Here is a 576,716-nt window from a genome sequence, read left to right as displayed (position 1 = left end):
AGGCCATATGTAAATGCAAGACATGACGTAACATCCTTAGAGAGAGACCATATCCCAATGCAATAAATGACGTAACATCCTTAGAGAGAGACCATATGTCAATGCAAAACATAAAGTAACATCCTTAGAGAGAGACCATATGTCAATGCAATACATGACGTAACATAATTAGGGAGAGACCATATGCCAATGCAATACATGACGTAACATTCTTAGAGATAGACCATATGCCAATGCAATACATTACGTAACATCTTTAGAGAGAGACAATATGCCAATGCAATACATAACGTAACATCCTTAGAGAGAGACCATATGCCAATGCAATACATGACGTAACATCCTTAGAGAGAGACCATATGCCAATGCAATACATGACGTAACATTCTTAGAGAGAGATCATATCCCATTGCAATACATGACGTAACATCCTTAGAAAGAGACCATATTCCAACGCAATACATGACGTAACATCCTTAGAGAAAGACCATAGGCCAATGCAATACATAACGTAACATCCTTAGAGAGAGACCACATGCCAATGCAATACATAACGTAACATCCTTAGAGAGAGACCATATGCCAATGCAATACATGACGCAACATCCTTAGAGAGAGACCATATGCCAATGCAATACATGACGTAACATCCTTAGAGAGAGTTCTTATGCCAATGCAATACATAACGTAACATCCTTATAGAGAGAGACCCTATGCCAATGCAATACATAACGTAACATCCTTAGAGAGAGACCATATGCCAATGCAATACATAACGTAATATCCTTAGAGAGAGACCATATGCCAATGCAATACATGACGCAACATCCTTAGAGAGAGACCATATGCCAATGCAATACATGACGTAACATCCTTATAGAGAGAGAGACGATATGCCAATGCAATACATGACGTAACACCCTTAGAGAGAGACCATATGCCAATGCAATACATAACGTTACATCCTTAGAAAGAGACCATATGCCATTGCAATACATGACGTAACTTCCTTAGAGTGAGACCATATGCCAATGCAATACATAACGTAACATCCTTAAAGAGAGACCACATGCCAATGCAGTACATAACGTAACATCCTTAGAAAGAGACCATATGCCAATGCAATACATGACGTAACATCCTTAGAGAGAGACCATATGCCAATTCAATACATGACGTAACATCCTTAGAGAGAGGCCATATGCCAATGCAATACCTGACGTAACATCATTAGAGAGAGACAATATGCCAATACAATACATGACGTTACATCCTTAGAGAGAGACCATATGCCAATGCAATACTTGATATAACATCCTTAGAGAGAGACCATATGCCAACACAATACATGACGTAATATCCTTAGAGAGAGACCATATGCCAATACAAGACATAGCGTAACATCCTTAGAGAGAGGCCATATGCCAATGCAATACATGACGTAACATCCTTAGAAAGAGACCATATGCCAATGCAATACCTGACGTAACATCATTAGAGAGAGACAATATGCCAATACAATACATGACGTAACATCCTTAGAGAGAAACCATATGTCAATGCAATACATGACGTAACATAATTAGGGAGAGACCATATGTCAATGCAATACATGACGTAAAATCCTTAGATAGAGACCATATGCCAATGCAATACATAACGTAACATCCTTAGAGAAAGACCATATGCTAATGCAATACATGACGTAACATCCTTTGAGAGAGACCATATGCCAGTGCTATACATAGCGGAACATCCTTAGAGAGAGATCATATGCCAATTCAATACATAACGTAACATCCTTAGAGAGAGACCATATGCCAATACAATACATAACGTAACATCCTTAGAGAGAGACCGTATGCCAATGCAATACATGACGTAACATAATTAGGGAGAGACCATATGCCAATGCAATACATGACGTAACATCCTTAGATAGAGACCATATGCAAATGCAATACATAACGTAACATTCTTAAAGAGAGACCATTTGCCAATGCAAAACATGACGTTACATCCTTAGTGAGAGACCATATGCCAATGCAATACATAGCGTAACATCCTTAGAGAGAGATCATGTGCCAATACAATACATAACGTAAAATCCTTAGAGAGAGACCATATGCCAATGCAATACATGACGTAAAATCTTTAGAGAGAGAGACCATATGCCAATACAATACATGATGTAACATCCTTAGAGAGAGACCATATGCAAATACAATTAAAGACGTAACATCCTTAGAGACAGACCATATGCCAATACAATACATAGCGTAACATCCTTAGAGGGAGGCCATATGTCAATGCAATACATGACGTAACATCCTTAGAGAAAGACCATATGCAAATGCAATACATAACGTAACATCCTTAGACAGAGACCATATGCCAATGCAATACATGACGTAACATCCTTTGAGAGAGGCCATACGCCAATACAATACATAGCGTAACATCCTTAGAGAGAGATCATATGCCAATACAATACATAACTTAAAATCCTAAGAGAGAGACCATATGCCAAAGCAATACATGACGTAACATTATTATAGAAAGACCATATGCCAAAGCAATACATGACGTAACATCCTTAAAGAAAGACCGTATGCCAATGCAATACAAGACGTAACATCCTTAGAATGAGACCATATATCAATACAATACACGACGTAACATCCTTAGAGAGAGGCCATATGTCAATTCAATACATGACATAACATCCTTAGAGAGAGACAATATGCCAATGCCATACATGACGTAACATCCTTAGAGGGAGACGATATGCCAATGCAATACAAGACGTTACATCTTTAGAGAGAGACCATATGCCAATACAATACATGACGTAACATGTTTAGAGAGAGGCCATATGAGAATACAATACAAGACGTAACATCCTTAGAGACAGACCATATGCCAATACAATACAGAGCGTAACATCCTTTGAGAGAGACCATATGCCAATGCAATACATAGCGTAACATTCTTAGAGAGAAATCATTTGCCAATACAATACATAGCGTACCATCCTTAGAGAGAGACCATATGCCAATACAGTACATAACGTAACATCCTTAGAGAGAGACCATATGCCAACGCAATACATGGCGTAACATAATAATGGAGAGACCATATGCCAATGCAATACATGACGTAACATCCTTAGAGAGAGACCATATGCCAATGCAATACATAACGTAACATGGTAAGATAGAGACCATATGCCAATGCAATACATTACGTAACATCCTTTGAGAGAGACCATATGCCAATGCAATACAAGACGTAACATCCTTATAGAGAGACCATATGCCAATGCAATACATGACGTAACATCCTTAAAGAAAGACCGTATGCCAATGCAATACAAGACGTAACATCCTTAAAGAGAGACCATATGCCAATACAATACAAGACGTAACATCCTTACAGAGAGACCATATGCCAATACAATACATAGGGTTACATCCTTATAGAGAGACCAGTTGTCAATGCAATACATGACATAACATCCTTAGAGAGAGACCATATGCCAATGCAATACATGACGTAACATCCATAGAGAGAGACCATATGCATATGCAAAACAAGACGTTACATCCTTAGAGAAAGACCATATGCCAATACAATACATGATGTAGCAATTTTAGAGAGAGACCATATGCCAATATAATACAATACGTAATATCCTTAGTGAGAGACCATATGCTAATGCAATACATGACGTAACATCCTTAGAGAGAGATCATATGCCAATGCAATACAAGACGTAACATCCTTAGAGATATACCATATGTCAATACAATACAAGACGTAACATCCTTAGAAAGAGACCATATGTCAATGCAATACAAGACGTAACATCCTTAGAGAGAGACCATATGTCAATACAATACAAGACGTAACATCCTTAGAGATAGACCATATGTCAATACAAAACATGACGTAACATCCTTAGAAAGAGACCATATGCCAATGCAATACATGACGTAACATCCTAAGAGAGAGACCCTATGCCAATACAATACATGACGTAACATCCTTAGAGAGAGACCATATGCCAATGCAATACATGACGTAACATCCTTAGAGAGAGACCATATGTCAATGCAATACATAACGTAACATCCTTAGAGAGAGACCATATGCCAATGCAATACATGACGTAACATCCTCAGAGAGAGACCCTATGTAAATGCAATACATAACGTTACATCCTTAGAGAGAGACTATATGTCAATGCAATACATAACGTAACATTCTCAGAGAGAGACCATATGTCAATGCAATACAGGACATAACATTATTAGGGAGAGACCATATGCCAATGCAATAAATGACGTAACATCCTTAGAAATAGACCATATGCCAATGCAATACATGACGTAACATCCTTAGAGAGAGACCATATGCCAATGCAATACAAGACGTAACATCCTTAGAGAGAGACCATATGCCAATGCAATACAAGACGTAACATCCTTAGAGAGAGAGCATATGCCAATACAATACATAAGTTAACATCCTTAGAGAGAGACCATATTCCAATGCAATACATGATGTAACATCCTTATAGAAAGACCATATTCCAATGCAATACATGACGCAACATCCTTAGAGAGAGACCATATGACAATGCAATACATAACGTAACATTCTTAGAGAGAGACCACATGCCAATGCAATACATAACGTAACATCCTTAGAGAGGGACCATATGCCAATGATATACATGACGTAACATCCTTAGAGAGAGACCATATTCCAATGCAATACATGACGTAACATCCTTAGTGAGAGACTATATGACAATGCAATACATAACGTAACATCCTTAGAGAGAGACCACATGCCAATGCAATACATAACGTAACATCCTTAGAGAGAGACCATATGCCAATGCAATACATGACGTAACATCCTTAGAGAGAGAACTAATGCCAATGCAATACATGACGTAACATTAAAAGGGAGAGACCATATGCCAATGCAATATATGACGAAACATCCTTAGACAGAGACCATATGCCAATGCAATACATGACGTAACATCCTTTGAGAGAGGCCATACGCCAATACAATACATAGCGTAACATCCTTACAGAGAGATCATATGCCAATACAATACATAACTTAAAATCCTTAGAGAGAGACCCTATGCCAAAGCAATACATGACGTAACATCCTTAAGGAGAGAGAGAGACCATATGCCTATGCAATACATGACATAACATTATTAAAGAAAGACCATATGCCAATGCAATACATGACGTAACATCCTTAGAGAAAGACCATATGCCAATGCAATGCAAGACGTAACATCCTTAGTAAGAGACCATATACCAATACAATACACGACGTAACATCCTTAGAGAGAGGCCATATGTCAATGCAATACATGACATAACATCCTTATAGAGAGACCATATGCCAATGCCATACATGACGTAACATCCTTAGAGGGAGACGATATGCCAATGCAATACAAGACGTTACGTCCTTAGAGAGAGATCATATGCCAATACAATACATGACGCAACATGTTTATAGAGAGACCATATAAGAATACAATACAAGACGTAACATCCTTTGAGACAGACCATATGCCAATACAATACAGAGCGTAACATCCTTTGAGAGAGACCATATGCCAATGCAATACATAGCGTAACATTCTAAGAGAGAGATCATTTCCCAATACAATACATAGCGTACCATCCTTAGAGAGAGACCATATGCCAAATCAGAACATAACGTAACATCCTTAGAGAGAGACCATATGCCAACGCAATACATGGCGTACCATAATAATGGAGAGACCATATGCCAATGCAATACATGACGTAACATCCTTAGAGAGAGACCATATGCCAATGCTATACATGACGTAACATCCTTAGAGAGAGACCATATTCCAATGCAATACCTGACGTAACATCCTTAGAGAGAGACCATATTCCAATGCAATACATGACGTAACATCCTTAGTGAGAGACTCTATGACAATGCAATACATAACGTAACATCCTTAGAGAGAGACCACATGCCAATGCTATAAATAACGTAACATCCTTAGAGAGAGACCATATGCCAATGCAATACATGACGTAACATCCTTAGAGAGAGAACTAATGCAAATGCAATACATGACGTAACATTATAAGGGAGAGACCATATGCCAATGCAATACATGACGTAACATCCTTAGAGAAAGACCATATGCCAATGCAATACATAACGTAACATCCTTAGACCGAGACCATATGCCAATGCAATACGTGACGTACCATCCTTTGAGAGAGACCATATGCCAATGCAATACATAGCGTTACATCCTTAGAGAGAGATAATATGCCAATATATTACATAAGTTAAAATCCTTAGAGAGAGACCATATGCCAATGCAATACATGACGTAACATCCTTAGAGAGAGAGAGAGATCATATGCCAATGCAATACATGACGTAACATTATTATAGAGAGACCATATGCCAATGCAATACATGACGTAACATCCTTAAAAAGAGACCATATACCAATACAATACACGACGTAACATCCTTAGAGAGAGGCGATATGTCAATGCAATACATGACTTAACATCCTTAGAGAGAGACAATATGCCAATGCCATATATGACGTAACATCCTTAGAGGGAGACGATATGCCAATGCAATACAAGACGTTACATCCTTAGAGAGAGACCATATGCCAATACAATATATGACGTAACATGTTTTGAGAGAGACCATATGATAATACAATACAAGACGTAACATCCTTAGAGACAGACCATATGCCAATGCAATACAGAGCGTAACATCATTTGAGAGAGACCATATGCCAATGCAATACATAGCGTAACATCCTAAGAGAGAGAGCATTTGGCAATACAATATATAGCGAAACATCCTTAAAGAGAGACCATATGCCAATACAATACATAACGTAACATCCTTAGAGAGAGACCATATGCCGACGCAATACATGGCGTAACTTAATAATTGAGAGACCATATGCCAATGCAATACATGACGTAACACCCTTAGAGAGAGACCATATGCCAATGCAATACGTGACGTAACATCCTTTGAGAGAGACCATATGCCAATTCAATACATGACGTAACATCATTATAAAGAGACCATATGCCAATGCAATACCTGACGTAACATCTTAAGAGAAAGACCGTATTCCAAATGCAATACAATATGTAACATCCTTAGAGAAAGACCATATGCCAATACAATAGAAGACGTAACATCCTTACAGAGAGACCATATGACCATAAAATACATTGCCTAACATCCTTAGGGAGAGACCATATGTCAATGCAATACATGACATAACATCCTTAGGGAGAGAGACCATATGCCAATGCAAAACATGACGTAACATCCTTAGTGAGAGACGATATGCCAATGCAATATTATTATACCGGATTTATATAGCGCCCTTTTTATTTAAGAGTGCACGTTCAAAGGCGCTTAGAGAGAGAGCATATGGAAATACTGCAATACAAGACGTTACATCCTTAGAGAGAGACCATATGCCAATACAATACATGATGTAACATTTTTAGAAAGAGACAATATGCCAATTCAATAAAAGACGTTACATCCTTAGAGAGAGACCATATGCCAATGCAATACATGACGTAACATCCTTAGAGAGAGACCATATGCCAATGCAATACAAGACGTAACATCCTTAGAGATATACCATATGTCAATACAATACAAGACGTACCATCCTTAGAGAGAGACCATATGCCAATGCAATACAAGACGTAACATCCTTAGAGAGAGACCATATGTCAATACAATACAAGACGTAACATCCTTAGAGATAGACCATATGTCAATACAATACATGACGTAACATCCTTAGAGAGAGACCATATGCCAATACAATACATGATGTAGCATCCTTAGAGAGAGACCATATGCCAATGCAATACATGACGTAACATCCTTAGAGAGAGACCATATGCAAATGCAATACATGACGTAACATCCTTAGAAAGAGACCATATGCCAATGCAATACATGACGTAACATCCTTAGAGATAGACCATATGCCATTGCAATACATGACGTAACATCCTTAGAGAGAGACCATATGCCAATGCGATACGTGACGTAACATCCTTAGAGAGAGACCATATGTCAACGCAATAGATGACGTAACATCCTGAGAGAGAGGCCATATGTCAATACAATACATGACGTAACATCCTTAGACAAAGACCATATGCCAATGCAATACCTAACGTAACATCCTTAGAGAGAGACCATATGCCAATACATTACATGAAGTAACATCCTTAGAGATAGACCATATGCCAATGCAATACATAACATAACATCCTTATAGAGAGACCATATGCCAATGCAATACATGACGTAACATCCTGAGAGAGAGGCCATATGCCAATGCAATACATGACGTAAAATCCTTAGAGAGAGACCATATGCCAATTTAATACATGACGTAACATCCTTACTGAGAGACCATATGTCAATGCAATACATGACGTAACATCCTAAGAGAGAGACCATATTCCAATGCAATACATGACGTAACATCCTTAGAGAGAGACCATATGTCAATGCAATACATGACGTAACATCCTTAGAGAGAGACTATATGCCAATACAATTCATGACGTAACATCCTTAGAGAGAGACCATATGGCAATACAATACATAGCGTAACATCCTTAGAGAGAGATAATATGCCAATACAATATATGACGTAAAATCCTAAGAGATAGACCATATGCCAATGCAATACATGACGTAACATCCTTAGAGAGAGGCCATATGCCAATGCAATACATGACGTAACATCCTTAGAGAGAGACCATATGCAAATACAATACATGACGTAACATCCTTAGAGAGAGACCATATGCCAATACAATACATAGCGTAACATCCTTAGAGAGAGACCATATGCCAATATAATACATGACGTAACATCCTTAGAGAGTGACCATGTGCCAATACAATACAAGATGAAACATCCTTAGAGAGAGACCATTTGCCAGTACAAAACATGACGTGACATCCTTAGAGAGAGACCATGTGCCAATACAATACATGACGTACCATATTTAGAGATAGACTATATGCAAATACAATACTTGACGTAACATCCTTAGAGAGAGACCATATGCCAATACAATACATGACATAACATCCTTAGAGAGAGACCATATGCCAATACAATACATGACGTAACATCCTTAGAGAGAGACCATATATCAATACAATACAAGACCATATATGCAACACAACGCAATATTAAACACACACATGATTGACACTGTTTTTAATGCCGTGAACCGGGTAATGCAACGAATTGGGAAGAGGGTTGAAGGTGATATTTGGTAGAAAAGCACGCCAACTTCACACTTAGCCCAGAGGACATGCGAATATATGCCTGTTTCTCGTAACAAATACATTTAAACTAACCTTGATATGTTTACGAACTAAGATTTAAGTACCCACCTTGTGGTTGTGCGGCTATTGAATCCAAGGTAAAGCATGCTGAACATGCATAAAGTATGTTCCACACAATTGTTTCCATATTGATTTAGTTTCGTTGTTCGTGAGTGTTTTTATGCTAATAACTAATATCTAAATTAAGTTAAATGAAGCATTTTAACGAATCACTTATTATATTTCTTTTCCGTGATGAAGTGGGTTTTGTTTTAGTATTTATTTAATTCATCCACACGTGAACATGGTTGATGTTGCCGTCATGTCGTATGTATCTAATTGGCAAGTACAATATAGAGCATATTGACTTATACTGAAATCGCACAAACGTTTCAGCTATCTCAAATAAGCTTGTCATATGATTAGTAATTTTAATATCCGTTCGGAGTGTTTATCCCTTCATATATTTCTCTAAACCTTACAACCAAATGCTCTCGAAAATTGTCATATATTACACACCACGTACATGTTTTCACCAATTTTAGCTGTTGAGTTTACCAAGCGAACTTCAGTATAAGCAGTAAAGATATGCTCATCCACGAAGTGATTTATGCCGTAGAATACATTGAAGCCCTGTTAATCTAGCGTAAAGGTGGAGCTTTAAACCTTGATGTTATGTCAAGTCATGCTGGTACTTTAAAATCCAATGATTTTATCAACCTGAGTATTGAAGATTACATACAAGAGCCTTTAATGATTTTGCGATTTTCCTTTGGGACGACCTGTCTGTTCAATTACCTGTATGTGAAATATATATATATATATATATATATATATATATATATATATATATATATATATATATATATATATATATATATATACTTACTCACGTTTAAATATTCAGAGACAGAGAAAGACTAAACATATTTTCATTAATTTGGAGCTTTTATCTAGTAGAGACGAAATTCTACATTCACGCACATACGGACACGTTTAAGTAGATTGAACGATTATACGTTTTACCCTATCCGAGTGCTTCGTTTTCAGCAATTAACGTCACAACGCACAAAAATAAGATATTCGAATTTAAATCAACACAGCGAAATCCAAAAAGGCTTAGAATTAAAGCACACTTGCATAAATACGATACGCGATATGAATATATCTAATACAATACAATATTAGTAGAAAATTATTAGAAATTATTAGAAAAATAAAAGACTCGTTATCATGGCTTATTTATTGGATGTCATCAAAATCTTCATGCCATAGGCTTTATTAGTTTCTAATCTGGCTGTGCGTTCTCAATCATGTCGCTTTGTGTCATGCGTTCTAAAGTATCAAACGTTTTAGTTCACTTGAACGAGGATTTTAATGCACACGTTTTGTGTATGATCTTTTTGCCTATTATCTAGAAGTTGTATGGAAAATTAACCAATCAATGAAAACCGGGTCATAAAAATAACATTTTTAGTTTAAACAACCTTAAATGCTAAAAACCGTTAAAACTAAATCATTTCTATATAGCCAGATATCGTAACCGTTTTTAACAAACATACGGAATAATAATTAACTATTAAAAGGATATGAAGTATTTCAAAAAACGAAATCCAATCTACTCGTTTCTATATTTGGATTTAAAGGGGCCTTTTCACAGATTTTGGCATGTTTTAAAGTTTTTCATTAAATGCTTTATATTGATAAATGTAAACATCGGATCTAAAAAGCTCCAGTAAAAATCAAGAATAAAATTTAAAAAATGAAAAAAGGTAACCCTCAGCAGGACTCGAACCACTGACCCCTGGAGTCATTGAGTAAAAAGTCTGCGCATTAGACCACGCGGCCATCCTTCCTTATACAATGTTCAATGTATTTTATACTTCATATAAGCGATCCTCGTAATTTCACAAACTATAACGACAACAACAGAACTCTCCAAATTATTCAATCGTTTCGCGTTGCAACGCTTTATAATTTTCAGGTTTTTAAATCGTCAAAAGATGCATAGTTAGAGCATGGTTAATGTTCAGTATTACGGTTTCCTCACAACTATCATAACTTAGACGAAAATTTAAGAATATGAAACAATTTTTTATCAATTTTGTCAATTTACCAAAACGTGAAAAGGCCCTTTTAAGTGAACTATACCACACACATGATATTCTGCATATGCAACCCCCGTGTCATTGTCATCGAATTATCCTATGGTCAGCAGTAACACATTTGCATTAAATACTTATTATCGACGCCGATAGTCTCTTACAAACAATGTAAATGTTCCCAAGAGAAACGTCGGTCTTAGTAATGTTATTTCTATGTCAAATTGTTTATTTACACATTTAAGTTGATTATAATTGCTCAGCGTTTAGCTGAACATAAAATTTGCTATGATCTATTATTTTAACGTCATGACGTTAATATTCCCGAAAATTTTCCACATTTACTCTTTATTAATGTACGCAAACGGTTCAAAGGCATTAAAAAACAAACACTCGGTTGTTTTTGTAAAATATAGATTTGAATTCACGAGTGATACGAGAAATCACTTAGCTTAAGAGACGCGGCACGTTCGTGACTAGGATCTGTGGTCTGTATATATACAAGCTTTATTTCTAAACAATTCTAGCATGATAATAAAAAACATAATTTTTTGTAATTACACAAATGAACATTCAAGCATATACTTAACATTTCTTTATTTAACTCTTTGACTATAACTACATGTATTAAGGGTTTATTATTCAAATGTATATTCTTACATTTAGATTTCTTCATTACGTTTTTATTATCCCCACACTTTTTGAAAAGCGTGGGGATATTGTGGTTATCTCCGCCGTCCGTCTGTCCGTTTGTCTGTCCGTCCTGGACACTATCTCATCCTACACTATAAGCACTAGAACCTTGAAACTTACACACCTGGTAGCTATGAGCATATGTGCGACCCTGCACTATTCGGAATTTTGATCTGACCCCTGGGTCAAAAGTAATGGGGGTTTGGGTGGGGCCAGGTCAGAGATTTTCACTTATTTTTATGCCCCCGGTATGGTGCATTGGCCATAACTTTTGCAATATTGAAGATAGCAACTTGATATTTGGCATGCATGTGTATCTCATGGAGCTGCACATTTTGAGTGGCTTAAGGTTAAGGTCAAGGTCGGTCATCCTTCAAGGTCAAAGGTCAAAAAAACAAATCCAAGGGAAGTAATAAGCTTTAAAGGGAGGTAATTAAATAACCTGCCAAATGATATAAAAAATTTAAATAAATCAAAGCGGTGCATAGAGTTACACAGTAGTGGCGCAGAGATCTATTTAGTATTCAATTGTTTGTGTTAACTCATCTGTGAAATGGTTTAGCTCATCCATCTAATGTTTATACAAGGGATTATAAAATATTGGCGCAAAGGGACACCTGTATATGACAGAAGAGATAGAATGCAGCCAAGCATAAAAAGCATGAGAAACTCATGGAATAGAGCCTCACGAATCTATAACAGGGCTGAAACTTTCACTTTGTAAAATTACAATTTTAGACTCATTACTGAAAATCTGTCAAAATGTTCAAGTGGGAAAAATGTGAGAAACAATTTAAAGCAAGATGGACTTTGAACAGGCACATCAAAGACAGACATGAAATTCAACTTATTCATTGTTGTGTACAAGATTGCGATAGAAAATTTCTGAGACGCTACTATTTAGTCAACCATTTAACCTCAAAACATAACTTTTCCAAAACAGAAGCAAGAAGATTGGCCATAAGAGAGCATGTTCAGCAATCTCATAAGTCATTCCAATTAGGATGACATGTACATAATTGACTACAGTGAAGTTATTTCATTATTAGATTTGTTAGGAGAGCAGGATGAGGAGGAGAAATTAGGGTATAGATTTTCACTCATTGTTTAGGTTATTTTACATTAACTTCTTCATTTCTACACCGAATTACTTCAAATTTATACTGAACATCTCTTATGACAATACGGTCAATCTCAACTACATATATGTATGGCCCATTACCAACCCTAGGGCGCCCATGAGTCAAACATGCGGCGTGGGGATACGCGTCGGCCTCTGCCGCGCCATTTCTAGTTTTACATGTAACATACTTTACATCTTCGTAAACAGTCTAATTTTACTCGTTCTGCATTACCAACGACAATTTATGCCCCTTTACATAAGCAAATATGTTTGCACTATTGAGACACCTTTTCAACTGCTAATCTGTAGTCAATAGGCGAAGCATTTCATTGATAAAACTGCAAACACGTTTCTACATTAAACACCTTTCTGTAACGACCGGTTAAATATGTAAATAGACATACTCTATCGGTAAACCTTGAATTGGAAAATGTGAACGCAATCATTGTTTATCTAATTTTGTAAAATTAAGAAGGTGTGCTATCTATCTTCAAGTTTACTGCCTTATTTAAACGGACATTTGTTAATTACATGTAGATGAATAAACTCTTGTACTTTACCCTACTTAAATAATAGTTTATGTCAAATGTTATGATTTAGTCGGTTCATAGTGCGACCAATATATTATTTAGTTCGTGCAAATAGTTAAACGATAATGGATTTTATGTTAGACTCATTTGCTTGAGAATACTTTGTTTTAGCACCACTGGCGATTTTTTAATACAGTTCGTACCATTATTATCAACTTTTAAAATATTCATTCTCATTCATATATACGCTTTTAAACTAGCATTGATTAGTCTTAAAATAAGCAAAAAATGACCTACATTGTACTTGTGCCTCAACTGAATCCAAAGTTATACATTGGAAACAATGACCTACCTTGTACTTGTGCCTCAATTGAATCCAAAGTAATACATTGGAAACATAACAACAGGAGGATCCGCACCATTCTGTCCATATTGAAACAGTTTAGTCAGACTCAGTGTGTATCATGCCATAAGTTCATATTCCAATTTAGTTAGATTAAACATCTTTTACGAAGCACATTTGAAATTTACTATAACACGATTACGCCATAATCGGTTTTATTTATTTTATTCATTCACACATATACATACTTAATACTTCCGATAAATTATATAATCTAGATTGTCATTGCCAACACTTACTATTTTTGTATTGCATACAATGTTTTAAACATGAATTCATTTAGATTTTTATACACTTGCAAGACAAATTGCAAGTGATATATCATGGATATAGCATATGCGGTTTGATATGAAAATATCACTTTCTAGATGGATCTGAATGTAAAATACGATCCGTTATTGTATATCCGCATGAGTTACGCTCTACTCTATTTCTCTTAACCTTACATAGTGTTATCGGTAAACATTCATTCAATAAATACCACTTACATGTTTCACAATAAGAATAATTTACGTATTGTGTTATCAACGCGAATTTCAGTGTCAACTATTTCCGAAATATATATGCGCAGAGAAGAAATGACTCATGTAGTAGACTACAGTAAATACTCAGCGACAGCAAGATTGAAGCAGGCTTTATCTACCATAAAAGTGAAGCTTTAAATTTGGGTGTTATGTCAAATTAGACTTGTACTTTGAAATCCAATACTGTTATAACAGTCAATGTTGAAGTAGACATACAACTGGAGTTTACCTGTAAATAATCTTTAAAGGTTTCGCGTTTATTTCATATTGGGCGGTGTTTCTGTAAGACTACTTTAGGTGGATACATAGATACGAATTAAGCTAAATGATAAGTTAAAATAATTATTTTAAATTGCACCTGAATCTAATATAAACGTAAAAAATTAATCAGCCTTTTCTTTTAAACGATTGAGAGCGAATTGACATTAGAACGAGGCATTTACAATTTAATTATATGTAAGTTTAAATACTCACAGGTCGATTTTACACAATTAACGTACGTGTAATTATTTTGAATAAAAATGCATCTAAGATTCATTCAATTATCGTATCCTTAATCGCGTGCGGCGCCTTTCGTTCGTGTTAATACTATGCTTAGTTTCAACTGTGTAACGATTATAATAGCGATAACGAAAGAGAGAAGCTTTCAACTAATAAAAGGTATTTTGTTTACTAAGCAAATCGGATTTATATGTTCAAACTGACAGTTATTGAACAAAACATAAACATACTAGCCCACACATGTTTTATGTGCATTTATCGCCTATGTAGGTCTAATTTTTATGAAAAGATCCTCTATTAACAGAGTTGTTTAATACGATATGTTGGCCCGCATGAATACTGAGGTGGATGCAAATTCTATCAGTATAGCTATTGAAGATACGGAAATGTTGACAACAACATTTATATAATCTAGCATTCTGTGAAAGGGGTAAAAAGATATATGTATCCTAGTGTGTTCTGTCGTTTAAGTTCTGTATGATTTTCTAAACTGGTTGTTTATTTTACAAAAAGCATATGCATTTCTGTCATTATGGAGTTTGTATTTTTTCAATACAATTATATACACATTCACCGCAGCAAAATGAGTTTTAATATCGATAATCATTTATATTATTTTATGTTTGATAATTCTACTGGTTTTTCACACTGACTGGTTTATAAAGAATATTGTTATGTGTCTTCAAATATCGTATATGCTGATGACTTTTACTCTTTTCAGCCGTCATTATGTATCCCACTAATAGAGCGTGTTTTTTTACGTGAAACGGCTCATTTCTTATATTGATATTGGAATTTAGATACTTACCTGTATCCTTTGAGACTTATGTTGATATGATTGTTGCATTTCAAAATTGATTTTGGCACTGCCTCTCAATAACAGTAGGAATAAATGCATTATTGCAAGTTTTTTTATTCGGAAAAAAGACTTTGAAGGAAAACAGCTGCTAACCTTTTCAAGCTTTCTTTATTCACTTTGACGATAACATCCGGAGAAAAATTTCGTAAACTTTCGTATTTACCGACGCGCGTATACGGAAGGTTCCACAGATTCAGCCATTCATCGACAGCTTTCAGATAAGCAGCGAAATGTAAACGAACAGACGCCAAGACAAGCAAGATTAATAAAACATTCTTATGGTTTAAGATGACGTCTAATGTTTTATCAAAAGTCATTCTCCGAATATTTGTTTCGAAAAGAATGCGCTTATTTGCAAAGCACTTTTTTTACTTTTACTGACTCAGCACTTGCAAGCATTGTAAAATTATAAGTTAGTCTAGGACAAAAAACTTGTGGTTTTGTCTTTTCTTCAGAAAGTAAATAATGGTATCGCTCGGTAATAAACAGACCTTTAAGTTGATACACAATATACAACGTATATGCTCTTACACAAATAAAGAGATTTTCATTTAAACATGATTAAAGATGTATAATGCCACATTGTAAAACTAGTTTATACTCCATTCGATTGCATTCATAATGTTAAGTGGAGCGAACATGATAATTCGTATAAGCTTAGTTTATCTTTCCCAAAACGGTTTATTTTGTACTTAAGTCTGTATTTGTGTTTTATTATTCTTATATGTATAACATCAATTGCAACTTTCGGCAACGCGTGTAACTGTAAAATTACGTTGACATGTATCCTTTGTTAAAAGATACAGTTCTGATCACTAGACTCTCCATGTTTTTAATCATTTTATTCGAATGAACCAGCAAACATTTTGCATAGGAGAATATTTGAAAATAGCTGCATATACAAACGTAAAACTGTCAAGATGAACAGTTCTTTTATTAAACGTAGTATATGTATATCTACATAAATAACTTAATAGTATTTCTGTAAACAAGTCTTTAAATGTTGTTTGCACTGTAACACAACATAATTATATAGTCGAATAAGCATGTAATTATTAACGATATATGTTGTATATATTATGTATATGGGAATAATGATATTCCAGAAAAAAAATCAGGAGAAACATTTTTATTAACAACCGTAAGTCTTTTATTTAAGCCATGTAATCGATTCCCTTTAAAATATGAGTCCATTAAAACATTTAGATATAACACATATCTAATTCATTTTAAATGTGTTTAAAACAGTATATTTCATACAAAGTTCTGATACTTGTGTATATGATTATATATATTTGTACACATTAGAGTCGAATATGAACAAGACACTTTACATGCAGATGATTTTGTGAAATATTTCGATTAACACAACAAACATGTATGTTCGAAACAGTTTCTTCTTAAATGTCCGTGTATAGTTTTATAAACTCTATTACACAAGCTAGATACGTGTTCACTGTATTTTCTCAAGGCTTTGTATTTCATTGACTTTTATTTTATAGATAATTTTATAACTATGGCTTATGCATCATAAATTTTACTTAAATTACCGTTTTTATCTCTGATTGCATGACATTATTGTGTTATTTTCTACATAGTGTATGAATATTTTGCAGTCATGTAAAATTAAATGTGTTTGGAAAAAAGACATGTAACACAAAACAATTATTGACGTTTGGTAACGACCTTTGAAAGTAAAAAAACACAGAAATTGCTGTTTAAACCGTTTGAATGGTCGTTGAACTTCACACGCAACCAATAAAGGATCACTGACACTCGCGTGTAAATATACATTAACCTTATAGCATTGACATATCGATTTAAAAGCACCAAAAGATCATTTATATTCGATTTAATTCAAATTTAATTACCAAATCGCATTAGAATCTACATGTAACATTGGAATAAAGTATTTCCTAGACAGTGCAGTTATTATCACTTCGTTACTTGAAAAAAATATATAGAGATAACGCTACATTTAACAAAAAGTAAAGGTGTCTTGCTTAATAATAACACAATGTTTAGATAAAAGTGATTAAATATTAAAGACAAATATCGGATCTATTTGAAGCGATGCATTATGTTTACCGTCAATTGAATAAAATGGAAAGATGACGAAACACCATTATGTAAATCTTCAAAATGATACATATTTAGACATATAAATGACTGAAAAGGAACAGGAAAAAAACAGTTTCGGAAATCAACGCGTTTGGTTAGTGCCGGAAGATTATACAAAGATTTGTCGTTTTCGAGATAAAAAACATATCTGTAATATATAATAAGGAAAATAGATAGGAGATATTTTTTTTAGAGAAACATAGGATAATGAAAACAAACGAATGAGGTATAATGAACGATTCTTTTAATCAAATAACATTATAGTTCGTAATAGATAATTAATAAAAAACGATGAATATAAGTATATGATTTTTTGGTATTATTACGTGTTTTTTTAAATAATCTATATCATATTAAAGGCATGGTATATTTTAAATTGGTTTGTGTTGATACTATAGAGTGTGGGTATCATATCAATTAATGTCTTATATAATACATTTTTATTCAAAGCTATTTGTCAAGAAAAAATTATTAAGAATGTTCATGTTATTATTTTATTTGTAAAGCGTGATTGATCACACGCGTTACTTTAATTATATCAAACAGTTGTTTTGAACAATATCAGTTGTTTGATGTTTAATAAAGATATTTTAGCTATAGACATTAACATCAAAATCGTTAAAATGCGAACCTATCAGCATGAAGAATTCTTGCAAATCGTGTCGGTATCAATAACGCTCATACTTTCCACCAATGATAGTTTATTCAATAATAACGATGTCTGATTTTGAAAGGATTTTACATGTGTCATAATAGTAAATGCGAATTATTTTATTCTTATGCATAAGTAAATTCTATGACGACGAAACAAGAGATGTTTGGGACAAATGTTTGCACACCCTCCCCAATCATCAGCGAAGTCAATAAGTTAAACAATTGGTAGTTTAGAAGATACATACTGCTCAAAGAAAGATGATGTACATATATTGACATATCTTTACATTATATTGACTTTAAAAAGTTTACTATGGTTTGTGTAAAATTAACAAAGCAATCTGAATATTGGTAATTTACGGTTCTGGGTTTATTTTTATTGAACAATTTGGACAGAAAAGGGGTATTGTTGCTTTATACAATATACTATTGCAAACGTGAACAAATGCAAATAAACATTAACATCGTATTGCTATTGTTTGTGTAATGTAAATCACGCGTGCGCACCTAAAATATACCTTAGGAGTGCAAACTACGATTGTGCACATCTAGCATGTTATTTTTAAGTAAAAAATTACTTTTGAAGGTTTTACTGAGTAAAAACACAAATTCGTTGATAGCCCACTTCATGTTCTTACACAAACGCGGCTTTAACGCATGTTAACACCTAATTACGTAATGACACATCTTGTAGCATTACTTCCCCATTAAATAAGATACAATAAACGTTCATTCAATTACATTATAAACAAATTAAACACAACCATGTTCATTAATCGAAAGTATTTACTAAGACACACATTTGGAGTACTGACAATTATATACAGAAGCAGACTGGAATATGGTATAGCATATATTCATACGAACAAAGGAATGATAACCAAAACAGAAAATATACTAACAAGCATCACAATTAAATATATAAAGAATGCAAACGTATCAATTACATCAGCAATAAAGAACCACTGGTACTTCAAGCTTATATTTTCGATCACAGAATCGTTGTTATGGCCAATTCCGTTTTGTTCCCGGACCAGAGTGTGTCCGGACTTTATAGCCCGTCTGTATGACAATCTTTGCTTTGGTCTTTGTCGGCACATGTAATCAGGACGTAAACAAATACTAGCTAAAGGTGCAATCAAAAGATCACTGTATTCCTCGCAATTATATTTGCAATTATCATGCCCTTTGTGGTACGGATTCTGATTCAAATCTGGTTGTAACAAAGGTTCCACACTTCTACTTCCACCTGGGCATTGGCTATCAAAACTATTTAATAAACATGAGGATTCGGAGGTCTGAGTTCTTGATAATTCTTCATTTAACGTCGTAACGTCATCATTGCACGTTGAATGTACAACACTAGAATCGTTCGAAGCATCGGGCGTGATGTCTTGAAGCTCGACGTATTGACATGCATCATAACTGTAGACCTCAGCGTCGTAATCGTCGTCTGGCGGAAAGATTGTGACGCTTTCTTCACCAACTCTATCTATGGCGGCTATTCGTTTCCAGTTGGAAAGATAGTTGCAGATTAATTTGCTCAAGCAGCTTTCACAGATATGTAGCAGCATTTTTGGGACTGGTGGTGGAGGATCTTTCAACCCTCTGCGCTTGACATTCATGATTATCGTTGCCATAATGAGTGAAATGCAATTTAACGACATGACAACAAGAAGGAAAACACCTAAAAAATAACAAAAATTGTCTAGTATACGTATATATACTTAAAACAAAACAATCTATTATAAAGTGGTTTTCGGCTTCCTCTTTGACAAGCGTTGGCAAGTCTTTTTGCAGTGTACTTGTCCTTACAAACAGGATTTGTATATACCAAATATGCTCATGTACGATAAAAAAACAACAGATTAAGGAATTACAAATAAAAAAATAGAATAAAAATTCAAAAGAAGTGTACCAGAAAATCATCACCATTAGTGTTGTATATACTTGCAATAATTTTATTTTGAACGGAAAAACATTCAATCATTTACAAAACATATCAAGACTGATTGCCTATCCCCACATTTATGTCAAGATTTTTACACGACACAGTACAACTACGAGTAAACGTGTCGTTATTGGAGTACAATTGATCGAACTATATTTATGTCAATAAAAAATTATCAATGGGACCATAAAAAGAATACTAACATATTTTATTTAGCGCTCTTCCTTGATGTATGCGTTTAAGATTGAGAAAATGAAAAGTTATCAGAAATATGAAACTTATTTATTTTATATCGAAAGTATTATATGGGTCTGATAAGATTCTTATCATTAAACATTTAGTAATTTAAACAAATAATACAATTACACCAACAAAGTTTTTATTTAGATACGATACTTACTTATCAAAGGGGTCGAATTCGTGTCCGGCACATTCTCTGCAATTAGGAGTTGTAGAACGTAGAGAGTAAGGAACACTGTTAGACCAATTGCAATTTTCCACCCACACTCACATGGCAGCAAGAACGTGGCAAGTGTCAGCACACACAGATTTATGGTCGGAGCGATGACTATATAATCGTAGTAATTGGTTTTACGCCTCAACAACAGGTTCAGATGCACCATAGAATGTTTCCCGTCTCCAGGGAAACAGCCCGCATGCTCGACGGTTTGTCTCATTTCGGCTTTAGTTAGATCGAACTCCGAATTTACGATGAATCTCGTGAGATCGACAGACTCTGTGTATGTTCTGATTTCCAGTTGCGAAATGTCATAGATCCATGAACCGAAATGGATATCGCACATTTGTTTATCGTATGGGAAAAACGTGGCGTCAACGGAACAATAGCTGTTGATATGGAGTGGAACCGCCCAAGTCACGTTACCATCTGGCTGAACGAGCACTTTACTTCCGGTGACATTGACGAATCCGTCTTTATAAGAGCCCGCTCTTTCAAGACAGAAAAGCATAATCTAACTTTAAGTAAAATAAATACATATGGACTTAAAGTGTTTGGTTGTATTTTATTTCGTAAATATGTCGGAAGAACAATATGCATTTGTAAGCATGATGAAGTACACCGAAGTATGATCTACCATTTTTTAACAAAGAGCTATTATTGGCTTACTATACCATTATGATACATTTTTAGAGATTTAAACTCAATATTGTACAAATCACATCAAGCAAGTACGTACATATTAAAGATATAAATGTCCGGCAGCCAAATGGATGTTGCTGGAACCATGATCAGGTCCAGTCCGTCGAAATCACGAGGTTCCCAAGTGAGGTGTGAGTCTTTCCATTTCTAAAATATATATGAGTTAAAAAACGTTGAATTTAAATTGCAGTGTTTTAAGGCTGGTGTGTATTTACACTTTAGTGTTATGCTACTCTTAATGGGCTAACTTTGAAGTTTGGCATGCTTTTCATTCGGTTTCAACTCTCAATTCTTTGCATCGAACGTTTCAAGGTTGTGACAAAACTGTAATCCTTGTATATGTTCAGTGTTTTGTTGTATAATGTGTTGTATAATTGTCCTGTAATGGATGATTAATTGGACATTTGCCTCAAATAGAAGACTATCAGATGTTAACAAGCAGTTCACTTATGATATTTTTTTTGGATTTTAATCTGTGTCATTTATTAAATATTCTCTTAGCCAGTTTCTTTTGTCTTCGTTCTTAGTAAAAACTAAGCCGTTTCTACTTGCCAAAATCAATTTCAAAATACAAAACAAACAAACGCAAAGAAATCGATACAATATCAATAACCTGTTGGTACTGCAAGGTCTACTTCGTGTATGTTATAACGAAGCATTGTTTTGAAGAACGAGTAGGGTCTCGTACGTGGGGTATTTGTAATGTTTAAATTACTTGCATAAACCTACGGCGTGTTCCTATCTTTAATGACACAAATATACAGCCACAGCGTTGTTAAAATGAGATTAGTTGCAATGTATGTTCTAATGACAATTTACCACTTTGACATGTTGCGTAAAATAGTTGTGCTTCCTATAATACAGATTACGCAAAGTGTAACAGAATCTTTAGTTTTTAATTCAGAACATACAAATTAGTCCAAATAAGCATTAGCAGTTATACATTTAAAAAAAATGAGCAGATTAAATTGCGGTATATCGTTCGTCTTCATTGGTTTTGTATTCCCATTTGCCGTTCTCTGAACCCAGCTTATGAAAGTTATAGTCAACATAGCTTTCCGCTTCGTGCTATTATAAATATATGTTAACAGCAGCCTTTGTATACGTGGCATCCACCGTGAATAATTAAACGCATTATTTGATAAATGTGAAACATATAAATCTTTTAACGGGCTAAATTCATGTTAATGTATTCTAATATTTCAAATATTTACATCGTAGAAATAATAGATATTTACTTAAACCGTTTTGTGTATCATATGCTACGATACTTGCAAAAAAGACACCAATTAACAGTGCCAGAAACAAATTTAATGTGATCCTGTTTGGTTACAAAATATTACATTATATACATTATATATAGCTTCTACATAGTAACAAGTGTATATTTGTGTTTCAAGTTTTAAAAGCAAGTCGTATTCAATATAGGTAGATATCTATTTTTGTATTCGAGCTTATGAGAAGCTCGAGTTAATGATTTAGTTTATCTGAACAAAAAATACACAGAACATATTTCTAAACCGTAGTTAGTTGTGAATGCTTTAAAAATAAAACTCTTATTGAACCAACACGATAGTTCATCATTTTAACAAATCAAAACAATGTTTAATATACTGTGCATTGTAATAGCACTCTGAAAAAAACTCATTTATCACATGAATCAAATCAATCAAATCAATCCTATCAATAATAGTATTCCTAATAAGAGGCCTATCCAGTTCAGCGTGCGTTCAAGATAAAAATACAAACCTAAGAAACTTACTACGTAAATTGATAACGAAGGAACCTACGCATTCAATAATGATAGCTGCGTGTGAGGTGATAGTACTATCGCGTGTATCAAATCTGATTAGCATATCATTCGTTGATATGACTATCTTCAGACAGTTGAGAATATTAACTTGTTAAATACCCACCTCATAAATCCACATGTACGTCGTCAGGATTTGTCTCTTTCCGTCCTGAAATAAGCATGTTATCGTTTTTATACGCCTCAAAAAGATTCAAGACGGGTTTTCTAGACGTTTTCTAATTATTTTTCGCCAAGTGTAAAGGAAAGTTCACGCCTAGAGAGCACGGTTAAGTCGGAAAAGGGTTAAATAGACATGTTCATCTATGCTGGCAGGTTTTAGCGTATCATGTAATGTCTGTAATAAGTATACTTAAAAACCCTGACTCAAGATCATGAACTCATTCAAAAAACAAGTTTTTCAGAAATAAAATATTTGCTGTCCAACATGAGCTTTAAAGCCCGATCCTATCTTATGCTATCTTATCTTGTCAAGCCCCGATTTCTTGCAATTCTTAAGTAGGCTTTGAGACTAAACTGCTTTAAGTCGCATATTTTATGGAAACCTATAAAACAGGTTGCAGAAGATGATTGTTTAATTTACAAGTTTATTTAATGCCTGTAATATTTTGACATTTTAATGTGTATACATATCACACTGCGGGGAATCACGTGCTCACAAAAGTACATCGTACGCACAAAATGGCGGAAAAAGCTCTCGCTTAATGACGAAAATCAAGGTATTATCATATTTTATAATATCAAAATAAATGATAACTATGCGCAGAGTACCCGCTTAGTCGACTTATGTACTCTGGTAATTGTCGTTTTTCTTAGATTTCTGTAGTTTTCTCAAACATTCAGGAACAATAAACAATGAAAATTGTACATCGCCTGAACATACTTTATTTTGACGTGTTTGCTATTCAAGACGACAAACAACGAAATAAATACAAGATGTTTTGCTTGCTAAAATGCTTAGAATATTTCGTACAAGGTTTTGCACGTTGTTTAAGCTTTTTTAGATCTGTGGCGAGGAATTTGGAAAATAGTACATCGTCTGAACGTTTTTTGTTTGAGTACATCGTCTGAACGGTTTTTAGTACATCATCTGAACTGCTTCTGTTTTACTTTTAATGCGATGTTTATCATAATAACATTGTAATAACATCTGTGATCAGCCAATAACTTTATTTATGACGCTAGTATTCTTTTAATTTTACTACAACAATTAATAGACAAAGAAATCCTTCATGCCCGTCTGTGAATGTGTGTTTATTCAATGTGTTAAAAATGTATTTGCTGTTATATTGTCAACTGTATGCTATTATATCTTTAAATTTCAGAAATGACATCAGATTGTACTACACAAGGTCCAAGAAGACTTTACCATATATTCCAACAGCAAATCGAATCCGGTAATGTTCTCTCTACATTTCGATGGGCAAATAAATTAAGACATCAATATGAAGTGGACAAATTACACTGGATTGCTTTTGATTGTTTCATATTGAGAAATAAACAACAGTGAACGGAATAAAACAAGCTTCAGTAAGGGCAATTTTATAACTGCACTACCATGACCACGAATATTTGTGCTAAGGTACAGCTGGCTTGGTTTGGACACGTCACCAGGCACGAATCTATGTGCAAGACTGTGCTCCAGGGCACGTTAGAGGGAGATTGAGGCCGTCAGAAGAAAAGCTGGATGGATAATCCTTTCCATGAATGAATTACTCAAAGCAGCATACACCATACTTGACTGGAGGAGGATTTCTGTATTGTTGTCCCTCATTTCCCCCCAACAGCCGAACCGGCCAAGGGATTGATGAGAAAATTATTACCGTGATATGACTTTAATAAATCTTGAGAATGACTGTGATAAAGAATTTATTTAAACTAACAGTCATATATTTGAATTTGTGAACATGCCAATCTATGTACTGTATATGTGCATAATATTTACCTCTCTAACTATGAAATAACCAATATAAAGTACTGGAAATTTAGTTTAGTGCAAATAAAAATTACATTTGTTTCATAAAACATATAACGTAAAGTTTCTTATTTTTAGCTCACCTGAGCATAAGGTGCTCATGGTGTGCTTTTAGGATCACCATTTGTCCTTAATGCTTCGTCAACATTTTTCCTTGTTAACACTCTAAAGGTAACATTTATTGCTTGATTGTCATGAAACTTGGTAAGAAAAGTTGTCCCAATACACTTTGTCGTGTTCGAAACTGGGTCAAACCAGGTCAAAACCTAGGTCACTTCGTAAAAAAATAAAGAAAAAGATTGTTAACACTAGAATTCACATTTATAGTTGAATCTTCTTGAAACTTGGTCAAAACGTATGTCTTAACGATATATCAGCTTTCTTTGAAAATGGTTCAGCTTCGTTGAAAAAAGATGGCCGCCAGGGGGAGCATATTTGCTCACATGGCTATAGTAAAACCTTTTTAACAATCTAATAGTCACATTTTCTGCAATTTTCATGAAACTTGGTCCGAACATTATGATTATGTTATTCACCTCGGCTGAATTCGAAAATTGTAACGGTCCGTTAAGTTTACCTTGTATGGCTATAGCAAAACCTTGTTAACACTATCGTTTATAAAAAAAAAACTTGCTCCACTGATGTTGTCTATTGGAAATTGTATCTGACAATGTAGAAAATACCCTGAGCACTAGTTGTAATGCACCACATTCTGAAGTGTACAAATGCATAATTTCAACATTGCGCTAGGCTATCAACAGCAGTATATTCTGATAGGAAGACATTCATGTACCGGGTATAATATAGAGGATATTTGTTGGATTCGGTGGATTATCGATTTTAATTCACGAGTGATCATAGAAAATAATATTTTCACGAGTGGCGCAGCCACGAGTGAAAATATATATTTCTATGATCACGAGTGAATTAAAATCGATATTCCACCGAATGCAACACATTTTCTTTTTATTTTATGCTTTTTTCACAGTATATATACATTGTTAAAGAGTTTAACTAAAGAATTTCGCTAGGATAATGACGTCATTTCGTCAAAAAATGACGTCATTTCACAGTAAACAATGAAAATTATCGATAATTTTCACTGATAATTTTCACTGTTTGAAACAGTGAAATTATCAGTTTTAATTCACTGACATTTTTCTATAAACCACCGGAAAGCATAAAATAAATATATATAATAGATAATAGATATAAAAGTCATCAAAATGCTGTAATCCAGTAAATTCCTCTTGAAGCACCATAACTCATCATAACTTGTGTAAAGTGTATTTGCTGTTTTTTGCTAATGTCTTATATCTGCCCCCCCCCCCCCCCCTCGAATTGGGCACATGTCCGGTATAAGTTATTTTATCAGTTATTTAGCTATTCGAGTCAATAAAATATTTTATTTCCTGCGTGTGACCACATCTGACCCCAGTCAAGATTAAATAACACATACATGTATTCGAGGGCCTCTATATGATGTTTCATATAAAATATAACACTAGGTCATAATGACTTCTTTATTAACATTAAATTTTATTTCATGACATAACATTAACATAATTTGTATTTGGCATAAAATAGCACAAATCATTCTTAAAGCATTCTGAAAGTCTATAACAATTCATAAAATTGGAGTTAAAAGGAGGTGGTAGAATCCGAGAAGAGTTGATATATGAGATGTAGATATACAACTATTTTATATGATATCTTAGATACATTAGTACAAACTATTTTATGAATATGTATCTCGTTAAGTTGTATGCTTGTGTTGTAGTATTCTCATAGCTTTGAGATTCACACGATATCGATTCCACTTAACTGTTCGCTTTTCGTTTTGACTGATCCATTGTTAATGTTCAGAAGATAATCTGATTCAGTAGCGTCATGAATGTCACGGCATATTTTTCACAAGATGGCTGCTGCTCAAAAAGAGCTTTTGCAGAAATGCTTTTCTTTGCTCGCTTTTTTTTGGGGGGGGGGATACTTTATACACTGGTGAACGAAATGGTGACTTAATGGGCGTTAGCACAGGTTTAGTTTGTTGCAGACAAACTCCAGTGTGACATGCAGTTGACGAAATGCATTTTGGTGCTAATCGTATTGTTTGCGATGTATTCAAGCACTTTCTCTTCAAACGATGAAGCGATTGACTTGACTTTTTGCGCATTCTGAAATATAAAAAAAAACAGCTATATATAACAGACATCTAATTATATCAACTAATTTGATGACATCAATATTTTATACTCACAAAAATAATTATATATCGATTACCACATATATGTAATTCAGACTAAGATTTACATTTAATATTATATACTACATATATTATTCAAGCTTGACAAAAATCACCGCAAGCTCAGAGCTGCCACAGTCTCGAGCCGAGCATTATATTTTTAATAAGCTCTCACATGTGCCAAGTATGTAAAAAGAAATGTTAAGTTCAGTTTAGTTTTACTGCAAACTACATTTGGTCTTTTTAAATATAAATATGTTAAAAGCCAAGGATCTTTCTTCCAAATGACATACCTCGTATTACATTATTGTCATGCCTTTATATATATATATAACAACCTTTTTTGAGCCTGACTTGTATTTAATTTAATTAATTTAATTTAATAAAATTAAACACTATGTAAACATGTAAAATAACACAGGATTTTGTGTTTTCTGATCACAGAACGGAACGTCATTTGGACGAAAAATCGCTTGGCTGATCACAGATGTTATTACAATTTTATCATGATAAACATCGCATTAAAAGTAAAAACAGAAGCAGTTCATATGATGTACTCAAAACCGTTCAGACAATTTACGCAAACAAAAAACGTTCAGACGATGTACTATTTTCCAAATTCGTCGCCACAGATCTAAAAAAGCTTAAACAACGTGCAAAACCTTGTACAAAATATTCTAAGCATGTTATCAAGCAAAAAATGTTGTATTTATTTCGTTGTTTGTCGTCTAGAATAGCAAACACGTCAAAATAAAGTATGTTCAGACGATGTACAATTTTCATTGCTTATTGTTCCTGAATGTTTGAGAAAACTACAGAAATCTAAGAAAAACGACAATTACCAGAGTACATAAGGCGAATAAGCGGGTAGTCTGCGCATAGTTATCATTTATTTTGATATTATAAAATATGAGAATACCTTGATTTTCGTCATTAAGCGAGAGCTTTTTCCGCCATTTTGTGCGTACGATGTACTTTTGTGATCACGTGATTCCCCGCAGTGCATATGATTGTAATTTTAAAAGAGTGAACTGAAGCTAAGCTTGTTTAAACTGACTTGAGAATATTCGAGAAGTCGGGTCCCGTTCTTTAATTGATCATTTATCTTAGTGCCACACATTAGAGGTTAAAACGATTCAAAACCAACTGGCAATCAATCCAAATTTTGATAAAATATATCATTGATTAAAAAAAAAGAATTTCACCGAAACGCAATTTGTTGAGCATAAACGAATGTACGGTGTTGAATAAAAAAACGTCGTAAAGGTCGCGATTTTGAGACCACAGAACTAAAGTGATGAAAATTATGATGTCGAAAACTATGTAAAACTATGTCAAAATGTCAAAGTTTTCAAACTATGAACAATGAATATTAATAATAAATATATCACATTGTTAAAGGGTATTAGCTGGTTTAAACTGCGACAACTCGAAACCATGCTTGCATGGCAAATATACGCCTAAATGCGAAAATTCTGACATGAGTCTCTATTTCACGACGACGCTCTTCGAACACGACAACACGCCAGACCAATATGGTCAATGGCAGCATATGTGTAATACGCTTACCAGATTTATGATCTGATTGAGACTGATGCTGAAGGATACTTCTACCCGGTCTGATCCCCGAGGGACGGGACGGGAGACGGGATTATACCCCGTCAAAAGGCGGTAATACAGCGCCTTCTCCAGACTTTGAAGGCCTAAAATATACATGTTATATGCAAAATATATGTTTGAATAATTATATCCATATATATGAGAGAGTATCATAGTTTATGACATGCTCATAATTTGTAAAATCGACACTGTGCCGTCTCCAATTTCGAAGTAGGGAAGTTAAGATTAAAGAGTATTCCGATATCCTCTGTTTAGTAATATTCGTATTAAACATGTTTGCAATTTCTATGTTTTATTTATACGCCTTCCTGATTTCATGACTTTGGGTTTTGACTGACTGTAAACCCATGTTTCGTTGTCCTTGCATTTTCTTTCACAAATATGTATCGTTTTTTAGAAGAAAAAGCAACTCATATTCATTGTAAATTTTTACATATTATTGTCTGCATGTTAGAATGAGCGAATATAACCCATTTTTCCTGTAGCAAATGCATTTTATTGCTATAACATAAAAATTTAAATTAGCAATTGTAGTTCGTGAGTATAATTGTTAATGCACGTTTACACAAAACTCTCTCTTCACAGAAATTACAATTGATATCACATTGTCATGCTCTCTAAGATGGTTTCCATGTAATCCAATAAAGAATAAGCTCCCGTGGCAGTGACAATCCTTAACAATTAGTGTCAAGACTACGGAATACCGTAAGGGCAATCTTGGTTACACTTTTAAATCCAGAGGGCGACAATGCGATAGTGAGATAGTTCGATGGCGACAATGCGATAGTACGATGACGACAGTGCGACAATACGATGGCGACAGTGCGATAGTAAGATGGCGGCAATGCGATAATACGATGACGGAAGTACGACAACGCGATAGAACGATGGCGACAATGCAATAATACGATTACGACTGTGCGACAATACGATGGCGACAGTGTGATAGTACGATGGCGACAATGCGATAGTGCGATAATACGATGACGACAGTGCGACAATACAATGGTTACAGTGCGATAGTACGATGGCGACAATGCGACAATGCGATAGTGCGATAGTACGATGGCGACAATGCGACAATACGATGACGACAGTGCGACAATACGATGGCGACAGTGCGATAGTACGATGGCGACAATGCGATAACACGATGACAACAGTACGATAACGCGATAGTACGATGGCGACAATGCGATGATACGATGCAGACAGTACGATATGACTATCGCATAGTCGCCATCGTACTATCGCATTGTCGCACTGTCGCATTGTCGTCATCGTACTATCGCGTAGTCGCATTGTCGCCATCGTACCGCATTGTCGCCATCGTACTATCGCATTGTCGCCATCGTACTATCGCACTATCGCATTGTCTCCCTCTGAATTTTAATGTGTAACTATGGTGGCCCTAACGGTATTCCGAACAAGACAAACCATCGCAATTTCAACTGAAAGGAAGAAAATCTCATTAAAGGGGGAAACTTACAGGACACTTGCCAAATTAGAGACGGCTAATGTTCGTTGATACAAATTGCATAAACAGTTATGTATATATATATATATATAACTTAGTAATTTAGTAAATCTCTGGAAAGTGTGTTGAGTCTAGATCGTTTCGCCATAAATTAAAACTGATTTCATGAATAGTTTTAAACACATAAAGCGAGATTAAAATGCATAATGAGTTAAATAGAATTTAAAAATAATCGTAATTAGTTTTATATTCGCCAGTTGTGTTTTCTTCATTGCGGCCCTATAATTTACACTAAAAATACGGACATTACCGAAATCACAGACTTTGGCAAAACACACAATTGGCATGGAGGCAAAATTAGCAAAGGTTTCTTTGGAAATAGCCCAACACAGAGTAAGTCCGCTTTCATCCATTTTGGGAGTGTTAGTAAATATTACTATGTTTGCCTAATCTGGTTGGAAATGATTATAAATCGATTATTTGGTTCAGCATTTACAAACGTGACAAGAGTAAACCCAGTTTTGTTATTTTGTTAAATACATGTAACCACATACTTAAGACTAGAATGATATTGTTGTTGCTGGTGGTGGTAGGATGGCTGGCGACAGTAGTACACTATTTGGTTTAAAAACATAAAATAATGTTGCCTAGATTTCATGAAATGTTGACATGAAATCATTTGTATACATAAAATACAATACCAATACTTATTTACACAAAGGACTCATTTCAGAAACAGAATACTATTGCAACAATTTATATAAATCACAAATCCCGCGCACTCATTTACTTGCAAATCTGGACACATTGTACACTGTTATGTACGGTTTGGTAGGATATGAGATTCTCACGAAAATCAAGTGGAGATTCATGGGTTGTAATGAATGTGAGCAACGGGATACCGTTGACTAAGTAGTAAAACACAAGTTTTACTTTGGGAAAAAGCAAATATTATACTCTAAGCGGCTTTTTAAACAAAGAAAGCATATTATACTTAATAAACATAATACTCAACGAAGTGTGATTCTTTATACATGTCAATATATTGTCTGTTCAACGTTACCATTCGCATGTGAAAATAATGTGTTATCTATTTATGGCATATGTTGAATGTAATCAAAAGTGAGAGTATTGAAAGGTAGATTTATATCATAACCGACTGGGATACATTCGAATACACGTTTTTTCAAAGGTAGATTATACATCCAATGGTTTATATCATATAAGATTGCGATACATTCGAATATACGTTTCACTAAGGTATATTAAACATCTAAAGGTCTATATCATAATAGACTGGGCCACATTCGAATACACGTTTCACTAAGGTATCTAATACGTCTTAAGTTTTATATCAAAACAGACTGGGATACATTCGAATACACGTTTTCACTTAGGTATATTATACATATAATGGTTTATATCACTACAGCTGGGGTACATTCGAATGCACGTTTTCAATCAGGTATATTACACATCTAATGGTTTATATCATAACAGACTGGGATACATTCGAATACACGTTTTCACTAATGTATATTATACATCTAATGGTTTATATCATAACAGACTGGGGTAAATTCGAATACACGTTTTCACTAATGTATATTATACATCTAATGGTTTATATCATAACAGGCTGGGATACATTCGAATACACGTTTTCACTAATGTATATTATACATCTAATGGTTTATATCATAACAGACTAGGATACATTCGAATTCACGTTTTCACTAAGGTTATTATACATATAATGGTTTATATCATAACAGACTGGGATACATTCGAATACACGTTTATATCATAACAGACTGGGATACATTCGAATCCACGTTTTCACTAAGGTATATTATACATCTTTAGGTTAATATCATAACAGACTGGGATGCATTCGAATGCACGTTTTTACCAAGGTATATTACTTATTATACATCTAATGGTGTATAAGTCAAAGATTACAGACTGGGATTCATTCGAATGCACGTTTTCACTATTAAAGGTATATTATACATCTAATCGTTTATATAATAACAGACTGGGATACATTCGAATACACGTTTTCACTAATGTATATTATACATCTAATGGTTTATATCATAACATACTGAAAAACATTCAAATACACGTTTTCACTTCAGTAATGTATATTATACATCGTAAGGTTGATATCATAACAGACTGGGATACATTCGAATACCCGTTTTAACTAAGGAACAGTATAATCTAATTGTTTATATCAGCGGGCCGATATAATTTTTATTGGCCCGCTAGATACGAATAACGATATGTTATTATAATACTTTATCACATGCTATACCCTGTTTCCCGTGTAATACAACCATTACATATTTTTTATTACACATGTGTAATACAACATTTTAAGCGTTATCCTTGGCTTAGTTTTCGTTAATTGACCAATCGCATTTCGTTATTTTGCTGAAATGACGTTGCAACGTCAATTGACGTCACGAAATGTAAACAACATTCGGGATTTATCATTATGCGTAAATATTTATTTAATTTGCTCATTTAAAAGCATGTGATAAAAAAGATCTGACACTCGTTGTCATATCATACCATATTTTATTTAACTCGTCCAGGAAATTCGTAAGTAAGCTCGCGCTTACTAACACAATTCCTGAACTCGTTTAATAAAATATGGTATGATTTGACAACTCGTGTCAGATCCTATATATATATCAATCACATATCATTACTATAAATAGTAACAAAATGACGTCGCGAGCAGGTCGTTATCAGGGGCGTAGCTAGCATTTTTTAGCTGTAGGCCCGGTTATGATACATCAAAACAGGGGCGGGGGTCCTCCCCCTGAAAACTTTTAAATCCTATAACGCTTGTGGTGAGATTAAAAGCATATCTAGGCAAATAATAAGATAAGAAAATACATGTATAAGACTTTGGCCCGTTTTTTTTTGCTATTTTACTGTTTTATCTCAATGTCAGAGAACTAAATTTTACTGTATTATCGTTATACCAGAGAACTTAATTTTAAAACAATATGGAACAGAGCAGGGGCGTTCCTGAGCCTATTTTAGCTATACGCACGATCGAGCAGCGAGTGGGGGGTAGGTGCGGGAGGGGGTCTCACCCTCCTGCTGGGGTGGTTTGGGGGGGTCTCTCCCAAGAAAATTTGGGAAAATTCATTGCATATGGTGCGTTTTAGTGTTATCTTTCAGCCACGTTGGCAATTGTATTCATCAATTTCTTGAATGAAAAAGACCGATAAAAGGAAATATTTTATAAAAAAATTGTCAACAGCAAATATACTTTCGGCCATAATTTATTTGCTAAGTTTAAGTGTCAATGCTTAAAAATCGAGAAGCCGTATTGCGAGGGAGAATGGATCCGTAGTTGCATAGGTGTGTGAGGGTGTTCAACTCTATTGCTGGCGGGAGTATGGGGTCCTGGCCTAGAATATTTTGGAAATTTCTTTGCAAAAGGTGTAATTTGGTGTTGCATTTCAGGCACATTTTGGCAATGTTGATCCTCGAATTTTAGCTTGAAAACATTGAGAAAAATAAATATTTTCAAAAAACATTGCCAACTGCAAATATACTTTTGACCATAATCTATTAAGTTTGAGTGTTAAGGCTTAATGTCAAGAAGCCTATGACTGCGAGTATGTAAATGTGAGGAAATGTTTTACTCTTGCTTCCTCCCCAAGAAAATGTTGGATTTCATTGCAGAAGGAGCGTTTTGTTGTTATCTTTCAGCGACATTTGGTAATTTTATTCCTCAATTTCTTCCTCTAAAAAAGTAAAGGATTTAGCATGTTTACCATGGAAACCTTTTCCATGTCCGTGTATTTGTTGCGACTCTGTAAAAATGTAGCGCCACGCCCACGGCGTGTGTATTTGTTAAGACGAGTCGTCAAACCTTGGTCGACGTGGCGCCAAAAACTAAGCCCGTAATTATTTTATGCTGAAACTGATTTTATTTGATTCGTTTGTAATTAAACTGTGAAAGAAACACTCTTTGAATGAAACAACAGCATGCTCGCTGAGTCTTGAGCGAGCATACTAAACTTTTATTTAACTCGTAGATCTATAAAACGACTTACATTAAGGGAAATGTAAAGCTGTGAACATTTTCCCACTTATCTGTCAAAAGAGCTAGCTTATGAGTATCATCTAATGAACATCCATTTAAAATTTTCGCGGTCATAAACATCATACGGAATGTTTCTTAAAAATCCAACGATAATCGATGACAACTTACTGTAGTGAGTAGTGTTGAAAGGTAGACAAGTAGATCTACATGTAGATCTATGTAAAGTTGTAACAGCAAGTCACGTTAAAAGAGGCGAGCTAGAATCTATGTTCATAGAAAGAAGTAGAGTTGATAATTGGAAGATATGTCCTTTGAACACGATTAGAATCCATTGTCTGAGGATTATGTCAAAATGAAATGCAGATTTCTAACACCTCCCCCCACCCCCAGGGTCAACATTTTAATGCGTTTTGCGAAGTTGAACCATTTTATTTTTTTCATGTTTGAAAAAAAAGTGTAGGACCGGGCCTGCTGTTACTAATAGCAGCTACGCCCCTGGTTATTCGTATCTAGAGGTCCAATATAAATTATATCGGCCCGCTGGACAGGGCCGATTTTTCATATATCAGAAAAGAATGAGATCGCGCGGCTTCAACTGAACAAAATGGCGTCCACATTCAGTCTTAGCCGACGGTAAAATTAAGCCAAAACTCAACGAAAGAAACGAACATAATTATAATGATACGTTGCAAACAGTTTGAATAATACAAATATCGATTGAAACTGACACTCATCTGTACACAGTAGGTTGATGCCTCTATTTCAGTATTTGTGCTTTAACAAGATTCGTCAATCGGCAAAATGTATAGTTAAAGATAAACCTTGATGACAACTTAAATCCGGTTCTTATAATAATAAAAATAACACAGATTTGTAATTCCATTTTCTGTTAGTCAATCCGTTTATCTATTTTGATTTTTAATGACACTTTTCAACGATTGAATCGAATGCTAAACACTGTCACCATAAACACGATTTACAAAATCGAATGTCGAAGCGATTACAATAATTGTGTTTCTTTCGAAGCTCCCAATTATGCATGACAAACACACAATCTAAAATACGTTTTGGAATCGTTCGATGCTAAAAAATATTTAACTGTTAAATAAAAACCCTCCACATCCGAATTGTTGCCCTAAAATCTAGAGAGTCTAGCTAGTTTCGTCATTGAAATAACGTCACATGAGATACGTCATAAATTGCGTAATCAATTGAATAAAAATAAAAGTACGGAAAGCTGATTCTGTATAAAATTTAGTGAAGGACCAAAATAATATAATATGGGATATAAACGATAACACACGTCAGAGCTGGGCCGGACGTCTAAAATCTACCCTAGCCGCATAATGGCCCTCGGGCCAAAGGCCCTCGTGCCGTTATGTTGGCAGTGGGCCGATTATAGACGTCCGGCCCAGCTCTGCCGTTACTATTGTCTAAATAGTACTATATTACCTATCGTTACTATAAATAGTAACAAAATGACGCCGCGAGCGATCCTTATTCTTATTTATTATACCTCTGCATTGATATCTGCCTGATATAACGTTGCATGAATTTTTTTATCAGTTCAACAGGAGTTCTTGTCATGTAGTAATATATGTGTTAACCTATGGTATCTTGACGTGTTAAATATGATATGTCCAGGGGAGATAATAAAGTTGAGTTTTCCGGTATGTTAAAGGCGTTTGTTATTATAGTTCTTATATCAGTCCATGATGTTTTACAAATATTAAGCGCAAATGTTCATGACGTCATTATTAACACGTCAAACGACACAAATCATATTCTTTCCGGCTAAAAATGCAGCTTTTTAGCGATTCTTTTTTAATTATTTCAGTAAAATTGAAGACGTAGTCTAGAGGTATGATCAACAGAAAAACATGTAGCTGACTGATCTTTTTGTAATATATCAGGCTCGGCACGAATAGTCGGGCCGATTTTTTATATCTGGAAAGAATCCGATCGCGCGGCTGCAACTGAACAAAATGGCGTCCACTTCAGTCTTATTCAACAATTAGACAAAAATATAGTCAGAAATCCACGAAATAATCGGAAATTCTGAAATGTAAGCGTAGCATATGCTTGGGATAATAAATCAAATATTGATTTCGACTAAAACTGTATTGTAGTTAGATTGATGACACTATTTGAGTTTTAACAGAAGCCACCCAGCAACAAAATTTAGTAAACGGCACGCTTACCTCAATGACAACTTTAACCCAATGATTATAAACATAAAACGATAACAATATGTATTTCCGTCTCCTGTTTTTCAACTTCTTCATCTTAATTTATTTGAAACAACACTTTTTTGGAAACTTATTTCAACTGGTTACCAAAACAAGTCGAATGATAACTCGTAGCGATTGATTTCATTCCTACAGATGTTTCCATTTATCCTTTACAAACACACATTCCGGAATACGTTTTGGATTCGTTCGATTCTTACAACATTATTTTACTGTCAAATAAACCACCTCATCCAAATGGTTGTTATTAAAGTGCATAGTCTAGCTAAAACTGGTGTAGTTCGTCACATGAGATACGTCATAAAATGCGTAATCAATTAAATTAAAATAAATGTACGAAAAGTTGGTTCGTTGATGAATTTAAGTGAAGGAACAAAATAAAATAATATGTAATATAAACAATAACACACGGCAGAGCTGGGCCGGACGTCTATAATCGGCCCTAGCCACATAATGGCCATCGGACCAAAGGCCCTCGGGCCGTCATGCCGGCAGCGGGCCGATTATAGACGTCCGGACCAGCTCAGCCATGTGTTATTGTCTAATTCTCTGACATTAGCATTAAAGTTGCAGCGTTGAATGAAGCCAATCATACAGAAAATATCGATGGTTATTTCCCTCATATCCTACCAAACCGTACATAACAGTGTACAATGTGTCCAGATTTGCAAGTAAATGAGTGCGTGGGATTTGTGATTTATATTAATTGTTGCAAAAGTATTCTGTTTCTGAAATGAAAGTCCTTTGTGAAAATAAGTATTGGTATCGTATTTTATGTATATCGATGGTTATTTGCTGTATAATAACATTATGATGGTTCTCGTAATGAAATAAAACATTGTCACGATGGTTGTATACATTAATCGGCACCTCTAGCCAGAATACCGTCACATTTATAAATTTTCTAAAAAAAGGTTTACGTCAAACAACGTTGAATATAAGCATGTTTTACATAAATTGATAGTTATACAGCAACTAACACAATGCATAACTCGTACAGTTGATGACAATTTCCTTCTCATGGAGGAAAACAACGATAACAACACGGTTAGTTAAGTGATTTGAATAACACATTTGCAGTGAGTATAAGAAGACTAAATGATCTACTGCAATTTATAAACCAAGCATTTCTTAATAACAGGTTATTAATTGACCGTGTAACTGATGGCGCATGTTTGCCCTGATGTAGATCTGCCTAAGTTTGAACAGTTTTTTGTACAAGGCCCCTCTTCAGAAAATAGTTTAATTATAAACAGCTGTTTGTCTACACATACGAAGACAATTTTCAATTTTGATTGTTGTGCAACGTGGTTTAATGCTTAACTTTATTCGTTAAGAAAACAAACAATCTAATGATTTTAAAATAATATTTTTAGTTTTTCTGTATTTATCATCTTATTTTTTTTAGAACAGAGATGTGATGTCTGAGGAAACTTTGATACCGCATCTGTAAAACTATGAGTCGAGAAGATTCGGGATATATTTTATCATTGATAGCGTTGCACGGATATTTTCACACACACACGTCCGATCATATAATGAGATTTAGTCAATTATTTCGAGCAAACAATTTACTTTGTAGGGATTGAGGCGAACATTGAAAATCGATTTTAATATCTATGATTTACATTTCTAAACTTACTAGCAAAGTAATGGTTCTGATTGCCACAAACACAACTATAAATCGTATAGTATATGCCGTTTCAATAAAAAAGGATAAAGTAATCAATTTTCAAAACGATAATTATATCGTTCTTTATTTTCAGTCAATCAATTTTATTTTTTATAAAATTTTTATAAAATATTAGCTATTTCCTGTAAACATATAACCATAATCAAGTTGTATTTAGATGATATACTAAATTACTTGGATCACACCGCATAGATAATGTTTAAGCTTTTTCGCAATTTGTTTAGAACCACGACGATATAAACAAAAACAACTGGGTAGAACGCTGATGATATATAACTTATATGCGTTCTTTGTACACAAAATGTATGTTGTCTTCGCCTTATTACTTGAGCTCGTGAAATAATTCAAACCTCGAGAAGGTGCAACTGTTTATTGCTTTCACGAAATAGTAGTTAGAATCTAAATTGTAGATTTATCTATAACATATAGAGATTTCGAAATGAACGCTCTCCTACCTTTATAAATTAATGTTTGTTTTAAAAACAAAAAAAAATATTAATTGTTGAGTTACCCAATTTAGATATGAAAATCATGGACTTATTTTATGTATACATCAAGTTAAAGTATTGGCCATTCGAAGGTAACGTCAGACTCACTGGTTTTATTTCAGAGACGCTGAACTATGAATACCATGTCAATTATCTTAGACAATAGACTAAACAAGTTGTATGAACATCCGTTTAAACTCCCTATTAAACATATACAAACACGACCCGAATCATGACAACCTCCAGTATACCAAACAGCATCTAGTTACATTTGTAATAAATGACAGCTGTTCTCCAAACCATTGCTGATTGAGGCAAGTCGTCTGCAATTAACCAAAAATGCAACTTTGCACTTTACATATTAAGAAGTTTCTTTGCATTGAAATAGAATATTCTCTAATGACCATTGGATTTGAATATTCCCTAGCATTATATTCCAACCCCTAGTATAAAGTTGTATTAAATGAACAGACAATTAATCGCATATATTATCTTAAGTGATGTATAAAAATGAAAAGTGTATGTTAAAAGATTTAAATACATTTACATTAGAAACATACGTGCATATTAACTTTCACTTTTGATCTAGCGACTATTTAAATACTTGTTCTTTCAAGTCAGGTGGTTTTCTGACCAGGTATTACTTACAACGTTGTTGTATTTGTTTTAATACATTGTTATCGTAAAACCCAGCTCATTAATTAGCATCATTACCTTTCTTAAAGATTAACTTTAATAAGCAACCACGTGGAGCATAGAGCTCCACACGCCATCACAAACTGTCCGTGTTTGCCTCGGAATGTGTGGCTGGTATAACTCACGTTCTGTTTTTATGTAAATATAACAATGTGCTGGAGCATTGAAAGAATATTCACATGACAAATCTTAGTAAATCATTTCAAACTTTCAATCTGTGCCGAGCTATAAATCAATAATTCAAACGATCAACATAGCTTATTACTAAGTTGTACGCTAAGTTGAATTTCGTACTATTTGTATGTAAACAAGCACTTATGATTTAAATAACAGACTCAGAGTAAGGTTTCTCTGAGGTCGTTATATTGTTATGATTATTAAAAGATACAATGTATTGACTATTGACTATTCACAGTTGAACGGCGTTATTGTTTTCGATATAACTTTATTTGGATAACCACGAATAGTAATATTTGTGCGATTCTAAAAAGTAGCCTTGATTGCAAGTGTCAAAATGCACGCATTTACTCATTGACTTATTCCCTACCCTAATGTGTCGACATTGTACCGATCTCGCATAACGATTTCCGTCAGTACTATTATTGTATATCGCATCGTTAAATCAACTGGTCTTTTGGTCACTAAGAACACTAATGAATATCCAGAGCAAAGAGAAAAATGCCAAAGAAGATTGTGTCGTTTTGATTACTTATTTGAAAAAAGTTTCTTTGAACACAAACTTAATTTTAGAAACGATGTTCCTTACTAAAAAATAAGGGTTTAAGAATGGATTTTAATTAACACTTAAATAATCCTGTTTTACGTTATTTTCAAATGAAAGATTTGTGTAAAATTTTAAAATAAAAAATACGCATCGTTTTCCAAATTAAATTCCCTTATCGTAAATTCGTGATTTTTTCCTTTCTAAGCATCATTTCCCGTTAATCAATATTATTCCTTCTTTGATAGACGCTTCCTGGTACATGTAATGATATTATTGTGCGTGCTATCGTTCTTAGTCCCATCGCAAAGTATACAGCACGTTGTCCACAATTGACTTTGATAAACATCCCTGCGCTAAATAACTACAGAGATAGTGGATGATATCAGTGGAGAGTGCAGATTGAACATTGTCAGTAATATTGAGTATAATTGTTGTTTATGAATCACAATTGTATATCTCGTGCTCAATCAAGAGAAGATGATTGTAAAACGATATAAATTTAACATTATAGAAAGAAGTCAAAATATTCTCTGAACATAACATATGATGAGATATTCACTTGCAGAAATTCATTTACCAGTTCGCGGCAAAGCACCTCTAGTCAAAATCGTTGTATTTGATGTTAATACACTGTATATACAACAAAATGTATATTTAACACATAATTTATATATAAATTTATACGGTGAAATGATTGCACATTTTAATAACTTTATTTCTTTAGGACCGTTAACTTTCGTTACCCAAACATTTATGAGAATTGATGCACGGTATATGTTCCATTTGCTTATGTTTTTCTTAGCATCTTTAAACGGGGTCCAATGACAACTATTTTAGCCAATTATATATGACTAGGGAATAATAAGTTATAAATCATTTATAACAAAGAATATACTTTTGTCATCAAATAGATTCCAAACAAGTATTCATTCCTGCTAACAAGGAATTTCTTTCCGACGTTTGACAAATATAGTTTGGAACATATATACATGAAATCCGAATCAATGCATAATGAATGTAAATATTTGTAACATTGCTTCCAGAAATCCAATGAAATTCTTGGTCACTTAGGACATTGATAAACATCTCTGTGATAGCCGTATTGAGAAATGCTCTTTATTACATACAGAGAGAACAAACCGCTAGTGTACGACGAACTGTTGTTAGTGAAGTATATTGCCATGCATAACAAATAGCTTTTTATTTATTTATAACAACTATGTGTTAAGCGATCTATATAATGGCACTTTAAATTGAAAGTTGTTTACATTAATTAATTGCATAACGCCCAAGTTTACCACGTTATCCATTAGTATTTATAATTAATAAATGTTTGATCTGTTTAAAAGTTATCCTATGGACTCACTTGAACTGTCAATGCTGATAGAAGTTAAGCATTCACCATTTGACGATAGCTTAAAGAATAGCGGATGATTACTACCATTTCTCGTCTGATTATGTTGCTAGTGATTTATTATTCAATTCGTGTTTGTCATGTCACCAGAGCTCCAGATAAGAGGCGTATGTGCTTATATACGCATTGAAAAAATAAAAAAACGCATAAAAAATCGGCCCAGTGCGTAACAAAACGCAATACAAATCTTGGTACATATTTTATATCGATTAAAGTGCGTAAATGGTTTAACCAATAATCTAGTTGACTTTTTTGTGTAATTAAACCTTTGAATCAAAAGTAAGACAATGAAAATAAGATTGTAATAAAAATGGCGGCCCATCATGTTTGTGGATCAAAAAGGGACGTTTAAAGCGACAGCAGCTCCTGCGGAAATATTTTTAAAGAAATTCTGCTCATATCGTCATTTTAAATTCATTCTGTTTGCATTTAATAATATAAATAACAAATAATAATATTTCTAGATTAAACATACAATTTAATTTGTCAGTTTTCTATGGAAATGGAAAATACCCCAAAATATTCCTTAATATTCCTAAATACCCTTTATGGCTGAAACAAAGGAGTAAAATACGCTTTAACAATACTATCAGGGGGTTAAATACCCTTTAGACTAAATCCTTATCTGGAGCTCTGCATGTCACATACAGGATTCACGTTCAAACTAACTTCGCAAACGCCTGCATAAAGTTTTTTATTCGTGTTTAGTCGAATCAGGAATTATTGTCCATATATATATATATATATATATATATATATATATATATATATATATATATATATATATATATATATATATATATATATATATATATATATATATATATATATATATATATGGAGTCTAATATGGATACTGGATCCTAAAGGGACTTGCTAAAAGATTGTCCTTTTTTTTGGAAAAATACCGTTTAAAAAGTTTATTAGCCAAACTGTCATATTCTAAGTAGATTCAAACAATTCAAATTACAAGGAAAATATATATAATATTGCAAAGAGGCCTATCCTGGACATGGCCATTTAGAAGCAACAGCTAACGCATACACCATGCATACTTTGGATTTGCAAACCCATAACACTAGGCAAAATTGTTCAATAACACAATAGTGTTCATGATATTTATTATTTTAAACGATCGTATCACAAACACAAATTTGCATAATAGCTTGCAGACACGTTATAAAACCAAAGAGAAAAGGTTCATTCAATACACGCATCTAAGGAATCAATGTAAGTCTTGTCCGAGTTGAAAAAAAAAACTGAACTAAGCGTTTTCATAAATATTGTGTTCTCTTTTTTCGCATTGTCTTCCTTATCTAATACAATGATAAATAAATGCCCGGACGAATTTAAAGCAACAAAATTGGCAGCTGAAAAATGTTTCTTATAGCATTTTATTCTTATTTAGATATTTCAGAACATATGCTTAATAACAACTGCACAGTGGATAAACAATAATAACAAACAAAAGCTAGTTTTAAAAATGTAACATTATTTTTAAATTGTGTTTCAAATTTGTTCAAAATATAAACTTCTTCAATAACACAATAGTAACAGCTTGAGTTACCACATTGGCCATTTATTTACATATATTCCTTCGTGATAAACGTTTACTTACCGCTTGCACATGTGTATGATAATGAGCTTTTGTCTTAAATATCATTAACTTATAACAGCGTATGTGTTTAAGATTTTCATATCAAACTGTAAAAAAATAGAATGCACTTACCACTAGTTCCATTATGAACACTGTCAATGCTCTCTGAACACTGTACAGCACCCATGCCGAGTAACAGTACAATCAGGATATGCTGCTGAGATCTCATGGCAGAAGTTCAAAGTGCAGACTGCAAGAAATAAATGTAAAATACAAATGATCGTCAAATATATGTATATATAACTTGTTTGTAATAACTTGCGCACAAATTAAATATTTACATTATATATTTTGCATTAAGGCAGTGTCATACAAATATAATTTAGTAATATCGGGTAATGTTTACGCCATTTTTGTTAATAATGGGTATAATTGACTTCATTCGTAAAGCGTCTGTTTCGGTCTGTATTAGGACGGATGTTGTTTACCGAAAGTAGTCTAAACAAGTGACATACATTAAAACAAACGATGTAATAAAACGAAAATTTTAATTGTCTGTCGCTATCTACTAGATGGTAACGGTCCATTTATAAAGTATTAATTTTTGGCTTTTAAATTAGACATAGGAAAAACACAGTAATCGTTAACCGGGAAAACAACAGCATACCGACATCAACGCTAGTGAAAATCACAGGATTATGCATTTTGTAGGCGTTCAACAGCCTTCATTTTTTCTGTTTCAGAGAGCGAATTCCCTTGTACTCAGGCAGGTATACACGATCACAAATCCGTGAAAACGCCGAATGACACCCATAGACATAAACATGGGAAGCGGACAACGACAAAGAGCGATGCATGGTATTGTAATGCGCATGGGGGGTGGGGGGTAGAGGGTTAGGGTATGGGTTAGGGTTAGGGTAAGGGGTCGGGTTTGGGTTAGGGTTAGCCTTAACCCATACCTTAACCCTAACCCGACCCCATACCCTAACCCTAACCTAACCATAACCCAGAGTTATCGCCCCTATACCATGTCTTGCTCGTTGTAATTGTCCTCTTCTCCATAAACATTGCTGCATAAACAAATCAACAGCTACGCGTTTTCGGTCGTACCGTATAGGCGTTAGTGGCACATGACAAAACACCTTAACCATGCGAACAGCCGCTCTTAGAAACAGACATATGAATGTTGGGGAACGCCGATATGAACCTTCAGGGCGCCTACCATCACTTAACAATAGCGACTTTGTTAGAATTCTAAATCATATTTGCCGTTAGGCCTTATAATGGGATATAACATGATAGCTAATCGAAGTTCGTCAGTTTGACCAATATGCAATACGATACGATTAGACGGCTCAGGACGAGTTTTCCTACGAAACAGAAAGTGCCGTTGTTATACACATGTGTTTCCAAACAGCTCGACGGAGAATGCCCACTAATATACAGGTTGCATTGATGCTCGCGTATCTGTCGAATACTTTTAAACCTAACCCTGCCCTTTTACCCGGATATATATACATTGGCAATCCTGAACCCCGAGCCATTCATGTCAGGCTTCCATTTAACATGGCTATTTATCCTCCGGATACCCCTTTGCGATAATCAAACTTCCCTCCGACTGCTCGTACTCCAGTAACTCCGAAAGCGCCCACAGTATCTCTGCCTCGATCAGTGCCTGAACAACGTGTAACAAGAAAACTAAAACCGGATAAAATTGTGATTCTTACGCCCACTCCTGCACGACGTCCATCAAGATCACTTGAGCCGTCAATATGGTTACATGATTATGTGCTGTTGATAATGGGGCATACTAATCACCAGAGTGCGGGCCAGTTTGACCCATCATCGTGCTCCTCAATATTTATAGTCAAGTGTATTCAATAAACATGTATATCTCAAGTATACAACTATATCTCAGTTTCAAGTTAGACAAACGTTTCAATTGTCATGTATCCACTTACAATTAGTGATTTTTATTGGTCTATTAGTGTTAAAAATTATTATCTTATTTAAATTCGTCCTTATATTTAATAAGGCTTCTCTATATTTAACTTTAATTGTTTATATTATTTGAATATACATCGCATAATTATAATTATTACGATACGAGCTGCCAATATATAAGGAAAAACGCATTATATAATGTATCAATAAAATACGTATAATATGTGTGGCTTTTTCTTATATCAGATCATGTCGGCGGGAGCATATGTTTTACCAATGAGGTGGCATGACAAAATTTCAATAACTTTTTTTGTTTTATTTCCGCTTGAAAGGTCTCCTCATTAATAAAATCATGTTATTGATATTAGATTATTATGATAACCAAGAAAAATACCAATGTGATATTTACCATTAGTCTGCTACAATCTTTAAGTTAGGTTATTTTTTTAAATATCATTATCTTTGTTTTTTTAGTTGTTTTTATTTTGGTGGGCTCCTTCCTAATTTGTTGGTAATTTGAAAGCTGTCTCCCACAATTGGACACAACAACAACAATAAAGTGTGTATGACTTTCGACGGTACCCTGCGCGTTTTAAGTAAATGAAGTATGCCCTTCTGGTCTATAAAATAGTATGCGTTTATTTTTCGTATATATTGTTTGTATTCCAAAAAATAAAAGATATACAATAAAGAATATTCTTTGAACAAGATAAACCTTTAATTCATAATATTACCTGCAATACTATGCGCATTATACGTATTAAGTAATTAACATTATTATTTATGTCTTTTAGGTTTCCCAATTAAAATATTGTTTCTTTCCACGACCACGGAGGATTACAAATTTGAATTTAGTTGCCAGATATAACGCTCGTAATTTTATACATTATATGATTTGCGTGGACTGTAAATAATATATACACTTGGTGACTTTTCTAACGCAACACGTATACAAATCTATTCGTAGCTCCTTTATTTAATAACGCATATTGTTGAAATTTGGACTCAGACTAATTCAACACATATCTAATACTTCTTGTAAATTTAATTGAAATTGATTTATATTAAAATATCAAAATAGCAATTTAAAAAATCACTTCAAAAGTAAAATTCTCAAAATCGTACAACGTAAAATAATAATGTGAAAAGTGCAACGCAATAACTTACACGTATTAATGACCGACCGGCTTGCAGCGATGTGATCATAAATATTCAAACGAGCCATATTGTGTTTTTTTTTTAAATTAATCTTATGTTTTTCATGTGTTAAAACCCACAGACTCACAGTAATCCCCTTCAGTCATACATGTGTGTAAGGCAACTTAACTGTGTTTGATTAAGGGTTATTGTATAACCATAATTGTGAATTGATGTGGTGATATGAATACATGTTAAGTACAGATGTTACTTAATCATATTATTAAAGTGACAACTTAGAAAAAAGCACGATGATAAACACAAAAGTTTATTCCTTGGAGTAGAAGCTGTTGTTATTGTGTTGTTTTTTTTGTTTCATCTTTATAAAAGCATACTTGTACATGCTTGCCTAGGTATCATGGTATACATCAGTTTTTGCCTTATCATCCAACATGTATAGTATTAATATAGAGTATTTATTTTGATGGTTTTACTATTTGCAGATGATATGGTGATTTTAGGCAAAACGCCCCAAGAAGTACAAATACACTTAAAGGGGCCTTTTCACAGATTTTGGCATTTTTTTTAACTTATTCATTAAATGCTTTATATTGATAAATGTAAACATTGGATCGTAAAAGCTCCAGTAAAAAATCAAGAAAAAAAAAAAAAAAAGGAAAAGAACATTGCCCGGAGCAGGTTTCGAACCAGTGACCCCGGGAGTCCTGAAGTAAAAACGCTCTCGCCTACTGAGCTATTCCGCCGAGTACACATTATTGACGTATTTTATACATTATATAAGCAATCTTCGTAGTTTCACAAAATTTAACGACAAAAACAGAACTCTCCAAATTATTCAATCGTTTCGCGTTGCAACGCTTTATAATTTTTAGGTTTTAAAATCGTCAAAAGATGCATATAATGGCTATATTAGAGCATGGTTAATGTTCAGTATTACTGTTTCCTCACAAATATCATAACTAAAACGAAAACTTACGAATCTGAAACAACTTTTTTCAATTTTGTCAATTTACCAAAGCGTGAAAAGATCCCTTTAAATAATCTGGCTATTTATTGCAATACGTGGAGTCAGTAGTTCGAAAACTATAATTATGTTTTTTAGAAAACGTGGCGCACTACGTGAGGACAAGAAATGGTCGTATAAAAAGGAACCAATACAAATTAATTATCTTGGTCGTGTTTTTAAATATACTGAGAATTGTGCTACAAATAAAAATCTAATAATTGGCAGCTCTTTAAAAGCTTTAAATATTGCGTTATATAATTTAAAAAAATATGTTCAGTCCATAGACGTGTTGTGAATTGTTCGGTGGTTTCGTGGGTTCTACATTTAATAATACGTTCGAAGTTTGGGGTTTCGCCAAGTGAAAAGATATTGAACGTGTGCATTTAAATTGTGTAAATCTGTATTAAATGTTCATCTGAAGGACTTTACGGCGACTTGATACGATAGCTTTCATATATTTCGTAACCGTCATACCGTATATAATAATATCGTATTGTCGTAAGATTTTGCAGAGCGTTAATATAAATATTTCACTATTGTATATTAAAGCTTTAGAAGATTGTTAACTGGGTAACTCTAACTGGGCGTCCTGTGTGAAGAAATTTTTAGATGATTAAGTGTTTTCAGGGGTATTTTTAAATCCAGAAAATGCAATTTATTTTTGCCTGTCGTATTTAAGGGAAGAGTAATAATCAACTTTATTCAACAATGGCAAGACTTATTGCATAGTTCAGTTTAAACAGATTACGCTCATTATAAAAGTAACTTTGCATATGATGATATAGTGCCTGTTAACCTGTGGATATTTGTTACACGCTTCAGAGTTTGTGCACTCTCATTAAGAATGCATACGTGCCGTTATGGTTCTAGTAATATACCAAGAAACGGAAGATACTGTTTGTACTTGAAATCGGTAGTCGCGATCTTGTATATGCATGTGTCAATGTTACACTACTATAAGGCACAGGTGGTTAGCGTGTGGCTATGACATTAATTAGTGAAAACATCATTTTGAATGATAAATAATCAAATTATAACGAAAAATCTTTTTTTTTTAATTACTATCAAATATGTTCTCGATACAAGATTTTACGTGAGACCTTCTGTATATCTGTATATAAATTTAAATCTTTAATGGGATCTTTTAACGCATATGTTCTTAAAGATGTTGCAAACTATATCAAATATGCATTATATATAATACAATCTGTTATCGTATTATACATGTTCGTCACTCTCCAAATGTATGTTACCTAGTCTGTACACTTCATGTAATTCAATGTTTGCATTTTCTTTGTCTTAGCAAACTGACCACTGATTTATTGCATTCCATTACAATATCTCTAAATTGTGTAATGTGTACTGATCTCGAATTAAACTAGTGTCTTGTCTGTTCTTGTAAGTCATAATTTTAGAATTTCAGGAGTCAAATTCATATGGGTCACAAAGCATGGATTTAACCTAACATTTACCTGTCACTTTATTATGTGATTACAAACTGTACCATTCGATCGAATTAACACATATTTACCTAAACCTGGTTTATTTTGCCATGTATACACATTTCTCATTATTTACCACTTGGTATATTTTTAATGTTGTTTTTTTACATTTCATCTAATGACGCGTGTATTTTTTTAGATTTAACGTATCTGTCAGACACAGACAAGCAATCAAATAAATGTACAATCTCAGGCAAAAATCTGCATACCGATCTATCAGCTTTGCAGTCCGCATACATCTCAGACACTTCACAGAAGACGACACTTATTTACGTAATTCCACGCTGTTCACTGAAAATGGCATACGAACATTTGAGAGATTATAAGAAAATCAAATTTGATGTGTATGAATTTAGTTACAATAACAATTTACCATTACATTTATAAATGTCTCTGTAATTCAAAATTAATACAAGTTAAGGCAACTATTGCTGACAATCGCCCTTAGCTAGAGAAAACAAATGTCCCTGAGCATAAAACATGCTATCCGTATTATAAACTTCACTTCCAATCAATTTTATAACATATTAAGATGAACAATTTGATGCACAACTGTCCATATATAATTATTACGAAGCACATGTTTTTCAGTTGTTCATTGAACAATCTACATGGTTTGTGAAAAATATTACATTATACAAGGGCTTTATTAGACCCACTTCATTGTATACACAGTCTAAGAACAAATCTAATACAAATATCAAAATAAGCTGCAATATTATCTCAACTAGATCTTTATGTGTTTGATTTGATATATCAAAACTATGTGCAGCGATATTTCGTAAATACATTACTATTTCTATAAACACTTTGAACAAACAAATATTATGTTTAATAGTCAGTAAAAATCTTATAAGACGTGAATAAATTTCAATGGATGGGACAACATTTAGTTAACCCTGTATGGTATCCATATTAACATATATATATATACATCTGCGGACATTTAATTGAGTGTATAGGATATCAAATGAATCGGTACGTGTTTTTAATTATTGCACAAGTCATGTACGGCAAGTTCATTCATATTAACGTGATTTTAAAATTTCACTTCATTCGTAAATTTGTTTTCTTAAAACCCTTCATACATATCAATGATTAAAAAACATGATTTCAGAAGCACTTAGTTCTATGTGGGTGTTTATTCCAGGAGTTATACAAACTGTTTCTCATTTCACGCTGACGCACTCAAGCTGATAACGATCGAGTTAGTCGATAATTCAATATGAAGCATAATGAGTACCGTAAGTACTCTAAGTTTTCGGATACTTAGTTTTCGGACACCCCATTTTTTGGCCAAAATAATTTTTTGTCGTGACTCTTAATTTTCGGACATGTGCGTTTGCGTCTAATTAATGACTCTAAATTTTCGGACAGTATATTTTACAGCGCTATTTTACCAGATTTTGGCACTGTATTCGCGTATCTTGTGACACTTCGATCATGGAATTTTACAAACGGATAAAGGTCATAAAACCTGGGAGACGCATGCCTGAGGGCAATGGACCATAAACTTTGCGTAATTGGGGGATTAAGGTCATAAAACCTGGGAGACGCATGCCTGAGGGCAATGGACCATAAACTTTGCGTAATTGGGGGAAATAACAATGTGTACCTGTAGAAAACAATCGCTTCACTCAACAGCATTTTAAATGATATCTTCCTATTAAGGAATAGGTATGTTTAACGTTTTAACTTTTTTGTTCTGTATCACTTCAGGAAAGAGTTATCAAAGTTGTGAAGTTGTATTTATTTCAAAGCAGAAACACTATTGTGCATTGATTCATTGCTTTTATTTCAATATAATTAAAATTTTCGGACATTTAATTGTTATCTCTTAATTTTCGGACACCTGTAATTTTTGAATATTTTCCGTATCTAAATTTTCGGACACGATTTTTTTTCATTTTAATATTATTTTTGAGCATCCGAAAACTAAGAGTAATTACGGTATGCATTGATGCAACCGCAGAGATTTGACGGGAACCAGCCTAGCTGGATCAGCATAGCAGGATTGTTTGTGAAAGCAAGCAGCGACAACTCTGCGTGGAGATTGGCATTGATGAATGAAAAGAGCACCCAGATAAAGCAAACAAGAAACGGAACCAACTAAAAATGTTTCTCTAATGGGCTAAATATGTTGCTACCAGTCAAACTAGATTAACCAACTTCAATACAATAACATTCTGGGATAAAATGATTGTTCACATATCAATGTTTGATCTAAAGTTATACGTTTACCGCTTAATTATATGCCATGTATCATATATTAAAATCATTTCTTTCAATAACACAAAAGTGTATTGATGTTGGTCGGTCGGATATATTGGCAGTGTTGGTAAATGATGAAACTAATAATGACCAACGTTCAATCTTTAAGTTAGCATGGCCGTCGAAATTTTCGAAAATACAACCAGTTTTACTTTAAGAATCTATAATGCCATATAAGGTTTGTAACAAGAAATTGAATGCACAAATAATATTGTAAATAGTAATGTAAAAATACAATTATACAGGTACTATGAACAAATTAATCCTCATTAATGTTAGAGAATGATACTGCACGCGTTATATGTGTAATGATCGATAAAGGAATGTTGATTTCTTATTAAAAAATTGTTTTTTCCCTACAACTACGAAGCTTAACAATATGATCGTGTTTTGGAAACTTAATCATTTGCCAAAAATAATGCGTCGTTTTCGAGTATTATATGGACTTTAACAGTTTAATCATTTATAACATGTGTTCGTATTACAACACTTTTTATATAATCAATCGACCTATGCGTTAAAGCATGTAGATGGGGAATAACGTGCTTTTGAACATGCATTTAATTAAACAAAACATATATCACAACAAAGGGCATAATGCATGGAATAGTATTACTTTCATTTCGTTCATTCAGTCATGTATAAGGTTATTATTTACGTTACGTCTTACACTTCATTAGGCGCTGACCAAATTAATTAAATTGTATCTAAAGACGTTTAAGTTTTCTGAATAATTGTCAGTGGCAAATAAAAATAATGCAAATAGTACAATATCGGACAAAATCTACATACCAATTTCTCCACTGCTCAGAGATGTACACAATATAACTGTCACTTCATAGCAAGCGAAACTTTTCAATCACCTCCATGTAGCTCTTGCAAACTTTCAATAGCGGCAATGTGTTTGCTTCAAAGCGCATGTATCCATGACATTTAATCATCGACTTCAGTGAAATACACCTTGCATATGAGTGCGTTGTTGTATCATTTTAATAGAAAAACTATCGCGATTTAAAATCTTTCATCAAAATAAATTCATTTTCTTTAGAAAACATTTGGTAACGTAACACTATTCTCCCAACATTCACTGTGTATTAATATTTTCAAGAATGTAATTCGAGCAAAATAACCTTGGATTTCCCAAGTTCTCGATAACACCAACTACTAGTGAGCTGTATACTCTCGAACGATACAAGTCAAGAGGCGTAATCCTATCTGACGATGCTATCGCCCGCATGAGAAGGGAAATGTTTGTTATTCAAGAACATTTAATAATATAACACTGATCTTCTGTCTAGGCAACTCCGTGTTTTGTTATCAGTCATTCGTTTTTATATTTAAATATACTTAATATTATTGGCGTGTACATTTTATTCATTTGTTATAGTTCTAAAAACCAACGGTTTCCGTAAAACCTTTATCAATAGTCATTTCCAATAGCACATATGGTAAACCATACTGGGAAACATGATTTCAGTAGCATCAGTTGCAAAATCTCAGCCTTGTCTCCTTGTTATTTTCACTCTGATTGATAACAATCTACTGGATCGATAATTCAATATGCAGCTTAATAAGTGTTCATCGGTGGATGAAAATGACAAACAAGAGGGTAATCTTATCAAGGATTTCTCGATTCGCAAGTTAAATTTGCAAAGGCTGTTGCTGCCAGTTTGAGATCATGCCAAGTTCGAGGTAATTAGGTTCCTGTGAACAAACGAGTGTTTACATAGCTATGTACGGTTTGGAGAGAGCAGACCAATTTTATGCATCTAGTTTTAATCTTACATGTTTCATATAATATTATGAAAAATGACTTTGAATTGACACCGTCTAAAAATGAGTTAGTTCTTTGCATCTATTAAGTATAGGGGTTTTAGAAGTAATTATTTACCAGATTTACCAAGAGGTATGACTAAAAAAAATTCTTTCATTATTCAAAAAGAGAAATAAGGATTGTTTTTATCAAAATATGAATTCATGATTAACGGAATCTAGAAGAGCTTTGTTTATATGCATCTTGGCATAAACAATGATATAAACATGTACCTTTCAAGCATCTCAAATGAAAACCATCGCATTGCTCTTTCTAAACTAATAGTTGAATTTTGACCCGGGCATAAACCTATTGCTATTCCATATATTGAAAGAAAATGTACCAATGGTCAAAAGATTGATGGAGAATATCATTTTATCTTGGAATGTTCTTTGTTAACGAACTTAAGAAATAAATTTATCGATTAAACGTATTGGCTGCGACCTAATATAAAGTATTAACACGTTTACTAAATATGTTACTAATCTTATTCATTAGATGAAAGCTTCTTTATATCGTGACATAGGTAATTAAGAACTATGTATCTTACTTACTTAAATTTACTTACCCTCTTTCTTAATAGTGTAATCGTAGTACCCTTTAAGTACTTGTATAATTCAGAAATTCACATGAAAAAATATATATATATATTTCTTTATAGTGTAATCGTAGAACCCCTTACGTACGTGCATTATTCCTAAATTCATATGCAAAAAAAACTAATTGAAGTATGTTTTTCTGATGTTCATAGCAGTTTGGTTTATTACGTTTAACTGTACAGAGAAATAAGGAGGTGTGTTTATGTTAATTCTATGTGTATCGTAATGTTTTATATCTATGTTGCCATGTAATGTACTGACGTTATCTTTGTTCTAATTACCAATTAAGTCCTATATTTCGTTTCGATAGGGCTTCCTGATCGGTAACTATATGTTTATCGTTTCTGTTTATGTTCATTTGCAGAGAAACATCGTACAAAGAAATCATTATTTGTTTACATTGTGTATATCGTTATGTTTTATATCCCTGTTGCTATGTAATTTGCTTACATGATCTTTGTTTTTATTTCCGGATACGTTATATACCTCGTTTCGATAGGACTTACTGATCGGTAACTATATGTTGATCGCTTCGGTTTAAGTTCATTTAAGGAATGATTCGATTATTATTATCATGTAGGGAATTTTTCGATTATTTTTATTTCTCACTCAAAATAAGCTTCTCCGCTTGTTTCATGATTATTTTTTTGTTAATGTTAATGTATATTATGTTTACTTGTGATTGTGCGCGTGTGTGTATGGGAGTGCGGGCATGCGTGTGTCTGCGTGTGTGCATGCATGTGTGCGTGCATGTGTTTTTTTGCAAATTTTTCTTTGTTTTCATTTTGTGTATTTTTTGTGAAAATATGTTGTCCACATGTGCCTCATATATGGCGCATTGGATTGAAATAAACACCTACCATTTACAAAACGGTGTTTTGCCTTCAGATAAAAACTAGCTAGTTCTGACGGCGCTGTATTCGGGTATCTCCGCGCTCTCTAAACTACTAATGCAAACACAATTATATAAAAAATATTTATCATGGTACATTTTAACAAACTATTATGACTTTTTCTTACAGCATAAAGCATGCAGATAATAATTTACAAACAAAACATATACCTTAATGAACTATTTTCTAGACTGTTAAAAACAGAAGCTACCGAGCATTGCTTATTTTATTTTAAATGCATATTTTGATAAATATGGCGTGGTAGGTTTATATAATAAGACATATTTCAACTGTGCTCCGTCCAGCTGTAAATCCAGACTGCTCTTCGACCAGCAGTTCCTCTGCCTTACTTTCTAATCGATTAAGGATGATGCGTTGCATGGCTTTGTTGGGATGACTGATGAGGCTGATGGTGTGGTAATTCTCGTACAACTTGAGCTTGCCCTATTTTGGTAGGAGTATAAACAGTAATTGGATCCATTCCGTGTGTCACTCTTTCTCCCACCAGATCTGTTGGCAAAGTTGCTGCAGTCGTTTCCTCTCCTCCGTGCGTTATTAGCTCAGAAGGGACGTTGTCCAGTCCCGGAGATTTTCTTGCCTTAAGACTACGAACTGCTTCCTCTACCTTTGCCTTAAGTATGGACGGGCTTTCGTCGTCCGCTTCTGGTCTGGGATCGTTCTGAAGGAGACTAGAGTCTTGTTGAAGCGGGTAGTTGTAGAGGTCACTGCAATATTCAGTCCACCTGTTTAGGACTGCGGCACTCACGGTAAGAAGATTCCCGTCAGCATCTGATTTAACACTGACCTTGGGCTGACTGGTCTTTGTAAGGGCCTTATCTGTATTCACTGAATATGGTGTCCACACAAAGACTTGTTGATGGAAAAAGCAAGTCGATTTAAATCTGATTTATATTATTTAAATTAAAGTTTATGTACACTTTAATCCCCAATTAAAGTTTTTATGTGAATGCACTTTGTTATAAGTCCGGTTTAAATTAAGGTAACATAAAGTCACGTGTTAAATTTATTTTACTGTTGTTTCCGTTTCATTCAAAACGATCAAATTTGCAAATCGAATAATTTTACATGGTAATCAAACGAAATATAATACCCTTAGCGAACACGCATTCATGTAGGACTCAAAGGGTCATTTCTTTTAATAAAAATTGCAAAAAGCAGGGTATGTAAGTCGGTGTAGATTCCCAATTAAATAGGAATATGCAACGGCATGTACAAGTCGAAATCAAACAAAGCTCTTTGCAACATTCTTCATTTGATAAATTTTGATTAATTTTAAGTTGATCCAGCGAAAATAATCAAATGTAGAAACAATTATCGAACACATCAATTTAGTGTGTTCTTTCCAAAAAATTATGAAAACTCACAAACGTTAAAAGTCGGCACACAGTTAGGGTCGGTCAATCTAGCGGAAACTAACAATTCCTACGCATAAAATAATACTGCAGATAAGTATATTATAGTACTTATGCTATAAAACACTATAGAACTTACCTAAGCAAGTTGCTTGGGGTAGATTCCATCGTCTACAGTGTGTACAAGCGCAGAAATACTCTCCGCAAGATATAAAGGAACGTCCTGTCAAGAGGGTTGTTTACTGCACACACTTTCGTCATGATTACGTCATTCGCGCGTTCTTCGGTAAAGAGGGCAATAGGGCAAAACGGTCGGGATGGTCCACTGACAATCCGGTCAATTTTACCATATTCCTCCCCATTTTATAGCCCTCCTCTTCACCCCACCAAGACAGTCTGCCACACCCCTATACCACGTTCCAAGACCACACAATATGATCTCATACTTACAGAAACATTCCTGGCTAGTTTTTTCCTTTGCATTACCCACTCACCATGTGACCTTTGTATTTTATTTATTTATCACCATGTGACCTTTGTATTTTATTTATTTATTTTTAAACCCAGAGCACTCATTTGATAATTTGACCAACCGTTTCCTTAAGCATAGACCACATCACTGAATCCTGACACATTCTATTATCGACGCCCCTTGGCCAGTGTTTAACAGACATCCGACCGCCTCAATCACTAGTTAAAGGGCGCGCGCAACCGCGTCACCCTCATATGGTTCGATCCCCAACTCGCCAACAGACTATTTCCAGTATCCGAACCCTACAGGTTATAAAGACGCCTGCCGTTCTCAGCAGTAGTGCGCAATATCTCCCTGAGGGTCTCCTTTCGGATCTGGGCCACCGTATTTGCAACTTCACCCACGTACGCCGGAGTATTGTCTTTCTTACTTCGGACTCGCAAGTAAGGAGAATCGGTCTCAACTAGGAGTCGGTCGGCCGGAATCCCTCGCACAGCTGACTTTTGCACCTCATCAAAACGCGCAGCCAGACCTGAGATGCTAAAGTAGCAACGGGGAAATGCAGCGGACCAACTCAGAACCTGATCGAGAGTTCCCGTGAAGCAGTGGAGGTGTATCCGCTGAGTCGGACTAACGTTCTTCTGCATGAGTCGGAGGGCAAGGGCACTAGCCTCACAAGAGTACGTGTCCTGCCCCCGAATATGCAAAATAACTGGTCGCCTAGGGCAAGCCAGCTCCAACAGCCCTACAAACATCTCCTCCTGCCTACCCCACTCTCTTTCAGGCACGGTTCTGTCTAAACCGATCTCTCCAAGCGCTACCACCCCATCCTTCCTCAACTCTCTCTCCACCTGTCCTACCACCCCTTTAACGTCCCTTAGAGGCGCCTTAGGATGTACCCCGACAGCCGACCCGAAACCAGTGACACTGGGATATTCCCTTGGGTAGTTGGGTGGATCGCAGAAAACTGCAACTCCCCCATTTACCCGCACTGGTACCTCAGGCATTGGCCCCACGGTATGCCCCACCAACGCCTCAATAGAACCAACCTTGGTCGTCTTATAACTGCGGTCCAAGTGAAAGTGGCTGTCGAACGCGGTGAGTTCAGCATTCCTAACCGAAATCCACTCTTGAACCACAGGTGCAATTTCAAAGTCATCACCCAATTCACACTCATTCCCTAGAGACCCGGGCTCTGGGACCGACTCTGCCACTTGAGTCAACGCCATCACCTGGGCCCCTTTTTCTACACAAGTGACTGGCTCGGGTCTCTGAATCAAATCCATCTCTGGACTCGACACAGTCGCCTGAGCCTCCATGACCACACTCCGATCTGATCCAGCTCCCTGCAACAACTCAGTTGCCTGAGTCGACCCAGTAGCCTGGGCCGCCACACAACAATCTGGTCCGGATCTCTGCATCGACTCAGTTGCCTGAGTCGACCCAGTCACCTGGACCACGCCGCGCCGCCTGACAAACCTTTGGGCAAAGAAATCGTCTCTTACCTCTTGACTGCATAGCTTCAGCAACGCGGCCAACACTCTCCAGTGGAAGAGGAGCGCTCGCGAGTTTACCCGTGCAACGTGGAATATAGGGGGAATGTAAAACATAAACCTGCGAGAGACCCTTTCTAACCAGACCTGGTCCTTGTCGTTCAGCAGCCAATTGTATAAACAGTGGTTTAAATTTACTGTGGTAATTTGATTACCGCAGTAATTTGCATGGTTAGGTTACCGCCGTTTATTTTCATTTGTATAAACGATGGTTACTGCGCGGTTACCTAACCATTGAAATTTGTCAACTTACCGCAGTAAAATTACCAACAATGCAATACCGGTACTTAACATGACGTCATTTTCGCGCAAATTGTCAATTTGACAGCCGACGTTTTTGCAAAATGGAAAATGTCAACAAAAGAGCGAAAGCTTTTAACGAGTGCGAAATCGAAGTAATGACAGATTTCATGAAATTGAATATTCACAAACTTAGAATTAATCATGGCTCGGGCGGTCCGGGCATGGTTGCTCGAGTCCGTGAGATTTGGGACGAACTTTTAGCTGGTGTAAACGCATGCGGAAACGGACCGAGGACACTACAACAAATCAAGGAAAAGTGGAGGAACATGGTAAATATAGAATTAGTATGTCTTTTACTAGAAATTTACATCAAATATACACCATTTCCAATTATACGAGTGAAATTGATTTAACGTACGACAAAATTAAGCGAGCACTGAGGGATATTTCGACCGGTGGTGGGCTCAAACCCTCGACTGCCGTAGTAACGACAGGTTTTTTTCTTCATTTGAGCTAACATCTCACACACGGGTGGCGCAAACTACAATTCATAGATTTCTAATTCACCTAGTAATGGCAGAATATCGAAGAATTTCAAAAGGCGAAATGAAATGTATCCATTTATGTTATATTTATTTTAGACCAAAAACGCTAAAGCCGACGTTTCAAAGGAGCGAAACCATGCTGCCGCTACGGGGGGAGGTCCGCCATTGACTGAAATGTCGCAGACCTCGCAGGCGGTGGCGAGTCTGTTTGCCCACTCGGCATCGTTTCATGGCGTCGTGGACGACGCAGATACCGTCATCGGTATGTTTAATATTGTTTTAAGATTATAGTAATACAACTGAAAGATATTCCCGATATTTCATCTTCATATTTTTACCATAGCCAAAGATAATAAATACTATTATGAAAAAAAAATCGAATACTCCAAACGATTTCTTCTCTTACCTTGTGTTATTAATTATCCATTGTCAGTGATACATTAGATCCTTTCCAATCATTTTCGAAACAATTTCAGTTATACTCCTAACACATTCACGCATTAATTAAATCCGAATCGTTGTAGCGGTTACTCCTCCATCGCCGGGGTTCCTGGGCCTGCCCATAATGGAGTTATTAACCGCCATGGACATCCCGGATCCCTTCGGTGTGGCGGAAACCTTTCAAGACAGTAAGTACAGACACTTTAAAACTCCATGCTTTAACTTACAGGAACCGAAATACGACTGTCTACTTCGACATCCACAGACTAAATGACGTTGACTTTACACAGCGACTGTTCCAAAATGTTTGGGTGAACTCAATGACTATGCTTTTGAAATGTGCATTGTGTACATTTAAAAAAAGTTGTTCCTTTCCTTATAGTTATATCGAAGATGCACAAATATTCGCCACTTATACGTTTGATGTACACATCTGTTTGTCAATGCGGTTTTTAGCAGTAACATGCTAGATAAATGAATATGTGTATTGTATTGTTTATAAAACTTACCCGTGTTATAAATGAGCGATTCCGTAAAGAGCAATATGTAGGGGTCCAATGAGGGAAAACTATTTCCCTTATTTTTTGTTTAAGATAAAGATTTGTTTAATTAAATTTCCAGATACGCCGAGATGCCCGAGAAGCAAGGAAAACTCAAGCGGTAAGTTCTTTCATCAACATAACTCTAAGTCTATAAAGTAATATGTACGAAATAAAAAAATATATATTTGTAAATGTTAACAGTGTTTCAATATTTATTGAAATGAATTGTATATATCATAAAATGTAATGCTATAATTACAAATACTTCTTACACTAGTAACAGTACCACTAATAGTACAAGTGCTAGTGCTACCACTACCCCTAAAACTACCGGTACTATGCTACTGCTTGTGGTAATACTACTTCTACAGCTACTTCTAGTGCAACTAATACTACTACTGCTACTTCTAGTGCTACTACTACTACTACTACTACTACTACTACTACTTCTACAGCTACTTCTAGTGCTACTACTACTACTACTATGACTGATATTTCTACTTCTACTGCTACTACTCATACTTATGTAACTACTACTATTACTACTACTACTTCCACCACCACCACCACCACCACATTTTCTTCTGTTTTCCTGTTTTATTCTGTTAAATAACTTAAAATTATAAAATATATTTGGATATTTGTTGTTCCATTCTAGCAACATCTGTTCCATCAGCCTCAACCTCAACCCCACTGCCCAGTGACAGTAGCAGAAAGAGGTAATAATGGGATATGTAAACATGAGAACTATAACTATTGATAAATCAGGAGTATTCTTTTTGTTGAATCATTTTCTTTTTATTGGCAAGTTCATGAAATGTAAATGCTTGATATTATTATGTCTTTTTGTTAAAGCTTCAATTCATTAAAATGTTCATTTAAATGTAAGATCAAGTACATGTACTTTGTGACATACTTTTAAACATTGATCTTTAAGGACTCTCAAAGATGCCCAGTTAGAGGCCCTGGAAAGCCAGGCAGAGATGAGTCGGGAGGGGGCAGCATGTTACCGAAAAGTTGCACGACTTGCAGAGCTATTGATAGAACGCCTTGAAAAACAATGAAAACATTTATTATTTTTGTTAATGTTATTTTACTGTTAAATCTTTTTGTTTGATAGTTTGATTTGTTAATAACAACAACAGTTAATACAATTATAATTTATTTTACTGCATATGTTCATGCATTTTCACCATTTTAATTGCAATAAATATTTCATTTTCCTATACAAAGATGTCCCTGTTTATATACAATCGAAAGCTTGAAGTACACATACATTGCACTATTACTTTATTAAATTAATAAACACAGATGAAAAATGGCAATTGATATCACCCGCCGATACGCGCCAAATAAAGAACAGGGCAGTAACTGTAAAGTAACACAGTGCAGAGCTATAGATATCAGTGAAAATAATTGCAATAACATTGCATTGCAATACTCCACACTGATATCTATACACTCATGTCTTTTTTTATGTAGAAATCTCTTTTATCGTATCTTAGATATAGCCCTAAAAAGTTACACCATATAAACAACAAAGGACAATAACTCTTTATTTTAGAATGTTAAGGGTTATCGTTCTTGTTCATGGTATACACCCACGCCTGACAAGTTTATGACAGACAGACAGACGAACAACGCTCAAACTATATCCCTCCGCCTTCGGGTTGCAGGGAGATAACAAGAAGAATGAAATTATTATCAATGTAGCACTGTTACATTCAACATGAAAAACATAGTGGAAAAAACACTTAAACAAAATACTGTTCAATCAGTCTATTCCTTACACCACGTCCGTCCATTGGTCCGTCAAAGTTCTGTACGTCCGGTTGTTCGTCAAGGTCGTCTTGAACATCCGGGTTCGGTTCCCCCCACATCCATCTCATGTTGTGCAGCACAGCGCACGCCAACACTATCCGCGTCACCTTTGCAGGCTTCATTCGAATCTGAAAATGAAATACTTCTAATAATAATTAATAAATAAATAAAATCCTAACTGCAACATTCACATAATATGTGTCGTGTTCTGAGAAAACTGAGCATAATGCATGTGCTAAGTGTCGTCCCATATTAGCCTGTGCAAGGATGTTTATTATGAAATGAAATACCAGTTATTAAGTATCAAACTTCATTAAGGTAATTTTTAAGCTTCCTGCATGAAACATTAATGAATATTGGTAAATTTTAACTGCTTTTGTGTTGACAAAAGACCTTATTCATTCAATTATTAAAGTTTATTATTAAATTTATTATTATTAAATCAAACATTAAATTTACCTCCACATGCAATATATGGAAGGTCCTCTTCCATACACCAAAGCACCTCTCTATAATGTTTCGCGTGCTTATGTGTGCTTGGTTGTACCGTTCTTCGGCTTCATTTCCTGTGATAATGGTAACAATAATGATAATTATAGTTATTCTCATATAAATAATTACTAGTATTCATTTTATTATTATTTTCATTTAACCTTTTTGCTTTTTTCCTGTGATAATGGTAACAATAATGATAATTATAGTTATGCTCATAATAATTATTCATTTTATTATTATTTTCATTTAACCTTTTTGCTTTTTTATCAGCATATTAGTATTATTGTCGTTTTTAGTGCATTTAACAAATTATGATATTTAAAAACACAACAACTGATCTTACTTGGATGCAATATGGGTGTCATTAGGAATGGTCGACAGGGATAGCCACTGTCTCCCAACAGCCAACCACGTCCAGGATCTGCATGTAAGATAGATATATAGCAAATCACACATATCACAACACATACATGTTTATTAAATAATTTATTTAATTTTTAATGATATAACATAGTATAACTGTAAGGTATAATGTATTTTAGGATTAAGTACATGACTACATCACAGTCTATCTTTACTTTATTATAAAATACTAGGAGTCTATGGAAGTCACAACATGAACATACTAGTAAAACTCTACCTGTTAAATAAATAAATAACTTTCAACATTATATGAGGTAATACAATTTTTATGCATTACCTTGATGATTTGCATCTAAATGTCTGCCAACGTTGGACATCCTGAAAACGTGGGCATCATGGCAGCTTCCTGGCCAGCAGGCATTCATGCTTGTAAAATTCCCTATTGAAAATGGATTTAAAACATGAGCTAAACATTTTATTCCGTGTATCATAATTAATTTACATAGGAATCTCAGGGTTGTTATTTTGTATAATTATGCTAAAAATGTATGTGAATTTTAATATTAGCTGAAGTTTTTATAATAGATTAAATAAAACAATGTCTTTTGATAGATTCTGTTACCAGATAACACAATTAAACATATTTTAATAGTTAACAAAGATAACATGTAAAATTTATTTGATTTGCAATTTGTAAATATGTAACTCAAGATTTTTTAACATTAAAATCTTTTGTTTAATTTAATGGATGTCCTCACTATTACTGCATTAGATTTACAATAGATGAACTATTTTTAGAGATTTATCTTGAGTTAAATAAGAGAAAATAATGTTGTTTTAAATGTAAAGCAGCTTTGCAGTAGTCTTAACTGTTAGAATTCTTTTACAAAACAAATAATTAATTTTATATTTCTATCAAATTAGATATATAATGGGCTATTAATTTTCAGAGATAACACTTATAAAATGTGCAATTTCTTTCTCTTGGGAAATTTTATTTTTATGTCTTGTTCAAAGACACAAAAAGTTATTACAATTTTTAATGAAGATTTTTGGTCAAAATTTAAATATTATATTTTGCATGCACCATGAATGATTTATAATTCAATTCTTACAGAGAAATTGTCTTAGTTAATACACATTTGCAATATAAACATATTGTAATATCTACCTCCAATGATAATAAACAATCAAACTAAACCTTAGCTTTCAATATTTAAACATTTTACATATGGGTAAATACAAGATTTTTCAGTGGGTACCCCGTAGGGAACCTCAATGTCCAAAATTTCAATGTACACGAACTGTGTAGTCATGTATATGCATTCAGAGAAAACTGAGTGGATTTAGCGAGTTTTCACACGTTAAGTCGCAGATACAGTCGCATTTTTATAGGAAAGGAAACGGAGTTAAATAAACGTGGATGTGCACATGGACAGCAGTCATTTATGTTTAAAGTGGATAGTATGATTTGTTATTGAAATGTGATGCGATCATTTCGTTTTATGATGTATTGTTTAATATATTAAGACGAAATTCTTGCATTGTGAACATCATTAAAATAATGAAATATGAACTACGTGTTTTGGATAAGATTCCATGGATTTAAAAATTAATGCAGTTTTTCCTGGACATCAATAATACAAATTGGCTTACCGTCTCTGTCACAAGTTGCCTGTACGTTGATCGAGTGATAGTGTTTCCTGTTGACGTACGCTGCTTCGTCGGGCTGCCCGGGTGATAGAAGACGGATGTGGGTTCCGTCTATACAACCAATGACAGAAGGGAATCCCCGAACCCGGAAGAAGTCATTAGTCGCTCGGCGTCGGTCTTCGTCGCTGGTTGGAAATTTAATGAAACGGTCCTTCAGTCCGAAAATAGCGTCAACGACAGCGGTGATAACCCGAGAAACAGTAGCTATGTCAACGCCGAAGGTGTCCCCGATAACCTGAAGAAAATTCCCAGTAGCCAAGAATCGAAGAGTTATAAGTATCTGCTGCCGTGTTGACAGAGACCTGTTTCGTCGCGTCTGTCGTCGTAAAATATGGTCCAAGAGGTCGACAAGTCGGTCAAGGCTCTGGGCAGAAAACCTATACCTTCGGCGCAGTTCGTCGTCATCAAGTCCATTCGTTTGTAAGTCAATTCGTCGAAATCGTCGCTGTCGTCTGTGTCTAAAAAAAGGTACGTCCGCCATGTTGGTCAGTAGTCCGTGTGGTAACCAGCGTCTAACCAGCTCATAGAGGTGGGTTACAAATCACCGCGGTAATAGAGCGGTTACTGGCAACGTCGTTTTTTATACAAACCGCCGAGACGCGGTAACCACAGCGGTTACTGCGATCTTGTGGTTACCTTGTGGTTAAATTGTTTATACAATCGGCTGCAGGCAGGACTGCTCCGAAATTGATAACCTCTGGCGGCCCACGAAAAGCATAGCCTCATCAAAGCTCTGGAGACCCAGACTATTGATGACGCATATTACCCCTCTAAACCGCACATGGTCCTTTTCCGGATTCTCCCATGCCTCCCGACGAAACACAGGCGGAAAATGCCGGGCCTCAACATGGTGTCTTATCGATCTTGCCCTTAATCCACACACGGGACAACCCTGGGTCTTTTTCCTCTTAAAACCCACATCATCCTGCTGGGACCGGGATCTATCCCTGGTCCCAACCCCTCCATTAAACTCTGCCCCTCTATCAAGAGGCCTGGACCGTCTCTCACACCGGTCCATACCTCTTATCATCCTACCTTGAAGTGACATTGCCCCTGCGGGCTCTGCCATTTCATCTATAGGCCGTGCAAAACCGGGTTCCCCCACAATTTCCTGGTCAAGGTTAGCCGCCAAAGGAGCATCAACCTCCATGTCTTCCTCATCAGAGATGATGATGACCCCTTCTTCGGGGCCAACCTTGCACGCAGCCTCCACCAACCTCACTGGCGACACAAGGAAGTCCAGTGCTGATGGCTGCGAGGCCATGAAGGCCTCCCCTTCAGGCTCGGCCTTGACCTCCACCAACCTCACTGGCGACTCAGGGACAACCAGCGATGTCGAATCGGAGACAAATGCCTCCTCCTCAGGTTCGACCTTCACCCTCCCACACTCCGACCCTACTGGCAACACAAGTGTGTCCAGCGAGGAAGGATTGGGCACGAGTGACTCTACCCCAGGTTCAACCTTGACCCCCTCCGATCCCAACTGTGCTGGCAACGCAGGGAAGTCCAGCGCTGTCAGGATCGGAGCCGGCTTTGGTCTCGATCTGGACAACTCTACAGTACCCCGGGGCCTCCCGCTCAGTGAAGCCCCAGGGGTCCTCCGTTGTTTTTCAGGACCGGCCAACACCCTCTTAATGAACGAATCACTAAGAATTTGATGGCCGTACTTCCTGACCTCGGATACAAACCCTAGGCGCCCTCTCCTCCTGGCCAAACTTACTTGGCCTTCCACCGCCCTTTCTACCCTACCATGGTCCAAGGGCAACATCGTCCCCAGCTCAATGACGAGGTCCCGCCCCGAACTCCAAAGCGTACCCCGACCGCTGGCCTCCTCGACCTCAATAAATATGTCACGCCCATCCATGCGACAAACCACACGTGGCGTTCTGCAAAACACCACATATTTATAATATAATGTGCCTGAGCTTCACAAGCTACCGGCATATACGATAAGTATAGACCTAACCTGTCCTACAACTTAGACATGTATACAGATCTATTTCTTCACCCTGTTCCTCCGTGACACCCACACACTTTCCGTGGTACCACTCCTCACACACATCGCAAGCAATCATAAAGGAACCATCATCAATCCCCCTACACATACAGTATACTTGCTCATCTTGCACATCTTTCGCAAGACCGCAACTCTCTCGCTCTCGAACCACCCAGGCAGGAAGGTTGTTCAATTTACAACTTTTCAATCGGTCATGATTCACATTAACCCTCTTCCCTCGTAATCGGACCTGGTAAAGGAAATCGGTGAATTTTTTCACTACAACCCCCGGCCCAGTCCATTGTGGCGACAACTTCTTAGCTTTGCCTTTCTTTCCCGACACATTAAGCACATATACCATGTCACCAACCCGGTAAGAGTTTTGACATAACCTCACATCATGATCCCGCTTCATGTGAGCCTGATATCCGCTTAAACACTTGCGAGCGGTTTCATGGACTGACACCATACTTTGTTCTAGATTGTGGACATACTCAGTCACAGGCTGTGCCTCATGAGGTGGTAATGGGTAAACCAACTCAGCAGGAGTATAAACCTCTCTCCCTAGCATCATACGGTTAGCGGTGAAACCAGTACTCCTACACACTGATGAACGCATTGCCGCCGCGATTTGCGGTAGATTTTCGTCCCAAGTATTTTCTCGGGAACCTACATAGCAACGGACTGCATCCATGAGTGTGCGATTGTACCTTTCCACTTGACCATTGGTGCTTGGTCGATAGGCAGTTGTTCGCGTCTTATGAATGTGCAATAATTTACACATTTGCGTGAACAGAATGCTCTCAAAGTTGGTACCCCGATCAGTCATTATTTCCATAGGTACCCCATACCTACAGAACACTTGATTTACCACTGCCTCTGCAGTAACCTCAGCGGTCTGCGAAGGCAACGGTATACATTCTACCCATTTAGTGAACTGATCCACCACCATCATCACATACCGGTTTCCCTTTTTCGTTAAGGGCAAAGGACCTAGAAAGTCAATGTGCACCCTCTCCATTGGGAGTCCAGAATGAAACTTTATCATCTCGCCCTTAGCCTTACGGTTAGGTTTTTTGCTTACAGAGCAACGCGGGCAACTGGATACGTACTTGATTATGTCCTTTGACATGCGGTACCAGAAATACTTGGCCTTAACCCTTTCAATAGTACGCTGTTCGCCCTGATGTCCTGACAGAGGAATATCATGGTTCAGCACCAGGATCTCATGGCGCAATTCCCGTGGAACCAATAACTGCTGACGATCTGACTTTGGGTCGATTCGCCAAAGCAGATCCGCCTCCAATTTAAAACATTGGCGATTAATCCAATAAAACTTGGAGGCTGCGTTTGCTAGAAACAACTCTCCATCAGGAGGCTCGGTACCATGCAATAACCACTTCCGGATAAACCGGAAGTCGTCATCCGCCCACTGATGTTCTTTAAGTAGAGCGTCCCGGTCCTGGACTGGAGCGGCTCTATCAGTACTCTCGACACCAGAGTCTTCTCCGGTTCTTACCTCCTGGATTATGACCGGTGCTAGAGAAACAACGTCATCCACCTCGCGAATAAACCCACCCCATTGTTCTTCTGCCCTAGTACATTTCGGACAACCACCACATGGCAAAACCTCAAGGGTTACACCATGCTCATAATGGTCTCCTCCATCAACCAGCAATCGTGACAATGCATCAGCATTTGCATGTTTCTTGCCAGCACGGTGGACTATGTCCATATCATACTGGCTCAACTCCTCCATCCAGCGAGCTATCTGCCCTTGTGGCTCCTTGAAATTCAATAACCAAGTAAGGCTACTGTGGTCCGTGCGAACCGTGAAACGTTTGCCCAGCAAGTAGTGGCGGAACTGTCGAGTAAACCTCACTACCGCTAGCAATTCTTTCCGCGTGGTACAATACCGCCTCTGTTCTTTAGTCAGCGCATATGACCCATAACAAACAACCCTAGGAGCCCCTGCCTGTATTTGACTGAGAACCGCACCAATTGCTTTATCAGAAGCATCGGTGTCAAGTACAAAAGGGTCATTCCGATTAGGAAGTCCTAAAACCGGGGCGGACATTAGGGCCTCCTTCAAATCAAGGAAGGCCGTATCTTGGTCATCCCCCCACTGATAGTCTTTAACTATTTCATACAGCGCCCTCGACCGTCCGGCATAATCCGATATGAACATTCGGTGGTAATTTACCAATCCCAAGAAACGTTCTACATCTTTAGAGCAGGTTGGCACTGGCCAGTCTACCACCACCCTAACGTCATTTGAGGACAACCCCAAACCCTCTGGTCCTACAGTACGCCCCAAGAACTCCACCTTATGCTGAAACAGCTCACACTTCGCGGGTTTTAATTTCAGTTGGTATTGGCGTAATCTGACAAATACCCCCCGTATTGTAAGCATATGTTCAGCGAATGTCTTGTTCATAGCAAGGATGTCGTCAAGAAAGGCTAGAACACTGTTCCAGTTCAAACCCTGCAGTACTAAGCCTACAACCCGAGAAAATGTCGCCGGTGCATTACATAGACCGAATGCCATCCGGACAAACTCAAATAGCCCATACTTAGTTGTGAAAGCAGTTTTCTTTCTGTCTGACTCCTTGATCTTAATCTGCCAATAAGCAGAATTAGCATCCAGCTTTGAAAACCACTTCTGGCCAGCTAACATGTCTATACAGTCTTCAATCAGGGGCAAAGGATACACGTCCTTCACCGTGACTGAGTTCAACCCCCTGTAATCTACACACCACCTAACGGACCCATCACGCTTTCTAACTAACACAGGCGCGGAGCACCATTCTGAGTTAGACGGCTGGATCACCCCCGCCTCTAACATCTTTTTAAGATGGTTCTCTTCCTCCGTTACAAAGGCGACAGGGGTCCTACGCATTTTCTGCCTAATGGGTTTGGCTTCCCCCGTGTCTATGCAATGCTCAACAGCAGTAAAATTGCCAAGATCATACTCGTTTTTAGCGAATACATCCTCAAACTCACGTAAGAACCCAGCCACCTGCACCTGTTCTTCATCGCTCAAGTTTAATTTCGAACGTTCATAAAGGTCTCTGAGATGGTCTGGCACCGTGATATCTTTATCACATTTTGCCGCCTCTCGTACCACCTTTACTGAGGTCAGTTCCTCGGGCAATGGTCTCACTAAACGTACCTCTTCTGCCTTTCCAACCAATTTCCCTTGCTTCAGCCTTACATGGTGACCCGACATGTTCACCATTGGTAGCCGTAGCACAGCCTCACTAACATGGACCGACATAGGCACTATCACATCACCACACTCAGCCTCCACTGCAAAGGTGCCGATTGGTTTTCCCAAAGAGCACTTTACCATGGCCACCGAGTTGGGTGGTATGACAACAGTTCGAGCGACAGTCACATTTGCCACTCTTGCCTCCACTAACTCTCCTTCTTGAGCCATGGGAACTACCTGGCCATTTAAACACATGGTGGCCCCTACGATATCGATAGTGGCTCCATGCTTTTTCAAGAAATCCAGCCCGAGCAACATGCAATCTTCAATAGGGGCTACATAAACCCTCTCTTGAAAAACCATATCACCCAGTTGGATGGTTACTGGTCCCACAATGGAACCATTCATCTGCAGACCTCTCCCTGCAGTCTTCATGTACACATGTTCCAACACCGGAACCTTTTCCGACAACTGAGCCACTACCCGGTCCGAAACCAAGGTAACCTCAGCCGCCGTATCTACTACAGCCTGTACTGCAAGGCCGTTCAGCCTCACTTTAACCCGGAACATCGAATCAGACCTTATCTGTCTGATTATGACCGGTGGGCCCCTATCATTGTGGATCAGGTCTGGACCCTCTACACTGACCCCTTGCCGTTTAAATCGGCAAAAGACACCTTCCTACCTTCTCTAGGGGTATCACCGACTTTATCACTTGCCTGTTTGGGACAATCTCTGGCCATGTGACCAAGCTCGTTACAACGGTAACAGCGGTCACCCCTAGCCGGGGACGGTGTCCTGCTCCTAAGTTTAGGACAGTCCCTTTTGAAATGCCCTGCCTCGTTGCAATTAAAACATTGGCGTCTGGCTGGGGATGGAGATTGGCTTCTGGTGGGTCTTGCCAACAGTTGGTCAAGTTTACCCATCAGGATGTCCATTTTCTCCTCCAACTTGACCACCCTTTCAACCAGTCTATTCTGAGAGGCCACCTTTACCTCAGCAACCTCTACCTGCCCCTCACATTCCACTTTTCGCACCAACTTTGGTCTTCCATACATTAACCCGTGAGTATGGATAGCCCATTTTAGTTTGTCAATTGCCTGTTCTATTGACACAGGCCGCTGATTTATAACTTGTTCCCCAGCCTCTCTCTCCTTAGCTCCCATGCAGAATTTCAAGATCGCTTCCTGCACCATATACTCCTCTGGCAAACCCCTAAAGGCTTTACCAGCAAGGGTCAAAACCCTGTCCGCCCAGTCATCCACAGACTCCTCCTCTCCCTGTCGCGCACCCGAAAAGGTTACCCTTGCCGTTTCCGGCAATTCCCGGTAACCAAACCTCCTCTCGAGCTTGTCAACTACCTCTATGTAGCCCAGCTCCACCTCCCTGTCCATCACTAAGGCATAGTACTCACTTGCCTTATCGGTGAGACAGAGACACAAGAAATCCCGCTTCTCAAAGTCATCCCATTCGAAAATACCCGCGTATTTTTCAAATTTGGTCAGGAAAGCATGCCAGCTTCCCCGACCATCATAGACCAGTGCTTTAGGTAAGGACTGGATTCTAGATTTCTGTTTACCTAAAAGCATAGCTCTCTGGCCAACAGGTGTTGCAACCGTGTTATTGGTAGCACCGCGCACCGCATGTGAAGCATGTCGCGAAACACAACGTGGGGTTGCTACGCTCCTGCACACCTGCGGTGTAGGTACCACCTGTGGCGCGGCAACATACCCTGACTGTACAGGCGAGGTCATATATGTCATATGTGGTTGGTCTACAGGGTCAATTAATTGACCCTGAGATCCAACCAACACATATTGCAGCTGACCCGCTTGTGATACCGGCACACGTGTCATGATCTGATACTGACCAGGCTGTGCCCCATGCCCCATGGCATGGAACTGAACAGGGTACGTCCCATGTGCCTGGGGCATTTGAGCCATAGCCTGGTATGAACCAGACTGCACACTATGGCTCATCGGAATATATTGTGTCGAAGTCACAGACCTATACTGTACAGGTTGCTCTAATGACCTCTGCTGACACCCTATTGCCGCACTGGGCTGAGTTGCGGCCTGGTAGTGAACAGACTTAGGCTCCATTGGCATTGGCGATGGTGTCACAGTCAGATATTGTACAGACTGTTCCACTGACCCCTGATTAAACCCTACCTCCGTCCTTTCCTGTATCACTTTTGACCTTGCCCCCTGATCCCCCTTCTTAGCATCAGATGATTTGATATATGATGCAGGAGGTCCACTAAGGGACGCACTATCAATCGCTGCCGTCACCCTTTCTATTACTCCCAAACCCAAATTGGTGTCCGGCACAACGACTAGCTCACTAGCTGCCTCTAACCCCTCACCTTCATCCTCACCCTCATTCACAATTTCCAACTCATTCACGGTCCCTGACTCAGATTTGCTGAATCTTATCATATTCCACATTTGACTTGATGGTCGTATATACGGGAGTTTGACCAAAGCATCCGGTGTAATGCTACCGTGAAATTCCCGGTACGATACAATTGATTGGGCCACCCTGGTGCCGATACCTGGAACCGTTTGTAGTTCCGTTACCGGCGCCGTGTCAATATCCACTAGTTGAACACGATTCATTTTTATTTTTTTTATTTATGTAATTAAAATAATGTGTGAAAGAAATAGCGGACAAATATTGCAACGCCGATTTTAATTTTACGGGTAAACAGCACACACAATGCACGTATATTTTAATGAAATATAGGTCACACAAATTGAAATGTGCAAGCAGACAAAAACAATCACGGGAATATTACACATTCAAATACCCCGTAAACTTGAAATGACATTGCATTTGAAAAACACACAAACACAATGATGTCATACAATTTAATAATCAAAGCACGAATGTCAATAAAAGTAACAAGTATTGAATCTCACATGTAGTGAAATTATGTTTCAATTATACCCAACAAGAAAAGCAAAAAATTCACAAGTTATTAATTTATAACTTGTAAAAATGTGATTTAATCACAAATCGATGCATAATAATTTTTAATGATAAAATATCTGTATGAGTATATCACTACTCAAGAAAAATGTAAGAAATTCACTAGTTATTACCTTATAACTAGTGAAATTGTAATTAAGTCACAAATGAATGTTTCTAATGTTTGCTGATAAAATATCTATTTGAGTATATAGATACACCCAAAGAGAACAAGTCAGAAATTCACCAGTTATTACTCGATAACTATAGTGAAATTGTGATAAAATAACAAATCAAATTTTACTGATATCTATTTGAGTATATAAATACACCCAAAGAGAAAAAGCTAGAAATTCACCAATTAATACTTGATAAATAGTGAATTGTTTTCACTACAATACAGTTACACAAACAAATTCAATGAAACAATCAAATTCAATACGAAGAACACTCAAATCCATCATCACTTATAGCGGAATTATTAATGATGAAAATATGAAATTATCAGAATTAAATTGAGTAGTAGAAATACTCTACTGAAACGTTATGCTGATTACCTAAAAATGTGGCGATTCGCCTGACGATAGACAATAGACAAAACAATCACAATTCAGATGTACAGCCAGCTTAACATAGATGGCTTATATGGAGCCGAAACAAGTTACAGATGCGACAGAGCAATGTAAATAAACACTGCTCTAAATATAAACGTGTGATGATTTAAATAGAATTCACAATTCAACACATTAAACATAAACAACCTAAAAATAGACGTCACAGATGAGCTGTTAAACGGTTCAGCGAACCGCAATATGACGTAAATAGTTAAACCTAAAATTTAGGCAATAAGCTGACAAAAACCGACGAAATCGGTTTAGTTTGATGAAAAGTACTTTAAGTATATTAAAGAAATATTTTATTCACTAAAAGTGAACAAAACAACGATAAGAAACTTAAATTTAAATGAAACTTTATTTATTTTCAAGATGGCTGACTTTGAACGCTGACGGTTAAAAATAGCCGATTGTTTATAAGTGAAAATACTGCAAGTTTGGTGCTCGCAGCGCCAATTATAGTACTTATGCTATAAAACACTATAGAACTTACCTAAGCAAGTTGCTTGGGGTAGATTCCATCGTCTACAGTGTGTACAAGCGCAGAAATACTCTCCGCAAGATATAAAGGAACGTCCTGTCAAGAGGGTTGTTTACTGCACACACTTTCGTCATGATTACGTCATTCGCGCGTTCTTCGGTAAAGAGGGCAATAGGGCAAAACGGTCGGGATGGTCCACTGACAATCCGGTCAATTTTACCATATTATTCTTCAATAACTCAAGAGAAAACTAACCTGCGGCTTTCCAAGTCCCCGATAATACGAAGTACACGGGAAAGGAAGAATATCGAAATATAATAAAATCTATTGGTACTAACGCTTGCGTTCACAATTTAATTACCACCATACTTTCACGATATATATATATTATGTAAAAGTAGCGAAAAAAAACTTTCGAGGCGTGTAGTTCCAAAACATGTTTATTCCAGCACTAACGCTGATAACGATCCACGATACTTCAATGTAATATAATTAAGCTTATTCAGTATTGATAAACGAATGAAAACAAGCAAACGAGAAAGTAAGCCAACTAAGAATGCTTAAATTTGCTATTCTTAATTGCAATTTGTGTCCCTTCCATTCTTGTTTGATAGGAAAACCTCGAAGCAAGTTTAAGTGTGCAAACGAGTTTTTCCATAGCGAGGCTTTATTCAGAGTGAACAAATGCCCAATTATATGACTCAAATATTTATCTTATCGGTTGCAATTACTGCAATGTGCATTGTCCAAAGACAATGATTAATTAATAACTTCAAATGATACGGCTAGGTATTGAGATAAGTGTTAAAGCATGATAAGATCAATATTAGGAACGAATTGAACATCATGATGGCTTATAACAACTAATTGCATTTTATAGCGGCTCAAAAATTCACACATCAGTTTGTTACGTGTAAGCCTGTTACATACAAACGAACTAGAAACATACATTTTCGGACTATATTATTGACTAATAATACGTTTTTTTTTAAACATTTATTTAATTTAAAATGATAATATATATGTCGTCGCCGTGGCGTAGTGGATATGGTTTCCGCCTGGCGACCGAGAGGTCACGGATTCGATCCCCGGGAGACTTCTTTATATCTTTCCCATAGACACCAAGTACTGGTTCCATGCCCATGAAACGGATTCAAAAGCATGCCCAATGAGCCTACGAATTTCTATGCAATCGAGCGAAAATAATAATTAATAGGTTTAAACTAATTATATGCCGTATGCATAGTTTGCAAAATAACATTAAATTGTAAATTACACTTTTGAGTACCGACACTCGGAACGGATAGAATCAGAATACGTTTTGCCATGTTCTTCGTCTGCTCGATTGCTTGGTATTGACCGTTATAAGGCTGTGGCCTTAGTTCTTATCATTTGCCTGAGCTATGTGTTGCCTTATGTGTTTTGCTCTGTATTGTATTGGCTATTGGTCGTTTGCTTTAAATAAAAGAATAGCGGAATTATTCAATAACATTTCTGATAATATATTTTATTTTAAATGACTAGTTTATCAGCTATCAGTAATGTTTCGTTTCTTAACATATCAACATAATGTTACTTGAATCCGGTGTAGTATAGTTGTTGTTACGTTCTTCTTATGAAAAAATTCCTACATTTTGATGCGCATTTGACTCCTTCCCAATACAACGAATAAAACAAGAGATTGCCAAGCAATATGGTCCCCTACGGGTGAAACTCCACCATTGTCAGTAAAAAAAAATTTTTGCCGTAGCAACCAGAATTTTTGACGTAGGAACAAAATGAAATGACGTGCATAATCTCCATATTGCCATCTATCCATGTTTCAAGTTTCATGAAAAAATACGAAGAACTTTTAAAGTTATCGCAGGATCCAGAAAAGTGTGACGGACTGACTGACAGACAGACTGACAGACCGACGGAGTGCAAACCATAAGGGACTCCGGTTTCACCGGTAGGGGACAATAAGCCAAGTGCTAGATTCTCTAGCACAACTCCGCATATAGATCTATTACATTGTACCGTGGCATCCCTTTTGTTAGGGCTTCAAACTGTCATATGTCTAAATGGTAATCATGTTTCAAGCAGTAATTTTATAATAGATATTTTTACGTCAAGAAAACGAGTTTTAAATGGACTTGTATACGTTGTTCAATTTTCTTGTATACAGAAATCTAAAGTTTAAAAACATGTGCATATAATTACAGTTGCAAAACCAATCATGAATGTGAAGTTAATATTTACACTTAAAAATTAAGAACGGCTTAATGAACTACGTTTTCTTCATTACACCAGCAAGAAATCCTTTATCGTATCTTATTACAGAATCGCGTTGATTCCAAAAATACATTCGCTGAAGGATTATCTGGAATCATGCATATAAAGACAATATTTTCTTTAAGTACGCGATAAGAAAACTACAAAAAAATACGTGAACTGAATTCGGCACCGGAAACATCAACTCGAGTGATGTAATCCCAGTCGCCGATGCTATCTCAACAAGATCCGTAAGTAATGGAACTTATCGTTCTACAAAAACATTTGCATCTGTTTATAGAAAATAGACAGTTCAAATGTTAAAAGTAAGCGTGTATTGACTTGTGGGTATTGAGTATGATGTCAAATTCAATTGTTACCCCCTCGAATAAAATAATTTTCAACCCGTGAATATCAACACCAGCAGTCATTAAATGTACATTTTTTTCTCTCAAGCTTAAATTAGATGCACATATTCGTGCACCAACCGACTTAAATAAATCGTTTATGAATATATGTGCGTTCTAAAAACAATAAAATCAAATTTCCTGTTGACATTTTCTATCAATCGGGTATAGTTGAATGTATATGATAACAAAAGTAAACATTTGCAAATAATACTCAACATTATTAAGAAAAACGTCGTCGACTCGTCAGTGAAATATTTTCCCCTAAATCAAACATTGTATAAAATATACCAGTATTGTATTTGTGAAGATTGGTTTCCATAAAATATGTGTAAACTTACGCCTAGAATCTATTGAAAATTCATAAGGTTGAACTTTTATCATATAGAAATTAAGCAATTAATATAAAGATGATGTTCGCATAATCAGAGCTCTAGATAAGAGGCGTATGTGCGTATATACGCATTGAAAAAATAAAAAACGCATCAAAAATCGGCCCAGTGCGTAACAAAACGCAATACAAATCTTGGTACATATTTTAAATTGATTAAAGTGCGTAAATGGTTTAACCAATAATCCAGTTGACTCTTTAGTGTAAGTAAACCTTTGAATCAAAAGTAAGACAATGAAAATAAGATTGTAATAAAAATGGCGGCCCATCATGTTTGTGGATCAAAAAGGGACGTTTTAAGCGACAGCAGCTTCTGCGGGAATATTTGTAAAGAAAGTCTGTTCATATCGTCATTTTAAATTCATTCTGTTTGCATTTAATAATATAAATAACAAATAATAATAATTCTAGATTAAACATACAATTTACTTTGTCAGTTTTCTATGGAAATGGAAAATACCCCTAAATATTCCTAAATACTCTTTATGGCTGAAACAAAGGAGTAATACGCTTTAACAATAATACCCTTTAGACTAAATCCTTATCTGGAGCTCTGCGCATAATTGCAAATTAAATATCAAAAATGCCGATTTTATTACTGCATCTTCGCATGACGCGGCTCACAGTTTATTCAAGCATAACATCGAAAGATTCGGACTAAATTAATTAAGATGCCACAAACAGCATTTTCCTTTTTAAGCCATGGCCACACGTTACAGCAACTCAAGTTTAAGCGGCCCTCTGACAAAAACCGGTACTATTTTGCACACTGTATAATTATATAACATTCTTGGATTTTGCGTATAATTGCGTATATATCTTTTTAACTTTTGATTTAAAAATCGCGTTTTTGTATGCCGATGGATGTGCCAGAAATATACTTTTCGATAAACTGCACTTTTCGTAGGATTCAGATCGGATAACATGATTACAATCAAAACATCTCTTTTTTTGAATATGTACTTAACAAATATTCAAGTTATTTCTAGTGTATGATCAGCAGTCTATTACATATTATGATTACCGGAGATACTTAATCATCACTATGTGAACACAATGTTACGTATTCTTTGTATATTAATAATATCGATTATATAAAAAGTTAACCATAGGAATCATTTTTAGTGGATTTGTTGTCGACCACAAAACAATAACATCTATTTGAAACCATTTCATTTATTTTGTTTTTGTACATTACCGTTATTTCATATATTGTTCATATATTTTCTTGCTAGAACATACCAAAACCAGCATGTACGCTATTATATATGCAGTGTATGAAAGTGTTTTTTTTTAAATATAATAAGACTTTCGTTAATACAACACATTTTTCAGACAAATATACATAATTTACGATGTATCAAATCTGTTTTAATTAAGATGATTCAAATATGGTCATGGATATTGGCTTCAATACACGAGTACATCGATATGTCAAAACATACTCGTAATGGAATCTGTCCGATAGCCGACGCAAACTCATTAGAAATGCATAGACATAATACAGATATGTACAAATCATACGGATTATGATTTAGCTTGGTGGGAAATCAATAACTGTTATAATCATGACCTTTAACGTTAATTTATACTCAGATCGTGTGAAGTAGGGATAATATTAAATATGCATAACAATAAATGTACGTCAACATGTACTTGATTTGTTGAGTAAACTCTGAAAAATACCATTGAGGCTAAATATATCAGAAAAGAGTAACGATTGTGTTATGTTAATTCATGTTTAAATGTACGACTTACGTTTAATAAAACTATTTCTTATCCTAAATATGAAAAACAATCTTACAGCAAGTTCGAGCGGAGCAGATGTAAAATGACAGACAATAAGGTCAAAAAGATATGTTCACAAAACAATAAATTTACCATCACAAACATATCACAAAAAACAATGGCAGAATGCTTATGTAACACCAGTCCATTGCTATTTATTAAGTCCACAAAGCTGTTACCGTAGCAACAATATTTTATAATAGCTAACTAGAGCTTTGTCAGAAACCAGAAAACCCTCAAACATTTTAGTCAGCTTTGTTTAAGAGCAAATCGCCTAGTTATATAAGCATGCAAAAACGTGTTGTAAACATGTACATCAAAATAACGCCAAAACAGTGTATGCCGAGGTATAATTATTCCCCGCAGTTGGTAGCTATTGGTATTCCTAGTGGCCTCTTGCTATTCCCTGCAGGGCCCAGTTATTCTCCATAGCTCCTAACTATTCCCCATAGCTGCCTTGAGACGACAAGTCGTCATCACTGCTCTCGTCTGGGAGTTCTTGCTGGTGTTTGCTGTCTTCTTGTAACAGCGGTGTGTCTCGGTCCTTGTCCTAGAGAAATTTAATATTTGTGTAAGTTAAGTAAAAGTTAATATACGGTTAGTTTCAGCTATCTGAAAGGACAAGTATGTTGCTCCCGAGCTTAATTGACCTGGATTAAAGTAACACACTTGCAAAAATTTGAATGACAAGCCAAGTCTGTTTAGCGTAGGTTATTGTGCTGGATGGTGAATTCTCATTGAACATTAGTTAATTTTTCGTCAATTTGTATAGATATAAACCTTTTAACAATTCGGCTCATCATAATGAAAGATCATTAATTTAAGCAGTGTACCGGTATTGATTGCATTCTTATCCATTAGCAGTGACCAAAAATGCGCCACTGAAAATATGCTTCAAATGCTACAAAGGTGATAACAAATAGATCAATATCAAGAGATATTGCAAAGAAATTCATAATACAATGTGTTAAATATTCATAGAATTATACATAAATAATCTGTTAATGCAAGCTATGCCATTATGATAAGTTGTTAAAAGGCATAAATTCATTGCCGAAAAATATGCAATGAAGTTTAAGCAAGATTATAGTTTATTACATGTCTATAGTGCCCGTTACATGTTAGAAACACGTATATGTATACAAAGCAAACACCTAAATTTACTACATATTTTCATGGAAAGCATCAAATCGGCAACCAGCGCAACAGAAGCATTTATATGATAACCATAAAGGCATCAAAGCAAACAAACACAAGATAAGGCACAAGATGCGACAGACAGGTGTTCTGCTGTTATAAATACAATTTCATCCATTTATTAAATCAATAAACCTTTAATAAAGAACATGCTAAAACACACATCAGTATTAAAAAAACATTTACCAATGCCGCTGACATTTTATGCTGCAAAGCAATTTGGAAGCAGGTAAAGCAATACAAGTGGAAGCACCACACATTTAACAAGATACAGCGCGTGCAACCACTAGATCAATGAGCTTCATTATTGTAAAACAGGGTTGGTGGGATTCAAAACAAGAAATAGAAATTATCAAACATATGATTACTTAATTGTATATCAAATGTTATTTATCCTATTATATTGGCAATTGCATTTCAGGGTACGCAAATGACGATAAATTATACATTTTGTTGAATGTTATTGAAGGATTTATGAAAATAAAAAAAAAAAAACATTAATAAACATGATAATCAAACAGTTAAACAATTCCAAACACAACCGAACATATTTCTGATAATACAAGTATGCAGAATATTAAAATTTTGATTGTTAAAGAACATTGAGCAAATATGGAGACTTTCAACTGAATTATGTTTGCTAATAAAAAGAGGAAATGAGGCATTGTGACAATCAGAAACACAATTTTGGGGACAATATATTAAATAGTATTTATAAACAAGAGCACCGCATAACGGATGCCAACGCTCGGCTGCGGGTGCAGTTTTCAATAAATGAAAGCTTGTCAGAATTATTTTTTTTGAAATCAGTGACCTTGACCATTGACCTAGTGACCCAAAAATTGGTGTGGCGTGTAGAACTCATCAATGTGCAGCTACATATGAAGTTTCAAAAATTTAGGTGGAAGCACTTTGATTTTAGAGCCAATGTTCAAAAGGTTAACAAAATGTTAAGGTTTTATCACGATGCGGATGACACGACACGACAAGCTGGCTATGACAATACCTCGGGGTTTCTCCGAAAACAGCCGAGCTAAAACTGACAAACGGCCATATCAATTACGGCTTAATGCATACACCTATCGCTGTAAAGAATATTTGCTTGCGATCATATATATATGGCATGCAGTTTAAGAAGTGATGAGTATAAACAATTTGGAGATGATAATTTTTACAGTGAAAAAAATCGGACAACGCACCATAATCATGCAAAAACGGATAACAGCCTAAATTCAATAAGGTAACTTGGCTGTTAAAGTTTGAATGAAATTCCCATAGCAGATTTTGGGGACTATATATTGTGTAGAGAAAAAACAGACACAGGACCATATATCATATACTTGTCGGAGGCAAAGTTCCTTAACATTAGCAAATACAGTGATTCAGTTGTGAAAGAATCAACCGCTCAGTAATTAAAGAGAAGTTAAAAACAAACTGTTTGAGACTATATATTGCAATAAGCAACAAGAGCAGTGTTTGTGAAACACAATGCCCCCTACTGCGCCGCTTTGAAGCCATATATTTGACATTTGACCCTGAAGGATGAGCTTGACCTTTCACCACTCAAAATGTGCAGCTCCATGAGATACGCATGCATGCCAAATATCGAGTTGCTATCTTCCATATTGCAAAATTTGACCTTTGACCTTGAAGGACGACCTTGACCCTTCACCACTCAAAATGTGCAGCTCCATGAGATATGCATGAATGCCAAATATTGAGTTGCTATTTTCAATATTGCAATATTTGACCTTTGACCTTGACCTTGAAGGATGACCTTGACCTTTCACCACTCAAAATGTGCAGCTCCATGAGATACACATGCATGCCAAATATCAAGTTGCTATCTTCAATATTGCAAAAGTTATGGGCAATGATAAAGTTTTCGGACGGACGGACGGACGGCAGACCGACTGATGGACGGACAGACTGACTGATGAACGGATGGACGGACGGACTGACGGACAGTTCAAAAACTATATGCCAACCTTTCGGGGGCATAAAAAAGTTATGGTGAATGTAAGTTTTCGGACCGACGGATGCCATATATATGACCTTTGACCTTGAAGGATGACCTTGACCTTTCACCTTTTAAAATGTGCAGCTCCATGAGATACACATGCATGCCAAATATCAAGTTGCTATCTTCAATATTGAAAAAGTTATGGCCAATGTTAAAGTTTTTGGACGGACGGACAGACGCCATATATTTGACATATGACTTTGAACGATGACCTTGACCTTCACCTTTCACCACTCAAAATGTGCAGCTTCATGAGATACAGATGCATGCCAAATATCAAGTTGCTATCTTCAATATTGAAAAAGTTATGGCCAATGTTAAAGTTTTCGGATGGACGGACAGACGCCATATATTTGACATTTGACCTTGAAGGATGACCTTGACCTTCATCTTTCACCACTCAAAATGTGCAGCTCCATGAGAAACACATGCATGCCAAATATCAAATTGCTATCTTCAATATTGAACAAGTTATGGCCAATGTTAAAGTTTTCGGACGGACAGACGCCATATATTAGACATTTGACCTTGAAGGATGACCTTCACCTTCACCTTTCACCACTCAAAATGTGCAGCTCCATGAGATGCACATGCATGCCAAATATCAAGTTGCTATCTTCAATATTGAAAAAGTTATGACCATTAAAGTTTTTGGACGGACGGACAGACTGACATACTGACTGACGGACAGTTCAACTGCTATATGCCACCCTACCGGGGCATAAAAACAGACGCCATGATTCTGTAAAAAAAAAATCGTCATGGCCAAAATGGCTGTCTTAACAATGATATACCCATTAAGCTCATTCAACCGTGGAAGTTTGGTGATGTCCACCCGGTAGTGAGAGAGGAAAGCACAAACTAATGGACAAGTGCAATATTTAATACCTCACACTCCAATGGGCATACCAATCAAGTGATCGAGATATTTTTTTCAATGACATACTGGTAAACTAAGTATTTAATCACAGTTTGACACACTGGATAATAATTGTAATGCACATTGACTTTCAAACGACATTCGCCATGATGATTAATTAAAAAATAAATATAAACAAGGGCTGTTTGTAAAACACGCATGCCCCCCATATGGGCTGTCAGTTGTAGTGGCAGCCATTGTGTGAATACGGTTTTTGTCACTGTGACCTTAACCTTTGACCTAGTGACCTGAAAATAAATAGAGATCATCTGCCAGTCATGATCAATGTACCTATGAAGTTTCATGATCCTAGGCCTAATTATTCTTGAGTTATCATCAGGAAACCATTTTACTGTTTTGAGTCACTGTGACCTTGACCTTTGACATAGTGACCTGAAAATTAATAGGGGTCATCTGCCAGTCATGATCAATGTACCTATGAAGTTTCATGATCCTAGGCGTAAGCATTCTTGAGTTATCATCCGGAAACCATTTTACTTTTTCGAGTCACTGTGACCTTGACCTTTGACCTAGTGACCTGAAAATCAATAAAGGGTCATCTGCCAGTCATGATCAATGTACATATGAAGTTTCATGATCCTAGGCATAAGCATTCTTGAGTTATCATCCTGAAACCATTTTACTGTTTCGAGTCACTGTGACCTTGACCTTTGACCTAGTGACCTGAAAATAAATAGGGGTCATCTGCCAGTCATGATCAATGTTCCTATTAGGGCGGTAACAAATACACTAGGTGACGAATACGATACGTATCACGAATACAGGGTGGCGAATATGAATATTTATTCGCGAATATGAATTTCAATGAACAAAAGTAATACTGACAACTTGACATGACATTATATAGTATGAAACTATGAGTATTTGTCAAAATTTTGATTAATTGAGTATCATCGCATAAAGAAAATATGAAATATAACACTTTGAAATCACAAAACACTGACTAGAACTTAAACTTTGAACACAGTTTTGAAAACATGAGTCAGTGATGATGACTAGTACCAATAAAATCCTTGAGTAGAACAATTAAAAGAGTCAAAAGTTGACACATAAGTGACAGTACCCATTCACATTTTTTTAATGAGCATATGCCAGATAGGTGATGTAGATGATATTTCAATGTAACCTATCTGACATATGCTCATTTGATATATTGAATCAAAACAGTGTGACAATAGAAAAAGTATTGAACAAGAAATAGTTTTCATTACCCCATAAATACTGACCACAACTCAAATATTCAACCAGTGCCCGCCATTTTTGTTGATAATCTCACTGTGTAACATAGTGGGTGGGATAAACATGATGAAAAACGCCGGAATAAGGAGAAGAACATTTAAATATAGGGGTTTATTGTATGAACCTTCATTTGTAAGGTAAGATGAGATGATTAAACTTTCAAACTCGAAACCACGTTGTTTGTATTCGTCAAATATTCGGTGCGGGAGGTGGCGAATAACGAATACGATTCGTCCACAGCCGTATTCGAGTAATTCGAATGTATCGTTACAGCCCTAGTTCCTATGAAGTTTCATGATCCTAGGCGCAAGCATTCATGAGTTTTCATCTGGAAACCATTTTACTATTTCGAGTCACTGTGACCTTGACCTTTGACCTAGTGACCTGAAAATAAATAGGGGTCATCTGCCAGTCATGATCAATGTACCTATGAAGTTTCATGATTCTAGGCCTAAGCGTTCTTGAGTTATCCGGGAACCATCTGGTGGACGGACCGACCGACATGTGCAAAACAATATACCTCCTCTTCTTCGAAGGGGGGCATAATAAATAAAACCAATCTTTTCACCAAGTTTCATGATGATTGGGCAAAAAATGTGACTTCTAGAGTGTTCACAAGCTTTTTTACTATATAAATATAAGAAAAATGCGCCCCCCCCCCCCCCGGCAGCCATGTTTTTCAACGGACCAGAACCATTTTGGAACTCAACTCTCGTATCTAGGGAACAAATGTTCTGAACAAAGTTTATGAAATTTGGGCGAAAAATGTGACTTCTAGAGTGTTCACATGTTTTCACTATATACATATAGATAAAACTGCCCCACCCACTGGTGGCCATGTTTTTTCACCGATCTGGACCATTTTGGAACTTGTCGGAGATATCAATAAAACCAAAGTTTTGACCAAGTTTCATGATGATTGGGCAAACAATGTGACTTCTTGACTGTTCACGAGCCTTTATTACTATAAAAATATAAGGAAATCTGCCCCATCCCCCTGGCAGCCATGTTTTTCAACAGACCAGAATCATTTTCGAACTTACCTCACGCATCAAGGAAACAAATGTTCTCACCAAATTTTATGAAGATTGGACCAAAAATGTGACTCTAGAGAGTTGACATGTTTTCACTATATACATATAGTGAAAACTGCTCCGCCCTTTGGTGGCCATGTTTTTTCACCAATCTGGACCATTTTCAAACTCGTCCGAGATATCAATAAAACCAATGTTTTGACCAAGTTTCATGATGAATGGGGAAAAAGTTTGACTTCTAGAGTGTTTACAAGGTTTCTCTATACCCAAATAAGGAAAACTGACCCGCCAACTGGCGGCCTTGGTTTTCAACGGACCGGAACCACTTTTTAACTCGACCAACATATCAGTAAGACAAACATTTTGACAAAGTTACATGAAGATTGGGCATGAAACCTGAATTCTACAGAGTTTACAAGGTTTTTCTTTTTTTGGATCTAGTGACCTAGTTTTTTGACCCAGCATGACCCAGTTTCATTGGGAAAAATCTTCTGACCAAGTTTCATAAAGATCGGACAAGAAATGTGGCCTCTAGAGTGTTTACAAACCAAATGTGGACGACGGACGGACGGACAGACGACCAATCACAAAAGCTCACCTGAGCAATCAGGTGAGCTAAAAAGGCAAATGTTGACGCCACACAACGCACGACGGCGATCACAAAAAGTCATGATCAATCTACCTATAAAGTTTCATGATCCTAGGCATATGCGTTCTTGAATTATCATCCGAAAATCATTTGACTATTTGGGGTCACCGTGACCTTGACCTTTGACCTAGTGACCTCAAAATCAATAGGGGTCATCTGCGAGTCATGATCAATCTACCCATGAAGTTTTATTATCCTAGGCGTATGCGTTCTTGAGTTATCATCCGAAACCATTTTACTATTTCGGGTCACCGTGACCTTGAACTTTGACCTAGTGACCTCAAAATCAATAGGGGTCATCTGAGAGTCATGATCAATCTACCCATGAAGTTTCATGATCCTAGGCGTATGCGTTCTTGAGTTATCATCCGGAAACCATTTTACTATTTCGGGTCACCGTGACCTTGACCTTTGACCTAGTGACCTCAAAATCAATAGGGGTCATCTGCAAGTCATGATCAATGTACCTATTACGTTTCATGATCCTAGGCCCAAGCGTTCTTGAGTTATCGTCTGACAACCACCTGGTGGACGGACCTACCGACCGACCGACCGACAGACGGACATGAGCAAAGCAATATGCTCTTCGAAGGGGAGCATAATAAATCAATGCAATTCAGCAGTGTTTATTATTACCATTATATAATTTCATCACTAAATCAAGATAAAAAAAACAATATGAGTTTATGTTTGTAGTTTTTCGTTGAGGTTTCGTTTACTGTTTGGCGATTATTTTCCGGACAGTAAAATTTTTCGTAAGTTTTATAATATTCGTATTTTGTAAGCTATATTTGAATATTATTTTTTATTCAAATACATCTGTTCAATATTAAGCCACTTGTATTGGTCTCCGAAAAAGAAAATGTACGTGTTTGTTTACAAGATATGTTGTAAGTCACAAACGCGTATACGTCTGGGGTAATGAAATTAAGTAAGCATGGGCAACAATTCAGCGCCTAGTGAGTCTGTGTTAATGATCTAGCTATCTGTTTGTTGAAACAGACAATGAAGTATACAGCCTTGTTTTAGTCGCTACAATAATGAATTATGCGTTTTACTGCTTTGTGGTAATTATTATAACGTTTCAATAATAGTGATGTATTCATTTCTTCATGTGAAGTATTTTTTCAACGTCATACTTAAATTTCCTATTTAAAATTAAATTTTTAGATGAGATGACTTCAGCCACTTAAAAAAAAATCTTTAGATGTTTTACTATTAATATATATTAAATCTGTCATCTGATAATGTATTTCTTTGTCTCATTCACATTAAATAAAGTTATATTTAATATCTTCCTGTATTTTGCCGCTTAAAAACGCCTGGAAAATAATACTGACAATGTGAACAAGACAGTGTTTTGTGTACCCCATTCCGGGTCTCTATTGTTGTGAATGCGCACCAGCACAAAAAGGTAAAGAATCCAGGATACTTGTTGTAAAGTTTCGCTGTTAAAACCCAGTGTTGAAAATCATCTAAAAATAGTTGCATTTTTTGCAGAAAAATGCTCGCCAACAAGTACGCAGGAAAATTTTAAACAGCTATAATACAATGTATTTTAAACCCAGATATACATTCTTCCAACTAGACCAAAAGTCACACTGCAATAATGTTTTGGATTATTCACCTTTTCGACATTATTTTAAGGGAGACAACTCTGGGTGGATTTAGTGAGGTCGGGGGGGTACTCGATCACCTACTGCAGTGCGTCTGCATACAGTTCTGTGTTGAAGCAATTATAATTTCCCAATAATTTGCAGATATTACTTATATGGTATGATATTTTTTTGTAATTTTTATTAGCTTAGTATCTTTGATTTAATTGTCATTCATGTTTATGCTTTATTTCGATTTTATTGTGTTTAAAATAGGTAAAAACGAAACATGCTAAAGCGGGTGGGGTATGGAAAAATATCTTACTTGTTAAGTTTGGGCAAATTAGAAGTTCGATGACATTTGGTAAAATACTTTTTTTTTTAAAGAACAATTATTTTAAAACAGATAAATTTGCTGTCTTTAAATGTTATTGAATGGTTTATTGTAATAACTTATAGAAACTTTTTTTCAGGAACATCACAGTGTCAGCATAAACTGGGATAGTGTATCTAATTCTGCACGAATCTCAAGATTTCTACACCTGCAATTTTATTAACTCTTGCAATAAATATTATACATCATCACAGTTACATAACTATGTTCTTTGAAATAAATAAAATAAAGATACTTCAGATGTGTGTCTACTTCATACCCTTATATTAAAAAATATCCTACACATTCAGAAATATAATAAAATGGATGGTGGTTTAAGTTGCTACACATCCAATGTTGTCATGTAATCATTTAACATAACATGTGATGTGTTGACATGACTATTAACACTGCCAAGAAAACATTTACTTTGAATTAAAATAAATGGCCCTGGTCAAATGTCCATTGGCTTAATATCCATACCCGGGTTAAACTTTCACCTGCATCACAGTCATCCTTAATTGGTTGTGTGTTGGGCTATCCCAATTAACTACCCGTCATGGCAGATTTGTTCAAAAGAAGACGAGTATCAATGTTTGAAGAATTGTTATTGCTCTTACAGTCTTGACGCTAATCCCTAGCCCGACAGCCCGGGGCTAGTAATATGTATTAATTTTGGGCTATTAAAATTTCCTGATTCATATAGTCGCGCTAGTGGGTATTTTAATCTGTTCTATAAAGATTCAGGCTGCTGTTAGATGTTCAAAAATGCTAAAGTGAAGACTGCTTGTATATTCTGGTTAGTATGAGACATTCCAACCAACAAGCAATCACCGTGACAGTCCAAATACTTTCTCATTAAAGTGTGTGTATTTGCAGGAGCTTGTGTGTGTGTTTGGTATAAGCTCATCTCAAAAACTGATTCACTTTTTAGTTTTTAACCTAAAAGAAGTAAAACCTGACTGTAAAATGAATACTATCATTGTAAAGATTTTGTTGTCGGGATGAAATATTATAAACTGTAATCCCTATGATTAACAGAGAAAACATTAACCCAAAGCTTATTCCTGTTGATGTAGCAGAACCATAAGACCTAGAAGTATAGATGGTTTATGGGTGATGTTCCTTATGATAGTACTAGTAGGTACTAGTTGGTTTGTCTTTTTGGATACAACTAATACTGTTGTTTTTTTTTTCACTAATAAAATGGGGTTAACTTAGTAATCCTGCTCAGTGGTTGAATCTTCAGGAAATGTTAACATCAGCACATAGTTGCAATGTATTTGATACATGTATGCCGGTGACCCTCAACTGCAATTTTGGTAACAGACAGGGTAGCCTAAGGTGTAATTATTTCTAAGAGATGAATCCCAGTTGAGGCTTAAACTTACCAACCCATGAGTGAGTCAGAGATCAGCACTCTACCGGTTTAACTGGCCGGGGTAAGCTTGGAATTAGGGACTTACTTTTGCTTAATAATGATCTTAAATAATATTATAGTTGTCAACAATAGATTTTTTATGTATTTTAAAAGCACAATAAGTTAGGCTTGCAACAGAAGTAATACAAATATATAGATTATTATACAATTTACAAATTTAACAATAAAGTAGTCTTATGTTTACTAAAATGTGCAAATACATGTACCAATTGGTTTTTATTTCTGAAAATTTAGAAAAATGAGCTAAAGTTATTTTTAATTAGTGGGTGGGTTTAAATTAACTTGCACTCAAAAATTATAAGTCTGGGGTTGTTTTAATTATTGACACTTCAGCACACAGTACAGTAACATGAGAAAGGTATGATCTTGTTATTTTTGTCAATACCGGTAGTTAATTACGGAGCCGTTAATTACAATGATACTGCACTGCACTATTATCGAGCAGATAGTCGTTGAACGTTATAATAAAAATTATGATTGTTTTTATTAGTAATAAATCGGCAATTTATCGCTTTTATTCTATTTATAAAGTAAATATAGCGGATAGGTAAGGTGTCTGCTGTAGAGCGAATACTGTCAGAACCCCCCCGAACCCTTAATCTCGCGTTATCTCGGCAGTCTCGTTACGCGTGATTTAACAATGTCGAAATCGTGAATAAACAAGAGCTGTCAGAGGACAGCGCGCTCGACTATTCGAGTACTCGACAGTATAACGTAAGCCATCATGGGGAAATTGTTCAAATTATTCAATAAGTTCAAGGTAATAGTTCAGGTATATTTTCCACAATCTATTGAACATTTGTAAAGACATAAAACAAACTAATAAGATTTTATTTAAAGCTTGATAGCAATAGCTTGGGTGGGAAGTTTGGACGGTCCTTCAAAAATAAAGTAAATAAATATTTGTTTTGTTTTTTTTAACCATGTTTCAAAGAAAAAAATATTCTTTTTGGGTTGGGTAGGGGGGGGTGGGGGGTTGAGAGGGGGGTATAATGTGGGGTGGGGTCATTTATTAGACGATCTTTCAAAAATAAAAAAAGGAAAACAAAATTTTATTTTTTTTTAATTTGGAGGGGGGGGGGGGGGCAGGGATTCTACGGGTTGGGACGTGGGGTATTGTTTGGGTGGAATCCATTGTGGTATTCAGGTAAGTGTTGTTTTGTCAAAGTATTAATAAAATCTGATCATAAATAAAGAAGTTATGGCAATTTAACTAAAATTTATTCTTTTGACCTTTGAGAGTCAAGGTCATTCAAAGGTCAATGTCAAATTGAACTTGTCAGGTACAGTACCCTCATGATAGTAAGAAAATATTTGAAGTTTGAAAGCAATAGCTTTGATACTTTAGAAGTCAAGTGGATCTACAACACAAAATTTAACAAAATATTCAGTTACTAAGAGAAAAAAGGGCCATAATTCTTACAAAATGCTTGATATAGTTGTCTGCTCTTGTTTATAGATTGGGGTCATGTTGGTAAAGAAGTTTGCAAAATATTAAAACAATATGTCAAGGGACATTGAAAATATTTGAGGTGGTACGCAAACTTTAACATAGATTTATCACTAATATGCATATTCTAAATGGAAAAAGGGCCATAATTCTTACAAAATGCTTGATACAGTTGTCTGCTCTTGTTTATAGATTGGGGTCATGTTAGTTAAGAAGTTTGCAAAATATGGAAGCAATATGTCAAGGGACATTGAAAATGTTTGAGGTGGTAAGCAAACTTGAACATAGATTTATCAATAATATGCATATTCTAAGTGAAAAAAGGGCCATAATTCTTACAAAATGCTTGATACAGTTGTCTGCTCTTGTTTATAGGTTGGGGTCATGTTGGTAAAGAAGCATGCAAAATATTAAAGCAAAATGTCAAGGGACATAGAAAATATTTGGAGTGGTACGCAAACTTTAACATTTGCACGCTCACGATCACGCTTACGACGACGCCGGGCTGAGTAGGATAGCTCCACTATATATATTTCATATATAATAGTCGAGCTAAAAAGCCCTAGGTCTCTTACCTGAGAACCAAAGTCATTGAACTATCTTTAGTGATGATTTTATACCATTTTAGATATAGCCCTGTTGAGAACTAATGTTCTCAACAAGTGTCATGATGATTGGGAAAAATGACTTATGTAGTGTTCATACATTTGCACTACAGCCATACTTTAGAGAAAGCTGTGTGGATTTCTGTTGGCCCTTATTCCCTTACCCAATGCAAATGGTGATACTATAATGATCTTAGATGGAAACAGTGGATTCTCAGTTCTGTGCAATATGGCTCCAAAGTTACCAATTGGGCCTGGCAAATTTTGAACCTAATAAAACAAGCTGAATAAATTTGGTGGAACACCAGTATATTCATATTACAAGCCAAATACCAGAAATCTGTGCCTGGTTTCAGAGGAAAGTAGTTATTCCATGAAAGTCTATATATACTGGATATATATATGCATCCCTGGATTGTTGGGTGTTGTGATCAAAGGGGTCAATTTTAAGAAAACTTTGCTAAATATTAAAAATATATCAAGTTTTTCATAAAGACTATAGTTTTGGATCATCTTTTACATTTTCACTATAACACATATTAAGGAAGAAGAGCCAGAGACGTAGCTATCTACGTCTCTGGAAGAGCCAATTATGACCCCAAAGGCATGACACAAACAAACTTGGTAGAGCACCACCATATAGTGTAACATGGTTCATACGTAATCTCAAGGCCTTCAGTTTCAAAGAAGATTACGATTTCACTGTATTTATATAAGGAAACAATTGACCCACCTCAATACAATGTTAAAATAATGCTAAATACCTCTGGGCCTTATAGTTATATATAGAGGATATTAAGAGTGTTTGATATAAACATATCAGGAAAACAAGACAACCCATGGAAGGGCAAACTTTGTACCCAGGGGCATGATTTATACAAACTTGGAAGAGGATTATTATTTTAAAACAAGAGCACCGCATAACGGGTGCCAACGCTCGGCTGCGAAAGCTTGTCAATTTTTTTATATTTTTTTTTAGAGGTCACAGTGACCTTGACCTTTGACCTAGTCACCCAAAATTGGGTGTGGCGTGTAGAACTCATCAAGGTGCATCAACATATAATGTTTCAAAGTTGTAGGTGGAAGCACTTTGATTTTAAAGCAAATGTAAAGGTTTTAGAACGACGCCTACGGCGGACGGCTGACGGGGAACTGGCTATGACAATACCTTGGGTTTTCTCCGAAAACAGCAGAGCTAAAAAACCATACCAAGTATTAAACCTCTGAGCCTGATGGTTTCAGAGAAGCAGATTTTTTTTATAGTTTCAGCGGACGTGAACGATTTTATAAACTATAAACAAGGGTCACCTTAAGATCATTTATGTGAAGTTTCCTTAAAATCTGCCCAGAAGTTCAGGAAAAGAAGTCTTAAGAAGAAAAGCTTTTGCCTACACACACTCAGGCATGCACTGTCAGACAACAGACATGGTATAATAAATGTTCCTTTTGAGCACTACCAGTATGTGCTCAGGTGAGCTAAAAAGCACATACAATTAGCATGATATTAGATTCTCCAAAATGAAGAAGAAAATTTTAACAGCTGAATAATGTCTTCATAAAGCAGTTAAGGCAATTAATTCAAATCATTACTCCTCATAGCGGTGTCCCATGCTTGCTTTATTGAATACAATGCATGGGGATCACTGTAAGAATATTGTGAACAACTCGTGCTGGCAGAGGAGGAAAATGTGGGGCATGTTTAAATGTATCATTCAACCAGGGGCAAACACTGATAATTTTCTGAATCTGATCATGCAAGTGTCGACTTTGATCAGGTTTTCTTTTACTGCCTAGTCCCATTTATGATAAATATATGAGGTAAGTTTCATGAAAAGGTATTTTCAAAAGGCAAAGAACTAATTTAAAATACACAATAAAAACTTTACTTTATTTTACAAATACTACTTCATGTTTCGATCTTAATTTAATTACAAAAAAAAATGGTTGAATACAACATTCCCATGCATGTGGTGGAATGGGCAATACGTAAGATTTACCTGTTTTCTTACAGGCTTCTAAAACATGCAATTATTTATCAGTACATCAAATGAAAGTTTTTACAAATGTCTATAATCATAAGCATGGGAAAGTAAAGTTGTGCAAAATATGCGAAAAAAATGGGCGGTGTGCCATATGTGTCCAGCCTAGCTCCAGACCAGCTTGCAAATTAGTCCTATGTTTAATTAAGACATCAGTCATTATTAAATGTATGCAGTTTCACTTGTAGGCTTCATTCAAACGTTATTATGCTGAAAATGTCTAAACATTGTCTAAATATTATTAGTATTCAAATACTTGGAACAAGTCACAAACAAAAGCATGGTAGCCTCAAAAAATAGTTTGTTAATATTATAATACTCACAACTCATAGACAATAACTACTGGGCTATATATGTATATGTGGTTTTGTTAATCTACCATAATGATTTCATGTGGAATTAAGTTTTTTAAATAAATGTAGAAAACAATGTGTTTTATTTTATAATTACAGTCTACTCTCCTTATCTCGACATCGGATATCTCGATTTTCTCGATATGTCGAAGTAAGCTCAATGTCCCAACTTTTTTCCTTCTTTATCTATGTTAATAAACACAGCATATCTTGATGTTTGTTATGTCGAATAATTCGATATCTCAATAAAAAAATGTGTCCACAGTCCCGATTTTACATGTATTTACTGTGGTTTATCTCGAAGTGCGAATAACTGTCCCAGTGTCGACAAAGGTGAGAAATTTTTTTTCTTTGATACTTCACCGTCCCGCTTCGCCCGGCTGCTCCCAATACTGTGCAATAGATAATTGATCCGTTAATTGCATCAATGACCAAACGAGTGTGATGTCATGAGCCATTAACACTTGAGTAAGGCCTGTCACTTTATAACCTGTGGGTTTATTTTATCCTGTACTAATAATCGATTGAACTTTGCATTTCAAAATAAAAAATGCACACGTTCAATATTCCGGAACGTGATTTACGCATGTTCAGATGAAAAACCCTCGTCTTGATTGGACACCAATTGCATCATAACTTTAAAAAGCAACATTACCGGATGTTTACTCGACAGTTTAGCAAATGATAACCGCATGTGTTCATGCAATTCAGTAACACTTAAAACGTCATTTTAAGCATTTAAATAGCAAATTAATCGTGCCTCCTAAAAACGCGTATATATCAGGTAATAGATTGGGTAGAATAGAGTATTATGCCACACGGTGACGGCTTTAGTTAGACCACTTAGCAGGTATATAGATGTTAAAAACAAGGTAAATTTTCGTCTCATTTTTTCTTTGAAAACGCCTTATCGGATATCTCGAACTCTTGTAATCTCGATATTTTTTTTTGTTCCCGCCGACTTCGAGATAACGAGAGAAGACTGTATTTAAAAATGACTTACACAATTCCAATGCATTTACATGTTTTATTAAAATCAATTTTATTGTGACAGATCATTTACTGCATTCATTATATTACACGATTAAAGTAGATGATTGATTAAAGTAGATGATTGAGAATGTACTATGGATATTGTATGTGTCTTAAATTTGTATATGCAATACAATAGGTTCAATCTGGTTTCCTTGTGTTTATTTGCAAAACCGACTGAAGTGCAAATTGGTCACATTATAAGCCAGTTTATAGGCCTGGCTTTATTTATCTTTTTTTAGGTACAAAGTGGAAAACAATAATATGGCAAATTTTCGAAAATGCAAGGACAATAATTCAGGACTACTTCAGGTGATCTTATGGGTTATTGAACTCGGCCAAACTGGTTTGCCCATCAATATTGTCAAAAAGTTTCATGATGATCCAATTTTATCTTTTTGAAAAAGAGCGCAGTCAAACTATCTTGGACGCTGGCTGACTGAATGGCGGCCCACCACACATGTTCCCCTTTGGCTTATATTCTCTGCTTTTTAATGGAAGCAGAAACATGCAACACAAGTAGTCTTGAAACATCAGACCATTGATCACCTTGAAAACATACTTCATTACAAAATATTTATAAACAAGAGTGCCAAACTGTCACAAGATACACCCGTTTTAAGTTTTGGACAACTCGATAACTTTACCATGATCCATATTTGACCTTGACCTACATATCATCTAGACACAACTTCTGACCAAATTTTGTGAAGATTGGATGAAAACTTATTCAATTAGAGAGCAGACACCATGCTTAATGCTTGAAATGAACTTAGTGACCTCGTGACCTAGTTTTTGACCCGGCATGATCCATATTTAAACTTGACCTAGATATCATTTAGACAAAACTTCTGACTACATTTGGTGAAGATCGGATGAAAACAACATTTGTACTTCAATAAGAGAGCGGACACCATGCTAAATCCTTGAAATGCACTAAGTGACCCTGTGACCTAGTTTTTGACCCGGCATGAACCATATTCGAACTTGACCTGGATATTGTCTAGATACAACTTCTCACCAAGTTTGGTGAAAATCTTATGAAAACTTCTTCAATTAGAGAACGGACACCATGCTAAATCCTTGAAATGCACTAAGTGACCCCATGACCTAGTTTTTGACCCGGCATGACCCATATTCGAACTTGACCTAGATATTGTCTAGATACAACTTCTGACCAAGTTTGGTGAACATCGGATGAAAACTACTTCAATCAGAGAGTGGACACCATGCAAAATCCTTGAAATGCACTAAGTGAACCCCTGACCTAGTTTTTGAACCGGCAGGATCCATATTTAAACATTGACCTAGATATTGTCTAGATACAACTTCTGACCAAGATTGGTGAATATTGGATGAAAACTACTACAATTAGAGAGCGGACACTGCTGTAGACGCTGCCGCCCGCCCGCTCGCTAAGGGTGAAACTATAATATGTCCCGTTTTCAACAGGCGTATAAAACACATTTGCAATAAACCAATGGCAATAAAACAGGTCACTTACTCTCAGTCCAATTATTTTGTCACTGAGTATTCGCAGGTCAGCAGGGTTTTTCGTAAACAACAGCTCCTTAGTAAGAGCGTTGAACTCACGGTTTGCAGCAATCTGCTTTTTTTCCAACTCCAAAATCTCTTGGTCTGTCTGCTCGCAGATCCTGAAATCAAAAGTGGAAAATTAATGCGTGTTTGATTGAACATCACACCACCAAACTTGCATTTGTCAAAAAAAAACAAAAAAAAACACCCACTTTCATAGAAAAAATTATAGCAATTTATCATCAGTGTGGTATGAATGTTGTAAGGATGAAATTTTTTTGATTTCTATGAAATTGTTTAATGTTTTACTTATTTCAGACAAACTTAAGGATGAATAAAGTACTTAAGCTGTGTTAATGAGATATGCTATTCATGTACTTTGCAAACCATGTTCATGACCTTCTTTTATACAGTTTATATTCTCATCAGTTTAAGCCACGATTCTTTTTTGTTGCATTAAAATTTTTGCAATTCAAACAGTTTCCAAACTGACGTCTACCAGCCAAATCCCATGAAAAAAGAAATTGTAATCAATCTTAAATATTTTAATCGGGCTTATTTAAAGATTGGCAAAATGGCAAATTAAATAAAAATCACTTTGAGATTTTGCTCCTTAAGGGCCAACATTTGGGTCCATATTAGGAAAACAAGAGCTTGTCACAGTAGTGCCAAATCCCCGCCGAAATGTGTTTGCTTGTATGACAACATTTGTTTTAGAGAGTAGAATAATATTTGTAAAAACAACTAAAGGGAGATAATTCATTATGCTCCGGACAAAAATTTACTTTGAAATTAAATAAAGGGATATAATTCAAACACTAAGGTAGGTAGAGTTATGGTTCTTAGTCACTGCACTTCTCCTGGTTGCCATCTGTTTAAGTTTGAAGTTTCAAGTAAATCCCTTCAGTAGATTTAGAGTTATGCTCCGGACAAAAATTTACTTTAAAATTATATAAAAGGGGAGATAATTCAAAAACTAAGGTAGATAGAGTTATGGTTCTTGGTCACTGCAATTCTCCTAGTTGCCATATGTTTATATTTCAAGTTTCAAGTAAATCCCTTGAGTACATTTAGAGTTATGTTCCGGACAAAATTTACTTTAAAGTTATATAAAATGGGAGATAATTCAAAAACTAAGGTAGATAGAGTTATGGTTCTTAGTCACTGCACTTTTCCTACTTGCCATCTGTTTATATTTCAAGTTTCAAGTAAATCCCTTCAGTAGATTTAGAGTTATGCTCCGGACAAAAAATTACTTTAAAATTATATAAAAGGGGAGATAATTCAAAATGTAAGGTAGATAGAGTTATGGTTCTTGGTCACTGCACTTCTCCTAGTTGCCATCTGTTTATATTTCAAGTTTCAAGTAAATCCCGTCAGTAGATTTAGAGTTATGCTCCGGACAAAAATGTACTTTAAAATTATACAAAAGGGGAGATAATTCATAAACTAAGGTAGATAGAGTTGTGGTTCTTGGTCACTGCACTTCTCCTAGATTCCATCTGTTAATATTTCAAGTTTCAAGTAAATCCCTTCAGTAGATTTAGAGTTATGCTCCGGACAAAAATTTACATAAAATCATATAAAAGGGGAGATAATTCAAAAACTAAGGTAGATAGAGTTGTGGTTCTTGGTCACTGCACTTCTCCTAGTTGCCATCTGTGTATATTTCAAGTTTCAAGTAAATCCCTTCAGTAGATTTAGAGTTATGCTCCGGACAAAAATGTACTTTAAAATCATATAAAAGGGGAGATAATTCAAAAACTAAGGTAGATAGAGTTTTGGGTCTTGGTCACTGCACTTCTCCTAGTTGCCATCTGTTTATATTCTAAGTTTAAAGTAAATCCATTTAATAGATTTGGAGTTATGCTCTGGACAATGTTTCAGCCGGACGGACAGATGGACAGACGGACAGGACCAATTACTATATCCCCTCTGAAAATTTTTCGGTGGGGATAAAAAATGTATTATACTTTTTAAGAGATAACATAATTCTTTTAGATTTCTAGTAACATTATACTTTCATAAGTAATTTTAATTACATAGTAAATTACGTCAATTATTAGTAATTAAATTAGTCCATGTTCCTGATAAAAGCATTTATCAAAATCTATGAAAAAGTTGCTATTATGACCTTTGGTACTCCTTGCTCAAAGCCTTTGTCATGGCCAGAGTGTTTTGGATCAGCTGGCGGTATGTGGGACCCGGCGACGGAAGTTTCACAATCTCTGTTCTGCGAACCTTCTTTCCAGGCTGATGCATGTCACGAAGTTTCCGCAGGTGCAGGTAGTGTGAAATAAGGGGACTTCGACCTTGAATGTTGAACTTAACCCTCTCGTAGGTGGGTCCTGGTCCAATCTGATGAGACTGTTAAAAAAAATCAGTAAAATATAGCTCAGACCAAACAATACAACATGGCATAGCCTGCATATAACATGTTAACATTCCAAAAATCCAAAAAATCTGTCAAATGGGCTTTTTAAGATTCTTAGATTTATACAGCTGGGTATATTTTGGTTCTTTGAACTGATCAAACTATTTTAAAAAGCTGAAATTAATCATCTGCAGTTTTCTTGGGTCAAAGTTTCTGATATGTTGAACAATAAAACAATTGCAATCTTGAAGTGTCAACTCAAAGAGTCAGTTATTTGGAATGGTTAAATGAACTAAGATTTTTTTCAACATTATTGCCATTTGTTTGAATCACATTGCTTGCAATTGTAGACTAATAGTGTACTTATTTACTAGCTGAGTTTGTCAGTTGCCACAAACATCTTATCACCATGATCTTTTGCCAGTTTGAACCAATGTAGGTTAAATTAAATTTGATACTGAATGTGTATCCGCTGATACACACCAATTGAAAAGACTGCAAATACTTGTACCTCAACTGGTTTCCTCCTGCTGGTGCCAGCTGTGGCCAGCCTCGACTGTGACACGGTGGTCGGGACCTGGGATGAGGTGTTTGTCAAGCGCGTCAGATCTTGTGCCATTCCTACAGGGGTCACACCATACGAGACCTGATCAGTACCCATTTTGTCAACCATTTTAGTGAAGGAATCCACGTCTAGGGAGTAGTTCACTAGAACAGACAATAGATGATTCTGTGTTTCACCTCGACAATGTAAACTCCTCCACAGCTATTGTTAAAGGATTTAATTTCCATTCATATGAAATCACAAACATTATCATAATAGCCGTATAAAGCACAAATAAGTCATTAGCCATATACAGCTGGCGTAGTTCCAGACCAGCCAGGATCCACCCTATTGGCTAATAAGACACTTTGCATGACATTATAGTGAACAAATTAGTCTCTGACCAGACTGCATGATTGCCCAGGTGGGTCTGAAGCTATGTTGGCCGCCTATGCCACAAGAAACAGCTCATAAATGCTTTGGAAAATCACAAGTGCATTTTGTATAAAAAAAAGGTTACAATGCTCAACACTTCATTTAAGAATACTGTGAATTCTATGAGAAAATATTAACACACGTCTTATATTAATATTTTTTAAATAGCATATTGAAAAAAGCTAGAAAAAAGATGTTCCTTACATTCAAAGTTTGACCCTTACAATTATCAACAACAGAAAAAGAGAAATTGACAGGAAGCAATTAAACTCAGTCCTAAAAAGCAGAAACTGCAAAGCCAAATGATAATAACAATGTTGCATATTTTATTCATTATGTCTGTATTGGAATCATGAGAACATTGCCTTGTTCCTAAATAAAGCATCATCAATCTATCATATACAACCATTACTATCTATCGCTAGCAATTACAGGCATCGTACATTCCTTGTTGAGTGCAGCCGCCTGCATCATCTGCTCTGCTGTCCTACTCTGCTCCTTTTCCAGTCCCTTACTGGGCTTCGACTGCAGACGGCGCAGGCTCCAGCCCTTGAACGTCCCTGGCACCGGCTTCACACCTGCCACATAGGAAGCACATTTCTGGGCCAAAACTTATGACTATATTATTTCTTAGTCTCAAAACTAATCTCAACACATTTATCAATGACAGTTCTTGATACATACAATGTATCAGCTTTTATTTGGCAAAAGATTTAGATGATCACAACAAACATTGAGATAATACAATTTCATAGTCATAAGCCCAATAATTATTTTAGAAGATTTCCTTAATATGTGGATAACTAAAATTGTGTTTAATACACTCACCTCAGGTAAAAAACTAGCATTAAACTTGCTGTTAATGTTTGATGCATGTTTATTCTATATTAAATTTTAAGAATATTGTAATGATTTATTTATTAAGTTATAAACTATGCGCACATTACATATTATCAAAACTCCAACAAACCAATAATGATAGTGTTAATATAATATTATAAAATCACACCGTAATTTAGACATTTCTTATAACTTAGTATCTAATTAAAAAAGCCTATATAAATCTTAGGTTATACTGATCACCTGTGGTCCACTCGCAGATTGTGTTGATGAGATCCTGCCTCATCTGGTCACTAAACTTGGCCCGTGATTCTGGGAAGGCTTCCCAATAGGCTGAAAAGACCGCCTGGGCCAGGCAATCAGGGTATTCCTATAACACATATCCAACAACGCTTTGTTTGCTGTTCCAAATTAAGGAATCATCATACAAGTAATAACATTGCCTTTTGTAAGACTTGGTTGAGTATCTCACCTGTCTTTGCATTAATGTTTACACCAGTAACCTGTATGCCGAAATTCTACATTAACAAGAGATGTGTTTGTCAGAACCAAAATGCCCCCTAATGCGCCGCTTTGATTTTTTTTTGGACTTTTGACCTTGAAGGATGACCTTGACCTTGCACCACTCAAAATATGCAGCTCCATGAGATACACATGCATGCCAAATATCAAGTTGCTATCATCAATATTGCAAAAATTATGACCAAGGTTAAAGTTTTGGGACACATGCAATGACAGACAGACACATACAATGACAGACAGACAGACAGGCCAAAAACAATGTACCCCTGATCATTCGATCCGGGGGCATAAAAATACATGGAAATTATTTCCATGTCAAAATATTTATCTGCTTCATATTCTTTGTAAATAACAGAATCAACTTAATATTTTTACATTAATAGACATATATTTCATTATTTCTACGCCTTATAGAATTAAAAAAACTCTGAATTTCTGTTAAATTAACAGATGATGTGTGTGTATTTTGAAGTTTATCTGGTCTTTCCACGCCTAAGGCTGCATTTTGTGTGGATCCTGAGTGTGTCCCAGCACTCCTACCTCATTAACATACTTGAAGCACAAAAGCTGGGACAAATTTTAAAATATTTGTCCAGCTATTTAATTGTTTCTAAAAGTGTTTCAACTTTAGTGTGGTCTTATCTGTTTGATGACCATCAACCAAACTCACATGATTCGCATGAACAGACAGTAGATCAGTTGTATGCAACAATCTTATTGGTTCAAGCATGACCATATTATGATTAATATACATTTTCGTAGTAACACACAACATAAGATCAACTTTACTGATAAAATAATGATGATAACAAAACCAGACTTACATTGCAATAATAAATGACCTATGTCATGCAATATACTTATGCTTTGGTATACTTTAATGACATGTCTAAATGTCTGCTAATTTGATCATGAAACCTCCCAAAACTTTATAGCAAACAGCAACTGATGAGATTGGCCAATGCGCCAACTGGTCTATACCTAGGCTGGCCACTATTTTTGTACAAATCTGCTCAATTGATGTCACATAAAATGATGCACATATTTCATATAACAGGGCCTACCATCAAGAACTTGTCCTTCACATCCTCATTAATGCTTGTGAAAAGGGCAACATAACTGTCAGCAATACGGTCGTAAAGCAGGTTCTTGTCTATAGGCTTGCTTGTCTACAACAAAAGAAAAAATGTTAACTGATTTTCATAGATAGAATGTTCATCACTGAATACAACAAAAAAGCATAAATATCAAAAACAAAAACATAATCACAGTTTTATATTATACTAAACTTTAAGTTCAACAACTTAAGGCATTTCTCACAGGTAATTCATTGTTTTAGGGTTATTCTAGCAAGAACTAATATTTTTAACCAACAAATGTGTAAGATAATATTTTGTGAATCAAATTGGCTGCAGGTTCTTTGACTGATCAATTGCGTCAATTTTTTCTGTGAAATGGCACAGTCAACATAAAACGATGTCTGGCCAGTACACGTTTTAGTGTTGATCAACATTTTTAGTAAAATAAGGGTTGCTGGTAATGTGTGTTATTTCATACCATATTTAATTAACCGTGTCTAGGAACTTCACAAGCAAGCTCATTAACTATCGCATTATTACATGCCCATTTGTGTCAGCTGCTATATAAAGAGTGGATATGTGGTCTAGTGGAAGACACTTCGCTCCATGCTGTAGCGAATAAGTACATGGCGTCTTTTATTGTTAATTTTTTTAGGAATTCACACAGATTTTGTTCACTGTCGATTATTGCCGTGATGAGGTGTCTGCGGTAGTTCCGCTTTGTAGTTGAGATTATACCCATGTCGCATGGCTGGATTTTGGATGTTGTGTTCTTGGGCAGGAACGACACTATGATCTGCCCATCACGCGATTTCAAGTCTTTCGAGTGGGCGGCGCAGTTATCCACAAGAAGAAGTGCCTTCAGTGGTAGCTTTTTCTGACGAAGATGCTTTCGCACTTCAGGCACAAAATTCTTGTGCAACCACTCTTCGAAGATGGCCCCTGTCATCCACGCGTTACCAGAGAAGTCGTAGACCACCGGTAACGTCTCCATGTTGACGTGGTGAAAACATCTCGGCTCCTCGAATTTTCCTATTATTAGAGGCATGAGTTTGTGTGAACCGGACGCGTTGCAACACAACAGAGCAGTCAGTTTATTTTTACTCTGCTTGAAACCGAGCGTTTTTTTGGTATCAGTTGGATTGGGCCAGGCTTTTGTCGGGGAGCATTTTATAGTAGAGGCCTGTTTCATCGCAGTTATATATTTGCGACGGAACGTAGCCCCCCTTTTCTACTATGTTTTTTAACTGCTCCGGATACGCTGCCGCTGATTCTTTGTCCGCTGATCGCTCCTTGCCCCGGATGGTTACTTGACTTATGATATGGCGGCTTTTGAAGTTTCGTAACCACCCGGAACTACCTGTGAACGATTCTTCTTCTGGGTGGAGCATATTGTGGAATTTCAATGCCTGATGCTGGATGTTAGGACCCGATATCGGCATTCCTTCTGTGCGAGCCTGCGTGAACCAGGTCATCACTGGACTTATAGAGCTCGTTGTCTTGAGAGCTCCGGAACCGTTTACGTTTTTGGTCCGGTATGTCCATTTCAGACAATGCTGCTCTCAACTTATCTTCAGTCTTTCAGCCATCCCCGTAGTGTACCTTCGGGGACACCGAATTCCTTTATTACAGACGATCGAGACTGACCAGATTTTACCTTCTCTATGATCTTGATTTTTTCAGTTATCGAGAACTGTTTTCGTTTACAGTGTGGCGGTAGTGCTTGTAGCCATTTTTGGTAGTAATTCGTGTACAGAGACAGAATGCCCAATAGCAAAATTTAACTCTTTATATACCAATAAACTCACATTACTATCGAGGATGTGACACTAATAACTCAAGTGCTGCAAACAACTCAAACGTGTGAAAACAACACTGTCACATATGGTCTGTTTTCACGCTTCACTGCGTGTCAAGTAAGCGGCGAAATAACGAGTGAACAAATACTAGCCAGCACCCGTTTTTATCGCAGTTGGCATATTCTTAGATTAAAACTTTATAACGAAAAAAAAACAAACTACATATAGTGATTATTCTCGCTGGATTTTTTGGGATCCATAGCCGACTCGCGATATATTGGACAGCGCGATATAACGGACCGCGATAAATTGGAGTTGCAGTGTAACACACTGGTGGGAGAACTCAAGATTCAATGTAACATTCAAACCTAACACTACCTACTCCTCTTTTTACATGTGATGTTAAAAACGAGCGAAGGGTAAAATGTGCTTCACAACCTTCACTAAGAAGGAAGCGATTTAAGAATCTTGCACTTCCGACGTAACTCAACTCGCAAGTCTTCTGATGGGTAATGGGCCTGAACTAAAAATATATGGGTTGGTTAAAACAAAACAATATACCTAAATGCAATTTATGACACATATCCTTTATATACTTACGTCAAACTTGTCAAGGAAGAACCACCAGAATGTGTCCTGCATCATGGCAACAGAGGCCTCGGACAAAAATAACTTTTTCCAAAACTTCTTAAAGCCAGGCTGCAAAAAGAAAAAAAAGAAAATTTGTTCAATTGATATCCCCTGCCAAATAAATTGTGTTTATGGGTGGGTGCAAATCACTTGATATATGATGTAAACATAAACAATAATTAAGTGTAGGGCATTTGTTTTTATGCATTCCAACTCTCCTCATTGATATCTTTAAAACCATGAAGTTTCATGTTGAAATCTTGTAGCATATCTGTGACAAAGCCTTGAAAAGTTACTTAATACAAAAACAACAAAGAGCAATAACTCTTAGTTCAGAAAGTGACGGGTTATGTTTCATGTGAATGGCACTTCTTCCCATTGATTTCTACACATCCATGAAGTTTCATGTTGAAATATTGTATCGTATCTGAGATATAGCCTTCCATCATACAAAAACAACAAAAGCAAATGACTCTTATTAAGAAAGTGAAGGGTTATAGGTTCTTAAGGTTATGGTTCTTAAGCATGACACATCTCCTCATTAATATTAAAACATTCATGAAGTTTCATGTTGAAGTCTTGGATATAGCCCTGAAAAGTTACATCAAATAAAAAAGGGCAATAACTCTTATTAAAGAGAGTGTATGGTTATGGCTCTTGTGCTTGGCACTTCTAATCAATTATAACTATATACCTATGAAGTTTCATGTTTATACCTTATATAGTTTCTGAGATATAGCCCTAAAAAGTTTTGTGATGGATGGACTAACAGACTGACAGAAAACACCAATTCTATATCCCTCCGCCTTTGACTTGCGATAATAAGAGCTTGAAAGATAGGCAAAGCAGGGAATGTGGGTGGGACTATGAGCAAAGCAGGAAATGTGGGTGGGTCTGAGTCCATTTATTTTTTGGGGGCCAATTCCCAACACAATTTTAATTGAATAGAGTACAAAATAAACTGGTGATAAATTTCATGATTTAGTATGCTAGAAAATATTACATTACTTTGGCCAAAGGTTTAATTTAATAAGGTCATAAAGTCCAGCAAACAGTCATGTATATTACATAATGTATTAATGTTAGATAAATCAATATTGCAGATGTTATTTACCACTTGTGATTTTCAAAAACCCAATTCAAAAGCAAGAGGGCCATGATGGCCCTGAATCGCTAACCTGAGTTTACGGTACACTAAGTATTTGTCGAACTTTGTTACCTAGTGTTTGGCCCCACATGACCAAGATTATAACATGGCCTAGATATTATACAGATTAACATTCTTACCAAGTTCAAACCAGATTGAGTAATAAAAGTGGCTTTAAGAGTGGTAACAGGGTTTCTCTATGACCTATGACCTAGTTTTGGAGGCAAGATTCTACTTTGTCCTTAATATTGTACAGATAAAGTTTATATAATTGCCTAGTATCAATAAGATTGAGTAGTAAATGTGGCTTCATGAATGTGAAAAATATTTTTCTAAAACTTGATCTGGTGGTTTAGTTTCTGGATGCACATGACTTCATATTCAAACTTGGCTCTATTGTAAAGATAAACTTTCTGTAAAGGGTCATACATGTAACCTCAAAAGTGGTATCAAGGCTTTTCCAAGCATTTACGTAGTGAACAAGTTTTTTGCCGCAAGTGACACAAATTTGCACTTGGCCTAGATATTGTAAGATAAACCTATTGACCAAGTTTCTTCAAGAATGATTAATAAATGTGGCCTCTAGAATATTAAGAAGTTTTTTTTAAGATAACCTGGTGACTTTCAAGATAAGAAGAAAAATTGTGGTCTCTAGAGCAATAACAAGCTAAAAGTTTATGACACCTAAACACAATGACGGTCACCAGACATATAGTGACCACCACAAAAGCTCAGCATGAGCACTTCGTGCTCAGGATAGATAAAACCACTGAATTAGATTTGAATATTAAGCTCTAATGAACCAAAATAACATACAATTAAAAATGTGTTCCCTTTCTAACTTGTTTTTGAAAAGCCAGCTCAAAATCAGCATCATGCCATATTTTCAGTTAAACCTAAAAACATAGAGTCTAAGTGAACTACATGTAAACAAATTAATCTCTTAAAAAAAAATTGTTCAAACTTTGTGAATCTCTCAATATCAAAATCTGTCAAATATTCTTTATCTATAACTGTTTTTGTGTTGTTGTTTTTTAAGCCACCAACTGATATAATTTCTGAATACCATAGGGAGGCCCTTACATTGAAGTCCTGAGCCTTGGTGACCCGGTGCAAGATGGGCGGAGACTCCAGTTGCCCTGGTAACTCACAGAGCTCCCCATGCTGGAATCCGGGAAACTGACAATACTCAAGACTCTTTTTCCGAGTCTCCATCAAGGAGTCAACAAAGTCCTGGAAATGTTGGGAGTTGTTGACATAGTATTAAACGTTTGTGGAAGTTCATCTTCAGTTTTTGATTTTCAATTAAACAATTGAGTATAATTTAAAAATGCATTTAATTACATAAGGCAAATGTTAATTAGTATTTGAATATATACACATATCAGACATGAGCACTTTATTCTTTATCTTTTTTTATATAGACTACAATGGTATGTGTTTTTTCTTGTCTTAATAGTGCTATGAGACGCAGTATTTTTTATGGTATTAGGAATACTGATAAAATATTCATGTGAATTGATTCTTCCAAAACATATATATGTTAATACTAATCATATATTTTTATGTATATTTTACACCAACACACAAAGAAACAAACATTACCAGTATATATTCATTTTGAATGAACATTGGAACAAAACATTTCACAAACATATACGATTTAGAACATAAATTACAAATGTGATTATCAATATAAATTACTGTGAACATGATACACCCATGGCTTGTTTTGAACAACCAGCACCAAAACAATAAATGCACCAAACACATACTATAATAAGTGCCATCAACATGTACCATAACTTCAACAACAGAGGTACAAAATATTACACATACAAATCTACACACAAAACAAAAATACTGAATTAAATGCTAAAAAAAGGAATAACCTGAGCTTAATTTTCAAAGGAAAGAATGACTCTTGGATGTTTCCATATCTAACTGTGCTAAACAGTAAAGCAAATCTCAGCAAGTATGCAACACAAAGAGTTTTATAGAAAAGTGGACCAAATTAAATATAAAACATAATCTGACACCAGAATTATAATATCAATGTTAACTTTACTCCATTATGAAGATAATAACTTTTTTTTTAATCTTGTTTGTCTGACCAGCTTATTATATAGCGTCTTTAACATATACTTACAAGTGCTTAATGTAAATTGTAAATGATTGGTATTCAAACATTTCTTGTGCAATTTAAGTGTGCTCTTATCATATGTTAAATTTATCTACAATTTGTTACTAATACCCATAATTTTCTTAAATGGATGACATCAAATGTTAAACTTCTGTAACCATAAAATCACTTATACATATTCATCACAGAAATAAAATTAGACCAGAAATTATTTAATTCAAATATTGTTTTAAATAATGAGTGATTCATTTCCAATTTGTGCTCAATAACAATATACATCTACAGTAATATGTGACCCATTGCCCTAACATCACATGGTGACCATGATATGCTTATACCGCAATCAATTCATGGCGAAGTCCTTCTCGTTCTGCCGCAGTTACTAAACCTGTTATCATCTCACTCTGTGTTAAAAACATGCAGTGTTAGACATTATATCCGCAACAAGTTTATATATGTTTTTGATAAAGCATTACATTTATTTTCTATGTTGTGTGTAGTAGTTTGTTAAAGAAAATGATCAGCTGCTGGTGATGAAAATGTTAATCTTTTTATTCACTTTTGTTTAAAAATTACTTTGATCTGAGTGTGCTGTGTCAAGTTCAATACAAAGATTTCCTTGAGCAGTAAAGTGATTAAGTTCAATAGTTCACCAATTTACAAATGTTTATGGACTTTAAATTTGCATATGCATGAAATTGTGGTATTATTTGGTTTTTTGTGCTCAGTATAGAGCTTAAAGAGATTAACAAACTGAACTATTTCTCATGACCTATATTTGCTGAAAATCTGTATTTTGAAACATTCAGAATAATGTCACATGGTAGTGTTGAATACATAAGTGAATCTATTTCAATAGAACAATTATTATTTCTAAGCATGTAAGGAAATCAACAAACATAAGGCAAGTTGCAAATGACTATTCTATGTACAGTGAAGCCCCTCTTGACCGGACACTCCATGGACCCTGACAAAATTCCGGTTTTGAAGGGAAATCGACTATCCGATATTCTGAAGGTAAACTTATTAATACACAGTGAAAAAAACAACACAATTTCATCATGTTTTAAGATTGTATTATTATTATCAACCTTTTAACATGGTGTTTTAATGGCATATTATCAACAAACATTTGGTGCAGTGAATGTAGCTTGTTTGTTTATGAAGAATACAAACCTTGTTTGTTTTAGCCAGGGACCTATACAAACAAAGGGATGTGACACTTCAATGAACCGATGAACAAGCTAATGCGTTGTTACGCAAAACGGAAACGAGACTTGCGACCCGACATCGCGCGACGAGGCAAATTTTCACAGCCGCCATTTTGTTTGACCGAGACCGTGACAAAGCGATCAAGTCAGACTAAGATTACAAATTAACCAAGTGTTGCCAACAAAGAAGTATTAATTGCAAAGGTTTGTTGAATTTGAGACATCTTATTGTTTTATTTGTTTTCGACTATGCTTTGTATCTACTAATAAAAACAACTGTGGGTAGTTTCACCGAATCATGCGTATCATTGTTTACACTTCCATAATCCGATAAACATGTCGTGGCTTTTTTCAAAAGGCTTGGTCAAATAAAGCTCTATACTATTCATGTTGGTATTTTTACAAAGGTTACATTTCAATGCATTGTGTGGTGAAAACTTAATTTACATTATTTGCAAATTCATTATTTTATAATAGCTGAAACTTTATAGAATTTTAGTTATTTTTTTATTTTGTAATCACTATCAGTGTTATCAACATATGTTGCAGCTTTTTTCGAAAAGCTCAGTCAATACTATCCCTATATTAATCTTGTAGGTATATTTACAAAGGTTACATTTCAATGCATTGTGTGGTGCACATTTTATTTGTATTATTTGCAAATTCATGATTTTGAATGAGCAAAAAGACAATACAATTTTAGTGATTTTATTTATTTGTTACCACTATCAGTTTGATCAACATATGTCGTGGCTCTTTTCGAAAGGCTCAGTCAATACTAGCCCTATATTTATCATGTTGGTATCTTTACAAACATTACATTTCAATGCATTGTGTGGTGCAAATTTAATTTGCATTATTTGCAAAGGACATAATTTTGTATTAGCTCAAAGATGATACAATTTAAGTCATTTTTTTTATTTTGTAATCACTATCAATTTGATCAAATATGTCACAGCTTTTTTCGAAAGGCTCAGTCAATACTAGCCCTATATTAATCTTATGGGTTTTTCTTAAACATAACATTTCAATCCATTGTGTGGTGCAAATTTCATTTGCATTATTTGCAAAATCATAATTTTGTATAAGCTCAAAAACAATACAATTTTAGTCATTGTTTTATTTTATAACCACTATCAATTTGATCAACATATGTCGCAGCATTTTTGGAAAGGCTCAGTCAATACTAGCCCTATATTAATTATGTTGGTATCTTTACAAACGTTACATTTCAATCCATTGTGTGGTGCAAATTTAATTTGCATTTACTTTACAAATTTTTAATTTTGTATTAGCTCAAAATCAATACATTTTTTTGTCATTTTTTTACTTTGTAACCACTATCAATTTGATCAACATATGTCCGCAGCTTTTTTCGAAAAGATCAGTCAATACTAGCCCTACATTAATCATGTTGTTAATTTTTCCTGTGTATAATTGTGTACGGTTCAATGAGCATATTTATCTGTTGTTTAAAGAGCTGTCATTATGCCTTAATTTATATACTTATATTGCCTATACTTATGTTTGTAATTCATATTGTTTTATATTTTCAGTGTGCTGAAAAGAAGCAAAAGAGGGTCGCTTGCTCTTTAGACGGAAAGTTTGACCCCGTAAAGAAAAATGTCATGATGCCAGCAAAACTTAGGCGTACAAACCCAGGTCATTACCACATTAAGAACTGTTAATGGTTGAAAAACATTGTGGACTTTAAATAGTGCTGACTTACATGGGTGATCACAGCTATGTCAAGGATACTGATACTGATTCAACACGAAATTTGATTCCTTTCTTTTCCTGAGACGTACCTTGACCATCCCAGCACTAAGATGATGTTACTATATTCATGTCTACTAGATAAAGCAGTGGCGACAACAAACTTCACAAACCATCAGACTTGCCGAAGACAAAAGAAAATTCAATCTGAATTAGTTTTATAAATATCAAATTGATTAAATTTAACTGTTGCATTTTTTCATAAATGAACACATTCCGGGCAGTGAATATCTCTGCTTAACTCAAACGTGACTGTTAGATCTTTGATCATGTTAATCAAAATTGTGTTCCCAGAACTCATTATAAATATAAATTTTTCAAACTTGTTTAAACAATATAATTTGGTATTTAATTTTAATGCTTATTGTGTATTGCTGTAGGCTTTGAATAAATCTTCAGCATCACCATGTCAGGAGGAACCTCAGTCTTTTGTTGTTGAAATAATAAATAGAAAATTGTTAGTCTTATTATTACGTTCTATTTCACATTGCAAAAAGTTACTTGTGCAAAATCTTTTCAAACATGTGTTTTTTCACATGCTATTGAGTTTTTAAAATATTTTCCTTAACTGAATGCTCATTACACTTAGTAACATGAATGTATTGTTATACATACTCTTAAAATTAAATAATACCAAGATTACCTATCATGCATGTACTAATGTGTATGTTTCGATTTATACTGAGAAATAAAACATAAACGACTTTTATAAATTGCCTTGCCTTCAAATTCTGCTGATTTTTGTTCAATACTTGAACAAGAAATCACGAAAAGACTTTCAGTACTACTATGGATATCATGTTCAAAAGGAGTCCAACAGAATATAATAATAACATGCGAACCTTCATTGTCTCGGATGATAAAGAACAATTATACATTTTAAATTGTAAGCGATTGACAGGCGTTGATAATGTTGATATTTTTCACACAGCAGAGTAACATTTTTAATTAATTAAAAGACCGGTCTTTGCTACATGCACATATGTGCGATATACAATGGCAATTGAAACCCTGAGAAACAAATGGTATTGTAACTCGTCAACGCATCCGGTAATTGGGTTCCGTGTAGCATACTGCGTGTTAATATTACTAATTATTTATTTACAAGACAAGCAAGGCAAAATTGAACGAATATGTATTTGTTTATTAAACAACAAAAGTCGAATATTGCGAAACAACTATCACCCTAAATGAGCGAAATTGCTCGCAATCGAATGAATCGATCTGCTTTCATTCAACTACATGAAGGTAGAATGGCTGCACAGGTTCTGAGCGACTCTGTTGGTAAATATTAAAATGACATGCGAAACTTTGCTGCGTCGGAGGTTAAAAGAACAATTATACATTTTGAGTTGTTTGCACTTAACAAGTCTTGATTATGTTGCTATTTTAAACAAAACATGGTAACATTTTAAATATATTAAAAGACCGGTCTTTTGTACATGCACATACATGCGATAAACAACGGCAATTCAACCCTGGCAAAACAACCGGCAATAAATATTCATCAAAGGGTCCGATAATTGGGTCCCCGTTCGACATACTGCGTAATAATTAGACTAATTAATGATTGATTTTGAGATCAAAAACGCAATAATTGAACGAATAGGTACTTGTTTATTTAAAATAATATCATTTGAATCCGAAAAAACGTAACCCACTTAATAAGCAAAATCCCTCGCAATCGATATCGTTTAGCCGCATTATCGCTACACAGGGACCAATCGATCGAGATTATCAAATCTCGCGCACCGGTTTATTTTGCGTGCTGTAACGGGATATCGCGAGGTTGCGCATCCCTTTGTTTGTATAGGTCCCTGTTTTAGCAAAGTCTCTGACTCTTGATTTTGTCTTAAAGAGTCAATTCTAAACGGCTTCACTTTGAAGACATTTAGGACATTTTGGAGCTTGTTTATTTATTGCTGATATAAAAATGTAAATTAAATTGTTTTCAAAGCTTAAAAATTCCTTTTATATGACCATAAATTGGCTATTGAAATGAACAATTCATATGCAGGCATCATTTGCCTCATTAACATGTAATTCTTTCTCAACATAAAAAACACCACTATGTATGTATCTCATCAGTAAATATGATAAGTGTTAACACATCTATTGATCAGTATTTATCACCAGTATTTAAAATCTCTGTCAAATGATTTGTGATTTTAAGTTTCTTAAATTCTCAAGCAAGTTTCTTAAATGCACTCTTTAATGAGCTTTTCACAAACTTTGACACTTTGTCTGACATGTCATAAACAAAGTCCTGAACAGTTTGGAGGGAACAATTAAGACACAGTTTTGACCCAAAGCAGCAGCAGTCTCCAGCATTGAGGGGATTATATTTTCAGGAAATAGTTTACCTGTATGTATGTTTATATAGGAAAAAATGAGACTGGACAATACACTGCAAATCCAATATATCACGGTCCGTTATATCGCGTTGTCCAATATATCGCGAATCGGCTATGTATTAGCTCATCTATTTTTCTTTTTAAAGGTGTAGGGACCTATCTCAATTTCAATCACAAATGAGGGAGGGGTGGAGTGGAGAGGGGTGTATAGTGGGGTGTGGTCATTTATTACATTATCTTCCAAAAATGCAAAAAAAAAAAGGAAAAAAAAATAAAAAAAATTAGGGGGGGGGGGGATTCTTGGGTGGGATGGTTGGACGGAATTTCAAAAATAAAATAATAAAAATAAATATTTGTGTTTTTAAACCATTTTTGAAAAAAAGAAGAGATGTGTTTGTCAGAAACACAATGCCCCCTATTGCGCTGCTTTGAAAATTGTGTTTTTTTTGGGGTTTTTACCTTTGACCTTGAAGGATGACCTTGACCTTGAACTTCAACCACTCAAAATGTGCAGCTTTATGAGAACGCACTTTGAAATATTATTTTTTTTACCTTTGACCTTGAAGGATGACCTTGACCTTGAAGGATGACCTTGACCTTGAACATCCACCACGCAAAATGTGCAGCTTCATGATAACGCCGCTTTGAAATTATTATTTTTTTACCTTTGACCTTGAAGGATGACCTTGACCTTGAAGAATGACTTGAACTTCCACCACTCAAAATGTGCAGCTTCATGAGAACGCCGCTTTGAATTTTATTTTATTTTTGACCTTGAAGGATGACCTTGACCTTGAAGGATGACCTTGACCTTGAACTTCCACCACTCAAAATGTGCAGCTTTATGAGAACGCCCGCTTTGAAATTTTATAAAAAAAATTTACCTTGAAGGATGACCTTGACCTTTAACTTCCCCCACTCAAAATGTGCAGCTTCATGATAACGCCGCTTAAAAATTATTATTTTTGACCTTGACCTTGAAGGATGACCTTGACCTTGAAACTTTCACTACTAAAAATGTGTAGCTTCATGATAATGCCGCTTTGAAATTATTTTATTTTTTACCTTTGACCTTGACAGACGACCTTGACCTTGAAGAATGACGTTGACCTTGAACTTTCACCACTCAATATGTGCAGCTTCATGAGAACGCCGCTTTGAAATTATTTTTTTTTTTTACCTTGAAGGATAAACTTGACCTTTAACTTCCACAACTCAAAATGTGCAGCTTCATGATAACGCCGCTTTGATGTTTTTTTTACCTTTGACCTTGAAGGATGACCTTGACCTTGAAGGATGACCTTGACCTTGAACTTCCACCACTCAAAATGTGCAAACGCCTCTTTGAAACTTAAAAAAAAAAATGACCTTGAAGGATGACCTTGACATTGAAGGATGACCTTGACCTTGAACTTCCATCACTCAAAATGTGCAGCTTCTTGAGAACGCCGCTTTTATTTATTTTATTTTTTAATTTTGACCTTGAAGGATGACCTTGACCTTTAACTTCCACCACTCAAAATGTGCAGCTTCATGATAACATTGCTTTGATTTTATTTTTTTTGACCTTTGACCTTGAAGGATGACCTTGACCTTGAAGGATGATCTTGACCTTGAACTTCCACCACTAAAAATGTGTAGCTTCATGATAAGGCTGCTTTGATTTTTTTTTTACCTTTGATCTTGAAGGATGACCTTGACCTTGAAGAATGACCTTGACCTTGAACTTCCACCACTCAAAATGTGCAGTTTCATGAGAATGCCGCTTTGACATTTAAAAAAAAAAATTGACCTTGAAGGATGACCTTGACCTTGAACTTCCACCACTCAAAATGTGCAACTTCATGAGATACACATGCATGCCAAATATCAAGTAGCTATCTTCAATATTAAAAATGTTTAAGTTTTCGGACGGACAGACGCCATATATTTGACATTTGACCTTAAAGGATGACCTTCACCTTCACCATTCACCACTCAAAATGTTCAGCCTATGAGATACACATGCATGCCAAATATCAAGTTGCTATCTTCAATATTGAAAAAGTTATGGCCAATGTTAAAGTTTTCGGAGGGACAGACAACATAAATTTGACATTTGACCTTGAAGGATGACCTTGACCTTTCACCACTCAAAATGTGCAGCTCCATGAGATACACATGCATGCCAAATATCAAGTTGCTATCTTCAAAAGTGAAAAAGTTATGGCCAATGTCAAAGTTTTTTCCAGACGGACGAACAGACTGACTGACATACTGACGGACAGTTCAACTGCTATATGCCACCCTACCGGGGGCATTAAAATTATTTTTATGGGGGGGGGGGGGGGTATAGTATGAGGGTGTGGTGGTCATTTATTAGATATTCTTTAATTAAAAAAAAAAATGGGGGGGGGGATTGAGGGGGATTAGGGGGGGGGGGGTGAATTCGGGGGGGGGGGGGGCATGGTTTGGGTGGAGTCTATTGTGGTATGTCAGGTAAGAGTTGTTTTGTCAAAGTATCAATCGAATCGAATCATAAATAAAGAAGTTATGGCAATTTTAGCAAAATTTAATAATATGACCTTGAGAGTCATGGTCATTCAAAGGTCAAGGTAAAATACAACTTGCCAGGTACAGTACCTTCATGATAGCATGAAAGTATTTGAAATTTAAAAGCAATAGCCTTGATACTTTTAGAAGTAAAGTGGATCTAAACACAAAATGTAACCATATATTCAAAGTTACTAGTCAAAAAAGGGCCATAATTCAATAAAAATGACAACCAGAGTTATGCAACTTGTCCTTTAATGTCCCCTTATGATAGTTTGCGAGTGTTCCAAGTATGAAAGCAATATCTATGATACTTTAGGTGTAAAGTGGACCAAAACACAAAACTTAACCAAATTTTCAAGTATAAAGGGCCCATAATTCCGTCAAAATGCCAGTCAGAGTTACATAACTTTGCCTGCACAGTCCCTTTACGATAGTTAGTAAGTGTTGCAAGTATGAAAGCAATAACTTTAATACTTTAGGAAAAAAGTGGACCTAAACACAAAACTTAACCAAATTTTCAATTTTCTAAGTATAAAAAGGGCACATAATTCTGTCAAAATGCCAGTCAGAGTTACATAACTTTGCCTGCACAGTCCCCTTATTATAGTTAGTAAGTGCTTGCAAGTATGAAAGCAATAGCTTTGATACTTAAGGAATAAAATGGACCTAAACACAAAACTTAACCAAAATTTTCAATTTTCTAAGTATAAAAAGGGCACATAATTCTGTCAAAATGCAAGCCAGAGTTATCTAACTTTGCCTGCCCAGTCCCCTCATGATAGTAAGTAAGTGTACCAAGTTTGAATCCAATAGCATTGATACTTTATGAGAAAAGTGGACCTAAACGCAAAACTTAACCGGACGCCGACGCAGACGCCAAGGTGATGACAATTGCTCATAATTTTTTTTCAAAAAATAGATGAGCTTAAAATGTCTTACACATTCTTAAACAAAGATTTTAAATTTAAGTCATTTTATAACAAGCAATACCCACATATTATTTTAAAGCATATTTTGCCCATAATTATTTTTTGAAACAAACCATTACATTAGAAAACAACATAGTGTTACGAAGCAACTAGTAATTATAATTATTTTGCACAAAAGCAATCTTTTAACACACATACGTCATGCAATACTTTTTTATGTTACCTTCATATTAAATTGATCAGCCTAAAAAATTGCAAACAAATGATAAAAGAAATATATGTCTTAGGTCTATCTACAACATTTTACATTATCATGGACCACTACTCAACAAGGTTAATGTATGGTCCATCAATCTCAAGCAGTTTTGGAGTAGCAATACATTATCTCAGTTAAAGGAGTAGCAATACATTCTCCAGCAGTTTTGGAGTAGCAATACATTATCCCAGTTAAAAAGGGCATTGTCTGAGATCAATCAAAATAGAAACAATTTTGAGGCACATGCATGCTTCTAAACATTATACTATTCAATTTCTTCATTATCATACAATTCCTTGAAAACTTACCAATGCTATTTCTGCATGACATGGCTTATTTTATACAAGAAAAGATGATTTTTCGAGACAGCATATTAAATCCAATTTATTATATTTAAAATGTTAAAAATCACCAGTCCGTGACAAAAAAAGAGAATTTTAATAATTGATATATACATGTATATCAGTAAAGTTATAAACATTATATCTAAACTGAATTGCATGTGTTTTGAAGACAGAAAAGCTATTGAGAGTAATGTATACAGTTTGTACCACCCTGCACTTACCAAACTTTTATGGCCTTTAGAACTATGATGAGACTTAACAACGTCAGAAGCCTGATATTTCTGTCATAAAAGCTGTAAATAAAAAGTAATCAATAATTTTTAGGAACCTTAAAGTGTTATCAAACAATAAGTTAGATAAATATGTATAAATATTGACAAAATAATCTGTTTTCATTCAAACTGTTTAAAAGTCTATCTTACTTGTAAAATATACAAATAATCTTTTTATAAAAAATGAATGTGCTGGTAAAAAATTCAATTACCATCATGTTATGCCTTCATTTACACATTTATTGGAAATTGAAATAATCAAAGTAACATAAATAATCAAACTCAACAAATATTTCATAAAATATTTTGTAAAATAAAGTTAAACCAAACAAAATCAGTGTTCCTTATAGCAATAGCCATAATTTCAACGCAAGATGTGGTATGGTAAAATAGATTTAACAAGATACAAAATGCTTGTTGCATTAATATCTATTCGTACAACACACGAACACTTACTTGGTACATGAACATGTGTTAAATATATTGTCCTACAAAAAAGAGCATTTTGTATAGTGTTAAATCTATGTTACCAGACCACATCTAGAGTTGAAAATTCTGGCGATTGCTATAAGGAAGATTGATTTTTTATGTGTTAACTCTATTTTCAAAATATTGTACAAAAGTTTTGTTGATTTTGAGTGTGTATGGGCTTTTAAATAAACAACCCATATGACTAGAAAGGTATACATTTAAAACACAAATGCTCATATTTCTAGAATTGTTCACACAAAACTGTATGAAAAGTTGCACACTCAGACTCACAAAATTACAAACAAATAAAGGTCCCTGTTCCAACAAAGGAGGGGGGCATACAAAAAGTATATTTACTTCTAGAGGGAGAGTAGAAGAGCCCTTCTTGAAGCCTGGAATCTCTATGCTCCTCGGTGACAATTTTGGACGCGTAATACTTCAGGGTTTCTTCAAGGGCTTCCAGTCGTCTCTCTACTTCTTCCAGTTTTTCTACACCCAGTGCTGAACATTCAGTCAAGGCAAACATAGCCATTTAAAAGTTTAAACCTCTTACGCCACATGAAAATGATTATTTGTAAGCTCACTTGTAGTTCTGATATTAAACATGCAAGCAATGGAATTCTAAGCTTGTATGTAACAAGCATTCTCAATTGGTTGAAATTTTATGTGTTGTTCATTATCAGAATTGTGAACTTTCATGGTCTTGGAGCATGAATACAAATTTCTCAAAGGTCCATTTTATTACAGTATATTTTTATATGATAAGCTTTAAAAGTTGTAAACTAGAAAAAAAAAGAAAAAGAAATTAGTTTTAACTTGAAAATCTTTATATATCATATTCAATACACTCATCAGACCTATTGGATGAAAAAAGGATAAATCTCCCTCTACAGAAGTGTCATAATGTGACTATGGTCAGATTTCTTTTTACAAGGATACGGGCAGATTCTCTGAGGAGTTCTATTATGTCATTTTTACTTCCTAGAAGTAACAGCTCGTCCTGTAAGTCCATTGGCCCTTCAGAAGTCAATCTCTGTGGCCATTCATCCTAAAACACACCAAAAAGATAATACTGTTCATCTGTACTCTCGCGGTAATTAACGTTCAAATAAAATGGAAGCTGAAACAAATACAAACTTTATAAATTATGGACTCCTTTGCCAAAATAGACTTATTTCCCACTTATCCATCTAAATTGTATTAAAATATAGTGTTTATATTGTGTGTAAGGCAGTTAAGACACAATAGTGTCCCCTGCTACGGTGCGTGATGCCATATTGGTATTCTCACAGTTAGTAGGTCAACAGGCTGAGGTCACTTAATCACAGTTTGATTATAATATCTGCCAAGAACCTTCAATTTTGTAACAGTCAAATCCCTTATAAAGAATATAACTTGATATTAACATGGATATTAATAGTTCAACTGCAGTATGAACTGCACCACAGTCATATTTCCCACTCCTCAGACGTAAAGGTGTTTCCCCTGCTTAGCAATTTAACATTTGTTTAGTGATCCATAACAAATGGCGGAAGCTAGAGTAATTTGCATACTAATGAGACTCGGGGAAAGAGAAAGTGCCAGTCGAGGAAGTGTAAAAAATTGGAAATAAGCTAAAATACTGGACATTTAGATGAAAACGTAGTTAAATTTGGTGAAAAAATGTATTTTGAAGGATAACAACAACAAGTTACCAAATGTTTTCTCACAGCCAATTGAAAATGAGTCACAAATTATGATGTGTTATCAGCATTTAAAATTGAAATTGAAAGATCCAGTGACAGCAGAGGTATTTCAAGCAGAGATAGGTGGCCAGTTTGCAGCCCTGAACATCTTTGACAATGACAGTGCTTGGGAGAGGAAGATGGAAGAACAGCCATGGGAGACAACCCAAATCATGGACCTATGTGACAAAATAAGAGAGCTGCGGTATGAGAAGTTCACCAGCCCGGACTCTAGGGCAAATTACTAGAAAGCAAACAGCGAGGTAAGGAAGAAGATGAAATAAGCCAAGGAGGAATGGATTGAGGAACAATGTATAACCATCGACAAAGAGATGACCGCAGGCAGCAGTAAGAAGGCCTACAGCACCCTCATGAAGACCAAACAGCCCTAGGCCAGTGTTGTATCAATCGCTGACGTGAATCTCCGTACCCATAGTGTGGAAGTCCTAAAAAACATGGGTTGAATACTGCAGTGACCTCTTCAACTATCCCCTTCATCCGGACTCAGTCTCCTTCAGAACGATCCCAGATCAGAAGCTGACAACCAAAGTAAGCCCACACTTAAGGCAAAGGTAGAGGAGGCAGTGCGTGGTCTTAAGGCAGGATAATCTCCAGGAGTGGACAACATCCATTCCAAGCTGATTAAGCATGGAGGAGAGGCAACAACTGCCATGCCAAAAGATCTGGGAGGAGAAGAAGTGGCCCAAGGAATGGTCCCAGTCACTGGTCATACCCCTACCAAAAAAGGGCAACCTCAAGTTGTGCAAGAACTACTGCACCTGTCAACATCTGTCTAATCAGTCATCCCAGCATACTACTCATCATCCTTCATCGATTGAAAAGTAAGGCTGAGGAACTGCTTGCCGAAGAGCAGGCTTCATTCAACGCTGGGTGGAGCACAGTTGAACAGATCTTTAACTGCAGAATCATCATTGAGAAACACCTGCAACACAAACGTGACCTCTTCCACAACTACATTGACTTTAAGAAAGCATTCGACCTATGGCCTATGGCATGTTATGAGAGGATTTAAAATTGAAGAAGGGCTGGAACAAGTCATTCAAGAACTGCACGGTTGCAGTACTTCTCAACGGACAGCAGGGGGACTTCTTCAGGATCTCAGTGGGCGTCCATCAGAGATGTCTGCTCTATCCCATCCTGTTAAACCTTTTCATCGAGAAGTAATGCAAAAGACTCTTCATAACCACCACACCTCTATCTCCATCGGTGGAAGACCAATCTCCAACTTCAGATTTGCTAATGACATTGACCTCATGGGTGGCACCAGCACTGAACTTCAATATCTCACCAACAGCCTATGAAAGAGAAAGAGTGGAGGTCAGCACGGAGAAGTGGAAGATCATGGTGAACAGCACAACCAAGACCAGTGCAAACATCACCATGAACGGCGAGAAGCGAGAAGAAGTGACTAGTTTTAAGTACTTGGGCGCGACCCTGTCCAAGGCTGGTACCAGTACAGCTGAGGTGCGAATAAGAATTGCAAAGCTGAACCGCAGCGATGGCCAGACTGAGCAGGTTGTGAACAAGCACTTCCATCAGCTTCCCCAAGTACAGGCTCAAATGGTCCCTGGTAGTCTCCATCCTACACTCAACTGCGATACTTGGACGCTTCACGCGGACACAGAACATATGATACAGGGCTACACGCATTTGAACATAAATGTTTTCAAAGACTGCTCAGCATCTCCTATATACATGTATATGGAGCATAAGACCAACCAGTACGTATGGAACATAACTGCAACACTTGTTGGTCCACAAGAGCCCCTACTGGCGACTGTCAAACAATGCAAGTTGGCTTGGTTTGGACAGGTCACAATTAAGGCATGACTCTCTGTGCAAGACTTTTATATTGGGCACGCTAGAGGGAGGTCGAGCGATACTACTCTGGTTAAATATAGCTTAATACCTATTAACCATTGAAGCAAGTAGTCAATTAGACTTCTGTCAACCGCGCCTGGTCAAAGAAATAAAATAATTAAATGAGAACATTTAATTATTGATAACCCTGATATGCACCCTGGTATAACTAGGTCATACAAAATATAGAGGATATTTGATGATTTCTTATGTATGATCAATTTTCATTTCACAAGTTGTCATAAAAAATATTTTAATGACTTGTGTATCCATGAGTGAATAAATACTTTTTTATACTCAAGAGTAAAATAAATATTTCTTTGATCACCATTAACAATATTTTTTTTCCTACTTTATGCTACAGAACAATAAATAAGCTAAACTATATCTCAAATGCCAATATCGTTCATTTGAGTATAAGTACTTCACCAAAAAGTATCATTATATGTGAGTTGTTGTAGCTATATAATAGTTTAACTGATACTTTTTTATGCATTTATGGTAAACACATTTATTATTCTACACGTTTTCATTTGTCATGAAAATTAACAGACACTATTCAACCAATGTAATCAATAACTAAACTGAAACATAAAACAAGCAATTATTTTTTTAATTGAATATACATGTATATAGTAGCCAGAATAACATTTCAACAGAACCTGGCTGTCTGGCTTATAGTCTGGCTTAAGTTAAAGACGTGGGGGAAAAATATACTTCCCCAATATATTTTTCACAGAATTATCATGTTCTTTTCATCGATTAACTTCTTTATTGAACTGCAAAGCATAATTATAATAGATAATTTATAAACACTTCACTATTCACTACCAAATTTTCCAATTTCATGAATTCCTCCAATGTTGTGGGAGGTTTTTCATCATCTTTTGGGAACTATGGGCCGTTCCTCTTTCTTCCGTTCAGGGTGATGCAGCTTGGCCATGATTGCTGCAATCTTGTCATCAACAGGAGGAGGATCCATGATGTTTCCAAACTGAAACATAAAACAAGCAAGTATTTTTAGCACTTGATTTTCTGATTCAAAAACCCCTAAATTATGCTTTAGGGCACCTCCTAATATTGAATGTGCATAACATGGTATGTATGATTTATCTGATATACATGTAATATTATACTAGTCTATTCAGTTTAAAAATCAATTTCAGTGAAACCCCTCTAAACCGGACACCCCTGGATCAAAAGGAAATTCCGGTTTAGAGAGGATTCCAGTTTAGAGGGGAAATTGACTACATTACTTTCAGAAGGTCAATTACAGTCATAGCCTTATGCGGAAAAAAAAAAACACTTTCAGAAAACTGTAATGGTTTATTTATGTAACATTCATTCATATTGCATCACATAAGAACAACACATATCACTTAATCTGTTGATTCGAAAGCAATATGAGTCACAACATAGATCAAACAGCGCACCCTGAAAAACAAACAATGTTATATGCATGTTTGACTTCTCAGGCTGTAAAACATATCAAAAACTATCTGATTTTTTTTTCAAACATTCTACCACGCACGATAGTCTTCTCCACCTTGTTGATAATTGCCCTGAACACTTGCATACATTTAAGTGTCGCACTAAAGAACCCTTTGTTTGTTATCAGTAATTATAATCAGTATTATCACTTCTATTGATCGATATTTACATCACAGGCCAAGTCCCTTCAAATTTTTACAGTTAGCAAATTTTCAACCATCATTTTAAATTTCACACGTCTTTAATCCGCTATTAACACGTTTTTGACTTTAGGTCTGAGTTTCAAAAACAGGTTCTGACCGGTTTAGAGAGTACAATTACGTATGGAATGACCCAATTTTGATCCAAAGAATGACCGGTATTCACAATTGAGGGGATTCCGGTCTTGAGGAGATATTTTACGCATGGTTTTTATAGGGAAAAATGGGAGCGGATAACTTGTCCAGTTTCGAGAGGATTCCGGTATAGAGAGGATCCGGATTTCCACTGTATATCCTTTATGTACAATAAATAGAGGATATTTGTTGGATTCGATGGAATATCGATTTTATTTCACGAGTGATCATATAAAATAATATTTTCACAAGTGGCGCAGCCACGAGTGAAAATATGTATGTTTTATAATCACGAGTGAATTAAAATAGATATTCCATCGAATCCAACAAATTTTCTTTATATTTATGCTTTTTTCACCGTATAATAACATTGCAAGAGAGTTTCACTGGATAATTTCGCTGTATTATGACGTCATTTCGTCCGAAAAAATGTCGTCATTTCACAGTAAAACAGTGAGAAATATCATTATTTTTCACTGTTATTTTTCACTGTATAAAACAGTGAAATACCACTTTTATTTCACTGACATTTCTCTATAAACCACCGGAAAGCATAAAATAAATCTCTGAATTTTATCTAATTTTTCTTATCTCACTGTAATATTTAAGTATCTCATTGATACAAAACTACAGATTTTGATACCAATGCACTTAAAATAAATGTTACTTCATATTCATGGAGAGGATACCTAAATATCTAGCACCTTAGCTCCAAAAGGAACCGGGCTTGCATCCCATGGAGCTCTTACATCAAAAGGGCACCTTAGAGCACCCAGTCATTATAATCCCATTCCATATTTTCAAGCTAGCATTTTTAATATTTCATATTACATGTACATTCATTAAAAAAAAAATTCCATAATTAACAAGAGATTGCCAAGCAATATAGTCCCCTACCAGTGAAACTCCACCATTGTCAGTATTTTTTTATTATTATTTTTTTATATTTGTTGCCATAGCAACCATAACTCTTGACGTAGGAACAAAATGAAATGCCATGCATAATCTCCATATTGCCATTTATCCATGTATCAAGTTTCATGAAAAAATATGAAGAACTTTTCAAGTATCGCAGGATCCAGAAAAGTGTGACAGACTGACTGACTGACAGACAGAGCGCAAACCATAAGTCCCCTCCGGTGAAACCTGGTAGGGGACAATAAAACTATTTTACTGTGAACACAAGGTCAATATATTGAAATTTCTAATAAAATTTGCTGCATTATAAAAAAGGGCATGTTGTGGGTCCAAGGTAGGACTTATAATAGGGCTGTAGGGTGTTCCTTCTTTCAGGTAAGGCCTATCTGGAGTATTGGTGATATATAATTGACCCACCTTATTAACAAAATATCTATATAACACAATTTTTACATAAAACAATAAACATCAGTATATGTTCATGATGTGAAAACATTTGTGTTCTGAAATCGAATAACTGTGCAGCTATAGATATGTGTTGTCTATGTCTATTAAAAGTCACAAGAAAATAGTGATTTAGTGAGACAAATGACTAATTTGTCTTCTACAACAAATTAAAGCATCACTTTATGTATTTAGGTCCTAAATAGGGCCCTTGCTACACATTGGGGGATTTGGGCTAGGGCCCTTAGAGGGGGGAATTTCGCGTTGTTTGGGGCGCAAAGGGGAATTTAAAATCTTTTCACCAACCATTCAACACTTAAAATTGCTATATTTTAATGAAATTTACATATTAAACTGTACATTTGATCAAAGGTAAATAGCTCCATACCAGCTGGCAACATAGGTTTAAAAGTAAAAAAAAAAAAAAATTTGTTCGGAGGGGGGGGATTTTTAGCTGAAATAGGGGAAAAAAAGTATATTATTTTAAGGCAAAATTTTGGCCCCTAAACGGCCAAACGTGGGCCCTGTTAGGATGTTAACTGTTTGTGACTATACCATTTTAGAAATGCAATAATACTGTTAAGGGAACTGTTTACAGATCATCTAGATCATCCTAGCCCAAAATTTTAGGGAGAAGGATGTAGGATAAAGGGAATATAGGGAAGAGCCCTAGCATATTGTTCTTTTTTAGTCTTTCTAGGTGCAATTTCTGGTTAGTAAATTGCGAAATATTGTCAACCAGACCATCTGTAACTCCGCATGTGTATTCATTCTATACAAATGTTATAAAGAACGTCGAAAATAATTAAAATTGACGAACCATACGTATCCAAAAAAGACTGTCCGAAAACATGTCGAGATAAGTCTTTAGCACATGAAGTAAAATATGCATATTGTTTGACTGCAGAAAATGAAAACCAGTAACCTGTAACCTAGCAAATACGCAATCAATATATAATTTGGTTGACATATTGCTTTAAAATATGATATTGCATTGCTTTACTTTGCTTTGCTGTACTTTGCTAATAGATAATTTATAATTGCAAGATGGCGGACATAAGAAACATTCATAGCTTGTACGGTTTTCAGAGAGTAGCGAAGAGGTTTCGTCAGTTACTGCTCATGTCAATGCCAGCCGCTTACCAATCAGAAATCAATAAATAAAAGACCGGGCAATGTCTCATGGCGATATGAGAAATGCATAACAATAACAATGCATAACAATTCAAATACTATATTTTATTAATGCTATATTTTATACCCTTTGCGCACAATAAGTCACTGTAAGCAGTTGATCATTTCTATTCGATTTTTATTGCTTATGCACATTTTTAACTGAATTTAAATTGGCAATTTATCCCAATTAATTCTGCATTATATATATGCACCATGGAGTATCAATTTGCAAATTAGGCTAACGACAGAGAGTAACGTGTACTCTTAAAAACCTCCCGATTTCGTTGGAGATTCTTCAACAAGACACGTTTATGTTCTATGCCTTAATTATTACAAGATTTGTTGTGTTTTATTCGATTATACACATGTACATAATTGATGTACTACACCATAACATTCTGCAATAACCTAAATTATAATTCTCCCAACTGAGTGTCAGGTGCCGGTAATTCTTTTGTTTGAATGACGTCATTGACTTTAAATGGAATGTTCCCATGCTTTTTACTGTGTTTTTGGATTATACTTTGAATTTGTAAGTCTGTTTCTCTGTTTGTGGTATTCGTTAAAATATAAATTTGTTATAATATATCAAATATATTATGACTGAAATTTAGCAGTGAGATTCGGACTGTTTTAAGTTGTATAAAACAGTCAAGCATAACAATAATGACCAACATGTGAACAATGGCTGTATTGGTTCCCGGCAGCCTTGACAAATAACATGAGCTTATTGAAAAACTGTAAACGAGGTCGGAAGCCTCGACTGGCATTCAATACATAGATGGTGCATCAGCGAGCAGTGATGCATAGCAAATCCTCTCGCTATCAGTAGATCAGATAACCGATAATTGCACACAGTAAACAATGGCAGTATTAATGGCGGCATTGCGCAAACGCGCGGCAGATTATCAAAGAAGAAAATATTGGAAAATGTCAGCGATTTTGTTTTCCCTTTAATGTAATCAGAGGGCGATGTCAAGCATTGTAGGGCGACGACTTCGCCTACGTCGCCCTCTAGGATGATCCCTGAGATTAGCAAAATGAAAATCAAAACATATTTCAAAGATTGTAGGTTGTAGAGATATCATGTGCTATGTGGATGAAACATATTTACAAACTTTCTTATACCTTGTTTAATTTGGGGCAATTGCACTTTACCGGTACGTAAAAAAGAATGGAAAAGTGTATCCTAACCCTAACACGCAACACCTGACACCTATGACCTAACACCTTACGCAACAACTAATAATTCTTTTCATCCTATATATTTCCTTAGTATCGGGGGCTACCGCCCCCAAACCCCCCGCTTTGTCGATAGTGGTAAACAACTGCGTACCGGTAAAGTGCAATCTAGCCAATTGTGAAAGTAAATGCAATATCAGACTCAGCTAAGCTGCAATTTCTACTTAAAGAACTTCCATTTGCATTATCTTCTTACTGTATTGCTTGAAATATTGTCAAACACTTTTTCGGTCTCTCAGATTTGTCAACAGATTCTTTTGAGTCTATCCTCCAATTACCTTGAGTCGAGCGATTAAGGAAACAACTTAAGTAATTTCTGAATTAATTCAAACAATGCCGCAATAAACAATGTACCTTTAAAGATTTATTTCATTCCCGTTCAACCCATGTCAAAATTGTTTATTTACAGCGTTTTTAACCACGCAAAGCCGATAGTTCCATACACACCCGCAAATGACATACACTACGCGCGGTGTTTACCTTGAGTCGAGAGGTCACATCCGAAAAGCGAGAGTACTCGATTGCAAAATAAGCAGGAGGTCAAAGAAAACTTCGAAAATTCGATTCACTGAACAAATTTAGAAAAACTGAAGGATTAATTTAACTTTTTTCATATCTTCTATTTACCATTTAACAAGTTTCTGTTTTATCGGTCGATCTTTTTTTGAGCAACATTGACACGAAAAAGTGCTCAAGAGTTGAAAAAGAAATAACGTTCGCAATTTGTTCAAATAAAATTTTGGCATATATGTTACTATTACAAGATTTAATAAAATTATCATCCAATCGGGACAGGGTTTACCCACTGAACGTGTGTATATTGTCATGTAATCTATTTTCGTGATGTGCGTTCACAGATTGTTCCATGCAACATTTTCTGGGAATCGTGAAAAAATAACAGAAGTTTTCATTCAAATAAATCAAATACATGAATTTGTTGTGTTTAAACTAGGGCAGTGGTCTGCAATTTATGTGCAAGTTTAATGAAGAGTACTGAAAAAATGCAAGAAATAGGCATAAATTTGGATTATTTTAGCTGAAGTAAGATTTTTAAATACAATTAAACTGGTTTTTTTCTTATATTAGTCGTGTCTGTAATTATTTTCAAGCGTAGTAATATTAGTAAAACAAAATACTTGGAGGGCATACGTGTGACTGTCATCACGAGAGCCGCGTTCTTAATGTTAACAAAGTGATAGAAATTAGGTTATGCTCGAAATAAGGGAATCGTACGATATAAGATGGCATTTCGTTAAAAAAAATATTCACGCATAGACTTAAAATATTATCTAATAGAGTATTGTTAACATTACTAAAAAACTAACGCATTTAAGAGCGACTATCCCGAAACGTGGAGTGGGTTAACAATTTGATTGTCCGATTTTTTAATCCGAAAAAAAATCTATGACACAATGAACATATCAGAATAAAGTTTTCTACAAACTTTACCAGCTAAAAGCAAACGTTTTATTACGATTAAAAAATATATAAATCTATTACTACAATACTTTCATAGAACAAAAGCTTACAATCTAATAATGTTATGCAAAATGATTATATTGGATTTGTTGCCATGAACGCCATTTAAAACAGGAAACAGATTATTTTGTCGGCTACATTCCACCAGTTCAAATTATTGAAATTAAACTTGCTGGCCACACTTGACAAATCTCGCCATTCTCCTAGCAGAGTTGTCGTTCGTGCCTCAACATACATGTGAATGTAATGGTAAAGCAATGTAATGAACCACAGTGTAAGAGAGTAAAAACTCGCATGTGAAAACTACAAAAATGGCTACCAAATTGACTGGACCGGTATAAAATCAAGTTTTATGTAATACGAATAGATTCTGTCAGTCGAATATTGACCCCAGCGAATGGTATCTGAAACTATTTGCAGAGTGTTGAAAACACTTATGTTTACCTTTTCATTAATCAATTAGATAGTATAATCATTTATTCACCTGCAGTTAATATTTAATTCTACAATCGAGTCTGTGTTTACAAAATTGTAAAAATGCACCAATAATAAAAACATACTTTAATAAGACATCTTCAATAACAAGTCATCTCGTCCAGGGCAAACGAAAAATAAATGCACATTGACCACCGCAGTGCATTGCGGCACAGAATTATTTCGTAACTGCCAAATATTGATTAAAAGCAACATTTTGTTAATGGAAATACTTTAAGGTTTCCGTGGAGGTGGCCTCTCAGTCCGACTAAAGGTCTGTCCTATAATCAAGGACGGTGGTATGTTAACAATACATACATAAGCAGTTATGTCAACCAGGGACCTATACAAACTAGTATATACGCCCCTGTGTCACCGGATATCATATGGATACGTAGAATAACACAAGAGAGAGAGAGAGAGAGAGACAACTGTTGTTAATAATGATTGTACTATATTATTGATTCATAAAAGTAAAAAGCTATTAAACATTTCACGTTCACGTTTGTATAATGTTACGTTTGTATAACGGTTGACAAAACTGCATATATGTTTATTATATCATAATGACTAAAAATTTAAATAAATATAAGATACTGGGTAGTTACTATAAATGGATATTGGTAATTGTATCACTTCAATTACGACACAATTGTTATTATATTTTTTATTTATGATTACTCTCCGCTGAAACAACGTTTAGCTCAATTTTTCAAACTTAATTGTATAACAGGGTGTAGAATCAACGGGGTTCACAGATGATTACACACGGGTTAGGACAAAATGTAAACACATGAAGTTAATTGTCAAAATATATTTATATCCCATTTACAAAAGCTATTTTTTGGATATAGGGTAAATCCATAGAAAACGCCCAACCGAGTCAAGGGGTAGGTGTATTCAACCAAGTATAAAAAGTTAATTTTTGCAAATGTCACACGTTATTGAAATGCATTTGCAAAAATCTTTAGTGCACAAAAGATAGTTTTTCTTGCAGTTTGTGCCGATATCTTGCTTACTTACTGCCTTTCACGCCGGATGTCGTGTAGGGCAGCAACAAAGGTTCTCATTGTTATTGGTCGCTTGCAAGCCTTTTCAGGGTCGCATAGGAGTGGTTGAGGTCTTTTATCTCCCCCTATCACTGTGCGTCTCCAAGACTGTTTGGGTCTCCTCGCGCTTGCTTTCTTGCACTGTCTCTTGCCTTCTGGGTTCCATTGGAGTGCCACTTTCGGAATGGAATCGTTGTCCATCCTCAGTACATGGTCATCCATCTCCATCTTCTCTTGGGAATGAGCGTTTCCATGTCTTCCATGTTGCATCGCTGGAGAAGGTCGTTGTTGGAAATCTTTCTGGGCCAGAAGATTCGCAAGATCATTCTGAGGCAGGTGTGGAATGACGACAGTTTTGCAGCATCCGACTTCGTCATGCGCCAGCATTCCGACCCATACATTTCCAGATGTTGTTCATGGTGCGCATGGTATTTCTGGCTTTGTTCAGTCTGCTTTTGATGTCCTCCTCAGCGCCTTCGTCCTTTCGGATGCTGCTGCCCAGGTAGATTAATTGGTCTGTTTGTTGAAGGTCAGGCGCAATGGGCCCTCACTGGGGTGGATCTTTACGCGTTGAGTAGCATAGTCTCTGTTTTCTGTTGGCTGAAACGTTGTTCCAATTTGGCATCCAAACAAACACAATCGATCGGTTTTCTCTTGAATGTGTTTATGTGTATGTGATAGCAGTGCCAGGTCGTCAGTGCCAGGTCGTCAACAAAATCCAGGTCGTCTAGGGAGCTGAAGAGAGTCCAGCGTATGCCTCTCTGAGCATCTTGCGTGGTGTTCCTCATCACCGGTAAAAACTCTTCACCATCTAGGCCAGTTTCGATGGTACTCATAGTGCCTGAGAATCTTCAAAAGGCCGGCCCTGTGCACACTGTCAAACGCTTTGTGAAAATCCACAAAGTTTACGTAAAGTTGTCTTAGCCACTCTGTGCACTGCTCGATGATGTTTCTGAGTGCAAAGATCTGGTCGATGCTGATTTTTGCGAGGATCTTGCTTGGCACTGATAGTAATGTAATACTCCGCCAGTTGTTACAGTCACAGGGCATAATCTAGAATTAAATACCTATGGGTCCCTGAATTCGCAGATTTTAGACAAATGAGTCCCAGACAAAAATTAATGAGTCCACCTTGACAATGAATGAGTCCCACATTTTGAAAGATACCAAGTAGTGAATAAAATGACACGAGCTCAATAACTATATTTTGCATTAAAACTTTAATACTCTCAAAAACAGTTACAAAATACACATGTTTGACTTCGCATAAGTTATAACAGTGTATGTTTAATTTGTTACATGAATGTAGCCTGTGACAACATTTCAAATGTTATAGAGTCTCAGTCATGTTGAGGATAATTCATTAACCCTTCTTTCTTTTTTAGTTTTCCACAGTTTCAATACAGCTTCATAGTCGGTATGCCCAGAAGATTTCACCGTCATCAATTTATGCTCGGTAGACAGATTCAATATGTTTCTTCCCTTGACCAAAATTCGGTTATGTATCGAGAAGCCCCTTTCACATCCTGCTGTGTAAACAGCGGAGGTCGAAGCAAGGCCAGCCAGTTTGATCAGATTTGGCAGGTCCTGTTTGTTATACTGGTAAAGAAGCTGCCATAGACTGCTCATGTTATCCCGAGGATACTTCTCTGCAAGAACAATACTTTTCACAGATGTCCATTCCTTCTGGGTTTCTTCAACATTAATGATAGGCTGAGAACTGGATGTCTGAACCTCACCATCTTTATCCTACCAGCGCACAACTTATTCTTGTCCATAGTAAGAACACATAGTGGTTATCTCTTCCTTTCCATACTCTTCCAACTGAGTCTTGGACAGGAAATTGACTGGCATGAGAGCAAGCACACCAAAGCTGGTCAACAGATCATCCATTGGAAAACCTATGGTCAAAAGTATTTAAAGCAAAATTACTGAGGAATTTAGTCTGGAAAACAAAAGAATACAAACATATTACACTCCAAAAACTGTTTCTGCTTGAGAAGCTAAAGTTTCACCTGTGTTTACTTCAGAAAAGCCTAGTAAAACTCGGTATCATGCACTTGTTAAATGCCCTCAATGCCAATATATCTGTGTACACACTAGCTAACCTTGAATGTATGTTTTCAAGCAAGCTGTCAACAAATGCACACGTCAGTTCTTGCAGGTTGAAGTTTGTGCTTGTAATGTGATGTCCCGTAAACTTGTCTCCAGAGAGGTCATCTGCAACTTCTTCAAGTGTGGGGTCTGCATCCCTCTAACAGCTTGCAGGTCAGCGACACATTCATCCAGTTTCACCTAAAAAGACACATAACAATCCTTAACTAAAAATAAAACTAGAACACCCATGCCTCTTATTATGCTGTTACAAAGACCCATTATAAAAATGCATTTTTTTTAAAGTTAAACATGTTAAACAGTTATATAACAGCAATTTAGATACATTGACTAATTCAACATCAACATTTTCTGTCTGGAAGAACTGGCTGAGAACTGTTAATGGTGTCATTGCATCCATCATCATGTAGGTCGTGCTGATAAAAGTATCAACGCCTACCTGATAAATTAAATTGTGAACACGGTTACAGCACTGAATTAGGACATTGTATTTAAATTGGAATAGCAAAAATGATCTAATTTGTACTCAGATTTTTACCAAACACAAACAAATGTTTACCCTTTTCTTCAAGCCTTTTGCCTTGTAATAATTGCCAATGCTGCATGCCTCAGCCAAGTATGTCAGCAAACTATCTAGAGTTCGCAACACTCCTGTCAGTGCTTCAAAATAGGACAGCCATCGTACACTGTGGAATTCCTTTACAGTAAACTTTGGGTCATCAAGCACTTCTTGAATGTTGTAAAAATCGAGCTTCACGCTTTCCGCTGCCCTGCTAAAGATTATAAAAAATATAAAATCAACATTTCACCCTTATAGGATAGGATAATTCATTAGTGCTCCATGAAGAACCTGAAAATCATTTTAAAAAGTCTAGAAATTTTTAGATACATTCATATCTATTACGTACATTTTTGTTACATTATGACATTGTGAATGTTTCACACACAAATTTTACCTTGAAGTAATACAACAAATCACTAAGAATTTGTTTATGTTTCTTTAATGTTGGGATCTTCTCAGCAGCCGGGGAAGTGCAAAGTGCAAGTTTGTGGGCCACGCAGTGGACATTATGCATGTGTGGGTTCGATCGCCTCTTGATTGCAGCTGCTCCTGAAAGTTTTTCAAATTTAAACAGCATTAGTTAAATATTGAATATAAACCAAATATCCATTGCTTATATACTCTAACACAAACTTGTTGAGTATATTCTCTTAGTAGATCACAAGCAATTACTATTTTTAGGACAGATGGAGTAGGTCACGAGTCATTCAGTGCACCTTTCTTGGGCAATTTGATGGTAATGCCTTTTGTCCAGTCGCTGGGCACTTCTTCCAATTTTCTACGAACAATGGTTGAAATATTTCTTCTGACGTCTCTGGGTCAGTCTTGAAAAGCTCTGCATTCAAGCCATCTCCTCCTGTGGCTTTGTTGTTTTTTAGGGTCTTAATTGCTCTGATTATTTCCTTCTTTGTGAGTGACTCTATGTTGATATCTAGACCTTCCTCCGATTCCTCTATTTCTGGTATGTTTTCAGGTTCTGGTCTGTTAAGTGTTTCCTGAAAGTGTTCTGCCTACATTTCTTCAATTTCCTTCTCTGTTGTTAGAAGTTTGCCTTGTTTATCTTTTACTGGGCCTGTGCTTGCTGATTTGAACTTGCCGCTTATCTGTTTGGTGATCTTATACAGTCTTCCCTGTTTTCTTTTGGTCGCCGCTGCTTCTGCCTGTGTAGCAAGTTCTTCCATGTATTCCCTTTTGTCCTTCCTTGCTAGTCTTTTCACTTTCTTGTGGGCTTCGGAGTATTCCTGTAAGTATCGTTCTTTCAGGCGTGCTGACTTTGCATCTGGCACTCTCTTATTGATGTTTCGTCTCTCCTCGATGGCTGTCCATGTTTCCTGTTGGATCCACTCTTTACTTTTCTGCCAAGTCCTGTATCCCAAACATGACTGACCGTCTCTGTATAGAACCCCTCAATATTTTTCCATTCATGTCGACAGTTGAGTTTCTGGTATTCTCCTCTTCCTCTTGTATATCTTGGAGCGCTTTTAATTTGATTTTTATTCTAGGGAGAACTTTTTCTTGATTATGGGCATCTTCAATTTGTCGATGTTGAAGCGCTGTGATGTTTTTGTCTTCGCATCAGCCTTCCTCATCTTTAGCTTGATGTTTGCTACATCCAGGTGGTGATCGCTTCCTACGACCTGCTCCTCCCTTCACCTTCACATATTGCAGTGATCTTCACCACATTCCGTTAAGCATCAGGTGATCAATCTGGTTTTGGTCTCTTTTTGTTTTGGTGAGCAACACGTAAGCTTGTGAATGGTGCGATGTGAAAAAAGGGTTCCGCCAATTACTAGGTTGTTCAATGTGCAGAAGTCAGCCAATCTATCTCCATTTTCGTTAATGTTTCCATATCCATGTTTTCCCATAGTTCTTGTGTAGTGCTCATAGTTGTCCCCTAATTTGGCATTCAGGTCTCCCATGACGATTTTTTCTGCTTATTCTACATCATTTGTTGGTGCATAACACTGTAGCAGTGAGATGTTCACCTGCTTGCCTCTGATTTCCTCAGGAACACAGCTACTCCTTTTCGGTGTTGGTCGTCATCTCTTCTTGAGTAAAAGAAGGTCTCACCCGTGTTCATCCTCAGGCTGCCAGTCCCAGTCCATCTGCATTCGCTGATTCGGGATTTTCGAAACTACATAAGTTGTCTCCCATTCGGGTTGGTATCACGAGTACCCCGGGTAAAAAGCGGTCCGTCTAAAATGCGTATATGACTCATATTCGCGGATATGACCGAAAAGTGCGGATATGGACGAATACAGGCAATATCGACACTTTTTCTGCAATGTTTATTTCAATCTTTTATTTAAAAAAATACACAATATGTATTAAATATCACAATTTAATAGACATTATCATTTTTCCAACTCTAAATTCATATCCGCGAGCATGACGAAGTGCCAGAAGATTGTTTTAGGGCTACACACCAGAAACAATATAACCACGCCGACAGCACATATGTTTTGTTGTATAAGTTTACATAATGTTTATATAATATACTGAATGTGTTATTATTCTTGATGTCCTCTGAAAACTTTAGTATTTAGATATACAATATGCTTTAGAAAATAGTAAAGTATTTTTGGGCCGATTATCGCCAGACCACAAGTTATTAATGATGTTACTTTTCCCTGGTTAAATTTTAATTTGGATACAAAATGTTGAATTTATTTAAATATAATGAATGTTATGAATGCAGTAAATATTGTCTGAAATGTCACTGTTTCAAGTGGCATTTTTCATTTGAAAATAAATGATGATTTCAAATGCGCGAATATGATAAAATCGACGAATGTGGTTTATCCAAGAAAGGATCTATATTTGTAGTGCTATAATAACTTTATGCAAGGTAAAATTATCTTATATTTGATTGTTACTATTTATTTTATGCTTTCCGGTGGTTTATTGAGAAATATCAGTGATTGAAAACTGATAATTTATCTGTTTCAAACAGTGAAAATTAACAGTGAAAATTATCGATAATTTTCACTTTTTACTTTGAAATGACGTCATTTTTTTTACGAAATTACGTCATTATCCCAGCGAAAATCTTTTGTTAAATTCTTAAACAATGTGTCCAGATTTTCGTAATTCCGTCTTGACAGAGTTGTCGTTCGTGCGGGTAGGTATACCTACTTCCGGTGTTAAGGAAAACAATGGGGAAATACTACTGTTCCATCGTTAAATGCCATAATTTTAGCGTTATAATCGGTAAATTTTCAAAAAAAGTAAAATTACATAAATTGCCTAAAGACTCATGTACAAGAAAAGCTTGGATGATAGCAATTAGCCGGAAAAAATGGTTTCCAACGGCGTATACTCGCGTCTGTTCCGACCACTCTCGAGACGGAATCGGTCCAGACTCTGTTGACCGAAACAAAATTCCTACTGAAAATTTACCTCAGCGCAAAGTAGTACCAAAACATGAAAGAAAGCAGCGTACATTAAGACAGCCACTTCCAGAAAATATCCCTGTCTCCCCTGCCCTACATTTCCATTCGTAAGTACCAGACAGGTTGCATGTTTTGTAGTCATAATCCATATTGTACCACATCATGTTCAAAGGGTTAATAAAAATATACGTTTCCCCTATAGTTTCATCCATTCCTATGAATTCAGCCACCAAATGTAAGACATATTTAGATAAACATGAGGTATTTATCTTATTTTTGTCAGAAAAAGTTTAACATGATATTAAAAGGGTAAAATAAAACACAATATATCTAGTCAAATTTTGATTATGTATTTCTTTTATTCTATATAATTTTACATACATACATACATACATGTAAGCGTTATGCATATAAACCAACAAATTCATGAACATTTCTTTACTTATAATGAATAATATGTCCGACACATAAAATGAAAAATAAAGAAATAAACACACCCACCCGCCCTAATTTCCCCCAAAATTTGGATGAGTATCTAGTTATTTATTTTCTATTGCCTAATGTTGAAAATTCCATCACAAATGTCTCGTTTTTTTTTGGTTTACTTTTGGTGTTTTCACTTCATATACACTTATATTTGTTAATGCAGCATCAACTTACTAAAACAATATCCCGGAAAGAGAAAAATAATGCATTTGAATATCAACCGTACTTTCGTTTAAACAACGGACGACAGAAATGATTCGATTTACGATGTGAATCTTAATTTAGTTTTAGTGAAGATTCGTTCATAAGACACATAGACACAGTTTTGTTTTACGGATCATTTCGTCTTAGAGGAGTGGGTGAGTCATGTAAAATATCGAATATTATATATATTTTTATAAACAACTGGTAGCAAGATGAGTTGCAGATAATTGGTCAGTAACCATATTTTAACTAAATCTTTTGACCTGTTAATTCTTTTTAGCTCAATTCAACAGTGAAAAATGCCCATAATATCACTTTAAAATCGATAATCCACGGAATCCAACAAATATCCTCTATATATTATAGTTTATTAATACGTACAAAATATGCACGTCATTTTATTTATTCAAATGAACAAAGGATATCGCAGTGCTACATTTAAATGTTTCAAGAATGATTATAACCATTATAGTTGCGATGTTATTGAAAAGCAATGCATGTCCCGCTAAAATTTTAGATTTTTCGTTAAAATTATCTTGTACCGGGACATGCATTGCTTTTTAATAACAGCGCAACTGCATGCAGGTTGTAGCGTCGCATCTCTGATGTCACCTGCGCAAGTGTGCCGTTGTCGTACATGGTCCGTACTTTCGAAAACCCAATCTTCATCCTTGTTTCGCTGTGTTCAAAGCATCCCTGGTCGTGTCAGCAGCTTCCTTACGGCTTTCACTGCTTGCAGTCATTCAAGTCGTGGGATGGGACTCAGGGGCTCCGTCCACATCAGTGTTGTTTTCCTTTATCGTTGTTTCTGTAACAAGCTTGGTTTTACCAGTTAGGGTAGTTTGCCCTAAGCTGAACCCCCAACCTGGAGGACCAGGGTGCACATTTTCGTCAGGCCTCTACCTCACGCGGACCTGTCCGGCTTGGTTGGACCTACCAGGAACACTAAGTCTTTAGGTATATGAATCGATCCTTGAAAACGTCTGGAATCGGTGACAAAATTTCACGTTGCGTGAGGCATAAGCGTTCAGTAAAAATGGTCTTTTTGAACAAGAACACAGGCTTATTAAATTAAGTAATTCTAATGTATTTCAAATACCATAAGCATAACAAATCTGTATTTTATGCACTTGTTGAAATTCTTAAGAAAAATTGTTTTTTTTAAGATTGGGAAAACAAACACCACTAACCGGTGTGTTTTCATCAATTAACCTTTAATTGGGAACCCCACAAAGTCACGTGATCCTGCACCCTGATAATATTTTTAATAGAGCTACTGCTAAATCTAGACAATACACTTTTATCCAGTTCTACATGTTTGGTGTTTTCTTCGTTGCGCCTTTTGGTGATCCTGATGACGTTGCACTCGTTTGCAGTTTTGTTCTCTGGCAATCCTACCACTTTTGCATGCGGTTCTAGTCGCCATGTAATGCTATAGCTTCGATGCTTCGGGCGATTTTTTTTATATTTTATGCGTTATGTTTTATAAGGTGCGATTTTCTCTAAAATTAAGAATCAAACTTGCAATTCACTTGCATGAATTAATAACATATCTTTTTCGAATTAGTTTTATATTACCGAACAGATTTTTTTTAAAGCCACTAGCTTAACCTTTTATACACGTACACATTGATTTTACATATTTTGCGCGGTGAATAAACTTTAAAAACTAATCTTCCTCCGGTAGAAATCCGGACATGAAACTAGTAAACCGAAAACAAAGACAATATATACCGGTAAATTCTTATCTCTTGATAAAATAATATATCTTAGCTCACTTTTAGACATTGACCAACAAAGTTCAACTAAGAATGCATTCACCACTCTGTCATATATTATGTATACTTTGTTTGCAGTAAACTAAAAACCTTAAATTGATGATAACAATGTGTACCAGCAATCCGATGCAAAAAGAACATGCATCATTATGAATGCATTTACTCATTGTTCTTATATAATACTGCGTGGGGCTACAGTGTTACCGGCAAAACAATTATTTTTATGAGAGCAGATAAAAATTATTTCCCCTTTTTAAGACTTATTGTATGCAATAAATAGTATTTAATTTGATGTTTTTTAAATATTACCATCTTGATGCCTTTGTCTTAAGATAGTCCTGTTTAAGGCAATGATATGGACAACAGGGCCATGCAGCATCCAATAAGCAGAATAGCTAGACCTTGAACAATTTCCGATACTGTTCATAGAGGAAACATTTGGTATAAATAGCACAATACTTGAACAGGTGAAGCTTGTAGGATTTTGTTCCTAACTGCTCATGAAAATCATTATCTGGATCTGGATGGGTACGTTGCAGGGCCTTTTGCAGGGTGGTTAGTCCCACTGTAGTACAGTTGACCTGAAACTGCCAACTGTGTCTGCGCGCACTACACTTTCTTCCAGATTGTTCCACTTGGAGACTTTTCTAACGCATCACTTAATCATATCTATATAGCTCCCTTATTTTTGACCGGCTTGTGTTTTTTGGAAATTTGGACCAAGAATAAGTCAGCACATATCTGTTAATTCCTGAAAATTAAATTGAAATTGAAAAACAACAAAATATAAAACGTAAGAATTAAAGTCGTCACTTCATAAGTCAAATTCGCAAACTCGTTCAATAATAACCATGTGACAAGTAAAACGCATAAACTTACACGTCTTAATAACTGACCGGCTTGCAACATGCCGATTGAGCCGTTTCGCTCCAGAATATTCATACGAGCCATATTGTTTTCTTTAATTAATGTTCTTTTGTAAAGATTTACCTAGAATTATGAAATTGAAATTAAAGTAACATTACTACTCAAAATCAACGAAAATTTCGTACAATATTTAGTAAAATAAAACAATTAAAAAGCATTGTTTCTTATGACCATTGTGGAAATTTCAACGCCAGATGTGGTCTGGTAAAATAGATGTTTGTGGATACAAAATGCTTGTTTTTATTATGGTTTTAACATGGTACCATTTTAGTGTTCGTGTGTCGTATCAATAGATATATTCGCAGGAAATAACATGGAATTTATTGTGGTCACAAATAAATAAAAACGAGCATTTTGTATCTACAAAAATCTATGTAATCATACCACATCTAGCGTTGAAATTGCGGCTATTGCTATAAGGAACACTGATTGTTTAGGTGTTAACTTTATTTTACGAAATACTTTCCGAAATTTTCGTTGATTTTGAGCGTTATATAGACTTTAAATTGGAATAACATGAATATCGCCTTTTACTACACTTTGTGATTTTTATAACGCAACACTTTTAAAACTTACAGTTATAAGTAAATATTTTTATTTAAAATTGCACATGTGAACATTTGACTACAATATGTCCAAGCAAACGATAAAGTCATTCATCCGTGACGATCGGACGCTTTAGCAAGTGGAAAAGGCAAAGTGCGCGATTGCGCTCATGAATATTCATACGAGCTATATTGTTTTGTAAATTAATTTTATGTTTTCCTTGTGTGAGAACCCACCTAAAATAATTAAATTGAAATAAAACTAGAATCAAACCGCGTTTCAACATTTCCACGTGTAAAAATAGGGAACCACATCTACCCCATGTGCTTAAGCGTCCAATCGTCACGGAAGAATGATTTATTTTATCGTGAGCTTGCATAGAATGTAGTCAAATGATCACATGTAAAAATTTAATCAATATCTTTACTCATAAATGAGATATTCAAGTTTGAAAAGTGATGCGTCAAAAAAGTCCCCGAAGTGTATTATTTCCTTTTGGAGAAATGAGTTCTTATATAGTGGGGTTTTTCACTTGACTGATGTGAAACACTTAGAGTTTTTGCTAGAGAAATTTTAACAATGTTTTCTGCTTTATAGTCTAAGAAAATCTTAGGGGTAACTCTACGTTTAGATTGCCGGACTGGGGTTAGGATGTCTTGGCTAGGCATGGCTGGTACCAGCCCCTCAACCACCTTATAGAAAAAGATCAGTCTATTGGCCTTTCTTCTCTCTTGTAGGGGTGCGGGATCTTCATACATTTCAGCATTTTTGTCACGCATCCAGGTGTTTTTGTGGTATAGTCTTCTTAAATGAATCTCGCCGATTGTTTTTGGATCTTCTCAACTTTGTCTACGTCTTTTTGAAGGTGTGGATCCGATACCATTGAGCTATGTTCAAGAGTAGACCTTACTAAAGCGAAGTATGCTGATTTATGACAGGATTCTTGTCAATGTTTCAGGATACGTCTAAGAAAGCCGACTGTGGAATTTGCTTTTTTGGTGATGTTATATTTATATGTGAGCTCCAATTTAGGTCTTCTGATATAGTTACGTCGAGGTATGGGTTTTCTGGGACTTGTTGCGGGATGTGGTTATCAAGCAGGTAGAATTTTGAGGTTTTCTGGTTGATGGTCATGATATATATGGCATTTTTTTGGCGTTGAATCTCATGTCCCATGTATTGACCCAGATTTCTATTTAATTCAAATCTTGCTGTAAGATTTCGTTGTCCTGGCGGCTTTCGATGGTGCGGTATAGTAAACAGTCATCTGCGAATAGGCGGACTGAGGACTTAACTGAGTCGGGTAGATCGTTGATGTTGCAGAGGAATAGCAGGGGGCCAAGGACTATTCTCTGTGGCACGCCGGAGTCGAATGTTGCCGGATTCGATTTCTCTCCTTCCACAACAACTTTCATTCTTCTGTATGTGAGGAAATCCTCGAGTCAGAGGTTAATGTTTCCTTTTACGCCATACTGCTTCAGTTTATGTAGGAGTATGTGGTACAGTATCAAAGGTCTTGCTGAAGTCCATGATAGCCATGTCTATCTGCGCGCCAGAGTCATAGTTGGTAAGAAGATCGTGGACAGTGGTCACAGGAGTCACCAGTACGAAATCCATAGTTAAGTTTAGTGAGGATGCTGTTTTTCCAGGTGGTTTATGCATGACTTTCAACTCAAACACACTTTTTGATTTGTTGTGTGTGTTTCAGAAATACTAGTAAATAGATAGGAAACTGATTGTATCATATGCGATAACTGACCAACCACTGTGTCTAAATGCATTACTCTTTATGAAAAGCGTTGGGACTTTTGTGATATGGGGCCGTCCATAAAGTATGTCACGCTTTTTTGACCATTTTAACCCCTCTCCCTCCCTTGTCACAAACTGTCACAAAATCGTGGACCCTCCTCCTACAGTACGTCACAAACTCACAATTTCGAACATATTTTTTTTATAATTAATACCTAGTTCAAATTTTATCTTAAACACTATTCACTATTTAAACGTATTAAAATTTCACTTAAAAGAACTTTCACATTATTAAAATGACTTTAATACTAGAATAGTTAATTGTCAACAGTTGTCACAGTTTTTCATTGAATAACATGTTTAATTAAAAAATGTTCACTGTGGACATCATCCATACATGGAGAAGTGAAGTGTTCATCCATATTTACGACTGCAAAAATGAATATTTATCCGTGTGTTAACATCTAATAAAAACGAAATTATAATTTAGATTTTCTTTCAACCCTTTACTAACTAAAAAAATGGAACAGTTCAATAAATTATTTCGTCATTTACTTATGAAATCTGCGTGGAGGTTGTGCCTATTGAATAAGCCGGCCCAGCCAAGGTGCATATTAAAAATTCGAACAATTAACACATTCAGGAGATAATCAATTCGTCTTATTTTTACATAAAACTAATTTAAGTATTTCACTTTTTTTTAAATTATTTTTAAATTCTACTAAAGAAATAATACATAAATTAGAAATATTTTTTAATAAATGTGTGACATCACAAATGGCCTGACCCCCCTCCCTCCCCCATGTCACAAACTGTCACACTTTCTTACACCCTGGAGCGTGACGGCCCCTATTTCCAGGTTAATTATCAAAAAGGTGCTACATAAATTTTCTCCTTATATGAACATAATAAATATAAAACGTAAGTTAAGTTTTAAGCGGAAATGCTATTGAGTAATGAGGATTCTTTTAATATGAATTAAGTTTCTCTTAATACATGTATGTACTTAATTCTTTTAACAATATATTCACAAAATCTACCCGAACGAACTAGTTTTAGAAAGATCGTGTCAATCTAATACAGATGCTGCGTATTTAGACTTAAATCTTACTAATAATAATAATATGAGTAAGACAAGTTTATACGAAAAAAGGGACGACTTTAACTTTGAAATTGTGAATTTTCCGTTCCTAGATGGTAACATCCCTAAAAGTCCATCCTATTGTATTTACATTTCGCAGTTAGTACGTTATGTCAGAGCATGTTCATGTATTAAAGATTTTAATGATCGTAATCGTATATAAACGAAGAAATTGCTAAAACAAGGTTTTTTGTATCATAACCAAAGAAGTAAATTCCCTAAATTTCACTCAAAGTATGGTGATTTAATTTTAAAAATATAATGTTTCTTTAAAATGGCATTTAACTCATTGGAATTTCCCACCCATCATTTTGTTGAGATGTTTTGAAGCGGGTTCGCAAATTAAAATATCTTAAAGAAAATGTTTATATTAAACTTTTCAATTTAACTAACTCATTTTTATCAAAAGGATATGATGTTAACGTTCTTAAAAACACATGCTTGTTGGTTTTCGTTTCACAATATCTTTCTTTCTCTTAAAATTTGGAATCATTAATGGAATGACCATTTTATATGTTTGATTCTTAAATATTGAATCACCTAAGCTGGATTTATTGGTAATTCAGTTTTACAGTACTGCGCCTTTAATATTTTTATTTTTTATTTTACAGTACTGCCCCTGCATTTTGTTTTCACGTCATCGTGTCATCGCTTCGCAATTGCGTCATACAATACACTTTCTCTGTATTCTTGGCTACACTGATTTTTTTGACGTCATCGCTTCAATATTTCTTTATACGACACACTTTCACTATTTTAATCTACATGCATAGGTCATTGGGTTTATAGGGTTCAATTTTATTATATTTTCTCTCTGACTGGAGTTTCTTGTTTGATTTATTTTTTAGCAGTCACATAAACAACCAAGCTATGTAATATGGATCTTTTACACCCATTATTGCTTCATCTTCCTGTATTGCGCGATGATGATCTGAAATATTAACTTAATAATGCTATATTCTTAAATCTTTTTCTAAAAAGAAGGGATGTAGTTGACACTTGTTCTTAGTTTCATTTCATTGTTCCTCAAACGTTGTAACTCTGGTTGCTCTGGTCTCTTTCCTACCATTGAGTAATTAAATGGTAATTAAATTGAATGCGTTTTAAGTCCCTTTTATTATTGTTTAATTTGAGTTTCAATGCTATGATGTTAGATTTTATTTACACTTATATTTATCATGAATATTGCTGGGCTAAGTGTTAGGTTGAGCGCTCTTAAACCGGTTTTAACCCCCAATGCTTTGCATTGACCGTTCCAAGGCGGTGACCCAGCTTTATTCTTATAATGTGTTTATGTTGTTTTGTATTGTGCTGTTTTGCACTGTTTTGGTAATTGGTCACTTGCCTTAAATAAAGGACCAACTAATTGTATATAATAAGAACGCAATACTGCTCCAGAAGCAGGAGTTTCACTTCTTTAAATTCATATCTTCTACTAATAAGGTTTAGTTAAATGCAAAACGATCGTGCCCATATAATTTCAGTTAAACTTCGCGCCGCATAATAAACGTAACAGTCATTCAAAAAAACTACAACAACAACTTGCTTACAAAAAAATAAACCTTTTTAAGAAGCGTATTTTTAGAGACAAAGTCATTCATAAACTGAACAATAATGTCGGCGAAACATATTTATTATTCTGATAAATACACAGATGAGGAATACGAATACAGGTACTATCTATGAATTATCGATTATGTATCGAATGACGCTATACCGTTCGAACTCCAGAACGTTTGTACCATTGAAATTTAATGTCAGTAATGGATAATTATTGCATTATTTTATTTGGTTTTATTAACTTTTAAGTAAGAATATGGTATGTATAATTTATGTAGACTTTAATGTCCCTACAGTACTTTATTAGGGCTCTGTTAGGCGGATAGTCCATATAAATGGACTCCCAGAGCCTTTGAGTTTGATAATTTTTGCTATGGCGGCTCTGGCAGTCCATATGCACCCATGTTAAATTTACCTGAACGGCAACGTATGGAGGTTATCCTTTGCATGCACCCTAATAAATACTACAATGTTTCAACACACCATTCTCGTTGACATTTTTATGTTGAAATTTGAAACAGTTTTTCTGTGTTGAATATTCGATATCGTTATCAACTTTAATAGGCTCCATCACATAACCCGACGTGCAAAATATTGGTTTACTGCGACCTAACCAATATTGGGTAAATTTTCCAATATGGCGGATACAGTGTACAAAAGAAAAACTAAGTCAATAAAAAGCAATAATGTCTTGATTTAATGGTACCATTTGGATGAGTTTGTGGTTTAGACAGGTAAACATTAATAAGTTCTTGCAGTTTCAGTTTTCCTTAACCCTTGCATTGTTGATAACATTTTGCACCCATGGACAAGAGAGAGCGCATTGCAACTCTCAGCTTTATCTGAGAGTTGAATTATTGCAACTATTAGGCAGAGGGCACTATTTATTCGCTATTATTCAACTTCAATCATCCTTCTGTCTGTCCCACTTTGTCTGCAACAGTGAAACTTTGCCATGTACAATCAGTCATCCAGTACAAGTCCCCCTTTCGCATTTTCTCTGCAAATTTCACAACTGCCTTAGACAGAATTCTATATTCCTTTGATATAAGACAATTCTTATATAAATTTAAAAAGCAGTCTGCAAAATTAACCCATCTCCTGATTGCTAATGCAATGAAATCTCAGCTCTTAGCCTCTGGCAATAGAAAAATTGTCAATTGATTGGTGATGAGAAACAATCTGTAAAGAAAGTTCGAAAATAAACCAACGAATAATCTGTTTACACATTTCTTATGTAAATGATAAAAGTAGCACCTATTGGTAGTTGCAATAATCAAACTCCCAGCTATTGACCCTCTGGATCGCTGGGAGTTGCAACTGATTACGGCATATTCCATGTCAAGTCTCCCGCCCAAAATCTGGGGGGCACTTACATTGGTAATACTAGCAACATAAACCAGTGTTTTTCCTCACTACTTATGGGAATGGTGCCGGTACCGGCCAAATTGGGAAAATTAGCTGCGTTTTCATCCAAAGTGGGAAATTTATTGATTGCAGGGCCCTTGCTACACTTTGGGGCATTGGGGCCGGGGTCCTTAGAGGGGGAAATTTCGTGTCGTTTTGGGCGAAAGGGGGAATTTTAGCAGATCTTTTCACCTAATCATTCAACACTTAAAATTGCTATATTTTAATGTTATTTACATAAATGTACATTTAGTCAAAGGTTAATAGCATGATACCAGCTGGCAGCATAGGTATAAAAGTTTAAAAAATTTGGAGGGGGGGAATGTTTAGCTGAAATAGGGGGAAAAAGTATACTATTTTAAGGGGGGGAATGGGGTCGAATTTCCAAAAACGGCCAAACAAGGGCCCTGAATTGTGCTGAAAACTTAAGAAAACATGTGCAAATAACAAGTTGCATATTAACATCAAAGTGGTAAGTGATTTCCTGCAAAGTCCTGTTTCTATCAACGAGTTTATTAAACTAAACACTCTTTTTACTGAAGCCGTTCTTGAAAGAAACATCGGTCTAAATTGGGGCTCTTGAGCCTCATGTTCCTTAGGATAACCTGCCTCTGACTGAACCTGGTTTGCATCAGTGGACTCGACCAGTGTTTTTTATGGCAATTTCGAGGGCCGATATTTGGCCCCAATCCCCTCAAGAAAGAGTATATATTTTTCCCCAATTTTGTAAATATTTTTTTTTTTTTTAGAAAGAACTGTCAAATGATAAATATATCTCAAATTAATTTCATAAACAACTAAGTATATAACTATAATTAATATGATTTTGAATTATTATAAAGAGTTATATTAGAATTAGTTTTTCCCAAATCACTTGACTTTTCACATGAATTGCATTTTTCCCCAAAATGGCCAGGAAAAGTACTGATGTATCTATATTGTGTCAATATTTGTTGATAAAAACCTTCCAATTTGGTCCATTTTATTGATAAAAAATGCTCAAATTTGCCATTTTATCTATTTAAAAAATCCCAATTAGACTCAAATTGGCTAGGAAAACTGAGACTGTGCATGACAGCTGAACTGTCTGAAACTAATGTTGAAAAAATCTTTGATATATATTTAAGAAAAAGGACAAAGACATTCAGCTGTGAATATTAAATTCATACATACAATTATGTGTATTCATATAATGAATATCATTACATATAAAAGAGTGAATTTTTAATTTTCCCCTTTTCCTAAAAAACAATGCCTATTTTCCCTTTTGGACGGGCCCCGCCACCATTCCCCTATAGGTGAAACAAAACACTGACTGCTTGAATATCACAAGAAATGCGGGCACACTTCACATTAGGACCATTTGTACTTGTGCACTGTCTGTTTATACACCAAGAAAACTTCAACATGCAAACGTCAGACTTTCATTCAACAATTAGGCCAGAATTGTTTAATTAAATGATTTTCAGGATTTTTTTCTAAAAGTGTCGGGATAGGAGGACGGAAAAAAAGAAAAAAAGATGGGTGACCAAATATGCACTCATTTTAAAAATGTTATGGTATGAAGTTCTTTTTAATAAGCAAAACACTGGTTGTTTTCAAACATGTTGATGTGCAAAATGATCATAATCAGACTGTAGGTCTTGATGTGCAGTTTTTAAATTAGTTTGAATTTTAAAAATATCTTAACTGGTTCAAAAGGTATGCAATTTTTACACTTGTCCATAATAAACTTGGTGGTGATTTTTTTTGCTGAGCATTTTGGTCATAGTACCTGTGCGTTTTGCGGACTTCGTGCGTGGAACAAGCCCAAAAAAAGTTGTCACCACTTTATCGCGGTGTGTAAACCGCAGGTAATTCAAACTTTATTAATAAGGACAATCATTTAAGGAACCTTACGATATTAATGAATAAAGGCATTGACTATATTTTTATTACTTTGAGAAGTATTTTAATACATAAATAACAATAAGTACCTTCATAAGTCTTAATAAGCTTTATTTTTATATAAATAAGATTTTTTTCCACTTAATAAACCAGATAACCAACATTATATAATAACGTTAACAATAATGTAATAGTATGCTGCATACATGTTTCAGAATTATTCATTACAACCTAGAATCACACAAATATACATCATCTGAAAGTAAAAATAAATCCAACATCAGAAAATAAAGCATCTCAATTCAAATTGTTAAACAGTTACATTTGGTCATTTGGACATGATATACATCAACTTCTGTTTATTATCAAATTTTACAAATTCTAAAACAACACCTATTGTAAAAAGTTTTTCTGTTAGCTGTGGTGGTCGATTTCCAGGTTTAATTAAATGAATATTTTTCACATCTATTTCTTGACAAAAAGGCCCAGGATAATTGCCACCATCCATTCTTGTTGTCTGAAATAACACAAAACATATTTTTACAAACTATATACAACAAATCAACACATAAATATCACTATCTTTATATGTCCGAATTTTAACATATCCGAAATATAGTACATCGAGGGAAAGACTTGCTGTTGATTTCAGAAATAGTTGGTATCTTAACTAAAATGTATCGTTCCCAGAACATTATAATAATGCACATAAATGCCTCACAAATGCCTGTTGAAACAAGTTAACATGTGTTTTTGTCATGGTATTGATTAAAGAAATAGCGTCCCTAATAATCGTTATAATTATTGATCTTCGTGACAGTTTATCCCAGGATAACATAATTGATAGTTCAGTGTCATAAAGGAGCCGTTAATCCGATAATAACCCCCATGAACTTGACTATTTTATTTGGGCATTCATGGCTTGAAATCGTTTTAAGAACTGTTGATTTTTCGATTTTTGAACTTTTGGTACGAACCAGTTCGGAACAAAACCGAAGTTTCGTACCCATTTCGTACCCATTGAAAATAACGGAAAAAAACACATAGTATATGCACAAATTCTTCACTACCACTGCATTAAACAAGACATAAAATTTTATTCTCTAAAATATGACCGTATTTGTGCGTAAATATGGAAGGTTTAAAGTTGATAGGCGTAAATGGGTTACGCATTTCGAGCACCTGTTAAATTAAAATCGTTCTTTTCTTATTGCTTTCATGATAATTTTTAGTCATTTGAATACTTTCAATTTTATAAAATTGTAAAGAAACAATAAAATATTTACTTACTAAATCGATTCCATTCAGGATTTCATTTGACGGTTGCATAATTATTGGGAAATTAGCAGACTTTGCGGATGAAAGCGTTGTACATAGCGTTCTTGAACAAACAATGATGGCGTAGCTTTTGGTAAATTCCAGCACATGTACATGATGAAGGATGTTCACGTATTAATGTGGGTAATTAAAACTGGGTTTATTATGATGATTTATAACTCATTTGAACTTTTTCGTAAACCCGGCAAGCCTTTCGTGTTTAAAAGCCACCTTTTGGCATCAGAAAAAAGCGAGATTTTTTTTTTTTTTTTGGGGGGGGGGTCGTCAAAAATTGGAGTCGGCGGGTCATTTCATTTAAAAATTCAGGCCTTATGTGGGTACACAATGATACACAATGATATTGTATCCTTTACCATATCGGTATCAATATATGTTCTTAAAACTAGTAAAAGTAAGATTCATCCTCTTGATTTCAGGAGATGTCCATCCAATACAGGACCATCATTGTCTTCTGTTAGCACAATTTAAAATATGAATACAATACATGGCAATTTTCATGTCAACCTGTCGACCAAATATTTTTTATTCAACGCAATTTTCAAAAGTATCATACGGTCTTTATTGATGAGAGCTATTATTGCTGAAACTTTTGTTAGATTATACGCTATCCCTGAAAAATATCCCACCACCCTTTGTTGTTTACATTAACCTTGAAAACGTAACTGATGTACTGCAATACTTTCCGGTCTCGAGCAAATCACTGAAAGAACTGTCTTTAACTTTCACACATCTTATATTGCCTTTTTAATATGTGTACACTGAAAGGCATCTGTCCTCATTTATAGAAAGATGTAAATGTCTTTCCTTTCCTCAAATTGGGTGATCCTTAATTTGTCATCAATTATTGGCCTAGATCCCTTATAAGCATCCTTGGGGATTCTCCTCAGCCATCAGTTTTCAGCTTAGATCTCTTAATCTGCTTGGTAAAGTGTTTGAAAAAATAGATTTAAGTAATAAATAATATAATATACTTAAGATGTATATATCATAATTATTAAATATATGTATATATATACTTACTTGCACACTAACTCAATTCTCACTCAATTGCAATCTGGATTTATAAATCAAAATAAATCAATTAATACATAGCGCACATTTGTTAGTGCGGTGGATTCTAATAAAGAAGTACATGTAATGATTTGTTACTTACAAAAGTCCATAAGGGTTTACTTCACAAATTAAGAACAATCATAATAAATGACTTATTACTTGAATTGTTAACATAATATTTAGCATATTCTTAACAAATGGTGAATATTCGAATTGGAGTTATAATATTGCATTTGTTCTTCCATGATCTATACTAGGGCTGTTGCTATTTTTAAAGGCCCGTAAAAGGTGATGATCCGTAATTATTACAGATTTTTAATTATTTTATTTATAAAGGTTATCAAAACATAATATATATATATGCTATTGGACATTACAATAAAAAAATGAGCAATACAACTTGTTTTGAGCTCAAAATACAGTGTTCTTTAAGTCAATTGTGTTTTCATGCAATCACTTTATTTACATCGCTGCTTACTCAATCATTCCGAGCGATTCTTAGCCGGTTTTCCGATAACAAATTTTGATTGGTCGGCACAAGACATTGTGTATCACAATTAGTATTTTTGCAAAGTCACAATTACAAACAAGGCAAAAATGAAATCAAAAATGAAACATACATGTATATAAAAACAAGTATGCATGATGCAATTCCATGTAAAACAAAATATTGTACAACACAAAAATATCTTACCGAACTCATGTTCTCTTTCTTTGTTTACGAGGATATTGTGTTGCTTGTACTACGTCATCAATATATGCGTACTTTACGAAAAAAGCGGAGGAACATTGGAGATAGCGAAAATGTACGGAAATTGCAAAGTTGTAAACATTTCTTTAAATTATGAAACAGGTATATCTTCCATAATTCTTGACAACGTTGCACCTAAGCTGTGTTATTATCATTTTTTCTGCAAGAGTAACTGAAATTTGGTAAAACTTAGACCAGTTTATATGCATGGATTTGTCACCTTTTACGAGCCTTTAATGTATATACAGTGCAACCTTACTTAACGGTCACCTAAAACAGGGGTCACCTATCTTCAGGGGTCAGTCTAGATAATGATGTAGCTTTGATTGACAGAGACTCCAAATTTCTGGCCGGTCAACATATTATTCATTTTTTCATTAATCAAGATTATGGTTTCCTACGCAGACATGTGATGCTTCCAAAAGATATCGCCAAGCTAGTTCCTACAACACATTTGATGACAGAGGCAGAGTGGCGGGGTATAGGTGTTCAACAGAGTCCTGGATGGATCCATTACATGAGGCATGGACCTGGTAAGCTGTTAGCAACTAGTCTGGTTTTATAAATATGATGCACAATTGTTCTTCAGAGAATATCGTTCAACTGATTGAAAGACCAAATCTGTTTCTATTGTCCTTAAACAAATTCATTGTGAAGAGATTGTTTCTAATTGACATCTTTCACCAAAAACAAACTAATAGACAATGGTTAAATAATAACAATTCTACATGTATCATGAATTCTATACTGTCGGTACACTAGTTTGTGATGCCTCTTGAGTGAAACTATTAAGTGTTGTTAACTCAACGTAGTCATACAGTCAAACAAAAAATGCCAAGGGCTTTTGAGCATAAAAACAATGCAATTCATCTTCCAAAATAATTTTCACTTGAATCAAAATGATTTTCTTTCATAAGTACTGATGTACTGGGATTGATAGAAAAATTGATATATAACTGATTAATAATGCATTAGTATAAAGGGATAACAGATATGTGTTTGTGCTACTTAGCGAGCTTCTTCATAAGTTAACCTATTAAACTCTAACTTTTAGGTCAGGTGTTCTTTCCTTTACAAGGCATTCACGCAGACCATGGTGTAATACTTTTATTAAACTTTTTTTCAGAACCTCATATTCTTCTGTTCCGTCGTCCAATTCCTAAGCAGCAGAGCTAATGTTGACAGACAGTGGTAAAATATGACAAACATTTGTGATATCTGACTTGAGACGCCACTAGATGGACATCCCACCATCTTTACCACTGTCAAGACAAACAACATGCCCAATCACATCATTAATCATCTGGCTTAAACCATTCATTGCATGATATAATGTCCCAAGCTGTTGGTGTTAGAACCCCAAAATTGTCTGATAAGCGATTAAGTTGACTTCATACTTTTGTCAAGCTGTCTGAAAAAAAAGGTTGCTGTTGCCTTTTTATGGAAAAAAATGTGTTATACCTGTGAACGTACATATTTTACGAAGGCAGTTTGTCTCTTTTGGTCCAGGCCAAGCCTCCAGCCTTATTTTGCACTTAAGGTGGTGCATGTTATGGTATTCTAAGGGAGATCTGCATTTTTGTTAAATTTGACATAATACTGATGCAACAAATTAAGATGATTGTGATTATTGTTAAAAGTATATGATGTATGTTTTTCTATTGTTCATGGTTTTAACAGCCTTAATAATTTATATAACCCATGTTATCTTTGAATATAAAAGAGTTTAACATGTTTAAAAAAAATACACATGTTTTTATTTAGGGTTGTTGTCCATGTATTATCATCCATGTATTATTCTGTTGTCAATAATTTGTATTGAAGTTTTGATGATTTGATTTCATTTTTTCTTTTTTTACCTGTAAAGTTTTCAAAATATCTTGGCAAATTTGCATGAAAGTATACGCAAATAATTAAGATAACCACATCAATGCTATCTTTGAATTATTAAAGAGTTGAAATAAGAATGTACATGTTCTAAATCAACACTTAATTTTTCATCAGAATTGTTTTTCTAAAATTTACGGCTTATAAATAAGATTATTTGAATTTAATTGTTGTTTACCTGTCAGGTTTTCTTAATATTTTGGTACATTTTAATTAAAGTGTACGCAAATGTTCTTTGGAGATTACGTTATCAAACAAATTGTTCCTCTTCACCTCACAATATTGCTGCTCAGTGCTGTAGCCAAATATAGAAATATTTCGTAACACCTCTTTTCACTTTGGTTAGCTTTGTAAGTAAATTTACACAAATGTTGATAAGTTGGTCTTCAGTCAAAATAATTCAAAAGGTTCAGCTCTATTGCACAACATTGCGTCTTGAACTAAAAATATATTAACAAATTACGTTATGTTTATCTGACATTATTTCTCAAGTTTTTGACAAACTTATGATTCTGCTTCACTGTTCAATATGGCTGCCATAACTAAAAAAATTGAAATACATGTTAACAGCATTTTTTGTAAACCTGCAGCTAGTGCTTAAACTAGTTAAAAAAATCGCACAGTTGTTTATTAAGTTGCCCTCTGCCAAAGTTACTCATTGCAAAAACTGGCCTCTTGAGCTAAAAATTGTATTTGTCTTAAGCCATTGTTTCTAATCAAGCATTTTCACATAACTTCTTATAAAGTGATCCTTTGTCAAATTTATTCAAACAGGTTCTGCTCTATTGTCCAATATACTGGCTTGAAGCTAAAATAGAATGTGTGTGTGACAAAAAACAAAAAAAAACAATGTGAAGGTCACATTAAGAAGTCAAAGGCTAAATTTGGTCATAAAACAGCTTTGAAAATTCCTGTCTCGGCCATACATGTATGTTTGACGCACATTAATAGATTTTAAAATAACATAGCACAAATGTAAATCATCATAATGAGTTGTGTCACATTTAGCACCCTTCATCACTCTTAAAGGTCAAAGTTTGCCATAAATAGCCTGTCCTGATTTTTATGCCCCCTTTCGAAGAAAAGGGGGTATATACGTTTCGCACTGTCTGTCTGTCAGTCTGTCACACTTTTCGTGTACTGCTCTCTAATTCAAATAGTTTTCATCCGATCTTTGCCAAACTTGGTCAGAAGTTGTATCTAGACAATATCTAGGTGAAGTTCGAATATGGTCGAAGTCATGCCTGGTCATAAACTAGGTCACGGGGTCACTTAGTGCATTTCAATAACTTCTATCAAAGCGTTTATTTGGAGCATATTTCATCCTATGGAGACAGCTCTTGTTACTTTGTCATTCATTGTTCAATTTTAAGATAACTAAGTAAGTTACTAAAAATGACCGCCATGAATAGGCATGGTGTTGCCTGAATCATAAGTTTTCAAAACTGCAAGGGTAAGGTCACACTAACTGAATAAAAGTGGAATTTGGCTTCTGACAACTCGTTTTTGAAATTTATTAAAACATGTCAAGTGAATAAAGCTTCATTTGACACCCAGATGCAAAAATTAGCTTATCTCTAATTGGCTTTTTTCAAAATTATATTTTGTAAGTCTTTCAAAGCCATTTTAATTCATCCACTATACTTACTGAAATGTTAAACTTTCATACATTTTCTCCAACCTGTACATTTACCCATATTGCCAACATAAAAATCGGGCTTAAATATGGTTTCTGCATTTTTCTCTTGTTGGTTTTGTTCTTAAGCAGCCATAAAAACAAAAGAAAAAACTACAGAAATGTTAGTATATGTTAATGGTTTGCTGCCATCCGTAGTGTCTTAGCTTATGTATTTGGATGATGCTATTTTAAGTTTTCCCAGTATTGCTTTTTTGAACAAGTGCTATTAAAAAAGGTAATGAGTAGGCTAATCTGAGTATTGGTTGTCTATCTTAATATTAATTTAAACTTCTTTCTTTGTTCATTTTTAGCTCGGCGTTTTCGGAGCATACCAGAGGTATTGTCATAGCCAGCTCGTCGTGTCGTCCGCCGTCGGCATCGTGCTAAAACCTTAACATTGGCTCTAAATTAAAAGTGCTTCCACCTACAACTTTGAAACTTCATATGTAGATGCACCTTGGTGAGTTTTACACGCCACACCCATTTTGGGGTCACTAGGTCAAAGGTCAAGGTCACTGTGACCTCTAAAAAAATAATTCTGACAAGCTTTCATTTATTCAAAACTGCACCCGTAGCCGAGCGTGGCACCCGTTAAGCGTTGCTCTTGTTGTATTTTGTTGTGTGTGTTTTTAGCTCACCTGAGCTCAATGTGATCGCCTTTTGTCCGTCTTCCTTCGTGCGTTGTGCGGCTTCAACATTTGCCTTGTTAACACTCTTGAGGCCACATTTATTGTCCAATCTTCATGAAATTTGGTTAGAAGATTGGTCTCAATAATATATTGGATGAGTTCGAAAATGGTTTCGTTTGCTTGAAAAACATGGCTGCCAAGGGGCGGGGCATTTTTACTTGTATGGCTATAGTAAAATCTTGTTAACACTCTAGAGGCCACATTTATTGTCCAATCTTCATGAAACTTGGTCAGATGATGCATCCCAATAATATCTTGGACGAGTTCGAAAATGGTTTCGGTTGCTTTAAAAATATGGCCAGCAGGGGGAGGGGCATTTTTCCTCATATGGCTTTAGTAAAACCTTGTTAACACTCTAGAGGCCACATTTATTGTCCAATCTTCATGAAATTCGGTCGGAAGAATGGTCTCAATGAGTTCGGAAATGGTAACGTTTGCTAAAATAACATGGCTGCAAAGGGGCGGGGCATTTTTCCTTATATAGCTATAGTAAAACCTTGTCAACACTCTAGAAGCCATATTTATTGTCCAATCATCATGAGACTTTGTCAGAAGATTTGTCCCAATGATATCTTGGACAGGTTTGAAAATGGGTCCAGTTGCTTGAAAAACATGGTCACCAGGGGGCGGGGCATTTTTCCTTATATGGCTTCATGAATCTTCATGAAACTTTGTGACATTGTCAGAATATTTGTTTAAATGATATCTTGGATGTGTATGAAAATGGTTCTGGTCTGCCAGGGTGTTCACTAGTCATGAAAGTTGGTAAGAACATTTTGTTCTAATGATATCTTGGGCTGCACAGAACAGCTCAGTTCCTTTGAATCTCAGGTGAGCGACTTTGGGCCGTTCAGGCCCTCTTGTTTATAATAAGAATCCTTACCTATGTATGGTGGCAACCACCTGTTGTGTTTTTAGTACACCTGATCACCTTATTCTCATAGGGACGTTTTTAGATGCTGAGGTACGTTGTCTGTCGTGTCCATGTGTGAGGTATTTCAAAATTGTTAAAATGGTTCCGGTCTGTTGCGTATGAAGGTTTCTAGAGCTAAAAATTGATTTTAAACCGGAAACTGCATGCCGTGGCTGAGAATTGTTACATTTCAGAACAAACCATGTTGCTTTTGCCATTTTCAGTTTAATTCCTTCATGTGTCTAGTTAGGGATTTATGGCCTCCTCTCCCTCTTGTCAAAAACGTGTATATTATTTGAAGTGCTAGAGCTGCCAGATCTTTTCGGATGTGCTGTGTATTTCTGTTTTAGAGGTGTTTAATCAATTTGAGTAAAGTGCTTTAAAATTGTGTGTGGCGTTGTTGTTTATTTTACTTGCGAGTGTATTTCAATTCTTATTTAAATTAAAATAATTATACGCCCTTCGAAGAACAGGGGGTATTTTGTTTTGCTGAATGTCTGTCGATAGCAGTTCCTTTCCGATCAATAACTTGCGAACGGATTGACCAATGGGCTTGATACTTACCATGTGCATTGGCCCTAGCCAGTAGATGACCCCTATTAAAATTGGGGTCACTAGGAGTAGGTCAAAGGTCACTCTAAGTGTGAAAATAGTTTTGGAGCGATAGCTTGCGAACTGATTGATCAATTGGCTTGATACTTCCCATGTGCATTGGCCTTTGCCAGTAGATGGTCCCTATTGAAATTGGGGTCGTTAGGTCAAAGGTCACTGTCACACTATGAGTGAAAACTATTTCCGATCAATAACTTGTAAATGGAGGGACCGGTTGGCATAATACTTCCCATTTGCATTGGGGTTGGGCAGTAGGTGTCCCCTATTGAAATTGGGATCGGTAGGTCAAAGTTCACTGTCACACTAAGTGTGACATTGTTTCCTTTCAATTACTCGTTAACTGATTTACAGATTGGCTTGATACTTCCCATATGCATTGGCCTTGAACAGTAGATGACCCCAATTTCAATAGGTTAAAGATCACTGTCACAATAACTGTGAAAATCGTTTCCGATCAACATCTCACTTTGTTTTCTGATCGGCTGGATACTTCACATATGCATAGACCTTGGAAGTAGATGACCACTATTTAAATTGGGGTCACTAGTTCAAAGGTCATGGTCACTGTTACACAAATATGATTAAAATAACTCTTATGATTTAATGATTTTTGTACACACTACAAATATGTGCAGAAATGTTTATGACTCGCGATTTTATAGGAATAACATAAGAAAATGAAATCTCTTGAAAAACAGCTTATTGGTGGGTTAATACAATAACATTTATACAATAACATATATTTCTTTCTTAAACACGCTTATATACTGGGAGATGAATTCTCATGTAGTCGAGTCGTGACCCATTTATCCACGTACGTTTCATGATTGTTTGTTCTTATATTAAATTGCATAATTGATAAAAGATTTTGTATTTGTTTAATATTTGTGCATTTTGTGCAGAGATAAGTTTGTTACTAGATGCAATTAGTTTATTGTTCGATGCACGTCTTTGACGTGTTGTATATACTTGGTTTGTACATCTTTAAATTCTTCTGTCAGTCTTTTGTGTTGAAAAAGTACAATAAATATCTTTTTTATCTTAACAAAATATTTTTTTTTGTCAGATTTCCGGGATATATTTTTAAGTGCAATAGTTTGCCGTTGTTTCTTAGAAAGTGGTAAAAAGGGAATAAAAGTGCTTAAAATGTGTAATCATACATGGGGGAAAATGTACGAATTTTACTTGGTAGCTGCCATTTCCACATGATGAACATTTGTCACAGATTGTTTTCCAATTGCACTATAAATGGGAAGTTACAGTCTTTATGGCATTTTACCTTCTAACTTTCGATGTGACCTTGGCCTTTGAGGTAGATCGACGGTTATTGTAAAAGAAAGTAAGTAAGTAAATTATTTATTATAGTAACATGTGTAATATAACAAAACATATCAATATATATAAAAATGTGTTTTGCACCTGACCCGGTGGGCCGATAAGTCACCAAAACAGAATATTTAAAAATAAATGCAATAGCACCACATACACTGATACATGTACATGTGAATAAAATATTATGAATATGAAAAAAAGAAAAAAAAATGTACAGGAATTTATGTCGATGATACACTCATTCAAAACTATGCATAGATAACAGTTCGTCTTTAAATACGCTTTAACAATAAATTTAGCCACTTTTCGTGAATATAAAGACATTATTTAGTTAACTAATAGAATTGTGGTTCGTCAGCTCAGATGATATATCTGCCAAGTGTATGCGCCGTAAATCATTGTATCACATTCAAACAAATCTTTTTTACGATCACCGTGGCACAATATACAAGTTCGCTGTTTTCAAGGTTCTCGTACAGATCGTCCAGTTTCAACCCTTAATGGCAGTATACCCATTGTGCGTGACGCGCCTTCTCCACATAGTGAGTAGTTTAACAATAAGACAGTTTAAATTGCATGAGCGTTGCGGTTTTGATAGTGGTAGAAAACTGAAAGGCTAAGACGATAATGTGTTCTTTTTTTTTGAAAACGTTTTTCGCAGAAATTATTTAGGACGGCAAAAAGATTTAAACAATACCGCTGTACACACACACACGTGGTATTATTTTCATCAATGTATAGGATAAACATACGTCGAACGTAAAGGCGAACATTGTGTGGATGGAGGAAATCAGAAAAGAACAAGATGTCTTATCGCTTTTGACTTCTATGCAATCACGCTTTAATAACATATATGTAGGACAAGGTCAACACGATCGCGATAGAAAATCGTCTTTAGACAGAGAAAAAAAACGTTCGGACATTGCAAGTCAACATAAACAAATAACAGACAGATGAACGTACATACATACTGTCGTCTGCTATCTTATGCGAAACGTACGGCAAAACGAATGCTTGGAAACCATTTTAAAAACGATACCGAGATGTGATTGACACACATGTATGACGAGCTCTAAGGCAGACACAGACAGACTATCAAACGATCCACAGACATACAATTTGCGTTTTCAGTGTGAGACGAATGTGAAACGTATGGTATACGGAGGTTACAAGGCCGATGTCGTTTACGATCCTTACCAAACTATGACAACATTCAAAATTTTGGCCTCAAGCACAATTTTTGAAAGGTTGTCGAGCTGATGGCGTATTTGTACTTTTGACCCAAATGGTACGGCATACTCGTTCGCCGCTACAAGGCAAAGATGTAACGCTTGGTCTTCGGTAGAACTTATATCTGTCCGTTCAGCTTTTGCAGACTCACGGCTTTTGGTCAGACATGTTGTCGTAGTTGCAATAATCCAACTCCCAGATATGGACCCGCTGGGGGATGCCGGTCAACTCGTACCTAAGTCAACTCGCACGGTAGTCAACTCGCCCGTTTTTTGGTCAACTCGCAAGTCTTTTTTGGTCAACTCGCACTTTTTTAAGTCAGCTCGCACCCCCACCCACACACAAAAATATATATAATAATTCAGAAATAGATGTAGGATATACAATGATCACTAGTTTATAAGTCAAGTCAATTTTATTTTGTAAACAAAGGCCTCCGGCCCAAAATACATAGTAATACATTATAACTAACTATTAGATCATATCAGAGATGTGTCTAGTACATATTTATAAAAATACATATGGGTTGCAGGCCCGTAGGCAGGGTTTTGAAAAGGGGGGTGCGAAATTTCCCTAGAACATTTTGAAAATGAAACGTAAAATCCTGCATTCTGGTGTCTTTTTATCTGTATTTAGAGACTGAAGTTATAGAGCATTTTTATAAGAAATTTCACTTTCATTGACCATACTCAGTGACTGATGGACATTAATATAACATACATGAATTCCCCACTACCGTTTTTCAATAACACCTTTTTCGATCAGTCACGGAAATACACTATTTCATAAAGTGTTTAACCCGACACTAGTATGCGCGCGCACACTTTGTTTACATATGCAACAACAAATTTATAGAATGTAAAATCAACAAAAAGAACAGTATAAAATATCATTATATCTTGAAATCTTGATAAAAATGTGTGCAATTTACCATTCAAAAATTCTACCATTCTTAAATCAAGCAAATTAAAAGGGAATATTTGACTTTTTTTCGAAATAATTGTTTGTCTGCTACTATGGATAGTACTAGAGGCCTAGCATAGCTCTAAACGTGTTATGGTGTATGGCAAGCGGTTCGACGCATAATCCCAAGAAACTAGGTTTCTCATGAGAACCTAGGTTCTCAGAATGAGAACCTAGGTTCTCGCTTGAAGATTGCACATGGCTTCAAGAACCCAAGTTTTCAAATGAGAACCTAGGTTCTCATTTGAGAACCTAGGTTCTCATGAGAAACTAGGTTTTCAGAATTACGCGTCGGACGGCGTAAACTTGCTCGTTTGGAATACGGGATACATATTATTCATTGCGCAGGATCAATGGGATTCACATATGATTGCACACGGGCTGGACAGAATGAAAACACGCCGTTAAGAACTTTATTTTTGCAGATATCTCAAGTTATTGAAATATGTTTGCTAAGTCTTTAGTGCATAAGTTTTTCTCTCAGTGTTGCTGATATCTTACGATTGAATAATACATTATTACACATTATCAATAGAGATAAAACTTTTATTTATACCATAATGATTGCTTACTATATCACAGACATACTTAAAATAGAAAACTGTACCGTACAGTCGTTTGAGGCCCGAACAAGGGAACTGAATATCTGAAACTCATTTAATGCTGTAACAATGTATTATGTAACGATTGATCTGAATTTGTTTCAATTTTTGGTCTCAAAATAATATTTACAATTAAAGATGTATTTCATAAACAGTTTAATTTTTTATTAACGTGTTCAGACCAATGTCGACCGATTACTTTACTAATTTCATTCCTCAAGAAGTTTCCTACAAGGTTCGTTGAATATTACTAAGCATTGTCTGAACATTGTTCAAAAAATGTTCTTGGGGAGTAACATTCACTGTTTCACGTCTATTGCTTATCATTCTACACATGTGCCGCCAGCGTGTACCAAGCAATGGGAGACAACTGGAGGTGAATTATGGCAAGCGGTTCGACGCATAATCCCAAGAAACTAGGTTTCTCATGAGAACCTAGGTTCTCATGAGAAACTAGGTTTATGGAATCCCAAGAAACCCGATTTCTCATGAGAACCTAGGTTCTCATTTGAAAACCTTAGTTTACGCTTGAGAACCTAGGTTCTCATGAGAAACTAGGTTTTCAGAATGTGTCGGACGGCGTAAACTTGCTCGTTTGGAATACGGGACACATATTATTCAGGGCGCAGGATCAATGGGATTCACATATGATTACACACGGGCTGGACAGAATGAAAACACGCCGTTAAGAACTTTATTTTTTGCAGATATCTCAAGTTATTGAAATATGTTTGCAAAGTCTTTAGTGCATAAGTTTTTCTCTCAGTGTTGCCGATATCTTACGATTGAATAATACATTATTACACATTATCAATAGAGATAAAACTTTTATTTATACCATAATGATTGCTTACTATATCACAGACATACTTAAAATAGAAAAACTGTACCGTACAGTCGTTTGAGGCCCGAACAAGGGAACTGAATATCTGAAACTCATTTAATGCTGTAACAATGTTTTAGGTAACGATTGATCTGAATTTGTTTCAATTTTTAGTCTCAAAATAATATTTACAATTTAAGATGTATTTCATAAACAGTTTAATTTTTTATTAACGTGTTCAGACCAATGTCGACCGATTACTTTACTAATTTCATTCCTCGAGAAGTTTCCTACAAGGTTCGTTGAATATTACTTAGCATTGTCTGAACATTGTTCAAAAAATGTTCTTGGGGAGTAACATTCACTGTTTCACGTCTATTGCTTATCATTCTACACATATGCCGCCAGCGTGTACCAATCAATAGAGACAACTGGAGGTGAATTATGGCAAGCGGTTCGACGCATAATCCCAAGAAACTAGGTTTCTCATGAGAACCTAGGTTCTCATGAGAACCTAGGTTCTCATGAGAAACTAGGTTTATGAAATCCCAAGAAACCAGGTTTCTCATGAGAACCTAGGTTCTCATTTAAAAACCTCAGTTTACGCTTGAGAACCTAGGTTCTCATGAGAAACTAGGTTTTTCATGAGAACCTAGGGTCTCATAGACACATAGAACTTAGGTTCTCATGAGAACCTAGGTTCTCATGGGAACCTAGGTTCTCATTCTGAGAACTTAAGTTCTCGTTTGGTATCCTAGGTTTTCACAAGAACCTAGGTTCTCATTTGAAAACCTAGGTTCTCATGAGAAACCTAGTTTCTTGGGGTTATGCGTCGAACCGCTTGCCATAATGGTGTATTGTACAACAAACACTGATCAACAAAACTTGGTCTTCTCTCATCTGCATCAATACTCAACAGAAATCAAAATGGTATTACTGGTTACTTTTTTTAACTATGTTTAACCAATTAGTTATCTATTTCTAAACGAATTTCAGAAACGTATAACAAATAAGGCTTCATAAAGACCCTATAATCATAAACTGCTGGCCCTATGGCCTCAAAGTCCTTAACAAAAAGATGGACTTATTTGTCCATTATGTTAAAGATCCGTCACAGTTAATGAACGTTAAACGTTAACGTCCACCTGATCATATGTTATAACGTTTTAAATTCATTTTAACAACTGTTTAAGAGTAGGACATATTTTCAAGCGTCAAGTTTGACATAATTAAAACATTGTGAAAAGTTATGTATGTGGAGCTATCTTGGAAATGACTTCATCGAGATATTAATTTTATGGTGACCTGTCGGTAGCCTATTGAATTCAACATTATTATAACGCTTAATTACGAAGACTCACTACATTTCGGAAAAAGAGAAATAACCATTTTTGTGTCGAATAAAGTTGGCTGCAACTTATAGTGCAATTTTTTTACTCGTCAAAAAAATATTGGATGCGAACGCATCCCCCCCCCCCCTCCCCCGGCTACGGGTATGGGTTGTATTAATATAGCAATTTACATTATAAAGTTATTCATATTTTAGATATTCACATAGTTGCGGTTAGAACATATCTACAAATAGGAAAATACATACGCAAACAACAACAACACAAACAAAACAGATGTATCAATATATCCAAAGTTGTTTATTTAGTTATTGATAATTTTCAATAGATGATACACATATATTCTTTACTTTTGTTAAATAGTTTCATCATTAGAGCTCATTAAGTTATAAAAAATTAGCGGTGAATCGCCTGAAGAATACCAGCTATCAAGATAATTTAATCGTATTTCATTGTATTTGGTACACTTGAAGAAAGCATGGTATTCGCAATCCAAATATCGAACTTCGTTTGTAGAACAATTATTACATATTCTGTTCTCTTTTTGTACATTATTGTGTCTACCCAGTGCAATTTGTGGTTTGAGGCTCGGAATTTCGAAAGTGCAATCTTATATTTTGGTGTTAAATCAAGTGATAAGTACTTTTCTGTGCTAAGTATGATTTTGTAATGTTTATAATGATGACATCGACTCGAGTTTGAAACGTCGTCGTGCCATTTTTGCGTGCAACAATATACAACTAGTACGCCGATATATATACAGTTTGCGAGTCCCGTGCATTTTTGTATTTAAACACGATCTGTAAGTGGAACATAATTAAAGTTCTGTTCGGTTTACTTAAAATAACGTCAAAATGTTATAGTCTCAGCCAGGCGGTGGCAGATGGATTTTTTTGACGTAGAGGCAAACGTTGTATTAATACTTTTGATTGAGTTCAAATCAAGTCAATCAGGCACCGGTTCGAATCACATGAATCGATTCAATAGCTTCTGTTTTTTTGTATTACAAACTTACAATGTCATTTAAACAATCATAAATTTTAACACCCCTATTTAAAACAAGGATTTATAAATAATCATGTTCGTAAACAGGTCTTTGATTAAAATAAGCAACTAGTACGCCGATATAATATATATTATACAGTTTGCGATTCCCGTGCATTTGTGTATTTAAACACGATCTGTAAGTGGTAGATGCAAGTGTTACGAGAAATTAAGAAGTGTTAGTAGAGAGATGATGTAGACAAAGTTGAAGGAGGGATGTAGGAGGGAAAGTAAAGATAATGAAATGAGAGTAAAGGCAGAGCGGAGTGAAAAACAACGAAAGGTTAGAGTGATAGCAGATGCAGAAAGGAATTTTGTTATACCAGTGAGGTCAAGAAGTTTAAGTGTGCGTGAGAATACTGCGAATTCACCGAAAGGAAAGTAGATTTAGAGCATAGATAGAGGGAAGAGAAAGAATAGTTTGAGTAGAGATTGATAGTGTTAGGAGAGGAAAAGGAACAAGACGAGTGATAGAACACATATCAATTAAATGAGGCATGTAGAGGTAAGTGAAGCTGTTAGCAGAATGAAAAGTGGTGTGAAAAGATAAGAATAAGAAAGACAACGGGCTACCACGACCAGTACCCGATTATGGTGGGATCATAGAGCCCGGGTTACTCCGCACACACGTCTCTGTTGTTTGGTAACTTTTGTATAGTATATTTTTATATTCTTCAGTTAAGTTTCGTTGTCTCATTATAAATGTAGAATTTAATTAAGGCATCGCAGTTAATTAACAACTTTACTACAATTATGGTATTAAAATGTTTGTTAAATATGTATTTAAATTACATTCACGATAAAATTATCTTCTGCATTTTACAGTTTTATTTTGAAAAAAGTTCATCTTGCTATGTTTCAGTTACTATAAAAACCAATTATTTAGGCTATAGATATGCGAACAACAAAAGCTTTTATAAGCATGATAAGATGTGAAATGCCCTGTTTACGGTAAGGTTAAATATGCTTGTGTCTGTCCTCTAGTACTACAGGGATTTCGTGGTCTAGCGGTAGAGCACTGGCGTCGCAGCATGTTCGGGGCCGCAATGAACCTTCACCACACGTAACATGGGATATAGTAACGAAATAATTCCGTTTCCTTAGACTAATTATTATAAGATTTTATATAACGCGTTGCTTAAAAGATGATATAAACATGTTTTTATCACCAACATCTTTGCTTATCCAAGTATAACCAAATCCGTATGTGAACAACAAATTTCTTATTTTGGATGCACAGCAGATTCGCCCAGCGTCATCTAGTGATTTTAACAATAAATAGCAATTTCTCGGATAACGATGCGCGGGCATTTGTAAAAGGTTAACTTATACAACTCGTAACATAATTTACACACAATGGATGTCTACCACATTATCCCAACACAATACAATTATTTGTGTTTTTATTAAGTTTAAGGAATTTTACAAAAAGTGGTGTGAACAGTTTCGATTGCGTGTATGTACTCATATCCCCATATTTGGGATCCGTAACAAAGAATGGGTGCGACCATGGAATCAAATATTTTGAACATTTCGAGATGTTGAAAGTAACCAAATGGCTGTTGAAAATTATTTGATGAGAATTAGCCTTTTGTGCTTGGGCAGCTAGCTTATTAGGTGCCAATTTCCATGATAATGAAGGGGTAAAAATAAGGTCCATATACTTGTATACTGGTGTTGTTTTGACTTCTTTGCCCCGAAAATACCAACGTTCGGTGCTTGTTAATACTCCACCATTACGAAATACGATTATCTCGGTTTTATTGAGATTTACTTCAATTTCTGTGTTTTGACAGAATAACTCAATTAAATGAATTCGTTCTTGTAATTTTTGTTTTGTTTCCGCGCAATGTGCGATATCGTCAGCAAACATTAAACAAATGATGTCGGGAATATCTGTGGTGACAAAAATATCAGAAGCACAGTTTGCACGCAGAAAGGAAGATAACTCGTCAATAAAAAGGGCAAATATTGTCGAATTTGTTTTGTCTCCTTGTCTGGTGCCGATGTTACAAGAGAACCAGTTGGTAACAGCGTCCACTTTTACGCAGGATTTCAAGTTCTTATACATAGCTTTTAAAACATTCAGAAATTTACCATGTAAGCCTTTCCGTTCAAGCATTTAAAGGGGCCTTTTCACAGATTTTGGCATTTTTTTTTAACTTATTCATTAAATGCTTTATATTGATAAATGTAAACATTGGATCGTAAAAGCTCCAGTAAAAAATCAAGAAAAAAAATAAAAAAAGGAAAAGAACATTGCCCGGAGCAGGTTTCGAACCAGTGACACCTGGAGTCCTGCCAGAGTCCTGAAGTAAAAACGCTCTAGCCTACTGAGCTATTCCGCCGAGTACACATTTTAGACGTATTGTATACCTTATATAAGCAATCTTCGTAGTTTCACAAAATTTAACGACAAAAACAGAACTCTCCAAATTATTCAATCGTTTCGCGTTGCAACGCTTTATAATTTTTAGGTTTTAAAATCGTCAAAAGATGCATATAATGGCTATATTAGAGCATGGTTAATGTTCAGTATTACTGTTTCCTCACAAATATCAAAACTAAAACGAAAACTTACGAATCTGAAACAACTTTTTTCAATTTTGTCAATTTACCAAAGCGTGAAAAGATCCCTTTAAACATATAACATGTCCAAGCTGTTATTGTTATTGTTAAACCCACGTGGACGATGTGTACGTGGTTGAAAACTCCTGCGTGAAGCGATGCGTTCAAAACTGTGTGTATTGTCATTAAATTTGTAGATATCGTTGTTTATGTATAGTTTATCGAATCTTATGGATGCATAGTTGCCCTTTTTTCGCTCAATGATCATCCGTTCGCCTTACTTATGCCGGTGTCGCTTGACTCGATCAGAAAAGTCTTGCTGCACAGAAAAAGGCGAGTTTGATTTCAATGTGGTTTTTGCTTTGTTGAAAATAAATTCACAGTCTTTGAATCTGGGGAAACGAGCTGTAATTGTACATTCTATTTTATTGCGAGATTTCACTCTGGGTGCCCTATCGATGTCTATATTCTCTACTTGATCACCAAGTCCTAGTGTGTTTTTCATTAATTCCCTCAGTGTTTATTCTGTAGTTGCCCATTGTTCATTGATAGCTCCTGGTATGCCATGAAATTTAAAGATAACTTATCGCGTCGTGATTGGTTTTCACTTTTCAGTAATGTCCAGTTTTTGTTGCATAGCAGTAACTTGTTGTTTTAGATCAATGTTATCCTGTTTCAGGCGTTCGTTGTAAGATCACTGATCGTGGATATGATTTTATCCATTTTTAAATCTATATTTGTAATATCAGTCGATACTTTACAGTGCCCCAGATAATTATTTGGGTAATAGGGTTTTCACCCGTTGATTTTGAAAAATAGGGTGATCTCAGTTTTTAAAAAGGGTGAAATATGTTATTAACATTTATACCTCAAACTCATGTATGCTTTACTTTTGTTGCACATACTGGTTGCAGAATGCACATTTCAACTTTTATTTCTGCCCTATCAACGTAAACCATTTCTAACCAGGGATATGACTTTTTCCACTTTTGACAGTTTTTTTCAATCACGGTGTCGGACTTTCCGTCATGTTTTTGGATGTCAACTAGCTTCTTTCAACTGCTGCATACACAGTGGCTAAGAAATCGATAACACAAATGATTGCGTTGTTTGTACGTGGTTGGAAAAAGTTTGCGATCGACATACATTTAGCGCAACAATCGCGCATGTCTTTCGACCTCGCATGGACATTTTTTTTATTTCGCATCGTTATAGAAACTGAAAGTTCAGACGCTTTACAAATGCACGTCATAAATGTTTTGGTCAGACGCTTAATTTTTTTTGAAATTTAGTCCGCATAGCGTTTGAATAACTTCGACTGTTTTGCTCCTCCGTCATCCAGGCGCTTGCTCACTGTTGAATGAATAAAGTCTTCGCCGCCGTACGATAATTATTCCAATTAAAAATTACCGAAATTGAGCGAAGCATTTTCGATCGAGACTCGTATCGTACGCATCAAAGTTAAAGAATAAGCGTAGAAGTCAAATTGATTGCGTTTTCAATACGCATTATATTGAATTTCGTTGCGTATTTAAACATTTTAATAGGGTGAAAAACGCCGATACGCAGCTTATCTGGGGCACTGACTTTATGGTGTTGCTTATTCATATCGTTCCTTATTGTCGAAAGCAATTCTAGAATTTCGAGATTGTTGACTGACCTGTTTTCGTCCCGCGTGGTCGGGTTTGATTCTTGTTTGATTATTGTGACCATTTTTGGGAATTCGGATGGGAGACGAGCGGAGTCGCATACGTTGATATACGTCTCTGTTTTGGATCAAACGCTGTCTGATGGGTGTTCTGAGACTGAGCGCCAATTGCGGGAGTCGCTCCAGACGGCGCCTGTGCTCGAGTCACGGGACGGTTTGGTACTGACCCATCTAGCGACTCCATTGCGGCATCTTGGTTGGAATGCTGTGTTTTGCGTCTAGTTCCGGTTTCTTTTGGGGGACCCGGGTGCACTGGGGGCTGACGAGGTATAAGCGTAGTCCGTTTCGCTACGACGTCGGGTATATGTTTTACCACGAAAACATTGTGTAAATACACTACTTAATCAGGCGAGCTTCATCTTTTCTGGTATTTAGGGATTAGAGAACGGAACATCCAGTAATGGTAGGTACTTATTTTCAATAACAAACTAATAACAAATGTGCGTAGTTGCAACCTTTACATTTATTTTGAGCTAAAATCGAAATATTTTGATTTGAAGCAATGCATTAGGTGGTTATTCTGTTTAAATAGCCAATTACGGTAACTTAAATTGAATAAAACTTCATGTTTCTTTGATTCAGAGTACATTACACATTTTGAAGTACAAAACAGGTTACGGACATGTATTTTAATTAATCAAATGGTTTGTTTCGAAGGAAATTACAAGTCGCTTTATGAATAGGTTTCGCACAGAGTATGTATTGGTTGTGCTACGAAGTAAAAATATAATGTATAGGTTACTCAACGGAGTTTCTGTATCATTTTCAGGACATATCACATGCAGTTTGCAGTTACTGCAGACTGCCATTTCCCGGTGCAAAAGATGCTGTGCTTCATTGTGCGCATGAATATCCAGACGGAAAGGTTTCCTTTATGTGGGAGATGCCTCGTGACACTGCACCAGGTGTACAATACAGAAATCGCACGTTCAATATTATGGGTGGCGACATAAAAAAGTATGCTGAAAATATTACATTCAATCCGGTTTCTGGCAAATTGATAATTCCGACAAAATCTACAGTGGCAGAGAGTCCTGTGCGAAAGATATCACGAATAAACACACCAACAAAATCTGTCCATTGTCAGATTATTTATTATTATTTATAGATTATTCACATTATCTCGAAGTTGTAAGGACATACAAAAATAGTTGGGGATATCTGTAGTTGGAGATAAACATTCGACGAAACCCGCAGACGAAAACAGAAAAAGGAAAACCGAAAGTAAAGCCCAAGTCTCACTATTGCCGGTAGAGCCCCGGTCCATACCGGTTTGCTAACGCAGGTCGACAGGCGAGATCTGCGATGATTCTTAGAATTTTTATGCTCCCCCCCAAAAAATTTGGGGAGAGCATATAGTCGCCGCTTCGTCTGTCCGCCCGTGTGTCCGTCCGTCCGAGCACAATTTTTGTCCGGGCTATTTCTCAGCAATTAATGACCAGAATTCAATGAAACTTTATGGGAAGCTTCACTACCAAGAGGAGATGTGCATATTATCAGCCGGTTCTGGTCGGATGATTTTTCACAGAGTTATGGCCCATTGAAATTTTTCATTAACTGTACATATAGTGCAATTCTTGTCCGGGCTATTTCTCAGCAACTAATGACCGGAATTCAATGAAACTTTATGGGAAGCTTCACTACCAAGAGGAGATGTGCATATTATCAGCGGGTTCTGGTCTGATGATTTTTCACAGAGTTATGGCCCTTTGAAATTTTCTATAAAAAAATTCTTGTACCCCCAACTACTGTGCCCTCAAGACGTCTCCTTTTATCTGAATATATAGTGCAATAATGTGACAAAAAGAACATTGGGGAGCATCACCCGTCTCCGACGGTTTCTTGTTTTTAACGCGGTCACACTATTTTCCGGTGCCGCCCCGGTTAAAGCCGGTCAACAGCCCGGCAGAGTCCCGGTCAACTCCAACTTGGTTTATCCCGGTGAAGCCCCGGCAGAGCCCCAGTTGTCGCCGGTAATGCCCCGATTGATCCCCGGTGAAAGCCGGCAGCGTTCCGGCAGAGCCCCGGTATACCGTCACTACGCCGGCACTCAACGGGGCTATACCGGCATCAGACACCGGCAGAGCTTCGGCAACGCCCCGGTTTAACCGGGGACAACCGGAGCTCCACCGGGAAAGTATTAAAATGTGTAATACCTCCGGTATGAACCGGTAGTAACCGGTAAGGACCGGCAACGACCGGCTTGGCACGGGAACAACCGGGACTGCACCTGGAACAACCGGGACGGCACCGTCAGAGCGCCGGTTTACTTATGTACCGCAGCTATACCGGGACTCTGTCGGCATTCACCAGGCTCGCCGTAGCTCTGCCGGGGTCTGTTTGGGACCCGGTGGAACTACGGTGCCGTCCCGGTTGTTCCCGGTGCAGTCCCGGTTGTTCCTAGTGCCACGCCGGTCGTTGCCGGTCGTTCCCGGTGACTCCCGGTTCATCCCGGAGGTATTAAACATTTTAATACTTTCCCGGTTGTCCCCGGTCGTCCACAGTTCATCCCGGTGGAGCATCGGTTCATCCCGGTAGGGCCCCGGTTCATCCAGGTAGATGCCTGATCACGCACCGGGGCTCCGCCGGCATCATAGTGAGACTTGGCCTTAACCGAATTGTAACACGAGGTAAATTTACCGGCCGTCATGTACGCAGTAAACAATAACCTGTGACAGAAAGCCACTGCCACACCTTTGCAACAAAACATTGATTAAGCAATTGCGGATTTGTGCCATTGGGGTCCTACTTTCCACACCTTACAGGTGTTGATTTTACAGGTAAAATCATGTATACTAACATGAAATTCATCTCAAACTTAGTTGGCGATAACAGATTTTCAAGAAAATCGCTTTGATATATACAATGTAAAAATCAGAATCCGTATGAGATAAAGAAGGATCGAAGTTGTGACATGGGATTGACTTTGACATAAGCAGTGTTTCGAGATAAGCGACTTGGACATAACGAGGCTCGAAAGAATGTTATTTGATAACGAATACCGTATGCTAAAAACCTATCGTCGGTCTCTATCCAAAAGAACGTATAAGGCATTGTCACAAGGTGAAGATGCGTAATTTGTATTGAGATCGACGACATTAGGTTCTCGACTCTCAACTGTCGTCTTATATATGGAATTTCGATTTTGATCGTTTCGTTTGGCCTAGTCGTGAAATTAATTATATGATAATAATGTGCATTACCATGTCGACTGTGCGCTTCGGGTCATCTTTTGTCGTTGTTACTACCTCTTCCAAAAAGGAAACATCCAGCCACTTCATGACTCTGAATTTAAAAAGAAATAAAACTTATGTTTATTTCGCCTTTGAGAGATAACCAATACGTCTTCTGTGAGAAACGCATACACGCTAAAGCGTTGTCGTAGCGAGGCATATACGTATACTGTCAGAGACATGATCACGCATTATAATACTATTTAGCCTTTATTTCTGATAACTGGGTCACCCTTCACATTTATAAACACACCAGTGGCTTAACGATACATACATCAATATGGAAATTGTAAAATTGTGTCAATTAAACACAGTTGTTAACCTTAATTGCATTTTTTTAAGTGAAACTTGACTTCGGTTTGATAAATCAGCGGTATATTTAATGTTTAACCGCATAAACCAGACACATGTTGAATCATAATTTGATGTAACAGATCTATGAAATGTCATTGTGCTTAAATTCAGAGTTTTGTTATTACAAAAGCATAATCTTACCAACGGTGTACAACCATATCGGTCCCCCTCTCGGATGAAAACGCTATATCGGTACCCCTCGCGGATGCGGTACCGGTCATTCTCGGATAAAAACATGGTTTTGTGTGGATGGTCATCCACAAAACAACAATTTATTTTTTTAAAGGCACAATGGTCATTCAAAGTAAGTATTGCAAGGAACATTAGAACCATGATGCATTGTAGTTATATGTTTAACTTCTTTGCTTCGTTAAAGATTTATTATATATAAGCGACACACTAAAGGGATGTCCCGCTATTGAATATGAGTTTTATTATTTTAAAATATTTTTGGCGTGTTTAAGACGAATATCTGATCGCCTTGATTAAATTAGTTGTATGAAATAATGTTAGATATGGCTTAAAACGAGAACAGACAATTGACATTGTCAAAAATATTGAAAAATGTCAGCTTTCTGTTTGTACAAAGCACGGGTATCCCTCTCCGATGTGTGATTATACCTTCACAGGCAACCTCTCGGATGGAGTTGGTCTATTGAAAACCCCGACTGATGATTCCTTTTAAATATAAATTATTTAAAGATTATTGTTCATTTTCTTTATTTTAATTCAAAAAATATTTTTAGCATTTGCAAAAGTAAGCTAGTTATTATAACACGTTATTTAAGGTTTTAGGTGATACGAATTGGTATCTGCAAAACAGGTTTTGACTAAAAAAAAAACTGTTTCAGTTTTTTTTAAAAAACGAACATTTCAGGGGCGGTAGGTCGGCATTTTTATAAATAAATGAATGTGCAAAATAATTTTTAAACATCAAACGAAGCCCACATTAAGCAAATGCATATATGTACCATGGAAAGATTACCCTTGCAAACACACTGTTGGCAATCTTATTCTGCATGATACCTAACATTTGATTGAACCAAATACATGTAAGACAAGTCCATGCTTATTACATGTTCGATAAATTAAAAAACTCACTTTCCGATATTTTGTTTAAAAAGTATGCGCAGAAATAATGATTATATGTTTTTGTAGAGAAATGCGATAATGTTATAAATCTTAGACAAGGGATGCCAATGCGGGTCGGTCGGGCAATCTGAAACACGACAATTTTGTCTAGTGTACACACAATGATTACCGACGCAATAACTCTGCGAAAACAAAACTAAACCGACCTTTTTTTTTCGCATTAATAATAGCAGACATGGGCATGCAAACTGAAATTATTTTATTTTATTTTTAGGAGGTTTTGCTCCGCATCTTTGGGTTCAGTCTAATTTCGACTAGAGCGAGGATGAAAAGTCGGAGTCACCATTACTTGGCAGTGTATCTGAATCTGCATGCGAGGCATTTATGGAATCAGATTCGTTGTTCGCGGCTGCAAGCGGAGAAAGGATGAAGTCATTTCTGCCTGTGGACGAAGATCCGATTTTACCTTTATGTTGATTGTAAGTTTGAGTGTAAGGTGTGTGGAAAACGACATTCTTGAAAGCACATTTACAATAACACGAACGTTCCCACTTGGGTGCATGTTATAACTGTGAACAATGAGACAAAGTGTTCATAACTAAAGTAGGATACAATCGTCACGTGAAGACACATTCAGGAGCGTTTACTTACTATAGTGGAGTGTGTGCAAAAGGATTTAATTATAAAACTGATTAAAACGACCAATTTAAAACTCATATGACAGAATGTAAAACATTTCACTGTACAATTTGCTCAGGTTCATTCAAAAGTCGATGCAGCCGTAAAAGACATACAGGCGTTTGCGGAAAAGAGGCAAGTTTCAAATGTGAAAAATGTGGAATAACTTTTAAAGCAAAGCGATACCTAGCAGAGCATCGCCACAAACACAAAGAACCTTCAATCACCAATCGCCAAAGAAAAAAGGACACTATTAAATAAAGTGAAAGGTACAACAGAAGTATTGCGTCTCTTCAACCGCTGAATTTAAGTGTTCAGTGACACTACATAATAGTTTAAGATGTTGATATTGTTTATTGCGCTCTAATTACTAGTATGTATATTTATAATTATGATTTTTTTGGGAAACAAATTTTGGGACCACCAATTTGCAGCTAAAAGATAGTGGTATATATCCATAGTAATTGAAACGAGTTGCGTTGTATAAGCATTCACTTAAAAATATTTTATTTTATTTTTTTTGTTGTTAATGTCAAGATATGTGTTGATTCCGTAGAATTTCATGCGATACATGCTCAACATGATTTTTTTTCTAACGGAGCGTGTTATGCACCCTCTGTATCTAATTAAAATATTTCGCTCTTGTTTACTGATATCATTTGATGTTGAGATGGTATGGTTATATAAATACTATTAACTATCATTGGAGCAGTCTTACATAAAGTAACGTGCCTTGTTCATTTTTTGTTTTGTTTAAAGGTGTTTATCTACCCCATTACCGTAATGGTCAGATGTTCGATTGTGTTGAATAAAAATTTAACGTTACTTGTTTTGTTTAAACGTCTTTATTGACGTCTAATTTAGTGTTCTGTAATCTGCTTTTTTTCATTCCCGGCCAATACCGGAGGGATATTGTTGTTGGTGTTGTCCGTCCATTCGTCCGGAGATGTTTGTAAATAACTGCTGCATGACATTTCAAGAAACGCACAATAAATGTGTATCGCATACTTCGGTGGTGCACGCGTAAATGAATTTGCATTATCGTTCTTCGGTGGGTTTTATACAAGTTTTGCTAGGATGACTCGGACATATAAGAGCTATTTCAGTTTTTAGGCGTATTATTACCATGGTGTACACGCGCGTTTTCGTGTGCTTTACACTTCTAAATAACAACTTTTGCACAATCAATAATGTTCAGTGGGGGATGTTTATTTCTAGCATTTGTTTGATGATCATATACTTTTCAGAAAATTACGGAAGCCCTGGATTGACGTTTTTTGTTACTTGTTTTGAGCTATTTGTTATTAGTTATTTGTTATTACTTATTAGTCATTACTTGTTACTTAATAGCTACGAGTTTTATACGCGCGAAAAATCAGAAGCATGAAGATGGAGGACAACTCTAGTGACGGCGATTCTACGGTATATTATTTACTTATTTATTTGATTTATTCTTAAATTGATAAACTGATACACATGAGCTGTCACAGTTGAAACATGTGACACGTTCTGCAAATAAACATGTAAATAGATATGTGTATCTAAAATGTTGGATTGATGTACTATTCATTCTGCAGCCATTTATTGTGTTTAAGAGAGCTCCATTTACTTCAAAATTATTCTGTCAGGCGTGGCTCAATTTGAATGTTAGAAGATACCTCAAGTGAGAAAGAAAGAATTTCAGTGTTCGTTAACCGGTAGTGTTGCGCATAGTGTTCTCCCTTGTTTAGTTCACGCCACTCGTTCTAGTACACATGGTAAACTTGGCTCGAAATCATTTATCTTTCATGTTGTAAGTTTTTCCTTAACATTATTATTATCATTATTGTTATTATTATCGTATATTATTCTTACAGTCTGCTAGTTCTGGCTACCATAACTTTAAATGTTCAGGGGGTTTTTTCCTTCTGAAAGACCCGCCGAATTTCGGCCCTTTCCCCTAGATTTTTTTTCCCCTCTGACAGAAATATTTCCCCAAAAAATGATTTTCCCCTAAAAAAAATTTTTTTTTTTTTAAACCTTTCAGTACATAAGTTAACCTGATCCAGTGTAGAAAATACAAAATATTGCATCATTAAATTATCTGTTGCCTTGAATTTGTTTTAAAAACAGTAAAATATGTTGAAGTGATTATTTAAAATTTTCCTTATTTTCCCCAAAATCTGGCGTTTGCGTCATTTTCCCCCCCAAAATCCGGCTTTTCGCGCGATTTTTTTCCCCTCAAAAAAGGCCAGGCCCTTTCCCCAAAATCAGATAAAAACCCCTGATGTCGCTTTTTATGATTTTTGACAGGCGCGACTTTATAGTTATGGACCAACCCCATTAGGAAAGTCAACCAGAAATTCCCGAAAAGTTGACAGTTAACATTTGAACCTTAAAATATTCCCCGATGCAGTAATTTATATTCATTCACCAATATACGTAGAAATGTATCCATGAAAAAGAGCTTTCTTTGATTTATAGCGTGACATAAATATGTAACGATTCTGGTTGACTTTCGATACGGGGTTGGCTTCAGCGTACAGGTATGTCAGTACTATATAAACTGTATGCTGAAGTTTCTTTAGCTAATAGTCTGCAAGTACTGTAGATCTATTGCCTTTGAGTATCTGAGTAAGTACTTTGCAAACACAAATCGCAATTTTAACATGCTCAGTGAAATCCAAACTAGGCAAATATTTACTGGACAGTGAGTAGGTCCTGTAAAATGGGAAAAAATACAGGACCTCCTCTTTGCTTATAGGACCTACTGGCTACAGAATATTATAGTAAAATAACTTGGTTTCATTGCTGGGATCAAGGTGTTTATGATATAAATATTCACCCGGGTTATACCATTTTAATAACCAGATGTTTAATTGCAGATAGATCAACTCAAATAACTGCTAAATTTAATAACTTAATACATGTATTTTCCTATGCATTTATGTGAAACATATTTCTAACAATTATTAAATCATTGCCATTCGATTTACCAATTATTTAATTCACTGCCATATTTTGTAATTTTATATTTCTAGCTGACATCCCTGTCAGGCATACATGTTTGTTACAAAGGAAACCCGAGAGACTGGGCCATTGTCGTTACATAATAAATAATAAAAAGTACTGTAGGCAGATAATAAATGATCAAGTAAGCCGAGAACAGTGCATTCAAAGACTTTGGATGTTTTGACTGTTTTGAATGAAATATCCTATCTTAATAATAAAGATATTTTTTCCAGGGCGTCCAACTTTGACAATTATTCCTTTGTTGGGGGATGGTCCAAACCAAAATTATAAGATCTTCCCTTTTATGTATACAAATTCAGGCATTTGTCATCCCTTCTGGTCATTTTCTGAGTGGGTCACTTTTATTCCATGAGGTGGGGGTCCGGCCCTAATTGTCAGCATGAGAGAGGCATCTGAAGTATAGAAGGTCGATCAGACCCCGCCCTGCTGCTGGATACCTCAATTCATTGTTTTCAGGTGATGGAACAAGGGTCATCATGGCCCTCTTGTTTGTTTAAAATATTTTAACAATTCACTGTTCTTTATTTTAAGGCTGAAGAATCATCGGCAAGAAAACAACGAAGAATTGAAGAACTTGTTCACAAAATACAGTCAGGGAGGATGAACATGAGCAAGGAAACTAGAAAGAAAAAGTCTACACCAGTTCCTAAGGTATCATAACCAGCCAGATTTGAAAATAATTTCACAGAATTGATCCTTTGGTAGTCATCTACTAACATTTCTCAAGAAAATGAAATTCATATCAAAGTGTGCATGCCATAGCTACCAATGGGAAAATATTATTATAAAAGAAACATGAAAAATCAAACACTAGCCTGATTGGAAACTCATTTCACAGAAATGGCATTTGAGTAGTCCTCTGCCAAATTTCTCAAGGAATAGAAGTCTGCATAAAACTCTCATTGGCATAGTAACCAATTGGAAAATATTATTATATATCTTGTTGACTCCTAGTCCAATGTATTCAGCACTCAACCAAACTGCCACCTGAGTTGTAAATAATTTCAGAATAAAAGTCCTTTTGTACTAAGATTACTCAAGGAATTGAAATCCATATGGAACTCTAGTTGAGCCCCCCTTCGAAGAAGGTGGGTTATATTGCTTTGCAAATGTCCGTTGGTCGGTCTGTAGACCAAACAGTTTCCGGATGATAACTCAAGAATGCTTTGACCTAGGACATGAAATTTGATAGGGAGGTTGGCCTTGACCAGCAGATGGATGACCCCTATTTATTTTGAGGTCAGTAGGTTTAAGGGTAAGGTCACAGTAACCCAGAGCAGTGAAACGGTTTCCGGATGATAACTCAAGAACAGTTCGGCCTAGGATCATGAAACTTTATAGGGAGGTTGACCATGGCCAGCAGATTATCATTATTGATTTTTTTCATGTTAGTTGGCCAGAGGTCAAGGTCACAGTGACCTGGATCGGGTAAAGCGGTTTCCAGATTTTAACTCTATAATGCTAGGGTTAGGATCAGGAAATTATGGCCCCCTTTGTGGAAAGAGTTTGCAGTCTTGAAAGTTCTTTATTCGGGTCCCATTCTTAAAAAGAGCTTAAAATTAGCAGCCCAGCGTTACTGAATGCATCAAGGCAGGCATTTTGTGTTCGACAAGCTCTTGTTACCATAGCAACTAATAGGAGGTTTCATTAAAAATTAAATTAAAAAAATGAGCCCCTGGTTTGATTTCAAAATAATTTTATAACGGTTATCCTTCAAAGTGTATATGGAAAAAAAATCGAATTGGAATTCGGGTTGTCTGGTTAAAAATTAATAGCTGACAAAGGTACTTTTGTAGCTCTTGGACTCCGGTTAGCGATACAGAGCCATCTTTGTCCTCTTGTTTTCTTATATACGGTACAGCTTACAGTTTATTGTTGGGTTTATTTCAGATTTTATGTACAAAATTCACATGGTTATTTTTCATTCAGTTGGGTGTCATCACATGGTTTAGCACTATAAGACATGAGTATTACCTGATACTAGGACACGTAATCCTGGGGCAAGAAATTATGTTTTTAGGTAAATGCTTAAACTTATTAGTCTTTTTTAATGCTATAGAGATCTGAAGTTTGGTCCAACCTTGATGATTTATGGTCAAAATGCTTGTCCTCTTGGTCAATTTCAATCTGGGTCTCATTTGTAAAATAATTATGGTAAAAAACTGCAGTCAATTTGTCCGTAGAGATGTTAATGGCAATGAACATCTCAATCATGTCCCTCTTGTCTCATTTACTGAACCATAATATTGACATATTGACCCAGCATATTGTTAACTAATAAGAAATAACTTATAAGAAATAACTTAAAAGTAATAACAAATAAGTAATAACTAATAAAAAAATAAGTAACGAGTGATAACTAATAAGAAATAACTAAAAAGTAATAAGAAATAACAAATAAAAAATAGCAACTAAGAAATAACAAGAAATAACGAATACGAAATAACAAAAAAGTAAAAATTAACATGTCCATAAAAGACAATCTTGATTTTTGGTAAAATTTACAAAATGCTCTGTGTTGACATGATTATCCCCACGCTTTTTGAAAAGCGTGGGGATATTGTGGTTATCTCTGCCATCTGTCTGTCCGTCCGTCCGTCCTGGCCACTATCTCCTCCTACACGATTAGCACTAGAACCTTGAAACTTACACACATGGTAGCTATGAGCATATGAGCGACCCTGCACTATTTGGAATTTTGATCTGACTCCTGGGTAAAAAGTTATGGGGGTTGGGGATTGGGGTGGGGCCGGGTAAGAGATTTTTACTCATTTTTTAGGTTATTTTACTATAATTTCTTTATTTCTACACCGATTGTCTTCAAATTGATACTGAACCTCTCTTATGACAATACGGTCAATCTCAGCTATGCATGGCCCCATTACCAACCCTGGGGCACCCCACCCACATAGGCCACACCCACCTAAAATTGCCTTTTACTATAATTTCTTCATTTCTACACCGATTCACTTCAAATTGATACTGAACCTCTCTTATGACAATATGGTTAATCTCAACTATGCATGACCCCATTACCAACCCTGGGGCGCCCCGCCCACGTAGGCCACGCCCACCCAAAATTGCCTTTTACTATAATTTCTTCATTTCTACACCCATTTACTTCAAATTGATACTGAACCTCTCTTATGACAATACGTTCAATCTCAACTATGTATGGCCCCATTACCAACCCTGGGGCGCTCCGCCCACATAGGCCACGCCCACCCAAAATTGCCTTTTACTATAATTTCTTCATTTCTACACCCTTTACTTCAAATTGATACTGAACCTCTCTTATGACAATACGGTCAATCTCAACTATGTATGGCCTCATTACCAACCCTGGGGCGCCCGGCCCACATAGGCCACGCCTACCCAAAATTGCCTTTTGCTATAATTTCTTCATTTCTACACCCATTTACTTCAAATTGATACTGGACCTCTGTTATGACAATACGTTCAATCTCAACTATGTATGGCCCCATTACCAACCCTGGGGCGCTCCGCCCACATAGGCCACGCCCACCCAAAATTGCCTTTTACTATAATTTCTTCATTTCTACACCCTTTACTTCAAATTGATACTGAACCTCTCTTATGACAATACGGTCAATCTCAACTATGTATGGCCCCATCACCAACCCTGGGGCGCCCGGCCCACATAGGCCACGCCTACCCAAAATTGCCTTTTACTTTAATTTCTTCATTTCTACACCGATTCACTTCTAATTGATACTGAACTTCTCTTATGACAATACGGTCAATCTCAACTATGCATGGCCCCATTACCAACCCTGGGGCGCCCCTGGGTCAAACATGCGGCGTGGGGATACGCGTCGGCCTCTGCTGCGCCATTTCTAGTTTATTATGCCCTCCATCAGATATGCCAGGTTATATTAGTTTGCAAATGTTGGCCTGTCTGTCTATCTGTACACCAGAGTCTTGTCCCCTCTATTACTGTTTTAGTCATATATGGACAAGGAAAGTTAATGTTATACTATTAAGTATGTATAAAAAAGCAGTTATTTTTAGAAAGGTTTGTGAAGTTGTTGCTCCTGTCTACAGGTTGGTGGTATGTTGGTAATGTATTAAAAGTAATATGTAAAAGGACTTCTTGACCTAGATAAGTTTAATGAAGTTCGGATTAAAACGTGTTATTTGTCTGTCTCTTTATATTTTTGTTTCTCAGCCTCTCTATCTCTGTCTGTCTTTCTGTCTCTCTCTCTCCCATCTGATAGCACCAGTTTACCTTGTTTGTTTTCTTAAGTACCTTAAATGGAGAAATTCCTATCTCAAATTGGACTCACTAAAGTAGGCATACCTGTTTTGCAAACAAGGGCATTCATTGAAACTGTCCCAATTTTTATGCCCCCCAACGAAGAAGAGGGGGTATATTGTTTTGCTGAATGTCTGTCTGTCTGTCGGTCTGTCTGTCTGTCTGTCAGTAGACCAGAACATTCCGATCAATAACTTGTCAACAAATTGACGAATTGAATTGATACTTCCCATGTGCATTGGCCTTGGACAGTAGATGACCCCTATTAAAATTGGGGTCACTAGGTTAAAGGTCAAGGTCACTGCCACACTTAATGTGAAAATGGTTTCCGATCAATAACTTGTCAATAATTGTTGTCAATAATTTACTGATTGGCTTGATACGGTCGGCTTGATACTTCCCATGTGCATTGGCCTTGGACAGTAGATGACCCTTATTGAAATTGGGTCACGAGGTCAAAGGTCGCTGTCACATTAAATGTGAAAATTGATTCCTGTCAATTACTTGTCCACGAATTGACTGATTGGCCTTAAAATTTCCATGTGTATTGCCTTGGACAATAGATGACCCCTATTTCAGTGGCTAAGTCACACCAATATGATAAGATTAACTCTGTGGTTAGTTTTGTTGAAAAAAATCCTGTGTCAAGGTCCTGTTTTAGGGGCATCAGCCTCCGACCGTGGAGCTCTTGTCATTTTCTTATAAATTGGCTCATGTTGTCATTTCTTTTTTTCAGAAGAAACAAGATATTGGTCAAGGCAAAAGTGGAAGAGGAAAACACACTATATACAAATAATATATTGGATGGCAGCACTTTTCTAATGAAAAGTACAGAGTCGTCACTAAGACAAAAGGAGGAGGTGTACGAAGAATGGATTACAGTGCAGATGAAGATCTAACTGTGGAAACAATTATTGAAAGTGGTGTAAAGAAATATTTCCCAGAGGGAAAGAGTCAGTTAGGTTCCTTGAAGGACATGGATTTGTCGCTAGGCAGTTTTGCTGGTGAAAATTTAGACAGATTTACCAACACAGAAGGCAATGCATGTTCTTTTCAAGAATACCTGAAATCTCATGGGCTCTTCTCCTCACAGTACCATTTGTATATAAGAACAAAGCCAAAACAACAAACTTCATCATGGAAAATCAACAAACAGCTGGACATTTGGATGAGAGGGATGAAGAAGAATTGAATGTGGAAGAGACAGTGACAGATAAAGCAGATGAAAATGCAGAAGAAGACATGGCAAGAGTGTTTTTTGTAAACAACACTATGCCTGGAAATATGAACCTTAAGTACAAAAGGAACACACCATCTAGATATGACAATAGTGAGTGTACAATTTCTTATGGCTCTATGAGACAATGTTATAATTCATCAGCGCATGAAATTGCATATGCAGATTATAATATCACAGATGATGGATTTTTACTAGTGCATGTTGAAAAAGATGATCGGATGTATTTATCTGAATTAAATGATGGGTCGTACCAATGAAGCAGTTACACTTCTTCTGCTCATCCAGTAATAATAATGCAGGGTCCAAATGAAATACATGGAATGAATGGTGGTGATTTAATGTTGGGATTGATAACACCATTGCACAACAGAAATTTACAGTATCAGTGGTATAAGGATGGCAGTCTTGTTCTTGAAGGGATGAATGCATCAGTTTTGAAAGTAATATGTCCTGGAAAATATTCTGTTGGAATAATTGTAGATGGGCAGGCCGCAGTTGTACACCTTTGGGGCTGAGTGTAATGTAACAGAACGGCTGGATACAATGAAAACACTGACACAATCAACCCAGTCATTTGCTACTTCACAGACAGTTGATATACAGTCATATACATTGAACACTCCACCAGAGACAGGGAACACTCCAACACAGACATTGAACACTCAACCACAGACAGGGAACACTCCAACACAGACATTGAACACTCAGCCACAGACTTTGAGCACTCCACCACAGACATTAGACACTCTACCTCAGACATTGAACACTCAACCACAGGCATTGAATATTCAACCTCGATCATTAAACACTCCAGAACAGACATTGAACAGCCAATCACAGGAATGCAGCACTCAGCCACAGACATTAAACACCCAAACACAGAGATTCTGCACATCAACACAGTCATTGGCCACTTCACAGAAAGTTGACATACAGTCATATACATTGAACATTCCACCACATACATTGAACACTCAACCACATACATTGAACACTCAACCACAGACAGGGAACACTCCACCACATACATTGAACACTCAACCACAGATAGGGAACACTCAACCACAGACAGGGAACACTCAACCACAGACAGGGAACACTCAACCACAGACAGGGAACACTCAACCACAGACAGGGAACACTCAACCACAGACAGGGAACACTCCACCTCAGACAGGGAACGCTCCACCACAGTCATTGAACACTCCAGCACAGACATTGAACAGCCAATCACAGGAATGCAGCACTCAGCCACAGACATTAAACACCCAGACACAGACATTCGTCACATCTTGCTCAGTACCAAGAATAAATTTGGCTGACATAAACTTAGGTAAAGAAATTGGAAGAGGGGGGTTTGGTATTGTGTATGAAGGATCGTGGATAGGCACAAATGTGGCTATCAAAGAGATCAAGATCAAGCGGATGAAGATCGCAAAACCAATTGTTGATCAAGAACTCTGCGTCCATTCACAACTAAGGCATCCCAATATTGTCATGCTGATGGCATTTGCTATTGAAAGTGATCGATTATACTTGGTTTCCGAACTTATTAATGGTATTACATTAGACAGCTGTCTATTTGGTATTGATGGATCATCTATGAGCATGTCTTTGAAGCTAAATGTTTGCTTGAAGATATCCCAAGCTGTTGCATATCTGCATGCACAAAACCCCATGATCATACATAGGGACATCAAACCTGAAAATGTACTTGTTGCAAACGAGTTTCATGTGGTGAAATTATGTGATATGGGTCTCAGTAAACTTAAGACAACAAACACTATTATGACAACTTTGGCTGGGATTTGTTTACAGCCTGGAACTCCTGCATATCAGGCACCGGAGATCCTTCTTGAAAGACAAAGTGCAAATGAAATGACAGACATTTGGAGCCTTGCATGTACTTCAGTGGAAGTATTTACTGAAATGCCCGTCTGGAACAGCTCTGATGATCCAGTGCAGTACATAATGAGTAGAATGAAACTGAAGGCCAAACCAGATGCTTTAGAGTTACTTGCCTCATTGGCAGATACTGACTCTGAAAACGTTGAGAGTAAAATCTACAGGATCTTAGATAAGGGACTGAGCTACAGTAATAGTGGTAGACCTCATGCTCTCCAAATAGTTAGCTATTTTCATGACCTGTTAGTCAACAAGGTCATTGGGTAATAAACTGAACTCTGACGTGCCCTTCAGCTAAAATATGCCTTTTTTAAATAACCATTACTTGGTTGGTTGATAATTGCACACATTTTACTGAGCTGGACATTTTTGATTATTTGTTTCATATTTGTTTTGAATAAGGGCATTTTCTGCTTCTGTCTGGACTTTTATCTTGAGATAATTTAGAAAAATATTGAAATTTTGGATGCATTTCTTTATTTTCATGTTAAAAGTTTTCATTATAATAAGTATTGAATTCAGAACATGATTGTATACTTTTTTGTCGATAATACCATGGAAATTTCTTTTCTCAATTTTATTAGCTCGGCTGTTTTCTGAGAAAACCCGAGGTATTGTCATAGCCAGCTCGTCGTGTCCGTGTCCGCCGTCGTGTCGTCCGCAATTCTAAAACCTTAACATTTTGTTAAGGTTTTGAACATTGGCTCTAAAATCAAAGTGCCTTATCCTACAACTTTGAAACTTCATATGAAGCTGCACCTTGATTACTTCCCCACGCCAAACCCATTTTTTGGTCAAGGTCAAGGTCACTGTCACCTCTTATATAAAACTTTAACATTGGCTCTAAAATGAAAGTGCTTCCACCTACAACTTTGAAACTTCAAATGTACATGCACCTTCATGAGTTCCACACGCCACACCCATTTTTGGGTCACAAGGTCAAAGGTCAAGGTCATAAAATTTTACTATATATTATATTTATAAATTTCATTTATACTTAAAGTCTGAGGAAATTTTTCTATATTTCCTTTACACATTTTAAGTCGTCAACTTATTTTACTTTGTTAGCTCGGCTGTTTTCGGTAAAAACCCAAGGTATTGTCATAGCCAGCTCGTTGTGTCCGTGTCCGTCGTCGTCCGCTAAAACCTTAACATTTTGTTAAGGTTTTGAACATTGCTTCTAAAATAAAAGTGCTTCCACCTACAGCTTTGAAACTGCATAAGTTATGTAGCTGCACCTCTTGATGAGTTCTACACACCACACCCAATTTTGGGTCACTAGGTCAAAGGTCAAGGTCACTGTGACCTCTAGAAAAAATAATCTGACAAGATTTCGCAGCCGAGTGTGGCACCCGTTATGCGGTGCTCTTGTTTCAATGTTCACGTCTTTCAGAAAGTGTTGCAGAAGTGGATCCATTTTTTATTATTTGTTTCATATTTGTTTTTAAGAAGGGCAATGTCTGCTTCTATCTGTACTTTTATCTTGAGATAATTTAGAAAAATATTGAAATTTGGGCTGCATTTCTGTATTTTCATGTTAAATATAAACGTTTTCATTATAATAAGTATAGAATTCAGAACATGATTGTATACTTTTTTGTCGATTAAATACCAAGGAAGGCCATTTCTTTGCTTAATTTTATTTCAATGTTTACGTTGTGTGGCTTATATCTAAACTTCAGTAAACGGAAAATTAAAACGAAGTACATACAAACGTAAGTCAATTATTGTAATGTTCCGTGCAATACTTACTTTTGACGTACTGCGTTTCCTTCGAGGGCAAAAACACTATTTTGGTGACCACTCTCCATCACAGAATCATTTTTTTATCCGAGAATGACCGGTACCGCATCCGAGAGGGGTACCGATATAGCGTTTTCATCCGAGAGGGGGACCGATATGGTTATACACCGTGTTACCTGTTTTAAACACAAATTTCCACTAATCCGTTCTTCGATGTCATGTGTATTTACAAAGTGTTTTCGTAGTAAAACATATACCCGACGTCGTAGCGAAACGGACTACGCTTATACCTCGTCAGCCCCCAGTGGGGTTGGATTCCACCCACATGTGAGAATTGTGGCGGCAATGCACGTGTCAAGGCGAAAACTGGTTGAAATCTTACATTTAGCACCTTTAGAAATCACAAGCGTTTTAATCCGACACACTGTTTTATTTGGTTGGCTAAAACAACCAATACGCACTCTCAAAAGAACAATATTTATTCCCATATTCTTAAATTTTGATGAAATGCACGAGGCTTCAAAAATACGTCCATGCTTATCAAGGGACACAACTCGTATAAGTATAAATCATAGATATGATTTAGGTCATAATATTACCTGGGAAGGGTAGAAACACTTCAGAGGCCCTACATCTGCTGGTAATTTGTATTAATGCTTCGTCATGATTGATTAGCTTGGCAAGATCTTTTCAGTTTTCCTACTCCGAGGCTCATCCCTGTGCTTCATGGCTTTGCGTGCCTTTATTTTTCTTTAGCGAAGGAATGCCCATACTCTATTTTATCCATTTCAAAGGCAAGAATTTTAATGCACCAGAGATGATTCGCACAGCCTGGTTCTGGGTCAATAGAGGTCAAATCATTAGCATTTTATACTTTGTGTTCTTTGCGCGCTTTAAGCATTCTAAGAGCATCTCCTCCACTAAGTTTATTGGAAAGAAATGCCGCAATCTGCCTTCTTTGGTTTCGGCGTCGCAAACGCCGAAGAAAATGTGTTAAAAATTCAACACAGAACGGTTTTAGCGGACTAGTCGCGGCATTGCAGCGGTCAGATTACCAGTTGAATTTATGACAACTGCTGACTGACGGTTAACTTGGACCTCCAAATGAAACAAACCTTCGACCTCCAAATGAAACAGCTGCTGGGTCAACGGCGTCAGCAAATGCAGACAGGATAAATCGTAACCACAATTTGACGACTCAGCACAGGTGACCTATCTCTAGCTTCAGCGCTAGATGTCACTGCTGATAAATAAACACATATTTTGATACGCTCGAACGAATTAAAACACGTGGCCTTTGTAATGTCAGCTGTTGAGATTAATAATGAACGAAATATTCCCAATATAAACCTGATTAGTGTAAGTACAAGTGGGGTCATACTTCTGCTAAATCATTGGTTACTTAATAATTTTCTTGAAAAGTTTTTGTGTCCACTAACTTCCTTAAGAAAGGTAAGAAATGTACCAAAACAGTTTGTGGATTCGATATTTGCCTTGGATAATATGATTAGTCCCAGATTATCATCTATCTACACTTGGAGACTTTTCTAACGCATCACTTAATTATATCAATATAGCTCCGTTTTTTGTGAACGAATTGTGTTGAAATTTGGACCAATAATAATTCAACACATATCTGATAATTCCTGAAAATTTAATTGTAAATGAAAAACAATCAAATATAAAACTTTACAAATTAAAAACGTCACTTCAAAAGTCAAATTCGCAAACTCGTACAACGTAGAATAATAACAATGTGAAAAGTAAAACGCATATACACTTACACGTCTTAATAACTGACCGGCTTGCAACATGCCGATTGAGCCGTTGCGCTCCTAAATATTCATACGAGCCATATTGTTTTTCTTTAATTAATGATATGTTTTTCTTGTGTAAAAACTCACATAGAATGATGAAATTGAAATGAAATTGGAATAACATGTATATTGCGTTTTACTACACTTTGTGACTTTTCTAACGCAACACTTAAAACTTACATATCTCAGTAATAAGTAATTATTTTTATTTAAAATTGCACATGTGATCATTTGACTACATTATGTGCAAGCTAACGATAAAATCATTCATCCGTGACGATCGGACGCTTTATCAAGTGGGGAAGGTAGCCTGCAAAGTGCGCGATTGCGCTGCTGAATATTCATACGAGCTATATTGTTTTGTAAATTCATTTTATGTTTTCCTTGTTTAAGAACCCACCTAAAATAACTAAATTGAAATAAAACTAGAATTATATCGCGTTTCACCATTTTCACGTGCAAAAATATGGAACCACACCTACCTCACATGCTAAAGCGTCCAATCGTCACTGATGAATGATTTTATTGTGAGCTTGCATAGAATGTAGTCAAATGATCGTATGCAAAATTTTAAATTGATATCTTTACTCATAACTGAGATATTCAAGTTTGAAAAGTGATGCGTTAGAAAAGTCCCCAAGTGTAGCCCTACAAATAAATAACGTACTTCTTTAAAATGCATTGGATTTCAAGGGTAGTGTATGATAGGAAAAAATACAAAATGAAACACAGGATATAAATGTTTTATTCCAAGAAAACAATGGAATATATGATTACATTCCTAATTTAATACATATTTACTTATCACGGGTACATGTAAATATTAATGTTATACAATAATACTATTTTATGCAAATATAATTACGTATATGTATACATGTTTTAGTTGGAAAATGTGATGGCATTTTCGACAACAGTGATAATACTGGTATACAAAATATGCCATATAATATAACAGTGTATACTTTTGAGCTGAAACTAGTATCATACAAAATATTTCTGGAATTAAAAAAGACGGAATACAATTCATATGGTATTTTAACATTTTGAGGTGTGCTGTTCTAGAAATACAATTACATACCAGTTCAAGCAGAGGATTATTTTTTTAATACAATCACTTGAACGTATTACGCACGTAAGTGAAACCCAGTTACTTGTATATGAAAGTGATGAGCAGATGAAGATTTGTGCAACACACACACTTGTAATTATTTAGCACCTAGGTGTAACCTAAAAGGATCTTGAAAACTTGACATTCAATTGTAAGTTTTCAGCACTAAAGTGTATATACTAAACAGTCGAATATTTTTAACAAAACCATATTTTTGTCAACAATGTACTGCCTCCTTATGTATAGGAGAACACTTGTTTGACCATACCGTCCCGAAGACTTTTTACAAATGACATATCTTACCCGTTTACAATACACTTCCGAAGTCCAGTAAAAGATCTTAAATCAATGTTTATACAACATCTTACGTTAGGTACCGGGGTATACGATGTTATTTTTGTAACGCTTGAAGCTCTGTTTATAATATGTGTATACAAGTGTGGCGTGTCCACTAATTGGAATAATTTGGCAGACAATTAAACAACGGTTATAAACAATCTCAATGTCGCAGTAATAACGGGTTTGATTAAAGAAAACGCGAATGACACTAGACAGTTGTATCAGTTCATAAACCTAAATATTATAAGGAATAGACAATACGTGTATCTTGTTAACACCGATGTGTATGTCCAAATTAACATTGACATAAAGGACCAACGTTTAAAAATAAGTCGTAGCATACAGTGGTAGAACTAAATAGTCATGATAAAATGAACGAGCATGTCATGATCAAAAACGCGTCTGTATTATAAATATAGCAGATCAACAAGCACCACTGACGAAAATTATCGTGAATCATAAAGTGGCAGACAAGAGGTCATGAATAATAAGTCTATACATTTTCAGACTAACAAAAGTCTCAGCTGAATCCGCCTTATTGGTAAGATTGTACGGCAACTTCAGAGCGATGTTTACCGAAGTTCGTAAGTCAAGTAGCGGCCGACCGGTGGCAGTGGTTTTTCCAGTCGAGTTTCATCCAATTCTTTTTCGTGGTTTCTGTCCTTAAACTGGAGCAAACGTGTAAAAGTATTTTTTTAATTTCATAATTGTATGCGTGTGCACCAAAACGCAAATATTATTAATACTTACATATATTGAGGTCTGTAAATGAAGTGTTTTAAATATAATCATAAGCGACAGTTGTCTTAATGCGACGAATAGCTATCACCGTGACACGTTCCCTTTCAACATTCTGCTGCATACCTTAGTTATTATTTAAGTTGTTGTAATATGGCTATATTAGTTGTGCACGAAACGGCAAAGAATTACATGTTATCTTGACTTGTCTACGAAGTTGGAACGAGACCTGGAATGAAGGTCCACTATGTTAATAAATCAACTTGTTAACCTTAAGGCAGATAACTCCCTGCATGCCGATGACCGCTAGGCAGCCGGCTGCGAGGAAAGCAGAGCCCGCAAAATAGAACACGTTGTCACTTCCGCCTGATTTCGTACGTAGCGCGTCTGCAAACGACGAGAAAAACTATGCTTATACAGATGTTCAGCGTCCCCCTCTTAATGAGTTACGACGGACTTTGTCGCTTGTAAGAAAAAACTACAACATAGCGCTTAACAGCAATAACTTTACATGAAAGCATTGTGATCTAAACAGACTGAGCCTAGCCCGCACGTCGCTTCAGAATTGCAAATACACGGATAAAGCAATTATCAATGATTACTTGACCATCCGCACGACTTACTACAGATAAAGTTGTTGGCGATGGTGGCACATCCTGCGAACAGTCCAAGGCATCCCTCCACCCACCGGATGTACTGGCGACCAAACGCGATCGGAATCACGTAGCGTAGGATGGACTCGAACAACACTGAAATTGATACAGAACAAGTTTCGGTCTTCCCTAACATTGGCACGACATATAAACAATATGTTCGAATAACTGTCTTCATTTTTTTCCAGTAATTGAGTAATGAAGGAATTGTCTCCCTTTTGAAATAGAATCAAAAGGATGGTCTGTGAAGCATCGAACATTTATACGTGTAGTTGTAAATCAGGTTGTGACCCCTACCCTGTGAAGCGGCTAAGATGATCGCGAACGCGCAGACGTATGACGTGTAGGAGGCGTCAAACACCGGAAGTTGGAGGGTAATAAGGCCCATAAGCAGGAAAAGTAGGCCGAACCACAAGACGGAGCTATAAAACTTCTTTCGGCGGGGCCTAAAATATTAATATGTAATGCGTTATGAACCATGGATATGCAAACAAGACGAACGCTGAAATAAACAGTTTAAAGACAATTTAATAACAATATGCACAAATGTAAGGGCACGGGAATAGGAATATTAACGAGGCCAGAATGGCCCTTAAGCGCTCGCTTAAGTTCACGGCACTCGAAATGTTGAATGTTTTACATAGTGATCTAGTTTTCGACCACCACAAACTCCAGATTCAGACATGGCCTTGATGTTTTCAAGATATTTATTCTTACATTGCACTTATGTTCATCAAGCTTGAGTAAAAATTGTGACGTCTAGAGTAGTTACAAGGTTTGTGACGTCTAAAGTAGTTACAAGGTTGTGACGTCTAAAGTAGTTACAAGGTTGTGACGTCTAGAGTAGTTACAAGGTTGTGACGTCTAGAGTAGTTACAAGGTTGTGACGTCTAGAGTAGTTACAAGGTTGTGACGTCTAGAGAAGTTACAAGGTTTGTGGCGTCTAGAGTAGTTACAATGTTTGTGGCGTCTAGAGTAGTTACAAGGTTGTGACGTCTAGAGTAGTTACAAGGTTGTGACGTCTAGAGTAGTTACAAGGTTTGTGGCGTCTAGAGTAGTTACAAGGTTTGTGGCGTCTAGAGTAGTTACAAGGTTGTGACGTCTAGAGTAGTTACAAGGTGTGACGTCTAGAGTAGTTACAAGGTGCGACGTCTAGAGTAGTAACAAGATTTGTGGCGTCTAGAGTAGTTACAAGGTTGTGACGTCTAGAGTAGTTACAAGGTTGTGACGTCTAGAGTAGTTACAAGGTTGTGACGTCTAGAGTAGTCCCAAGGTTTTGACGTCTAGAGTAGTTACAAGGTTGTAACGTCTAGAGTAGTTACAAGGTTTGTGGCGTCTAGAGTACTTACAAGGTTTGTGGCGTCTAGAGTAGTTACAAGGTTTGTGGCGTCTAGAGTAGTTACAAGGTTTGTGACGTCTAGAGTAGTTACAAGGTTTGTGGCGTCTAGAGTAGTTACAAGGTCTAGAGTAGTTACAAGGTTTGTGGCGTCTAGAGTAGTTACAAGGTTTGTGGCGTCTAGAGTAGTTACAAGGTTTGTGACGTCTAGAGTAGCTACAAGGTTTGTGGCGTCTAGAGTAGTTACATGGTCTAGAGTAGTTACAAGGTTTGTGGCGTCTAGAGTAGTTACAAGGTTTGTGGCGTCTAGAGTAGTTACAAGGTTTGTGGCGTCTAGAGTAGTTACAAGGTTTGTGACGTCTAGAGTAGCTACAAGGTTTGTGGCGTCTAGAGTAGTTACAAGGTCTAGAGTAGTTACAAGGTTTGTGGCGTCTAGAGTAGTTACAAGGTTTGTGGCGTCTAGAGTAGTTACAAGGTTTGTGGCGTCTAGAGTAGTTTCAAGGTCTAGAGTAGTTACAAGGTTTGTGGCGTCTAGAGTAGTTACAAGGTTTGTGGCGTCTAGAGTAGTTACAAGGTTTGTGGCGTCTAGAGTAGTTACAATGTTTGTGGCGTCTAGAGTAGTTACAAGGTCTAGAGTAGTTACAAGGTTTGTGGCGTCTTGAGTAGTTACAAGGTCTAGAGTAGTTACAAGGTTTGTGGCGTCTAGAGTAGTTACAAGGTTTGTGGCGTCTAGAGTAGTTACAAGGTTTGTGGCGCCTAGAGTAGTTACAAGGTTTGTGACGTCTAGAATAGTTACAAGGTCTGTGGCGTCTAGAGTAGTTACAAGGTCTAGAGTAGTTACAAGGTTTGTGGCGTCTAGAGTAGTTACAAGGTTTATTGTGACGTCTAGAGTAGTAACACGGTTTGTGGCGTCTAGAGTAGTTACAAGGTTTGTGACGTCTAGAGTAGTTACAAGGTTTATTGTGACGTCTAGAGTAGTTACGAGGTTTGTGGCGTCTACAGTAGTTACAAGGTTTGTGACGTCTATAGTAGTTACAAGGTTTGTGACGTCTAGAGAAGTTACAAGGTTTGTGACGTCTAGAGTAGTTACACGGTTTGTGACGTCTAGAGTAGTTACAAGGTTTGTGACGTCTAGAGTAGTAACAAAGTTTATTGTGACGTCTAGAGTAGTTACAAGGTTTGTGACGTCTAGAGTAGTTACAAGGTTTGTGACGTCTAGAGTAGTTACAAGGTTTGTTACGTCTAGAGTAGTTACAAGGTTTGTGACGTCTAGAGTAGTAACAAGGTTTGTGACGTCTAGAGTAGTTACAAGGTTTGTGACGTCTAGAGTAGTTACAAGGTTTGTGACGTCTAGAGTAGTTACAAGGTTTTTTTTCAAGATTTGACCAGGTTAGCTTTTTTAGAATCACATAACCCACATTCAAACTTGGCTCAAGTAGTGTACAAATAAATAAATAAAACTTAATCAAGTTTTATCAAAATTTTGTCCTCAATGTGGCTTCAAGAGTTTTAACATGTTTTAATTTTTTAAGATTTGATTTAGTGACTTAGTTTTTGACGCATGTGATCTACATTCAAACTTGGCCTAGATATTGTTAAGATGACAGTATGACAATATTCCATTCAAACTCGGCCAAGACAAACATTTCGACAATGTTTTATCAAGGCTGAGTCATAAATGATGCCTTTAGAGTGGTCACAATTTTTATATTAAATGTGATCCGGTGACCTAGTTGATGGAAGGAAGTAATTCAGATTCGAATTCGGTCTATATATTGTCAAGATACACCTTATGACAAAGTCTCATAAACATGTACTAGTACTAAATGTGGTCTCTAGAGTGGTTACGAGTTGTTATTTTTTTAAGATTGGTTACGAGTCATTTTGTTTTTTAAGATTTACCTAGTGACCTAGTTCTGAAACGCAAGTGACTCAGATTCGGACTTATCAATACTGTCAGATCAACATTTTGAACACGTTTTCTTTAGATTAGGTCATTAATGCGGCCTTTAGAATATTAACTATCTTCATTTTAATATTTTACCTAGTGATTTACCGGTAGTTTGTAGACGCACGTAACTTAGATTCAAACTCGATCTTGACTATGTCAAGATACACATTCTGACCATGTTTCATTAAGATTAAAATATAAATGTGTCCTCTATAGTGATATCCAAGGAATTCTTTAGATTTGACCTGGTGACCTAGTTTTTGGACGCAACTGACCCAGTTTTGAAGTAGGTCCAGATATGGTAAAGGTAAGCATTCTGACAAAGTTTCATCAAAGTTAACAAATAGAAAAACTGCTATCTTATCAAGGTTATACATGGCAAAGTTTTTGCTGAGTATCTCGTTTTCAACACTTTCTAAATATTTTTACTAAAATATGTTTAACTGATTAGATTTTTTATTAAAGCACCGCACCAACACTGCAAAGTCCCATATTGTTTACATGGTTCAGCCCAGTAAAATCGGGCTGATCAAAAGGCCGTTTACGACCTCTTTACCGCAGAGCTTTTATGTTAAGCAGTGTGCACGGGCAATGGTTTTTAACCGAAGTCCCGAGGGTAAACAACCCCATTAGTCGTAGTCGAAGTTTCATTAACTTTGAGTCATGAATGTAGCTTGTTGAGAGGTCATGATGCTTTCTTAAGAATTGACTTGTTGACCTAGTTTTGAGACGTACGTGACCCAGATTTGAACTCTAATAAGATATATGATATATAAATGATACAAGTCATTGCCAGATGAGGTTCCATCTGTATTATTGTAGATGCATCCAATATTCAAGACAAATTGTTTTAATATTCTGAAAGCGTAATGAAAGATTAGTCATAACCTAATGTTTTAAATAACAAAAGTAAATTAACCAAAAAGACACACAATAACACAATAGAGAACCTAAAAGTAACCGGAAAACAATGACTACAAATGATAGGAAGCCGTTGAAAATGTAGAAAACTAAACTTAACCAGAAAATCAGTAGTATGTAACCGAGCAGCACCCCACAGGCCGTGGCGAAGAAGACTCCGAGTATGTGCTTGGTGATGAATTTCTCCTTCAACATCCAGTAGACCAGCTCCGTGAACGGGCGAGGCTCACCTGTAACACGGTAGACTCAGGAACTTTCTGCCTATGTGTCTTCAGGATAATGATAACATGACATCATTTGCAGACTATCGGTCTAGAGGTTTATTATAAAATATCATCATTTCTTCCGAACGATGGTTATAGCTATGTACCGGTATTCATTTATTTAAATGAAAGTGCTTATACCGAAATCAAGATAAACGTTTTGTTTATATTATGCCATGTTTGTTTTGAAAATTAAAAAATACAGTCGCAACCAGATGTCTCGAACTCGCGGGGACCGACAATAATAGTTCGAGTCATCCGAAATTAGTGCCTTACGATTTTAAATAATGCGTGTACTTATAAACGTATGTAACAGATTTGATTATCGAGTGGAAGAGTATTCATACTGCTTGAGCAACATACTTCTTTCTTCTTATAAATTAATAAGAACAAAATATTTACGTATTATTTTTATTATTAGATATTTAAACAAGAGCACCGCATAACCGGTGCCAACGCTTGGCTGTGGGTGCAGTTTTAAATAAATGAAAGCATGTCAGAAGTGACCTTGACCTTTGACCTAGTGACCCAAAAATGGGTGTGGCGTGTAGAACTCATAAAGGTGCATCTACATATGAAGTTTCGGAGTTGTATGTGGAAGCATTTTGATTTTAGAGCCTATGTTAATGTTTTAGCACGACGTGGACGGCGGACGACGAGCTGGCTATGACAATACCTCCGGTTTTCTCCGAAAACAGTCGAGCTTAAAAGGATGCAAATACATCATACAAATATAAAAATATATTAATTGTTTTTAGATAATCTCGCTTTTACGAATCACATTTAAGTGAACACGTAAGAAACAGCAAAAAACATACATAGGCAATATATACAAATGGCAGACATAGCACATAACACTACTAGTCTGTGTGGCGTTGATATCATCGTCGGATACCCACGACTAATTAATTTCGTTTCTCTACAGCATTATAAATGGTGAGTAACGGAATGGGTCGAACGTTGGCTATCCGACGATGCGTTGATCTACGGTCGTCGATATACAAATTTTTGCAACTCAATCAGTTAACTTTGTAGATGTAGTGAGTCTTCGTAATTTTCTAGAAATTTCCGGAATACATGTATCGCCCACATTACTGACTTAACGGACAACTTCGGTGTTGGGTTTAATGCGGTATTGTCTACTATATAGGACTATGCTGCAGTATTTCCCGCTCGTGTTTTCACTCAATTAACGAGTGAGTTCATGTCATATTTAATTCAAAATAAATTAACGATTGAGTCTTTGACAAGTTATGCTTCCCGAAACGAGTTCGAGCAAAAATAAAAAGATGGTCTGAAATTTTTTGCCCGTTTATGAGAAAAAAGTTCGAGCTTTTCGATAACTCGACCCTCGCGAATTCGAGCAAATCGACATAGTAATGTATATGAATTTATAGCAATAAAACATTGGTGCTTCGAGGAGACTTCGAGCTAAGCGTTAATCGAGCCAGTCGAGTTCGAGCCATCGGGTTTCCACTGTAAATGAGTAAATAAACTCAGTATCAAATATACTCGATTTTAATTTGCCTGAAGATTACTTGGATATCTTCAGCCAACTTAACAACACACAATTATTCCGCCCCATTCAACACTGCCCCTCCACCCCCGCCCATTAATTTGTAAAAGCCGTCGGTGGACCAGGGTTAGTTTTTGCTCTGGAAAATTCTAGTGCTTTAAAATTCTCAAGTTCTCACAGTCTACATCTTACAATTGGACCACTACCCGCACTATAATGTATTTTAATATGCATTTTTCGGCTCTAAAATATTTCAAGCATGACAAAAAGTTAAAACAGAAGAGGGAATATCGCGATAAAATACAAGAAGTAAACACAGCATTTTCCCATTCTTACACAATGTTACCAGTATAAGAAAAGGGCAAGTAGAGAACTGTAGCTTACCAAAATAATACAGGAAATAAACACACAACAGGAAAAAGAACATTCCACCGCGGCACACCCTGGAATCCCGTATCCTTAGTATCCAGGCGCACTCGTGACCTCGGCGTGGGGTCGCGAGATCAAGAGGTGTGATAACGAGGCTGGCTAAAAATCCGACGCCGGCCATAGCGCACTGACATTGGTAATATGTCGGCCATGACGTCATAGCCAACAGGTCATCCTGTGTGGTATTGGACTGAAAACAATAATTTTTGGATAATGTTTTATTGAAATAAAAACTTTAAATAATCATTTCTGGTACTAACACGGAGACCCCAACAGCACATGTTGAGACAAATGCGGTTGTTTTATGCCGTAACTGACTGGTCTTAAAACTAGGGACATGCTTATTTCATGAATAGAGTGGACGCATATATGGACGTTCGGTAAAATTTATCTTCAATTACACAACTTAGGCAGTGGATATCAACGGTAACTGAATGCATAACGGTAATGTTTTAAAACCGCAAACAAGAACATGTACAGTGGAGATGTGCGGATCTTATATTGCTCCAAACAAGACGCTCGCACTCACATCCAACAATTCCTGTAGAGGCTTGGAGAGGATGCCATAACCGATGAAAATACCGATGACGCGCCCGAAGCCGGATAGGATGATAGCGGCCATCCGATGTCGCCGGAAATACTCCATGATAGCAACGAACGCCGCAAACCGCCAAAACGATACGCCGATACCTATGAAAAAAAATGTTTTCCTGAATCAGCCAAATATAAAGAACGTGGCATTCAAATAAATATATGCATAGACAGCGTTAAACATTATTGTTTGTTTCATTGTATATTAAATAGTAAATAAAATTCATCATAAGATGTTTAGCATGTGACACTCTGATTGTTCTATGACATGTGTACCATTAGTATCGCGGAAAGATTATTTAAATGTTACATGTCATGCAAACTTAGGCGACGTATTCAGATATTCCTTCTTTTAAATAATCTAATAAACTTACTCATGAATTCTCGAGATTTTTATATCCCCTCTAAACTGGGGTTACAATTTAACCTAATATGTTTAAAATCATTTCAACCTCACAAACCTGATGAAATATAAGTCTTTTTTAATTAAACTAGCAGTTCATCCGTGTCATTAACAAACACGTCATATTACTTGTGCGGTCAGCTTATATCCAGATCAGCCAGCTTTTTAGCCAAACCTGGTATGGAGCACAGGTGGTTAGCGTGTGGCTATGATATTAATTAGTGAAAACATCATTTTGAATGATAAATAATCATATTATAACGAAAAATTAACTTTCCTGAAAAAAAATTCACTATCAAATATATATATAACAAGGTATGCAACTCAAAATCACCCCAAAACGGGGTGCATCGCGTTGAACAGCCATATCTTCATCAATTGTGCAGCGATTTTCACAATCTCGGTCTTATTCAACGCAGAAATGAATTTCCTTTCTGGAAATGTATATGTTTTTACACATGCTGGGTCAAATTTAAAGAAATAACACGATACACAACTCGCACGACCCAGTTGACACTGATCAGGCAGTATTTATGAATGAAATCTCCAGTTGTAAAGACACACCTCCGCATTGGACCAATGAAATCACTCGTGTGTTTAAAATGTCAGTTAGTTGAAATGTATGTAAACAAAGGTTTCAAACGGCGCTGGACAGTTAGTTTTGATGCATAATTTAACGGCAAGCACGGTAATAATGTTTTTTCAGACGTTTTATTGAATTTTGGTATCGAGGTTTGTGAACTTTGCAGGGAAAATGCCCTTTACACCGTGAAGATTTCAGTCTTAAATACTGCCTGATCAGTGTCAACTGGGTCATGCGAGTTGTGCATCCAGTGGCCCAGATAATTATTTGGGAAATAGGGTTTTCACCCTTTGATTTTGAAAAATAGGGTGATTTCATTCTTAAAATAGGGTGAACTGAGTTATAAAACGACGGATTAAGTCAGATTGAAAGCGCATGTATGTCGTCGTAAATTATTTGGGCAGACGCTTGATTTTACTATGAAATCTAGTCCGCAGAGCGTTTTATTTACTTTGACTGTTTCTTGCTCCAACATCCAGGTGCTTGCTGAATGAAAGCATCGCCTCGTTACGATAATACTTCTAAAGAGAAAATACCGAACACGAGAAAAGCATTTTCGATCGAAGCCATTGTATTGTACGCATCCCATTTGACGAGTTTGCGTAAAAGTCAAATTGGTTGCGTTTTCAATACGCATGATATTGTATTTCTTTGCGTTTTTGAACATTTTAATAGGGTAAAAGACGCAGATACGCAGCTTATCTGGGGCACTGTGCATCGTGTTATTTCTTAAAAGTTGACCCAGCATGTGTAAAAATATTGCAAGACATATATATTTCCAGAAAGGAAATTCATTTCTGCGTTGAAAAAGACCGAGATCGTGAAAATCGCTGCACAATTGATGAAGATATGGCTGTTCAAAGCGATGCACCCCGTTTTGGGGTGATTTTGAGTTGCATACCTTGTTATATATATATTTGATAGTGATTTTTTTTCAGAAAAGTTAATTTTTCGTTATAATATGATTATTTATCATTCAAAATGATGTTTTCACTAATTAATATCATAGCCACACGCTAACCACCTGTGGTTCGGAGCTACGCTTTCCGCTTATGAGTCCGCGAAACCTTGCACGACTTTATAGCGGACAGATTCGTGACCAGACTGGGTGCATGAGGCGGTTCTTTGGTCATACAGTGCGTTTGCGTGCTTTTACAAATAATGTAGCGAGATTTTAATATATTTACTAGCCGGCCCCTTCGCCGCGGCGACTCACCTCCCAGGAAGCCAACCAGGAATCCCATAAGCTCAATCTCCTTGCTAGGCGTGACAAAGGAGGCGCCCAAGAATCCCCCAAGCACGCAGGCAGACCCAACCACCGCCACCACTCGGTAGCCCAAATAGACAGAGAAGAACGCGGCCACGATCTCTGCAAATGGAAAATGAAGGTCACAGTTTCATAAACAAGCGCGATTACTTTCGGTTGAGTGTGATTCTGTTAATTTGTTCAACAGTATTGTAGGAGATCTAACTGGGGATGTCAATAAATGTTAAAAGTCATGGAGTAATAATTTGTTTTAATTAAAATATACACTACGGTCTTTCTCGTGGACTTAAAAGACATCAAATAACGAAAAATCTCAAGGAGGCCACGGGTGTCACAGGTAACTTAATAATGTACCCAGTTTCACCCTTAACCATTCATTAAAATAGCGGTGATATAGGACAAGTGTTTATTGCAGAATTACAGAGGAATTATCTGTGTATAAAACGTATTCTAGCAACGGTATACCTTTGTTGTTAAAGTAATACTGAATAATGAAGAATAGATAAATAAGTTCCAAGCAATTATCATGAAGAAATTGCTTATCGATGAATCAAAAACGAGACCATGTGTCTATTGTCTGCAAATTTATAGCGTCATTTACGTTCATTATCTGTAAATAATCACTAAAATTTCTTCACGAAAAATAAGATTAACTTACCGGTATACATAAAAAGGTATGATGTTCAAAACCGTATATTAGTTAACTGTCGCTGATGAGAAAGAATGCTATTAAGACTAGTGTTCTTCAATATGACTTGCAGTTGGCGTATTCGTGCAAATCCTGGTATTCTTAGATCATAATATACACACATGACTTGAATGTATGTCGTTGGGTAATAGTTTTAAGATTACATGTGCCTATTACTTAATCAACATAGTAACAGACATCGACAATTATGACACTCCATGATATTTGGTTACTTGTTAAACATTTAGTTTATAGTGAATTAAATACAAAATAATATTAGAAAACAAATTTTAAATATTTCTCTTGATTAGCAAACAACGCTCCGAATTGTCCATGCGTTTTGTAAGAGGATCTATATAGTATCGATAGATAGTTCTCTGGTGATTTTACAAAAACACTTCAATACATATAATGGCTAACACTTTTGTGTGGGGAAATGGACATGGTATCAATTCTAACTTAAGTGTAATCTTTCGGTTTTAAATATTGACAATCTTGTGCATACTAGTATATCATTAGAAAGTTAATTTGATGTCTTTCAATATGCGTAGGTTGCTCAGATAAGTGTTGACTTATGATGTATTTTACGGTTTGGGCACGATCACATTCTGTTCTTATAACACGTTTACTTAGTATTGCCAATTGCAAAAAAATCAAAAAAACATCAACCAAATATTCTTCGGTTATTTTTATTGAAGACAACCATTATTGGAACTTTGTGTGACATCAACTAAGAATTTGAGACTATCCACACATACACAATCCGAAAGTTAGTTGAAATGCGAAACGTCAAACGAAAAAACAACAACATTTTGTCACTTTATGGAACATTTTATTTCCTGTCGGGAGTTTGAACATTGTATATTATCCTTTACCGTATATATAATCGTGTAATTTCACATTGCGATCTTCGCTTTGTACCAAAAAAGAAAGTATTTCAGACACAAACGTTATACTCACAATCGCGCCATGTAACAACAAAATTTTGCAACGGATTACCTCGAGTGTAAAAAAATGGTTACATAATGACTTTTTCTCGGTGCCGTTAAGCTGACATTAAGTATCGACATCTCTTTGGCGTGATTTTCGATTAGCCTCACTAAAGAAGCATTTCCGAAGTAACGGCTAACGTTTCAAACAACTTACGTCCCGTGACACGGACTATATACTCTCACAGAATGTAACTTTGTATAACGACTAACCTTCAGTGCAATTTCCGGAGGATAACGAAAACTACCAATGACTTAAACACCGTAAAGCGTTTATCTTTTTTTGAAAATAACAACAATTCTAATCTCTTTGAAGAACATACTCTTTCTATTAAATAACCGACTTACCTCCCGTGAATCGGACATCCTCGAACACCATCCATTCCGTGTAGGTGTCCTTAGGTAACCCCTTCAGGAGCGGATTTCGCACATGGGCGATCACGAGGGTGTCGTAAAATACAAAAAAGGTGAGCTCGCTGCAGATGTGGAGCACTGCGCAGGCAAGGACGACAATCCAGGCCCAATAGCCACCATCAGGCGGGTTCTCTACCGTGTAGCGACGGCCGTCGCTTCTTAAGCTGCTGTCGCTGTAAGAGCTCTGAAATGTAGGTACGAAATTGTCAAGTAATGTAGCAAATAATGACGCGTCGTAAGGGAGTAGGTCTTATGCCAGATGCGGAAAGCGCAGCACCAAACAAGCTTGCGCATACGCGCAAATTGGTCAGGGGCCATCATGTCCTTAATGATACCATAAACCTTGCGCGACTTAATAGTAAAAAACGCGGCTAATGACCCGCATGTGCGACTGAAGCTGCATTCAGAATATGGTTAGGGTTGTGCCATAAGACCCAGTTTCGCATGATGCGCTTCAATTTGAATTGGCTTATATGATATACAAGTGGTAGACAAAGGCACATGGTTGCATATCTAATCTTTTAAATCGGGTTGATGCACAATATACAGACAGACAGGCGTAGCTAGTTATATTCGTCTGATGATTGATTCTTGTAAGAAATGATTAATGTTTAGTAAGTTTAATTGTAAAAATTATAAAATGCATCATTTTTTGCTCAAAGTATTTGATTTTTATGGATTAAAAAATATGTGTTTGCTATGGCTTTCGTCGCCGCAATTATGGCGAAATTTGTCGATCTCTTTAATTATTATGATTTGTAAAAAAAATCACTTATAATCAGAATCACAAACTGGCCACTCCCAAGTTGCGCATTGTGTGATTTAAGTATTCGAAAGTAGGACCGCCATATAGTACTTAATACGGTCCAGTGTTTCGCAACTCCGTCTAATATGCGTGGCTTTGTTGTGTCAACTGTTATCCGATACATAATGAAAATTAATATGAATCCTTTTAACAAGAGACGATACTATTTCTGTTTTCGGTGTCATGTTGGAATAAGCAAACGATGTACCATAGAAGCAAGTAAATCCCTGGGCTTTATGGTACGTGAAATATAAATGAAGTGATCAACTATAGACACTTCAGAAAATAAAACCACCGGCTTTATACGATGATAAGTATGGAAAAACATAACAGGTGCTGTAAAATGTTCTGTGAATATCCTTATGTCAGTAAAAATCATGGTATCTCATATCAACCACAAAAAGATTGTTTGGATGCATTGTTTTTGTATTGAAACAATTATAATGTTTTGTACACAATTATGTCCAAATTTTTATTACATTACATGGTTATCAAATAAGCTTTTGACCGTAAATTAGGTAGCACATACTATTATATTAGTTAACTTGCAGGGATTTTGCAAGGTTGTATGAATATTAAAACTGCGAACTGTTGGTGCAAAACAAAATTGTCAAGGAATAACAGTACGTACATTTTTTTATTGAAATTTTAATCAACCGGACAGAACTCATCGATTTGTGTAATGCAGGTATTCTGATTGATCAAGTCAAACCTTCATTAAGGATAGATTGTGTTGCTTTAATTTGCATTCTGTGACATGAATGATCCTCAGAGGCTCAGAAGCGCGAATATGAAATTTAGATAACATCATAAAATAAGTAAGCGCCAAACAATAAAAATTAGTTCTGAACGAGCTTCACTTACCCGGCGATGTATGTAACGAACCGGAGGTCCATTGAACTCGTATACCGGGCGTGGTGGAAGCGTGTGTCCGTAAAAGTCCACTGCGTACCCGTTGTTATCCATTCCAAAACTCTCGTCTTGATTGACACCGTATGGGTTACGTCCATTAAAAATCGATTAAACTTTGTTAATGAAGCAGCTCCACATGGTCCCGATAGAGAATTACACCGATTTGTTCACATCGAAAAAACGCTGAGCCATTAAATAACGATTTCTTCCACATATTCGGGTCAAAATACACACAAATGTTTGAAGTTATTTAATTTAAAGCGGCAAATAAAATCCGGTGCAATCCTCTTAGCCCAGTACGAAAAGTAAACAATGGTTACCAGTCGATGGCACACTACATTTATGGTAAACAGACGACCCCCCTGTTAACGGTTGACTGAGCTATTGTAATCACGATTTTCACGCTGGTTGGACAAAGGAATGTGCCATTTTTTTTAAATCCGCGTCTGAGCAATTTATGTGGGTGATATAATATCGGAGTGGGACATAGTATTGATATACAGAACATAACGGTTCTGATATACAGTTATGTAGAAGTTGTAAAAAATAAATCCGAACGAAACTTAACCTCGTGCGCAAGTACACAGTAATGCTACACCTTTATTAAAATTTATAATTATATTCAGACAACTAAATACTTGCTCCTTATTAAATCAATTCCCAAAGAGATAATTCAGGAAATCCGCTTTCAGTACAGAGGTCGAAATTGTATAGATGGCTAGATCTCGCTCTTATTAAAAAACAACAACTGAAAAACGTATTTCAATAATAAAAAGAATAATTTGATGTTAATCAGAACTAATCATGGTTTACATATAAGTTATCAAAGAAGTATCCTGTTATATTTCTTAAGGTATAAAGCAGAGTTAATTTTAATTAATTTTAACGTTTACAAATATCATGCACTATACAGGGGGCGGGAGGGGGTATGCATATATGGGCTTACCGAATTTAAGTGAGGTTATTTGGAACTTACTTCCAAATAACACGAAAACGACGCCATTTTTGGAAGTAAGTTCCAAATAACCTCACTTAAATTCGGTAACAACCAACCTCGCTTTAACCCGGTAAGCCGGTAAGCTCCTGTATACGCATGCCCCCTCCCCCCCCCCCCTGTACAGTGTATGATATTTGTAAACGTTAAAATTAACGTGCCATAACGGATCATACCATATCATGTCATACCAAACTATACCGTTTAGGATTAAATCATACAATTCCATGCCATGTCATTAAATTCCATCTAATGGCATACCGTACCGCACCGCACCGTATCCAACAGTACATTACGTACCATAACGAACAGTACCGTGAAATACCGTACCGGATCATGTGTCACACGTTTATAACAAATTAAGTAATAAGTTGCTATTCGACTTCATTTAGGATAGTGATTTGGTAATAAAACTTACACACGATAAGTTATTTAAAAAAAACTTTAGATCCGTATTACGCATTTTCTATTAATAACACCAAAAGCTTACAATTCTATGGAAAAGAACACGTTTGTTTAAATTACTTAAATAAGGTAATATAAATAAAAAGCAGTGCAGATGCAAAAGTTTTTTTAGCATTATTTCACGTGTATTTTACAAGTTTGTGTACCGTGTTTTCAGGGTTTTCTTTGTTTAAATGTTTTCTGTAATTGCGATCGGTTAGCGGATCCTCAGATACCAGCTTAATGTTCACAAAGTAGAGTGCGCTATTATGGAACGCAAAAAATCTTTGTTTATGATTTGGCATTAAGTTGAGTCAAGCCGGCATTTGTTAAGGTCAAATTGACATTATGCTGGGTCAAGTTTACCAGTAGTTTGAGTCCAGTTTTCAATCGGTTGTGACAAGTTGTCATAAGGTTAAGTCAAGTAAGCATTGTTGTTGCTTCAAAGTGAAAAAATGCGTAATAAATTTGACATTATGTTGGGTCTAGCTTGCATTATGGTCTGTTACCATGGCATCGGGTTAAGTCGAATAAGCATAATGTTGAGTTGAGTTGACATATGTTTATGTCTATTTGGCATTTAGTTGAGTTTTTATAAGACATTTACCCAGCCAGCACACCAATATCGGAAAGATATCGGCAGCAAAACGGCATATCGGAAAATCGACCAGATGTCTATCCGATGTTAATCCGTTTCGCCGCCCGAAATATATAATTATCAACAAAAACATTTCAAGAGCAACCCTTTTAATGAAATATTAAAAATTTATATATTCGTACCACAAAACATTAATATGGTCAAAAATAAATATACATGTCGACTTGTGCGTAAATAATTGAAGATTTTGGACTATATTTTGATAATATTTATTAGCGAGGTACCTTTTAGCTGAAGCTTTGTTTTAATATTCAGCGTAAGACACTTTTAGAACAGCACTGAGAACTAGTTAGCAGTAGTGCAATACTTTATAATAGCACTGAGAACTAGTCAGCAGTAGTGCAATACGTTATGAACAGCACTGAGTACTAGTCAGCAGTAGTGCAATACTTTATGAACAGCACTGAGAACTAGTCAGCAGTAGTGCAATACTTTATGAACAGAACTGAGTACTAGTCAGCAGTAGTGCAATATTTTATGAACAGCACTGAGTACTAGTCAGCAGTAGTGCAATACGTTATAAACAACACTGAGAACTAGTCAGCAGTAGTGCAATAATTTCTGAACAGCACTGAATACTAGTCAGCAGTAGTGTAATACGTTATGAACAGCACTGAGTACTAGTCAGCAGTAGTGCAATACTTTATGAATAGCACTGAGTACTAGTCAGCTATAGTGCAATACTTTATAAACAGCACTGAGTACTAGTCAGCAATAGTGCAATACGTTATGAACAGCACTGAGTACTAGTCAGCAGTAATGCACTACTTTATGAACAGCACTGAGTACTAGTCAGCAGTAGTGCAATACTTTATGAACAGCACTGAGTAATAGTCAGCAGTAGTGCAATACTTTATGAACAGCACTGAGTACTAGTCAGCAATAGTGCAAAACTGTATGAACAGCACTGAGTACTAGTCAGCAGCAGTGCAATACTTTATGAACAGCACTTAGTACTAGTCAGCAGTAATGCAATACTTTATGAACAGCACTGAGTACTAGTCAGCAGTACTGCAATACTTTATGAACAGCACTGAGTACAAGTCAACAATAGTGCAATACGTTATGAACAGCACTGAGTACTAGTCAGCAGTAGTGCAATACTTTATGAACAGCACTGAGTTCTAGTCAGCAGTAGTGCAATACTTTATGAACAGCATTGAGTACTAGTCAGCAGTACTGTAATACTTTATGAACAGCACTGAGTACTAGTCAGCAGTAGTGCAATACTGTATGAACAGCACTGAGTACTTCTCAGTAGTACTGCAATACTTTATGAACAGCACTGAGTACTAGTCAGCAATAAGGCAAAACTGTATGAACAGCACTGAGTACTAGTCAACAGCAGTGCAATATTTTATGAACAGCACTGAGTACTAGTCAGCAGTAGTGCAATACGTTATAAACAGCACTGAGAACTAGTCAGCAGTAGTGCAATAATTTCTGAACAGCACTGAATACTAGTCAGCAGTAGTGTAATACGTTATGAACAGCACTGAGTACTAGTGAGCAGTAGTGCAATACTTTATGAATAGCACTGAGTACTAGTCAGCTATAGTGCAATACTTTATGAACAGCACTGAGTACTAGTCAGCAATAGTGCAATACGTTATGAACAGCACTGAGTACTAGTCAGCAGTAATGCACTACTTTATGAACAGCACTGCGTACTAGTCAGCAGTAGTGCAATACTTTATGAACAGCACTGAGTACTAGTCAGCAGTAGTGCAATACTTTATGAACAGCACTGAGTGCTAGTCAGCAATAGTGCAAAACTGTATGAACAGCACTGAGTACTAGTCAGCAGCAGTGCAATACTTTATGAACAGCACTGAGAACTAGTCAGCAGTAATGCAATACTTTATGAACAGCACTGAGTACTAGTCAGCAGTACTGCAATACTTTATGAACAGCACTGAGTACTAGTCAGCAATAGTGCAATACGTTATGAACAGCACTGAGTACTAGTCAGCAGTAGTGCAATACTTTATGAACAGCACTGAGTACTAGTCAGCAGTAGTGCAATACTTTATGAACAGCACTGAGTACTAGTCAGCAGTACTGTAATACTTTATGAACAGCACTGAATACTAGTCAGCAGTATTGCAATACTGTATGAACAGCACTGAGTACTAGTCAGCAGTACTGCAATACTTTATGAACAGCACTGAGTACTAGTCAGCAATAGTGCAATACTGTATGAACAGCACTGAGTACTAGTCAGCAGCAGTGCAATACTTTATGAACAGCACTGAGTAGTAGTCAGCAGTAATGCAATACTTTATGAACAGCACTGAGTACTACTCAGCAGTACTGCAATACTTTATGAGCAGCACTGAGTACTAGTCAGCAATAGTGCAATACGTTATGAACAGCACTGAGTACTAGTCAGCAGTAGTGCAATACGTTATGAACAGCACTGAGTTCTAGTCAGCAGAACTGCACTACTTTATGAACAGCACTGAGTACTAGTCAGCAGTAGTGCAATACTTTATGGAGATAATATAAAGAATATGTTATTCGTGTTAGTAAATGTATAAAAGTTCCATGATATTTGAGATTTTAAAACCGTACTTCAAAATATTTAAAAAAAAAACACTGTATATTTTTAAAGTTAACAATAATAGTTGTCCATGAAAAAGTTAGTGAATATCCGGTTTTAATAAATTAAAAAAAAATTGATATTAAAGCAAATGTATTTAAATGATCATTAATAAACCTAAATGTGTATATTTTCAGAAGCTGTCAAACCAGTATTTCCAAACAAAAAAACAGTGAAATACAGTTTTTTTCCAGAAAATAATAATGGCTCCGTTATGTCAGTTTGGCTCAACATAATGACATTTTCACAAGTCATTTTGACTCAACATAATGACATTTTCACTCAACATGACTCGACATAATACCAACTTACCAAGCGTTTTGGCGTCTGGAGACGCTATCATATAATAAAAGTGTTATTGTTTTCGCGCTGTTATCATACTTCATCTACAAACTTCGGTAAATGCATGTACAAAACTGGATCTATGTCGGAGATCATACCTTTAAGTAGTCTACATCTTACGAACATCCACCAGGCATTGTGGAACAGTTATCAAATCGAATTTGTTATTATTTTGAACTTCATAATAATTAGATAGATGCATCTTACATCAGTCATTCTAAGTTTGACCCTCTACGGAACGTCCATACCATGGCTGCATGGTGAATACAATACGTGTATAATTGATATTATGAAGGTTCGAGAGTCCACTTAACAATTTTTGAAGAAAGTTTGGATGAAGATTCCATGAAAACTGTATGAGTAAAAGAGCGGCGTATATATAGTTTGGTATAAACAAAGGGCAAATACGCTGAAGTGTCAGGTATGAATCGGCTGGTATTAAAACTGGGCCTCCATTTTTACATCAACAAACATTTCGAGACCGTTTGGAGACAGTTCGAGGACAATGGTACGAATTACCGGTATTATAAAAGAAAGCGTAGGTTTATGGTTCTTGTGCATGGCACTTCTCATTGATATCTATACACATACGAAGACAGGCCCAATTGTATATCCCTCCGCCTTTGGGGGTGTGGGTGGGAGATAAGTTGTGCATAATGTCTTCTGCTAACTTACATGTGCGTCGGGTCTTTCGGAATATCTCACGTCATGTGCGAATTAATTCATATTCTTCCGTTTTAAGTGAAACAAATCTTTTTGTCAGTTTTGGGAACTCACATTCACGTGTTTCGTTAAGCAGATAAACCTAACGCAGAAAAGCACCGTGAAAGTTATCAAGATAAGGTTTACTAGCTTAAAATCCGAGGATCATTTTGTTAAGATTCCCGAAGCGTACACAAATAATTGCTAGGATTTATGTTGAAATAATTCTCCCAGCCATTTAACTGTTACCTTGGATTTAATAGGCCCTTTGTCAATTAATAGCGTAACTGTAAGCACTCATTACTGGTAAACCTGCTGAACCAAGAAAAAACTGGTAAACCTGCTGAACCAGGAAAAGTGGTTGTAGCTTGACACCGACCGCCGAGATACGGGTGAAATACTTGAAACCGCCTAATGTAGCGTGAAGCCACCACTTACATCGCTGCTAGCAGCGCTTTGCAAGGTCAGATGTATTTGTTGTAGAGCGAAATGTTTAAATCAGATCGTTTATATATCATTAGGACTCAAGCCACAGTCAGGATTTTGCGTATGAAATTCTAACAAAGGGCATTAACAATGTAATTATGGGTATCAATGCTTATAGAAAGGTCTGCGTGTCACAAACTTACATACACTTGTTCACCATAAAACCCGTCGAAAATAAAGTTATAAGGCCATTGGCATTTCAATATCGGGTAAGTCGATTTAAAATGTGAACCTTAAAAACAAATGTTGCTAATATATAGGATTTAATTATTGAGGAAAAACTAGGACATGGTCACATTTCAATGTTTATCTATAGTGTCCTGTCCAGAAACTGTTGGCGAAAATAAAACACCTGGTATTCCAAAATTACAGCAATAATGTTGCAATCTGCATCATAAATGTTTATTTTGATATCGATACAAGAGCACCTCATAACGGGTGCCACGCTCGGCTACGGGTGCAGTTTTTAATAAATGAAAGCTTGTCAGAATATTTTTTTTAGAGGTCACAGTGACCTTGACCTTTGACCTAGTGACCCCAAAATGGGTGTGGCGTGTAGAACTCATCAAGGTGCTTCTACATATGATGTTTCACAGTTGTAGGTGGAAGCACTTTGATTTTAGAGCCAATGTTAAGGTTTTAGCACGAGGACGTCGGGCGACGAGCTGGCTATGACAATACCTCGGGTTTTCTCCGAAAACGCCGAGCTAATAACACACTTAAAGGGGCCGTCCAACAGTAAATTGACAAAATTAAAAAAAGTTGTTTCAGATTCGCAAATTTTCGTTTGTGTTATGATATTTTTGAGGAAATAGTAATACTGACCATTTACCATGCTCTTAAATATCCATTATATGCATCTTTTGACGATTTGAAAACCTGAAAATTATATATATTTTGGGAAACTACGAGGATTGCTTATACAGGTAAAAATACATCCGTTCTAAGCATCAGCATAGATGGTCGAGTCCGGCACTTTTGCGTCCGGAGACATATCTTGGAAGTGCTTTGGCGGATTTCATTGAAACTTGGTAGGAGTATATATATATGGATAAGAGGATGATGCATTGTACAAATGGCATTGTACACCATCTGTTAATAAGTGATTTATGGCCCTTTGTATCTTGAAAAAATGCTTTTTTGTGTCCGGAGCCATATCTTGGAAATGCTTTGGCGTATTTTATTGAAACTTGGTACGAGTATACAGTCTACTCTCGTTATTTCGACATCTGATATCTCGATTTTCTCGATATGTCGAAGTAAGCTCAATGTCCCAACTTTTTCCCTTCTTTATCTATATTAATAAGCATAGCATATCTCGATTTTCGTTGTCGAATAATTTGATATCTCGATATTAAAATTTGTCCCGAGTTCCGATTTTACATGTATTTACTGTGGTTTATCTCCAAGTGTCGGCAAAGGTGAGAAATTTTTTCTTTAATACTTCACCGTCCCGCTTCGCCCGGCTGCTCCCGATACTGTGCGGTAGATAATTGATCCGTTAATTGCATCAATGACCACACGTGTGTAATGTCGTTAGACATTAACACTTGAGTAAGGCATGTCACTTTATAACGTGTGGGTTTATTTTATCCTGTACTAATAATCGATTGAACTTTGCATTTCAAACTACAAAATGTACATGTACAGTTGAGTATTCCGGAACGTGATTTACGCATGTTCAGATGAAAACCCTCGTCTTGTTTAGACGTCAATTGCATCATAACTTTAAATAGCAACATTACCGGATGTTTACTCGACAGTTTAGAAAATGATAAACGCATGTGTACTGTTCATACAATTCAGTAACACTTAAAACGTCATTTTAAGCATTTCTATAGCAAATTTCATCGTGCCTCGTAAAAATGCGTATATATCAGGTAATAGATGGGGTAGTAGAGAGCATTATGCCACACGGTGACGGCTTTAGTTAGACCACTTAGCAGGTATATAGATGTTAAAAACAAGGTAAATTTTCGTCTCATTTTTTCTTTGAAAACGCCTTATCGGATATCTCGAACTCTCGTTATCTCGATTTTTTTCTTGTTGCCGCCGAGTTCGAGATAACGAGAGTAGACTGTATATATAGATAAGAGAATGATGCACGCCAAATGGCATTGTACACCATTGGATAATAACAGAGTTATGGCCCTTTGTATCTTGAAAAAATCTTTTTTGTGTGTCCGGAGCCATATCTTGGAAGTGCTATGACAGATTTCATTGAAACTTGGTACGAGTATATGTATATGAATAAGATAATGATGCACGTTGGCGTTGTCCATCAGTCCAGAAAACTTTTGTGTCCAGAAGTATATTGGCGGGGGATATCAATTCAACGAATTTGCTTGTTTCCTTTTTTACTGGAGATTTTTGGGTCAAATGTTTAAATTTATCAATATAAAGCATTTAATGACATGTTTCAATGCATGCCCAAATCTGTTGGACGGCCCCTTTAATTATGAAACTTCTAATCTTATCATACAAGACTGCGAGAGAAACCAAACCGAGATGATAATACGCCTTATTCGGAACTCGGATGCATTTTACTACTTCTATGTATAAACAACGGTTGACTGTTTTGCCTTAGTTTTACGTGTTTATTCGCATATTGGGAAAAATTTGTAGGTAAACTTTTACATATTATATTGCGCAAACAAGCTGAAAATATTGTTATAACGTGTCCAAATGTACACCCGAACAGTATGTACTGAATCCAAAATATTTTAGAACACAGATAGCACATTACACGAGTTATCAAACATATGATTCCAAAATAAAGCACGCATTGAAAAAAGTTCACGAGATCACGGTTGTTTAGTCAGCACACGAACAGTGGAACATACTGCTAACCCATACGTATCTGCTCACAGTCGGGTTGAACACGCTCGTCGTCTTCTGGTTTAGGGTACGGCGCCTGTAAATACAGTAGTTGTAAATTCACATAACTTGTTAATTTGATGTTGAATTGTTTGGAAGTGTACACGAGTATAATATATTTATGTAACATTTTCATCCACTATCACAAATCCATTTAATCTGTGTACACACGAAGTAGAAGTGTACATTTCATAAAAAAAATGATCAAACAGATAATACTTCTGAAAAGACATCTAATCGTTTCCATGGAAACATCATGTTCGTTTTGTTAACCTGAAGGATTAATAACAAGTATCATAACAATGTTTAAAGGAATGCCTCTGGGCTAAAAAAAAACGCAGGTAAAGATGGGAACATTTACGGAAACGTTCAAAATACACGCACTTTACATATCGTTACTATGAATAGAAACAAACTGACGTCAAGAGCGGGTCGTTATTCGTATTCACTGCGCCACAATGGTCATATTGGCAGGGGTCGATTTTCCCATTTGACAAAAATATGCTCGCGCGACTTTAAATGAACAAAATTGCACCGTCACTCAGTTATACTGTTATAGACAATGGTAATAATATTACAATATTCCCATGTTATGTTTTCCATCCATAAATCTTTATTTTAATCTTAAAACACACTGGTTTTGAAACGTGTGACTCAAATGCTTAACATTCCGACCAAAATGCGATTTAACAAACCTTTAAGTCGGAATATTTTACTGTTAATAAAAGTAACAAAACACGTCCAAATATTTCAGATAATCCAGAAAATCTAGTTTTTTTTGTTAAAAAAATTACGTAACACGAGACACGAGATAAATATCGTATTGATTGATATAAGTATAATATAAGCCTGGAAAGCTGGTTCGGTGGTTTAATAAAGGAACAACATAGGATTATATGTAATATCAAAGATAATATACAGCATGAACCGGACATTTATAATCGACCCTAGCCGTATAACGACCCTTTGACAAAAGCCATCGGGCCGTTATATCGGCAGCAGGCCAATTATAGACGTCGGCCCTGATCTGCCACATGTTATTGTCTAAACAAGACATGTGTTTGTCAGAAACACAATGCCCCCTATTGCGCCGCTTTGAAATAAAATTTCATTTTATCGTCTGGCAGGTTTAGAAATTATCTCCCTTTTAAAGCTAATTACTTCAATCGGATTGTATTTTTTTACTTTTGACCTTGAAGGATGACCTTAACCTTGACCTTTCACCACTCAAAATGTGCATGTCCATGAGATACACGTGCATGCCAAATATCAAGTTGCTATATTCAATATTCAAAAAGTTATGACCAAATTTCAACGAAGGTTTAAGTTTTAGGAAAGAAAAATACAATGATATTTGACCTTTGACCTTGAAGGATGACTTGACATTGACTTTTCACCACTTAAAATGTGCAGCTCCATGATATACACATCCATGCCAAATATGAAGTTGCTATCTTCAATGTTGCAAAAGTTATCAAACTTTAACCAAGGTTAAAGTTTTGGGACAGAATGACAGTCAAACAAACAGACAGACAGACAGGCCAAACACAATATACCCCGATCATTCGATCCGGGGGCATAAACATTTACATGTTTATGTACATTAACCTCTTCATCGCTCTCTCGTTTTTGCTCTGTTTTCTCTTTAAGTTGAAAGTTTCCATCTTTTTCCTCAACTTCAAGGTCACTCTCTGCTGAAAGGTCAGACAGCGTCTCGTCTGTCTCTTCTGTTTGGGTCGGCTGGTGGGTCATGAAAAAGAAGTAAACATTGTATGTATTCATGTTATTGACTGCAAGTCTGTTGCAGATTTCGACAAGCATATCGAGTCAATAGCGTAACGAGATTAATTCAACGTTACTCGAATAGAAAACTCTGAAGGGCTTGGCTCCTAGTTTTTAGTCATCATATACGGTGGTTGTTTTTATAGCAATTCTTTATGAAATTACAAAGTCGACAAAGTTGCATCATCAAAGCGAGTGGCATTGGTATGTAAGCCAATCCTAACGTATTCGGAATAATATATTATTCGAAAATTAAGTTTGCAAATTATAAAATATTACAATGTTCTCAATCTAAGAATCACAACATTGATGAATGTAAGAATCCTAACAAAAAGTCATACTGACGCAAAATTTGTAAAATTTGATCTCCGTGTCTATCTTGACCTTGACTCTAGAGACATGCGTCTTTTCTGTGACACACAGTCACTAAAAGAGTACAACTGCTGAATGTTATTGCAGAATCCTTTTGTTGAAAGTGATGTTATGGCTTAATTATGAATCATTCATCAAATTTGTTATCTTTGACCTCGATGTGGAACTGTAACCTTGTCTGCTGGGTTAAAGGTCTTAAATGTGGATTCGATGACCTTCGCTTTTTGACACGTTGGTACGAAAATGTATTTACTTACATTTTAATATTAATTAAAATATAGTTCAGATAGATTTTTTTATCTTTTTTATAATTTGTCTTACTGAAAACCCACACATATTAAATCGCAAAAAAAATCGCTGGCAACAAATAAGACTTTTACTTTTCCGGCCATTACAAGTACGAAGAAATACTTCAATCATGACTTAAATACGACTAATTAAACTACCAACGTTTTTAACTACGAGCACTGTAACTACGACTATGACTAAAACAACATTTTCCTCGCCCTGACCTCGTAGTCCGGGTCGTCTTCAGAGTTGTAGTTGTCGTAGTCGAAGTTTGCCAGGTCGTCGTCGCTGCCGTCTTCAGACACGATCTCGTCGTGCTTCCGCTTCTTCTCTGCGTCTGCACTTCCGGCCACCAGGGAACCTTAAACAGTCGAGTGGATGAGAGGCAGGCCTTATTACAGGGAATTCTCAAATTAAGGAGGGGGTCTCAATGGGCTTTCAATGTCAAAAGGCGAAAGTACTGGTATTCCGACGTATTTGTTTTATTTTATTTGATTCATGTTTTACGGGTTTTACGGGTGTTAGAACTAGTATACAAGCTGTAAGGAAGTTGTCTTCGTAATCATAAAAATCATTACAATGATCGGTGCGATTCCATTTTACGTCAAAATTTAAATGTTCTTATTTATTCGTGCAGATGTCTTCGTGCAAATTTTAGCCGTCAATACATTAACACTGGATTTTTTGTATCAAAACATATTTTTTTAATAATATACCGGTACTATCTTGACACGCATTTTGGATACTTTCGGTTTCACGAAAGCTGCCGATTGGACAAAAGAGTCCACTTTTACGCGTATCTATTTAAATAGTGTAAATGTTAATTTTCTTGAATTAAAGGTCGAGTTTTACATATCAGCGAGAGCCTGATGGGAAAATAACTGTTTATGGATATGTGAAGCAGGTGATGAAGACCTGAAGAACTAACCGAGTTCATATTTATCCCACCCTTCATTCAAATTGCTTTGGAATGTTTAGTTATCAAAAATGTACCGGTATGTCAAGCAAAGATAGTGATGAAATGAATTTGAAAATATATATGAATAATTTACAAAATCCAAGTATTCTATTATTAATAATTTTCGATGAAAGATTTATTAATAATTTCAAATTTATATATAATAATTAAGAAATCATCGACGTGTAAGCGTTGGTTATTGCAGTAATAACCAACGGTTTGGAGCACAGGATGGAAGCCCATAGTATTATTATATATATATATATATATATATATATATATATATATATATATATATATATATATATATATATATATATATATGCTATAATAGCATATATATATAAACAAAATAATAAAAAATAATAATATGGGCTTCCCTCCTGTGGTTTGGAGTACCGATGCGTAGTAATTAAACCACGAGGGCGTAGCCCGAGTGGTTTGGTAACAAGCATCGGAACGACGAACCGTTGGTTATTACCGCAATAACCAACGCTTACACGTCGTTATTTCGATTCTAACACGATTTCATTAAGACGTTATCCGCGATTTAAAGGTTATAAATGAGAATTATATTAACCGAACGTCCTCCACTTTTCCGTGAAAACGTGACGTCACCACAAAATCAAATGACGTCGTCTTCATTCATAAACAGTGAGCGGATAATCATATTGACGTCATACTTATCTCTAAACATAAACAAATATTTTGCTTATTGATTCGAATAAAAGGGATACAATCATAACACAAATACATTAAATGAACGAAGCATGACATTTTAGTACTATTTTGGTTGAAGTAAACTGCAGTTTAAAGTGTTAGAACTAGTATACAAGCTGTAAGGAAGTTGTCTTCGTAATCATAAAAATCATTACCATGATCGGTGCGATTCCATTTTACGTCAAAATTTAAATGTTCTTATTTATTCGTGCAGATGTCTTCGTGCAAATTTTAGCCGTCAATACATTAACACTGGATTTTTTGTATCAAAACATAATTTTTTAATAATATACCGGTACTATCTTGACACGCATTTTGGATACTTTCGGTTTCACGAAAGCTGCCGATTGGACAAAAGAGTCCACTTTTACGCGTATCTATTTAAATAGTGTAAATGTTAATTTTCTTGAATTAAAGGTCGAGTTTTACATATCAGCGAGAGCCTGATGGGAAAAGAACTGTTTCTGGATATGTGAAGCAGGTGATGAAGACCTGAAGAACTAACCGAGTTCATATTTATCCCACCCTTCATTCAAATTGCTTTGGAATGTTTAGTTATCAAAAATGTACCGGTATGTCAAGCAAAGATAGTGATGAAATGAATTTGAAAATATATATGAATAATTTACAAAATCCAAATATTCTATTATTAATAATTTTCGATGAAAGATTTATTAACAATTTCAAATTTATATATAATAATTAAGAAATCATCGACGTGTAAGCGTTGGTTATTGCAGTAATAACCAACGGTTTGGAGCACAGGATGGAAGCCCATAGTATTATTATCTATATATATATATATATATATATATATATATATATATATATATATATATATATATATATATATGCTATAATAGCATATATATAAAAAAAAAATTAATAATATGGGCTTCCCTCCTGTGGTTTGGAGTACCGATGCGTAGTAATTAAACCACGAGGGCGTAGCCCGAGTGGTTTGGTAACAAGCATCGGAACGACGAACCGTTGGTTATTACCGCAATAACCAACGCTTACACGTCGTTATTTCGATTCTAACACGATTTCATTAAGACGTTATCCGCGATTTAAAGGTTATAAATGAGAATTATATTAACCGAACGTCCTCCACTTTTCCGTGAAAACGTGACGTCACCACAAAATCAAATGACGTCGTCTTCATTCATAAACAGTGAGCGGATAATCATATTGACGTCATACTTATCTCTAAACATAAACAAATATTTTGCTTATTGATTCGAATAAAAGGGATACAATCATAACACAAATACATTAAATGAACGAAGCATGACATTTTAGTACTATTTTGGTTGAAGTAAACTGCAGTTCGCGGACATTTATTTATTTTCCGAATCGCGCGTTAGCGCACGTGCAATTTACTTAACTAATTCTTGGAATTTCCAAAACTATTTTCAAAACAATTGTCTTCGCCCGTGGTTTGTTGCAGAATAAACAACGGTAGTTTTCCTTCTTTGTATATAGAAAACAAGTCACGTGCCGTGTTGGAATTACTTATAACATTCATCACGTTGCATTATGGTAAAAGATGTATAAATATTTATAATTTAAATGTATTTGTAATTTTAATATTCAATAGTATTCTTTACGTTACACACTTTTACCGTCGAGTCCAATGCGTCCGGTGGAATCTAGCCCCAGCAGGCGGAACGTCTTCTGGGTCAGTCGTCCGAGCAGGGAGGCGGAGACCTTCTTCCGGGGGGACACCTGGAATAGTGGTGTGAGTCGGGTTTTTTGCTGACTTCTTATGCAAACCGGTTTTTTACAATGTAACTAACATATTGTATAGTTATGTTCCGTTTTACCATGCCGTCACTTCGCCATTTTCGAATAAATAACTGCTGACAATTTCTTCTTAACGTAAAAACTCAATTGACGCATTCATTAACTTATTGATGCGTACCGGTAATTACTAACGAGATTTTTTGGTTGTAGTATTTTTAGTGTGTGTATGACTTGATTATAAAGATTCTTTAAATACATGACACGTGTTTTATTTACTTAATACTCGCCAATTAATACAAAGATAACAACTGTATGAAAACACAATTAAAGCCAGTGTTTCGAACTTCAACAAATAGCAGGAAGTATAATTTTCTTTTAAAATTCACAATTGTGTATCAACTCCCGTTAAATAACGCTGTCGCGTTTTTTTCTTTGCATCATACTTCTAAAGTCGTTATTTATTGGTCAATAAACATTATGTTTTCAACGTTTCAATTTAATTAATCACACGCAATAATGTTAACATATTAATTGCAAACAAAGCGAGCAGTCCCAATAAAATCAATATTGGACCAATGTTACCTTCCGCCTAGCCTCGATTTCCCTCTCCTTGTCTGGGGACATGGACCCCCTGCTGATCCGCTTCTTACGGCCACAAATGTAGCGGCGCACGTACTTCAAGCGGTTTACCTATGAGGGAAGCATTCAAGTAGACGCTATTTTTGTCAATGAATTTAAGTATACGCTATTTTTGTCAATGAAAACATTGCGTTTCCTTACTAGTTTCGGTGCCGGTATATGTATGGCCTTCTATCAGGTACAAACAATTCTTAAACAAAGTAATGGCAACTGGTCAACACTGCAATTTATAACATAGTTGAGGTCAAGGAGCGATGAAACTTCTTGTAATTCATCCTCTTTATATATTTGATAACAGATACCAGGGACAGTGAGGCCAGTGTAACTGCGGGTGTGATTTCTAACGGGTTGCCGGAAGCCATACATGCATTTTCAAAGTACCCAAGTGACCAATCGTGGAGTCGGTCATAGTTTATGATACACATATTCGAGGAAAATAGATCACAAACGAAATGCTTACCACATATGTCAGGAAATCCCGAACGTAACACCTTATATTGAAAACTACGCTCTGAAAAGAAATTCCGTCTTCATTATAAAAAATACTTAAATCTTTATATGCTTATTTCGTTGCAAAAACGTACTTAATTTGATGTTTCATAAATAAACATTTTTTTCTGAGATGCTTGAACATTGTTTAGTTTTAAAGTTTGCTTTAATGTATTTCATAAATTGCAATTAGTGGATCATCAAACATGTCATGGTCTGTTTAACAAAGACGTTAATGACAAACGTGTTACAGATCACAAACTGGTTATAGATAACCAACTGGTCGTAAATGACCAACTAGTCGTAAATGACTAACTAGTCGTAAATGACCAACTAGTCGTAAATGACCAACTGGTCGTTAATGACCAACTGGTCGTCAATTACCAACTAGTCGTTAATGACCAACTAGTCGTTAATGACCAACTGGTCGTCAATGACCAACAGGTCGTCGTCAATGACCAACTGGTCGTCAATGAACCTGAACTTGAGGAAAGCGTCAGGAATAAGCAAGTTTTTAGTTGTTATACAGACATGAATCTGGTACCTTTGGAAAGGCCGGCGAGGTTTGTAAACTTTTGTCCGACGGTTTTTTTTCAGCACCCCCTTCATCGGAAAGTTCATCTTTCTGTATGTCAACAATGGATATTTACAGAGTTAGTGGTGTATACTTATGAATGCAATTATTTTTGTTAAACTATCGTTTTCTTCAGCATATTACAGGCAAAGAACGTGTCAAAATGGGGTAAAATGATTCAATACGGTCACTCGAAGTATGGATGAAGGTTTGTGTGGTTTTTTGGATTAATTCATGATTTACTTCTATATACGCTATCTATAGTGCAATTTAAGTCTAAATACATAAATGAACACGTTAACAGACTTATTAATTATTGAATAACTACTGACACCAATTACTGAGCGTTCTTTAATTTAAACTACGTGAAAGGTAGTTTTTCGAAACTTTTCTATATTAGTAGATGCTAGTTATTAACTTATTACAGTTATGATAGTGTTTGTTTTAAAAGGTTGTATATAGGGCAACACAGTTGGAATACTTGATCATCAATTGGTCGCGGACTGCACTTTCTGTCCCACTTGTCCCTAGTGTTCAAGAGGGCTGCGGCGGAATCTGTAGCTCCGATAACTAAGTCAAGACCGCTGACGAGCAGTCGGCCTGGCGGCGTCTTCACCGCAAACCTGACCGCTGACCGGAAGCTGCTCGACGCCTTTGACTTCAACTGATAAAATACACGAACTCTTATCCCCAAATGATGTATATTTTCTGTATAATCAGTTATGGGTTTTTTTGTTTATCGACCATAAATATATTTTGTACATCATTAAAACGTACATGATTTAACGAAATGTTCTTTGTTTAAATCAAACACAAAAACACAGAAAAGCATTAATGCGCAATAATTCATAAATACAAGCATGAACGAATAAAAATTTAAGAAATACAGAAATAATATGATAATTTTTTATTTATATCTTCCCGATAGACACTAGACATATTTCTTATAACATTTTAGTATTAATATAAGCAAGTTTTATAAACATTACCTCTTCCGGTGACTGGTGCAGGCTGGGATATTTCTCCTTCAGCCGACACACACTTTCTCCTGCCAATTCATCCACTCGCTGGGCTGAAACCAATGGACATAACAATGGATTTACTTTCTTAAACTACGAAATAAACTTACGTTGAACAAAACATTCCACCTGTTGCAATAGCCTATTTACACAAAATGTACGCTGCATATATACTACTGCACTACTACAAGTTCAAAATGTAATATCTTTTCTAATTGGTCACTCGTATTTCTATATTTTTCGAAATTCGACATCGTTACGTGCTATTTTAGATTTAAATGTGTCGTATTTTGAAATCAATTCGACACAAATAGGGGACAATAACCACGTATACCGGTGAAAAAATCGCTTCACTCAACAACATTTTTAATGATATCTTCCTAGTAAGGGAGCGGTATTTATAATTTACTTTTTTGTTCTGTATCATTTCAGGCAAGAGTTAGCAAGCTATGAAGTTGTATTTATTTCAAAGTAGAAACACTCTTTTGCATTGTTTTATTGCTTTTATTTTAATAAAATTAAAATTTTCGGACATTAAAATGTTGTCTCTAAATTTTCGGACACCTGAAATTTATTAATATTTACCGTATCTTAATTTTCGGACTGGAAAAAATATAATTATTTTTAAGTGTCCGAACACTTAGAGTAATACGGTACTACTCTTTTGCTACAAGTGTCGACCGCTACACACACGGATCCTTGAAATCATTACGCAAAGCTCAAACCCATTTGCATGTTCACAGTTCGTGTTTGCCTCGTCGTCGCCATGAAAATACGGAGCCCAAGCGGGGGATTGAACCCACGACCTCCGTAGTGGTAGTCCGAAAGTCTAACCACGTCGTTAAAGAGCTAGTCCAACAGCAAGACTGTTGGAAGTGATCTTACATGACTACAACACTGTGCAATTATCAACATACGCCGGTTGGCAATAATAAAAATAACGTGCATGTAATTGAAAAGAAAACAGTACAAAAGTGTACCTACCGATACCAAGCGTGTAGGAAAGTCGTCCGAACAGACCGGACAGTCCATGTTCCGCGGCCGTCAGCCCAGTGCTTAGAAGCCAGTAACGTTTCTTTGCACTGGAATAAATGTCACCGGCGACTTGGATAACTGGAAGGCCGTTTATTTCCTTGAAAAACGACGATGACAACGGAGTTTCAACTTTCTTTTCTATCGCCATGTTGCCTTTTCTTGTCCTTCTCTCTCGAGAAATATCTAGCTCTCTCCACTGACCTCTGCGCCGCGAAATGCAGATCACAACTGACACGGCGCACGAGAAAATCGTGCAGTTATTTTGAGAAATCACACAAACCAATCGTAATTTGCGGAGCAGTCTAAGTGAGAACTCCGTGGGTACATACCATTTTAAAATAGTGCAGACAAACGGGCTATTGTCTTTTGTACTCGATTCCTCTCCTATAATTTGCATTTATTGTATACCATAACATATACTTTTAAATCACATTACCTGGTCTTAAACAAAACTAGAACTAGTTGATTGATTTAAGAGCACACAACCCTCCCTATTCAGGATGAGCCTAATGAAGACTGGTTCTCTGTACGAGTAGCAGACAGTGCACTTATACACGTTAATATACCGTGCGCTTTTTAAAACGGTATATATGTAACTTGAAGCTTTTTGTATATTATATGATAACATTTACTTGGTCAGCAAGAATTTTCACAATCCAGTGTTGTTTTAACATTGAAGTTTTCTCACTGAATGTGGTCTTGTCCTGAGCATGAGCCTCATGCTACTTACAATGAATTACAAGTTTCAATACATATACAAATAACACAAACGTTGATTTTGCCGATGTGGACCGTGACAATATCATGCTGTTGTCATCTTATCAGTTTTCTGGTCCTTAAACTAAAACTCATGAATGTTCACATGGAAACATGTATATTTGTATTCGTGGTTTTACAAGTATATATAACATAATATGTTTTGACAAATGAGTATCGACTAATGTAGCCAAAAATAAAATCACCACAGCTTAAATAATTATCACTGTAGCATTCGAACTATCAGAAACTATCAAGATAGAATTGCAATACGTTCTATTCGCCACGTTGGTTCATTTTTATTTATAGAAAGAACATTCAAGTTACGTATTCGATTTGAATAAGGAATTATGAACCAGTTCCTTATTCTTTATTCAAACTAGATACGGAACTGGATTATCATTATTTAAATCTAAGTATAAATGTATTGAATTTAGTATTTTAAATATACAACCTATATTTAATGATATTTATTTATATGTGGTTAACGTTGGATCAATTGCATCGATGTTAAAGTAAGAAAATGCCAGTTCAGTATTCGGCTTGAATAAGGAATAAGGAACTTGTTCCTTGTTCCTTATTCAGTCGCGAAAAAGGAACTTCATTATAAATAAAAGCAAACATGTTGAAATGTACAAGACTGCAATTTAATATCACATACACGTAAAATAATGTTGTATGCTCTAGGTTTTGTTAATGTGAAAATATTAGAAAGTATCGGTTCGGTTAAAACAAGAAATCATATGCAAGCGCGAATAAGAAACATTATTAAAAATGTAACGTAATACATACAGTAAATGTACAGTATTCGAGTTATTTTTTTAAATTAACTTAAGAATTCACCGCATGAGTTTATTTCTTCACCATCGACATATATCGTATGCTTATATTTGATTAGCACGCAGTTTTCTTTTTTCACCATCGAAATATATCTTATGTAGGACCCATTTTCGCATGACACGGCTATGAAAGTGCGATTTGAATGTGTCGCAAGAATACTGCGTGTTTGAGGCGTTCCGGCCAGCGTAGCTCAAGCCCAGCCTGCGCATTTGCGCAGTCTGCTCAGAGGCGATGCTGTCTGCTATAAAATCACTCTAGGTTTAATGTTTTCATTATGTATCTCCTGACCAGCCCGTTCTTTAAAATTTTCAGTGAGTATTGTAAATGGCACATTTTAGCACCCCTTTTTTGGATATAAAATTGATTTCAAAATAGCAAATATAGCACTTTGGAAAATAACGGTAGCCTTTTCAGGCGTTAAGGAACGATTTCTGGACTTGCTGACCGAGTACGACAAACATTGTGATTATATAATGAAACGATTTCCCTCTTATCGTGACCCTATACTATTTCGGTATTTCGGTGTATGTCTTCTCATCTTGAAAGCAAACTGTATTTATCGATAGTCAATTATTTCTTCCCACGACGATTTAGTGACCGATTACAGACCCTGAAATTCTGCAAGATGGATTTTCAAGTTTTTAACGCAACATTTTAACTGGGCCACAATTTGTGTCTAATTGTCGTTTGAACATGCAGAGAGTAGTCCGGAATTCCTCACACAGAACAGTGTTACATCTATTACACTGTGCACAGACACAGTGATGTAGCAAAAGTAATGAGAATTTCTCTCGAATCAACCTATGAAATATTCGAATGTATCCATTTATGCCTGCTGGCGGTACGGTAAGGTCATGTATATTGTATATTTTGAATTAGTATATGGTGTCAAAAAAGGGAATTTCACATCATGATGTTATATTCTTAGTGTGATAGGTATTCGATATTCCAACAATGTTTTTTAATATGATGGTGAATGCAAATTTTATTTTATATTAACTGCTTGTCATTATCCAATTTTTATCATATTGTCTAAGCTTTCAGAACTTCTAAAACAGGACATCCTGTTGTTATTTCGTCTAAGTTATCTCTTGAACATAAAAAGATGATAATCAGTGTACACACATCTCGACCTGTGAGCTAAGACACACTCTTTCTAAATTTGAATGGGTTGTGTTTATTTCAAACTTGAGATAAAAAACCATAACCTAATATTGAAAAAAATGAGTAGCGTCTAAGATTATGCAATAGCGAACAACTTCAGTGCCTTCAGCGCTTTGATTCAAAGAAGTGATTTGAAACATCGTGTTGTGTCATTGAAATGAAACAATAATGATAACATTATATTAAACTGTAAGGGTATTTATAGTTTATAAATATAAATATAAAATAAAAAAATTCATCTTTTTAATAGACTTCTTAATTTTATGACAAAATAAAGAGCTTAAAGGGGCATTTTCACGTTTTGGTAAATTAACAAAATTAAAAAAAGTTGTTTCAGATTCGCAAATTTTCGTTATGATATTTGTAAGGAATCAGTAATACTGAACATTCACCATGCTCTAAAATAGCCATAATATGCATCTTTTGACGATTTAAAAACCTGAAAATTATAAAGCGTTGCAATGCGAAACGGTTGCATTATTTGGAGAGTTCTGTTGTTGTCGTTATATTTTGTGAGACTACAAAGATTTCTTATATAAATTATAAAATACCCCCGGTAGTATGAGCACGGATGGCCGAGTGGTCTAAGTGAAAGACTTTTACTCCAGGACTCCAGTGATCAGTGGTTCGAGTCCTGATGATGGTTACTTTTTTTCCTTTTTTAAATTTATTCTTGATTTTTACTGGAGCTTTTTAGATCCAATGTTTATATTTATCAATATAAAGCATTTAATGACAACCTTCAATACATGCAAACATTTGTGAAAAGGCTCCTTAAAAATGTAAGTGTAGTATGTACTTCTCTTTTGAAAATTCGAAGACAACGATGATGTTACAGGAACAGCTGTGTTATTACTACATAATAACTAAAGTGGACCTACATGCAATCACTGATTAATTAATTATCGATAATAAAAGGTCTTTGTAAATTGAATGCCTAATGAACCACACAATGCGTCTTGGTTTTTACAGTAGTACCCAGAGAAGACGGAATAACTTACCTTTAGATCATATCAGAGTTGTGTCGAGAACATATTTATAAAAATACATATTAGATCTTAACATAGTTGTGGTTAGAACATATCTACACATAGGAAAAAGCACACACAAACAACAACAACACAAGCAAAACAGATGTATTAATGTATCCAAAGTAATGTATGTAGTTATTGATAATTTTCAATAGATGATATACATATATACTTAAATTTTAGAAAATAGTTTCATCATTAGAGCTCGTAAAGTTTTAAAAATTTAGCGGCGAATCGCCTGAAGAATTCCAGCTTTCAAGATAATTTAATCGTATTTCATTGTATTTGGTACAATTGAAGAAAGCATGGCATTCGCAATCCAAATATCGAACTTCGTTTGTAGAACAATTATAACATATTATGTTCTATTTTTGTACATTATTGTGTCTACCCAGTTCGATTTCTAATTTTTGGTTTGAGGCTCGGAATGTCGAACGTGCATTCTTATATTTTAGTGTTAAATCAATTGATAAGTACTTTTCTGTGTTTAGTAGGCTTTTATAATGTTTATAATGATGACATCGGCTCTAGTTTGAAACGTCGTCGTGCCATTTTGCGTGCAACAATCAATAACACGTTGCTTAAAAGATGATATAAACATGTTTTTATCACCAACATCTTTGCTTATCCAAGTATAACAAATCCGTATGTGAACAACACATTTCTTATTTTCGATGTCCAGCAGTTTCGCCCAGCGTCATCTAGTGATTTTAACATAGCAATTTCTCGGATAACGATGCGCGGGCATATGTAAAAGGTTACACCAATAACTAATACAATTCGTAAACTAATTTACATACAGTGGATGTCTACCACATTCTCCCAACACAATACAATTATTTGTATTTTTTATTTAAGTTTCAGGATTTTCTTATACAGAAAGTGGTGTGAACAGTTTCGATTGCTTGTACGTACTCATATCCCCATATTTGGGGTACGTAACAAACAATGGGTTTGACCATGGAATATTTTTTTTTAACATTTCGAGAGGCTGAAAGTAATCAAATTGATTTTGACAGTTATTAATTGAGAATATAGAGTTTTGTCTTTGGGCAGCTAGCTTATTTAGTGCCAAATTCCATGATAATGAAGGGGTAAAAATAAGGCCCATATACTTGTATACTGGTGTTGTTTTGACTTTGCCCCGAATATACCAACGTTCGGTGTTTTTTAATACTCCACCATTTCAAAATACAATTATCTCGTGTTTTTTTAATAGATTTACTTCCATTTCTGTGTTTAGCAGAATAACTCAATTAAATTAATTTGTTCTTGTAATTTTTGTTTTGTTTCCGCGCAATTTGCGATATCGTCAGCGAACATTAAACACATGATGTCGGGAATATAATTTGTGACAAAAATACCCGAAACCACCGTTTTCACGTAGAAAGGTAGATAACTCGTCAATAAAGAGGGCAAATATTGTCGAACTTGTTTTATCTCCTTGTCTGGTGCCGATGTTACAAGAGAACAAATTGGTAACAGCGTGCTCATCTGATTGTGTATTATAATCATCTGAAAATGTATATTTCTTTTGCACTTTTACGCGGTATTTCAAGTTCTTATACATAGCTTTTAGAACATTCAGAAATTTACCATGTAAGCCTTTCCTTTCAAGACATTTGAACAATTTAAAATGGTTTATTGAAATCGAAGTGTGTAATTCTCGACGTCCAAATGTCAATTATGACAGAAGGCGATATTTTGTCGTTTTTTCACAATTAAACAAGAAATTCGCTATAAATTCCACTTACGTTTTTTATTGACTAAATTTTCCTTTCACAATAAGGACCAAACATTTTTTTCAAGTACCTGTGCATTCATCAGCCGTAATATTTAAATTTATACACGGTTTAGTATTAGTACGTTTGATATTCCTCCAGAACATAGACGAATTGTTTCTTACATCATACAGTTGTTTTCTTTCATTACGTTGAAAGTCTAAAAGCTTGTTTTTACAGATATATTAATATTCGTTTCTTAAATCTTTATATTCACGCAAATGAGCAGCTAAATTTGTTAGTCTAAATTGACGGAGCGCCACGTACATGTACTAAGCTCGCTTTTTCTTGTACTATCGCATTGTCGTCATCGTACTATCTCACTGTCGCCATCGTATTGTCGCACTGTCGTCATCATATTATCGCACTATCGCATCGTCTCCATCGTACTATCGCACTGTCCCCATCGTATTGTCGCACTGTCGTCATCGTAGTATCGCATTGTCGCCATCGTACTATCGCATTGTCGCCATCGTACTATCACCATCGTATTATCGCATTGTCGCCATCGTACTATCGCACTGTCGCCCTCGTATTGTCGCACTGTCGTCATCGTACTATCGCATTGTCGCCATCGTACTATCGCACTATCGCATTGTCGCCATCGTACCATCGCCATCGTATTATAGAATTGTGCCATCGTACTATCGCACTGTCGCCATCGTATTGTCGCACTGTCGTCATCGTATTATCGCACTGTCGCCATCGTACTATCGCATTGTCGCCATCGTACTATCGCACTGTCTCCATCGTATTGTCGCACTGTCGTCATCGTATTATCGCACTGTCGCCATCGTATTGTTGCACTGTCGTCATCGTAGTATCGCATTGTCGCCATCGTACTATCGCATTGTCAACATCGTACTATCGCCATCGTATAATCGCATTGTCGCTATCGTACTATCGCACTGTCGCCATCGTATTGTTGCACTGTTGTCATCGTACTATCGCATTGTCGCCATCGTACTATCGCCCTCTGGATTTTAAGGTGTTACCACGATGGCCCTAACGGTATTCCGTCTATGTCTGTAAATAAGATTTTATTTCTTTAGTGTCGCGATGTTTGTTTTAGCCGGCAATGTTCCACGTGAATATACTGCAGTGTTCAATATTGTTTTCGTCGTTTGAGCACGTGCGAATTTGACGATTTTTTCCCCTTGGCAATGTAGACCCGATAGGCGGCTCTGTAAGAGAGCGTTTTCCTCGTGGCCGAGTAAATCTGTTCCATCATTCAGCGTTGGGATTGACTGATCAATACACACGTTAATTTTAATTTGTTTTGAATAATAGTTAGAGTAACATTACAAGTGTTGTTGTTTAAATGTTTAATCTACATGCTTCTTAAGTTTAAGTCTCACTATTGCCGGTAGAGCCCCGGTCCATCCCGGTTTGCTAACGCCGGTCGATCGGCGAGAACCGGGATGATTCGTAGAAATGTTTTAACGCGGTCACACTATTTCCCGGTGCCACCCCGGTTGAAGCCGGTAAAAAAACCCAGCAGAGTCCCGATCAACCCCGGACTAGCTACGGTTTATTCAGTCGAAGCCCCGGCATAGCCCCGGTTGTCGCCGGTAATGCCCAGGTGGAGCCCCGGTGAAAGCCGGCAGCGTAACTCCATACCGGCACTCACCGGGGCTATACTGGCATCAGACTCCGGCAGAGCTACGGCAACGCCCCGGTTTAACCCCGGTCGTCGCCGGTTATGCACAGGCGGAGCCCCGGTGAATGCCGGTGGCGTCCCGTCAGAGCGCCGATTTACCGATGAACCGTAGCAATACCGGGACTCTGCCGGCATTCACCGGGGCTCCACCGGGGCAACACCGGCGACAACCGGGGCGTTGCCGTAGCTTTACCGGGGTCTTATGGGCCCCGGTGGAACTACGGTGCCGTCCCGCTTGTTCCCGGTGCCGTCCCGGTTGTTTCCGGTGCCGCGCCGGTCGTTGCCGGTTCATCACGGAGGTATTTAACATGTTAATACTTTCCCGGTGGAGCCCCGGTTGTTCCCGGTCGTCCACCGACATCATAGTGGACTGGGCCTTCACCCTGGTAAGAGCTGATATTTGAAATTTAGGATTGTGTTTTTTACAACCGGTCATGCGTTTACTCACATTGAGTATGCATTTATTGTATTCAATATATGCATGTATACCAGTAACATATTATTCATCCCACTGTGGGATTCGGTCTCTAGAAGAGACGATATGCGCGGCTGCTTTTATAGTTGCTTATGAGGAGGGACTCGTGTAGGCATATACATGTAGTAAGCCTGGTGATGTAGCAGTCTACGTTGATAGGCGCGGCTGCCTTTATAGTTGCCTACGAGGAGGGACTCGTGCCGGCATACAGTATGCCTGGCGTCGTAGTAGACTTCGGTGTATGATGTTGTAAGGGTGACAAAGCTTTTGTTTGTATTCATGCTTTTATGTATGTGTGATGACTATGGAATAGTAATACACGGTATCAGTCAGTCGGTCATATCAACGACTTACCAAAAAATATGTTGTTGTACATGTATTTTGTTGTTTTTCCCGATCGGGAGTGTAGTTGTGAAGGGAACAAGTGTTTATGTGTTGGCCTTAGCCCAATTCCTATGCGATGATTGATTGGCTCGGAGTGTCGTCATCCTCGGAGATGTCCGAACGATAAGCGAAAAGATCGTCGGTGACCAATGGAGAAAGGTTGTCATCGGTAACGGACGGTCCACGTGGTATTTCGCCTTGGTGGTCAGCGAATCGTCGTTCGTCAGATCTGTTATTGTTATACCCACGTGGTCGATGTGCACGTGGTTGAAAACTCCTGCGTGAAGCGATGCGTTCAACACTTTGTGAATTGTCATAAAATTTGTAGATATCGTTGTTTATGTATAGTTTATCGAATCTTATGGATGCATAGTTGCCCTTTTTTTGCTCAAAGATCATCCGTTCGCCTTACTTATGCCGGTGTCGCTTGACTCGATCAGAAAAGTAGTGATGCACAGAAAAGAGGCGAGTTTGATTTCAATGTAGTTTTTGCTTTGTTGGAAATAAATTCACAGTCTTTGAATCTGGTAAAACGAGCTATAGTTGTACATTCTGTTTTATTGCGAGATTTCACTCTGTGTGCCCTATCGATGTCTATATTATCTGCTTGATCACCAAGTCCTAGTGTGTTTTTCATAAATTCCCTCAGTGTTTGTTCTGTAGTAGCCCATTGCTCATTGATAGCTCCTGGAATGCCATGAAATTTAAGGTTAACTTATTGCGTCGTGATTGGTTTTCAGAAATGTCCAGTTTTTGTTGCATGGCAGTAACATGCCCGTAGCCAGAGTTTTGAAAAGGGGATGCGAATTTTCCCATCAACGATTGTTAACTTATTGAGCAACGAAGTGTCGAAGCGGTAGGGGGGGGGGGGGGGGGGGGGGGAAGGGGGTGTCCCCCTCTTGCAATCGGGGGGTTTGGAGGTCCTCCCCATATAAAATTTTGAAAATGACAAGTAAAATCTTGCATTCTGGTGGCTTTTTATCTGTATTCAGAGACTGAAGTTATAGAGCATTTTATATGAAAATTCACTTTCATTGACTATACTCAGTGACTGATCGACATGAATATGATATAACATACATGTATTCCACACAGCCGTTTTCAATAACCACCTTTTTCGATCAGTCACGGAAATTATTTTATACCCGAAGCTAGTATGCTTTAGTACACTTTGTTTACATATGCAACAACACATTGATAGAATATGAAATCAACAATTAGAACGGTATATAATATCATTATTTATTGGAATCTTGACAAAATTGGTGTAATTTACCATTCCAAAATTCTACCATTCGTTAATCAAGCATATTAAAATGAAATATTTTATTTTTTTCAAAACAACTGTTTGTTTGCTACTATGGATAGTACCCGAGGCCTAGCATTGCTCTTAACGTGCTAATAGTGTATTGTACAACAAACACTGATTAACAAAACTGGGTCTTCTCTAATCTGCATCAATAATAAACAGAAATCAAAATGTTTTAACTGGTTACTTGTATTTTTTTAAACTATTTTTCACAAATTAGTTATCTTTTTCTAAATGAATTTCAGAATATAACAATTAAGGCTTCATAAAGACCCTATAACCACAAACTACTAGTCCTATCGTCTCAAAGTCCGTATAAATGTATACCAGGACGTTGAAGAAAAAAGATGGACGTATTTTCCCATATGTTCAAGATCCGTCACAGTAAATGAACATTAAACGTTAAAGTCCACCTGATCATATATGTTATAACGTGTTATATTCATTATAACAACTGTTTAAGAGTATGGCATATTTCCAAGTGTCAAGTTTGACATAATTAAAACTATAAAATAAAAAATAATAATTAAATAAAAATTGTGGGCAGTTCTGTAAGTGGAGCAGAACAGATGCCATTAGGTCTTGGTAAACTACAAAAAAGCTACATTGCTTTGTAGAAATGATTTGTTTTCTTGTCATACAATAACAACAAATTATCCTGTCTTGAGCATAGCTGATACTTTTTGTCTGAAAACCCTTTAGGTGATCCGCAAATGGTTGTACGGGGATATAACAAAAAGACAACGCAGTCTGTCGAAACTGCTGTGCACAATGTGTAATTGTTATAAATCGTGGTATAATGCAAAATTATTAACCAGTGACTCATTAGTCTTCGGCAATAGTCGACGGGTGTCTTTTGATTTCCGTCATTTTTGGAAGCTGGCATAACATTCCGTTAATTATACTCTCAAATGTACTCTCTTTCCTGTTGGTAGCATATTGAATTCAACGCTTAAATACGAGGACTCACTGGATTCCGGGAAAAGATAAATAATCGTTTTTGCGTCGAATAAAGTTGGGTGCATCTTATAGTACAAATTTGTTTTACTCGTCAAAAAAACGCACCTCCAGCTACAGGTATGCAGTAACTTGTTGTTTTAGATGAATGTTATCTTGTTAAAGGCGTTCGTTGTCTGATTTAAGATCACTGATCGTCGACATGATTTTATCCAGTTTTATGCCCCCTTCGAAGAAGAGGGGGTGTATTTTTTTGCACATGTCGGTCGGTCCGTCCGTTGGTCCGTCCACCAGATGGTTTCCGGATGATAACTCAAGAATGCTTAGGCCTAGGATCATGAAACTTCATAGGTACATTAATCATGATTGGCAGATGACCCCTATTGATTTTCAGGTCACTAGGTCAAAGTGACTCAAAATAGTTAAATGGTTTCCGGATGATAAGTCAAGAATGCTTAGGCCTAGGATCATGAAACTTCATAGGTACATTGATCATGACTGGCAGATGACCCCTATTGATTTTCAGGTCACTAGGTCAAAGGTCACAGTGACTCGAAACAGTAAAATGGTTTCCGGATGATAACTCAAGAATGCTTACGCCTAGGATTATGACACTTCATAGGAATATTGATCATGACGGGCAGATGACCACTATTGATTTTCAGGTCACTAGGTCAAGGTCACAATGACTCGAAACAGTAAAAAGGTTTCCGGATGATAACTCAAGAATAGTTACACCTAGGATCATGAAACTTCATAGGTAAATTGATTATGACTGGCAGATGACCCCTATTGATTTTCAGGTCAAAGGTCAAAGTGACTCGAAACAGTAAAATGGTTTCCGGATGATAACTCAAGAATGCTTACGCCTAGGATCATGAAACTTCATAGGAACATTAATTATGACTGGCAGATGACCCCTATTGATTTTCAGGTCACTAGGTCAAAGTCACAGTGACTCGAAATAGTAAAATGGTTTCCGGATGATAACTCAAGAATGCTTACGCCTAGGATCATGAAACTTCATAGGTACATTGATCATGACTGGCAGATGACCCCTATTCATTTTCAGGTCACTAGGTCAAGGTCAAAGTGACTTAAAACAGTAAAATGGTTTTCTGATGATAACTCAAGAATTATTAGGCCTAGGATCATGAAACTTCAAAGGTACATTGATCATGACTGGCATATGACCCCTATTGATTTTCAAGTCACTCGGTTAAAGGTCCAGGTCACAGTGACAAAAAACGTATTCACACAATGGCTGCCACTACAACTGACAGCCCATATGGGGGGGGGGGGGGAATGCATGTTTTACAAACAGCCCTTGTTGAATTTATGTTTGTAATATCAGTCGAGACTTTATGGTGTTGCTTATTCATATAGGTCCTTGTCGAAAGCAATTCTAGAATTTCGAGATTGTTGACTGGCCTGTTTTCGTCCCTCGTGGTCGGGTTCGATTCTTGTGACCATTCTTGGGAATTCGGATGGGAGACGAGCGGAGACGCATACGTTGATATTCGTTTCTGTTTTGGATCAAACGCTGTTTGATGGGTGTTCTGAGACTGAGCGCCAATTGCGGGAGTCGCTCCAGACAGCGCCTGTGCTCGAGTCACGGGACGGTTGGGTACTGACCCATCTAGCGACTCCAAAGCGGCATCTTGGTTGGAATGCTGTGTTTTGCGTCTAGTTCCGGTTTCTTTGGGGGGACCCGGATTGGACTCCACATCGCCACATGCGAGAATTATGGCGGCAATGCACGCGGCAAGGCGAAAACTGGTTCAAATCTTACATTTAGCACCATTCGATATCACAAGCGTTTTAATCCGACACACTGTTTTACTTGGTTGGCTAAAACAACCCATACTCACTCTCCAAAGAACAATATTTATCCCCATATTCTTGAAATTTAATGAAATGCACGAGGCTTCAAAAATACGCCCATGCTTATCAAGGGACACTTACCGATAGCAACTGGTTCGAAAATTGATTATGACGACCTTTGAAGTCAGTCATTTCTTTGAGTAGGCACAATGAAGCCTTGGAGTAACATACTAAATTTCTAAATGCCCCCTTCTGTATAAAGAAACAATGAAATTCTATAAACATAATAATAATGTTTACGTTTTATTAATTGATAAAGAGTAATTCATATTACACACAACTAAACGTCAACATGATTTAAAGGGGCCTTTTCACGTTAATTATGCTGTTATTTTTTATGGAACGTGGATTGTCTAACGCAATACATGTGGATTTATCTGCTTATAATAAAACTTAATCGCGCTTATAATAAAAACAAGAGGGCCATGATGGCTCTGTATCGCTCCACTGTTTTTTTTATGCGAAAAAAGCGTGCAATGCGCATGGGTTGAAATGTACTCAAGCATGTGACTTTCTCTTTCTATCCCTCGTCCCACTGGGAGCTTATAGTTGGAAGTGTGAGCATTTTTATATATGGAAAACGTTACTACGGTGTTAACTAAACAGACTAAAAAGCCCGGGAATTGTCGCACAGGTCCTTTGCTTATAACGTAGGTACATTTATCTCTCCAAAAGATATTGTCGTTCTTTCTATTTCACATATTTTTAGATGCTGAAGATCAAATCTACGCATGTTCTACAAGATTAATAAAAGTTCCTTCATTCAATCATGAATCTTTTTCCAAAATTCCAAAAAGTGTTTGTAGGTTTCAAAGTTTCTGTTACTTATATAGTTCATGACATATGCAAAATACCTAATGACGTAGATCACCTGAACTTTACTTCATTCTTGAGGCATTAGTGAGTGTAGCAGGATTGTTAACGTGGTGAAGAAATTGTTTATTGTACAAAGAAGATATTTGCCTGGGTAAACATAAAGTTACGAGTTTTTCAGGTTCATGAGGTGCCGAAAGGCAGTAGGAATGATAACTTTGTAGGGGTTGTTTGTTAAACAACGTAAATGTTTATGAGACAAAAAATTGAATTATAATTCATCAAGATATTATATTTTATAAATAAAACTCAGTGGCATTATTTGAACAAACTTTGTAGAAGACTATAAGATGTCAAATTTGGTAGCTTTAGTTTATGGACTATATTTTTTTTTTCACAAAATAGGCCCTATATTGGCCTACTTTCAATTTAGTTAACCCTGGGGCAGGGTCACTTTTGACCCCAGAGGCAATATTTGAACAAATTTGAAAGAGGTTCACCTCAGGAACAGACCTAAATCCAAAGGTTATGGACTAGATTTTTTTTTAAGTTTTCACAAAATAGGCCCTTTTTTCATTTTTGTGACCCCTGGGGCAGGGTCAATTTTGACCCCAGATGCATTATTTGAACAAATTTAAACCATGTTGACTCCAGGACCATTCGTGTGAAGTTTCATCCAAATTGGGTCAGTAGATTATGAGATTTTTTTTAACAAAATAGGCCCTATTTTGGCCTATTTTTAATTTTGTGACCCCTGGGGCAGGGTCAAATTTGACCCCAAATGCATTATTTTAACAAATTTAAAACAGGTTGACACCAGGAACATTCGTGTGAAGTTTCATCCAAATTGGATCAGTAGATTATGAAGAGATTTTTTTAGGAAAAGTTAACGCACGGACACACGACAAACACCGGGCCATGACATAAGCCCCGCTGGCTTTCAGCCAGTGGAGCTAATAAATCACGAACCTTTTGCAAAGATTAAATATTTACAATTCAGACATATGGCCAAAAGCGTGATTGAAATGTTCAGATTATAAGCAGTTTTCTATCAATACCAGTTTTAAACATTTTTAGCGAAAGTCCATTTCTATACATAGAATCAACAGATTACGTATAGCCTCCTATTTTTTCCTTTAAGTATTCCTGAACGAGAGAATGTAAAATAAAAATGAGGTCTACCGTTGAACGCCCTCTACGAAACCCGCATGGCTCATTGAAATACTGCTATTGTTCGTACAAAACTTTCATTTGCGTGAATTTAAAGGGATCTTTTCACGCTTTGGTAAATTGACAAAATTGAAAAAAGTTGTTTCAGATCCGTAAGTTTTCGTTTTAGTTATGATATTTGTGAGGAAACAGTAATACTGAACATTAACCATGCTCTAATATAGCCATTATATGCATCTTTTGACGATTTTAAAACCTAAAAATTATAAAGCGTTGCAACGCGAAACGATTGAATAATTTGGAGAGTTCTGTTTTTGTCGTTAAATTTTGTGAAACTACGAAGATTGCTTATATAAGGTATAAAATACGTCACGAATGTGTACTCGGCGGAATAGCTCAGTAGGCTAAAGCGTTTTTACTTCAGGACTCTGGCAGGACTCCAGGGGTCACTGGATCGAAACCTGCTCCGGGCAATGTTCCTTTCCTTTTTTTAATTTTTTTCTTGATTTTTTACTGGAGCTTTTATGATCCAATGTTTACATTTATCAATATATAGCATTTAATGAATAAGTTAAAAAAATGCCAAAATCTGTGAAAAGGCCCATTTAAGACGGTACTAAATAGCTTGGACAAACAACATACATGCGTAATTCCAATGCAATAATTATCATCGCTTTTGTCATCTTTGTATGTAATGGTATTATAAAGCATTCCATTCAGCTTTCTTATTAGAACTCTGAATTTAAAGTCCAGTTAAAAATACCATACAGGTAAATGACAAGCAATTACATCAATTCATTCCATGAAATTCTCGTTTAATAACTGGTAAGCATAGAGCTTTCTAACGTTTCAGCGATATTATTGCCCTGTGGATTTCACTCACAGTAACTGAAATTATATTATCTGTCAATATGGCGACGTGAATGCCGATACAGGTATTGTTCGCCGTTGTATACCCCTTTATTACTTTTATTTATTGATATGGCTAAAAAGTGAGCGGTACTTTAAAAATTATATACAAGTAAAAAAGGGTATACAACGTCGAAAATACATGTTTCGGCACGAACGTCGTCATCTTGATCATCACATGATTAATTACGCCCTCTGGGTAAACGTGTGTGTTGGAAGGATACAGGGAAGTTTCCGCTGAAGAAAATATTGAAGTTAAGTTGACTTAATGAAATCTAAAAGGCTACAAAAAAGACGTTTATTTAAGAATACGTTCAAATAAATTAAACAAGTAGTGATGAAATATTGCAAAACATCCTATATCAATCAGAAAACAAGAAACGCGTATCAAGGACGCTTGGTATTTCGCGAGCAAGTAAATGCCCGGATGTAAATATTATTTATGTTTGGCTGGACGTTTATTTGTGCTCTTGTGTTAATTTGGAGAAAAATAGTTCCCTGCGCTTTAAAAAAGTATTTATTGACAGAAAAAAAGCTTTTTATTGACAAAATAGCACATGGAAAACAACGGATGAGCCACGGATATAACGGAAACGCTCTGCGTTCTCATCGTTCCATTTGTTTTCATTTTCGTACTTAGGATGATCGTTCTTTTCAGGTTTTAGGCATAATAATGAAGAACGCAACGATTCATTCATTCTACATGTCGTATTATATTTGCAGTTTGCAGCGTTCCCGCTGTCGATCGCAATGGGCGCCAAAAGCGACACATTAAAACAAGAGGGCCAAGATGGCCCTAGTTCGCTCACCTGAGAGTCAGTTCATTCAATCTTTACCAAACATCAAACTTGACCTAGATATTGTCCAGACAAACATCCTGGTCAAGTTTCATCATTATTGAACCAAAACTCTGGCATATGGAGTGATTTTGTTTTTGTAAGATTTGACCTGGTAGCCTATATTTTGAGTTGACCCCCCTTACCAAACATCAAAAATAAATATTATGACCAAGATTCATAAAATCTGAAACAAAATTGTGACCTCTAAGAGTGTTTACAGGGATTTTGTATAATATAATGAAAATTTGGACAATCTAAGGGCAATAATTATGGCATCAATTATGTGATATATATAAAACCAATCTTTTCACCAAGTTTCATGATGATTGGGCAAAAAATGTGACTTCTAGAGTGTTCACAAGCTTTTATATAAATATAAGTAAAATATAAGTAAACTGAACCCCCCCCCCCCCGCCGGCCATGTTATTCAACTGACCGGAACCATTTTCAAACTCAACTCTCATATCAAAGAAACAAATCTTCTGATCAAATTTCATGAAAATTGGGCCAAAATGTGACTTCTAGAGTGTTCACATGTTTTCACTATATACATATAGATAAAAATGTCCCGCCCACTGGCAGCCATGTTTTTTCACCGATCTGGACCATTTTCGAACTCCTCCGAGATATCAATAAAACCAATGTTTTGACCAACTTTCATGATGATTGGGCAAAAATTGTGACTTCTAGAGTGTTTACAAGGTTTCTCTATAGCCAAATAAGGAAAACTGCCCCCCCCCCTGGCAGCCATGTTATTGAACTAACCGGAACCATTTTCGAACTCAACTCTCATATCAAGGAAACAAATGTTCTGACCAAATTTCATGAAAATTGGGCCGAAAATGTGACTTCTAGAGTGTTCACATGTTTTCACTATATACATATAGAGAAAAATGCCCCGCCGACTGGCGGCCAAGTTTTTTCACCGATCTGGACCATTTTTGAACTCGTCCGAGATATCAATAAAACCAATGTTTTGACCAACTTTCATGATAATTGGACAAAAATTGTGACTTCTAGAGTGTTTACAAGGTTTCTCTATAGCCAAATAAGGAAAACTGCCCCCCCCCCCCGGCAGCCACGTTATTCAACTGACCGGAACCATTCTCGAACTCTACTCTCGTATCAAGGAAACAAATGTTCTGACCAAATTTCATGAAAATTGGGCCAAAAATGTGACTTCTAGAGTGTTCACATGTTTTCACTATATACATATAGAGAAAAATGCCCCGCCCACTGGCGGCCAAGTTTTTTCACCGATCTGGACCATTTTTGAACTCGTCCGAGATATCAATAAAACCAATGTTTTGACCAACTTTCATGATAATTGGACAAAAATTGTGACTTCTAGAGTGTTTACAAGGTTTCTCTATAGCCAAATAAGGAAAACTGCCCCCCCCGGCAGCCACGTTATTCAACTGACCGGAACCATTCTCGAACTCCACTCTCGTATCAAGGAAACAAATGTTCTGACCAAATTTCATGAAAATTGGGCCAAAAATGTGACTTCTAGAGTGTTCACATGTTTTCACTATATACATATAGAGAAAAATGCCCCGCCCACTGGCGGCCAAGTTTTTTCACCGATCTGGACCATTTTTGAACTCGTCCGAGATATCAATAAAACCAATGTTTTGACCAACTTTCATGATAATTGGACAAAAATTGTGACTTCTAGAGTGTTTACAAGGTTTCTCTATAGCCAAATAAGGAAAACTGCCCCCCCCCCGGCAGCCACGTTATTCAACTGACCGGAACCATGCTCGAACTCTACTCTCGTATCAAGGAAACAAATGTTCTGACCAAATTTCATGAAAATTGGGCCAAAAATGTGACTTCTAGAGTGTTCACATGTTTTCACTATATACATATAGAGAAAAATGCCCCGCCCACTGGCGGCCATGTTTTTTCACCGATCTGGACCATTTTCGAACTCGTCCGAGATATCAATAAAACCAATGTTTTGACCAACTTTCATGATGATTGGGCAAAAATTGTGACTTCTAGAGTGTTTACAAGGTTTCTCTTTAGCCAAATAAGGAAAACTGCCCCCCCCCCCCCGGCAGCCATGTTATTGAACTGACCGGAATCATTTTCGAACTCTACTCTCATATCAAGGAAACAAATGTTCTGACCAAATTTCATGAAAATTGGGCCAAAAATGTGACTTCTAGAGTGTTTACATGTTTTCACTATATACATGTAGAGAAAAATGCCCCGCCCACTGGCGGCCATGTTTTTTTCACCGATCTGGACCAATTTCGAACTCGTCCGAGATATCAATAAAACCAATGTTTTGTCCAATTTTCATGATGATTGGGCAAAAATTGTGACTTCTAGAGTGTTTACAAGGTTTCTCTATAGCCAAATAAGGAAAACTGCCCCGCCCACTGGCGGCCATGTTTTTCAAAGGACTTGAACCACTTTTGAACTCAACCAACATATTATTAAGACAAACATTTTGACAAAGTTGCATGAAGATTGGACATGAAATGTGACTTCTACAGTGTTTACAAGTTTTTCTTTTTTTGACCTAGTGACCTAGTTTTTGACCGGCACGACCCAGTTTCGAACTCGACCGAAATTTCATTGGGACAAAGCTTCTGAACAAGTTTCATGAAGATCGGACAATAAATGTGGCCTCTAGAGTGTTTACGAACAAATGTAGACGGACGGACGGACGGACAGACGACGGAAAAAGACCGGTCACAAAAGCTCACCTTAGCAATCAGGTGAGCTAAAAATCGGCGACAATTTTTTCGCAAATGGCGATATTTGAAAATCCACTTTTATTCTGCGTTATTTTCTCCTTAAAATAACCAAGACCTTCTGTTTACCAGGCGGTTACCGGCAGTCGTTGTTGTTTCATATTTGAATGTTATTTGATGTTATGCGTAGTTGTTCTTTCACTCATGTGAATAGTCTAAGTAATAACAAACACAAATGTGCGCTATACTCTTTAATGATGTTACTACGTTGGTGGCTCAAGTGAGACTGGCTTATCAGCTCACTGTACAATGTAATAGTAAGGTTATTCAAGCATGCAGCTATCTATAGTCTGTATCTAGTTACACTATGCAACATCCCCTTTGTTTTGTAAAGATAAAAATTTGTCTTCAATAAAAGTTTGTTATAACATATTCACAATTAATCATAATTATGTTAATATTAATAATTTGATGTTTTGATCAATGTTACATAAACATCAACAACATTCTGAACATTTACTTAGTCCATTCATTTTCTGCGTATCGCTGACTCGGCTGCACTATTCTACCTGATCGTGTCTGATAAGGGGAAATGGGCTTATCTACAGGTACAGAGGGATGTTGAATATTCAATGCACTATTGTTTGTTGGTTGTTTGACCTGTTTATCAGTGCTTGAATGATTTCTTGCCAAAACATCAGGTGTAAAATCTGATATCTCTGGGAAATCCTCATTGGTTCTGATGAGGTAGCGGCGATTGCTCCTGTAAACCTGACCAGAAGGTGTTTGTATTATGTAAGAGTTAGCATTGTGTATTTCGATAACCTTAGCTGGTTTCCAGAGTTTTCCTATCTGGAACCTCACAGTTTCATTCAAATGTAATCTGGGGAGCGGTTTTGCGGTTTTGTCATAATTGTTTTTCTGTTTATTTTTGGAAGTTTGAATTGAAGATCGGACAAAGTCTGGGTTAACGACTTTGGGCAGAAGCTGGGTAACCGTTGTAGGCATAATTGACCTAGTTCTCCTACTCATCAGCAACTGCACGGGTGACCGATTGCAATCTGAGAGTGGAGTGTTCTTATACTCTAGCAAGGCTAAGTATGGTTCATGGCCACTGTCTTTTGCTTTTTGTAGCAGTCTTTTTACAGTTTGTACTGTCCGTTCAGCAAGTCCGTTTGACTTTGGATAATGTGGACTAGATGTGACATGCTCAATATGCCATGATCTGACAAAATTTCGAAATACGTCCGATGTATACTGAGGTCCGTTGTCACTGAAAATACGCATCGGAATGCCATGGGTACTGAAGCGTGACTTCAGTTTTCTGATAACTGTTGTGGACAGCATGTCCGGAAGTTTGTCTATTTCAAAGTATCTGCTGTAGTAGTCTACTACGAGCAAATAGTCATTTCCATCAAAATGGAATATGTCTGTGGCAACCTCCTGCCATGGACCCTGCGGAATTTCATGGGGTGTTAACGGTTCTTTTTGGTTTGAGTTTCTATGCGATAAGCAAATTGTACAGCTCATTATGTACTCAGTAATTTGCTTGCACATTCCTGGCCAGAACATAACGTCTTTGGCTCTTTGTGTGCTTTTTTCAATGCCCATGTGACCTAAATGAACTTGTTCTAACATGTGTGGTCGGAGTCTCTTGGGAATGACCAGTGTCTGCCCTCTAAAAATTAGGTCATCGGCTGTCGAAAGTTCGTCCCTGTGATTGAAATACTCGCGTATCATGTCAGGGCAATCTGACCTAGAACTCGGCCATCCTCTAACTATAGTCTGTTTCAGGGCTATCATCTGTAGGTCAGTTCTTGTCTCGTTTCTCACGTTTTCTAGACTTCGGTCAGTATAGATCATGCTCGAGAGCACCGTGTGAACGTGAAGGTCAAGACCTTCGATTTCAGAACAGTCTGACATTGGCTGTCGTGACAGGAAATGCCCGATGGGAACTTCTTTCCCGCTCACATGTCTAACATCAAGGTCATATTTTTGCAAACTAAGCATCATCCTTTGCAAACGAGGTGGTGCTGCATGTAATGGATTCTTTATGATCGCAGATAAGGGCTTATGGTCAGAATGAACAATTACATGTCTGCCATATATGTACTGGTGAAAACGCTGGCATGCGAACACTATAGCTAGCATTTCACGTTCAATGTTTGCATAATTTCGTTCTGTCTGTGTCAATGTCTTAGATGCATATGCAACTGGCTGACCATCTTGCATGATCGCTGCACCTACACCGTTCATTGAAGCGTCACATTCAATGAAAACCGGCTTCTTGGGGTCAAAGTAAGCTAGCACTGGGCTTTGTGTTATGACCTGCTTAACTTTAGAAAAGGCATCTGATTGTGGCTGATCCCATACAAATTCAACGTCTTTTTTCAGAAGCAATCTCAATGGGCTTGTTATTTCAGCCAAATTGGGGGCAAATTTCTGCAGATAAGTAACCATACCCAAAAATGTTTCAAGTTCGCCGCGTGTCTTTGGTGCTTCTACATTGACACATGCCTCAATCTTAGTACTGTCTGGTTTCAGTCCAGATGACGTGATCACGTGACCAAAAAATGGTACTTCGGACAATCCAATACGACATTTGTCGGGATTAAATTTTATGCCATTTTCACGTGCACGTTGAAGCGTAGCAGTGAGATTTCTGTCATGCTCAATTCTTGTACGTCCACTTATTAATATGTCGTCAACTATTGTGCGTACACCTGTCAGGTCCCCGAATATCTCCTCAATTTTCTGTACAAAAATGTCCTGAGATGATTTTATCCCAAAAGGAAGTCGGAGATAACGATATCTGCCAAATGGGGTACTGAATGTTGTCAGGTAAGATGACTTTTCGTCAAGCCTTACACTCCAGTAAGCATGTGTAATGTCTAATAGACTGAAATATTTGCATTCAGCTAACTGTGACGTCACGTCGTCAAGTGTTGTCATAGGGTAATGTGGTCTTCGAATAGCGTCATTCAGTGCTTTTGGGTCAAGACATATTCTTAACTGTCCAGTGTTCGGCTTTTCGACCACTACAAGTGAATTTACCCAGTCTGTGGGTGTATTGACCTTAGCAATTATGTCATTGTTTTCCATTCGGTCAAGCTCTTCGCGTAGTCTATTGCGTAACGCTTCCGGAACTCTCCTAGGAGGATTAACGACTGGTATAGAATCTGGCTTCAAATGAAGCTTGCAAGTGCCAGGGATGACCCCAATACCTTCAAAGAGGTCTTTGTAATCTGATAACACACTTTCTTTATTTAATTCTTGGGATGGGCAATCAACAGTACATGTCAGCTGAATTAATCCTAGATCGGTTGATGTTTTCAGACTGAAGAGAGGTACCTACGGGGAATCTACAACATGAAACCACGTGCTCACAGTTTTGTCTTTGTGTGAACATCGCAATTTGATTTTCCCTACAACTGGAAGTCTGTTACCTGTATAGGCAGTCAAAATGTCAGTAGGGGGTTCCAATGGGGAATGAATGTTCAGACCATTAAACTCTTTCTTCGGCAGAATGTTTACTGAACTTCCAGTATCAATTTTAAAACTAATGGGACATTTATTAGGGCCAATGGGGAGACGAATCATTGCACGATCGGTAGAACAAAATGTGCTTACCGTGTCAATATTGAATCCATCTACATCCGATGTTACATCATAACTTATTGTGTCATTGTCCACAGTGTGTATATTATTGTTTTTAGAACGGCAACACTTTGCGAAATGGTTAAGTTTGTTGCACTTGCGGCACTGCTTTCCTTTTGCTGGACATTGTCCAAAGTTGTGAAATGTATCACAGTTGAAGCACGGCTTGTGTTTAGTAGGTAGACTTGGACCTGCATCAGTAGCTGTCGTCCGACGTTGTTGTCGTTGGCGATGCGGTTGCATCGGTCTAGGGTGCACTGGCCTGGATCGGCACGCGTCTACTTTGTTGTTCATGGAGCGCAGCTGCTCCCTTGAGTACTCCAGACTTTGCGAAGTCTGTACGGCTACATCGAGTGTCAACCCTGCACCGATGTTGATTAGCTTCTCGCGTAACTTTGGCGAATTTGTGCCAAAAACGATCCTATCTCGAATCATTTCGTCCGTCTTTTCGGCAAAGTTGCAGTCTTGTGCAATAAGTTGCAAGCGTGTACTATATGCATCAATGGAGTCGTTGTCCTGCATCTGTTTGTAAAACTTGTACCGGGCAAAGATCGGATTTAACTTTGGCTGCACATAATTTCTGAAACGTTCATAATATGTTTTTATCTTCTTTGCATTTTCTGGTGAAATGTCTTTCCACGTGCTGTGAATGTCACGTCCTCTGTCACCAATCCAAAATAAGAAATATGATACATGCTCTTCCTCTGATTTGTTCTTCAAAGGTCCACTAAAAATGAGTTTCACGTGACGTTCAAATTTGTCGAATGCTTCGGGTAAATTGGACGAGTTCCAGTCCATTCGCGGAGCTTGGATGCCACTTAAATCCATTTTTTAAACTTATGTGATGTGGATAAATCACTCAAATTCTGACACCATGTTTCATATTTGAATGTTATTTGATGTTATGCGTAGTTGTTCTTTCACTCATGTGAATATTCTAAGTAATAACAAACACAAATGTGCGCTATACTCTTTAATGATGTTACTACGTTGGTGGCTCAAGTGAGACTGGCTTATCAGCTCACTGTACAATGTAATAGTAAGGTTATTCAAGCATGCAGCTATCTATAGTCTGTATCTAGTTACACTATGCAACAGTTGTGCTATAAAACGACATTTATCAAAATTTACTTTAAACACGTGTGTTCTGTTCTGTTATATTTTATGAGTTTGTATTTATGTGTAACTGTACATTTGCTCTCTCTATATAATTGTTTTCAAGACATGAACTATTTTAACTTAAATACTATTTAATTTAGCTATGTTTAGGGTAAACAATTAACATGATCATTCTTATGTGTGTTCCTTAATACAACAAATATATTTATGAAAGTTGCATTGACATAAACTGTAACCCAGGGTTCTATAAATAAAAATAGTTAAACAAAACGTTTTATTTTCTTAGACAACGTTGAAACAAATGCCTTTCCAAAGAGCTCTGCCTGTAGATACATTTTACTTGTGCACGTATGTTCATTTAGTTTTAAAATGCTCTTTTGAACGATGTATTGAAATTTGATACGATAATAATCTGAATTTAAGGTGTGCATGTTTGTATTTTTATGGCGCTGTTTTCTTTTTGGAGGGGGGGGGGGGGAGGATGGGGGTGGAGGACTATGCTTACGAATTGAAATATTTAAGCGTATGAAAGGTTGAGGTTTAAATAAGCGACTCTTATTTTGGGTAAAACTATATCATTTCAACCCCTTGCGTAGCCTCATGACAATATTACCATTATATGTTCTATGTAATAGTCTTTTCAACAGATACAACCCCGTAATCTTAAACTATATATGAGCCGGTCTTTGAGGAGACGTAATGCACGAGCGTTGAGTAATGTCCAAGATTTGTCTGTGCTGTTCGCAAGACATTTAATACTGTTTTCACCTTAAATGACATTTACACTTGTATACACTTCATTAACTCCATTGGCTGATTTGAGCATTATCCCCTCGGAACATTCGCAATATCAACGCGTCTTTGAAGTATATGATGTAACACTAATCAGTGTAGGGAAATGCGGACTACACTCTGCATGTTCATTTTGGCCCAGTTACAATTAAATTACGCAACACAGGTAAATTCAAGACTTTCAAGGTCAGAGCTTGGTCAGTAAATCGTCATGGGAAGACGGAATGTACTATTAATAAACGTCTTATGTTGATAACACAGTATTGCTTTCGATATATCAAAAACTCGAAACCTATGCAAACCTATCGGAAAACGTGATTTGTTTTGTTGGCCTGGGGCGAAGCCCCTAGGCCATAGTACTCATACCGTTTTTCGGCGTAAGCTGTATTAAGCCAGCTTTTCACCTTAGCCTGACCTTTGTAAGTGTCCAATACAATTCAAATAAAATTTCCCGCGGCTAGGTACGAATGAATACACTTCATTTATTCCATTGGCTGATTTGAGTATACCACCAGAACATTGGAAACATATCCGCGTCTTTGTAACACTGTTTTACTGTATGAAACAATTTTATCTCTAATGAAAAGGCTTAATAGATAGAACAGTTTTACACTCAATTCTCGACATCAATACAGTTTGTGCGTACACCTTTCATTTCAGAGTATTACCAGCGCAAAAGCGTTTATACTTAAAAGGCTATGTTCTCATATTTAGTACTTACTTCCATATTCCTGTCAACATGTTAACATGTAAAAGTATAACGAGCAGTGGAAGCGAGGCCTCACTTTAAAGCATTGCATTTCAACCCCATTCTATACATAGATGGTGACGTCACTACGTTATTGTCACCTCTATACTTAGACGCATCACGCACCTCCATTTGGAGGCATTTATGACTACGACACAAAGAAGTCCGCGGATGAATGAAGAATTTGCTTTATAAGTAAACATTCATGTTATGATTTAAAAGTTAAGTATTATTTTGTTCAGTCTTACGGCCTTATGTTAGTATCAATTATAATTTTCGTTAGTTTTCAACTATTTCGCTCTTTATTCATTTTTTTTAAAACAGAACTTTCACTTTCGGTTGTATAACAACATGTATCCTTTATTGACGAAAGTTTGCAATGAAATAGCGTTTTCAAAACCGCTTAAAAAGTTTCAGAAGGTGTGTCTGATGCATGTTTTGAAAAGACACAATGTCATAGCTATATTGCCTACTAGTATGGGAACAATTTGATATTTCAAGTGGCTCCATTTGCATTGCAAGAGAAGTTCAAATTGACTTGTTCAGTTTGTTAAATTTTGACACCCTTATTATATATTTTTTTATAAGTGCCTGATAAATTTATTTCTTTAAATAATTGAAATCATTGAAAATTTAGTAAAAGCACGGCATTGATGTTCTATGATGGTCATTTTTAGTGAAATAGTATGTTACAAATTACAATAAAACAATTATAACTATTGTATTTATGAATTTAGATTAGGTGTCATTTTTAAATGGGGTAGTAATTCATTATATGAGATTAGCACATTATATAGTTGAAAAATAAATAACACTTTAATGACTTACCATAGTGAAATAAAGTAGCATAGAATATGTTGCAGGTCACAAAATGCAAAACTGAAGTTCAAACTCAGAAGAAGCTTTGCAAATATTTTACACTGACAACACTGTTGATTTTCCAAAAAAAATCCTTCCTATCTTCCTGCCCTAGTTTTTTGGGGAAAATTTTAATATTATTAGTATCATTGAGTTAAATTATTAAAATATCAATATGTTTTGATTACATTAGCTAATTATAGTATTATATTATTAATAATGAAATACTCTGCGAGGAAAGTCCCATTCTGTTTTAATTAGTCTTAATTACCTACTAGTAAAATTGAAATTATCAGTGACATCCAATAATTGGATTATATGCGTGTGAATGCATATGTTTTTTTGACAGTTACATAGTACCCTATTTAATTGTATAACAACAAATAACTATAGTTCCACAACCCAGCCCAAGTTTACACAAACTGGATAAATTCATCAATTGATCCTATTTAATTATATTAAAAACAAAATGTGTAAGATTTTGAGAATATCCCATGTATTCCTCTAGTATTCCTTTAGTACACCCAGGGTTGGCACCAATCGACCGCCCCCGGTTTTAACCGGCGGTTTTTACTGGTTAAAACCGCCCCGGTCAATACTCCCAAATTTGTCATTACTGGTCAATACTGGTCGATTGAACTTTACCCCCAATTTTGATTAATATTCCATGCTTAATTAACAATATTGATAATATAAATTAAACAGACATGTTGCCAATAATGTTTTAAGCTATTAATACCCACTATTTTATACCTGTTCATGCAAATAAGTCAAAGTTGGTCAACTGGATTTTTCTGGTTGATTGTTTTGTTTTTCAATTCTAATGAATCATGAATGCTCAGAAAATTCTGTGCTTGATTCAACACGAACCTGTCAATAACTGTGTATTAGTTGTTCCTTATGCCCCATGTCCCCAGTCTTCTCACAGTCTTCTCACCTATACAGGTTAGGGCATCCAAAACTGATAATAGGGCCTTAAATGGCACCTTCTTGACACAACCCTTACTTGTCATGTATTCTTGCCTGGATTTCTTTAAGTACTTTTTAAACAAAATAGTGAAAAAATATTTCATTTTCCATTGATATAAAAATTTAAAAAAAACATAATTAGAAATAATTATTAAAAGAAAGTAGAGTAGACCCACAATTGGTAAACATTATTTGTTGGCAAAATCAAGAACTTTGATTGCTTATTCTTTTGAAGACCAATTGAACTTTAAAATATGAAAACCCTCTTAATACAGAAAGGAGACAAGTTAGAAGTAACTATTAAATTAATAGCAAGTTATCTCCTTTTGTGTGAGCGAAATGAAATAGCCTAAGGGCAGATTTGCTTCATTGTCACTTTCAGAGACATAACACTGCATGCATATTATTACCAATTAAGGCTTAGGGACCAGATTTATGACCCTAGAAACCACACTAGTTCTGTTTGTCATTCTGCCTATTAAATAGATATATCAATAGATCAGTGAAATGATTTATTATGGTTGTTTTTAGGGAAGCCTCAAACAAATTTTACCAATTAAATAGATCTAAATAGAATTGTTTTTATAAGTACCTGAATTTTTTCTTTCATTTATTGAGATCCTTGAAAAATTGAGTAAAAACATAGCTTTGATGGTCATTTAAAGTGGAATAGTTGTGATTTTTAATGAAGAATAATAACTATATCCAAGTTTTAACTGAAACACAAATTGTTTTGACTAAATAAATATCATATTGGGATATTTATTTTGAGAAAAGTAAATAAAATTGTTTTGTAACATTTAAATTATAATGTCCCAATACAGCTAGTATGAACATTTTACATTGATTTGTAGTACTCAGGTGTTACCTCTCAAAAATATTCTTTAAAAATGAAAGGAAACTCAACGATGAAAATATTTTCAGAACCAGGCAAATAATAGGAAAGTTATGTTTTCACTAATATTAAGTAACAACACACACCTACCATTGAACAATATATCAGGCACTTATGGTGCAATATACAAGCGTTAATTGGATTAGCAAGTGTATATAACAAGATAACAGCTATTGTATAAAGGGGTACTTATGGTGCAATATACAGGCCCATTAATCATCATTGATGAGATTAGGTGACATCTTTGAAGGGGGATAGTCATTCATAAGATGAGATTAGTACATTATCATACAAAAACATTTTTATGTAGTTTATCACTGTTTTAATTATTATTAATAAATTGCTTTAAATTTACCTTTTTTTTAATTCATAAAGTTATTTTCCTTAAATTCCACAAATTCATTTAATAAAAACGGGTAATTGTGTTTTGTGTTTCTTATATCAATAAGTTTTTATTACATTTGCTAATAAATTATATTATTAATAATGAAATAATGTGCACGGAAAGTTCAATTCTGTTTTATTTATTTAGTCTAAATGAGTTATTAGTAAAAAATAAAATATCAGTGACATCCAATAATTTGATAATAAACATATGAATGCATGAAAAAAATGTTGACAGTTACAAAGTAAATATTTATTTATCATATTTATCTGTTACAAGGAAAACAGTGTCGAAATTAATTTTAATTTGATTTTACCATTTTCATTTCACCAATTGACCATATTTAATTGGATAAAAAACAACAAACACTGCATTTGCACAACCCTGCCCAGGTTCACTCAAACTGAAATAAGGTGTTAATTGTGTATTCAAAACGGGTCTTGATTACACATTATTCTTGGTTGCATTTGTGTTGAGCAACATGTATAAGATACTCAGTAAGATTTTGAGGATATTCCATGTATTCCACTAGTACACCAACATGCACTTACTAATGATTTACATGCAATCATTACACAGTTAAACCCTCCAAAAAACAATTCTAAAACCAAAAAACCATACAAGCTGCTTCATAGATATTAAAAGTTAATTAAAGACTTCATAAACAAAATAATAGGAGGTTTTTGTGTGACGTCACAAGAGGGGTTTTCCGTTACTAAAAATAGATTGGCCGTCAACTTCTTGATCGCGGCCATTTACATTGTATCAGAGTAAAGGTCGTCGGAAGACTTAATACTTACAATTTCGCAAAACAAAACTATAAATACCCGTATTCTTTTTCAAAATGAGAATTTAATAAATGATATTTCACAAAATAATAAAACATATAATAATTTGAATATTATTATAAGTGGTGTGGATGCGATAGTGTTGTTTTTCATCCGCGATCGATATTTAGTGTAAGGGGTGCATTGAATCAGTTATAAAACAAAGCCCTAAAATAGCTCAATACATTTCAATCTTGAAATGTATTTTTAATTTTCTTAAACATTGAATGAATTTTTGTTTCGTTAACATTTAATGAAAATATTAATAAATTTAAGCATTCAAATTGAAAAAAACACCTGCATATTTTGCAAATTGAACTGTCTTTGCATGTACACGTATATTGAAAACTCGTCTGTAGTGATAATGAGCGAAACAACTCTAGCATTTTATGATACCATTAATCTACAATTTAATTTTTTTAACGAAAGTATTTTATATCCCTATAATGACCAAACGCGATTGCTTGTTTTCATGATGATGTTTCGAACACTGCAGTAACGCACAATCTTTACACATTATAGCAGAGTTTACATTTGCAGGTACCCGTTAAATACGTTAATTGTGTAGCAGTAAATGTTTACAATATTTTAAATGTATAGTTATTAAACACTTTATTATTATGTTTAAACTGCCTAATATATATACTTAATAGTTCCTAGCTGTTAATCCATTTCGGACAAATGTCTATTTTTAAATATGTTCAAATATTTTATTAAAGCAACTGTTAAGTTTTTGACTTAATATGTCGAGAGATGACATGGAGGTATCATAAATTGTGTTTAATGACCAACCAAATGTGGTTAAAGCAGAGACCCCATACAGAGTCATACAAGTATAGGTCCCTGGGTTTATGACACACTGTTTTCTTAGTAATTGTCTGGACAGTATCCGATCATATCGAGACAAAGAGTGTCAAAATTGGTGTGAACAATTAAATAAAAAACATTAACATATATCAAGAAGATTTAGTTAATCTGTAACAAGGTAAGTTTTTACAGACAAATAGGTTCAAATCAGTTTCTATATGTTGATTACATAAAATCAATCAATTTGTTGTTTGTTTTCGTCCTTATTTGTGTTCGTTCATTGGATTCAATTTAATCTGAAAGAATTTCAATTTCTGAGTATTTTTTGTTCTTCAAAAGGGTCGCGAATATGTTTGTAACCTTATCACGATGCGCTTCATCAATGCAAACAATAGCAGAATGGCCGCAGTTTTGACGGCCAAAATTTGAGCATGCGCAAATGTGACGTCATTATCGGAATCCCCAAAACCTCCTATAATTTTGATAATAAACAAAGATTGTACTTCAACCGAACAATTATAAATTTATTGGGGGGGGGGGGAACATCTGCACTAAAACTAAAATGGGGGGGAAACGTCTGGGGAGGAATTGTCTTTGCGGGGAAACGTCTTAGGGAGGAAACGTCTTGGGGGGGGGGAAATGACCGGAAACCATTCCCAAAATGGTGAAAAAAAAACACTGGCATATAAATTAAATGGAAAACATACAATATATATTATGTCAAGAAAAAAAAGCTGTAAAAATCTCACCTGCTTGTCTTTGATGTTGCAATTAGCACATTCAGCATTTTCAGTATCTACTAAATAAATATATGAAAGTGCCAAATGTCCAAGATACCATGACGTCTTCCTCAAAATGTTAGATCCTTCGAACTCCATTTTATTTTATCCCTGACTAATCCTCTCACACATTAGGCCTACATGTAAGATTCCTTGCAATGTTCACAGCGTTTATTTTAAATCGTTTACGTTCTCAAATTTCAGCAGGTATTTAATTATAAATATTTATTTATGATTTAGATTTATTAACTATTTCGAAGATACAGTCTTGCAACATGTTTAGTTAGTCTAAGTTACGTGTTTATTGATTCTTACAAACAATAGACTGTCATGAAAAGTGGCTCCTTTTGAAGCACAAACTGCATCCAACTATATATTACAGCTGGCCCGGTTTGATGGGGCCTGTTTTTGATAATAATTAATTACCATTTTTCACTTCCGTGTTTATTATGTTTACCAACGCCATGATGGAAAAAAGTCCGTTTCCCACAATGCTTAGCGCGCATTCACACAGGTCAGTAAAGACCGGTGTGACACAATGTTTCAACCCGCGAGTTTTCGGGTCAATTCGCGGACATTCAGAGTTTATATACAGGTCATCACCGGAGTTCGCGGCCAGTAAAATAATCGTTATATAATAAAGACGCTATCCGTGAACTAGGTGACCTGGAATTTTCTTTAGACCAGAAATATGTTAAATGAAGATATTCAGCAATATAATTATGGTATGTCAATAATAGATTCTTAATGTGTTTTCAACAATACAATGATAAATATTATTTTTGATAAGTTTAACAATAATTATTCCACCATATTGCCTAATGTACTAAAGTGATATTATGAGCATGTAACAGTTTATAGGTGTCTATCGCAACCGTTGATTATTTTTGATGTTTCTACTTCATATACACTTATATTAATTCATGCAGCATCAACATACTAAAACAATATACCAGAAAGAGAAAAATAATGCATTTGAATATCAACCGTACTTTCGTTTGACAACTGATCATGCGTTTACGAGTTGAACCTAAATTTAGTTTTAGTGCAGATTTGTTCATACGACACAAAGACACAATATTGTTTTACGGATTATTTCGGCTTACAGGACTGGGTGGGTCACGTAAGAATATCGAATATAAAATATATTTATATAAACAACTGGTAGCAAGGTGAGTTGCAGATAATTGATCAGTAACCACATTTTAACTAACTATTTTGACCTGTTAATTCTTTTCAGCTCAATTCAACAGTGCAAAATGCCCATAATATCACTTTAAGCATGAGCACGATGATTCTCGATACTGTTAATAATCGAATCAAATAGCAATGCCCGACAAACCACTAAAACAGGTTTGTTTGAAGAACGCGCCTATAAATACGGATACTTCTCGTGTGGCCGGTTGACTCATATGTTTAAATTTCACTTCCATTCTTCTTTTGGTGTTCTGTTTTGTATCTATAGGTTTATGACCAGAAATATGTTATAATGTAAAATAAGCCGCGAAAACTCCGCGTAACATCCCGTACTGCGTGTGATGCAGCTAAGAACTGCACAGAAAAAGACATACGCTATCCTTGATCTCATTCATTAAACAATTTACGCCGTATATCTTTTTTAAAGATATTTCTTGTTTGAGATAAGCTGACTTGGCTGGCTGCCAAAACAACCACGAATGAATGAATTTGGAAAAGTCCGATTTACCACTTGGCGGTCATTCATGCGCAATCAAAGAAGAGGGACCTATACAAACAAATAGGTCCCTGCAAAGAAGTTCTCAATAACCCGCAATGTGAATGCAGAACATCACTATATAACAAAACAGTGTCATAAAACGTGTAAAAAAATATTATTGAAGCAAAATTCCTAAGCATTGGGTACGGCATAGTTTTTATAATTGTTTGCATATTCATGCGAGAATAAATTCCTCACTTGACGGTCTAGGCCGAAAATATACGAGTGTCTACGGAGACAGTACGAATAATTTTTTCTGATTCATTTTTTTAAGGTATTAGCACTCTAATGAACTTCGTGCAATATCTCCTTCTTTCGTACATATCCGTCAATCCGAACGTTATCCGGGAATGTGCTGAAAACTACGAATACTCTATAAATACGCTATGAAATACTAAATGTAGGATCCGCTAAATACAAAGACAACAAATATGGCCGACATTGTACCTGACAGATTGGTCGTTTAAAGAAAAAGCAATTTGCTATATTGAAAGAGAAAGATTAATAAAAGTGTTATGATTGTTCATATTAATGTGACTGTAGTTAATGATAAACGTCAACTAATGCATGGCAGTGTTGATATTTATGAAAAAAAACGATTCCTGGAAACGCTTGAAAATTTTGACCACTGTTAAGAATAACGTTTAGAACCCGTGTCACTTACAACATTTTATATTGTTGGTGAGAAGTAAAAGGGGATAAAGTGGATTTATGCTTGTGTGATGATAGCCATGTAAACGGGTCATCGTACGGCAAAACCCATCACGTAAAGAAGAGTCTTCAACTTTTCAAGAAAGGAATGCCTTGTTTTGCTATCAACACAAAGCTCGGAACATGAAGGTACATAGATTTTGCTCTTTTTTCAAATATAACAGTTTCATTATTCATAATTGGAGTAAAGTAGATTTTGTAGGAAAAGTGCACCCTGTCAGTGATTTTTACCACATAATCAGGCTCATATTTGCTTTCATTTTGAAAAAGAAAATGTGGAATCCGGGTCCGTTCGCCCTAATTTCTGTTTGCCCTAAATCCTGTTCGCCCTAAATCCTGTTCTCCCTTGGCCCGTTCGCCCTAAATTTTATTATCAAAGCAGGGAAGCAATAAATATAACGAAATTTGTTATCTTTTAAACATTTTAATATATAAATGACAACTTAAGCTACAAACTTGCCAACATGTGTGAAAAATCAAGACAATTACAAAAATTGTAACAAAGCCGTGAAAAGCCAGTAATTTTCTCTAATTGTTTATTATATTAATTAATGAAAACTTTATGTTACACCTTTATTGCCCGGGCATGAGGCTGTTCCTTGATACGCTGTTTGACCTATAACAAAACATAAATATGATAATGCTTTACTGGGAATTATGCATGTGCGTAAAGTGTCGTCCCAGATTAGCCTGTGCAGTTCGCACGGGCTAATCAGGGACTACACTTTCCGCCTAAACTTAACTGGAGACATCATTTAAACGAAAAATTCCATAAAAGCTAAAATTGTCGTCCCATGTTTTAATGAATAATTTAAATATGTTAAAACATTACGTTTCATTTACAATAACTTACAATGGTGGAAGACTTCGCTCGAAGAGGAAGCTTCGGGTCAGCTGGGTGCACGTTCGCATTGGAGCATAGACGGAAGTCACTGCCTTTCTGTAGGACTGTCGCGTGACAACGCATTTTTTCACTTTGCACGCTACACCGCCAGAATGTGGAACTCTTGTTAGCATTCTGGAAATATGTGTATTATCTTACATGGCAATCGAGTATAATATAGTTAAGCACATTTTATGAAATTCATAATCATTAATGAAGCGTTCTCGTAAATTGAGTTGCCCATCGATTGTTGGTCAGTGTTGGTGAGTGCTCTTTCACCTTCATCCGCATCGGTGTCGGTGATTTCTGGCTAGTTTCTTTCCTCACACTGTTTGCATATGAAATGCAAACCATCATTCCGTTGGGCCTGATGATAGGCCTCATTGCGGAAGAGAAACCTATCACCGAAGACGTCATTTATCATATATATCGGTCTTTTTGGTTTGCTTATACAATAAATGGTCTTTTTAATTGAAAAGGCGGACGAAATCGACTAAGGTTATAATATAAATTGACACTTTATCTCTCCGTTTGGAGACCGTTTACATAATTTACGAAATTGGCCTTTAAGTTGCGCTGCTTCCCATTTTAATATTTATATAATTAAATAATAATAATCTTATACCTTAATGTATTTATTATAATTGAACATTTTCTTTGAGGCCAATTTCTACACAATTTAAAATATACCGCTCTGTTTCATTTACATAATTTATGTTTATTTTCTTAATCATACGCTAATAATCATATTAAAGATAATTTCTAAAAAAAATAGTAATTATTATAACAGTTCTGTTTTATAAACATGATTTATGCATGCATCAATATTTAGTATACTCTTTAGGATAATAGTTTCAACTTTATAATCATATTCTACATAACTAATTTCTATATGATTTAGTAATTGTTCTCAACGTTAACTAAATAAGGTTAAAATGACACTCAATCAATCAATTAACACAGACCATCATCTCTTTAATCTCTTAATTATTGGACAACGATCAATAAAGGCCAGTTGCTACTTCACACAGCGCAATACACGCGAGAATTATTGGAAATTGATCAGTTTAGTAATTTGGATATTGATGATGTTTTTATTGAGATTTAATGATGTTTATATGAATTTTAAATTTATTTGCCTATGCAGGGATCGACAAGATTACAAGAATATAGATAATCCGACAGACAGTGGTTATATATTGCTGAATGAAAGAACCATGAACAACGCAAGAAGTTACACTCAAAATCTCATAATCTTAATGATTATAATACACATATTAATGTACAAATAATTTATAAATTTAATATATACAGCTTATATATAAAATAATAAATGATGCACTTTATATTGTGTACATTGTGTTCATACCCCGATATGGAAATGATAATATAGGGCGAACGGACCTAGGGCGAACGTGTAACTAGGGCGAACGGACCCGATACCGAAAATGTGCCATGTAAGGAAAAAGTTGTGTTGTAAATGCGTGGAAATCAAGGACAGCATATTTGAATTTTATGACCGAGTATTGATGTTTTCCTCAAACAAAACAACTAAAAAGAATATTATGTCCCAAGTACAAAAATTACTATTCTGAAAATGATATACTTTTTGTGTGATCACCTAAATTATGTATTATGGTTATTCAAATTAAAATGCTGCATATTTATTATCTTTTCAGCAATGATCAACAACATTGGTGGTCCAGGAACGGTTAGTTACTTTTTTTCAACACTGTATGTTCCAATGATCAATTAAACTTAAAGAAAATGGAAATACATGCGGGAAGGACGTTCATTCATCAAGTTTCAACTATCTCCTTTATAGCAGACAGGCTTATAAGATGGAAACGAAGTAGATATTTCACTGATTTATGTGATTGTTAATGTAGAACCAATGTTTTAAGTAATAAATAAAATGTAACGTTAATAGTCAGTTTCATATCCAGTAGGGATAATACATGTATTTGGTATTAACATTTGGATGAAGAATGTATATTTCATATCCAGTAGGGATAATACATGTATTTGGTATTAACATTTGAATGAAGAATGTATATATACATTCTTCATCCAAATGTTAATACCAAATACATGTATTATCCCTACTGGATATGTGGTGTCTACACTTACTTATTAATCCAGTTTAAAGGGGTTTATCATATAAAATACTAGTAATGACATGCTATGTCGTGAATGTTTGAATAAATAAAAACGATGACGCATATCATAATGGATCATTTCACACTTCTCATGACACACTAATATCAGTTCTTACTCCTATACAAGTCAGTGCTTGTGTATTTGACATCTGTATATAATTATTTTGTTAAATAACTTGAAGAAAATATTGTCAATTTATAGAAACAACTTTGAGAAGGCTTTTTGAAGCCAAATTAAGAAGAAAAGACCAAATATTTTTATTTTAATAAATACAAAAGGTTATAATTATTTAAACACAATTTGCAATTGTGCATAATTTTGTTCGACTGAAACTTATTGATGATCTTATGAACCTGTCTGAATATAAGTACATGTACTAGTCAAATATCAACTTCAACATTTCAGTGATACATTGTATGCTGATTACCTGTGCAGGAGGAAAATGAAACCAGACAGATTATGGACTCAAATTCAACCCGTAAAAAAGCTAGGAACTGAGTGTTCTTGTTTACAGTCATGTGCTCAATGCTGCAACTACATAAATATTATAGCTGGCTCTGGACTCAACCTTATGCATCTTAAAATGATCTTTGAACGGGATGGTCTCAAGAACATTTTTGTAATGAATAACTTTGACGGTCAGCCCATGGTCACCAATGCCAAGCGTCTTTTGGAGACACTTATTCCAACCTGTCGAAGTTCTTCAAAGAACTACCATGACAATCGTGTATTTGTTTTGTTTGTCATAATAAGTTTAATGTTTAATATCACTAGTATCACTAGTCATTGATACATTGATAAATCTATTTTCCTTTAAACGTGTTTGATTGAATGATTATATGTGCCTTGTTACTTAATTATTAATGTTCTTATTTCCCTGTAACATTTTCAAGTCTTATTTATAGAAGAACGCATTTCACGTGCAATTTCAAACAAGGTTAGCAAATCTTACTGCACTGAGTAGGTTCCATCTCACACATGATATATGAGATGTATGTATGTTTATGGGTTTATTATAGGCTTTTCCTCTTTTTTTATCTATTTATAATAATTTTTGAACATTTAGCTCATCTTAATGCTCACATATAAAAAATCTCAAATTCAGTATGGCGTTTCTGGAAAAGGGGGGAAACCTTCATTGTAAAGCGGGAACTTTTCGTTTTCACTGGTGACCCCCATTTTAGCTTATTATTATAAAGCCTATTATATATGAAATATATATAGTGGAGCTATCCTACTCACCCCGGCGTCGGCGTGAGCGTACAAATGTTAAAGTTTGCGTACCAACCCAAATATTTCCTATGTGCCTTGACATATTGCTTAGGGGGTAAATATTTTGCATACTTCTTTACCAACATGACCCCAACCTTTAAACAAGAGCAGACAACTGTATCAAGCATTTTGTAGAATTATGGCCATTTGTACACTTAGAATATGCATACTATTAATGTTAAAGTTTGTGTACCACCCCAAATATTTCCTATGTCCATTGACATATTGCTTTAATATTTTGCATACTTCTTTACCAACATGACCCCAACCTTTAAACAAGAGCAGACAACCGTATCAACCATTTTGTAAAAATTTTGGCCCTTTTTTCACTTAGAATATGCATATTATTGTTAAATCTATGTTAAAGTTTGCGTACCACCTCAAATATTTTCAATGTCCCTTGACCTATTGCTTTCATATTGTGCAAAATTCTTTAACAACATGACCCCAATCTATAAACAATAACAGACAACTGTATGAAGTATTTTGTAAAATTATGGCCCTTCTCCATTTAGAATATGCATATTATTGATAAATCTATGTTAAAGTTTGCGTACCACCTCAAATATTTTCAATATCCCTTGACATATTGCTTTCATATTTTGCAAACTGTTTTACCAGCATGACCCCAATATATAAACAAGAGCAGACAGCTGTATCAAGCATTGTGTAAGAATTATGGCCCTTTTTTGTCTAAGTAACTGAATATGTTCTTAAATTTTGTGTTTAGATCTACTTGACTTCTAAAGTATCAAAGCTATTGCTTTCAAAATTCAAATATTTTCTTAATACCATGAGGGTACTGTACCTGGCAAGTTAAATTGTACCTCAACCTTTGAATGCCTTGACTCTCAAGGTCACAAGAATAAATTTTAGTTAAATTTCCATAACTTCTTAATGTATGATAAGATTTTATTCATAATTTGACAATACGACACTTACCTGAATACCACAATGGACTCCACCCAAACAAAACAATACCCCAAGCCCAAACTCAGAATCCCTGCGGCCCCCCCAAAAAAAATAAATAAATAAATAATTGTTTTCCTTTTATATTTTTGAAAGACTTTCTAATAAATGACCACGCCCCACATTATACCCCCGCTCAACCCTCCCCCCTACCCAACCCACATTTTTTTCTTTTCTTTTAAACATGGTTTAAAAAAAGAAACAAATGTTTATTTACTTTATTTTTGAAGGACCATCCAAACATCCCACCCAAGCTATTGCTATCAAACTTGAAAAAAATAATCTTATTAGTTTGTTTTATGTCTTTACAAATGCTCAATAGATTGTTGAAAATATACCTGAACAATTACCTTGACCTTATTGATTAATTTGATTAATTTCCCCATGATGGCTTATGTTATACTGTCAAGCACTCGAATAGTCGAGCGCGCTGTCCTCTGACGCTCTTGTTTTCTTTATTTTTCATTCAAGCATACATTGTAGATGATTTCTATGTTCGAAGATGGTAATTTCCTTTTGCTATGTTTTTATGCCCCTTTTTGAAGAAAAGGGGGCATATAGTGATCGGACTGTCCGTCTTTCCGTCACACTTTGCGTTGAGGTTTCGAAAAATGCTCATAACTTCTATGTCCCTTGAGATAAAGCCTTCATATTTGGTGTGCATGTTTATATGGACAATGCCTTTCCATACGCACAAACATTTTTACCCCTGTGACCTTGACCTTGAACTTAGGGTCCGCGTTTAGGTTTCGAAATCTGCGTCTAGGTTTCGAAAAATGCTATAACTTCTATCAAACCGTTTATAGGAGGCATATGTCATTCTATGGTGACAGCTCTTGTTTGACAATTTATTTAAAAAAAGACTCGTAACTAGATATGGCAATTTTTCTCGTTTTCGAAGGATGATGACATCACTTGTTTGTTAATTTGTATGCCCCCCTTCGAAGAAGAGGGGGTATATTGTTTTGCACATGTTGGTCGGTCCGTCGGTCGGTCCGTCCACCAGATGGTTTCCGGATGATAACTCAAGAACGCTTAGATCTAGGATCATGAAACTTCACAGGTACATTGATCATGACTGGCAGATGACCCCTATTGATTTTCAGGTCACTTGGTCAAAGGTCAAGGTCACAGTTACTCCAAATAGTAAAATGGTTTCCGGATGATAAGTCAAGAATGCTTAGGCCTAGGATCATGAAACTTCATTGGAACATTGATCATGACTAGCAGATGAACCCTATTGATTTTCAGGTCACTAGGTCAAAGGTCAATGTCACAGTGACTCGAAACAGTAAAATGGTTTCAGGATGATAACCCAATAATGCTTACGCTTAGGATCATGAAACTTCATAGGTACATTGATCATGACTTGCAGATGACCCCTATTTATTTTCAGGTCACTAGGTCAAAGGTCAATGTCACAGTGACTCGAAACAGTAAAATGGTTTCCGGATGATATCTCAAGAATGCTTACGCCTAGGATCATGAAACTTAATAGGAACATTGGTCATGACCAGCAGATGACCCCTACTGATTTTCAGGTCAATAGGTCAAAGGTCAAGGTCACAGTGACCTGAAACAGTAAAATGGTTGACTGGAAATAGGAAAATGGTTTCTGGATGATAACTCAAGAACGCTTATGCCTGGGATCATGAAACTTCATAGGGGCATTGATCATGACTGGCAGATGACTCTTATTGATTTTCAGGTCACTAGGTCAAAGGTCACAATGAAATAAGGCAGTAAAATGGTTGACTAGAAATAGGAAAATGGTTTCCGGATGATAACTCAAGAAGGCTTACGCCTGGTATCATGAAACCATCACCACCTCCACTACCACCACAGTGACAAATCAAAGCGCCGTAGGCGCTGAAGGCCTGGGGCTAGATTTAGGAAGCTTGGAAAGAAGTGTAGTGACTAAACTGAAGTACATGTAAACGGATCCACGCTATTTTGCTGCCAGATACAGTGTACATGTATGCTGATGTTATGAAGTTGAAGGTTGAATATGTTACTCGTGCTTAATATGTCTATCTAGTTTTAAACACTTCGACCTTTAAGCTAAGGTCATTCAATGGTTAAGGTCATCATAAAATAGGTCAGTGGGAAGGTCTTGTCCAAAGGGGAGTTATGGACAAAAATAAAGTAAATCCAATCATGAACCACAAAGTTATGGTGAATGTTAAGTTATTGGGTGCTTTGACTTTTGAGTTCAAGGGCCAAGGTCATCAAGAAATATGTCCATGGGAAGGTGTTGATCAAAGAAGAGTTGTGTACAAATATCAAGTGAAAAAATGATTCTGTAGTATGGAAGTTATGGCAAAAGTATAATTTTAAGGACAGACAGTTCAGAAACCTTCGGGGCATAAAAACAATGTATGTATGAACAAGTTTATATTAAATATTAGATTTATGGTTGTATTTTACAGACAAACATTTTCAAGAGATGAAGAGGAAGATTCATAAGTAAGGCTAGGTTTCTTTAACTGAAGTGTTAATCGGATGTCAAGCTTCTCATTTATACTCTGGACAAGCAGTATCAAGTGTTGACAAGAGCACTGTCAACGGGTGCAGGACGCTGGAATACAAGTGCTTGACACAGACTAAGTTTCAAATGCAAAAAGAGGAATAGTTTCCTCATGTCAATAGAAGTAGGTCATCACATAATCATTCTACAAGAGTGTTGAATTTCAAGTTGAAAGCTTTTAATGATTGAGAAATTGAAGTCGGAAAAGGGGAATAACTCTTACAAAATGGTGAATAGTTGTCTTCTGTTGTCAGTAGATGAAGGTGTTGATATTCTACAAGTGCATAGACTTCGAAGTTGAAAGCTTCGATTGTGTTTGAGAAATTGTAAGTCGGTAATAACTAGTAAAATATGAAGGATAAATTTATGTGCTTTTGTCAGAAGTTGCATGTCATCATATTATATAAGTGTGCTTACTGTCAAGTTGAAAGGTTGGACAATGTTTGAGAAAATTAAGTTTTTTGTTGAGAATTTGCCAATATTTCTATGTACTAAGTCAAAACAAGGGCAGATAATTCCATAAATATAGGTCACATGGTAACCAGCCTTGTCAGTATGGACTTAACAGGCTAAATTGAGCAAGTATTGTAAGTGTGAAGAGGATATCTTTGATAGTCTTTGCAGAAATTGACATTTACAGACAACTAAACAAGCGCGGACGCCGACTACCTGGCTATGACAATAGCTCTTGTTTTGTTCTAAAAGTCGAGCTAAAAAGGGAGATATTAATTAAGTTATGTGTGACTGGTAGACTATTTTCAGTCAATATAATGACAATGATGGCATTTTGAAAGAAAAGTGCTAATGATAATGAAATGTTTGAAAATGGTTTTGAGATCAATCTGAAGGCAGGGCAAAGTTACCAATACCATCGTAATAAATGAACAAGTACTTGGTGCTGAGATAAATTTAATGAACACAATGTATCAACAACCTGTAGAACATGGAAGGTTATTGTTTTTAACATCAAAGCTTAATATAACTTGACATAATTAACTATTAACTAATAATCTAGCTCTACAAAATGATTTTAAAATGTTTGAAACAAGAATGGTATCATGCAATTCTCGTCCTTTTGTGCGAGTATTAACATATGTACTGTAAATGTACAAGGGCTAAATAACAAAGACAAATGCACTAAAAGTTTCAAATGGTTAGACAAAAAAAAAGTAATATATGTCATTTTTATACAGGAAAGTCACCTAAAACATACCTTAGCAAAAACATTGAAAAGTGGTTGGGACGGAGATATTTATCTTAGCGGACAACATACAAATAAACAAGGCATCATTTGTCTGAGTAAAAGTCATACAGGAATAACAGTGGATTACTTGAACGAAATAATGATTGGCAGACAAGCAAGTATAGATATAAAAATACACGAAACACAATTAACATTAATGAACGTTTACGGTCCGAACATAGATGAATCCAAATGTTATAATAAATAACCAAGATAAGAACATTATAGTCGGAGAGGATTTCAATATTGTTCTTAACCCATTATTAGAGATAAAAGAAATGGAAATCTTTATACTCACTCCAAAAAAAGGAACATTTTGAATAACATAATTGAAAACTACAATTTGATAGACATATGGCATACAGTTAATCATAATGAAAGAAAATTCACCTGGCACTCAAACACAAAACCAGCAATATTTTGGAGATAAGATTTTTTTAAATATGCGTGTCTATTTGCAACATTATCGACACATGCAACATAAAACCAGGATTTATGACTGATCACTCGATAGTTGAACTTTTACTGCATGAACTACAACCTGAAAGAGGCCCAAGGTACTTTAAAAGTAAATAATAGCTTCTGAAAAGATACACAATATCAAACACAAATATAACAGGTAATAACCAATACAGTTTAAGATAACAAAGATGCAAATCCAAACACCTTATGGGAAATAATTAAAGGCAAGATACTTAACACAACAATAAGATGCACGTCATTTAAAACAAGAGGGCCGTTAGGCCCTAAGGCGCTCACCTGAGAGCAAAAGGAACTAGACTATTCTGGACAAATGCAAGCTGATTCATGAAGATTAGACCAAAAAAGTGACTTTCAACATTTTGACCTAGTGATCTAGTTTTTAAGCTAATATGACCCAGTTTCAATCTTCGCTAAGATTTCATTGGGACAAAATAATGTTTTGACCAAGTTTCATGTAGATTGGCCAATAAATGAGGCTAATATAGCGTCAACAAGTTTTCACTAAAGCCATATAAAGACAACTGCCCCCCCCCCGGGCGGCAATATTTTTCAACGAATCATAACCATTTTCAAACTCAGCTGAGCTATTGTTAGAACAAATGTTCTGATCAAGTTTCATAAAGATTGGATAATTATTGTGACTTCTAGTGTTAACATTACTAAATAGCCATATAAGGAAAAATGCCACGCCCCCTTGCGGCCATGTTTTTAAACGGACCTCAACCATTTTCGATCTGAGCCAAGATATCATTAGTACACATATTCTGACCAAGTTTCATAGGCATTGGACCACAAATGTGACTTCTAGTGTTATAACAAGGTTTTACTACAGCCATGTAAGGAAAACTGGCCCGCCCCCTGGCAGCCATGTTTTTCAACAGACCAGAACCATTTTCAAACTCATCCGAGATATGGTCTGAAGAAATGTTCTGACTAAGTTTCATGAAGATTGGACAATAAATGTGACTTCTAGAGTGTTTAAAAGGTTTTACTATACACTAAAGCTATATAAGGAAAACTGCCACGACCACTGGCGGCCATGTTTTTCATTCAACTGGAACCATTTTTGAACTCGTTTAAGATTTTATTGGGAAACATGCTCTGACGGACTAAAAATGTGACTTCTAGAGTGTTAACAAGGTTTTACTGTAGCCATTTAAGGAAAAACTGCCACGCCACCTGGCAGCCATGTTTTTCAACCAACGGGAACCATATTCGAACTCGTCCAAGATATCATTAGAACAAATGTTCTGACTAAGTTTCATGAAGATTTGACAATAAATTTGACTTCTACAGTGTGAACAAGTTTTACTATAGCCATAATAGGAAAACTGCCCCGCCCCCTGGCGGCCATGTTTTTCTTCCAACCGGAACCATTTTTGAACTTGTCAAAGATTTTATTGGGACACATGTTCCGACCAAGTTTCACGATGATTGGACAAACAATGTATCTTCTAGAGACTTAACAAGGTTTTACAATAGCCATATTAGGAAAACTGCCACGCCCCCTGGCACCCAGTTTTTTCAACAACAAGAAGCATTTTCGAACTCGTCCAAGATATTAATGGGACACATGTTCGGACCAAGTTTCATGAAGATTGGACAATAAATGTGACCTCTAGTGTTAACAAGGTAAATGTTGACGCTGCACGACAGACGACGCACAAAAGGCGATCACAAAAGCTCACCATGAGCACGTTGTGCTCAGGTAAGCTTAAAAAAAAACAACACTAACTTGAAAATGAAGCCATAAAAGTCATTGAAGCACTTGAAAAACAGATGCATAAAAGAAACACAAATTATACCACCTCCATTGAAGAAGGAAATTCTTACAAAAAAAAATTATAATAGAAAGAATTTATCACACACACCTCAATGGCATAATACTTCGAGCACGGGCACAGCATGTTGAACACAATGAAAACAATACAAAATACTGTGCAAACATTTTATACGTAGAAGCAAACACAAAACTATACTTAGACTAGTGGTTAATGGCAAAGACATAACAAATAAAAGTCAAATAATAGAAGAAGCCTATTTTTCGAAACACTATAAACGAAAGAATGTCGAAAATAACAACCTCTGTAAAATAACACATCATGCTTTAAAGGAAGAGGAATAACAAGTATGTGAAGGATTACAAACTGAATATGAATATTGTGCAAATAATAGAACAAGCCTATATTTTGAAACACTCTATAAACGAAAGAATGTCGAAAATAACACCCTCTGTAAAAAAAAACACATCATGCTTTAAATTAAGAGGAAAAAGAAGTATGTGACGGATTACTAACTGAATATGAATGTGGACTAGCTCTTCAAGAAATGCAAAAAAACAAAAGTTCGGGATCTGAAAGCATCACTAACAAGTGTTATAAAAATAATTTGGAACGATATATAAACACATTTAACTAATTCACTAAATTATTCATTCATTTAACAATGGAGGTCTTACCACGCGGAAAGCAAAGTGTTAATGATAATGAAATGTTTAAAAAATGGTATCGAGATCAATTTAAATGAAGGCAGGGTATAGTTACCAATACCATTGTAATAAATGAACAAGTACGTAGATCAATTTAATGCACAGAATGTATCAACAACCTGTAGGACATGGAAGGTTATTGTTTTTAACGTCAAAGCGTAATATAATTTTGCATAATTTAGTATTAACAAATAATCTAGCTCTATAAAATGATTTTAAAATGTTAGAAACAAGAAAAGTGGCATGTATTTCTCCTCCTTTTGTATGAATATTAACATATGTACTCTAAATGTAAAAGGGCTAAATAACAAAGACAAACACACTTAAATTTTCAAATGGTTAGACGAAAAAAAGTCTTTTACAGGAAAATCACATCACACGTACCTTCGCACAAACATTGAAAAGTGCATGGGACGGAGATATTTATCTTAGCGGACAACATACAAATAAACAAGGCATCACTTTACTGATCAAAAGTAATACAGGAATAACAGTGGATAACTTGAAAGAAATAATGATTGGCAGACAAGCAAGTATAGATATAACAAGCAAATTCATTGAATTGATATCCCCCGCCAATATGCTGCTGGACACAAAAGTGTTATATTTGACACTCAAAAAAGCATTTTTTTCAAGATACAAAGGGCCATAACTCCATTATTAACAGATAATGTACAATGCCATTTGGCGTGCATTATTATCTTATCAATATATATACTCATTCCAAGTTTCAATGAAATCCGCCAAAGCACTTCCAAGATATGGCTGCCGACACGCAAACAAATGCATTTTTTCAAGATACGAAGGGCCATAACTCCGTTATTAACAGATGGTGTACAATGCCATTTGGCGTGCATCATCCTCTTATCCATATATATACTCTTACCAAGTTTCAATGAAAACCGCCAAAGCACTTCCAAGATATGGCTCCGGACACAAAAGTACCTATAGTAAAAAGCATTTTTTCAAGATACAAAGGGCCATAACTCTGTTTTTAACAGATAGATGGTATACAATGCCATTTGGCGTGCATCATCCTGTTATGCATATATATACACATACCAAGTTTCAATGAAATCCGCCAAAGCACTTCCAAGATATGGCCCCGGACACAAAAGTGCCGGCCGGACGGACAGCTGGACGGACGGACAACGCCAAAACAATATCCCTCCGCCTCTGGCGGGGGATAATAATACACGAAACACAATTAACATTAATAAACGTTTACGGCCTGAATATAGATGAATCCAAATTTTATGAAACATTACATTCCAATAAAATAAATAACACAGATAACAAGATGTGTTTGTGAAACACTATGTCCCCGTATATGACGTTTGACCTTGGAGGATGACCTTGACCCTTCACCACTCAAAATGTGCAGCTCCATGAGATACACATGCATGTCAAATATAAAATTGCTAGCTTCAATATTGCAGAAGTGACATTACATGAGCAATTTTGACCCATATATTTGACCTTGAAGGATGACCTTGACCTTTCACCACTCAAAATGTGCAGCTCCATAAGATACACATGCATGCCAAATATCCAGTTGCTATCTTCAATATTGCAAAAGTACTCATCAAATGAGCGATTTTGGCCACATATATTTGACCTCTGACCTTGAAGGATGACAATTGACCTTGACCTTTCACCACTCAAAATGTGCAGCTCCATGAGATACACATGCATGCCAAATATCAAGTTGCTATCTTGAATATTGAAATATTGCAAAAGTGTACATTAAATGAGCGATTTTGACCCATATATTTGACCTTTGACCTTGAAGGATGACCTTGACCTTGACCTTTCACCACTCAAAATGTGCAGCTCCATGAGCATGCCAAATATCAAGTTGCTATCTTAAATATTGAAATATTGCAAAAGTGTACATTAAATGAGCGATTTTGACCCATATATTTGACCTTTGACCTTGAAGGATGACCTTGACCTTTCACCACTCAAAATGTGCAGCTCCATGAGATACATATGCATGCCAAATATCAAGTTGCTATCTTCAATATTGCAAAAGTTATTGCAAATGTTAAAGTTGGCGCAAACCAACAGACCAACCAACCAACAGACAGGGCAAAAACAATATGTCCCCCACTACTATAGTGGGGGACATAAAAACATTTTAGTTGGAGGTGATTTCAATATTGTTCTTAACGCATTATTAGAGATAAAAATAATGGAAATCTTTACACTCACTCCAAAAATAGGAACATTTTGAATAACATAGTTGAAAACTACAATTTGATGGCATAATACTTCGTGCACGGGCACAGCATGTTGAACACAATGAAAACAATACAAAATACTTTGCAAACAATGAACAACTTACAAACGAACAAAAAACTATACAGAAACTAGTAGTTGATGGCAAAGACATTACAAATAGAAGTCAAATACTAGAAGAACGCATATTTTTTAAACGATCTATAATCAAAAATGTTGAAAATAACACCCTCTTAAGAAATACACATCATGCTTTAATTGAAGAGGAACACACAATAATTTGATGTGCCTGCACTTCCAGCTTGTTAAGTGAACAATCAATCGTGCCACATGTTATCTCACATGATGACTCGAATAAACAGCCTCAGACAATGAACAGGAGCAAAAATTAAGTGTACAATTTCGAGTATTGAAAGTCTCATTCTTTAATCAACCATAATCTAATCTAGAAGTAAAAGTGCACTTTTGCCTTTCATAGATAAACTTTCAAAAGGACTTTTCGGCACTACACCAATGGATCATGTCAATTTTCTTGCTGATCACATGAATAAACTAACCATTTATAAGAATGGACAACTGTATGTCAGGTATTAAATATAACTTGCTACCAAACAAATTTATTGACTTTGGATTGCAATCAACATCCTCAAATATGCACGAAGTCATTGATTATGTTACAAGTATTCTTATGGATCAAATAAGAGAAACCAGTAGCATACATGATAAATTAGAAGAATTTAAGTTAGGAGTTCCAGATTTAATCAATGGAAAGACATGTACTCAATGAATGATTTTCTGTTTGCAAGAAATGAATCAAGCTTGTTTGTAACTTTAAAACATTGTAATTTATAACTGAAAGATCCTTTGCATTTATATAAGGTCGAGTCTTTTCCTGTACCTATAAATGCTACATCTCATGATCTGTAGATGAAACTCAAATATTAAATCTCCCTGCTTTCTTATTGATAACTAATGAGTGGCTAGACCCAATTAACTGAATGTGTAGGGTTCAGCCTCAAGTATTGTAAAAAATAATTTTGCCTAATTACTTCTTCATGTTGAATATTGGCAATCTTTGCAAATGACAAAATCAAGCAATACATTCGTAATTTCAGGTATGTTAAAAAAACCGATTATACCTATAGCAAACACAACTATATTTAAAACACTATGAATACATGTATACGTATCCAGGTGACATCAAATTAACAAAACCAAATTATTTTTTTGCCCATTAAAAGTTTTTAAGACTTGTTACTTGAAAAAGAACAAGGGCTGTTCGTAAAACATGCATGCCCCCCATATGGGCTGTCAGTTGTAGTGGCAGCCATTGTGTGAATACGTTTTTTGTCACTGTGGTGGTGGTGGAGGTGGTGATGGTTTCATGATACCAGGCGTTAGCCTTCTTAAGTTATCATCCGGAAACCATTTTCCTATTTCCAGTCAACCATTTTACTGCCTCATTTCACTGTGACCTTTGACCTAGTGACCTGAAAATCAATAAGAGTCATCTGCCAGTCATGATCAATGCCCCTGTGAAGTTTCATGATCCCAGGCGTAAGCGTTCTTGAGTTATCATCCGGAAACCATTTTCCTATTTCCAGTCAACCATTTTACTGTTTCAGGTCACTGTGACCTTGACCTTTGACCTATTGACCTGAAAATCAGTAGGGGTCATCTGCTGGTCATGACCAATGTCCCTATTCCGTTTCATGATCCTAGGCGTAAGCATTCTGGAGTTATCATCCGGAAACCATTTTTCTATTTCCAGTCACTATGACCTTCACCTGTGACCATTGACCTCAAAATCAATAGGGGTCATCTGCCAGTCATGATCAATGTACCTATGAAGTTTCATGATCCTAGGCCTAAGCGTTCTTGAGTTATCATCAGACAATCATGTGGTGGACGGACCGACAGACCAACACACCAACATGTGCAAAGCAATATCCCCCTTCTTCGAAGGGAGGCATAACTAGGAGAAGTAGGAGCTTGTTGTAAAAAGTATGAAAAAGTAGGAGATTTATATAAAAAAAAACACTAGGAAAAACAAGGAAAACTAGGAATGCTGAATAATGTCATGTATATGTATAACAGTTTACTGAAGTTTCACTGAAAGTACTTCCGATCCTTTTAATTGCAGCCTTAAGTTTGTTTTTTGCTCTGCAAAGAAAGATTCTGGATCCAAGTCTTCTTCAAGTTCTTGTGGAAGGGCAGCCATTAATAATTGTGAAGGAATTGCCCTCACAGAGTCATCATCGAGGAGAAGTTCTGTAACGTCATCTTGTACAGAAGCACCAATTACTGTAACCGTCACATGTACAGTTGGTTGTTCGACTTTCTGGAAAAATAAGGAAATACTTCATATGGCAATACAAACATTACCTTTCAAGGATAAGGCAGCATCAGACATTAACAAAACAATAGAAGTTGTTTGTTTGTTTTAACGTCGAACCGACACGTTTAATGGCTATATGGCGCCTTTTCCCGCTTGTCATGGTGGAGAAAGAGCCAAGGTGCCCCCTCGAGCATTTTTAATCATGAGTGGGCACCTGGGTGGAACCATCGACCTTCTGTAAGCCAGCTGGATGGCTTTGCCAATTGAAAAATTCAACTCCCAGAGCGAGGATGGAACCTACATCTGTGAGAGGCAAGTGATCTAAAGTCAGCCACACAGTGACGAACGCTTCTTAAATTGAATTAAATTAAATCGTAATAACCTTGCGAAGAATCAGATTGATTTTTCATTAAGAATACTAATTAATTTTTATGTCTAGACAGAGCAACTCGGGGATTTCTAAAAATTTTGGGGAAGGTACTGGATGGATCCTTTCAAATGGGAAGGAATGTGTTGTGAAATCTAGAATTTGGGGAAAACCTAAATAGAACATACTTTTACTCAGGAACAAGATACCTTTAGTAGGCCTTCAACATCAGCTTTTAAGGCAATTTGTCTGTCACTGGCATTAAACATATCAATGATCGAGTCTCTTACCTGGATTAGGGGAATATGTTTGAATTTGGGAAAAGCCTCCTTTTACGTGGCACTTACAAAATTCCTTGATTAAACTTGATAGAGGAGCATTATAATGGTGCTACAGACCAAGTTTGATGAACATCTATCGAGAAAGGACGTTATAAAGATGCTACAGAAGTTCATGAGAGGAAGATTTTTTAAAGCTTTTTCTATTTTTAGCTCTCGCGGTCCCTAATAGGGGCCAAAGACTTTCATTTGAAAAGAGACAAACAAGACAGGCTTATGTGATTTATATGTTTAAGTCATATTCAGCTTATATTTAAGGCCTTTCTCCATAGATGTTAGTCTTAAATAATGAAGACAAACCATGTTTATCAAAGTTAAAGTCAATAACAACAGGTGACTCTTAGCATTGACTTGACATAGACTTGAAAAGTGTCCATAGGACACGGGTGCCCCCCTTCACAGCTTATTATTTACATGATTAGCAAAAATCTTACAAGTCTTAAGTCTCTCAAATTAAAAGCAACATAAATTAACCAAGGGCCATAAATGTTACACGGTGCGAATCTTCACATGATGAGCAACAAGCCTATTAAGTTTCGGGACTGTAGGAAGAAACTCCTTTAAGAATAATTCTACTAAGTCAGGGGTTACAACTCTGATTTACCAATTGAAACAAAACTAAAAAACCTCAGATGCACAACTTCACATAGTGAGCAATAATGCTAAGAAGTTTCAAGACAGTGACTGTAGGTCTTTTCTTTCTTGAAGTCTCAAGACTGTAGGTCTTATACTTTTATAGATATGCGCAAACTTTTTTAAGTATAATTTTACTAAGTCGAGAGCCATAACTCTGCTTTAAGAAATTGAAATCAAATGGAAAACCACAGGTGCACAAATTTACATTTTAAGCAATAATCTTATGAAGTTTCAAGGGTGAAGGTCTTATACTTGTGTAGATATGCATGACACAAACTTTTTTCAGACGCACGGAAGGACAGCAAACAGATGGACAAGGGCTTTTTTGTTTGGGGGGGGGGGGGGCACAAAAATAGGCAACTTGTCATGGTGTTCTGCGTATGCAGTCAAAATGTTTACTTACAGTAACTGAAGTTGTGTAGGTAGAATTGAAGCTGGTTTCAGTTGTGTACTTTGTTTGGTAAGTGTGTATTGTCAAATCAGTGATTTTGACGTGATCCCCAGTTCTGACATCTTTGTTAGTGTTTCTCCACAAAGCCACTTTTACTCTGTCCACCGTTTCATCCTGTATGTAAATTGATCTTATCTTTGTCGGAGTTTTCGACTTTCCTACCAGGATGTCGCGCTTTTCTTCATCCTGTATAACATGATTACATACATATTGAGTTATAGGCAAAATTACAACAGCTGTCAGTAATGGTGTGCATGACTTGAAGGAAATACAACATGCTGACCAATATTCCTGTTAAGTTGCATGTCTTTAGCTCAAGCATTTTGGAGGTTCACGCGACGCAGCATTTTGGGACAGACAGACCCGCAGACAAGTTTCATTAAGAATGGACAATAAATGTAGCCTCTAGAGTGTAAACAAGGTAAATGTTGACGTTGCATGATGCACGACGGACAAATGGCGATCACAATAGCTCACCATGAGTATGTTGTGCTCAGATGAGCTAAAAATGGAGTGAAAAAGGGTTAAGATTAGTCATTTCGAGCTGTTTTTATGGAGAGTTAATTGTATAAGGCCTAACGAAAAATTATGTTTATTTCCGGTTACCCGATCGACCGTCAGAGTTTACCCCTGACTGCAATTCTTTTATTTAAAAAATCGCGAGTGGACAACAACGATATTGTTTGACACTATTTGGTCCCTATGTATATCTCAAAAGGCCTGAAGTTTAAACCACGCCGCTATCTTTGAAAATGGCCGTCTCCTCAAGCGTAGTGGCTTGACAAGAAGGCAGAGCTGCCATTATCTTCCACCATTTTGGAATTCAGGGTAGGGGAAAAAATTAAATGACGAGGCAGAGTCATGTTTATATCTAATACAACCTGACTTGTTTTAAAATGTTAATACATTTTAAACATTATTTCAAATTATTGTAATTTAATTTTCGGTAGTTTTTTTTATTATTTAATTATAAAAACCAATCGTTCCCTCGATGCGAAGTTTGACAGCTCTGCATTCATTTAAATGTAAATGTTTCCGTGTTTTATTAAATGCAATCGTAACCTCCAGTGTGAAACAGTACTTGATTATCACAAGAAGGTCAGTATCTGTAATATCTTGATTTGTTTTGTGCGGTAACCTCCAGTGTGAAACAGTACTTGATTATCACAAGAAGGTCAGTACAGTGAAAACTCTCTTTACGACCACCTCGGTATTCCGACCAACTCGCTAAGTCGACCACCATTTTTCAGTCCCGATTTGTTCCTTCTATATTTCAATGGTCGTTACACTCACTAATCCGACCAACCCGCTAATCCGCTATTACGACCACTTTAATCAGTACCAATTATCGATATTGTTCTTAATTGACACCCGCCAAACGACCAGTAATTTTCACACCTTACTTGATCTGATGTTGTGGTACTATCGGGCTTGTGTACGAAGCCATTCTGACCCAATTAACCACAATTAACGACAACGGTTTTTGGCATCGATTTGCGACACAGGTGTTAGATTTTCGGCACTTGTTATAATTTTTAACCCTTGATTGACAATTAGCTATTATTATTATTGAGTCTTTGATGGGTAAATTGTTAGTTGTTTGGTACACACTTTAAAGATTTATTACGGCGAATAATTTAACAGTTAGGATATTTGAGTAACACGGTTTTGTTCGTGATGGATATAAAAACCGACTTTTATACCATATCGTTATTCAAAATGGATAAGCGAAAACGGAAAGAGTTGTGTTTAAAAGAAAAGATTGATTTGATCGACGCAAGTGATGGGAAATCTCAACGACGATTTATTCGGCAATCGAAAGACTCGGGTTCAAGCTATTCTAAAAAGAAAATCTCGACTTTTATTCGACAAAATGCTAAGCAGACGACAATTGACTCATTCGTTAAGTAAACATCAAGGATCTTGATGAAAAGTACATATACATGTATTTACACTTCTTTAATGAACAACTTGAAATACTATCTTTGTACAATGTATAAATACAATGTATAAACGGATGACTGTTATATTGTATGCAAACAGATAAAAGTTCAGTGAATATTTACGTTGTTGTAATTATATGTCCATCAAATTCATGAAAACTCAGAATTAAGACCACCTCGCTATTAAGACCACTTTTGAAAAGTCCCACAAGTGGTCTTAATAGCGAGTTTTCACTGTATCTGTAATATCTTGATTTGTTTAGTGCGTAACTTTCATTTGAATTATTTGAAACATGTTGGTACAATACGAGTACGAACATCTAATAATTCCGAACATTTTCGAACCAAATAAAAAAAATCCCAACCTACTGACCCTCATTGTTTTGAGCGTGTAACCGGAAACATACATGTTTTTTGTGTTAGGTGTAAGGTAAATGTGCTAGTCACAAATGCATAAAATCACCATACAAAATATGGCAGATGACTATTTTGTAAACAAGTTTGACCAGGTTTAACATGTTGGTGCAAATTTATACAGTAAGCTACTATGTAATTTTTTATGGAACACATTAGGGGACTTTAATGAAATGAGCGCCATCGCAATAATTAGACATGTTTTGCAACCAATTCCAAAGGTATTATAAGTACACTGTATTATTTGAATTTGGAATAAGCCATCAAACTGGGAATGGACATTGTTTTGTTGATTTTCTAAAACAAAACTGTTCCTTTCATGAATTGAATTTATGTTTGTAATGATTTATTTAAACTTCAAGCTTAATAAGTAATAGGAAATTGCTGATTAAGCTTTAAGTTCATTTTAATTGTAGTTTTCAACTGTGTGTGGCATGGACTTAAAACATTGGTTCTACATTAACAATCACATAAATCAGTGAAATATCTACTTCGTTTCCATCTTATAAGCCTGTCTGCTATAAAGGAGATAGTTGAAACTTGATGAATGAACGTCCTTTCCGCATGTATTTCCATTTTCTTTAAGTTTAATTGATCATTGGAACATACAGTGTTGAAAAAAAGTAATTAACCGTTCCTGGACCACCAATGTTGTTGATCATTGCTGAAAAGATAATAAATATGCAGCATTTTAATTTGAATAACCATAATACATAATTTAGGTGATCACACAAAAAGTATATCATTTTCAGAATAGTAATTTTTGTATTTGGGAGATAATATACTTTTTTGTTGTTTGTTTGAGGAAAACATCAATACTCGGTCATAAAATTCAAATATGCTGTCCTTGATTTCCATGCATTTACAACACAACTTTTTCCTTACATGGCACATTTTCTTTTTCAAAATGAAAGCTAATATGAGCCTGATTATGTGGTAAAAATCACTGACAGGGTGCACTTTTCCTACAAAATCTACTTTACTCCAATTATGAATAATGAAACTGTTATAATTGAAAAAAAAAAGCAAAATCTATGTACCTTCCTGTTCCGAGCTTTGTGTTGATAGCAAAACAAGGCATTCCTTTCTTGAAAAGTTGAAGACTCTTCTTTACGTGATGGGTTTTGCCGTACGATAACCCGTTCACATGGCTACAGTCATCACACAAGCATAAATCCACTTTATCCCCTTTTACTTCTCACCAACAATATAAAATGTTGTAAGTGACACGGGTTCTAAACGTTATTCTTTACAGTGGTCATAATTTTCAAGCGTTTGACATCGTATTTCCAGGAATCGGTTTTTTTCCATAAATATCAACACTGCCATGCATTAGTTGACGTTTATCATTAACTCCAGTCACATTAATATGAACAATAATAACACTTTTATTAATCTTTCTCTTTCAATATAGCAAATTGCTTTTTCTTTAAACGACCAATCTGTCAGGTACTATGTCGGCCATATTTGTTGTCTTTGTATTTAGCGGATCCTACATTTAGTATTTCATAGCGTATTTATAGAATATTCGTAGTTTTCTGCACATTCCCGGATAACGTTCGGATTGACCGATATGTACGAAAGAAGGAGATATTGCACGAAGTTCATTAGAGTGCTAATACCATAAAAATGTATCATAAAAAATTCTTCTTACTGTCTCCGTAGACACTCGTATATTTTCGGCCTAGACGGTCAAGTGAGGAACTTATTCTCGCATGAATATGCAAACAATAATAAAAACTATGCCTTACCCAATGCTTAGGAATTTTGCTTCAATATTTTTTACACGTTTTATGACACTGTCATGTTATATAGTGATGTTCTGTATTCACAATGCGGGTTATTGAGAACTTCTTTGCAGGGACCTATTTGTTTGTATAGGTCCCTCTTCTTTGATTGCGCATGAATGACCGCCAAGTGGTAAATCGGACTTTTCCAAATTCATTCATTCGTGGTTGTTTTGGCAGCCAGCCAAGTCAGCTCATCTCAAAAATCGGTATGAGTACTATGGCCTAGGGGCTTCGCCTCAGGCCCAAAACGTATTCACACAATGGCTGCCACTACAACTGACAGCCCATATGGGGGGCATGCATGTTTTACAAACAGCCCTTGTTCTTTTTCAAGTAACAAGTCTTAAAAACTTTTAATAGGCAAACAAAATAATTTGGTTTTGTTAATTTGATGTCACCTGGATATGTATACATGTATTCATAGTGTTTTAAATATAGTTGTGTTTGCTGTAGGTGTAATGGCATTTTTAACATACCTGAAATTACGCATATAATTGCTTGATTTTGTCATTTGCAAAGATTGCCAATATACAACATGAAGAAGTAATTAGGCAAAATTATTTTTACAATACTTGAGGCTGGACCCTACACATTCAGTTTAATTGGGTCTAGCCACTCATTAGTTATCAATAAGAAAGCAGGGAGATTTAATATTTGAGTTTCATCTACAGATCATGAGATGTAGCATTTATAGGTACAGGAAAAGACTCAACCTTGTATAAATGCAAAGGATCTTTCAGTTATAAAATTAGAAGTTTTAAAGTTACAAACAAGCTTGATTCATTTCTTGCAAACAGAAAATCATTCATTGAGTACATGTCTTTCCATTGATTAAATCTGGAACTCCTAACTTAAATTCTTCTAATTCATCATGTATGCTACTGGTTTCTCTTATTTGATCCATAAGAATACTTGTAACATAATCAATGACTTGGTGCATATTTGAGGATGTTGATTGCAATCCACAGTCAATAAATTTGTTTTGTAGCATGTTATATTTAATACCTGACATACAGTTGTCCATTCTTATAAATGGTTAGTTTATTCATGTGATCAGCAAGGAAATTGACCTGATCCATGGTTGTAGTGCCGAAAAGTCCTTTTGAAAGTTTATCTATGAAAGGCAAAAGTGGCACTTTTACTTCTAGATTAGATTATGGTTGATTAAAGAATGAGACTTTCAATACTCGAAATTGTACACTTAAATTTTGCTCCTGTTCATTGTCTGAGGCTGTTTATTCGAGTCATCATGTGAGATAACATGTGACACGATTGATTGTTCACTTAACAAGCTGGAAGTGCAGGCACATCAAATTATTGTGTGTTCCTCTTCAATTAAAGCATGATGTGTATTTCTTAAGAGGGTGTTATTTTCAACATTTTTGTTTATAGATCGTTTAAAAAATATGCGTTCTTCTAGAATTTGACTTCTATTTGTAATGTCTTTGCCATCAACTACTAGTTTCTGTATAGTTTTTTGTTCGTTTGTAAGTTTTTCATTGATTGCAAAGTATTGTGTTCAACATGCGGAGCCCGTGCACGAAGTATTATGCCATCAAATTGTAGTTTTCAACTATGTTATTCAAAATGTTCCTATTTTTGGAGTGAGTATAAAGATTTCCATTATTTTTATCTCTAATTATGCATAAAGAACAATATTGAAACAAATTTTTCTAGTAAAATTCATTTTAATTAGTAATTACTTACCTGATATCATATGCTATTTACTCCGATAGGATCGTAATTTATCCGAATTTTTCGTCCGAGGAATCCCACACTTTTCAGAAACCCGTCTAGTAGGACAGAGTGGTCACATTTAGTGCCGTGTAGCCGCACAACCAAAACGGGACAATACCCATAATCCACTCTTATTCCAATAAAAAATATGAAATATTAGACGAAGAGCGGGGTGGGAGGTGGGACTTACCGATATCAGGTAAGTAATTACTAATTAAAATGAATTTTACTAGAAAAATTTGTTTTAATAGCTTAATTACGTTACCTGATATCATATGCTGAATTTGCAGCTGAGGCGGGAAGGTTCGCGAAAATCTCCCCATCACAGCGGAACCCATATCTCGGGTTCTCAGCTAATCTTCGTTATTACGGTATTAACTTAATTCACGGATAAGCGTAATATACCTATGCCGTAGAAGATACTACCGTTTGTGCAACCACAAGGGGGCCCAACAAATACAAGTTGTCCTGTTGGCACTCCAGAGAACGAAGATAAAAAGATGAAAAAGTAGTCTGATTCCTCCAGAAAGCAGCTTGAAGCACGTCAGAGAGTGGGGTATGATTAATATATGCCCACGAAGCCGACATTGCTCGTAATTCATGCGGTCTAATCTTAAAAAGGGATGAATCCCTTGAAGAAAGAGAAGAGTAAGCCCTTTTTATAGTCGAGGCTACCCAACGGGAAATAGAAGCCGCAGACACATCGCCCCCCCCCCCCTTTTAAGGGAATGAAGAGTCTCTTACGAGAACCTCGAATAGACTGAACTCTACTAAGATAGAACTTCAAAGACCTGACAGGGCAGAGGAGTCTATCTTCATCTTCATTACCACAAGTTCTAGAAAGACTTGGGACCTTGAAGGGTTTAGAAGCCATAGAGGGGAGTTGATTTTTAGCAAGGAATCCTGGCTGACACAACAAGGTGACAGAGCCATCGGAGGAATCAAAACGAAGATGGCTTTCTTCGATAGAAAGAGCATGAATTTCACTTCTACGTTTGGATGAAGCCATGGTAAGAAGGAAAACGGTCTTCCAGGTTAGGAACTGTAAAGAAGCCTGATTAAGGGGTTCATAGGGAGCTTTAATAAGCGATCCAAGAACACAAGCCAAATCCCATTTGGGGGTAAGAGAACGAGACACAGGACGTTTAAGTTCCATGGCTCGGATCAGTTCCGAAATGGCTGGGTCAGCACAGACTTGTGATGACTTACGAAAAGCCAAGGTATGCGAAAGCACAGATCTGTATCCTTTGATGGAGCTAAGAGAAAGTTTCTTATCATCAAAGAGATAGATTAGAAAATCCGCTATGCGTCTAGCAGAGGGATTGAGGGCATCAATTTTCCCTCGAACACACCAATTAGAGAAGAGTTTCCAGCGAGCATCATAGACTGCTCTGGTGGACTTTCTCCTTGCAGAGGCAACGAGCGTTGAAGCCCTGACAGAAAAGCGTTTCTTCTGCAGGGATTGCCTGATAACGGCCAGACGTGTAAGTGGAACATGTCTGGATCTATGTGAAGTCTGCCTCTCTGAGATAGGAGATCTGACCTGTGCGGGAGTTCCCTGGGAAATTCGCACAGGAGACCGAGAAGGTCGTTGAACCAGGATCTCCTGGGCCACCAAGGGGCTATCAGGAGGATCCGGCAAGAGCTCACCCTGATTTTCCCTAAGATTTGGGGAATTAGAATGGGTGGGGGATAAGCGTAAGCGTCCAGTTGATCCCAATCGAACGAAAGCGCGTCTACCGCCCACGCTGCTGGTTCGTACACTGGACTCACATACAGAGGAAGTCTGTGGTTGTCTCTGGTCGCAAACAGGTCGACCAGTGGATAACCGAATGTGAGGAATATCTGATTGGCCACTTCCTGATGAAGTGTCCACTCCGATGGAAGTAACTGGTGTTTGCGAGACAAACCGTCCGCCAGAGCGTTGAGACGACCTGGTATGTGTTTGGACAAGAGAGAGACGTTTAGGCTCTTGCAAAGAACAAGTAATTTCATTGTTTCCAGATACAGGGAGTGAGAGTGTGTCCCGCCTTGTTTCTGGATGTAAGCCACGACTGATGTGTTGTCTGTCGATACCATCACACAGGAGTCCCGAAGATGTGATTGGAATTGAGAAACAGCTAGAAAGACTGCTCGCATTTCGAGATTGTTTATGTGCAGGAGAGACTCCTGAGGAGACCACAATCCTGATAATGTCAGGCTGCGGGGTTCCAGGTGAGCGCCATAACCTTCCATGCTCGCATCTGTTATGAGATGTAAAGACGGTTGCGGGGAAGAAGCGGTACTCCTGCCAACAGGGTCTCCTCGTCTAGCCACCATTGAAGGTGGGGGACTAAGGACGGAAGGATGGGAATCTGTGTAAGCAGATTGTTTGGAGACCATTTCCATCGAGCTGAGAGATAGTGCTGAAGAGGACGTAGGAAGAGACGTCCCAACTGCACGAAGTCTGCTACAGAGCTCAGGATACCGTTGAGTGAGAGGAAATCTTGAGCTGTGATATGAGATTGGGACAGCACCCATCTGACCTTCAAAAGGAGGTCTGATATACGTTGCGGTGAGACCCTGACCCGATTGATGTGGGTCAGAAAATTCATTCCCACGAATATGAAATCCTGACAGGGAATGAGGTCTGACTTGGCTACATTGAGAAGGAGTCCTAAAGAGAGGAGCTCCTTCCAAGAGAACTCTAGGTGTAGCAGAAGCAGTTGACGATCGAGCTGGTGTAAGAGCCAATCGTCGAAATACTGAAGCAGTTGAACCCCGTGTAATCGGAGGTGTGCGCTCACTGCGGCCATGAGTTTGGTGAAACTCGTGGAGCCGTGGCCAATCCAAAGGGCATCGCCCGAAACTGGTAGACCTGGCCTCGAAAGGAGAAGCGCAGGTACTTCCGGTAGTTGGGATGGATAGGAACATGGAAGTATGCATCTTCCAGGTCCAAGGAAACCCCCCATTGCATGGGTTTGATGGAGCGCCGAATGAAGGCAGGAGTCTCCATCTTGAAAGTAGGTTTGACTAGAAACGTGTTGAACACTTTTAAGTCTATGACTGGTCTCCAGGAGCCGCTTTTCTTTTGAACAAGGAAAAGGCGACTGTAAAGTCCTGGAGAACAAGGGTCGTGAACCCTTTCTACCGCCTGTTTTTCCAGGAGTCCGAGAATGGAGTCTGGAAGTTGTGGATGCGGAGATACCAGATCTATTGGGACGCGAGAGAGTGGGGGCCTTTTTTCGAATTGAAAAGTGAGGCCTTGTGTGACAAGAGAATGAACCCACGCGTCCGAAGTTATTTGGAGCCATCGATTTGCGAAGTGCATAAGTCTGGCCCCGACTGGTACCTCCGGCATCAGAGGTTGTGGCGGTAGAAAAGGGGTATGACCTAGGGCTGACCTTTAGGAGGTCCACCCTTGCCGGAAGAAGGATTAAATGACTTCTTGTCCGCATTGGGTTTGCCCTTACTCCAATTTTGTTTTACAGAAGGCTTCCGATAGGAAGTTGTTCTGTTTTGAAAAGGAGGCCTATTAGTGGGCTGACGTGGAGCAGACGGACGCTTAGTAGGGAAACTGTCCCTTTTAGCGTTCTTGGCTGGTGGGGCTCCTGGGGGCTTAGAAGCAGGGCGCTTGAAAACCACAGGGAGCTGGCCAGAGTTGCTCCTAGCTAAGGAGGCATGTATCTGATCTTCACGATCAGCAGTAAGTGCCGACTGTATCCTCCCTCCGAAAAGAGACTCTGCTGTTAGTGGAGCAGTTCGAAGGGAGTTTACGCCTGTTTCCAAAAGGAAATTATTGGGCAAGGAAGAGAGGATGAGGTCTCTCCGAAGCCTTAACATCTCAGACATAGAAGACGCAGCATTGTGAGATAAACACTGCGTAGTACGTGAAAGATGTATCAACAAGGCCCGGAGCTCCTCTGGGATTGAATCAGAGAGCTCCCAAACCAAGTCTAAGGCTGTGGCTGCCATGAGATCTAGCTGGTTAGCCAGACCTATGGAACGGCGTTCTCTCAGCTCCCAATTTTCCAACAGGGAAAGAGGGACTGATGTATGGGTAGATGATGAAGGCATTGTAAGTGACAGCTTACTAATGTCAGCATCAGGAACCGGAAGTTTGGAAAGGTCCAAACCGGTAGCAGGATCTGGTACCGGGTCCTTATAACTTTTCCCGCCGTCCATCTGTTTAGGCTCTGTCAGCTCCTTAGGGCCTTTCCATGGAGATGGCGAAGGCTTATTGGCTGGTTCAAGTGACTGGAAAACAGCCATTGTGGAAGAGCCAATAGGAAGGCGTAGATCCACTCGGGAAGTAGCCTTACTTATCCTGCCGGGCTCTCGTCTGCGTGCCACCTGTTCTGTAACGGCAACTGCAGATCCTGTGAGAGACAAGGAAGGGCGGGGGCAGAAGTCCTCATCTAAGGTATTGAACATAAGATCGTATACCTGATTGATGGAGGCCAAATAATAAAGTTCGGCCTCATTAGACTCCGAACCCGCCTCAATCGAACCATCTGCGGGAGCATTGGATTGATTGAAACCGGTGGATATAGGAGAAGGAATAATAGATTCATTCGCTTCTATCATGAGAGAATCGTTTTCCGGCACCATCAAAGATATAGCTGGTGAGTTAGGTCTCTCAGAGATCAAGTCAGCAGCCTCACTTTGAATACCAGAGGTCGCTGGTAAAGGATCAGTCGAAAAAGGGACAAAGATTCCCGGCGACTGTTGGATCCACAAAGTATTGGGATTTGATGGTGTAGCGGCAGCCCGGGGTATACTTCTATGCAATGTGGAAGAGACCCGTGGGCTGAAAACGCAGCCGAAGTGGTTAGATTAACCCCTGTACCTTGAGCCTGATATGTATGCAAACTAGTGTTTGAATACAAGTTATGCTCAGTGGTTGTAGGAACGGCTGAAGTGTGTGTTGAGGCCAACATAGAGGCCGACACACGTGGAAGGGTGTCAATAGATTCCTCAGAGAAGGATCGACTAGGGGACCTAGGAGTCCGAGAGCGCCTTATAAAGGAAGGTCTATGTACCTTATCCCTGCGACGCCGAGACACTGTTCGGCGGCGCTGGGAATGATGTTTCCTGATCGAACGTCTCCCCGAGCGCTGGCGTGATCGCTCTTTATGAGGCAATCTACGCCGAGAAACACTCGGTGAGCGTGAACAACGTCCCCTCCGGTAATGATGAGGGCTATTTGAAGTAGACGATGAGTCATACGACGACGAGCCCGAGGTGGAGGAGTAGTCGGAAACATCAGACACTACACGTTTACGTCCGTGACTCACTGTAGAAACGCGGCTGCGTCTACCTTTGTGGAGTACTGACAAGGTAGTGTCAACATCTACGGTGACCGGAACGGTCTGTGGCACAGACCGAAACCCGGTGACCGGATCGGTCATTACATGACCGGTGACCGGACCGGTCAATGAACGGTGACCGGACCGGTCACAGCATGACCGGTGACCGGACCGGTCACAGCATGACCGGTGACCGGACCGGTCACAGCATGACCGGTGACCGGACCGGTCATAGCATGACCGGTGACCGGACCGGTTGACCAGTGACCGGTCATAGCATGACCGGTGACCGGACCGGTCAATGTTGACCGGTGACCGGTGAAGTCTCCGGACCGGTCAACTCGGGCAAATTTTGTCCGGTGTCGTCACGGGGTAGGGACCGATGCCTGGCAGCTACTGGTGGCATATGGTCAAGATCGTGTGGTGAAAAGTCCCGACACACGGAACTTTTCCTACGTTGATCTGATGCCGAGTCATTCAAATGGTCATTCCCGATGAACGGACCGGGCAAATTTTGTCCGGTTTCGTCATGGGGTAGGGACCGATGCCTGGCAGCTACTGGTGAAGTATGGTCAAGATCGTGTGGTGAAAAGTCCCGACACACGCAATTTTCTTCCCTACTTTGATCTGAACTATTCTTGTTGCGTCCACGACTCTTGAAGGGTCGACGCTTAATGGCCCAGGTATCAGCAGACCAATGCTCACAGAAAGGGCAGCAGTTATCCTGGGTACATCCTGAACACGACAGGCAGCTACTATGGTTGTCCTATGCTGCCTTTGTGTGTCCACATGAGCCACGTGTTTGAGGCATACTTTGCCTTGAACAAACAAACAAATACACAAAACGATACAGAAATACACGGATATATATACGGAGAATGTTTTAACGCAATACAAAAACCTTCTCTATTTGTTAAACAGAAGAATCCAGCGAAACAGAAGCAACAATTAAGTTTATAACAAAATGTCGGCCTTTGTATATCGCCATCCGGAATAAGAGTGAATTATGGGTATTGTCCCGTTTTGGTTGTGCGGCTAAACGGCACTAAATGTGACCGCTCTGTCCTACTAGACGGGTTTCTGAAGTGTGGGATTCCTCGGACGAAAAATTCCGGATAAATTACGATCCTATCGGAGTAAATAGCATATGATATCAGGTAACGTAATTAAGCTATTAAAATCACCTCCAACTAAAATGTTTTTATCTTTGTTATTTACTTTATTGGAATGTAATGTTTCATAAAATTTGGATTCATCTATATTCAGGCCGTAAACGTTTATTAATGTTAATTGTGATTCGTGTATTATTATCCCCCGCCAGAGGCGGAGGGATATTGTTTTGGCGTTGTCCGTCCGTCCGTCCGGCACTTGTGTCCAGAGCCATATCTTGGAAGTGCTTTGGCGGATTTCATTGAAACTTCGTATGAGTATTTATATGCATAAGAGGATGATGCACGCCAAATGGCATTGTACACCATCTGTTAAAAACAGAGTTATGGCCCCTTGTATCTTGAAAAAATGCTTTTTACTATAGGCACTTTTGTGTCCGGAGCCATATCTTGGAAGTGCTTTGGCGGATTTCATTGAAACTTGGGTGTATATGTATGCATAACAGGATGATGCACGCCAAATGGCATCGTACACCATCTGTTAAAAACAGAGTTATGGCCCTTTGTATCTTGAAAAAATGCTTTTTACTATAGGCACTTGTGTCCAGAGCCATATCTTGGAAGTGCTTCGGCGGATTTCATTGAAACTTGGTACGAGTATATATATGCATAAGAGGATGATGCACGCCAAATGGCATTGTATACCATCTATCTGTTAATAACAGAGTTATGGCCCTTTGTATCATGAAAAAATGCTTTTTACTATAGGTACTTTTGTGTCCGGAGCCATATCTTGGAAGTGCTTTGGCGGTTTTCATTGAAACTTGGTATGAGTATATACATGGATAAGAGGATGATGTACGCCAAATTGCATTGTACACAATCTGTTAATAACGGAGTTATGGCCCTTTGTATCTTGAAAAAATGCATTTGTTTGCGTGTCGGTAGCCATATCTTGGAAGTGCTTTGGCGGATTTCATTGAAACTTGGAATGAGTATATATATTGATAAGATAATAATGCACGCCAAATGGCATTGTACATTATCTGTTAATAATGGAGTTATGGCCCTTTTTATCTTGAAAAAATGTTTTTTTGAGTGTCAAATATAACACTTTTGTGTCCAGCAACATATTGGCGGGGGATATCAATTCAACGAATTTGCTTGTTATAACTATACTTGCTTGTCTGCCAATCATTATTTCTTTTAAGTTATCCACTGTTATTCCTGTATTACTTTTGATCAGTAAAGTGATGCCTTGTTTATTTGTATGTTGTCTGCTAAGATAAATATCTCCGTCCCATGCACTTTTCAATGTTTGTGCGAAGGTACGTGTGATGTGATTTTCCTGTAAAAGACTTTTTTTCGTCTAACGATTTGAAAATTTAAGTGTGTTTGTCTTTGTTATTTAGCCCTTTTACATTTAGAGTACATATGTTAATATTCATACAAAAGGAGGAGAAATACATGCCACTTTTCTTGTTTCTAACATTTTAAAATCATTTTGTAGAGCTAGATTATTTGTTAATACTAAATAATGCAAAATTATATTACGCTTTGACGTTAAAAACAATAACCTTCCATGTCCTACAGGTTGTTGATACATTCTGTTCATTAAATTGATCTACGTACTTGTTCATTTATTATGCCCCCCTTCGAAGAAGAGGGGGTATGTTGATTTGCACATGTCGGTCGATCGGTCCGTCTGTCGGTCGGTCCGTCCACCAGCTGGTTTCCGGATGATAACTCAAGAATGCTTGGGCCTAGGATCATGAAACTTCATAGGTACATTGATCATGACTCGCAGATGACCCCTATTGATTTTGAGGTCACTAGGTCAAAGATCAATGTCACGGTGACCTGAAATAGTAAAATGGTTTTCGGATGATAAATCATAAACTCTTAGGCCTAGGATCATGAAACTTGATAGGTAGATTGATCATGACTCGCAGATGACCCCTATTGATTTTGAGGTCACTAGGTCAAAGATCAAGGTCACAGGGACCCGTAATAGTAAAATGGTTTCCGGATGATAACTCAAGAACACTTAGGCCTAGGATCATGACACTTTATAGGTACATTGATCATGACTCGCAGATGACCCCTATCGATTTTCAGGTCACTAGGTCAAAGGTCAAGGTCACAGTGACAAAAAACGTTTTCACACAATGGCTGCCACTACAACGGACAGCCCATATGGGGGGGGCATGCATGTTTTACAAACAGCCCTTGCTATTACCGACTTACAATTTCTCAAACACTATCGAAGCTTTCAACTTCGAAGTCTATGCACTTGTAGAATATCAACACCTTCATCTACTGACAACAGAAGACAACTATTCACCATTTTGTAAGAGTTATTCCCCTTTTCCGACTTCAATTTCTCAATCATTAAAAGCTTTCAACTTGAAATTCAACACTCTTGTAGAATGATTATGTGATGACCTTCTTCTATTGACATTTTTGGATTTGAAACTTAGTCTGTGTCAAGCACTTGTATTCCAGCGTCCTGCACCCGTTGGCAGTGCTCTTGTCAACACTTGATACTGCTTGTCCAGAGTATAAATGAGAAGCTTGACATCCGATTAACACTTCAGTTAAAGAAACCTAGCCTTACTTATGAATCTTCCTCTTCAGCTCTTGAAAATGTTTGTCTGTTAAATACAACCATAAATCTTATATTTAATTTAAACTTGTTCATACATACATTGTTTTTATGCCCCAAAGGCAGGCATATGGTTTCTGAACTGTCTGTCCGAAAAATTATACTTTTGCCATAACTTCCATACTACAGAATCATTTTTTCACTTGATATTTGTACACAACTCTTCTTTGATCAACACCTTCCCACGGACATATTTCTTGATGACCTTGGCCCTTGAACTCAAAAGTCAAAGCACCCAATAACTTAACATTCACCATAACTTTGTGGTTCATGATTGGATTTACTTTATTTTTGTCCATAACTCCCCTTTGGACAAGACCTTCCCACTGACCTATTTTATGATGACCTTGACCATTGAATGACCTTAGCTTAAAGGTCGAAGTGTTTAAAACTAGATAGACATATTAAGCACGAGTAACATATTAAACCTTCAACTTCATAACATTAGCATACATGTACACTGTATCTGGCAGCAAAATAGCGTGGATCCATTTACATTTACTTCAGTTTAGTCACTACACTTCTTTCCAAGCACCCTAAATCTAGCCCCAGGCCTTCAGCGCCTACGGCGCTTTGATTGTGTATTTGTTTTGAAATACCGAAACAGTATAGCGTCTATGATAGAATGGACATCGTGTACATATCTAGCCACAAATGTCAGTCTGTCTGAAAATATTTCCATCAAGCCAGAATAGGCTACTGCACTTAACACACATTATGACTTCAATTTTCTATCGGAAAGTATCGTGGTTTGATGTTCAATTTACATGACGCAATAGGATTTTTTAATACCAACATCATGCGAACATGGGACTAAGGCACTATGCTGCCAATGTAGCTCCTGTCCAGCCTGCGCATCCATGCAGTCTTGTCAGGATATAGGATACTCATGAGATACCACTAAACCGTGCATGCTTTTTTTATCGTGGATAACGTAGCCCCTGACAAGTGCAAAGGCTGGGCTTTGAGCTACGCTGGCAGCATATGCCCTAAGACCAATTTGCGCATGACGCGGTTGTGTCATTTGAATGTGTGAAAAGAAAACTGTGTTGATCAAATATTTTGATGACGAAGAAAAAAAATCATAATTAACCTCGTGAGGAACATACAATGTGATCACACGTAGTAACATTTGTATCTACGAAAACTACTATGTGGTTTAATATACGTGCATTTCATGCGGTGGATATACGATTTTTAAGTGAAAAAAGAACAAAACAGTACTTAAACCTTTGTTTTTAATTTAATAACATAAAAACGTAAATTTTCTTTCTTTATTTCTAAGTCATTATATACGCCGAATACATTTTTTAAACATAATTCTTGTTAATTTTACTTCGTAACTGATTTTTGACACAGTTTCAAACTCAGCTGAGATGTGTTTGGGACACATATTCTGACCAAGTTTCAAGAACATTTCACCATACATGTGGCCAAAAAGAGCCTTAATAAGATTTCACAATGGCCATATAATTGACCGCGACTAAGTTTCATGAAGATTGGACTAAAATGTGACTTCTAGTGTTAACAAGATTTCACTAAAACCATAAACGGAAAACTGACCCGCCCCCTTTCTGAAATGTTTAAAAAAAATCATTTTCTAATTCGGCCGAGCTATCATAGGATCAATTCTTCTGACAAAATTTCATGAACATTGGACAAAAATGTGACTTCTCGAGTGTTAACAATGTTTCATTATAGCCATCTAAGGTAAACTGCCCCGTCTTCTGGCAGCCATGATTTTCGTCGAACTGGACCCATTTTTGAACTCAGCTGATACATCATGACATTAGAACAAATGATTTGACCAAGCTTCATGAAGAATCGACTATAAATGTGACTCACTCCAAAACCTAACAATATAATTTTTTAAATTTCACCTAGTGTTTTTATTACCTAATTGGGACAATATTGTGACCAAATTTGATAAAGATTGGAAAATAAGCGTTATCAAAAAAATGTTAGCGACCCTCGACGGACAAAAGCTCAACATGAGCATGATGTGCTCAAATGAGCAAAACAGACAATCACCAGGTATGGGTCCTGGGCCTGTATTCATCAACACATTCTAACACTTAAGAATACAGAACAGACTTAGAACTGAGAAAACACGATTCAGAGTTTGAATATTTACAGGCTAAAATGAATAATCTTATTTATTGTGTTCACAGAAATGCTTAATATAACTTTAAAGCAGCTTTAGAACATTCCCGTTTAATTAATATTCTTTACTTAAGACTAAGAGTCCGTAGGTGAATACATTCCCCATTAAGCACACAGCCAACAGTATAAACAACAGACAACACATATGCGTTCGAACACATGTCTTTAAAGAGAAAACTGGCAACATTCAAACATACCTGTTAAATCTAGTATAGCTTATACACTAACAGTTTGGCAAAAACCTGCAAAGCCATGATATAATCAAGAAAAAGTTGCAGGGTGCAACATAACTTTTCAAGAATATATGGGAGAGGAGAATTCACATGTAGGCAGCCCAGCCTATGAACATCTGAGCGAGGTTATTCTCGTCAGTGGCCTCCTGGATGAGGTGGTTCACCTGCCCCTCCACAGACAGAGCCAGACCACTGCGCTTGGTTCCCTTGCTCATGATGCCCTGAAGACGCTCCTCAATGGAGTGCACATGGGTCCTTGCCTGCAAACACATGGGACCTGCCATGAACTGGCAAATGTACAATAACTCCACTGAAAGCCACAAACGTATTGTTATATTCTCATAGGCTACTTGGCATTAAAGAGCAATAATCATTTGACTTTTGCAGCAAAGGTTTCAAGGCTTGGTTTCTATAATCAACAAGAAACCGTCGGAGACGGGTGATGCTCCCCAAAGTTTTTTTTGGTCACAATATTGCACTATATATTCAGATAAAAGGAAACATCTTGAGGACACAGTAGTTGGGGGGACGATAATTTTTTTATAGAAAATTTAAAAGGGCCATAACTCTGTGAAAAATCATCCGACCAGAACCCGCTGATAATATGCACATCTCCTCTTGGTAGTGAAGCTTCCCATAAAGTTTCATTGAATTCCGGTCATTAGTTGCTGAGAAATAGCCCGGACAAAAATTGTGCACGGACAGACAGACGCACACACGGACAGACAAAGCGGCGACTATATGCTCCCACCAAAATAAATTTTGGGGGAGCATAAAAATCAAGAATCAAATTCAATGATTCAATCACTACACAGATAAGCACTGGCATTCTTTCAAATAACTGACAGAAAGGCTGCGTATTTTGTACACATTGGAAACGGCTCCTGTTCACATTAAATTGGTACTTGTGTGTGAACCAATCTTGCAATAAAGAAACTATTCAGAAAGAAATTTCATTTTTGATGATGGTTGAATTTCCTATTTCTATAACAATTAAGAAACAAGAGATGTGTTTGTCAGAAACACAATGCCCCCTACTGTGCTGCTGTGATTTAGTTATTTTTTTATATCCCTTGTAAAAATGATCTGTACCTGCCAAATGATAAATAGAAATTATCTCCCTTTAAAGCTTGTTACTTCCCTTGGATTTGTTTTCTTGACCTTTGACCTTGAAGGATGACCTTGACCTTTCACCACTCAAAATGTGCAGACTCATGAGATACACATGCATGCCAAATATCAAGTTGCTATCTTCAAAATTGCAAAATGTATGGCCAATGTTAAAGTTTTCGGACGGACTGCCAGGCAGTTCAAATGCTATATGCCACCCTACCGGGGGCATAATTAACAATTTTTAGCTCGGCTGTTTTCGAAGAAAACCCGAAGTATTGTCATAGCCAGCTCGTCGTCCGCCGTCCGCGTCCTGCTAAAACCTTGACATATGTCTCTAAAATCAAAGTTCTTCCACATACAACTTTGAAACTTCATATGTAGATGCACCTTGATGAGTTCTACACCCAACACCCATTTTTGGGTCACTAGGTCAAAGGTCAAGGTCACTGTGACCTCTAAAAAAATAAATTCTGACAAGCTTTCATTTATTTAAAACTGCACCCGCAGCCGAGCGTTGGCACCCGTTATGCGGTGCTCTTGTTTATTTTTCCAACTGGATTATGACTATTCAATCTAGGAATAGGATCAGATAAAATAAGGAAATACGTTTCATTTGTAAAGTTGTGTATGGAAGGGTCCATTCTGCTACCTGTTCATTGGTGATTTCCCCTGTGCTCTGTATGGGTGCCTGTCTCTGGCCCCGCACTGGCTTGCTCCACTCCACAAGGGGGTCATAGATAAACGGCTTCAAAACGCTAAAGAAGAATACAGGCTTTTTATATGCTACTGCTTATTAAACATATAAAACATTTCTTGCACAAATCTTGCTTAACTGTATATAAAATTATAACCCCGAGTCATTTACAAGGGTCACTCATGTGTTGCATACTTCCAAAAGTAATCTCACCTCATGAGTGGTTCTGATTCCTTCCTCATGACTCGCAGTGTAACCTCACATGTTCGCCTGTAGATGCCTTCCAAGCGCAGTGGTCCCTTTAACACAATAAATTCCATACCAGATTCAATAAATAAAATTCAATACACTTTGTATAAAATTACAATAAAATCCATTACTATATAAAATAAAAATATGGTTTGATATGTACAATAAATCATACCATGGCATGGATGAGGTTATGGGTTAGTCGGAATGGAACTTTCTCTGGCCACTCAAATGTCTCACCCTACAATGAGAACTCTTTATAAACACAAATTAAATGGTGCCATTAAAAACTAAAGAATATCAGATTAATACATGATATCAATAAATGTTAGATAGTTTCAAAATACACACAGTATGTTTTGTACACATTTAACTAATTAGAAGGAACTATCACTATATGGAGTCTTACCCTGTTGAAAAGACAGTTGAAGTCTACGTGCACACAGTCTCCCGAGGTCGAGTCAAAGAGGATGTTCTCTCCGTGTCGGTCTCCCAGGCCCAGTATGTAGCCCACCATGGACATTACTGCCACTGTCTTACAGTATGCCAGCCTTGCATTGTACCTGGGGACAGTATAGTATCAATGGAGAGAGGATCACATGACTTGCAAATGCTATTTCAGAAAACCAGCTGCGCTTTGAATGTCTACCTACCTATCAGTATAGTGTCAATTATAAGATATTTACACGCCATGATATAATTTTAAGTGTATTAACTGAGTGTTCAGCTTCTCTGTCACTGTTAAAGAAAGAAACCAGAAACATGTCAATGCCACGAAACCAGATTTTCAACATTTGAGATACTTCAAATAATATGCAATCTTGTGCTTCTTCAGCATGTTAAGATACAAAAACACAATTGTTTTTGCCCAGACATTGATCTTATTGGCACCAAATGCTCTGCATGTTAGCTGCTCCCAATATAAACAAGAGCACCGCATAACGGGTGCCACGCTCGGCTGCGAAAGCTTGTCAGATTTTTTTTTTTAGTTTTATATTAGAGGTCACAGTGACCTTGACCTTTGACCTAGTGATCCAAAAATGGATGAACTCATCAAGGTGCAACTACATATGAAGTTTCAAAGTTGTAGGTGGAAGCACTTTGATTTTAGAGCCTGTGTTAAAGTTTGATATAAGAGGTCTTAGTGACCGTAACCTTTGACCTTGTGACCCAAAAATGGGTGTGGCGTGTAGAACTCATCAAGGTGCATCTACATATGAAGTTTCAAAGTTGTAGGTGGAAGCACTTTGATTTAAGAGCCAATGTTAAGGTTTTAGCACTACGCCTACGGCGGACGTCGGACGAGCTGGCTATGACAATAGCTCGGGTTTTCTCCGAAAACAGCCTCGCTAAAAATTGCATAATAGTACCCACATAAAAATTCAAGCCTTTGTTAGGCAACAGTTTTTCTATATTTAGAAATAGTGACCTTGATCTTGATCCAACTGGTCCAAAATGGAATCCCAAGAATAAAGATCATGTAATAGTACAGTCCCTGGGCACCTCCAGTGTGCAAAAAAGAGTGAAAGCTGATTTATATATCATTTTTTAGGTAAATGTCTGAAGTGTCAGAAAATTTTGGGTGGACATGCCGCGTGATGGTAGGTTTTTTGTAATCCAAGATGGCGTCCAAGATGGCGGCCAAAAATGATAAAAAATCCAGTTATCTGTTTTTCACTCTGAATTTTCTGAATTTGAATAAGATTATTATTTTTTCTTGAATAAACAATGAAAAACATGTTTTTGTCGCAAAATATGTCACTTTCCGCCATATATTTTGACAAATATTTAAAAAAATGCGAAAAAAGTATCAAAAAAATGTGAAAAAAGACATAAACATTGAAAGAGAGTGCAAACTTTCAATTCTGTTGCTTGTAATTTTATAAATTATTTCAATTTAATACCTGTTTAGTGTACGGGCATCAATACTCTTTACATAGATGCTGTTTTCATCTAAAACGGACACGGCATTGTTGACTTATTCCAATTTAAAGGTGGGTGGGGTAATTATAAGGTTTAGTCAATTATGTTTGCAAAAACTACAATTTTTTACCTTTGTTACAACAACTTTAATTCAGAACATAACGCATGATTTTATGTTTTTTTCTTAAAACATTTTTAGATGATATGAGTTCTTCTTTTTCTAATTATGTAATTTCTTGTGTTTGGTTGCCATGGTAACAGTTTCGAAATACTTCTATTTCCAGTTTAAGTGCTAAAAAATTCCAATAATCGCTTTTTTTATAGTGTTATGCTATTAAATTACTTTATCGCAAACAATATTTCAAATGATATCACACACACACGATTTACGATGTTTAGTAAACTGTACTAGTATTCGGATATATTGAAATTGGGATAGCATTCAAATTACTGTTGACTATTCCATTGGTTTTCGATATAGGAGACACACTTTTATCCTAAATAAGGTTTCAAATATACGATTGACATAGAATCAATGGAGTTTATTAATGGATATCACATTGAGTAATTGCATAATTTATAACAAGCGTGTGTAAATCTGTAACAGATAAAAAGTAAATCTGTATAAAGATTGTATAACGATCACCTTATAATTACAATATACAAACAATGGAAAAATGAAATACTTCATTTACCAACGGTTCGATTAACGCAAACCATAGCTTGTGTACATAACTGTGCTGTTATCGAATTCGACGAAGAGCCATGTACACGCATAACACTTTACACCACAAGCTAGATACAATACAAATATCTTGCTTTCAAGCTATAATCAATGTAAAATTTACATATCAACAAATGTGCATGTACTACAAATTTGCATTGAATATGTGAAGAACATGAGGAAATCTGTAACAGAGTCAGTCAAATATATAATATATAGCATTATATTTTTTACATTCTAAATAATCACAATACAAAGAAGAAATATAACTTGAGTCACCAACAGTCGGTCGTCATTATTTTAGACTATACCATAATCTTTATTAATAATGTAATGTTTACATAATTAACTATGTATATTAAGATTGCAACAGAGGACAGATATATGTATATGACTGTATAATTATCACAATGTAATCACATTAAGTAATAAGACAAAAATATCAATCACTATAAGTAATAAGACATAAATTTATCAGGTTTTGTATATCTAGCGAAACACACCTTTCTTGTAAGGACTATACCTTTATCATTATAACTAATGCAATATTAATATGCATTTAAATATTTTTCCCACATTGCAACAGGTGATAATTTTGCAAAATTTGTAACAAGTATTTGATTGTATAATCACAATAAACAAAAAGAAAAAAACATTTCATTCATCATCGTAATGTATAACTTACGCAAAAAAGGAGTCAGTTACCGTGATAATTCTTGTAAAGATTGCATGTTTAAACAAACTAAACTATACATGAACAAAACCATGACGTTTGATATGTTTGACATTATGTTCATTTCAAATACTTTAACGTCATAAATTAATGAACTATATGTCAAATATGCACTATGAAGTGTAGTACATGAATCTTAATTTTGACAACGAGTTCTGTCAAAAGATCATTTGCGATACATTCAATTTATAGAGTGCAACCCCGAATAATCACTATTGTTGGATGCTGTTGAGTTTACAATACCATTGGTACTGAAAAAGGTACATGTGGGTTCTTGCAGCAGCCATCTGATTTCCCACTTTTACACTTGCAGTAAATACAACAAGGTACACCAGCTTTCATGCATACACAACGCTTTGTAGAACACTTTGTGCAGGAACAAACCAACACAAGGTTCTTTGGAACAAACACTTTTGGGTTTGACTGTAGTAAAAGTCCATCTTTCTCTTCAAACCCAAAGTCTGTGGGATTGTCTGTGGGATTTGCTGTGACTGCAATAAGAAAATGCATTTGCATATAGCAAACATATATACATCTAAGTATGTGCAAACGTATGGCTGCACTTGTCGGCGGAAGTTCAGACAAGTCCATTGCTTTACGCTGGTGATACAACGTATATCTTAACTCGTCCATTGTTGTACAAGGTGTACCGGGCTTTGTCACTTTAACCAGGTAGTTTTCTGCTTTTGAAATCGCTAGGTCTTGCTCATGTTTGTCAAGGCTTTTCCCAAAGTCCTCTAAATACTGTTCCGGGCATACTTTCAACGCTGACAATTTTGTTCCCACCTTGCTCGTCATATCACACCCAGTTAAAATATGACCAGCTATTAAAACTTTACACAAAGCAGGCTTCTTTTGTGCAATCTTGTGCAATGGGATATATCGAGTGGAGTTTCCTATTCCTGCACGGATCCAAAGTTCCTGCAGTCCACGTAATTGAAGGATGCTGAAGAAGTGAAGTGCTAACACTACGACATCTGTATCACCAGAAATGATAACACATCGTCTTGATCCTTCGGCAGTTGCATTGACGGCATGGGGAATCATTCGCACATCGGCTTCTTCCATTGAAAGATCCAGCTCAGGCAGGGGGTTCAATGTTTTATTTACAACAGATACACATGGTGTTTCATGTTCTGGTTGATCTATTCTGCTAACAACAATGTGTATATTGTGTTTCCACTGATATCCAAGAATCGCAGTTCTTAATAGGTATGTAAGCCTTGTCTTGTTCTTTCCTGATGGCCAAAATGTTTCCATGCGTACTGGTAATGGGGTGTCCTTCATAACTGTACTTATTTCAATCGGTTTTGTATTACCTCGTCTGGTTCTCTCTGAATCTTTAATTGACATTTCCTTGTATGTGTCAAATACGAAATCGATTCTGTCAGCTTTACTGCATATGCATAGGGTCATCTTGATGAAGGATATAAGCTATATACACACAATACAACAGCATCAAAGAACAACACATTCATTCAAACTCAAGTTATTAAGCAGAATTTGTTTTGTTGTATATTTAGTTACAATAATATTAAACCTAACCCTACTGGCCCCATATTGGCCCCTAGGTCTGTGTGTAAGATACCAAAGCACTGAATTTCAGTACAATCCGAACCCAAAAAATGAAGAGTTAGCCAATTGTTGACGATGCTGTTTCAGCATCGTCTAAGGTATGATACCATCAAAAAATTCTTCACAATGGCGACCTATGTAAAAGACCGAGCCAGTCCGATTGAGATAACTCAGTTTTTCTAATCGAAATACCTCGACCTCGTTGATTTTCATTGATAACATTCTCCTAGCAGAGTTGTCGTTCGTGTTTCAACATTCAACAATGGCCGCCCCTATGAGAGTCTCGTGTTAAAACTTTCTTACAGCATAAATTGGCTTGTTTCGCTATTTAGAAGCTGTCATTTATGATATATGAATTATTTATTCACTAAATCTCCGCTAATGACAACAATGGATGGAATTCGAAGGATATATTCGATGTGAATGAATCACTTTCTACAACAATGGCTTCGCCCATGAGAGACTTGATAACACTCTTGTCAAAACTTTCTTACAGCTTAAATCGGCTTGTTTCGCTATTTAGTAATGCAACAATAAATGGAATTCGAAGGATATATTCGATGTGAATGAAGCACTTTCTGGATCTCGACAGCTTGACAAGGCAAACTGGCATACTGATGATACTGGTATTTTTAGTTATCAATTTAAGTCACATTTTGCTTTATAAATTTTGTTCGAGCATTTTGCGACTTATTGAATGGCTATGATACCCGATATCAACATGTTATATGGGATTTGCATATCACCAAGCTGTCCTGAAATACAACATTGATTACAAACTCTTTACTCAAATTACTGGTTTGTATGAATTCTTTCTTCTTTCTATTCAAGTAGTTGATATCATGATAGTCAAAACAATTAGACGTAATATACCGTTTAGTCCATGTATATCGACCTCATATTTATAGGAGTAGATATCATGTTAAAGGGGCCTTTTCAAAGATATCGGCATGTTCTGAAGTAAGTCATTAAATGCTTTATATTGATAAATGTAAACATTGGATCTTAAAAGCTCAAGGTCGCTGTGGTGTAATGGATATGGTGTCCGCCTAGCGACCGGGAGGTCACGAGTTCGATCCCCACCGTGGGAGCGTTCTTTAGATCTCCCCCAAAGACACAAAGTACTGGTTCTAGGCCCAGGAAACGGACTCGACAGCGTTTATATAAGCCTAAGGCTTTCGATGCAATCGAGCTAAAATAAATAGGTTTAAACTAAAAGCTCCAGTAAAAAATCCAGAATAAAATTCTAAAAAAAAAAAAGTAGCCCTCAGCAGAGCTCGAACCAGTGACCCCGTTAGTTCTGGAGTAAAAACGCATTAGCCTGCTCGACTATTCTACCAAGTATAAATGGTTGACGTGTTTTATACCGAATATAAGCAATCTTCGTAGTTTCACAAAATTAAACGACAACAACAGAACTCTCCAAATTATTCAATCGTTTCGCGTTGGAACTCTTTATAATGTTTAAATCGTTAAAAGATGCATATAATGGCTATATTAGACCATGGTAAATGTTCAGTAATACTGTTTCCTCACAAATAACATAACTAAAACAAAAATTTGCGAATCTGATACAACTTTTTTCAATTTTGTCAATTTACCAAAACGTGAAAAGATCCCTTTAAAGTTAAATGAACTGTATCACAGTAAAAGAGACATTAAGGCGATTGTGGCCAGTTTAGATCCAGATCAGCCTGCAGTTGCTTGTAAGCTGTTTGCTTAAGAGCGGTTTTCTGACAATGACAAATAGTTTAATTGGATACTGAATAGACTGCCCTTTTCCTGTGACCTGGCTAATTAAATTCAGAAGCCTGGTAACAGTTTAACGTTAATGTTACCAATGTGTCAGACCAGGGCCTGGATTTTGAAATCTAGGACATGCATGGTCAGAAGATGTCATTTAAGATTATACATTTTTTCAAACACATACACAAATGTAAACATGTATCTGTAACTGATGTAGATGTTATAAATAGTAAAATGCGCTAAGTCAGAAGGCATTTGACTTCTGCTGGTGCCTTGGCACACCAGGTGTTTCGGTTGCAATAGTTTGATGGACTCACTACTTGGATGTGTATTTACATTATTTACAGTATATCAAACTGTATTTAGCATGAACCAATGATTTTTTCAAACATAAATAATTGATGTAAAATGCTTGCAGAAATAATATTTAAGGTTTAAGAAGGCATTTTCTTTTTGTTTTAAAGGATTTCTTTGAAAATTATATTTTTTATGAATTTTTTGGCAACAAGGGGTAACGCATTAAAAAAAAAGTAATTAATTTTCTGACAAAAAACTGGTACCACGAGTAGCATGAAAAAATATTTTTTTAAAACATGTAATTGATGAAAAATGATTTTAATGTTTATTATAACTATTAAATAATTCAATGTTCAAAGTGATATTGTTATTGACCGATAAACCAACAAACTGATTGAAAGGGAATATTTTATTAATTATTTGCATTTTATCTTACATGAGTAATATTTGCCTAAATGTTTTTCAAACTATAGAGAAATCTATATACAATTGACGACGTTTATCAAAAAAAACATTTATGAAATGGAAGTTTAAAGATAAAAATAAATAATGCAAGTTTTATCAGATATTCGTAATAATTTCCAATATAATTGAGTGACTGAGCAATGTGGATGAATGAAAGTATCGGATGGAACGAACACTTGACTACACTTGAATTATGATTTATTTTTCAATATTTTATGCACTTAAGTTTAGCCTTAATGCGTATTTATAAGCATTTATAGACAGTGTCCCTCCCCAAATCATGAAATTATTACTTGTTATTCATTTGATTTGTGTAATGGTATACAATAATTTTGTGGCAGAATATTTGAGAAAAACATTAGAAACAAAACTTGTCAGTGATGAAATTTTCATATGGTTACGGAAATTACCGATCGTCGGTTTCCAAAAAAACAATACGTCGCGGTTTCCAAAAATATGATGGTTGTGCCCAAAGATTTTGGTGTTAATGAACATTACTGGTTTATATTTTAATAATTTCGATTCTCATTTGGTTAAAAGGTGATTTCAAGGCTGATAAACTTGAAATATGCAAGCTATTTTTTCGTTTTGCATATGTCTGTCGATACATATGTACAATCCGTAATTTCCGTAACCACTTGTTAAATTGAAGCAGACACAAGTTTAAATAAAAATTCTTATGTTTTACACAAATATTCTACCTATTTCTTGCTAAAAACTAATACATGAATGATTTAAAAGTAATATTGCATCGTTTTCAGCCAGGAACACTGTCTATGACCGCGAAAAAAAACATAGTAAACTTTTTGATTTACGATATTTACTTTCTAAAAAGCTTGCATGCGGCATGGCATTGCATGTTCCGCAAGATAAATATCTCGACTTTATTCATTGCATGATTTCGGACTGTTTCATCCAATCAGAAAATAGCTTTTAAACGTAATTTAGACTCATGTTAAGCGTGATAATTAAGTACCACTTTTTATACACTGCCAAATTGTGACATAACGAGTTGCCTCCCTTGTTGGTTCATGCTACTGTATTATTATGCCCCCTTCGAAGAAGAGGGGGTATATTGTTTTGCACATGTCGGTCCATATGTCCGTCTACCAGATGGTTTCCGGATGATAACTCAAGAATGCTTAGGCCTAGGATCATGAAACTTCATAGGTACATTGATCATGACTCGCTGATGACCCCTATTGATTTTGAGGTCACTAGGTCAAAGGTCAAGGTGACCCGAAATTGTAAAATGGTTTCCAGATGATAACTCAAGAACGCTTATGCCTAGGATCATGAAACTTCATAGGTACATTGATCATGACTGGCAGATGACCCCTATTGATTTTGAGGTCACTAGGTCAAAGGTCAAGGTCACGGTGACCCGAAATAGTAAAATGGTTTCCGGATGATAACTCAAGAACGCTTATGCCTAGGATCATGAAACTTCAAAGGTACAATGATCATGACTCGCATATGACCCCTATTGATTTTCAGGTCACTAGGTCAAAGGTCAAGGTCACAGTGACTCAACTTTGAAAAATGGTTTCCGGATGATAACTCAAGAACGCTTACGCCTAGGATCATGAAACTTCATAGGTACATTGATCATGACTTGCAGATGACCCCTATTGACTTTCAGGTCACTAGGTCAAAGGTCACGGTGACTAGACACAGTAAAATGATTTCCGGATGATAACACAAGAAAGCTTACGCCTAGGATCATGAAACTTTATAGGTACATTGATCATGACTCGCAGGTGACCCCTATTTCTTTTCAGGTCAAAGGTCAAGGTCACAGTGCCAAAAAACGTATTCACACAATGGCTGCCACTACAACTGACAGCCCATAAGGGGGGCATGCATGTTTTACAAACAGCCCTTGTTTCAAAAATGTTTTCATGTCGTATACTCATATTGATATTTACAAAATTGATGCATATGAATGATAGACTTTACTGAAATCATTTAAATGATACTGAAATCATGACAGTGAATTAATACTGATAATAATTTAATATATTTGGCTTGATACAATCATGTACATCTATATCAAATGAGATCATACTGTAACTTCAGTGATGAATTTCAGTGAATTAAATTAAATCCAAAATATAAGTAACTCCTATATCTCTCCCGCAGCGCGCACACCTAAACATCCTGCTGTGTACCTATCCAGATCCAGATAAAGAATTTGATACATAATTATGTATCATATTGTTAAGAGGGGATGATTTTACCTCTGTTGTATCAATGTATTGTTTTACTTCTTTAATCAGTGTGTTTAAAGATATTTAAACATAGCTCCAGGGTCAGTGCTTCAGGCAATGAATATTTCATATCCTGATCTGTTTTTCTAATGGATATTTTAACTAGTTCCTACATTCAATACAGTCAAATATATGTTAAGTAGTATCTGTACACATTGGTAGATTAAATGTGTACATCAAATATTATTTTTTAGTGTTAAAAAGATATAGTTCAAATGTTCATACTAGATTCATTTAGAACCTTAGTCATGTCACGGAGATCTAGAGTCCGTGGTCATGTGGTAACTAGACATTTTAAAATATAACCACTTTTATATGGAGTCCTGACCAGATCTCAAATGCATATCCCTTTTCTCTGTCACCCTGGTCATCTCCTATAAAAATGGCAAATTATATGCAGAACAGTTCATATACACAATGGTTGAATGAAGTACTTCAGAAAAAAATTGACATCCTTTTCACATGGAAATTTCACTTTGACAGTCATGGAAAAAGAGCCTGCACAAAACAGATCAAAACTACTTTTTATTTGCGGATCATCCCATATCATGAAACTCTATGTGCATAAATATCTCAAGTCTTCATGAAATCAGGACAAAAAAAATGTTTTTTAAGTCCTAAATTGACCTGGCTATAGTAATCAGATTATTATAAGCTCAATTAGTCTATTTATATCATATGCTTTGTGTATTGTAAACATACACACAATATTGCAGGTACATGATAGCAATAAATAATAACAAAGCCATCCATACTATTAAGGTCAATGGCAAAGCCTGTGAGAAAACTTTGAACATGTTGAGTGTAATCGCACAACAAGCTCATGGTGAGTTTTTGTGATCGCTTTATGGCCGTCGTGAGCGGTCAACATTTTCCTTGTTTACTCTGTGGATGCCACGTTTATTTTCCAATCTTCATAAAATTTGGCCAGAATATAAGTCTCAATGAATTTTGAATCAGTTAGAAAATGGTTACAATTGGTTGAAAATAGAGCTGTAACGATTCGGTTCGATATATTGAAACAAATTTTTTTAAATAAAATTCATTTTAATTATTAAATACTTACCTGTTATCGTATGCTATATACTTTCCAAGGGGAAATAACTCATCCGGAATTTTAATTGGGAATCCGCCACCTCAATACCGTAATACAGGCCAGGTTAAACATAGTGCAATGCAACCTAGCCAAAAATCGGCAACCAACCCTCAATATTCTTTCAATATATATACAAAAATATTAATCGAATAGCGGGGTGGGAGGTGGGACTTACCGATAACAGGTAAGAATTTAATAATTAAAATGAATTTTATTTAAAAAAATTTGTTTTAATGTCATAAATACTGACCTGTTATCGTATGCTGATTTTGCAGCTGCGGTGGGAAGGTTCGTATATATTTTCCCAACACAGTAGAACCCATAAACAGGGTTATCAGCTAATGATATCAAGTAATCTTCTTTAAAACGGTATTAATTATGACTTCTCGGACAGAGTAATATGTCTATGTCGTAAAGAAGACACTACCGTTAGTGAAACCACAACAAGCCCAAACGTATACAAATTGTATTGTTGGCACTTCAGAAAACGAAGATAAAAAGATGACAAGGTGGTCGGATTCCTCCAGTAAACAGCTTAGAGCACGTCAAAAAGTGGGGTGTGATTAATATATGCCCACAAAACAGACAGAGCTCTTAATTCATGCGGTCAGATCCTAAAAAGGAATGAATCCTTAGATAGGATAAGATTAACTTTCCTTAGTCGAGGTCTAACCCCGAGAAATAGAAGCCGCAGACACATCTTCCCCCCCCTTTTTTGGGGAAATGAAGAGTGTCTTTGAGAACCTCGAATGGACTTCTGACTAACACTGCTGAGATAGAACTTCAAAGCCCTGATTGCCCAAAAAGTTTATCCTCATCTTCATGACTACCAGTTTAAGAAAACTTGGAAACTTGAAGGTAGAAGCCATATAGAGGACTTGATATTAAGCAAGGAATCCTGGCTGACACAACAAAGTGAAAACGACAATAGATCCAACTGGAATTGGTCGTATTCAACAGAAAAAGCATGAATTTCACTTCTCCGTATGGTAAAAGCCATAATAAGAAGGAAAATCGTCTTAAAATTATATTGAAACTGTTAATAAGCCTGATGAAAAAGGTTCATAGGGAGCTCATTAAGCATCCCAACATGTTACACAAGTCAAAACCGCTTAAGAAGGTAAAGGAACGAAAAACATAGTGTTGACGTTCCATAGTTTGCACAATTTATCTATTCAAAACCCCAATCAACCAAGTGAAAAACAATATTTTAATTCAGAGCCGTAAAAGACACGTATACACCTGGTTGATCCGGAAAGAATATTGAGGGTTGGTTACCGATTTTTGGCTAGGTTGCATTGCACTATGTTTAACCTGGCCTGTATTACGGTATTGAGGTGGCGGATTCCCAGTTAAAATTCCGGATGAGTTATTTCCCCTTGGAAAGTATATAGCATACGATAACAGGTCAGTATTTATGACATTAAAAAACCGGTTCAACGCCGCCGATTCGATTTTGATACCAATACGGCCAATTTCGATTCGATTCACTGCAATCCCGATTGATCCGCATTTTAAACCTTACTTTCCAAAACCGTCGTCTTAACGTTCTTGTCATTTGTAATACGTATTGTGATTGGTCAATAGCCAATATGGATCCAATGAATGAATAACATGCTGAGCATTACATCAGCCGGTAAAATGGCTTCTTCAACCATGCCGAAAGACGCACCGTCAAAATTAAAATTAAAAGTGTTTCGAACATTTTGGGTTTTCGAAGTTTCTGATGCAAAGGCAACTTGCAAAACGTGTTTTGTTGACGTAAGTTACCCATATGGTTTGTTTACTAAACTGTGTGCATTCTGTTAAGAAGTCAACTGGATGTTGTTTATATACTTACATTTTTGTTTGTTGTTGTTTTCTGTTAAACGCATGTGCATTTTATGTTATTTAAGAATAAATCAACAGGATGTTGTGTTCAGTAAATGTGTTACTCATAAAACAATGTTGCGTTTTAAATTGTATTTAAAAAATTAAACACTTTAAATGTACAACATAATAAGTAAATAACAAATACCAAACATATTAATTCATGCTCTGGACAAACCAAACATGAAATAGTTTGCAAAATAAGCAGCAAATAGTTTAATTTGAATCAAATTGAAAATAATCGAATCAGACCATTTGGTATCGAAATCGAATCGAATGATGGGTGAATCGTTACAGCTCTAGTTAAAAACATGGCTGCCTGGGGGTGGGGCATTTTTCCTTAGTTTGCTATAGTAAAACCTTGTTAACACTCAATAGGCTACATTAATTTTCCGATCTTCATGAATTTTGGTCACAATATTTGTCCCAATAATATCTTGTTATCTCAGGTGAACAACTTTGGGCCTTTCAGGCCCTCTTGTTTGTTCATCTTACCATTTGAAGAAAAGATATCACTGCACAGATGTCTTTTACTTTTAGAATGTGTTATGCTGCATTTCTTATGTGGCTTGTTCGGGGTATATTGTTTAGCACATGTCAGTCAGTCCGTCAGTCGGTCCGTCCACCAGATGGTTTCCGGATGATAACTCAAGAACGCTTAGGCCTAGGATCATGAAACTTCATAGGTACATTGATCATGACTGGCAGATGAACCCTATTGATTTTCAGGTCACTAGGTAAAAGGGTAAGGTCACAGTGACTAGAATGCTTAGGCCTAGGATCATGAAACTACATAGGTACATTGATCATGACTGGCATATGACCCCTATTGATGTTCAGGTCATTAGGTCAAAGGTCAAGGTCACAGTGACTCGAAACAGTTTAATGATTTCCTGATGATAACTCAAGAATGCTTACGTCTAGGATCATGAAACTTCATAGGTACATTGATCATGACTGGCAGATTACCCCTATTGAGTTTTAGGTCACTAGGTCAAAGGTCAAGGTGACTCAAAACAGTAAAATGGTATCCGGATGATAACTCAAAAATGTTTACGCCTAGGATCATGCAACTTCATAGGTACATTGATCATGACTGGTATATAACCCTTATTGATTTTCAGGTCACTTGGTCAAAGGTCAAGGTCACAGTTACTCATAACAGTAAAAAGGTTTCCTGATGATAACTCAAGAATAGTTAGGCCTAGGATCATGAAACTTCATAGGTAAATTGATCATGACTGGCAGATGATCCCTATTGATTTTCAGGTCACTAGGTCAAAGGTCAAGGTCACAGTGACAAAAAATGTATTTACACAATGGCCACCACTACAACTGACAGCCCATATGGGGGGGCATGCATGTTTTGCGAACAGCCCTTGTTTGTCTTATGTTGGTAAATGTTCATCTCGGTCAATTCTAGGTCAAGTTTGAAAGTAGGTCATATGTGGTCCAAACTAGGTCAATAGACCAAATCACAGAAAAGGTTAGTGAACATTCCAGAGGTCACATTTTCATCCAGATCTTCATGAAAATTGGACAGAATGTTATCTCGATGAAATAAAGTTTCAGTTTGAAAGTTGGTAGTTTGTCAAAAACTAGGTCATTAGGTCAAATTATAGAAAACTTCCTTTACCTTTCTACAGGTCACATTATCTTCCTGATTTTCATGAAAATTGCTTACAATGTCCATCTTAATCAAATCAAAAGCTGATTGCAAGTTGGTCATGTGCAGGCTAAAGCTAGGTTACAACTTAGTCAAATCATACACAAGTTTTTGACACTATAGAAGGAGTTTTGGGTGAGCGATTCAGGGCTATCTTGTTTTAGAACAGCCTGTAGTAAGAAAGGGAAGGTATTGTATTTGTTTCAAAAGTAACATTTTATTGTTATTGGAAGTTACTTAGCAATTATATGATGTCATAGTTTTGGTTATTTTGCTCACTTGCTATGATCTGACAAGGTGAGCTTTTGTTATCACTCTTTGTCTGTTGTATTTTATCCAAAGTTTATTGTGAACACATAAGATATCATTTTACAATGTTTAAATTTGGGTGTCACCTCTTTGCCAGATTCTTATGAAATGGTTATCACCTCTATGTCATTTTGGGTTTCATATTCTGTCAAAAATTAGGGCACTAGGTCAAATATAAGAAAAGGTCTGTTAATACTTTAGTGGTCACATTCTCTCTCTGATCCACTTGTAAATTGGTTAGAACATTATTTTAAATGATTTCAAAGTCAAGCTTGAAAGTAGCATATTCAAAATTTCGGTCACAAGGTCTAGTCTCAGTGATTAACAGGTCACGTTCCAAAGTGGGTCATGTGCTTCCATGCATTTGATCAATAACTAAAATCATTAAAATCTATGTTAACGCTTACATTTTTTACCTGATCTTCATGGCAGTTGATCAGAATGTTCAAATAAATAAAAGTAGGAACTCGGTAACAAGGCTCAACTAGATCGGATAGTCGCAAATAGTTTGTTCATACTCACAATGCCATATTTTTTTCTAGATCTTCATGAAAAATTAGTTAACATCACTAGGAAACAATCAGTTTAAGGTGAGCCACATTGTGCTGTTAAAGCTATCTATGTATAGTATAGATTGTTACAAAACCTTGTTTATCAATAAAAATAAATGAAAAAAATGGCTTTTTAAAAGTTGTAGTCTTGAATGATATATTCCTCAACTTATAATCTACGACAATCTTTTGTGAAGAAAAACAAAATTTGACTATTATTATACCCCAACATACTGTGATTGGGGGATAGCACAGGAATTCTCAATTATGTTCCTTGAAAAATTATGGGTTAGCATATTGTTGCTGTTTTATCCATTGGTTGTCTGGACCATTACTCCCAAAAGAATTGTAAGTTCAAATATGAGACTTTTAGGTAAAAAAATCTCATTGAAGGGGAGTGCAGTGTCCAAGAACGAAAACTATTGCACCACAACCATTAACTATTGACCTGCGGATAAATGACAAGCAATAAAAATTACACAATTGCGGTGATGTAGATTAACTTAAATGGATGCTTATTTATTTTATGCTTTACGGTGATTTATACAGAAATATCAGTGAAATAAACTGGTATTTCACTGTTTTAAACAGTGAAAAATAACAGTGAAAATATCGATATTTTTCGCTGTTTTTCTGGGAAAATCGATATTCCACCGAATCCAACAAATATCCTCTATATATCCATCCTTTTCAAAAGCATCGTCACACCAGTACTTTCAGTACTTTGATTTACTGTGAGATACATTGACCTTTACCTTTACCCTACACACCCCAAATACAATAGCAAGCTCTGTCTCAATGCAAGCTTGATATACCCTAAGTTCAGCAAGATTGGTCAATGCAAACTTAAGTTATAGACCAAATACCACCTGTTAGCTGTTTTTCTATTTTAAGTAACAGAAACCTTGATTTGACTCCACTGGTCCCTAATGCAATCACAAGATAGGTCTATGTGTTAGCTACCTACGCACAAAATCAAAGTGCAATATCTCCATCAAAACCCAAGTTATTTAGTGGAAACATTTTTTAACCTTGCCCTTGAATCAACAAGGCCTCAATAACAATCCCAAGCTAGATCTTCTTGCAAGCTTGCTAAATAAAAGCTTCATCAAGAATGTTGAGGTTTGGGTTTTTTAGTGCCAGTGACCAAGACCATGATCTGACAGGCCCCAAATTCTACCAATAGACTACCTTCAGACGAAATGTCAGTGATCTTTTGATCTTAAACACACTCCAAATACCATCCAAATCTAGGTTTCCATGCAAGCTTGCTTACGTAACATCCCAATTGAGACAGGTCAATTCAAACTAGCTGGAAACCACCTGTTTGACGCTAATGTGCCCATGGGCTCTACGCCCATACCCCAATCTAGTAACTAGGATATTCAACTTGTTTGGAGACCTGGTAAACAATAATCTAATCTAGCCTCCTGGAATGGATAGGACCATCTAACTGTATATCTACTGAAAACACTGGCATGCTGACTTACCATGAGGTTGGGTCAGTGAAGGTCCTTAGGAACCATTCCCCAAAAACAGGTGGATGTCGTGGTAACAGCTTGGTTTTGAATGCCTTTAACTTTTCCCTTAAATAATACAAACAAAAATAGCTTCATGAAATGTAGAATAGCAAAAACAACTGAACATTTCTGATAATATACAGATGAATACAAGAAACACTGCAGTAGAGAGTAAGGCACATACTCCTTGGAGGCCTGCAGTGTTGGCATGGCTGCACGTATTTCTGTGTGGGTCATGCGGTTGCCTCGCTCCTTGTAGAGGGTGTCGAGGATGTGTCGCAGGCCCCGTGTGTTGGGCACCCACTCCAGCAGTCCACACTCCTCATTTAGGGGCACCACAGTCTGAAGGACACAGGCAAAGAATAACTAGGCTGGCTTCAAAATACACATTTAATGTTTAGTTAGGCTCTGAAGACCAGCATCCATAAAGCAAACGTACACATAAAGCTCCTTAAGGAAATTCCTTGAATTTGTTACATTCCACATGTCTCTGGCTGTGTTGTGTTTGGCCGCTTTAGATTTAATTGTCTAAAACAAGGCTATTTTGCTAAAATTGTTAATATTTAATCATTAAGTAAGCAGAAAACCATGGATTTCACACATACAATTTGATCTGAAAATATTCCCTTAGCACAACTTAAGATTTCCCTTTACAGCTTTGCTAAATGGCATTACATGATTTGTTTTGTCAATGATAGCACAATGGAAACACTGCAGGATGGTCGAAAAATACCAACAACAGAAGAAATACAACAGCAGTCTCTTTAAATTTCATCAAAGAAATACATTTTAGTAGAAATGTTGAGTGTCTAACTTCTGATATGAATATTTAATTATGTTTGTGGAAGTCTTACGTATGTCCTGATGTAGAGGTATCTCTTTCTTGACTCAGGGTCCTTGCGTAAGAACTTGTTAACAATGCCATTGAACTCCATCAGCCGGCAGTCCTTCCTCAAGTCATCCTGTCAGAAATACATATGTGTACAAATACATACAGCTGATAATTAACACAATTATCTCATTTAAATTGATTGCAAATAATTTTATCTTCTTAAATACAACCCTATCCTCTACTATGGAACTTTTAATGGAAAGAAAGCCTAATCTTAACGAAAATCCGGAACCTCTAAACGAAAAACTATGCAAAAAAGTCGCTTCTTATTAGCCTGCGCCAACTTCACAGTCTTATCTGGGACTTTATGCACATGCATTAAGCCTGGTTTTCCAGATCATGGCTCATCTCATATCTTATAACTACATTATCTTTATACATATAACAACAAAAACAGTGTAATCAAAATTAAAGTAACTGATAATTTACTCCCACTTTTCCTGACCTACTTCAATCAGAGGCAGGGGAAAAATGGGCGTAGAAATAATTTTATGACCATCAAACAAACACTGGATTTGAAGTCCAGCACTACCAACTGAGAAAACCCGCCATGTACATAGATGATCATAACCTCGCAAGTACCTTTGGTTTGCACATCATTACATAGTTCCCCCCATCACTTCCCTTCAGTGTGATTTTCTTGGGCTTCTGGAGAGATGAAAGGATCTCCACCTGAATATAGAACTTTTTTTTTCAAACTTCAACACATACACCTTCTTAACACTTAATAGTAAATTAGACATTCACTGCAAATATATTTGCTGCATAACATTTGTAAATTGTTGACATTGCATTAAGTCCTTAAACAACTGACTTTAATTTAGGTTATCATGAGCAAGGAAAGGGTACAAATGGTCAATACATTGTCATCAAAGCCTCTGATGTAGACAAGGTTGGCTGGAAAGGGATCATGCTCCATGCTGGTGTCTGAGCAGAGAGGCAGATTCACTGTCATCAGGCACTGGAGGGGCACCAGGATCTCACTGAATGAACTGCAAACACATGCAACACTCAATCTCAATAGTGGAATTGTTCGTTTAGCATATCATGAGAACAAACAACACTTGACTTAAGGTTTGATGATGCAGTGAAGTTTGAATGTGTAAAGTTACAATGCCAACTGTACCTGTCCTCAAAGAGTCGTTTGAGTGACCTGAAGTACTGACTGATAGTGATGAGTTTGCCAGAGGGGATGTCCTTCTCACAGAGTTCCAGGAGGCGCTCTGTGAGCTTCGTGTAGTCCTGTATCATCTTCTGCAGCTCTGGCTTCAACTCCCTGCCAAAATAGACATACTTATAGGAATTTACACATGGCTTCAAATAGACATACATATAGGAATTGAATGTTGACTTTAAAAACATGCCAAGATAGACATACTTATAAAAGTTTGAAGATGGCTTCAACTTCCTGCAAAAATAGACATACTTAAAGGAATTTACAGATGGCTTCAACTCCCTGTCAAATAGACATTTTTTTATAGGAATTTACACATGGCTTCAATTCCATTCCAAAATAGACATTCTTATAGGAATTTTCACATGGCTTCAATTCCATGCCAAAATAGACATACTTATAGGAATTGACCAGCGACTTAAACTTAAGTGCCAAGATAGGCATACTATAGGACTTTACTGATGGCTTCAACTCCCTGTCAAGATAGCCATTTTATATACTTATAGGAATTTTCAGATGGTGTCAATTTTATGTGAAAATAGACATACTTATAGGAATTGACTGGGGGCTAACTCCATGCCAAGATATATTAATAGAAATTTACAGGTAGCTTCAATTTCCTGCAAAGATATTCATACTTATAGGTATTGACTGATGACCTAAACTCAATGCTAAGATATGCATACTTATAGGAATAGACTGGTGGCTTCTACTCAATGTCAAGATAGACATACTAACAAGAATTTTAGTCGCTTCTACTCCTAGCCTAATTGGAATCGACTGGTGACAACAACTCCCTGCCAAGAAAGACATTGCAGTCGTAATGGACTGGTTGCTTTAAATCCCTGCCATACATATCCATGAGAATGACTAATGAGAAAGAAACTTTCATAAGATAATTAACTATAACTTAATATTCTTAGTGCATACCGTACTGTGGCAAAGATTTCCTGACTTCTGTTTGCTCTGTTACTGTTGGAGGACTTAAACAGATCATAGACAATAATATGTTGGCATAATAAACAAGACTATTGCCAAGCAATCTAGTCCCCTACCGGCTCCACCATTGTCAGATTTTTTTATTTGTTGCCATAGCAACCAGAATTTTTGACGTAGGAACAAAATGAAATGACGTGCATAATGTCCATATTGCCATCTATCCATGTTTCAATTTTCATGAAAAAATATTAAGAACTTTTAAAGTTATCGCAGGATCCAGAAAACCACCATTTTCAGCAGTATTTCTAGTCTATTTGTTGCCATAGCAACCAGGATTTTTGACGTAGGAACTAAATGAAATGACGTGCATGATGTCCATATTGCCATCTATCCATATTTCAAGTTTCATGAAAAAATATTAAGAACTTTTAAAGTTATCGCAGGATCCAGAAAAGTGTGACAGACTGACAGACAGACAGACAGACAGACAGAGCGCAAACCATAAGTCCCCTCCGGTGAAACCGGTAGGGGACAACAAGTAACACAAAATAAGCTAAGACCAAAAAAAGCTATGAACATTTTTGTAAAGTTAAAAGTAACATTAATCTTCAAGATTTTTTCCCCAAAATATAATGTTAAAGAAATTTTAAACTTAATATTTGTTATCTACTGGAGTGTAAAAACCAGCAAACACAGAGAGACCTGCGCCAAAGTGTTACCTTGGAAACAGCCATAAGGAGCCAGAGAGCCTGATGAGGGAATGCCACCACCAGGCGGGCGATGATCGTCTAAAAACACCAGACAACGAGGTGTACAGGGGCCAGATTGGTATAGGTTCATATTCAAATTACAATAGGAAGTTTCTGAAGGATTCCCCCTCTTTATGTCACAAGATACAGAAAAGAGTGTTGTGTGACAAATATAATGTGAACAGTGTAACACAGCGTGTTTGTACAAGTCCTTTATGACTGTTTTACATAAAGCCTATATCACAATTGTGACATTGAATTAAAAGAGAGCACCATAGTTGATGCATTCATGTCATTTTGAAATAATGAAAAATCTGGCCAATCCATTATAACAAAACAAAACAGTCACATGAAAATTTAGTACCCCTCTTACCATATATGGATTATACAGGAACTAAATATCCAATCTTACTTTGACCTTTAAATGAGCTGCATGGTTATTGCACGAAAAAAGTTATCTAGATTAGTGAGAATTTTTGCCAGTCAATTTAAAAATCACAAAATGCATGTCAAAATTATGGGCTAAACACAAACAGGTACTTTTACTATAAACATACGAGTATGCAAAAACTCCATAGTGTCAGTGATTTTTTGTGATTTTTTTTCTTACAGCCTGTGCCTTTTGGATTGGGAAAATTAGCGCTATAAACCATGAAATTGGGAAAAATAGCGCGATAAACCATGAAATTGGGAAACATTATAAATACGATTATAAAAACAGAATTAAAATTATTAAAGTATGTTTGACAGCATTTTTAGATTATAAAGTGCTAATTAAATGTGTTCTTTTAATGAAGACAATGTTAAGTTAATATCCTTCCACATTCATATTGAACTTGCAATAATCTATATAGATTCTTAAATATACCATTTAATCATAACCTCTTTAACAGTAAGAATTTAATTCAGTATTCTTTTAAATTAAATATCATATGGTGAAAACATTAACAAATATTTATAAAAAAACGCTTTAGTGGTCTTGCTATGTCAATGATGTATTAAATAGAGTTAAAATAATTAATTTCATTTCTTTACCTTTCAACATCTTGCACTTCAATACTATTTCAGTGAACTGTAAAGCGTGACAAACATAATAAAGCAGAATATGCATATGAATCTGATTTTACACAGATCCACTAACATATAAATCATATCATGTTTGTCTCTTTCCATTTTCGAACGATACTCATCTTAAATGCATTAACTTTGTGAGTAACGGTAGACTAACTCCAATTTCCCAACACTGATTTCCGTGATGCACATTCACTGTGAAGATTTGTAATAAATATTTGTTGTTTTTATCTTAAACATTGTATTTTGCGTTAATTGACACACGCATTAAATTATTCCGTAATAACGATATGATATCCGTTGTTAATTTGAATGTTATTTATCATTTACGCTGCTCATCGTAAATTTCTCGTCTGCTTGCCGCCATCTTGGGTGTGTGTAAAAACAGGCGTTTACAATCGGGATACATCAACTATCGTCGGTATCCTCCGCAATATAGAGAGAGATGTGGATAGCAACGTAAAATCGTATTCGGCTAAATTCGTGAAAAATACGTAAGTCAGTTGTTGTTCGGCGACGACTCGGCAACTCGATCGGCACTCGTTCAAAATTATTGCTAAATTACATTGTAATCTTATTGGCTTCATTGGGAAAATTTTGTCTTTTTTTGGGAAATTTTAATCAAATTTTTGGGAAAAAACGTCATTTTTTGCAATTGGGAAGCAGCCGAATATCGGCTGTAATTTCTGGCAAAAAAAATCACTGAGTGTCTGCTGGTAACTTGACTCTTGACTATCATGGTTTTGCACACAACTTGTCTTGATATAATGGTATGTACATATTCATTTAAAAATCACATAATGCATGTAAAAGTTATGGGCTTGACACATATGTTTCTGAGATTTGGCGACATACCTTGAGTACCTCAAAAACCTCTTGGTGGGCGTGGCAGATACGGGAGGTCAGCTGGGAGAATGTAAAGAACAGCTGATAGGCAGCCAATGTCTTGCCAAATGTACCCACCATCTGAAGAATCATTAAGAGAAATATAGTTGCCAAATGTACCCACCATCTGAAGAATCATTAAGAGAAATATAGTTGCCAAATGTACCCACCATCTGAAGAGTCATTAAGAGAAATAAAGTTGCCAAATGTACCCACCATCTGAAGAGTCATTAAGAGAAATATAGTTGCCAAATGTACTCACCACCTGAAGAGTCTCTACGAGAAATATAGTTGCCAAATGTACCCACCATCCGAAGAGTCATTAAGAGAAATATAGTTGCCAAATGTACCCACCATCTGAAGTCATTAAGAGAAATATAGTTGCCAAATGTACCCACCATCTGAAGAGTCATTAAGAGAAATATAGTTGCCAAATGTATCCACCATCTGAAGAGACATTTAGAGAAATATAGTTGCCAAATGTACCCACCATCTGAAGTCATTAAGAGAAATATAAGTGCCAAATGTATCCACCATCTGAAGTCAATAAGAGAAATATAGTTGCCAAATGTACCCACCATCTGAAGAGTCATTATAAGAAATATAGTTGCCAAATGTACCCACCATCTGAAGTCATTAAGAGAAATATAGTTGCCAAATGTACCCACCATCTGAAGAGTCATTAAGAGAAATATAGTTGCCAAATGTACCCACCATCTGAAGAGTCATTAAAAGAAATATAGTTGCCAAATGTACCCACCATCTGAAGTCAATAAGAGAAATATAGTTGCCAAATGTACCCACCATCTGAAGAGTCATTATAAGAAATATAGTTGCCAAATGTGCCCACCATCTGAAGAGTCATTATAAGAAATATAGTTACCAAATGTACCCACCATCTGAAGAGTCATTAAGATAAATATAGATGCCAAATGTACCCACCATCTGAAGAGTCATTAAGAGAAATATAGTTACCAAATGTACCCACCATCTGAAGTCATTAAGAGAAATATAGGTGCCAAATGTACCCACCATCTGAAGAGTCATTAAGAGAAATATAGTTGCCAAATGTACCCACCATCTGAAGAGTCATTATAAGAAATATAGTTGCCAAATGTACCCACCATCTGATGAGTCATTAAGAGATATATAGTTGCCAAATGTACCCACCATCTGAAAAGCCTTTAAGAAAAATGTAGACAGCTTCAAGGGGTAGCTTTTTAAGGGTTAATGAATCTTATATATAAAACAAAATAAATATTTTGAGATATTTAATGGATCATGCATGTGTTGGCTGGAAAAACATAAAGCCCGGGCAGTTGTTGCTTACATTGTTGAGTTTAGCCAGTATAGTCCTGTTCTTTTGCAGTGTTGATGATGGGGACGGCTTGGCCATCTCTCTCTTCTCCTGCTCAACGACTGCAGACCCAAAATCAAGCCATAGACTCAGTAACCGTGGTAATGACTGATAGATGAATGTGTTGCCATAACGCAGGGAGGTGCCAAGGTTCTTCACTACATGTAGTAAAAACTCCCTGGAATCAAAATGATGCAATATAACATGTCTTATTAAGCGAGGTTTAAGTTTAAATTGTTTTTTAGAAACACATTTACTGAGAAGTAACAGAATTCAGTCATACCCTTGTTTGACCTTGTCCATGCTATCTTTGTCATCAAGTACGGAGGTCATGATCTTGTCGAAGTACTTGCCCAGATAGAAGTAGCCCTGCTCCCAGTCAGGGGCGATGTCTATCACCTCCTTGTACTGTTTTACAATTGCATTGCTCTCCATACGAGAGGTCTCCTCGCTGTATCGGCCATACAGCAACAGGGCCTGGGTTTAGACAATAACAACTTTTACAATTGGTGCTTGTAACCTAACACTAATACAACCCCGCGAAACGGAGACATAACTTGTATACTTAAATTTGCAGCAACAAGGTTGATACCGTGAGTAGTAGGGATAGTTCACCTTAGCATAGACTCTTCGTGTTGCCTTGCCTGCCTCAGAGTTGTCAGCCTTGATGAGGGCTATGTTGGGGAAATGGACTGTCATCTGCTGCTCTAGAAGGGACAGAGCCTGCTCATGCTCATCCTGAACATAGTAACAGTAAGCACTGGTCATGGGTATGACAGTATGAACAATTAACTATAGAATGAAGTTTAAGTAAATTGTGGGACTCATTATTATATGGTACAAATAAAGGACAAAAGTAAAGTAGACAAATCACAATCTTTTTTGTTATAAGTTGATAATTTAAACCATCATTGACAGTGATTTTCAAGTTCCAGATGACAATAATCGAAATTGCCATCAGTTGCCATATCAATGCAATAAATGTAAAAATTATGCAAAAACAAGAGATGTGTTTGTCAGAAACACAATGCCCCCTATTGCGCCGCTTTGAAGCCATATATTTGACCTTGAAGATTACCTTGACCTTTCACCACTCAAAATGTGCAGCTCCATGAGATACACATGCATGCCAAATATCAAGTTGCTATCTTCAATAATGCAAAAGTTATTGCAAAACTTAAACTAACCAAGGTTAAAGTTTTGGGACACACACAATGAATGACAGACAGACAGACAGGCCAAAAACAATATTCCCCCGATCTTTCGATCCGGGGGCATAAAAAACTAATAAACCTATTGAAAATATATTGTGTAAAGTTAAATTTAATCTGAAACAAGAGATGTGTTTGTCAGAAACACAATGCCCCCTAATGCGCTGCTTTTTTTTTACCTTTGACCTTGAAGGATGACCTTGACCTTTCATCACTCAAAATGTGCAGCTCCAAGAGATACACATGCATGCCAAATATGAAGTTGCCGTGTTCAATATTTAAAAAGTTATGAAAATGTATAATATACCAGTCGTGATATTTTAATCAATATAAACTAATAATTGTTAAAAAATACGGTATTTTACAACTTTTCTTTTCTTCGTCGTCGTGGTTGACAGTCCCTTTAATCCAAAATGAGTTTGGTGAGGTTGAATGGTATAGGGGAAAAATACCTCACACTACAACTCCATTTGAATAGGAAGCCCGAGATGTCTCACCTTAATACAAAAAGTTTGAAACACCAGAAAATGTAAACAGACCAACCAAGTAACTAACCAACCAATGAACCAACATCCCAAACTCAAACTTTGTTTGAGGGGGAATAAAACACAAAGCACCTCTGCCCGCCTGATTTCAACATTACATTCTGTTTCTCAGCTGACAGTGATATTGATGTGTGAAAGTGGTACCCACCTTCTCCCAGTGCCATTTGGCCTTGTGCAGGCAGAATTCCGGCAAGCCAAACTCACTGGCCTGCAGTAGAAACCGGGCAGCGGATTGTAGGTGACCAGTCCTGAAACAAAACACTTGTTTAGTGGTAACTAGGCACGACAGAGTTCTAGGTTACTAGTCAGTCGTATGCGATAAATCGTGCTCAACTCAAGCAAGTGACCCCCTTTCACCATGATTCAAATCAAACAAGTACTACAAATTAATGGAAAATGACAGATGTAAAATTCCTAATTTTGTTTGCCAAAATCAGAAATCCATGATCTTCTTGTCCAGGAAATAGTCCTTTTTTGAAAAAAAATCATGCAGACAAAAATTAAATGTTTCACAGTAAATATTTCAACATTTTATGTAGAGGGTTAGTCAATAGCACAGATACCAAGTACTTTTTCGAAACAAGAGGGCCTACAAGGCCCAAAGTCGCTGCTCACCTGAGATTCAAAGGAACTGACCTGTTCTGTGCAGCCCAAGATGTCATAAGAACAAAATGTTCTTACCAACTTTCATGACTAATGAACACCCTGGCAGCCATGTTTTTCTACAGAACAGAACCATTTGCATACACATCCAAGATGTGTATGAATATTTAAACAAATATTCTGACAAAGTTTCATGAATATTCATGTAGCCATATTAGGAAAAATGTCCAGCCCCCTGGTGGCCATATTTTTCAAGCAACTGGAACCAATTTCGAAGTTGTCCAAGATATCATTGGAACAAATCTTCTGGCAATGTTTCATGATGATCGGACAATAATAATGGCTTCTAGAGTGTTAACAAGGTTTTACTATAGCTATATATGAAAAAATGCCACGCCCCCTTGGCGGCCATGTTTTTCCACCAATCGAAACCATTTTCGAACTCATCCAAGTTAACATTGGGACAAATCGTCTGACCAAGTTTCATGATGATCGGACAACAAATGTGGCCTCTAGAGTGTTAATTAATAAGGTTTTACTACAGCAATATATAGCCATATAAGGAAAAATTCCCCACTCCCTGTTGGCCAAGTTTTTAAAACAACCGAAACCATTTTGGAACTCATCCAAGATATCTTTGTAACAAATCTTCTGACGAAGTTTCATGAAGATCGGAAAATAAATGAGGCCTCTAGAATGTTAACAAGGTTTTACTATAGCCATATAAGGAACAAGAGCACCGCCTTGCAGGTGCAGACCGCTCATCTATTTTCTTTTTAAAGGTGAAGGGACTCTCATTTTCAATCACAAAGGAGGGAGGAGTGGCGTGAAGAGGGGTGTATAGTGTGGGGGTGTGGACATTTATTACATTATTTTCCAAAAATGCGAAAAAAAATGCACAAAAAAATAATTCTTGGGTGCGATGGATGGACGGGATTTCAAACTTAAAATATGAAATTTGGGGGTGGGGGGGGTGGGGTATAGTGTGAGGGTGTGGTGGTAATTTGTGAGATGATCTTAAAAAAAAAAAAAAAAAAAAAAAAAAAAAAAAAAAAATTAGCTGGGGGGGGGGGGGGGGGGGGGGGGGGGGGGGGGATTGGTAGGGATTCTTGGGTGCGATGGTTGGACGGTATTTCAAACATAAAATAATAAAAATAAATATTTGTGTTTTTTAACAGTTTCAAAAAAAAAAAAAATTGGGAGGGGGGGGGGTGAGGGGTATAGTGTGAGGGTGTGGTGGTCATTTGTGAGATGATCTTTAAAAAAAAAAAAAAATAGGGGGGGGATTCGGGGGGGGGGGAGGGGGGGGGAGGGTACGGGGGATGGTTTGGGTTGAGTCTATTGTGGTATGTCAGGTAAGAGTAGTTTTGTCAAAGTATCAATCAAATCTAATCATAAATAAAGAAGTTATGGCAATTTTAGCAAAATTTAATAATTTGACCTTGAGAGTCAAGGTCATTCAAAGGTCAAGGTAAAATTCAACTTGCCAGGTACAGTAACCTCATGATAGCATGAAAGTATTTGAAGTTTGAAAGCAATAGCCTTGATAGTTAAGAAGTAAAGTGGATCGAAACACAAAATTTAACCATATATTCAAAGTTACTAAGTCAAAAAAGGGCCATAATTCCGTAAAAATGACAACCAGAGTTATGCAACTTGTCCTTTTACTGTACCCTTATGATAGTTTGCGAGTGTTTCAAGTATGAAAGCAATATCTATGATACTTTAGGGGTAAAGTGGACCAAAACACAAAACTTTACCAAATTTTCAATTTTCTAAGTATAAAGGGCCCATAATTCCGTCCAAATGCCAGTCAGAGTTACATAACTTTGCCTGCACAGTCCCCTTATGATAGTTAATAAGTGTTGCAAGTATGAAAGCAATAGCTTTGATACTGTAGGAATAAAGTGGACCTAAACACAAAACTAAACCAAATTTTCAATTTTCTAAGTATAAAAAGGGCCCATAATTCTGTCAAAATGCCAGTCAGAGTTACATTACTTTGCCTGCACAGTCCCCTTAAGATAGTTAGTAAGTGTTGCAAGTATGAAAGCAATAGCTTTGATACTTACGGAATAAAATGGACCTAAACACAAAACTTAACCAAAATTTTCAATTTTCTAAGTATAAAAAGGGCACATAATTCTGTAAAAATGCACGCCAGAGTTACCTAACTTTGCCTGCCCAGTCCCCTCATGATAGTAAGTAAGTGTACCAAGTTTGAATGCAATAGCATTGATACTTTCTGAGAAAAGTGGACCTAAACGCAAAACTTAACCAAAATTTTCAATTTTCTAAGTATAAAAAGGGCACATAATTCTGTCAAATTGCACGCCAGAGTTATCTTAATTTGCCTGCCCAGTCCTCTCATGATAGTAAGTAAGTGTACCAAGTTTGAATGCAATAGCATTGATACTTTCTGAGAAAAGTGGACCTAAACGCAAAACTTAACCGGACGCCAACGCCGACGCCGACGCCAAGGTGATGACAATAGCTCATATTTTTTTTTCAAAAAATAGATGAGCTAAAAATGATATGGCGACCATGTTTTTCAACCAATCGGCATCATTTTTGAACTCGTCCAAGATATTATTGGGATGAATCTTCTGACCAAGTTTCATGAAGATCAGACAATAAATGTGGCCTCTAGAGTGTTAATAAGATTTTACTATAGCCATATAAGGAAAAATGCCCGGCCACTTGGCAGCCATGTTTTTCAAGCAAACATAACCATTTTCAAACTCATCCAAGATATCATTGAGACCAATCTGCTGACCAAATTTCATGAAGATTGGACAATAAATGTGGCCTCTAGAGTGTTAACAAGGTTTTACTATAGCTATATATGGAAAAATGCCCGCCCCCTGGCGGCCATGTTTTTCAACCAACTGGCATCATTCTCGAACTCGCGGCCTCTAGAGTGTTAACAAGGTTTTACTAAAGCCATATAAGGAAAAATTCCCCGCCCACTGGTGGCCATGTTTTTAAAGCAACCTAAACCATTTTCAAACTCATCCAAGATATCATTGGGACAAATCTTCTGACCAAGTTTCATGAAAATTGGAAAATAAATGTGGCCTCTAGAGTGTTAACAAGGTTTTACTATAGCCATATAAAGAAAAATGCCCAGCCCCCTGGTGGCCATGTTTTTAAAGCAACCAACATCATTTTCGAACTCGTTCAAGATATTATTGTGTAGTTGATAAGGTTTGGAAATACAAAACTTTTCTTCATAGCATTTGTATAATATAAGCATTTTTTTCCACAAATAAGTGACCTTTAACACATTTAATAAACCTGTAATAAACCATTATTAACCCAACATAATATTTTTACGTTATCATAGCATAAGTGTGGAGTAAACATGACTTTCTTTCCAATGAAAACTGGTAATCATGATAGTGAAGCTATTAATCAACAGCAAATGAATTAAAACATCTGAAAATAGAAAAACATGAATTTTCCAGCACTTCTTGAGTGTGTTTTTTTTTCAAGTGTATCAATTAATGTCACTATACAATAAGAAGGGCTGTTTCTATGAGAATAAAGGATACGTGTTGTTTTCAATGAGTTTTAGCTAACTTTCAAACTATAAACTCATGTACATTAACACACATCTTTTCTGGAGTTCTGCTTACATGCATACAAAATGTCATCAATACTAACAAACTAATGCTGTAACAGCAATAAGAAATTATAAAAGCAAGCCTTGGTTACTTCTGAGCCGTCTTGGCGCTGTCCAGCCAACTGTGTCCAATCTCTTTCTCAAGGTCAAGATGAAGGTCTCTGCCTTGCTCCTGGCTCAGTGACATGAGGGTGCGACGCATCGTCAGCACTGGCTCTTGGATACGGAATGAAGACTGAAATATACAGCAAAACAAAGACAGCAACATTACTTAAGTACCCACCATGCACAATGTAGCATTATGTTGAGCGCCGATATCTATCTCTTATGTTACTACTCGATATGTTGGGATACTTAAACAATAGGTTAATTTTTGCACTCCATAACAGAGACAAAAATCCTTATTAATGTGTCCTAATACTGTTGTATGAATTCAATATTTTCTGTGGTTTGGTTCTGTAATGGGTATATTTATCCTAAACAACGACTCAACAAATCACAGGGATAAACAAGCAAATTCGTTGAATAGATATCCCCCGCCAATATGCTTCTGGACACAAAAGTGTTATATTTGACACTCAAAAAAGCATTTATTCAAGATACAAAGGGCCATAACTCTGTTATTAACAGATGGTGTACAATGCCATTTGGCGTACATCATCCTCTTATTGATATACATACCCATACCAAGTTTCAATGAAATCCGCCAAAGCACGTCCAAGATATGGCTCAGAACGGACAGACGGACGGAAAGACGGATGGACAACGCCAAAACAATATCCCTCCGCCTATGGTGGGGGATAACAAGCCCTTGTGTATGATATATTTATCATGCTTAGTGGGCATATCAATCATGTCTTCTGCCATGACAGAAATATATTAAATATCCATAGGAATAAACAGTTATTTTAATAACTGATTTAACAAAACACTTAAAAAATTAAAGAGTAATTTACAAGAAGTAATTATAAAGATGCAAATCACAATGAATCCTATAATACAGTCCAACCTGAGAACAGGAGTCAGTCAAGCCCTCAAGGGCAATAGCCAAATTGGCATTGTAATGTAAACAAAGGCAAATTGCCAATATCTTTTTTAACACAAGAAACCGTCGGAGACGGGTGATGCTCCCCAAAGGTTTTTTTGTCACAATATTGCACTATATATTCAGATAAAAGGAAACGTCTTGAGGGCACAGTAGTTGGGGGGACAAGAATATTTTTATAGAAAATTTCAAAGGGCCATAACTCTGTGAAAAATCATCCGACCAGAACCCGCTGATAATATGCACATCTCCTCTTGATAGTGAAGCTTCCCATAAAGTTTCATTGAATTCCGGTCATTAGTTGCTGAGAAATAGCCAAGACAAAAATTGCAGTATATGTACAGTTAATGGAAAATTTCAAAGGGCCATAACTCTGTGAAAAATCATCCGACTAGAACCCGCTGATAATATGCACATCTCCTCTTGGTAGTGAAGCTTCCCATAAAGTTTAATTGAATTCCGGTCTTTCGTTGCTGAGAAATAGCCCGGACAAAAATTGCACTATATGTACAGTTAATGGACAATTTCAAAGGGTCATAACTCTGTTAAAAATCTTCCGACCAGAACCCACTGATAATATGCACATCTCCTCTTGGTAGTGAAGCTTCCCATAAAATTTCATTGAATTTCGGTCATTAGTTGCTGAGAAATAGCCCGGACAAGAATTGCACTATATGAAAAGTTAATGGAAAATTTCAAAGGGCCATAACTCTGTGAAAAATCATCCGACCAGAACCCGCTGATAATATGCACATCTCCTCTTGGTAGTGAAGCTTCCCATAAAGTTTCATTGAATTCTGGTCATTAGTTGCTGAGAAATAGCCCGGACAGGAATTGCACTATATGTACAGTTATTGGAAAATTTCAAAAGGCCATAACTCTGTGAAAAATCATCCGACCAGAACCCGCTGATAATATGCACATCTCCTCTTGGTAGTGAAGCTTCCCATAAAGTTTCATTGAATTCTGGTCATTAGTTGCTGAGAAATAGCCCGGACAGGAATTGCACTATATGTACAGTTATTGGAAAATTTCAAAAGGCCATAACTCTGTGAAAAATCATCCGACCAGAACCCGCTGATAATATGCACATCTCCTCTTGGTAGTGAAGCTTCCCATAAAGTTTCATTGAATTCCGGTCATAAGTTGCTGAGAAATAGCCCGGACAAAAATTGTGCACGGACGGACGGAGGGACAGACGAAGCAGCGACTATATGCTCCCCCCAAAATAAATTTTGGGGGAGCATAATAAATTATTTCTATTGAATAACACAAATTAATATCTTAACAAGGGACAAAATTGTCACAAAACCAGGTTTTCATTGTGAAAAAAAAATCTGATAAAGGGAGAAAACTCAAACTGAACTTTTGAAATAACAAAAAAAAATTAACCCCCTTTGTAAGTTTTTTTTTTTTTTTAAATCTATTTTTAGTCGTGGCGACCTTGACATTGGAGATATTGACGTGATTCTTTCGTGGGACACACCGTCCCATGATGGTGAACAAATGTGCCAAATGATTTTAAAATCTCACAATGAATGACATAGTTATGGCCAGGACAAGCTCATTTATGGCCATTTTTGACCTTTGAACTCAAAGTGTGACCTTGACCTTGGAGATATCGACGTAATTATTTCGCGCGACACACCGTCCAATGATGGTGAACAAATGTGCCAAATGATTTTAAAATCTGACGATGAACGACATAGTTATGGCTCGGACAAGCTCATTTATGGCCATTTTTGACCTTTGAACTCAAAGTGTGACCTTGACCTTGGAGATATCGACGTAATTATTTCGCGCGACACACCGTCCAATGATGGTGAACAAATGTGCCAAATGATTTTAAAATCTGACAATGAACGACATAGTTATGGCCCGGACAAGCTTATTCCGCCAGCCCGCCAGCCAGCCCGCCAGCCAGCCAGCCCGCCCGCATTCGCCAATCTAATAACCAGTTTTTTCCTTCGGAAAACCTGGTTAAAAATAGGTTCAAATTCATCCCTTTTTTAATAGATGTTGCTTACATGAAACTAATAACTCACTTGCTAATAACATGCTTTTTCAGGTTTCAAACAGTTTAACACATGTCTTGCTCCTCTAATGTAAGGAACTTACATGTACAACTTATTGTTACTCCTTTATTTTATTATTTCGATTGCATGTAAAAATGACCTGTACGCTAGGAAGCTCATTAAAGAATCATCTGAAAAACATTATTTTCAAATCCATATTTAGTAATGTAATAACAACCTCAAGATAATGAGTACAATCCACTAATTAGTGGTTATTTAATTTGCAATAATTACTTAAAACTTGTTACAGAATCTAAAATTTGGAGATTTTCCCCAAAATAATCACAGGAAAACGAACCTTTTCAATATCCTATTATCTTTTCTCACACTTTGCTGCATTTATCATATCAAAGGCATTTACAGCAATAGACACACAAAATACGTTATGTTGTCAAAGGTGAGTGACAAAAAGGCAGACTTACTAGAATGTTAATTTGTCACAAATCAAAATGACTTCTAGTGACCTCTACACACAGGTGAAAAATGCCTTTTGAAGTGAAACATACTTGCTATTGGCCTCTATAGAATAGTGACAGTTATAATTAAGTGCACAATAGAATTATTTTTGTTGGAAAAATCTAGATTGACAGCTATAGGCAGGTTACCACAGCTCTCATGTAACCGCTTAGTCAGTTTGGACTTTCTACATTTTTTTTTTTTTTTTTTATAAATTGAGTTTACCTACCTGCATCATTTTGACTCGCATGTGTTTACCTACCTGCATCATTTTGACTCACATGTGTTTACCTACCTGCATCATTTTGACTCGCATGTGTTTACCTACCTGCATCATTTTGACTCACATGTGTTTACCTACCTGCATCATTTTGACTCACATGTGTTTACCTACCTGCATCATTTTGACTCGCATGCGCCAGTGTGCCAGCAAGTGTTCCCCACGAAAGCCCACATCATCCTGCGCTCCGTTGCCAGGGAAACCCAGCAGCACTCGCACACTTTCCTCTATCTCTGACAGCTGGTGCAGCCTGGGATGCATACACAAAAGTACAATGAATGGATTGATAACATTCAAAGTAACAAACATTTTAAGACCTATCAACGACTCGATTTTTTTACCATTTTAATCTTTACATAAACCGAAGAATCTATGAGAAAAGACCAATACTCTTTTTTTTTACTTGATGTTGGAATTGATGAAATATATAATTTAAGTTCTTGTGTACTGACCTGACAATGTGTTCATATCCTCGCTGGTAGGATCCCATCTCCATGCTGGCTGCGGACAATGGCCCCACCTGCTCCTGTCGCGCTATCTGCAGATGCTGCAGGAACTCATCTTCCTTCTGAAAACAAACACATTGCTTACTACTGACTTCCTGAAAGCTCACGAAAAAAAAGGTTTCAGACTGTTGGTCCTAAAACCTTTCAAAACTTGCCAGACTGGAATGGAATTTGCCCCACCAATAAAATCTTGCATATACATACATGTAAATACTAGCACATTTACTTGTTTTCTTGCAATAAACGTAGTTTTTGTTATTTTTTATGTCAATAAACATAAAATAAATACATGGAAATACTACATAAATCAACAATATACTGGAATAATACATCTATATAGTATTTAAATTAATACCAGACTATGATCATGGATCTGACTAGAGATACAACAAGACACGTGTCTCAAAACTACACTAATGTCAAAAACAAGCTGTTTTTATGGTCACATTTAACCTTTGACCTTAAAGTGCAACCTTGACCTTTAATGTGACACAGGATCTTATGATGGTTAACATGCATACAAAGTTATTATAACACCATTAATAAATGGCAGAGTAATAGCAAAGACAAGCATTTTCAAGTTCAAATTGACCTTTGACAACTTAGTGTTACCTTGACTTATGGGGTAAGGAGACAGGTGTTCCATGCAACATGTCGATATAGGATAGCTGACATTTCCCAAAAATTATTTCAAAATCCATCAATAAAAGACAAAGTTACAGCAACAACAGGAATGTTGGCACAGACCCACACGATTGACTGCTATATTCTGCCTTCTTTAAACAGGGGCATAAAAATACATTGTATTTGAACAATAGTTTTTTTTTCTTGTAAAACAAAAAAAAGAGGGCCATAGTGGCCCTGGGTCGCTCACCTGAATAGATTAACATTAAGCAAGGGTTGTTAACATTGTTTTTTTCGAAAAGAAAGAGTATGTTGTTTTGGAAGATATATACAAATATGTGTTATAAGTAGTTGTGTGTGTGTGTTTATGTTTTTTAAAACAGACATTTGTTTACGGTTGCGACAAAGCTATATTTTGGATAAAAGTAATATAAGGACAGTAATTTAATAATGAGCATCAGCAAAAGAAAATGGAAGTACATTTTTTCCACAAATTGTTGTCCAGCTTTGAAATCATGAGATAAGCATGATAGCTCAGCATCTTTGGAATTCATAGGGGATGACTAGATACAACTTGTTTTTGCAAGAACAGCTGTAGATACTGAAAACAACTGTATTTTTTCAATAGTTGAGTGTTTATGAAATAGTTTTTGAATAATTAAATACAACATGTTGAATTGTTATCATATATCAAAGTTGGTTGTAAAGAAGTAAATGGGTATGAGAATAATGTACTAAAAATTCAACATTGATCTTCTTTTAAGATACAAAACATCACTTGATCTTTCTTATGTGTGCAAATATAGAAATAAACACACAAAAGACATTGGAAAATTTATATCAAAACAACTGTCAAACTATAATTTTAATGCACAAAAAATATGAAGCATAAATACATTATTATTGCAAAAACAACTGCCAAAACTTCTTTTTAACCAAACAGTTTTTTGTGCTTCTTAAAAGATGTGATAAAATGTTGTTGTTTTACTATCAAATTGTTCACATTTTTGACATATTGTTATTTACCACCTGGAATAATTTTCAGACTCACCTTGCAATAATATTTCCAATTGAAACCATTAAAGAACCTGTTAAAATCACAAATCTTTCATAATCACACACAAACTACTGACTGAATGCAAACTGTAGGCCTAAAACGTTTTAAGTTGTAATCTATCTTATGAATGGTGTCCAACCAACATCAAGACAAAAGGTCTTTGGTGGGAGTGACCAGTTAATTGGGGCCAATTTCCAGGGAATGTTACAGAATAAGAAGGCATCAATCAACACTATGGTACTGAAACAATGCACAGGTATAAATGAGTGTTTTAGAGATTAGGATAAGTGTATGCAAGGTCAAATAAGGTTCATATTTAACAATTCTTGTTGTTTTATTGGTTTTAACACTATGTTGAATTTCTACAAAAATATAGATAACAATCTGAAGTAATGGCAAGTATTAACAAGAAGCGTTTGTCAAACACAATGTCCCCCTATATGATGTTTGACCTTGAAGGATGACCTTGACCTTGTGAAGGATGACCTTGACATTGACCTTTCACCACTCAAAATGTGCAGCTCCATGAGATACACATGCATGCCAAATATCAAGTTGCTATGTTCAATATTGCAAAAGAATTCATAAAATAAGCGATTTGGGCCACATATATTTGACCTCTGACCTTGAAGGATGACCTTGACCTTTCATCACTCAAAATGTGCAGATCCATGAGATGCACATGCATGCCAAATATCAAGTTGCTATCTTCAATATTGCAAAAGTATTTATAAAATAAGCGATTTGGGCCACATATATTTGACCTCTGACCTTGAAGGATGACCTTGACCTTGAGCTTTCACCACTCAAAATCTGCAGCTCCAACAGATACACATGCATGCCAAATATCAAGTTGCTATCTTCAATATTGCAAAAGTATTAATAAAATTAGCGATTTTGGCCACATATATTTGACCTCTGACCTTGAAGGATGACCTTGACCTTTCACCACTCAAAATGTGCAGCTTCATAAGATACATATGCATGCCAAATATGAAGTTGCTATCTTCAATATAGCAAAAGTTATTGCAAAATGTTAAAGTTGGCGCAAACAGACAGACAGACCAACGGACCAATAGACCAACAGACAGACAGGGCAAAAACAATATGTCCCCCACTACTATAGTGGGGGACATAATAAAAATTTTGGGTAATGCATATTTAATTAGATATTTGGGTTGTTAAATTGTTAATGTTTCTGAATCCATTACCAGTATCATCATCACCACCATCAGCATCATCATCATCATCATAATCACCAGCACCACCACCACATCCATCATCATTATCATCATCATAATCATCATCATCATCATTGTGCACCAACATCCTCATTACAACTAGTGTTAACATGCTTTTAATATAGTCATATTAGGAAAACTGCTGCTCCCCTTGCGTCCATGTTTTTCAACAAACTGTAACCATTTTCGAACTCAGCCGAGCTATCATTAGATTAGAACAAATCTTCGGACCAAGTTCCATGAAGATTGGACTATAAATGAGACTTATAGAGCGTTAACAAGGTTTTACTATATGCATATAAGGAAAGCTGCCCCGCCCCTTGTTGACCATGTTTTTCAACAGACTGGAACCATTTTCAAACTCAGCTGAGCTATCATTAGAATAGATGTTCTGGCAAAGTTTCATCAAAATTGGACTATAAATGTGACTTCTAGAGTGTTAACAAGGTTTTACTATAGCCATATAAGGAAAACAGCCCCGCCCCCTGGTTGCCACGTTTTTCAACGGACCAGAACCATTTTCGAACTCAGCTGAATGATCATAAGAACAAATGTTCTGACCAAGTTTCATGAATATTGGACTATAAATGTGACTCCTAGAGTGTTAACAAGGTTTTACTATAGCCATATAAGCAAAACTGTCCCGCCCCCTGGCGGCCATGTTTTTCAACGAACGGAAACCATTTAAGAACTCAGCCGAGATATCATTAGAACAAATGTTCTGACCGAGTTTTATGAAGATTGGACTAAGAATAAGACTTCTAGAGGTTTAACAAGGTGTTACTAAAGCCATATAAGGAAAACTGCCCCGCCCCCTGGCGGCCATGTTTTTCATCTGACCAGAACCATTTTTTAAATCAGCTGAGATATTAATAGGACATATGTTCTGACAAAGTTTCATGAAGATTGGACAATAAATATGACTTTTAGAGTGTTAACAAGTTTTTTCTTTATTTTGACCTAGTGACCTAGTTTTTGACCTTATGTTACCCAGTTTCAAACTCGACCAAGATATCATTGGAGCAAATATTCTGACCAAGTTTCATGAAGATCAGAAATAAATGTGGCCTCTAGAGTGTTAACAAGGCAAAATGTTGATGACAAACGACGGACAAAAGGCGATCACAAAAGCTCACCATGAGCACGTTGTGCTCAGGTGAGCTAACAAGAGGGCCATGATGGCCCTGTATCGCTCCACTGTTTTTTATGTGAAAAAAGCGTGCAATGCGCATGGGTTGAAATGTACTGAAGCATGTGACTTTCTCTTTCTATCCCTCGTCCCACTGGGCGCTTAAAGTTGGAAGGGTGAGCATTTTTATATATAAATTTGGCCCCAGGGGCATAATTTGAACAAACTTGGTAGAGAACTATAAGATGTCACTACATACCAAATTTGGTAGCCCTAGGCCAAATGGTTATGGACAGGAAGATTTTAAAAGTTTGCACAAAAGAGGCTTTATATATATGTGCAGCTTTGTGAGCCCCAGGGCAGGGTCAAATTTGAGCCCTGTGGAATGATTTGAACAAATTTGGTAGAGGACTATTAGATGTCACTACATACCAAATTTGGTAGCCCTATGCCAAACGGTTATGGACACAAAGATTTTTAAAATTTGCACAAAATAGGCCTTATTTAAGCGTATGTTCATTTTTGTGACCCCTGGGGCAGGGTTAAATTTGATCCCAGGGGCATAATTTGAACAAACTAAGTAGAGAACTATTAGATGTCACTACATAACGAATTTGGTAGCCCTAGGCGCTACGGTTATGGACAGGTAGATTTTTAAAGTTTGCACAAAATAGGCTTTATATAAGCATATGTTCATTTTTGTGACCCCCGGGGCAGGGTCAAATTTGACCCCAGGGACATCATTTGAACAAATTTGGTAGAGGACTATTAGATGTCACTACATACCAAATTTGGTAGCCCTATGCCATACGGTTATGGACACAAAGATTTTTAAAGTTTGCACAAAAAAGGCCTTATTTAAGCATATGTTCATTTTTGTGACCCCTGGGGCAGGGTCAAATTTGACCCCAGGGGCATAATTTGAACAAACAAAGTAGAGAAATATTAGATGTCACTACATACCAAATTTGGTAGCCCTAGGCCCTACGGTTATGGACAAAAAGATTTTTACAGTTTGCACAAAATAGGCTTTATATAAGCATATGTTCATTTTTGTGACCCCCAGAGCAGGGTCAAATTTGACCACAGGGGCATAATTTGAACTAATTTGGTAGAGGACTATTAGATGTCACTACATTCCAAATTTGGTAGCCCTAAGCCATACGGTTATGGACAAGAATATTTTTAAAGTTTGCACAAAATAGGCCTTATTTTAGCCTATGTTCATTTGTGTGACCCCCGGGGCAGGATCAAATTTGACCCCAGGGGCATAATTTGAACAAACTATGTAGAGAACTATTAGCTGTCACTACATACCGAATTTGGTAGCCCTAGGCCCTATGGTATTGGACAAGAAGATTTTTAAAGTTTGCACAAAATAGGCTTTATAAAAGCATATGTTCATTTTTGTGACCCCTGGGGTAGCGTCAAATTTGACCCCAGGGACATAATTTGAACAAATTTGGTAGAGGACTATTAGATGTCACTACATACCAAATTTGGTAGCCCAATGCCATACGGTTATGGACAGAAAGATTTTTAAAGTTTGCACAAAATAGGCCTTATTTAAGCGTATGTTCATTTTTGTGACCCCCGGGGCAGGGTCAAATTTGACCCCAGGGGCATAATTTGAACAAACTAATTAGAAAACTATTAGATGTCACTACATACCGAATTTGGTAGCCCTAGGCCCTACGGTTATGGACAATAAGATTTTTACAGTTTGCACAAAATAGGCTTTATATAAGCATATGTTCATTTTTGTGACCCCCAGGGCAGGGTCAAATTTGAGCCCAGGACTATTAGATGTCACTACATACCAAATTTGGTAGCCCTATGCCTTTTACAGTTTGCACAAAATAGGCTTTATTAAAGCGTATGTTCATTTTTGTGACCCTCTGGGCAGGGTCAAATTTGACCTCAGGGACATAATTTGAACAAACTAAGTAGAGAACTATTAGATGTCACTACATACCAAATTTGGTAGCCCTAGGCCCTACGGTTATGGACAGGTAGATTTTTAAAGTTTGCACAAAATAGGCTTTAGATAAGCATATGTTCATTTTTGTGACCCCCGGGGCAGGGTCAAATTTGACCCCAGGGACATCATTTGAACAAATTTGGTAGAGGACTATTAGATGTCACTACATACCAAATTTGGTAGCCCTATGCCATACGGTTATGGACACAAAGATTTTTTAAAGTTTGCACAAAAAAGGCCTTATTTAAGCATATGTTCATTTTTGTGACCCCTGGGGCAGGGTCAAATTTGACCCCAGGGGCATAATTTGAACAAACAAAGTAGAGAAATATTAGATGTCACTACATACCAAATTTGGTAGCCCTAGGCCCTACGGTTATGGACAAAAAGATTTTTACAGTTTGCACAAAATAGGCTTTATATAAGCATATGTTCATTTTTGTGACCCCCAGAGCAGGGTCAAATTTGACCACAGGGGCATAATTTTAACAAATTTGATAGAGGACTATTAGATGTCACTACATACCAAATTTGGTAGCCCTAAGCCATACGGTTATGGACAAGAATATTTTTAAAGTTTGCACAAAATAGGCCTTATTTTAGCCTATGTTCATTTGTGTGACCCCCGGGGCAGGATCAAATTTGACCCCAGGGGCATAATTTGAACAAACTATGTAGAGAACTATTAGCTGTCACTACATACCGAATTTGGTAGCCCTAGGCCCTATGGTATTGGACAAGAAGATTTTTAAAGTTTGCACAAAATAGGCTTTATAAAAGCATATGTTCATTTTTGTGACCCCTGGGGTAGCGTCAAATTTGACCCCAGGGGCATAATTTGAACAAACTAAGTAGAGAACTATTAGATGTCACTACATACCGAATTTGGTAGCCCTAGGCCCTACGGTTATGGACAGGAGATTTTTAAAGTTTGCACAAAATAGGCTTTATACTGTAAACGTATAGAAATATGTCGGTATGAAATTTCGTGGTTTAATAAAAAAACAACTAATTAGTTGACACGTAATTTCGTGGATTTCAAATTTTTTGGGAAGACTGACCGTCATAACATTTTAACTTTTATTAAAACAACAAGAGTAATAACGAAGCATAATCTGATAATCTGTGTTGACAGCAAGACTTGAGGTTCATGTGCACTGAAGCATGAAAGTGTTGCCGAGTATTGGCGATTAGAGCGATAAAGCGGCGCACTTGTTTGTCCCCGCTCGCTAATTGCCATCAATGTTGTTTTGACAATATTTGCAATTCTCAGCGCAACCGATCCCCTAGTAGTAACAATTGAGTAATAAGGTCCCCAAAATACACGTGTGAAAACCATTATGTCTCTTTTAACTTTAATTGGCACTAATTGACATATGTGATAAATCTGCAAACTGTTAATTTGACGCATCACCTAAAAGAGAACAATAGTTGATGTACAGTTTAAATACATTGTTTGATTTAAAAAGTATTATTACCCAAACACTTATCAAGAAAACAACATATTGTATTAATTAGCATAGCTCAATCAAACAATGTCTCTTTCAAAATGGTTGAAAACTGTAACAGTTCAGACACGTCCTCCTACTATAGCATGATTGCCCGACATGACATTCGGAAATGACCGATTTCGGATTACAAATGTATAAATAATCGTTGGTACTTGAATTCGTGGTTCAGCGGACCAACGAAATCCACGAAAATTCGTACCACACGAAATTTAATGGTTTTACAGTATAAGCATATGTTCATTATTGTGACCCCCGGGGCATAATTTGAACAAATTTGGTAGAGAACTATTAGATGTCACTACATACCAAATTTGGTAGCCCTATGCCATACGGTTATGGACAGAAAGATTTGTAAAGTTTGCACAAAATAGGCCTTATTTAAGCGTATGTTCATTTTTGTGACCCTCGGGGCAGGGTCAAATTTGACCCCAGGGGCATAATTTGAACAAACTAAGTAGAGAACTATTAGATGTCACTACATACCGAATTTGGTAGCCCTAGGCCCTACAGTTATGGACAAGATTTTTAAAGTTTGCACAAAATAGGCTTTATATAAGCATATGTTCATTTTTGTGACACCCTAGGCAGGGTCAAATTTGATCCCAGGGGCATAATTTTAACAAATTTGATAGAGGACTATTAGATATCACTACATACCAAATGTGGTAGCACTAGGCCCAATGGTTATGGACAAGAAGATTTTAAAGTTTGCACAATAGGCTTTATATAAGCATATGTTCAATTTATTAACCCCCGGGGCGGGGTCAAATTTGACCCCAGGGGCATAATTTGAACACATCTTAAAGAGGTTCACCCCAGGAACATTTGTGAGAAGTTTTATCAGAATTGGACTTGTAGTTTAGGAGAAGAAGATGTTTAAAGAAAAAGTTAACGCACCGACGCATGGACGGACGCACGCACGCACGACGGACACAGGTCCATGACATAAGCCCCGCTGGCCTCTGGCCAGTGGAGCTAAAAATGATATAAATTATTATTGATACAGACAAAGTTTCAAGAAACCATGAACAAAAATCTGGAAAAGTGTAATGTTAGAAAAAATTGTTAAGTACAAGTCCTGTAACTTCTTCAAATCCAACAGACTGTAACAAAACGCGAACTTGATCTGTTAATCATGTAAGACTACTCACACAGCAAAAATAAGGTACGTATCTGAAAGCATTGAGGAAAAAATTCCATGGCCTTTAACGTCCCCAAAAATGTATGGACCGGAAAGAAACTCAAACTTGATCTGCAAGTCATGCTGGTAGACTCGCACACCAAAAATCAGGTGATTATCTTAAAGTACTTAGAAAAAAAACTCCGGACACAGAAGGCTGGATGGACAGTCTGACTGCTATATGCAACTCTCCAGGGGCATGAACAACCATATAGGATTTATTTTTACTCTTCACATTACACACATATGCATATTACAATTAAATGGCTTACGTTCTAACGGTACTTAGGTTATTGTTAACACCCACAGTGTGGACCAGGGGACAAAAATATTTCTAAACTGCACTCGTCCTGCAGGACAAGTGCATTAAAATTTTCACTCGTCCTGCAAACACATGCACTTGTCCTTAAAATATGGGTGAAATGAAGATTGCAAAGGGCTGATATGACTAATAAAGTTTCTTGTATCACTGCTAAATTGCTGCTTACTCAGTTGTTCATGCCAGCTGATCACAAAATAAATGTTAAGCAGTGAAATAAATTACTTTATTTATGAGGAACACACAATAAATAATTGAAGACAATTTTGTGTTTGCCGTTTTTCTAATACTCCCGTGCTTTCTGTTTCGGACGTTTGAACATCGCTACCGCCAACTTTAAAGAACGCTCGTATGTCAGACATTTTTCTGACGAAATTCAGACTGGTTTGAAACCGTAGATTCTACTTCGCGTTTAAATAATTCTTTAAAAATCAATACTTACAGTGAATGCATAGGTTGGTTCCCTGTCACCATGGACGCGCAAAGTTTACACCAAAAAGCCAATATTTACTGGGGACACAGTCTCGCATAACAACGTGCACCTGCTGTATGAAATTTACAATTACAATTTCCGGTTCATTCGCGATCTACTTTCGGAAAAGATATGATTTAAGAAAATGATTTTATTTAATGAAAACAAGTCTTACTCGTCAGAAAATACATATTTTAACATCAGCTTTTTTCACTCGTCCTGTAGGACGAGAGCTTTAGGGAAATTCACTCGTCCTTTCAAGATTTTACTCGTCAATACGAGCGGACAAGTGGTATTTTTGTCCCCTGTGGACTATGATTTACAACAAGTATCGTTAAAAACGATGGATGCTCCCCGATGATGCGCTTTGTCAATCTATGTGTTAATAACCACCTAAAAAAAATCTATTATTAGCCTCGGTGACCTTGACCCCAAATGACATCAAGCGTCATCAAAAGGTAGAGGTCCATGCAAGGTACCTACATGCCAAATATGAAAGCGATTGGTAAAGTATTGAAGGGGCTATGAGAAACGGTAGCAAAAGTGTGACGGAAGGAAGTCTATTATTAGCCTCGGTGACCTTGACCCCAGTGACCTCAAACCTCATCAAAAGGTAGAGGTCCATGCAAGGTACCTACATGCCAAATATGAAAGCGATTGGTAAAGTATTGAAGGCGCTATGAGAAACGGTAGCAAAAGTGTGACAGAAGGAAGTCTATTATTAGCCTTGGTGACCTTGACTACAGTGACCTCAAACCTCATCAAAAGGTAGAGGTCCATGCAAGTTACCTACATGCCAAATATGAAAGCGATTGGTAGAGTATTGAAGGCGCTATGAGAAACGGTAGCAAAAGTGTGATGGAAGAAAGTCTATTATTAGTCTCTGTGACCATGACCTTGACCCCAGTGACCTCAAACCTCATCAAAAGATAGAGTTCCATGCAAGGTACCTACATGCCAAATATGAAAGCGATTGGTAAAGTATTGAAGGGGCTATGAGAAACGGTAGCAAAAGTGTGACGGAAGGAAGTAAGGAAGTAAGAAAGTATGGAAGTAAGGAATGACAAACTGGCAACTATATACTCCGCCGCAATTTTATTTCGGGGGGGGAGGGGGGGCATAAAAATCTAAATCTGTTTTAAATTTGGCATGTTATCAAAGCAATTTAATTGAAAGGAAATTAGCCACAGGTGAAGCACACTGGTTGTGTCGAACTGTTTCAATTTTGGGATTTATTTATGTATAAGAAGAAGTTTTAAAAGTTTAAACATATAGAAGAGCCATATTTGGTTAATTGTTTATGTGTTTATTCAGTTGCATATTGGTCTTCTCTTCAAAAGGCCCGTAAGCTGTTGAACCAATTCTTTGACTTTGTAAATAAATATCGGACCAATTAAAAATCCGTCAGACTTGTCCCTCAAACCAATGATTTTCATGAAGTCTGTAAAAAACCATGCTGAGGAAATACAGCAGCTAAGAACTACGCATTCTCTTTCTTTATTTTGCAACACAAAAATTTACCTTAGCTCTGGCAGCCAGCAAAATTCTTCCAAGCATGACAGACCAACTCCTGCTGGAAAGATCCTGAAAAACAACACATTTGACAACAATGAACACCTAATTTAGTGAACAGACTCCATGAAGGACTTCTCACACAATAGCAGAGCAGATGAATGTGCGCTCAAGATCTGGAAGACCTGCTGCTCACCTTCATGTTGTAGTTGTGCAGGTCAGCCCAGTTGCCCAGTTTCCATGATGCCTCCACCTGGAAGGGCAGAAGCTGAAGACTCCAGGCTTTACAATCGTCCTTCAAAACCCTGTGGAACAAAGGGTATCAGAAATCAGCACAAGACATCAACATGAAGGAAACACAAAATAAGATGGCTATGGGCCCTTAGGGTTCATCTTAGACACAAACAAACTTAACTTTTCTGAGAAGGTGGATTTCAAAAGAATAAAAGTACTTACACTTCAAACACAAATATTCAATTTCTTGACACATTTTAATAACAAATGTTATATACCATTTTTTCAAAAAAGAATGTTGATGTTAATCATTAAAGTTTAGAATAATTTATAGTTGTCTATTTTGCAAAATAGACTCTCTGTACAAAGTTAAATAGGTCAGTTGTGAATTATTTACAGCTCAAATAGAGAGATTTCAATTACAGCTCATAAAACACTATCATAGTATCTCTTAAATGGTTGTTATCATTTTCAGAAAGAAGCATCTTCAACTTGAGTTAAAAGGTTTCACTTTTAGACACAATTACAAACAATTACAAACAAAATTAAGGCACCCAATGGGAGCAATATTTTTTAGAAGACCAAAACCTTTTCTCAAACTCAACTGAGATATCACTGAAAAAACATTCTGAGCATGTTTCATCAAGCTTGGGCAAAAAAGGTAACTTCAAGAGAGTTAACTAAGTTTAAGTATCGCTTTATAAAGAAAACTGCTTAAAGCCAGGACGCAAACTGTTTCAATGGATCAAAACCATTTTTAAACTCAGATAAGATATCATTAGAAAAAAATTAATGTTGTCATCAAGTTTCAGTAAGATTGGACATTTAAGGCAAATGTTCTGACCATGTTTCATGAAGATCAGACAATAAGTTCTGCCAGTAGTATTAACAAAGTTTCACTTAAGTCATACAGGGAAAACTGCCCCGCCCCTTGTGGCCATTAAATTAACAAACTAGAACCATTTTAGAACATAGCCTGGATATCATTAGAACAAATGCTCTGACCAAGTTTCATTAAAATTGGACTAAACATTGTAGAGTGTTAACAAGAATTCACTACAGCCATAACATGTAAACCCAGGCCTTTTCCGCCCTATGCCACGGGTCCGAATTTCGGCCCCATTCCCAATGCAAATCTGGTTGTTTTTTTTCCCAATTGAAAAAAAAAATCCCAATTCCCCCCCAAAATTTTTTTTTTTTTTTTTTTTAACCTTTAAATATATAAGTTAACCTGATCCAGTGTAGAAAATAGAACAATATTGCATAATTAAATTATATGTTGCCTTGAATTTGTTTTAAAAACAGTAAAATATGTTACATTGATTATTTAAGACTTTCCTTATATTCCCCAAAATCCGGCGTTTCGCGTGATTTCTTTCCCATCAAAAAAGGCCAGGCCCTTTCCCCAAAATCAGATAAAAAACCCTGCACTTATCACACATATTCATATTTTGTAAAATTTTAATAATATGTTATCAAAATAGTCGTTATTTACCAGTTAACGGCTTCTTTGAAATATAAGAAACACCATTTACATGCGATAATTTTTCCCAATTGAGCCAGTTTTGCGATTCATTTTTTTCCCAAATGGGTTTTTTCACGACGCGAAATCCCCAAAATTCCAGTGTGGCGTTTTCCCAAAAAGGAGCGGAAAATGCCTGAAACCATCCCACTCCCTGGCGACAGTGGTTTTCAATAAACTGAAAACATTAAAAAACAAGAACTGTGTTTGAGAAACACAATGTACCCTACTGCCTTTGAAGCCGCATGGCAGCTATTTTAGATGAAATTGTTAAGTCTAAGGTCCATAACTTCGCTATAAAATCAATGGACTGGAACAAAACTAATATTTTATCTGTAAGTCATGAAGGTAGACTCACATACTTAAAAGCAACTTAAAGGTCGAATGCCAATTTTATTACGAAAAATGCTATTTTATAAATATTTCTAAAATGATTTGAATCATCAAGAGCAATGGCAAAAAATATTATGATACTAATAAAATTGACATTCAATATAATGTTATTTTGTGTGTTTTTTTCGTTAAGTTTTATTTAAAGCATTTGTTGAAATTAGTTGCATGATAAACGTTATTAGACATGGTGAAGTGTGTTGCTTTCGGGTGCATGGAGCGTCCGGAAAAAAATTTGATCCACACTGATCAATGGTTTGGTAACAAGAACATGTTATTTGAACCCTTCGTTAATCATTTAAGAAATAATAGGTGAATCAGCACAACAGCTATAAACAAGAGGGCCTGAAAGGACCAAAGTCGCTCACCTGGGACAAATCTTCTACCAAGTTTCATGAAGATCGGAAAATAAATGTGACCTCTAGAGTGTTAACAAGGTTTTATTATAGCGATACAAGGAAAAATGCCCTGCCCCCTGGAAGCCATGATTTTCAACCAACCAGCATCATTTTTAAACTCTTACAAGATATTATTGGGATGAATCTTCTGACCAAGTTTCATGAAGATCAGACAGTTAATGTGGACTCTAGAGTGTTAACAAGATTTTACTATAGCCATATAAGGAAAAATACCCCGCCCCTTGAAAGCCATGTTTTGCAAGCAAACATAATTATTTTCGAACTCATCCAAGATATCATTGAGACCAATCTTCTGACCGAATTTCATGAAGATTGGGCAATAAATGTGGCCTCTAGAGTGTTAACAAGGTTTTACTAAAGCCATATAAAAGCCATATAAGGAAAAATGCCCCGCCCCTGGTGGCCGTGTTTTTAAAGCAACCAGAACCATTTTCGATCTCATCCAAGATATCATTGGGAAAAATCTTCTGACCAAGTTTCATGATGATCGAAAATAAATGTGACCTCTAGAGTGTTAACAAAGTTTTACTATAGCCATATAAGGAAAAATGCCCCGCTCCCAAGGTTGCCATGTTTTTCAAACGACCGGCATCATTTTTGAACTCGTCCAAGATATTATTGGGATGAATCTTCTGACCCAGTTTCATGAAGACCGGCCTATAAATGTGGCCTCTAGAGTGTTAACAAGATTTTACTTTAGCCATATAAGGAAAAATGCCCCGCCCCTTGGCAGCCATGTTTTTCAAGCAAAGTAACCATTTTTCGAACTCATCCAAGATATCATTGAGACCAATCTTCTGACCAAATTTCATGAAGATTGGACAATAAATGTGGCCTCTAGAGAGTTACCAAGGCAAATGTTGACGGCAGACGACGGACAAAAAGCGATCACAAAAGCTCACCATGAGCACAACGTGCTCAGGTGAGCTAAAAACCTCCAGAAAAACAAAACTTTCGAAGTCTTAGGTCAATAACTTCAACATAAACAAATGGACCAGAACGAAAATCACACTGTCAGTTTACTCATATATCAAAAAGCAGCTAAATATCTTTAAGTGTTCATTTTTTTCCCCTGAAAAATGGTTATCATAGAGACGTTTTTTAAATCCAAGGCCCATAACAAAAATAAACGGACCAGAATGAAACTCAAACTTTATGTAAGTAATGTAGGTAGGCACACATACCAAAAATTGCTAAATATCTGAAAGCGTTTTGTAAAAAACTTCCGGAACACAGGAATTTTAGAAAGTCCAAGGCCTATTACTCACCATAAATCAATTGACCAGAATAAAACTCACACTTCATTCGTAAGTTATATCGTTAGACTCACAAACCAAAATATCAGCTAACTATCTTTAAGTGTTTCGAAAAAAAACTCCGGAAAATGGATATTATAGAGAAAATATCTTAGTTCAAGGCCCATTACTCTGGCAAAAATCAATGGACCTGAACGAAACTCACACTTCATCTTAAACTAGATTTGCCTGTATGACTGACCTGTTGCTGATGACCCCAGAGGCATGCTGCAGGGCCAGAGAGGGCTGACTGAGGTCCATGAAGCAGCGCAGCAGGCCTTGGTGATGGCTCAACTCATCTGGCTCTGCCTGGAGGGCCTGCTCATAGCACACCTGCAGCTCTATCTGACAACCTAAACACAGACAAACAACTTAGGATGTCATCTGCACACAGGCAAAAAAAGTAGGATGTAACATGAACACTCACATACAAGGTAGACTGTTATCTTAAAGCAGGCAAAGAAGGATACAAAGGGAAAAAGGTAGGCTGTAACCTGAACACAATTAAACAACAAATGATGTGACCTAAATACCGGCAAAAAATCAAAGTAAGCTGCAACCTGGAAACAGACAATCAAGGTAGGAAGTAACTTTAACAAATCATAGTAACATTTAACCTACAGACAATCAAAGAACAAGACAAGAGCTGTGTTTGTTTAACACAATGCCCCCTAGTGCACTTTAGAGTCCCACAGCGGCTATTTTAGAGAAAACAAGGTCCATAAGGTAGCCAAAAATCAATGGACCACAACAAATCTCACACTTCATCTGCAGGTCATGTGAGTTGACTCACATACCAAAAATCAGCTCAATATCTGAAAGTGTTGCTTAAAAAAACTCCAGAAAACGGTCATTATACAGAAAAGTCTAAGGCCCATAACTTCCACACAAATCAATGAAACAGAATGAATTTATCACTTCATCTGTAGGGAATGTATGTGGACTGGCATACTAATAACTCAAACCCTTATAAAAAACATCAAAAAAATGGTCATTATAGAGAATATTTCTATATCCACTTTTGTATCAAATCTTCATGCCTTTTATTTTCTAATTATAGAAGTTCCTACTTTGGATTATATTCCTTTAAAAAATATTACCTCCTTTGTCAAAAATAACCCTGTACCTGCCAAATGATAAATACAAATTATCTCATTTTAAATGTTATTACTGCCCCATGGCAAAAATTTAGATCAGTCAAAGGGTTTTGGTAAACAAGAGCACCGCATAACGGGTGCCACGCTCGGCTGCGAAAGCTTGTCAGATTTTTTTTTTTTAGAGGTCACAGTGGCCTTGACCTTTGACCTAGAGACCCAAAAATGGGTGTGGCATGTAGAACTCATCAAGGTGAACCTACATATGAAGTTTCAAAGTTGTAGGTGGAAGCAATTTGATTTAAGAGCCAATGTTCAAAACCTTAACAAAATGTTAAGATTTAGCACGACGGCGGATGACATGACGAGCTGGCTATGACAATACCGCCGAGCTAAAAATCAACAGACCAGAACAAATTTTCACACTTCATATTTGTAGATTATGTAGGTGGACTGACATACCAAAAAAATCAGCTCAATATCTAAAAGCTTTGCGTTAAAAACCTCCGAAAAACAGAATGCCTGACTGACAGATGGACAGACAGTGCTATACCAACCCTGCCTGTCTGTATATGTGAGTATCTTCTCCAGTAGGGAGGGGGACCTACAGATAGCTGCCACAAACTGTACACCTACCCTGCCTGCCTGTATATGTGAGTATCTGCTCCTGTAGGGAGGGTGGGGACCTACAGATAGCTGCCACAAACTGTACACCTTCCCTGCCAGCCAGTATATGTGAGTATCTGCTCCTGTAGGGAGGGTGGGGACCTACAGATAGCTGCCACAAACTGTACACCTATCCTGCCTGCCTGTATATGTGAGTATCTGCTCCTGTAGGGAGTGTGGGGACCTACAGATAGCTGCCACAAACTGTATACCTACCCTGCCTGCCTGTATATGTGAGTATCTGCTACTGTAGGGAGGATGGGGACCTACAGATAGCTGCCACAAACTGTACACCTACCCTGCCTGCCTGTATATGTATATGTGAGTATCTGCTCCTGTATGGAGGGTGGGGACCTACAGACAGCTGCCACAAACTGTTTACCTACCCTGCCTGCCTGTATATGTGAGTATCTGCTCCTGTAGGGAGGGTGGGGACCTACAGACAGCTGCCACAAACTGTATACCTACCCTGCCTGCCTGTATATGTGAGTATCTGCTCCTGTAGGGAGGGTGGGGACCTACAGACAGCTGCCACAAACTGTATACCTACCCTGCCTGCCTGTATATGTGAGTATCTGCTCCTGTAGGGAGGGTGGGGAACTACAGATAGCTGCCACAAACTGTACACCTACCCTGCCCTGCCTGTATATGTGAGTATCTGCTCCTGTATGGAGGGTGGGGACCTACAGATAGCAGCCACAAACTGTACACCTACCCTGCCAGCCTGTATATGTGAGTATCTTCTCCTGTAGGGAGGGTGGGGACCTACAGATAGCTGCCACAAACTGTACACCTACCCTGCCAGCCTATATATGTGAGTATCTGCTCCTGTATGGAGGGTGGGGACCTACAGATAGCTGCCACAAACTGTACACCTACCCTGCCTGCCTGTATATGTGAGTATCTGCTCCTGTATGGAGGGTGGGGACCTACAGATAGCTGCCACAAACTGTACACCTACCCTGCCAGCCGGTATATATGAGTATCTGCTCCTGTAGGGAGGGTGGGGACCTACAGATAGCTGCCACAAACTGTACACCTACCCTGCCTGCCTGTATATGTGAGTATCTGCTCCTGTAGGGAGGGTGGGGACCTACAGATAGCTGCCACAAACTGTACACCTACCCTGCCAGCCTGTATATGTGAGTATCTGCTCCTGTAGGGAGGGTGGGGACCTACAGATAGCTGCCAAAAACTGTACACCTACCCTGCCAGCCGGTATATGTGAGTATCTGCTCCTGTAGGGAGGGTGGGGACCTACAGATAGCTGCCACAAACTGTACACCTACCCTGCCTGCCTGTATATGTGAGTATCTGCTCCTGTATGGAGGGTGGGGACCTACAGATAGCAGCCACAAACTGTACACCTACCCTGCCAGCCTGTATATGTGAGTATCTGCTCCTGTAGGGAAGGCGGGGACCTACAGATAGCGGCCACAAACTGTACACCTACCCTTCCTGCTTGTATATGTATATGTGAGTATCTGCTCCTGTAGGGAGGGTGGGGACCTACAGATAGCTGCCACAAACTGTACAACTACCCTGACTGCCTGCATATGTATATGTGAGTATCTGCTCCTGTAGGGAGGGTGGGGACCTACAGATAGCTGCCACAAACTGTACACCTACCCTGCCTGCCTGTATATGTGAGTATCTGCTACTGTAGGGAGGGTGGGGACCTACAGATAGCTACCACAAACTGTACACCTACCCTGCCTGCCTGTATATGTGAGTATCTGCTCCTGTATGGAGGGTGGGGACCTACAGATAGCTGCCATGAACTGTATATCTACCCTGCCTGCCTGTATATGTGAGTATCTGCTCCTGTAGGGAGGGTGGGGACCTACAGATAGCTGCCACAAACTGTACACCTACCCTGCCTGCCTGTATATGTGAGTATCTGCTCCTGTAGGGAGGGTGGGGACCTACAGATAGCTGCCACAAACTGTATATCTTCCCTGCCTGCCTGTATATGTGAGTATCTGCTCCTGTAGGGAGGGTGGGGACCTACAGATAGCTGCCACAAACTGTATATCTACCCTGCCTGCCTGTATATGAGTATCTGCTCTTGTAGGGTTGGTGCGGACCTACAGATAGCTGCCACAAACTGTACACCTACCCTGCCTGCCTGTATATGTGAGTATCTGCTTATCTGCTCCTGTATGGAGGGTGGAGACCTACAGATAGCTGCCACAAACTGTACACCTACCCTGCCTGCCTGTATATGTGAGTATCTGCTCCTGTAGGGAGGATGGGGACCTACAGATAGCGGCCACAAACTGTACACCTACTCTGCCCTGCCTGTATATGTGAGTATCTGCTCCTGTAGGGAGGGTGGGGACCTACAGATAGCTGCCACAAACTGTATATCTACCCTGCCTGCCTGTATATGTGAGTATCTGCTCCTGTAGGGAGGGTGGGGACCTACAGATAGCTGCCACAAACTGTATATCTACCCTGCATGCCTGTATATGTGAGAATCTGCTCCTGTAGGGAGGGTGGGGACCTACAGATAGCTGCCACAACTGTATATCTACCCTGCCTGCCTGTATATGTGAGTATCTGCTTATCTGCTCCTGTATGGAGGGTGGAGACCTACAGATAGCTGCCACAAACTGTATATCTACCCTGCCTGCCTGTATATGTGAGTATCTGCTTATCTGCTCCTGTATGGAGGGTGGAGACCTACAGATAGCTGCCAAAACTGTACAACTACCCTGGGTGCCTGTATATGTATCTGTTATTGTAGGGAGGGTGGGGACCTACAGATAGCTGCCACAAACTGTACACCTACCCTGCCTGCCTGTATATGTGAGTATCTGCTCCTGTAGGGAGGGTGGGGACCTACAGATAGCTGCCACAAACTGTACACCTACCCTGCCTGCCTGTATATGTGAGTATCTGCTCCTGTAGGGAGAGTGGGGACCTACAGATAGCTGCCACAAACTGTACACCTACCCTGCCTGCCTGTATATGTGAGTATCTGCTCCTGTATGGAGGGTGGGGACCTACAGATAGCTGCCACAAACTGTACACCTACCCTGCCTGCCTGTATATGTGAGTATCTGCTCCTGTATGGAGGGTGGGGACCTACAGATAGCTGCCACAAACTGTACACCTACCCTGCCTGCCTGTATATGTGAGTATCTGCTTCTGTAGGGAGGGTGGGGACCTACAGATAGCTGCCACAAACTGTATACCTACCCTGCCAGCCGGTATATGTGAGTATCTGCTCCTGTAGGGAGGGTGGGGACCTACAGATAGCTGCCACAAACTGTATACCTACCCTGCCTGCCTGTATATGTGAGTATCTGCTCCTGTAGGGAGGGTGGGGACCTACAGATAGCTGCCACTAACTGTACATTTACCCTGCCTGCCTTTATATGTGAATATCTGCTCCTGTAGGGAGGATGGGGACCTATAGATAGCAGCCACAAACTGTACACCCACTCTGCCCTGCCTGTATATGTGAGTATCTGCTCCTGTAGGGAGGGTGGGGACCTACAGATAACTGCCACAAACTGTACACCTAAGCTGCCTGCCTGTATATGTGAGTATCTGCTCCTGTAGGGAGGGTGGGGACCTACAGATAGCTGCCACAAACTGTACACCTACCCTGCCTGCCTGTATATGTGAGTATCTGCTCCTGTATGGAGGGTGGGGACCTACAGATAGCTGCCACAAACTGTAAACCTACCCTGCCTGCCTGTATATGTGAGTATCTGCTCCTGTATGGAGGGTGGGTCCCTACAGATAGCTGCCACAAACTGTACACCTACCCGGTCTGCCTGTATATGTGAGTATCTGCTCCTGTAGGGAGGGTGGGGACTTACAGATAGCTGCCACAAACTGTACACCTACCCTGCCTGCCTGTATATGTGAGTATCTGCTCCTGTAAGGAGGGTGCGGACATACGGATGGCTGCCACACCCTGCACCCCATCTGGCTCATCCAGCTCAACATACAGCCTCTGTAACAACATTGTTTATTGCATTGCAAATAAAGAATTTAAAGCTAAATCAAACATTTATTCTTACATTTTGGGGAATGCAGACACTAACATAGTCAACTTGATACCCAAATGACTGTTCATGTAGCCTTACCTGCATGAAGTCCAGCTCCTCTTTGGAGAGCTGTGCCTTGTCTCTAATGTGCAGTTCATGGTGCATGAGGGCGCGGGTGTAGGCTTTGCAGCGGAATGAGGCTTGTGCCAGCTTGTCCTGTGGTATCTTGTACAAAAACTCTTCCACACGACCTCGCCACTCTGCCACCGGAGAATATAATGCTATGTTCAGATTTTCAGTTTTATTTTGAAAACTAGTTAGTTTGTTTTTAGTTTGTGCAGCAACATTATTTTCTGTAAGAGACAGACTCATTTTTAGATGTTTAATTAATGTATTTTGTCATGTGCAAACTCTGAAGTCAGAAACAAAACACACTGTCCAGCCAAGTAAAGCTAACCTTTACTGTTAGGTTCTGCTGTGCCTATCTGCAGGCTGAGGTACTTCCACTTGGTGAGGTAATCAAGGACAGAGAAGATGGTCTGGGCACTCATGTGGTGCAGGTTGTCTCCCTTGTTCTTGCTGTCCATGCATGTCACCTGTGTAAGAACCTCAATGATCTCCCCCACAGCCTGCCAGCAGAAACACAGCAATTTAAACATTCAAAGAAATCATTTTAAAACAAATTTATCTATTGTGAACAAAACTGGTCAAGGAATCTAGTGACATGAAGTTTGTTCATATATTTGTTTCTTATTATCATAGGAGTTAACATCATATCATGTGTTTTAATTAGCTTACACTTTTTCTGGGTAAGCTGCTTATTATAGTAACTGACAAATGCCCTACTTGAGAAGAGTTAAGATTAAAATAACATTGGAAACATTACATAACCAAATGCCCCAACACGTTATGTGGCTTAACCAGGAATTGAACCCGTGTTTCTCTAAGTTTAGTGCTCTACAGAGCTAGCTGGACAGGACAGTTATAGAAGAGCTGTTAACCTCATCAATGTCCTGGCTTGAGCCGTCCTGGAGCACATGGAAGACCACATAGGGCAGAATGTAGAGGGCAATGTGGAGGTCAAACTTTATCACTGCACTGCACGCTTTGAACACACGATGTGCCTTACTCTCCTCCAGCACCTGCCACACAACAACAACACATGTAATACACTGCATACACATGTCATACAACAACACATGGGATACACTGCATACAAATGTCACATAACAACACATGTAATACACTGCATACACATGTCACACAACAACATATGTAATACACTGCATATGCCTGTCACACAACAACACATGTAATACACTGCATACATATGTCACACAACAACACATGTGCTACACTGCATATGCCTGCCACACAACAACACATGTAATACACTGCAAACACATGTCACATAACAACACATGTAAAACACTGCATACACATGTCACATAACAACACATGTAATACACTGCATAGACATGTCACACAACAACACATGTGATACACTGCATACACATGTCACATAACAACACATGTGCTACACTGCATACAAATGTCACACAACAACACATGTGATACACTGCATACACCTGACACATAACAACACATGTGATACACTGCATACACATGTCACATAACAACACATGTGATACACTGCATACACATGTCACACAACAACACATGTGCAACACTGCATACACATGTCACACAACAACACATGTGCTACACTGCATACACATGTCATACAACAACCCATGTGATACACTGCATACACATGTCACACAACTACACATGTAATACACTGCATACACATGTCAAACAATGTCATATGGGACACACTGCATACACCTGACACATAACAACACATATGATACACTGCATACACCTGACACACAACAACACATGTGATACACTGCATACACCTGACACATAACAACACATGTGATACACTACATACACATGTCACATAACAACACATGTAATACACTGCATACACATGTCACATAACAACACATGTAATAAACTGCATACACATGTCACACAACTACACATGTAATACACTGCATACTCATGTCACACAACAACACATGTAATACACTGCATACACCTGACACATAACAACACATGTGATACACTGCATACACATGTCACACAACAACACATGTGATACACTGCATACACGTGTCACACAACTACACATGTGATACACTGCATATGCCTGTCACACAACAACACATGTGATACACTGCATACACGTGTCACACAACTACACATGTAATACACTGCATACACATGTCACACAACAACACATGTGATACACTGCATACACATGTCACACAACAACACATGTAATACACTGCATACACCTGACACATAACAACACATGTGATACACTGCATACACATGTCACACAACAACGCATGTGATACACTGCATACATGTGTCACACAACTACACATGTGATACACTGCATACGCCTGTCACACAACAACACATGTGATACACTGCATACACCTGTCACATAACAACATATGGCATACACTGCATACACATGTCACAAAACAACATATGGGATACACTGCATACACCTGACACATAACAACACATGTGATACACTGCATACACATGTCACACAACAACACATGTGATACACTGCATACACGTGTCACACAACTACACATGTGATACACTGCATACGCCTGTCACACAACAACACATGTGATACACTGCATACACATGTCACACAACAACACATGTGATACACTGCATACACATGTCACACAACTACACATGTGATACACTGCATACATCTGTCACACAACAACATAAGGAGTATATTGCATACATATGAAACACAACAACACATGGAACACACTGTATACACACGAAACACAACAACACATGGAAAACACTGTATACACATGAAACACAACAACACATGGGATACACTGCATACACCTGACACATGTTATATACTGCATACACATGACACACAACAACACATGTAATACACTGAATACACCTTACACACAACACCACATGGGATACACTGCATAATCACGACACACAACATGTGGGATACACTGCACACTTGTGTACCACAACAACATATGGAGTACACTACATACATCATAAATCAGACATATTTATCAAAATCTGCAAAGAACACAATTATACTTTAAACAGTTTGATAAATTGATCAAATTGAAAAAACAATGTTTAAGATTTGCAAATTTTCGTAGCAGTTGTGTTTATTGCAAGGAAACAGTAATAATGAACATTTTCATTCTAAACACAATCCTTGAATAGTTTTAATACTTTTTAAGTTATGAGACACAAATAAATCAGGCAGATGGATGGCCATATCTACAATCGATTTACCTCCCCCGTCGAGTGGATGCATAATTTAAGAAAACTTTTTGGAATACATTTTACTACTCTTTCATATACCTTTGAAGAAAGATACCCTGTCCAAGTGGATACCCAGTCCTTAAAAGAGTTGCCTTTCTTTGATCCATAAATTGGTTTCTGAAGGTTCGACCAGTTATTTTGAGTGGGAGCCAAAATGTATCTAAAAACAAATCAAGCAATGCACATAGCATAAATAATACAATTTAATTTTTCAAAGTCGAGAATATCAGTGAAAGTGATGGATGCTCCCTGATGATGTGCTTTGTCAATGTATGGGTGCATTGTGAGGAAACAAATAATTATTGAAGGATCTTTGACTTCCTGAAAACTCTCTGGGGAACGACACAACAAAAAGCCTGTAGTGATACTGCATATCACATTTTATTTAATTCGGATCAGAAGTTCTTCTGACCTGAAATGAAAATATAAAAACTATGAGAACATTATTGCAGTCAAACATGTCCACCCAACAGGGATAATGCATATGAAGTGTCATGTAAAACGGATCATACGTGTTCAACATCAAACACAGACAGGAATTATCATTCAAAGGGCAATAACATCCTTTAAAATCAATGGAGCAGAAAGACCTTTCAATATACTTATGACCAGACTAAAGGAATGGCACTATAATAATAAATCAATTCATATCATTACTTACTGAAATTTCCCATGAATACAATCAATTAAAGAATAACATATTCAAAGGGCAATAACTCTTTAAAAAATCATTGGACTAGAACAATCTGATAAGGATGCAAAAGTCCACTGTATAGAAATGCAACATATAAAAGTTCACTGATTACATATCATTAGTGTTTGATATCCCTGATAGAATTGAAACGAGTAAGGTGGGACAGAAACAATTATTAGGGAGATTTGTGTAAGACCCCCACAAACTTCATTCAATCAAAAGTAATACTCTGATTGAAAGAAAAAGCCTAAACTACATGCAGTCTTTTCCTTCCACCATTTTGGGTTTGGGGCCATGTCCATTTGGATTGGAAAAAATCATGGCATTTTGACTAAAATTGGGAAATTAATGTTGTTGTTCTGCTAAAAAATGCTTCAACATTAAGAACTAGAGCTTTGTCACAGACGTGACGTATACCCCCACATGCTGCATTGACACAGAATATTTTGCATGCTGTCTTCACAAAACAAGAGAAGCTAATTTATGGCGATTTTTAAGAATTATTATGCCATTATCATTTATGGCCATTTTGACCTTTGAACTCTTGAATTCTTTCGCATGAATGACATAGTTATGGCCTGAACAAGCTCATTTATGGCCATTTTTGACTTTTTAACTCAAAGTGTGACCTTGACCTTGGAGATATCGATGTAATTCTTTCGCATGACACACCCTCCAAAGATTGTGAACAGATGTACAGAGCAATTTTAAAATCTTTCAATGAATGACATCGTTATGGCCCGGACAAGCTCATTTATGGCCAATTTTGACCTTTGAACTCAAAGTGTGACCTTAACGTTGCAGATATCAATGAAATTCTTTCCCATGACACACCATCCAATGATGGTGAACAAATATACCAAATGATTTTAAAATCTCACAATGAACAACATAGATATGGCCCAGACAAGATCATTTATGGCCATTTTTGACCTTTGAACTCAAAGTGTGACCTTTCAGATATCAACGTAATTCTTTCCCATGACACACGGTCCAATGATGGTGAACAAATGTGCCGAATGATTTTAAAATCTCACAATGAACAACATAGTTATGGCCCGGACAAGCTAATTTTTTGCCATTTTTAACCTTTGAACTCAAGGTGTGACCTTGGCCTTGAAGATATCGAGGTAATTCTTTCACATGACACACCGTCCAATGATTGTGAACAAATGTACCGAGTAATTTTAAAATCTCACAATGCACAACATAGTTATGGCTGGGACAAGCTAATTTATGGCCATTTTTGACCTTTGAACTCAAAGTGTGACCTTGACCTTGGAGATATCGACGTAATTCTTTCGCATGACACACCGTCCAATGATGGTGAACACATGTGCCAAATGATTTTAAAGTCTCACAATAAATGACAAAGTTATGGCCAGGACAAGCTCATTTATGGGCAACTCCAAGTGTGACCTTGACCTTGGAAATATCGACGTACTTCTTTCGCACGACACACCGTTCCATGATGGTGAACAAATGTACCAAGTCATTTTAAAATCTAACGAAAAATGACATAGTCATGGTCCGGACAAACTTTCGGTTTAAAACGCACTAAGTGACCCCGTGACCTAGTTTTTGACCAAGCATGACCCATATTCAAACTTGACCTAGACATCATCTAGATACAACTTCTGACCAAGTTTGGTGAAGATCGGATAGAATTTTCAAGACAGACCGACAAAGTGACTCCTATATAGCCCAAATTACCAATGGTAATTGGGGTATAATAAAAGTGTTTTCAGTATTATATTTACTAATGTTCAACTTATATAGCTGGATGAGATATGAAGAAAGAGATAAAAAAAATGTTGTGGAAACCTTCAATTGTGAATTTTAAGGTCCCATTTTTCTATTGGGAATGGAGCCAAATACTGAACTCGATTTTGAACAAAAGAAAACACAATTGGAAGCAGTGAAATATTGACACTCAGGCTAACATACTTAACAAGAGGGCCATGATTGCCCTGACTAACCTTGCTACATCAACTTAAATTCTATCAGACCCATATACAATCCCAAGAAAGATTTCATTAATTCATACATTCTGACAAAATGTCATTAAGACGTGATGAAAACCGTGACCTCTTTCATCTACACAAAGTTTTACTAGAATTGGCCTGGTGACCTAATTTTTGACCCCAGATGACCCATATACGATCCAAAATCAGATATTATCAAGATATATATTCTGACCATACTTCATTAAGATCAGATGAAAACTAAGACCTCTATTGTCTACACAAGGTTTTTCTATGATTTGACCTAGGGACCTAGTTTTTGACCATAGATGACCCAAATACAATCCCCACCCAGATTTCATCAAGATTAACATTCTGGCCAAATTTAATTAAGTTTGGATGAAAACTGTGACCTCTACTGTCTACAATTATTTTTTTTAATTTGACCTAGTGACCTAGTTTTTGACCCTAGACGACCCAAATTCAATCCCAACACAGATTTTAACAAGACAAACATTCTGACAATATTTCATTAAGATCTGATGAAAACTGTGACCTCTATTGTCTACACAAGGGTTTTCTATGATTTGACCTAGTGACCTAGTTTCTGACCCCAGATGACCCAAATACAATCCCAGTCCAGATTTTATCAAGATAAACATTCTGACCAAATTTCATAAAGATTGGATGAAAACTGTGACCTCTATTGTCTACACAAGGTTTTTCTTTTATTTGACCTAGTGACCTAGTTTTTAACCCCAGATGACCCAAATACAATCCCAACCCAGATATCATCAAGATAAACATTTTGACCAAATTTCATAAAGATTGGATGAAAACTGTGACCTCTATTGTCTACACAAGGTTTTTCTAATATTTGACCTATTAACCTAGTTTTTGACCCCAGATGACCCAAATACAATCCCAACCCAGATTTCATCAAGATAAACATTCTGATCAAATTTTATAAAGATTGGATGAAAACTGTGACCTCTATTGTCTACACAAGGTTTTTCTATTATTTGACCTAGTGACATAGTTTTTGACCCCAGATGACCCAATACAATCTCAACCCAGACTTCATCAAGACAAACATTCTGACCAATTTTCATAAAGATTGGATGAAAACTGTGACCTCTATTGTCTACACAAGGTTTTTCTATTGTTTGACCTAGTTTTTGACCCCAGATGACCCAAATACAATCCCAACCCAGATTTCATCAAGACAAACATTCTGACCAAATTTCATAAAGATTGGATGAAAACTGTGACCTCTATTGTCTACACAAGGTTTTCTATGATTTGACCTAGTTTCTGACCCCAGATGACCCAAATACAATCCCAATCCAGATTTTATCAAGATAAACATTCTGACCAAATTTCATAAAGATTGGATGAAAACTGTGACCTCTATTGTCTACACAAGGTTTTTCTTTTATTTGACCTAGTGACATAGTTTTTAACCCCAGATGACCCAAATACAATCCCAACCCAGATATCATCAAGATAAACATTCTGACCAAAATAAAGATTGGATGAAAACTGTGACCTCTATTGTCTACACAAGGTTTTTCTAATATTTGACCTATTAACCTAGTTTTTGACCCCAGATGACCCAAATACAATCCCAACCCAGATTTCATCAAGATAAACATTCTGATCAAATTTTATAAAGATTGGATGAAAACTGTGACCTCTATTGTCTACACAAGGTTTTTCTATTATTTGACCTAGTGACCTAGTTTTTGACCCCAGATGACCCAATACAATCCCAACCCAGATTTCATCAAGACAAACATTCTGACCAATTTTCATAAAGATTGGATGAAAACTGTGACCTCTATTGTCTACACAAGGTTTTTCTATTATTTGACCTAGTGACCCAGTTTTTGACCCCAGATGACCCAAATACAATCCCAACCCAGATTTCATCAAGACAAACATTCTGACCAAATTTCATAAAGATTGGATGAAAACTGTGACCTCTATTGTCTACACAAGGTTTTCTATTATTTGAACTAGTGACCTAGTTTTTGACCCCTGATGACCCAAATACAATCCCAACCCAGATTTTACCAAGACAAACATTCTGACCAAATTTCATAAAGATTGGATGAAAACAGTGACCTCTATTGTCTACACAAGATTTTTCTAATATTTGACCTAGTGACCTAGTTTTTGACCCCAGATGACCCAAATACAATCCCAAACCAGATTTCATCAAGATAAACATTCTGACCAAATTTCATAAAGATTGGATGAAAACTGCGACCTTTATTGTCTACACAATGTTTTTTTATTATTTGACCTAGTGACCTAGTTTTTGACCCCAGATGACCCAAATACAATCCCAAACCAGATTTCATCAAGATAAACATTCTGACCAAATTTCATAAAGATTGGATGAAAACTGCGACCTTTATTGTCTACACAAGGTTTTTCTTATATTTGACCTAGTGACCTAGTTTTTGACCCCAGATGACCCAAATACAATCCCAAACCAGATTTCATCAAGATAAACATTCTGACCAAATTTCATAAAGATTGGATGAAAACTGCGACCTTTATTGTCTACACAATGTTTTTTTATTATTTGACCTAGTGACCTAGTTTTTGACCCCAGATGACCCAGATACAATCCCAACCCAGATTTCATCAAGATAAACATTCTGACCAAATTCCATAAAGATTGGATGAAAACTGTGACCTCTACTGTCTACACAAACAAATTGTTGACGGTTTTTCTATTATTTGACCTAGTGACCTAGTTTTTGACCCCAGATGACCCAAATACAATCCCAACCCAGATTTCATCAAGATAAACATTCTGACTAAATTTCTTAAAGATTGGATGAAAACTGCGACCTCCATTGTCTACACAAGGTTTTTCTATTATTTAACCTAGTGACCCTAGATTTTTACCTAGTGTTCTAGTTTTTGACCCCAGATGACCCAAATACAATCCCAACCCAGATTTCATCAAGATAAACATTCTGACCAAATTTCATAAAGAATGGATGAAAACTGTGACCTCTACTGTCTACACAAACAAATTGTTGACGGACCCACGCACACACGCACGCACAACGGACATCACACGGTCGCATAAGCTTACCATGTCACTTCGTGACAGGTGAGCTAAAAACAAGTATCTTTGAAAACAATGGACGCTCCCCTTGTTTGACCTTGAGAAAATCTATTATTAGCCTCTGTGACCTTGACCCCAGTGACCTCAAACCTCATCTAAAGGTAAAGGTCCATGCAAGGTACCTACATGCCAAATATGAACGAGATCAGTAAAATATTGAAGGCGCTATGAGAAACTGTAACAAAAGTGTGACGGAAGAGAGGAAGTAAAGAAGGAAGTAAGGAAAGAAGTAAGAAAGGACAAACTGGAAACTATATGCTCCCCGAAAATTGTCGGGGAGCATAATAATACCAAACAAGACTATTGCCAAGCAATATATGTCCCCTACCGACTCCACCATTGTCAGAAAATCTACCATTGTCAGAATTTTTTATCCACACGCTTTTTGAAAAGCGTGGGGATATTGTGGTTATCTCCTCCGTCTGTCCGGTTGTCCGTCCTGGCCACTATCTCCTCCTACACTATTAGCACTAGAACCTTGAAACTTACACACATGGTAGCTATGAGCATATGTGCGACCCTTCACTATTTGGAATTTTGATCTGACCCCTGGGTCAAAAGTTACGGGGGTTAGGGTGGGCCGGGTCAGAGATTTTCACTCCTTTTTTTTTAGGTTATTTTACATTAACTTCTTCATTTCTACACCGATTTACTTCAAATTGATACTGAACCTCTCTTATGACAATACGGTCAATCTCAACTATGCATGGCCCCATTACCAACCCTGGGGCGCCCCGCCCACATAGACCACACCCACCCAAAATTGCCTTTTACTATAATTTCTTCCTTTCTACACCGATTCACTTTTAATTGATTCTGAACTTCTATAATGACAATACGGTCAATCTCAATTATGCATGGCCCCATTACCAACCCTGGGTCAAACATGCCGCGTGGGGATACTGGTCAGCCTCTGCCGCGCCATTTCTAGTTTTTATTTGTTGCCATAGCAACCAGAATTTTTGACGTAGGAACAAAATGAAATGACGTGCATAATGTCTATATTGCCATCTAACCATGTTTCAAGTTTCATGAAAAAATATGAAGAACATTAAAAGTTATCGCAGGATCCAGAAAACCACCATTGTTAGCAGTATTTCTAGTCTATTTGTTGCCATACCAACCAGAATTTTTGATGTAGGAACAAAATGAAATGATGTGCATAATGTTCATATTGCCATCCATGTTTCAAGTTTCATGAAAAAATATTAAGAACTTTTGAAGTTATTGCAGGATCCAGAAAAGTGTGACAGACAGACTGACTGACTGTCTGACGGACTGACTGACAGACAGACAGACGGAGTGCAAACCATAAGTCCCCTCCGGTGAAACCGGTAGGGGACTAACAATCATTAGGGCTTTTTCACATATTATGGAAGTACTTGTAAGCCTATAGAGTAAAGACAGTAAAATCAATCACAAAAAGGTCAGAAATTTATCAGAGCAGATTTGACATTTTTTAAAACCTAACACTGTTCTGCATGTATATACTTGGTACTCATGAAAGGTAGAAGGATCTCCTTGACATGGCTGCTGAACTGGCTCCACAGTTTGTTAATGCGCTCGTCAGTGCTAGTGTCAGAGATGGTGTAGATGGAGAGCAAGTCCTGCAGGGCGAGGGCCGAGCAGTCCTGGATCCTCGGCTCTGTGGCCGCCAAGTACGACTTCACCACCTCATTAATCAACGCCACAGCAAACGTATCCTTGTGGATGCTGCACAGGTTAAAATATTTAATACCATTACAGTTACTATGACATATGAACAAAGTTATTAAAAGTCTGCGCTGTAAAAATCTGTTTATTTTATTTCTATTCTGTTGGAAGAGGATGAACTTAAAGTGATATTATGCACATTTTTCACTGCTGAATTGAGCTGAAAGGAATGAACAGGTCAAGAGTTAGTTAAAATGTGGTAACTGACCAATTATCTGCAACTCATCTTGCTACCAGTTGTTTATAAAAAATACATATTATATTCGATATTTTACATGACTGTCCAAGCAGAACTGTCTTTTTATTAGGATCGGAGTTCGTGTTCATGTGTCGTATGAACGAATCTGCACTAAAACTAAATTTAGAATCACATCGTACATGCATGATCAGTTGTCAAACGTAAGTACGGTTGATATTCAAATGCATTATTTTTCTCTTTCCGAGATATTGTTTTAGTTTGTTGTTGCTGCATTAACAAATATAAGTGTGAAAACACCAAAAATAAACAACGGTTGCGATAGACACCTATAAACATAGCATATACTGTTAGATGCGCATAAAATCACTTTAATAAAGGTAATTTCAACAAGGGTAATGCCACTGATCAAGATGCTTTTTCTGAGAACATTTATAGGGACCTAAAATTAGTTGTCCACTTTTGCTTATTTTGAGAACAAGAGGGCCAAATGTCACTCACCTGATATCCAATAGAACTGCACTATTCTGAGCACCCTGGCAGGGTACGCAACCATTTTCAAATGATGAACAGATATCATTAGAATACATCTTATAAGTAATGTTCATTATGATTGGGCCAAAAATGTGACTTTCTCAACGCATACCACATTATAGACAAAAAGTGTTCACAAAAGCTAAAAAAGAACACAATGCTCACTTGAGCAAAAATTTATTGCAAATATAACAGTTTACAACACCAATTAGGATTTAAACACAATCTTTTTTAGAGAACAACAATTAATCCTGGACAAATTGAATAAGAAAGTTTTTCAGAATGGACAAGCAAACTCGTTGAATTGATATCCCCAACCAAATAAATAATGTTTTTTTTAAAGCAAAACTGAATTGAACCTTTGCTACACCCATGAGTAGTAATTAAAGTTTTACAAAACCTTCAAACATAAGTGTGTGTTGTTGTTTGTTTCCAGAAAATTATGGTCCTACCTAGGTGAAGATATGATGCATGCAAATGATTTATAATACGCTGCATTGTGCTGTCTGATAATAACAAACATCCCAAACTGACACCGCCATTCTGATTCAGATACAATTACATTTGGCATCTTGAGAGTCCAATATCAGGTCTGAAAACAAAGTGATCATTACTCTTCCCCAATTAGTAAATTCTTAAAGATTACCCAATGTTTAGTAAGCATCAATTACCATACCATACAATTGTGGTTGTGATATCTTTCAAGATTCAATAGGTTTTCAATATAACAGCCTTGACTGGGACTGAATGATATGAATAAGGGTGAAAATTTACTGCATTACCCTTGAGATTGAAAAGATTGTAATCGAATGTGAAGTTTTTCTTCAGTCAGATAAACTGCCATCATCCCAATTCCAAAATACAAATAAACAAGAATAGATCTGTTACAATAAAATGCAATCTATTACAAAATGAGCCAATTATCCCAATTTACAATTGACTTCAAGATGTGATGATTCCTGATCAGATCTGATCATAATTTGGATGCTGTCTCTTTCTCTAGATATCTTGCAGACCAATCAATAGATACATAGAGAATAACAGGTAACTGCCTATCTTTTTGTAATATATCAGGCAAGGCTTAGAATAATATAACGGCGAGGCTTGCAGAGCCCTTATTTTATTCGTGCCAAGGATATATTACATAAAGATCAGGCAGTAACCTGTTTTTCTGTTTATCATACCTCTACGTCCACGATTTTAAAGAAATAATGAAAATATCGCTAAAAAGCTGCAGTTTTAGCGGGAAACAATATTACTTTTGTGGTTTGACGTGTTAATAATGATGTCATGAGCACGCGCGCTTAATATTTGTAAAAAATGTGTTTTGCTGTTTGTGTTGAATTTTTTGTTTAAAATATATTACATCTTGGTATCAAATTGTTTGCATTGGATTTTACTAAAAATGATTACTTTATAGTTTATTCCGAGTAATATGACCATCCTCCACACATGACTGATATATAGAGAATACTAGGTTAGCGTTGAATACAGAGAAGTTAATGTTGCGAGGCTGAGAACGCCTGGAGCGCGAGCCTTGGCGAGCGCTTTCGGTGTTTGAGCCGAGCAACATAAACTTCTCTGTATTCAACGCTAATCCTAGTATTCTATTTATCCCATTTGATTTTTTTCAACGTGACATTTAACATAAATAGATCTAATAACCTTAACAATAATTTTAATTCAGTCTTAAAAGCGCTTAAAATCTAACGAATGTAACCATGCATGGTGATATAAATGTATTTGTTCTGGTACGCAAAATAGTCTTTAAAAATTCACACACAAACTGTAAAACAAGTAAAAATATCACCATATGCCTCGATTCGATTTTACGCAGTATGCAAATTGTAACACATTACGACCGCAAAAAGAAGATTTTACTTTACTATAATTCATTTTATTTTTGAAAGAAAATGATCAAAATCCAATATGGCGGCGATTGCTCCTGACAAAATGATGTCGATGTCAACATACATGTACACCATCGACGACCTTGACAATTTCGACGAGTAAACAGACAATTGCAGCGACTGACACTTTATTTGACTTAATATACAGAGCAATACGTTTTCTGACTTCGGACGACGAATTTAAGGACGCGCAGAACATGTTTTTATAATAATGTTATGGGTATGCCGTGTGTGATGCGATGCATCAAAGGCGCCCATGTTAAAATCATTTCCCCAAGAACAGGGAACGACAAAAGTACAAACAAAAACCAAAACACGTTCGAACTAGTATCTTACCTTTAATTATCCTTTAAAATCCATCTAATAATCCATTTAACTCAATAATTGATGATTTTTCATATAGGGTCTTTAATAATTATTTTAGCATAGTTAAATAAAGACCCTTATGCCATCCTATCACTATATTCAAATGAGTTTATGAACTCGATAAACTTTCTTCTTCGTCACACGCTACGTCATGTACTCTACATTACTGCTGTTTAAATGAACCGGAGCAGTTCATCATATAATAGCCGTTGGTAAACTCGGTTGCATTTGCAGATTTCTGCATACAAACATAATTATGTTTAAACTTGCACAATGTTTTATTTATCTATGGTAAATGTCCTTATTGTACAAGAAAATAATTTAATATATAAATACACGAGGAATGGAAAACATTCCATTACACAACAGATAAACGAGTGGATAATACCCGCGTACAAAATGGGACGTTCCGAATTCCAGTGTGGTGCTATTTTTACCATCTTATACTTTACACAGCTCTATGCCTAACGTGAATTAAATCGGAAAGCAAATATTGCAGATTATTTATGAATTGTGTGATATTTGTATGGCCTGTTGTACATTCTTAAATGTCAAAATTATATGCATGGATTATAAACAATGCACATTACACGAAATAAGGAAAATGTGATAAATTGACAATTCAAATATGTCGATATACAGTACATGTACATGTGAAATAAGTCGCGTCTATAATAAATCGTCAAAATTTTTTTGGGGGAAAATGACGCAATAAACATGTCATTTTATGACGCCATCAATCAGCTGATTCATTATACGGAAGGCGAAAAATTATGTCATATGACTAGATTTAAAGGTTGAAGGTCGTATAATTTTGAAGCTAAAGTTTTCTCGACTTTATTTCTTATGAAAAAGTCATTCAGTGGTAAAGTAAAAAGTAGTCCGTACACGCGACAGGTATATCCCACAAGGTTGAATACAGGCTAGTATATTCCATAAGGTGTTATACCGTCAATGTCGCGTTGAAAATGGGATAAAAGAACTGCTTGTTGACCATGATATAATTTTTTTTATCAGGCAACGTTATATCAGGCAGATATCAATTCGGTGGGATGATAAAATACAATTAAGCCCTACTTTTTAAAAGGGAGGTCATGATGATTATAAAGCTCTACCAAACCTCATAAGATGAAACTTAATGAAAGATACCTATACTGAAAGTTGGCCCTTTCTGCTTCTTGATTGTTAGCAGCTAGTTCAAGGCGACCAGGATCAATGGCTCCACACAGCCCCAGGCATTCTGCATACAGGCGCTGGGCTCTAATATCTGGCTCCCGGCATCCCTTCAACAGCTGAGAACAGTATAGATCACACGATTAGAGATACATGTTTATCAGGAAATTAATTAACAAGGGACAAAATTGTCACAAAACCAGGTTTTCATTGTGAAAAAAAATCTGATAAAGGGAGAAAACTCAAACTGAACTTTTGAAATGACCAAAAAAAATTAACCCCCTTTGTAAGTTTTTTTTTTTTTTTTAAATCTATTTTTAGTCGTGGCGACCTTGACATTGGAGATATTGACGTGATTCTTTCGTGGGACACACCGTCCCATGATGGTGAACAAATGTGCCAAATGATTTTAAAATCTCACAATGAATGACATAGTTATGGCCAGGACAAGCTCATTTATGGCCATTTTTGACCTTTGAACTCAAAGTGTGACCTTGACCTTGGAGATATCGACGTAATTATTTCGCGCGACACACCGTCCAATGATGGTGAACAAATGTGCCAAATGATTTTAAAATCTGACGATGAACGACATAGTTATGGCTCGGACAAGCTCATTTATGGCCATTTTTGACCTTTGAACTCAAAGTGTGACCTTGACCTTGGAGATATGGACGTAATTATTTCGCGCGACACACCGTCCAATGATGGTGAACAAATGTGCCAAATGATTTTAAAATCTGACAATGAACGACATAGTTATGGCCCGGACAAGCTTATTCCGCCAGCCCGCCAGCCAGCCAGCCCGCCAGCCAGCCAGCCAGCCCGCCCGCATTCGCCAATCTAATAACCAGTTTTTTCCTTCGGAAAACCTGGTTAAAAAACAAACAAACACATGTTTTGGAAGCCTGTTAACGTAAACCGTAGTAAAAAGACAGAAAGAAAGTTCGCTTGATGAGAATTATTTTACATAAGCAATACACAAAGAACTCCTTTTTTTAAAATTTATATTCAATCAAAGATGTTCAACAGTAGCTTTGGTCTGTCAACTCCAGAACTGACTCTTGTATCAAAAATGCTTTCAAAACATTTTCCTCTTGACAAACTTAATGGATTTAAAATATTGTACATAATGGAAAATCCACTCACCACAGAAATGAGTTTTGACACCAAAGAGTCAGCTGTCTCATTTTCCATCACCAACTGAGCAAATGAAAGCTGAAACAAATGTGTTATAAGTGTGAAAAAAGAGATGTTTAATGCCCACCTCCTCAAAATGTTAATAAGATTTCTATACCCCAAGAAGGAAATAAGCAAGAATAAAAACAAGAGGGCCTGAAAGGCCCAAAGTCGCTCACCTGAGATAACAAGATATTATTGGGATAAATCTTCTGACCAAGTTTCACGAAAATCGGAAAATAAATGTGGCCTCTAGAGTGTTAACAAGGTTTTACTATAGCCATAAAAGGAAAATAGCCCCTCCTGTAGTGGCCATGTTTTTAAACCAACCAGCATCATTTTTGAACTCATCCAAGATATTATCGGGATGAATCTTCTGACCAAGTTTCATGAAGATCGGAAAGTAAATGTGGCCCCTAGAGTGTTAACCAGATTTTACTATAGCCATATAAGGAAAAATGCCCTGCCCCTTGGAAGCCTTTTTTTTCAAGCAAACATAATTATTTTCAAACTCATCCAAGATATCATTGAGACCAATCTTCAGACCAAATTTCATGAAGATTGGACAATAAATGTGGCCTCTAGAGTGTTAAGAAGGTTTTACTATAGCCATATCAGGAAAAATGCCCCAACCCCGGTGGCCATGTTTTTAAAGCAACAAATACCATTTTCGAACTCATCCAAGATATCATTGGGACAAATCCTCTGACCAAATTTCATGATGATCGGAAAATAAATTTGACCTCTAGAGCGTTAACAAGGTTTTACTATAGCCATATAAGGAAAATAGCCCTGCCCCCGTGGTGGCCATGTTTTTCAACAAACCGGCATCATTTGTGAACTCTCGCAAGATATTATTGGGATGAATCTTCTGACCGAGTTTCATGAAGATCGGACTATAAATGTGGCCTCTAGAGTGTTAACAAGATTTTACTATAGCCTTATATAGCCATATAAGGAAAAATGCCCCGCCCCTTGGCGGCCATGTTTTTCAAGCAAACATAACCATTTTCAAACTCATCCAAGATATCATTAAGGCAAATCTTCTGATTAAATTTCATCAAGATTGGACAATAAATATGGCCTCTAGAGTGTTAACAAGATTTTGCTATAGCCATATAAGGAAAAATGCCCCGCCCCTTTGCAGCCATGTTTTTCAAGCAAACGTCACCATTTTCGAACTCATCCAAGATATCATTGAAACCAATCTTCTGACCAAATTTCATGAACATTGGACAATAAATGTGGCCTCTACAGAGTGAACAACGCAAATGTTGACGTCGCACGACGGACGACGGACAAAAGGCGATCACAAAAGCTCACCATGAGCACGTTGTGAGATGTGTTGGTCAGAAACACAATGCCCCCTATTGCGCCGCTTTGAAATAAAAAAAATAAATGTTTTTTTGACCTTTGACCTTGAAGGATGACCTTGACCTTGAACTTCCACCACTCAAAATGTGCAGCTTCATGAGATACACATGCATGCCAAATATCAAGTTTCTATCTTCAATAATGCCAAAGTTAAAGCCAACGCTTTGATAGAAGTTATGAGCATTTTACCATGCTAAATCCAGAAGTTATGTGCATTTTACCATGCTAAATCCCTGAAATGCACTAAGTGATCCCGTGACCAAGTTTTTGACCTGGCATGACCCATATTCGAACTCAACCTATATATTGTCTAGATACAACTTCTGACCAAGTTTGGTAAAGATCGGATGAAAGTATTTGAAATAGAGAGCGGACACGAAAAGTGTGACAGACAGACAGACGGACAGTGCGAAAACTGTATACCCCCTTTTCTTCGAAAGGGGGCATAAAAAGTATATTGGTAATACAAGAAACATCTCAAAGCCACAGCTACAAGTTTTCAACTTTTTTTTTTACATAGTTGCAATCTAGCTAGGTCTTCACATAAGCTATCAACAGAAAAAATATTATTATCATTTACTTTGGATTTGGCCTTATTCCAACTGGTCCCAAGTGCAATCCCAAGCCATGTCTAAACTTAAGCTACCAACAGAGGAAATTTCAGGACAATGGCCGCATATGAACTTGGGACATTGCGCAGAAACAGCTTTTCTGTTGTTGGTATTAATTACCTTGATCTTAACCAAACCGGTCCCAGATGGAATCATACGCAAGGTATAAATACATGCTACACAAACACACAGACGCATGCACTTACACACACACAATTTCAGAACGATATCTCAATCCCCACTCAAAAGATTAAGCAGATTTTTTTTTTAAGCAACAGTGACCTTGACCTGAATTAATTAAAATAAACCCCAAGTGAGGGCTCAAATAAGCAAACTACAGTCTAACCTGCCCCAGTAACCATCTTATAGAAAAGCGACCCCATGTCCATTACAATCAGGTCCATTTTTCCCCTACCGATTTCACTATATGTTTTACCTGCAAATAACACCCACCAGCAACAGCCATTTTTCTTGCCCAAAAGTCCATTTTGATAGCTAGCAACGACCAATTCAATTATTACAATGAATGATTTAACAACTTACAATAAAACAATTGCCACCATAATGTTGTGATAGTCACGGTGATAAACATCTTACCAGCGCACGCGTTGGTCGCTACGGAGGTAAAGAAAAGTGACAGTAAACCGAGCTCAATACATGTAGTTGTTTTTCGTTTATTTAACACAAATACTTAAATGGTAGCAGCCTGCTTTTTTATGCATTTTAAGGTTTCATTACAATTACCAAGCCAATTACACATATACCTTTTGATATTCATTCATTCTTAAATTTCTCTGTGATAAGCCATGCACAGATTATAGAAAAGTAAATTGTTAGTTAAAGTTAACCAATATGGCTTCAAAGCGTAAGTTCTTGACGTTGGAAGAATGCCTTAAGGTGATCAGTATGTTAGGCAAAAGACACAGTTGTAGAAGAGTGGTTATTCTTACATTTAAACAATAGAGCACAAACATAGATAAGGTACCTGTTAAAAGCCTACTAGCATATTTTGAAAAGTTTCAACACATCCTGCAAATAAAGACCACCTGTGAACAAAGACCACAATGACCGCATCCCTTGAGTGGTCTTTATTGGCAGGTGAGAATTTACAAACACAATTTCAGTACAATACCTCCATCAAACTTTAAATTATACACTGAAACTATTATTATTAGCTCATCTATTTTTTGAAATAAATTATGAGCTATTTTCATCACCTTGGCGTCAGCGTCCGGTTAAGTTTTGCGTTTAGGTACACTTTTCTCATAAAGTATCAATGCTATGGCATTCAAACTTGATACACTTACTAACTATCATGAGGGGACTGGGCAGGCAAAGTTAGATAATTCTGGCTTGCATTTTGACAGAATTATGTGTCCTTTTTATACTTAGAAAATGGACAATTTTGGTTAAGTTTTGTGTTTAAGTCCATTTTATTCCTTAAGTATTAAAGCTATTGCTTTCATACTTGCAACACTTACTAACTATCATAAGGGGACTGTGCAGGCAAAGTTATGTAACTCTGACTGGCATTTTGACAGAATTATGTGCCCTTTTTATACGTAGAAAATTGAAAATTTGGTTAAGTTTTGTTTTTAGGTCCACTTTTTTCCTAAAGTATCAAAGCCATTGCTTTCATACTTGCAACACTTACTAACTATCATAAGGGGACTGTGCAGGCAAAGTTATGTAACTCTGACTGGCATTTTGACAGAATTATGTGCCCTTTTTATACTTAGAAAATTGAAAATTTGGTTAAGTTTTGTGTTTAGGTCCACTTTTTTCCTAAAGTCTCAAAGCCATTGCTTTCATACTTGCAACACTTACTATCGTAAGGGGACTGTGCAGGCAAAGTTATGTAACTCTGACTGGCATTTTGACGCAATTATGGGCCCTTTATACTTGAAAATTTGGTTAAGTTTTGTGTTTTGGTCCACATTACCCCTAAAGTATCATAGATATTGCTTTCATACTTGGAACACTCGCAAACTATCATAAGGGGACAGTAAAGGACACGTTGCATAACTCTGGTTGTCATTTTTACGGAATTATGGCCCTTTTTTTACTTAGTAACTTTGAATATATGGTAACATTTTGTGTTTAGATCCACTTTACATCTAAAGTATCAAGGCAATTGCTTTTAAACTTTAAATACTTTCATGCTATCATGAGGCTACTGTACCTGGCAAGTTGAATTTTACCTTGACCTTTTAATGACCTTGACTCTCAAGGTCAAACTATTAAATTTTGCTAAAATTGCCATAACTTCTTGATTTAAGATTAGATTCGATTGATACTTTGACATAACAACTCTTACCTGACATACCACAATTGACTCCGTCCAAACCATCCCCCCCCCCCTGGAATCCCGCCATTATTTTTTTTTTAATTAAAGATCATTTAATAAATGACCACCACACCCTCACACTATATCCCCCCCCACCCCCACCCCAAAAAAATAATTTTTATGCCCCCGGTAGGGTGGCATATAGCAGTTGAACTGTCCGTCAGTATGTCAGTCAGTCTGTCTTGTCAGTCCGAAAAAAACTTAACATTTGCCATAACTTTTTCAATATTGAAGATAACAACTTGATATTTGGCATGCATGTGTATCTCATGGAGCTGCACATTTTGAGTGGTGAAAGGTCAAGGTCATCCTTCAAGGTCAAATGTCAAATTTATGGTGTCTGTCCGTCCGAAAACTTTAAAATCGGCCATAACTTTTTTAATATTGAATATAGCAACTTGATATTTGGCATGCATGTGTATCTCATGGAGCTGTACATTTTGAGTGGTGGAAGTTCAAGGTCAAGGTCATCCTTCAAGGTAAAAAAAAATAAATTCAAAGCGGCGTTCTCATCAAGCTGCACATTTTGAGTGGTGGAAGTTCAACGTCATCCTTCATGGTTAAGGTCATCCTTCAAGGTCAAGAAACAAATACAAAATTTCAAAGCGGCATTATCATGAAGCTGCACATTTTGAGTGGTGGAAGTTCAAGGTCAAGGTCATTCTTCAAGGTCAAAGGTAAAAAAAAAAAATCAACGCGGCGTTATCATGAAGCTGCACATTTTGAGTGGTGTAGGTTCAAGGTCAAGGTCATCCTTCAAGGTTAAGGTCATCATTCAAGGTCAAAGGTCAAACAACTAAAAAATTCAAAGGGGCGTTATCATGAAGCTGCACATTTTGAGTGGTGGAAGTTCAAGGTCAAGGTCATCCTTCAAGGTCAAAAAAAAAAAAAAATCAAAGCGGCGTTCTCATGAAGCTGCACATTTTTAGTGGTGGAAGTTCAAATCCTTCAAGGTCAAAAAAATAATATTTCAAAGTGGCCTTCTCATAAAGCTTCACATTTTGAGTGGTGGAAGTTCAAGGTCAAGGTCATTCTTCAAGGTCAAAGGTAAAAAAACCCAAACAAACAAAAATTTCAAAGTGGCGCAATAGGGGGCATTGTGTTTCTGACAAACACATCTCTTGTTTTCTTCAAACATGGTTAAAAAACACAAATATTTATTTTTATTTTATTTTTGAAATACGGTCCAACCATCCCCCCCCCCCCCAATTTTTTATTTTTTTTACATTTTCGGAAAATAATGTAATAAATGACCACACCCCCACACTATACACCCCTCTCCACTCCACCCCTCCCTCCTTTGTGATTGAAATTGAGATAGGTCCCTTCACCTTTAAAAAGAAAAATAGATGAGCGGTCTGCACCCGCAAGGCGGTGCTCTTGTTTTTAAGTTGCAATGACTTTTACCTGACTGGCCACAAATGCAAGCCAATACCTGCTTCTCTTTAAGCATGCTCTTCAGCTTGGAGAGGGCATGGAGTCTCACATCCAGGCTCTCATGCTGTATGCCACGCAGAGAGTGATTCACATGGCTGCGGAAATCCAGCTGGCTGCAATCATCAGTATAACAGCTGATTACACATGATTTCTTTAATGCATGGGTGAAAGTTGATAGTCAGATAACTCGAAAAAAATTGTTGGGGGTCCAGGGATCCGATAGGGCCCCTTGTGGGTACAGGGCAAAGCCCTTGTGGGGGGTCAAAGCCCCCCAAAGCTCCAGAAATTAAGTCAATTAGGAATCATTTTAAGTAAGGTAAAAGTACTTGTCATGCTACTTCAAAAACCATCTTCTTATTTTATCCATTATATTTATAACAAGGTATTGATTTTTAAAAATAATGGCATTAAAAACAATATATTATCAGTAATTATGGACCAAATCAATAGAGGTTGTGCATGTACCTTGAGAGGACATCTGTGTGGTTCTTGAGTATTGAATTGGCGTCAGCCAGCTCCGGGATGTCAGGCAGGAAGTACACATCATTGAAATGGTCCTTTAGACTGGCCCTGCAGACAACCTTCTACCATATACATCAAGCAATTCTAATAACATTATCAAAAACAGTATGTGGCTATTTTTCAGCTCATCTTATCTTACATAATTGCACTGTGTAAGAAACTGTTATTTTATGAAGATCTTTGGCTTTTTGAATGATTAAAAGTTGACAAAGTAAATAAAGATCCTATGTCTTGCTAAAATTACATATTTTGTTCTAAAAGGTATTTCTGAAGACAGGCATATAATATTGGATTCCATAACAATTATGAAAATGTTATATACTATTTCATTGTTCTTTGTATGACTATTATTAGTGGATCTATTTTAATGACCTGTTTGCCACTATCATGTGCATCTACTTCATTAAACTGTTTAATGTGATCATGTCATTGATCCACTATACTGTTACTGATCTGTTTTCCACTATCATGTACTGGATATACTTTACTGACATAATTTAAACAATAATGTGATAGATGTTTACATACTTTAAAAGAATGTGTTCAACTATTATAAAGTTGACCTTCTTAACTAACCAGTTTTCAACAATTATGTTATAGGGATACTTGACTGAAGTTTTTCCACTTACATGTATCAAATCAATTTTGAATAATGAAGTTAACCTGCTTTACTGACCTGTTTTCCACCATCATGTAGTAGACCTACTTTACTGACCTGTTTTCTACCATGATAGAGTGGTCATGCTTTATTGACCTGTTTGCACAGTCATGTTGTAGGCCTACTTAACTGACCTGTTGTCCACCATCTTGTTGTGGACATTCTTTACTGACCTGTTTTCCACCATCATGTAGTAAACCTACTTAACTGACCTGTTTTTCTCCATCATGTAGTAAACCTACTTTACTGACCTTTTTCCACCATCATGTAATAGACCTACTTTTCTGACCTGTTTTTCTACCATAATGTTGTAGACCTCCGTACTGACCTTTTTTTCACCATCATAAATAGACTTATTTAATACACCTGTTTTCCACCATAACGTAATAGACCTTTGCAAACCTGTTTTCCACCCTCATGAAACATGCTTTCCTGACCTGTTTTCCACCATCATTAGGTATCACCATCATGTAGTAGACCTACTTTACTGACCTGTTTTCCACCATCATGAAATAGATCTGTTTTAGTGACCTGTTTTCCACAATCATGCATTAGACCTACTCCACTGACCTGTTTTCCACCATCATGTAGTAGACCTACTTTACTGACCTGTTTTCCACCATCATGTAGCAGTGATTCTTTACTAACCTGTTTTCCACCCTCATGTAGTAGACATGCTTTAATGACCTGTTTTCCACCATCATGTAGTGGACATGCTTTACAGACCTGTTTTCCACCCTCATGTAATAGACCTACTTTACTGACCTGTTTTCCACCATCATGTAGTAGACCTACTTTACTGACCTGTTTTCCATCATCATGTAGTGATAATGTGTTTTATGGCCTGTTTTAAACCATCATGTAGTAGACCTACTTAATGACATGTTTTCCATCATCATAAATACAGTAGACTTAATTTACTGACATGTTTTTCCATCATCATGTTGTAGACCTAATTTACTGACTTGTTTTCCCACCATCATGTAGTGAACATGCTTTAATGACCTGTTTTCCACCATTATGTAGTGGTAATGCTTTACTGACCTGTTTTCCACCATTATGTAATGGTAATGTTTTACTGACCTGTTTCCCACCATCATGTAGTAGTAATGCTTTACTGACCTGTTTCCCACCATCATGTAGTGGTAATACTTCACTGACCTGTTTCCCACTATCATGTTGTGGTAATGCTTCACTGACCTGTTTCCCACCATCATGTAGTGGTAATACTTCACTGACCTGTTTCCCACCATCATGTAGTGGTAATGCTTTACTGACCTGTTTTCCCACCATCATGTTGTGGTAATGCTTTACTGACCTGTTTCCCACCATCATGTAGTGGTAATACTTTACTGACCTGTTTCCCACCATCATGTAGTGGTAATGCTTTATTGACCTGTTTCCCACCATCATGTAGTGGTAATACTTCACTGACCTGTTTCCCACCATCATGTAGTGGTAATGCTTTACTGACCTGTTTCCCACCATCATGTAGTGGAAATGCTTTACTGACCTGTTTCCCACCATCATGTAGTGGTAATACTTCACTGACCTGTTTCCCACCATCATGTAGTGGTAATGCTTTACTGAACTGTTTCCCACCATCATGTAGTGGTAATGCTTTACTGACCTGTTTCCCACCATCACGTAGTAGACATGCTTTAATGATGTGTTTTCCACCATAATCTACAAGACCTGCTTTTCTGACCTTTTTTTTCATGATCAGACCTGCTATACTGACCTGTTTTCCACAATCATGTAGTGGATGATGGTGGCCACATGCTTGGGGAGCTCTTGTAGGAGAGGCAGCAGAGTTGCCACAATCTGTGGAAGCATCTGGCCCAGAAATGGCAATTCCAGGCTGATAACAGATGGATGGATATATAAACAAGATGTGTTTGTCAAACACAATGTCCCCCTATAGGACGTTTGACCTTGAAGGATGACCTTGACCTTGACCCTTCACCACTCAAAATGTGCAGCTCCTTGAGATACACACGCATTTCAAATATAAAATTGCTAGCTTCAATATTGTAGAAGTGACATTACTTGAGCAATTTTGACCCATATATTTGACCTTGAAGGATGACCTTGACCTTTCACCACTCAAAATGTGCAGCTCCATGAGATACACATGCATGCCAAATATCAAGTTGCTATCTTCAATATTGCAAAAGTATTCATAAAATAAGCGATTTGGGCCACATATATTTGACCTCTGACCTTGAAGGATGACCTTGACCTTTCACCACTCAAAATGTGCAGCTCTATGAGATACACATGCATGCCAAATATCAAGTTGCTATCTTCAATATTGCAAAAGTATTTATAAAATAAGTGATTTGGGCCACATATATTTGACCTCTGACCTTGAAGGATGACCTTGACCTTTCACCACTCAAAATGTGCAGCTCCATGAGACACACATGCATGCCAAATATCAAGTTGCTATCTTCAATATTGCAAAAGTATTCATAAAATGAGCGATTTTGGCCACATATTTGACCTCTGACCTTGAAGGATGACCTTGACCTTTCACCACTCAAAATGTGCAGCTTCATGAGATACACATGCATGCCAAATATGAAGTTGCTATCTTCAATATAGCAAAAGTTATTGCAAAATGTTAAAGTTGGCGCAAACAGACAGACAGACCAACAGACAGACAGGGCAAAAACAATATGTCCCCCACTACTATAGTCGGGGACATAAAAAGGAGCAGTGTTTTAAAGCAACAAAGCCCCATAGAGGTTCTAAGGAATCTTGAACATACTAAGTTTAGTGACATTTGGATGAGTACTCCTAAACATGTATTTATGTACAGAAAGTAGCTTGAGAGGTGAATTTCCAAAATTTTCTGTGCATTATCATTCATCATGGACAGATTACAAAGTTTCTTTACAAACAAGCAAATTTGATTTAATATCCTCCACCATAACTTAAAAGTTTGTGACAGACTGACAGACAATGCCAAAACTACATCCCTCAACGTTTGGCGGGGGATAATAAATTTCACCACCTCTACCAAAATACTCTATTCCCATCCCAAAAAGATGTTACAACACAACACACCATTCTGTGCAATACCCAACACTTAGTGAGGTCCAATTCAATACACCAATCTGTGATCTACCCAACTGTTAGTTTAGTGAGGTCACACACCCATACATGCCAGAAATTTTCAGGTCCAAATCGGGACATTCCATTAAAAATGTCGGGACATTTGACTAAAAAGCGGGACACCTAAAAAGATCAATCATGCCACCTTTACTGTAGTCAGTAATCAGTATATTACTTGCAAAAACATCATAATTTATGGCATATATTGACGATAAATGTGTTAAAGAATTTCATGAACACAGACGTTCTCCGTTTTCCAGAAGTAAACACACATGTGCACTATGCGGATGAATCCATAACGTGAAATATGGGGCATGCCTCTATTTGACTTCCATTTGGGACAGAGGCATGTGTAATCATTCAATGCGATGTGCGCGCATCAAGCACTGTTTTTATTCAACCAATCATCAATTAACTCTAAATTAAGATTGATGCAATATCGCTATCGCTAGCAATAAGAGACCCACATCATAAAAACAATATGGTGTGAATGCCTGATAAAATCAATAACTTGCTGATAGATTAATGATAAGGTGTCAAAAACAACACTGCATCACTCGACAAGTAGATATGGTTTGTTAATAGGGGGCAATAAAGGGATAAGCGATGGTAATTTTAGCCAGACGAAGATTGAACGGCGAATTTTATCATGACCTTATAGAATGTATGTCGTTTTTTATGAATGTCGGGACAAATCGTGTCACATCAGGACACCGGGACAAACACCCCAGGACTGTCCCGACAAGATCGGGACGTCTGGCATGTATGCACACACTACACACAGATATGTGCATTTACCAACACCAAAAGAGGTCCAACACACCACACCAGTCTGTGTAATACCCAACTGTTAATGAGGTAACAAACAACACACCAATCTGTGAACTACCTCGCTGTAAGTGAGGTCACAGATAACACGCCAATCTGTGCTATACAAAACTGTTAATGAGGTCACAAAAAACACACAAATCTATGCACTACCCAACCGTTAGTGACTTCACAAACAACATGCCAATATGTCTCATACCTAACTGTTAATGAGGTCACACAGAACACACCAATCCATACATTACCCAACTGTAGGTGAGGTCACAAACAAATCACCAATCGGTGCAATACCCAACTGTTCGTGAGGTTACATACAACACACCGATCTGTGCAATAATCTACTGTTAGTGAGGTCACACACAACACACCAATCTATGCAATAATCTACTGTTAGTGAGGTCACACACAACACACCAATATATGCAATAATCTACTGTTAGTGAGGTTACGTACAACACACCAACCTATGCAATAATCTACTTTTAGTGAGGTCACACACAGCATACCAATCGGTGCAATAATATAGTGTTAGTGAGGTTACACACAACACACCAATCTATGAAATAGTCTACTGTTAGTGAGGTCACTTCAAAAACACCAATCTGTCTAATATTAAACTGTTAGTGAGGTCACCCACAACACACCAATCTGTGCAATAATCAACAGTTAGTGAGGTCACACACAACACATCAATCTGTGCAATACCCAACTATAAGTGAAGCAACCTCCGTGCAGAGATTTGACTGGAACCAGCATACCGTAATTACTCTATGTTTTCGGACACTCTTAAGTTTTGGGACACCCCTGTGTTTAGCAAAAATAATTATTTTTCGTGACTCTTAATTTTCGGACACACGAGTTTTCGTCCATAATTAATGTCTCTAAGTTTTCAGACAGTATATTTTACAGCGCTTTTTTACCAAATTTCGGTCCTGTTTTCGATATCTAATGACACTTCGATCATGGGGTTTTACAACCAGATTAACATCATAAAACATGGCAGGTGCATGCCTGATGGCAACGGACCATTACATTTGTGTTATTGGGTAAATAACCTTGTAAACTTGTATTTAACAATGGTTTCGCCCGATAGCATAAGCGTTATGACAATTAATTACCATGGGTAGTGCCAATTAACAGTTCAATTATCTGCCGCAATGGTTCTACCCCTCTCAGTAAAATAACTGTGACAAATACTAAACGCTTCAAAATGTGATGCACCATATTGCAAGTTTTACGAACAATGGAAGGTGTTAGACAAAACCTCTCGGAAATTAACAAACAAAGGATTCATAGTTTGCTTTTTTTATTGTGTTAATTACAGGTTCATACTAGCGAGTATCGGTACATCACATGCTCATCTTTGAACGTGTTGGTCAAAGTACAACCTTGTAGTAACTTTCTGTCAAATAAATTAAGCATTTAAAATTATTTAAAATGCAGGGTTCGACACTAAGGCACCTCCGACAGAGATTGTCTAGTAAGATCGGTGGTCGGGCTAGTAAAACTGCCGGTTAGCTTGTCCGACTGGTCGTACATAAAAAAAATCTATACTGATTTATATAACTATAACTAACTGCTGTGAAAACCTTTTTCTTAAATGTGTAAAATTACTCTTGTTTCTGTTATTTACATCAGAACAAAACTATCGTATATAAATAAACGCGGAGCTTTCACATGATTCATCGCTATTTTTAGACGCGAATGATTTGCTTGTTTCCATTTGTCAAGTTGTCATGAATATTAATGATTTTCTTCAGTGTAGTTAAACTTTACAGCATGTTTTTACGACTTCTATCGAAAAATCAGTATCGCCAATGTAAACATTTTTGCGTAGCAGACAAGATAATGTAATTTAAATAATGGCTTTGTCCAAGTTCGGATTTTCGTCCGACAAATCAGTTAATAAAGAAGAATCCGATGGTGAAACTGACAGGAAACGTAAATATGAAGAAAAACGAAAACATCAATTTTATCCTATGGAAAATCGAGTCAGTTCCCATGGCTTGAATTTGAAGAAGAAAAGCAAAAAAATAGTTTTATTTTATTGTTTTACTCTATGCATCAAAATTACTTTCATGTGTTCACTGATTATTTACTAATAAATCCTGATTAAACAGTTACATGAAACAATTGTGTTTATTTGCTATGTCATTTATGGTCTAGTAGACATCAGATTCGGGCTAGTAAGAAGAGCTGGTCCGATGGTCTTGCTGTAAAAAAAGTTAATGTCGAACCCTGAAATGCAGTGCAAACATATATAACTGTAATTTATACTATACGGCATGGTATTTTACAAGCACGAGCTATTACCGTTAGTCGTTGATACAATTGACGCTATTTTCGGACACTTCAATTTTCGACTCTAAGTTTTCGGACACCTGTAATTTTGTGAATATTTTGTATCTAAGTTTTCAGACACGAAAAAAAAAATTTTTTTTAAGTGTCTGAAAACATAGAGTAATTACGGTAGCTGAATCAAATCCTTGCCTTCATAACCAACCACGTGATGAAAGCCTAGCCACGTGGTGCAATAATATTACGGTTGTTATTTGTACTTTTTTTAAATTTATGTAATTTTTTTTAATTATGGACCTAAACGTATACACTATTTTCAAAATACAAACAAATGTATGCAAGAAAATGATACTACTTTTCATAATATAATACTTAAACAAAAATAAATAAAATCCTACCAAATCTAATAGACCAGTTGAACGTTCTTGTTTACATTCGGGATTTTCTGCGCATGCTCACTCACTGGTTGGCAAAAACACTGGTTACAGTAACGTAAAACATGTATAAAAGGCTCTTGTTTAGTCAATAAATTGGTAATAAGACCGAAATAAACATTAAAACTCTTAAAATATAGTGCAAATATATCATATTTAGTACCAAATAGATATATATTCAAAAATCAAATTTCCTCGTCATAAAAATACGAAGTAGTTATAAATATAGAGTATACGTGATTGGAAGACTAAATACTGACAATTCCACAAAACAAAACAATAAATTAGCCGTATTCTTTCCGATAGTAAGACTTAAATAAATTATATTTCAACAATAATAGCAATGTATTAATTTCATTATAATTGTAAGTGGTGTGGATAGTGTTATATTTAATCAGCGATCAATAGTGTCAGAGGTGCATTTAATCAATTATAAAACAATTAAAGCCCTAAAAGCGTAATACATTACAATTTTTAAATATTGTGGTGATTTTCTTTTACATTAAATGACAATATCAATACAATTTAGCATACAAACGGAAAAACCCTGCATATTATGCAAATTGAACTGTCTTTGCATGTATATTGAAATCTCTTTACTAGTAATAGGGAGTGATAAAAATATAGCATTTTATGATAAATGCATATATTTAATTTATTTAACGCAATTATGTTTTACCCTATTGTGATTGCTTTTGTTCATGATGGTGTTTCTTACATTGCAGTAATGTACAATTGCGTTTTAGTGACACCCCCGTTAAATACCTTAATTACTTGCGTAGCAGTAAAATTGCACAATATTTTTAATGTATAGTTATTAAACAATGTATTATTATGATTAAAATGCCTAATATATATATAGTTCCTGTTAATCCATTTCCGACAAGTGTCTTCATTTTTTTAATGTTAAAATATTTTATTGAAGCAACTGTTCAGTATTTTAGCTTTAAAATTGGCTTAAATGACTGCTCAATATGCTAAGAGATGACATGGAGGTATTGTAACTTGTGTTTAATGACCAGACACTCGTCTGCCACATGTGGTTTATTCAGGGACCCAAGATTAGGTCCCTGGGTTTTACTTTATGACACCATGTTTTCTTTGCAATTGTCTGGACAGTATCCGATCATAACGAGATAATCGGTTTGTGATAAACAGAAATGCAATTAAACACTGGGATATAAAAGCTGCAACTAAGAGTGTCAAAATTAGTGTGAACAATAAAATAAAACAATTACATTAGTCATGAGAATTAATTTAATGTGTAACAAGGTAATTTTTTTCAGACATAAAGGTTCAAATCAGTTACCATATGTTGCATACAGAAAATAGACCTATTGGTTGTTTGTTTTTATCCTTATTTGATTTCGTTCATTAAATTTTATTATTTCTGAAAGAATTTTAATTTCTGAGATTTTTTTAAACTAAAAATGGTCGCGAAGAAGTGCCAAGTAGAGAGATTTTTGTGGTAACCACATATCGAGCTCTTAGATTGTGTTAGATAGATAGATAGATAGATTTATTTCGGCATAGAAAGCATATACACAGTTCACAACATAACATAGAATAAAATAATAAGCAATTATTAAAAACTATATCATGTACAATAAACTATGACATGCTCACCAAACCAAGGATAACACAAAAAAGAGAAAGCCCTTATTTCCACTGTGGTCCTTATTATTGGTGGCATGACAAAAAGAGGCAGACCTTAAACATAACTATGTTGACCTTAAACATAACTATGTTCATAGTAAAATAATTATTTAATGAAATAAACAAGGGACAAAATTGTCACAAAACCAGGTTTTCATTGTGAAAAAAAAATCTGATAAAGGGAGAAAACTGAAACTGAACTTTTGAAATGACCAAAAAAAAATAACCCCCTTTGTAATTTTTTTTTTTTTTTAATTTTTTTTGTCGTGGCGACCTTGACATTGGAGATATTGACGTGATTCTTTCGTGGGACACACCGTCCCATGATGGTGAACAAATGTGCCAAATGATTTTAAAATCTCACAATGAATGACATAGTTATGGCCAGGACAAGCTCATTTATGGCCATTTTTGACCTTTGAACTCAAAGTGTGACCTTGACCTTGGAGATATCGACATAATTATTTCGCGCGACACACCGTCCAATGATGGTGAACAAATGTGCCAAATGATTTTAAAATCTGACGATGAACGACATAGTTATGGCTCGGACAAGCTCATTTATGGCCATTTTTGACCTTTGAACTCAAAGTGTGACCTTGACCTTGGAGATATCGACGTAATTATTTCGCGCGACACACCGTCCAATGATGGTGAACAAATGTGCCAAATGATTTTAAAATCTGACAATGAACGACATAGTTATGGCCCGGACAAGCTTATTCCGCCAGCCCGCCAGCCAGCCAGCCAGCCCGCCCGCATTCGCCAATCTAATAACCAGTTTTTTCCTTCGGAAAACCTGGTTAAAAATATATATCACCGTTCAAAAGAGATCAAACTTATTATCACAGTAGTGCTCAGAAAATATGACAGAAGCTGGAAACTAAGATCAATTGATAATGTTATCAATTATTGCAACACATAGATATTTTAACAGTTGTAATTTGATGATATGAGGTATCAAGAATTATCTAAATTAAATATATTGCTAATATGTATGTTATGAAGTATGAACTAATAATTATTAAAAATAAAAACCTGAGACGAAGTTAATATCTGCTTATTAAAAGTGAAAAAATACACATATATAAACAAGATGTGTTTGTGAAACACAATGTCCCCCTATATGATGTTTGACATTGTAGGATGACCTTGACCTTGTGAAGGATGACCTTGACCTTGACCTTTCACCACTCAAAATGTGCAGCTCCATGAGATACACATGCATGCCAAATATCAAGTTGCTATCTTCAATATTGCAAAAGTATTCATAAAATAAGCGATTTGGGCCACATATATTTGACCTCTGACCTTGAAGGATGACCTTGACCTTTCACCACTCAAAATGAGCAGCTCCATGAGATGCACATGCATGCCAAATATCAAGTTGCTATCTTCAATATTGCAAAAGTATTCATACAAGAGTTCCGCGGTCGGAGATGACCGCATTGAAGCCGGATTTTTGATTTAAATGACAGGAAAGTACCTTTCGTGTTTTTGTCAATGCAATACTTAAATTACTGAAATATTGTTCAAAGGTCAAAATGAAATGTAAGTACTTTTCAAGGCATGAGCAAACCTTGTGTTATGTTTTGAATGCATGCATATACATGAACAACAATAACATTTAAGGTCACAGTGACCTTGACCTTCAAATGAATGACATTGAAATGACCAGTGGTCATCTTCTAGTACTGGCCAATCTTTATTTCAAGTTTGAAGACTCTAGGTACAAGCATACCAAAGTTATAACATGAAATAAGAACTTTAACATTTTTACATTCAAGGTCACAGTGACCTTGACCTTCAAATGAATGACCTTGAAATGTCCAGTGGTTACTTACTAGTTCTGGCCAACCTTCATGTCAAGTTTCAAGACTCTAGGTCCAAGCATACCAAAGTTATAACAACTTTAACATTTTTACATTCAAGGTCACAGTGACCTTGACCTTCAAATGAATGACCTTGAAATGTCCAGTGGTTACTTACTAGTTCTGGCCAACCTTCATGTCAAGTTTCAAGACTCTAGGTCCAAGCATACCAAAGTTATAACAACTTTAACATTTTTATATTGAAGGTCACAGTGACCTTCACCTTCAAATGAATGACCTTGAAATGACCAGTGGTCATCTGTTAATCCTGGCCAACCTTCATGTCAAGTTTGAAGACTCTAGGTCCAAGCATACCAAAGTTATACCATGAAATAAGAACTTTAACATTTTTACATTCAAGGTCACAGTGACCTTGACCTTCAAATGAATGACCTTGAAATGACCAGTGGTTACTAACTAGTTATGGCCAACCTTCATGTCAAGTTTCAAGACTCTAGGTCCAAGCATACCAAAGTTATAACAACTTTAACATTTTTTATATTGAAGGTCACAGTGACCTTGACCTTCAAATGAATGACCTTGAAATGACCAGTGGTCATCTGTTAATCCTGGCCAACCTTCATGTCAAGTTTGAAGACTCTAGGTCCAAGCATACCAAAGTTATACCATGAAATAAGAACTTTAACATTTTCGAGCACGCCGCCACCCCGCCCGCCCGCCCGCCCGCCCCCCCGCCCGCCCGCCCGCCCGCCCGCCCGACAACATCAATCTATAAGCCGAGATTTTTTCGAAAAAAATCCGGCTAAAAATGAGCGATTTTGGTCACATATAATTGACCTCTGACCTTGAAGGATGACCTTGACCTTTCACCACTCAAAATGTGCAGCTCCATGAGATACACATGCATGCCAAATATCAAGTTGCTATCTTCAATATTGCAAAAGTATTCATAAAATGAGCGATTTTGGCCACATATATTTGACCTTGAAGGATGACCTTGACCTTGACCTTTCACCACTCAAAATGTGCAGCTTCATGAGATACACATGCATGCCAAATATGAAGTTGCTATCTTCAATATAGCAAAAGTTATTGCAAAATGTTAAAGTTGGCGCAAACAGACAGACAGACCAACAGACAGACAGGGCAAAAACAATATGTCCCCCACTACAATAGTGGGGGACATAAAAATTAAATATTATTTATTAAATGACTTTTAATGGCAACCTTAAAGCCTTCTAACCTGTTGACCTCTGTGAGTGACTCAGGTAAAGAGTTCCAGAGTTTAATGCTGTTAAAAGAAAAGGATTTGGAACCATGACATTTGACCTTGGTTAAACAATACCCACCCTTTTTACTAAGCCTAGTGCTGTAATTATGCATAGAATCTTGGGAAACAAAGTGTTCACTCAAGTAATCTGGAAAAAGGCCATTTCTTATTTTGAAGACATGACATAACATTATTTGATTTACTCTCATGTGAACTGGTAACCAGTTGAGGGACTTAAAGTGAGATTGGTCAATATGAACTCTAGAATCAAGGTCAAGAACAAACCTAATTAACTTATTTTGACAGGTTTGTAACTTATTTCTTAAAGACTGAGTTATACTATTATACCAAACAGAACAAGCATAATCATAATGACACTGAATCAGTGACATTACAAGAAGTTTCTTCGTATGCAAAGTAAGGAAATCTTTCTTACGATAAAGGAATTTTAACCTAGAATTGGCCTTTTTCAAAAGAGACTCAGCCATTGAGCAGAAAGAAAGGTTTTGGTCAAGGGTAATTCCAAGATACTTAACAGATGATGTAGAAGCAATATGTGTACCATTACAAGTTATATCAATGCTATATTCCACTCCCGAATTCGTTGTTAGTAAAAACGAATAATAACAACAATATAACCGTTCCAAAGATGCATTCCCTCGCATGATTATGTTTTATATAGACATAATAAGTGAAATTATATTTGATATTGTGCATGATTATCATTAAAAACGATGATTTTGTCAACCTTCTCTATATGCGCTTATATGAATTCCACCTCTTTTTGCCAACCAGTGGGCGGAGTCTAAACTTTGCAGGTGCGCGTGACGTCACTCGTCAACTGGTCAATAGGATTTTCTTGTGATGGCAGAGATTGTATGTGAGAGCAAGAAACGACAATTCTGCGTGGAGATTGTTAGTGAGGTTGCAAACAACACACAAATCTGTGCAAAACCCAATGTTAGTGAGGTTACACACAACACACCAATCTATGCCCTACCCAACTGTTAGTGAGGTAACACACAACACACTTATCTATGTACTACCCAACTGTTTTTGAGGTCACTCACAACACACTAATCTTTGAACTACCCAACTGCTTGTGAGGTTACACACAACACACCAATCTGTGCTCTACCCAACTGCTAGGGAGGTTACACACAACACACCAATCTGAGCAATAATATACTGTTAGTGAGGTCACACACAACACATCAATCTGTGCAATTACCAACTGCTAGTGAGGTCACACACATCACACCAATCTATGCACTACCCAACTGCTAGTGAGGTTACACACAACACACAAATCTATGCACTACCCAACTGTTAGTGAGGTCACACACAATACACCAATCTCTGCACTACCAAACTGTAACTGAAGTCACACACACAACACACCAAAATGTGAACTACAAAACTGCTAGTGGGGTCACAAACGACACACCATCTGTGCATTTACCAACTCTAGTTAGGTCATTCGCTAATCTTACCTGCGTACAAAACTCTAGTTAGGTCATTCGCTAATCTTACCTGCGTACAAAGCAATTCCATGCTCTACATGAGATTTCCTTGAAAACACTGTCGTTGATCTCAAGCCCGATACGCAAGGTGCTCATCACCTTGTGGCGGATACCACTGATGATCTTTGATCCCATCAGCCGCATAATTGAGATAAGGCTGTCCAGTACCTGCCAAAGCAGAGCAATCCACAAGTATATAAAATGGGACGTGTTGAAGGATACATAAAAACTATTTTGCTTGGAAGTAACCGATTTGTTTCTATGAATCAAAAGTTTTCTTATGTGAAATAATTATGTTGACACCATAATTGTACCAAAATAAAAGATGCACTATGTGAGTCAAAGCAAATGTAACCAATCTGAATGATTAAAATATTATCTTACTAATGTTCAAGATACAAATATTGATTATTATTTTACAAGAAAACACAGAGAAGCATGTGCTAAATAATTATGTGTTAAACCAGTACATGACAATTATCAATAGACAACATTACAAAAACAAGACTATTGTCAAGCAATATGGTCCCCTACCGGTGAAACTCCACCATTGCCAGATAAAAAAAATATTTATTGCCATAGCAACCAGAATTTTTGACGTAGGAACAAAATGAAATGACGTGCATAATCTCCATATTGCCATCTATCCATGTAACAAGTTTCATAAAAAAAATTAAGAACTTTTTAAGTTATCGCAGGATCCAGCAAAGTGTGACAGACTGACTGACATACTGGCGGACACATAGAGCGCAAACCATAAGTCCCCTCCGGTTTCACCGGTAGGGGACAATAAACTCAAATCATCTATGTTTACCCTTTTGCGCTTGAGCAAGTGAGCATATAATGTTTTGGTGAAACACAACCGACTATTTTGCTTGGTATTATTTTAATCAGATAAACAAAAATAAAATCATTAGTTGTGTATTGTGATTTGCATTAATGAAATATGTCACCCAATAATTCAAGTGAATCTACAGTATTTCAATGCAATTTCAAACGCCTTACAGGCCTCTTTTCCTCCATGGGTAGACTGGAGTTCAGAAGCTGTGAATCAAAGTGTGCAAGGACCCCCAGTATGCGGGGCTGCAGGTAGGCTGCCATCTCCTCACTTGTTGAGATGGGGCCACTCTTGAAATCCTCATCATTCATCGACAGCATCTTCAGGCCGTTGAACACCTGCATATATACAAGCAGCTGTAACACATATAAGGTGGATCAAATAAAAATATAAGGATAACTTATGGATTCCTTTTACCATGCCTACCATGTACACCAGCAACAGAACATTATACAAATAAGGACATCTTCAAAACATTTAGACAGGTATTTATGATTTGCTAAACGAAATTTCAATTCTAGCCTATCAATTGGTGATTGGCTAAACACAATGTTAATTACAGCCTATCAATTGGTGATTGGTATTGGTTATTGGCTATGCACAATGTCAATTATAACCAGTAAATTGGTGATTGGCTTAAAACATTGTCAATTATAGCCCTTCATTTGATGATTGACAAAACACGCTGTCAATTAAAGCTAATAAATTTGGTTGTTGGCAAAACATGTCAATTTTAGCCTACCTATTGTTGCTTGGCTTAACAGACTATCAATTATAGCCAATCAATTTGTGGTGGGAAATTCACAATGTAATTTATAATCATTTAGTGATTGGCAAAACATGCTGTCAATATTAACCTATTAATTGGTGGTTGGCTAAATACACTGTCACTTATAGCCAATCCATCTGTAGTCAGCAAAAAACAATGTAAATTTTAACCTATCTTTGGTGCTTGGCAAAACACACAGTTAACCATAGGCTACTAATTAGTGATTGGCTAAACACAATGTCAATTAGTCTATCAAATAGTGATTGGCTTAACATAATGCCAATTTAAGCCTATGAATTAGTGATTGGTTAAACACTATGTCAATAATAGCCAAATATCTATCTGTCAATAAGAGCCAATTATTTGGTGATCAAAACACACTGACAATTATAGCCTTTCAACAATCAAGTAGTAAATTAGACACTTATACAGCATATTGGAATAACTAGTGATAAATAACAAGATGTTTCCTCCCGATTCGACAATGCTTATTACTGCTTTTATGTGTAAGAACTAATAATGTTGTGGTTGATGTTGTTTCAGCCACTGCTATTTACTTGGGAATAGCTGGTACTCAGATGCAGTAGCAGTTCATTGTGCACCTGCTGGAAATTGATACGCAGGAGGTTAGGCAGATCAAAGCCGGTCTCCTTCTGCAAAAGACAGACACACGTAAACATGCGCGTTTATAGCCTTGACAGTCTGGCCTTATACATTCACATGTATAGTCTTGACAGTCTGGCCCTTAACATTCACGTTTATAGTCTTGACAGTCTGGCCCTTAACATTCAAGTTTATAGTCTTGACAGTCCGGTCCTTAACATTCAAGTTTTTAGTCTTGACAGTCTGGCCCTTAACATTCACAGTTATAGTCTTGACAGTCTGGCCCTTAACATTCACATTTATAGTCTTGATAGCCTGGCCCTTAACATTCACGTTTATAGTCTTGACAGTCTGGCCCTTAACATTCATGTTTATAGTCTTGATAGCCTGGCCCTTAACATTCACGTTTATAGTCTTGACAGTCTGGCCCTTAACATTCAAGTTTATAGTCTTGACAATCTGACCCTTAACAATCACATTTATAGTCTTGACAGTCTGGCCCTTAACATTCACATTTATAGTCTTGATAGCCTGGCCCTTAACATTCAAGTTTATAGTCTTGATAGTCTGGTCCTTAACATTCAAGTTTATAGTCTTGACAGTCTGGCCCTTAACATTCAAGTTTATAGTCTTGATAGTCTGGTCCTTAACATTTAAGTTTATAGTCTTGACAGTCTGGCCCTTAACATTCAAGTTTATAGTCTTGATAGTCTGGTCCTTAACATTCAAGTTTATAGTCTTGACAGTCTGGCCCTTAACATTCAAGTATATAGTCTTAACAGTCTGGCCCTAAACATTCAAGTTTATAGTCTTGATAGTCTGGTCCTTAACAATCACATTTATAGTCTTGACAATCTGACCCTTAACATTCACATTTATTGTCTTGATAGTCTGGCCCTTAACATTCACATTTATAGTCTTGATAGCCTGGCCCTTAACATTCATGTTTATAGTCTTGACAGTCTGGCCCCTTAACATTCACATTTATAGTCTTGACAGTCTGGCCCTTAACATTCACATTTATAGTCTTGATAGCCTGGCCCTTAACATTCATGTTTATAGTCTTGACTGTCTGGCCCTTAACATTTAAGTTTATAGTCTTGACAGGCTGGCCCTCAACATTCAAGTTTATAGTCTTGATAGTCTGGCCCTTAACAATCACATTTATAGTCTTGACAATCTGACCCTTAACATTCACATTTAAAGTCTTGATAGTCTGGCCCTTAACATTCACATTTATAGTCTTGATAGCCTGGCCCTTAACAATCACATTAATAGTCTTGACAATCTGACCCTTAACATTCACATTTATAGTCTTGATAGTCTGGCCCTTAACATTCACATTTATAGTCTTGATAGCCTGGCCCTTAACATTCATGTTTATAGTCTTGACAGTCTGGCCCTTTACATTCACATTTATAGTCTTGATAGCCTGCCCTTAACATTCACATTTATAGTCTTGATAGTCTGGCCCTTAACATTCACATTTATAGTCTTGACAATCAGGCCTTAAACATTCACATTTATAGTCTTAAATATCAGGTCCTTCACATTCACGTTTATAGTCTTGACAGTCTGGCCCTTAACATTCACGTTTATAGTCTTGACAGTCTGGCCCTTAACAATCACATTTATAGTCTTGACAGTCTGGCCCTTAACATTCACATTTATATTCTTGACAGTCTGGCCCTTAACATTCAAGTTTATAGTCTTGATAGTCTGGTCCTTAACATTCAAGTCTATAGTCTTGACAGTCTGGCCCTTAACATTCAAGTTTATAGTCTTGACAGTCTGGCCCTTAACATTCAAGTTTATAGTCTTGATAGTCTGGTCCTTAACAATCACATTTATAGTCTTGACAGTCTGGCCCTTAACATTCAAGTTTATAGTCTTGACAGTCTGGCCCTTAACATTCACATTTATAGTCTTGACAGTCTGGCCCTTAACATTCAAGATTATAGTCTTGACAGTCTGGCCCTTAACATTCAAGTTTATAGTCTTGACAGTCTGACCCTTAACATTCAAGTTTAAAGTCTTGACAGTCTGGCCCTTAACATTCACATTTATAGTCTTGACAGTCTGGCCCTTAACATTCAAGTTTATAGTCTTGACAGTCTGACCCTTAACATTCACATTTATAGTCTTGACAGTCTGGCCCTTAACATTCACATTTATAGTCTTGACAGTATTTGTAGTATTATAGAGAGACTGCACGATTTTGTCAAATATTTATGAATTTATATAAAATGTGTGCAAAACTTATTATACATATAGTTCAATATAAATAACAAGGGACAAAATTGTCACAAAACCAGGTTTTCATTGTGAAAAAAAAATCTGATAAAGGGAGAAAAACTCAAACTGAACTTTTGAAATGAACAAACAAAATTAACCCCCTTTGTAAGTTTGTTTTAAAAAAAAATCTATTTTTAGTCGTGGCGACCTTGACATTTAAGATATTGACGTGATTCTTTCGTGCGACACACCGTCCCATGATGGTGAACAAATGTGCCAAATGATTTTAAAATCTCACAATGAATGACATAGTTATGGCCAGGACAAGCTCATTTATGGCCATTTTTGACCTTTGAACTCAAAGTGTGACCTTGACCTTGGAGATATCGACGTAATAATTTCGCGCGACACACCGTCCAATGATGGTGAACAAATGTGCCAAATGATTTTAAAATCTGACAATGAACCACATAGTTATGGCCCGGACAAGCTTGTTCCGCCCGCCCGCCAGCCAGCCAGCCAGCCCGCCCGCATTCGCCAATCTAATAACCAGTTTTTTCCTTCGGAAAACCTGGTTAAAAACCTGGTTAAAAATAAAAGTTTAGAAGAACATGTGTAGAAAAATGTGAAATAAGCCAGATATTTAATTCTGAAATCGAACAGTCTGTACAGTGGATTTGCCAGCATGTATATCATGCATGTACGATGTGAATCTAACTCCAATCCTAATAAAAAGACAAACGCTTCGGTTATTGTAGGAAAATATGTACGAAATATTTTCGTCACAATTGGCTCGGGGCGCTAATTTGTCTTTGCTGCATTTAATGACATTTGTCTTCAATGTATAATTTTCCTTGCCTATTTTGTTTTATTGTAACATATTTTTTATCAATACATTTCAATTTAACACAAATAAAAATTGTGCGGTCTCACTTTAAACTTAAATTGATGTCTGCATTACACAATTCATCTTAAATGATTTGTAACTCTGTGACGTCACCAGCTTACAGCTCGCGTGCCACCCATGGCAACGTCTTTTCACTGCGGCAGTATCACACGAGATACACGGCAGTCCTCATGGAAAGTGTATTCGGCAACGAAATCTTGATTTAATACTAAGCTATCAACGCTTACGTGTGATTGTAACATTCACAAAGCTTTTCGTCATGTGTGTACATGTACTTACATTTGGTTACGCGTTTTTGTATTTACATTGTTTAACATTTGATTTTTTAAACTAAATAAATGTCTGCATAACAAGAAAATATCATTCTTGATGCTAAATAAGTATGTTAAGGTACATAAACATAAGGTTTATGTCATAAGGTAAATATTTAACTATTGAAACGGCACTGGTTTGATAATACGTAAGATTCGTTAATCCGGAAATTTCTGCCGTAACGGACGTGTCCAGATAAACGCGGGGTCACTGTAGTCATTAATTTTATATTAATATATGCATTTTTAATTACAAATGGATAATAATGTCTTTGATATATGACCTTGAAATGTGTTTAAGCCTTCTTGACCTCTTGACATTAGCAAAATTTAATATTATCTGTTCCTTTCCCAGAACATTAGCATTGTCTTATCAAGATGTTAAGTAGGTTGTTGAAAACAAACACTAATTTTTTTTTTAATTTGTTGAATAATGTTTGAAATTAATTGTAAGAGATATTATAAAATGATTTTAAGGACACTATTATTTCAACAATCGCAATGTGTAAGGCATGTAAAAGGTGCTGTAATGAGGTGTATAGGGCATGTGTATTTCTACCTGAAGATACTGTATGGCTGTCTGCAGATCAGTCATGTCCGGTTTGGTTCTCACCAGGTATGAGAACACATACTTTGTGTTGTTGATCAGCAACTTACTACGACTCTGAAACAAAGTTTTCAAACTTTTGTAGAAACTATCACATCATCAAGAAAACACCACATATTCCAATTTCTTGTAAATATTTACACTACATATGCAAATGTTTCAATTTGCCAAGTTAAATGAGAAGCACCAGTACAGGTACATTTTTTATCAGGCTTCCTAGATTCTCAATTAATATAGAAAAGATTTTAAGTTATAATATAATGATCAGGCTTGAATAACCAAACTTCTAATTTTAATAACTACATACACAAAGTAGCGTACATGGAAGAAGGTAAAACTTAACAGAATGAACACTATACTTATCTTTAGAAAGACACATTTTTCATGTGACTGAGAAGAACAAGAAACCGTCGGAGACGGGTGATGCTCCCCAAAGGTTTTTTTGGCACAATATTGCACTATATATTAAGACAAGGGACAAAATTGTCACAAAACCAGGTTTTCAGTTGAAAAAAGTCTGATAAAGGGAGACAATTCAAAATGTGTATTGTAAACCCCCTTGTGTAAAATTGACCTTGATTTCAATTAGAAAAGAAGGGCTGTTTGTAAAACATGCATGCCCCCCATATGGACTGTCAGTTGTAGTGGAATCAATTGTGTGAATACGTTTTTTGTCACTGTGACCTTGACCTTTGACCTGAAAATCAATAGGGGTCATCTGCCAGTCATGATCAAAGTTCCTATGAAGTTTCATGCTCCTAGACGTAAGCATTCTTGAGTTATCATCCGAAAACCATTTTACTGTTTTGAGTCACTATGAAATTGACCTTTGACCTATAGTGACCTGAAAATCAATAGGGGTCATCTGCCAGTCATGATTAATGTTCCTATGAAGTTTCATGATCCTAGGTGTAAGCATTCTTGAGTTATCATCCGGAAACCATTTTACTGTTTCGAGTTACTGTGACCTTGACCTTTGACCTAGTGACCTGAAAATCAATAGGGATCATCTGCCACTCATGATCAATGTACCTATGAAGTTTCATGATCCTAGGCGTAAGCATTCTTGAGTTATCATAAGGAAACCATTTTACTATTTCAAGTCACTGTGACCTTGACCTTTGACCTAGTGACCTGAAAATCAATAGGGGTCATCTGCCAGTCATGATCAATGTACCTATGAAGTTTCATGATCTTAGGCCTAAGCGTTCTTGAGTTATCATCCGGAAACCATCTGGTGGACGGACGGACTGACGGATCGACTGACATGTGCAAAACAATATACCCCCTCTTCTTTGAAGGGAGATATAAAAAAGTCTGATAAAGAGAGACAACTCAAAATCAAAATGTGCATTGTTACTGATTGTTCATAGTTACATAGTTGTTTCAAAATCAATCTATTTTTAGTTGTGGCGACCTTGACCTTGGAGATATTGACGTAATTCTTTAGTGCGACACATCGTCCAATAATGGTGAACAAATGTGCCAAATGATTTTAAAATGTCACAATGCATGATATAGTAATGGCCCAGACAAGCTCATATATGGCCAATTTTGACCTTAAAACTCAAATTGTGACCTTGACCTTGGAGATATCGACGTGATTCTTTCGTGCGACACAACGTCTAATGATGGTGAACAAATGTGCCAAATGATTTTAAAATCTCACAATGAATCACAAAGTAATGGCCCGGACAAGCTCATTTATGGCAATTTTTGACCTTCAAACTCAAATTGTGACCTTGACCTTGGAGATATCGACGTAATTCTTTCGCGCGACACACCGTCTAATGATGGTGAACAAATGTGCAAATGATTTTAAAATCTGACAATGAACGACAAAGTTATGGCCCGGACAAGCTCATTTATGGCCATTTTTGACCTTCAAACTCAAATTGTGACCTTGACCTTGGAGATATCGACGTAATTCTATCACGCGACACACCGTCTAATGATGGTGAACAAATGTGCCAAATGATTCTAAAATCTGACAATGAACGACAGAGTTATGGCCCGGACAAGCTTGTTCTGCCCGCCACCCCCCCGCCAACATTCGCCAATCTAATAACCAGTTTTTTTCTTCGAAAAACCTGGTTAATAAAAGGAAACGTCTTGAGGGGAATAACTTTGGACAAAATAATACGATGGATGGTTTAGCAACTTAAAAATTACAAAGGGCCATAACTCTGTGAAAAATCTTCTGACTAGAACTGACAAGAATTGCACTATATGTACAGTTAATGGAAAATTTCAAAGGGCCATAACTCTGTGAAAAATCATCCGACCAGAACCGGCTGATAATATGCACATCTCCTCTTGGTAGTGAAGCTTCCCATAAAGTTTAATTGAATTACGGTCATTAATTGCTGAGAAATAGCCTGGACAAAAATTGTGCACAGACGGACGGACACAGGCACGGACAGACGAAGCGGCGACTATATGCTCCCCCCAAAAAATTTTGGGGGAGCATAAATAGTAAAGATTTGTACTTGAAATGGTTTACATCATCATGTATATGTACATCAGACACCTTCTACTTACTGCAACCTCCAGTTGTGTTGCTACCATCTTGATGAGATTGGAGGCAGCCACAGACCGCTTGCTAACCAGGTACGGCACAACAAATTTCTCTGTGCCCTAGCAAAAAGACTTCATTGATGGAAATATTTGCACAGCAAATAAACTTTTTATTAAATTTCAAGCCTCTGAATGATGTTCACACAATTTATTGACGCAAAAGCACATTTCTAAATATCTCTGTGAACTCACTGCAGCATTGAAACAAAAGCATATATACATTATCTCTGTTTACTAACTGAAGCATAGATACAATAACTCTTATGTACTCACAGAAGAACATATAAAATCACTGGGTACTCAACAGAGCATAGATAATACATCTCTGTATACTCACTGGAGCATAGATACAATATCTCTGTATACTCACTGGAGCATAGATACAATATCTCTGTATACTCACTGGAGCATAGATACAATATCTCTGTATACTCATTGGAGCACAGATACAATATATCTGTATACTCACTGGAGCATAGATACAATATCTTTGTGTACTCACTGGAGTACAGATACAAACACTATGTACTGACTGGAGCATATATATATATATATATATATAAATATATATATATATATTTAAGAAATAGTAAACCCCACTGAGGTCCCTATGGCATTATAGTGACCAGCCAGGCAGCCACAAACCGTATATGGACTGAAGCCGTAGGCAGAGGTCCATAATATTATACAGTTTTTGGCTGCCTGGCAGGTCACTATAATGCCATTGGGACCGAAGTGGAGTTTACTATTTCTTTTATTACACCGAAGAGTGTCCCCTGCATCATTGTGCAGTGTTGAACCGGCTTTCCGTACTTTTATTTTTCATGCAACTGAATGCGCAAACGATGACGTATATCGTGTCATGTAGTTTCTCTGACATTCCAGTTAGAGCTAAATTCTCTGGATGTTAAGGACATGTCGCACGTGGTGTTTTTTTAACAGTTAGTTATTTGTTTAAGGCATCGAACGAATGCAAAACATATTTCGGATTGTGTGTCTATCATAAATAATGTAAACTTCGATAGGAATACAATAAAATAGTGTGATTTATAATAAGTTAAAGGGATGGAAGAATAGACAATGGAAGTGAATATCTTTCGATTTTATTGTAACATTGGATTAACGTTGGTATTTGGGTAAGCATGTCGTTTATTCTAAATTATTTTTTTTTTTTTTTACTCTTGTTAAAGCTGAAATAGTGTCAATGCTGTTCAATAAAACGCTTCAACACAGTGCACATTTAGTGGTGTGTAACCCCGAACGGTCCGTATACAAACAAGAATATCAGTGAAACTGATGGATGCTCCCCGATGATGCGCTTTGTCAATCTATGTGTTAATAACCACCTAAAACAAGCGATGTGTTTGTGAAATGTCCCCATATATTTGACCTTTGACCTTGAAGGATGACCTTGACCTTTTACCACTCAAAATGTGCAGCTCAATGAGATACACATGCATGCCAAATATTAAGTTGCTATCTTCAATATTGCAAAAGTGTACATTAAAGTGTACTAAAGTGGTGGGGAACATAAAAATCTTTTATTAGCCTCGGTGACCTTGACCCCAGTGACCTCAAACCTCATCAAAAGGTAGAGGCTTATGCAAGGTACCTATATGACAAAAATGAATGAGATCGGTAAAGTATTGAAGGTGCTATGAGAAACTGTTACAAAAGCGTGACGGAAAATATATTAAAAGCCTCGGTGACCTTGAGCCCAGTGACCTCAAACCTCATCAAAAGGTAGAGGTCCATGCAAGGTACCTACATGCCAAATATGAAAGAGATCGGTAAAGTATTGAAGGTGCTATGAGAAACTGTAACAAAAGCATGACGGAAAAATCTTTTATAAGCCTCATTGACCTTGATCCCAGTGACCTCAAACCTCATCAAAAGGTAGAGGTCCATGCAAGGTACCTACATGCCAAATATGAAAGAGATCTGTAAAATATTAAAGGTGCTATGAGAAACTGTAACAAAAGTGTGACGGAAAAATCTATTGTTAGCCTAGGTGACCTTGACCCCAGTGACCTCAAACCTCATCAAAAGGTAGAGATCCATGCAAGGTACCTACATGCCAAATATGAAAGAGATCGGTAAAGTATTGAAGGTGCTATGAGAAACTGTAACAAAAGTGTGACAGATAAATCTATTATTAGCCTCGGTGACCTTGACCCCAGTAACCTCAAACCTCATCAAAAGGTAGAGTTCCATGCAAACATGCCAAAAATGAAAGAGATTGGTAAAGTATTGAAGGTGGTATGAGAAACTGTAACAAAAGTGTGACGGAAAAATTTATTATAAGCCTCAGTGACCTTGACCCCAGTGACCTCAAACCTCATCAAAAGGTAGAGGTCCATGCAAGGTACCTACATGCCAAATATGAAAGAGATCGGTAAAGAACTGAAGGTGCTATGAGAAACTGTAACAAAAGCATGACGGAAAAATCTATTATAAGCCTCAGTGACCTTGACCCCAGTGACCTCAAACCTCATCAAAAGGTAGAGGTCCATGCAAGGTACCTACATGCCAAATATGAAAGAGATCTGTAAAATATTAAAGGTGCTATGAGAAACTGTAACAAAAGTGTTACGGAAAAATCTATTGTTAGCCTAGGTGACCTTGACCCCAGTGACCTCAAACCTCATCAAAAGGTAGAGATCCATGCAAGGTACCTACATGCCCAATATGAAAGAGATCGGTAAAGTATTGAAGGTGCTATGAGAAACTGTAACAAAAGTGTGACAGATAAATCTATTATAAGCCTCGGTGACCTTGACCCCAGTAACCTCAAACCTCATCAAAAGGTAGAGTTCCATGCAAACATGCCAAAAATGAAAGAGATTGGTAAAGTATTGAAGGTGGTATGAGAAACTGTAACAAAAGTGTGACGGAAAAATTTATTATTAGCCTCAGTGACCTTGACCCCAGTGACCTCAAACCTCATCAAAAGGTAGAGGTCCATGCAAGGTACCTCCATGCCAAATATGAAAGAGATCGGTAAAGTATTGAAGGTGCTATGAGAAACTGTAACAAAAGTGTGATGGATGGAAGTAAGGAAGTAAGGACAAACTGGCAACTATATGCTCCCCGAAAATTTTCGGGGAGCATAAAAATAGTGACCGGTTATATACCCTTACGTTTCTCTATCGCACTTTACATACTGAAACCGGTCATATAGATATAGAAGGACCAATATCTCTGAGGTGTACATGTTATATACATATAATATCTTTGTATCCTCATTGAAGGAAAGATACCATTTCTTAGGGTACAGATACAATATCTCTATGTAATCACTGGAGCATAGATACAATATCTTGGTTCACTCATTGGAGCATAGATACAATATTTTTGTATACTCACTGGACCATATATACTATATCTCTATGTATTCACTGGAGCATAGATACAATATTTTTGTGCAATCTCAGGAGCATCCATACACTATTTCTGTGTACTCACTGGAGCATATATATACAATATCACTGCATACTCACTTGAGCATAGATACAATATCTCTATGTACTCACTTGAGCATAGATACAATATCTCTGCATACTCACTGGATCATAGATACAATTATTTCTGTATTCTCACTAGACCATCAATACAATATGTCTGTATACTCACTGGAGCATAGATACAATATCTCTGTGTACTCACTGGAGCATAGATACAATATCTCTGTATTCTCACTGGAGCATAGATACAATATCTCTGTATACTCACTGGAGCATAGATACAATATCTCTGTATACTCACTGGAGCATAGATACAATATCTCTATGTACTCACTAGAGCATAGATACAATATCTCTGCATTCTCACTGGATCATTGATACAATTATCTCTGTATACTCACTAGACCATCAATACAATATCTCTGTATACTCACTGGAGCATAGATACAATATCTCTGTATGCTCACTGGAGCATAGAAACAATATCTCTGTGTTTTCACTGGAGCATAGATACAATATATCTGTGTTTTCACTGGAGCATAGAAACAATATCTCTGTATACTCACTGGAGTACAGATACAATGCCTGTGTCTAATGACTGGATCATAGATACAATATATCTGTGTACTCACTGGAGCATAGATACAATATCTCAATGTTCTCACTCACCGAGAGGAATGCCTTTATGTTTTGAAAGCCCAGGACGCTTGCAACCTCAGACAGTATCTCCTCCCCTGACTTGCCCATGCTGCCACTCTGGGCATCATGCATGGCATCCACCAAGAACTTGCACACATCACGCCGGCAACGCATGAACAGATTCTGGGTCTTTGTCTTCTTGTGATCCGCGATATCCTTCAACTGCAACATTCCAGCAACTAGAGCTTTGTCACAGACGTGACATATACCCCCACATGCTGCATTGACACAGACTATTTTGCATGCTGTCTTCACAAAACAAGAGAATCTAAATGGTGATTTTTAAGAAATTATTATGCCATTATTATTTATGGCCATTTTGACCTTTGAACTTGAATTCTTTTGCATGACATGCCGTCCAATGACTGTGAACAAAATTAATGTACAGAGTCATTTTAAAATCTCACAATGAATGACATATTTATGGCCCGGACAAGCTCATTTATGGCTATTTTTCACTTTTTAACTCCAAGTGTGACCTTGACCTTGAAGATATCGACGTAATTCTTTCGCATGACACATTGTCCAATGATTGTGAACAAATGTACCAAGTAATTTTAAAATCTCACAATGAATGACATAGTTATGGCCCGGACAAGATCATTTACGGCCAATTTTGACCTTTAAACTCAAAGTGTTACCTTGACCTTGGAGATATCGACATAATTCTTTCGCGAGACACACCGTCTAATAATGGTAAACAAATGTGCCAAATGATTTTAAAATCTCACAATGAATGACATAGTTATGCCCTGGACAAGCTCATTTATGGCCATTTTTGACCTTTGAACTCAAAGTGTGACCTTAACCTTGGAGATATCAACGCAATTCTTTCGCGTGACACACGGTCCAATGATGGTGAAAAAATGTGCCAAATGATTTTAAAATCTCACAATGAACAACATAGTATTGGCCCGGTCAAGCTCATTTATGGCCGTTTTTGACCTTTGAACTTAAAGTGTGACCTTGACCGTGGAGATATCAATGTAATTCTTTGACACGACACACCGTCCAATGATGGTGAGCAAATGTGCTAAATGATTTTAATATCTCACAATGAACGACATAGTTATTGCCCTTACAAGCTCATTTATGGCCATTTTTGATCTTTGAACTCAAAGTGTGACCTTGACCTTGGAGATATCGACGTAATTCTTTCGCGCGACACACCGTTCAATGATGGTGAACAAATTTGCAAAATGATTTTAAAATCTCAAAATAAATGATAAAGTTATGGCCCGGACATGCATTTTACCTTTGAACTCCAAGTGTGAACTTGACCTTGGAGATATTGACGTACTTTTTTCACACGACACACCGTCCCATGATGGTGAACAAATGTACCAAGTTATTTTAAAATCTAACGATAAATGACATAGTTATGGTCTGGACAAACTTTCGGTTTAAAACACACTAAGTGACCCCGTGACCTAGTTTTTGACGCGGCATGACCCATATTTAAACTTTACCTATACATCATCTAGATACAACTTGTGACCAAGTTTGGTGAAGATCGGATGAAATTTCGGGACAGACAGACAGACCAACAGACCGACCGACAAAGTGACTCCTATATAGCCCCCGTTACCAATGGTAATGGGGGTATAACTATCCTTCAACTGCAACATTCGAGTAAACAAGTTACAGAACTCATCACAAGAAGTCAATAGGCAGCAGAAAGGGGCATATCATCGTAACTCTTAAGGCAAATAATATTGTATGATAGGTGATCTAATGTCTCACTATAGCCAAACATTGAATGTTTTCAAATCACCCAAACAAATACGCATTTCAATAGTGTTCAAATACTGGCATTGTGGAAACCTGAGATGTAAGCATATTAACCTAAGTTTGATTGTTAAAATCTTGAAGATTCAAGACAAGACTGAAAACACATATGTTTGTAAACGTCTACAACGGGTAATGTTTAATAATTATTTTAAATGAAGCAGTGAATAAACAAGGGTTTCGGGTTTCAGGTAGATAGTCGGCATGGACTGTCTGCCTTAAGCAGCAGTGCCGGGCTCTGAGAGCACCGACTAAACAATAATCCTAATGAAGTGAAACTGACAGTTTTATGTGTGAAAGCAAGGGCAGGTAGGTAGGTTTTGACCCAATCACTTTATTTACTTCTTAGAATCCATTGTTCGTATTTTGCTTATTTCGGTTTTCGAGCAAAGCAGGAATCTAAGTGAATCACATAATTATATTTGCATATTTGTTTTGAATATTGATGCTGGATGCAGTTGGCATACTGCCCTGTACCACAGCCACATGGTGATATGCTGCCCTGTACGACAGACACATGGTAGTATACTGCCCTGTACAACAGCCAAATGGTAGTATACTGCCCTTTACAACAGACACATGTTAATACACTGCCCTGTACAACAGCCGCATGGTAATATACTGCCCTGTACAACAGACACATGGTAGTGTACTGCCCTGTACAAGGGCCACACGGTAATTTACTGCCCCGTACAAAAGCCACATGGTGATATACTGCCCTGTACAACAGCCACATGGTGGTATACTGCCCTGTACAACAGCCAAATGGTAATATACTGCCCTGTACAACAGACACATGGTAGTATACTGCCCTGTACAACAGCCACATGGTAATATACTGCCCTGTACAACAGCCACATGGTAATATACTGCCCTGTACAACAGCCAAATGGTAATATACTGCCCTATACAACAGACACATGGTAGTATACTGCCCTGTACAACAGACACATGGTAGTATACTGCCCTGTACAACAGCCACATGGTAGTGTACTGCCCTGTACAACAGACACATGGTAGTATACTGCCCTGTACAACAGCCACATGGTAATATACTGCCCTGTACAACAGACACATGGTAGTATACTGCCCTATACAACAGCCACATGGTAGTATACTGCCCTGTACAACAGACACATGGTAGTATACTGCCCTGTACAACAGACACATGTTAATGCACTGCCCTGTACAACAGACACATGTTAATGCATTGCCCTGTACAAGAGCCACATGGTAGTATACTGCCCTGTACAAGAGCCAAATGGTAATATACTGCCCTGTACAACAGCCAAATGGTAATATACTGCCCTATTCAACAGACACATGGTAATATACTGCCCTGTACAACAGCCACATGGTAATATACTGCCCTATACAACAGACACATGGTAGTATACTGCCCTGAACAAGAGCCACATGGTAGTATACTGCCCTGTACAACAGACACATGGTAATATACTGCCCAGTACATCAGCCATTAGGCGTTTTCTTTATTTTAATGGTCATTTGATAAAGCCAGTTGTTGTTTAACGTTATATTGGTTAGAATGTGCTCTTAAATTTAAAGCTTTAACAAATGTTATTTGTTATACATGTACATTTTTTTAAGCGCCTTTGAACGCACAATACTGTATGAAAAGGGCGCTATATAAATTTGGTATTATTATTATCACACCAAAAGAACATAGCTTACAATTACTGAGACATACAAATATTGGCTCTATTTATGCCTGTATTTGGTATGTTGTGACCCACCTGCATGTATGCAACTGCAGCCACCTGAGGCTGGGGGGACAACATGCTTTCCAATAGGTTGATGATCACCACCACAAGCACATCGCCTTCTGACACACTGAAATAATTCAATAGTCATGTATTGTAGAATTTGCATAAACCTGTATAATATCATTCATAAGTCAAGATTCCTTTCTATCAAAGTCAATGTAAAATATAGTCTAAACTTAAGAGGTGGTTCAATTCAAACAAGCCATAATTCTTCAGGTTATATATCAGGTCATATATGAGGACATGTCATAAAAATTTATGAGCCATTTTACCTCGCAGCATTTCAACCTAACAATGATATAACACTTCGCTCCATAAATCACAATTAACACCAACTGATAACATTTTTAAAGCAATTATGGCCAATATAAACAGTAAATGTGTTCAAGAATTTCACAGGTTCATTGTGTGCCTGAATCATTTAGTGATTTGTGGGACACGCAATGATTGGACATCCAATCCAGAAGGGGGTACTCTCATTTAACATGCCTAATGATGTGCAGGCATCAGCACTGTTCATAGTAAATAATAATAACCAATTTAATAGTAAATTTACACTAAGATGGAGTACAAACATGTAAAAAGTATGTTCTGAAAATCATTAGAAAGTAAAAGTAGATTTCTGTGGATAATCAACTCATAGTCCAGCAGAAAATTACATATACCCGACATTGAGGTGTATAGTAATGTTTTAGTTTTTTTTTTGTTAGAGGACATGCTACTGATAAAGAATCCAAACCATGCCAAGCTGGAACCTTTTTTTTTAAGAAATCAAAGTTGGCTTTCAAGATGGCCGTCGTTTTCAGCATTTTAATGTATGTGGTGACAAAATCATGTCTTTATCAATTATTTTGGATCTTTCAGCATAAAATAGAATGATGTTATAATGGTTTATGTATTGGAATCAAAATCAAATTCCCGATTATACACAAGATGGCTGCCAATATGGTTGCTTTGGCAAATAATTGCAGTTAATATTCGATTCCACTATATTGAATCTGAATTTTATGCTATACAAACTGAACTAATTGTATTTCTGAGTGACATTTTGTGAAGACCATTCAATATTATCCACTAAAATCTCTTAAATGTATTATTTTACCAATACATAAAGTGATTACAGAATAGGTAACCATACGTAACATACAAATGTACTGCATAATACACTAGGCGCAAAAATCATGTACACATATTCCTAAAGCACAAATGATTTAAACCAGTTTGATTTCCATCAAGTGAGCATTGACTACACAAATAAATTAATTACAATTCTTAATAATGTTCCTTATATATTAAAGAATAGTTTTCACAATTTATATCCTTTGATGAGAGAAAAGTGTTTAAAGATTACCTGTGGTGTCAGTGGTAATGCTTCTGGAAAATAGTGGGTTGGAAGAGCTGCTTGAGTGAATATCCACAGAGTGTATGGAAATTACGAATAGCAACAAAGGCATTGTTGTGCAAGGTATTCAGTGAAAATAATTTTCAGATTTGATGATTGTATCTTAAAAACATAGCATCTGCCAGTCGTATGTCTAAATTGTGGGTTTCCTATAATGATGTATGTTAAGCAGAAAGAGAATATGATTTGCCACTGCACTTGGCATCAGTTAAGCTCATGTAACCATACTTCTTTGCCGCTGTACACTACGCGAGATACCGCCTCTATTATCTAAAGTCAATGAAGAACAAGATGCGTTTGTGAAACACAATGTCCCCGTATATGACGTTTGACCTTGTAGGATGACCTTGACCCTTCACCACTCAAAATGTGCAGCTCCATAAGATACACATGCATGCCAAATATCAAGTTGCTAGCTTCAATATTGCAAAAGTATTCATAAAATTAGCGATTTGGGCCACATATATTTGACCTCTGACCTTGAAGGATGACCTTGACCTTGACCTTTCACCACTCAAAATGTGCAGCTCCATGAGATACACATGCATGCCAAATATCAAGTTGCTATCTTCAATATTGCAAAAGTACTCATAAAATGAGCGATTTTGGCCACATATATTTGACATCTGACCTTGAAGGATGACCTTGACCTTTCACCACTCAAAATGTGCAGCTCCATGAGATACACATGCATGCCAAATATCAAGTTGCTATCTTGAATATTGAAATACTGCAAAAGTGTACATTAAATGAGCCATTTTGACCCATATATTTGACCTTTGACCTTGAAGGATGACCTTGACCTTGACTTTTCACCACTCAAAATGTGCAGCTCCATGAGATACATATGCATGCCAAATATCAAGTTGCTATCTTCAATATTGCAAAAGTTATTGCAAATGTTAAAGTTGGCGCAAACCAACCAACAGACCAACCAACCAACAGACCAACAGACAGGGCAAAAACAATATGTCCCCCACTACTATAGTGGTGGACATAAAAAGCCTGAAAGCACACAAGACAAGTTCTTCAAGGGTGAGCAGGTCATGAGACATGTGCCGGGGCCATGGAATGCCATACGGAGCGACATGTTCATAGATACGTTTATGAGATATGGCTACACCAAGAAGGAAATCATAGGTTCAGCACTTAAAATTCTCAAGGTTTGGAGTTTAAGTCTGCATATGTGCAGAAGGTTGGAAGGAATTCTGAGAGAAATGAGCAGTCCCAATTTAGCAGACACTGATGAACAACACAACAAAGACAAGAGATGTGTTTGTCAGAAACACAATGCCCCCTATTGCGCCGCTTTGAAGCCATAAATTTGACCTTTGACCTTGAACGATGACCTTGACCTTTAGCCATTCAAAATGTGCAGCTTCATGAGATACACATGCATGCCAAATATCAAATTGCTATCTTCAATATTCAAAAAGTTATAAAAGTTTAACCAAGGTTAAAGTTTTGTGACACACACATACAATGACTGACTGACTGACTGACACAATGACAGACAGGCCAAAAACAATATACCCCCGATCTTTTGATCCGGGGGCATTAAAAGCAGGTGAGGATTAAAACAGATGCTAAGGATAATTCAAGTATTAGGAGAAAGTTGACACAATGTAATCAGTTGTATCAAAGCAACATCCATCCAGTCTAGTGAACATTGTGACTGGAACAATAGCACTAACATCTGCTAATGTAGATCAAGCAAAAGATATTGGTAAAACCCAAACGATGGAATTTGAAAACTCATGGCCCGACCCTAAAAAGGTTGAAACCCAGATTTTGTCTAGAAAACACATTTAGGTTTCTGACACTACACCAAAGTGTATGACATCAATCTCATTTATAAAAGTGATAGGCTTGCATGCTAGTTCTAGGGCAACTATGGCTTTGTCACAGACAAAACGAATACCCCCACATGCCGCATTGACACAGAATATTTTGCATGTTGTCTTCACAAAAAACAGCGGACACCATGCTCAATGTTTAAAACGCACTAAGTGACCCAGTGACCTAGTTTTTGACCCGGCATAACCCATATTCGAACTTGACCTAGACATCATCTAGATACAACTTCTGACCAAGTATGGTGAAGATCGGATGAAAACTACTTGAATTAGAGAGCGAACAGCATGCTCAATGTTTAAAACGCACTAAGTGACCCCGTGACCTAGTTTTTGACCCGGCAAGGCCCATGTTAAAACTTGGCCTAGACATCATCTAGATACAACTTCTGACCAAGTTTGGTAAAGATCGGATGAAAACTACTTGAATTAGAGAGCGGACAAAATGCTGAATGTTTAAAACGCACTAAGTGACCCCGTGACCTAGTTTTTGACCCGGAAAGGCCCATGTTCGAACTTGGACTAGACATCATCTAGATACAACTTCTGACCAAGTTTGGTGAAGATCGGATGAAAACTACTTAAATTAGAGAGCGGACACTTAATACGGACCGACAGACAGACCGACCGACTCCTATATACCCCCCTAAACTTCGTTTGTGGGGGTATAATTAACATTAACCAAATACTAAACCATGAAATGGCTCCAGTACATACTGCTAAATTTACTGACACAGGGGAATAGTACATACCAAATATGTGCTGAAGAATCAATTTAAAGTAGAAGTGTATGAGCAGCTTATTGAAAGCAAGATTACATGTTCAGTAACAGATGGATCTGCTGTCCTGTATGTCATTCACTGGCCCTAAGACGGAAAGATTTGTGACTTTCAAATGAGTTGATGTAAGACCCAAACTTTTCATTGATATTTTTGGCAATTAGTACATTAATCCCCAGCCACTAAGATAAAAATGCAACTTCTTACACTTTCGACAAACTGTCAAATGCATAAAAAAAGCAGGTGGCTACCAATTAGCAATGTGTGTTAAATAAACAAAAAAATGCTTTCGTGTAAAGTAAACTGTCACTTGCCAATATCTCCATAGCGACCGACGAGTGCACTGGTAAGATGTTTATCATGTGACTTTCACAGCATCATGGGGGCCATTGTTTTCTTGAAAGTTGTGAAATCGTTGATTGTTATTATTGAAATGGTCGTTGTTAGCCTCTTGCAAGTAATACAATATTTTTTATTTTATTTTGCAAACCGATGACAACGTACCATGCTCAACAGAAAATTCTGCAAAAAATATCTTATAATTGTATTAATAAGTTTATGCATGCTGTTTTGTCAAATACAAATTATTCGTTATCAAACGTTATACATTGTATTATGATAATTAAAAAGATTTTGTTAGTAAATCGACTTTTGGGAATGTAAAATGACTGTAGCATGTTGTTGTTTGGAGGCGAGCGTTATTCGCAGGTAAAATATATAGTGAAATCGTTCGGGGGATAATCAATGTGGTCGTTATGGACAGGTGGTCGCTATTCAAAGGTGGTCGCTCGGGCAGGTTGGACTGTATACATTTTCTCCAATGGTCAGGATTAGGTCCATATGTTCTTGTTATACTATATTCTGCATATGTATTATTGAAATTCACTTTATCAAACACTTATTAAGCACTTTTATGTTACTAAATTGTATTATTTTTTCATATTCATTATTCTTATGAGAAAATTTAGATATAATCTTGGTTTTAGGAGCAATTTTTGAACAGCCATTTTGATTCTGGCAGCCATTTTGGACGCTATCTTCAATTTTGTTATATTGCACACGTTTGTACTTTGTTATTCATATTTAACATGCATATCAATATCAAAATTACATTATAATACATAAAATAATGCACATGTAAGACCGTAAATTGCCGTTATCTTGAATTTCTCAAAAACCCCAAAGATACCAGCCCAGCATCATTTGGATTCTTTATCAGTAACATGTCCTCTTACAAAAAACACTTAAACATTTACTATGCACCTCCATGTTGGGTTTAGTGAAAAATGGCCACTTTTCTGACATAATAGCACATTAATCTGCATTTAAATGCCCTTTTTGTGTAGTGACATACCAAAATTGTTTGTTTGACACATAGAACTGGCTCTTTTTAACTTCAGATGGAATTATAATAATCAGTTAATAAAGTTAAATTTGGCAAACATCTTTTATATGAAAGACAGAGCCCAAGTCTATGACTCCCATTGAATTAGATGTATTCTAAGGATAAAATGAAGGAGTAAGTTAATCATCAATATAGATCTACAAAGCTGGATATAGGGGCAGAATATTCTTTTACACAGCCAAAGATAAATAAAGATCTAAAACCAAAAGCAAGTGTATTTTCTATGTTGTGCAGGCCTCACATAATATAAAATAAATGGTAAATGCTATACTGATAAAAACATCATTTTCTGACATGTTAATTGGACAATCGACATGAGTAAGATGCAGGCTAAAATCCTCTAACCGGCCAAGCTGTGCTATGGTGAGCAGTAAGGTCTCCTGAACACGAGTGTTGCCGTCTGCCTTGGCGCGTATGAAGGCCTCACGAAGCTTGGTTAGGATCAGCTTGTTGGCGTTGTCAACGTCCTCACACGTCTGCTCTTTCAGCAGGTGCTCTATCACCTTGCTAAAGGAACATTGCATACCATCACATACCAGCACAGGGCAGGCCTTGAAAAATCCACTCGACCCTCGAATTTGCGAGTGAAGTTAATTGTTGGGCAAGTAAAGTTTGTTAAATACTTGACCGACAGAGCGAGTGCTGTTTTTCTGGTTGAGAAATATAGATTCAGTTCTAGAACTCCTGCCACATCGATACAAATTGGGAAGTTTTTTTCGAACAAAAAAAAAAAAAAGGTTAAGTACACAAAGAAACTGCACTTTTGTTTTGAGAATGTAAATGACGTCATGGGAACAGTAAAAATAATTTTTGACATCGGCTGCGCTCGTTTTGAAGATGTCAGGAAGTTTGTAAATTGGAACTAATCGATATTTCTCTGAAAATTCTAGATAAACATTTTCTTCATTTCAAGCTTAGTCCAAGTAATTACGGCAAATTGGGACTCAACTTGCGTAAAACACTTGCTCAATAAACCTTTTAACTCCACCTCCATTCTCTGCAAGAGATTCAAGAGGGGGAGCTATGCACCTGCTTTTAATTAATTGGACGATTGCCAAACAAACGATTGCTTTAGCACATTGCTGAACAAAGGAAGCCAATTTTGTCGGCAAGAAAGGTGTTGCTGGCTTCAGACAGGAATCCTTTGTCAATCAAACTGTCAATTCACACAGAGTGCAAATTTTCACAAGACTTATACTGATGCCATTGACTCTTTGTTTACAATTTCAGTAAAAAACTAGAGGTTTGTCACAGACGTGACGTATACCCCGACGTGCCGCATTGACACAGACTATTTTGCATGCTGTCTTCACAAAACAAGAGATTCCAATTTATGGTGATTTTTTAGAATTATAATGCCATTATCATTTATGGCCATTTCGACCTTTGAACTCTTGAATTCTTTTGCATGACATGCCGTCCAAATTTATGGCCATTTTTTTACTTTTGAACTCCGAGTGTGACCTAGACCTTGGAGTTATCGACATAATTTTTTCGCATGACACATCGTCCAATGATTGTGAACAAATGTACCAGGTTTTTTTTAAATCTCACAATTAATGACATAGTTTTTGCCCTGACAAGATCATTAATGGCCATTTTTGACCTTTGAACTCACAGTGTGACCTTGACGTTGCAAATATAAACGTAATTCTTTCGCGCGACACACCGTCCAATAATGGTGAACAAATGTGCCAAATGATTTTAAAATCTCACAATGAACAACATAGTTATGGCCCTGGACAAGCTCATTTATGGCCATTTTTGACCTTTGAACTCAAAGTGTGACCTTGACCTTGGAGATATCAACGTAATTCTTTCGCGCGACACACCGTCCAATGATGGTGAACAAATATTCCAAATGATTTTAAAATCTCACAATGAATGACATAGTTATGGCCCGGACAAGCTCATTTATGGCCATTTTTGACCTTTGAACTCAAAGTGTGACCTTGACCTTGGAGATATCGACGTAATTCTTTCGCGCGACACACCGTCCAATGATGGTGAACAAATGTGCCAAATGATTTTAAAATCTCACAATGAACGACATAGTTATTGCCCAGACAAGCTCATTTATGGCCATTTTTAATCTTTGAACTCAAAGTGAGACCTTGACCTTCGAGATATTGACGCAATTGTTTCGCGCCTCACACCGTCCCATGTTGGTGAACAAATTTGCCAAATGATTTTAAAATTTAACGATAAATGACATAGTTATGGTCCAGACAAGCATTTTGACCTTTGAACTTCAGTGTGACCTTGACCTTGGAGATATAGACGCACTTCTTTCACGCGACACACCGTCCCATGATGGTGAACAAATGTACCAAGTCATTTTAAAATTTAACGATAAATGACATAGTTATGGTCCGGACAAACTTTCGGTTTAAAACGCACTAAGTGACCCTGTGACCTCGTTTTTGACCCGACATGACCCATATTTGAACTTGACCTTGACATCATCTAGATACAACTTCTGACCAAGTTTGGTGAAGATCGGATGAAATTTTCGGGACAGACAGACCGACAAAGTGACTCCTATATAGCCCCCATTACCAGTAATGGGGGTATAACAACAACACTAGTTTACATTAAACTTTAGATTTAATTATCAAAATACATCAAAAGTGAAAATGTGATTATATAAATTTGCGTCATTTAAAATACGAGGGCGAGTGGTTCTGGAGAAATTGTTCAAGGCCTGCAGGGTATGTGTGCACCATCTTACAAATGCACACTGGTCCTTACAAACTTATATCCTCTGAACAGCAATGGTATGTATGAACAATGACTTGATTACATAAGGTTGTAAACTTAACTGTCATAATAAACGTGTTATCCTTGATTTAAATATAACATATTAACCAAGATTTTAATCTTTGGTAGATTAAATTCAAAAGTGATTACATTAAAGTGAACAATTCTTGAGGATCCAAAACAAAAAGAACCTTTGAACATGCATATTTCCCAAATGTCCCTCTATCTGCATCCATTTTATCAACCTAGATAAATTACTTTTTGAGTTGCTGCAAAGATTCTAGTTCTTTCTCATTTGTGTTACCATATAAACCAGAATGTTTGCTTGATTCAAGAACTGAAAAATAAAGGTGAAAATTTCTTAACATACCTGTGTCCCCGTTACCAAGTTTTATAAACCCAACTTAAGTACAAATGTACATTTTTATGGTAGGATCACTATTTGCCTGACCTTTTTCACTCATTTTAGTAACCATAGCAACCACGATTTTTTGTCGGAAAAACCCTTGAGTACTGTACATATTCCCCTCATGGCCATGTATTAACATACAGAATTTTATCAACCTAAATTGAGTTCTTTGTGAGTTATGACAGGATCAAGATTCTCACGAACATAATAGACAGATAGAAGGACAAGGGATAAACCTCTAGTGATCTCAGCTGAAACCTCTAAATATCAGCTCCATCAAGTGCCCAATGCTTGAGGAATCTAGAAATATACTTGGCACACTCTGTTTAAACAATGGTTTAACAGACACTGATATAATTTACAAACCTGATTAACCTTTCATCCGCTGTTGGCCTATATAGTCGTTTTACCATAAACAGATTGATAGCGCTGATCAAGACAATTGTTTTTATAGTGACCTTACAACTACTTTCGATTTCCTTTGTTGAAGCCAGGCAGAGGTAAAATCTTTACATTTGATTCATATGGCCCTAGTAAATTGATATTTAAAATTTCATCATCAGATTATAAATAGAATTCACATATGATAAGCAGATGCTTAGCATCAAAAACACACTATCATTCTTAGACAATTGAGAAAAATGGTGGCGGATTTGGATTATTCTGACATGGAACCTGACTCTTCTTTATATGATTTCGATGAAGTACAATTTGAAACAAGAGCTCTGCGATCGGATCCAGATGCCCCCCAAACAGGGCCTTAACACAGGCAACAAAACTGACCATAAGAGTTTATATTATCATATAAGTGTCACAGAGACTTTGACCTTTGCACTAGTAAACCCAATTTCAACTGTCTACTGTCCTGGGCCAATGCAAATGTGGAGTATCAAGCCAATTGGTCAATTTGTTGACAAGTTAGTGATCTGAAACGATATTCACACTTATTGTGACAGTGACCTTGACCTTTGACCTAGTGACCATAATTCCAATAGGGGTCATCTACTGGCAAAGGCCAATGCACATGGGAAGTATCAAGCCAATAAGTGAAACAGTTTCAAGTTATTGATTTGAAACAATTTCACACTTAGTGTGTCAGTGACCTTGACCTTTGACCTCAGTTTCAATAGGGGCCATCTACTGTCCAAAGCCAATGCACATGGGAAGTATCAAGCCAATCCGTCCCTCCGTTCACAAGTTATTGATCGAAACAATTTTCACTCTTAGTGTGACCAGAGCTCCAGATAAGGATTTAGTCTAAAGGGTATTTCACCCCCTGATATTATTGTTAAAGCGTATTTTACACCTTTGTTTCAGCAATAAAGTGTATTTAGGAAGATTTAGGGGTATTTTCTATTTTCATAGAAAACTGACAAAGTTTATGGGGTGTTTAATCTAGAAATATTAATATTTGTTATTTATATTATTAAATGCAAACAGAATGAATTTAAAATGGCGATATCAACAGACTTTCTTTAAAAATATTCCCGCAGAAGCCGCTGGTCGCTTAAAACATCCCTTTTTTTATCCACAAACATGACATTCTATACATAGATGGTGACGTCACTACCTTATTGTCAGTAAGACTGGTGTGTACACAATGCAAACCTTATGGACCGCCATTTTTATTACAAGTTTATTTTGATTGACTTACTTTTGCTTCAAATGTTAACTTACACTAAAAACTCAACTGGATTATTGGTTAAACCGGTTACGCATTTTAATCAAGTTAAAATACGTACCAAGATTTGTATTGCATTTGGTTACGTACTGGGCCGATTTTTAATGCGTTTTCATATTTTTTTCAACGCTTAAATACGCAGATACGTCTCTTATCTGGAGCTCTGAGTTTGACAGTGCGCTTGATCTAGTGACCCCTATTTTAATAGGGCCGTACTGACAAAGGCCAATGCACATAGAAAGTATGAAGCCAATTGGTCAATCTGTTCAAAAGTTATTTATCAGAAACAATTTTCACTCTTAGTGTTACAGTGACCTCAACCTTTGACCTAGTGACCAAATTAAAATAGGGGTCATCTACTGGTAAAGGCCAATGCACATGGAAAGTATCAAGCCAATCACAAGTTATTGATCGAAAACAAAATGGTCTACTGACAGACACATCCAGCAAAAGAATATACACCATCTTCTTCGAAGGGAGGGGGCATAATGAATAAAAAGAGGGCCTGAAAGGCCCAATGTTGCTTACCTGAGATACAATATATCATCAGAACAAATGTTCTGACCAAGTTTCATGAAGAGTGAACTCTAAATGCAACTTTTAGAGTGCTAACAAGGTTTCACTATAGCCATATAAGGATAACGTCCCCGCCCCCTGGTGGCCACGTTTTTCAACCAATCTGAACCATTTTCAGACTCGTCCAAAACATTATTAGGACAAATATTCTGACCAAGTTTCACAAATATCGGACAATAAATGTGGACCATAGAGTGTTAACAAGGTTTTAAGCCATATACAGCCATTTAATGAAAAATGACCCGTCCTCTGGCAGCCATGTTTTTCAAGCAAATGAAACCATTTTCAAACTCTTCCAAGACTTCATTGGGAAGAATCTTTTCATGATGATTTGAGAATAAATGTGGCCTTTAGAGTGTTCAAAAGGTTTTTTATAACCATATCAAGAAAAATGTCCCCGCCCCTGGCGGCTATCTTTTTCAACAGACCAGAACCATTTTCGAACTCATACAAGATATCATTAAAACAAATGTTCTGACCAAGTTTCATAAATATTGGACAACAAAAGTAACTTTTAAAGTGTTAACAAGGTTTTACTTCAGCAATAAAATGAAAAATGCCCTGCCCCCTGGCAGCCATGTTTTTCAAACAACCTGAACCATTTTCTAACTTGTCCAAGATATAATTGGGACAAATCTTCTGACTTAAATTTCATTAACATAAATACAAATTTTTCTAGTAAAATTCATTTTAATTAGTAATTACTTACCTGATATCATATGCTTACTTATTCCGATAGGATCGTAATTTATCCGGAATTTTTCGTCCGAGGAATCCCACACTTTTCAGAAACCCGTCTAGTAGGACAGAGCGGTCACATAGTGCCGTGTAGCCGCACAACCAAAACGGGACATTACCCAGAATCCACTCTTATTTCAATAAAAAAATATGAAATATTAGACGAAGAGCGGGGTGGGAGGTGGGACTTACCGATATCAGGTAAGTAAATAACTAATTAAAATGAATTTTACTAGAAAAATTTGTTTTAATAGCTTAATTACGTTACCTGATATCATATGCTGAATTTGCAGCTGAGGCGGGAAGGTTCGCGAAAATCTCCCCATCACAGCGGAACCCATATCTCGGGTTCTCAGCTAATCTTCGTTATTACGGTATTAACTTAATTCACGGATAAGCGTAATATACCTATGCCGTAGAAGATACTACTGTTTGTGCAACCACAAGGGGGCCCAACAAATACAAGTTGTCCTGTTGGCACTCCAGAGAACGAAGATAAAAAGATGAAAAAGTAGTCTGATTCCTCCAGAAAGCAGCTTGAAGCACGTCAGAGAGTGGGGTATGATTAATATATGCCCACGAAGCCGACATTGCTCGTAATTCATGCGGTCTAATCTTAAAAAGGGATGAATCCCTTGAAGAAAGAGAAGAGTAAGCCCTTTTTATAGTCGAGGCTACCCAACGGGAAATAGAAGCCGCAGACACATCGCCCCCCCTTTTAAGGGAATGAAGAGTCTCTTACGAGAACCTCGAATAGACTTAACTCTACTAAGATAGAACTTCAAAGACCTGACAGGGCAGAGGAGTCTATCTTCATCTTCATTACCACAAGTTCTAGAAAGACTTGGGACCTTGAAGGGTTTAGAAGCCATAGAGGGGAGTTGATTTTAAGCAAGGAATCCTGGCTGACACAACAAGGTGACAGAGCCATCGGAGGAATCAAAACGAAGATGGCTTTCTTCGATAGAAAGAGCATGAATTTCACTTCTACGTTTGGATGAACCCATGGTAAGAAGGAAAACGGTCTTCCAGGTTAGGAACTGTAAAGAAGCCTGATTAAGGGGTTCATAGGGAGCTTTAATAAGCGATCCAAGAACACAAGCCAAATCCCATTTGGGGGTAAGAGAACGAGACACAGGACGTTTAAGTTCCATGGCTCGGATCAGTTCCGAAATGGCTGGGTCAGCACAGACTTGTGATGACTTACGAAAAGCCAAGGTATGCGAAAGCACAGATCTGTATCCTTTGATGGAGCTAAGAGAAAGTTTCTTATCATCAAAGAGATAGATTAGAAAATCCGCTATGCGTCTAGCAGAGGGATTGAGTGGATCAATTTTCCCTCGAACACACCAATTAGAGAAGAGTTTCCAGCAAGCATCATAGACTGCTCTGGTGGACTTTCTCCTTGCAGAGGCAACGAGTGTTGAAGCCCTGACAGAAAAGCGTTTCTTCTGCAGGGATTGCCTGATAACGGCCAGACGTGTAAGTGGAACATGTCTGGATCCATGTGAAGTCTGCCTCTCTGAGATAGGAGATCTGACCTGTGCGGGAGTTCCCTGGGAAATTCGCACAGGAGACCGAGAAGGTCGTTGAACCAGGATCTCCTGGGCCACCAAGGGGCTATCAGGAGGATCCGGCAAGAGCTCACCCTGATTTTCCCTAAGATTTGGGGAATTAGAATGGGTGGGGGATAAGCGTAAGCGTCCAGTTGATCCCAATCGAACGAAAGCGCGTCTACCGCCCACGCTGCTGGTTCGTACACTGGACTCACATACAGAGGAAGTCTGTGGTTGTCTCTGGTCGCAAACAGGTCGACCAGTGGATAATCGAATGTGAGGAATATCTAATTGGCCACTTCCTGATGAAGTGTCCACTGATGGAAGTAACTGGTGTTTGCGAGACAAACCGTCCGCCAGGGCGTTGAGACGACCTGGTATGTGTTTGGACAAGAGAGAGACGTTTAGGCTCTTGCAAAGAACAAGTAATTTCATTGTTTCCAGATACAGGGAGTGAGAGTGTGTCCCGCCCTGTTTCTGGATGTAAGCCACGACTGATGTGTTGTCTGTCGATACCATCACACAGGAGTCCCGAAGATGTGATTGGAATTGAGAAACAGCTTCAAAGACTGCTCGCATTTCGAGATTGTTTATGTGCAGGAGAGACTCATGAGGAGACCACAATCCTGATAATGTCAGGCTGCGGGGTTCCAGGTGAGCGCCCCAACCTTCCATGCTCGCATCCGTTATGAGATGTAAAGACGGTTGCGGGGAAGAAGCGGTACTCCTGCCAACAGGGTCTCCTCGTCTAGCCACCATTGAAGGTGAGGGACTAAGGACGGAAGGATGGGAATCTGTGTGAGCAGATTGTCTGGAGACCATTTCCATCGAGCTGAGAGATAGTGCTGAAGAGGACGTAGGAAGAGACGTCCCAACTTCACGAAGTCTGCTACAGAGCTCAGGATACCGTTGAGTGAGAGGAAATCTTGAGCTGTGATATGAGATTGGGACAGCACCCATCTGACCTTCAAAAGGAGGTCTGATATACGTTGCGGTGAGACCCTGACCCGATTGATGTGGGTCAGAAAATTCATTCCCACGAATATGAAATCCTGAGAGGGAATGAGGTCTGACTTGGCTTCATTGAGAAGGAGTCCTAAAGAGAGGAGCTCCTTCCAAGAGAACTCTAGGTGTAGCAGAAGCAGTTGACGATCGAGCTGGTGTAAGAGCCAATCGTCGAAATACTGAAGCAGTTGAACCCCGTGTAATCGGAGGTGTGCGCTCACTGCGGCCATGAGTTTGGTGAAAACTCGTGGAGCCGTGGCCTCGAAAGGAGAAGCGCAGGTACTTCCGGTAGTTGGGATGGATAGGAACATGGAAGTATGCATCTTCCAGGTCCAAGGAAACCCCCCATTGCATGGGTTTGATGGAGCGCCGAATGAAGGCAGGAGTCTCCATCTTGAAAGTAGGTTTGACTAGAAACGTGTTGAACACTTTTAAGTCTATGACTGGTCTCCAGGAGCCGCTTTTCTTTTGAACAAGGATAGGGCGACTGTAAAATCCTGGAGAACAAGGGTCGTGAACCCTTTCTACCGCCTGTTTTTCCAGGAGTCCGAGAATGGAGTCTGGAAGTTGTGGATGCGGAGATACCAGATCTATTGGGACGCGAGAGAGTGGGGGCCTTTTTTCGAATTGAAAAGTGAGGCCTTGTGTGACAAGAGAATGAACCCACGCGTCCGAAGTTATTTGGAGCCATCGATTTGCGAAGTGCATAAGTCTGGCCCCGACTGGTACCTCCGGCATCAGAGGTTGTGGCGGTAGAAAGGGGTATGACCTAGGGCTGACCTTTAGGAGGTCCACCCTTGCCGGAAGAAGGATTAAATGACTTCTTGTCCGCATTGGGTTTGCCCTTACTCCAATTTTGTTTTACAGAAGGCTTCCGATAGGAAGTTGTTCTGTTCTGAAAAGGAGGCCTATAAGTGGGCTGACGTGGAGCAGACGGACGCTTAGTAGGGAAACTGTCCCTTTTAGCGTTCTTGGCCGGTGGGGCTCCTGGGGGCTTAGAAGCAGGGCGCTTAAAAACCACAGGGCGCTGGCCAGAGTTGCTCCTAGCTAAGGAGGCATGTATCTGATCTTCACGATCAGCAGTAAGTGCCGACTGTATCCTCCCTCCGAAAAGAGACTCTGCTGTTAGTGGAGCAGTTCGAAGGGAGTTTACGCCTGTTTCCAAAAGGAAATTATTGGGCAAGGAAGAGAGGATGAGGTCTCTCCGAAGCCTTAACATCTCAGACATAGAAGACGCAGCATTGTGAGATAAACACTGCGTAGTACGTGAAAGATGTATCAACAAGGCCCGGAGCTCCTCTGGGATTGAATCAGAGAGCTCCCAAACCAAGTCTAAGGCTGTGGCTGCCATGAGATCTAGCTGGTTAGCCAGACCTATGGAACGGCGTTCTCTCAGCTCCCAATTTTCCAACAGGGAAAAAGGGACTGATGCATGGGTAGATGATGAAGGCATTGTAAGTGACAGCTTACTAATGTCAGCATCAGGAACCGGAAGTTTGGAAAGGTCCAAACTGGTAGCAGGGTCTGGTACCGGGGCCTTATAACTTTTCCCGCCGTCCATCTGTTTAGGCTCTGTCAGCTCCTTAGGGGCTTTCCATGGAGATGGCGAAGGCTTATTGGCTGGTTCAAGTGACTGGAAAACAGCCATTGTGGAAGAGCCAATAGGAAGGCGTAGGTCCACTCGGGAAGTAGCCTTACTTATCCTGCCGGGTTCTCGTCTGCGTGCTACCTGTTCTGTAACGGTAACTGCAGATCCTGTGAGAGACAAGGAAGGGCGGGGGCAGAAGTCCTCATCTAAAGTATTGAACATAAGTTCGTATACCTGATTGATGGAGGCCAAATAATAAAGTTCGGCCTCATTAGACTCCGAACCCGCCTCAAATGAACCATCTGCGGGAGCATTGGATTGATTAAAACCGGTGGATATAGGAGAAGGAATAATAGATTCATTCGCTTCCATCATGAGAGAATCGTTTTCCGGCACCATCAACGATATAGCTGGTGAGTTAGGTCTCTCAGAGATCAAGTCAGCAGACTCACTTTGAATACCAGAGGTCGCTGGTAAAGGATCAGTCGAAAAAGGGACAAAGATTCCTGGCCTCTGTTGGATCCACAAAGTATTGGGATTTGATGGTGTAGCGGCAGCCCGGGGTATACTTCTATGCAATGTGGAAGAGACCCGTGGGGCTGAAAACGCAGCCGAAGTGGTTAGATTAACCCATGTACCTTGAGCTTGATATGTATGCAAACTAGTGTTTGAATACAAATTATGCTCAGTGGTTGTAGGAACGGCTGAAGTGTGTGTTGAGGCCAACATAGAGGCCAACACAATGGAAGGGTGTCAATAGATTCCTCAGAGAAGGATCGACTAGGGGACCTAGGAGTCCGAGAGCGCCTAATAGAGGAAGGTCTATGTCCCTTATCCCTGCGACGCCGAGACACTGTTTGGCGGCGCTGGGAATGATGTTTCCTGATCGAACGTCTCCCCGAGCGCTGGCTTGATCGCTCTTTACGAGGCAATCTACGCCGAGAAACACTCGGTGAGCGTGAACGACGTCCCCTCCGGTAATGATGAGGGCTATTTGAAGTAGACGATGAGTCATATGACGACGAGCCCGAGGTGGAGGAGTAGTCAGAAACATCAGACACTACACGTTTACGTCTGTGACTCACAGTAGAAACGCGGGTGCGTCTACCTTTGTGGAGTACTGACAAGGTAGTGTCAACATCTACGGTGACCGGAACGGTCTGTGGCACAGACCGAATCCCGGTGACCGGATCGGTCATTACATGACCGGTGACCGGACCAGTCATTGACCGGTGACCGGTTGACCGGACCGGTCACAGCATGATCGGTGACCGGACCGGTCAATGACCGGTGACCGGACCGGTCATAGCATGACCGGTGACCGGACCGGTCAGTGACCGGTCATAGCATGACCAGTGACCGGACCGGTCAATGTTGACCAGTGAAGTCTCCGGACCGGTCAATTGGTCATTCCCGATGAACGGACCGGGCAAATTTTGTCCGGTGTCGTCACGGGGTAGGGACCGATGCCTGGCAGCTACTGGTGGCATATGGTCAAGATCGTGTGGTGAAAAGTCCCGACACACGGAACTTTTCCTACGTTGATCTGATGCCGAGTCATTCAACTAGTCATTCCCGATGAACGGACCGGGCAAATTTTGTCCGGTGTCGTCACGGGGTAGGGACCGATGCCTGGCAGCTACTGGTGTAGTATGGTCAAGATCGTGTGGTGAAAAGTCCCGACACACGGAAGTTTCCCTACTTTGATCTGAACTATTCTTGTTGCGTCCACGACTCTTGAAGGGTCGACGCTTAATGGCCCAGGTATCTGCAGACCAATGCTCACAGGAAGGGCAGCAGTTATCCTGGGTACATCCTGCACACGACAGGCAGCTACCATGGTTGTCCCATGCTGCCTTTGTGTGTCCACATGAGCCACGTGTTTGAGGCATATTTTGCCTTGAACAAATACACAAAACAATTACAGAAATACACGGATATATATACGGAGAATGTTTTAACGCAATACAAAAACTTCTCTATTCTGTTAAACAGAAAAATCCAGCGAAACAGAAGCAACAATTAAGTTAATAACAAAATGTCGGCCTTTGTATATCGCCATCCGGAATAAGAGTGGATTCTGGGTAATGTCCCGTTTTGGTTGTGCGGCTACACGGCACTATGTGACCGCTCTATCCTACAAGACGGGTTTCTGAAAAGTGTGGGATTCCTCGGACGAAAAATTCCGGATTAATTACGATCCTATCGGAATAAGTAAGCATATGATATCAGGTAACGTAATTAAGCTATTAAAATGGCCTCTAGAGTGTTAACAAGGTAAATAAATGTTAATGCCACACAACGCATTATGGACAAAAGGCAATCACAAAAGCTCACCATGGCTACATTGTGCTCAGGTGCGCTAAAAAGTATAAGTTGAATTGCTAGTAACTTTGAGCAAGGAATTAACCCATTAAAATAAATTAGATGTTGGTGAATGTCTGGTTAAAGGAGTCTGCCATTATTTACACATTTACAAGTTACAAAAGGTGAAGATTGAAATGGACAGTCTGGAGCCATTTGACTTCTTGAAATTGTATAAGGATGATGCCATGATCAATTAATTTGAGCCATTTAACTTTGCTTCTGCCAAGTTAAATGGCCCATTCAAACAACATTCCATAAGAAAATATGAAGAAACCCCCACCAAAAATTAAGGTTTTCCTGGCAGTGGCAATAAAATTATGGTGCTAGTTCGAAGATCAGATTTGGAATCTGTGCTGTTAAATGAGAAGTTAAATGATTTTTTAGTATTAAAAAAATATATATATTTGATCTAATGTTAAACTGCTTGAAATTTACAATAACAAACTAAAAATCATTGTCTTTCTTACAATTTGTATAAAGTTTAATTAATGGTAAAAAACAACTTTACAAAAATATATTACAAATAAGAATGAGAGCGCCGACAGCGCTGAAAGTCCATTGTAAGATACCGGAAAGTTTCTGCTGAAGTAAATGTTACAGGAACAGTTGACTGAATGAAAATCTAAAATGCTATCAAATTTTTTTTATTTTTTAGAATAAGTACACATAAATGAAACAAGAAGTGTAGAAATATTGCATTCCATCCTATATCAATCGGAAAATCAGAAATATGTATCAAGTGAGATTGGTATTTCACAGATGTTAATGTAATTTCTGATTGGCTAGATGTTTATTTATGCTCTTGTTGTAATTAACCCAAGCATTACATCATTACTATTTACGAGACTGAACTACCTTTTCATTCGAAAAGTAAGATCAAAGTTATATCTTTGTTTTTCTTGTTTTGTTACTATTCATTATACTGATATGATCGCTTCATTTTCATTAAATAATGCTGCGTTTACACCATGTTCCCGGCGACCACGGCAGTCCTGTTTGTCGGGAACGTATCTCGCCGTGTGGCTTTTGCAATTTTTGACCTTCAATCCAAGGTTTGGTAGGTTGTGCTTAGTTTCCTCACGGTTTATCAAGGTATCCGTGACGTGCCGTCGAAGCGAAAACGCGGCCCTTCGACGGTGCGCTAAGTTTTCATCCACGGTCTGCCACAGATGTATAAATGTTGCTTCAAGGTACGATGCGTTCTGTTAAGTTCCCGCACGTTGTTAGCGTTTGTCATGCAGGTCTGATACGTTGTACACGTTTGTCATTCATTTGTCACGTTCTGTAAAGGTACCGTGCGGATCAAACGTGGACATTCGAGAGGTTTCGGGCACGATTGTGCTCCCGGTATAAAAGAAAACTCTCGAGCAACAGTATTTATTATAACAAAATAATTCCAGTGACATGGATGTGAACGACGAGGATGATTTTGTGTTTGCCTGCTTATTTGCAGCATTAATAAAATCTTTGCGTTGTAAAGAGCTGAAAGAAGCAAAACAGTCCGGAAAAAGACGAAAAAGGAGGCCAAGGTTCCTGTGGGTTCGTCCATGGCTATCGGAAGCTAGAAGGCAGCAGCAGGGGCACTTTGATGCATTTCTTACCAGGAACTCCGCAACGAAGATATCAACACCTTTCAGAATTATCTGAGGATGCCCCCAGAACTATTCGACGAGATCCTTGAACGGATATCTCAAGTCATTTCAAGACAAGATACGAAGTATCGCTCCTCCCTTACACCTGGATTGAAACTGGCACTGACTCTGAGGCATTTGGTGGAAGGCAAGTACTTTCAGGTTGTTCCTCCACTTGAACGTCGTTTGCAGCGCGGGGGGTAGCCTTTGCTCGGCGCTTTCTTGGTGGCATGTTTGCTCATCGAGTGTTCAGACTGAAATGAAAGTTTCCTTAATAGCACGGCTTTTATATACTCAGAATTAAACCTTCGCGAATCGTGTCAGACCGTACAACAACTCAACTGGCCGTAACACATCTGCCTGCAAAATGCAACACACCGTAACGGGTTGGATTAAACACGTAGCAAATCGGCTATCAATTATCCTAGCTTGCCGTGGTTATCTTGACAAAGCGTAACAAAACGTAACACAACGTGATAGAAACTTAACATGTCGGGGAATGAAAAGGATTCCCGTCAGAGTACGGACACTTTTCGGGTTCTGTTACGGCCTGCTACGTACTGTCAAGTTGTGTTGCGTTTAACAATTTCTATCACGTTTCTCATTTCCGCTGTGACTGCCGTGGCAAATTTTTTGACAGTTTAAAATTTTGGCACGGCAACCCCGTTGTGTCACGTTTGGCTATTCCGTTCCCCTACATTGCCTCACGTTCATCCCGTTTCCTCCATGGTGGCCCGAAACGTGATTGCCGTGGTCGCCGGGAACATGGTGTAAACGCAGCATAAGAAAGGTACAATACGTTGTTGTTGTGTTGTTGTTGCAATGTTTACGCAAAATATCACATGCACGCTATATTTTTGAGCACATGTGCTGCAGTTTTTAGCTAAAATAATTTCAAATAATATGCAAAATAATTTGCAGATTAATATCAAAATACTGTCATTTGACTCCTTCTCTTGCAAAAAAAAATCGAAAGGTAAATGTTTGCCATCACAAAGTTTAACGATATTACAGCCCTAGACAGTCTTCTGCAAGAAACAAGACAATTATTTATCTATTAAAACTATTTAAAGTTAAATACTGCATTTATAAATACATGGAAAAAGTATGTCATCTCAAAATCAAATACGACAAGATTTACTTTGTAAACAAGAGGGCCAAGATGGCCCTAGTTCGCTCACCTGAGAGGAGTCAGTTCATTCAATCTTTACCTAATATTAAAAATGATTTAGATATTGACCAGACAAACATCCTGGTCAAGTTTCATCATTATTGAACCAAAACTCTGGCGTAGGGAGTGTTTTTGTTTTTGTAAGATTTGAAATGGTGACCTTTATTTTGAGTTGACCCCCCTTACCAAACATCAAACTTTGCTTACAAGGATTTTGTTTAATATAATGAATATTTGGACAATCTAAGGGCAATAATTATGGCATTAATGATGTGATTTTGCTCATCATCAAACTTGACTGAGATCTTTCAGCAACTTTGATAAAGAATGCTTGAGAAATGTGAATGCTAGAGTGTTTACAAACCAAATGTGGACAGACGGACAGCGGACAAAGACCAATCCTAAAACCTCACCTGGGCAATCAGGTGAGCTAAAAAGTGTGTTTCACAGATCTGCGCCATTTTCCAACTTGTCCAAGAAATCAATAAAACCAATGTATTGACTAAGTTTCACCAGGATTAGGCAAAAAATGTGACTTCTATAGTGTTTGATCACAAGGTTTCTCTCTATATAGTCACATAAGGAAAACTGCCCCACCCCCCTGGCAGCCATGTTTATTGACCCATTGGGACCATTTGCAAACTCATTTGAGATATATATAAAACAAATCTATTCACCAAGTTCCATGATGATTGGGCAAAAAATGTGACTTCTAGAGTGTTCACAAGCTTTTTTTTACTATATAAATATAAGAAAACTGCCCCCCACGCCGGCAGCCATGTTATTCAACTGACCAGAACCATTTTCCAACTCAACTCTCGTATCAAGGAAACAAATGTTCTGACCAAATTTCATGAAAATTGGGCAAAAAATGTGCCTTCTAGTCAGCGATTTTCCTCCTTCTTTATAAAGTACCGGTAAACGGTACTTTCCCAATCGAACGAAAATTCCCAAATTCCCAAAACGGTACTTTCCCAATCAAGCGAAAATTCCCAAATTCCCAATCGGCATCTGGAAAAATCCCAATCAGCGTCCGAATTTTTCTCAAAACGATAGAAAGTTTCGTAAAAAACCAACTTTCGGCGAGCGAACAAAGAAAATCGTATAGTTGTGTGTAACCACGCGCTCGATTAATTTCGGGTTTTATTATTCAGCGCATTCAATCAATAGAGTTGTTACTGTTTCCGGTTCTTTTGCCAGGCAGCCAGCGTACTGTTTTACGTCGGTTTGTAACCTTATCGCAGTTTGAAATGAGTCATAATAGCAAATATTATGCCAAAAAACCAATCGGAACCATCTATCACAGGACACATTGACAGCAATAATGATGCTGTGCAGGGAGGGATGCAAGCAACTGAGTGATGATCAAACATCAAAGATTGTTGAAATTTTCACAAAAATGAAAGAGAGAGACATTGCTTTAAAAGAGATTAAAACAACTAGTAATTGATTTGGTGTGTTCTTTATAATATTTTGTTATTTATATAAACTTTATAACTTAATGGTCATTAAGGCATGCCTGCAAATGATTATTTAAATGGGTATGTTCAATTAAGTATGAACTGTATGATGTATTCAATAAGACCCAAACTTCACGACGCGATTTTCCCAATTTCAGGATTTCACGACTCGATTTTTCCCAATTTTGAGGTTTTCACGACTCAATTTTTCCCAATCGGACCGGTACGGGTACTTTTCCCAATTGGACAAGGAAAATCGCTGCTAGTGTTCACATGTTTTCACGATATACTAATCGAAAAAAATGCCCCGCCCACTGGTGGCCATTTTCTTTCACCGATCTGGACCATTTTCGAACTCATCCGACATATCAATAAAACCAATGTTTTGATTAACTTTCATGATGATTGGGCAAAAATTGTGACTTCTAGAGTGTTTACAAGGTTTCTCTATAGCCATATATGGAAAACTGCCCCGCCCACTGACGGCCATGTTTTTCAATGGACCGGAACCACTTTTGAACTCAACCAACATATTATTAAGAGAGACATATAGACAAAGTTACATGAAGATTGGGCATTAAATGTGACTTCTACAGTGTTTACAAGCTTTTTCTTTTTTTTTTTACTTAGTGACCTAGTTTTTGACCCAGCATGACCCAGTTTCAAACCCCATCGAGGTATCATTGGGACAAATCTTCTGACCAAGTTTCATGAAGATCGGACAATAAATGTGGCCTCTAGAGTGTTTACGAACAAATGTGGACGGACAGACAACGGACAAAGACCAGTCACAAAAGCTCACCTGGGCAATCAGGTGAGCTAAAAACAAGAGCTGTCACCATAGAATGACATATGCCCCCTATAAACGCTTTGATAGAAGTTATAGCATTTTTCGAAACCTTAACGCAGATTTTGAAACCTTAATGCGGACCCTAACATCAAGGTCAAGGTCACAGGGGTCAAAATTTGTGTGCGTATGGAAAGGCCTTGTCCATATAAACATGCATACTATATATGAAGGTTATATCTCAAGGGACATAGAAGTAATGAGCATTTTTCGAAACCTAAACACAGATTTCGAAACCTAAACGCAGACCCTAACTTCAAGGTAAAGGTCACAGGGGTTAAAAATTGTGTGCGTATGGAAAGGCCTTGACCATATACACATGCATACCAAATATGAAGGTTATATCTAAAGGGACATAGAAGTAATGAGCATTTTTCGAAACCTAAACACAGATTATGAAGCCTAAACGCGGACCCTAAGTTTAACGTCAAGGTCACAGGGGTAACATTTTTTGTGTGTATGGAAAGGCCTTGTCCATATACACATGCATACCAAATATGAAGGTTATATCTCAAGGGACATAGAAGTAATGAGCATTTTTCGAAACCTAAACGCAGATTTCAAAACCTAAACGCGGACCCTTAGTTCAAGGTCAAGGTCACAGGGAAAAAAAAATGTGTGCGTATGGAAAGGCCTTGTCCATATACACATGCATACCAAATATGAAGGATATATCTCAAGGGACATAGAAGTTATGAGCATTTTTCGAAACCTTAACGCAGATTTCGAAACCTAAACGCGGACCCTATTTCAAGGTCAAAGTCACAGGGGTAAAAAAATTTGTGCGTATGGAAAGGCCTTGTCCATATACACATGCATCCAAATATGAAGGTTATATCTGAAGGGACATAGAAGTTATGAGCATTTTTCGAAACCTAAACACAGATTTCGAAACCTAAACGCGGACCCTAAGTTCAAGGTCAAGGTCACAGGGGTTAAAATTTGTAAGCGTATGAAAAGGCCTTGTCCATATACACATGCATACCAAATATGAAGGTTATATCTCAAGGGACATAGAAGTAATGAGCATTTTTCGAAACTTAAAAGCAGATTTTGAAACCTAAACGCGGACCCAAAGTTCAAGGTCAAGGTCACAGGGGTAAAAAATTGTGTGCGTATGGAAAGGCCTTGTCCATATACACATGCATACCAAATATGAAGGTTATATCTCAAGGGACATAGAAGTTATGAGCATTTTTCGAAACCTTAACGCAGATTTCCAAACCTAAACCTGGAGGCTAAGTTCAAGGTCAAGGTCACAGGGCTAAAAAAAAATGTGCGTAATGTAAGGCGTTGTCCATATACACATGCATACCAAATATGAAGGTTATATCTCAAGGGACATAGAAGTTATGAGCATTTTTGGAAACCTAAATGCAAAGTGTGACGGAAAGACGGACAGACAGACAGACGGATGGACGGAAGGACAGTCTGATCACTATATGCCCCCTTTTCCTCGATAGGGGGCATAAAAACATCCAACCTCGAATAACAATTAACACATAAATGAAACACAACTACACTGTATTATTATGAAAACCAATAATCAAAGAGGAGTAACTACTGTAAACTTAAATGCAATATTTAGAAGAGTTGTCTCGCATGTTACATGACCTTAATTCATGATTGTTTGCAAGCCTTTTTACTATAAAAATATAAGGAAAACTGCCCCGTCCCCCTGGCAACCATGATTTTTAACAGACCTGAACCATTTTCAAACTTAACTCACGTATCTAGGAAACAAAAGTTCTGACAAAATTTCATGAACATTGGGCCAAAAATGTGACTTCTAGAGGACATGTTTTCACTATATACATATAGAGAAAAATGCCCCGCCCACTGGCGGCCATGTTTTTTCACCAATCTGGACCATTTTCGAACTCGTCCGAGAAATCAATAAAACCAATGTTTTGACCAACTTTAATGATGATTGGGCAAAAATTGTGACTTCCAAAGTGTTTACAAGGTTTCTCTATAGCCAAAGATGGAAAACTGCCTCGCCCACTGGCGGCCATGTTTTTCAACGGACCGGAACCACTTTTAACCTCAACCAATATATCATTAAGACAAACATTTTGACAAAGTTACATGAAGATTGGGAATGAAATGTGACTTCTACAGTGTTTACAAGTTTTTTCCTTTTTTTTGACCTAGTGACCTAGTTTTTGACCCGGCACGACCCAGTTTCAAACTTGACCGAGATTTCGTTGGGACGAAGCTTCTGACCAAGTTTCATGAAGATCGGACAATAAATGTGGCCTCTAGAGTGTTTACGAACAAATGTGGACGGACAGACAACGGACAAAGACCAGTCACAAAAGCTCACCTGGGCAATCAGGTGAGCTAAAAACAAGAGCTGTCACCATAGAATGACATATGCCCCCTATAAACGCTTTGATAGAAGTTATAGCATTTTTCGAAACCTTAACGCAGATTTTGAAACCTTAATGCGGACCCTAACATCAAGGTCAAGGTCACAGGGGTCAAAATTTGTGTGCGTATGGAAAGGCCTTGTCCATATAAACATGCATACTATATATGAAGGTTATATCTCAAGGGACATAGAAGTAATGAGCATTTTTCGAAACCTAAACACAGATTTCGAAACCTAAACGCAGACCCTAACTTCAAGGTAAAGGTCACAGGGGTTAAAAATTGTGTGCGTATGGAAAGGCCTTGACCATATACACATGCATACCAAATATGAAGGTTATATCTAAAGGGACATAGAAGTAATGAGCATTTTTCGAAACCTAAACACAGATTATGAAGCCTAAACGCGGACCCTAAGTTTAACGTCAAGGTCACAGGGGTAACATTTTTTGTGTGTATGGAAAGGCCTTGTCCATATACACATGCATACCAAATATGAAGGTTATATCTCAAGGGACATAGAAGTAATGAGCATTTTTCGAAACCTAAACGCAGATTTCAAAACCTAAACGCGGACCCTTAGTTCTAGGTCAAGGTCACAGGGAAAAAAAAATGTGTGCGTATGGAAAGGCCTTGTCCATATACACATGCATACCAAATATGAAGGATATATCTCAAGGGACATAGAAGTTATGAGCATTTTTCGAAACCTTAACGCAGATTTCGAAACCTAAACGCGGACCCTATTTCAAGGTCAAAGTCACAGGGGTAAAAAAATTTGTGCGTATGGAAAGGCCTTGTCCATATACACATGCATCCAAATATGAAGGTTATATCTGAAGGGACATAGAAGTTATGAGCATTTTTCGAAACCTAAACACAGATTTCGAAACCTAAACGCGGACCCTAAGTTCAAGGTCAAGGTCACAGGGGTTAAAATTTGTAAGCGTATGAAAAGGCCTTGTCCATATACACATGCATACCAAATATGAAGGTTATATCTCAAGGGACATAGAAGTAATGAGCATTTTTCGAAACTTAAAAGCAGATTTTGAAACCTAAACGCGGACCCAAAGTTCAAGGTCAAGGTCACAGGGGTAAAAAATTGTGTGCGTATGGAAAGGCCTTGTCCATATACACATGCATACCAAATATGAAGGTTATATCTCAAGGGACATAGAAGTTATGAGCATTTTTCGAAACCTTAACGCAGATTTCCAAACCTAAACCTGGAGGCTAAGTTCAAGGTCAAGGTCACAGGGCTAAAAAAAAATGTGCGTAATGTAAGGCGTTGTCCATATACACATGCATACCAAATATGAAGGTTATATCTCAAGGGACATAGAAGTTATGAGCATTTTTGGAAACCTAAATGCAAAGTGTGACGGAAAGACGGACAGACAGACAGACGGATGGACGGAAGGACAGTCTGATCACTATATGCCCCCTTTTCCTCGATAGGGGGCATAAAAACATCCAACCTCGAATAACAATTAACACATAAATGAAACACAACTACACTGTATTATTATGAAAACCAATAATCAAAGAGGAGTAACTACTGTAAACTTAAATGCAATATTTAGAAGAGTTGTCTCGCATGTTACATGACCTTAATTCATGATTGTTTGCAAGCCTTTTTACTATAAAAATATAAGGAAAACTGCCCCGTCCCCCTGGCAACCATGATTTTTAACAGACCTGAACCATTTTCAAACTTAACTCACGTATCTAGGAAACAAAAGTTCTGACAAAATTTCATGAACATTGGGCCAAAAATGTGACTTCTAGAGGACATGTTTTCACTATATACATATAGAGAAAAATGCCCCGCCCACTGGCGGCCATGTTTTTTCACCAATCTGGACCATTTTCGAACTCGTCCGAGAAATCAATAAAACCAATGTTTTGACCAACTTTAATGATGATTGGGCAAAAATTGTGACTTCCAAAGTGTTTACAAGGTTTCTCTATAGCCAAAGATGGAAAACTGCCTCGCCCACTGGCGGCCATGTTTTTCAACGGACCGGAACCACTTTTAACCTCAACCAATATATCATTAAGACAAACATTTTGACAAAGTTACATGAAGATTGGGAATGAAATGTGACTTCTACAGTGTTTACAAGTTTTTTCCTTTTTTTTGACCTAGTGACCTAGTTTTTGACCCGGCACGACCCAGTTTCAAACTTGACCGAGATTTCGTTGGGACGAAGCTTCTGACCAAGTTTCATGAAGATCGGACAATAAATGTGGCCTCTAGAGTGTTTACGAACAAATGTTAACGGACGGACGACGGACAAAGACCGGTCACAAAAGCTCACCTGAGCAATCAGGTGAGCTAAAAAAACACATAACTGAGTATGCAAAAAAGCAAAAAAAAATGTTAGGAACATATTTATTGGAATGATGGCATATTTGAAACAAGTGCACCACGAGTTAAGGCTCGGTCAGACCGACTAACGAATATGTAACGGAGAGAAAACGGACAAAATATGCAGATTTTGGTTATCCGGTGATGAAATTTATCTGCTCTGCCGCTCAAGACGCTCGCAATCAGTGCGTGAAGCATAGAAAAAACAAAATGACAGCACAAGTACCGGTGATGTAACGGAAATAAACGTACGTTTAACCGATATGTACCGGATAATTAACGGTCGGCTTAGGGATATTACTGTGCGAGTAACGGACTTCTACCGGATAAAACGGCAAGGTAGCGCATTAGTACCGGACAAAATGTTCTTCCAACGTGAGAGAAACGGAAAAGTACCGAATATCAACATACAAAAAACAGTCATTTTATGTCATGCTTTATTTATATTTTAAAGTATCATAATTTTGATTTGCTTTGTTTTCAATGCATATGCTTGTTTGTTTCTGTATTATGAATGTTTATGTACACTCAGCCAAAAATAAAATAAATAAATAAATAAATCTTGGTCAGTCGAACACTTTCCTATGAAAAAGAAGGGTACATCCTCAGTATTATGTGGCAAAGCTTCAGGTTCTGGCAGGTCAAGGTCTCCGTTATCAGCTGCTGCATTCAGGTCTGATTCGTTCCACAACTGTGCAACGGATGATGCATCACGGCCTCTAATGTCAGCCCAGGCGAACTTGCAGCCGGAATTATCCAGAGCTAGCAGGGCAACGTTAAAGTACTTCTTGTAGTTAAAATACTTAGACCCGGATCTTGGTGGACATTTGCAGGCAATATGTTTGCCATCAATAGCGCTAAGTGTATGAAGGAAATTCCATCTGTCCCTGAAGCCGTCCGCTATTCGTGTCCAATCGGCAGCTGTTGTTGTCAACGGCATCACCTAGTCAGCATACTCATCTATGAATGCTCTACATATCTGACGTGTAAAAAATAACAGTATGATAAGCTAAGCGTGGATTATAAGTGTATGACACAGTAGCTAATCCATGACTTTTAGCGAGTGGATGATTAGGTAAAAAATATACTACTTGATAAACGGTGCATAAAACTGTGTGCATTTCAAGATATGCGCACAAGACAGTACTAATGGTATTATACAATTTAGGAAGTTAGTGTTGTAGTGCGCGCACTCATCATTTGTCTATTATCCTATACCGATAACTAAACACAATGCAATTCATATAAAATGAACAAAGAAGTAGACATTAAAATATATAAATATATTAAAATGGCTAACAGAAGCCTTTTAAAATTAATTTTAGCAATATAGTAAATTAAGCGGTCCTACTTCTGGCACGAGAAGAGAAATAGTGTTGTGGGGTACCCTCCACCTGAATCGCATATCACGATACTTTGATCCAGACACAAGATGCCACAGCGCAATTGTAAGCATCAACCCTTGTTAGGTTGGAAGTTTGTAGTTGTTGCGCTGTTTTGTTATCCTTGGGACCGCTCTCATCGAACATCTTGGGTGGCATTCTCATGATGTTGATGAATGCGCATTGGTCCTCTCGTCTTAGTTCGACAATAAGTTGGTCATACAGACCGAACTTACACCTCCGCTCAGGACCCAGCCAAGCCCTGATCCACCATGTGCGCTGCCTCCGTCTCCTTGTTCTCTTTTGAGCAAGACGATGCATGGCCAGATTTGCATCCAAAAGGCCAATCTGGGCCTACATGAGGGTTGTTGACACTCTTAATTGAATGTGAGCACGACACTCCATTGAACATGTCCTTCTCACAAGGCGTACCAAAATAAAATGATACTTGGACCCACAAGTTAATTAAGGTTAAATGTATGTCAACGTTTTGTTCCGCCACACTTCTCCTACTTTTTTATACCATAGGTGTCCGTCATTATCTATTGAAAATGCGTTAGGACCAGAACAATCGGATATAAACGGACATCAACCGGATAGGTACAGGAGGTGTAACGCACCGTAAACTAACGTATGAAGACCGAACATCAAACGAAGATCTCTGTCCGTTTTATCTGGTGGAAAATTTTGAACATGCTCAAAACTTCCCAACGGATGGAACGGATGTCACCGGACATCGTCGAACAAGGAGCGGATTCACCGGATATGAAAAGGACATTAAACGGATAAGAACGGACACGAACGGATAAAATGATTTGATGTCCGTTTCTCGTCCGTTACTTCGGTGTGACTGGGTCTTTAAGTCGAGAAATAGAGCGAATATTAACAGGAAATGAACACATGTAACTTTCTCGCTGATATGACTTGAAAGTGAACGGCATATACACAAGAGCTGTCAGAAGACAGCGAGCTCGACTATTCGAGTGCTTGACAGTATAACGTAAGCCATCATGGGGAAATTGTTCGTACTCAATAAGGTCAAGGTAATATAGTCATATTCTAAGCGGAAGAGGATCATAATTGAAACATATTGATCGCTTATGTTTTAAAAAAGTTGTACTTTATAGACGATTCTGAGTTCATGTATATTTTCCACAATCTACTGAACATTTGTGAAGACATTAAACAAAGCAATATGATTTTATTTCAAGTTTAATAGCAATAGCTTTGGTGGGATGGTCCTTCAAAAATAAAATAAATAAATATTTGTGTTTTTTTTTAACAATGTTTCAAATAAAACAACTTTTTGGGTGGGGGTGGGGATGGGGGTATAATGTGGAGGGGGTGGTCATTTATTAGATTATCTTTCAAAAGTAAGAAATTAAGGAAAACAAAATATTCTATTTGGGGGGGGGGGGGGATTCTAGGGTGGGGATGGGGATAGTTTGGGTGGAGTCCGTTGTGGTATGTCAGGTAAGTGTTGTTTTGTCAAAGTATGAATCAAATCTGATCATAAACAAGGGCTGTTTGTAAAACATGCATGCCCCCCATATGGGCTGTCCGTTGTAGTGGCAGCCATTGTGTGAATACGATTTTTGTCACTGTGACCTTGACCTTTGACCTAGTGACCTGAAAATCAATAGGGGTCATCTGCGGGTCACGATCAATGTACCTATGAAGTGTCATGATCCTAGGAAAAAGCGTTCTTGAGTTATCATCCGAAAATCATTTTACTATTTCGGGTCACCGTTACAATGACCTTTGACCTTGTGACCTCAAAATCAATAGGGGTCATCTGCAAGTCATGATCAATCTACCTATGAAGTTTCATAATCCTAGACGTATGCGTTCTTGAGTTATCATCCGAAAACCATTTTACTATTTCGGGTCACCGTGACCTTGACCTTTGACCTAGTGACCTCAAAATCAATAGGAGTCATCTGCGAGTCATGATCAATCTACCCATGAAGTTTCATGATCCTAGGCGTATGCCTTCTTGAGTTATCATCCGGAAAACATTTTACTATTTCGGGTAACCGTGACCTTGACCTCTGACCTAGTGACCTCAAAATCAATAGGGATCATCTGCAAGTCATGATCAATCTACCCATGAAGTTTCATGATCCTAGGCGTATGCGTTCTTGAGTTATCATTCAAAAACCATTTTACTATTTCTGGTCACCGTGACCTTGACCTTTGACCTAGTGACCTCAAAATCAATAGGGGTCATCTGCGAGTCATGATCAATGTACCTATGATGTTTCATGATCCTAGGCCCAAGCGTTCTTGAGTTATCGTCTGACAACCACCTGGTGGACGGACCAACCAACAGACCGACATGAGCAAAGCAATATACCCCCTCTTCTTTGAAGGGGGGCATAATAAAGAAGTTATGGCAATTAAAGAGAACAATTATTTATTTGACCTTGAGAGTCAAGGTAATTCAAAGGTCAAGGTCAAATTCAACTTGCCAGGTACATTCACTCATGATAATAAGAAAGTATTTAAAGTTTGAAAGCAATAGCCTTGATACTGTAGAAGAAAAGTGGATCTAAAAACAAAATTTAATAAAACATTCAAAGTGACTAAGTCAAAAAAGGGCCATACTGCCGTTAAAATGCAAACAAGAGTTATGCAGCTTTTCCTGTAAAGTCCCCTTTATGATAGTTAGCAAGTGTTCCAAGTCTCAAAGAAATTATAGCTATAATACTTTAGGAGTAAAATGGACCAACACACAAAACTTAACTGAATGTTCAATTATCTAAGAATAAAAGGGGCCATCATTCTGTCAAAATGCCAGTCAGAGTAACATAACTTTGCCTGCATAGTCCCCTTATTATAGTTAGTAAGTGTTGCAAGTATTAAAGCAATGGCTTTGATACTTTAGGAATAAAGTTGAGCTAAACACAAAACTAAACCAAATTTTCAATTTTCTAAGTAAAAAAAGGGCCAAAATCCTAACAAAATACTTAGATACAGTTGTCTGCTCTTGTTTATAGATTGGGGTCATGCTGGTAAAGAAGTATGCAAAATATGAAAGCAATATGTCAAGGGACATAGAAAATATTTGAGGTGGTACGCAAATTTTAACATAGATTTAACATAGATTCATCAAAAACATGCATATTTTAAGTGAACAAAGGCCATAATTCTTACAAAATGCTTGATAAAGTTGTCTGCTCTTATTTTTAGATTTGGGTCATGTTGATAAAAAAAGTATGCAAAATATAAAAGCTATATGACAAGGTACATAGAATATATTTGAAGTGGTACATAGATTTATCAATAATATGCAAATTCTAAGTGAAAAAGGGCCATAATTCTTACAAAATGCTTGATACAGTTGTCTGCTCTTGTTTATAGGTTGGGGTCATGTTGGTTAAAAAGTATGCAAAATATAAAAGCAATATGTCAAGGGACAAACTTTCACATTGTCCAACGCTAACGCCGACGTGATAAGGATAGCTCCACGCTAATGCTGACGCCGGGGTGATAAGGATAGCTCCACTATATATATATATATATATATATATATATATATATATATATATATATAGTCGAGCTAAAAATTAATACAAGTAATAACGGGTATAAAATGGCAAAAAACCTGCCTTGGCATAGACGCGCCATGTTGACTATTACATGATTACCCCCTCTGTATAGTAAACGTTGAACGCTTTTACCAATAATAGAATTGTTTACGAAAAATTACGAAATATATTTTTTTCACTAAAAGTGGTCGTAGAAAAATGCACTAAAAATGAGGGTAGACAAATTCTCAGAAGAAAATCTTCAAAAACAAGGGCTGTTTGTAAAACATGCATGCCCCCCATATGGGCTCTAAGTTGTAGTGACAGCCATTTTGTAAATATGTTTTTTGTCACTGTGACCTTGACCTTTGACCTAGTGACCTGAAAATCAATAGGGGTCATCTGCGAGTCATGATCAATGTACCTATGAAGTTTCATGATCCTAGCCATAAGCTTTCCTGAGTTATCATCCGGAAACCATTTTACTATTTCGGGTCACCGTGACCTTGACCTATGACCTAGTGACCTGAAAATCACTAGGGGTCATCTGCTAGTCATGATCAATCTACCTATCAAGTTTCATGATCCTAGGCATAAGGGTTCTTGAATTATCATCCGGAAACCATTTTACTATTTCGGGTCACCGTGACCTTGACCTTTGACCTAGTGACCTGAAAATCAATAGGGGTCATCTGCTAGTCATGATCAATCTACCTATGAAGTTTCATGATCCTAGGCATAAGCGTTCTTGAATTATCATCCGGAAACCATTTTACTATTTCGGGTCACAGTGACCTTGACCTTTGACCTAGTGACCTCAAAATCAATAGGGGTCATCTGTGAGTCATGATCAATGTACCTATGAAGTTTCATGATCCTAGGCCTAAGCGTTCTTGAGTTATCGTCTGACAACCACCTGGTGGACGGACAGACCGACCGACCGACAGACCGACATGAGCAAAGCAATATACCCCCTCTTCTTCGAAGGGGGCCATAAAAAAGTTTCTAAGTGAACAAGAGCTATGTTTGTGAAACACAATGCCCCCTATTGCGCCACTTTGAAGCCATATATTTGACCTTGGACCATGAAGGATGACCTTGACCTTGTGCAGGTCCATGAGATACACATGCATGCCAAATGTCAAGTAGCTATCTTCCATATTGCAAAAGTTATGACCAAGGTTAAAGTTTTGGGACAGAATGACAGACAGACAGGCCAAAAACAATATACCACCGATCATTTGATCCGGGGGCATAACAATTGTAAGAATTAGAACATGTTAATTATCTTATCTATTTCATCTGCCAACATCCTACTACATCCGGGCATTTTACCGCATTTTAACACTTAACCGATCAGACCAATGAACACAAATATTGGTTTAATAAAATTGTATGTCTCATTATAAATGAAATGCAGCCTTTTGAATTTTTTTTTTTATTATTTTTTTTTCACATACTTCAGCCCCTATTAAAACATTTATTCAGCAGTAATGAAGCTAATCAGTAATTACACACATAGCTGATTAAGGGTTAAGTTTTAACACAAATGTATATTGCAAATCATTTGTTTTGGTTAGCCAGCCCAGTTGTAGTGTCAAAAGTGATGTTGGGTACCTGAAGGTGACCCTGTTATCGTAGTTGTCATCTTCCATCAGCCCGAGGGCTTGGTTGAAAATGTTGATTGAGGCCGGGTTGTTCTTGCGAACTCCAACGTGACCAAACATCCGCCGCATACTGCCTACCAGAGCTTTATGTCGGGGTAATAAAGGATCATAGTGTGTTTATAGGAAATATTATTGGAATATTCAAGAAAAATTCCTAATACAAATGGAAGGCATAGTGAATGCACATCTTCATGAAAACAAAAGTGTGTTCTGAAGATAAACTTCGTCTCGCAGAAGTAACGCAGTTCTCTAAAAACTTCTTCCACAGAAATAATAATGTGATAATAAATTACAATGAAGGGAAAATAAATCTATAGATGTTTGCACATGTACCTAGTCTTATATGTGCCTCCTCTGAAGAAACCAACTGTAGAAATGGCAGGAACATGTTGGCATCCACCAGACGAGGCCTCTCCCGGGGACTAGCTGTCACATCAGATACTGCAAACAGTACATCTTGCTGGATTAACAACAGTCAGCAGGTAGCAACAGTACATCATGCTGGATTAAAAACCGTCAGCACGTAGCAACAGTACATCATGCTGGATTAAAAACAGTCAGCAGGTAGCAACAGTACATCATGCTGGGTTAACAACAGTCAGCAGGTAGCAACAGTACATCATGCTGGGTTAACAACAGTCAGCAGGTAGCAACAGTAGAGCACCGTCGGATATTATCGACCCGCTTGTATTATAGACGCTATGACGAGAAATGAAATGTTAAAGTGATGTCAGCACTAATTCTTCGTCATCATAGTTTAAATTTTATGATGTCATTGATATCATTTTTACACCTTGTTTTACTACCACTACGATTTGTGTAAAACGGACAGCATGGATTTTTTGGCCCGATTATTAAACAGCAGTTTAAAGGTAGGTACCCCACATTTGATTGTTTTATGAAATGCATGTTATGTGTTCAAATAAAATGAATTAATAACCATCAAAATGATTAGTTGTTAAGGATTACAACATCAAATAAATTAAATTTAAAATGTTGTTTAATACATTTATTGGGGGGATCAATATAACTCTTAACAAGGGCTGTTTGTAAAACATGCATAACCCCCATATGGGCTCTTCGTTGTAGTGACAGCCATTGTGTGAATGTTTTTTTGTCACTGTGACCTTGACCTTTGACCTAGTGACCTGAAAATCAATAGGGGTCATCTGCCAGTCATGATCAATGAACCTATGAAGTTTCATGATCCTAGCCATAAGCATTCTTGAGTTATCATCCGGAAACCATTTTACTATTTCTGGTGACCGTGACTTTGACCTTTTACCTGAAAATCAATAGGGGTCATCTGCAATCATGATCAATCTACCTATCAAGTTTCATGATCCTAGGAATAAGCGTTCTTGAGTTATCATCTGGAAACCATTTTACTATTTCAGGTCACCGTGACCTTGACCTTTGACCTAGTGACCTGAAAATCAATAGGGGTCATCTGCAAGTCATGATCAATGTACATATGAAGTTTCATGATCCTAGCCCCAAGCGTTCTTGAGTTATCATCCGGAAACCATTTTACTATTTCGGGTCACCGTGAAATTGACCTTTGACCTAGTGACCTGAAAATCAATAGTGGTCATCTGCCAGCCATTATCAATCTACCTAGGAAGTTTTATGATCCTAGGCATAAGCGTTCTTGAGTTATCATCCGGAAACCATTTAACTATTTCGGGTCACTGTGACCTTGACCTTTGACCTAGTGACCTGAAAATCATTATGGGTCATCTGAGAGTCATGATCAATCTACCTATCAAGTTTCATGATCCTAGGCATAAGCGTTCTTGAGTTATCATCCGGAAACCATTTTACTATTTCGGGTCACTGTGACCTTTGACCTAGTGACCTGAAAATCAATAGGGGTCAACTGCAAGTCATGATCAATCTACCTATCAAGTTTCGAGATCCTAGGCCTAAGCGTTCTTGAGTTATCATCGGGAAACCATTTTACTATTTTGGGTCACCGTGACCTTTAACCTAGTGACCTCAAAATTAATAGGGGTCATCTGCGAGTCATGATCAATGTACTAATGAAGTTTCATGATCCTAGCCTCAAGCGTTCTTGAGTTATCATCCGGAAACCACCTGGTGGACGGACCAACCGACAGACCGACATACCGACAGACCGACCGACATGTGCAAAGCAATTTACCCCCTCTTCTTCGAAGGGGGGCATAAAAATGGGTCTAATTTCGACCCACCTCCATAGCCTCCAAAAACTCCTAAAACAAAATACATCGGAGTTTTATGTAATAAAATAAATAGTATATTTTTTTAGACATGTCCACCCAAATTCACACAAGAAAACGCATTAAGTTCACCCCGGAACCCATGGCTATGGCATTGGAAAGGATGTCCAGCAATAAGATTGGTCGGAAGGCAGCTGCAAAGGCCAAAACCGAAACATTCCGAAACAAATCTTTTAGACAAACTTTCGGGACGGATTTCAGAAGAACCGATGCGTGTTGGGCCAAAAACGATGCGGTGAGGTGCGAAATTGGTAATCCGTTACCGAGGAAAGAATTTCTCTCGCAAGTACAGCTCAAGCTTATTGTTGATGGTAGTATAACTCCATTAAAAAACAATCTACCCAGAAAAGATTGGTTCTCCTTTTTTTCGACGACAACCCAAAATGTCCTTTCGCAACCAATGAATTTGGGGCATGAGCAAGCCAGTGTAACCATATATATGGTAAAAGATTGGTTTAAACGTGAAGAAAACTACCTAAAGAAAGAAATCCTAGACTACAAAGATCTTCTAAACAAGAGGGCCAAGATGGCCCTAGTTCGCTCACCTGAGAGGAGTCGGTTTATTCAATCTTTACCAAACGTCAAACTGGACCTAGATATTGTCCAGACAAACATCCTGGTCAAGTTTCATCATTATTGAGCTAAAACTCTGGCGAATGAGTGTTTACGAGGTTTTGTGAGATTTGACCTGGTGACCTATATTTTGACCCCTCATGACCAAACATCAAACTTGGCTTACAAAAATAAATATTATGACCAAGATTCATAAAATCTGAAACAAAATTGTGACCTCTTGAATGTTTTCAGAGCTTTTGTATAATATTAAGAAAATTTTGACAATCTAAGGGCAATAATTTTGTCATCTATTATGCGATTTGCTCATTATCAAACTTGAATGCGATCTTGTGGCCATATAGCTTCTCAGCAACTTTGATAAAGAATGCTTGAGAAATGTGAATGCTAGAGTGTTTACAAATCAAATGTTGAGAGACGGACAGGCGGCGGACAAAGACCAACCCTAAAACCTCACCTGAGCAATCAGGTGAGCTTAAAAGTGTGTTTTTTTTTCAACAATCTGAGCCATTTTCCAATTTATCTGAGATATCAATAAAACCAATGTATTGACTAAGTTTCACGATGATTAAGCAAAAAATATGACTTCTAGAGTGTTCACAAGGTTTCTCTATGGTCATATAAGGAAAACTGCCCCACCCCACCCTGGTGGCCATGTTTTTTCACCGATCCGGACCTTTTTCAAACTTGTCTGAGATATCAATAAAACCAATCTTTTGACCAAGTTTCATTATGATTGGGTAAAAAAAAATGTGACTTCTTGACACTTCACAAGCCTTTTTTACTATATAAATGTAAGGAAAACTGCCCGTCCCCCTGGCAGCCATGTTTTTCATCGGTCCAGAACCATTTTCGAACTTAACTCGCGTATCTAGGAAACAAATGTTCTGACCAAATTTCATGAAGATTGGACCAAAAATGTGACTTCTAGAGTATTGACATCTTTTCAATATATACATATAGTGAAAACTGCCCCGCCCTTTGGTGGCCATGTTTTCTACCAATCTGGACCATTTTCAAACTCGTCAGAGATATCAATAAAATCAATGTTTTCACCAAGTTTCATGATGATTGGGCAAAAATTGTGACTTCTAGCGTGTTTACAAGGTTTCTCTATAGCCAAATAAGGAAAACTGCCCCGCCCACTGGTGGCCATGTTTTTCAACAGACACGAACCACTTTGAAACTCAACCAACATATCATTAAGAAAAACATTTTGACAAAGTTACATAAAGATTGGGCATGAAATGTGACATCTACAGTGTTAACAAGGTCTTTCTTTTTTTTTACCTAGTTTTTAACCCAGTTTCGAACTTGATCGAGATATCATTGGGACAAACCTCCTAACCAAGTTTCATGAAGATCGCACAAGAATTGTGGCCTCTAGAGTGTTTACAACCAAATGTGGACAGGCGGACGCCGGACAAAGATCGAAGACTGATTGTTAAGGTAAGCTAAAAATCCACGGAGAATTTTCTATGCGTATGAAACTGGGTTTCTGCTGGCAGTCAATGCTGGTCAAGTTATAGCGCCCACCGGAGGCTGTCATGTGTATCAAGTGGTGACGTCTAACAAGACGTAGATCACCGTCATGGCAGGTTTCAATTCCTTTGGGGAATATCCGCCGCCCATGATTTATTCCCAGGGGAGCTAATTTGAGACATCGCTCTTTCAGGTTTCCCAGAGGCTATTTACGCTGCCAAGTCGAATGGCTGGATGGATTCAGCGGCTTTTGTGAGTTTCTTACAAACTCTTAAAACATTTTCCACAGAGCAGAAAATTGAAATGCCAGACTTACTTTTTGTTGACAGTCATTAAACACACATGACATTAGAAGCTGCAGAGTTTTGTGAACAAAATAAAAAAGTTATGTATTGCTTACTACCAAATGCCACACACATACTCCAAGCTGCCGACATTGGTTTATTTTCGCCTATGAAATCTGCGTGGCACGCTGCAGTGAAGCAATGGCAGATGCAGAATGTTGGCCAAGCCATGACAAAGAAGGACTTTCCATCTGTGTTTTCCGACACATAGAAGGAAGATGCCTCTTTTCAAAATGCGGCAAATGGCTTCCAACAATCTGAATTGTTCCCATTAACTGCGGATGGTATTGATACAACAAAATGGGTCCATCAGCACCTGCACCGCTGGAAAACAGCAAGCATATGGCTAATTCGAAAGAAGCAGTAGCATCTACATTGGATGTTCTACCAGAAAGGAACCAAAATACAGAGGCAAATGTGGACAATATATTGGTCTCAACGGCAAGTGAAAATTATCAAGACCCCAAGACCCTCAGTGTCTGCTGCTTTTCAGCTGTTGACACTTTCTGCTGAAAAGCCATCTGTCAGGTGCGACAGAAAGCCATTTCAGGGCAGGAATCGCTTCAGATGCTGAGACAGCGGGAAGAATTGAAGAAGAGGGAGGCTGACGCAAAAAAAGAACTTAAGAAAGCCTGTGTGTGGAAAAAGGAAAAAGAAAAGGAGAAAAGGATCGGAAGAAAAAAGAATAACAAATTAAGTGGAAACATGGCAAGAAGTCTAAGAAAATCACCAGTGATTCAGAAAGCGACAATTCAACAACCAGCATTCCATTCATGGACAATGATAGCTATGACTATGAGGAAAGTTTTTACGAAGTGTGTCCACTCTGCAAACAAATAAAAGCCAAAGATGATCCTGAAGATGACTCGGTTTGCTGTGAGTTATGCAGGCATTAGTGGCACGCCGTGTGTTCGCATTCACAGGATTTTGTGCAGGATGCTTTTGTGTGCCAAAAATGTTGTGAACAGACCGTGTTATTTGTATGCTTAGTTTTTATTTGCATCAAATTAGTTAATAATTTAAAAATACAAACAAATACATGTATTTATAATGTGTTGTTCTTTTCTAAAATAGGAAGTTTTTACTACCACTTGTTAATATTTTTGCGCTAAAACACTATTTTGTAAAAGGGTTATTGATTAATTGTTGGATTTATCATATTTGTGTTTAGCTGTTATTAAATTTTAATCAATTACATAAAACATGTGTTGATTAGAAATCCTTTATTACATAAACCTAGCGTTTTTGACTTAAAATAGCCTTGGCAACATCCCCATTCTATAGCGGGTCGACAATAGAGGCGTGGGTCGATAATAGCAGACGATGAATTGTATACATTACAAAAATACTGTGAAACCTTTATTTTTGCCAGCACAAAATTTGTCATTTTTAAAATGGGCTATTTCGTCAGCACTTAAGTTCGCAAATTTCTTACTTTGAAAAAAAATAAAAATGTGTCAGTAAAGTCAATATCTGATATGTTTATAATACATAAATATATCGTGATTGTGATAAATCGTGGTGGGGAAAGAGGGAGGACACTTTTGGGAGTCACTTGCAGGAAGTGGGGCCTGTTTGTCACATGCCAATATACTAGTCTCTTGCTATGCTATCAGGTGATCAATAATGGGCCCCCTATTGTACGCCATTGACAAGTTCATTATTATGATTAGCATCATGCTGGGTTAACAACAGTCAGCATGTAGTACAGTACATCATGCTGGGTTAACAACAGGCAGTAGGTGGCAACAGTTCATCATGCTGGGTTAACAAAAGTCAGCATGTAGTAATATTACATCATGCTGGGTTAACAAAAGTCAGCATGTAGTAGCATTACATCATGCTGGATTAACAACAGTCAGCATGTAGTACAGTACATCATGCTGGGTTAACAACAGTCAGCATGTAGTAACATAACATTATGCTGGGTTAACAACAGTCAGCATGTAGTAATAGTACATCATGCTGGGTTAACAACAGTCAGCATGTAGTAACATAACATCATGCGGAGTTAACAACAGTCAGCATGTAGCAACAGTACATCATGCTGGGTTAACAGCAGTCAGCATGAAGTAACAGTACATCATGCTGAGTTAACAACAGTCAGCATGTAGTAACATAACATTATGCTGGGTTAACAACAGTCATCATGTAGCAACAGTACATCATGCTGGGCTAACAACAGTCAGCATGTAGTAACATAACATCCTACTGGGGTTAATAATAGTCAGCATGCAGTAAAACGCATGTAAGCCACACAAGCCTTCATTTACTATGATTGCATCTTTACTTTAATCTGAATAGCTGGCAGCCCCATACAACCTAATAGAGCATAAAGTAGTTCTCACAGAAAGCAGCTAAAACAAAAACTAATAGAGAAAATTAAAAGAAGTCAGTGATTATTTAGACTCATTGTGTACATTTAGAGAAGGCAATGTCTACTTAAACTGCTGGTAAAAACAGGTTGAACATAAAACTCACAGGCACAACTGTCACATGAGAGGCACTCCACTCTGATCCTTTTGTACAAAGGCAAACTACCAGATACATGGCAGTCTCTGAAAAAAAACATTTATCAAATAAAATAGTTATTCATAGTGATCTCTATTATGTAATTCATTGTGATGTAGATAGCATACATATACACAAATAAGTATCATTTGCAAGAATTTACAAATAAATCAAAACACGGACATTTGTTTATGTGATTCACGGTTCGATATCAATACAATAAAAATGTGTGGTAATTCAGGGATAAAAAGTATTAAAAAAGAGCTCCGCAGTCAGAGACAGATGCCCCCCAAACAGGGCCTTGACACAGATTTTTTTACAACAAAGCTGATCTGGCAATTTATCAGGCGCCATGGTGGAGTCTTGCTGAGTTACCCATGGAAATTGTGCGAGGCAAATGTATCAGCAAAAAAACAGGCCAATTGGTCAATGCCTCTCACTAGTTATTAATCAGACATAATTTTCACCTTTAATGTCACAGTGACTTTGAGCGTTGACATTAATTTCAATAGAGATTATCTACTGTAGGTCAATGCATCTGCAAAGTACGAGGCCTATCACTCAATCCTTTGATGACATATTGAACAGAAACCAATTTAACAATTAATGTCACAATGACCTTGACCTTTAAATTAGTGATCCAAATTTCAATAGAAGCCCTCTACTTTCCAAGGCAAATGTACATGTGAAGTATCAAGCCAATCAGTCAATTTGTTGACAAGTTATTGATCAGATACAATGTTCATACTTATTGTGGCAGTGATCAGTACCTTAGTCCCCAATTTCAATAGGGGTCATGTACTTTCAAAGGCCAATGCAAATGGGAAGTATCAAGCCAACTGCTGAATCAGTTGAAGAGTTATTGGTCGGAAACTATTTCCCACTTAGTGTGACAGTGACCTTACCTTTGGCCTAGTGAGCCAAACTTCAATAGGGGCCATCTACTGTCCAACACCAAAGCACAAGGAAAGTATCGAGCCAAACGGTCCCTCTGTTCACAAGTTATTGATCAGAAACAATTTTCAATCTTAGTTGGACAGTGACCCAAATATCAATAGAAGTCATCTACTGGCAAAGGCCAATCCCTATAGAAAACAAGCAAATTTGTTGAATTGATATCCCCCGCCATTATACTTCTGGACACAAGATATGGCTCCGGACACACAAAAAAAGCATTTTTTCAAAATACAAAGGGCCATAACTCCGTTATTATTCAATGGTGTACAATGCCATTTGGCAGGCATCATCCTCTTATCCATATATATACTCATACCAAGTTTCAATGAAATCTGCCAAAGCACTTCCAAGATATGGCTCCGGACACAAAAGTGCTGGATGGACGGACGGAAGGACGGAAAGACGGACGGACAACGCCAAAACAATATCCCTCCGCCTATGGCGGGGGATAATAAGAGATTACTGCCTTATCAAAACCAGTGCCTTCCTGCTGACCAAACAGGTCAGTGAGTACAAGTGAACCTATGAACCAGTGCCTTCCTGTTGACCAGACAGGTCAAGTAGTACAAGTGTACCTATGAACCAGTGCCTTCCTGCTGACCAGACAGGCTAGTGAGTACAAGTGTACCTATGAACCAGTGCCTTCCTGCTGACCAGACAGGCTAGTGAGTACAAGTGTACCTATGAACCAGTGCCTTCCTGCTGACCAGACAGGCTAGTGAGTAAAAGTGTACCTATGAACCAGTGCCTTCCTGCTGACCAGACAGGCCGGTGAGTACAAGTGAACCTATGAACCAGTGCCTTCCTGTTGACCAGACAGGCTAGTGAGTACAAGTGAACCTATGAACCAGTGCCTTCCTGTTGACCAGACAGGTAAGTGAGTACAAGTGTACCTATGAACCAGTGCCTTCCTGCTGACCAGACAGGCTAGTGAGTACACGTTTACCTATGAACCAGTGCCTTCCTGCTGACCACACAGGCTAGTGAGTACAAGTGTACCTTTGAACCAGTGCCTTCCTGCTGACCAGACAGGCTAGTGAGTACAAGTGAACCTATGAACCAGTGCCTTCCTGCTGATCAGACAGACCAGTGAGTACAAGTATACCTATGAACCAGTGACTTACTGCTTACCAGACAGTGAGTACAAGTGTACCTATGAAACAGTGCCTACCTGCTGACCAGACACGCTAGTGAGTACAAGTGTACCTATGAACCAGTGCCTTCCTGCTGACCACACAGGCCAGTGAGTACAAGTGTACCTATGAACCAGTGCCTTCTTGCTGACAACACATGCCAGTGATGACAAGTGTACCTAGGAACCAGTGCCTTCCTGCTGACCACACAGGCTAGTGAGTACAAGTGTACCTATGAACCAGTGCCTTCCTGCTGACCACAATGGCAAATGAGTAAAAGCAAACCTATGAACCAGTGTCTTCCTGCTGACCACACAGGCTAGTGAGTACAAGTGTAACTATGAACCAGTGCATTCCTGCTGACCAGACAGGCCAGTAAATACAAGTGAACCTATGAACCAGTGCCTTCCTGCTGACCAGACAGGACAGTGAGTACAAGTGTACCTATGAACCAGTGCCTTCCTGCTGACCACACAGGCTAGTGAGTACAAGTGTACCTATGAACCAGTGCCTTTCTGCTGACCAGACAGGCTAGTGAGTACATGTACACCTATGAACTAGTGCCTTCCTGTTGACCAGACAGGCTAGTGAGTACAAGTGTACCTATGAAACAGTATCTTCCTACTGACCACACAGGTCAGTGAGTACAAGTGTACCTATGAACAAGTACCTACCTGCTGACCAGACAGGCCAGTGAGTACCAGTGTACCTATGAACCAGTGCCTTCCTGCTGACCAGACAGACCAGTGAGTACAAGTGTACCTATGACCCAGTACCTTTCTGCTGACCATACAGGCCAGTGTGAGCTAGTGAACCTATGAACAAGTGCCTACCTGCTAACCAGACAGGCAAGTGAGTACAAGTGTACCTATAAACCAGTGCCTTCCTGCTGACCAGACAGGCTAGTGAGTACATGTACAGCTATGAACCAGTGCCTTCCTGCTGACCAGACAGGCTAGTGAGTACAAGTGTATCTATGAACAAGTACCTTCCTGCTGACTACACAGGCCAGTGAGTATAAGTGTACCTATGAACCATTGCCTTTCTCCTGACCAGACAGGCTAGTGAGTACAAGTGTACCTATGAACCAGTGCCTTCCTGCTGACCAGACAGGCCAGTGAGTACAAGTGTATATATGAACCAGTGCCTTCCTGTTGACCGGACAGGGCAGTGAGTACAAGTGTATCGATGAACCAGTGCCTTCTTGTTGACCAGATAGGCCAGTGAGTACAAGTGTATCTATGAACCAGTGCCTTCCTGCTGACGGGACAGGGCAGTGATTACAAGTGTACCTATGAACCAGTGCCTTCCTGCTGACCACACAGGCAAGTAGAAGAGTACCTATGAACCAGTGCCTACCTGCTGACCAGACAGGCCAGTGAGTACAAGTGAACCTATGAACCAGTGCCTACCTGCTGACCAGACAGGCCAGTGAGTACAAGTGTACCTATGAACCAGGGGTTCTGAAATATGCTGTCCGAGTCGTCAATTTCCCCGTCCGGGCAAGCAGCTTTTGAAAGCTGGCTTGTCCAGGGACAAGTAAAATTTCCGTGGTAAATTTTGTTTCGAGAAAAAAACTTCAATATTTTCCGAAAATAAAAAACGAACTAGCACACTTTTTTAACTGGAGGTAGGTTATTTTCCGATAATAATTATTTAATGGAGTAAACAAGTCCACGCGTATATAGCAAAAGCCAATCACGCATAAGGTAACATTTATAGTAGAGAAACCACACACGTGTACAGCAACAGCCAATCACGCATTAGATAACATTTTTCGTAAATTGCAAATGGCCGCAAACATGTTATACCGACCTGCATTCGATTTTTTAAAATAAAACCACTTTGACGTCAAGCCATGACGCTAATCAGACCAATGATAAAATCAGTTCGGCTTCGGAAAAGAAGAGAAAAGCCAAGTATGAATATGATAAAGCATACGACACCAAGCGGAAACGAGAATTTGTTGAGTCTTGGCTAATTGAATTTCCTTGGATTGAAAACGTTACCGGTGTGTGTAAATGTAAACTTTGTAAGGAGTTTCCTTTATAAGCGGATAATTATATACTTATATTTAGCGGAGATTAATTAAAAATAGAACTTAACAAAAGTGTATGTTTGTATAATTTGCTTAAATAGTAATGATGTTTTGTTTTATTTATCTTAAAAGTACGGACAAGAACTTCTTTGGTATGGACAAGTGAATTTGTGGGTCCAACTTGTCCGTGGACAAGTAGACTAATAAAATATTTCAGAACCCCTGTATGAACCAGTGTCATCCTGTTGACCAGAGGGCAGTGAGTACAAGTGTACCTATGAACCAGCGCCTTCCTGCTAACCACACAGGCCAGTGGGCCAGCAACACAGGCCAGAACAGCATGCACAGACACATCCTTCTCCTGTACACTCGGGCTGAAAAATTATCCACACCACTTTAAATTCAAAAGTGGGAATGCCAAGTTGAGTTTTAAGTGTACACAGGCAAGTATCCAAGCTTTGAATGAAGCATCACTGACATATACAAAACGTGTCATATTCAATTGAGTTCCAAAATTGCCACCAATAATAGTCTGGGTTATATCAATCTTGAGTAAGAGAGAACACAACAATAATTTGTCCAATATTGGGTAATTCTAGGGCCTTAATTAACAGGTGCTTCAATCAATCTGACTAGTAATAGTTATCATACTTGGTAAAGATTGTATGCCCCAATAAATTGTGACAAAGTTTGATGATGGTACACTACATCTAGCGTGATTTCTGCATTCGGCCACGCATCACCGTGATCCAGCCCAGCATGGCAACCACTATTGTCACCACAATACACTGTTGAACACTGTGGAACACAGTGATGTCACCGTGGCGAATCGCGGTGACAGACTCGATCAAATATGTTGAAAAGAACTCAAGCGCGGGCTTAATCAGGCAATAACTCTCAAGGTGGACTACATACCGCAGCCTCTGTAATTTGCCATGAATTACAGGTTTAAGTGAATCAACACGCACATTAAGATATATTTTTTTCATTTGCATTTAATACTTCATATAAAAATAGTCATTTGCTCTACTCTTATATTATATTTACCCTCTTCACAGAATCATTTGTCATTCTTACATTGAGTATAGATTGTGTTTCATGCTTCATGTTTTGTTTTAACTGTTTCTGTACAAAATTTCACTTGTTTTTATTCACAGATTTGTTTTTATTAGCATTTCGAAAATGCTTGCTCCTTTGTGAACATATATAGCTTGCCACCAATTTCATTAGATGTTGCATGTAATTTGACATCAGACTATTTCAGTGATTTCCTGTTTCTATTGTGACATGTTTTGCTTAGAATACATGTGTAAATTCGAGACATCAGCAGTAAGTATTAAATTCAGTGATATTTTAATATCATAGTAATGCAAAAAGATCTTTTGCCATGTTGGCGAGTGACTATTTGTATACTGTGCTTTGTTTATAACAAGTTAATTTCGATACATATTTAAGCAACGTATATGTAGGAATCTTAACATGAGGATCACTATTGATTAACTTGTGTAAATCAATAATCAAAATCCCAATATTAATATGCATATCATTAAGTTAAACATAAAAATCTTCGCTTCCATTGATGTACATGTAAATCACAGTGTAATATAATGTACATGTATATAGAATATGTATAGTCTCAATAAGAAATGTTGATAACAAATTGCGGTGAAGTGAGCGAGTGATAATATCAAATCGAGCTTTTTTAAAACAGGGCTGTTAATGACGGGTGCCACCATTTTTTTTTAGATGCATAAATAAATGATTCAATGCATATCCGAGGTGGCGCTCAGACCCGATGTTTTGAAATTTAACAGATACTTGTACAAGGTCATTAGGTTTTAAATGTTTTTTCAACATATTTAACATTATTTTTAAATCGGCCAATGTAGTGCAATTCAGCTGGGATAAATTCATCAAACAAGAGCACCGCCTTGCGGGTGCAGACCGCTCATCTATTTTCTTTTTAAAGGTGAAGGGACTCTCATTTTCAATCACAAAGGAGGGAGGATCGGAGTGAAGAGGGGTGTATAGTGTGGGGTTGTGGACATTTATTACATTATCTTCCAAAAAAGCGAAAAAAAAAAAAAAAAAAAAAAAAAAAATCCGGGGGGGGGGGGGGGGGGGGGGGGGGGGGGGGGGGGGTTGGGGGGGGGGGGCGATGGGGGGGGGGGGGTTTGGGTGCGATGGTTGGACGGTATTTCAAACATAACCATTTTTAAAAAAAAAAATGGGGGGGGTATAGTGTGAGGGTGTGGTGGTAATTTGTGAGATGATCTTAAAAAAAAAAAAAAAAAAAAAAAAAAAAAAAAAAAAAAAAAATTAGGGGGGGAGGGGGTGGGGGTGGGGGGGGGGGGTATAGTGTGAGGGTGTGGTGGTCATTTGTTAGATGATCTTAAAAAAAAAAAAAAAAAAAAAAAAAAAAAAAAAAAAAAATAGGGGGGGGGAGGGGGGGAGGGGGGGGGGGAGGGGAGGGCACGGGGGATGGTTTGGGTGGAGTCTATTGTGGTATGTCAGGTAAGAGTAGTTTCATCAAAGTATCAATCAAATCTAATCATAAATAAAGAAGTTATGGCAATTTTAGCAAAATTTAATAATTTGACCTTGAGAGTCAAGGTCATTCAAAGGTCAAAGTAAAATTAAAGTTGCCAGGTACAGTAACCTCATGATAGCATGTAAGTATTTGAAGTTTGAAAGCAATAGCCTTGATACTTAAGAAGTAAAGTGGATCGAAACACAAAATTTAACCATATATTAAAAGTTACTAAGTCAAAAAAGGGCCATAATTCCGTAACAATGACAACCAGAGTTATGCAACTTGTCCTTTTACTGTACCCTTATGATAGTTTGTGAGTGTTCCAAGTATGAAAGCAATATCTATGATACTTTAGGGGTAAAGTGGACCAAAACATAAATCTTAACCAAATTTTCAATTTTCTAAGTATAAAGGGCCCATAATTCCGTTCAAATGCCAGTCAGAGTTACATAACTTTGCCTGCACGGTCCCCTTATGATAGTTCATAAATCTTGCAAGTATGAAAGCAATAGCTTTGATACTGTAGGAATAAAGTGGACCTAAACACAAAACTTAATCAAATTTTCAATTTTCTAAGTATAAAAAGGGCACATAATTCTGTCAAAATGCCAGTCAGAGTTACATTACTTTGCCTGCACAGTCCCCTTATGATAGTTAGTAAGTGTTGCAAGTATGAAAGCAATAGCTTTAATGCTTAAGGAATAAAATGGACCTAAACACAAAACTTAACCAAAATTGTCAATTTTCTAAGTATAAAAAGGGCACATAATTCTGTCAAAATGCATGCCAGAGTTATCTAAATTTGCCTGCCCAGTCCCCTCATGATAGTAAGTAAGTGTACCAAGTTTGAATGCAATAGCATTGATACTTACTGAGAAAAGTGGAACTAAACGCAAAACTTAACCAAAATTTTCAATTTTTTAAGTATAAAAAGGGCACATAATTCTGTCAAAATGCACGCCAGAGTTATCTAACTTTGCCTGCCCAGTCCCCTCATGATAGTAAGTAAGTGTACCAAGTTTGAATGCAATAGCATTGATACTTTCTGAGAAAAGTGGACCTAAACGCAAAACTTAACCGGACGCCGACGCCAACGCCAACGCCAACGCCAACGCCAACGCCAACGCCGACGCCAAGGTGATGACAATAGCTCATAATTTTTTTTCAAAAAATAGATGAGCTAAAAATGTACAGAAACTTACAATCACAACCCATTTGGAAACGTGGGGACCTTTATAAGTTGAGGCATGTTAGAATTCGTAAAAGCAAATCAATGTCCTTTGCCTGTGTGACGAGTACATCCCCAGCCAATTAAATCGCTCTTTACATATAACGATTGCTTTGAACATGTACAAGTAAATGCATGCACAAAAACATTGGCTTCTATCCAATCTAATAGATAAATTTAATTTACACATTTCAAAAAGAGATGGAACCAATGCCAAGGAGGTGGCACTAAGAATAGGAAGTGGCAAAAATGCACATTTATAGTTATTTTAAAGTGACATATCTTATGTAATGGTTTGTATAATTATGTTTACAGGACATTTTTTTTTTCAGTTGACTTCTTCAGAACATTTGAGTTGCATGCATTTTTAATTAGAAAAAGTAGTTTTCTAATAATGTCTTGATGGATTTAAACGTTCGTCTTTGTAAGAGAAGAACATTTAACATGTATTATACAAAAATGTTATCGGAAAAAGACCGAGCAATCTTCATTTTTATGAGTTGAAAGTGGTAAAAACAACATATATGAGCCTAATTAAGATTCGTTGAATTTGGCCTTTTAGTAAATTAAGCATTTGGATTAGGGACACAAATCATCATTTCAAGAAGAAGTATTATCTTAAATTTATTTTGTGAATGATCATACTGTATACAAAAATTGCTGTCTAACTATTTTGATAATGTTGAGAATTTAATTATGGGTTTTATTGAGTATAACACATTTTTGGTATATATCGTACAATATGTTTTATTCATGTTGGTGACATCTTAATTGAGTTGATAACATATATATTTTAAAATACTACATCTTATTTATTATAGAATTTATTTATGTTCTGTAAAGATTTGGGCCTTTGTATGTACATTGATAAATAAAGTAAATATAATAAATAACATTATCTATCGAATGTACATCATGTAATGATGTCATTGCGATATGACTGTTAATTGATATATCCTGCATTGGCGCCAGCTCCTATCATTAGCGACATCAATTTAGCATTGGCTCCATTTCTTTTGGAAAAATGCAAAATTATCTATTACGTCGGCAAGAACCCAACAGTTTTGTGCATGCAGCATCTAATATATGTTGTACACAATTGTTTGATGTCGTTAGCAATTTAATTGGGTGGCAATTTGCTCGTCACACAGGAAAAACTCAAGGAAATGCATTTTAAAACTCCATCATGCCCCGACTTATAAAGGTTTTCAAGTTTTTAAATGGGTAGAGAATGAATGTTTCTGTACATTTTTGGGTGAATTAATCTTTGCTGAATCGCACTGCTTTGCCCAATTTTAAAAATAATGCGATGTATGCTGAAAAAGCATATACAACCTAATCACCCTGTAAAATTAGACATGAAATTTCAAAACATCCAGGCCTGAGCGCCACCTCAGAAGTTGCATTGGCTCATTTATTAATGCATCTCAAAAAAAAAGGTGCGCCAGTGATTAACAGCCTTAAATTTTCTTATACTTTTTATTTCAGGTACAACCAAGAATATGTTTTTTGAAAAATAAGGACACAACAAGGGCTGTTTGTAAAACATGCATGCCCCCCATATGGGCTGTCCGTTGTAGTGGCAGCCATTGTGTGAAAACGTTTTTGTCACTGTGACCTTGACCTTTGACCTAGTGACCTAAAAATAAATAGGGGTCATCTGCGAGTCATGATCAATGTATATATGAAGTTTCATGATCCTAGGCATATGCGTTCTTGAGTTATCATCCGAAAACCATTTTACTATTTCGGGTAACCGTGACCTTTACCTTTGACCTAGTGACCTCAAAATCAATATGGGTTATCTGCGAGTCATGATCTATCTAACGTTGATGTTTCATGATCCAAGGCGTATGCGTTCTTGAGTTATCATCCGGAAACCATTTTACTATTTTGGGTCACCGTGACCTTGACCTTTGACCTAGTGACCTCAAAATCAATAGGGGTCATCTGCAAGTCATGATCAATGTACCTATGAAGTTTCATGATCCTACCCCAAGCGTTCTTGAGTTATCATCTGACTACCACCTGGTGGACAGACCGACAGACCAACCGACAGACCGACCGACATGAGCAAAGCAATATACCCCCTCTTCTTCGAAGGGGGGCATAATAACAATGACGAGATTTTTTATTATTTATACGATAAACAATTATTTAAATACATATTATTACAAATAAGAGATTTTAATATATGTATATATTTTTATTGTACATGTCCCATATTAAAATATAAATAAAATGGCTGTAAACTTAAAAAAACAAGAGCTGTCACCAAAGGTTGACTTATGCCCCCTATAAACGCTTGATAGAAGTTATGAGCTTTTTTCGAAACCTAAACGCAGATTTCGAAACCTAAACGCGGACCCTAAGTTCAAGGTCAAGGTCACAGGGGTCAAAATTTGTGTGCGTATGGAAAGGCCTTGTCCGTATACACATGCATACCAAATATGAAGGTTATATCTCAAGGACATAGAAGTTATGAGCATTTTTCAAAACCTAAACGCAGATTTCGAAACCTAAACGCGGACCCTAACTTCAAGGTCAAGGTCACAGGGGTCAAAATTTGTGTGCGTATGGAAAGGCCTTGTCCATATACACTTGCATACCAAATATGAAGGTTATATCTCAAGGGACATAGAAGTTATGAGCATTTTTCGAAACCTAAACGCAGATTTCGAAACCTAAACACGGACCCTAAGTTCTAGGTCAAGGTCACAGGGGTAAAAATTTGTGTGCGTATGGAAAGGCCTTGTTCATATACACATGCATACCAAATATGAAGGTTATATTTTAAGGGACATAGAAGTTATGAGCATTTTTGAAACCTTAACGCAGATTTCAAAACCTAAACGACGACCCTAAGTTCAAGGTCAAAGTCACAGGAATAAAACTTTTTGTGCGTATGGAAAGGCCTTGTCCATATACACATGCATACCAAATATGAAGGTTATATCTCAAGGGACATAGAAGTAATGTGCATTTTTCGAAACCTAAACGCAAAGTGCGAGTTAAGACGGACAGACAGACAGACAGACAGACAGTCCGATCACTAAATGCCCCCTTTTCTTCGAAAGGGGGCATACAAAATATGGAAAATTTGATGTCTACATCATTTTACAATATCTTATAAAAGATTGAGAAGTTGATGTTCACATCCATCTACACATAACAGACCTGTTTAGTTGGTATTTGCACGCTTTTCTCACTTCTGACCTTATTTCTATTACAATCACAATAAATATTCACTCTCCCATCTACTCACTAAGACAGCGACATATTTTGATAGAAGGTTAATAAGGAAACCCTAATCTTCAAATTCTAAGTTTATTTCCTTTAGGATCAGTTCATGCATAACATGATAAGATGAGCAAACTGACATTCACAGAAACTATAATTACAAACCGAAAGATCTTTTGCTGATGTATAAATGTATGTTTTAAATGTAAATTGTGTAAAAAATATAGAATTCAATAAAAATTGTGCAAGAAATAAAATATCAAGCAAACATGCTTCTTTGTATTCAAATGTAAATTGTGTATAAATAAAGTTCATTTTTAATATCATTTTTTTTCTTGATGCATGTATGTAATCTATTAAAGCTCACCAAAATGTGCTTAGTATTCCTATGCATTTTGCATTAAGGTAGCGCACCCCTAATGGGCACATATCCAAATATAATCTAATTAATTATTTTCTTAATCAGCATCATTTCACTGAACTACCTGCAAATTTGTAGGTAGGCTTTCCATGCTTTAAAAAAAAATATACCGATTTTTTCAAAACCACCCCCATGCTCGGCTTTTGTCCAGTTCATTTTCACCCCTGGGGTATATAAAAGTTCCATAATTCATTCAAATTTCCAAATATGGGCATGCAGTTGGTGTGTACAGATGCAGTAAAGATGTTTTAAGTTTAAAGAAGATGAAATAAGTATTCTTTTACAGACGTTAATTTTTTACAATTTTTTATCTATGGAAGAGCGCCATGAAATGTAAGTGATTTCAGCCAAGTACAAATTGGGTCGGTTGAAAACAAAGTGTCATAAAATTCAAAATAGTATCATTAAAGTTATATTTCAAACTTAGTTTTTATAGAAACACTATATAAAGCAAAAATACAAAGAATAAGACAGATTTACCGTTTACTTTTTGAAATAAAAATAAAAATGCAACATGCATCATTCGTATTTTCAGCAGTAAAACACCCAATTTAGCCATAACGTTGTTTTAATTTTAAAAATTGAAGGATGTGCATACAAATTTCAACATATTTAACAATAAACATGGCTTATAAGCTATATTAAATCAAATTACGTAAGAAAAGAAATGAAACATGTCGCAAAAAGTATGCGATGTCGGCAGGATTCGAACCTGCGCTGGAAGATCCCAAAACATTTCTAGTCCATCGCCTTAACCACTCGACCACAACAACTTCACATTAGTGCCAGCTTAAATTAGATATCCATAAGTAAACAGGTAAAAAGGCTCGTCGATCTTTGAAGAAATTACGAAATCGTATTTTTCAGATGATATTTGTATCAAAGTTAATATTTATTGTGAAAATAATGTATTCTAAAGGAATTACGTAAACATATATCAAAATTCGAAGTTTGAAAAAAAAAAATGCATCTCTCGGAAATAACCGATCATTGAAGATCGGCAATGATCGTAAAATAAATCGCGGGAATTCATTAGGGGTGCGCTAACTTAATTCTATGCGCATGTACATTTTAATAGCTCAGTTATTAGCATATATCGCAGCACGGCTTATCAAAAGTACAGTGACTATGTATATTTTTGCATAATCTAATGAATTATAATTATGAATGGCAAAATTATTCGAATATTCAAATATTCGCTTGAATAATCAGTATTCGAATAACAGAATTGATATTCGCAATTTTTTTTTCCAAACGTAATTGCCCTAATATTTAATGACCTGCAAGCCGCTTACTAATTGGCACCCGAAATCACTTGGGATTAACATGTTTGATGTGACGTTCTTTGTGTCAAACTGATAAAGCGGCCCGTTTCAGCGTTGTTTGCGCAATGCATTATACACACTCTAAGAAAGGCCCCAATCTGTTGTTTGTTAATGGGGTGCCAATTAACAGCTTCAATTGACTGGCGAAAAATAATGAAGTTTCTGTGATCACAGTATGAACAGCCATTAAAATGTGTGAATTATTCAAATTGCGCAATGCAATATACACACTCTAAGTAAAAAAGGGCCTGAACTGTTGTTTGTCAATTAGGTGCCAATTAAGGGCTTCAATTGAATGACAAATAATAATTTAGTTTCTGTGATCACAGTATCAACAGACATTAAAATATGTGAATTACTCAATGTATTTTTCATGACTTATTGATATGTTCCTTTTTACAAACGTACATGATATAGTTATTTTAAAATTTCAAATAAAAAAATTAATTTTAACATGATGTTTTTCCTTATATTTGTTCTTGAATATTTGGTGTACTTTGCATGCCTTATTGATATGTTTCTTTATATAAACGTACATGTTATCGTTAATTTAAAATTTCAAATAACAAGGGCTGTTTGTAAAACACAAATGCCCCCCCATTGTAGTGGCAGCCATTGTGTGAATACGTTAGAAACAATTTTACTGCTTCAGGTCACTGTGACCTTGACCTTTGACCTAGTGACATGAAAATCAATAAGGGTCATCTGCCAGTCATGATCAATGTACCTATGAAGTTTCATGATCCTGGGCGTAAGCATTCTTGAGTTATCATAGGGAAACCATTTTACTGTGCAGAGTCACCCTGACCTTGACCTTTGACCTAGTGACCTGAAAATCAATAGGGGTCATCTGCCAGTCATGATCAATGTACCTATGAAGTTTCATGATCCAAGGTGTAAGCATTCTTGAGTTATCATCCGGAAACCATTTTACTGTTTTGAGTCACTGTGACCTTGACCTTTGACCTAGTGACTTGAAAATCAATAGGGGTCATTTGCCAGTCATGATCAATGTACCTATGAAGTTTCATGATCCTAGGCATAAGCATTCTTGAGTTATCATCTGGAAACCATTTTACTATTTCGAGTCACTGTGACCTTGACCTTTGACCTAGTGACCTGAAAATCAATAGTGGTCATCTGCCAGTCATGATCAATGTACCCATGAAGTTTCATGATCCTAGGCCAAAGCGTTCTTGAGTTATCATCGGGAAACCATCTGGTGGACGGACCAACCGACAGACAGACCGACCGACATGTGCAAAACAATATACCTCCTCTTCTTCGAAGGGGGGCATAAAAATTAAATTCTATGGCATGATGTTTTTCCTTCTATTTGTGCCCGATTACAGTATCGGTCATAGTATTAGCTGACAGCTATACAATTATTCGATAGCAACAATAATAAACAGCCTCGTATTCAGCAAAGGGACATAACTTACAAAACAATGGAAGTTAACACAGAACAAGTTTCACTCTTTTCTGATATATTTTGCCTAAATACGCTTTTTTTAAGTTTGTTTTTACAATTTAGCTACATTTTCTTTCTATTCCTCAACATAACAATTGTATATTCAATCGTATTTCTGTGTCAAGTTATATTTAATATCCCTACTGGATACGAAACTGAGTAATAGAAGTTAAATCAATCCAGCTGTTTTATGCGAATATTGGATTGAATGGATTTGCTAAAATTCAAATACCAATATAGATATTCGATGCCATCCCTAATTTTAATATTGTAATACTATAAGTCAAACGAAAATTGTACATCACAATCACAATATTTTTTTTAATTTGTATCTTTAAAACATAGAATATGTATACAAAAGGTCACTCGCCAACATGATAAACTTATTTCGATACATATTTTAGACAAGAGATGTGTTTGTCAGAAACACAATGCCCCCTAATGCGCCGCCTTTTTTTTTTTTTTAACTTTCACCATGACCTTTCACCACTCAAAATGTGCAGCTACATGAGATACACATGCATGCCAAATATCAAGTTGGTATGTTTAATATTTCAAAAGTTATTTCAAAACTTTACTGTAAGGTTAAAGTTTTGGTGTCAGAATGACGCAATGACAGACAGAAAGAAAGGCCAAAAACAATATACCCCGATCTATCGATCCAGGGGCATAAAAAACGTGAACAAAGTAATCTTAATATTGTGATATTGAATAAATCAATATTTATTACAATATTGCTTTGATTACCTTTTTCTTTAGAGTAGTGACGAAATAAACTTGTTACTGAATAAAACATTAAAATATCACTGAATTGAATACTTAATGCCGAAGTCTTGAATATATATTCGAATCAATACATATAACAATAGAAACAGGAAATCACTAAAATAGTCTGATATCAAATTACATGTATATGTAACATGTTTATATGTTATTATTGGCAAGCTATATGTACACAAACGAGAAAGCAGTTTTGAAATATAAACAAAAACTATTTTTTAAATAAATAACAAGTAAAACTTCATGCAGAAACTATAAATTTACCTGTAATCACCGCGAACCACCATAACTGCGATCTATCACTATGGAACCACCTTCAGACCACGGTGATTTTCCACACTAACGAAAAAAATTCCACGGTGGGACTGTGTTTTAGGCAGAAATTGCGCTAGACGTAGTGCACAGTTAAATATTTCAGATAACAACCAGAAAAGGTCAATTTTGCAAATTTTAGATAAAACAAGAACCATGTTTGACACAGAGTTTGATGATGATACAATAAAAACTATCGAGTAAGATAATATAACAAATTTTATTTGGCAGTTTTTTTATAAATAAATGGCCATAATTAACAAATAAAGTCCTTCAAATGATCTGGCTGGTTATCAAACTTAGTCAAGATTATAATCCCACAAATATAATCAACCAAGTTTCACAAAAGATGCAATTTTATTTACAAGAAAGCTCCTGAATGCTGCCTGCGACAGAAATTTCAAGAATTCTTTTTATTGTTTTGAACAGGGGTTAAAAAATTTTAAAATAAATACAGTAAATCTTAAAAAAGAGGCCCGACTGAAAGGAATGTGTGAGTTATCAACTGTCTTGAGTGATCGAAGTGTATCTATACTGAGAAGTAGGTGAATGGAGAATGGGTAATTAATGTGACTTCTTGAGTGTTTCCAACCTATTTCTTCAATTTAAAAGGTTATTATTCTAAAATGCACTTGTTTCGAGCTTGACATATATATAATTGGAGCAAATATTCTGACTATGTTCTAATTAGATCCCAATTGGGCAACAAATAGCATCCTAAAGAGTGTTCAAAAGCTAAATATTGAAAACAGACAACTGATGACAGGTAACAACAAAGGTTCATATGGTGCCAAATTGAGTCAAACATAAATACTGAGTCAATGACATATTAAATTTTAAGTATATTATGTTAGCTTCATTTGTCGACAAATGTAAAGAACATATCTCCATAATATGTCTGCATCAATCAAAAGATACAGAGGATTTGACTCTGACAAATGTGCTTCAGTTGATGCCAAAGGTAAAGGTGGTATCCTGATTTTGAAACAACTTGATTAGGACTTTGTTATACAGTCCAACCCCTACAACCGGTCACCCCTCATCGGTGGTCGCCCTGTGTAGGCAGCCTGTCTGTGCCGCGACCGTCGATAAAGACTATATAATGCACCCATCATTAGCGGTCACCCAGTTTCTCCGGCCAGCAATTTTGCATCCCAAATGTTAAATTTCCCCCATATTGGCAAAATTACACTGACGCAACGGCGAAAAATCGATACATAGCTCCAGTCTGCAGTTCAGGCTCTGTAGTACTGAAGCGTGACGTGTGATAAACATTTTGACAGCCAGTTTGCAAATCGCAATTAATTAGTGGCAGATTATCAGGTTATCGGGTTAAAAGCAATATGCGACCGTTTGATCTTTTTGTTTCCGCATGTGCGAATATCACCTATTATTACTGTTGAGTCATAATATTTCAATCAAACCTTTATGACAATAATTAAAAGTTTTTGCTCAGTGATTTTTTTCGCGATAATTAAGGTGTTTAACTATGATTTTTAAAAGCTGTCATTCTTTCAAATTTTATTAACACATTCTTTGGGAAAGACCTTGCCGACATACTGTTTTAAATCGGCAAGTGCCCCCAAAATAAATTGTGTAACAGTACAGTAGGGCATAATATTGTGGGAAAAAACAATAACATTCAAATAACAAGAGCACTGCATAACGGGTGCCACGCTCGGCTGCGAAAGCTTGTCAGAATTTTTTATTTTTTTTTAGAGGTCACAGTGACCTTGACCTTTAACCTAGTGACCCAACAAGAGATGTGTTCGTCAGAAACACAATGCCCCCTACTGCGCCACTTTGAAATAAAATTTCTATCAAAGTTTATCAAAGAGATCATAGCCAGAGTTCATCATGTATCTATGGACTTAAGTCCACAGGTATGTAATGAACACTACTATTAAAAACTAAGTACATGAAAGAAATGATAATTATATCATTTAAAATAAGAGGGCCAAGATGGCCCTAGTTCGCTCAGCTGAGAGGAGTCCGTTCATTCAATCTTTACCAAACGTCAAACTTGACCTAGATATTGTCCAGACAAACATCCTGGTCAAATTTCATCATTATTGAACCAAAACTCTGGCATATGGCGTGATTTTGTTTTTGACCTGGTGACCTATATTTTGAGTTGACCCCCCTTACCAAACATCAAACTTTGCTGACAAAAATAAATATTATGACCAAGATTCAAAAAATCTGAAACAAAATTGTGACCTCTATAGAGTCTTTACAAGGATTTTGTATAATTTAATGAAAATTTGGACAATCTAAGGGCAATAATTATGGCATTAATTATGTGATATATATAAAACCAATCTTTTTACCAAGTTTCATGATGATTTGGCAAAAAATGAGACTTCTAGAGTGTTCACAAGCTTTTTTTACTATATAAATATAAGAAAACTGCCCCCCCCCCCCCCTGCAGCCATGTTTTTCAAATGACCAGAACCATTTTCGTTTCGAACTCAACTCTCATATCAAGGAAACAAATGTTCTGACCAAATTTCATGAAAATTGGGCCAAAGATGTGACTTCTAGAGTATTCACATGTTTTCACTATATACATATAGAGAAAAATGCCCCACCCACTGGCGGCCATGTTTTTTCACTGATCTAGACCATTTTCGAACTCGTCCGAGATATCAATAAAACCAATGTTTTAACCAATTTTCATGATGATTGGGAAAAAATTGTGACTTCTAGAGTGTTAACAAGGTTTCTCTATAGCCAAATAAGGAAAACTGCCCCCCCCCCCCCCCCCAGCAGCCATGTTATTCAACTGACTGGAACCATTTTCGAACTCAACTCTCATATCAAGGAAACAAATGTTCTGACCAAATTTCATGGAAATTGGGCCAAAAATGTGACTTCTAGAGTATTCACATGTTTTCACTATATACATATAGAGAAAATGCCCCGCCCACTGGAGGCCATGTTTTTTCACCGATCTGGACCATTTTCGAACTTGTCCGAGATATCAATAAAACCAATGTTTTGACCAACTTTCATGATGATTGGGCAAAAATTGCAACTTCTAGAGTGTTTACAAGGTTTCTCTATAGCCAAATAAGGAAAACCGCCCCCCCCCATCTCCCCCTGGCAGCCATGTTATTCAACTGACCAGAACCATTTTCGTTTCGAACTCAACTCTCATATCAAGGAAACAAATGTTCTGACCAAATTTCATGAAAATTGGGCCAAAAATGTGACTTCTAGAGTGTAGGATGACCTTGACCTTGTGAAGGATGACCTTGACCTTTTACCACTCAAAATGTGCAGCTCCATGAGATACACATGCATGCCAAATATCAAGTTGCTATCTTCAATATTAAAAAAGTATTCATAAAATGAGTGATTTTGGCCACATATATTTGACCTCTGACCTTGAAGGATGACCTTGACCTTGACCTTTCACCACTCAAAATGTGCAGCTCCATGAGATACACATGCATGCCAAATATGAAGTTGCTATCTTCAATATAGCAAAAGTTATTGCAAAATGTTAAAGTTGGCGCAAACAGACCAACAGACAGACAGGGCAAAAACAATATGTCCCCCACTACTATAGTGGGAGACATAAAAATGCCCCGCCCACTGGCGGCCATGTTTTTTCACTGATCTGGACCATTTTCGAACTCGTCCGAGATATCAATAAAACCAATGTTTGAACCAACTTTCATGATGATTGGGTAAAAATTGTTGATTATTGATATCGTCCGAGATATCAATAAAACCAATGTTTTAACCAACTTTCATGATGATTGGGTAAAAATTGTGACTTCTAGAGTGTTAACAAGGTTTCTCTAGAGCCAAATAAGGAAAACTGCCCCCCCCCCCCCCCCCTGCAGCCATGTTATTCAACTGACGGGAACCATTTTCGAACTCAACTCTCATATCAAGGAAACATATGTTCTCACCAAATTTCATGAAAATTGGGCCAAAAATGTGACTTCTAGAGTATTCACATGTTTTCACTATAAACATATAGAGGAAAATGCCCCGCCCACTGGAGGCCATGTTTTTTTCACCGATCTGGACCATTTTCGAACTCGTCCGAGATATCAATAAAACCAATGTTTTGACCAACTTTCATGATGATTGGGCAAAAATTGTGACTTCTAGAGTGTTTACAAGGTTTCTCTATAGCCAAATAAGGAAAACTACCCCCCACCTCGCAGCCATGTTACTCAACTGACCAGAACCATTTTCGTTTCGAACTCAACTCTCATATCAAGGAAACAAATGTTTTGACCAGATTTCATGAAAATTGGGCCAAAAATGTGACTTCTAGAGTGTTCACATGTTTTCACTATATACATATAGAGAAAAATGCCCCGCCCACTGGCGGCCATGTTTTTTTCACTGATCTGGACCATTTTCGAACTTGTCCGAGATATCAATAAAACCAATGTTTTAACCAACTTTCATGATGATTGGGTAAAAATTGTGACTTCTAGAGACTAGTGTTAACAAGGTTTCTCTATAGCCAAATAAGGAAAACGTCCCCCCCCCCCCCTGGCAGCCATGTTATTCAACTGACTGGAACCATTTTCGAACTCAACTCTCATATCAAGGAAACAAATGTTCTGACCAAATTTCATGAAAATTGGGCCACAAATGTGACTTCTAGAAGGTTCACATGTTTTCACTATAAACATATAGAGAAAAATGCCCCGCCCACTGGCGCCTATGTTTTTTCACCGATCTGGACCATTTTCGAATTCGTCCGAGATATCAATAAAACAATTGTTTTGACCAACTTTCATGATGATTGGGCAAAAATTGCGACTTCAAGAGTGTTTACAAGGTTTCCCTATAGCCAAATAAGGAAAACTGCCCCCCCCCTTCTCAAAATAAAATGCACTTTTTAACAAAATACGCTTTAAAAAGTGTATTTTTTCTGCATTTTTACTATAAAGTGTATTTTTTCTGCACTTTTTTCATAATTAAGTGAACTAAAGTGCATTTTTTCTGTATTTTCATTATCTTTAAGTGTATTTTACTGTACTTTTAGTGTATCTTCTGTAGACAAAGTGCATCTTTTTATGCAATAAGTGCATCTTTTTTAATGAAGTGCATTTTTTGTGCATATTAGTGTATCTTCTGATTTGCAAAAAAAATATTCTTTCTGTACAAGTGTAGTTTTAGTGCATCTTCATAAAAAAGAGCAACACTATAGCAACTAACTGAAGTTAAAGGACAGAGATATAGTGTTTAATAGGAGGATTGTACTGAATTCTTTTTTATCTTCACATAATTTTTATGGTCTTATTGTTGCCATTTGTCTGCTCATAAAATATGTGAATCAGTAGAGCAGCTTTTAAAGGGAAAAGAACAACTAAATCAGGCTGTGGGCAACTAATTAAAAATAATGAAAGTGTCAAAAATATTATGTGGGCGTGCCAGAATCAATTATATCTCCACAACATAAAAAACAAGGGACAAAATTGTCACAAAACCAGGTTTTCATTGTAAAAAATAATCTGATAAAGGGAGAAAACTCAAACTGAACTTTTGAAATGACCAAAAAAAATTAACCCCCTTTGTAATTTTTTTTTTTTTTAGATCAGATAAGAGATCCATTAGCATCATTTTAGATCAGATAAGAGATCCATTAGCATCATAAACACTAATCCCTATCAGTGCTCCATCTAGCCCAAACAAAGGGGTGTTTATAGACTTTTGATTGGTTCTGGCACCATCTATTTTAAAACAAACCACTTTTGATTGGTTGGAGCTCAGCAAGTTATTTGGAGCACAGAAAGTTATTTTTAGTAAACAATGTGTATATCAACAATAAGTTTGTTGCAAAGAAAATTCAAAGTGGGTGGTTAAAGTGATATGGTCTCATAGTTCAACAACTGCCGTTTTTTTGGAATACTGAAGAACAGCTGTAACAGGTTTGTATTTTCATTTCTGCATCTCTTTTTAATTTAATTAATTATGATCATTATCATATTTATGTATTGTCACTGGGAAATGTAAATGGATAAGTAAATGTAATGCAATTTTAAGGAAAAAAACACCATTTGAATTATTATGGCTGTATTTTATGGTTATTGTCATCTTAAAATTTATTTATACCTATTTCTTGTCATTAATTCTTTTCCCCATATTTAATAAGAACTTTTATATTTTATATTTGAAGGTTAAACCCCAAGGTGAAATTTACATTGATCGGAAGATCCATTGGACAGAATGTGCATCATCGCCTGCCAAAAAAGGGAACAAAAGGGGGACTACCTGATGTATGGACATTTATACCAGGTTTTACCCTGCACGAGCAGGCCAAGTTGAGGGGAACAGGAGTGGGAAACCGCGCCCTGTAGCTTGTCCTTGACCAAGAAAAGATGGATTTGTTGAGAGGTAAAACTATATAATAAAGGTTATTGCATTTAAAAGACGTCACACTTCCGACCAGTTCACACAGCCAAAGGAGACCACATATATTAGTACATTTATAAACAGTATTTTCTACCAAACGTTTTTTCTTTAAATTATTTATGAAAAGCGTTAAGTCACATATGATCACGAGATTAAAATTGCAAAAATAAACAAACAAAAACAACAAGCCAACAAACTTGTTTTGATTTAAATTTATGATATTTATAGCAACTGTTGAACAAGATTACCATAACAGCAATATTTAACACTTACATTATAAAATATCTTTCAGGACCTTATCTCAAATGAGATCATGCACGAGATGCGCCTCACAGACCATGACAGTAGTATTCAGACCTGATCAGCTGGTGAACTGCTCTATAAAGGGTGGTTTATGAATGCATTCTTTGTAAGGAACAGTGTATAACAACAAATATAGTGACAGGGGCTAAGCTGCTAATATTGTCAGCATGTATGCAGTGATTTTCCTTGGAAATTCAAAACAACCTGTATATACTGGCTCTCAGAAGGGCATATTTTAGCGCAATAATGAACAAAAAAGGAAGATCTTAAAAATAAGGTATAGATTTATATAAATTTCATGAATACGGTTCATTTATCATACGTTAGGATCCAGAATATGATTGAATTGAATGTGCTGCTTTTGTCCATATTAAAAAGGGATTTGGAATTAATGTAATATATAAAAATCTAGTAAATGATAGGGAAAACATTTCAGCTTAAGGAGGGGAAAACTTAAATATTTTTGAAGCGGAAACCACCTGTATTTGGCTGTTAATCAGTAACCGGTAATCAGAGGGGAGAAAAATCACTGGTCTGAGCTTGATATTTAAAGTTGTTAATTCCAGATAGGCAATAGCCCGTTCGAATCCTCTCTTATGTAGATATGTAACCTTTGTTTTTGTTTTTTAAGGTTTAACATTCTAATAAAGTGTGTACTTATCTATTAAATTGTACTTTTTGTTTTTTATGTATGTGTTTACACAAACCTTTCATTTAAAGAATGAATGCTGGCTTCAAAATGCTGGGATTTTTTAAAAATTTGGTAAATTTTTAAGCATACTAATTTGAAGTGATGAAAAGTACACTTAAGCGAATAATGCGCTTAAAAAATTCACTTCCAACACTTCATAAAGTGTATCATTTGTATGACTGAAAATGCACTCAAGTGTATTAATGCGCTTAAAAATTCACTTTTAATACTGTAAGGTGTATTATTTGTATGACTGGGAATGCACTCGAGTGTATTAATGCGCTTTAAAAAATTCACTTTTAATTTTGTAAGGTGTATTATTTGTATCAGTGGAAATGCACTCAAGTGTATTAATGCGCTTACAAAAATTCACTTTGAAAACTCAATGAAGTGTTTTATTTGTATGTCTGGAAATGCACTCAAGTGTTTAAAAAAAACACTTTTTACTAGCTGTGTTTATACATATAAGTGTATTTTTTCCACGAAATAATACACTAAAGTGCTATTATTATGATAATAAGTGCGCTTAAGTTTATTTTTAAGCGCATTTATACACTTGAGTGTATTTTAAGACATACAAATAATACACTTCATGGTCAAAGTAAATTTTTTAATGCGCTTAAAAAATTCACTTTGAATACTCCATGAAGTGTATTATTTGTATGAGTGTATTAATGCGCATTAAAAAATTTACTTTGACCATGAAGTGTATTATTTGTATGTCTTAAAATACACTCAAGTGTATAAATGCGCTTAAAAATAAACTTAAGCGCACTTATTATCATAATAATAGCACTTTAGTGTATTATTTCGTGGAAAAAATACACTTATATGTATAAACACAGCTAGTAAAAAGTGTTTTTTTTAACAGAATAAAATGCACTTGTTAAGCAAAAAATACGGTGCCAATAACATGCGCATTTAATGCGCATTAAATGCGCATTTAGTGCACTTTTTTGAGAAGGGCCCCCCCCGGCAGCCATGTTATTCAACTGACCAGAACAATTTTCGATCTCAACTCTCATATCAAGGAAACTAATGTTCTGACCAAATTTCATGAAAATTGGGCCAAAAATGTGACTTCTAGAGTGTTCACATGTTTTCACTATATACATATAGAGAAAAATGCCACGCCCGCTGGAGGCCATGTTTTTTCACCGATCTGGACCATTTTCAAACTCGTCCGAGATATCAATAAAAAAATGTTTTGACCAACTTTCATGATGATTGGGCAAAAATTACAACTTCTAGAGTGTTTACAAGGTTTCTCTATAGCCAAATAAGGAAAACTGCCCCGGCCACTGGCGGCCATGTTTTTCAACGGACCGGAACCACTTTTGAACTCAACCAACATATCATTAAGACAAACATTTTGACAAAGTTACATGAAGATTGGGAATGAAATGTGACTTCAACAGTGTTAACAAGTTTTTTCTTTTTTTTTGACCTAGTGACCTAGTTTTTGACCTGGCACGACCCAGTTTTGAACTTGACCGAGATTTCATTGGGACAAAGCTTCTGACCAAGTTTCATGAAGATCGGACAATAAATGTGGCCTTTAGAGTGTTTATGAACAAATGTGGACGGACGGACAGACGACGGACAAAGACTGGTCACAAAAGCTCACCTGAGCAATCAGGTGAGCTAAAAAACCTAAGACAAATCAATCATTTTAGTTATAAATAATCAAAATAATAAATCTGTACAGTAACTGTGAAAAGAACTTCAATTTGTGGTAAGGAAACATAAAATATGAGATTTATAATTATATAAATTACTTCCCTTGAAAATAATTGTCTCTAACAAATCTCTATTTTTGGTAGCAAATAATTAAAAGCCACTACCGTGACTGTAGATTCACCACTCAAAATGTGCAGCTCCATGAGATATACATGCATGCCAAATAAAGAAAGTGGCTATGTTCAATATTGAATTATTATCTCCCTTTAAAACTTATTACTTCCCTTAAATGTGTATTTTTTACCGTAGACCTCGAATGACCTTGACGTTAACCTTTTAACCACAATGTGTTTGTCAGAAACACAATGCCGCCTACTGCGCCGCTTTGATTTATTTAACAAAAATATATACATGGGCAGGTCAGATAACTATGTCCATTTAAAGCTTATTACTTCCCTTGACTTTGTTTTTTCGACCCTAGACCTTGAAGGATGATGTTCACCTTGAAATATTACCACTCAAAATGTGCAGCTCCATGAGATACACATGCATGCCAAATATCAAGTTGCTATCTTCAATATTTAAAAAGTTATGGCCAATGTTTAGGTTTAAGCACGACGCATACGGCGGACGGCGGACGACGAGCTGGCTATGACAATAGCTCGGGTTTTCGCCGAGCTAAAAATGGTTTCCTTGTTTTTCATTATCTTCTTCAAATTTATTGGATTTAAATGATGTGTACTTACTTAAAACAAGAGGGCCTAAAAGGCCCAAAGTCGCTCATCTGAGATAAAAAGAAATGACCTGTTCTTTGCAGCCCAAGATATCAATGAAACACAATAATGTTCTAACCAGGTTTCATGAAGAATGAACAACAAATAACCCCCTGGCGGCCATGTTTTTTTAGCAGACCTGAACCATTTTTGAAGATAATGTGTCTTCTAGACTGTTCACGTGTTTTCACTTTTCTACATATAAAGACCCCTGCCCCACCACCTGGTGCCCATGTTTTTCCACTTATCACGACCATTTTCAAACTCGTCCGAGACATCCACATAGCTAATGTTTTTACAAAATTTCATGATGATTAGGCAAAAAATGTGACTTCTAGAGTGTTCACAAGCTTTTTTACTATATAAATATAAGGAAAAAGACCCCCCCTGGCAGCCATGTTTTTTTACCGATCCAAACCATTTTCAAACTCAACTGTCGTATCCAGGTGTGGTATTGCGGTCTTGTTTGCTTACGCAAGTGAACCGGTCACAGGATGGTTACGGGTTATGTTACTTTGTGAGCACTTATGTAATGCGAAAATATTTATTCGACAAACACTTATTTCCGGGCAGGATGACACCGCTGATTGGTTGTAATTCAATTAACTAAAGGTATTGCCGTTTACTTAAATATAATTTTATAAACATATTATTCAACAGTAGGCTGTTTTGCACTAAACAATTTAGAAATATGAAAATGTATCGATTTTATATTTCATTTCATTAATATTGTGTATCATTCATTACCGTTTTATTTTCAATTTTCTGACATCGTTTTAATACATAAAGCCTGAAATGATTAAATCTTGATAAATGAACTCTGCAAATAAGAAAGGTAAATCTTGACTTTGCAGGTCTTCTGATTCTGATTTCTATCTCCAGAAACTTATAATTGAAATAATTTCTTTATTGTTTTCATAGAGTATCCATTTGATATGTGTTAACATATATTAAATATGATTATATAAAGTGAATTATTATGGAATCTTGTTTTGATATGAAGTTTCCATTTAAATTACATATTTTTTGTTAATTGTTAAAACATGCATTTAATACTCCTTCTGTGAAATATAATATATCAAACACTTCAACTAGCTGGTATTACTGACCACTGATATTAGCATCTGGCCTAGGAATCATGATTCTGTCAGTTTGTGGTCATTATCAATTTGTTCAGGGCAACTCATGCTGGTTTTCTAACTGTATCAGACACTACCTGGCTAAGAAAGCTGAGTGGTAAAAAGTTGCACACAGCAATGATCAATATCTGCAGGGAATTTCTCAAAGATGGCTTATCAGTAATAGTTCCCATTATAGATTAATTTGCTAAAAACTGATAACAAAAAATATTAATGTGACAAAACAATAAGAACAGATTTACACAAGAAATTACAACTTAGCCAAAAATGTCATTATACTAGAAAAATATGCATTTAACTTTAAGTTTTTTGAAACCAAGGGGTCTTACAAATTCTAGAGCAGAAGTAAAAATAGATTGGGAAACATGACTCAGCAGGTTAAACAAGGGAGATAGATACTGCAAAATTGTGAACATGTTGTCTTTCTTTCAGCTATCTCTTAGTTGATAGGCTTACCATGAGTAATAATGACTAAAACAGTTATGTTAATTATGAAAATTCTGTGTTATGAAAAATTAAATGATACAGTTAATGGTACATAATAATGACATAATAAAACCAAACTTTACTACACAGGAAACAAATGTTCTGACCAAAGTTCATGCAGATTGGGCAACTGAATTAAATAAATAATTTTAAAGAGGTTATGAATTAATGGTGTTATTTAATTTTAAGAATCTATAGATTATTGCAAGTTTAATATGCAAAATAGGATGGATATTAACTTAACATTGTCTTCATTGTAAGAATACATTAAAGCAGCACTTTATAACATAACTAGAGTGTTAACAAGGTTTTACAATAGTCATATATGAAAAAATGCCCCGCCCCCTAGCGGCCATGTTTTTCAACCAACCGTCATCATTTTCAAAATTGTCCAAGATATCATTGGGATGAATGTTCTGACCAAGTTTCATGAAGATCAGACAATAAATGTGGCCTCTTGAGTGTTAACAAGATTTTAATAAAGCCATATATAGCCATATAAGAAAAAATGCCCCGCCCCATGGCAGCCATGTTTTTCAAGCAAAGGCTACCATTTTTGAACTCATCCAAGATATCATTGGGACAAATCATCTGAGCAAGTTTCATGAAGATTGGACAATAAATGTGGCCTCTAGAGTGTTAACAAGGTTTTACTATAGCCATATTAGGAAAAATGCCCCGCCCCCTGGCGGCCATGTTTTTCAACCCACCGGCATCATTTTCGAACTCGTTCAAGATATTATTGGGATAAATCTTCTTACCAAATTTCATGAAGATTGGGCAATAAATGTGGTCTCTAGAGCGTTAACAAGATTTTACTATAGCCATATAAAATGAAAAATGCCCCGCCCCTTGGCAGCCATGTTTTTCAAGCAAACGTAACCATTTTCAAACTCATCCAAGATATCATTTAGACCAATCTTCTGACCAAATTTCATGAAGATTGGACAATAAATGTGGCCTCTAGAGAGTGAACAAGGCAAATGTTGACGTCGCACAACGGACGACGGACAAAAGGCGATCACAACAGCTCACCATGAGCACGTTGTGCCCAGGTGAGCTAAAAAGATAGAAAATATTAATGTTAACTTTATAACATTTGTCCATCTATATTCAGATCACAAATATAACACAATTATGAACATTATATATAGTTACAGTTAAAACAACAGGGAACAGAATGGTGCGAGTTACCATAACTCGGTAACTGACAAGGAAACAGGGGACAAAATTGTCACATAACCAGGTTTTAAAAATGAAAAAAAGTCTGCTAAAGAAAGAAAACTCAAACTGAACTGATTGTTTATAATTGCGACTGCCCCCCTCGTTTAAAAATAAATCTATTTTTAGTCGTGGCGACCTTGACCTTGAAGATATTGACATAATTCTTTAGTGTGACACACTGTCCAATGATGGTGAACAAATGTGCCAAATGATTTAAAAATCTCACAATGAATGACATAGTTATGGCCCGGACAAGCTCATTCATGGCCATTTTTGACCTTTGAGCTCAAAGTGTGACCTTGACATTGGAGATATCGACGTTATTCTTTCGCGCAACACACCGTCTAATGATGGTGAACACAATTTTAATGTGCCAAATGATTTTAAAATCTCACAATGAACGACAAAGTTATGGTCCGGACAAGCTTGTTCCGCCCGCTCGCCCACCGACATTCGCATATCTACATGTAATAATCAGTTTTTTCCTTCGGAAAACCTGGTTAAAAACGCTAATGAGAATGATTCTTTTTCATTGACTTGATTCTGATGATGATGATATAGATGATGATTAGAAAGATGAATAGAATATTTTTTTGAATGAAAATGTTGTTTTATAGCTGAATCTTAGAAAGGAAGAAATAAAATCATTTTAAGTCTATACATTGTTTAGTACATGTACACATATTTACCATAAATTGAACAGTTGGCCATACACTCATCAACTCCAGACTCCCTATGACCCAACCCCATCTTAAGAGGCCACTCTGCTTAAGCAGCCAATTTGGCCGTTTCCCTTGACTGGCTGCTTAAGAGGGGTTGGACTGTATGTTTGAGTTGCCATATATTAAGAGTTTCAATAATTTTAGGAGTTTTTAAAGTTTACCTTATACTTTAGAGGCAACAATTAAATAACAAAGAAACAAATCATCTGAAATCTGCAACATCAATAACATATTGTCAACCATTCTTCAACATGCATCACTTACTGTAAAAGGTCATAAACCAGGTGGTTGGCATTTGGTCCCAGGTTGAACAACAGAAGAGGGAAAGCCAAAATGGCTGCTCTCTTTATGCATGGTTCACTTTCACACTGGAATGTAACATGAGACTGTTATTAAATTCCTGTTGGAATACAATCAACAGCAAACAACTTTTGCAAGTATAACATCTTTGGTACTAATGCACATTTGTATTTCAAGAGAAAAGTAAACCAAAAAATGACCTAAATATTTGGCTTAATATATAGGATTGTATATTTAAAACAAGATACGTGTCCATATGGCACAGATGCCCCCTCAATCCACTTTTGTCACAAGCTTTCTAACAAAACTCAGCCTTGAAATGAAGTCATGCACGTAGACGCACACACACAAAAAATCAGTTTATTATCTGAAATAATTTCTGAAAAAATCAAGAAAACTGTTATTTTAGAGAAAATTGTCCAAGGCCTGCAACTTTATAACAAGAGGGCCAAAAAAGACTCAAAGTCGCTCACCTGAGATATAAATGTTCTGAACTGACCTGTTCTTTGCAGCCCAAGATATCATTAGAACAAATATTCTGACTAACTTTTGAGTGCTAACAAGATTTTACTATAGCCATATAAGGATAATTCCCCACCCCCTGGCGGCCATGTTTTTCAACAGACCGAAACCATTTCAAACTCATAAAAGATATCATTGAAACACATGTTCTGAACAAGGTTTGTGAAGATTGGATATAACTGTGACTTTTATAGTGTTAACAAGTTTCAACTATATCCATATTAGGAATAATGCCCAGCCCCCTGGCGGAAATATTTTTCAACCAACAAGAACCCATTTCAAACTCGGCCAAGATATTGGGACAAATCTTCTAACCAAGTTTCATGAAGATTGGACAATAAACGTGGCCTATAGAGTGTTAACAAGGCTTTACTATGGCCATATAAAGCCATATTAGGTAAAATGCCCTGCCCCCTAGCTGCTATGTTTTTTAAGCAACTGGAGCTGTTTTCAAACTCATCCAGATATAATTGGGACAAATCATCTGACCACCTATCATGATGGTAAGACAATAAATGTGGTCTCTAGAGTGTTAACAGGGTTTCAATATGGCCATAAAAGGAAAAATGCCTCAACCCCTTGGTGGCCATGTTTTTCAAGCAACTGAAACCATTTTTGAACTCAATAAAAGTGGCCTATAGAGAGCTTACAAGGTTTTACTATAGCCATATATAGCCAAATAAGGAAAAATTCCCCAGCCCTGGTGGCCATGTTTTTCAACCAATCGGAGCCATTTTCAAACTCGTCAAAAATATCATTGGGACAAATCTTATGACCAAGTTGCATGAAGATCGGACAATAAATGTGGCTTCTAGTGTATTAACAAGGTTTTACTATAATCATATAATTTAACAAGAGCACCGCCTTGCGGGTGCAGACCGCTATCTATTTTTCTTTTTAAAGGTGAAGGGAACTATCTCAATACTTCAATAAAAAAAGATGGATGGGTGGGGTGGAGAGGGGTGTATAGTGTGGGGGTGTGGTCATTTATTACATTATCTTCCAAAAATAAGAAATAACAAGAGCACCGCCTTGCGGGTGCAGACCGCTCATCTATTTTCTTTTAAAAGGTGAAGGGACTCTCATTTTCAATCACAAAGGAGGCAGGAGTGGAGTGAAGAGGGGTGTATAGTGTGGGGCGTGGACATTTATTACATTATCTTCCAAAAATGCGAAAAAATGCGGGTGGGGTGGTGGGGGGGGTATATTGTGAGGGTGTGGTGGTCATTTGTGAGATGATCTTAAAAAAAATAAAATAAATAAATAAAAAAATAGGGGGGGGGGAAATTCGGGGAGGGGGGGCAGGGGGATGGGGGTATTCTTGGGTGCAATGGTTGGACGGTATTTCAAACATAAAATAATTTAAAAAAAAATTGTGTTTGGGGGGAAGGACACGGGGGATGGTTTGGGTGGAGTCTATTGTGGTATGTCAGGTAAGAGTAGTTTTGTCAAAGTATCAATCAAATCTAATCATAAATAAAGAAGTTATGGCATTTTTAGCAAAATTTAATAATTTGACCTTGAGAGTCAAGGTCATTCAAAGGTCAAGGTAAAATTCAACTTGCCAGGTACAGTAACCTCATGATAGCATGAAAGTATTTGAAGTTTGAAAGCAATAGCCTTGATACTTTAGAAGTAAAGTGGATCTAAACACAAAATGTAACCATACATTCAAAGTTACTAAGTCAAAAAAGGGCCATAATTCCGTAAAAATGACAACCAGAGTTATGCAACTTGTCCTTTTACTGTACCCTTATGATAGTTTGCGAGTGTTCCAAGTATGAAAGCAATATCTATGATAGTTTAGGGGTAAAGTGGACCAAAACACAAAACTTCACATCATTTTCAATTTTCTAAGTATAAAGGGCCCATAATTACGTCCAAATGCCAGTCAGATTTACATAACTTTGCCTGCACAGTCCCCTTATGATAGTTAATAAGTGTTGCAAGTATGAAAGCAATAGCTTTGATACTGTAGGAAAAAAGTGGACCTAAACACAAAACTTAACCAAATTTTCAATTATTTAAGTATAAAAAGGGCACATAATTCTGTCAAAATGCACGCCAGAGTTATCTTACTTTGCCTGCCCAGTCCCCTCATGACAGTTAGTAAGTGTTGCAAGTATGAAAGCAATAGCTTTGATACTTAAGGAATAAAATGGACCTAAACACAAAACTTAACCAAAATTTTCAATTTTCTAAGTATAAAAAGGGCACATAATTCTGTCAAAATGCACGCCAGAGTTATCTAACTTTGCCTGCCCAGTCCCCTCATGATAGTAAGTAAGAGTACCAAGTTTGAATGCAATAGCTTTGATGCTTTATGTGAAAAATGGACCTAAACACAAAACTTAACCAAATTTTCAATTTTCTAAGTATAAAAAGGGCACATAATTCCGTCAAGATTCTGTCTCATGCATGCCAGAGTTATCTCACTTTGCCTGCCCTGTCCCCTCATGATAGTAAGTAAGTGTACCAAGTTTGAATGCAATAGCATTGATACTTAATGAGAAAAGTGGACCTAAACACAAAACTTAACCGGATGCCGACGCCGACGCCAAGGTGATGACAATAGCTCATAATTAAAAAAAATAAATAGTTTAGCTAAAAATGCCCCACCCCTGCGGCCATGTTTTCAACCATTGGAATTTTTTTTCGAACTCTTCCAAGATACATGTGTATCATTGGGACAAATCTTTGGACCAAGTTTCATGAAGATCGGACAATTAATGTGGCTTCTAGAGTGTTTACAAGGTTTTACTATAGCCATGGGAAGAAAAATGCCACGCCCCCTGGCAGCCATGTTATTCAACCAACGGGAACCTTTTTTCAAGTGGTCCAAGATATTATTGGGACTAATCTTCTGATTAAATTTCATGATGATCTGAAATAAATGTAGCCTCTAGAGTGTTAACAAGGTTTCACTTAAGCCATGTCAAGAAAAAATGCCCCGCCCCTGGCCGCCATGTTTTTCAATCAACAGGAACTATTTTCGACCTGGCCCAAGATATTATTGGGACTAATCTTCTGACCAAGTTTCATGATGATGAGAAAATAAATGTGGACTCTAGAGTGTTAACAAGGTTTCACTACAGCCATACAAGGAAAAAATGCCCCGCCCGAAAGCGGCAATGTTTTTCAACCAACGGGAACCATTTTTTATATTGTCCAAAGTTTCAATCTTCTGACCAAATTTCCTGATGATCTGACAAATTCTCTATGGCCTCTAGAATGTTAACAAGGTTTCACTATAGCCATTTAAGGAAAAATGCCTTGCCCCAGGTGGCCATGTTAACAAGGCAAATGTTGACGACACACGATGCAGGACAGACAAAAAGTGATCACAAAAGCTCACCATGAGCACATTGTTTAGTTGAGCAAAAAAAGTCAATGGACCAAAACATACTCAAAATTGATCCTTTAGTCATTTATCCTTTATCACCCATATCACTTTATCACCCATAAAAAAGGTCAGCACTTAAAAAGATTTTGAAGAAAAAAATTCTGGAATAGTGTTATTTAAAAAATAATTCCTTAGTCCACACCTGTAACTTCTTCAAAAGTCAATAAACAGGCACTTAACTGGAACTTAATCTGTAAGTCATGTAGATAGACTCACACATCAAAAATCAGTTAATTATCCGCAAGTATTTGGGGAAAAAAGTCTGCAAAAGTAAAAGGCCTATCATGTGTGCCAAAAGCCAATGGACTGAACAAAAACAAGGGCTGTTTGTAAAACATGCATGCCCCCCATATGGGCTGTCCATTGTAGTGGCAACCATTGTGTGAGCACGATTTTTGTCACTGTGACCTTGACCTTTGACCTAGTGACCTGAAAATCAATAGGGGTCATCTGCGAGTCACGATCAATGTACATATGAAGTGTCCTGATCCTAGGCAAAAGCGTTCTTGAGTTATCATCCGAAAATCATTTTACTATTTCGGGTCACCGTGACCTTGACCTTTGACCTTGTGACCTCAAAATCAATAGGGGTCATCTGCGAGTCATGATCAATCTACCTATGAAGTTTCATGATCCTAGGCAAAAGCGTTCTTGAGTTATCATCCGAAAACCATTTTACTATTTCAGGTCACCGTGACCTTGACCTTTGACCTAGTGACCTCAAAAACAATAGGGGTCATCTGCAAGTCATGATCAATCTACCTATGAAGTTTCATGATCCTAGGCGTATGCGTTCTTGAGTTACCATCCGGACACCATTTTACTATTTCGGGTCACCGTGACCTTGACCTTTGACCTAGTGACTTCAAAATTGATAGGGGTCATCTGCGAGTCATGATCAATCTACCCATGAAGTTTCATGATCCTAGGCGTATGCGTTCTTGAGTTATCATCCGGAAACCATTTTACTATTTCGGGTCACCGTGACCTTGACCTTTGACCTAGTGACCTCAAAATTGATAGGGGTCATCTGCGAGTCATGATCAATCTACCCATGAAGTTTCATGATCCTAGGCGTATGCGTTCTTGAGTTATCATCCGGAAACCATTATACTATTTCGGGTCACCGTGACCTTGACCTTTGACCTAGTGACCTCAAAATTGATAGGGGTCATCTGCGAGTCATGATCAATCTACCCATGAAGTTTCATGATCCTAGGCGTATGCGTTCTTGAGTTATCATCCGGAAACCATTTTACTATTTCGGGTCCATGGTTCAAACAGAAATCTCAAACCTAAATTCAAGCACTTTTCAAGGACTTTTCAAGGCCAAATTTTCATTTTCAAGGCCGAGAACTGTACGTTAGTTTCCTTTAAAAACTGCATTTTCAAACCAGATTAACATAGTAAATATCGTTTTTTATTTGCTCAAACACATTACACTTATTCCACAATAACTCATACATGTTATCCATCCTTAACTCAATGAGTCTCACATATGTACAGTACAGCCAACGCGGCACAAACATAATCCGCGGCTACGCCACGGCCAGATTATTAGTATGCGGCCGCCGAATCGTGTGTTCACGCGGCGTATCGCCGTGGCAATCAGCATCGATCCGCGCAACGACGCAGAGTCTGTATTAACCTCGCGTAATTTAGCGGAGTAAATCCGCCGCATACGTACGCGTCAGAGCGAGTGAAAAGATATCCACCTACATGTACATACATGTATGTGAATCGTAGAATTAATTACGCGCAACTGTTAATGTTTCGTTCGATTATCATTATTAAATTTGTAATCCGAAACACACTTCAGAATTTTAATGCTAACGCGACCTTTGGCAAATTCTAGCGTCAAATAAACAGTGCTAAAATATCCTTTGTTTCATAAAAAGCGCGCGAAAATTATGCAGACATGTAGAACGTTGTTTGGAAAGTTTGGGTGTATTTTGTGTTGTATAAATACATGAACATCACGTCAAGCGTAAATCGCGTGTTCAGTTGAAAAAAAAGCCCCGATTAGACGTTATTTCATCATCTCTATGAATAGTAACACATGCCAAAATGTATTTGATACTTAAGGAAATATCGAGAATGTTTGTGTATCGTAAATATTTACCAGCATTTGCTTTTAAACTGGAATATACAGAATTATCGGGTAATTAGTAGCGATATTAACTGTATAATATGAACAAAATCAAACGTGTTTACATACACATATTCAAACAATAGTTATAATAAGCTGATAATTAACAAAACAACAAATACGTCGTCACCGTCTTGATTATTGATGTGGCTTCAAACTGCTAATTTTCTCAGCTTAAATATAATAGCAAAATCAACATGCAATTAATTTATAAATCCACCATATGCTGGAGCCTTGACCACTTGTATGTGCAAAAACATAATTATGTGACATTGTTTATGTGTGAAATACATACACTACGGGCGGGAAACAAACTTAATTGGCCAGACACATTAACTATGTTTACATGTATATGCTAATACAATCCGCGCACAATACATTTATTATAATTTTAATTATTATTCTAATTGTTCTTTCAAAATTTGTTAACTACATGTAACTAAAAAATTTAAAAAGATTTTTTATTTCATGATGCGCATCGACTCGGCATCATGTCGCGGATCGCGGCATGCCTCGGCGGACAGATGCGAAGTTTCGCGGCGAAATGCGACTTGCCGCCGCCTACTGACGCGGCATCCACTTGTTTCCCTTGCCGCCGCGGATCGCGAAATACGTTTGTTCCGCATTGGCTGTACTGTATTTACTTTTAAAAGTTATTACAAACAAACACATTGTCTCTTTCTATGCTCACATCAAACAGACTAGTTCATTACATTTGAACAGCAGTCAGTTACTATAACATTTTGTCTTTAACAGAATTGATTTCCTTTTCCAGTTCTTCCAGCTCTCTCCTCTTATTCAGTTAACCACCCTGGTTTGAAACGACACTTCCCCATCCCTGCGTTTTCACTAGCAAAAATTGATCACAATGGAGAATCTCTGACGTAGTACACATAATCTGTGACATGTACACAACGTTTCGTACTAAATAGTGTACGAAACTTATATTTCGTATTCAACTTTTTTTGCGCAAAGGAATTTATGATAAATTTTCATAATATTTCCCTTAAGAACGATTTAAGTAAAATAATTAAAGCCATGATAAAAGTAATTTGAGCATAAATAAACATTTTCAAGGCTTTTTTACATGAAATAAGCACTTTTCAAGCACTTTTTCAAGGCCAACCTTTGTTCAAGGGCTTTTCAAGCCTTGGACTCGTTTTCAAGCACTTTTCAAGCCCTGTGCGAACCCTGGGGTCACCGTGACCTTGACCTTTGACCTAGTGACCTCAAAATTGATAGGGGTCATCTGCGAGTCATGATCAATCTACCCATGAAGTTTCATGATCCTAAGCGTATGCGTTCTTGAGTTATCATCCGAAAACCACTTTACTATTTCGGGTCACCGTGACCTTGACCTTTGACCTAGTGACCTCAAAATCAATAGGAGTCATCTGCGAGTCATGATCAATCTACCTATGAAGTTTTATGATCCTAGGCGTATGCGTTCTTGAGTTATCATACGACAACCACCTGGTGGACGGACCGACCGACCGACCGACCGACCGACATGAGCAAAGCAATATACCCCCTCTTCTTCGAAGGGGGGCATAATAATACATTATCTACAAGTCATTGAGGTAGACAAACACACCTAAAATCAGGTTAATATCTCAAAACATTTAGGAAAAAAACTCCGAAAACACAATGCCAGATGGACAGACAGACAGACAGACAGACTGAAGGAGGCGCAGATGGACTGACAGTCAGACAAGTATATGCCAACCTTCTGGTGGCATACATATATTTTAAAGGAAAGTTACATTTAACTTGGCATATATTTGGCAATATGTTGTGCAAAGCCCCAGTGAACTATTATTTTTTTTAAAGAATAATCATATCATCATAATTATTGTGATTCTCAAATTTCAATCTCAATAAATAAGGTAAAACCTGGATTATTGTACACTTTTAAGGCTAACCAAGAGTATTTACATTTTATTAACTGACAAAATTCTGTTATATCGTACTAACTTTATTGATGTTATTTTGTTATTTATTTTAACTAATAAAAATACAAATACTCTTAAAATTTGCATTAAGCACAAAAACCATGGCTGAACAAACCAACTATACAAGTACTATCCTGTGCACCAGTCACATGATTGCTACAATGTTTGACCATGTGACATGGTACTGTTACAACCCCTGACTGTGCAGTGAAGGCAGTGAGAACTCACCATGGCCTGCCTGAAGACATGCACTCTCCACTTGTGTACAACCTCCTTGGGCAGCAGGGCCAGCACAAGTAAACACTCACTGCTGCTCTCCACACCTGAAACAAGGGACACACCACAAACATAACCTCATGCTCTGTCTCCATCTGAAATAAGGGACACACCACCAACAAACCTAATACTCCCTCTCCATCTAAAACAAGGGACACACCACCAACATACCCTCATGCTCCCTCTCCATCTGAAACAAGGGACACACCAGCAACATACCCTCAAGCTCTCTCTACATCTGAAACAAGAAACACATCACCAACATACCCTCATGCTCTCACTCCATCTGAAGCAAGGAACACACCACAAACATATCCTCATGCTCTCTCTACATCTGAAACAAGGAACACACCACCAATATACCCTCATGCTCTCTCTACATCTGAAACAAGGAACACACCACCAACATACCCTCATGCTCTCTCTCCATCTGAAACAAGGGACACACAACCAACATACCCTCATGCTCTCTCCACACCTGAAACAAAGGACACACCACCAGCATACCCTCATGCTCCCTCTCCATCTGAAACAAGGAACACACCACCAACATACCCTCATGCTCTCTCTCCATCTAAAACAAGGGACACACCACCAACATACCCTCATGCTCCCTCTCCATCTGAAACAAAGGACACACCACCAACATATCCTCATGCTCCCTCTCCATCTGAAACAAAGGACACACCACCAACATACCCTCATGCTCCCTCTCTATCTGAAACAAAGAACGCCGCACCAACATACCCTCATGCTCCCTCTCCATCTGAAACAGGGAACACACCACCAACATACCCTCATGCTCTCTCTCCATCTGAAACAAGGGACACACCACCAACAAACCCTCATGATCTCTACCTCTATCTGAAACAAGGGACACACCACCAACATACCCTCATGCTCCCTCTACATCTGAAACAAAGGACACACCACCAACATACTCTCATGCTCCCTCTCCACATGAAACAAGGGACACACCACCAACATACCCTCATGCTCTCTCTCCATCTGAAACAAGGTCCACACCACCAACATACCCTCATGCTCCCTCTACATCAGAAACAAAGGACACACCACCAACATACTCTCATGCTCCCTCTCCATCTGAAACAAGGGACACACCACCAACATACCCTCATGCTCTCTCTCTATCTGAAACAAGGTACACACCACCAACATACCCTCATGCTCCCTCTCCATCTGAAACAAGGGACACACAACAAACATACCCTCATCAGGGTTGTCATTATTAACCGATTGCCGATCAAATTCAGCGGTAAAAATCGCCAGAAAATTGGTTGTTTTTCCCGAATCTTAAAAATTGCGATCGGAAGTTTTGATCATGCAAACCGACAATAATTGACGAGGAGTAACCGTACTATAGTAGAGCGACGCCCGGTCATTCAGTCAGTCCATTAACTCCGCCTAAGAGCTACTGTTTTCAATGAATTTCTGAGCGAGTGGCCAATATTGATTTTTCCAGCTGTCAATCAAATTCTTCTTGGGAAGCACATCAACCAATCAGCGCTCAGGCAGCCGAACACACGCCGACCCCATGTGAAATTGTATCAAATAGCTGTACACAGATTATTACTGACCGTATCTCAACGAATGTTGCACTGTAGAGCGTAATTAACTAGTTTTTTTAGTTAGAGAAAAGGTTTCCACATATTAAAAAATGCTCTTCAATTTTCTACCAAAATAAAAGATATTAGCGACCTCTGCGCTACGAAGTTGTTATTCAGCATCTAAATATTAAAGTCCACGCTTTCCCCGAGGAAGAATGACAAGATGTTATACATAAAGTCTAACTTTGGCATGATTTTCATCTGTACATGAAAAAAACGTGAGATGACACACATGAAACAAGGGACACACCACCAACATACCCTCATGCTCTCTCTCCATCTGAAACAAGGGACACATCACCAACATACCCTCATGCTCCCTCTCCATCTGAAACAAAGGACAAACCACCAACATAACCTCATGCTCTCTCTCCATCTGAAACAAGGGACACACCACCAACATAACCTCATGCTCTCTCTCCATCTGAAACAAGGGACACACCACCAACATACCCTCATGCTCTCTCTCCATCTGAAACAAGGGACACATAACCAACATACCCTCATGCTCTCTCTCCATCTGAAACAAGGGACACACCACCAACATAACCTCATGCTCTCTCTCCATCTGAAACAAGGGACACACCACCAACATACTCTCATGTTCTCTCTCTATCTGAAACAAGGGACACACCACCAACATACCCTCATGCTCTCTCTCCATCTGAAAAAAGGGACACACCACCAACATACCCTCATGCTCTCTCTCCATCTGAAACAAGGAACACACCACCAACATACCCTCATGCTCCCTCTACATCTGAAACAAGTGACACACCACCAACTTACCCTCATGCTCTCTATCTATCTGAAACAAAGGACACACCACCAACATACCCTCATGCTCTCTCTCTCCATCTGAAAAAAAGGACAGACCACCAACATACTCTCATGATCTCTCTACATCTCAAACAAGGAACACACAACCAACATACCCTCATGCTCTCTCTCCATCAGAAACAAGGGACACACCACCAACATACCCTCATGCTCTCAATCCATCTGAAACAAGGGACACACCACCAACATAACCTCATGCTCTCTCTACATCTGAAACAAGGGACACACCACCAACATACCCTCATGCTCTCTCTCCATCTGAAACAAGGAACACACCACCAACATACCCTCATGCTCTCTCGCCATCTGAAACAAGGGACACACCACCAACATACCCTCATGCTCGCTCTGCATCTCAAACAAGGAACACACAACCAACATACCCTCATGCTCCCTCTCAATCTGAAACAAGGAACACACCAACAACATCCCTCATACTCCCTCTCCATCTGAAACAAGGGACACACCACCAACATACCCTCATTATCTCTTCATCTGAAACAAGAGACACACCACCAACATACTATCATGCTGTCTCTCCATCTGAAACAAGAGACACACCACCAACATAACCTCATGCTACCTCTCCACCTGAAACAAGGAACACACCACCAACATAACCTCATGCTCTCTCTACATCTCAAACAAGGGACACACCACCAACATACCCTCAAGCTCCCTCTCCACCTGAAACAAGGAACACACCACCAACATACCCTCATGCTCTCTCCACACCTGAAACAAGGGACACACCTCCAACATACCCTCATGATCTCTCTCCATCTGAAACAAGGGACACACCACCAACATACCATCATGCTCCCTCTCCACCTGAAACAAGGAACACACCACCAAAATACCCTCATGCTCTCTCCACACCTGAAACAAGGGACACACCACAAACATACCCTCATGCTCTCTCTCCATCTGAAACAAGGGAAACACCACCAACATACCCCCATGCTCTCTCCACACCTGAAACAAGGGACACACCACCAACATACCCTCATGATCGCTCTCCATCTGAAACAAGGGAAACACCACCAACATAACCTCATGCCCCCTTTCCACCTGAAACAAGGGACACACCACCAATATTACTCTTGTAGCATAAAAAAGGGTTGTATTTTGTCAGGTAATGAAATATACAAACATATAAGTGAGATGGAACCCTTCAACCTTATCTGTGATTTTTTGTTTAAAGTTAGCAAACAACACAAAAGCTGAATTTCATACATGTTATATCATCACAGGAAAGGGAAACTATTCCTAGAATTCATTCTTGGAAAAAAAGATATTTGTCCCTAATTTAGTGCATGATAACATGGAGTAAAAATATTATCAGAAATACCAAAATTGCTCAGCATTGTCAAAAGTAAATACAATTCCTTTGCATATTAAGTCGGCATTACATCAATTTACCTAATTTTGGAACAACTATGCAAGATATCTTGACTATGTCACGTGTGTTTGTTGGCTTCAAATCTATCCATGATGGATCATTCTGCAATGTCAAACATACAGGTTTCATTTATAAAAAACACAAATATTCATATTCAGAACATAATAGACATGAACATAATTAGGTAGTTAACCTCTGGATTAGCATTTCACATACTGCCTGTTCTTTGTGGCCGCTGACTTTTAATGTTTCTTAATAGGCATTGTTTGAAATTTGTAATACAATGTACATAAGGCACAGGTAGAGAATACCAAGTTAGTGCCAAATATATTATACTAAGAAGTTAATATTTTGAGTCTAAGAACATCAGAAAAGCCAGCCATATGATGTTAGGGCAGAGCAAAATGAATTTAAACCACAGGTGGTTAGCGCTTGGCTATGCTATTAATTACAAAAAAAATCATTTTAATCAAATTATAACGAAAAATCAACTCTGAAAAACAATATCACTATTAAATATACATACAGTCCAACCTGCCCGAACAACCGCCTGTAAATAACGACCACCTGTCAATAACGACCACATCGATTCCCCCCCCCCTTCCGAACGATTTCACTATATATTGTACCTGTGAATAACGCCCGCCTGCCAACAACGACCAGCGACCGCCATTTTACATTCCCGAAGTCGAATTTGATAGCTAACAACCACCAATTCAACGACCAGCGACCACCATTTTGCATTCCCAAAAGTCGATTGACTAACAAAATCTTTTTTATTATCATAATATAACGTTTCATAACGAATAATTTGGATTTGACAAAACAGCATACATTAACTCATTGATACAATGAGAATATATATTTTTGTAGCATTTTCTATTGAACATTGTACGTCGTCATCGGTTTGCAAAATAAAAAATCTTGTAATCCTTGAAAGAGGCTAAAAACGACCACTTCAGTCATAACAATGTACGATTTCACAACTGTCAATAAAACAATGGCCTCCATGATGCTGTGATAGTCATGTGATAAACATCTTAACAGTGCACTGGTCAGTAGATAGATATGGTACCTGTTAAAAGCCTACTAGCATATTTTGCAAAGTTTCAATAGACCCTGCGAATCAAGACCACCTGTGACCAAAGACCACAATGACCAAATCCCTTGAGTGTTCGTTATTGGCAGGTTTCACTGTATAACAAGGTATTCAACTCAAAATGACCAGAAAACAGGGCACATCGCTTTAAACAAGAGGGCCAAGATGGCCCTAGTTCGCTCACCTGAGAGGAGTCGGTTTATTCAATCTTAACCAAATGTCAAACTTTACCTAGATATTGTTCAGACAAACATCCTGGTCAAGTTTCATCATTATTGAACCAAAACACTGGTGTATGGAGTGTTTTTGTAAGATTTGACCTGGTTACCTATATTTTGAGTTGACCCCCCTAAAAATTTGCATACAAAAATAAATATTATTACCAAGATTCATAAAATCTGAAACAAAATTGTGACCTCTAGAGTGTTTTACAAGAATTTTGTATAATATAATGAAAATTTGAACAATCTAAGGGCAATAATTATGGCATTAATTAAATGATTTTGCTCATTATCAAACTTGACGGAGATCTTTCAGCAACTTTGATAAAGAATGCTTGAGAAATGTGAATGCTAGAGTGTTTACGGACGGCGGACAAAGACCAATTCTAAAACCTCACCTGAGCAATCAGGTGAGCTAAAAAGTGTGTTTCACCGATCTGAGCCATTTTCCAACTTGTCCAAGAAATCAATAAAACCAATATATTGACTAAGTTTCACGATGATTAGGCAAAAAATGTGACTTCTTAAGTGTTCGATCACAAGGTTTCTCTCTAGTCACATAAGGAAAACTACCCCATCCCCCTGGCGGCCATGTTTTTTTACCGATCGGGACCATTTGCAAACTCATCTGAGATATATATAAAACCAATCTTTTCACCATTTTCGAATTCGTCCGAGATATCAATAAAACCAATGTTTTGACCAACTTTCATGATGATTGGGCAAAATTTGTGACTTCTAGAGTGTTTACAAGGTTTCTCTATAGCCAAATAAGGAAAACTGCCCCGCCCACTGGCGACCATGTTTTTCAACGAATCGGAACCACTTTTGAACTCAACCAACATATCATTAAGGCAAACATTTTGACACAGTTACATGAAGATTGGGCATGAAATGTGACTTCTACAGTGTTCACAAGATTTTCATTTTTTTTGACCTAGTTTTTGACCCAGCATGACCCAGTTTCGAACTCGATCGCGATATCATTGGGACAAATCTTCTGACCAAGTTTCATGAAGATCGGACAATAAATGTGGCCTCTAGAGTGTTTACGAACCAATGTGGACAGACGGACATTAGGACGGACAAAGACCGGTCACAAAAGCTCACCTGAGCAATCAGGTGAGCTAAAAACCATAACTTAATCAAGTGCGCAGCGATTTAAAGACACACTTTCGCATTGGACCAATGCAATCACTCATGTTTTTAAAATGTAGGCCAGTTGAAATGTATGTATACAAAGGTTTTAAAAGGCGCTGGACAGTTAATTGTGATTCATAATGTAACTGCCAGAACGGTAAGAATGTTTTTTCATTCATCTTATTTAATTATGGTACCTAGGTCTGTGAACTTTGCAGGTAAAATGCCCTTTACTCCTTTAAGATTTCAGTCTTGGATCGGGTCTGATTTATGACGAGTAGGTTACACGAGGTGTGTATCTTGTTATTTCTTAAAATTTGACCCATAATTTGTAACAAAAGATTGCAAAGCAATATGGTCCCCTACCAGTGAAACTCCACCATTGTCAGTAAAAATATATAATTTTTTTTATTTGTTGCCATTGACGTAGGCACAAAATGAAATGACGTGCATAATCTCCATATTGCCATCTATCCATGTTTCAAGTTTCATGAAAAAATATTAAGAACTTTTAAGTTATCGCAGGATCCAGAAAAGTGTGACGGATTGACTGACAGACAGACTGACAGACAGACAGACGGAGTGCAAATCATAAGTCCCCTCCGATTTCACCGGTAGGGGACAAAAATATTACAAGATATGTGCATTTCCAGAAAGGAAATTCATTTCTGCATTGAGTAAGACCGAGTTCATGGAAGTCGCTGCACAATTGATTAAGTTATGGCTGTTCAAATCGATGCACCCTGTTTTCGGGTATTTTGAATTAAATAACTTGTTACTAACCACCTGTGATTTAAACCATCATTTCTATCATTCCTTCTTTTGAAAAAAACACACACTTATATAAACAATCTGAATAGCACAAAATTAATGATAATAACCAACAAAAACACAAAATCATTATATTAAAGTGTGTTGACTGCTTTAGCAAGGTAGAAATACAGCAACAAGTTAATCTCATGAGGTGTTATTTCCTCAATTTAATTGTAAAGTTGGGATAAATGTGGTTTTCCATTTGTGCGTCAAGAAAAGACAGTAGGAAATAGCAATAGTGATACATGGACTATCTCCGGAATCCTCTGTAAGATAGGCCTCATGTCTAATAATCGCCATCTTGGATTGTATTATTTTTCACCACACAAAAGGTCATCAGTCTTTTGTTATGAGGCTGTATATGACGCCAGTTGAACTAACACAAAACTTTTTACAGACATTTTGATATAAAGAGCACGGTCTAGGTTTATTTGTTGTTCATTTTAACCTATTATCCAAATGATTTACATTTCAAAGTTATTTAATCACGTTATTGTCCACTTTAGAAAATGAATTTACAGTGTTTACAAAACTTACCAAACCAAAAGTGACGCTGGATTCATAACGTTTTGCGATATAAAACTAAATATTTGTTCAGTTTGAGGAAAAGATTCTAACAAAGACGATGGAAAATGTATGCAATACAGACTATCATTGCCGATTGTAGTTCTGCCTAAACGTACCTATGATGGCAGGTCATGTATAAACAAGAGATGTGTTTGTCAGAAACACAATGCCTCCTATTGCGCCGCATTGAAATAAAATTTCAATTTATCATTTGGCAGGTTTAGAAATTATCTCCGTTTTAATGCTTATTACTTCCCTTGGATTGTATTTTTTGACCTTTGACCTTAAAGGATGACCTTGACCTTTCACCACTCAAAATGTGTAGCTCCATGAGATACCCATGCATGCCAAATATCAAGTTGCTATCATCAATATTGCAAAAGTTATGACCAAGGTTAAAGTTGTGTGACACATACAATGACAGACAGATGGACGGACGGACGGACAGACAGACAGACAGGCCAAAAACAATATATCCCGATCATTCGATCCGAGGGCATAAAAATCAAATGTAACATTCAGTTAAGCTGTTTTTACCTAGGAAACAGGCTTGAGTGTTTAAGCCACAGACTTTAATGCAATATATCTAAAATAAATTGGTTTAAATAAATAATTATTTGTTAAAATGAACATTCTGCATTAATTATATTATTTATTTAACCTTTATACAAGTATCTATCCAATCTTGGTGGTAAGTAAACTATGTTAAAAGTACCATAACTTAACTATGAAACACAAGTATTTTTGCATATTGCAATTTTCCACAGAAATGTTGCTGATGATAATTCTACACAATGATGAAAGATAAGAATTTAGATATTTCTAAATTCATATTCACTTACAATTCCACTACCAGTTCAATTGCTTCGATCAATTTTGAAAATAACACCATCCAAGTGTATAACCATACCAAATATAATACATTTCAAAACTTCGTGAAAAAAATTGTCTTCCATGTTGTTTTTTTCTAGCTATCAATTTAAACATTTTCTCTGAAATGTGTAAATTAAAATTTTTGATGCTCAGCCATATTGTAGTAGTTCAAAATGGCGACCATTAAACAAGAGACTGATTTAAGAAATAAATAGTCTGCTGATCCATAGTGTAGGAAACAGGTTACCAGCAGCCATGGCAATGATGCAATCCAGCCCAGGCTTTGGTATAGGTCATTTTCCAAGTCAGCACTGTCTGAAACAGCAAGTTACTTTATTGCTATAAAAACTAACACCTATATTTGTATATTATATTAATCCTTATCTTTGTCCCTTAATTTGGTAAAAAATCAAAACAATAGTTGAACATCTTAAAGTTGTGACCATTATCTCAACCTTTCTTAAAAGAAAATGGCATATTTCCAATTGTTTTCATCAGACCATTGTGCAGCAAGACATCAACAAATAACTTTTCAAATTCTTCATTACCGCCAATCCATTACTCAGAGTTGTATGGAGGAGGAGACAGTGTACCTTGTACTGCTAGCAGGGCACCCACTGTCTTCAGGACGCTCAGGTACACCATGTTCATCTCATCTGCTGTACTTGACTCTGTCAGGTGCTAATCAACATAACATGGACTCATTGTACACAGTAATATTGTATTAGTTTTCAAGAGTTCCATCTTAAAGTAACCAGTAAAATGCAACTAATCACTGCATTCATCAATTAGAATACTGTTGTTTATGGTACTGTTGATCAGTATCACATCATACTTATAACATATTTCATGAATTATATTTTGCTAACTATGGAAAAAAGACTGAAATAACAAGACTACTGCCAAGCAATATAAGTCCCCTACCGGCTCCATCATTGTCAGAAATATATTTTAAAAAATTATTTGTTGCCATAGCAATCAGAATTTTTGACGTAGGAACAAAATGAAATGACGTGCATGATGTCCTTATTGCCATCTATCCATGTTTCAAGTTTCATGAAAAAATAATAAGAACTTTTAAAGTTATACCAGGATCCAGAAAAGTGTGACAGGCAGACTGACAGACACACAGAGCGCAAACCATAAGTCTCCTCCGTTGAAACCGGTAGGGGACTAATAAAAGTAACCAAAAAAGTCACATAAAAAAAGAAAAACCTCCAGAGATATTATTTGCATTTCTCAATTGGCATAATTTATCAAAGTATTCTATATCTGACACAGATTAAAAGTACTTCCAGTGTTAGCTAAATAGCATGGAAATCAGCATTTTTGTGTCAAACACTTTTCAGCAACTGCTTGTGGGATTTTTATAAACAATGTTAACCATTCTAGTAACTCTAACACAGTGAACAGACAGATATATCTGCTGCAGCCAATGCCATTGCTACAAGTTGACAGTAGACTAGTAGTGTAGCACACCTACCTGCAAAGCTCTGAACAGAAAGCCAAAGATCTGCTGGAGATTTTCATTACTTAACCAGCTGGACAGCTTCCCAAGCTCTTTAAAAAACCTGTATTTAACATAAGACATGGAGCCAAATCTTGTTAAACACTGAATAGCAAATTTGAATAATGATATAAGTTACACTATATATGATTCCTTTAATCCAGTTATCATATTGTTTCTGTTGTACCAGTATCTATTAATCTTGTATAGCTTCATTATTGCAAGAACATAAAGATAATCCATGCTTTTATTTTTAAGCTTCATTTAACACTTAATTATTATTTGATTTTTTATTTATTGTTTTTATTTATTATTATTTATTTCAGTCTAGGATAAAAGAACATGAATGATAAACACATATATGTGCTTTTATTAAATCTTGTTTTTAATATCAAATAAATGCTCAAAATACGCAATGATATCTGAACATTCACAAGGAAAAATGAGACTTTTTTCAGGCAGCATTGGAAGAAAGACTTTTTCATGAGAACTGTGTCGTACTCCAGAAGCTGCCTGAAGCCAATCTTGTGTTCGCTTGTAAATGGTCGGATATCTTCACAGCAAATTCACATGGAATTTATTTAAAAAAAAAAATAGAAAACAAGTATTTTGTATCTCGTTAAATCTATAATACCAGACCACATCTAGCGTTGAAATTTTGGCTATTGCTACAAGGAACACCGATTTCTTTATTTTTTTAAATATTGTGTGAAATATTTGTTGATTGTGAGTGTTTATGGGCTTTAAAGCATTAGTAAACATTGAAACTAACTTATTCAGAAACCAAATGAAAACACTTATGGCTTTAATTCATATGCATTTCATATTTATAATTTTGATGCAGTGGGACAAGATTAAAGGCCAAAACAGCTCCATCTACATTATACTACTGAAACCAGACTTCACTGCATGTGCAAGGTACCGAGCGTTGGATTTTGGCACCAGCTGGACACAGGAAGTGATGAGCTCCATGATGATCTGAACACCCTCAGCCTTCCGGCTCACAGAACCCTGTCAAGGCCAAACCGATTAAATTAAAAGCAAAATTCATCAATTAATCCCATGCAAACCTAGGTGTATCTTAAGTGCAAGTCAAAATGAGGATGAACTTGAAAGGACAAATACAAGATGGCAAATCCTTTCAGGCATTCACACTTACACACACAAAAGACTTATCATAAATGGCAAATCCTTTCGAGAGGCGGAAGACTACAACGGACGAGGCATGGTATGGTATTACGCAAGGGGGGGGGGGGGGGGGGTTAGAGGGTTAGGGTTAGTGTTAGGGGTCGGGTTAGGGTTTGGGTTAGCCTAAACCTAACCCTAACCCTAACCCGACCCCTAACCCTTACCCTAACCCTTTTTTGGGGTTATCAACCCTGACCATGCCTCGCCTATTGTAGTTTTCCGCCTCCCAATCCTTTCAAGTATAAACAACCTTACACACATACAAAAGACGCAACCCTAGATGTCACATCCATAAAATCATACAAAAACACACACACAGATATTCCAGATGGCACAAAAAACATACACAACCATGGCAAGGCATGAAATACACATTTTGATAAAGCTGAGGCATAAACCAAACAAATCCATCAGAAATAAGACCAATTATCCAGGTAATTGAACATAAGGGGAGTGGCCAACAGGCACACTTAAACAAACATACCTGGAGTGGCCAACATGATCACTACACCATAAACATACCTGGAGTGACCAACATTATCAGTACACCATACACATATCTGGAGTGACCAACATGATCACTTCACCATTCACATACCTTGAGGGAAAAACATGATCACTTCACAATACACATACCAGGGGTGTTCAAATTGATCAATACACCATACTCATACCTGGAGGAACCAACATGATTACTATACCATACATATACATTGAGTGACAAACTAGATCACTACACCATACACATATCTGGAGTGGCCAACAAGATCCCTACACAAAACACATACCAGGGAAAAGGATCACAACACCATACTTATACCTGGAGGAACCAACATGATAACTATACCATACATATACATTGAGTGACAAACATGATCACCACAACACACACATACTTGAAGTGACCATCATTATAACTACACCATACATATACCAGGAGTGGCCAACATGATCACTACACCATACACATACCTGGAGTGACAAACATGATAACTAAACCATACACATATCTGCAGTGCCTGACATGATAACTACACCATACACATATATGGAGTGACCAACATGATCACTAAAACATACACATACCTGGATGGACCAACATGATCACTAAACCATACACATACCTTGAGGGGCCAACATGTTCTATACACAAAACACATACCCAGAGTGACTAAAATGATCAATAAACCATACACTTACCTCCTGTATGTTCACTACACAATACATATACCTGGAGTGGCCACATACCCAGAGAGATCAACCTGATAAGTGCACCATACAAATACCAGGATAGACCAACATGATTACAACACCGACCAACATGATTACTACACCATACACATACCTGGAGAGACAAACATGCTCACTATACCATATACCTGGAGTACCCAACATTATCACTGTGCACAATACTCATACCTGGACTAGCAAACATGATCACTATACTATACACATACCTGGAGTGACCAAAATGATCACTACACCATACACATACCTGAAGTGGCCAACATGATCACTACACCATACATATACCTAGAGGGGCAAACACGTCCACTACACCATACACATACCTGAAGTGGTCAACATGATCACTACACCATACATATTCATAGTGACCAAAATGATCAATAAAGCAACATACCTTGAGGGGCAAACATGTTCACTTCACAATACACATACCTGGAGTGACCAACATGATCACTACACAATACATATACCTGGAGTGGCCAACATGATCACTACACAATATATATACCTGGAGTGGCCAACATGATCACTACACCATACATATACCAGGAGTGGCCAACATGATCACTACACCATACACATACCAGGAGTGACCAACATGATCACTACACCATACATATACCAGGAGTGGCCAACATGATCACTACACCATACACATACCTGGAGTGGCCAACATGATCACTACACCATACATATACCTGGAGTGGCCAACATGATCACTACACCATACATATACCTGGAGTGACCAACATGATCACTACGCAATACATATACCTGGAGTGGCCAACATGATCACTACACCATACATATACCAGGAGTGGCCAACATGATCACTACACAATACACATACCAGGAGTGACCAACATGATCACTACACCATACATATACCAGGAGTGGCCAACATGATCACTACACCATACACATACCTGGAGTGACCAACATGATCACTAAACCATACACATACCTTGAGGGGCCAACATGTTCACTACACCATACACATACTTTGAGGGGCCAACATGTTCACTAAACCATACACATACCTGGAAAGACCAACATGATTACTACACCATACACATACCTGGAGTGGCCAACGTTATCACTACACCAAAAAAATACCTGGAGTGACCAACATGATCACAGAACCATACAAATGCCTGGAAAGACAAATATGCTCACTTAACTGTATACCTGGACTGCCAAAAACGACCACCACACCATACACATACCTTGAGTTGAAAACATGATCACTACACCATACACATACCTTGAGTTGAAAACATGATCACTACACCATACACATGTTACATATGCCTGGAGTGCCCAACATGAACACCACAACATACACATACCTGGACTAGCAAACATGATCACTACACCATACACATACCTTGAGAGGCTAACATGATCACTACACAATGCACATACCTAGAGAGACCAACATGATCACCACACCATACACATACCTGGAGTGACCAACATGATCACTACACCATACACATACCTGAAGTGACCAACATGATCACTACACCATACACATACCTAGAGTGACTAAAATGATCAATAAACCATACACTTACCTCCTATATGTTCACTACACAATACATATACCTGGAGTGGTCAACATTATCACTACACCATACACATACCTGGAGAAACCAACATGATCACTACACCATACAAGATACCTGGAGTGACCAACACGATTACTACACCAAACACATACCTGGAGTGGCCAATGTTATCACTTCACCATAACAAGAGCACCGCATAACGGGTGCAACACTTGGCTGCGGGTGCAGTTTTGAACAAGGGCTGTTTGTAAAACATGCATGCCCCCCAAATGGGCTGTCAGTAATAGTGGAAGCCATTGTGTAAATACGTTTTTTGTCACTGCAACCTTACCCTTTGACCTAGTGACCTGAAAATCAATAGGGGTCATCTGCCAGTCATGATCAATGTAACTATGAAGCATCATGATCCTAGGCCTAATTATTCTTGAGTTATCATCAGGAAACCCTTTGACTGTTTCAAGTCACTGTGACCTTGACCTTTGACCTAGTGACCTAAAAAATGATAGGGGTCATCTGCCAGTCATGATCAATGTTCCTATGAAGTTTCATGATCCTAGGCATAAGTATTCTTGAGTTATCATCCCAAAACCATTTTACTGTTTCGAGTCACTGTGACCTTGACCTTTGACCTAGTGACCTGAAAATCAATAGGGGTCATTTGCCAGTCATGATCAATGTACTTGTGAAGTTTCATGATGCTAGGCCGTAGCATTCTTGAGTTATCATCTGGAAACCATTTTACTATTTCGAGTCACTGTGACCTTGACCTTCAACCTAATGACCTGAAAAACAATAGGGGTCATCTGTCAGTCATGATAAATGTACCTATGAAGTTTCATGATCCTAGGCCTAAGCCTTCTTGATTTATCATCCGGAACCATCTGGTGGACAGACCGACAGATGGCACGACCGACATGTGCAAAACAATATACCCCCACTTCTTCGAAGGGGGGCTTTAATAAAACGACACGACGACAGACACGACAGGCTGGCTATGACAATACCTCGGGTTTTCTCCAAAAAACAGCCGAGCTAAAAATACCTGGAGTGACCAACATGATCACTAAACCATACACACACCTAAAGAGACAAACATGCTCACTTTACCGTATACCTGGACTGCCCAAAATGATCACTACACCATACACATACCTGGAGTGGCAAACATGATCACTACACCATACACATACCTGAGAGACCAATATGATCACTTCATATTTCATATGACTGGAGTGCCCAACATGACTACCACAACATACACATACCTGAAGTGACAAACATGATCACTACACCATACACATACCTGAAGTGGCCAACATGATCACTAAACTATACACATACCTGGAGAGAGCAACATGATCACTAAACTATACACATACCTGAAGTGGCCAACATGATCACTACACCATACACATACCTGGAGTGACCAACATGATCACTAAACTATACACATACCTGAAGTGACCAACATGATCACTACACCATACACATACCTAGAGCGACCAACATGATCACTACACCATACATATACCTTGAGCGACCAACATGATCACTAAACCATACATATACCTTGAGCGACCAACATGATCACTACACCATACATATACCTTGAGCGACCAACATGATCACTAAACCATACATATACCTTGAGCGACCAACATGTTCACTACACAATACACATACCTGGAGGTTCAACCTGATAAGTGCACCATACAAATACCTGGATTGACCAACATGATCACTACACCACACACATACATGCAGTGCCCAAAATGATCACTACACCATACATACTGGAGAGGCCAACATCATCGATAAACCATACACATACCTAGAGTGGCTCACATGATAAGTGCATCATACCTGGAGTGACCTACATGATCACTACACCATACACATACCTGGAGTGGCAAAATGATCACTTCACAATACATATACCTGGAGTGGCCAAAAGGATCACTACACCATACATATACCTGCAGTGCCAAACATGATCACTTCACCATACATATACCAGGAGTGGCTTAAATGATCACTACACAATACACATACCTGGAGTGACTAACATGATCACTACACCATACATCTACCAGGAGTGACCAACATGATCACTACGCAATACATATACCAGGAGTGGCCAACATGGTCACTACACCATACATATACCAGGAGTCGCCAACATGATCACTACACCATACACATATCTGGAGAGGCCTACATGATCACAACAACATACATATACCTGCAGAGGCCAACATGATCACTACACCATACATATACCAGGAGAGGCTAACATGATCACAACAACATCCATATACCTGCAGAGGCCAACATGATCACTACACCATTTATATACCAGGAGAGGCCATTATGATCACAGCAACATCCATATACCTGCAGAGGCCAACATGATCACTACACCATACATATACCAGGAGAGGCTAACATGATCACAACAACATACATATACCTGCAGAGGCCAACATGATCACTACACCATACATATACCAGGAGAGGCTAACATGATCACAACAACATACATATACCTGCAGAGGCCAACATGATCACTACACCATGCATATACCAGGAGAGGCTAACATGATCACAACAACATCCATATACCTGCAGAGGCCAACATGATCACAACACCATACATAAACCTGGAGAGGCCAACATGATTACTAAACTGTACACATACCTTGAGAGGCAAACATGATCACAACACCATACATATACCTGGAGAGACCAATATGATCACTACACCACACAAATTCCTAGAGTAGTTAACATGATAACTACACCATCAGTGATGTGATTGAGGTGGGTAGCAGGCTTTTTAGGGACCAGTCCAAAAATTCAGGTCGATTCGGCACCAAGCTTATTTGGCCCCAAAATCGACCAGGCTTATTAGGCCCTATATTTTATTACCGGTACACCTATTCTTTAAAACTTAATTGATTACAGCAGGTAAAGATTGGCGGCCCATTTGTTAAAAATGTCTTTCGATTATAATTGATTTAAGGTGTAAATGAGGAGTACTTGGTTGGTGTTTATTTTTATAGTCAATTAGTTTCTTAAATATTTCTTGATTATGATTTATTCAGGAAATTAATAAAACAGCATTAGAGTTTACAAACTGTTACCAATTTATGTACTTGTGTCAGTTTTTAATTGAATCGATTGTTAGTTCATTTGATAACAAGGGCTGTTTGTAAAACATGCATGCCCCCCATATGGGCTGTCAGTTGTAGTGGCAGCCATTGTGTGAATACTTTTTTTGTCACTGTGACCTTGACCTTTGACCTAGTGACCTGAAAATCAATAGAGGTCATCTGCCAGTCATGATCAATGTACCAATGAAGTTTCATGATCCTAGGCCTAGTTATTCTTGAGTTATCATCAGGAAACCATTTAACTGTTTTGAGTCACTGTGACCTTGACCTTTGACCTAGTGACCTAAATATTAATAGGGGTCATCTGCCAGTCATGATCAATGTACCTATGAAGTTTCATGATCCTAGGCGTAAGCATTCTTGAGTTATCATCAGGAAAACATTTTACTATTTTGAGTCACTGTGACCTTGACCTTTGACCTAGTGACCTGAAAATAAATAGGGGTCATCTGCCAGTCATGATCAATGTACCTATGAAGTTTCATGATCCTAGGCCAAAGCGTTCTTGAGTTATCATCTGGAAACCATCTGGTGGACAGACCGACCGAAGGACCGACAGACATGCGCAAAACAATATACCACCTCTTCTTCGAAGGGGGGCATAAATATTGCTTTTCATGAAAGGTATTGATAATGAGTATTTGTTTGATATGTGTTTATGCAAACTGTGCTGAATAGAATTACTAGCTAAGATTTTTTCTATATATTTACTATAGATATTTTCCTATATACAATGTAGGCTTGAAAATATAGTAACAGTAAAATCAATGATAATTTGCACATTTTTTTTTACTTTTTGTTGACGGACACCCAGATTTTCCCCTTAAAATTTCTATTCAATTATTTTTTATTTCTTATCTTAAATCTTCATATTTTCCTTTATCTGGTGACACATCACACACTTATTTAACAACCTAATAAAGGTCATTTAACCTGGCAAAGGTACGGGTGATAGACAATGGCTTGCATTAATGGTATCACGTCAGGAACAAAAGTATGCTGTCAATTAGAACCAAGTGCGTTACTTTGATTGCTTATGGTAATTATGTAATTGTAAATTAATTATGTAAAATAACAGTTTTGTTCATTAGTGTCAATTCAAAAATGAATTACATACAGATTCCTTATTTTTATGTTATTTTATGACGATGTTTGCTAACACGTTGCATGCATTTGCGATTGCTTATTTATTTATATTTGTGTGATGTGCTCAGTCGTGTTCTGTCGTTTTAAATTCTTTCTATATGAAACAAACTAGTGAAAATGTTAATGAAATTAAAATTAGCAAAATAAAAAAACAAACTAATGTAAAATAAAATGATTGCCATTTAGTACGATATTTGTGTTTATGTTTGAGAACTGTTAGCCAAATATACATAAATGGTTGTGTGTGTGTGTTACGATACTGTATTGAATGTATTGTTAAGACCTTATTGTTATCACTTTAAAGTTATGATGATGTAATATACTTAATGTTGTAGTTTGTTTTGTTTCAAAGCCGTCTCTAGCATTGCAACGCCTCATTTCCATGACGACATATTTGAAGCAAAAGAAACATTTTCAAATTGAATTAATTTTATAAAGATAATATAATATTGTATTTAACAATATCCCATAGCTTTAAAGAGTATCGACCAACATATTTACGATTTATTCAAATTACAAATGGGGCCGAAAAAGCCTGGTACTTGGGCCAAATGAGCCTGAAATTGGAGCCGAATGAGCCTGAAATTGGGGCTGAATGAGCCTAAAAAAACAGGGCTGAAAAAGCTTGGTGCAGAAAGAGCCGACACCCACTGTGGTGAAGTTTGATGGTATCAAAATTCTGTACTGATTTTGACTACACCAATCGCGTGCATAACGCAACGACAAACCTTAAAACAACAGACATTAAAATTATAACAAGAGGGCCTGAAAGGCTCAAGGTATCCCCCGCAACATATGCTTTGTTTGAGGATGGGTGCAAATTGGACGGATGAACATAATGATAGATGGACGGACGGAGGACGATAACACAAAACTAAGACAAAGGAAGGTTCTTAAGCCTTCACAATTTATTTAGGTGAATTAATAAGTCGTGCGTTTTCCACAAAGACATTCAACCTTTACATACGAGCGCCAAAACAATATCCCTCCGCCTCTGGCGGGGGATACTCATACCAAGTTTAAATGAAATATGCCAAAGCGCTTCCAAAATATGGCTCCAGACACAAAAGTATTTTTGCAAGATACAAAGGGCCATAAGTCTGTTTTTAACAGATGGTGTACAATGCCATTTGGCGTGCATCATCCTCTTATGCATATATATACTCATACCAAGTTTACATGAAATCCGCCAAAGCACTTCCAAGATATGGCTCCGGACACAAAAGTGCCGGACCGACAGCCGGACGGACAGACAACGCCAAAACAATATCCCTCCGCCTCTGGCGCGGGAATATATTCATACCAAGTTTCAAAGAAATCCGCCAAAGCGCTTCCAAGATATGGCTCCGGACACAAAAATGCCTATAGTAAAAAGCATTTTTTCAAGATACAAAGGGCCATAAGTCTGTTTTTAACAGATGGTGTACAATGCCATTTGGCGTGCATCATCCTCTTATGCATATATATACTCATACCAAGTTTAAATGAAATCCGCCAAAGCACTTCCAAGATATGGCTCCGGACACAAAAGTGCCTATAGTAAAAAGCATTTTTTCAAGATACAAAGGGCCATAAGTCTGTTTTTAACAGATGGTGTACAATGCCATTTGGCGTGCATCATCCTCTTATGCATATATATACTCATACCAAGTTTCAATGAAATCCGCCAAAGAACTTCCAAGATATGGCTCCGGACACTAAAAAGCATTTTTTCAAGATACAAAGGGCCATAAGTCTGTTTTTAACAGATGGTGTACAATGCCATTTGGCGTGCATCATCCTCTTATGCATATATATACTCATACCAAGTTTAAATGAAATCCACCAAAGAACTTCCAAGATATGGCTCCGGACACAAAAGTGCCGGCCGGACGGACGGACAGCCGGACGGACGGACAACGCCAAAACAACACCATCTTAAACGTATTAACAAGATTTATGTATGAAAACATTTTTAAATTCATATTTTTCATATTATGCAGTCACCAGTATTAATTGTAATCAAAATAAATGTGTGGTTCGATCGCTGAGAATGATGATGCCAATCATTCGTTTGAGTCTTATATCTTTAAATTGGAAATAAGGTCAACAATGTTACAGTGTTCAAATAAAGACAATTTACCACGCGATCTATAGTTAAAGACTTTTTCACATGGAATAAAACTTTAGCCTTACCAAGACAGACGATCTTCTGTACCCATTCAGAAAGGGGTATCGCTTTCTGATTTATATCCACTGTTGTTTCTTCTCTTTCCCATATAAATTTGATTTTCAATATTTGTTCAATCTCTAGGACTTTGTGAGATTCTTTCGTTCGTTTAATAATCTTCATTTTAGCTTCACAAAGGCACCATTTGCAAACGAATCAGCAAATAAATATGAAACACATTTTAAAAAATCTATTTTAATTGGAAGATCAGAAAAGGAAAGCCAATGACATCAACCTCTCAAAAATACTTGCGCAGAATCTACCAGTGTAATGTGCGGAGATTTCGCGGGCTGCAGATTTTTTGGGCTGCTTATGAAATACGCCTGATGAATCGGTCGTACCCCCTTCCACATTTACATATACCTGGAGCGGCTGTTGCAGGAGGTCCTCCAGTTTGGAGTGGAGCTCTTGGTATGTCATACTCATCTTATTCAGCTTGGGCACTGGCACACTTGATTCATCCAATTTCCTGTTAACACAAGGCAATAGAGCATACACACTTTATTCACATCAATTTTCATTCAAAAATTAGTATTTCAATGTTCGCTGTCACCAGGTCACATTTTATTTTATGACCATTAATGTATTGAACCCATGTAGTGTTGCATACAGAAATGACCATCACCATTACACAAAGCAAGAAGATGCTATATTCAATTAAAGCACATGCTCCCAGATTGAAGCCTTGTCTCTATTGATTAAAATACCCATTTGAATAAGTGCAATTGTCAATGACAAGGTTATAATGATGTCAGTTGATGCGAGTGTGCTATGAGTTTAATGGATGTTTTTTTTTTTATAGATTTGTATCATTTAAAAGGGCCCCAAAGGTGAAACTTGTAAAATAATCTTAAATTGACAAAATTAATAATGACTTATAATAATGGATAAAATAACAAAATATTTTATACATTATGATAATGTGGAGGGCTGTTTGTTTAGTCCTTTTTTTGTTTACATTTTGAAATTTGTGTGAGCCTTCTATATATTCAAGGGTTGGACAGGGTTATTTACCAAATATGATAGCGTAGTTGGTTTTAGTGATTTGTTTATTTTTTTTGTATGTTTCCCAATTCATGAGTTAAATACCAGCTTGAGGTAATAACTTGAGGTATTTTTGACTAACTTAATATGTTTAAGTAAAGTGCATTTATATAAAAAATTGAATTTATATTGCAACAGGAGTGTAGCAAGTGAAATTGATGTCAGAAAAATAGTGCCATTTCAGGTCAACCAAGAATTTTGACATTCTTAATTATTTTTAGTCTAAAAGAAGGTCAAAGTTAAGGTCTTAATGAGGTCAAGTGTTGATGATGTTCAAAGACATCATCAATGCAAGTATCATAGCTTTGTAGCAAGCAAAATTTCTATTCAATGAAACACGTCATTTTAGGTAAACAAAGAATCTGGACATTCAGAATTAGTCCAAAAGTAAATGTCAAGTTTAAAATGAGGTCAGATTATGTGGATATGTGTTAATAGTATCATAAGAGTAACAAGAGTGCCAAACTGTCACAAGATAGCCCCGTTTGAAGGTTTTGGACAACTTGATAACTTTACCATGACCCATATTTGAACTTGACCTACATATCATCTAGACAAAACTTCTGACCAAATTTGGTGAAGATCGGATTAAAACTACTTCAAATAGAAAGCAGACACCATGCTTAATGCTTGAAATGCACGAAGTTACCTTATGACCTAGTTTTTGACCTGGCATGACCCATATTTGAACTTGACCTAGATATCATTTAGACACAACTTCTGACCTAATTTGGTGAAGATCGGTAAAAACTACTTCAATTAGAGAGCAGACACCATGCTAAATCCTTGAAATGCATTAAGTGACCCCGTGACCTAGTATATGACCCGGCATGACCCATATTCAAACTTGACTTTGATATTGTCTTGATACAACTTCTGAACAAGTGTGGTGAAGATCGGATGAAAACTATTTTAATAAGAGAGCGGACACTGCTGTGGACAAGTAAGAACATATTTGATGTCATTCAAAACATGTTTGTGGTTAACATCATATGGATGGGTGGACGTATTGATAGACCAATCACTGTATGCCTACCGGCATAAGTAGATGCTGGTGGCTTAAAAAAGCCAACATCTTGTGTTGTTATATCAAAAGATTGAATATGATGTAATATTATGTTGCTGCATCACAGATAAGAATCCTTGATATAATTAAGTAAGGAACAACGATTATCTATGGCATTTAATTTGATATCATATGGAAATATACGTATAAGTACATGTTTATCATGAAACTATTTGATTAAATATGTTTTGATTTGTTCAGTATATTATCACTTAAATAATTATAACATTTGAAAGTACATGTAAATTTGAAAGTGCAAGAGCACCATTACTAGAGTGATGTTTTTTTCTGATCATAACTCTAAAACATATTTTACACTCACTGAAATTTTATAAACATACAATTTATGATGCAATTGGGCACCTTTTTGAATGCTTATTTCCTGGCTTTGGTGTGTTGTTACCAGTGCCGGTTGTCACAGCAGTTGTGGTTTCTGCGGTTGGCAGGAGGGTGGAGAGCTCACTCAGGATGACTTTTACCAGGGGGCTCACCACATACTGAGAACCAAACACACTGGTTGAAAATGCACTGCCATATGTCAAACATATTCTGTCAATATAATGTCAATAATGTATGTTTCTGGAGATCGTTTCAATAAGCCATTGAAAGCTACTTATGACTGATAAACACATGACAATGCTCTTAAACTATTACTAAGGCATGACCAGTGTTGACTAACTACAGAGACAGTCTCTAGGATATAAACCTGAAGGTTTGTCGAGCAGCCAATCTGTGTGATGAGGGCGCTCACGAGCCTTCTGATGTGTGGCCTGCAGGTGAGGCTCCTCTGGTAGTCGAGGGACAGCTTGTCCAGGATCAGGCCAACGAGCCTGTGCAGGGCTGCCTGTAAATAGTCAGTCCTCAACCTGCCCATCCCCTCCAACCCAAGGATGTCCCCCAGACGCACCAACACCTCGCTCAGGGCAGTGCTCTCCAGACCATAACACTCACAGCTGCACTGCTCCACAAGGACAACCAGGAAGTGGCCAGTACAGCGCTCAAACTCACACCAGTCACTGATATGTAAGAAAACCATTTGGTATCTTGGGCAATCAGACAGAATCTGTTCCACCTAGTACCTTAATCTTTAAACAGGAACTATCACAGACACACTTAATTCATTTACATTGATTCTCTAGGCATAGATATTGTTCTAATGGATGATAGATTGACAGAACTCCTTTATGTCGATGCCTTAAGACTCTCATTATATTTATAGAGATGTGAAAACTGCTTTTGTCTTACCTATATGGCAATACTGGACAACATACACCATATTTTGCAAAATTTGCATATAGTTGTTAAATGGGGAAGAATGAAATCACTTCCAAATTGTAACCATAATTGTATAATCATTAAATATGTTTTATAAATCATCTACATATTTAAATTAATAATTAATTATTATTTTTTCTTAAACAAACTTTACAAAGTAACACTTCCTTTAAGTACTGCATTTGCACAATGCACTTATCACACACAGGTAAGTTAAGAAGAGACACCTGAATACCCTTATAGTACATATAAACAGCTATTCCTTCTGACCTGTCACTGAGATCATGCACCCTGGGTAGTCCTGTACACAGCAGTTGTACTACAGAGAGCACAGTGTCAAGGAGGTAGTCACAGAGTTCAGAATCTTTCATCATTAATCTGCAATCCCTAACTAACACTGCTAGCAGTTGCAAACTCTCCTGGAAAATAAATGCTCTTGTTTATAATAAAGACTAAGGAGCATAAATTCATTACTTACCTGTATATACAAGTAAGACCCTTCAATTGGAGAATTAACAAATACAAACTAACAAAAAAGGGTTGTCCCAAAAAAGCGTGCTTGACTATTCTTCCACTCTGATAGTATAATGAACATATTTTAAGTTGAATATCTGTAGTGGGTATATAGTATAGGAGCCACGTTATTCGAAAAGCCTTAGCTTAAGATCAACCTGCAATTTTGCAGTATTGTCAAGAGCTACCCTTTCAACTGATGAGACGACGAAACCTTGCATGATTTAATAGCTTACAGGGTGTTTCCTTGCTGCGCAAATGTGCAGGCTGGTTTGATGCAAATGCTCACCGCATATGGCATAACACCCATTTTGCAACATGCAAATAATGTAAACTTGAAGCTAAAAATTAATTAATTAAAACAAGAAATGAGACCATGCAAACAAAGTAGATTTTCAATTATAAACCAAATAATTAAGTACTAAGCAAGGTTTGCATGTTAGGTATCTGAATACAAAATTACAGCACAATAACTCCAATCCAGCTTGAGTTATTTGACAAAAACTATTGCTCTATTTGAGGTTACATTGAACTTGACCCAATTCAAACCAAATGCAATCCCCTGCTAGGTCTGCATGTAAGCTACCTACAATCAAAACTACAGCAAAATACCTCAATTCTAAGAAAAGTAATTGCTTATAAACACTTTCTCTGTTTTATTAACAATGTCCTTCATTCAATGGCCAATGCAATACCCCATCTCAACATCTTATAACCTACCTGCATAACCTACCTACCAACAAGCTTTCAGCTAAATATTTCCAACTGGTCTCAAGTATTTGAGTACAAACTTTTTATCTCTTTTAAGCCCATGACGACCGAATGCCAAAAATGCAACTAAATGCTAGGTCTGCATATCAGCTACAGATAGGACATGTTCCCTGAATTTTCTTAGTACAAAAAGTACAATAAGGGGCATAGTTCTGAAGACATGTGTGAAGTATCGAAGATCTGTAGTTGTAACAGAGATATGTTCTTGTTGCAAGCAAACTTTCACATAAATGTCAACGTGCATGCAAACCTTAACCTGACTGTTATAGGTACAAAAGGGGGCATATTCCTGCTAAAAGGCTTATGAAAGTTATAGTTCTTGGTCAGTTACTGTTAATAATGACACTGGACATATTTTAAGTTTAATTTCAATAACTTTATAAGACTTAAAGATATGGAGTTGTTGTTGAACGCTAACATTAACCTGACATTTCTAAGTATGAAAGCTAAATATCAAGTCAGATTTATGGGTTTGATAAGTGGCATAAGCATGCTGGTCCCAACAGTGTGAAATTTAATGTCTCTAGAAGTTAAAGAGATATGTACTTATTGTATGCAAACTTCAACCTGAATTTCAACTTTCACACAAACCTTTACTGGAAATTTATAAGGAAATAAAAGAGACATAATCCTGCTCAAAAGCTGGTCACAGTTATATAGGTTTTGGTCGGTGAATGTTCATAAAGACCATGAACACTTATGTAAAATTCTATTCCAATATCTGAAGTAAATATAATATAAGAGATATGGAGTAGTTGCACCAACCCATGCGTAAGACGTTTGCCTTCGGACAATGCCGATAAAAAAGACTGAGGTCCAGTATCATTTCTGAAACTGGCTGTTCTTGAGCCATGTAACAATTGGAAGTCAAAAATATTATTTTTGGGTATAACATGAAAACAAAATGATTTACATGTCAGAAAAATGGACTGAAGGATTTACTTTTACTTTGCATAAATATGGCAAATTACAATAACATAGAATGATTTGAAAGCAACCATTTAAGCACCCTTGCTTTCATAGTTGGGAACCATGCAACCTTCGCAATTCTTTGAAGTTGTCAACATTTAAAGTGAAAATTATCATTTCAAAGACATTTGAGGTAGACTATTCTATTTTTGTTGAGCTATTCAGCGAAACAAATTCCCAAGTACTGTAGTCAAATGATCTTATTAGTTGTTTGCTTGCAAACAACTACGGTTAGTACTACCCGTTGCAAGTTGGTCTGCTCTTAACTACGCTAAGAACGATAACCACTGCATCTGAGGCTATTAATAGATGCTGATAAACAAGTATAGTGGGATGCTGTGTAACCTCGTTCAAAGTGCATGTAACTATTGGTGTTTCTGGGAAACATTCTTTTGTTCTCAACAGATAGCGGCAATCTTTTGTATTCACGGGTGCTAACAATTCAATAGTAGAAGGTTAAGTTTGTTTACATTCACAGTTCTCAATTTATAAAACGTTGAACATGAGTTCAACAATTACCACAGGTATATTATAGACAACAACAAAAATGCTTTATAATCCCTTAAACCAAATCTAAACAAGGGCTGTTTGTAAAACATGCATGCCCCCCTATATGGGCTATAAGTTGTAGTAGCAGCCATTGTGTGAATACGTTTTTTGTCACTGTGGGTGGTGGTGGTGGTGGTGGTGGTGGTGGTGGTGGCGGTTGTGGCGGGTGGTGGTGGTGGTGGCAGAAGAAATAGTAGTAGTAGTAGTAGTAGTAGTAGTAGTAGTAGTAGTAGTAGTAGTAGTAGTAGTAGTAGTAGTAATAGAGTAGTAGTAGTAGTAGGTGGTGGTGGTGGTAGCAGAAGAAATAGTAGTAGCAGTAGTAGTAGTAGTAGTAGTAGTAGTAGTAGTAGAAGTAGCTGTAGTAGTAGTAGTAGTAGTAGTAGTAGTAGTAGTAGTAGTAGTAGTAGTAGTAGTATAGTAGTAGTAGTAGTAGTAGTAGTAGTAGTAGTAGTAGTAGTAGTAGAGCAGTAGTAGAAGTAGTAGTAGTAGTAGTAGTAGTAGTAGTAGTAGTAGTAGTAGTAGTAGTAGTAGTAGTAGTAGTAGTAGTAGAGTAGTAGTAGTAGGCGGTTGTGGCGGTGGCAGTGGTGGTGGCAGAAGAAGTAGTAGTAGTAGTAGTAGTAGTAGTAGTAGTAGTAGTAGTAGTAGTAGAAGTAGAAGTAGTAGTAGTAGCAGCAGCAGCAGCAGCAGCAGCAGCAGTAGTAGCAGTAGTAGTAGTAGTAGTAGTAGTAGTAGTAGTAGTAGTAGTATGCATTACAAAAATGCAGTTAGCCTTACATTTGGTAAAATTTAAATATATTACAAGGGAGGCAAATCTGTAACAATAAATTTAAACTTATTGCATTTGTTTCCCCTGTAGTGTATTACCTCCCCTGTCCTGCATTATATTTATATTAATTAACAAAATTAAACATTAACACAATATTTAATATACAAAATATACAAAAAATCTCATATTCTGATAATATTTTTACTGATCCACTGTATTTTACTAAAAGGATGACGTTTCATTGGAATTAGGATTACAGACCAGTTGCTTCAGTAATATTGTTCAGAGTGTGCCCTGTTGGCCGCGTATGCATTCTTAAATTATCATTCAAAAAACCATTTTACTATTTCTAGTCACTGTGACCTTGACCTTTGACCTAGTGACCTCAAAATCAATAGGGGTCATCTGCGAGTCATGATCAATGTACCTATGAAGTTTCATGATCCTAGGCCCAAGCGTTCTTGAGTTATCGTATGACAACCACCTGGTGGACGGACAGACCGACCGACCGACATGAGCAAAGCAATATACCCCCTCTTCTTCGTAGGGGGGCATAAAAACAACTAAATATAACAAGAAATATCTTTTTAAAAGGTAGTCGGCATAAATGCCTACTTTAAAATAAAGTTTGCAATTTACAATTCAGAGGTTTTATCTCGAATCAGCCTATGAAATATTCTAATATATTTATGCAGGTTTGCAGGCGCTATGTAAAAGTCATTTAAGGTGAAAAGCTGGGTAAAACAGCTATGCCAAAAAGCCCATTAGTGCTCTATACCCATGTTTAGGTCAGAGTTGTTGACACTGAGTGAACTGCTAGGGTAACAAGTAATGCATAAACAACAAGCAAATTCGTTGAATTGATATCCCCCGCCTATATACTTCTGGACACAAAAGTGTTATATTTGACACTTAAAAAGCATTTTTTTGAAGATACAAAGGGTCATAACTCTGTTATTATCAGATGGTGTACAATGCCATTTGGCGTGCATCATTCTATTATCAATATATATACTCATACCAAGTTTCAATGAAATCCGCAAAAGCACTTCCAAGATATGGCTCCGGACACAAAAGTGACGGACAGCCGGACGGACAGCGCCAAAACAATATCCCTCCGCCTCTGGCGCGGGATATATACTCGTACCAAGTTTCAATGAAATCTGCCAAAGCACTTCCAAGATATGGCTCCGGACACAAAAGTGCCTATAGTAAAAAGCATTTTTTCAAGATACAAAGGCCCATAACTCTGTTTTTAACAGATGGTATACAATGCCATTTGGCGTGCATCATCCTCTTATGCATATATATACTCATACCAAGTTTCAATGAAATCCGCCAAAGCACTTCCAAGATATGGCTCTGGACACAAAAGTGCCTATAGTAAAAAGCATTTTTACAAGATACAAAGGGCCATAACTCTGTTTTTAACCGATGGTGTACAATGCCATTTGGCCTGCATCATCCTCTTATGCATATATATACTCTTACGAAGTTTCAATGAAATCCGCCAAAGCACTTCCAAGATATGGCTCCAGACATAAAAATGCCGGACGGACGGACAACGTCAAAACAATATCCCTCCGCCTCTGGTGGGGGATAACAAAGTACAGGTCAACAAGGCTGTCTTTATGACTACCTAATTCGTGAGTTAAAAGTATTGCTCGCAGATTTATTTTCTATTTATTTTCATCAATTGTGTTATTGTATATTTTGAATGTGTATATGGTGTAACAAATCTAAATTTTTGTACAGGAAATTTCCATAATGAAATTATATTCTTAGTAAAATAGGTTTTCGATATTCAAACAATATTAATTTAATATGATGGTGATTGCAAATTGTCTTTATATGCAGTTCTCATCACCATTTTCATCATACTTACTATGCTTTCTGAACGTCAAAAAAGGGCCATGTTGTTGTTATTTTGTCTAAGTTATTTCGATAAAATAAATAGGATGATAAAAAGTGCACACAAATCTCGACCCGTGCGTTAAGACACACTCTTTATAAATTTGAATGGATTGTGTTGATTTCAAACTTGCGATTAATTTTTAACAAGAGCACCGCCTTGCGGGTGCAGACCGCTCATCTATTTTTCTTTTTAAAGGTGTAGGGACCTATCTCAATTTCAATCACAAAGGAGGGAGGGGTGGAGTGGAGAGGGGTGTATAGTGTGGGGATGTGGTCATTTATTACATTATCGTCCAAAAATGCAAAAAAAATAATGGGGGGGGGGGATTCTTGGGTGGGATGGTTGGACTGTATTTCAAAAATAAAATAATAAAAATAAACAAGGGCTGTTTGTAAAACATGCATGCCCCCCATATGGGCTCTCAGTTGTAGTGACAGCCATTTTGTAAATATGTTGTTTTGTCATTGTGACCTTGACCTTTGACCTAGTGACCTGAAAATCAATAGGGGTCATCTGCCAGTCATGATCAATGTACCTGTGAAGTTTCATGATCCTAGGCATAAGCGTTCTTGAGTAATCATCCGGAAACCATTTTACTATTTCGGGTCACCGTGACCTTGACCTTTGACCTAGTGATCTGAAAATCAATAGGTGTCATCTGCCAGTCATGATCAAACTACCTATCAAGTTTCATAATCCTAGGCATAAGCGTTCTTGAATTATCATCCGGAAACCATTTTAATATTTCGGGTCACCGTGACCTTGACCTTTGACCTTGTGACCTGAAAATCAATAGGGGTCATCTGCAAGTCATGATCAATCTACCTATCAAGTTTCATGATCCTAGGCATAATTGTCTTAAGTTATCATCCGGAAACCATTTTAATATTTCGGGTCACCGTGACCTTGACCTTTGACCTAGTGACCTCAAAATCAATAGGGGTCATCTGCGAGTCGTGGTCAATCTACCTATCAAGTTTCATGATCCTAGGCATAAGCGTTCTTGAGTTATCATCCGGAAACCATTTTACTATTTCGGGTCACCGTGACCTTGACCTTTGACCTAGTGACCTGAAAATCAATAGGGGTCATCTGCCAGTCATGATCAAACTACCTATCAAGTTTCATGATCCTAGGCATAAGCGTTCTTGAATTATCATCCGGAAACCATTTTAATATTTCGGGTCACCGTGACCTTGACCTTTGACCTTGTGACCTGAAAATCAATAGGGGTCATCTGCAAGTCATGATCAATCTACCTATCAAGTTTCATGATCCTAGGCATAATTGTCTTGAGTTATCATCCGGAAACCATTTTAATATTTCGGGTCACTGTGACCTTGACCTTTGACCTAGTGACCTCAAAATCAATAGGGGTCATCTGCGAGTCATGGTCAATCTACCTATCAAGTTTCATGATCCTAGGCATAAGCGTTCTTGAGTTATCATCCGGAAACCATTTCACTATTTCGGGTCACCGTGACCTTGACCTTTGACCTAGTGACCTGAAAATCAATACGGGTCATCTGCGAGTCATGATCAATCTACCTTTCAAGTTTCATGATCCTAGGCATAAGCGTTCTTGAATTATCATCCGGAAACCATTTTACTATTTCGGGTCACAGTGACCTTGACCTTTGACCTAGTGACCTCAAAATCAATAGGGGTCATCTGCGAGTCATGATCAATGTACCTTTGAAGTTTCATGATCCTAGGCCTAAGCGTTCTTGAGTTATCATCCGGAAACCACCTGGTGGACGGACCGACCGACAGGACCGACCAACCGACATGTGCAAAGCAATATACCCCCTCTTCTTCGAAGGGGGGCATAAAAATAAATATTTGTGTTTTTTAACCATGTTTGAAAAAAAACAAGAGATGTGTTTGTCAGAAACACCATACCCCCTATTGCGCAGCTTTGAATAAAAAAAAAAATTACCTTTGATCTTGAATGATGACCTTGACCTTCCAACACTCAAAATGTGCAGCTTTATGAAAACGCCGCTTTGAACTTTTTTTGTGGACTTTTGCCTTGAAGGATGACCTTGACCTTCAACTTCCACCACTCAAAATGTGCAGCTTCATGATAACGCTGCTTTGAAATTATTATTTTTTTACCTTTGACCTTGAAGGATGACCTTGACCTTGAAGAATGACCTTGACCTTGAACTTCCACCACTCAAAATGTGCAGCTTAATGAGAACGCCGCTTTGAAATTTTCAATTTTTTTTTTACCTTTGACCTTGAAGAATGACCTTGACCTTGAACTTCCACCACTCAAAATGTGCAGCTTCATGAGAACACTGCTTTGAATTTTTATTTTTGACCTTGAAGGATGACCTTGACCTTGAACTTCCACTTCTCAAATGTGCAGCTTCATAATAACGCCGCTTTGAATTAAAAAAAAAAAAAATTACCTTTGACCTTGAAGGATGACCTTGACCTTGAAGGATGACCTTGACCTTCAACTTCCACCACTCAAAATGTGCAGCTTCATGATAACGCCGCTTAAATTATTATTATTTTTTTTTTTACCTTTGACATTGAAGGATGACCTTGACCTTTAAGAATGACCTTGAACTTCCACCACTCAAAATGTGCAGCTTCATGAGAACGCCGCTTTGAATGTATTTTTTTACCTTTGACCTTGAAGGATGACCTTGACCTTGAACTTCCACCACTCAAAATGTGCAGCTTCATGAGACCACCGCTTTGAATTAAAAAAAAACAAGATGCGTTTGTGAAACACAATGTCCCCCTATATGATGTTTGACCTTGAAGGATGACCTTGACCTTGTGAAGGATGACCTTGACATTGACCTTAAACCACTCAAAATGTGCAGCTCCATGAGATACACATGCATGCCAAATATCAAGTTGCTATGTTCAATATTGCAAAAGAATTCATAAAATAAGCGATTTGGGCCACATATATTTGACCTCTGACCTTGAAGGATGACCTTGACCTTGACCTTTCACCACTCAAAATGTGCAGATCCATGAGATGCACATGCATGCCAAATATCAAGTTGCTATCTTCAATATTGCAAAAGTATTTATAAAATAAGCGATTTGGGCCACATATATTTGACCTCCGACCTTGAAGGATGACCTTGACCTTGAGCTTTCACCACTCAAAATGTGCAGGTCCATGAGATACACATGCATGCCAAATATCAAGTTGCTATCTTCAATATTGCAAAAGTATTCATAAAATTAGCGATTTTGGCCACATATATTTGACCTCTGACCTTGAAGGATGACCTTGACCTTTAACCACTCAAAATGTGCAGCTTCATGAGATACATATGCATGCCAAATATGACGTTGCTATCTTCAATATAGCAAAAGTTATTGCAAAATGTTAAAGTTGGCGCAAACAGACAGACAGACCAACGGACCAACAGACAGACAGGGCAAAAACAATATGTCCCCCACTACTATAGTGGGGGACATAAAAATTTCGACCTTGAAGGATGACCTTCCACCACTCAAAATGTGCAGCTTCATGAGATACACATGCATGCCAAATATCAAGTTGCTATCTTCAATATTAAAAAAGTTATGGCCAATGTTAAAGTTTTCAGACAGACAGACGCCATATATTTGACATTTGACCTTGATGGATGACCTTGACCTTCACCTTTCACCACTAAAAATATTAAGCTCCATAAGATACACATGCATGCCAAATATCAAGTTGCTATCTTCAATATCGAAAAAGTTATGGCCAATGTTAAAGTTTTCGGACAGACAGACACCATAAATTTGACAAATGACCTTGAAGGATGACCTTGACCTTTCACCACTCAAAATGTGCAACTCCATGAGATACACATGCATGCCAAATATCAAATTGCTATCTTCAAAAGTGAAAAGTTATGGCCAATGTTTAAGTTTTTTTCGGACGGACGGACAGACTGACTGAATATACTGACGGACAGTTCAACTGCTATATGCCACCCTACTGGGGGCATGATAATAATTTTTTGGGGTGGGGGTTGGGGGAGTATAGTGTGAGGGTGAGGTGGTCATTTATTAGATGATCTTTAATATTTAAAAAAATATAATCGGGGGGGGGAGGGGGGGGGTTGAGGGGGGATTTTGGGGGGGGGATTTAGGGGGGCGTGGGGGATGGTTTGGGTGGAGTCTATTGCGGTATGTCAGGTAAGAGTTGTTTTGTCAAAGTATCAATGGAATCTAATCATAAATAAAGAAGTTATGGCAATTTTAGCAAAATTTAATAATTTGACCTTGAGAGTAAAGGTCATTCAAAGGTCAAGGTAAAATTCAACTTGCCAGGTACAGTACCCTCATGATAGCATGAAAGTATTTGAAGTTAAAAAGCAATAGCCTTGATACTTTAGAAGTAAAAAGGATCTAAACACAAAATGTAACCATATATTCAAAGTTACTAAGTCAAAAAAGGGCCATAATTCCGTAAAAATGACAACCAGAGTTATGCAACTTGTCCTTAACTGTCCCCTTATGATAGTTTGCGAGTGTTCCAAGTATGAAAGCAATATCTATGATACTTTAGGGGTAAAGTGGACCAAAACACAAAACTTAACCAAATTTTCAAGTATAAAGGGCCCATAATTCCGTCAAAATGCCAGTCAGAGTTACATAACTTTGCCTGCACAGTCCCCTTACAATAGTTAGTAAGTGTTGCATGTATGAAAGCAATAGCTTTGATACTTTAGGAAACAAGATGTGTTTGTGAAACACTATGTCCCCAAATATGACGTTTGACCTTAAAGGATGACCTTGACCCTTCACCACTCAAAATGTGCAGCTCCATGAGATACACATGCATGTCAAATATAAAATTGCTAGCTTCAATATTGCAGAAGTGACATTACATGAGCAATTTTGACCCATATATTTGACCTTGAAGGATGACCTTGACCTTGACCTTTCACCACTCAAAATGTGCAGCTCAATGAGATACACATGCATGCCAAATATCAAGTTGCTATATCTTCAATATTGCAAAAGTACTCATAAAATGAGCGATTTTGGCTACATATATTTGACCTCTGACCTTGAAGGATGACCTTGACCTTGACCTTTCACCACTCAAAATGTGCAGCTCCATGAGATACACATGCATGCCGAAATATCAAGTTGCTATCTTGAATATTGAAATATTGCAAAAGTGTACATTAAATGAGCGATTTTGACCCATATATTTGACCTTTGACCTTGAAGGATGACCTTGACCTTTCACCACTCAAAATGTGCAGCTCCATGAGATACATATGCATGCCAAATATCAAGTTGCTTTCTTCAATATTGCAAAAGTTATTGCAAATATTAAAGTTGGCGCAAACCAACAGACCAACCAACAGACCAACAGACAGGGCAAAAACAATATTTCCCCCACTACTATAGTGGGGGACATAAAAAGTGGACCTAAACACAAAACTTAACCAAATTTTTAATTTTCTAAGTATAAAAAGGGCACATAATTCTGTCAAAATGCCAGTCAGAGTTACATAACTTTGCCTGCACCGTCCCCTTATGATAGTCAGTAAGTGTTGCAAGTATGAAAGCAATAGCATTGATACTTAAGGAATAAAATGGACCTAAACACAAAACTTAACCAAAATGTTCAATTTTCTATGTATAAAAAGGGCACATAATTCTGTAAAAATGCAAGCCAGAGTTATCTTACTTTGCCTGCCCAGTCCCCTCATGATAGTCAGTAAGTGTACCAAGTTTGAATGCAATAGCATTGATACTTTATGAGAAAAGTGGACCTAAACTCAAAACTTAACCGGACGCCGATGCCGACGCCAAGGTGATGACAATAGCTCATTTTTTTTTTCACAAAATAGATGAGCTAAAAATGAGTTGCGTCTTAAATGACATGATTGTATGCAATAGCGAACAACTTCAGTGCCTTCAGCGCTTTAATGTATTCTTACCAAAAGACCTCCTGTCCTGCGGATTTTGGTTGCCTTTTTCAGGGATTGGTTGCAAACAAATCTTAACTAGAATTTTCTATGAACAAACCTGGGAATAATTATGCTAAATTGCAGCTAAGAGTTATGGAACTTGGTCAGTGACCTTACAAAACCGAACGCATAAGTGAAGTTTCATTGAATACCTGAAGTCGAAACATTGAAATAGACATGATGTGATTTTACCTTAACCTGCACCTTACACTGCAGTGTTTTTTTTCACCATTTTGGGAATGGGGCCGGGTCCCTTTGGATTGGGAAAAATTCACGGTGTTTTGACTAAAATTGGGAAATTAGTGTTGTTGTTGTTTTGCCAACAAATGCTTAAAAACTGAGGATACAAGTGTGTCCAGTATTATATTTACTAAGGTTGATCTTATATGGATGGGAGATGAACAAAATATTGAGATATAAAAAAGATAAAAAAAAATTGTTGAAACCTTCCATTGGGAATTTTTAGCTCCCATTTGGGAAAAATATATACTTTTTTCCATTGGGAATGGGTCCGGTTACCGGACCCGATTTTGAATGAAACAAGAGGGCCATAATGGCCCTGTATCGCTCCACTGTTTTTTTTATGCAAAAAAAACGTGCAATGCGCATGGGTTGAAATGTACTCAAGCATGTGACTTTCTCTTTCTATCCCTCGTCCCACTGGGCGCTTAAAAGTTGGAAGGGTGAGCTTTTTTATATATGGCAAAAGTTACTACTGTGTTAACTAAACAGACTAAAAAGCCCGGGAATTGTTGCACAGGTCCTTTGCTTGTTCTTTCTATTTCACATATTTTTAGATGCTGAAGATCAAATCTACGCATTTGATTTGAAACAGATTGACAAGACCCATAGGAATCAAAATGCCTTAACCCTTTACCAAACGACACATTTTGGACTTTCCCAATTTGAAAGAGGTTGCAGACTACAATTAAATTGTAATTGAATATGAAGGAAATGATCAGGTAGGGTAGAAATAATTGTGATAAAAGGAGAAATTGCTCATCTTGAGCAATTTCTCCTTTTATCACAATTATTTCGAGAGTTGTCAGCTACAAACCCGTAAAATCCTGTTAGTGTTTGGTAAAGGGTTAATAATCTCTGGTTCCTTCTTAGAGCCTTTCACACATTTATAACAAATACAATTGTAGCATCTTTCTTTGTAAAGAATTATCTCAAAATATAATTAACAACCCACACATCCCTAAGACTAACAGGCCTGAGACTATTATGATCATCTAAAGATTATTTCTTTATATTTATAAATGTATATAATTAAGTAATACATTTGACTTCTAAGATCAATTCATAACTTATTTTAAGAAAATTATAAAATGGTCATAAATATATAGATCTATGGATCATTGAGCAAATGACAATCATATCCACAATTCATGAGTCACGATTCACAAATGAAACAATGAATCATTAGTTATTAAAAAGCAGCATATACGATAGTTAAGAACATTGCACTTCATTAATTCCAACACCTTCTCTTGGATACAAAGTTTGAGTTTACCATGCAGTATCATATATTGACTTTTCTTTAAATAATTATGTTCATGGAAGTTGTGTTTTAAAAATCAATAAGATAATATTAATCTGGTTCAAACACAACAAAAAAGACATGAAATTAAAATGTCATCCAAATTTTTATATGTTCACTTTCAACATATTTAAATAAAACCCAACTTTTTTCAGTTTATAAGAAAAACATTCATAACACTTTTTCTTACTTCAATTCCTTTGTAAGCAGTCACCATCTGATCTAAAATGGCACTAAATGACAGCGTTTTATCTCATGTTCACAAGATGCTGTTGTTGTTGTTGTTGTTGGTCACAGACACAGGCCGCAGTAATCTCCCCTGGTAAACGTCATATGTTCAGTTTTGTGACCCTCGGGGCAGGGTCAAATTTGAGCCCAGGGGAATAATTTGAACAAATCTGGTAGAGGACTATTAGATATCACTACACACCAAATTTAGTAGCCCTAGGCTCTATAATTATGAACAAGAAGATTTTAAAGTTTGCACAAAATAGGCCTTATTTAAGCATATGTTCATTTTTTGACCCCCAGGGCAGGGTCAAATTTGTCCCCAGGGGCATAATTTGAACAAACTATGTTGAAAACTATTAGATGTCACTAAATACCGAATTTGGTAGAAATAGGCCCAATGGTTATGGACAAATAGATTTTTAAAGTTTGCACAAAATGGGCCCAATATAAGCATATGTTCAATTTTGTGACCCCTGGGAAACGATCAAATTTGATTTAAGGGGCTTAATTTGAACAAACTTGGTAGAGGACTATTAGATGTCATTACATACCAAATTTGGAAGTCCTATGCCATACGGTTATGGACAAGAAGATTTTTAAAGTTTGCACAAAATAGGCCTTATGTAAGCAAATTTTCAATTGTTTGACCCCCTGGGGCAGGGTCAAATTAGAACCCAGGGGCACAATTTGAAGAAACTTGGTAGAGGACTATAAGATGTCACTACATACCACATTTGGTAGCCCTAGGCCCAATGGTTATGGATGAGAAGATTTTTAAAGTTTTCACAAAATAGGCCTTATATAAGCAAATTTTCAATTGTTTGACCCCCCGGGGCAGGGTCAAATTTGACCCCAGGGGCATAATTTGAAGAAACTTGGTAGAGGACTATAAGATGTCACTACATACCAAATTTTGTAGCCGGAGACCCAATGGTTATGGACGAGAAGATTTTTAAAGTTTTCACAAAATAGGCCTTATATAAGCAAATTTTCAAATTTCTGACCCCCCAGGGCAGGGTCAAATTTGACCCCAGGGGCATAATTTGAAGAAACTTGGTAGAGGACTATAAGATGTCACTTCCTACCAAATTTGGTAGCCCTAGGCCCAATGATTATGGACGAGAAGATTTTTTAAGTTTTCACAAAATAGGCCTTATATAAGCAAATTTTCCATTTTTTGACCCCCCGGGGCAGGGTCAAATTTGACCCCAGGGGCATAATTTGAACAAATTTGAAAGAGGTTCACCCCAGGAACATTCCTGAGAAATTTCATCAGAATTGGACCAGTAGTTTAGGAGATGTTTAAAGAAAAAGTTAACGCACGCACGGACGCACTCACACACACACGACGGACACAGGACCATGACATAAGCCCCGCTGGCCTCTGGCCAGTGGAGCTAAAAAAACACTGCACTGGGTAAGGTATATAGTGTATTATATGATTTTGACCCTGTAAGATATTAAATCATGCAAGGTTTCATGGTCTCATCAGTGGACAGGGTACACATTTGGGTGAGAAGTACCTTCAACTGTTCAGTGACTAAAAGAACAACAAATATATGCATACAATTCTGCACCATAATTAAAGGAAACCCGACAGTGATCGCTACTGCAGCAACCTTTCTCTCAAAGATACACATTAATTAAGTTCAATACATTACCCATATTAAGTGGACATCTATTCCATATGAATAGCATATACACAAACAACATCCAACCCATGCGAAAGACAAAAAATTCTAACTGTTAATGAGATCCAGATAGCTTTTAAAATTTACTGACCTTCACTAGACTTTACAGGACCTTGTTCTTCATTAACTGAACAATAGCAATCCCTTTTATAGAGTTTAATGTAATTAAATTATTATTATGACATTCACAATTCTAAATACAATAAAATACCAATTTAATAACAATGTAAACAAGAGATGTATTTGTCAGAAACACAATGCCCCCTAATGCGCCACTTTGAATTTTTTAATTATTTTTTGACCTTTGACCTTGAAGGGTGACCTTGACCTTTCACCACTCAAAATGTGCACCTCCATGAGATACACATGGATGCCAAATATCAAGTTGCTATCATCGATATTGCAAAAGTTATGACCAAGGTGTTAAAAGTTTTGTGACATATACAATGACAGACACATACAATGACAGACACATACAATGACAGACAGACAGGCAAAAAACAATATACCCCGGATCATTCGATCCAGGGGCATAAAAACTGTTAATTAAAAGTGCAGAAAGCTTTGTGTATTTTATACATTACAAGTAATTGTTAACAGCAATATAAAACACCAATACACTAAAAGGGGGTAATCATGTGACGATGAACAGGGCTCTTGCTCCGTTAAAATTTCCTCTCGCCAAACAAAAAAAAAAGTCATTTTGTAACCATTCTTAAATAGTCTTCAATGCATAACAATCCATGTATTCTTTGTTTTATTATTAAAACATGATACTACACTTGTCCTTAATTAAATATCTAGTTTTAATCTGTGGTCTGTCATGATACAATAAACTTACACTGTACTTCTTATATATCCTCCAATTACCTTGAGTCGAGCATGACCCAAAGTCGATCACTTTATTAACATTGAAAACGCGGCTCTCGTGATGACGTCACACGCATGCGCTCCGAGTATTTTGTTTTACTAACATAGCTACCCTTGAAAATAATTATAGACACGACTGAAATAAAGAAAAAAAAAGTTTAATTGCATTTATAAATCTTACTTCAACTGAAATAATCCAAATTTATGCCTATTGCGTGCATTTTTTTTCGGTACTCTTCATTAAACTTGCACATAAATTGCAGACCACTGCGCAAAATTCAACTCATAATTTCATGTATTTGATTTATTTTAAAGAAAATTCTTTTACTCTTTCACGATTCCCAGAAAATGTTGCATGGAACAATCTGTGCGGGCACATCGCGAAAATAGGTGACATGCCGATATTCACATGTTCAGTGGGTTTACCCTGTCCCGATTGGATGATAATTTTTATCAAATCTTTTAATAGTAACATACATGCCGAAATTTTATTTGAACAAATTGTGAACGTTGTTATTTTTTTCAATTCTTGAGCACTTTTTCATGTCAATGTTGCTCAAAAGAAGATCGACTGATAAAACGGAAACTTATTAAATGGTAAATAGAAGTTATAAAAAAAAGTTAAATTAATCTTTCAGTTACTCTAAATTTGTTCAGTGAATTGAATTTTTGAAGTTTTGTTGACTTCATGCCTATTGCAATCGAATACTCTCGCTTTTCGGATGTGACCTCTCAACTCAATGTAAACAACGCGCGTAGTGTATGTCATTGCGGGTGTGAATGGAACTATCGGCTTTGTGTGGTTGAACACGCTGTAAATAAACACTTTTAACATGGATTTTACGGGAATGAAATAAATCTTTTTAGGTACATCGTTTATTGCGGGATTGTTTGAATTAATTCAGAAATTATTTTAGTTGTTTCCTTAACCGCTCGACTCAAGGTAATTGGAGGATATGCCACAAACCTGCATTATTATAAAAGACCGCATTTTAAATATGTTAAATGCTCATATATTGCTGTGTTTTTAAAGCGTCATTCGCCAAACCTCATATTTACACATGGCCATCATCATTTATAAGAAACAACACACATTTGGAAGTTTAGGGAAAAAATAACCTTATATAAACACACACACATAAGTGTTGATGTGTTATTGATGTATATAATTGAGTTTAATAAATATATTTAACCCTTAACCTGCTATGTATGTAATTACTGATATGCTTCATTACTGCTGAATTTATTTCTATAATAGAGGCTGAAATGTATGGTCAATTTCAACAGGCTGCATTTCATTTTTTTTAAACATAAGAAAATTCCTACATTTTTTTTATTTCACATTGATTGTAGATTATGATGGTACTTCAAAAATCTTGACTTTGTTCAACTGTACGGTTTAATTAACTTATAGAAAGTATTATTAAACCAGTAATGTTCAATGTCTTTTTACTTCCTTGTAAATTTAAAGCAATATGACATTGCATCAACTATGTATATGATTCCAACTATATGTTTTTATCTAAAAAATTCATTTAAATCTCATTTAACAGCAGAGATTCCAAAGCTGACCTGCCCAATATGTATTACCAGTGCCAGGAAAACCTTAATTTCAGCAGGGATTATCTCTACCCATGTTCTGGTTATTGAGTGTTGTTTTAATGGGCCATTTAACTTTGAAGAAGCATAGTTAAATAGCACAAGGCAATTAACCAAGGCATCATCGATGAGCAATTTCAAGAGATTTAATGGCTCCTGACTGTCCATTTTAACATTCACTTTTGCATGACCTGTAAATGGGGCTCCTTATGACAAAGACTCCTATATTAACCAGCCTTTCTGCACATCTATTCGATTTTAATAGGCACTTGTTTTAGCAAATTGAAAGATTTTTTCGCCACTTATCACAATTTGGCGACAATTGCAAATGGCAGCGGGAGCCCTGATCAAGATGGCGACATCCATGCTGAAACAGGTATTTTTTTGCAGATTTATACCCTGTATGACTTTTGATAAATTTTAAAATGCCGCTCACTTTCCATCCATATCATTAAGAAAGAGATTAGCATTTATTTTGTATTAATATTTGCTTTATATCTTAAAATTACTTGCGACCAATTTTTTTAGTAGGAGCTGTTATTTTGTGATCCTGCTTATTAAAAAACAAGGTTCAATATTTGTTTGGGTTTAAGAATCGCGCTTGGAGATTTTTACGTGACAAGCAAAGAAAGCCAGTCAGACTGGTTGGTAAAATCTGTTTTATTTTAAATTAAGATAATCTTTGTAAAATAAACAAACTAGCCCGTATTTTTTTTACATATTTATAGTGTTCATTTTACTAAACTTAAACATATATTTTTGTGGGACACAAGGTACGACAATGCCGGAAATATTACCAGACCTCAGCAAATTTTATCGGATATGTCCAAGGACTGACGTCTTTTGAATGGGTTGAACATCTATGCAATTTTCTCATATTCTAATCATAGTCAGATGTTGATACCCACTTTCCCATATACATACATAGGCAAGGCCTTGATATATACTATGTACTTTCATTCCCATACCAAGTCTTGACACATTATCAGGTTTCTATATATAAGAGCTCTTTGTTTAACAGTAATTTAAATTTAATGAAACAATCTTAAAAATATCAAGATTGGTTTAAACAAAATTAAATTAAAAAGTGAAAATGGCTTAAAATAGTTAATTTAAGATGAATGAAGATCAAGATACTGCAGTTTCTGGTACAATGTAGGGACAGAGGAATTAATTAAATTTGTTTGATTTAAAAAGCAACTAGAGCTTTTTTACAGACGAGACGTATACCCCCACCTGCTGCATTGACACAGAATATTTTGCATGCTGTCTTCACAAAACAAGAGATTTAATGGTGATTTTTAAGAATTATTATGCCATTATCATTTATGGCCATTTTGACCTTTGAACTCTTGAATTCTGTTAACCAAATTAATGTACAGAGTCATTTTAAAATCTCACAATGAATGACATAGTTATGGCCCGGACAAGCTCATTTATGGCAATTTTGTACTTTTGAACTCCAAGTGTCACCTTGACGTTGGAGATATCGACGTATTTCTTTCGCATGACACACCATCCAATGATTGTAAACAGATGTACAGAGTAATTTTAAAATCTCACAATAAATGACATAGTTATGGCCCGGACAATATCATTTATGAACATTTTGGACATTTGAACTCAAAGTGTGGCCTTGACCTTGGAGATATCAACGTAATTCTTTTGCGTGACACACCGGCCAATGATTGTGAACAAATGTACGGAGTAATTTTAAAATCTCACAATGAATGACATAGTTATGGCCCGGACAAGATCATTTATGGCCATTTGTGACCTTTGAACTCAAAGTGTGACCTTGACATTGCAGATATCGATGTAATTCTTTCGCATGACACACTGTCTATGATGGTGAACAAATGTGCTAAATGATTTTAAATCTCACAATGAACGACATAGTTATGGCCCGGACAAGCTCATTTATGGCCATTTTAGACCTTTGAACTCAAAGCATGCCCTTGACCTTGGAGATATCGACATAATTCTTTCGCATGACACACCGTTCAATAATGGTGAACAAATGTGCCAGATGATTTAAAAATCTCACAATGAACAACATAGTTATGGCCTGGACAAGCTCATTTATGGCCATTTTTGACCTTTGAACTCAAAGTGTGACCTTCACCTTGAAGATATCGAAGTAATTCTTTCGCAGGACACACCGTCCAATGATGGTGAACAAATGTGCCAAATGATTTTAAAGTCTCACAATAAATGACAAACTTATAGCCCAGACAAGGTCATTTATGGGCAACTCCAAGTTTGACCTTCACCTTGGAGATATCGACATACTTCTCTCGCATGACACACCGTCCCATGATGGTGAACAAATGTACCAAGTCATTTTAAAATCTAACGATAAATGACATAGTTATGGTCCGGACAAACTTTCAGTTTAAAATGCACTAAGTGACCCCGTGACCTAGTTTTTGACCCAGCATAACCCAGATTCAAACTTGACCTAGACATCATCTAGGTACAACTTCTGACCAAGTTTGGTGAAGATCGGATGAAATTTTCGGGACAGACAGACCGACCAACAGACTGACCGACAAAGTGATTCCTATATAGCCCCCATTACCAATGGTATAATAACAGCTGATTTGGTATATTGTATTCCCATGTTCCTGCCTAATAAGGTAAATAAAGTTAAATAAAATCCTTGACATTCTGACCATTTTCATGTCTATTTCTCCGATCTCGAGCAGACAGCAGGCCCCGGCAGCAAGGGCCATGACCTGACTCTCCAGACAAAACCCACATACATCTCCAGCCACACGCATCAGCACACGCCTGTAACACAGATGCACACATACCTGTAACACACATAAATGTGCCTTTTAAATAGATACAACATCTGCATGTAACATAGATACAACACATGCCTGTAACACAGATACATGTGCCTGTTTATTAGTTACAACATCTGCATGTAACATAGATACAACACATGCCTGTAACACAGATATATACACACACCTGTAACACAAATACTGCCTGTTTAATAGTTACAACATCTGCATGTAGAATAGATACAACACACGCCTGTAACACAGATGCATGTGCCTGTTAAATAGTTACAACATCTGCATGTAAAATAGATACAACACATGCCTGTAACACAAAACATGTGCCTGTTTAATAGTTACAACATCTGCATGTAACATAGATACAACAGATGCCTGTAACACAGATACATGTGCCTGTTAAAAAGTTACAACATCTGCATGTAACATAGATACAACACATGCCTGTAACACAGATGCATGTGCCTGTTAAATAGTTACAACATCTGCATGTAACATAGATACAACACATGCCTGTAACACAGATACATGTGCCTGTTAAATAGTTACAACATCTGCATGTAACATAGATACAACACATGCCTGTAACACACATACATGTGCCTGTTTAATAGTTACCACATCTGCATGTAACATAGATACAACACATGCCTGTAACACAGATACATGTGCCTGTTTAATAGTTACAACATCTGCATGTAACCTAGATACAACACATGCCTGTAACACAGATACATGTGCCTGTTTGATAGTTACAACATCTACATATTACATAGATACAACACATGCCTGTAACACAGATATATACACACACCTGTAACACAGATATATACACACACCTGTAACATAGATACAATACATGCCTGTAACAAAGATACAACACATGCCTGTAACACAGATGCATGTGCCTGTTAAATAGTTACATCTACATATAACATAGATACAACACATGCCTGTAACACAGATGCATGTGCCTGTTAAATAGTTACAACATCTGCATGTAACATAGATACAACACATGCCTGTAACACATACAGTCCAACCCCTCTTAAGCAGCCAGTCAAGGGAAACAGCCAAATTGGCTGCTTAAGCGGGGTGGCCTCTTAAGAGGGGGTTGGGTCATAGGGAGTCTGGAGTTGATGAGTGCATGGCCAACTGTTCAATTTTTGTATAAACAAAATGGTAAATATGTGTACATGTACTAAACAATGTATAGACTTAAAATAATTTTATTTCTTTCTTTCTAAAATCAGCTATAAGACAACATTTTCATTCAAAAAAATATTCTATTCATCTTTTTAATCATCATCAATATCATCATCATCAGAATCAAGTCAATGAAAAAGAATCATTTTCATGATTCATTTTTTACACAATGCGCGTTGTATGGCCCCAATGCACTTAAGATGGGAACAGTTGTGAATCAGTTAGGCGTGAATAACTCCCGTGTCACTATAAATCGATAATTTAATCGGTTTATTGCAGTTTTATGGCTTTGAATACCTACCGCAGGAATTGGTCCCGACAGTGATCTCCTTCACGATAAAATCGTGGCCAGTTACTTAAGAGACTGATAAAAGCAACCGCGTGTAATCCTCCTGGTAATCGTGCTTTTCATGCATAATATTATTAAAAAAAAATTTCGCCGCGTAAAGGGTTTTATCAAAATTAATATTGAAATCATTGTAAATATAAAACAAATATAAATGTTTTGTTTTATTCCCAAATGAGAATAATAATTTGTAATCCGAAACACACTCCCGATTGTTTAATGTTAACGAGACGTTTACAAATTCTAGCATCGTGTATTTCCTTTGTCCCGACAAAAGTGCGCGAAAATTATGCACCAATGTGCAATGTCACGCCATACCCATGATTCGAAAGCATGCGTGTATTGATTTTTGGATAAAAAACTTTGTAGCACAGAGAACATGTAGATCAGTTTATTTCAGTTAAAAGTTTTGTTGTTCTTTTTAACTTTTAATTAGCCGATAATTGTCATAAATGTGTGCTTGAAATAGTATGAGCTACAAATAATAAATTATAAATTAAGAATCTCCTTTCCAGTAATAATAGGTGATATTCGCACGTGCGGAAACAAAAAGATCAAACGGTCGCATATTGTTTTTAACCCGATAACCCGATAATCCGCCGCTAATTAATTGCAATTTGCAAACTGGCTGTCAAAATGTTTATCACACGTCACGCTTCAGTACTACAGAGCCTAAACGCAGACTGGAAGTACGTATCGATTGTTTCGCCGTTGCGTCTGTGTAATTTTGCCAATGTACATGTCTGACTTACTTGCGCGTGACCACTCATATGGGGGGAATTTAACATTTGGGATGCAAAATTGCTGGCCGCTGGCCGGAGAAACGGGGTTACCGCTTAAGAGGGGTGCATTATATAGTGTTTATCGACGGTCGTGGCACAGACCGGCCGCCTACACGGGGCGACCGGCGATGAGGGGTGACCAGAAGTAGGGGTTGGACTGTATACATGTGCCTGTTAGTTACAAAATCTGCATGTAACATAGATACCTGTTTAATAGTTACAACATCTGCATGTAACATAGATACAACACATGCCTGTAAAACACATACATGTGCCTGTTTAATAGTTGCAACATCTGCATGTAACATAGATACAACACATGCATGTAACACAGATACATGTGCCTGTTAAATAGTTACAAAATCTGCATGTAACATAGATACAACACATGCCTGTAACACAAATACATTTGCCTGTTTAATAGTTACATCTGACTGTAACATAGATACAACGCACGCCTGTAACACAGATACATGTGCCTGTTAAATAGTTACAACATCTACATATTACATAGATACAACACATGCCTGTAACACAGATGCATGTGCCTGTTAAATAGTTACATCTGCATGTAACCTAGATACAACACACACCTGTAACACAGATACATGTGCCTGTTAAATAGCTACACCCTCTACATATAACATAGATACAACACATGCCTGTAACACAGATATATACACAAACCTGTAACACAGATATATACACACACCTGTAACACAGATACAAAACATGCCTGTAACAAAGATACAACACATGCCTGTAACACAGATGCATGTGCCTGTTAAATAGTTACAACATCTGCATGTAACATAGATACAACACATGCCTGTAACACAGATGCATGTGCCTGTTAAATAGTTACAAAATCTGCACTTAACATAGATACAAAACATGCCTGTAACACAGATACATGTGCCTGCTAAATAGTTAAACATCTGCATGTAACATAGATACAACACACGCCTGTAACACAGATACATGTGCCTGTTAAATAGTTACAACATGTACATTTTACATAGATACAACACATGCATGTAACACAGATATATACACACACCTGTAACACAGATATATACACACACCTGTAACACAGATAAATACACACACCTGTTGCACAGATATATGCACACACCTGTAACACAGATATATACACACACCTGTAACAGAGATATATACACACCTGTAACAAAGATACAACACATGCCTGTAACAAAGATACAACACATGCCTGTAACACAGATGCATGTGCCTGTTAAATAATACATCTACATATAACGTAGATACAACACATGCTTGTAACACACACAGATGCATGTGCCTGTTAAATAGTTACAACATCTGCATGTAACTTAGATACAACACATGCCTGTAACACAGATGCATGTGCCTGTTAAAAAGTTACAAAATCTGCATGTAACATAGATACAACACATGCCTGTAACACAGATACATGTGCCTGTTAAATAGTTACAACATCTGCATGTAACATAGATACAACACATGCCTGTAACACAGATACATGTGCCTGTTAAATAGTTACAGCATCTGCATATAACATAGATACAACACATGCCTGTAACACAGATACATGTGCCTGTCAAATATTTACAGCATCTGCATGTAACATAGATACAACACATGCCTGTAACACAGATGCATGTGCCTGTTAAATAGTTACAACATCTGCATGTCACATAGATACAACACACGCCTGAAACACATGAACATGTGCCTGTAGCATAGATACAACACATGCATGATATGTGTAATAATCATGTCACCAAAATAAGAACGTCATCAAACACGAACTGTGTTTGTGAAACACAAAACCCTGTTATGCATTTTGAAGACACACAGCAGCTATATCCCACTTGAAAAAATCACACAAGAGTTATAGTCCATTAATATTTGACAATGTTACGTGCCTTGGACAGTATCTAAAGGTGTTTTGGAAAAAAATCCATAAATTGTTATTTAAAAGAAAATTCCAAATCAAAGACACATCACTTTGTCAGTTTACCAGAAAGATACTTGAACTTGATCTGTAAGTAATGAAAATAAGATCAATATTTGCAAGCATTAAGGAAACTGCTACCCTGTGCGCTATTGTAAAGCCAAAACCTTGTGTGACACTAAAGCGGACAAAAAAGCATCTTGACTGCAAATTGGCATGCTGGTATGGAGCTCCACTGTTCTCATATGACATTAGACCCATTTTTGCATGGCATTGGTCAAATGTAATTTAAGTGTTATGAAATATATGAGTACTTCTTAAAAGTTTACGTCTATGGACACATCACATAGTGCATAAGATAGATTACTTAGGATAGTATTAATTTATGTTTGTTTTGGATTAAGTTCAATATTGTATATATCTAAATGGATATATAAATATACATCATATATAAACATAATAATTGCCCATTGCTTGTTTCAAAAATTAGTAATGTCTTGGGTAACATGCAGCGCAATAATTGTTGTATCATTTCATGTAAATGACCGCCAACGTCATTATACTTCTGTTGCATGCGTCATATTACATTGTTACCTTTGAACACGTGAATTAGCACACATTCCCATTGGAAATTGCACACATCACCATTGACTGTTTCAATGTATATTAATATATTCACTTCAGTAGAGAAAGTCAGTATGCGTTAGACAACTGAGTAGATAGGTCACAGTTACTTGTTGTGGCGGGGCCGTTAGGCCGCCGCATTTATCTTGTTGCTCAGAATATTTAAGAATATGGAAAACGTTGTGTTAAGAGTTTAATCAACAAAAATTAATCGCAATTAAAACTGAAATGGACTTGAGTTTGTTATTTTGTTCCAACAACTATGGGACATATATCAATCAATTTGATTCCAGCATACATGCCAGAAATGTTCAGGTCAAAATCGGGACATTCCATTAAAAATGTCGGGACATTTGACCAAAAAGCGGGACACCTTAAACGATCAATCATGCCACATTTACTGTAGTCAGTATATTACTTACAAAACCTCATAATGTCTGGCAAATATTGACGATAAATGTGTTTAAGAAACACAGGACGTTCTACATTTTCCGAAAGTAAACATACATGTGCGCTACACGGATGAATCCATAACGTAAAATTTGTGGCATGCCTCTATTTGACTTCAATTGGGGACAGGGGCATGTGTAATCGTTTAACGCTATGTGCGCGCATCGAGCACTGTTTTTATTCAAGCAATCATCAATTAGCTCTAAATTTAGATTGATGCAATATGTACACATTATTTTCTTAAAATCATTCAAAAACGAAAGTAAATTTATGTGAAACATCAATGTGTATCCGTCAGCGCTCAATTTCTTTGATATACAAAGCTGGTGTTTTAACAAGTTTTTTAGCCTCAGGTGGTATAATACACAGAATACCGCGTAACAGTATCTTTGGACTTGATTTGGGCCATGAAATACAAAAGCAGTCAGCTTTTAATTCACTACGATGCATCTCTTGCTAGTAATTAGCGACCCTTATCATAAAAATACCATGGTGTGAATGCCTGATAAAATCAATAATTTGCCGATAGATCGCTTAATAAGGAGTCAAAAACAACACTGGATCACTCGACTAGTAGATAGGGATTGGTGATGGTAATTTAAGCCAGAAGGAGCTTAAATAGCCAATTTAATGGTAACCTTATAGAACGTATGTTGATTTTTACGAATGTCGGGACAAATTGTGTCACATCAGGACATCGGGACAAACACCCAGAAAGCCGGACTGGCCCGCCAAGATCGGGATGTCTGGCATGTATGCATGGGCTCATGCTGGGCTCAAATTTTAGGGAGAAGTGACTTATCCCTGGACACTGATTTAGGGAGAAGTGAGGAGACTTTAGGGAGAAGTGGAGAGACTCGGACACAAGGGTTTGCATGTAGGGTGTAACAACAGACATAATATATAAATGTGTATCACATTATTGCACTAGTACACATAATTATATTTCTTTTGTGTATCTTAATATTGAAAGCAAACAACTAGATTATTCAACACAAATTTAGTAATAATGAACGAAGATGCATCATAGACATTTATAATAGTAACAAGACTATTTATTGCCAAGCAATAAAAGTCCCTTGCCAGTGAAACTCAACCATTTTCAGCAATATTTCTAGTCTTTTTGTTGCCATAGCAACCAGAATTCTTGACTTAGGAACAAAATGAAATGACGTGCATATTCTCCATATTGCCATCTAGCCGTTTGTCAAGTTTCATGAAAAAATATGAAGAACTTTTAAAGTCATCGCAGGATCCACCATTTTGCGCAATATTACTAATCTATTTGTTGTCATAGCAACCAGAAATCTTGACGTAGGAACAAAATAAAATGACGTGCATAATCTCCATATTGCCATATATCAGTGTTTCAAGTGTCATGAAAAAATATGAAGAACTTAGTTATCGCAGGATCCAGTATTTCTAGTCTATTTGTTGCCATAGCAACCAAATTTCTTGACGTAGGAACAAAATAAAATGACGTGTATAATCTCCATATTGCCATGTGTCCATGTTTCAAGTTTCATGAAACAAGAGGGCCTAAAAGGCCCAAAGTCGCTCACCTGAGATAACAAGATATTATTGGGACAAATCTTCTTAAGTTTCATGAAGATCGGAAAATAAATGTGGCCTCTAGAGTGTTAACAAGGTTATACTATAGCCATATAAGCCCACGAAAAAAAGTTTTCGTTCAGGGAACCCGACTGACCCTATTTTTTGCCCCCGACCCTAACAATTTTTTTGGTCTGCGGAAAAAATCCCATGGCGATGTTTTTTGCCGGTACGCTTTACGCTTTATAAACATGGCGGCGTCCATGTCTCTAATGTTGGCGATTAACATCGCAAATTGTGACCACAAAAAAGAAATTTCATCTCAACACAATTAGGTTGCTAAGTAATAGATTCATGCCAAAATATTTGCTCAAAGTCGATGTTAACATGGTTAACACCGGAATTGAAGTACTGAATTATTCACTACTAAAATTGTCCATCAGTGTTTACATTACATAGACATTTGCATTTTGGTAGATTCTGTTCCAAACACTGCTTATTTAAACAGGAAAATGTTAGAGACGAAATCATCAATGATAAAATATCTGATGTCTAACACTGATTGGAATAAATCCATCAACTTACTTCAAAATAAGTCAAAATTTAGCGCATCTCAACTACAGAAAATAAAAATCTATTATTAGCACAATGCACATATCTCTCTTTTGTCCATCCGTGACTTTTCTGAAGTTCACCAGTGACTTCCAAATTCCGCCTTACACTACTAAATTAATACTGTTTACTATGCAATCATTTTCGTGGTTTTTATACATACTCAGGACCTGAGTGCACTGTTATGAAGTACACCAATACCTAGCTAATGCCTTACATGGGTCTCTGTGAATCTGTGAATCCACTCACCATGTCACCATGTACACATGTTACTGACAGAATTCGCAAAAGGCAAATATGTACTACAAAACAATCAATGGCATCGCACTGGAGTGCGGCGACTAGTATATAATGCATTTTTTTTCCGCTTATGGGAGAAGTTATTTTACGGATCAATGTATATATTTTTGTTTTAAGAATATATTGCATAGTGGTGATTTTTTGTGTAAATTAGTGTAAATAAGTACTGCATTTGTGCCTATTACATTTATTGCCAATAATGCAAAGCTAATTGTTTAAATTAATAACTGATCCACAACTGATCACAGGGGAAAGATCACTGGGACTGGGCAATTACGCGAAACTTTCTGGCTTTGTATAAAAACAAAACATAATCAAAATATATTTATTTTGTGGTTTTTTCTAATTTGCTTATTTAGTGGAGAATCAATGAAGAACGATATTTGACGACCTATCGCGCAAGCAAGTTTATTGGAAGGCGTAGTGGTACGAAAACGTACAATGTATTAGTTTATCAATAGACATATAATAACGATCGCTATACAGCAACTTCACCAAATAGCAGTACATAAGTAATGTCAGCCGGAATAGCCTAGTTGGGAGAGCGTTAGACTGAAGTAGTTTACGCAACAATCATCTAAAGGCCCCCGGTTCAATCCCGGGTTCCGGCACAAACGGAACAGTTCGGCGGCTGACAATTTTTTTCAGTCAGGTTAATAAATATAATATATAGGATATTTGTTGGATTCGGTGGATTATCGATTTTAATTCACAAGTGATCATAGAAAATATATTTTTCTATGATCACGAGTGAATTAAAATCGATAATCCACTGAAACCAACAAATTTTCTTTTTATTTTATGCTTTTTTTTCATAGTTTATATACATTGTTAAAGAGTTTAACTAAAAAATTTCGCTGGGATAATGACGTCATTTCGTAAGAAAAAATCAAGTTATTTCACAGTAAACAGTGAAAATTATCAATAATTTTCACTGATAATTTTCACTGTTTGAAACAGTGAAATTATCAGTTATAATTCACTGATATTTCTCTATAAACCACCGAAAAGCATAAAATAAAAAGCTTTATTTTATGTAAACATTTTAAAATCCATTTTACTACAATTGGACATTTTTATTAAAATTAATGGATGCCGCGTGGTGACAACGTTATTTAAAATTTCTTACATTACATAAATATCTTATAAAAAATACATGTGTTTTTATATTAATAAATAAATGCAAACAACACATCTATTATCCTTGTATTTTATGGTTGTCTATCATAGGCCCTAAGTACTATCCCTACCACATATAGAGCGCGAAGCGCGACATGTATTATTGATTGTAACAATGAGTTGCGATAAAGGAAGCAGTCGCTTATCAAGGAGGAGCTGTGTCCCAGCAACCCGTTTCCCTAGAGTCAAGCACTCCTCGGAGTTTTTGTTTGAGAACCACAAATAGAGCGTGAAGCGCGACACATATTACTATCCAGGTGGTATGGGCCCTTTAGCATTATCCGACCATTACGTCCATAGTTATCTTCCTTAGAATTTGAGAAATTTTGAAATCCTTGTTCGAAGTCCAAAATTTCCATCCAATTGTTCCCAAACTTGCACAGGTTTTTTTTATCAATGAGGACCCAACCCAAACTCTAAATGAGCAATATCGGACCATAAGTCCAGAATTATGTCTCTTTGAATTTAAAAATAAAAGTGAAAAACTGCTTGGTTAGGTGATTATGTCAACATTTTTCATCAGATTCTTTCCAAACTTACAGTGTCTTCATATCAATGAGCATTTTTACCTCATATAAAATAAGAAACATCGGGACAATAAGTCCAGAATTTTTTTCTATTAAATTTGACAAATTAAACAATGATGATCGGACAATAAATGTGGCCTCTATAGAGGGTTAACAAGGTTTACTAAAGCATGATATATAGCCATATTAGGAAAAATGCCCCACCCCTGGTGGCCATGTTTTTTAAGCAACAGAAACCATTTTCAAACTCATCCAAGATATCATTAGGACAAATCTTCTGACGAAGTTTCATGAAGATTGGAAAATAAATGTGGCCTCTAGAGTAGTAACTAAGGTTTTACTATAGCCATATAAGGAAAAATGCACCGCCCCCTGGCCGCCATGTTTTTTAACCAAAGGGCATCACTTTCAAACTCGTCCAAGATATTATTGGGATGAATCTTCTGACCAAGTTTCATGAAGATTGGACAATAAATGTGGCCTCTAGAGTGCTAACAAGATTTTACTATAGCCATATATAGCCATATAAGGAAAAATGCCCCCACCCCTTGGCAGCCATGTTTTTCAAGCAAAGGTTACCAATTTTGAACTCATCCAAGATATCATTGGGACAAATCTTCTGAGCAAGTTTCATGAAGATCAGAAAATAAATGTGGCCTCTAGAGTGTAAATAAGGTTTTACTATAGCCATATAAGGAAAATGCCCCGCCCCCTGGCGGCCATGTTTTTCAACCAACCGGCATCATTTTCTAACTCGTCCAGGATGAAGATATTATTGGGATGAATCTTCTGACTAAGTTTCATGAAGATCAGACAATAAATGTGGCCTCTAGAGTGTTAACAAGATTTTACTATAGCCATATATAGCCATAGAAGGAAAAATGCCCCGCCCCTTGGCAGCCATGTTTTTCAAGCAAATGTAACCATTTTCGAACTCATCCAAGATATCATTGAGACCAATCTTCTGACCAAATTTCATGAAGATTGGACAATAAATGTGGCCTCTAGAGAGTTAACAAGGCAAATGTTGACGCTGCACAACGGACAACAGACGAAGGACAAAAGGCGATCACAAAGCTCACCATGAGCATGTTGTGCTCAGGTGAGCTAAAAATATGAAGAACTTTAAAAGTTATCGCAGGATCCAGAAAAGTGTGACAGACAGACTCACAGACACACAGGGGGCAAACCATAAGTCCCCTCTGATTTCACCGGTAGGGGACTAATAATCGTCCGCGTATATGTAAAACAAATCTACAAAACAAACTTATAACCTAAGTTAACTGAACATACCTGCAGATCTTGCAGTGCCATAGACCAGTATAGTATTTGACATACCAGTCAAACGAATCTTGACTGAGTGTTTTAGAGCATTTTCTCTTAGGTAAACCTTCACTTTCATCGTCAATTTGTAAAATAATGATAAATATTTTGCGGACACTGAAAATTAATTACAATAGCTAAAGTTTCTTTTGTTTGCACAACTTACCTTACATATCCCATTTACTCGCTGCAAAATAATGGCACCTTTTTCGCGTTTCAAAAACATTCCTCGAAACATCAGCATAAAGCAACCATTCTTGCTGACAAAAGATCACAAGTATGTGATACAATAATTCATCGTAATCACTTTAATTTATCAATTTATATGGCAACATCAGCCCCGTGCATTATCTTTAATCACTTTCAAATCAATTACACATGACAGACAGTTTGCTACAGTAGCACACTTCAATTATCACCCCGCTTGCACATGACTGCATTCATGTTGAACGCTGACTTGACGAATATCGATCGCCGATTGGATAAGTTCGGAGATTGGGAGAATCTGGGGAGGGGTTTATCTAATATTACCTGTTGCTCAATTGCGACACGCCTCGGGGCTGCGACAGTGTGTATTAAAAATTGAATCAGACCTTGACATCGAGAAAACCAGATGTAAACAAATTCCGGTAAGAGGGAGACTGGAAGTCGCTTTTTATCTACAATTTCTGAAATTTTAGGTGAAGTTTGGCGTAAGAAAAAGACTTTCGCTCACGTCGCCCCTGAGCGCGAGCCCTGGTACGTTTCCAGTAGTAGACCATTTTCTAATGCTCTCACTAGACTTAAAGTCGAACCCATACACCTTTTATAGCAGAGAGTATAATAAGTGGTATACAGGCATGCAACTTTTCACTTACAAAATTAAAATTTGTTCTATGAAGACAAATCAATCTACTGCTTACAAAAGGTTGATCAGCATCTGTTCACAAGTTTCTTGATCTGACAGGCTGAAATCTGCTCTGGTCAATGTGACAGCACAGGGGGACTGCCTCTGCAAAACATTCATGACTATATACATTATTGCAATGATAAACAATTCACACAAACATGCCTGTTAATAATTGTATAAGGTAAAGTCCAATTTTCTACCATTCACATTGCATTGTGTTATCAACATTAGATATTTGAACTTGGTTATTGTGTAAGCAACGATGTTTCAGTATGCATATAACTTCTGCCAATTTATTGGAAAATAACAGTTATGCTGAAGACCCATGTTCTTACTTTGAATTGTTACATAAGAGCATTGGTTTTGGGCATAATACTCAATCTTCCAAAGTTTTTAAAAATCTATTCATGCTTGACACAACTTTACTACTGATATTGTGTTACAGCTTGGTTTCTTATATTTGACATCTTGAAATGTCATTCTGACCTTGAACTTAAGGATGATTTTTTATTATGACTTTATTTTGTCATGTTGATCACTTCTGCCAAGTTTTTTGAAAATCCATCTATGCTGGATAAAAGAGTGAAATACTTATTTAATAAGTTTGGTACTCGACTTTGAGTTATGACCTTGACTTTGCACCCAGGGATCTGATTCTTGCATGCCAAACTGTGATTACTTCTGCGAAGTCAGTTGAAAATACATTTATGCTGTACAAAGTTATGTTTTGGTCAAAATGGTAAGGACTGATTTCCTACACGTGACCTTTGTACACGTACTCTGAATTGTGGCTTTTACATTTGAACCCAAAGACATAATTCTTGCCTGCGACACTCAGTTTTATCATGATCATTACTTTTTTTAAATCAGTCCATATTGGGCAAACTAATGCTTTTGACTAATATTTTCCTCCAATGGTGTAAAATAAGAATAGTTTTGTATGTTTTTATATACAAAACAATAAGACAAATTGTTTTATTTATTTTAACATAGCCAAGTAGTATTAACATTACACAGAAAAAGAAGCAGAAAATACAAAATACAGTACCATGCACACATTTGATCTATTCTTGATTTATGAATACCAATAATATCTACCATAATGGCTGAATTTGAAGGAACTGTATGACTGAATACCGAGGGTCTTTCCATTCATGTTTGGTTAAAAATTCACAAAATAGGTACTGAGAAGTTGTTGGTAAATTGTTCATCAGGGTCAATAAATAATCAACTACTGTCCAACAAGACGCCGAAAAGTGACTCACCAAATCCCTACACCTTGGTGTAAAAGAACTTAAGCTAATGTCAGTTTTAAGGTCAGTAGACAAAATCCCTCTAACATAAACTTACATGGTGTTGTTCAAATAGACTTCTGCACACTTGGTCCATATTAACCTGGAAGCGATGAACGATTGCCGATTCTATTTGCATCTCAACCATCTGTTCATTGATCTGAACCAAATCTGCAAGATTTACCACAAATAACAGGAAAGAGCATGAGAAGCAACAATATTATTAAGTCTGTACAAGTAGTAGGTACACATGTAGGGCCAAAGCTAGTTCTTGAAAAGCAAATAGAAAACAACTAATGACTTTAGTTTAATGTCTTTAACATTTATAACTCCAATACCTAGTTCCTCCAACCAATCTCAGGAAAAATTATCATGATTTCAATATAAGAAATCACCATCATTAACTGGGGGGTCTTTAATTTGATAACTCAAGCACACATCTTGTGCATACTTGTAAACAATATTGAAATTTACCCTGTATAACTTAAATGGGCCTCTTCACCTTATAGTAAATTGAAACAAGAGCACCGCCTTGCGGGTGCAGACCGCTCATCTATTTTTCTTTTTAAAGGTGAAGGGAACTATCTCAATTTCAATCACAAAGGAGGGAGGGGTGGAGTGGAGAGGGTTATATTATGTGGGGGTGTGGTCATTTATTACATTATCTTCCAAAAATGCAAAAAAAAAAAAAAATTTTTTGGGAGGGGGGGGATTCTTGGGTGGGATGGTTGGACGGCATTTCAAAGGTCAAGGTAAAATTCAACTTGCCAGGTACAGTACCCTCATGATAGCATGAAAGTATTTGAAGTTTAAAAGCAATAGCCTGGATACTTAAGAAGTAAAGTGGATCTAAACACACAATTTTACCATATATTTAAAGTTACTAAGTCAAAAAAGGGCCATAATTCCGTAAAAATGACAACCAGAGTTATGAAACTTGTCCATTACTGTCCCCTTATGATAGTTTGCAAGTGTTATAAGTATGAAAGCAATATGAATGATACTTTAGGGATAAAGTGGACCATAACACAAAACTTAACCAAATCTTCAATTTTCTAAGTATAATTGGCCCATAATTCCATCAAAATGTCAGTCAGAGTTACATAACTTTGCCTGCAAAGTCCTCTTATGATAGTAAGTGTTGCAGGTATGAAAGCAATAGCTTTGATACTTTAGGAATAAAGTGGACCTAAACACAAAACTTAACCAAATTTTCAATTTTCTAAGTATAACAAGAGATGTGTTTGTCAGAAACACAATGCCCCCTATTGCGCCGCTTTGAAGCCATAAATTTGACCTTTGACCTTGAAGGATGACCTTGACCTTTCACCACTCAAAATTTGCAGCTCCTTGAGATACACATGCGTGCCAAATATCAGGTTGCTATCTTCAATATTGCAAAGGTTATGAAGAAGGTTAAAGTTTTGGTTAAAGTTTTTTTATTTGTTTTTTTTACCTTTGACCTTGAAGGATGACCTTGACCTTTCACCACTCAAAATGTGCAGCTCCATGAGATACACATGCATGCCAAATATCAAGTTGTTATCTTGAATATTGCAAAAGTCATGACAAAGGTTAAAGTTTTGGTTAAAGTTTTGGGACACACGCACGCACGCACACACACCAGACACACACACACACACACACACACAGAGGCCAAAAACAATATACCCCCCCATCCGGGGGCATAAAAAGGGCACATTATTCTGTAAAAATGCCAGTCAGAGTTACATAACTTTGCCTGCACAGTCCCCTTATGATAGTTAGTAAGTGTTTCAAGTATGAAAGCAATAGCTTTGATTGTTAAGGAACAAGAGGGCCATGGTGGCCCTGTATCGCTCCACTGTTTTTTATGGGAAAAAAGCGTGCAATGCGCATGGGTTGGCGAAATCAAATGTCCGAGTTGCTCGAGTCGTACATTTGCTTATCTGGGCAACTGAATGTTGAAGGGTGAGCATTTTTTATACATGGAAAACGTTACTATGGTGTTAACTAAACAGACTAAAAAGTCCGGAATTGTCTTACAGGTCCTTTGCTTATAACGTAGGTACATTTATCTCTCCAAAGATATTGTTGTTCTTTCTATTTCACATATTTTAGATGCTGCAGATCTCTGCGCATGATCTACAAGATTAATGAAAGACCATTCAATCATGCCGCATTTTCGAAATTCCAAAAAGTGTTTGACAGGTTACAAAGTTTCTGTTACTTATATAGTTCATGACATATAAAATATCTAATTACGTAGATAACCTGAACTTTACTTCATTCTTGGGGCATTAGTGAGTGTAGCAGAATTGTTAACGTGGTGCGTTCAGGGGTGGCGAAATCAAATGTCCGAGTTGCCCGAGTCGTACATTTGCTTGTCTGGGCAACTGATTTTTTTAATTAAGTTGTCCGTGGACAACAAGTTTTTTAAAACTTGGGTCCAGATTTTCAAAAAATACATTGTATTAAAGTCGTAATTAAGTTTTACAAAACCGGATGTTGACATGCGATAACATTGTCAGTGCTATTTGCGGAGCAATCAAGCTAAAATACGGGCACTCTCCTTATGATCTCCCTTATTCTTAAGAACCAAGAGCATGCCGCATTTTAAACATTTGGAAAGTGTTATACAGTGTACATATGCTTCTTAATTTATCATCCATTGAAATAAAATATCAAACAAGATAATCAAATCAGGTCTACCTTGTTATTTTAGACGACTTTAATGGTAAAAATGTCTTCAACAACGGATAGAAACACTAAGTTGAGCAGCACCTCCAAAAAAACTAAAAAGATTATGATAAAAAATAGTTTTTTGAGATTTCGCCACCCCTGTGGGTTGAAATGTACTCAAGCATGTGACTTTCTCTTTCTATCCCTCGTCCCACTGGGCGCTTAAAGTTGGAAGGGTGAGCATTTTTTATACATGGAAAACGTTACTATGGTGTTAACTAAACAGACTAAAAAGTCCGGGAATTGTCTCACAGGTCCTTTGCTTATAACGTAGGTACATTTATCTCTCCAAAAGATATTGTTGTTCTTTCTATTTCACATATTTTTAGATGCTGAAGATCAAATCTACGCATGATCTACAAGATTAATGAAAGTTCCTTCATTCAATCATGAATCTTTTTCCAAAATTCCAAAAAGTGTTTGTAGGTTTCAAAGTTTCTGTTACTTATATAGTTCATGACATATGCAAAATACCTAATTACGTAGATAACCTGAACTTTACTTCATTCTTGGGGCATTAGTGAGTGTAGCAGAATTGTTAACGTGGTGCGTTATAGGGCCTATAATAAAACAAGAATTTTGAGAATATTAACATAAAAGAATAATACTAACCATTTGGTGAAAACAAACAAAACAATACATTTTTTTTTATAAAATGTTATATACAAACAAGGTTAATGGACTAAATATAAACAAAAACACTTGAGTGTTCTTCTTGTGTTAATGATGTATTAAACTGAGTTAAATTAATATATATAATTTGTTTACCTTTCAATATCTTACATTTCACATCTTTAGTTCAATGCTATTTCAATTAACTGAACAGCGTGACAAACATAATAAAGCAGAATATGCATATGAATCTGATTATACACAGATCCACTATCATATAAATCAAATCATGTTGGTCTATTTCCATGTTCGAAAGATCCACTTCTAAATTGTTTTACTTCGCGAGTAGACTGAACTCCCAAATTGCAAACAGAAACACTGGTTTCCGTGACACAAATTCACTGTGCACATTTCTAAACAAAATATTTGTTTCTTGTATCTAAAACATAGTCTTTTTCGTTGACAAACTCATTTCATTATTCCTATCAAACTATATGATGTCAGTCGTTAATTCGATTGATATTTGTCATTTCAATAATCTTAATTTTCGCTTCAGGTTACAGTCAGGGTTTTTTTTGGCCCGATTTTATAGCCGAAATTTGGCTATGTTCCCAATCGCAAAAAGTATACTTTTTTCCCAAATTTTTTTTTTTTTTTAGAAAGAAGTCTAATGGGTATTTTATCTCATTTTCAATTCAATTACATCTAACAAAGTATTATATGATTTTGTTCTTTTAATTTGAATGATTATAAAGAGTTATATCAAATTTAGTATTTCCCTAATCAGTGGACTTTTCATGTGGAAAAAAAGGCTAATGAATTTATTTTCCCAATTTCATGAAAATGCAGATAAAATTCCCAATTCCAAAGCCATGGGCTATCTTCCCAAAAAGTGGGGAAAAAAAACTGACAGTACATTAAATAACCGTTTCATGAAGGGCTGTGCTCTCTAAAAAAAATTCCATAGTTGACAGGAAGGCATGTTTTACACTTATATCTATTATTTGAGTGTTATCTTTCGGAGATAATGGTAGGGCATGATCAATAGGTGTTCACTACTGAATCCCTGAAATGTGATAAACTTGAAGACTATAGTAAATCTTCACACTGAAAAAGGTTACATTCCACTTAGAAACGGCAGAAAAAAAAAGTTGAAAAAACAGTCGATTTTGGTTTGTGTCAAGTTCTTTCTTGCATTGAACATGACATATCTTTTTTATTGCATGTTGCATTTATTTTGGCCTAAAGTTGTCGCTTTCACATTGAATTATATAGGGAAACTATTCAGTGTATTCTGACCTAAAGGCAAACCAGGTCCAGTCACAAAGGAGCTGTATTTACAGAAATTCACCATTTTTTTGGGGGCGGGATTTTACGCGTTTGGGCAAGTTTCACGGAATAACTGCGTTTGTTTCATGAATTTAAGGAGCATAGCAAGTTTTTAAGAAAAAAATGCGTTTTTAGAGGAAAATAAGAAAAAACGTACAAAATCTCGTCTTGAGCATCTCAGATCCAAACAATTTGTGCTGAAATAACTCATAAACATGTTTTGATAGTTGTTTACTTCTTTTTCTACATAGCTTGTAACAATATTCCAGTATTATGACCAATTTTTATTGTTAAGGGTTATCTTTTTTTTACTCCTAAATGCCCTTTATTAATCAAAGCTCCTACCGCGAAAGCCAGATGGCTTACCAGGCGTTATAATAAAATGCATTTCAAAGCATTTCTACGTCAATTTGACATGCACATAGAAAATAGGTTCATAAGTATCGGGAAAATTCTTATTTTTCGTGATGTTAACAGTAAACGTTGTCTTATATTCTCAACAGCGCCATTTGCATACAAAATACCAAACACATTTTATGAAACCGATTTTAATTGGAAGATTGGGAAACGACAGCCAATAATATCGCTCGTTTTAAAAATGCTTAGGCAGAATCTACCAGTGTGAAATGCAAAGAGATTTCGCGGGCCGCGGATATATTAAACATATGTTCATTTTTGTGACCCCCGGGGCAGGGTCAAATTTGACCCCAGGGGCATAATTTGAACAAACTAAGTAGAGAACTATTACTTGTCACTACATACCGAATTTGGTAGCCCTAGGCCCTACGGTTATGGACAAGAAGATTTTTAAAGTTTGCACAAAATTGGCTTTATATAAGCATTTGTTCAATTTTGTGACCCCTGGGGCAGGGTCAAATTTGACCCCAGGGGCATAATTTGAAGAAATTTGGTAGGAACTATTAGATGTCTCTACATACCCAATTTGATAACCCTAGGCCAAATGGTTATGGACAAAAAGATTTTGAAAGCTTTCACAAAATAGGCCTTATATAAGCAAATTTTCAATTTTGTGACCCCCGGGGCGGGGTCAAATTTGACCCCTGGGGCATAATTTGAACAAATTTGAAAAAAGTTCACCCAAGGAACATTCCTAAGAAATTTTATCAGAATTGGACCAGTACTTTAGGAGAAGATGTTTAAAGAAAAAGTTAACCCACGGACGGACGCACGCACGCACGACAGACACAGGACCATGACATAAGCCCCGCTGGCCTCTGGCCAGTGGAGCTAATAAAATTGACCTAAATACAAAACTTAACCAAAATTTTCAATTTTCTAAGTTTTAAAAGGGCACATAATTCTGTCAAAATGCATGCCTGAGTTATCTAACTTTGCCTGCCCAGTCCCCTCTGATAGTAAGTAAGTGTACCAAGTTTGAATGAAATAGCATTGATACTTTATGAGAAAAGTGGACCTAAACACAAAACTTAACCGGACGCCGATGCCAAGGTGATGACAATAGCTCCAAATTTTTTTTTTCAAAAAATAGATGAGCTTATAATTTTTTTTCAAAAAATAGATGAGCTAAAAATTGTTTCAGATTGGCGAATTTTTGTTGTAGTTATATTTGTGAGGAAACAGTAATACTGAACATTTACCATGCTCTAAAATATCCATTATATGTATCTTCTGACGATTCAAAAACCTGAAAATTATAAAGCGTTGCAATGCGAAATGATTGAATACATCTGAGAGTTCTGTTGTTGTCGTTATACTTTGTGACACTACGAGGATTGCTTATATAAAGTATAAAATACCTCAGTAATTTGTATTAGCACGGATGACCTTCCTTGGCCTGTTTGTTGCTTTGAAATCAATGCTAGATTCCTTGGCCTGTTTGTGGATTTGAGTCCAATGCTAGATTCCTTGGCAATTGGTCTAAGCGATAGACTTTAACTCCAGGGGCCAGTGGTTCGAACCCAGTTTAGGGTTAATTTTTTTCTTTCTTTAATTTTATTCTTGTTTTTTTACTGGAGCTTCTTAGATCAAATGTTTACATTTATCAATATAAAGCATTTAATGACAAACCTCAATACATGCCAAAATCTGTGAAAAGGTCCCTTTAAGGAGGTTATTGCCACTGATGTGAATGAGTGTCTGTTATTAGCAAATCATTTACACCCTGTCATAGCGGAGAGCAGTTCATGGGGGTGAATTCTCAAAACATGTCAATTAGACGACTTTATTTGAAGTACATAGCAATTTACATCCTCTGAAATTTTAGTTAATTATCTTAAGTATTGGTATACACATTTAAATATATAACTAGGTGTGTTTCATATTTCTTGTTCAAACACAGTATAATAATCTTGCGTGTATGTTAGTTCATAAGTTATAATGTCTCTGATAGTCTATGACATTATTTTTTATATCTTAGAATTACAGTAAGATAACATGATATGGAAATTTTGTTCAGTTGCAACCTTCCATAACTTGAGCATTTGTGATATGCAACTGCACCCTCAATTAAGATATTTTACTGTAGTTGTACAAGAATGAACAATTGTTTGTTTTTAATTGCATAAACATCTTACACCAATTACATGTAAATAAAAAAAATACTATTCAATTCATAAATCAAATAATTCCAAAATGTGAATGACAAGATACACATGTATTATGTCATTTTCAGAGCCTGTAATTTATAAAAGCATAAAATTCAAATTAATTTGGATTTTCAAAACAACAAATATGTTCAATAAAACTCCAAACTACCAACCTGCGACAAAAATAACAAGTTCTCTGAGCAATCTGCTGTACTCGTACGAATCTCGCGCCTTGACCGCCTGTAGAAGTTGCACAATAGTGTCCCGGGTCAACTCGTGTATCTCCTTACAATTGAACTGCCCTAGCAGCACAGTGATTCGAGACACGTACCACCACAGAAACCCTGCATCAGTGACTGGAGATGTTATACATGCATAAACATTAATCTCGTATAAACATCTCATATAAACCTGAAATAGTAATGGCCTTATTACATTAACAACATTCATGAAATTAGTAATGAGGAATAGTAGAAATTAAAAAGAAATTTTGCTACTTTACATTTATTATCACATTTATTCTTTCAATTACAAATTTAAAATTGAACAAGAGATGTGTTTGTCAGAAACACAATGCCCCCTATTGCGCCGCTTTGAAGCCATATATTTAACCTTTGACCTTGAAGGATGACCTTGACCTTTCACCACTCAAAATGTGCAGTTCCATGAGATACACATGCATGCCAAGTATCAAGTTGCTATCTTCAATATTGCAAAAGTTATCTCAAAACTTTAACGAAGGTTAAAGTTTAAGGTTAAAGTTTTGATGACAGACAGACAGACAGACAGGCCAAAAACAATATACCCCCGATCATTCGATCCGGGGGCATAAAAATAACAGGTGACAGAAAAACTAAAATCGAGTCCAAAAACTTTCCTGAGTGTAACTTACCGTATGTAGTGTCTTCATCATTGGTTGGTCCCCTGTCAAGAGGAGGCGTGTCCGCGGAGTGGGTGACAGGTGCAGGCAAGAAAACCTCGCTGCAGTGGCGTAGAAGCAGGGCACAGCACTTGAGGGGCATGTGACACTCTATGCTGTTGGATGACTTTTCCAACATCTGTGAAACTTGGCAAATAAGAATGTACATTACCTGCTGATTTTTTCAACAGTATAATACTTCAAACTGATATGTGATAAAACCTAAGTTTATTTATTAATAGATAAACTCAATCTTTGATAAAAAGCTGTATGCATTTTAATTTGTAATTATTTACATTTGTGAAAGTCTGTCAGGTAATCTTGAACCAGTCTTCCAAGAAAAAGTCTACATTCAAATATATTATGCTCCTCATCTGCACCTCCCTGAAATCTACAAAACGCATGGATCAGAGCTAAAACATGTACCATGCCAATAAAGATTGTATAAGCTATCTGTTAACAAGCTCATGAAAAGGATTGTACATCAAAGGACCCAATTGAATGCTGTTTTTTTTTACTGGTTATCAAACTTGACTTCCATTAAAAAACGAGACATTTGCAGAAAGTTTTGGGAAATTTCAATTTAAAGTGTATGGGTAATTAAGTGAGCTTAGATGGCAGAGTATGCAATAAAAGGTTTGAAATAAGTGCCTGGTGCAAATTCACTTGTAATCAAAGTTGATCTCCATTATTATGTCAACAATCATTACCAGAAAGTTTGGCAAAGATGTAATTACAACTGAAGTACAGAGCAGAGATGAAAAATTCCACATTTTTGTATATAAATGAAAGGCAATGCCTCTGTTATGCCTGGTGAGAATAGGTTCAATTCCGCAGGTTATCAAATTTGGCCACCGTTTTATATATTTAAAAAAACATTTCCAGAAAGTTTGGCAAAGATTGAATGACAACCGTAACAAGAGATGTGTTTGTCAGAAACACAATGCCCCCTATTGCGCCGCTTTTTGCTTTTTTTTAAACCTTTGACCTTGAAGGATGACCTTGACCTTTCACCACTCAAAATGTGCAGCTCCATGAGATACACATGCATGCCAAATATGAAGTTGCTATGTTCAATATTTCAAGTTATTGCAAAACTTTACTGTAGGTTAAAGTTTTTGTTTTGTTGTTTTTTTACATTTGACATTGAAGGATGACCTTGACCTTTCACCACTCAAAATGTGCAGCTCTATGAGATACACATGCATGAGTTATTGCAAAACTTTACTGTAAGATTAAAGTTTTGGGACAGAATGACAGACAGAAAGACAGGCCAAAAACAATATACCCCCGATCTATTGATCCAGGGGCATAAAAATTACAGAGCCAAAACTGTGAGTAAATTTTATTAAATAAATTAAAGGCAATACCTCTATTGTGCCTGGTGTGGATTGGCTCAGTTCTTCAAGATATTAAACTTTGCCTGCATTTTATTACACACAAATATTTCCTGGAAGTTTGGTGAAAATTTCATTTAAGTTGTACAAATAAGTGACCTGAAAAATCTTTTCATATAGTAATTTAAGGGCAATACCTCTGAAGTGCCTCAATAAGGCCAGTTATCAAACCATTTTGCATTTTATGTAAAACAAGGGACAAAATTGTCACAAAACCATGTTTTCAATCTTTTTTTAAAAGTCTGATAAAGGGACACAATTCAAAATGTGCATTGTTACCCTCCTTGTTTCAAATTCAATCTATTTTTACTCGTGGCGACCTTGATTTCAATTTGGAAAAACAAATCTAATAAAGGGAGACAACTCAAAATGTGCATTGTTACTGATTGTTCATAGTTACAACCCTTGTTTCAAAATCAATCTATTTTTTGACATGGCGACCTTGACCTTGGGGATATCGACGTAATTCTATCGCGTGGCACACCCTCCAATATTGGTGAACAAATGTGCCAAATGATTTTAAAATCTCACAATGAGCAACATAGTTATGGCGCGTACAAGCTCATTTATGGCCATTTTTTACCTTTGAACTCAAAGTGTGACCTTGACCTTAGAGATATCGACGAAATTATTTCGCACGACACACCGTCCAATGATGGTGAACAAATGTGCCAAATGATTTTAAAATCTCACAATGAACGACAAAGTTATGGCCCAGACAAGCTTTCTCCACCAGCCCGCTGACATTCGCCAATCTAATAACCAGTTTTTTCCTTTGGAAAACCTGGTTAAAAATAATCCTGAAAGTTTGTTAAGATTCAATGAAAACTGTACTAGGCGAGTGGAAACTGTCTATTTTACATTATTGTAATAAAAAAGGGCATTAACTCTGAAGAGCCTCCGTTTTACGTCAACAAACATTTCGAAAAAGTTTGGTGAAAATTCTATAAAAAAACAGAACAACTTAGAGAGGGAAACAATAAATACACTGCCCTCATGCCCATCTGCTAAAGGAGTTCCCATAAACATACTTGTTGACAAAGGCAACACTTTCAGCCAACATCGTAGAGCTTTCCTTTATGCACTGATTATTCTGAAAAAAAAGGTCAAATGGTGATGTTTATAAACAAATACTGTAAAATAACGGTTATATTTCTGCATGAAGTTTCATGTTTTTTAATAAATATGACTAATTTGCGGACACGTACAGTCGTGGATTTCTAATCTGGGCAAAAAAAAGCATTTTCCAATGTGATTTTACTTTTTGTTGCAATCAATCACCATGGCTACAGAAAGTCAGTTGCAGAAGTTGGGCACTGTATATCACATGTCATTGTCAATTAATTATTCCATTGCTATGAAGACAAGTGATAGTAAGCAATTACGCGAGACTAAATGAAAGTAAATGAGAATTTGAAGAAACAAAGTCAATTTCCTATTAGTATTATTAGATTACAAGCATGGACATAATGACAACAATATTACCTTTGTTGGCACCAATTAGAGCAGGTGCCAGTAATGTTGGTAAAAATTAATGGTTTATGTTTGCATGAATGAAATGAACAAATTAAATCTAGATACTAGTAAATTTAACTAAACACCAACAACCAAATACACATACAGGCTTTTTCCGCTCCATTTTGGGAAAACGCCACACTGGAATTTTGGGAATTTCGCGTCGTGAAAACCCCCATTTTGGGAAAAAAAATTATCGCAAAATTGGCTCAATTGGGAAAAATTATTGCATATAAATAGTGTTTCTTATATTTCAAAGAAGCCGTTAACTGGTAAATAACGATTATTTGGATAACTTATTATTAAAATTTTACAAAATACACATGAACATGTGTGATAAGTGCAGGTTTTTTAATCTTAATTTGGTGAAAAGGCTTGGCCTTTTATGAGGTGAACAAAATCGCGCGAAGCGCTGGATTTTGAGGAAAATAAGGAAAGTCTTAAATAATCATTTACATATTTTACAGTTTTTAAAACAAATTCAAGGCAACAGATAATTTAATTATGCAATACTTTCTATTATCTACACCGGATCAGGTCAACTTAAATATTTTAAGGGTAAAAAAAAAAAAAAAAAAAAAAAAAAATTTTTTTTTTTTTTTTTTTGATTTGGGAATTTTTTTTTCAATTGGGAAAAAAACAACCAGATTTACATTGGGAATGGGGCCGAATTTCGGACCCGTGGCATTGGGCGGAAAAAGCCTGACATATACTATATTTTTTATTTCTCTGTAGAAAAAAAGCGCATAAACTATTTCAATTTAGTGTTTATCACATTTCCTTATCATATAATTGCGTTTATTGTCTTCAATCTGCCGTTTGTTGGCTGTTAAAAATACAACATCCCTGAAAAATACAGAACACACACAGGGTCTGAAGGGTGTTCACAATTAGCACTAATCCTTACTATTCTACATAAAAGAAGGTAATACAAAACAAGAGGGCCAAGATGGCCCTAGTTCGCTCACCTGAGAGGAGTCGGTTCATTCAATCTTTACCTAATGTCAAACTTGACCTAGATATTGACCAGACAAACATCATGGTCAAGTTTCATCATTATTGAACCAATACTCTAGCGTATGGAGTGTTTTTGTTTTTGTAAAATTTGAAATGGTGACCTATATTTTGAGTTGACCACCCTTACCAAACATCAAACTTTGCTTACAAGGATTTTGTATAATATAATGAAAATTTGGACAATCTAAGTGCAATAATTATGGCATTAATTATGTGATTTTGCTCATCATCAAACTTGACTGAGATCTTTAAGCAACTTTGATAAAGAATGCTTGAGAAATGTGAATGCTAGAGTGTTTACAAACCAAATGTGGACAAAGACCAATCCTAAAACCTCACCTGAGCAATCAGGTGAGTTAAAGTGTGTTTCACCGATCTGAGCCATTTTCCAACTTGTCCAAGAAATCAATAAAACCAATGTATTGACTAAGTTTCACGATGATTAGGCAATATATGTGACTTCTATAGTGTTTGATCACAAGGTTTCTCTCTATATAGTCACATAAGGAAAACTGCCCCAACCCCCTGGCAGCAATGTTTATTGACCCATCGGGACCATTTGCAAACTCATCTGAGATATATATAAAACCAATCTTTTCACCAAGTTTCATGATGATTGGGCAAAAAAAGTGACTTCTAGAGTGTTCACAAGCTTTTCTTTACTATATAAATACAAAAAACCGTTGAAGACGGGTGATGCTACCCAAAGGTTTTTTTGGGTCACAATATTGCACTATATATTCAGTTTAAAGGAAACGTCTTGAGGGGCATAACTTTGGACAAAATAAAACGATGGATGGTTTAGTAACTTAAAATTTAAAAGGGCCATAACTCATCTAACCAGAACCCACTAATAACATGCACATCTCCTCAAGGTAGTTAGCCTTCCAATAAAGCTTCCTTGAAGTCCAGTCAGTAGTTGGGGAGAAATAGCCCGGACAAGAATTGCACTATATGTACAATTTAAAGAAAATTTCAAAGGGCCATAACACTGTGAAAAATCATCAGAACATAACCGGATGATAATATGCACATCTCCTGTTGGTAGTGAAGCTTCCCATAAAGTTTCATTGAATTCCCGTGATAAATTGCTGAGAAATAGCTCGGACAAGAATTGCACTATATGTACAATGGAAAATTTCAAAGGGCCATTACTCTGTGAAAAATCATCTGACCATAACTGGCTGATAATATGCACATATCCTGTTGGTAGTGAAGCTTCCCATAAAGTTTCATTGAATTTCCGTATTAAGTTGCTGAGAAATAGCTCGGACAATTAAGAATTGCACTATATGTACAATGATAAATTTCAAAGGGCCATAACTCTGTAAAAAATCATCGGACCAGAACCGGCTGATAATATGCACATCTCCTCTTGGTAGTGGCGCTTCCCATAAAGTTTCATTGAATTCCGGTCTTAAGTTGCTGAGAAATAGCCCGGACAAGAATTGCACTATATGAACAGTTACTGGAAAATTTCAAAGGGCCATAACTCTGTGAAAAATCATCCGACCAGAACTGGCTGATAATATGCGTATCTCCTGTTAGTAGTGAAGCTTCCCATAAAGTTTCATTGAATTCTGGTCATTAGTTGCTGAGAAATAGCCCGAACAAGAATTGCACTATGTACAATTAATGGAAAATTTCAAAGGGCCATAACTCTGTGTAAAATCATCCGACCAGAACTGGCTGATAATATGAACATCTCCTCTTGGTAGTGAAGCTTCCCATAAAAATTAATTGAATTCAGGTCATTAGTTGCTGAGAAATAACCCGGACAAGAATTGCACTATATGTACAGTTAATCGAAAATTTCAAAGGGCCATAACATTGTGAAAAATCATCCGACCAGAACCGGATGATAATACATGTATGCACATCTCCTCTTGGAAACGAAGCTGCACATAAAGTTTAATTTAATTCTGGTCATAAGTTGCTGAGAAATAGCCCGGACAAAATTTGCACGGATGGACAGACACACGGACGGACAGACAAAGCGGCGACTATATGCTACCCCAAAAAATTTGGGCCATGTTATTCAACTGACCGGAACCATTTTCCAACTCAACTCTCATATCAAGGAAACAAATGTTCTGACCAAATTTCATGACAAGAGGGCCTGAAAGGCCCAAAGTCGCTCACCTGAGATTCAAAGGAACTAACCTGTACTGTGCAGCCCAAAATGTCATTAGAACAATATGTTCTTACCAACTTTCATGACTAGTGAACACCCTGGCAGCCACGTTTTTCAACAGACCAGAACCATTTTCATACACATCCAAGATATCATTTAAACAAATATACTGACAAAGTTTCATGAAGATTCATAAAGCCATATAAGGAAAAATGCCCCGCCCACTGGTGGCCATGCGTTTTTCTTTTATCTGATTTTGGGGAAAGGGCCTGGCCTTTTTTGAGGGGAAAAAAATTGCGCGAAATGCCGGATTTTGGGGGAAAAAATCATGCGAAACGCCGGATTTGGGGGAAAATAAGGAAAGACTTAAATAATCAATTTAACATATTTTGCTGTTTTTAAAACAAATTCAAGGCAACAGATAATTTAATTATGCAAAATGTTATATTTTCTACACTGGATCAGGTAAATTTATGTATTTAAAGTTAAAAAAAAAAAAAAAAAATTTTAGGAAAAAAAAATGAAGTCTGGGGGAAAATTTACCTGCTGAGGCTAAGAAAATCCGAGGGGAAAGAGATGTTTTTCGGCAGGTCCCAAAGAAGGAAAAAAGCCCTGCCATGTTTTTCAAGCAGCTGGAACCACTTTCGAACTTGTCCAAAATATCATTGGGACAATTCTTCTGACAAAGTTTCATGATGATCGTACAATAAATATGGCTTCTAGAGAGTTAACAAGGTTTAAATATAGCTATATAAGGAAAATTGCCACGCCCCCTTGGCGGCCATGTTTTTCCACCAACCGGAACCATTTTCGAACTCATTCAAGATATCATTGGGACAAATCATCTGACCAAGTTTCATGATGATCAGACAATAAATGTGGCCTCTAGTGTTAACAAGGTTTTACTAAAACATGATACATGTATATAGCCATATAAGAAAAAATGCCCCGCCCCTGGTGGCCATGTTTTTTAAGCAACCCAAACCATTTTCGAACTCATCCAAGATATCATAAGGACAAAGTTTCATGAAGATCGGAAAATAAATGTGGCCTCTAGAGTGCTAACAAGGTTTTACTATAGCCATATAAGGAAAAATGCCCTGCCCCCTGGCAGCCATGTTTTTCAACCAACCAGCATCATTTTTGAACGCATCCAAGATATTTTTGGGGTGAATCTTCTGACCAAGTTTCATGAAGATCGAACAATAAATGTGGCCTCTTAGAGTGTTAACAAGATTTTACTATAGCCATATAAGGAAAAATGCCCCGCCCCTTGGCAGCCATGTTTTTCAAGCAAACGTAACCATTTTCGAACTCATCCAAGATATCATTGAGACCAATCTTCTGACCAAATAATGTGGCCTCTAGAGTGTTCACAAGGTTTTACTATAGCCATATAAGGAAAAATGCCCCGCCCCTTGGCAGCCATGATTTTCAGGCAAACGTAATCATTTTTTAACTAATCCAAGATATCATTGAGACCAATCTTCCGATCAAATTTCAAGAAGATTGGACAATAAATGTGGCCTCTAGAGTGTTAACAAGGTTTTACTGTAGCCATATTAGGAAAACTGCCCTGCCCCCTGGCGGACATGTTTGTTCACCGATCTGGTCCATTTTCGAATTTGTCAGAGATATCAATGAAACCAATGTTTTGACCAAGTTTCATGATGATTGGGCAAAAATTGTGACTTCTAGAGTGTTCACAAGGTTTCTCTATAGCCATATAAGGAATACTGCCCTGCCCCCTGGCGGCCATGTTTTTCAACGGACCAGAACCATTTTTGAACTCAACCAACATATCATTTAGACAAACATTTTGACAAAGTTACATGAAGATTGGGCATCAAATGTGACTTCTACAAGGTTTTCCTTTTTTTTACCTAGTGACCTAGCATGACCCAGTTTCGAACTCAGTGGAGGTATCAATGGGACAAATGTTCTGACCAAATTTCATGAAAATCAGACAATAAATGTGGCCTCTAGAGTGTTCACAAGGCAAAATGTTGACGACGCACGACGGACGACGGACAAAAAAGCGATCACAAAAGCTCACCATGAGCACGTTGTGCTCAAGTGAGCTAAAAATTGGGCAAAAAATGTGACTTCTAGAGTGTTCACATGTTTTCACTATATACATATAGAGACAAGAGGGCCTGAAAAGACCAAAGTCGCTCACCTTAGATAACAAGATATTATTGGGACAAATCTTCTGACGTTTCATGAAGATCAAAAAATAAACCTCTAGAGTGTTAACAAGATTTTACTATAGCCATATAAGGAAAAATGCCCCGCCCCCTGGCAGCCATGTTTTTCAACCAACCGGCATCATTTTTTAACACTTCCAAGATATTATCGGGATAAATCTTCTGACCAAGTTTCATTAAGATCGGACAGTAAATGTGGCCTCTAGAGTGTTAACAAGATTTTACTATAGCTATATAAGGAAAAATGCCCCGCCCCTTGGAAGCCATGTATTTCAAGCAAACAATTATTTTCGAACTCATCCTAGATATCATTGAGACCAATCATCTGACCAAATTTCATGAAGATTGGACAATAAATGTGGCCTCTATAGAGTGTTAACAAGGTTTTACTAAAGCCATATATAGCCATATAAGGAAAAATGCCCCGCCCCTGGTGGCCATGTTTTTAAAGCAACAAAAACCATTTTTGAACTCATCCAAGATATCATTGGGACAAATCTTCAGCCCAAGTTTCATGATGATCGGAAAATAAATGTGACCTCTAGTGTTAACAAGGTCATTTTCAATATAATTTAAAATAAAAGTTAAGAAGAACATGTGTCTAAAAATGCGAAATAGGCCAGATATTTAATTCTGAAATCAACAAGGGCTGTTTGTAAAACATGCGTGCCCCCCTATATGTGCTATAAGTTGTAGTAGCAGCCATTGTGTGAATACGTTTTTTGTCACTGTGGTGGTAGTAGTGGTGGTGGTGGTGGTGGTGGTGGTGGTGGTGGTGGTGGTGGTGGTGGTGGTGGTGGATTAGGAGGAGGTGGTGGTGGTGGTGGTGGTGGTAGTAGTAGTAGTATAGTAGTAGTACTGTAGTAGTAGTAGTAGTAGTAGTAGTAGTAGTAGTAGTAGTAGTAGTAGTAGTAGTAGTACAGGGGTTTTTCTGCCTATTTTGGGAAAAGGAGTCTGACCAAATTGGGAATTTTTTATCGACAAAATAGGTCATTTTGGGAATTTTTGCTTCGATGAAACGACTCATTTGGGAAAAAATTGTGAATTAATCATGCTTAAATAATTCAGTGGTTTGAAAAATAAATTTGTTTTTATTTGTTATTTTGTCTTCTTTATGTAAACAGATGCAATATTGGGCATGTTCAACGTTAATTCAAGTACTGCAGTTTTGTTTTTCAGTTGAGTTACACTCTGTGATAAGAACTGAATAGTCAAAACCTTATAGCAAATATTTTTTACCAAAACAAACACTGGTTAGTCACACAAGTTATAAGACACTTCATTCTTAAAAAAAAAAGAAAAAAAAAAAAATTTTTTTTTTTTTTTTTTTTTTTGGAAATTGGGATTTTTTTTTATAATTTCGGTTTGGGATCGGGTCCGTTTGCTTTGGGAGTGCCTCCGTTGTCCGGAGGCGCAGACAGTGCTGAAAAACCCCTGTAGTAGTAGTAGTAGTAGTAGTAGTAGCAGCAGCAGAGTAGCAGTAGCAGCAGCATTACAATACCAATACTTAAGAATGATCAAATGGGAAAAGGTAACCTAGCACTGGCAGTAAATATGGGGCTCATTTACAGGTCAGATTTGAAATCTCTGCTGTAAAATGAGATTTTAAATGAATTAAAGGGAGGCAAATGCTGTAATAAAAAGAACATGCATAAACGGTAGTTGTTTCCCTTATTTGAACCATGCTAAATCCTTAAATGCCTATTTCCAGTAACTGTGACCTTCACCTGTGACCTCGACCTAGTGACCTCAAAATCAATAGGGGTCATCTGCGAATCATGATCAATGTACCTATAAAGTTTCATGATCCTAGCCCCAAGCGTTCTTGAGTTATCATCCGGAAACCACCTGGTGGACGGACCGACCGACTGGAGCAAAGCAATATACCCCCTCTTCTTCGAAGGGGGGCATAAAAATGTCTGTAAAGTCGAATTCGCCAGAATGTATATCATACATGTACGATGTGAATCTTAATTTAGTTTAATGGTTGTTTTTAAATTCCTGCAGCAATGTCTATTTATACGACACACAAACACTGACTCCGATCCTAATAAAATGACGAATTCTTCGGTTATTGTAGGAAAATATGTACAAAATATCTTTGTCACCATCGGCTCGGGGCGCTAATTTGTCTTTGCTGCATTTTATGAAATTCGTCTTCAATGTCTTGCCTATTTTGTGTTATAGTAACATGTATTTATCAATATATTTAACACATATAAAAAAAACGTATAGTCTCGCTTTAATTGTTTGAAAAAAAGAATGCCATATTGTACAGAATCATCAAACAATAAAAAACCTATTCAAAAGTTAAAAAATAAATTAAAAAGGGAGACAACTCTGTCAATTCAAAATAATTTTTCAAAAGCCATTTTGCAGTTACTTCCCTTGACATGCTAAACTAGAGTGTTCACAAGCTGCTTTACTATATAAATATAAGGAAAATGACCCCCCCCCCAGCAGCCATGCTTTTTACCGATCCAAAACATTTTCGAACTCAACCGTCATATCCAGAAAACACATGTTCTGAATTTCATGAACATTGGACCAAAAATGTGACTTCTAGAGGGTTAACATGTTTTCACTAAATACATATTGAGAAAACTGCCCCGCCCCCTGGCAGCCATGTTTTTCACCGATCTGGACCATTTACGAACTCGGCCGAGATACTCAACCAACATATCATTTAGACAAACATTTTGACAAAGTTACATGAAGATTGGGCATCAAATGTGACTTCTTCAGTGTTCACAAGGTTTTTCTTTTTTTTGACCTAGTGACCTAGTTTTTGACCCAGCATGACCCAGTTTCAAACTCAGTCGAGGTGTCAATGGGACAAATGTTCTGACCAAGTTTCATGAAGATCAGACAATAAATGTGGCCTCTAGAGTGTTCACAAGGCAAAATGTTGACGACGCACGACGGACAAAAGGCGATCACAAAAGCTCGCCATGAGCTAAAAACATGATCGGTTGGTATGAATTTATAAATTACAAGAATTTTGGCACATGAAAGGGACATAAAAGTGTGGAGCATAAAAATGGAATGGGCTGCCCTCCACCTACCTATCTGCTTTAGCTTAATCCCTAATACAGTACATACAGATAGTTCATGTTGTTTTTCAGCATAGTGTTCTACATGTACCTTTCTCAACAGAATAAAAGGTTGGAAACATTTTAAAGGGGCCTTTTCACGGTTTTTTAATTAATTGACAAAATAAAATAAAAAATGTTTCAGATTCACAAATTTTCGTTTTAGTTATGATATTTGTGAGTAAAATGTAATACTGAACATTTACCATGCTCTCAAATATCCATTATACGCATCTTTTGAAGATTTAAAAACCTGAAAATTATAAAGCGTTGCAACGCGAAAGGATTGAAGAATTTGGAAAGTTCTATTGTTGTTGTTATATTTTGGGAAACTACCCGGTACCAGGAGTCTCTTGAGTTGTCATCTGGACACCATTTTATAGTGTTGAGTCATTGTTATTAAGACGTTTGACCTAGTGACTTGAACATTATGTTGGTCATCTGCCAGTCATGATCAATGTAACTATGAAGACCATGAATCTAGGCGTAAGCATTGTCAGTAAATATCAAGAAACAATTTTATTGTTTTGAGTCACTGTGATGTTGATCTTTGATGTAGTGATTTGAAATTCAAAAGGGGTATTTTAATAATCATGATGAATGTACCTATGAAGTCTTTATCCTAGGTGAAAGTGTTTTTGAGTTATCATTTGAAAACCAATTTTTGTATTTTGAATCACTGTGACTGTCACCTTTGACCAAGTGACGAGAAGATCAATAGGGGTCATTGGTGAGTCATGATCAATGATGCCAACAGTGAGCAATTTACATTCCAAACCTAAATTTGGTACATGTAGCTGTATATTTTAGAACCCTTTATCAGCAGTAGCATATATCCATTGTTAATGTCTGCTTTAAGCACAGCCTGTTGACCAGAGCTCACACACCAACAAATTACAGCAAAATGTTATTCCTGATCCCATACATTAAATTCATAAACAATCAATGTGTGTATCCTTCAGCATGACTCATTCCTTCCTCTCTCTCATAATCAATGTTAGGCATCAATGGGTTAATATCAAATTGAGTTGTGTGTGTTTGTTCTTCTTGTGTACTTGTCGATTTTAGAGCCCATATGAACTGTAGTGTCCTAGTCTGATAACATATTAATAATTGTATAGTGTTTTCATAGTTGACATGTTAAGATTTAAAATTAAAAAACAAACAAATGAATTACATTCCATCTTGCATCGTTTCAAGGTCAGCCCACTGTTAGTCTGTCTGGAAATTGTCAATTTAGTGCTTTGTGTTTAATTACCAAAACAAAAAAAAACTTTAAACCACAAACATCTTAAAAAAAGATGCAATGATTATAATGCACACATGTCAGATGGATAACAAAGTTATAAGACGTTCAAAACATCTACATGATAAATTCCATTTTTGATTGATTTAATAAGAAAATTCTATCAACTTGACCATTATATTGTTTCATGATCCTAGGCGTAAGCTTTCTTGAGTTATCATCCAAAAACCATTTTACTGTGTCAAGTAACCATGACCTTGACCTAGTGACCTGAAAGTCAATACGGGTCATCTGCAAGTCATGATCAATGTACATATGAAGTTTCATGAGCCTAGGCATAGGCCTTCTTGAGTTACATGTATCATCTGGAAACCATTTTTCTAAGTTGAAACACCGTGACCTTGACCTTTGACCTAGTGACCTGAAAATCGATAGGGGTCATCTGCCAGTCATGATCAATGTACCTATGAAGTTTCATCATCCTAGGCATAAGCGTTCTTGAGTAAAACAATTTTACTATTTTGGGTCACCTCAATGTACCTATTTAGTTTCATGATCCTAGGCGCAAGTGTTCTTGAGTTATCATCCCGAAACCATTTTTCTAAGTTGAGTCACCGTGACCTTGACCTTTTACCTAGTGACCTGACAAATCTTGAGACCTTGATCATGACTTGCAGATTTTCAGGTCACTAGGTAAAAGGTCACCGTTTTTTGTGTATTAGTAATTTGTTTACGTCCACAGGGGCCAGTAAAAAAAAAAAGTATATATAAGAAAAACGAAAAGGGCACCAACGCAATCCTACTACAGGACATGAATTCCATTTTCTTATATATACTATTTTTATTTTTTTTGACTGGCCCTTGCGTTTACGTCGACAAGCGCGTAGCTGCAAATCAACGAAAATGCGTCAAAAACAGGTAGAATCAGTAGATAAATCATAAAACACGTAAAAATCAGTGTATTTCTTAATGCTTTTTATATATGTAAGGATTTTCCTTAAAAAAAAACTATAAATACATGGTCTAATTTTTGTTCTCAACTTTGCTTGACAATTTACACATTTCGGCTGCTGCAGTAAGTCACATGACCATGGTCAAAACATGTAACTAATTATTGTTAATGTTGTACACTGAATGGTTCGAAAGCAGGTACTCGTTGTTTGGGCGGCATTGATAGTTTAACATGATATGGATGTGCTGGAAACTTGCAAAAATCTGTTATCTAAAGAGGATATACATCTATCTATTTATATATAGTGCCAAGCGCCCTTTAGAGCATTATAGACAGAGGGACATTATCGAGTCCGTTTCCTGGGAAGAACCAGTACTAGGTGTCTATGGAGGAGATAATGAGAACGCTCCCCGAGAGGGGAGCAAACCCACGAACTCACGATCGCTAGGCGGACACCTCATCCACTACACCAACGCGACTCTTATTACATAGCAATTACAGTTGCCTGCCATGATGATACAAGTTATTTATCAAATATAGTACTTGTAAATATGTTTCACTATTTTCAATATTAAATTATATTTAAGTCTAATTGACGTGTAAAAAATTAAGAGGTTCGAAAGATGGTTCGTCCAGTATACAGTCAAGTTACCATTACCGGATCATTACCCATAGCGGATCACTTTGATGTTCAAGACTGCATATCGCTATAAATAGTTGACATTTTTAAATGATATTTTGCACAAAGCATCTTTAAGACCTGTTCTTTAAAACGCATTAATTGAGTTGTAATCAGAGCTACTCTTTGTCAATCATTTCGGTATGTTTTGCTGACATGTATATACGACTGTGTTTACTTCCGTCTCGTTTCCAAATCGAGGTTGAACAGTTTTCGCGGCCACATGCTATTACTCTGTTAGAAAGTAACAAGTTTACGCATTAATTTAAAGGCCATTTAGTAGTCTTTTTGCCTGCAAAAGTCAATTTCAGTTTGGTTCGTGCTTAAGATTTTGCAACACCTTAAAAGTATTACTAATATATATTAATAAAATATATGCAAATCTTGTTGATTCTTACAATAAATGATCTCAATATCTATGTTTTATTTATGTTCCATGTACAATATCAATGATTAGATATGAGTCAAACAATTTACATGGTTTATAGAACAGTTGAATGTTATTGTTTACATCATTCGGGATTTTCCGCGCATGACTGGTTGGCAAAAAACACTGGTTACAGTAACGTTAAACATGTACACATGTCTTTTGTTTAGTCATTAAAACGATACAAAAATCCGAAATAAACATTAAAACTCTTCAATAATATGCAAAAATATAACATTTAGTACCAATAAATGTATATTCATAAATAACACGTACATTTTGTGTAATAGCCGAGTTTACATTTGCCGGTACTCGTTAAATACGTTAATTAGGTAGCAGTAAAATTGCACTATATTTTAAATTTGTAGTTATTAAACACTGTATTTTAATGTTTAAACTGGCTAATATATATATATACACTAGTTCCTGTTAATCCATTTCGGACAAATATCTTCATTTTTTAAATATGTTAAAATATTTTATTTAAGCAACTGTTTCGTATTTTGGCTTTACAATTTTGCTTAGATGATTGCTCAATATGCCAAGAGATGACATGGAGGTATCATAAATTGTGTTTAATGACCAGACACTTGTATGCCACATGTGGTTTATGCAGGGACCCAAATAGGTCCCTGGATTTGTGACACCATGTGTTTTTTGTAATTGTTTGGACAGTATCCGATCATACTGAGATAAACGGTTTATGATAAACAAAGGTGCAATAAAACACCGGGTTAAAAAGGCTGAAACAAAGAGTGTCAAAATTGGTGTGAATAATTAAATAAAAACAATTACATTTATGAAGAAAGTTCATTTAATGTGTAACAAGGTAAGGATTTTACAGGCATAAATGTTCGAATAAGTTACTATATGTTGAATACATAAAGTCGATCTATTTGCTTTATGATTACATTCTTATTTGTGTTAATTAAATTTGATTTATTCTGAAAGAATTTAAATATCTGAGAATGTTAAATCTTAAAAATGGTCTCCAAAAAGAGATTTTTATGGTAACCACATATACCGAGCTCGTATATTGTGTTCCACTCCCGAGTTCGTTTATAGTAAAAAAACTAATAATAACAACAATATAATCGTTCCAAAAATGCATTTCCCTGCACGCGTATGTTTTATTCAGACATAGTAAGTAAAATTATATTTGATATAGTGCATGATTATCAATAAAAACGACGATTATTTCAACCTTCTCTATATGTGCTGATATGAATTTCACCTCTTTTTGCCAACCAGTGGGCGGAGTCTAATATTTGCAGGTGTGCGTGACGTCACTCGTCAACTGGTCTATTAGATGCCCATATCTTTTCGATCTTTTTAGGATTTTCAACAGATTATTCACACAAGAACACAGGGCCCTCAATCCATTTTAGGAGAAGCGGGTCGCTACCCATAGCAGGGGGAATTTTCGCGGCGTTTCCCTTTTTGGGGGATTTTTAACTTCCTCTCTAATTATTACATTTGTACATGTTTGCACTATATTCATTGCTTATTTCATAATTTAGTATGTTTGGCAACATTAAATTAAAATAGAATTGAGATATAATAATCATGAGACATCTATCTATAAAATAATTTTTTTTTTTTTTTTTTTTTTCTTTTTTTAGGGGGAATTTTTCCCCCAAAAAGGGGAAAAAAGTATACTTTTCAAGGGGGGAAATGCGGCTGAATTTCGGCCGTGGATTTGACAGATTGAGGGCCCTGGAACACCAGGCGTAAGGTGTAGATACAAGGTCACATGTAGAAAACAATTACTAAGAAACAAAAATGAATATAATTTATAACTGGAAATGAAACTTGGTCATTGTAAACAACACAGTTCGTGTTTCGACAGTTCAAATAGCGTGTTAGATGCCCCCCTGAATGGTTTCGATCACATGATCCGTTATGGCTACAACTGATCCGTTAATGCATGAATTCTGCGGCATAAAAAAGGTATCACAAATACATTTTGCCAGTGTTTAAAAATAAGACTATGTGCTGAATCAGTAAGCAAATGTAATATTTAATCAAACTGGTGTAAAAGAAGTCTCAAAACATGTATTGCTTTGCACCAGAACAACTTTATTACGCTACTGATCCGGTAATGGTAACTTGACTGTACTTAGTCTCACAGGGATCGTTAGGTAAAAAATACTCTATTATACTATATACATATATATATATGTAGTATAATAGAATATTTTTACTTAACGGTCCCTATGCTTAGTCTCGGCAGTATTTTGGCAAAACATTATCGATTTTAATGCAGGTTTTGTTGCTATGTCCAATAATACATATTTAACTATATATTGACGTAACGTATAGCAAAACGTAAACATGTATATGTTGCCATCTTTTTACTTAAAATATTTATATGTTTCCATTAAGAGGTCCGATATTATAGGAATTGCTCTCCCGCGGTAAAGCAATCTGGATCATCAGACGATTTCAATCTGAACGCATCGGACAGTGGGCTACACCACACCGTCACACGCAATCGGGACACCTCGGACAATTCCGCCATATCGGCGATCGTCGGTGTGGTGTAGCCCACTGTCCGATGCGTTCAGATTGGTGTAGCCCACTGTCCGATGCGTTCAGACAATCGTGATCAATCTCTTGCACGACGCAATCTGAATTTTTCAAAATTAAATTAGTCGAAAACCAACATTCAAAATCTTTTCAAAAGCATATATAAGAACGCTTAGAAAAAGGAAAATTTGCAATTATACACTACCTTGGAGACCCCACCATATATACACCATTAGCACATGGGAATTCTAAGAATAAGGAAACGGTGTTTATAAGAACAAATCCTTCTGTTATTGAACATATCAAGTCACGTGCTGATGATGTCACCGTTTGTGCTAATTTTATAGACAAAGAATTGAAATGCAAAGCTGAGAAAGGTACAGATTTTGGTGTAAAAACAGCAAGAAACGTTCGCCAGGTACAAAATCATTTATACAAAAGTAGAAGTGAAAAACGTTATAGCAACGACGAAATATATAATCTCTGTGAAATTTCAATAGAATTAGAAAATTTTAACAAACAAATTGACGTCACACGATCGCCGTTATGGCGGAATTGTCCGAGGAGTCCCGATTGCAGACGATTTGTTACATAAAGGTCACAATATACTAAATGATTTCTCTATAGAACTCCAATCTCCATGCAGAGTTGTCGTTCCTTGCTCTCACATACAAGCTATGCTGGTTCCCGTCAAATCACTGCGCGGAGGTTGATATAACTCATGAATGTAAAAGCGACAAGAGACCGTCAACCGCGATTGACGAAAAAAGAAAAGTTCTGAAATACCGTATTTGTTTACAATCATATCGCGACTAGTATATTACATTACATAAAAGTAATGTAGCCGTCGAGCAAGAGATTGGGGTACCGAAAGCTCATTGTGTCACACCGGTCGTAGTGACAATAACGTAGTGACGTCACCATCTATGTATAGAATGACCGAAAGCTATCTCCGGACTCCTCCAGCAGATTTAAGCAATAAATCGTCTGCTGATCCAGAGTGAAAGGTTGGATTACACTCACTCCAATGTTTGTGTTTCAAAGTTTATTTAAGGGTCCATTAGCCTCTTCGTAGAGTGAATCACTAGGGTGGACCTGCCCCTGTGACCTTTAATGGGAAAACATTTTGAGCCGAAGTGGGTCAAATTTACCATGGCTGCCAGGATATTCGCCGCCGATATAATTTTGATCCAAATAGGCCAGTGCACGGTGGCCAATGAGACTGGTAGATATAGTTTCATATGTGGCTCATCAGATGTGTAATTTAGGCTCGATTCGTCATTGTCGGCTCGGGTACTACTTACATGTACCCCGGGTACTCTTAAGTATACTTACATGTACCCCGGGTACGGTAAATATACTTAAACGTACCCGGTCGATATTAGACTTTACCCGAGTTATATTCCCATCTGAAATCCGATGTCGTAGAACGCGCTACCGATTACCGTAAAACAAACTTCACTTACCGGTAAAAAAACTGCATCAATATGCCTTTTGAGTATGAGTTTCGATAATATAGAGGCCATTTAACAGAAAATTGACATAAATGTGCACATACTTGATTTTTAAAAAAGCCGACAGCAACCGATTTAGCGTTAAAATTTCCGGGTACGTTTAAGCATATTTACCGTACCCGGGGTACATGTAAGTATACTTAAGAGTACCCGGGGTACATGTTAGTAGTACCCGAGCCGACAATGACCAATCGAGCGTAATTAAGAAGTCGAAAGGTAATGGCGACATGAAATATATTATAATATGATTTTAGGTGCTACCTAATTTACGGGCAAAAGCTTTTTAAGTTTTTTTGATAACCATGTATTTTTAATAAATATATGGACATGATTGTGTTCAAAATATTATAATTTTTGCAATAATGAATGCATAAAAAAAATCTTAAAACGAGTTACATGTTCCTAGCTTAAAGATCTAGCATCTTATTTTTTTTGTTTTCTAGCCGCAGGAATTTAAAGCTGGTTCGGTGGCTGTGGTATAGTGGATGGGATGTCTGCTAACTGGCTTAGTCACTGGGAGGTCTCTGTATTGATCCCTTAATTGGGAGCATTCTTTAGATAACCCTAAAAACATACTTTGGCGTACCATTTGGGTTGAAAGTCAAGAAGACCTACAAGGTAAAAAGAGAAATGTACGTCGAAGTACAGTAATTGTACGTCGACATACAAATATAATATACACTTCGAAGTATATATTTGTACGTCGAAGTACAATTTGTACTTCGACATACATGTTTGTACTTCGACGTACAAATTTTCTGAATAGCCAATCAAAACACTTGTCTCTTGAGCCGCTTTTCCTTCAGATTTATTCATAATAAATGTTTAAAATCTCTTTTTTAATTGAGGACAAAATGAATGAAAATATCAGAATGGCAAAAAACAACAACACCAGAGACGTAGATAACAGAGACTGGAAAGTCGCCCAATTTATATAATAAAGCGTGCCGAGTTCTCACCCGTTACGGGATTTCGCGAGACTTGAAGAAAAATATAGACAACGCCATTTTGTTTGCGAAGCGGGTATAAGCTACAAACTAAAGAGCGAATTTAGAGCGAGTTCTTTGTTGACATTGACTGAATATGTTATTTTTAAATTGCTGGATAATGTTTTCACCAGACCAGTTCAGTAAACAAGGGACATCATTGGAGGTTACGGTAAGAATCGTTACAAATATTACTGCATTTTTACGCTATTCTCGGTAAACAAACGTTTTGCTCCAATTGCAGTTAACTTGTGACACATTAAACTAAGAAAATATGACCTGAATATATTTCATTTGATTTTTGTATTAAATTACTGATTCGGTTTAATGAATTCACACCTTTTATAGTGATATTCTGTTAGATAATAAAATTACACCAGATTTTATTTACCCCATTTTGCCGATGCATTTCATTTCCTATTTAAACTCCTCATAGTTTTAGCGAATAAAACTTCGAATATAAACTACGGATCACATCATATATGGTTTCATTTTACCCTATTTTCACATACTTGCTTTCAGCCATTTTGGTTTTCCATAAAAAACATGCATATTTCCAGTGACCAAAGCTAAAAAGGGTGCATTGCATCATATCATAACTTATATTTTTTTTAAGTGCTAATTGTAATTTATTAAGTCCCATATTTTCATTGTGATATGCCTTTGAATATGAAATTGACACCAAATTAAATTTTCCCCATTTTTTCGGTGCATGCTATAAGCCAAAAATTGTTTAAATCAAAACTCTTCATAGTTTTAACGACTAAAACTGACAACATGTTCTGTGGATCATATCATCAATGGTATCATTTTAAAGTTATCTACGTCTCTGAAAACACATAGAAGTTTCAAGTATTTAGTTCATTGAAATAGATTATATACAAATTTGAAGAAGATTCAATTGTTACCTTTTTTAAAATTAAAATTATGCAGCATATTGTGAGTATTTATTGATCATGCGGGGCGGAGTATCACGACCGTCCAGCGCATTACTGTGTAGGAAATTCCCAACGGTTACCAAACAGTTACCAAACGATAACGGGATAAATAATGTATAATAACCTCCCCGGTTGGTCGTTTTTGTGATAACCATAACTTGCACAAGTCAGAGGTTACGGTAATTCCGCCACGCCAGGTCAATAAATACGCACAATATCTATGATTTAGCGGTCGATAAACGCATAATTTGGTATACATTATAATAATAATAATGTTCAATGTCAAATATCTCTAAAAGCAACAGATGTAAGGTGTCTTCTGATTGGCTAGCACTCAAGGGTCGGTGAAAATTGTACGTCGAAGTACATTTCTCGTTCTACCGAGTAGGTCTTGTAGACTTTCGACGTCATGGTACGTCATATAGACACTAAGTACTGGTCCTACCCAGGAAACAGTTTGTTTCATAAAATGTCTCAGTTCAACTTAACAGCTTGCTAAAGCAGTTGCATTTAGCATACAGTACACTGATTTTACATTATCAAAATCATGTGATGTGTCAAATCAATTTTGATTGACAAATTTGACAGAATTTTTTTTTAAATCCAATAAGTTTTATTCTTTCAAATTACACACACTACGTATTGAAAGCCATACCTGGAGCTTTCGTCTGTATACCACTGACTTCATCAGCAGAATGATTTCTCTTGTTGGGAAACGTTAACACCGCTAATTATCTTCTTATTTATTATCAATGTATAATTATGTGTAACAGCAAAACAACATACTTGTTTTGCAATTAAAATATTTAATAAATACAGGTATCTTGCAGGTTTCTAATTTTCTTTCGCAAACTATTGTTGAATAGTATAAATTTTGTCGCCACTAAAAAGCTAGCCATTTTGTAGCAATTCTTAAATCACAGTCTAAACTGCATACACTTAGCTCTATAGTTACAATTTGAATGCAAATATTAGAATGCATCATGTTATATCATCCATATTTTTTTTATTTAAACATTCAAATAACACATAACACAGTACATATATAAAAAGGTATGTGGTATTGTGTGGAGATACACAACACTTCACATCATTTATTTGCACATAAAATAATAGTTACAAAATAAGTAATACTAAAACACTGTCATCAACCTACAGTACAAGAATATTTACGTATATGAAATTACAAAGTGATGTTATTTTATTACCTTTTACAAAATTAACAATGCTGGTTTTGTACTAGCCATAAAACATTTATCACGGATTAACAAGTAACAACCAATTTATTAACCCAGCAAACACAATAACGTTGTAAAAACGTTATAATAACGTTATACATAACGTTGGTAAAACGTTATTTTACAACGTCCATACGACGTGATTTTCTGGACTCCATATAACGTTGTTATAAGTTATAAAATATCGTTATAAAGTTACCAAAATGCAACCTTGATATGACCTAAACTGTATCATTGACACACTACACAACACGCCATATTTTAACAATTTTATTACAAAATTATAAAACAATCAAACAATGTTAACCTAACAAACTTAAAATTTTTAGTTCAATAATGAATGAATGTAATGTTTTCAGTTGTTAACAATGGTTAAACAGAAGTACATTAACAAACTAAACAAGATGTGTTTGTAAAACACAATGTCCCCCTATATGACGTTTGACCTTGAAGGATGAACTTGACCTTGACCCTTCACCACTCAAAATGTGCAGCTCCATGAGAAACACATGCATGTCAAATATAAAATTGCTAGCTTCAATATTGCAAGAGTAACATTACATGAGCAATTTTGACCCATATATTTGACCTAGAAAGATGATCTTGACCTTGCACCTTTCACCACTCAAAATGTGCAGCTTCATGAGATACACATGCATGCCAAATATCAAGTTGCTATCTTCAATATTGCAAAAGTATTCATAAAATAAGCGATTTGGGCCACATATATTTGACCTCTGACCTTGAAGGATGACCTTGACCTTTCACCACTCAAAATGTGCAGCTCCATAAGTTACACATGCATGCCAAATATCAAGTTGCTATCTTCAATATTGCAAAAGTATTCATAAAATAAGCGATTTGGGCCACATATATGTGACCTCTGACCTTGAAGGATGACCTTGATCTTGACCTTTCACCACTCAAAATGTGCATCTCCATGAGATACACATGCATGCCAAATATCAAGTTGCTATCTTCAATATTGCAAAAGTATTCATAAAATGAGCGATTTCGGCCACATATATTTGACCTCTGACCTTGAAGGATGACCTTGACCTTGACCTTTCACCACTCAAAATGTGCAGCTCCATGAGATACACATGCATGCCAAATATCAAGTTGCTTTATTCAATATAGCAAAAGTTATTGCAAAATGTTAAAGTTGGCGCAAACCAACAGACCAACCAACCAACCAACAGACCAACCAACAGAAGGGCAAAAACAATATGTCCCCCACTTCTATAGTGGGGGACATAAAAAGGATCGAATATTAACAATCTACAAGAATCATTTAAAGCACATATAGTCAAATAGTTGGCTTAAACAATTAACTTTCGGTAACCATGTCTGTTCAGAGCATTTGTGAAAGGTTACCCAGTTAAAATCACAAAATTTTCTAAAATGATCCTTGGAAGTGTCACAACTAAATATATGTAATGTATAGAAAAGAAGATATGCATATTTTACCCTTTTAAGTGTAATCACAGATATTTTTCTTTTCAAAATAAGGTTTAAGTTTTGTAAGAACATTGTTTTCCTAACCTCATATCTTCCTTTTTTTTATAAATCAAAACCTCCAAACTAAGGCAACAGGAAGTTCATACTTCATTTATGAAGACATTGTCTATTATTACAATAATAGAGCAACTTGTCTACAACTAAAAGAAATTTAACATCGATATCAGACGTAAAAAAGTTGTTAGTTTCCACTAACATAGGTTTGTTTCCACTAACATATCGGCAAAAATATAGGGTAGGTCGGTCGCCACAACTTGAGTCTAATTTTTTACCTTTACACGTTATTTTCCACTAAAGAAAACATAATTTCAATGACAAAAGTCATTCCAATTGTCAGTGCAACATCTATGTAATTCTCTGATGACAAAATCATAATTTGATAAAATAATCCAGTAAAAAAAATCAATAAAAAACTTGACTTCAAATGGCCAAATATTAAGTGTCCGCCAAAAAATTAGGGTCGGTCGGGTAAGTGGAAACACGCAAAGTTTTGTAGGCCTTACAGACAAAGCCAATAATTTTTTTATAACACAATGTTTAAGTTTTGGTCTCTTATTAATCACACAATTAAAAAAAATAATGTCGCTTTTGCATTACTTCTGCAAAGTTTAAGAACAGTCCTACAGCTTTCTTTTCATACACAGAAAATTTGTTCTCGACACACGTACACAAGTAAACATTGACAATTATGAAAGTATATAAAATTTGCAAATTCTCCAGGTTACAAAATTAAAAATAGTTTAACATACACGGAAAATACTTCTAAATATTAAAGACAATATCATTTCGTAACATGTCCATAAAGTTTCATAGAAAACATTTTCTTAGACCAACCAGTAGTTCCATCTAGCTGAACCCTACACACTTTACGTCACGAGTATTTTAAGTGATACAAAGGTTACAAAATCGAAACAGGCAGATATCGCGGTATAACAAGAGAACAACGGCTTTGTCAAATTTGCAATACTGGTGAAATAGAAAACGAATTACATTTCCTATTCAAGTGCCCTGTATTGCATGATATACGAAAGACATACATTACAACGTAAATTTTTCATAAATCGAAATATACATACATTGTTTATAATGCTGTCAAGCAAAAATGAACAGACAATGAAACAAACTGCTAATTACATTGTTAAAGCACTTGAAACGCGAAAATTAATTCTTGATCTTTAATATAACCTAATTTAGAGGTTTGCAACAGGACTAAGCTATATTTTCAAATGAATGTAAAAGTGTTCTTACGCTTAAAATGTAGTCTCTTAACGAGACAGTCCAATATTTCGTTTCGATAGGCTTACTACTTGGTATACAAATTCCTGTCAATTTACTGTAGGCCCTACATATACAACCTAATTTCAGCTATTACTACTTGTAAGCATCCTATACTCTGGCTACTAGATTTTTGTAGGTTATATGCAGGGTTTATTCAGTCATATACCGTATATATACACAATACCAATTGTATATATGTATTTATGCATATAAACGAATATAATTATATACATGTGTGAATGTGCGTGCGTGCGGGCATGCGCGTGTTTCGGAAGAAATATGTGAATATAAATCTTTTTGCTCTACTACATGTAATAACTGTATGTTTAGCATGCTATTGTTAAGCATTGTTTACCCCTCGACTATATGTTTTAATACTATGCAAACCATTTGTGCACACACCATTGTCTTGCATGAATTGTAATATATATGTATATGTGTCAGGGGCCGGAGGCCTAAATCACAAATAAATAGATTCAGATTCAAATACTAAAACAAGGGAAAAACCATCAGCTAACATATAATATATAGCCACAGTTGTGTGGCTTTCACGGAAACAATGTGTGCTTGCTATATTTAAATGTTCCAAAAATATGTTCACATATTTTTATGAGAACGATTTCTCCAAAATGTTTAAAGTATGCACAGCTAGAACGTTAAGGTATTTGCGAGACAGAAGAACACATATAATTGTGACATTTGATCAAACTATAAATGAATATGTCAAGTTCATAATATCACCTTACAACAAGTTGCTGTCTGAATCTTGCATAACAGCCTCGGAAAGCGTTTCATTCTGGCCTGTAGTCTGGTCGGACATTTTGTTCTGTAAAAAAAACACAAACACTACAGGTTAACAAATAACTGAATAACTTTATCAATCCATGTTTTTTAAATGGAAGAGCAAAAACGCATGTTATTATGCACACAAGTTAGATAAAATAAACAATTTTGAAAGTTATCTATTTTTAATTATTTTATATTTGAAAAGATTGTGTATAGCTGTTTTAAAACTAGCTTTAAAGTGATGTATTATTTTTCCACACACCTTATACTGTAATCTGCCTGGCTGATACGGTGCGTGATTTAAGAAGTCTGTAACGGTGACTTCTACCACGGAACTCGTCATGTTCGATACCTTATGTATTCCACTATTCCATCTGCAAAGATATCAAAATACAGGTTAAAACTCAAATGTTTGTAACAACTATTTAAGTATACAAAGATTCGCCTTTAATAACAGTTAATGTTGGGCCAGGTAAATGTCGGTATTTCTGGAAGTTTTAAGACTCCCATGGATGCAGTTTTTGCGACAAAAACTGGTGGTAAATTACTAGTTGCAATAATTCAACTCTAAGCTTTATAGCCCAATGGGCTGCTTAGAGTTGCAATGCGCTCTCTCTTGTCCATGGGTGCAAAATGTTATCAACAATGCAAGGGTTAAGAAACATTGAAACTGCAACTACTAATAAAGTTTACCTATTTAAACCACAAACTCATCCAATTGATACCATTAAAGCAAGAACTAATTGATTTTTATTGACTTTGGTTTGGTTTTGTACGCTGTTTCCGCCATATTGGAAAATTGACCCAATATTGGTTAGGTCGCAGTACACCAATATTTTGCATGTCGGGTTATGTGCTCCAGTCTATAAAGTCGATAACGATGTGGTATTCGATATGGAATACACTGTTTCAAATTTAAACATAAACATGTCAGCGAGAAAAGTGTGTTGAAACATCGTCGTGTTTTTATAGGGTGCATGCAAAGGATAACATCCGTAGGTTGCCATTCAGGTAATTTAACATGTTTATGAAGTTTATTCATTATTTTCCTCAATTTGTCTTTAACGACGTCTGTTTAGTGAAGCGCACGTATTCCGTGCGCTGAACTGCACCCATGTATAAGAAGGGGTGCATATGGACTCCCAGAGCCGCCATAGCAAAAATTATCAAAGGCTCTGGGAGTCCGTTTATATGGACTAGTAAATTACCACCAAACTTCCTTTAAACAAATGCCTGAAGATGCATCAATATTAAAGATGCATCAAATTAATGTTCCATGATTCTATTATTATAATTAGTTTCATAATTCTGAATTGTATTTTCACTTCCCATTATACGTTTACATGGCGAATCGACCGGGTGCGAACGAGTATTAGGGGCGAACGGAGTCGCCCTTATCTTAAGAGTTCAGGTTAACTAAATCATGCCAATCGCGATCATATATGCAATTTAATTAAATACAATTAAGAAAACACATGTCGTTTACCTGTAAATGTAGTTATTTATCAATATAAAGAAGTGAAACTCCAGCTGCTGGAGCAGTATTGAATTTTCATTAAAAACAATTAGTTGGTCCTTTATTTAAGGCAAGTGACCGATTGCCCAAACAGTACAAAACAGCACAATACAGCACAATACAAACCAACATAAACACAAAATATGAAAAAAGCTGGGGTCACCGCCTTGGAATGGTCAATGCAAAGCATTGGGGGTTTAAACCGGTTATAGAGCGCTCAACCTCACACTTGGCCCAACAATATTCATAATACATTTAAGTGTAAATAAAATTTAACGTCATATCATTGTAACTCAAATCAAACAATAATAAAAGGGAATTAAAACGCATTCAATTTAATTACAATTAAATTACTCAATGGTATTGAAGATACCAGAGCAACAGAGTTACAACTTTTTGACGAACGATAAAATGAAACTACAAACAAACACGTTTTCTATGTGCTACTGTTAAGAATTACACGGTCTTACTAAAAATGATCACAACCGGTACTTAGTGCGTTTACATACTTGTGGTAAGTTTTGTATTACTAGTTTGACATTTATTGGCAGATACTTGTCGATATACAGACTAAATTTGCATGGGAACTTTCATATTTTTTTCAGCCTAATTGCCTTCAAATTGTTAATTTAACAACCCTTTGACATTGTTTGCACATCTGATCTTATTATGCCATAGCTGATTTTTGTTTATAGATAGACAGATATAGACTTTTCAAAGTTCTATAAAGTTCACACATGTTCCATCCAAGTAAACCAACACCACCGATAATAACTGTGTGCATAGCTTGGAAATTTTGATAGTTCGGGAATCCCTCCTTTGTTGATTTCTGTAAACCAAAACTGTCAGTTTTGCTGGATAGAATGGCTTGTGTGATGCCCAGCTCTTGCCTTGGCAGAACAGCTTCTAAAAACGGAAAACCAACAAATATCTTAAAATTTGGTCAATAATGCAGACAATTTATAAATGTCTTGTGTTTTTTTTTGTTGATTTCGAATCTGGAAGATTTTTTTACGTAAGATTGTGGTACGAAAATCCAACGGTATTGGATGTTGTGGTTTTAGGCCTAAACTTATTATAGTGATATGTAACCTTTCGGGATAGCGGTAATGTGCGAGCAGACGAGGCGTAAATACGTTAAAAATTAAAGCTAAAAGACTAAAAAGTTAGATCGGAATATCTTTAACTGTTGTGAATCAATGTGTTTCTGATGGATAACAACGACAACTTACCAGAATTTTGCTCATGATCACAAGTAAAACTTCTTTCTGAAAGCGAATGAAAAATGCGTCACGAATTCTGACAAATAAACAGTAGGGTGTCGTTATTGAAATACCGCGAGAATACAGGAAGAATAGAGATGCCAACTATAATGTTTAAAACAAATATTATTTTAACAAGCGTTTGTGATTTGTCAGGATAATAATAACAATAAGATATCGAAAAGATCAAAGCAAATAAATTCGAAAGAAATCTGAGATTCGGCAATATGTTTAAGACGGGTTATGTTCACGTAAATTGTGTTAAGTAAAGACTGTCATTACATGTAGTGAACCAGTCTTCGGCTTATACCCACTGAAGATGAGTATTCAGGGGAGATAATTGACATGACGCCTTATCTATGATCGCTCCGCCCACTTAATCACGTGGCTCAGCGGGTAGCAAACCTAGACAAGCTTACACCAAAATGGCTTCATTGCCTATATACTGCATATAGATTAACGCGATATTCCGGATTATTTTTATGGACTTTTTGACACCATATGACACTTGTATAAGGGGTTTGTGTCATTTAGTTATACTGCGAATGCAAAAAATATACGTTTATAGAGAACATCAGCTAATTATAACGGGTTTTTCGGTACACGAATAACGCTCTCAAACGCTTACGCGCTGACCGAAATCGAACCTGTTCTTACGTGTGATGTTGGTATTAGCAATAAATTAACACCTCTTCAACGGCATTTACCCATGTTATTTACGAAACATTTCCACTCGTGTATTTGACACGAAATAGCGCTTTAAACTGGGATTTCGGTGAAGTTTTACACGCTTTCTGACATCGAGTGTACCAAAATCCCACATTTTATTACGTATAAAAGTGATATTAATAATATTAAACATTGCTTATGGGACATTTATCAATCACTATAATTGAAAGTGCAAGACAGCACAATAAGTTTGGTCATTGTCATATATAAAGTAGCGCTGTATGAAGGGGAATTCAGTAAAGCTACCTGTATCAGACGCTGGCTCCCAAGTTTGGCATTTATTGGTTATATCAGTAATAATAAATCTTATTATGTGACATTTATCGATTCGATTCTATTAAAATAGAAACATATAATCGTTTTCACTTGTTTCTGACACACACAAAACTCGATTTATAACGGGGATTTCGTTAAGTTACGCAAAGTTGGTACCAATATTTTCTATAATTCTACAAGCACACGTAATATAATTCATACTTAATAATGCGTAGTTATTTCTAACATAACATTTCCAGTTTTTTTTTAAATAAATAAATGCTCCACAAGGGTGATCTCGGTAATTCTACACATTGAAGCTTCCACTTGCTCTTGTCAAGACCGCATTTCCGCGTTTAAAATGGTATATATTTAATTAATCTAACTTATGGATGCCGAATGTCAGAGTTACATAAAACCTATTCACACCGTTTTTGCCTTATTTCATTTCCGCTTTTTTTTCGAACAAATCAAACGAAACTCGTTGAAAAAAATGAGAACTAGGCATTCGATCTCAAAGGTGGATTAAAAGCGTTCATTGGTGACATCACATGTCTGCACATGTGTAGATACCGTTATTCTTTTATTCTGATGCGAAAACACACATAATAAACGTCAAAAACATGGAAATTTCACATTTTACAAATTTGCAATTTTTGTATAAGGATGCTATAAGTGCAATGTATCGAGCTTTTCGAGTTGTCATTGAGTTGCATTCATTGCTACACACAAAATGATCATATTTGTACAGTCCCAGACATGCAAATTAATCAAAAATTGAAAAATTGCAAATTTGTAAAATTTATACTTTGCTTCTTTGTGATGCTAAACTTTATTCAGATGCGTAACGCATACAATAAACGTCAAATACATGGAAATTTCAAATTTTACAAATTTGCAACTTTTCTTTTAGGATGCTATAAGAGCGATGTATCGATTGTGATGGTAAACCCCTTTATTCTAATGCGAAAACACACATAATTATAAACGTCAAAAACATGGAAATTTCACATTTTACAAATTTGCAATTTTTGTATTAGGATGCTATAAGTGCAATGTATCGAGCTTTTGGAGTTGTCATTGAGTTGCATTCATTGCTACACACAAAATAATCATATTTGTACAGTCCCAGACATGCATATTAATCAAAAATTGAAAAATTGCAAATTTGTAAAATTTATACTTTGCTTCTTTGTGATGCTAAACTTTATTCAGATGCGTAACGCATACAATAAACGTCAAATACATGGAAATTTCAAATTTTACAAATTTGCAACTTTTGTTTTAGGATGCTATAAGAGCGATGTATCGATTGTGATGGTAAACCCCTTTATTCTAATGCGAAAACACACATAATAAACGTCAAAAACATGGAAATTTCACATTTTACAAATTTGCAATTTTTGTATTAGGATGCTATAAGAGCAATGTATCGAGCTTTTCGAGCTGTCATTGAGTTGCATTCATTGCTACACACAAAATAATCATATTTGTACAGTCCCAGACATGCAAATTAATCAAAAATTGAAAAATGGCAAATTTGTAAAATTTATACTTTGCTTCTTTGTGATGCTAAACTTTATTCAGATGCGTAACGCATACAATAAACGTCAAAAACATGGAAATTTCAAATTTTACAAATTTGCAACTTTTGTTTTAGGATGCTATAAGAGCGATGTATCGATTGTGATGGTAAACCCCTTTATTCTGATGCGAAAACACACATAATAAACGTCAAAATCATGGAAATTTCACATTTTACAAATTTCCAATTTTTGTATTAGGATGCTATAAGAGCAATGTATCGAGCTTTTCGAGCTGTCATTGAGTTGCATTCATTGCTACACACAAAATAATCATATTTGTACAGTCCCAGACATGCAAATTAATCAAAAATTGAAAAATTGCAAATTTGTAAAATTTATACTTTGCTTCTTTGTGATGCTAAACT

At 36.7% G+C, this 576,716-nt stretch overlaps 9 protein-coding genes and 5 long non-coding RNA genes across 19 annotated transcripts; 4 read left to right on the top strand and 10 right to left on the bottom strand.

The window, feature by feature from the left end:
• Positions 1-18,538: 18,538 nt before the first annotated feature.
• LOC127882248 (neuronal acetylcholine receptor subunit alpha-10-like) lies at positions 18,539-53,499 on the bottom strand. 2 transcript variants are annotated; one of them, XM_052430787.1, is made up of 8 exons: positions 52,807-53,499; positions 49,953-50,034; positions 44,266-44,383; positions 29,670-29,803; positions 23,990-24,034; positions 22,111-22,220; positions 21,315-21,862; positions 18,539-20,650 (listed from the first exon to the last, which is right to left on the bottom strand). In XM_052430787.1, the coding sequence occupies exons 3-8, from the start codon at positions 44,360-44,362 to the stop codon at positions 19,821-19,823; spliced, it is 1,764 nt and encodes a 587-aa protein (XP_052286747.1). In that variant the 5' UTR covers positions 44,363-44,383; positions 49,953-50,034; positions 52,807-53,499; the 3' UTR covers positions 18,539-19,820. The 2 variants fall into 2 exon arrangements, with proteins under 2 accessions (XP_052286747.1, XP_052286748.1); XM_052430788.1 differs by lacking the exons at positions 44,266-44,383; positions 49,953-50,034; positions 52,807-53,499 and adding an exon at positions 36,094-36,272.
• A 5,670-nt stretch (positions 53,500-59,169) lies between these two features.
• Positions 59,170-61,714, top strand: LOC127882332 (uncharacterized). The gene is made up of 6 exons (XM_052430900.1): positions 59,170-59,289; positions 59,602-59,767; positions 60,030-60,134; positions 60,568-60,606; positions 61,147-61,207; positions 61,426-61,714. Exons 1-6 carry the CDS (start codon positions 59,182-59,184, stop codon positions 61,550-61,552), a joined length of 606 nt encoding a protein of 201 aa, XP_052286860.1. The 5' UTR covers positions 59,170-59,181; the 3' UTR covers positions 61,553-61,714.
• LOC127882331 (putative nuclease HARBI1) lies at positions 61,693-65,534 on the bottom strand. The gene is made up of 5 exons (XM_052430899.1): positions 64,824-65,534; positions 63,505-63,606; positions 63,148-63,225; positions 62,769-62,875; positions 61,693-62,437 (listed from the first exon to the last, which is right to left on the bottom strand). Exons 1-5 carry the CDS (start codon positions 65,359-65,361, stop codon positions 62,243-62,245), a joined length of 1,020 nt encoding a protein of 339 aa, XP_052286859.1. The 5' UTR covers positions 65,362-65,534; the 3' UTR covers positions 61,693-62,242.
• On the bottom strand, positions 65,533-74,374 carry LOC127831574 (uncharacterized). The gene is made up of 2 exons (XM_052356554.1): positions 74,165-74,374; positions 65,533-66,766 (listed from the first exon to the last, which is right to left on the bottom strand). The coding sequence occupies exons 1-2, from the start codon at positions 74,191-74,193 to the stop codon at positions 65,533-65,535; spliced, it is 1,263 nt and encodes a 420-aa protein (XP_052212514.1). The 5' UTR covers positions 74,194-74,374.
• A 3,984-nt stretch (positions 74,375-78,358) lies between these two features.
• LOC127881455 (protein FAM227B-like) lies at positions 78,359-122,751 on the bottom strand. Its single transcript, XM_052429348.1, is given in 16 exon segments — positions 78,359-79,541; positions 93,535-93,552; positions 96,466-96,616; positions 98,632-98,864; positions 99,383-99,579; positions 100,294-100,428; positions 100,934-101,060; positions 102,277-102,381; positions 104,691-104,789; positions 106,951-107,100; positions 117,637-117,687; positions 117,689-117,708; positions 118,516-118,659; positions 119,098-119,206; positions 122,595-122,652; positions 122,654-122,751. Coding segments are annotated over 16 exon segments (1,800 nt in total). The 5' UTR covers positions 122,746-122,751; the 3' UTR covers positions 78,359-79,430.
• LOC127881456 (uncharacterized) lies at positions 86,901-88,296 on the top strand. Its single transcript, XR_008050050.1, has 2 exons — positions 86,901-87,847; positions 88,142-88,296. It is a non-coding gene; the product is annotated as an uncharacterized LOC127881456 (long non-coding RNA).
• A 52,601-nt stretch (positions 122,752-175,352) lies between the features above and the next one.
• Positions 175,353-186,079, top strand: LOC127881472 (probable serine/threonine-protein kinase drkD). Of its 2 annotated transcripts, none has more exons than XM_052429376.1 (3): positions 175,353-175,444; positions 177,566-177,685; positions 182,047-186,079. In XM_052429376.1, exon 3 carries the CDS (start codon positions 183,031-183,033, stop codon positions 184,720-184,722), a length of 1,692 nt encoding a protein of 563 aa, XP_052285336.1. In that variant the 5' UTR covers positions 175,353-175,444; positions 177,566-177,685; positions 182,047-183,030; the 3' UTR covers positions 184,723-186,079. The 2 variants fall into 2 exon arrangements, with proteins under 2 accessions (XP_052285336.1, XP_052285335.1); XM_052429375.1 differs by lacking the exon at positions 175,353-175,444 and adding an exon at positions 175,752-175,814.
• Positions 186,080-188,744: 2,665 nt separating this feature from the next.
• Positions 188,745-204,294, bottom strand: LOC127881471 (uncharacterized). The gene is made up of 10 exons (XM_052429374.1): positions 203,877-204,294; positions 202,142-202,391; positions 200,066-200,218; positions 197,802-197,962; positions 197,228-197,462; positions 195,165-195,294; positions 191,154-191,302; positions 190,827-190,952; positions 190,475-190,590; positions 188,745-190,133 (listed from the first exon to the last, which is right to left on the bottom strand). Exons 1-10 carry the CDS (start codon positions 203,976-203,978, stop codon positions 190,038-190,040), a joined length of 1,518 nt encoding a protein of 505 aa, XP_052285334.1. The 5' UTR covers positions 203,979-204,294; the 3' UTR covers positions 188,745-190,037.
• Positions 204,295-212,735: 8,441 nt separating this feature from the next.
• Positions 212,736-222,895, bottom strand: LOC127881470 (uncharacterized). Of its 2 annotated transcripts, none has more exons than XM_052429372.1 (10): positions 222,601-222,895; positions 221,587-221,669; positions 221,079-221,261; positions 220,568-220,648; positions 219,995-220,045; positions 219,478-219,585; positions 218,769-218,877; positions 215,696-215,832; positions 214,638-214,769; positions 212,736-213,066 (listed from the first exon to the last, which is right to left on the bottom strand). In XM_052429372.1, exons 1-10 carry the CDS (start codon positions 222,797-222,799, stop codon positions 212,998-213,000), a joined length of 1,152 nt encoding a protein of 383 aa, XP_052285332.1. In that variant the 5' UTR covers positions 222,800-222,895; the 3' UTR covers positions 212,736-212,997. The 2 variants fall into 2 exon arrangements, with proteins under 2 accessions (XP_052285332.1, XP_052285333.1); XM_052429373.1 differs by having other exon boundaries at positions 218,775-218,877.
• A 32,240-nt stretch (positions 222,896-255,135) lies between these two features.
• Positions 255,136-259,474, top strand: LOC127831870 (uncharacterized). The gene is made up of 3 exons (XR_008026532.1): positions 255,136-255,742; positions 258,176-258,348; positions 259,062-259,474. It is a non-coding gene; the product is annotated as an uncharacterized LOC127831870 (long non-coding RNA).
• A 4,858-nt stretch (positions 259,475-264,332) lies between these two features.
• On the bottom strand, positions 264,333-279,915 carry LOC127832549 (uncharacterized). Its single transcript, XR_008026953.1, has 4 exons — positions 279,864-279,915; positions 273,962-274,195; positions 269,290-272,220; positions 264,333-269,136 (listed from the first exon to the last, which is right to left on the bottom strand). It is a non-coding gene; the product is annotated as an uncharacterized LOC127832549 (long non-coding RNA).
• Positions 279,916-290,215: 10,300 nt separating this feature from the next.
• Positions 290,216-562,966, bottom strand: LOC127832548 (serine/threonine-protein kinase ATR-like). 3 transcript variants are annotated; one of them, XM_052358060.1, is made up of 66 exons: positions 562,948-562,966; positions 547,976-548,037; positions 545,844-545,938; positions 545,521-545,694; positions 544,802-544,984; positions 537,458-537,570; positions 536,121-536,209; positions 524,230-524,347; positions 504,448-504,596; positions 503,609-503,918; positions 503,266-503,399; positions 501,156-501,261; positions 491,180-491,268; positions 490,234-490,321; positions 489,344-489,431; positions 488,998-489,065; positions 484,058-484,139; positions 480,120-480,214; positions 471,830-471,933; positions 447,123-447,221; positions 442,690-442,766; positions 435,882-435,989; positions 435,499-435,631; positions 406,779-406,940; positions 400,965-401,061; positions 397,393-397,584; positions 393,224-393,319; positions 390,635-390,739; positions 386,577-386,672; positions 385,418-385,588; positions 384,423-384,580; positions 373,193-373,312; positions 370,737-370,841; positions 370,270-370,384; positions 364,473-364,541; positions 363,300-363,442; positions 358,923-359,144; positions 351,665-351,785; positions 349,216-349,356; positions 348,672-348,843; positions 348,314-348,474; positions 348,072-348,180; positions 342,653-342,803; positions 338,787-338,895; positions 338,600-338,662; positions 327,511-327,626; positions 327,173-327,308; positions 323,295-323,437; positions 319,123-319,222; positions 317,834-317,956; positions 317,502-317,695; positions 317,192-317,396; positions 315,832-315,942; positions 313,876-313,944; positions 313,148-313,200; positions 312,170-312,319; positions 311,906-312,035; positions 311,626-311,715; positions 311,006-311,113; positions 310,336-310,493; positions 310,122-310,217; positions 293,817-293,970; positions 293,583-293,648; positions 293,372-293,457; positions 293,114-293,219; positions 290,216-291,611 (listed from the first exon to the last, which is right to left on the bottom strand). In XM_052358060.1, exons 2-66 carry the CDS (start codon positions 548,005-548,007, stop codon positions 291,438-291,440), a joined length of 7,980 nt encoding a protein of 2,659 aa, XP_052214020.1. In that variant the 5' UTR covers positions 548,008-548,037; positions 562,948-562,966; the 3' UTR covers positions 290,216-291,437. The 3 variants fall into 3 exon arrangements, with proteins under 3 accessions (XP_052214020.1, XP_052214019.1, XP_052214022.1); XM_052358059.1 differs by lacking the exon at positions 562,948-562,966 and adding an exon at positions 562,572-562,670; XM_052358062.1 differs by lacking the exon at positions 562,948-562,966 and adding an exon at positions 562,572-562,670 and having other exon boundaries at positions 544,802-544,972.
• On the bottom strand, positions 354,603-357,267 carry LOC127832550 (uncharacterized). The gene is made up of 3 exons (XR_008026954.1): positions 356,737-357,267; positions 355,174-355,310; positions 354,603-355,028 (listed from the first exon to the last, which is right to left on the bottom strand). It is a non-coding gene; the product is annotated as an uncharacterized LOC127832550 (long non-coding RNA).
• LOC127832551 (uncharacterized) lies at positions 363,577-364,205 on the bottom strand. The gene is made up of 2 exons (XR_008026955.1): positions 363,985-364,205; positions 363,577-363,822 (listed from the first exon to the last, which is right to left on the bottom strand). It is a non-coding gene; the product is annotated as an uncharacterized LOC127832551 (long non-coding RNA).
• Positions 562,967-576,716: the final 13,750 nt, after the last annotated feature.

The sequence above is a fragment of the Dreissena polymorpha genome, chromosome 5 (genome assembly GCF_020536995.1).
Source record: "Dreissena polymorpha isolate Duluth1 chromosome 5, UMN_Dpol_1.0, whole genome shotgun sequence".
In the NCBI taxonomy this organism is placed as follows: Eukaryota; Metazoa; Mollusca; class Bivalvia; order Myida; family Dreissenidae; genus Dreissena; species Dreissena polymorpha.
The sequence above is the reverse complement of the archived record's forward strand: the minus strand, read 5'-3'. Positions and strand labels throughout refer to the sequence as shown.

Coding starts and splice junctions, on each gene's coding strand:
- LOC127881472 (XM_052429376.1), top strand. CDS start 183,031: ATGGGCAGGCCGCAGTTGTACACCTTTGGGGCTGAGTGTAATGTAACA.
- LOC127881471 (XM_052429374.1), bottom strand. CDS start 203,978: ATGGATAACAACGGGTACGCAGTGGACTTTTACGGACACACGCTTCCA. Junction 202,392..203,876: donor TTCGTTACATACATCGCCGG/GTAAGTGAAGCT, acceptor CCTACATTTCAG/AGCTCTTACAGCGACAGCAG. Junction 190,953..191,153: donor CATCTTAGCCGCTTCACAGG/GTAGGGGTCACA, acceptor TATCAATTTCAG/TGTTGTTCGAGTCCATCCTA.
- LOC127832548 (XM_052358060.1), bottom strand. CDS start 548,007: ATGTTGGCTGAAAGTGTTGCCTTTGTCAACAA. Junction 442,767..447,122: donor AGGAAGGCGCTGGTTCATAG/GTACACTTGTAC, acceptor GTTTTTTTTCAG/AGACTGCCATGTATCTGGTA. Junction 351,786..358,922: donor CTACCTTTCATGAGTACCAA/GTATATACATGC, acceptor ATTTGTTTTTAG/ATACATTTTGGCTCCCACTC.
- LOC127881470 (XM_052429372.1), bottom strand. CDS start 222,799: ATGGCGATAGAAAAGAAAGTTGAAACTCCGTTGTCATCGTCGTTTTTC. Junction 220,046..220,567: donor CCTCGCCGGCCTTTCCAAAG/GTACCAGATTCA, acceptor ATTTCTTTTCAG/AGCGTAGTTTTCAATATAAG. Junction 218,878..219,477: donor AAATCGAGGCTAGGCGGAAG/GTAACATTGGTC, acceptor CCACTATTCCAG/GTGTCCCCCCGGAAGAAGGT.
- LOC127882331 (XM_052430899.1), bottom strand. CDS start 65,361: ATGGCGGACGTACCTTTTTTTAGACACAGACGACAGCGACGATTTCGA. Junction 63,607..64,823: donor GGCAACTTGTGACAGAGACG/GTAAGCCAATTT, acceptor CATTTTCAATAG/GGAATTTTACAAGCATGAAT. Junction 62,438..62,768: donor TCCATATATTGCATGTGGAG/GTAAATTTAATG, acceptor TTTCATTTTCAG/ATTCGAATGAAGCCTGCAAA.
- LOC127831574 (XM_052356554.1), bottom strand. CDS start 74,193: ATGGAATCTACCCCAAGCAACTTGCTTAG. Junction 66,767..74,164: donor ACCCCAAGCAACTTGCTTAG/GTAAGTTCTATA, acceptor GGTGTTTTGCAG/AACGCCACGTGTGGTTTGTC.
- LOC127882248 (XM_052430787.1), bottom strand. CDS start 44,362: ATGAGATCTCAGCAGCATATCCTGATTGTACTGTTACTCGGCATGGGT. Junction 29,804..44,265: donor TGTTCATAATGGAACTAGTG/GTAAGTGCATTC, acceptor TGTATATTTTAG/GCCTTCAAAGTCTGGAGAAG. Junction 20,651..21,314: donor GAATTCGACCCCTTTGATAA/GTAAGTATCGTA, acceptor GTTATTTTTTAG/GTGTTTTCCTTCTTGTTGTC.
- LOC127882332 (XM_052430900.1), top strand. CDS start 59,182: ATGGTTGCTCGAGTCCGTGAGATTTGGGACGAACTTTTAGCTGGTGTA. Junction 59,768..60,029: donor CGACGCAGATACCGTCATCG/GTATGTTTAATA, acceptor GAATCGTTGTAG/CGGTTACTCCTCCATCGCCG. Junction 61,208..61,425: donor AGTGACAGTAGCAGAAAGAG/GTAATAATGGGA, acceptor TTGATCTTTAAG/GACTCTCAAAGATGCCCAGT.